This window comes from Cynocephalus volans, chromosome 11 (assembly GCF_027409185.1).
Source record: "Cynocephalus volans isolate mCynVol1 chromosome 11, mCynVol1.pri, whole genome shotgun sequence".
NCBI lineage: Eukaryota > Metazoa > Chordata > Mammalia > Dermoptera > Cynocephalidae > Cynocephalus > Cynocephalus volans.
This window is the reverse complement of record NC_084470.1, coordinates 108,531,950-109,068,670: the sequence shown is the minus strand read 5'-3', so window position 1 is coordinate 109,068,670 and position 536,721 is coordinate 108,531,950. Positions and strand designations below refer to the sequence as shown.

The following is a 536,721-nucleotide window of genomic DNA, read 5'->3' as shown; positions in this document are numbered from 1 at the left end:
AATGAAGATATTTTATCACCCTGTGTAGTTGCTTTGAATGTTTTACCTCCAAATAGTCCTACATGTAAGCAAAATAAACAGATTGCTTGCGGGTGGTTTTTGTTAACAAAGATGCATTCATTCTATAATCATGAAGTAGTTAAAATTTTTTTCAAAAAAAAACCTTTGCCCTGAAAATCTATCTTTGTTACAAATGCAATAATATAACATTGTATTGACATTACTTTAAAATAATGTATTATCAATATATTTTATATCAGCATATTTTATACTAATATAGTTATCTATATTTAGTATTATAGAAGACGATGCCCAAACACTTTTAAATGTGGACATTTATCTGATCCAGCAAATGCTTTGGTAAACTTCTTGGTAAATATTAAAGATTTCTCTTCCCCAGAGAATATTCCTCCCAAAATTAAAATGCTAAATTTTCATTTAACTTTGTCAACTAACCTAAAAATACATATTAATAATTTAATATTAAACAAAGTAAGATGGATTTGTTAAGTTCTAACCTTGTTGAGAGAAAGAATTACATCTTACTAACAATGTATGGAGAGTGGTATTTTTAAAAAAGTTAAAAAAACATCTGAATATATGAAGGAAGAAAGACTGTGCTCAAGAGCTTCCATACTGTTAACTTTAACTGGCTTTGACATAACTTTCCTAAAATGCACAAGATGGTACCAAAGTTGGTGCCATAAAATATATTATAGTCAAAGATAATAATTATATTATATATATATATATATATATATATATATATGTTGCCTCTTGAATATTTCTGTATTTGTGTTGTGTATAATGGTCTGTTGAGATCAGGGAGCAGATTATATTCTTAGCTATTTCTGCAGGACCTGTGCCAGGACATAAGCAAGATTAAGTCTTTCTCTATAGAAAGGTGTTGGATTTATCCCCCACCCCTACCTTCCCCCAGGAGTCCTCATCCTCCCTGGGCTTCTCATTTCCCATACCAAGAGCAGTCACAGCCACTACTCAGAAATCCTCTGCTCAGAAATCCTTTGCTTTGCACTAGTGCCCTCTACTTGCTGGCCAGACTTTTTGCTTGGGTCCTGTCATCCTCTTTATTCAGTCTCTCTGGCTAGCTTTCTGAGCATCTGCTGCATTTCTGCCTGTAGTCCAGACCTATGGCTTGCATGTGATCTGAGAAGGCATCCCATCTTCAAGTAGCAAAGGCCTGCCAAGCTCCTGCTTGCTAGGGACTGATCCTCGGACGACTGTTGCCCACCTGTGCTGTGTCCGGATTCCAGATTCCTGGCTTTGCTCTGACCATTGACTTCCCTCCCCGAGTCTACACTGCTTCCTTGCTGGCTGTTATTCCACCACTCTATTGCTTATTTTTGGTTCCCCAAACACAAACTTCTTTCCCTGTACTGACTCTCCAAGGTTGTTGTGATCAATACATTATTTCTTTTACGGTCTTTGGTTATCTTTCATGCTATACACACAAATTTATAATAAAAGCTCTAGACAGAGAAGCAAAACACACACACACACACACAAAACTTAGGTTTTAAAAGATATTCACAAAGTAATTTACCAGACAATGCAAAATGTTATATTATCATTGAATATTTACCTTTATTATCCTCATCTTCTAACCTTGTACAGAATATGCATGGAGGGAATCTTATATTTGAGATCTAAGCGGTACCTGATTAATGAACAGCAGTGAATTTTAACTTGCCAGCTGGTTTTCCAACATTCAACTGTAATAATAATCTGACTTCATATCTCCCTTTTCTCATTCCCTTTACTCATTATTACCATAAAAATAGAAGCATTTGGAATGACATTTATTAAGGCAAGGTGATATCTATGGAAAATAGAAAAAGGAGACAGAAGTTTCTTTAAAATTATCATCTTGGGGTGTGTGTGTGTGTCTGTGCGTGTGTGCGTGTGTGTGAGCATGTGTGTGCATGTGTCTGTATGAGGAAGAGAGGCATAAGGACAGGAAAGAGAGAGAGTCTTTCCCTGTTTCTCCGTCTCCTTCAAGACTTGTCATCAACAGTGCATGATGGAGTCCTATCATGTGACCTAAAGAGACACAGTAGAAACAATTATCATCACCTTCGGCAGATACGTCCTCCTTTGGAGTTTTTTTTCCAACCTATAGCCTAAATGGGTGGGCTTAGGCAGACCTGTTAATGCCTCATGATTGGACTAGAGGTAGATACAGGACCCTCCCACCACTGCCTGCACCACCAGAGGAACTACTACCTGGCTTGGACAGGGCCCATAGGGTTTTGCTATTTGTTTCCTTCCACCCTTCTCTTTTCCTCTCTCCAACTAAGACACACAGAAACTAGAACCGAAATGTCATTTAGAGTTGAGGTCACAATTGAAACCACAGCCATCTAGAACCAGGTAAGTTTAGTAAGCAAAAAACAAAAGACTTGCAGAAGAGATTAGTAGAGAAAATAACGGTGCAGACAAGCACAAAGAAGCAGAGATAACAAACCATGGATCCCTAGAGAAAAAGAAGGCTAGAGTAACCCTGAGGCGATTTTCCAGTCCCATGAAGCCTGGCTGTGCTTTCTCCTCAGTAATATATACTTCTGAGGGTTCTCCTGTATCCTTAAAGCAACCTCTCCTCTGCCTTGCATTTGAGTTTCTATAAGTAAATTTCTGTCCCTGGCAACCAAATGAGCAATAAAGTCACATCCTTCCTTTGAGGGGCACATAGTCCAAGGCAGATACCAGTGGCTGACAGGGCACATCAAAGATACCTGCTCTCAGCAAGAGCATGAATGACCACTGAGTCTGGGAAATGCAGCCTTCTCTCACTGCCGTCACCAGCCCTGAACACCTCTATTAAAATTTATTGTAATTTCCTTAGAGTTTTAGATTAAAAAATCCATTTGAAAAATATGTCAGTTGCCAATATGAAAATGATAGAGAACAGTAAAATATTAATATTTTATACTTCATATACATTAATACTCCTAGTATTGTACTAAATCAGCTTAAAATCAATGACTATCAAATCTTAACATGGAATAGAATACACATTGTAACCCATAGAAAGACGGATCAACTCCAGCAACAAAATTAAACCTGAGATTTCATTTCACATCGTCTTTGAGACTATTTTCTTTTTATATTTAACAAACTTCAGACAGAGGACATGGCTATTTTTGAGGGCATTGTTTTCTGAAAACTTGCATTTTAGTATTATTTTTATGCATATTTTCTATCAATTTCCCCCATGTTTATTGGGTGAAAAGGTGCTTAGCTAATCCCCTGGGACATCTAATTTAAGTTTTAATTCACACACTTAGAAAAATGACGTGGATTTGTTCATGAACATAAAACATCGTAATGATGTTAACTTACAGCATGATACGTAAATGTGTAACATTGTGATCCAAGTCCTGGATCACAGGACTTGGTTCTAGTCCCAGTTCTACTCAATTATTTATGTCATGAGATTTTCCTCACCTATATTAAGGCACAAGAACACTGACTTGAAGGGCATCTTATGAGAACGAAATCAGAAATGTGAATGTTAAAGAGAGGAGAAAGCTAGATTCTTGATATAAGGGGGAATCAACAGGATTTATGAAAGATCAAATATGGAGTATGAGAGAAAGAAAAGGATCAAAGACATCTAAAATAGAGTTGACAGTTATTTTTTCACGGCTACCTCAACTGAATCTTCTGTGAAATGCTGCCACAATTTCTATTTGTTAATTTAACAAAGGTTTATGGAGCACCAACTTTGTATTCAGCACTGTCACACTACAACACAGTACAGTACAGGGAGGGAAATTTGTATTGCTTTGAGGAGAAGCACCCAACCCAACTGTTTCCCATGGAGAGGTGAGAGCTCGAGGAAAAATACGTGGTAGCTGGAGAAAGAGACATGGAAGAGCATTCCGGGGGGAAGGAACTGTGTGTGTTCTCTTAGAACTTGCAATTAGTTCTGTGTTTTTATGGAATTTGCATGTAATAATTGGAAAATAATATAAGCAGCTAAAACATAGTATGCTGTGGACTTTCTCTTTAAGCAATTATGGAATTCTGAATATAGGCATTATCTTAAGGAATCTGATAAAGTCTTTATGAACTTCAGTGTTGAGAAGAGAGTTGAAGGATGAGCAGGAATTGAATTGGTGGAGAGGAAGGAGAGAGGGGCACGCATACTGGTCCATAATCTTTCCCTTGTAGACTCTCTAGATGTGTGTGTGTGTGTGTGTGTGTGTGTGTGTGTGTGTGTGTGTATTTTTCTTCTGAAGTATATTTAGTAGGTTCTTTGCAAGCAGAAATCATATGTTCTTCCTATACATCCCTCATAAAATCTACAAGAATATTATAAAACTTTTTTCTTAATGTTTAATTTTTTTGTGTGGTTTGAGTCTAAGAGTTAGGAATTAGAAATGCTTGACCCCATTTTCTATACAGCAAAGGTCCAAAAACCCAGAAAATGCCAGTGGTACAGCATCTAATGTTTGCTTACTTACCCCAAAAGCAGGTTGCTGTGACAGCTTTTTAAAGTGTGTTGATAGGGAAAGTGTATTTTTTAGTGAATTGTCTTTCTTAGATTGATCTCCACTGGCTCCACACACCAGCTTTTGTGTACTGAGTGGTTGCCCCACATGGACTGTCCCTCTCCCAGAGCACGTCAACTCCCATGTGAAATTAAAGAATTAAGGAAGTTGTCTTCAGTTCACATAGCATGAGGCATTCGTGTGCATATCAGACTTTGCAGAAGTTTGAAGATATGGACAGATTTCTATTGCAGCAAAACAAACACAATTTGGATACTACAAAGCCCTAGTACTACCAGTCCCTTTGCCACGCTGCTTGCAGTGTTGGCCTCTCACCGTCATTATCACTTCTCAGACCCTATCTCTATATTTTAATTCCTATATTTGCCATTTCTTATGCAATGTAATTTCAGTCTTTTTAGCTCCTACCCCCAAATTCAACTCAGTATTTTTGCAGACAAGGGCATGGCTGAAGCTTTGAAAATGTGCAAGTCACCTCTTCTAACTCAGCTCTTAGCAAAACTTTCCTGCTCAGTTTCTATTCAGTGGTGGTTTGTATTTCCCCAGCTACATATTCATTTAAATGTTTTTCAAACAATAGAGCGAAACGGTCTAATATATTTGTTCTAATTGTCTTTTACATTCCAATTGTGAATTTTTTAGAAAGTGTGTCTTAGGCTGAGAAAAGCACTTTTTAAAAAATTTGGAGGATAAAAATTAAGTGGAAAGGTAAAGAGCCATTCTGTGTACGTACTAAAAGTCACTCTGGGGTGTGTTTTAGGAGCTCATTAATATATGCACCAAGCGGTTGAATGCGTCAAGTTTTAATTCGAAGGCAAATGTTAATGGAGCACCAAAATATGCCCTGTTGGCTCCTAATGCTCAATTTTAGTATGATGATACCTTCAATGACACCTAAATTAGGTTAGAAGCTCTAGCTGACTATCACCGAAGTTTGCAAAATATTGCAATTTGTTGATTATATATGTCAAACTCCATCATCAAAATCTCTTTTTTCACATACAGTAATAAAAATCAGCTCAAGTTTAAAATAGGGGTCACAAAGATTGATTACATTTTGTAAGCATGAGTATACTAATTATCCTGATTTGATCACCACATATTGTACACATGTATTGATATTCAATTCTGTACCCCACAAATATGTAATCAGTAAAAAAAAAGAAAATGAATACAAATAAACAAATAAAATAATCTGATATCACCCATCATACAAATGCCTCACTCATAAAGACTAAGTAACCAAACTGAACACACAGTTAATAAAAGGAAACTCTCTCTCTCAGTCTTGAAAAGATTACCTAAAAATATTTGATTCTGTCTTGCTTAAATGGGCTAAAAATATTCAAGACAAAAAGCAATTACATGAGCCAACCATGAAGAGAAATAATTTTAAAAATAGTATCTGACCAGTTTCATCAAAAATCTACATACCTGTTTTTTAAATTGGTTCTTACAACTAATTCAACAGTTATTTTGGTGTATTATTAATAAACAGAATAAAATGTGAATATGTCATATTAATGTAAGATAAAAAAATATCTAAGACTTTTTAACATATTAGCTTGCAGCAAGATTATAGTAGCACATAGCAGACACTCAGTAGATACATTCATGCCTCACTTAATGACGGGGATACATTCTAGGAAATTCATCATTAGCTGATATTGTCGCCGTGTAAACATCCTAGAGTGCACTTACACAAACCTAGATGGTATAGCCTGATACACACCTAGGCTGTATGGTATAGCCATTATAATCTTATGGGACCACCGTGTTGTATGTAGATCATCCTCGACCAAAATGTCTTCTCCAGTGCATGACTGTATTTGTTGAATGAATAAATGATTAGACGAATGACTATGAAGATTAAATGTCTTGTTAGTGAGTTAGCACCCATAGAACCATTTTTTGTTTTCCTGATCAACAGACATTTATTTTTCACTCCCTCTATATAAGCACTTTGTCTAGTTGAGAATAGAAAGAAATATGGAACCTGGCCCCTCTCTCCAAGGAACACAGAAGCTCATTGGTAAGAAAAATGAGAAATTAGATATTTTGGGAACTTCTGTGAGTATTAGCAGATAATTTGCAGAAACTTTGCCAAAAGAGCATCAGTAACTACCCTCTGGTTGCATTCACTTTGGTCAAGCTGGGAAAATAATGATTGTAGATATCTAGCTCTCTATAGATATTAAGTTCCATGTGTGTGTGTCAATGATCAGATGAATTTTGCACTTGTACAAAGACACATTTAAGATGATTCAAACCCACTGCCATTGGTCTGCTCAAGCTTTGATTGTTAACATTCTTCAGGGACTAGTCTTGGAGATTTTCTCTTCTCTTCCTGAGAAATATTCATTCCCATGGTTTCTCCTAGCTCCCGTTGGTTGATGATTCCATGATCTCCATTCCAATACAGACTGCTACCCTGAGCTGCAGACACAAACAAGTCCTAGATGGTGCCACTTGGATACTACTCTGAACCCATGACCTTGGTGTTATAAGGCTATGCTCTAACCAACTGAGCTAACCAGCCAACCCTTATAATTCAATATTTTTAAAGCAAGTTCAATTTAAGATATTGGTTTCTCTCCATATCATTTTCCACCAGGATGAGGGAAATAAGGACTGACTGCTAATGGGCTCAGGGTGTTTTTTTGTGGTGATGAAAATGTTCTGGAATTAGTGGTGATGGTTGTACGACTTTGTGAATATACTAAAAGTCTGTGAATTGTATACTATAAAAGCAAGGATTTTATGGTATGTAAAATATATCTCAATTATAAAAAAAAATCACCCAACCTGCTCCTATGTCAACATCCCCTATTAGGAGGAGAGGTGCCACCATTAACTACCCATGTTGGAATCTTAGGGCAGGTTCCAAGTTTAAAGTTTCATAGTTCTATGACTCACTAATGACAATTATAATAATAATAACACAATACTAATATAGTCTGAAGAGTAATAATGGACAAGTAGTTATGCTGTTAGATAGATGCATCTTAAAACTAATCCTAAACCTACTCTTTTCCTTACCCTCCTCATCTAATCAGTCACCAAGTCCTACAGATACTGTAGAAAATCCAACTTTTCCTCATCACTCTCATCAGTGCTGTTGCTTCCATTCCAGATCTTGTCCTCTCTCTCTAGGTTATTATATTAGTCTTCTCCATGCACTTCTCTTCAAGTTTGTAATATTACAAAATTTAAAATAATTTGATTAAAAATAGATTCCCTATCAGTTTCTCTTACTTCAAGCCTTCTGCTCCTCTGATCCCATCTCTTCTGTTGCCCAAGTGGTCAAAAATTCATATTACATTGTGTTTGTTTCTTGCTTAAAATTTCCAGTGAGTCATCATTGTCTACACATTTTAGTGAGACTGAAATTCCTCAGGACGTCTCATGACTCTTTGCCTTGACCTTTACAGCTCATTGTACCTCCACTCCTGCCCGTCTCACACCCTTTATATTTTCCTGGTGGCCACTACTCCCATGTAGTATTTAATATTCATTTCCATATGCTCCCACTCTAGTACACACACCTGTGATGAGATACAGAAGACTCTGTAGTACTTATTTATTTAAAATCCACCTCCATTGCTACACCCTTGATTAGGCTTAACATAGTATCTATAGGTTAGTAGTGTGTCCTGTGGAAAATTAAATCTCAAAACTCTTAGAGATGATACTTTGGTTCCATGAGCTCAGCAGTTCAACTCTCAAATTATATCCTGCAAGGATATGTTACATATACTGTTTATAGATAACCCTTGAATAAATACTTGGAAAATAATCCAATGCTAATTCCTTTCATTCTTCTATTCTTCTATTGCTTCCTCTTCAGTATTTTACTATGACCTTTCACTTAGAGAAGACCTGCATCATGGGCAAAAAAAGGGCAGTCAGATAACAGGGTTTTTCCAGCCTGATTACACTGATGGAGAGTCGTACGGCAGCTATTTTAAACTGATTGTAATTTGGGGGTTACTTGTGGATTTGAGTTATAAATGTTATCTCCAAGTGTGAAGGTATCTTTAGTCATTCGAGGTTTACTACATTTTTTCATGTCTTTATTTGACTCTTCAAAATTAGTCATTTAGTGAACTTGCCATAGAACAAAATAAAGAATCCAAACATGGATTAATAATCAAATACAATCAAAGCAAAAATAGCATAAGAACAAAATACTGTGCTTAATAACAAGTTCTGTCAATGAAGATGATATTTAATAAGGATATTCCGTTTGAATATTCCCGATATTCAGTTATGATGAAATTAGTCAGAAATACGTAGAGCTTCTGTGTGCACCGTGTAATGCCTTTCAACAGGCACTTGACATGAGTGTATTTCTCGGTGTATTTTTCCAAATCAAGGTTTTTCAATGAGATGAACAAGGGTATCCAATTTTAAGGCTGTTGATTCTTTACAAATTTGCTGATTAAATAAACTGTCCCCAGGAGAAGGAAAGTTGGCCATATCACTCTCACTTCTATTCCACTGTCCCATTATTACAAGTCACTCCCATTACTGATGGAACCCTCAATCACTTATTTATTCATTCAAAACCTATTTAGTTTTTGAGTACCTTCTATGTGCCAGACACTGCCTAGGTATCCAAAACACACATAAACAAACAAACAATAAAGAGAAAAAAGGAAAAAACAAAAATAAAAGCACAGAAAAAGGAATGGAAAAGTTTTCCTTGCCTTTAAGAATCCCACAGTCTAGTTGGTAAATGATCTTTGGTTTTCTGTCAGTAGTTAGGATCTGCTTGGCTCCTTGCCCTTGTGTTGCTACAACCTTCACAGTGAGGGGAAATAACTCCTCTTCTCAAGAATCTTGGCTAATTCTGCCTTTAGCCAGAGAAGATTTAATAAGACCTACCAGTTTTTCAAGGGTGACACATGCAACTGGGATGGCCACTGATTCTACTTGGATGTTGTGCTTCACTGGTTCTAGGAACTGGGTCCTTGTCTCATTCCACATTCAAAAATTCCTGCTTTCATCCCTGAGAAACTAGTGAACACTAGTTCCCACTTCACCCAGGGTGTGGTTCTGCCTCGCTCCTCTGCAGCGCCACCAGGTGTTGGGGCATTGCCTAGTCCCAGTCTTAACTGCAAGACTGCCAGCTCTCATAGCCAGCCTCTGCCACTGTTAGCCCCTGTTGATTGCCTGCTCTTGTTTTTCCTGATCCTGGCTTCATCTTCCTAATGAACATCCCTTATCCTCACTGTCTTTCTCCTGGAACTTTCCAGATCGGCACCCTGTCCTGAGTCTCTTTGGCCTGAGAGTATGCAGGGCCAGGCCTTTCTTTAGTTGGAGAGAATGAAAATTTCCCTACAAGCCACTCCAGGGAAACATCAAATCCGGCTGGTTACTGATACTGCCAAGAGCGCACATCATGTGGTATAGAGAGATGACTGCGCCCCTCATTCTGGCAGGAATTTGAAGTATCCAATTTAGTTCTTTGTTTTCCAGCATTCTCTGCCTGCCCTAAATTCCACAGTTCTGATCCTAGCATCTTGCATGTGTGCGGAAGGGCGATGGGGAGAAAACTGGATGACAGACAGAAAGAAACCATCTGACAAAGCTGAAGGCCACTTGCTTCTCCAAAGCAGCTTGAATCTCCCTGCCTGGGCTGCCAAGTGAGGGATGTGATTAATGAAGAGATGTCAGAGAGATAATTCTTCTAGCCAAGACAAGTGGGAAGGATTTTCTTTCTAGAAGTATTAGAGGTGGAATGGAAGAAAAGCAAGAAAAGGGTGTTTGTCATGGTGGCAGAAACTGCCAAGAAGAAACAGTTGTGCCACTGCTGATCGCCAACCAAAGCTGTGACCCACCCACCTGCACCTTTCAGCACCTACCCCTTCCAGCTTTTCCAGTGGAGCTGCAAGCTACTCCCCTGTTATAAATAGCAGCACAGATGTTGACAGAAAAATGCTCCCTTAATTACCATACAAACTGCTTTACTTGAGTGAACCGTTTAAAGCAGCCTCCAAAGGAAGTTCACTCAAGCAATTCCGCAGATTACAGCTAATGAACAATATTTCCTCGCACCTATTTAGTGCTCATTAAAATGTAAAAGCCTTTCATTCTAAACAGACGCACAATAAATAATTCCTCTCTCCCTCTCTATTTCTGAGCAGCGTGGATAAAAGCAGCGAGGAGCAGGGCTGGGCTGGGGATGGGGGCAGTACGGGAAGGAGGACGGGCAAAGGGAGACCCCGTAAATAGCTGGGGGCTCATTAATATCCCAGGAAGCCACTGCTTGTCTGGTAGGAGGGATGTCTGTGTTTGGAGTTCGACAGACAGATCCTGGGACCATTCATATCCTGGCCACTCAACCAGCAGAGGCAGCCAGCCATGAACGAGGACAGCAGACAAAAGCCACCATGGGCAGCACTGTGAGGCAGAGAAGGGCCAACTCGGGATAGAGCTGGGGGAGGACAGAGGCCTTCCAACGTAATGAATTACTTGTGCCGTGTTTCTGTGGACTGTCATGAGTTTATTTTTTTGTCCTCATTTATTTTTAGGACTAAGGTTAGAGGATGAATATCAGGTAGACCTTGAGAGGCTACTTGTTGCAAGTAGGAACACAGGGAATCTATAAAATGTTTTCTTGTTCCTGCAGGGCCTTATATCCCCACCTATAGACCTTAGATAATATAACGCATGCAGTGCAAAAGATGGAGGGATCCTTTGTGGGCTGAGTGAGCTAGAAGTGGGAGATGGTGGCAAATAGGGTAGATTATTAGAGGACTATGTATGTTCCTTTTGAGATAAACAGCAAAGGAAAGTGGACCAGAGACTTGGTCCACTTGCCTTGGATGGATTGAAGAAACCCCTGCTTTCCACTGAAAAATCTTTTCCCCTTTAAGAGAGGTATTAATCCCAGAGATGGGTGCACTAAAGTGATGAAATATGTCAGTGGTAATGCATGTATAGTGAGGGGGAAAGCCCAAGAGGATCCCACCTCACAAAATTGGCAGTGACAAATGAAATTGACAAGACTAGTGTAATAAGCTGTCTCAAACTTCAGTCAATTTGTACACTTTGTGTACAATATTAAGTTGGCTTAACAGTCAGAACTGACCAAAAAATTTCTTTCTTTTCTCTCTTTTTCTTTTTAAACCATGGACAGGGGATCTTCATACTGTTAAGGAATGTTGTCTTTCGAGCCAAAATGGACAGTACTCCTTTTGACTTTATTGAGTCAGCGTGAAAACTCAGGGAAATAATTATTTCAAGCAGAAAAGATGACTGAAAACCACTATCTTTTGCCCTAGACGACATGCATTTATTACACAAGTACAGTATTGAGTGACAGATATTATGCTACATGTGGAGGATACAGAAATGAATAAAAGATGTTCCTTTAAGGAACCCACAGACATATAAACAGTCATTATTCTACAGTGCAATAAATGCTGTTACAGTAACACAGGCTGAAAGTGCTGCAGAGCTGACACAGGTGGGAGGTCTAGGACACGACACGAAAACTTTACATTTTATACTGTAACTGGCAGCATTGTTATAGCCTCATTCCAGAGCTCAGCAAATACTTGTTGCCAGAGAGTGGAAGGCAGGCATGGGGGAGGGGACGCAAGGGTACCCTGGAACCAGTTTTCCATGAACATGAAGAAGGCACTGACTGGTAAAGAAGAATTAGGTCTGTACTTGGCTTTTAACTAAGGTCATTTGAAAATGGTCTTCAACACCCATCTCATTTGCTTTTTTATGCCTGCCAATTTAGCGTTGTATTCAAAGTGATTAATTAGTTTGTAGTGAAGGTTTATTAGGTAATCTTTCTGTCAATCAAAAATCACTAGGGTTTTAGGGCAGAATAAAGAACACCCTGCAATTTTATATGGGGAATTTACGTCATTATTGTATTCAAAATAGGCACAATATTAAAATTTGAGCTTATAGAAAGGAGTTAATGTGGATATTATTAAAGTTGACAAGAGTTATGTGGCCATCCTGAATATTTATGGTTTATTTTCTATTAGAACAAATTTATTTCCAAAGTATGAATCAACCCTTCATATTTTTTTCCTGCAGTATTTTCACTTTTCTTTTCATTTGGACCTATAACAATGTGGGAAACATATTGTAACAGAGGAAAATGCTTGGTTAAAGCTATGTCATATCTTAAATTAAGGTAAATCAAGGGGACAACAATATTTCTAGGAATCAAAAATATTTCCTCAGTTAAAAGTGCATTCAGATTATGCCACTCTAGAAACAAACCCAGACCAGAAGCTACAATTCCTAAATGACAATTACTCCATATATGTTTTTTCCTCACATTTATATGTGTGTGTGTGTGTGTGTATATATATATATATATATGTAATTTGAATTTACTACCTGTAAATAAAAGTTTTATTACAACAATAATTCATGTTTTGCAATCTTTGAAAGTTCATGTCTTTAAAGAATCTTAGGAAAATCGGTGGTAAATATTATCACTTAATGTTCATGTTTATACAAGAATAGTTATATGTGTAATATGCACAGTAAGCAGTGAACAAAAGATGAAAATTATCCTTTGGGGCTTTTTTATTTGCGTGGCTAGCTGTTCTCCTTCTGCCACCCTACCAATTATAAAATTAATAACTTCTTTCTACTAACAGAAATATCAGTACGGGAAGAAGTCTGACACAGTAAAAGCTCAATAAATGCTAAATGTTATTATTACTGTTTTCATTTGTTTTTACCGACTAAAAGTATCTAAAGTATATTATATTTTTTAAAATTAAACTATAACCCGCAATGATGTATTGCTGATAACACTGGGAATATAAAAGATGTTTAGTGTTAACATGGCTTATCAGGGTCATTTGTGCCTGTAACTTAAATGTCGTCTTGCCTCTTTGAGTTGGTGCACATTTTTGTTGGCCTTATAGAACAGATTACCTGAAATACAGCACAAAATACTTCCTTGGAACAAAGAACTTTGAGGCTGACCATAAAACAGAAAAAAAAAAAAATCAATAAATGAGAATCAAAAACACAAAACAGTCCACTAAACACTCTACACAGCAATCCTAATTCTGAAGGGTTCTGTCTCTTTGTCCAGAGCAATAAAGTGAGTATGATTAGCAAAGGAAGATAACAGTACACACACACACACACACACACACATACACACACACACACACACACACACTTGTGTAACTGATGCAAATCAATAATCCATAGCCAGAATTTTGTTTTTAAATATTCCAGGTGAGGACCAACAAACTGTGAATAGCATCATATCAGAAACTCTGGGATGTGGCCTCAATTACCATTAAATTCCCCCCGCAATGCCTACATTTTTAAAAGAAAATATATTTCATTGATTTACAAAGGCCCATATAAATATATATATGGTTTGGCTGAGGAATTGTAAATTTAGTCTCAGGTGGGCTTCACATTCAGTCTGAAATGAATCTGCAGAGAGAGTGAGAACCTGTGTTACAAATTCAGTGGCTCTAGGGGAAATTTGTTAGAGATCATTGTGAAAGTCAGCACTGCCTGAAAAAAAAAAAAAGAGAGAGAGAGAAAAATAACCCACACCGCCTTGTGTTCAAATGTTTTTTTCCCCCTCAAACAACAGCATTTTTATTTAATATTTCTTGTATTTGCCCTTCCTTTTGCCCTGTGGATTTTCAGAAAAGCAGTTTGGAGCCATTTAGAGTTATGCTTTTATGTATGTGACATGAAATGGTAACACAGGCTGTCTTGGTGTATTGAAAGAAGAAAGAGAAACAAAAATTGAGCAGGCTATCTTACTTGTCTCATTTGCCAGGCCCCATCATAAAAAAGTAAATGAGTTGTTGAGTCGAGATCCTTCAGCAGGATGTAATAACAGCGTTTGGTCCGTAGGCACGTGGGGACAGGCCACTCGGGCACCCCCGCACTAGATGGATTATGCTCAGGGCGAATGAACGCGGACAGCCTGCCTGAATATGAACAACAGATTTGTCAGTGTGTGACAGGCTGACAGCCCAGCTCCCAGCTGCTTGTCCACTGTCGTTATATCAGTACCTTGTCTAAGTGTTCAGCAAAGAGGCAATCTGCTTCCTCCATTCGTGGGAGGCAGGTTGCCAGTTAAAAAACAAGGATTGGCTTCAGGCTGCAGTGCCAGAACGCATTGCAAAGATGCAATTTAAACCCTTGCGTGCTCCCCGGGCAACATATCACCGGCCTTAGAAGTCCAGTGTTCCAGATTAGGTTTGTAAAACAAAGAAGATAACTCAAAATGAGATCTATGCTGGCAAAACATTGTAATTTAGCTTCCGTAAGTGTCTGAGCACTACTTGGTTATGAAGGAAAAAACATGCTTGACTTTGCCACTGTGAGTGTGACAAGTCAAAGTTTGCTCAGTGTTTCTGCTGTTACAGTGTTATTTCGGGGCCAGTTAGAAATATCCCAGTGAAAATGTGCTATAGCTCATAATGCTTCCAAAGCTAATGATAAAGATTAAAAGTTCTCATTTCTACTAATTGGACCATGTTCATATGATTGACAATCACTAATAAAATGTTTTACGGTGTAAAAATATATTCATCAGATTTTATTCTAATCGTTATGAAGACTATTAAGTATCCAAAAATGCTTACTGTAGTTCTAAAATCTATAGAAATGGGTTAGAAAAATTGGAGGGAACTGATGTAACTAAGGAGTTGTACATGCTATTTAAAAGTGTCTAAGAGAATGAGTTAAATACATTATGTTAAAAGGAGAAAAGTAGAGGAATTGATGAATTTCAGAAGAAATCGCCAATTTGCTCTGGATACTATGGCTGTAATGTTCTGAAGTTAGAGTGTCACTGCATTGAGTAGCCTGATTCAGTACACACATGTGGCAGTCTCTGACAGGTTGTGTCAAAGAAGTGAGAACCCAAAAGGATTTACACCATGGTTTTTAATGGCTCCTTCAAGTGATTATGGCCTGTCAAACCATTAATAAGCAGTATTTAAGAGTCCCTAAGAACACATTCACACGACAGTCCCCAAGGACTTAAAGGAAGCCATTATGGTTTGCTGGATCAATAAGTATCATCATTTCATTCAAGTCCACTGCAAACTGAAGGAATGACTGTTGGGTCTTCCAGTGTCCTTGCCCCAGGTCACACTGTGGTGGTACAGGTCTTGTAAGGTTGCAGTGCTGTGCCCTCTGGCATCCCTGGAGAGCCAGGCCTCACACACCGTCTATCTCCATAATCCTTATTCTGCCATGTGCAGGACTCAGGAGACGCCAGCCTTCCTGTAAGTTTGAGACTCCCTTTCCAAATAGTCTTTTTAACTGACTAAGAAAACTTACTTAAGTTTACCTAAAATAAAAACTTGAAAGAAAAGCAATAACAAAATTATATTAGAAAAGATTCATAAAAATTTGGGTAGAAGTGCTGTCCATATTTTTTTTCTGCTAAAACTTAATGGCCCGAATATCTAGTTGTAGGTGGCTAGTTGAATAAGTTATTATATCTCTATGCAATGGAATACTCTGTGGGGCCACTAAAAATGGTGTTGAAGGAGACACAAGAAAATGGTCCTGATGTTCCTTAGGGAAAAAAGCAGCTTTAAAAAGTATATGTAAATATTTGATTTTTTAAAAAATGTACAATTAGACACTAGATAGTTAAGTAGGTAGATAGAAATATGGGTGATGGATGGATGAATACCTGGAAAGATAATGTACCATACTGTCAGAAAATGGATGTATATAGTAGGGTACAGGAAGTTTTTGTGTTCTTCTTTGTGCTTTTCTGCATTTCTGAGTTTTTTCCCCACGACAACGTGGTGCCTTTTTTATCCGAGGGAATATGCTATTAAAATAAAAAGCTGTCAACAGTAGAGATGCACATTTAAATGATGGAATTTTCCTACTTGGTTAACTGCTATTCTTTTTTATTTTCTGTTAGATATTTATGATAAGCATAATATAATGTGTAATGCATTGAACAGTATACTATTAAATATCACAGATTAAAAGCCTGAAATTGTCTTTTACTTTTGCTATTTGTTGTATCATAGGTAAATATTTTCCTAAGAACTCCAGTTACACACACTAAAGATTAATTGTGCTAATTATGTTAGGACAAATTCTTTGATTCCACTTCAATCCTCCAAGTTTTTTTCTCTTTAAACCATCAGACGAATTATAATTTTAAAACTATGATGAATTTTTATTTATTTCTTTTTAAAAATGTTTTTAGGTTACAAAGATTAATGTCTTTTATGAAAAGATGAACAAATAATAGTACCCCATTTCCACTCCAGTTGTACCCACCGGAGGTAACAGCCTCCTTCTGCATCTCTCCCCATATTCATTCAAATACATACCAGTCTTTCTTCATGAGAGCAAAATGCGCTTCTAATATGAATGTTATTCTGCATAAGTGCTTCTTTTGATCAACATATCATGGGCAGCTTTCTAAACCCAACCATATATACTCACTTGTTACTTTTAAGAGACACCTAGTATTAAGCGTCATATCTGAATGATAATTTATTCAGTTGATGAACATTCAAGTGTCTCCCAGTCTATGCTTTTACAATATCGCAAAAACTCTTTGTACTTATATTAATATGTTGCATTGCTGTTACATTCCAGATGTGAAATTTGCTGAGTTGATGGGAATGCCCATTTCAAAATCTAGAAGCTGTTCCCATGCTCCTTTCCAAAAACGTTAGAGCTATTCATCTGTAGTGTATGAGAAAGCATTTCTCCATATACTTGCCAGCACTGGGCTTTACTGATTATTTCCATTTTTATCAGTCTGGTGAATGAATAATGGTACTTTGTTGTTTTGATTTGCATTTCCACAGCTACCAGCGAGGCTAAAAAGTTTCTATCTTCTAAACAATGCCATTACCTGTTTTTTGTGAACACTTTTTACTTATTGTTTACCCTACGATGGTAGTCAGAACAGGTGTAAATTAGGTTAAGAGGTGATGAATTTCCTTAATGTCCTTAAAGTAGAAAATGGCAGAGCTGGGACTTAAAATTAGGTCACCTGACTGTAAATACTGTGCTATTCTATTGCATGTTATAAACAGGAAGAGAAAATATTTTGAAGTGGGTTTTTGTCCCTTCTTTTGTATTGCCTTTCCTCAAATCTCTCCTTCAAAAAAAAAAAAAATCTGTTTTTTTTAGGTTCTCAGTACATTCACCCCTCTCGATGTTTGGACAATGTTTCATCGTTAGGTGTTTATCATTCCTCTATTCCTCTTACCGTATTCCACCGTACTTGCCCATTCTTTGTTTTAATCCTCCAGAGTAGTCCTTCCGCTGTGTAAACTTCTTCCCTGGCAACCTACTAGATTCCCAGGCATTAATGGCTGATGATGAGCTGCTGACCTATTTCCTTTCACCATGGTGTGTGTCTTAGGTTTGCATATGAGGACATTAGGTGTATATTGTCTTTATTCGAGGTGTTTCTGCTCTAAGGAAGATAAATGCCCTGACTCATCAGTGGGAGAGATGGTCTGAGCAGCTATGTTAGACGCTAATGAAACCGATTCTGGAGGAAGTCCCTCATCCTTCTTTTGCCTGTGATGGGGGGTGTAGACTCCTGGGACGGAAATAAAGCCTGTCCAGTTGGCAGCATGTTTTCCAACAGTGGCTTCCAGAAATGGAGCAAGGTTGTCCTCTTTGGAATCATGATGCATTTATAGCTTACATGTATAGTAAAATACATAGCATATTTATAGTATATACAGTAAAATACATATATAATACTCCTATAATTATACATATACACTATACGTATATGTGCATATATATACTTATATATGAGGTACTTCAAAGAATTCATGGAAAGATTCATACTATCTTTCAATTCTATTTTCCACAAACTTTTTGAAGTAGCTGTGTTTTGGTGTGTGTGTGTGTGTGTGTGCATAGCAAAAGTTTTTGTAAGTGACTCCTCTCATTAACCAAACCTCTTCATTTTCCCTGTAAAACGTATCCACTGATGTCCACACAAGTGTATTCCAGTTTCTTTCAGTAACTGTTTTTGACGTTGCCATTTACTGATGTATTTAAACTCTCCTTCAGTTCACGTATGTTTCTTTCCAGTATGACTCCTTATGGGTAATAAGTTCTGTAACTTTATAGCCTGATATGTAATGGTGTACTACTTCTATGGATTTGTATATTTGAATGGGTGACATCTTCATCAGGTTAATTTCCAATATGTAATTCTTCAGACGGGAATCAATATTATCTCCTGTGTCTGCTTCTCCTTGTGTTTCCTGAGCTATCATGGGTATATAACAATCCCTAAATAACTATTATAAGAAGTCTATGTGATTCTCATCATCAGGAAATGTTCTCAGATTTATGGAAGTAAATTTCTTTAACCATGGATGGGAAGCACCAGTTGAATAAAATGGACCCATTTAACTTAACTTCATCGGAGTTTCAAGATGGCGGCGGCTGCGGCGGCTGGCGCGGAGTAGCTGAGGTGGAAAAGGTGGCCACTGGGCCTCAGGCAGCCGGGAAACTTGTGGACCTTTCTCTGGCCATCTCTTAAGGGAGGACTGCTGCTGCTGGCCGGTCGTGGGGGCTCAACGCCACTTTGCCCCCGGCAGGAGAGGCTGCCTCATTTACAGGCAACAGCTTTGAAGTGTGGAGCAGGAAAAGAACTGATTCTTAGCTGCAAAAGCGAGTCTTGAAACAGGGAACACGGCGCCAGGGCTGCTGTGGATGCAGCCAGGATCCCGGAGGCTGGGGCCGCACTGAAGGCGGCCAGCTGCCCTATCCAGGATTCGAGGTTTCAGGCCGGCATTAAAGAAGACTCCTGGGAGCGCCCGAGCGGCGCCGTGACTGAACAGCCCGAGGCGGCAGCGCCGAGAACACGGAAGGCAACAAACCAGAGACAGAGCGAGCGCCCGACCTGGCACAGCACTGTGAGTGATCCCTGGCAAAGCTCTGTTCGGGGGGTGGATGCCCACGCGGCTCCCCGCCTGCACCACCAGGCCACTCATTGCCCCGGTGCTGCCTCCATTTTCCCAGGTGCGGGCAGCTCCGCCCTGCTCGGCCATCACTGAGCCCATTTGCTTGGCCTGGCGCGGGGCTTTCCGGACCCTGCGGGCCGACCTCCTCTCCCACTCCCTCCACGGTTCTCTGGCAGGGCTGGGGGTGTGGGGCGTCCCGACCAGTTTTGGGAGGGCTAGGAAGTACGGGCGGGCCGACTGTCACTCCACCACACCCTGGACTCCGGCCCCGGTAAACTTCCTGTTACTGGGAGGCAGATACCATCTCTGCGACCACCAGTTTGGAAAAAAGCCTAACGAATTTCTGGTTGGGAATAGTGTGGTAGGAGAGTTCCCAGGTCTGCTTGAACCTGCCGGAGAGCAGGCTGCAGGCGGGCACTAGACTCGGTTTATACCGGGGGGATACAAAGGTGAACAAGACCCGAGAAAGATCTACACAGTGCTACAAAGGCACCCAGAGAGACTGGTCGTCTGTGCCTAGCAGAAACCTGGTAGACTTCCTGGGCGAGGCGGTGCTGAGCAGGGTCTTGAAGGCCCAGCTGATAGACGAGGGGTGCAGAAGACACGCCCCAACCCAGCACAGTGTGCACAGAGGGGGGAGACGTGCGGCCAGGGAGGCGGAGACTCGACAGAAACCACACACCCGGTGGGGTCGCCACTGCACGATCTAACAGCCTGGGCCAGAGCACACGGAACGGGGAGAAGTCCTGTACAGAAAGTGAAAGCTCAACAGAGATCACACACCCTGTGGTACGTGATCCACCAGCCCAGCAGAGTACAAGCTGACCAGAAAGGTGGATCCCCGGAGAAGCCCAAGACCCGAGGCAACCACACACACAAGACACTAGAGGCCAACTGAGCAGTCACGGCGGGAGCCATACCAAATTGGCAACCACAGCAACATCCTAGTTAGTCATTAGTCTCAAACCGGTGGACTGTGAAACCCCCTGCCACAATGAATAAACACCAAAAAAAAGACACCAGAAATACAAAAAATCAAGAAAGTACACCACCAAAAGTTAATAAATCTCATACTCTAGATCCTATAGAACAAGAAGCCCTTGAAATAACTGATAAGGAATTTCGAGTGATAATTCTAAGGAAACTGAATGAGATACAAGAAAACTCAGCTAGACATCATGATGAAATGAGGAAAAGTATACAGGATCTGAAAGAGGAAATATACAAGGAAATCAATGTCCTGAAAAAAAATGTAGCAGAACTTGCTGAACTGAAGAAGTTATTCAGCGAAATAAAAAACACAACGGAGAGTTTAACCAGCAGGCTTGTCGAAGTTGAAGAGAGAACCTCTGAACTTGAAGATGGGCTGTTTGAAATAACACAAGCAGACAAAAAGAAAGAAAAAAGAATCAAGGACATTGAAGAAAATCTGAGAGAGATATCAGACAACCTCAAGCGCTCAAATATCCGAGTCATGGGTATTCCAGAAGGGGAGGAAAATGGAGATTCCATTGAAAACATATTCAACAAAATAGTGGCAGAAAACTTCCCAGGTATAGGAAAAATCACAGATCTTCAGATCCAGGAAGCTCAACGATCTCCAAACGTATTCAACCCAAAAAGGCCTTCTCCAAGACATGTCATAGTCAAATTGGCAAAACTCAGAGACAAAGAGAGAATCTTAAAAGCTGCAAGAGAGAAGCGTCAAATCACCTATAAGGGAGCCCCAATCAGGTTAACATCAGACTTTTCATCACAAACCCTAAAAGCTAGAAAGGAATGGGATGATATTTTCAAAATACTAAAAGACAAAGATTGCCAGCCAAGAATACTCTACCCTGCAAGGCTATCCTTCCGAAATGAGGGGCAAATAGTATATTTCTCAGACAAACAAAAACTGCGGGAGTTCACTACCACAAGACCACCCTTACAAGAAATCCTCAAGGGAGTACTGGGTTTGGTTCCTGAAAAATAACTACCACTGCCATAAAAACCTAAGAAAAATCTAAACCCGCTAGTACAATAAAAATGGCATTCATGAAGAGAAAACAAGCTAACAAAAACACTATCTACAACCTAAGGAACCAACAAACAAAGAAACCAAACAGTAAATCAGAAAGCAAGGAACAAAAGACACCTAAGACAACCAAACAACCAATAAAATGCTAAGAATAAATCAACACCTTTCAATAACAACTCTTAATGTTAAAGGCTTAAATTCCCCAATTAAAAGACACAGACTGGCTGACTGGATCAAAAAGCAGGACCCAACTATATGCTGCCTACAAGAGACCCACCTCACCCATAAAGATTCACACAGACTAAGAGTAAAAGGATGGAAAAAGATTTACCATGCAAACAGAAAAGAAAAATGAGCTGGAGTGGCTATTCTTATATCTGACAAAATAGACTTTAAACTAAAAACCATAAAAAGAGACAATGAGGGACACTACTTAATGATAAAAGGACTGATCCATCAAGAAGACATAACAATCATAAATATGTACGCACCCAATGTTGGAGCAGCCAGATTTATAAAACAAACTCTATTAGACCTAAAGAAGGAAATAGACACTAATACCATAATAGCAGGGGACCTGAACACTCCACTGTCAATATTAGACAGATCATCTAGGCAAAGAATCAGTAGAGAAACACAAGATCTAAACAAGACTCTAGACCAATTGGAATTGGCAGATATCTACAGAACATTCCACCCAACAACCTCAGAATATTCATTCTTCTCATCAGCACATGGATCATTCTCCAAGATAGATCACATATTAGGTCACAAATCAAGTCTCAATAAATTCAAAAAAATTGGAATTATCCCATGTATCTTCTCAGACCACAATGGATTAAAACTAGAAATTAATAACAAACAAAACTCTGGAAACTATACAAACACATGGAAATTAAACAGCATTCTACTTAATGACATATGGGTCCAAGAAGAAATCAAGCAGGAAATCAAAAAGTTTATTGAAACTAATGAAAACAATGATACATCATACCAAAACCTGTGGGATACTGCAAAAGCAGTATTGAGGGGAAAATTTATTGCATTAAATGCTCACTTCAGAAGAATGGAAAGATGGCAAGTGAACAACCTAACACTTCACCTTAAAGAACTAGAAAAACAAGAACAATCCAATCCTAAAGTTAGCAGACGGAAAGAAATCATTAAGATCAGAGCAGAACTGAATGAAATTGAAAACCAAAAAACAATTCAAAAGATCAACGAATCAAAAAGTTGGTTTTTTGAAAAGATAAATAAAATTGACAAACCATTAGCATGGCTAACAAAAAAAAGAAGAGAGAAGACTCAAATAACAAAAATTAGAAATGAAAAAGGCGATATTACAACTGATTCATCTGAAATACAAGGAATCATTCGAGACTACTATAAACAACTATACGCCAACAAATTTGAAAATCTGGAGGAAATGGATAAATTTCTGGACACACACAAGCTCCCAAAACTGAACCGTGAAGACGTAGAAAATTTGAACAGACCAATAACAATAAAGGAGATCGAAGCTGTTATCAGAAGGCTCCCAACAAAGAAAAGCCCAGGACCAGATGGATTCACAGCAGAATTTTACCAAACATTCAAAGAGGAATTGACACCGATTCTTTACAAACTATTCCAAAAGATTGAAACGGACGCAAATCTCCCAAACTCATTCTATGAAGCAAACATCATCCTGATACCAAAACCAGGTAAAGATATAACCAAAAAAGAAAACTACAGGCCGATATCCTTGATGAATATAGATGCAAAAATCCTCACTAAAATACTAGCAAACAGAATACAGCAACACATACGAAAAATTATTCATCACGATCAAGTGGGATTCATCCCAGGGATGCAAGGTTGGTTCAACATACGCAAATCAATAAATGTGATACACCATATTAATAAACTCAAACACAAGGACCATATGATCATCTCTATAGATGCTGAAAAAGCATTTGATAAAGTTCAGCACTCATTCATGACAAAGACCCTCTATAAGTTAGGTATAGAGGGAAAGTATCTCAACATAATTAAAGCCATATATGCCAAACCCACTGCCAATATCATCCTGAATGGGGAAAAGCTGAAAGCTTTTCCTTTAAGAACAGGCACTAGACAAGGATGCCCACTCTCACCACTCCTATTCAACATAGTGTTGGAAGTACTAGCCAGAGCAATCAGAGAAGAGAAGGAAATAAAGGGCATCCAGATTGGAAAAGATGAAGTCAAACTGTCCCTGTTTGCAGATGACATGATCCTATATATCGAACAGCCTAAAACCTCTACAAAAAAACTGTTGGAATTGATAAATGATTTCAGCACAGTAGCAGGATACAAAATCAACACACAAAAATCAGTAGCATTTCTTTTCTCCAATAGTGAACATGCAGAAGGAGAAATCAAGAAAGCCTGCCCATTTACAATAGCCACCAAAAAAATAAAATACTTAGGAATTGAGTTAACCAAGGAGGTGAAAAATCTCTATAATGAGAACTACAAACCACTGCTGAGAGAAATTAGAGAGGATACAAGAAGATGGAAAGATATCCCATGCTCTTGGATTGGAAGAATCAACATAGTGAAAATGTCCATACTACCCAAAGTGATATACAAATTCAATGCAATCCCCATCAAAATTCCAAAGACATTTTTCTCAGAAATGGAAAAAACTATTCAGACATTTATATGGTACAATAAAAGACCACGAATAGCCAAAGCAATGCTGAGCAAAAAAAATAAAGCTGGAGGCATAACACTACCTGACTTTAAGCTATACTACAAAGCTATAATAACCAAAACAGTATGGTACTGGCATAAAAACAGACACACTGACCAATGGAATAGAATAGAGAATCCAGAAATCAACCCTCACACTTACTGCCATCTGATCTTTGACAAAGGCACCAAGCCTATTCACTGGGGAAGGGACTGCCTCTTCAGCAAGTGGTGCTGGGATAACTGGATATCGTTATGCAGGAGAATGAAACTAGATCCATACCTCTCACCGTATACTAAAATCAACTCAAAATGGATTAAGGATTTAAATATACACCCTGAGACAATAAAACTTCTTAAAGAAAACATAGGGGAAACACTTCAGGAAATAGGACTGGGCACAGACTTCATGAATACGACCCCAAAAGCACGGGCAACCAAAGGAAAAATAAACAAATGGGATTATATCAAACTAAAAAGCTTCTGCACAGCAAAAGAAACAATTAAAAGAGTTAAAAGACAACCAACAGAGTGGGAGAAAATATTTGCAAAATATACATCTGACAAAGGATTAATATCCAGAATATATAAGGAACTCAAACAACTTTACAAGAAGAAAACAAGCAACCCAATTAAAAAATGGGCAAAAGAGCTAAGTAGGCATTTCTCTAAGGAAGATATCCAAATGGCCAACAGACATATGAAAAAATGCTCAACATCACTCAGCATCCGGGAAATGCAAATCAAAACCACATTGAGATACCATCTAACCCCAGTTAGGATGGCTAAAATCCAAAAGACTATGAACGATAAATGCTGGCGAGGCTGCGGAGAAAAAGGAACTCTCATACATTGTTGGTGGGACTGCAAAATGGTGCAGCCTCTATGGAAAATGGTATGGAGGTTCCTTAAACAATTGCAAATAGATCTACCATACGACCCAGCCATCCCACTGTTGGGAATATACCCAGAGGAATGGAAATCATCAAGTCGAAGGTATACCTGTTCCCCAATGTTCATCGCAGCACTCTTTACAATAGCCAAGAGTTGGAACCAGCCCAAATGCCCATCATCAGATGAGTGGATACGGAAAATGTGGTACATCTACACAATGGAATACTACTCAGCTATAAAAACGAATGAAATACTGCCATTTGCAACAACATGGATGGACCTCGAGAGAATTATATTAAGTGAAACAAGTCAGGCACAGAAAGAGAAATACCACATGTTCTCACTTATTGGTGGGAGCTAAAAATTAATATATAAATTCACACACACACATACACACATACACACACAAACGGGGGGGGGTAAGAAGATATAACAACCACAATTATTTGAAGTTGATACAACAAACAAACAGAAAGGACATGGTTGGGGGGGAGGGGGGGAGGGAGAAGGGAGGGAGGTTTTGGTGATGGGGAGCATTAATCAGCTACAATGTATATCGACAAAATAAAATTTAAAAAAAAATAAAAAATAAAAAAAAATAAAATTATTAAAAAAAAAAAAAAAAAAAAAAAAAAAAAAAAAAAAATAACTTAACTTCATCAATCACTGTTGGAGAATTATCAGACCAGGCATAACTACCTTAACTTACGTAACCACATCACCATGCCATTTTCTCTGGACGTCTGATTCCAGAAGAGGAGTCATAAATCAACTTACCTAAGCTTAGACATTGGTAGAATAATAGGCCACTTTTAGTCTGGGAAGAGCTTCTAAGGAGGACCTTTGAGCTAAGATCTGAAGAATGGGAAAGAGGCAGCCATGTGACAAGACAGGAGGTGGAGCTTTTACTTATGTTAATCTCCTCAGCTGCATTAAAACCTCCCAAAATGTAGGAACACTATGGTATAGTTATTTTGTCAATGTCCGCAATAACTAACCCAGTCTCCTACAACGCTATCCCATGGCCTATGGTTTATGATGTTATTTTCACCGGTGATATATTCATTGCTTATTTCTTAATTTATCAACGGATAGTATCTACTAACTAGCCATGAGGAAATTTGCATTTTTCTACTCCCCAGTTTTGTTTTTATATTACTGTTTTATTGTCAAGATTTATGTTATTTTTTTCTTCAGTAAGCATTATTAGACCTTCCAAGTTTTGTCTGCAGGTGGATTAAAAGTTGAAAACTAGAAACAGCATCTGAAATATTATGGTTATGTGAATGTTTTAATTTCAGAACGAAGTAGAGTAGACGGAGCCATTTAGAAGAGATGAAATCATGTCATCCTACACCATCTAAGCTTTGCTAAGGCAAATCTTTGAGTGTAGGAGGTTCTGTCTTAATCCGTCTGACTCCATGTCTTCCTCCTCTGTTTTCATATCCAATGATGTTTCCTTTCATAGACTCTTTTTCATTCCACTGGGCAACTTACTCAAGTAATTTTTTTCCTACAAGGTTCAAAAGGGTTTTTTCACATCGGGTTCAAAAGTAGTATGCTTTTGAGCTCTGTTGTATATATAAATGTCTTTATTTTGCTCTTACTTTTCACTGATAATTTTACTAGCTAGAAGAAATCTAGGCTCAAAATTTTTTCTATAATAATTTTGAAAACACTGCTCCAATGTTTTCTATAATCCATTATTTGTTATGAAAAGTCTGATGCCTGTTTGATTTATGTTACTTTGTAGATAATATGCTCCACATGTAGACCTCCAATACCCCTTCAAAAAGATATCAGAGTTTCTCTATATTTGTCCTGCATGGCACTCAGTGATTCATTTTTAGGTAAAGGTTTATATTGTTAATTATTTTTTTCAGCTCAGGTAAATTTTCCTTCTTTTATTTCTTGGATTTTCTTTTCCTTCCATTGCCTAAGTTCCCTTCTCCTGGAGCTCCTAGCAAATTAATGTTAAATATTTATCTAGACTCCATTATGCTAAAGCTTTTTATATTTTTTCATCTTTTTCCTATTAGCCCTGATCAATTTATCATTCATCTCCACTACAGATTTGGCCTTTGTATTTTTAATTTCCAAGAGCATTTTCTGTTCTTTGATTGGTCCTTTTTATAGCATGACATTCATGTAATAGTTATAGTAGCAATATCCTCTCAAATGTCTCTGAAAATATTAATTAAATGTTTTTTAAAAGTTTTCTTGTGTCCCTGAATTAGGTCTGTGCCTGCTGGGGTTGTTCGTACTGGCTGTTTTATTTAACAAATATTTATACAATTCTTACTATGTGCCAGGCTCTGTTCCAAACAGTTGTAAATATTAACTCATTTATCCTCCATAACAACCCTCTAAGGTAGGAGCTATTACTATTCCCATTTTACGTATGAGGAAATTGAGGCAAACAGAGGTCTGGGAACCTCCCTGAGGTCATATGACTAGTAAGTGACCAAGCTGGGATTTAAATCCAGGCAGTCTGTTCCCAGAATCCATGCTCCTTACCAGGATACTATACTTTTTTCCATCTTGGCTTTTCTTTCATGTTCTTCTTTCCCCCTATCCGTGATCCTTGGTTGGTTTTTTATATTCATAAGTGAAGAGCCGTGCTGCTTAGTATGGGCAGCTGGCAAAGGTCTGCTCACAGTTGTGTATGTCCTTTGCTCTGTGTCCCTGGGTAGGGGATTGTGAGAGGCCCTTTTCCCTGTGAGACGAGGAGGGAGCAGGCATGCAGGGACCCCCAGGTAAGGGCCTCACTCATGGCTGGAGGGCTTTGGTGCCCAGGCTCCGCTGTGGCCTCAATTTGAAGCCCTCGATAGGGAGCTGCTTCACTTTTGTTCAGTCACAGCTACCTGTTTTACTGTGTATGTGGTGTCCAGGCGGTGAGGAGCAACTAATCCAATTTTTTGAAATGTGGTTTTTATTTTATTTTATTTTGTTTTTTATTTATTTTATTTTTAAATAGAAAGAGTGTATGTTTTACATTCAGAAAGGATGAAATGCATCCCCCTGCCCACCGATAGGCTAGATGGAGCCTGGGTTCTTTTTTTTTTTTTTTTTTTTGGGTGCACTTTTTAAATTGAATTGATTATACATATTTGTAGGGTACAGTGTTGAATATCAAGATCTGTGTACAAGACGTGATGATCAAATCAGGATAATTAGTATATTCATCATTACAAAAACATAATCATTCTTTGTGATCCTTAACCAATTTCTCCCTAACCCTCATCCCCGTCCCCTTTTCCCACCTCTTTTTATGTTATTTAACAATATAGAAATATATTATGATGAACTCTGGAAAACGAAAATGTTCGTAACTATCTGATTTAGAAAATTCAAACCTGTCATAGGAGAGGAGATGCAGAAAAGAAATAAAGTAAGGAAAAAAACTTAGACCATAATGAGAAATGAGATTTGAGCTTTATTTCAATTTCCCATAACAAAGTCTATCAAATAAAATGAATGATAATTACATATTTAACAAGTTACACAATAAATATAAAGATTATTATATCCTAAAATAATGATATAAAGTTCATGTTTGATTAAGATATTTACATCAGTAGTGCTTTGTAGATTGTTTAATAGTCTTTTTTAAAAAATTCTTTAAAAAGATCAACAAAATTTGTAAACCTTTATCTAGACTGACCAAGAAAAAAAAGAGAGAAGACAGATTACTAAAATCAGAAATAAAGCGGGGGCATGGTAGCGCAGTTGCTTCTTCTATTACACTGGGGTGGGCTTTGAGGACAGAGATGTCCTCTTCTTTTTGCAGTCTCTGCTGGTGACTCTCTTTGTGTCACTGCAGTTGGGTGCCGGGTGGGTCTCATGCATGGTAGCTGTGGCTACTGCTGTGGCATTGAGCCACCTCTGCGGCAGCTGTGGCTGTGGAAGTGGCTGTGGTGGGCCACCCACACGCAAGTGGTGTTTTTGTTTTGCTCTGTTTTTTGCCTGCTTCCAGGTGAAGGGGGCTGCCCTTGGTTCCTGACAAAGGACCCCAACGTGCTGCATTTCTTGCCTGCATCTGGGTGGAGGGGGCTGCCAGAGGCTCCTCCGGAATTCAGTTTTAGATGACACATCCTGCCTGTTTCTTCATAGCTCACTCCTTCTCTTGACGTTTGTCCCACAGTGGTTTCCAGGGAAAATTATGATTGGGCTGCAGTTTTGTCTGCAGTTCTTCTGTCCATTTGATCCTGTTCACTTTCAGTATTGTATGTGGTCCTCAGAGGTGAGATTCTCTAAGGCAAGGAATGTTACTTACTAATTTTATATTTCTGTCTTTGCTGCTCATTTCCTGGTATTGTGGCTGGCACATGGTGGTGGTTAAGAAGTATTTATGGAATAGATGAATAAACATCTTGTCCTCAAATAAAATAACAAATACTATCATAAAGGTGACAAAAACAAACAAACATGACATTTTGAATTTTTACTAGCCACAATAATGTCTCTTCTAAAGACAAAATAAAAATTATTTTTTATGCCACATTTTTTTTGGAAATGTCATTTTAATTTAGAATTATTCACAATGTTATGAATCCCCAGCCAATTGTTAGGAATTAACGCTGCAATATACACATGAAAAATACAACTGGAGTTTTCAAATAGTATTCATAGTTTAAGTATTTCCATTTGGAAGAGGGTTTAACAAACCAAATGTTTATTTTAAAATAACAACATCACTCTTTCCTGCTTGTTTTTCATGATTCAGTGCTCAAGGAGAAATAAATATTCTCTGCAATTAAGAGCAGTGGATATGTTATAAAGTGCTCCATAAATGTAAAATAGAAATAATGTGAAAAGGAAAAGAAATATTTTAACTGTATAGTATTAGCTAGAATTTGGGGGAAAGATTGTATGTGTCATTGTTCAATGTTACCTCGGTACACATGTGTATATTTTAGTTTAACCAAAAAAAATAGGTATTAAAAACTTCACTGTTTTTTACATCCTAGCTTTTAAGGAGATATTTTGTAAGCTGACATGAATCCTATTTAAGTATATTTAAGATCTCTCATTTAGAGTTAAGTGGAAGAAGAAAAGGCAAAATTGTCTTTGCAGATGTTGAGAAGAAATTCATTGCAGGCAATCGTCATTTAATATCCAGTGCTGACTTTTTGAACAAGTGCTTCCTCTAAATGATAAATCAAATGTGTTGGCACTAACAGTAATCTCTTAGAATATGAATGAGAAAAGCAAAAATATTAAAACAATAGAAACATTAACATAAAAAAATCAACCATTACAGCAAAGAACAGCTGAGGAAATTAGGAAACTATTTTGAATTTTTTACAGCTGAAAACGAGGTCTGCAGTGGGGACTATTGTTTAAAAAAGCTAAAATACAGATTGAGACGTAAATATTTACCCATTTAGATATTTCATGTGGTCTTCATGTTGTTGATATTGCTGTAACTAACACTTGAAATAAAAGGATAGGAAATTTTGAGATTTAAAATATGGACACCAAAAACAATTTTCTTAAATAATATATATCCCATGCTATTGACAAAGAAGACAACTTTCTAGATTTTGAACAAGCCATGTATACATTTTTCCACCTCAATTTACACACTGTGTTCACCATGTGCCATGCCTATCTCCACCTCTGTGTACAGAAGGCTTAACTTTCTTTAAGGTTCAGCAGAAAAACACCCGATTTTATCACCTCTGTAAGCAAATATCTTTAATTTTGAGCATTTAAAGCTTTGTATAAACTTTTTGGGTTCTTATCATAAATGCATTTGTAGAGTTACACAGCATTTCAATTTTCAAAATGTTTTTTTACGTAATGTTAATTCATTTGATCTTCATTATAAACCTTTGGGAAAACAGGAATAGAAAAAATAGGAAACAGGCTCCCAAAGGCTCAGGCTGCCCAGGACAACGCAGTGCACAGGTGAGGGGCCAGGGCTCAAACTGCGATCAGGCTGCTTTTTCTAGTGTACCAACTGCATCTCAAAACCTTAGCTCATAGTCCCTTATTAGGTTGAACATCACATAAGGGCAGAGAGAAAACAAAGTTAACTGGTTTTTCTCAAAACCTCCAAAATACTGACAGACGTATAGCTCCCAAACGTTTCCCACTCAGCTTTAAGCTCTAAATTTTATCAATTAGTTTTTACATTGCACATGTATCCAAATCCTGTCATGGTTAATCAACATTCCATAAAAGTGACTCTAGCCTCACCAGATAGACAGTGAGTTGCTAAATGGTAAAGGACGTGAGAATGTAGTTAATAGAAAAGAGTTTTAGTGTAACGAAATTCAGTGAGTGGGAGCTAAGAGCAAAAGAAGGAAGGAAAGAAAGACCACGGTGGTGCATTGGACTTGCACAGGGAGAGAAAAGACCTAGGGTTTTGGGGGGGCAGGGGGATAGGGGAGGAGAGGTTGGATGGGGGCACGGGGAATAGCTGCAATTTGTGATAATATGCACACTGCTAGGATTGATCTGATCATCACATCTTGGGCACAGGTGGTGATTGATGATCAGCTTTGTACCCCATAAATATGCATAATCAATGAAAATAAAGTAAAATAGAATAAAAAATAAGTAAAATAAATAAAAAAGAATTTCATCACTGTAGATGAGAGATGCATGCTCAGCTGCTCCGTTTTCTTGAATGCGACTGTATTCTGAACTAGGAATGATATTTCATTTCCTTTTGTGTAAGTTTTCGGCTAATGTTTTCTGATCCTTTATTTCAGTCAGCTTTTCAATTTCATAATTATAACATGTATGTGAAGGTACAATGATCCATCATTGCTAGTTCAGAATTTAGTTTAATTCACTTAAATGAAGCACCTGAAAATGCATATTTTATCTGCCTTGAAGAAGTTCGGATGTTAAGTGCACATAAAAAAAAAAAAATACATAAATGAGGATTCAGCAGACAAGGAGGGCCAGCATGGATATTCCTATACGAAGAATACTGTCTCATCAACATTTTCCTTATTTGGGGATTCTACCATAAGAGGAAATGGAAATAACTCTATAGCTATCCTAGCAGAACATGTTAACCGAGGGATTCTAAAACACATTGTATGCTATTATCTGGTGGGTGTCAGGATGGTTTCTGATTGTGGAATTTCTTCCCTTTCTCCTGCCTTTCTCTGCTATGGAGTTGCTTCATACAAAAAGTGGCTTTGATCCCCTTCTTTACATTAATTCTCTTTTTACAGATATAAGCCTTTTTGTACCCAGCTTTGGTTTTATTTTTATTCCTATCATTAAAGTGGTCTTTTGGCTACCAGCTGCTTCTTTTCAGCATGTATGAGGATTTGGCAGTTTTATTTTTTTATTTCAGTTGTGGGGAGTCCAAAGTTCAACTCTAGCAAGGGTCCCTCAGACTGTCTTTTGTGGGTGGATTATGCATGAGGCAGGCCCCACACCTTGGTTCTGATTTCAGCTTTATGGGCCTCCTCTCGCCTTGGAGCCTGTGGAAAGTTGCATTCCTGGTACCTCCCAGAGCGGGTGTATGTAGCAGGAGCGACTAAGGCTTTAGGCTAAATTGCCAAATCCTATATTTGTACACCAGCAGGCAATAAGTGAAGAAGCTTAAGCATTGCATTCCTACTGTCTGAAGCCTGCAGACCCTGCAATCAAACTCCCAGACCATATTCTGAAACAATTGCATCCGATGATGGTTTATTACAGAAAGAGTCAGTATTGCTAAGGATGCTCGCCAATAAAACAAAGTGAAAAACAGGATCTCTTCATAATTTCTGCTCCACGAACCACAATTTTGTAGATGATAGCTGAGCTCTTATTCAGATTTCAAAAACCACTTTGTGTACTTATGGGCCATTCATTCTCACAGGGCCCAAGATGGGGGGATCGTCGGCAGGCAGCAGGCAGCTTCAAGCAGAGACAAGCTTGCCTTTGCTAAGACCATTCTGAGCCTGCCCACTGACCTGCTCTCCCCAGCTACACCCACAACCTCTGAAGATTGAGTTCAGCGCGAGGGCTAATCAGCAGCTGGGCTAATGGTTTAACTCTTATTTTGGTGTTAAAGTTGGAATTTATCATCCTGCAGAATGGTTTTATAGACACCTCTGAGTCAATCCTTTATTTCTAAATCAGAACAACACAGTCGCCAGCAGCTTTGACACCAGGTAAAGTTTTGTAAAATGCCAGCTGGCCTCACTAAGAAATTATATTCACTGGAGGGCATGCGAGTTATATTTCCTTTCACCTCCAGCAGACATTTTGCTTACAGAGTCCCATGAACTTTCCTCTTAGTTAAGACATTCAGCTGGAGGCTGCCTGTGTGAAATATTTACTCATTTCTACTGCATTTGCTTGAAAAAATATTTTGCCTCAAATAAAATTGAGCAAACAGCCATTCTGACTTTGGACATGAAAGCAATGCTTTCATTGGCATTCTTGAAAATTTGAGGGAATTTTAAATATCCTTAATTTTTGCATATAGTCTGGGCATACAGAATTTCTTTTCATTCATTCCTTTATTCAGTTAGTCAAATTTCAATTACAGGCCGATTATTGTGTACAGTGTAACTAAAAGTGGACATATACTTTTTGTACTGAGGAGTTTAAAACATAAATAGAGGCATAAGAAAGATACAAAGTAAATGACAGCAGACCAAAGTAATCCCCCCTTCTCTCAACAGAAAGTAAAAATATTTTCACTCTGTTAACCCTTGCTAGGAAAAGATGTATAAAAAAGTTCTAAGGGCAGGTAAGATTGCAGAAAGAGGTGAGATTTAACTTGATTCCAAATGGACACTGATTACTGGGGAATCTTTTTATCTAGAGAAGAGGAGGCCACAGGCAAAGGAATGGAAATGGGAAAAAGTAATACTGCACATTTGAAAGAAAGGAGAGTCATCTGATTAAAGGATAGACATGAAGAAATTCCTGAAAAGTATACGAAAGTATCATTGGAGAGGTTTGTGTGGTTGGGTACATTGATATATTACTCTCCTTACATGACCAACACTTAGGGTGTCTATAGGGGATTATAAACCATTTCCTCCCAAGAGTTAATTTTGATCACTTGGGAGAGGCTGCCAAGGCCCCTACAATTGAATTCATCATGAAAGAGTGCCATTAATGACTCATGGTGTCTGCCATGGACAGGAAAGGGCAGTATATACAGCATTTACTTTCCATCATATACAGTGGCATTTAATTAGAATCATTATAATATAATATTTTAAACATACTTTTTTTTCTCCAACCTTTTTTTTTTTTTTTTTAAGTCAGATGTAAGAAAGGGCTGGCATTCACCAGCATGCACTATTATGCTGTATCAATTATTTATAGCTGGCATCTGTTCAGATAAGATGGGTTTCCATTGGCCAGTGCCTGTGCTAGTCTGGTTATGAACTATTTCATTATTCCTGAATATATGTCAGATGTCTCCAAAAAGATGCTAAGTCCCTTGTGAGTGGTGAGTACAGAATAAAATTCTTATGATCCTCACAGTGACCAATTCAGTGACAAGCATATGGTAGATGCCCCATAAATACTTAGCAAATGGTATTTAATTAGGTGATAGGAAGTAGACACATTCAGCATTGGCAGAATATGACTATCATTGGTCTCATTTCACTCTGTAATGAGCTGCTTACCTAGCCTGATGACCTGCATGGTGCTTTGGTTATTTTTACAGCTGCAAAATTCAGATTAAAGAATGCACCCAGAAATGGTCACAGCAAAACTCTGTGCTACTCATCAACAAAAATGGACAGAATGCCCATGCCCAGTGTGAGATGTTCCAATGAAACCTTTCCTGGCTCAACCTACTGCCAAACATGGAGCAAGGAGGTTAGCCTGGCAGGTGTATTAGAGCGTTTCTGCTCATCACCTCAGAGCTGGGCTGGATTGCTACCTTCCACTGATTCACAGAGGGCTTCAGACTGAGATTTTATAATAGTTTGTCTTCCATTAGTTTAATGTCTTCCATTAAAGTAGAGGCCTTTCTATCTCCATTTACTCATGACCAGTTTTCTTTAAAAAAAAGTTTTTTTTTTAAACCAACCGATGCATGCTTTTCACATTCTAGAACTAAAGGGTAAATTCTGAAGAAAGCCTATTGTTCTTGGATGCTTGTGTCTTTAAAATATTCTTGGGGTTATTAAACACTCTCTGTGGCCATTATTTAGCAAACTCTATGTTATTCATTGCCTATATTTTTCTTAAAGTCAATCCCTTTAGCCTTTAATCATTTGTCTTGATTTTCTCTGAACCTGTTCCAATTCTTCAATTTGTATGTGGAGTTAAGGTCACTGACCCTGGGCCCCAGTTCTTTAAAAGAATAAAAAACATCACTTTCTTCTTCAGAATTGTTCTGGGAAATCATGCTTGGGCTTTTGCCCAAGATCATATTTCCAAGTTAGCATTATTCTGTATCTATGATCAGGAGACTGACATGTCATGAGACATACCTGGTGATATTGCCAGACATTAGTTATGTGAACCCCACAAATTTTGAAATTGTGGTAATTGAAACGGGGGCTCCACTAGTAAGCTTTTGTCCTATAATGATAGTTTTATCAGGTTAATTAATGGCAGAAACAAGCTACAGGGGAAATAAGTATTTAAGGAAAATAAAAGTTTTCAAAACTCCATACTATACAAATTCTGTTTATATGCAAATGCAGGTTTGAATATTAATTAGTTTAAATAAAATTTTATTCAAAGTTAATTTAAATTGCTAGTAAATTACCTGTAAACAGTAACATCACATATCCCTATGTATTACATAATTTGTACTTTCTGCTAATTTAGGAATGAGATTTTTCCCAATTAGTTTACATTATGGAAGTGCCATCTAATCTTTGTAACTGAGAAGAACCAAAGAGAAGCAGTTATACCTTTCTGTGAAGTTCACTGGGAAATGATGTATAAAATCTCCAGCACAGAGCTGACACTTAGAAATATCAGTTTCTTTTCCTGTCCGATCTCTTCATTTTGTAAATCTGGATACTGAAACAAGAACAGTCAGGTGAGTTCACTGAACAGGTAAGGGATGGACCACTTGAATCCAGGTCTTCCAACTCCTGGTCCAGTGCTCCTGATGCTGTAACGCACGGCCGCTGGGGCCCAGGTTTAAGAGGAAAACAAACTATAGGAACTAAAGGGCTGCTCTTCTCTCTTTTTCTTTCTTTTTTTTCAGTTGTGGCTCCCTATAGCGGGAGCGGGAACTCCCGTCTGATAGGTTGGAGGCAGGTGTGAGCTGGAGGGACTGACAAAGGCAGCCGCTGATTTCAAGGGAAACATCTGAGCAGTGACAGCCATTTGCCCTACAAGGTGGGATGGAAGGACTGAAGGAAGTGGCTCTAGTTGTTTTTCACAGCTTCGCCATGCCCTCCTTTACTCTGGGACACATAGAAATTGCAAAATAGCTCTGTAAAAAATCATATGCTACATATTCATTAACATATTTAAGAAGTAAAGTGACATTCAGAATTCTTTTCCAATCTTACGATAGTCCCCTGAAGTAATGGGCCTCCCCCATAGAAAGGAATGATAGAGTTAAAATTTGATAGAGTTGGGCTCAATTTTAAAAAAGGAATAATGAGGCCATGTCATTTAAAATGCTCTCTTGCTACAAGGTCGGACTTTAAAGCATTAAGGTGTAACAGTGCCTTTAAAACTGTAACTTCTTAGAGGATTGCACAGAGAAAATTCAGTTGGTCAAATATAGTGATACTTTTCAATGTTTTATAATACATTTAAATATTAACTGACATCCAGTGGAGAGTGTTATATGGAAGTAACAGAAAGCCTCTTAATTAGCCTGCACACAAAAAAAGGGGCATTTATTATTAGGTAAAGGGGTGTCTTATGGGACCGAGGATAAAGGCTTAGAAAAGAATTATACCCACAGTAGAATGCTCAGGAGCCCTGTATTACCCGGACAGGCTGTTATTTTAGCTTCTTGTCTGCTAACATAAAAATCTAAAAACTGGACAATTAACTGTCATTATGATTTTAGATTTGCTTTATCTGAATCTATGATGGATATTTAATAAACACTGGCTTAAGCACTTCAGCTTTTACTTTTTCCCTCTGTTGAGTATTTAATGATCTGTAAATAAGCACTTGAGAAAATGCTACCTAAAGGGACCCTGTGCTCTTTTACAACATGAAAAATCTTGGTGTAACATGAACGATTCACCCTCTGATTTATCTCTTTGCTAATAAGACGTTTAGGACCACATGGGAAGTATTCTGTCCAATAACGGAAACGGCCAGTCCCATGGAAGAAGAGGTCACGTTCTCCTACGGAAAAGCGTTGCCTTCTCCACATCCTCTGAGATGTTCCTTTTGTCTTTTTCAAAGAGAACATCTGACAATCTGAAGCCTGACCTCTAGGGCTGTAGGAAACTCATTTTCTCTTTCTGTCTTCATTCTCTCTGCTCCTCTGTTTTATTCCCTTTTCTCATTTACAGACATTCTCTGCTTCTCTGCTTCCCAACAGCTACTCCATTCAAGGGACCAGTCACACTAAGGCTGGAATGAAATCTCTTACGCCTCCTTTTGAATTTCCAGGAGTTTTCTTCAGCAGACAGTTGGAAGGTGGTCGTGTCCGGAACACTTCCCAGGAAAGGAGAGCTTGGGCAGATGATGTGATAGGGCCCACCATAGCAGACTGAGCTCCGATGTGGGCAAAGGTTTAGTGATTACCTAACCGGGCTCTTCTAGGACAGTCTTTCTCAACTGCATTCTCATTCGCAGGTGCCTCTTTGAGAATGAAGTCTGAGAACATCAATTTTTTTAAGTTCTCCGCTGGTGATCCTTATGCATTCTGAAGTTTGGTAGGCACTGTTCTTGAATAACCCTCAAAAAGACTGTGAAAAGATAGAATTTCAACCTAACCATATTTAACAAGCAGCCTATTTGAAGAAACTTTAGCTTTTTTAAGAGTCCTGGGCCACCTACATTCCCCAGCATGGCTGGGCCCTGGGCTGTGTATCTCTCTCACAGTGCTGCGAGACCAGCAACGTGTGCAAGGGTGAGCCGTGGCAGGTCCCAAAGGCCTTGGTGGGCATGGTTGATAGTTCCTGAATGACTTGCAGTCAGCTAGCAAAAAATTATTCTCTGCATGCAAGTGGTTGAATTCTGTATTTTTATTGCTTACAAGTTTTAGTTGAATGTATTTTTAAAAATCAAATATCATTTGGAGTCCTAGCAGAGTTTATTAGCAGGCATGCCCATCAATGGCTATGAAATTAGGAAGACTGTTTAACATGACTTAAAGCACCTACTGTGTGACTGACACTGCACTAGGGTATTTTATGTGCAAAGTGTTAGGGCTGGGCATGGAAGCCAGCTGTGAGTACTCTAACACCTGTGCCTATTCCATTGCAATATGTCAACACAACAGTAGCAACTACCTGTAAACACTATCATTCTTCAAGGAGCAGCTCCAATCCCACCTAGCCATGCAGACTTCCTTGACGTTCCTTAGAATATTTTTCTCTGCTTCATTTGTTTGATACTTATTTGATGATATTCTATCATTTTTTTTTTTTAAAAGATTTCTAAAATTGGAATACATGTCGCCATGGGTGGTGGATTGCAATTTAGCAGCATTTTCTTTTTTTCTTTCTTACTGGTATATAAAATTAAGGTTCATCTTAAAACTGATGGAATCTTAGATTCACTGAAATATGGCATATGCTGCTTTCATATTTAACAGTGTGGAAGTGTCCTATTAAGTCTGTATGGCAGAACTAGTTCGTGGTCACCAAATACCCACATGTTCCCCAACTATCCACAGCTTCTCTGCAATCCAATTGGGCCCATGTGGCTAGTTCTGGACAATGGATCATAAACAGAAGTGACACACGTCCCCTGGGGCCAAGGAAGTTAAGTGCTGGTGTGCCTCTTCTACCCCTCTTTCCCTGCCATGGCAAAGTTGGGAGCCAATAGATATTAAATACTCATTTATTTAACAGTTGTGTAGTAATATATACTCACCTGACAGGTGGACCATGAAGGCTCCTTCTGCTGGGTTCCTACTAAGCAAAGACTTATTACTTTACACACTTGACACTTTAAGCAGTGGTCCTGGGGTGCTGCTCCCCTCAATCCTTGTCTCTGGGCTTTTCATTATCTGTGTGCTCAGCTAACCTTCCACCGGCTTTTAGCATACTGGCCTAGTGATGGGGGAGAAATAATCTTAGAAAGAGGAATGCAAGGAAAAGCCTTTGATTTCTAGTCACCAGATGTTTGCTGAGATTCAAGAAGTGAACAGAAACCTAAGTTTCAGAATCTTGGGCTATTCTTCCTAGCTGGAAATATTTCGGCACAGGCCCACCAACTTACTGAGAAGTCTTTAGAACTGACCGATCCTCAGGATAAGATAACTCTCAGACTTCGTCGGGAGTGCGCATTCTTCTGAGAATGCAATTCTGAGTTCACACTTTCTGCACTGTCCCAGGAAAATTCTGTTTGTGAAAATGCCTTATGGTATCTCCCTGAACCTGAAAAAGTGGAGAAAGACTATTTGCTTTGATGTAATCAGATTCTCTGGAATTTAATCCTATCTCCTATTTATGGCTGAGCTAGCCATTCAAAATTAAAATGAACCTTTCATCCATGTGTATCATAAATGGGCATTTATCAGGATTATATGATTTTTGCAATCCATCTGAATACATAACCAGAATTTGTTTTCTTTCCATCTCACTATGTAATTACCATGCAACAATAACAAAAGTGACATGTTTGAAGAACAGATAAAATGCTGTAAATTGGCCAGTAATGGTGATATTTCCTCATCTTCTGAAAAACCCATTTATTCTCTCTCAACAAATCAAGGCATTGTCAGCCCACACTCATCTTGTGGCCAGAGGGGCTCCACCCATTTCTGGATGTAAGTGAGTCCTGGAATGCAGATGAGGCCCAACTAACGAAGGCTTTCAGCGCAGGCAGCTGGTCTTCGCTTGCCTCAATTTCTAAATCATCCATAATGGGGCCAAGACCTCCCAAGCACTAAAAAGAGCAAGCTGACATGCTGGACAAACTGTTAATTTTTTCCTGAAGAAGCTGCTATATTGCACATCTGTCACTGCAGCACAGACAATTACTTACTGAGTCGGGGGAAAAAATCTGCTGCTTGTTTCTCGCTGAGTTGTTAAGGGACCTAATGGCAAAATACAATGGCGTGGGAGTCAGAACATGCTGGGTTCCTGTGTGCTTGGCAATTGTCTGCTCATTTTGGAGAGCTGTCCTGTGACATTAAAATATGTGAAGCAGACTAAGATGTGTTGTAGAAAAACAAGTGGTACAATGAAAAGAAAGGTGCTGAAAGATGTGGGAGGGTCAAGAACCAAACCTTACAGATTACAGACCCCTGGACTTCTTGCTGAGAACCTAAAGACACTCTAGGCAGTGAATTCGAAATGCTGTGGCTTTGCACTTTAAATTTCACACTGTTAATGTGCATTCCCAAGACTTCACATCCATCTAAAGATTATTTTATGAATTTCATGCCTTGTATATGCAATGTGGATTACCTACATTGTTTCCATTATGAATTACTGCCATCAGTGAGGAACATTAGAATCCCAGATTAGCCACACAGCCATCAAACAAAACCTTAGTTTTTTTTTTTTTCCTCCTAAACTCATTTGCTCATCATAACTATGAAATTCTGGCATCGAAGAAATTCACTTCAATAAGGGATGAAAGGATTTGTTGCTTTTGGAAAGCATATATTAAGTGAGTTAGTACAGTATTTCTTATTCTTTCTGTTTTTATTAAAGAATGATTTCAGGAAGAAATTAACATTTCTCAGAAATGTAATAGGAAGATGCAAACATAAAAAACAGTTTTGCCTGTTTTCTTTTTACTTCAGATACTGTTATAATACAGTCTTATCTCTACCGTCTTATAGCTGAAAAATCGAGCATTACACACTTAAAATGCTAGTGATTTATTTTGAAAGTTCAAGCTAAGGAAAAAAGCCCTGAAAAACCCACAAAAATAGTCGTCAATTGTTTTCTAACTTCATCCTCAAAAAATCAAGGAATAAACACAGGAAATTCTGATAATGCAACAGGAGTGAGGGCTGTGAATCTGAGAATGATTTAAACTGTCTGACAATTCAAAGACAGAAGACAACTCTAACGTACAGATAAAACTAAAAGTGGCAATAGTAGATCATACGCCTGGCAGTTAATGGCACTGACTCGCTAGAGACAAATCTGGATCTACTTAAAATGTCAGGTGTGTAAAATAATGAGTCTTTGCTTAGTAGGAACCCAGCAGAAGGAGCCTTCATGGTCCACTTGTCAGTTGAGTATATATTACTGCAAGCCTGTTAAATAAATGAGTATTTAATACCTATTGGATAAAAAAATCCACTTACTTTTAACAACTCTACTCAGTTTTTCAGGATAGAGAAAAGATAAAACATAATGAACATAAATACTTAAATACCTCTTATAGCAAACAAAACTCAAAGAAAACTCAATACTTTAATGAGCATTACAAAATACTTATAATATCCAAGTAAGTTTATGAGAGGTACAACTTTCCAGAAAAAAATGGAGTGACTACATGTTTGTTACAAGACACATGACTCGTTGGTAGTTTAAGTGGTCAGAGGGAGACCATGAACCTTGCTACACCAGTATCAGAAAATTCTTGAGTGGAGAAACCGTAAGCCAGTTAGTCTTGTCCAGCTTCAGAGAAAACAAACAAAAACAGGAAAATGTGGTAGCACAGGTCATAATCAGCTATGACTAAATTTGTGTCAAACGTATTCACCAATTTTTTTCTCTAAATTTTTTTGAGATATTGAAATTTTCCAAGGCTTAGAGATAATAATGAATTTCAAACTGCACTATTAAATGTTAATTGTCAAATGGGTAGTCATTAAAAGTTTTTAAATGTACTTTTAATTTTTTTATTACTTTAAGGTAAGAGGAAAACATTTAAGCACAAAGACAATGACTACTTATAAATAACATTCTTAAACATTATGTTTTATTCTTTCAGTCTCTGTTGTTCTATTAATATAGTTTTCAACCAAAAGAAAAAAAAAAAAACTAAACAAAAAAAATCCAAGATATTCTTTACTAACAACTCATTTTACAGTACCAATTTAGATCACTTTTCTTTTTGAAAGGCAAAATACAAGTGAAAATGGTTTTAAAAAGCATGTCAACAGTGATTTTTTTCTTTTATGAAATATCTGTTCAAAATGAAATGTACTGAAGAGAAGCAACTGTAAGTTCAACTAATTACAAGAATACCAATTCATAATGTTAAAATAAGCCTACTAACAAAATGCAATATTTTGCAGTTATGTCTATATACCACACACATATGTACACTATATGTACACAGTATGCATGTCTTTAACCCTACTGTCTTAACTTCTGTTTGATAACCACAGTATGAGTTATGAAATTTATGTACTCAAATGCTGAGACCAATTAATTGGCAAATTTTAGTCAGCAATGAATTCTCTTTTAAAAGGATGCCATATAGCCTATTCACTGGGGAAGGGACTGCCTCTTCAGCAAGTGGTGCTGGGAAAACTGGATATCGATATGCAGGAGAATGAAACTAGATCCATACCTCTCACCGTATACTAAAATCAACTCAAAATGGATTAAGGATTTAAATATACACCCTGAGACAATAAAACTTCTTAAAGAAAACATAGGGGAAACACTTCAGGAAATAGGACTGGGCACAGACTTCATGAATACGACCCCAAAAGCACGGGCAACCAAAGGAAAAATAAACAAATGGGATTATATCAAACTAAAAAGCTTCTGCACAGCAAAAGAAACAATTAAAAGAGTTAAAAGACAACCAACAGAGTGGGAGAAAATATTTGCAAAATATACATCTGACAAAGGATTAATATCCAGAATATATAAGGAACTCAAACAACTTTACAAGAAGAAAACAAGCAACCCAATTAAAAAATGGGCAAAAGAGCTAAGTAGGCATTTCTCTAAGGAAGATATCCAAATGGCCAACAGACATATGAAAAGATGCTCAACATCACTCAGCATCCGGGAAATGCAAATAAAAACCACATTGAGATACCATCTAACCCCAGTTAGGATGGCTAAAATCCAAAAGACTATGAACGATAAATGCTGGCGAGGCTGCGGAGAAAAAGGAACTCTCATACATTGTTGGTGGGACTGCAAAATGGTGCAGCCTCTATGGAAAATGGTATGGAGGTTCCTTAAACAATTGCAAATAGATCTACCATACGACCCAGCCATCCCACTGCTGGGAATATACCCAGAGGAATGGAAATCATCAAGTCGAAGGTATACCTGTTCCCCAATGTTCATCGCAGCACTCTTTACAATAGCCAAGAGTTGGAACCAGCCCAAATGCCCATCATCAGATGAGTGGATACGGAAAATGTGGTACATCTACACAATGGAATACTACTCAGCTATAAAAACGAATGAAATACTGCCATTTGCAACAACATGGATGGACCTTGAGAGAATTATATTAAGTGAAACAAGTCAGGCACAGAAAGAGAAATACCACATGTTCTCACTTATTGGAGGGAGCTAAAAATTAATATATAAATTCACACACACACACATACACACACACACACACAAACCGGGGGGGGGGGGGGAAGAAGATATAACAACAACAATTATTTGAAGTTGATACAACAAGCAAACAGAAAGGACATTGTTGGGGGGGAGGGGGGAGGGAGAAGGGAGGGAGGTTTTGGTGATGGGGAGCATTAATCAGCTACAATGTATATCGACAAAATAAAATTTAAAAAAAAAAAAAAAAAAAAAAAAAAAAAAAAAAAAAAAAAAAAAAAAAAAAAAATAAAAGGATGCCATATAATTTAAAAATAAAAGCAAAAAAAATTGAGGGGAATGTAGCATTAAATATTGTATTTGGGGAGAAGGAAAGAAGGAAAGAAAGAAGGAAAGAAGGAAACGACTCCAGCATGAAGTCTGGTCACTATCAAGTATAAAAAATATATAAAGAAAAAAGTCAAGTTGCTGAAGTAGTCACGCTCAGCCTTTCTTGGCTACTGTAGGTAATGGATAATTTGGATAATAAGGGAAGAGATCTATGTATTCCCTAGAATTTTTGCACAATGAACTTAACATGAGGCTATAGATCCTGTAGGATAAGAGAATGGCTCATGAGGGAGCAGGGGAAATCTCCTACCACCTTTTTAAGGAGACATGAATGACACATTCTAAATCATGAACTCCTTTGGATCCTTTGGGTTCTATGGGCATAGTAACTGGCAAAAATTAACTATAACTATATATAAAACATAAATTAGTGGGTTTCATATTTTAAGAGACATTTGATTTATATTAAAATTTTCACACACTAATTGCGAGTGGTAATTTCTCCAATTAAGTTTAGGTACAACCAGAACATCAGGTCTGCACTTATTTTTCCTAAGGACTGAATGCTGAAGGCATGTTGTGTAAGAGGATGGGGAAGCTTGGGATCTTGTTACTTCCCTCCTTTGAAGGTTGATTCATATGTTCTGTATAGTTAAACACTTCAACAGAATAAAAAATAAGTCCTCTGTGAACCACATAGTGAGCTCAAGATTAAGAACTTTCTATTAGTGGAATTTTGGGGGGGTGTTAGAGAAGCTAAGGGAACGTCTTAGAGAGGCTGCATCAGAGGATTTATACCTGGTCCCACCTGCATTGTTCACCAAACAAAAAAACAAACAAAACAACAATAAAAAACAGAACAAACAAGAACAACAACAAAAAGACTTAAACCTGTCCAGAACGGCAACAATAAAAAGCATTCATAAAGGCTGCAGTGTTTAATTAAGGAGTCCCCCAGACCAGTTTGCAATCTGTTCTGCTCTCCTTCACTGTGAGGGTCTCACATCCATTAGAACATGGTAATCCATTAGCCAGGCCCTTGGGAGCTTGCAAACAGTCTCACAAGACCTCGTTGTTTGTTATCGGTGGCTCAAAATTTCACTTTTTGAAATTCTAGGATTTTTAGGAGATCTTTAGGAAATGGAATTAAACAAACAAGCAACTTTAGAATAGACCCTAGAGCACAATACACTATTACAAAGAAATTTAAAAATCTGAATATAATCTCCCCCAACTTTCCCCCCTACATAGATAGAATGAGCATTAAAAAAAAAAAAAAATCATTAAAAAAATGGCACATTTCTAAGTAACAAAAGTGCAGGAAGTAATCATACAACAGGGTTACTTTAATCCAGTAAGAATGCTTCAAAAAAGCAACTCACGTGGTGGTCTATAGTCCCCTAACCAACCTGTCCTCTTAACACAATATCCCTAAGAAAGAAGATAATAAACATATCCTCGTCCATTTGGCAAACCATCAAGACTTGCAAATAGCAGGTTGGCCTCCCCTTCCCTAGCTGGCAGTATTTTCTTTAGTGGACCACCTGTCACATGCATAAACCTCCACTACCGCCTCCTAAAACCTCTTTTGGGGACTTACAAAATTTTTAAAATGTAGGTGATTCACATGTTATCTCAGTCTTTACCAATAAAGGCCATTATAAATAGAATAATAACTATTCTTTTTTTTTTTTTTTTTTTTTTTTTTTTTTTAAATTTTATTTTGTCGATATACATTGTAGCTGATTAATGCTCCCCATCACCAAAACCTCCCTCCCTTCTTCCTCCCCCCCTCCCCCCCAACAATGTCCTTTCTGTTTGCTTGTTGTATCAACTTCAAATAATTGTGGTTGTTATATCTTCTTCTCCCCCCCCCCCCGGTTTGTGTGTGTATGTGTGTATGTGTGTGTGTGAATTTATATATTAATTTTTAGCTCCCACCAATAAGTGAGAACATGTGGTATTTCTCTTTCTGTGCCTGACTTGTTTCACTTAATATAATTCTCTCGAGGTCCATCCATGTTGTTGCAAATGGCAGTATTTCATTCGTTTTTATAGCTGAGTAGTATTCCATTGTGTAGATGTACCACATTTTCCGTATCCACTCATCTGATGATGGGCATTTGGGCTGGTTCCAACTCTTGGCTATTGTAAAGAGTGCTGCGATGAACATTGGGGAACAGGTATACCTTCGACTTGATGATTTCCATTCCTCTGGGTATATTCCCAACAGTGGGATGGCTGGGTCGTATGGTAGATCTATTTGCAATTGTTTAAGGAACCTCCATACCATTTTCCATAGAGGCTGCACCATTTTGCAGTCCCACCAACAATGTATGAGAGTTCCTTTTTCTCCGCAGCCTCGCCAGCATTTATCGTTCATAGTCTTTTGGATTTTAGCCATCCTAACTGGGGTTAGATGGTATCTCAATGTGGTTTTGATTTGCATTTCCCGGATGCTGAGTGATGTTGAGCATTTTTTCATATGTCTGTTGGCCATTTGGATATCTTCCTTAGAGAAATGCCTACTTAGCTCTTTTGCCCATTTTTTAATTGGGTTGCTTGTTTTCTTCTTGTACAGTTGTTTGAGTTCCTTATATATTCTGGATATTAATCCTTTGTCAGATGTATATTTTGCAAATATTTTCTCCCACTCTGTTGGTTGTCTTTTAACTCTTTTAATTGTTTCTTTTGCTGTGCAGAAGCTTTTTAGTTTGATATAATCCCATTTGTTTATTTTTCCTTTGGTTGCCCGTGCTTTTGGGGTCGTATTCATGAAGTCTGTGCCCAGTCCTATTTCCTGAAGTGTTTCCCCTATGTTTTCTTTAAGAAGTTTTATTGTCTCAGGGTGTATATTTAAATCCTTAATCCATTTTGAGTTGATTTTAGTATACGGTGAGAGGTATGGATCTAGTTTCATTCTCCTGCATATCGATATCCAGTTATCCCAGCACCACTTGCTGAAGAGGCAGTCCCTTCCCCAGTGAATAGGCTTGGTGCCTTTGTCAAAGATCAGATGGCAGTAAGTGTGAGGGTTGATTTCTGGGTTCTCTATTCTATTCCATTGGTCAGTGTGTCTGTTTTTATGCCAGTACCATACTGTTTTGGTTATTATAGCTTTGTAGTATAGCTTAAAGTCAGGTAGTGTTATGCCTCCAGCTTTATTTTTTTTGCTGAGCATTGCTTTGGCTATTCGTGGTCTTTTATTGTTCCATATAAATGTCTGAATAGTTTTTTCCATTTCTGAGAAAAATGTCTTTGGAATTTTGATGGGGATTGCATTGAATTTGTATATCACTTTGGGTAGTATGGACATTTTCACTATGTTGATTCTTCCAATCCAAGAGCATGGAATATCTTTCCATCTTCTTGTATCCTCTCTAATTTCTCTCAGCAGTGGTTTGTAGTTCTCATTATAGAGATTTTTCACCTCCTTGGTTAACTCAATTCCTAAGTATTTTATTTTTTTGGTGGCTATTGTAAATGGGCAGGCTTTCTTGATTTCTCCTTCTGCATGTTCACTATTGGAGAAAAGAAATGCTACTGATTTTTGTGTGTTGATTTTGTATCCTGCTACTGTGCTGAAATCATTTATCAATTCCAACAGTTTTTTTGTAGAGGTTTTAGGCTGTTCGATATATAGGATCATGTCATCTGCAAACAGGGACAGTTTGACTTCATCTTTTCCAATCTGGATGCCCTTTATTTCCTTCTCTTCTCTGATTGCTCTGGCTAGTACTTCCAACACTATGTTGAATAGGAGTGGTGAGAGTGGGCATCCTTGTCTAGTGCCTGTTCTTAAAGGAAAAGCTTTCAGCTTTTCCCCATTCAGGATGATATTGGCAGTGGGTTTGGCATATATGGCTTTAATTATGTTGAGATACTTTCCCTCTATACCTAACTTATAGAGGGTCTTTGTCATGAATGAGTGCTGAACTTTATCAAATGCTTTTTCAGCATCTATAGAGATGATCATATGGTCCTTGTGTTTGAGTTTATTAATATGGTGTATCACATTTATTGATTTGCGTATGTTGAACCAACCTTGCATCCCTGGGATGAATCCCACTTGATCGTGATGAATAATTTTTCGTATGTGTTGCTGTATTCTGTTTGCTAGTATTTTAGTGAGGATTTTTGCATCTATATTCATCAAGGATATCGGCCTGTAGTTTTCTTTTTTGGTTATATCTTTACCTGGTTTTGGTATCAGGATGATGTTTGCTTCATAGAATGAGTTTGGGAGATTTGCGTCCGTTTCAATCTTTTGGAATAGTTTGTAAAGAATCGGTGTCAATTCCTCTTTGAATGTTTGGTAAAATTCTGCTGTGAATCCATCTGGTCCTGGGCTTTTCTTTGTTGGGAGCCTTCTGATAACAGCTTCAATCTCCTTTATTGTTATTGGTCTGTTCAAATTTTCTATGTCTTCACGGTTCAGTTTTGGGAGCTTGTGTGTGTCCAGAAATTTATCCATTTCCTCCAGATTTTCAAATTTGTTGGCGTATAGTTGTTTATAGTAGTCTCGAATGATTCCTTGTATTTCAGATGAATCAGTTGTAATATCGCCTTTTTCATTTCTAATTTTTGTTATTTGAGTCTTCTCTCTTCTTTTTTTTGTTAGCCATGCTAATGGTTTGTCAATTTTATTTATCTTTTCAAAAAACCAACTTTTTGATTCGTTGATCTTTTGAATTGTTTTTTGGTTTTCAATTTCATTCAGTTCTGCTCTGATCTTAATGATTTCTTTCCGTCTGCTAACTTTAGGATTGGATTGTTCTTGTTTTTCTAGTTCTTGAATAATAACTATTCTTATTAGTTCTTAATAATGAAGAAGATAAGAAATCAGCATCTTCTAAATTAAGAGCGATTTTGAATCTCTAACACTAAAAAGCAAATGATTTACAAATAACTCAATACAAGGCACATAACAAAAATGACTTGTTTGCTTGATTTTAAAATAACACCTTAGATCTTAGAAAAGGCAAATCAGAATTATTCACTTTTCTTGTTCACCTTATAAATGGGTTTGGGCCATTGCCAGAAACCTGAATTCTTGGGACAGCCATTTAAATCTTCAAATAAATTGATCAACATTCTAATAACTTAATCCAATGATTAAAATTTAAAATCAGTTTACGACAGTTGAGTTGATCTTAATAAAAATATCAATTCTTTGGGAAGAGAGAGGTAGAAGTTTGGATTAATAGAATTTACTACTAATAGAATAATTTGGTCATGATGAATTTAAAAAATACATTTTTCTTTCAATAATTATTTTATGTTTAAATGAGGTAAAATTTATAAAATCTGCATTAAAGTAATGTTGAGGGCACTCTGGTGATAACAATGATGAGGTTTATTTTTGCCAAAACATCTGAGGGAAACATTACTTGCTGTTTGTCCGCTGTGAACTTCATACTACATTGCCCAAGGATAGAAAATTAATGGGTATCACCCTGTTAGAAAATCCTCACAAAAAAAGCCAAACTCAAAGGATGCGGAATTGTCAAGACTTTCAAACAGAGATTTGCTTAGGATTTCACTGATGACAATCTCTTGGGTTACAATAGATAGGGAAGGTACGAAGCACAACCCCTTCTGGCCTATCCCATTTTGAAAACCTGTGGGTGTGCTCACCTTTTCCTGGACATCACACACATACATGAATCAAGCAAGGCATTCAAAAACATTGACATATGAGATCAGAATAAATAAGAGAAATGAGCTATTCTTTATACCTAGAAATAGCTGGAAATGACTGAAAACATTGAAAGGGCGGAGGTTTGCACTTCAGCACCATGAATGGTGTGATGCGATCCCATTTCCATCACGTGGCCAGACTGTGTGCAGTTAGGAAGTTGGAGAGATGAGCTGGAGGCCATGAAGATTTCTGCCTTGAAAACAGAAGCTATGTTGGAGTTTTAGAACAGTGGGACATGGTGAATAAAAACTGTTAAAACATTTCTTCTTTGCTTTTCTTCTTAGGTGAGTTTTCCTGGTTTGGAGGGAGTAGTTGTAGGAGGGCTTTTTGGTAGGGGATATCCGAGTCCTAATCCTTTTGGCCTCTGCATGGCTTGAACTGGCTCAGAGATCCCCTTGCCGTCGCGTCCAAGGCCTGACCCAGGTGTCCAGCCCATATTCTGAAGCATTCGGTTCCCAATGTTGTTTTCTAGGATTGGCTGGGCGTTTTCACCTACAAATCCTGAAGTGATAAAATGAGAACATACATTGGTATGAACACAGGTGAAGATCTTCTGAGGCTATGAAAACCATATTTATCTAAGTGTTTCTCCCCTCAACGAGACACTAGAGAGGGTTGTTAATTCCCCTTTGGATTCATCTTAGGATACTTTTTGTAGTAGGGGGGATGATGGAAAAAAGATCTCTGGGCTTTTGTTCTCTCATCTGTAAAACAGGCATAATACGACGTACACTGCCTACCTCACAGAAAGTTGTAGGATCACACGAGATCATGCTTGTAAAGAAAGTTCTCAGTAAACCATTAGTACTCTACAAGTGGATTTATTTTCACTACCATGTTAGCCTCATGGGTAATTCTGAAAATCACCAACTTAGACCATAATATCTTACATTTGCCCAGGACCTTGGCATCGAACAAAAAACTAAAACCAAACCAAACAAGATGCACAATTAATGGCATCCTTAACTCCTAGGAATTTACTTTCCTATAATCCTCTTTTTGTTACTTATTCTTCAGTCTGTAACATATGCATCCTTCAATTCTCTTCCTCCTACTCCTTCCATGGCCATGTTTTAATGAATATAAAAGCAGGTAAGGAGTGAAAAATAGAGGAAAGGAATATTGAAATATATATAGATAAAACATTTATATCTCTCTCACTGTGTATAAAACAGTCCTCCAGAGTTCCCTCCCTCCTCCTCTCCCTTCCCCACCTACCTTCATCCCTCATTTGGAAAAGGAGATCGGCTAGTGCTTAACATGACATTTAGATACAGCTGTTGTTTCCCACATTTTCTTAGTAAAGACAATTGAGAAAATGCATCTATTTTAAGCATTTTCACTTCGATGACATTTTCAAAGATACACTTTTAATTTTAATTTTCTTGCAGGCCCTTATGGAAAAAGTTGAGCATACATGAGGGGACTTCAAAAAGTTCAGGGAAAGATTTGTACTATCTTTTTTTGCAGACTCTTTGAAGTGCCTCCTATACTATATTTGGTTCTAGGGAAAAAGTTAGAAGTACTAATTATCTAAAGTCAAAGGATTGGGAAATTAACAAATGTCACAAAAGTCAAAGAATTACAAGGATCTGAGCTCCTTCCTTGGATTGCGGGCACGGGCTTGGTGACTCTGGCCCTCTGTAGCACAGGCTGGCTCTCCTGGAGAGTCATTTCAGTTCATCTTCTAGCAGCATTATTAGAGCATGGTGTACAAAAAGAGACAGCAAATCTGGACCTATCCAGATACAAGCAACCAGATCATTTCTATGGTTACTCCTCTTTGAGAAGAAGAAAGTGATTATTAAACGAATACCAGAGATTGTGTAAGAAAAAAGGGGTGAAGATATCTTAAAACAACCTTTGTTTTAGTGAGAACATATTCAGCCCAATCTCTCCCACTAGGGCTTCCCAAGAAGTCTCTTATAGAGCTCTGAGGTCCACAGTTTCAGGGACATAGTGTTTGGTCACCTCGGCACGTGGCATAGCAGCTCAGCCTTGGGTCCAGCCTATATCTGCTCTAAAATGTGGACTGTGCCTTCCTAGACAGAGGTTAAAATGGGCAGCTGTTGATAAGACCACTCACTGCTCTCAAAGGTTCATGAGTCAGAATTCTCTTTAGCACCAACCCACTGTCTCCCCCACCCCACCCTTTTCCCATCAACCTCAATTTTCTCCTCGGGATTCCTGATTTAAGATTATGACAGTATGTTTTCCCGACTGGGGGACTCTGTCTTATTCCTTATGTGATACTATGTTCAGGACTGTGATACCAGGCACAGAAGGAGCCTCAAGCATCAATAACAGTAACAAAAATATTACCTATGGGACTCCAGACTATAGTAGTATTCTATTTCTTGGCCTAGGTGGTGGTTACACAAACGGCCAATTTAGTATTGTTCTTTAATCTGCACATATACATTTTCATGTGTTCTTTGGTATATATACTTCACAGTAAAAGAATAATAGAAGAAATGTTACTGTTGAACCAATAGCATGTCTCATCTCACAATTTGTATCTGGGAAACAGCAAATGGGTTATTCCCTGTGATTCTGACTTGTAGAACAAGGAAAACTGTAAAGTGCTAGAGATGGGTTTTAGTAACTGTAACTCTTTATTTCCTATGGAGTAACCATCAGTTGATTTTCAAAGCATTTTATTGAACATTTTGGTATTCTCAATCTTCAGTACATTTTAGGACTGAGGATGCAATCCACTATTGCCATTTGCTAAATTCACTGCAGGGAGTAAGAACTGGGTTACCACAATAATCAGCTGGCTTTGGACTTATCAAACAGATTCTTAGTTCACTGAAACAAGTACCTTAACATGTAACAGAAAACAACCTTCAGCTACCTGCACCTTGAACGTCAACATCTAATGTCAAAAAAAAAATATTTATTAACATTATTTACTGCTTGATCAGGGCAAAATATGCACATACAGACACTATATATTCTGTATCTTACTCTCTCTCTCTTTCTCTATACTCATTCCTTAGTATCTGTGGAAGACTGGTTCCAAGACCTCCTTGGATACCAAAATCTGCAGATGCTCAATCCCTTTTATAAAATGGTGTAGTATTTGCATATAACCTACACACATCCTCCTATAAACTTTAAATCACCTCTAGATTATTAATAATATCTAATCAATGTAAATGTTACATAACTAGTTGTTATACTGTATTGTTTTTATTTGTATTTTTTTGGTTATTTTTATTGTTGTATTATTTTTTATTTATTTATTTTTTTCTGAAAATTTTCCACCCGTGATTGGTTGAAAACATGGATGTGGAACTCACAGACACAGAGGGCCTATGTGTGTTTGTGTGTGAAAGAGAGAGAGTAAAAAATGGACCTCTTCATTACAAAAAACAAAGAAAGGCCTTTTGACAAAAATCTTGCTTAATGTAACAGAAAAAGCAACTGAGTTTTTATTTTGAAATTATGATTATGGTGGCAACCAACACAGACTTCCAAGGAAGGTAGTTGGTTTTCTTTTCTGAACAGCTGCTGATCAGGTATTCCAGGTTAAAAAGTGCACTAACAGTTTGTCTCATATCCCTGAATTTTCAGTGACTGCTATGGATTAATTCAATTCAATCCATAAGCTAACATCAGATCAGAGGTCTAATGCTGCTCTAGGCTACACATCTGTTCACTTGCATTTTTGATACAACAGCTTGCAAAAACGCAGATTGAAAATTTGTTTAAAATTTAAGAAAAAATATGAGGCCAATTTAAAACATCTCTACAAGAGTTGCTAAATCATGGTCAATTTTCAGTCCTAAAGTTAACAGCAAATGATAATTGATTCTCTATAATAATTTTTAAAATGTTGGTATTTCAAACGTGGTGGCCCAGAGGTGGCCACTCCACCTCCATGCTCGTGTTTTTCATATAGGCAGGAAAGAGCTCATTCTGTCTCATTTTTAAAAATGCTGGTTTCATTTCTCTTCTTCATTAAAGTAAAATAAAATAAAATAAAACAAAATAAAATAAAATATAGTGTAGTAATATACTTGGAAAGAAAAAAGGAAAGAGAAAAGAGAGAGAAACATTTAATTCCTTAAATGCTAAACCTTTCCACATAGAAACACAACCTAAAAAAAAAAAAAAAGTAACAGATACTACATTTGTCACAGGGAATGATTCTAGAATGAGATCTACTCTTGGTCTCTCATATTTCTTTTATAAGATTAAGACTTGGGAGTAGAACAGCTCAGTCTCAGCACCGCATGCACCTCAACCATAATTTTCCTTACTTTCGCTCCTGGTAGTGTTAAATCCTTTAAGTCCTTCCCTAGAAGTCTCTCCTGCTTGGCCAATTTGAGCGATACACAGCCTGCTAACCCTTCTCCATGCTCCTGCTCCCAGTCCCCTGTCTGCTGGATCTCTTATATCTATTACAGCTGAGGTGGTCCCGTTCTCTCAAATCTTCCAAAGAGAATTGTGGAGGGTAATTCACTTGGGTAATTGGCTCAAGAGATGAAAATCTTGTATCGGCCTCTTCTAGCCGCTAATCTATCCAGCTGACTGCAAGCCTAATTGGCAGCTTGTTTAGTAATTTGGCTCCTAAAGTGCTGTATTGATGTTGGATAAACAGCCAATGGAAGGGGAGGTGACACATGCTGCTTCCCATATAACGACAAGTGCACTCAGGCTCTGTCCCTTTAGTTTGAGATCGCTCTTTCTTCCCATCCTCTTTTCACCCTTATTTTACTAGCCAGCTGAGGGGCAGAGCTATTACTATTATTATTAGTGATTTTATTAAAACTGTTGGGTTATAATACTATCCTCTATACTCAGTAACTAATTTAGGGACATAGATTTTTGATTATTGTTAAGAACTCAAGGAACAGCATTGAGCAGTTTCAGATGTGAGAAAGTGGTAGGTGTTACTACTCTTTGTCAAATGTTTAAATATTTCATTTTTTAATAAACAAATGACTAATTAATTCAGACTATTGTATATTTTATCTGCAATATTGCACATTTTTCATGTTACTTTTGTTAAATAAAATCAGTTCAAATAGCTAATTGTTTAAAAACACCATGCACTTACTTTTTAAATAATGGAAATTTAATGTAAAGCCAGTTTCTTTTGCTTTTTTTCTTAAGTGATGAAAACTTTGTAGAGAATGAAAGATATGATCCATTATTGATATGTCTGGGGATGGAGTGTTCTTATTAGCAGATGTTTTGTTTATACAGAAATATATTTCTTAAGGAATGATCATGTATCAAAGAATATGTGTTTTCAAAAAACTAAAAAAAAAAAAACACAAAGAAACTCTAACAATAAAACTGTATTGGTTCTGAAGGCACACAGGGATGTTTCTTTGCTATAATATAATCAGAACCATTTATGGTCCACCTACTATGTACCAGGCACATGGTATACTTGTTAGGTGCATGACATTCATTATTTCTATTCCTCATAACAACTGTGCAGGGGCAGGGAGGATATCCTCACGTTTTAGTTGTATATACTGTAAATAGCAATATGTCAGGTTTTATTCTTTAATCCATTATCAAAATTCCTGAATTTAGCTGATGCATTTATTCCATTTATATTTACTGTGATGACAGACATATCCAAATTTATTTACTATACTATTTAATGCAATTAACCTTGCTTTTTTAAAGAATTTTGTTTCCTCCTTTGTGGCATCTACTACACCAGCAAGCAATAGATGCACACCTTTAAAAGTCAACATGCACACCTAACTTAGTCCCTCACATTTTACATGTTATTGTTGCCCAGAGTTTTAATTCCATCTCACTTTTATACATCTAAATTATCCATCTTCACGGTCACTGTCACCATCATTATTATTGCTTTTATATATTCAACATTAGTTTAGCTTTAAGCATATGTTCAGCAATTTCTTTGCTCACCATTTCTTCCCAATTTTCAATTTTCTTTTTTTATGGATTCTGTTTTCTTCTACGTGAGGTATCAAATTTTGTAATGATCAGTCTTAACCTGAAAATGACTTGATTTCATCCTCACTTTTGGGTAATATTTTAGCTGGATATATAACTCCAGGTTGATTCAGCTATGTTATCTCAGCACGATGAAAATATAATTTCGTATCTTTTGGACTGTACTGCTGTTTTGAAGTTTGCTACCAGGATAAATTCTTTCCTAGGTAGGTTATATCTTTTCTCCTTGGCTGCTCTTAAGTTCTTCATTTGTCTTTGGTGTTCTGAAGTTTTATTATATTTTATGTGGCTAGGTCTGACTTTGTTTATACTTAATATTTCCTGATACAGACTTGTACTTTTTGAATATGAAGACTCATATTTCTCTTCAGTTCTAAAAATTCTGTATTATCTTCTTGAATCTTGTACCTCCCATTCTCTCTACTCTTCTTTCTGTAAGTTCTATTAGACATATGCTGAACTTCATTCTCCTGGAAGTACCTAGCCTCTCTCTCTTTTTTTCCATATACATAAAAATTTATTTATTTTTTTAATTGACATCTATTAATTGTACATATTTATGGGGTAGAGTTATATTTCAAAAATGTATATACAATGTGTGATGATCAAATCAGGGTAATTAGGATATCCATCATGGCAAAAACTTATCATTTCTTTGTGATGAGAGTTTTTGAGCTTATCTCGTCTAGCCACCTGAAAACACACAATAAATTATTGTTAATTATAGATGCCTACCACTATAGTACACTGCTAGAACTTATTTTTCCTATCTAGCTGTAATTTTGTATCCATTAACCAAACTCTCCCTGTTCCCCTTTGCCCTACCCTTCTCAGCCTCTAGTAACCACAATTCTCTCCAAAACTGTTCTTTTTAATTGCAATGATTTGTGTAAAACACCTAGCACAGTGCCCTTCATTCATTCATTTATTCAACAGACATAATTTGGAGTTTTTTAAAATAGCCACCCCTTGCCTCTCTTTCATATTTTCCATTTTTTTAATCTCTCTGTGTCGCTTTCAGGTAGTGTCTTCAGATCACTCTTAAAATTCACTGTCTTCTCAGCTGTATCTAATCTGCCATTTAATCCATCCAGTGATTTCATCATTTTTAAGACTTTTTTTTAATAAATAATCTGAAATTTCTTCTTGGTTCTTTACTATATCTGTCTTTTCTTTTTCCACAGTTACTCCCTTTCATTTTTGAGTCTGTTTTTATAACTATTTTTCAATCTTGGTTTATGAGATCATCTTCAGCAGGTTTGTATTTCTAGTGCTTCTTTGAGGGTGAAGGCATGTGCCTCTCTATTGGTTTTGCCTTTGCTTCAGTGGCCAACTTTTACGTTAATTTTTTGGTTGATTATAATTTTAAACTGTAAACTTGGGTGAGGCCAGGCTCTTGGTTTACAAATCTTCAGAGAGTTTTCTATTTGGAGCCCAGATAGAAACAAGATTCTTTATTTTTCTCTGTACCTGTGGGTGGGTTTGGTTTCTAGTGTGTCCATTTCTGAGGATGAAATGAAATCTTTCTAGAGGTTCTGACTTGATAAGGAGCCTTACACCCAGCTCCCAGGCTTGGCTCCCTTTCCACAGGGGCACTGACAAACATGCAGCAAGGTTTTCAAGGCTGGCAATAGTGTGCACGGGTGTGGAGGCTGCTCAGGACCATTTTTGGTCTTGAACATTTTCTTTTCTTTCCTGCACTCTCAGCTATGTATCTCAAAAATGGCTTTGCATTTCACTCAGCATTCCCAGGAATTCTGTAGTTTGAGTATTTTCTCATTTTTAGTCTTTCATATTGTTAGGAACAGCAATTATTTTCTATTTAATATGTGTGCTTACCCTGTTCTTAAGTCTTCCCTATACTGAATGATAACAGAGAACTGTTTATTAAGACTTTACTAAAACATATAACTGAAAGGTGTTTTGGTGGTGTATGTGTCAAGAGGTGAAGCACTGCGTATTTCCTAGGCTTTTGCTATATGTTCATAGAGACTAATTTCAAAATTAGTAGCAACAATCCTCTCAGTGAAGTCTTCCTGTTTTAAAATCGAGGAACAGATAAAATACCCTATAGCAGTCATATGAATCCAGCGATAAAAGAAAATAAAAATATAATTATCCATAGATAAATTTAGACAACTAAAGAAATCTAGCAAATCTTAAAAAAAAAAAAAAAAATGCTTGGTTACACCAAACATTTCCTAATTATGTTGGGTATTATTTTTAATTAAAAGGAGACCTTTTAAAAAACCTTCACCTATTATTATTAATTAAAACCTGCCTTTATCGCTTTAAACATTCAGAAAGATTGTTTTCCTATTGAAATACCAGTAGCATGTAGAGAAAAACATTGAAAAGTCACAAAAAGCTGTAATGTAACCTCCTGCCAAGAATTCACGTGTCCATGAAAACATAGTTACCCTGAAACAAAACCTATCCCAAGACATTAAACTTCAATAAGCATTTCTTTTGCACAACTTAAAATGCATTGAATACAGAGTGTTATGATATTTCAAGAGAAAGCAAAATAATAACAGGTAATACAAATTTGGATAACAATGAATTTAGTACTGTATAAAAACTTTTAAAAACAATGTGGTAGTCACAATTTCTCAATAAACATATTTAAATCTTTTTGCTATCAAATCCTCAATAAACTATAACTTCTACCAAAAACATAGAGCATAACCAACATTGCTGGCTGGCTTTCTAAAAAGTATTAATAATATCCCTCCTATTTTGTTCACTGCCTTTCTTCACCTTTACAGGTGACATTTTTCAAACTATAAAATGCATTCTGCTGGCAAACCTTCTTGCTTCAATAGTTCTCAATTTTGTAATCATAAATCTACATCCTTTGCTACTGAGATTGTCCACTATCTTTGGTATGTGACTTTGAATGAGGCAGAGAACAAGCTATACATTAAAAAATCAATATCAAACCTTATCAATATTCATTTTACTTTGTCAATACAAAATACAAAGGTGAAAGAGCAGTAAATAAGCTAAGGCACTGAAATAAATTTGGTGTTCCTGTCACAATTAATAAATGTTCAACTGATAACACTGCTGGCTAGTCTAGAGCCTTCCAAAGTGAGTGAAATTATGCTTCAATGCTATTGCTAAAAGAGGGTGAGAAAAAATTTTCAGTACACTAGCATGTAAAAATGATCAGATTTTGGATTATTAATTTCATAGGGGACTTTAAATCTTTTATTATTTATTATGAATACAATAGGTAACCATTCATCTTTAGAGTCATAAATTGTTATACAAACCTAGTTTGGGATTATAAAGTTAAAGTGCCTATAGTTTTCTAACAATTTTTTGGTCAATCCTTTCTAAAATTGCTGTTTGATTGCATATTTCACATATAAATCAGAGGAGATAATGAAATAATACTGAAGCTTTCAGCCTATTTCAAATGAGAAGAGAGAGTTATCTTCTCCTGCATTTTTTCTGCTTAGATTTAATTGTTGACTAAAGACAAAAGGAACTGTGGAAATATATCTCAATTCAATGTGTATTTGGGGAGGTCTGCAAGAGCTTATAAAATGGCAAGAATATTCTCTTTAAAATAATTCTACGTGCTAGCTCAAGTTCAGAAGTTTACAAACATAACCGACTTTTTCTTATGTGATGGAGTATAGTCCAGAGCTTGATAATTGTAATTTTCAAAGACAAGATGATCTGGGATTCATAACCTCATTATTAAAGTGTATTTATGCAAAAGCATTTCTTACTTGAATTCAGATAATAATCTTCACCTTAGAGTTGATTCACTAGTATTAGAAGATATTCTATTTAAAACTGAGGACTTTTAAATAACCTCAATCTCTTTCTCTTTGAGAGGAACAGTTATGCATAGATTTTAAAAATGCATTGAAAATGAGTAACATAATTCTCCTACTCTACTACTTTTTGAGTAATTTTAAAGAAATGCATTGTATTTCTACAAATTTTATGTTTCAAGTAAAAATCTAGTAATAGAATCAAAATCTCAAATCTTAAGGGAATCTTCACAACTATTTTGAAATATAACAACATCTGGAATATGCTGGTGTAAGCTTATGGGGGAAAAAAAATCCCAACTGTTTTAGGCAGAAGTTTGATGTTTGTACCCATACTCCGTATACATGACTTCCTCTGAGGTTACTGAGCTGTAACGTTGAAACCACCTGGTAGAAATATTTGTGTGACCCTCTCCACAACTGTTATGCATTTACTTCCCTTGTCACTTCACATATGGCCAGGGTGTTAGAACCTGACCCCAATATTCTCTTCTCCTTACTGCTGCCACTAAAGCAGAGTTCTTAAGATTGTTCTTGTACTATTTCTGCCACTAATGTTTGATCACTGAAAGATGGGAGAATTCAGGGGACCATTCAACTGGAATGGGGATGTTAAAGAATCCTATGCCTGCCTTATAAAAGATTTGAACTGAAGAACTTATGACATGTATTTGATCTAAGATCTGGCTAGATGTTCCTGTATGAAGAGATATATAAGACGTATTTCATGATTGTTCTGTATTTTTACATAATAGTAGCTAGATAAATCTTCTATAAAATTTAATGCATATAATAGTGGGTTTAAGTCAACATATGCAAAAGGACAGTCTTTACATATCTATTCTCACAAAGAGCCTGTAAGTAAGTTGTTATGGAAAGAGCTTGGGTTTAGGAACCACACACGTGTAGATTTAAAACCTCCCCTTGCCACTAAAACATTACGTCACTTTAGGCAGCTAAGCTAATATTTCTCTGCATCTTAATTTTATGATCTGTAAAGTGATGATAATAACACCTTCCTCATACAGTTGTTGTAAAAATAAAATAGATTCTGGTACATAGTATGTACTCAATAAGTGGTAAATATTATTCTACATAAATGCAAATACACTCTAGACTCAGATGTTCCCTAATTCTAAATTTTTAAAATTCAATGCAGCTAGAAAATGAAGATTAGGTATTATAACTAAATGCATACTTGCATAATGTAGTACCTTATATGGAACAACTGCATTAGCAGTGCTCCAATTTTAAGGTATTCTTCAATTTCATAGCACTGAACTGTGGACTAGCTTCCCTAAATAGGGAACACAAGCTTCACAGCTTTTATTTCCTTTGAACTCACCACGCAAAAAAAAAAAAAAAAAAGAAAACTCACCATAAAACAAAAACCTATCTATTCACAAATCTATATTTTTTGCTTCTCACTGCTTACTCTCTTATTGATAATCTTACTTTCATATTCTAGAATTAAAATCGCTTTTTCTATAAAAGGTCGCCTAAATGAAGTTAAGAGAAAGTTTATAAATCTGAATAGATAAGGGTCCCAGGCAACATGCCAAGGCTATTACTCTTTGCAACTGATCAAGTGTCTACACTGCAAACATTTTCTCACAGAGTGTGCTGGCTTGCAAGTCCATTATGGTTAAAGGTTACTGAGTCATCTGTAGGTGGCTACATTTTAATGCCCAGTTGACTTCCTTCTATCAGTGACTTTTCTCTGTGCCTCCCTTACCACTGCCCTGGCATGAGACTTTGCAATACACACTAATCTTACTCACATCCTTCACTACCAAGCTTGAAGCTTACTGTCCCCTCTGATCTACAGCATGTGTATTTTTCTCTATACCACACTCATTATTAGAATGGCATGTTATTAGAATGATATGATTTTTGAAGTAGAAACGAGATGTTTTTTATTCTAGTGCTAAGAAAAGGTGAATCTAAGATTGCTGCAGAGTTTGGACTAGAAACCAGACTGCCACATTCATAAGCCAGGTTTCCATCTACTACAACAGGCTGCTGCTATACTTTTAGAATTTATTACTATATCATGCACTGCATAATGACCTTATGTTCAACTATGGACTGCAAATATGACAGTGGTCCCATAAGATTACACTACTGCATTTTAACTGTACATTTTCTATGTTTAGGTATGTTTAGATGCACAAAAACTTACCATTGTGTTACAATTGTCAACAGTACAGTAACACGCTGTACAGGTTTATAGCCTATGAGCCATGGGCTATATACCATCTACGTTTGTGTTAGTATATTCTATAATGTTTGCACAACAACAAAATCGCCTACTGACATATTTCTCAGAATATATTTCTGATCTTAAGTGACACATGACTGTATTAGTCTCTTCTGGGGTTGTCATTTACGCTATCTATGCCTTATTTTCCCAACCAGTCTCTAAATTTCATGAGGCCAAATACTCCACACAAAGTCTTGCATTTGGGCAGGTGTGTAGCAAATATTTTATTGACTCGCTACCTGGAAAATCTACACGAGGAACATGCAGTACATCCCAACACCAAATGCAAATGATTTGTTTTAATAGTTTCTTGCAATGGTGCTTCTTCTTCAGTGCAAGTGATTAAGGATTATCTATATTTTATTCTTGATGATTTATAAACTCCAACTCCAACGCCTCTTTTGTTTTACCTGCTGTCGTAGGTCCAGGCAAAGGTGCAGCTTTTCTTCTCCGTTTGATATCTCCCGTGCATAAGGATCCTAAATGCATGCTTGTTTGCCTACAAGTAATTATCAGAAAAAACTATTAACAAAAGAGGGGAAAAAAATGACACATAAATACACAGCTTGTATAATCTGAACCTAAATCAAAACATTCTCAACAAAGATGGAGCTGCATAGTAAAACCACCAATCTTGTTTATATCGAAACATAATTACGTTTGCTGACAAGTGTTTAGCAGCTAAATGCGCCATCATAAATTGTTACTGGAATGAATAATATAAAAGGAATGCTTTTTAATTTTCCAAACTGGCAATCTTTCTGGCTCAACATAAAATCAAACACTGTTGCTCTTGACAGGAAAATAGCTAAGATTAATTATCTAAAGAGATCACAATATTGTTGCTAGGTTATCAATTGGTTACTAATGCTTTACTGTCAGAACAACATTTATTACAGGAAAAGTATGATCAATTTCTTTTAGGATATTATGCAGCAGTGAATTCTCTTAAAATGTTTTAAATAGATAGAAGGAAATAGTGATCTTTTTCTTATAATTCACATTATTAGAATTCTTTAGTTAATTACTTATTAGCTAGGTAAGAAAACACAATTTGAATGCATTGATGCTGTTCTACTGCTACTGAACAGTCTAACATGACCTGGGATTATATTTGTAAAGACCTGATATATAAGAACTGAGAAGTGGACCTCCTGCTATTCTTAGAACCAGTTACAATTAGATTATTCTGTCTAATCTTGGTCTCCTAAATTAAACAGTTTTTGAAAAATAAAAAACATCCCTATTGGAAGTCAAGAAAGGCTAATACAAAAATGTAAAAGGATTTAAAAGTCTTCAAACTTTTCAAGCTATAGAAGGATTGTATGCCCATTTCCTGGGTCATAATCCTCAATGTGGAGTTGAAATAGGGCCTGGGGATCATGAAGCAGAAGTAAATGGAACACGTTTATGGTAGCACATAAAGTAATACACAGAAATATCTAGTAGTATCCTGAGGTTTTAAAGAACCCAATTTGAAAACAACCAGATTATTAAAAAATAAATAAATAAAAGGAAACAACTCAGGTAAAAAGCAAGATATATGAGGGTACTTCAAAAAGTTCATGAAAAGATTAATATTATCTTTTATTCTATTTTTCCATAAACTTTTTGAAGTACTCTTATATATCTATACACATACACTCAGATATTGAAATACAATGAAAAATTAGTGCTGGGGAGTAAAATTTTTTCAAATATAGGTTGTATTTGTAAAGCACAAAGTCACTACTAATGACCTGGATAATATAAAGAGCACATATAACCAAATAAATATACCATAAAAATCAACCAACATAGCTTAACAGTAGATGGGCCTTTGTCTAGTTTTCTCTTCCTTTTGTATTGAGTGCATACTGTTTCTCTGTTATAAATATTTATAATTACTAAAATATTTCAAAAAATTGATTCATTTGGTTAAAGGCTAACTTTGCTCTGCTTTACTTTCAACATGTTTATTAACATGCATAACTGTAACATTTTTATTGGATTTTTAGGTGTGGTCTTGGTTCACGATACCATGAAAAATGAATGATTATGACCACACCTACTTTCTAAAACTATAGAGAAAATTTTTAAAAATTACAATATCACAGAGAAGACATTCTTTGTGTATGAAATTAATCCATTCCCTTATTCAGCAAGCATTTGTTAGTATCTACTATGGATGTAAGATAAGACTCCATAGTGCTGGTGAAAATGGGTAAACTAGAAAAGAAGAGATGGAAAATACAAAGGAAGTGGTAAGTTCAATTCCTATTATTGGAAGAATTTGTCTGAGTGGGGAGATAGAGTCATAAAAATGTGCGATAATTAGGGACAGTGGTGGTGGTGACAGGCACAACCAACTTTAGTAACTGCTACTAGAGATTATATTATTTGATCCTTCTAACAATTTTAAGAATGCTATATTGAATACACCTTTTTTTCTCTGTAGGAAAAAATTTGTGCGTCAGTGGAAAAACTATGCTTTTAGAGTATATCCTTCCAAGTCATCTAATTCTAATTCTATGGGAGCTATTTTACAACTCTAAGTTGTAGATAACTGAAAGCAATGGAAAATGACTGTTTATAGAAATGCAAATTAATTCTGTCCTGTGGAGAGACAAGTCTCCTTTCTGTGGAATAGTCAATTTTGTGTCCATTTGCACGTTCATTTCAACACTCCTTTACTCCATGTAAATTTGTGCTTCTCTGACTTCTCCTTTGAATCTGTTATAACATCTGCCTGATTCCCTCATTAATGAATGAGTTAAAATCTTTAAGACATATCCATTTTATATCTGTATGAGAGTCATGATTTTACCTTTTGTAAAAATTTATTTTCATATATCTCATCCCTCTTGAAATCTCCTCTTCGCAAAAACTGGAGTAAAGTTTACCTTTTGCAGAGCATATATCAGACAGGCTCAGATATCAGGAATAGCTGCAGAGGAGGAGAAGGTGCCATTCTGAGGGGAGGAATAAAGTGGGAATCTAAATCCTCAAGTGTGGTCCTTCTCTTATCAAGCTGTGAAAACCCCACCCATCAACTATCTACTCCTGATCCTCTGCCCAAACATAATAAATATTCTTACAGGTTAAGCCACTCCTGGTCGGGTTTTCTATACTTGCTGCTGAAGGAATTCCTAAGTGATCAAGAGTCTGCTGTGTTCAGAGATTTATGAGTAGTAGTTCAGGATGTCTGGGGAGCAGTGTTTGGAGAAGGGACTATACCACACGAACGGAGAATGCTGGAGCTGGATCATGTGGCTGGCTATACATGCCCCATATGCCTCACGAGGGCATGTGGACTTTATGGCTGATGTGAGTCATTAAAGGTTTTATAAGAGAGAAGGACCAGGTCCGTGCTGGTAGGAAGACCAGGTTGGGTAGGTTGAGACTGAAGAGAGGAGGCCACCATGTTTGCACAGTCCAGGCCCACATTTCCTCAATGGAGATTCACCTCTGCTCTAATAACAAAAGAATGATACAAGGTTGCTGCTCAATGAAACTTTGTGTTAACAAATCTGGGTGAAGAGGTGGACGGGGGTGAGAAGGCAGCCAATGAACAGTCGTAATTCTGAATTATTTTTTAAAAAATAAGCCTGGTTTTATTATTTTCAGATACATTTAAAGCTCAAACTAAGCTTTAATAAAAAAAAAAAAAAAAAAAAAAAGGCCAGGAGGGTCCCTCTTAAGAACCACATTTTAATTGGAAGAAATACTTTACTGTTTGATACTTAGTAAGTTCTTTGTTAACTACTGATACTTCTGGTTTCTTCTTACACTGTTCTTGCATTAGTCGTATAAAATTGAAGTATTCTAATCGCTTGAAAAATCACTCTCCCAAGTCAATATTGCCTTTAAAATTTTATTATTTTTTAAAATACTCTTTAAAATTTATTAGGAAGGCCTGTTTACAAAGATAGTGAAAAACATAGCAGGAACAACTTTCTTCTAAACCTTTTTCCCATCTGCTGGACCGAAAATTCCCCTTTGGGTATCCTTACAGAGTAAATGAAATATAACATTTTCATTCAACTCTCCTCCCCCACCCCCAACACAGCTGCAAAAAGGAAGAAACAAATGTTCAAGGAGAATGGAGTTAAAGTTAATAAACTCAGTAACATTAAACCTGGAGGCTGAACCATAAGAAAAACAGATAGCTGTATTTCAGTAATTCTGTTAAGTAGTGACTATGTGCATTGAGAGATCTGGATTATTGATCAGTAAGATTACCCCATTTAGGCTTGCCCCCTCCCCCTCCCCTCAGACAGGTGCAATGGAGTTGCTACAAATAACACTAAGAAGTAAGGTCTACTCCGTTATTTAGTTGTCACTCTTAATGTAAAACATAGCGGTTATTTTTTAATTTAAAATCAATGAATGTCTCAAAGGCAGCCTCACTTCTTCAGTCCAAATGCATCATTTGTCTTTGCAAAGCAGAACACTTGGGGCCGAGCCCGTGGCGCACTTGGTAGAGTGCTGCGCTGGCAGCGTGGCGACGCTCCCACCACAGGTTCGGATCCTATATAGGACTGACCGGTGCACTCACTGGTTGAGTGCCGGTCACGAAAAAGCGACAAAAAAAAAAAAAAAAAAAAAAAAAGCAGAACACTTGGACTACTACTCAAAGTGATAGCATTTTTTGTTTCTTTTTTTCCTGTTGTGTTTTGAGAATGACAATACAATGTCCTATAAACAGACTCAAAATTATTTTTTAAAAAAAAATTAGGATCCTTTTGTAAGGCATGGTAAGAAAATCACCAGTCAACTAGATTAGTTTCAGTTAGAGTATTTGCTTGGGAAGGAGGAGGGAGACAACATACCTTTAAGAGGAAAAAATAAAGAAATAATGCTGTTTTTTAATGGATTTGTCAGTTATGATTTGAAATATGGTTTCCCATGTCTCCTGAAAATTCTGCAGAAAAACAGAACTCAAAAAGAAGTCTTTAAAATTTTTTTAGCTTTTTAAACAGACATCACTTATATCCCAATAGTTTGCTACAAGTTATCCCTTTAAACAGTGTGGTGGTATAAGGCTGGGCATATTACCTGAAAAAAAAAAAAAGAAAAAAAAAAAACAACCCCAAAAATCCTCCCCCTAAAAACCAAAACAAAGAAGCAGAAACAAAAATCCTAGTGAGAACCACCTTGCCTGAAAACTTGGCTTTTGACATGGGCTGACAAGGACTGGAGCAGGCTGTGTCAAACACGATAATATTAGAAAGAAGACAATAGGACCCTGTCTCTTCATTGGATGCATTTACAGACAGAGGCTTTTCAGAGAATTAGGCCTAGTTAAAGCTGCCCCCTGGATAAAATGTTTTCCCCAGCAGCCTTGGACAAGCTGCAGTGGAGACGCAAACACATGTGACTATGGGCCTTGGCATTTGGCAAGAACACTCACTGTCAGTTAGAAAAATATCAGCCTGGACAGGGCATCAGCTGCACAGAAAGGAAGCAGGTCTGTGGTGTCATTGGAGGAACAATCCAGTGGCAGAGAGAAGAGGGGGGCTGGAAAATCAAGCCCTGTGTGAACTTCCTTTTCTAGATCCAAATTACCCTCCTTCCCCCTTTATTTGGTGTCAGTATGTCTCAACAGATTAAACTGAACAAGCAGACATCAGTACCTAGCTCTTGTTCTTTTGTACTGAAATGCGCAATAAGCATCAAGTACTCACAGGTACTCACAGCGTAAATAGTCTTTAACTACTAGGAAGATCACATTAAATCCTTCTTTTTAATGATGTTTCCTTTCAAAGCCCCTTCTTGGGCACGATGTGCTTGGACATAGCAATCCTTTGCATGCCCTGACCAGTTCTTGGTTGTAGCTCCCTCTCTCTGTGGCTTTGGTCATTTGACTTCACATTCTGCCTCAGTCCCATTTCATTTCTCTTAGGAACAATTTTGACCTTAGCAAGGGGGTGGTTTAAGTGCCAGCTCAGTGCACTAAAGTCAATACTTGGGTTCCAGTAACAGGGTCCATGCTTTATTCTGCACTTATCCTATCTCACCATAAACTGTCTAGTTTATTACTTCTTTTACCAGGACATTGCTGGGACCTCCCAAGACACTGAAGTTCTGGCCCTAAAAATGCAACCTGGTGATGGAGGCCCTTTCTAACGCTGCCCGCAGACCATTGTCCAAGCATCAGCTGCTCCTGGCTCCTGTCCCTCTTCACTGCCTACTCGTTGGCAACTCTTTCTTATGACTAACCTCCCTGACCTGTTGTCTGTGGCTCTACCCCTTGGATACAGTGGTCTGCCTGCCAGTGTGCAGCTCCTCTCAGCTGCTGCAGATGGATCTGTCCTCTTAGTGCCTCTTCCAACCCAGTCAGAGGGTTCGAGTCGAGACTTACTTCTTCCCAGTCTGCTATAGGTTAACTGGTGGCTGCTGCTGGGGCTAATGTTCACTGTGTCTCCTACGTGTGGAGTGTAAGGGAGGCATTGCAGTGTGCCAGAAGGCTTCTCTGGGAGCTTGTCACTCCTGTGGCCACCGTGCCAGTCAAGGACTCTCCCAACTCCTCAAAGCAGCACCAGTGTGAATGCACTGTAGTGAGCCAGCAGGAGAGACCCAGCAGGTGAGGTGGAAGCCTTCAGGGGGCCCAGGAGCCTCATAAAATCATGTGCAAAATGAGTGTATGAACACTTTTCAGCAAGAGGGCTTATGGTTTTTTATCTGATTCTGAACTATTAGCAGAGAGGGTTGGTTATGCAGGTAACAGACAATGGCAGTTTTAAACCAAACTATTTAGAATCTAAATAGAAAATACCTATCTTAAAATTTCTATGGAACATTTAAAATATGCCATACACAGGCCACCTTTTAAAGTTACAATATCACAAAACATAGAATTTAATAATATGAGTTAAAATAAGAGCCTCATCCAAAAGGCTACGCTTATCATAATCTAAAAAAAGAGACCACTTTCACTTCCGAGCTCTTTACCCTGCTTTACTTTTCTTCCTGGTATACCACACCAATATATCCAAATCAATGAATGTGCACGTGTGCTGGATGAAAGGTATTGAAGACCGTGCAACAAAAACCGATGATGATTATTCCTGTGTGATGGCACTTTGTGGAAATTTTCTTCTTGATACTTCTCATTATTATTAGATTTTTAAAAAACAGTAAGCATACAACACAAGATACGAATTGCTAGATACTAGGTGGATTAAAAAAGAGAAAAGCAATGGAACTGATAAATGTAAGTGGTTTTGGCAGCTGGATGAATTGTTTTTGTCAAAGGCAGAGTCAAGCTTTTCACACTGTGGAAGCCGTAATGTTTTATTTCAAGCTATAGGTTCTATTGGTTTGATTTGCATTTGGGATGAGCCAGGGAGTCAGGACATGTTTCCACCATTTCTGTTTCCCACTGGATCTTTGAAAAACCCACTTGTCACTATATTTGTGAATGTGCGAGAGGGATTTTTACCAACCCTTGGCATGTTACTTAAGTTCTCTTTGTCTCAATTTCCTTACCTTCAAGAATTGTGATTAGACTGGTATACACCTCAAAGGTTCTTTTGAAGATTTTATTTAAAAATCATTTGTGTAAAACATTTTGGCGCCGTGCCTGCACACAGTAGCAATCAATAACTGTTAGCTATTAATCTTGTATTGTCATTGCCACTTTACAGATAAGAAGCCCGGGGCAGAGAAAAGTTAACTTATTTATCTAGAGTCACACAGTTAAGGGAAGCTGGTGGTAGGCACTTTGTCATACAATACATCCATAAAAATGCTTAGTGTAGAGTGTCACTAAACCCAGTCAAATAAATACAGCACGGAATAAACTCATTACATCTGAACACTGTCAATATGCTACAATAAGAAAAGAACTAGGGTCATTTAAAAGTAACAGGTATTTTTGAGTAGTTAATAGAAATGTTAAATTTTTCTTTAGTGTTTGGTTCTGTTTGCTTTAAATTTGTCATAGCGTGTAAGAATAAGGCACTCGTTTTCATTTCAAAACCTCAATAAAAACCCATGAGTCCTTGAGTCTAAAACCCATCAATATTCTCACATCAGCTCCCATTGCTGCAGATTTTCTCTTGGCCACCGCTTGGTACTTCCTACTTCAAAGATGTCTTGCTTCCTTCATCTGGTGTACTCCATGTTTCACCTAAAGCCCACAGGGACCGCTATTCTAATGACATCATTCCTGTGTGTGTTAATAACACACACTTCCATATTCCTAAACAACCCAGTTGCATATTTCTTCTTTTTGTGCCTCCTCATTGTTCTACACAAATGGCACCTGAAAGTGGTGGTGATTGTTTTATGCAACTCAGGCAGTTATTAGAATTTTCGGAGTATGTGTGAATGAGGACATTCTCAATCTGGAGGAATTAACATTCCTTTCCATAGGGGAAATCATTCAGTGGGGTTTCTAAAAATCTGTTTGAGAGAACTGCTGTTATATCTTAGCTTACATCATGTTGACATTATGCGCCCCACATTTGTCCAATTCCTTCAGCTTTTTTAAAGGAGCTGCCAGTCACCATGACCATGTATATATGTGCTAGCACTAGAACAATGTAGTCTACTCACTTCAAAAAATTCCCTTCCCATGTTTCCCAATTCTGCCCATCTGGGAAAGCCTTCTCTGTCTCCCTTCACAGTTATCCCAGTGCACTCAGGTCTAAATGATCCTTCTCTTCTTTAAACTTTCCTAACCTCACTACCCTTCCAAGTGCTTTTTCTTTATGTTTGTATTCCAGTCTGGGCATATCTCTGCTGTTACACTTAACATATAGTATGGTATGTGCCTCAGGCTGTTTTCAGACTAAAGGGGAGTGTCAGTGAAATATATATGGAAAACAACTTGAGGACAAGAATCATGTCTAGTTGTCAGAACCTAGTTTTGCCTCTGTCATATATTAGAAGCACAAGAAACGTATACTGAACTAAAACGAATCAAACTACTGTAACAACTGTTGCCTCAACATTTCATCTGGCAATCAGTCATGCATTCTCTTATGATAGCACTTCTCTCTTGGACAGTTATTTAAATCTATTCAAGAACATTCATTTAACAATTAACAAATCTTGACTATGTATCAGGTATTCTACTACATGCTATATGAAATTCAAAGAGTAAGACAGCTCCCACCCTCAAGGAGTTCATAGCCTAAAGCAGGAAACACACACGAACAAGAAATTACTTCACAATGTAAAAGATCCATAGGGCTAGAGTAGCAGACCACCTCTTTGGGAAAACTGAGGAAAATTCTTTTCGCCTGGGCTCAAATTTGGATATTGTCTCTCCAAGTAGAATCTAAGACATTTGAGGCATCTTGGAGTATTCTTTTATTCTTCACACCATAGTACCTAGGAAATAGTAGGCACTTATTAAACAGATATTGACTTAATTTACTTGATACCTAACTATAACTATACATTTCTGGAATCTGTTTAGAATTGATATTTAGTATAGAGTTTCAACAATTAAGTTCATCGTAATTTTATTAAAAATGATAAAATAAAGGTAGTGTTGATTCTTAAGAGAAAAAAATTACTCAAAATAAAAATGATTCTTTTGGATATCTCCATTAAACGCAAGATATTTGTCTACATTGTAAAAATTTGAGTATTGATCCTGATTACATCTTGCATAAAAGAACCATCAAATCAGACTATAGATTCAGATATAATTCCACATTCTCTGATATGACACTATGAAATGTTTCCTTGTATGGTTGTCATTTATAATATCTATAAATAAAATTATGGGATATTCCTAATGTTACTAACTTTTTGAGGGTATCCATGCATTACTCAGTTTCATATCTACTTCATCTAGTGCAGTATATGATATTTGGCTATGTCTGTTGAATTGATTTTTTACTGTATTCTCCTCTTTGATATCTCATATTCTAGACCAAGCTTTAAATTCAGTCCTGAGGTAGCATTTTGGAATAGATATGTGCTAAATTTCTTTCACCAGCTCAGGGAATCATGGAGTTAAAAAGTTAGGGTAAAGAATATATATATTTCACTACTTTTAAAATTATTTTAATACATGTTGGCTTTTTATGTCTTAGAATTTATTATCTGAAATACCAAGAGCATGCAGGATTATTGAGTTCTAACTATATGAGGTATTATGTCAGACTTTTAGCTTACTGGTTTTTTTTTTTTTTTTTTGGTGGCTGGTCTGGACCTTTGTTGTTTTCAGCACCACACTCTAACCAACCAAGCTAACCAGCCAGCCCTTATGCCAAACTTTTAAAAACATAGTTTATCTTGTTTAATCCTCATAAAAACCCTTTACATTTCTGAAGAACCCGAGGCCCTTGTTAAAGATCACAGGAACAGAAAGTGAAATTATTATATTTGTACCAACAAATGCATGACTCAAAAAAGTACTTTTCCCCCTATACCATACTACTTCATTGGACTTCGTTTATTATGCTGTTTAATAATCTTCAGCAAAAAATGCAATGCATGCCATGCCCTATGCCATCAGACAGGAAATATATTTTTTTAAAGAGAAATAAAGAAGACATGGTGTTCATTTTCTAGGGGTTCAAGTCTACCGATCATGTGGGAAAATGAATTCAATCCAACTTTAAAGAGAATTCCAAACCAGCATGTAATGGCATCTAGGCCACTAGGTGAGACACGTGCAGAGGCACAAAGGCATCAGAGTGCACATGTGACATGCCATCACTGGGGCTCTGTAAGCAGTTCAGTATGATTGGAGCTGGCCTGTATGGAGTGGTGGGAGGAGAGGTGTCTCTCCCTGAACACATCAAGTTTCAGTACGTTCGGTGAATCTGTCTATTCACAATTATTTAAAATTTTCTAGAAAAAAAGAATGAAACTGCTTATTTGATTTAATTAGTTCATTAACCAAACTGAGAAACTGAATTCAATGGAAAAAGGCTCACCCATAATTCTCTGTGTGCACAGTGCTGGATTTTATTGCAGCTACAGTCGGGAAGTCACTGCTGTCATGCAGAGATGGAGTCGAATGTAGAACCATTGCCAAGGCTCTGGCGTTGAGAGGCTCCACTAAATAACAGAGTCTACAATTTACTTGCATAGCTGAGTTGGCAAAAACAGGCTCAAGACTGAGGTCAGCTTTGATTTCCTGTAAAGTGTCCCATGACTTTGCTCGTTGAGAGGACTATGGGAATGTCACAGTTCTATATGCTGTAATGTACTTTTACTGAGTGTGAGTACTGAAGCACAAAGGAAAAAGTGAGAAGGTAATAAAGACTGGATGTTTTAATAATAGCCAGATGTCTGAAACACCTGAAAGACATGTAAGAAGTTATTTCTGCCTTGGAATATGTCAGAAGTGTTACCATATAAATTCAAACTTACTTGAACTTTGGTTAAATTATTGTTTTTTGGTGGTATTCAATTGAGAATCTGTGACCCAGGTGAAATATCACCTCCTTCATGCAACATTTTCTGATTCCCATTGCCAGAAATAATCTCTCACTCCTTGGAATAGACAGTGTTTTCTACTTTAAATCACAGGTATACATGTACATGAACTGATACTCTAGCTAGACAATATATTCCTGGAAGGCAGGGGGGCCACACCTGATGTGCTTCTATAAGTATACTTCTCTCAGTACTTACATGCCTTGCCAATATCAGGCACTTATTAAATAATTATTAAATGAAATTTAATAAGGCATGCAAAGGGTTTTATGGCAACTTGTTTTTACGATAATCAATATTTTTATTGGGGTTCCAACTTCTTTACTATATAAGTGCTTAGTTACGGAAACAGAAAACCACGAAACTTATTCAGTCCATTTCTTGGGCTTTGGAATACAAATATCTACAATACCAAGCTGGTTCACTTAAGTCAGCTTTTAGAGTACATGTATGCACCTTAATTCTAAAGGGTTTCCCTTTCTACATTATTTTGCATTTCACTAAGTTTAACTTTATGAAAAGAATGTTTTCAGTCCCTCCTCTTCCATAATAATTTTTGGTAGATAAATATGCCCATAAAACTTTTACAGACTTCTTTGCAAATATTTACTACTCTGTGAAACATACCATAATAGCTAGGTATCAGGATGCCTGTGATAAGTACACAAACAGTAGTGTTCAATAATCAGGAAGAGAAGTATTTCAGGATTCTCCTAATTCGTTCCATTGAAATAACAAAAGTTGGGGTACATTAGCTTATATTCAGGATTAGTTTTGTTACTGAGTTCTTTAACCAAACAATAATTTGGTTAATTCAGGTCTATTACTTGCTATATTTAAAAGGTCTGTTGCTTTTCACAACAATCACAATAATTCATTGACCTTTCAAAAGGAGAGAAGAGAACTGAGGTTACCAGATTTGAGAAAGGGAGAGTGGGGGTTAGCAAGAAATTGGAAAGGGCCACAACAAATGATTACATTGTGTAATATTGAATATACTAATTATCCTGATTTGAGCATCACATATTGCACACAGGTACTGATATTCCGTGCTGTACCCCACAGATATGTGCTCTATAATTATGTTTCAATAAAAAAATAAAAATTAAAAGGCCTATTGCTTTCAATATCCATGGAGAAAAACATTACCCTACAAAAATTAATTTCAAATACAAACTAAGTCTTTCATTTTCTCATTTATATAAATGCAGTTTAGAAAAACATATAAGCCCTCATATTTTGTAAATTTCAAAAAAAAATCAAATGAAAAATGATCAAACATTGATCAAGTCATGATTTCAGAATGCAGTCACTTTTCTTTGTACATAGATAAACTAATCTAAATTACGTTTAAGATGACTATTTTTGAAGAATCGACAGCTTTGCTTAAAAGCAAGATTCTAGATTTCAGAAAGCAGTCAAGTTAACTATCATATAGCTTATAAATACAAGTCTTTGAAAAAAAGACATTGCTGTATCAGTTATATACCATTTGATCTGGGAAAGTTATTCATCTCTTCTCTCAGTTTCCTCATATGTAAAATGGCGATAATAAGAACATATGCTTCACTGGGTAATTTTAGAAATTAAATGAGTTAAAAATATCATTAGCATTTAATAAATCATAGCTATTATGGTATTTATTAACTATAAAAATGGTGGGAAAATTTTTTTCTTCAACTAAGGTAGTATATTTTAAATTCTCTCTCTTGTTTTATTTCACCCTGTGTACATATCCACCTACCTTGAGAGGCAGAATAGCATAATGATTAAAGAGTGTGTACTCTGGAGCCCAAAGAGACAAATTTCAATTTCTGCTGCTTCACTTAACAACCTGAGTGAACCTCGGCAATTTACTTAATCTTTTTATGCTTGGCCTTTCTCATCTGTAAAATGGAGATAATAATAGAACCAATCTTATAAGGTTGATATGAGGATTAAATGAGTGTGCGCCTCAACTATGCTCTCAGTAAGTGTTATCGGCAATTTTCCGATATGATAAACTGAATACTGTGTAACTTGGTATTTTTTGTCCAATCACAAGCACAAAGACACAGTGAAACTCTGCAGCTGAGAACATATTTTGTTCTTAGAGTATAAGTGGAAAATATAATAGATTTATCAGTAGCTAACAAGGTCTAAATGCATTCTACAAACTAAAATATGAATGTGTCATTTATGCTAACACAGCAGAACACAGCATACCAAATCATGGGTTTTCAACCTGATTTCCCACAACACTCTATATCTTTTTTTATGAGTCTTAAATTCTGCTGTGCAGAGGGTGCAGATTATTTGAGGACCTAAAACAAGTTCACTGCAGCTGATATACAGTGTTCAGTGTTCAAGGTAGGGAGTAATTAAAGGCAAGACTGGAAAAGTGAGAAAGGCTAGACCAGCAAAGGCCTTAAAAGCCATCTTTAGGACTTGATCCTAAAGGCTACGGGAAGCCATTAAGAAATTTTAAGTACACACAAATTGAGATGAGTTCTCCAAATGTCATTCTGGCTACAGTGTAGTATATGGATAAAATGGACAGGAGTAAGAGACTGAAAGATAGTAAAATCAATTAGGGAAAGTACAAACAATGATGTCTTGAATTTGAGCTGGAAATATTAGTATGAACCAATATGTTTTTTCTTAAAAGACAAACAAACAAACCCTAACTCATTTCTCTGAAAAGGATTAGAAATGTTGACATCCCTAAGATTCAGATTGTGGTTTCTAAACCTATTTCCTAGTAAAGGAATCAGCACTTCTTAGAGAAACGACTGACTCTTGCTGTCAGCCAGGAAAGGTCCCAGATAAGCCTAGAAAACGTAAACATACCAGAAAGCAATGACTAGCAACAAGGAAACACATTTAGGTGCCAACTTAAATAATCTCCCATTGGCCACAGATGGACCAATTTCAGCATCAATAAGGATAAAATAACTAATGGACTGAAACACATCAGATGTATTTAAATCAATGATTTCACCTTTGGAAAATGCTAGGAACCAATTCATTTTGAAAACGGATAACTAAAGGGAAAGGACTAAGTATTTATCTTGTTTTTCCTACATGATCCGTAACGTAAAGTAAACAAGTCCTTGGAGAGGGGATGTTTTAATAGAAGTTGGATAACTGATAAACAAGAAAGTAATGACAGAATTAACACAGAACCATTGTGTAGCCCTTGATATGGGAATTTGGGCGATGATCATTCCCGCTAACGAATGACAGGAAGAGAGGTGGAAGTGAGTGAAGTACACAGCACCACCTCTGAAACAGTCTTGCTGAGCAAACAGAACACTGAACTCAAATCTGATTAGTTCTCTAGATCTAAGTACCAATTACAGGAAACACAGGGAACAGAGAACTGTGTTAAATGAAACCATGTGGATAAAATCAGCAACACTCCTCAGATGTGGGAAACTTTATAGGACAAACAAATTGACTTCTTCAACCAAAAAATTTCAAGGAGTGCATGTGAGCATGCGTGCACACACATACACACAGAGACAGAAGGAGAGGGGAATTAAAAAATCAGAGGGAATTCAAGGGATTATAAAGCCATAAAACAATCAGGGAAATGTGAATACTAACTGAATATATACACATTCATATTCATACACATTAAGGAATTGTTGGTATTTTTTTATAAATATGATAATGGTACTGTGACTTTTTCTAAAGAGGCTGTTATCCTTTAGAGATACATAATGATATATTTCTGTTGAAATAATATGATAGATAGGGTTTGAGGTTGGAGGAAGAAGTGGGTGGGGTATACTTGTAGATGAAACAAGGTTGGCCACACCTTGATAATTATGTAAGCCAGTTGATAGATACATTGAGTTTATATTTTTCTCTGTATTTCTGTATATGATAAAATTTTCTGTGGTAGAATATTACAGAATTGCTTTTGCCATCCTGACAATGCAAGAGAATGAGCATCTTTTCAACCCTTAAGACTGCCAGTATAAAGCCATTATAGCTTTTTCCAGGCTTAGTAAGAATCTTCATGATTTTTAAGTGACCAAATTTAAAATTAAGTTATTCATGAAGTCTAAGTCAATCCAGTCTGCATATACCCCTAGACTGTAACTTGATGTAAAAAGATTACAAAAAATCTTTATCTGAGGTTTATTGTCCTTAGAAAGGATAATGCATAGTTTTTATTTCATCTTTCTAATTAGTAATTTAAGCATATGTTCAGCATTTAACTCTAAATGTTTGCCTTTTCCCCAAGCTCAAAGACAGCTGTCCAAGATTTGAATGCCAGAAAACATTTAAATATCAACATCTGTTGAATTATGTTAATTTAGTATAATATAACTGGGCACGAGTTGGAACTGATCAGAGAAGTATATGAAATAAATGAAGGTAAAAACTCAACAAAATCCTGGTTTAAAAACAAATCACTAAGGAATGATTAAAAAACATTTCTCCCTGAAGAGAAAAGGCAGAGGCAAAGTACTGATTACAAAAAAAAATTGATTCTTTTAAAACAGTTCTAACTCTATAAAACACTATTTTGCTATTTTAAAGTTTATTTTTAAATTGATCTCATAAGTGAAAGGAAATGAAAAATAGCTAAAAGAAGAGATAGCTAAATGTTTAATATGTGGGTCTTTTTATACATTATTAAGTAAAACCTTCTAATTAACACTTATACATACATTAAGATGTTAGATTGCAGGATAATTCCTGTTATAGTATGAGCAGTAAATTCCTCAAAATTCAAGAGTTGATGCCATTTCAGTTCTATAGACATAAAATAGTATTTTTAAGTTGAATGTATTTTCAATGTGGCAGATGAATTTACTAGGTTTATTCTGGGAACTGTAAGGTACAAACTGTCAAGTAGCAGCTGTTTATTGTTTTGCTCATTTAAAATATTAATTTTTACAGTGATTCTCTTATTAATAAATTAGGACTGCTTGTTTTGGGAAGTATTTTGGCACATAAACACATTAGATTAACAGATCCACATCGTACCCATTTAATGACATTATAACCCAGGCTGCAGTACTGATCCAAGCTGTTGTGATATGGCCCTGCAGGTGTACCATAATCATTTCCTAAGAGAACCATCTCTGGGATTTAAAGGTTAGTTCTGTGTCCATGCCCATTTAATCACAGGACCAATTTGGAGAGTGCCAACTGTGAAACAGACACCTGTCCTTAAGGAAATGAACTTCAGACCACAAATTTATTTCAGCTAAGAGTCACTGGAACAGCTTTTACATGCTATTTTCCATCCTTAGTGACCGTGGCCAAATTCAACAATCCTAGAGGTGAGAGGCTGTGCATACTTCTAGTCATTTAAAAATATTTAGTTAATCTACCAGAAAAAGAGGGGATATAAGTGATAAGAATTTCACAAAGGAGTAGTTAAAAAAAATTTTTTTTAAATTTATCACACACTGGACACATTACATATTTCCAAATGTCAAATTCTTTTTTTTTTTTCTGTGAGTTCTTTACATTAAACTGAAAAGCACCTCTCAAAATTCTAATGGGCTGATAACTAATTTTATTTAGTATAATCAAACTTAAAATAACCCTCTATAATCACTAGTTTAAAATCTTGGCAAGGAAGAATTTCAGGATGACAAAAGGACAGGAGGCATGAGACTTGAAATTTGAGGATAGTGCAGTATTATAAAATACAATAATTCGGTCACATAGAGTAAAACAGATTAATCACTTAAAAACCATTTTATGTTGTATATGTGGTATGTTTCCGATTATTCGACTCTAAGAATCTTTGTGCTGTACTTAGAAGCTTTTCAAAATTTCTTTTTAATTAGCATATATGTATATTTAAATGTATTCCTATTAAACAAATATGGAATATATACATTCTAATTAAAGAGAATATGTTAATATTTTCTATTAGTTCATTCATGCATACATAAGAATGAATCAAAGTAATTAAAACACACTTTTCTATGTGATGAACTTAGTAAACTTTTTTACAACAATGAGATTTAATGCAAATTTTAGGTTTGGAAAGAAAAAATGCTGATCTCATCTGGTCGTGGAAGCTAAGCTGAGTTGGGCCTGGTTAGCACGTGAATGGGAAAGACAAAATGAGAAAGTGCTAGAAATTTTATTTCTATAGTTAGCATTTAAAAGCAATATTCAAGACACTGTTCTGAATATATAAATATAAAATGTATAAAGTATAAAATGTCTAGTGATATGACTTGCTTACATAATGTGGTGTTGAATCATTATAGTTTTAATACGACGAAGGACAATTTGTTTTAAAATCCTAAATTTACTAAGATAGGATAGATAACTTCTCATCTTAAATAATTAAAATAAAGCATCATTTACTTTTGTAGACACATTTAAGTTTGTTGATACATTTCTATGAAAAGCAACATTAAACAGTCCATGTCATTAAGCAGTACTCTAATGAACAGTTATCCCATCCCAATTTATTAACAGCTGCTCAAAAATGTAGTAATTAATAGTTTCATTTATTTTTGGCAAACCTGCAAAATGACAAATCATTTTGTATCTGTTGCAAATTAGGTCCCTTCTACAAACAACAAATGACAATCTGGGGAAGACTGAGCAAACTGAATCCTCGAACATCTTTGTATCTTTAGAACATCAAATAAAAGAGCAGCTGTAATTCTATCTATTAGATCTGCAACAAAATACTATGATCTGTATCATCATATGAAAATGAATGTGCTCTATTAATATGGAGCGGAATGTTCTTTCTTGATGGTAGAAGGCTGAAACGAGTGTGTGTGTGTGTGTGTGTGTGTGTGTGTGTGTGTGTGTGTGTGTGTGAATGTGATGGGATTACTTTGTTTCTCTAATTAAATCTATTGTCATTTTTTTCTCATTTTAGGAGACTCCTTTTACTACTAATTAGGTAAAATGACTGTAAAAGAAAAAGTTGATTTCTTCTTTCTCACTAGTAATAGACAACATAAAAAAAGTAGAGCACACAGTATCCAAGGATTATTGAATCATTTGACATTAAGATAAAAACATAATACTTTTAGGAACTTTGAGAAATGAAGTAAAAGTGAATTAACAAACACATCTTTCTGAAAAACACTAAATGAAGTAGAATTTAATAATATCAGCAATAAAAACGTTTTTTACTTGGTTTCAAATTACGTGTCAGACTACTAGATGATTTGGTCTAAGAGTAAATGACAAAAATCTCATATGTCAGGAAACAGGGCGATTCTAGCCCCCGCCTCCCCAAAAAGGTACCAGATCCAGAAGGAAAAGCCTCAACATGATACAAATAATTGAATAAAGTTGCAATAAATTATCAAGTTTATTGCATGGATTCTAATGGCACTGAAGACTAATCATAAGTATAAAAATATATTTAAAAAGCAAGGTCTTTTCAAGAATGACACATCACTTTGTATCAAGCATGGCTTAATGCAGGTACTTAACTGACTTTCAATTTGGGAAGACTATGTAGAACTTTCTGGTGCTAACCAAAGGTTTTTGACATGGGAAACAATGTGAAATTATTTAACTCTAGCAACAGCAGTAGGAAAGATCTTTCTAATTTTGAGAAGCACAAAATTATATTTAAATACTTAAATAACAACAACAACAAAAAAGATTGGATACTGTAGGACAATTCTCTGGATGGCCTTGGACCGATCCAGTTCTCCCCGCTTTCTCACTTGTAGCTCCCAAGAATAACTGCAGAATGTACTGAGAATGTAGTACCCTGAGATAGGAAGGGACTGGCGAGCAGCCCAGGTTCTGTTCCAGTTCCCCCTAGAAACAGGATGTCCTTCAGTGCTTCAGCCTAATGGCTCATGTGACCTCTGAGGTATATAATTCAGGGCGGCTGCCTTTCAGGATCCCTCAGCTGTGGTGCAAGTGCGGCACACACAGCTGAGTCTCCATCTGCCCCCAGCAGCTTTCCTGCGCCTCAGGGGACCAGCTCACAATGGATCCTAGGCTTCTGTTGTCCCTTGCTGCCTGTCTGTAAGTAATAAACCTGCTTCATGTAACTTGTTGCACGTGAGTGTGTTCTGTCTCCCTGGACTCAGAGAAGTTGATAACAGTGCACAGTGAACCTGCTTCATAGATATCAAGTCTGGAATTTAAGAGAAAGGTTGAAGAAATAAATCTGCATGTCAACAGCATGCTCTCTAAAAAACATTTAGGTGCGTTGCCCCAAGGTTTAGTTGTGTGTATATGAGTGTGTGTTTTCACTTCAGCTAATAATTGATTGCATAAAATTATCACTCAAAAACCATGCATGTTAATTATCAACTATTGAAAGTGACAGGTAATAGGTGTGTAGTTTTTAAAAATAAAAGGTGAATATGCTTTTATGCATTTATTTATTGAAAGAATTTCATGTTTTCCTGAGTTTGTGTTTGTGCTTTCAAAGGTTTTAAGGTATGAACAAACTATGAGATACTCATTCAATATTAGATGAGATAAAATGCAATAAAACTAAGATGAAACTTCATAGTAGGCAAATGGACAAAGAACATTCAAGAAGTGGAAGAATGACTGGAAAATAAAGCTCCATAGACTAATCAGACAAAGTATCTCATGGGAATAATTAACGCGATATAAGCAACATGGAAGAACATAAGACAGGAAACATGGAACGTCAAGCACTTCGATACAAAATCCTAGGAAACCACAGCAAATGAGTATATGAGGATAATCTCATGATGAACATTTTCCACATCACTCACTCTATGAGGAGGGCCTCCTCCCAGGAAATAAAAATGAAGCAATAAGCTACAAGGAAGAGTATAAGACGAATAATACTCGAATCGATCAAATCATACCTATATTAAGAATCAGAAATTTGATTATAGGACCCATTAAGTATCATATGTGAGAAGAATGAGAACGTTAATTATGTTTACAATAAACACATGAACAAAGACAGCGCATTACTAGTACCTGTTGGCATGTGATGAAACGGCATGTTACAATGAGCACTGCTGATGGTAACAAGCCATGGGAGAAGACAGGTAGGGCGTGAGAAGCATGTTAAGAAATCCAAAAACACTTGCCCTTGGAGGAAGAGGCAGAAGTACAGGCCACCTTGAAGAACACAGTGTCCATTATTGATGAAGTAGAACTTCCTGACAGTTGATTGAAATTGATAAAATGGGTTATTTGTTTAAAGGAGATTGTAAAGGTCACCTGTTTGGTATTGTTAGACATAGAACAGTCTAAGAGTTGGGAGACAATTCCCCTGCACTCATGATTAAGTTAAAGAGCCTAGATAAATATTAAAGTAGACGTGGCATAAAAGGAGAAACAGTACAATTTGGACAGCCAGAAAACCACCACCAAAATGTATTGGTTAGTGGCATTGGTAAATATGTCCCGACACCCTTCTAGGAAATCTTGAAAATTCCCCAGAGGAGCTGAGGGTGAGATGTGCTACACTCCAAAGGCTTATGCCACAACTGCACAGCCCTTTATTAAGAGTTTTTATGAGAAATATCTACTTTAAGAGCATGCTACAGTCATGCACTTCAAAAATCTCAGCTTCGAGTCACTAACAGCAGACCACTTGTGCATTTATCTTTTCTTACCTGCTTGGTATATTTTAAAAGTAAATGATCCTACAATTTTACTGACTTAATGCATCATAGTTCTCTTCTCTAACCTTAATGTTTTCCCACAAGTTGAAAAAGGGAAGTGCAGTCACTCATCCGAAAGGGGTAAGAAAAGTCAAGATAAGATCAAAAACACTATGAAAGAAAATGGATTTCAAGAGAGCAACACAGAAAGATGCAGACAAATAAGCAAGGTGAGAATTTTTGTCTTGTATTTAATAAAACTTAAAAACTTATAAGTCTTTCTCTCCCTATGTTTATTTCACCTTTTCAAATTGCCCTGTGCCTGACACAACTGACAGCTTCAGAAAGACAAGAAAATATACTGCATCCACAAAACAAGAAGGAGGGGATCTATGAAAGGAATGTTCAAGGAAACAAGAAGAGATCTTAGAAATGAAAAATATAAAAGAATTTATTCTTTTGATCGTTAAAAGACATAATGCTGAGAAAATTGCCCAGGAATCTTCCAAGAAGACAATAACATATAAAAGACAAATAATAATAATAATAATAATAATAATAATAATAATAATAATAATAATAATAAATAGAGGATCGTTTAAGGGTGCTCCAACACCCAAATAATAGGAGACTACTGAAAACTGAAGGATACTGGAACAACGTCTTCAAAATCCTGAGGAAAAATGATTTCCAAAGTAGAATTCAATTCCCTGCTAAATCAATGTGAGACAAGAATAAAGACATTTTCAGACATGCAAAATCCTGTAAATTTCATGACTCCTGTGCTCATTCTCAGAAAGCTGAAGAAAAATAATGCCCTGGGATCCAGGGAACAAGAAATCCCACACAGAAGAGAAGTAAAGGAAATGCCCAGGATGATGGTGAAGAGAGATCTTGGGACATCAGACGTGCAGCAGGTACAGAGAGCAAATAGTCCAGAATAGACCTGAAAAATGGAGGGCTTCAGGAGGGATGCCACCAAGAAAAAGGAGTGGGAGGAGTTACACTTCGTGAAGAGTGCTGATGAGTCAGGGACAGGCACACAGAAAGCAGGCCAGCGCAAAACAAAACAGTGATCTCCACAACTAAAAGTTATACGTCTGTCATACATACAAAATCGTATTAATGAAAACAATGACATTTATTTAGTCTGGCAGAAAAGGGGAAAAAAATCTAGATTTAAGTGTACATATGTGGTGGGGAAGGGAAGGGCACAAAGCAAGAAATCAATATGCAACATTAAACTAAAAACTTCACGAAATAGTAATAGAAACATGTTATACTATAAATACAGAGGTCAATAGTAGAAGAAATAGCTAAAAGACTTAAGTCATTTCCTTTGGAATTTAGAGAATGGGGAAGAATGGGGCTAGGGCCCACTGTATTTTGTTATGAGTCTTATAGAAAAATTTAACATTTTGAACTATGTGCAAGAACAACATGATAGTGAAATATAATTTAACAAGTGCTTAGGAAACACACAGGTGAAAATGACAGCAATAATATAGTCATAACAACAGCTAACATTCAAGTTCTTATGGGAGGTTCTAACTCATTTAATACCTTTTAAAATGCTTTACAGGTATTAACTCATTTATTCCTTACAACAATGTTATGAGGTAGGTGCTACTATTTTCTTGATTTTACTGGTAAGTAAACTGAGAGGTTAAGTATTTTGCTCGGGATCACACAGCTAGGAAGGGGTGAATCCTAAATTAGAAGTCAGGCACTCCAGTTCTAGAGGCCTCCACTTGATCAGTGTACTCTGCCCCTTACATTCAACTTTAAATTCATTTTACAGATATTTTATGCAACAAGTGTTTACTGCCTTTAGTGCCAGGCACTGTTTGTTTTTGGTACTGGGGATACAGGAGTGAGTAAAGCAAAGACCTTGCCTCATGAAGCTTAATGAGAGGGAAATGGACATAATAAGAAAGACACATAAAGCAGGGAGAGGGGACAAAGGAAGGCAGGACTGGTGGAGAGTGGCCTTTCTCACAGCGAGCAGAGACTTAAGGAAATGGGGAACTAGCCACGTGCAGTTGCACAGCGGGTTCTAGGCAGAGGGAACAGCAGGCGGGAAGGTGCTGAGACGTGAGTGGGGTTGGCGTGCTGGAGGGACAGAAAAGAGGCCAGTGGGGCTGAGCAGGGAGACGAGGTCAGGGAGGAAGCAAAGGGCAAGGCCACATCACATATGGCCTTGGAGGCCAGGAGAAAGACGGTAGCTGTTATTTGGAATGAAATATAAAGCCATTAAGGATTTTTTTATTTTTATTTTTCTATTTTTAACAGCTTTGACAGCTTCACTGGCATCCTAGCTGACATAAACAAATTACATATATCTAAAGTATATAATTTGATAAGTTTTGACATATGTATACACATGTGGAACCATCACCACAATCAAGATAATAAAGACACCTGTCACCCCAAAAGTTTCTTCATGCCTCTGTGTAATCATTTCTTCCAGTACCTCTCTGGCACCCACCCCACTGCCTGGCACCAACTGATATGCTGTCTGTCGCTGTATGGTGGCTTACTTTCCTAGAATTTTATATAAATATGTTATGTGTATCAATTCTTCATTCCCTTTTACGGGTGAGTTGTATTCCACCGCACGAATATACCACACGTTCGTGTACAAGTCTATTAAGTATTCACGTGGACCATATAGTAGGTCTATGTTTAACATTTTAAAGAAATTTCCAAACTGTTTTCCAAAGCGATTATACTATTTTGCACTTACCATGATAATTCCATTTCCCCTAAATCCTTTTTCATTTCAGCCATTTCAGCAGTCGTGAGTGGCATGTCACTGAGGTTTTACTTCTTGTTTTCCTAATGAGTAACGATGTCTAACCTCGTCTCATATGCATGTTTGCCATCCACGTGCCTTCTTTGGTGAGGTGTCTATTCAAACTTCTGTGTATAGTTCAATGGGGCTGACTTTTTATTATTGGGGTTTTATAGTTTTTTACATATTCTCGATATGAGTCTTTCATCAGACGTATGATTTGCAGAAATCTTTTCCCAGTCTGTGGCCTGCCGTTTCATTCTCTTAACATCTTTTAAAGAACAGAAGTTTTTAATTTTGACAAAGTCCAACTTATTAATTTATTCTTTCACGGATGTGTTTTGGGGTTTTATCTAAGAAATCTTTGCCTAACCCAGGTTAATGTGTGAGGTACAGATTCTAAAGCCTTTTAAAAAAGAAAGAATTCTTTATTTCTTTCTTCCTTTTATCTTTTTTTGCAAATGGATATCCAATTGTTCAAGTACTATTTGTTGAACAGACTTAAAATTTCTCCACAGAATTGCCTTCATACCTTGGCGAAAATCAGTTGCCTGTGTATATGTGGATGTACTTATTTCTTGACCTATATTCTGTTCCAATGACCTACTTTTCTGTCTTCATACAAACATCAAACTGTCTTGATTGCTGTAGCTTTTACAGTAAGTCTTGAAATCATGTGTTAACCTCCCAACGTTATTTTTCTCTTGCAAAGTTGTTTTGGCTATTCTAAGTCCTTTGCATTTCCATATGAAATTTAGAATTAGCTTGTTCATTTGTACAAAATAGCCTGCTGGGATTTTTTTTTTTTTTTTTTTTCATTTAGAGTCTGAAGGTTTTATTTTCCCCTTAACAAATTTCTTACAATTTATTTTATTTTTTAAAAAATTATTGAAACAGGGACGAGCCCGTGGTGCACTCGGGAGAGTGTGGCGCTGGGAGTGCAGCAACGCTCCCGCAGCGGGTTTGGATCCTATATAGGAATGGCCGGTGCACTCACTGGCTGAGTGCCGGTCACAAAAAGACACACACACAAAAAATTTACTGAAACATAATTGTACCTATCTGTGCGGCACAGCATTGAATATCAATACCTGTGTGCAATATGTGATGTTCAAACCAGGATAATTAGTATATTCAACACTACACTATGTAATCATTTTTGTGGCCCTTTACCAGTTTCTCACTAACAACCTCCCCCTTCCCACATCTGGTAGCCTCAGTTCTGTTCTCTCCTTTTGAAAGTTCAATGAATTATTGTGTTGTACCTTTCTTTGTTTTTTTTATTTGGCTTTTTTTTCCAGCTCCCACTTATGAGTGAGGACATGTGGTATTTCTCTTTCTGTACCTGGCTTACTTCACTCAACATGATTTTCTCTAAGGTTATCCATGTTGCCGCGAATGGCAGAATTGGGATTTTGATTTAGATTGTACTGGATCTATAGACAATTTAGGGAGAAATGATCATAAGAATATTGAATCTCCTAACCCATGAACAAGTCATATCTCTCCACAGTTATGTAGATCTGAAGACCTACATAAACCTGGTTTTTAATTATTTGTTCTTTTTCTTGCCTCATATTGTTAATGTCTTCCCGTATCCTTTTAGGTAATATGTATTATGCTAATATAAGGCATTTTTGACTCACGTGTGTTAACATTTCTGCTTCTGTTAAAATCTGTAATCCAATACATTGTTTTTCTTTTGAAAAGGCTGTTCTCCTCAAACGTCTTATCTTAGTTTGTGAGTTCCTTTTCCTCTGAGAATATCAGGCAGTGGTATGGGGAAAGGCCAGTCTTCTGTGTCAGCCCCAAGAAGATCAGAAACTGGGGTGTGAGCCTTAGAGTAGAGAGACCCTGGCACCAGAAAAACACAGTCATCACACCCCACCCCACCAAAGAAATACTTCGGTCAGAAAAATACCCTCACCCTCTCCTTACCCCCAGAGAGAAGTAAAACTGTAATTCTCCAGCTCTGGGGTTTGGTGGGGCCAGAGCAAAGACATGATAATTTGTCACCTAGTTCCATACAGTTTTCCCAGCTCCTCACAGACATGGCACTGTGAGCGACCCTGAGTTTATTCCTGAAGATACGTGGACCAGAGGTCTGAGTCTCTCTGTGTGGGGCAGGTACCATTTGTCTCAAGAGAACAGCAGAGAATAAGCAAGTCTAGAACTCCAAAGGTTTTCCTTGTGTTTTATTATCCCTCAGCGGGGTAGGACTGCTCCTGCCTCAAGTCAGAGTCATACCTCACGTATACAACTTCAAAATAGCCCCCGCGACACCAAGAGCTTCTTGCAGTTTTCTGGTTTTCTAAATTTCTCCTGGGTTGATCTTGGGAGAGGGAGGCAGTAATCTTGCAGTTTAGAATCTTAAAGAGGAACAGAAACACGGACCAAATTTCTCATATAAATATTTAAGGCAGTAAAATTTCCTCTTATTACCATCTAACTGCAACCCACGTGTGGACATTATTGTGATTTTTTTTGACACATGAGTTACTTAGAAATGTATTTTTTTCAACTCCAAACTTTAAAAAAAACTTTTTTTTTTTTTTTTACTGATTTCTAACTTAATCACATTTAGGTCAGGGAATATGATCTTTATGACACATATTTATTAAAATTTATTGATACCAGCTTTATGGCCTAGTAAGTGATTTATTTTGTAAGTGTTCTGTGTCTTTGAGAAAAATGTGTTTTGTCTACGATTCTGAATGCAGGGTTTTATTTAATTTCATTACTTTAAGCTTGTTAATATTGTGTTATGCAGATTTTCTGTTTATAAATTTTCTGATGGCTTCAGCTGTCAATTACATGAGAGTTATACTGAAATGGGTTCACCACGATAGTGGCTTAGTGAGTTTCTCCATGTACTACTATTGATATTTCCTTTACATATTTTGAGGCTATTTTATTGAGTACATACAATAATAAGATTATGAACCTTTCTAATTAAATCTTTTGTTATTAAATAGTGACTTTTTAAAGCTTGTCAAGGCTTTTCTTCTTAAGTCAGGTTGGTATGAGAGCATTCTTTCATAGTATGTCTGCTATATCCTGTTCCTTCCATTAGTTTTCTACCTTTCCTTGTCATTCTATTTCAGGTGTGTTTCCTATAATAAACATTTATCTGGATTTAAAAAAAAAATCCATTGTAATGTTGAAAACACTAATTATCCTGATATGAGCATCACATATTACACACAGGTGTTGATATTCAACTCTGTACCCCACAGACATGTACAATCAATTATGTTTCAATTAAAAAAAAAATCCAATCTCGTTAGTTTCACTTTTAACTGACATGTTTAACCATAAATATTTATTGTGATTACTGATATATGGACTTCATTCAGTTGTCTAATTTTATGGTTTTTCGTGGTCCCATTTTCTCAATGCTTTTTTTCTTTTCTTTCCAAACTTTTTAATGAACTTTTTTAAGGGGCAATATTTTAATTCCATTTTCCCCCTTCAAATGGTCTGGAAGTTATATACTACATTTCTATTTACTTAGTAGTTATTTTTGATATTTTACCAATAAATACTTAATATAGTCTTATCAAGTACCAATCTCTTAACTGACTGATGAGGTAAACATCCTAAACAATTCAAGGACCTTAAATTGGACTTTACAATCACCAACACTGCCAGTGTAACACGCTATTGCTGTCTGCTATTTTACACAGTCTTTTTAGAAGACCTACAAATTACACACCGTTATGATTATCAGTAGTTGTTTATATAAGCACCTTTATAAATTCATGGACTCAGTATTCATTCTTCCATCTCAGACTTTCCTTGGGAAATCATTTTCTTGAAATACATCCTTTCAAAATTCTTTTGGCAAAGGTTTGTTGGTAGTAAACTTTTTCAGTTTTTGAAAATCTTAAAATGACTTTACTTGTTCCTCATACATAAAAGATGGTTTTCCAGACACATAGTTCTAAGTTTACAATTTACTTTCACTCAGTACTTTGAAGAGGATTCCACTGTCTTCTGGTCTGATTGTTCCTACTGAGAAAGCATTCCTTTGTAGATAAGTGGTCCTTCATCTCAATTATTTTAAGATCTTCTCTTTGTCATTGGTGCGCCATAGTATACTGTCAGGTGTGGATTTCTTTTTATTTATAGTACTTGATATTCACTGTGCTTTTTGTAATTGTATCTACGGATTTATAACTTCCATCAGTTTTGGGAATTCTTAGCCAACATCTCTTCAAAAAAAAATTTTTTTTAATGCTCTTCTATTCTTTCCATCAAGGACTCAGTTGAGTGTATCTTACATCTTCTCTGTGTCTCTTAAATGCTCTTTCAGTTTTCCATCTCCTCAAATTTTTATGCTATATACTGGCCTTTTTCTTCAGATATATCTTCCATTTCACTAATTATCTCTTGAATAATCATATTTCTCATTTCTAACAATTATATATTTTTTCACTTTTGCCTGATAATTTTAATAGTGATTTATTGCTTGCTCATTTTATTTCTGTAAACATTTAATCCATAGTTATTTTATACTCTGTATTTTATAAGTTTAGGTCCTGACACTCTTAAGGGTAAATCTATTAGTTGTTTATGTTGATACTTCCTGATAATTAATTACCTCATTTCAGGTTTGGCAAGTTTTGATGATGTAAATTAGGCATGCTAGGTAGGATTTGCACTTGCTTCTATAGATACCTAGTGGGTTCTCAGTTGGAATCAGTTCATATAATATGGTATTTTAAAGCTATACTGCTTGCTTTGGAATGGAAAACTCAGTGGCTAGCATGCTAGCACTGGAAAGCCATAAGAGGAAATGGTGGCTGCTGAAGTCAATCATCTCATCTTGTTAGAAATTAGGTAAGTGTAAATCTCAGGGCAGTTCTTCTGATTAATATTATGATGAGAAGGGCAGCCAATTACAACTAAATAAAAATTAAGTCTTCAGAAACACCATATGCAAAATTTGAAAATGTACTGTCTAAAAAATAAACTAGGGAAAATCCTTTGTATTAAAAAAATAACAGATGTAGCAACATAAAATGAAAACGACCCTAAGAGCACTTTTTAAAAAGAGACTATTTCCTTCTTTCTGTCTGTATTTATATGTTATTAGAATAAATATACACATTGCTCCCTCAAAAGGGCTAAATACCTTTTAAGTATGGGAAAAAGATTAATTCTAGTTTTTTAAATTAAAAAATAAAATAATTATTATAAATGTCGATCTAAAATTCATTAGTTTTGAGAGACAAAGGTTTTCTTTTTTAAAAAGAATCATTCCTTATTTTTCACCAGCTTTAAAAAACAGAAATAAAATGGTATCTTTCTATTTATTACTAGCGATCTGAAATAGATTTAATAAACAATACGTAAAATATTTTAAGCTGACCTTTCAGTACCAAAGGCAACTAAAATTACAACTCACGACATTCACATCGGTATAGAAAAAACAAGGCATATGGTTTAATGATGAGAATTAGAAGTGATTTTGAATTGCTTACCTGTTGGCTGTTTTCACAGAACAATTTTTCTTGTGTCCTCTTTCTGCTCGGTTATCTCTCAGAAGCTGATGCTATACAAAGTGTTCAAGACAGAGTTGTAGAAACAAAAATATTTTCATTATATTATTTGGCAAGTAGAAAAATATTCTTCTCATTCATAGGAACACTGTTAGTTCACTTGCACTACTTTTTTCCCACTGGTTTCTCTTAAAGCAAAGACTACGGTCTTTCTTAGAGATGTCATTGTCATTGTTGCAAAAATGTCAGTGAGAGTTGACCATCCAGTGCTTCCATGACACCTACTCTGCTCTCACAGTCAGTTAATACACAGTCTGGAGCTGGAAATCTAGAAGTCACCTCTGTTCCTGGTTCTCTGGAGTAGTTCTGGCTAAAGGTCATGGAACCACTCTTGTTAATGGCCTCCACCACTGCATATAGTTATGAATTTTGGGGGACTGTGTCACCTACGTGGACGTAAAGGAGCTAATGTTATTTTCTCTGTACCTACTAGCCTAACATGGTAAAAAAAGCACACTTACAATAGTCTTCTTCAAAGAAATTATAGGCTGGGCAATATACCATTAGAAAAAATTTATATTTGGCTGCTTCCTCAAAATGCTTTACTATCCACTTCCCTTAACATTTGTTTTACCCTGACTCATTGGAAAGAAAAAAGCAAGAAACCAATACTCTTCACTATGTGTTCACTCAAACTGTAGCTTATCTTATTTATGCAGAAATATGATTATATGCAAGACGAGGCTAAAAAAAAGTTATACAGCGTATTAGAAATTAACCCTAACTGAAGCAAAAGACTTAGAAGTAATAAAGCAGGAGAGATCTGGGTTCTAATCCCAGTGTGCCAGTAACTAACAAGTCATAAGGTTCCAGTAACAGCTTTACCACTTATAAGCTGTGTAACCTTAGGCAAAGACTTAACCTCTCTAAGTCCCAATATCAAAATGTAAAATGGAGATAACAATTATATCTACCTGTAAGGCTACTGTGAGTATTAAATAAGATAAATCATGTAAGATGCTTAGCACTATGACACCAGAACACAGGAAATGCTGAGAAAGAATATAGTTCAAGTGCTACAGTTACGATTATGATTATAATTAATAAGCCTGGCCATCAGAGAGTATTGTCTTACTAGTATCAATAATTTTTAATGAAGGATAATTGCTTTGAACCATTCAAAGATATCATTTAGAATCAATTATTAGTTTATTTAGCTGTCTTTGAGAAGGAATAGACCTTAATTAGATTACCAAGAATACATGGTTAGCTCATTGTTTCAGGAATGTCTTAACTAAATATATCTTAAATTTCTCTTAAATATCTACTTCTTTCCATCCCCACTGTCACCATCCTAGTCTAGACCATCATTTTCTCTCACCTGTAACAGCCTCCCAAATGGCCTCCCTGCCTCCAGCCTTGTTCTCTAATTCATTCTCCATACTGCAGCAGGTAGGAGCTTTCTAAAATTAATCTGATTATATTACACTTTTGAGATAAAACCCAAAATGTTGTAGAAGGCTTTCCTGGTCCTTCATTATTTGATTATATCTCTAAACTCACAATTTATTAGGCTTCCTCCTTCTAAACTGTAATTCCAAGCCATGATGAACTTTTTAGTTTGGGGTGTATATCACACTCTTGCTCATCTCTGGCCCTTTGCTTCAGCTGTTCAGCTTGCCTGCATCTCTAGGTTTCAGCACTGTGTGTGTCTGGAGAGTTTTTAGTGCCCAATAAATATTTGTTGAATGAATGAATGGATGAATGAGATAAAGAAATAGGGAGTGAAATCTGGTATCTGATATGTAGCTGAAGCCATATCTCATTACTGCTACTCACAGAAAATAGCAACCATTTATATCTTAAGTCCATTAATCTGAAAGTGTTTCAATTTAGAAACACTTCGTACCATAAACATTAAATTGTTTCTGAAAATCAAAAAAATTAATTACTTTGGCTTTTCTAAGCCTAGTGCCTTTAAAAAAAAAACATATACAAACCAGCATTTGTGACACAGATAGCTAAAGGTAGGATGAAATCTCTACCTCCACCTTACATTAACAGTAGTTAACTAACTTTTCTAACTTTAAGATAAGAGACAGACACAGGTATTTGAACACTATTCCTGAGGTTTGTGTTAAAAAACAGTTCGAACAAAGAACTCAAACACAATGTTCTGAAATAAGAAAAGAATTCTATAGTTTAGAACAATAACAACGAAAACAAACATTAGGCAGTATGTACCTACTAGATCTGGATATTTCTCAGAGAGGCCACCACCTGGATGAACTTAATGAGATTGTACCTTCTCTGAACTTTGATGTCACAGCTCCTTAAATTAGACTCATATGAGAATGTGTTTTCTTCCTCAAATTTACGGTTTTGATAGGCTTTGTACATAAAAAGAGACACATAATGAAATTACTTAATGCAATGCATCTATATAAAAATGCTATCACAAAATTATCTCACCAATAAAACTGTAAACATGGGTGTAACTTTGCAATTTTAAAATGAATCTCAGATAAAAATGCAGACTTGGATGTCTGGGTCATGAATCTAAATAAAAAGTTAATATGTAAACCTCGATCTTTTAAAGGGCAAAGATGAAAAAAATTAATCTAAGGCATTTCTAATTAATCTAGGACAACAGAAAACATAAATTTGTATTTAAAAGATTCCCAACATGTTTTCTAAAAAAAAAAAAAGAAAGAAAGAAAGAAAGTCAGGTCATGAATTCACAATAAAAGAAACAAGAATCTTTGATCCCTGCTCTAATAAGAAAGAGTAGCCCATCATATTTTGAGAAATTCTTAATTCTTCTTATCAATAATTTTTCTGTTTCTTTGGACTCCTATCAGTGTCACAAGTGAGGTCACTTTTCAGTGTCCTGACTCAATAATGTCAACTCTGATTAAAAACAGAACTTTCGAATATGGTGCGAAGTGCTTCTTACCTTCCAACTTTCAGATTGCTGGACTTAAACGCCAAACGCAGATACAATTCCCTTATTAGTGACCTGCAGATGTATATTAAAAAATTACTCATGTAAGAATTACATTAAAATCCACAAATGCAAAACCGAGGTACACAATTTTAAAAATTGCTATATTAAACCAGGAAGAAACGTGTTCCTTGTGTATAATGGATTTTACTGTCACAGAAAGAGAGCTAAGAATTTCTGTGGTTATTCATGGTATTTTTACAAGTTTAATAGACGTCTCAAATCCCTAACACAAGATGAAGAAGCAAACAGCAGCATTCTCATGCCATAGAAATCACCTTTTACTACCAGATATGCATAAAGCATTCAAACTCAGGAGTGTTTCTACTGGCAGCCACCTTTCAGATAACTCCTGAAATGTCTGCAAGATTATTCCAAGTCTCTTCACACTTGGCCTCTCAGTGTACTCAACACTGAAAGGAGAACTAGGTAATACCTAAACTATGATTTATGACTCACTGAGCTACTTGTAAACTCAGTCAGAATGTCAAACTGTAAGATGTTCAAGGAGGCAAAGCCTTAGAATCAAAAAATAAAATAAAATAGATACTCCATGTAGCTGACTCTCCTTCCTCCAGTTCAGGAACTTCAGTTCAGTGTCTCTTTTGTGTCATTTATAGTGCTCTCTCCATGGTTTTCTCTATGGTTTTTCTATGGTTTTATCAACATACTGTAAATTACTGCTTTCCTGCTCCAGACTGTAACTACCTCAGGCAAAAAACTATGTACCAAAAACAATTACCTCTTTTTGTAAAAATAGAAAATATCTGATAGATAACAGCTGATGGATAAGTTATCCAATAAATGTGTAATGAAGGTAAGATCATTATGCATTGGGTAAATGGAAATGGGATTTAGCACTAAAGAAAAGCAAGAAAGAAGAACAGTCATATGATGGGGGGAAAGCAGTGAGGGATGATTTTAAAAAGAAGTTGGATTAATATTATCATATTTTTATGTTGATAAATTGGTATGAGAAAAATAGAAGATGACTATGCCTGCTAACAGTCATTCATTCAACAATATATTGAAGGTTTTTACACTTCCTCACGGTCTTGTATTTCATCACTTGCACTTAGGTTTAGCCAACAGTTTACTGTGCTATATATAGTTATGTCTAAGTTGAACTAAGAAATTATTACCTCTCAAAATGTAAATAGTGTATATATGTATATATACATACATGTGTGTTGATCCTCGTTTTTGCAGATTCCATATTTGTGAATTCACTTACTTGCTAAAATTTATATGTAACACCAAAATAAATACAAAGGTACTTTGAAAAGTTTGTGAAAAAATAGAATTAAAAGATAATATGAATCTTTCTATGAACTTTTTGAACTACCCGACTATTTCTGATGCTTTTGCAGTCAATCACAGATATGCTCAGAGTAATGAAAATTTGAGTTGCCTCTAATGAATGCACGTTCCTAGCTGAGGTCCAGCAAGGCGACACTCTGCCTTGTTTCAGCTCTCATACTGTAAACAATTGTCTTTTTTTGCAGTGTGTTTAGTGCCACGTTTTTTGCATTATTGTGCTTTTGTTGGTGATCTGACTGTTTAAAATGACCACAGCATAGTTCTGAAGTGCTGTCTGGTGTTCGTTCCTAAGAGCAAGGAGGCAGTGAAAATACTGCCTCAGAGAAAATACAAAGAAAATATGTGCCTAACAGAGAAAATATGTGTTAGGTAAGTTTAGTTTAGACATGAGTTATAATGCTGTTGGCCATTAAGTTCAATGTTAATGAATCAATAATAGCTATTAAATAAGGTATCTTGAAACAGAAAAATGTAAAACAAGGTTATCTACCGATCAGTTGATGAAGATGTTGTGAGCAGGGGCTTCAAGCAGCCTAACACTGTACGTTCCCTGAAAGCAACGGTTCAGTACTCAATGATTTAGTGTTTGAGTTAACTTTATAGAACATAACTACTACAAGCAACAAAAACTAGCTGTATTTAATTAATAACTTGTTTAGTCAAGATAAAACTCTGAAATGGCATATCAAAGTTTAAGCAAAAGGCTGATTAAAAAAAGGGGTCAAAAAGAGTAAAAATTTTTTAAAAATAAAAAACAACTGGTCAACTATCTTCCTTATAAGTTATTAGATACTAGTTAATTTTTAATTGCAGAATAAAACTTGGCCAAAACCAACCAAGTAGACCGTAATCCAAAATACAAATTTATAACATCACTTTAGTATTTCTCAAATTCTAAAGAGTAGAAAATGAGCGTTAAAAATTGTATTTTGAGATAAACTATATCCTGCTACAGCTTAATAGTAGAAGCAGAATCTTGTTGAAAGCCTTGTTCCTAAAGGGATATGAACCATTTGGGAAAGCAGAAAGTCTAATTTTTGCATTCTGAATAATAAGTAAGATAAACACATCATAGATGTGACTTAGCCTCGTTAACTTCTGAATCTATAGAAACAGCGGTACATTTTCTATCATTAATGTGAGAAGTATCTTTAAAGGAGCAAATCACTCTCATGGACAAAGACAAGTTAACAAAAAAACATTAAAACTGAATTCACAAGTTATTTTTATTAGGCTCATGTATATTAAGAAATAAAGTATAGTTCATAATGAAGTGCATGTTACCTCTCTTTTATTAGTAAAAGGAACTAAGTTATATGCAACCAACTCTGAAACTATTGCCCAGCCCAAGAAATCAAACCTCACCAGTAATCTTACCCATTACCATCACCAAGCACAGGACCCCTCTCTACTACCTACCTTCCTTCCTACCCCTCAGAAAATACGATCCCTGAAAATTTGGAGTTTATCATTCCCATGTATTTTTAGAGGTGAACTTTCTTAGGTATCATGTTTTTGATCCTTTAAAAAAAAACTTCTATCATTTATAATGAAAAAACAAACAAACTTCACAAGGATGCAAACCCTAAAATGTATATACTTGAATGCTTGTCAGAAATGTTAGTCCTAAATTATCTTAGCATGCTTCAGAGACAGAGAACTAGTACATTTAAGAGTCAAAGAAAGTAGACCACTTATTTTATATGTAAAAGTAACTAAAATGAATGACAACCTTTTGCTAAGTCAGCTAATCATTATGCTGCCACGTATACCAATAACAGATTAAAAAAAAATTTCATAGAGATATATGTAACCTTGTAAGACACTATTGATTTCTTTTAACCTTTTTCAAAGATAACAATATTCTCTTGCTGGCTGATCTTATATTTAATACAAATTTTTTTTTAAGCATACATGTGGTTTTGATACCTTAACTTTGTGGGTAAAAAAATGTAAGTAGTGAAGTCCTGCAAACAGGTGAGTTCCAGTGCCCTTCTGAGGAGGTCACATGTGTGGCTGAGGAAGGTGGCAATAAAGGAAAACTCTGATGCTTAGGATCATTCATATGGTCAGTGTATTAATTAGGATCATTCATATGGTCAGTGTATTAAGCCCTGGCAGAATTAACTCCTTTAAAAATAAGCTGGGGATTTATATCCTTTCTTGTAAAGCTGATCTACTACTTTGAAGGGAGATAGTTAAATATTTGAAAGAGACTGGGTAACTTCCTTTTGGATTAGAATGTTCCTTACCTGGCCATGCTCTGTCCTAGCCCCAGGGCTAAACCAATGGCTGCAGAGGAAAGAGAAAAGGAGTTAGCGGGAACCTAACTAAAAGCACATGCATTCACATGATCAATCTGCATGTGCTTTAAGAAATTTATTGGCCACCAGCAACAGAGCCTTAAATATGCTTCATTTTAATGGATATTTCATGTAATTCTAGACTTAGACCAATTTTGACAGAAATGTTAGAGTGCTCATAACCTGGTAATTTTCAATTTAATAAGCAAACTGAGTTAGAGTTACATCTCCGTTTAATTATGTTAACATAAACTGCTGGAACTATGTTCATTTTATGAATCAATTCTGGTTATACAGTCTACAAATGCTATCATTTACCACAACTTCATTATAGCATCATTACAACAAATTATGGCCTTTTGATTGTTGGAGTTATTAAAAAAATGTTAAAAATACAAGAATATTATATTCTCTGGGTATGCGCCCAGGAACACCACACAAAGCCCTTGATATGAATTCTGGAGCATCAGCTGAAGGTACCTTGGACCTATTGCTTCCATTACAACAACCTGGATTCTGGCTGAGAACAAGTTCAACAACAACATTAAACATACAGAAGTCACTGTACAATTGAGTCATTCCCTTCTTGCACTGCCCAGCCCTCCCCATCCTGTTTCAGTCCCCTGAGACTCTTAATACTGGCCTATCTGGAGACAACTTTTCAATGACAGTTGTTGTCATTAGCTATGTGCCCAGTCCTCTGGCAGTATTCTGCATAAAACTAATTGTAAACACCGAGGACTAGGAAATCGAGAGAGATACTTGTGGCAAGTTAATCAATAAAAACTCAATCATAGGGAATGATATTAGTATTACTATGAATGCTATTTATTATTCCAAAATTGTAATGCTGAGTACCTCTATGTACTAAGCACTCTTTAGGCACATGGCATATATTATTTCCCATCCTCATAAAAATGTTACAGTTATTCTCATGTTCCAGATGCACAAATGTGGGCTCAGATGTTAGGTTACTTGCCCAAGTATGTTCTTTCACCATCCATGCTGCAGAAGAGCAAGGAGCTTACATTGAAAGGGCACATTTCCCAGGACTCTAACACTTCTATATATTATCTAGCCTCTGTGATACTAAACCGGGAATAAACAGTCTCTACATTAGTAGAATGTTTGTGCTTGTACTGTAACATTTCTCAAGCTCATAGACAAGATGCTTCTTGGCAGGCCAGACTCCACCATTGATGTGGGAAGGGACACTTAGTATTAGTAAATGACATATGGATTAATTACCAACTGGAAACAAATTATTCACTGCAGTTCCCCAGATGCTTAACTAAGATATTGCCCCTCTGCTATGGATTGTGTCTTTTGCTGTAAAGGAAAACATTTTTTTAATCAAATGCTTACAATTAGTTGAACATACACATACACACACACATACGCACACACACACACAGCTTTAAAAGGATTAAAAACAGTAGTCTCTTGTCCCACCTATCTTGACTGCTAAGCTCTGTTAAGAGAAACCAGTGCAACTCTTAGTTTTTTCCTTTGGTATTAAATGTTATATTTCTAAAGAATATGGCTATATTTGTGATGAATTGATTTTAGATGCTAAGAATTGACTTCCTATTGTCATAAACTTAGCTCTTTTATAACTCTCAACCCTCTACTTCTGATTATAATTGACTAATCAATTGTGAATCCAGTAATGATGACTATGTGAATACTCTCTCTTCCATAGCTTTTCTTTTTACTTCCCCTAAAGTTGGTATTGGCCTAGTTTTTCTTCCTCTGCTATTTTATGTACCCACCAGCCTTCTTTATTAGAGCTCTCACATCCTTATTACTATTAGTTTTTAAACTTAAAAAAAATCTCTGAAAATATATCCACTCCTTATTCCTTTCTTCTTCTTCAGCCCCCAGATACCTCCACCCCAAAGCCCCTGTCCATGTGGCCTCATCTGAGCTGCTGTTCTCTGGATGTGCCTGGTACTTCTGTTGCCTTCAATGGGTGTTCACATCACTTTTCTCCTTGCTGGATTTAGTTTCCTTTATCCTACAGTTTCTCAGTTCATTTCCGCTTTCTGCTGAAACATTCACTTGAATGGTACTTTGAGAATCTTGAGAAGTACTTTGTTTGAGTTGATCTTTTTTCCACCTTATTTCTGTTTTCTTCTTCACATGCTTAGTTTTCAGTGTGCCAATCCAATGCTTCTTTCTGTTCTACTCAATGTGATCTGAATTTTTTCCTCTGCATACTTTTAGGAGTTTCTAATTTCTCTAGTAGTGGGCCTTTTCATTTACCGTGATGGGTGAGACCTTTCAATCTAGAGATCTGTATCCTTCAATATAAGAAAATTTATTTGCTCTCTTTTTTCTCTCTTTCTGGAATGCATAATAATTAAATGTTGAATCTTCTGAATTTATCTGCTAGTTTTCTTATCTTTCCCTACTAAAATTTGTTTTTTTATTCTATTTCCTAAATAATTTATCAATTTTAAATTAAATTTTTATTTTGAGATAATTATAGATTTATATGCTGTTGAAAGAAATATTATGGAGATCGTGTGCAACCTTTTTTGAGTTTCCCACAATGACATCTTGCAAAACTATAGTGTCATAGCACAACTAAAATACTGACACTGATACAGTCTAGATACAGAACAATTCATTACCACAATGATAATTCATGTTGCCCTTTTTATAGCCTACCAACTTCCCACTGACCCTCACTCTCCTACACTTAACCCCTATCAATGCACTAACCTATTCTCCATTTTTATAATTTTGTCATTTCAAGAATGTTGTACAAATGGAATCACACAATATATAACCTTGGATTGGCTTTTTTTTTTTTTTTTTTTCTCTCAACATAATTCTCTGGAAATGCAACCAAGTTGTTGCATATACTAATGGCTTATTCCATTTTATTCTGAGTAGTATTCCATTGCATGGATGCACACAGTTTGTTTAACCTTTCACTTATTAAAGGACATCGGAGATGTATCCAATTTGGGGCTATAATGAATAAAGTTGTGAACTTTAGTACACGGGTTTTTCTCTGAACACAGTTTTCATTTCTGTGGAATCAATGCTCATGAGTGCAACAGCTGGTTAGTAAGGTACTGCATATTTAGTTTCATAAGAAACTGCCAACCTTTTCCAGAATGGCTACACCACTCTACAATCCCATCAGCAGTTTATGAGTGATCAGTTTCTCCACATCCTCATCAGCATTTGACAGCACTATTTTTTTACGTTAGCCTTTCTGATAGATGTGATACTTCATTGTGGTCTTAGATTGCATTTCTTAATGATAATGTTGCTGAACACCTTTTCATGTACTTATTTGCCATTTCAGTATCCTCTTGGTAAAATGTATGTTCATGTCTTTTGCCCATTTTCTAATTGAGCTGTTTGTTTTTCACTGTAAAGTTTCAAAAGGTCATTGTATATTCTACAAACTAGTCCTTTGTTAGATATGTGGCTTGCAAATATTTCTCCCAGTGTGTAGCTTCTTTTGATCCCCTTAAATGGGTCTTTTGCAAAACAAGTCCTGAATTTTGCTGAAACGGCTATCCTTCCACCACTGAATTGCTTTTGCACCTTTGTCAAACATCCCTTGGCCATACTTGTGTGGGGCTATGTCTGGATTCTCTACTCTGTTCCACTGGTTTGTATGTCTATCCCTCTATTAGTACCATGCAGTCTTGCATACTGCAGCTAAACAGTAAGTCTTGAAATCTAGTAGAATGATTCCTACCAATTATTCTCTTTTAAAAAATTGTTTTAGCTATTCTAATTCCTTTGCTTTTCCATATAAATTTTTAAATAATCTTGTCTATATCTACAAAAAAGTCCTGCTAGGATTTTGATAGAAATTGCATTAAACCTGAATATCAATTTGAGGAGAACTAATATTTTTACTACACTGAATCTTCCAACTGATAAACATGGAATGTCTCTTCATATTTTTAGATCTTCTTTGACTTATTTCACCATTTTTATCTCCTATTTTATCTCTCATCTCTTTTACTAAATTTATTCCCAAAATTTATGAAGAAAAATTTTAAATATTTAGTAAAGTTGAAAAAATTTTAGACTGAACACATACATGTCCACTACCTAGATTCTACCATTAACATTTTATTATACTTGTTTTATAATATATCTATCAATCTATTTCAGTGGTATCTTTTGATGAGCAGGTACCTTTTTTCCTGGTTATTTGTTTTGGTTTACTGAAGGCTTTTTCAAATTATCTGGTATCCTTAGTTATCCATTCAGTATTTAAAAGGCACTACAAAACTTTGAAGAGCTTTTTCAATAAATAAGCTTATCTATAAGATGATCATACAAGTTTCTCTTAAGGGGAAAACCTACAAAGTTTCACCATCTTGTGTTCTTTTTTTCTTGATTGGTGAAATTTCTCAAGAGAAGAAATATTTACTTGTTGGCAGAGACAGTATTTCAGTTCCACGTCCACCTTGTCTCTAAGTTTTCGGCTTTTCTAGGGCCTGTGAGAGGCAAATGGGCATTTCCTACAGCGGACATTTAAGTTCACTTTCCCTCTACTGGCTCAGTTAGCTACAACTACCCAAGTGCTTTCAATCTCTAGAAATTAGTTGAGATTTCTAATCTGCTGAAGTGTCCTTTCCTTCTTTGTCATTGTGTGTTTATACCTTTTCCCTTCTGTCTGGTGGAATGTGGGTAGGAAGACTGAAAATAAATGCTCAGAGAGGTAAAAAATCCAAGAGGCATGGTATCACTGAAGCCATGATGGGAGAAGTTTTAAGAAGGGAGTGGTCATCACTGTTAAATAGAGAGAAGTCAAATGCGATAGGGACTGACAAAACACAATTGACCTTTTCCAGAGAAGTTTCCAGGAAAAGGTGTGAGATGAAATCAGGATTATGTCACATGTGCATGCAGAAGGCAGATGTGAGGAGGCAGAGTGGGTGCAGTTTAATCCCTTCTTTCTAGGAGTTTGGCTTTCAAAATATGAAAGAGAGAGGAATGACAGTAAGGGTGAAGGATACTAAAAGAAAAGGTTGAAAAATGTGGTGGATGATGAAAGAAGATTTTGGATAGAAAAAAAGCTTCTTTCAATCAAAAAGCATAGGTGTTGAAGTCAGCCTTGGACAGAAGAAAAAAAATCTTTCCCTCTAAGACTAAGAAAAAGGGGAATGAAAGAAAGTGTATTTGCATAAGTTCATCTAAATTTGAAAGGCAGTCTTAATGAGTCCAAAGAACAAAGTCAGTAACCACAAGAGAAAAAAAAACCCCCGGAAGAATATTAGGCTGTGATAAGAAAATGGCATAACACAATTTATAATTTCAGAGCCACATTAGTTCTGGATGATGGGTATATTCAAGAATAGCCAGAGTAGTGAGTTACTCTAGTGGTGTGCAGATGAAGAATGCTCGAGTCAGGAAGGAAAATAAACTGTGCTGAGGGCCAGCATATATTATCCCATCCAAGCCTCATCACAGCACTGCTGACAAGTAACCAGCATTTACTGAGCCCTTGCCAAAGACCAGACGCTGTTCTCATTTAATTCTTAAACTACCCCAAGGGTAGGTACTATCCCTGTTCTGCAAATAAAGAAACAGGCTTAGCGAGATTAAGTGATTTGCCAAAGATTTCATAACTAAGTAGAAGAGCTGGAGTTCAGACTTAAGTCTTCTGATCCCAAAGCCAATGTTCCTTCCAACCATTATACATATTGTCATAAATTGGGATGACAAGTTGTTGCAGAAAGGAAGACTAATCCAGGTACTAGATTCCTCCATGAATGAGAGCAAATGAGAAGGGGTAGGTGGAAGTATGAACCTCAAACAAGGAAGAAATTTTACCCAGGATTAAAAAAGGAATGATCAGGAAGGGGCAATGACATGGTAGGAAAATGGCGGCCTGTGTTTCCTAGGGAATGCAGGAATGAGAGAAAATCTCACACTCGCAGATTTAGATGTTTCCTCTTCTAAACTCTTGATGTCTTTGCACATATCTCCATTAAAGCAGTTATATTCATAATTGTAATTGTTTATTTATCCTAATGATAAATCAAAGGTTCTCGAGAAAGGGATAACGGTTAATAACAACAGTAACAGCAAGAGCAGTAGTAGTTGTAGCAAACGTGGTGGAGTAGTAACAGGATCAGTGGTGACAGCACTACCACTGCTCACATGTTAGACATGTGCCGGGCACCACACTCATGAACATACACGGATTATCTCACTCAATTCTCCCAACAACTTTATGAAATAGTCCTACTACTATTCAAGCTCACAAAGCCAGCAAGTACTGTAAGCAGAACTTGAATCCAGGCTGTGTGACTCCATGCCTCGTGTTCTTAACCACACTGCCCCTTCGCTGCCTTCAATTAGCATTATGTTTTTTTGTGTTCTTTTATCTTATTTTATTTCAGTTTTTGGTGCTCCCAGAACCTAGTTTAATTCCTGGAAAGTAAAAGTTCTTAACAACTTCTTTGTGAAAAATGAGTGAATAAGGAACTTCAGAGGAAGCAGTGTTCTTGGAAGCGAGAGAGTGAAGTTCATGCAAAGGCAGAGGAGGAAAAAAAGCCATCAGAGAGAAAGGGGTTGTAGGGCTTACATTTATTTACATTGAAGCCAAGATTCTAGAAGGGCTCACAGGGAGACTAACAGGGGAAGAAACACCCGGGAGCAGAGAGCACAGAATAGTTTGAATGGCTAGGCTGAGAGACACGTGTGCATTGCCACAATTCAGAGGGGCCGAGTATGGTTTCCAAGTTTAGTTCTCCCTCTAGGATGCAGATGCAGTTGAAGCATGTCTAGGAGCTAAGCCTGAAATGTATTATTTCATTAATCCTCACCACAGCTCTGCCGATAACAGGAATAGCCACTGCGCATGGAACCCTCACTACGTGGTCTTTCATGTAGAGCAGTAGTGCTTGGTAACTGCGGAGGGGAAGGCATTTCTTGTTGTTGTTAGCATGCCTAGAAAATAAACCCTTAGGGAAGAAGGTTTTGTTAAACTAAAATCTCTGCAGATGCAGAGCTCTACACTAGTTCCTTCTCACTCTTCCTTAATCCCTTTCCCCACCCCCAGTGTTGAACTGCAGGTAGCAGAAACTTATAGGATTTCAATGGGAGTCCGTTAATATTCTATCTAGGCAAATGGACAAAACCTAACTCAAGATTCTTAACTGAGGTTTCCTAAAATGCACTTTTCAGAAGGAAAGAACTATTGCACCCTGTAATACAGGTTTTTATTGTTAAAGAAAAGTTTCTATTTTTTGGACTCAGAAGCATAATTTTATTTTAACTCAATAGTGGGCCTTATATATATATATAAATAAATATATATAAAATGATCTAAATCTGTGCTGTCCAGTATGGTAGCCACTAGTCATATATGTCTATTTAAATTTACATTAATATTAAAAATTAAGTTCTTCAGTTGTAATAGCCACATGTCAAGTGACTTAGGGAGCTACCATAATGGGACTTGCAGAACATTTCCATTACTGTAAACAGTTCTATTGGATAGCACTGTTCTAAATGGATTATCACTAAAAATTTGAATTAACCTTCAATATGTTGTACAACCTTCTATACTAAACATCTTCCCTGTGAACCATAACTACTCTATTGAAGAGAAAAGTATGAAGAAATATATAACAGAAAGTGTGGAGGGAGAAGGAGAAGCAGAAATAGATGCCAAACTCCTAACCCAACATCCTGCAACAGAGTTTCATAGATCAAGATGTGAAAATAAAAATTAGGGCAAGAGGATAGAGAATTAGTAAGCCCACACAACTTAATAAGAACTAGGTCTTGGTAGCAACCACAACCGAGGATACCAAAAGACTAAGGCACATGTGTTAATGTAGAAACTGACAGGGAGTTCATTCACACCAAGTTAGCAAATAATAAATGAAAGCAAACCAAAATCTTAGATGAAAAGGACACCATTAATTTCCTTCCCCGAGTAGTGCACAGTAGAAAACAGTAATATGTGAATTTTTAATTCGTAGACATTTATACAGAAACCAGTGCTAATGGGTGCTATTTAAAGGATTCCTCCACAGATTTACATGTTACCAAACACAAAATAAATGTTTAATAGTTATTTTTAATTGACTTTTGGTTGAGTGGAGTAGAGTGTGTGACTTCAGAAAAGTCAAATTACCTAGGAAATGTGGGTGGTGTGTACCTACTATGACTACTTCAGAGGTAGTAAAAACACTAAAAACAGTGGTGCACATGAGAATACTCTGCAAAATAAAATACACTGTACAATATAAAATATCATCATCACTATCACTTCAAAATGTTTTACACCTAGTTTAATAATCTTTCTGTTCTTTACATAGGTATTTTGTAAAAATATCATACATAAGGAAGGATTGTTATTGTACTTATTCTATAACTAAAAATTAAGACATATGTAAGCTAAATGGCTTACCCAAGGGAATCACATTAAATCAGGGGAGGAATTGCTCCTGTATATCTTATTTATCTCAATCTTGAGTTAAAGCCACTTTCACCATAAAGCAATAGATGCTAAATTTCAGAGTGTAAAAGTATTCCCAGTGAACGTAACCTTTAATCCAGGCAAATCTTGCTCTAAGCAAACTCAATATTTACACAAAAGATAAAATCAGGGGTGAATATTTGCTTTATAAAGGAATTCATCTTAGGATTATGAGTTACCCATGTACATTTAAAACAAGGTTTATTTACATACAATTCCTCAGGTAAATACTTAAAGCAAAATATAAATATCAATTTAAAAATCAACTAATAAATCATATTTATCTGTTTAAAAACATGTATCTCATAAGTGATTGGAAAAAGTTAAAGAGAAAGGAAATTCTGGAACCATTTAGAGAGTACATACATGGAAGGTGAGTTAATGAAAATCCCATTTTGTGCTTACATATATTGTTTTAAAAGATGGTCATATATTAGTTTTATTTTCCACATTTAATATTTGTATTTTTAGAAAGTCAACAGAATAATTAAATGTGACTTTCAAAATTTAACATGTTATTTTTACTCAGAAATTAGATACTAAATTCTTTGCCTAAGCTGTATTGAGGCTCTAGTCACTTTTTGTGTAGCTCTAGTTATTTTAACGAACATTTCATTTATCTTTGCTAAGTATTTTCTATTTTAAAAACCTATCATATGTTAGTGGTTAGACTTTAAATATAGTTATATCTTTTTCAAAGAAATAATTACTAAACTGTATTTAGAACAATTAGTACAACATTAAATGTTATTTTATTAAAACGATCTCACTTCATAATAATGACACTCTGCAAGGATTCTCAATATCTGCACAGAGCACATACTAGTTTATCTTTAAAAACAAGACTCTATATTCCTACAAGTATGCAGCAAAGTTGGCTGTTCACCTAACTACTATAAGTACTTTTCAAATTAAAATTATTATAAAATATTATATTTATAGAACTTCTCCCCCCCAAAATTTTTTTTTGATGGCTGGCTGGAACCTAGCCAAACTTTTATTGCCCTGTCTCCAATCTCCTCATACTCCAAGCTGAAAACTTCAGGTGAGGTGAGCTTTTCCACACTTAGCACCATGCTGCGTGTTGCTTTGTCAACTCTAAAAATGTCTTTTTCCCTTCCCCAGCTCAGCAGCTCTGTTTCTCATGACTGGTCATTTCTAGGCTGCCCAACAATAAACTTTGTTGACTGTGCAGCCATCTAAGCACATGGATTCAAAACTGAAAATTCCTAAATGTTATTGTGTTAGAGCCTGTAAAATATTTTGCCCTGTTTATTTTTTAAATTTTTAAATATTTTTTCATTGTGCTTTATTTATTGATTGAAACATAATTAATTACACGTATTTATAGGGTACAGAATTGACTATCAGTATTTGTGTACAATATGTGATGATCAAATCAGGATTATTAGCATATTTATCATTACATAATGTAATTATTCTTGTGTCCATTACCCAATTTCTCACTAACACTGTCTCCCCCACCTCTAGCAAAATTTTTTTATTGCCTAATATTTTTTACTTTTCCTCTATTTCAAAGCAATTTCTTCAGGGTTCATATTTTTAAACACCATATATTTGTCAACCATTAACATTCAGTTATTTTTTTCCTGCTAATCATTCTTTTTTTTCTCTTTATGAGGAGCATTCTGATTAATTCCATAGTTTCATTTAGGCTTATAACATTCTTTTTTATTTTCTTTAACGCTTACATTAACTTTATCTTTACTGAGAGAAAATGATTCTAATAAACCTCCCTATTAGAGTTGTTCACACTCAGATTGAGCTGTATTTTCCATGAAGACTCCTTTGAATGTCTCAAACTAGAATCGCTCAGTACCTACCATCTGCATTTTGCCCTGTTTATTAAAATCTATTTTTAAGCTTAAAATTCTAGCAAGTGAAAATATTTCAAATATACCTAAATCAAACTGTTTTTGGAGGAGATTTTCCAAAGCAATACAAATGTTTATTTAGAGGAATCATTAACTGAATGAAAATAGAATTTGTTGCTTACTATACAATTAGGAGTTTCTAAATATTTAATAATTTAATGACTATTTCTCACCATTCTCACAGGTTCCATACTACAAGCTCTAAGGTAAGCTACACTAAGGATTACACAAAATCAACGTTAATCTATGTTTTCCTTATACTCTTGTGCAGCCATCAAGAAGGGGTATGAACTAGTTCACATAACACTGAAAACTGGACCATTTGTTAGCTGCGTTACCACACTAGCTCCAAAACTTTCAGTTTCCTTTTGACGGTCAAACATTATTAGTTAGTGATGTATAATGATAGAAAGAAACTGAAGATGAAATTACTGTGCTCAAGGATAGAAGATGGGTTTAAAGGACTCAAGTATGGAGAAATAAAGGGATACCGTAACAAGGCATGACAATGAGGTCTTGGAGAGTGTCCTTAGTCTAACTCCGAGTTGTAACAGAAAGAGCAGAGTCTGGTTTCGTTCTTCATTACTTAGTAGCCATGTGACCAGAAGCATCTGCAGAGCCACTTTCGGTTGTAGTTTACTCTTATTTGAAACAGGCTCTCAACTCACACCCTGCTTACTTTGCAGTGCTGACATGAGTACAGAATAAAGTAACATATATAAAGTGCCTTTGTCTACTCAGAAGAACTATGCAATATAACTATATTAAGGTATCATTCTTTTTATAATATTCATTGTGGCTTTCCCATCCCTAAACCTAAAAGTAACATGTTCACTGATATAAAGTTTGGAAAATATCAAAAGGTACCCCTACCCTGTGACCCTCTCCCCCAATAAAATAAAAAACCAACCTGTAATTCCGTCATGCAGAGATGAACAATTTTAGTGTTTAGTTCTGGTAGTGGTCTGTCCTATATCTTCTTGGAGCTAGTGCATGAACCCACGCAAATTATTTAGACTTTCTGAGTGTCAAGTTCTCATCTATAAAAATCAACCGATTGGGTTGGACAGCATCTAAGGTCCATTCTAGCTCTAGTACTTGCTTCCTCTGCCACTTATCAATTGTATTCAACAAGTATTCAGTTGGTGCCTTCAAGAACACTTTCCATCACTAGCCAGCAGTAGAACTTCATAATCTTGACTGAAAAGCCTATGGTTTGATGTGTAAGGCATTGTGCTGTATGTGTAAGAGAAAGTCTCCAACCTTGGCAAATTCATGCCTCAATAAGGGGAATAAAACCTGTATATTTAATTACATAATGCAACAAATACTATAATTAAGTACAAATAAAAACCTAAAGGGAGAATATAGGAAGTATAGGGAATTGCTGGTGGGAATTTGGGGGAAAACAACAAAGATTCCTTAAAGGAGATTTTGGCAAATACTGTTACTGACTGCCCAAAAGCCCTGAACTGACTACTTCCAGATTTCTGGCTATGTCATTAAACTAAACCACTATTTGTTTAAACCATTATTTGTAGAATATTCTGTTACTTTTTCCTGAAAGCATCTATACAACAGTGATCTTTACCATTTTTGAGTACATATTGCCTAAAAGTTATGAAAATATCGTGCTCACATATTTTCGTGAAGACATTAAAAAATTTTCAACATAAATGTACATATCTGTAAAGGATTTAATTTTCTATCAGTTATATATATGTTATTTTAAAATAAAACCATAGTGCCACGCTTTTAAGTATATACACTAGAATCTAAATATCATTGTGATTTGATATCAACCCTCATCCATTTAAAAACAAAACCAAAAACAGGACATGTACTTCATTAAAACTGGGAAATTTTACTTGGTTTATTTTTCTCCTTAAACTCATATTTCCAATTCACTTCCTCACAGAATTTTATCCTGAAATATTTTTATGCTTGAAAGCCTTTTATTACTCTATGATCTTCTTCTACAACAAAAATATGTATGTGTGTGTGTACACATGTCTTAAATTACTGTGACTATATAAAACTATCTAGTTAAAGAATTATTTCAAAAGGTGTTTCAGCTAGTCCATGCTGATAACAATTGTTGGTAGTTCATAACAATCAGTTATTTAAGGTCTGAAGGAGCCAACAATAGTATTCAATTAATCAAACCAGCACAAATATATTTTGGTAATTCCAAACATAAAAACTAAAATTTTATTAGAAGGGCTTCATTAATGAGCTTTTCCCCCAAACTGGCTCATGTATCCATTGATGAATATTACTTTTAGCATCAGTCCTATTCCTATCTTTTATTTTTATAGATTTGGGTGCTCAGAAACCTTGTTCACACAAATTGGGAAACGAAAATAAAAGGAATTTGGTTAGAGCAGTCACTTGATCATTTGAGCTACTCCAGAGTTTTATGCCAAAACTGCACAATGATTTCTAGATTAAGGAGTATTTTTAATAATCTACCAGCTGCTAAAAGAAAAGAATTAGAAACTACCTGCCTAATTTGCAAAACACTTTGTGACTTAAGTCATTAGATTCAGTCCTTCCACATCAATATTTGGACTGTCTCTCTGGAATCCAAGAGGATTTTACACTAATACATCCAAATAAGATAAGGATTGGGGGTGGGGCTGATCTTTGTTTCCTAAAGTGGGAGAAAGGTAATTTTGAAAAGCAAGAATCAGCAAAATAACCAGGGCTGATGATGTACAAGAAGTTTATAGACATATATAAGCTAGGGATCCAGACATTGACTCCCTTAACACTATACTGGTGACCACGATTCCCTTGAAAATTATTTGTATATCCTGAGGGTATGAATACTTTAATTTTTCTACTGTGAGATGCTGAATATGATAATAAAAGTTAGTGTCATGAATGTGACTTAGGAAGCAGGTAGAACCAACAACATGCAACAGTCAGTATGGACCCACTTATTCCAGCTAGAAAGGTGGCAAAGCATACAGCTAAAACTGTCTCTGGCCATATCGTATACACAGACCATATATCTTCTTCTGTTAAAGGAAATCATAGAAAAATTTCAGAGGCTGAGTTTTCTTCCTAGAGCAATGAAAGAGATGAACTGAAGCAAAATAAGGTCAGTTTTGAAGCAGAGAGACAGGCCAGTCTCTGAAAGTGTACAAAGGGTACCAACCCACGGTAACTCCACTGGACCTCTATGGGTATGTGTATGTGTGTGTGAACGAAGTTGCCTGTGTACTTATTTATTTGTGTAAAATAAAATTCCCATGATGCGGTGTCCTGTGGCTTTTCCCTGTCAAGAGTGGGGCGTATAAGGTACCTTCCACACTTGCCCTACCTAGGTAAGGTACGTGCCTGAAGCGGGGGATGAAAATACAGATTTGTTATAAAATACTATCAAAATTGAATAAAAATCTCTTAATTAGGGAATTGCAGTTTGGAAAACCAAATTTGGAATACCTGAACAGAAACAGGCAGTGGTGTGGGAGCTGCATTGAACAGGTGATATGACTAACAGGCTTAGGGCTCTAGCCTAGACCTTCCACACAATCCCTCTCTGTAGGAGTTTCTTAAAAGATTGGTGCCTACCCCCTGGAGACCTTCGTTCCTAACTGCCTCAGGGCAGAAGCCTTTAAACCGAGGGCTCAGGAAGGGCATAGGAAGAACATCAAGGCCAGCACATCTTCCAGCATGAAATCGCAAAAGCACAATAGACTCCCACTAAAATTTCCAAGGAATCCTAGTGCCTAAACAAACAACTTGGTCAACAACAGCTGTGACTGTTTAACTCCTAAGGCAAATGACAAACTCCTGACTTTCACCAACAGGAAATGGGCTGCTAAAACTGCACAGTACCCTGGGAGGGCACCTGCCGCAATGAGCACATCAGCCGTGTTCTGCAGAGGACAAACCACAAGGAAGGTCCTCCAAGAGAGCAGAGAGAGGACTGCTTCCAAATTGGCTGTATGTGTTATGACATGCCGAGTATTAAGTACCCCATTTCCTGGCAGGGAGCTTCTGTTGAAATGGCCTGTCTTCTCCACAATTCTATACTGTATATGTACGCTATACTACAAGAAGCCACAGCCAGATCTGATTAAAACTTCTTATTACTGAGAGGTCCTAGATGAGATTTTGAGATGGATGGAGGAACTGGATAAGATTTTGAAGTGGTCTCCTTTGGGAAAGGCAGGAAGGGTATAACACAAGATATGTATGTATGGAGAGAACAGTGTGTGTGGATATTGAGAAGTCAGTGAACTGAGTATTAGAAATTTTGTTAGTAGCTACCCAGCCATCAGTATCCTCTTCTTATCCTTAGTTTGCTAGGGGTAACTATGTGCCAGATGGAAGTCATCGGTCACGACTGATCTAAAACTCTGCTAGATGCCTGCTTTCCTAACCTCCCTTATGACTATGGGTGACTAGGCCACCCAGCTCTGACCAATGAGATTAAACAGAAGGCAGGTGAGTGATTCTGAGAAGTTTGTTTCTTAATAAAAGGTAAAACAGGAGAGCTGCTACCACTGCCCTTCCCTCTTCCAAGCAGACATGAGATGTGAACCAACAGCAGCCATCTTAATACCATGAGGCAACAAATGTGAGGACATAAGAGAAAAAAGTAAGGATGATGTCATGGATTGAACTGTGCCACCCAAAAGATTGCTGGAGACCTAATCCCCAATACCATAGAATGGGACCTTATTTGGAGAAAGGGTCTTTACAGGGGTAATCAAGTTAAAATGAGGTCATTAAGGTGGGCCTTAATCCTATATGACCTTATAAAATGTTCTTATATAAATACATAATAACTCAAACTTTTCCAACAAAGATGTATTTAGAAAAAGAATTAGCACCTAGAAGTTCAAGCAATAATTTACCAAAGTAAAAGCTCAAATGCTTAATTTTTTGAAGTTATTTAGTAGTCTCTTCCTTCTGTTGCGAAACAGAAATACATTCTGGTCCCTTTGGCGATCCTACAATACTATTACCAAATGCTGGGCAGGAGCAGAGCAGAGAAGTAAGGAGGAAACCGGTGGCTTACTCTTTATTTTAGAACTGCAGAAGAGCTGGGGGAGGGAGGGAGTGAGGATGGAAGAGTAGGAGGGCTTGACGCTAGCCAGTGTAACGCAAATTTAAATGTTTTAAGATAATTCATGAATATCAACAATGCATGAATTTCAAATTCTATTACAAATAAAATTTAAGAATGACTATTTAAAAATCTTCACTTAAATTTCTGTCATGGGTTTCATTTAAATTGTTTTTGCACTACTACCAGTGGTTTCATTTAAATTGAAATTTACTCTTTCATGTAAATTGATATTTACTCTTTTTAAACGCAGGTACAAATTAAACCACTTTCACCAGCAATAGCTACCAATGTCTCAAAAGAAACAAGTAGAACACCCCAACAAGGTTATATAAGTAGAATGAGTACTCACTCATGGTGATGAGAATCTGGGGAAAAGTGAACCATCCTCTTGTTACTGACTGGGCCAGGAGTGGGCACCTGGAGGGAGATTTAAAAACAAAAAATAAGTCACAGATTGGTTTGTAAGAGACAATGGATAATAGGAACATATCCACTTGAGGATATCACTCTAAAATGGAGAATACAACATTAATTCTCATATGGAAGACAAAATTGCATGGACCAAAAGTACAACTCAGCTCCTGGTAAGAATGCTCTACTTGTTTTGGCCTACTGTAGTTCCTCTGCTAGAATGTTAAGGCTATTTTGAAAGTGTTTTTACAATAGTGTAAACGTCTTTCTTAAGAAACAGACCAGTGATTCTTGTTTCCAAATACTGCACAACTGCACATTTATTTAATCTTATGTGAAAAAAGAGGTTTAATTAGATCAGTGTTGAACAGATGCCATTTCTGAAGACCAATGTTTTTGTAGTAGTTCCTAAATATAAATAACATAGAACAAAATGTAATTTTACCTAAGAGAACAATATTTACAACTTTATTTCTAAAAATAAAAAATCTGATTTTAAAAAGTTCAAATATTTTCTGGAAGATATAAGCTACTCCCATTTTTTTTTTTTTAGAATTTCACAATTCCTGTCTTAGAGAGGGCTCTCAAAGGGAACACAAACACAGCACTGTGCATGAATCTACCATCGCAATCAACAAGGCATAGATTTACAGCAAAAGGCTTTAAATTACACTCTATTGCAATAAAAAAAAATACCTCTGTAATTATGGAAATGCCATTTAAGTACAACAGAATTTTTTTAAAAAAAAGCATGATGAGGCAGTAAAATGTCTCTAAAAAGAAACTAAAATTTTCAAAAACGTATTTCTTCTTACATCACTAGGGTAACACGGATGCCAGCACATATTTTGGAATCCCAAGAAATGCAAATATTGCGAATGTGCATAGGTGATGACATTAGTAACCCTATAGTCTGAGCACCACAGGTAAACACGTGGCTCAACTCCAGGACTACATCCACATTCATCTCAAAATGAGGTTTTCATGCTATTCCAGTGGGTATCCCTGGAATACAGTAATCCATTTTCTACACTGTGGCTACGAGAAAAGCCGACTGTGCCTATGTCATGCTTTGTTAGAGGTTCATGATCACATTATCTCATGGTGGACCTGACACTTTTATTCAGTTTACAGTATGTTCTATGTACAGGCAACTTATTTCCTTTGCCAGGGCTGCTGACAACCTTTTCCACACTATATTAATCTTGTTTACTGACTTTATCTTGGTACAAATATCAGAAAACTCAACTTTTTATCTCAGAGAAAAAATAAACAACGTGTTGACAGAAGCAGAAGCTATTTTCAGGACTAAAATTGCTTGTTTACCTGAGGCTATACTTATGGAAAAATGTTTAAGTCTTGCTCTGGCTTGAAATACATAATCTGAAATTTAATAAATAAAAAAAATTCACATACACCCATGTGATAAATTGCCTGATGAAAACAATGCAACCGAATACAATAAAACAGAATTTATAACTAATTTATACCATATTACAAATGTAAGCTTTCAATCTAGTCAGAAATAATCATACAATGTATTTCTCAGAAATCGTACATATGTATTAAAAACCCATAAACTCAATTCAATTGTGGAAAACAACCCACAAAAGATTTACAGTATCAAATGTAGATATTTAAATATTTACCTAGTACACAGCCCATTAAAAAAATAGAGGTGACTATTCTTTAAAACATGTGTTTAATATGATTATTAGCAGAAAACTTAAAAGTATTATAAAACTTCAAGAAACATACCTAAAGAACTCTTTCTAAAAATTTATAACTGTCTCATCATTAATTTGGGGTAGATAATAATCTTTATAAAAATAAAATGAAGCAGTTTTAAACATGAGATCAAAGTATTACTTTCTAGTGAGCAACTAAATCTAGTGACTGTTTTATTCTCCAAAATATATACCTGACAGTAATTCCAGGAATGACTTAAAAAGAAATCACAAATTTTAAAAAAAGTACTACACTTTAAATATCCAATAAAATATTCACATAGTAAAGTTAATTAGTAAGAAAAAATAAATTTTATTCCATAATATTAGATAGGGAAGAGTATTCTTTTCTTTATGAGAAACAGTATCTCCATAATCCAATTCTTGTTATTGTTAAAACTCTGGAGACAATCATTTATGTAATTAGCCAATATTTAGTGATGATAACCTTAGACATCACATTACATATCTTGAATTCTTATGATTCATTTGTTAACTACTACTACATCAGTAATGACTACAATCCTAAATAAAATAGGTATACTTCTTTTCAGTAACCATGCTTATTACACACACACACACACACACACACACACACACACACACACACACACACACACACAAAACCCCTAAGCTAGAAAGAGATGGTTTCTAGATAACATAACTTTTATGTCATAATGCTAAAAGATCACATGGGTCTCATTTTTTGCTACTATTGTTGTATCAGCCTCAGAAAACAGGAACATAGTAGTGAGAGATAAAAATTTAATAACAGTTACGCAAGTACCATTATCAATTCATAAGGTCTGTAAGTATCAACATATAGGAATTTAGCTAAAAATTATCAATGACAAAAAAATCAATTCTCTCAAGTTTATTAGACACATTAAAAGCAACTTCTTATTCTTTTTGTCACTGATGTGTTATCACCAATTTTATGACTCGAAAAGAAAACCAGAATAGTTGGTTTTACTTCTCATTTTCATTTTGTCATTATCAAACCCAGTGCTTCCCATCCTATTCTTTTCCAATTACATAGATGAACAAATCACTTCCCAAATCTGGTAAACTTATCTGAGACACAACAGTCTTAAGATTAATACAGAGGTTATTCAATATGGATGATAGCCTACTCATATTTTCAATGATTATGATTCCTTCTGTAAATTAATAAAGTTTTATGTCCCCACGTAAGTACAAGAAACCATAATTCTTTCTTCTCTCCCTCTAACTACAGCCATTCCCCTTCAACTTTGCTCTGATTTTCTACTATATTTTATTTGCCTTCCAAATGCTATTCTGCTTCAGTGCCCACACTGATGAACACTTAGGGTGGCAGGCTGCCATTCAAAGGAAGGCCTTTCAATTTTGCAAGGACTGGTCAATCAAATCTGCCCAGCTTCCAGTCTGTAGGGAGGTATTGCCTGAACCTCCCTGCCAGTTTGTCAAGACCCAGAAGTTTCCTACTGCTCTTATGACAATTATTAATTTGACTCAACTTCTTTGAAAAAAAGAAACAATCCTTTAAAGTTTAGCAGGCTCTGCATGAAAGCCCCCAGTGTGTTCAACAAATGTGTCAGTCAAGTGTCTGTGACAGATATTAAGGAAATCAACTCAATGAAAACAGCTATAAAAATATGACATCAAAGCTTGGGGGCAGGAAGTAAAAAGAAGAGAGCACAGAGGTGGGGGAAAAACCTATTTTAGTGGCTAGTCTATAAATTTACATTCATTTTTAAAAAGCTAGGACAATAATATTCTAAATGTGTTGCAGTAATTAATTTTAATTACCAGTTGTTAACATACGTGTGTTCTCCACAAAGAAGGATAAAGGAACTTTCTCCAAAAGCATTTCTAATAAGGGCATCTGTGTTTTATACTGGTGTTCTAAAAGGTTTGTTACAAGATAGTTGGGGGAATGAATAAAATATTTCATTGTGTCATTTAGTCTCATAATATTACAGAACGGTCACAATTCACAAAAAGCACAATCTATTTGGGGATGAAAAACACATTCAAGAAAATAACATTGGAATTACTTTTTAAAGCAACATCCAAAACAGTAAAAATTACTTTAGAATTGCTTTTAAAGGAAATACAAAAGGTGATAATTCAAGTAGCTGAATTGATTATCATTTATAAGATTAGAGAGAAACAAAGTAGTTATCTAAGAGAAATAAGTAGGAAAAAAAATCACCTCTAAGAAGGGAGTTGTATGCAATTTATCCCTCCCCCCCACTCTGATCAATCCTACCCACTTGCCAAATTCAACTTTCTAAATTGCTGCTTTTCACATGTCAACTCTCTCATGGCTGTACACCGAAAGTAAAATGAAAACTAATGAGATATGTATGCAAGGGTCTCCCTAATCTGATCCTGACCTATTGCCAATGTGATCTAGCACCTAATGCAGCCTCTGATTGCTCTTTGTTCTAAACCCAATACTGCTTATTTGATACAATTCAATAAATACTCGCTAGCAACCTATTGCAAGCAGTATATGGTTCCCATTCCATTGGGTGATTTTAGTTATGCTGTTAAATTGAACTGATCTTTCTGATGTCTTGATAAGGTCTTGAGTTACAGTTCCTCTAATTCCAAGTTTTTAGTGTTTTGTTTTTAAAGAAGAATAATTTCAGTAACAAATGCATGTGATAATTAATATTTTATCTTCATTTGTCTGGATTTCTATTAAAGTAAAATATGTATTTATACAGTGAACCAGGAAAAATCCTCTTCACTGGCTACAGGAAACTGAAAAATAATAGGTGTACGCAGAATGCCTGATGTGTGCCTGGTAAATGTCTGATACTAGGAGGAGGTCACGGAAGGTCCTTACCTACCAGGAGTTTTAGCTTCAGACAATGCCCTCCCAGAAGGAATGTTCAGGAAAGCAGATGACCCATTTCTTAAGACAACTGTATTACTTCAGATTTCAAAAACTGTTATGCTGAATTACTAAATGTATACATTATAATTAGGTTTCCCAACTAAGAAAATGTCTCAAAGTTGCAAAGTTTATAAAACCTAATAATGGTAGAGAAAGATATAAAAGGTTCTCATCATCACTCATATCTTTAAAATACCAATATTCACAAAAAATTTTGATCTTATCAGCAGAGCTCACATTGGTATGAGTTTTAGGGGAAAACTTTTTATAGAGTCTGTGTGTCATCTACACAGTCTGTGGGTGAACCTGATGATTTTTACCTGTTTGTCAAGATTAAGGGTTCCACATTATTGTGTTATATTTTTACTACGCAGATTTTAATCTTTCTTGGAAGGACTTAAGCATGAATAAACCAGTGAAGAATGTGTGATAATGATCATTACACATAATACATTAAGAATGAATATAATTAGTTGAAATATTACTAATGTCATTAATGATAAAGGCACCCCTATTCTTTATAGCCCTTGCCTGCTTATAAGGTGCTTTCATAAGCAAGGTGCCTAGAGTGAAGAGAGATTATTCTCAAATAATAGATGAAGAAACTAACACTCACTGAAGTGAGGGCACAAGCCGTAGGCTAAAAAGACTGCATGGAACTAGATTTGAACTGAAGTTGTCCTATCCACCTCCTAGTACTTTTTCTCCAGCAGGGGGACTACATGAAGTAGACAATATACCAAAGCGAGTGTTTTCTGTATTTGGGGATTCACCACAGTCAATGGTGACCTGAATCTAGAATACACTCGCGGAAAATCTTCGGCTTACAGTCATACATCCCAGGACACTCTGCACCTTGCTTGTAACTTCTGGGTAGCATTCGGGCTATTAAATAAAGTACTGGCAAGAGGGGGCATGGCAGCACCAACGAGAATGACAAATGGCTCTACCACTAATCACTACAGCAAAAGTAGCACACATTTAAAATTATACTAGAGGGGAGTAAACACTCCATGATGAGAATATGTGAAGGAACTTGGAGAAAATTAGAGAACTTGGACTGTTTTTCCTTCAAAAGCAGATATCAATCTAAACGTGAGATTACACCCTTAAACTAGAAAGGTTTTAAAAGAATTAAAAAAATAAAATAAAATCACAGGAAATAAGCCACAGAGAAGCACAAGGCTTTCCTTTCAATTGAGGATTAGCCTTCCCAGCAGGAATCAGTACATGTGTTACAGGGGAGATCCTAACCTCATAGCTGCCAGCATTACATATGAAGACACAGACTTCAGGTGATTTTGAAGTAACCTTAGTACATTTTCCAGTATTAGTAGCACATATATTTCTCTAAGAATCATCAAAATGAAAATTATACTAAAATGATGAAGGTTTAGAAATACATATAATACACACATGCTTACATATATGACAACATTAGCAATTGTTATGTTTTTAATCTAAAACTAAACAATGTAATTATTTTAAATCTTCATTGTACAGTTTTCTTCATAGTTAAAATAAGCCAGCATTAATAACTAAGAATTTAGAATTATTCGTCTATTAGAATAATAATACTTATAATTATTAAGTGCATAAATTTTCATTTCTGGTATACACTAGTAATGAATAATCTAAATAATAGAAAAGATTAATCACTACATAATTAAAAAACAAATACAGCAACAATTTTTTTTCATACTGATCCATGGTAATAATTTTATGAGTAAGAAACTAAAAATGAACCAGCTCAGCATGATGCCCAACAGTGATAGTAAAGAGTTTCACTTGCTGTCCAGTTTTAGCAGCAAGCCGTGAGTGGCCTCTACTGGCTGACCAAAGGCTTCCTAAATCCCTCATCTATGAAGATTGCAATATTATGGGCTTCAAGAAAATATGTCAACATATGAATTTGTAAAATCCATTGTGCATAAAGACCTGCCTTCTATAAGAGTAAATGTCAAAGTAATAAACAAAATGTCCACAAGATGATGTAAAAAACTTTATAATTTCATTACACTGCTACATGCCTGAATTATATTGGGAATCTACACTTCCTCTAAAATTCTAATTTATATGCCATGATAGTGTAAATGTAGATTTTCTTATTCAATTCATATCAAAGCAATTCATATCGACATTTAAAAGGATGTATTTTCTTGGGATTCATTTTACACACACACACACACACACACACACACACACACACACACACACTACCTTCTAAAAATTAAGTGTATATTTAGGCTTGGCACACCGACTTTGTAGACAAAAATGAAGAAAGACTGAATTAAAAATCTTTAAAAGAATTTGTGATTGTTTAAAGAGGTGTTAATATTTTGTGTAATGGTTCATGAAAATGCTATCCTGGAAACAGTAATCCAAAACAATTTTAAAGATTTTTATACTATTGCACCTATGTTTGGATCAAAATAATTTTGTATCCAAAACTTAAAACAGCAATTAAGAAATGTCAATTCAATATTCATAACAGAGAAGAAAAAATGTTTCCATTCTTGCTCAGCAGCTTGCTATTGATAAAAGTCTCCCACATGTGGGAGAATGTCATTTTTTAATTTATCTATTTAAAAACATAATTATATATTTGATTCGCTTCATACTTTACTCAATCTATCCACTTAAAATACAACACAACCCATTAAAAATAATTATCAAATGTGATTAATGATGTCAAAAGGTGACTACATTTATTTTTAAAAAGTTATTGTTCCCCATGTAACAATATTCCAGTATATTTCAACCCTCATTTTGGAATTCAGTCCCATTATCTTGCCTGCTCAAAATTGTTCACAGGGTTATCTAGCTGACATAGAAGATAACCCTCCATCTCACTAGACACCGCTGGGATATGACACACTGACCCACAGTAAGCCCTTATCATTAGCCTGAAATATATAGCACATCATGTAGCTTCTGACAAGGAATTTGTTTATAAAAATTCTTTTTTCTCTCTGGACATTCAAATCACTTTTAAAAGTAATGTTCAACTATTTTAAGGAATTTCAGACAATAAATAAAAATTCTAATATATATTTTTATGTCCCTTTCCCATCCCCCACAATTTTACAAAAGTTAAAAAAAAAAAGTCACAAATATAGACAAATAGAAGCCAGAAATTTATTTTCTCCAGGAGCTTAGCTTATAGAGTCTATTATATAAAGAACAGAACTTAAAAAACAAAAGAGATACTCAATGGTTTTCATTGCTAAGGAGAATTACAACATACTGAAGAGCTTGGTACATGTGAAATTAACTGTTTTTCTTTTTCCTTTTATGGTAGTAGAAGAGGTCAGAGGGCAACATGGCAGTGAAGATAACGAAGTTTGGCAAACACACTGAGGACATAACAAATTGTTAAGATAGGTTTTTGAACAAAAATTCTACATATACTTAAAATTTTTATTTAGGAATACAAGCAGACTAGGAAAATCTGTAGCTTTTAAATTTAGCTATAAATTACTTAAATCTTTTTGATAAAATCACATGATCACTATTTCAGTAATTAAAATTGTTTTCTTTCTTTTCTTATTTGAAAATGTGTCACAACATCATCAGTTGTGCATATATCTTTTGAATTGTGTATTATTCTTATTGTTTTTTCAGTAGTAAACAATAGAAATTTTTTTCAAACTGTTTTTATAAACTAGTCAATCTCTTCCAACCTTAGGCTGACAGTATTGTACAGAATCTCAATTTACATTAAGGGAAAAAATTACAGCTGTTTTTGATGTTTAAAAGATTGTTTCTAAAAATCTCAAGGACACATTGACAGTAATTTATAACAAAAATGACAACAGTCTCCACATTTTTAAGCTGACCATATAGTTTATATTTAAAAAATAAAACACTTAAAATATTGTATTCTACAGGCTATTTTCCTGAAGCAAACATGCAGGTAACCACTCAGTCTTGTGTGATGCAGTTTAAAGACCTGGTTGTACTGTTAATTGCACTAAAAATTAGTAAAACTAAAAAAAAAAGTACATGACTGTCACATGAAAGGGGAGAGAAAAATCATTACAAGTATAAAACACACGTAAACCCTTCCTGAAGATAGAAGCAAAGAGATGAATTAATTAATTAAAAAATGAAATATTAGTTAATAGATAACAGTATAAGTACAATCTTAGTATAACAAAAATTCTAAATAATAACTTGTAACTTTTAATATCCTTTGGCCAATATCTATTTCAAGGAAATGATCAGACTCTCACATTTTTGGGATACTTATTAGCAGAATTAGCTTTAAATTGATAGAACTAAATATCTATCTCAACTCATTGCTTAATAGAATCAGTGAGGCAGCCAACAGTGGTCATGTAAGGTCACTATTATGGACAATTATAAGTACATGAGATCACTGAGTGGAGCTTCTGAGGAGAGTTCTCTGAATGGGATTTACTCAGAAGGCATGTGCCTTGTGCCCTTTTCTGTACTTTATGGTACCTGGGACATAGGCAATAACATCCATTTTTTGATTTGGTATGAAAAGTCAAAAGAATCAAAGGTTTTCACTCTGGCATCCTTTATCTGGGTAATCAAGTCATCAAATGCATTCTAATGACATGAGAAAAAACAAAACAAAACCCTCTCTTGTACAAGCTGTGGTTATTTAGGTATCTTGCTACATGCACCAATCTCAATTCCTAATTAGTAACAATGATAAAGCCAGTTAGATCTATTAAATTCTACCTCTGTTCTTAAAAAAAAAACCAGGAATCCACTAAAAAGAAAGGAGATACTGAACTACTAAATATATCCAGCACTCTGCTAGATACTATGGAAGATTCTAAAGAACTGCATAATATAACCCAGGTAGCTGATATGTTACAAACCTAAAATATATAAAACTAGTAAAGATTAAAGAACTGCTAAACTGTGTGATTTCCTTATAACTGCAACAGGAGCTCAAAAACTAAAGATCATTAAAGCACAAATTAAAAAATGTGTTTCTTGGAGGAGAGGGGATTTAAGATGATGCAAGGAGGAAAAACGCCAAACGCAGGCACAAGTTATGAATTAAAAGGGCATATATATATATATATGGAAATAAACCTGACTAGAAGTTTGTACAAAATAAAGTTTGGATAGGTAATGAAGGTTTAGAAACCTAGAACTATTGTTCATCCTGTAAAATAATCTATGTTCAAGTCTTCAAAAATTAAGCTAGATTACCCTGACTGGTTGATGTCATCAGACTCCATTAAAAAAAGGCTGGCCCAAATTAAAATAAGTAAAAAGAAACAACAAAAAAGGAGATAGTATTTTCATACATTAAATTGTCATACTTTTGCCTACAGTTGCTTTCTGGCTCTTATGTCAGGAGCCTGGAAGATGCACAACATAGTTTCCACCACATGCAGCAGGAAAAGGCAACCCCTCCTGCCTACAATGGCTAGGTATTAATGTTTCTTGCCCCTTCTCATTCCTGTGGAGCATCAAAAGGAGAACTAAGACTGAAGCAGGTGAACTAGGTCAGAAATCAATGTTCTAAATGTCCCTACTCCTCTCCTATAAAGTGAGGTGGAAGGTCTGAGAAGTATGGGGGAACTGAAGAATGTCTGCTTCCTAAAGTACAGTGGCGGGTGGGGGGGGGGAGCGTGTCTCAAGAAGAGGCCCCACATTTGAGTTGGTACTCAGTCTAACATGGCACAGAAACAAAAATGCTGCATTTGTGGAAAGGGAAGCCAGATAGATAGCTGGGAGAATGCTGCTGGTTCCCCAAAACCTGACTGTGCTAGAAAGGTGATCCAGCAGTTCCTGTAATCTAACGAGGGGACAGACCACTGGAAAAGCACTATCTTGGGATCCAAGGAAGCATAGGAACTTGGAGATCAGAAGCAAATGGCCGAAATCCATGGGCTTCTGTAATGGGTTCCAGCATGATACCGCAAAAGCCCAAATGAAACCAGACTCACATAAGTGAATGCAGAGCCAGAGTTCAGACCAGACCAGCCAGCCAGAGATCAGCAAGGCAGAGAGATGTGCATGCACAGAGGGGTGATGCATGGATCTAGGGTAATGGATCACCTGTAACCTGCAGGGCACATAAATGCCATCATGGGGAGAAGCAGATGGGAGGGGGAGGAGAACCTCAAGACCAAGCATTTGTTAGAAAGAGGCTGAGCTGCACAATAAATAGTTTATAATGAGCTACCTGTAATTGACAAATCTGTTTCATTTTCCCAGACTCCTCCCTCACCCACATACTTCTTCCCCCACTGTCCCCACACCCAGGACTAATATAAGTTGGAAACTCATGAGAATGTCACATGTATAAATAAAGAAGCTACATTTTTCTTTTGCTCAAGTGTTAAATTTTTGCCCCACTACACTTTCAAACTAAAATCAACCATTTAAATATACTCATGAATAGAATTATCCTTACATTAGAATAGCTGAAAATCTTTCTACGTGATCCACAAGTAAATAGTAAAGCACTAAATACCAGTCTAAACTTTTTTGTCATTTTATAGCAAAATTTCACATAACATATATCACGTTTTTCAAACAATCTACAGCTTACAAAATCAACTGTGGAAAAGAAATAACTTTTGTGATAAGTTTAGAAAACAAAACAGTATGGAGTCCTAGCAATAATTCTTGCTATCAATGCAGTGATCACAATGGGATACACCATCCACCAGGTTTAATAAAATAAACTGGAATTTACGGATTTCATCAATTTTCTTTTTCCTCCAGGATAAAGTGATTCTTTAGAATATCATAGTAGTTACAAGGAGCCAGACTGTCTGGGTCCAATCCTGACTCCTCTGCATTTCAACTTATTTCCTCACCTATAGAATGGGGATGAAAATAGTACCTATTTTATGGAGTTATGAGAATTAAATCAGATAATTTGTAAAGCATACAAGTCAGAGCCTATTAGGTATCATTATTTGTCTTAATTGTTTCACAGTCTAATGCAAGATACCATCTCAATAATAAGATGACAAAATAAATATTATAATAGATATAAGACAGAATAAGGGGCTTTTGTACGGCTGGTGGGAGTGGGAAGGGTGTGAATGCAGAAAACGGCATCTACTGTCTACTTGGCACTCCACTAGATCCGGATACACAATGGTACATAAAACCACCCCTGCTCTTATTGGTGTTCCTTTCTAGGTATGGGTGAAGACAATGAACAGATAAGCAAATAACTATATAGTTATAAAATATGGAAAATGCTATGAAGGCAACAGCAATCTGAAATGTTCATTTGGAGCCATCACCACTCCTTTCAGTAAATGACTCAAAACAACCTAGGTTAGGTTTGAAAAATATCAAATGAATGATTGCTTCTCATGAGCCTATCTGAAATACAAATACATACTTAATTTACCAAACACACTGAATTTTACAGAATACTTTACAAATTAAAACTTTATGATACCCAGTCTAAATCACAAAACAATAATTTCCACAAAGACCTTATAGGTTATAGTGACTATCTAGGCTGATAACTGATGCTTTTCAATTAGTGTAAAGGTCATGAGTTTAAATAAAATAACGAGTTAAGTATCTTATCTATAATAATGGCTTCTAAATTAAATGTTTTACAGCTGAGTTGCTTTTCTTGGCCAATTCTAAAGGCCTGAAAGAAACTTGAACTGGCAGACCAGTCGAATACACACTATTTGAAGCAATAAAGGAATGAACCTCCTCCCATGCCTAGACTCTCTCTCTCTCTCTCTCTCTCTCACACACACACATACATGCTTTCTTCAGTTTTATACAAAATGAAAATGAAAAACTTTGAAGGCTTCTCTGACCACACACACACAAAGTAATTTCTCTCTTCACAAAGAAATTCTTCACTTTGAATTCCTACATTTCTTTGTATCTTTCTCATGTCACTTAACATACTGCTTCATGTTAGAATAATATACATATGTCTGTTTCCTCTAAATAATGTACATTTCTCCAAAGCAGAGGCTATGTCTACTTTACGGTTGTATTGCTATCAGGGCTTGGTGCATTTGATTACACTATACCACATGATAAATTAGTCGAAAACACAAATATTATTTACGAAAAATGATTGTCATTTTGCATTAGTCATAAAACTCAGTATATAACACAGGTAATTTACAAACAGGTTAAATACAATGGCCTTTCAAAAATCTGGATGTTGTCTTAGAAGCCATGTTGCTATCTATGTAATTAAAAACATTCTAATACCAGTCTCATAAAATTAAATAGTACAAAATATTAAACTTAGTAGGGAGTAGGCAAAGAATAAGATGAATAAATGAATACAATTTATTAGGTGTTTTGCATAAAGAGTAGTTCATAATTTCTAAAATACAGAAAATTAAAGTGATGCTATTACTATCTTTAATGAACTCCTAGGACACTTTCACACAAGTTAGTCAAAGCTAACAGAGAAAAGAATATAAGAAAAAAATTTGCCGAATTATCTTTCTGGGTGGTGTACTGTTTAAAAGAATTCTTCAACAGAAAGGAGGCTGTGCGGCACCACCATATACTCTGAGAAAGTGGCAGGATATCACGTGCTCTTAAAAATCCATTCTAGAAGAAGCTACCTGTAATGCCACAGTGGCATCTAAGTAAGAAACTGGAAACCATCAATTATTTCTTGAATTGTTCTATCAGTTTTAACTTTGAGCTCCATGGACATTAAACCATACCATGGAATCTGAAACAATGACATATCTTCTATCATGGTCAATCTGCGAAACACTGACATAATGTCACTACAACCCAACTGCTGGATTGGGTACACAAACAGAATGCCAAGTAGCACAGTCCACTGGGCTGTGAGCAACTCCACGTGCAGGGATACTGTTTTATTCTTCTCTTTTGTCCTCTGTGATTAACTTAGTATGTACTCAGTAAATAGTATCCATTATTATTGATTTCAGCAAACACTGACTGAGCACTTCCTAGGTGGCAGGGACTCTCAGAAGCTGCATATAAAATATTTCTAATGCTCACAACCCTGCAAGATTCTAATTATTATCTCAATCTTACAAATGAGGCTCAGAGATTAAAACTACTTACCTAAGACCACCTACCTAACAAATAGCAGAGCCACTATTTGTGTCCAGAATTGTTTAGTTCATTTACCCAACAGAAAAATATTGAGTCCTTACTATATGTCCTGAGCAAGGAAAAGAAGGAGATGCATTGGTGAACAAGACTGACAAGCCTTCTGCATTTATAAGATTGACAGTTTACTCTGAGAAGCCACAATGAATAAAACAAACAAACAAACAGGTGGGAACACAACAGATTGTGGTAAATGCCATGAAGAAAATAAATACAGAGAAGGTGGACGGGAAGTGGAACCCCAGCTGACTTGACTCCTGAAGGATGAGATGGAGCAGCCAAGCAAAGTGTAGGAGTGGAAACATTCCCAGTCAAAGTAAATAGCATATATGAAGGCTGGAGGCAGGAAACGGTTTACATGTTCAAGCATTGGAATGGAAGCCGGTGTGGGGCAAGGGAAGATGGGTATAATATGAGACCAGAGAGCAGAAAGAAACCAGACCATGAAGGGTCCTGGTGGCCTTAATTCTAAAACATTGCACTCTTTTCTTTATACCAGCAGTTCTCAAACTTTACACTGTAAACAATGATTGGGGGCTCCAAACAGCTTTTGTTCACGTGGATTATATCTACTGATATTTTCTATATTGGAAATTAAAACTGTGTTAATTTTTAAACCCCAAAACATACAAGCACACACTTCCTGGAGACTCTGGAAAACACCACTGTACAGTTGTGAAAAACTTAAAGTGAAAAAAACAAATAATATCTTAGTATTGTTATGAAAACAGTTTTGCCCTTGTGGACCTGTTGGAAGTCTCAGGGATCCTCAGTGGTTTCCAGACCACACTTTAAGAAGCACTGCTGTATGCCATGGTTCCTAATGTGGTTCCCGGACTAGCAGCATCAGCATCACTGGGAACCTGTTAGAGATGCAAATTATCAGGCCTCGTCCAAAGGTACTGAATTAGAACCTCTGGAGGTGGAGCCCAGCCATCCATGTTTTAATAAGCCCTCCAGGTGAATCAAATGCACACTAAAGTTTGGGAACCACTGCTCTATACCTTACTGAAGAAGGAAGGATAAAGTGGGAAAAACAACAGCAGGGAGGTTAAAATGCTTTTAAAATATGCAAAACTTGGCTGTCATAAGCATAAATAAATGGCTGAAAACCAAATGCAGAGGAAAACAACACCACCCTGCAGCAAGGAGAATCAAAAGAAGGGTGACTTCTTTTTGAACAAACGTTTTCAGATTGAATGAAAATTTAAGAAGCAAAACTGGGAACACTAACAGACTCTACAAATACATGTGTCAGCAAATCCAAATGTCAATCTTCATGGGTGAATATCCCCAAAGGGCTAGTGTTAAAGTGTCCATCTTCTTAGGTATATAGAAATTCACAGACAATAAATGATATCAAAGGTGCTAAGACAATATATTAATGAAGAAAGAAGCTACCATGTACTGAGTCACAATCTCAGTTCTCACAAACAATTCTCCCAAAAAGAGTATCTACACATAATTCGACAAGCTTTATATAGCAGTACAAAAGAACAAGCAAATGAGTTTGGTGATGTATATTAATATTTTGATTAATTCATTTTAAAACTGTCACTATGCACCAAATAATATTTTGGTTCATTTTATTATACCATATATATATACTAACATATATAGTATATAGGTAACATACTCCTATACTTGCATTCATAATGACATAATGACTGCCTTTTGGGCTCCTAGCACTGTGCTTAAATCATTTACTACATTGTATTTTAATTAGCTGTTTACTTATCTAACCCTTTCTTACACTATAAGCATGTACAGACTAGGAACCATATCTTCTTCAACTTTGTTTCTCCCACACATTGCTCAGTATCTGGTACATTGTAGATATGAAATAAAACAATATTCACTTGTTGATTTAAGTATTTATGTTTTATCCCAACATCTACATTGAAATCTCCACAAAGATCATGACATATATTTTCATTGTTTTGAATCACATATAGAATCCTAGGTACACGTGTTTTCAGTAAGCCCTTGCTTATTGAGTATAGCTATAGATATCTGGTAAGTGACAATGGGGATAATATAATTAGTAGGAAAACTCAATGTGCTCTTTTAATTATGTATAGAAATAATTCAATGAATACAAAATAAGATCTATCAAAAAGATTCTTACAGAACTTATAATTAATTGCCTTCCCCAACGAAACACAAACAAAATTCTACACCACTCACATTTTGAAAATGTAGAAGCCATAAAAACATTCTAGCAAACATCCAATTCTCAAATCAGAAACCCTAGAATGCAATTTAAAGTTATTATTAACGGAGTAAAATATCAGCTTTATAATGAAAAACTGCCCAACTTTGTACTATTGACCAGAACCTTGATGGTCCAGCCCACAGTTCATATTCAAACGAAATCATTTTAAACTCCTTCCATCTATTAAACTATTTATAGCCTGTGGGGGAAAAAAAATTAGGATATCTGAAGATAATAAAAGCTCACAACTGGTATTCTCTGCACCCACCACCACCTGGACTAAGCAACAATTAATTGTCCTTTTTAAATCTGGACCCTTTAGGCACTTTCCCAATTCTCAGAGGGTGACCAGATGTCACATGACCACACAATTGGATAGAGTACAGAACTTATTATAACATGAGCTTTAGAGATACTGACTACATTCAGCTCAGGATATGAACATACCTGGCTCAGTTACTTAGCTAAGTTGGCATTAAATAACTGGAGGTTAGTGTACATTTTAAAGTCACAGTGTCTTGTTCAAATTCATGCTTTGCCACTTTCTAGTTATTTTGTTATTTCACTTCTCTTTACTTCCATTGCCTTATGTGTAAAAGGTCACTAACAATAAAGCCTGCCTCATAGGGCTTTTATGAGAATTGTATGAGTTGATACACATAAAGTGCTTGGAAAAATGCCTGGCACATAGTAAGGACTCAATAAATGCTAGTTCTTATTCATAGTAGCATGTCTGGATTTTATCGCCCCAATTTGCTTTACTAACAGTTTTGATGTTTTGCTTCGGGCCTAGTTGTTAGGGCTACCCATTCCTTTTTTGCTGGTTTTTAGTTCCAATCACTTGAGTTAATCAATTGAAATAGAAAAAATAACTTCCTCTGTATTAGACTAGTACCTCATGTCAACACCAGTTGAGTGGGTGAGTTGATATTGAGGTAACAGTTATTCTTCCTAAAGAGGAAGTTATTCTTTTCTTTCTAAATTTACGTACAAGATTGTTTTAAGTCAAAGCCAGAAAGAGAAGACTGTTCAAAATGCATCTCATGTATCTAAAATACTATCTACAATATTTGTAGAATGAGTAAATGGACAACTGACTCAGGTTTTAGGCAGGTACTTGGTGTACTTGGAATTGGAACTAAAAACTAGCAAGGAAAAAATGAACACCCCAACACAAACTCTAGCCATAGGCTCACTTTATCACCTCTATTATTTTAGCTTTCAAAAATGTTTTAAAATTTTTTTATTCCTTTTAACTTTACCCATATTTTTTTCTTCCTCAAATCACTTACGTTGATGTTGGGCGTTACATTTTCTTTCTTTCTTTCTTTGCTTGATTTAACACAAACCCTGCAGAACTTTCTGTTGGTATGGTTAATAACTTATGCTTCCTTATAAATTAGCAAAACTTCAAACCGACATGTGTATCATTATGCATGAAAAACCTTCTTGACTATAGAGGAAAACAGGCAAAATTAAAGTAAACATTAAACTCGGTAATTCATAATGATATATTAGTAAAAACAAAAAACAGAAAAAAAAAAAAAAAACCTGTCAGACAGTAAGACAAAGTCATCCTGTCTACAAATTTATCTTTTCCAACTGAAACATTTTCCAGAGTGGTATCCTTTGCCCTCCTTTCTTTTCACTACATACTTACCTTCTTGGAAAGTGCTCTAATTCTCCCAGCTTCAACTATCACTCTACAACAACAATCTTTTTCCATCTGAGCTCCCATACTTCCAACTATACCAGTTCCATACTTCCAGTAACCTTTCTTCTCCTTTTGGATATGCTAGAATCCCTTCAAACTCTTTATATCTAAATAAATTCACTATAATCCCTACCAAATGAGCCTCTTTTCCTGAAACCCAATTTTCAGTATTTATTTATTTATTTATTTATTTACTTTTGGCTACTGGCCAATGCCAGGATTTTCCTAGTTTCGCAGGTGAAAACATTTGGGAATCATCTAACTTAACAGCATAGTATGGAAGAAAGAATGGGTGCTTTGCAGTCAGATTAAGCAATCTTGTCCCTGCCATATATTAACTGTGTAACCCAGCTAAGTTAACTCACTCTGTGCCTCAATAGTCTCATCCGCAAGTTGGGTCTAATGCTGATCTCATCAGCTTTCTGTAAGTTTTAAAAAGAGAGAATACATAAGAAAAATGAGAAATACAACACTCTGGCACACAACAGGCACACATGCATTCAATAAATATTGAAGACTTTTGTGCCAGTACCTGTCATTCTTAAACTTCAAGTTTATTTCTGCCTCTTATTTCCTTTTTCTTCGATTTACACTGTGCATTTATACAAACACATAAGGCCCAATTTGCTGATGTCTTCAATAGTGCATTCCATGGATATCAGCCTACAGTTCCCTCTAATTTCTTTGAAATTAGGGTGAATACTATATAATTTTGAACTTAACTGCTTGCTTTCTAGTCATTAGGAAGGTTTTGCATAGATGGTAACCTCTATAAGTATACTAAATCCTTAATCAATAACTATATTAAAAAACAAAAATGAAAACAAAAACAAACCAGATGCCCAAGCTTTGACAAGTCAATTTAAGTCATTAAATCTCAATCATTGAATCTGTTAAAAAATTCAATATTTTCTCTAAAATTCTTTACATCAAAACATTCTGTGATTCTGTGTTAAGTATCATTTTCATACAGATGAGAAACCAAAGAAAAGGAATCCTTTTGGCTTATTCCTTCTCTCTGAATTTCCTCAGTCCTTTATTCATTCCATTAATTAAAGCACTTACCCTACATTTAGATTAAGTACATGACTACCGTGCTAGGTAGCAAATCCCTTGACAATAGGGACTGTTTCAATTAATCTTTGTAACTGGGCTACTTAAGACAGTCTCTGGCACATAGTAGGAATTCAATATATGTTAGCCAAATTGGAATTAATTAGCTTAAGAATTTTGAGATGGGCAAACAATATAAGGCTATTTGATTTGCACTGACAACAGGTATTCTCTTTATAAAACCCTGTTCCTCCCCCTACCCTTTCACTACTTACTATCACTGTCTTGATGCTATTCAAGATATTAAGATATAAGTGAAAGAATTATCACTGCAATAAAAGAAACTACTTAAGTCATATTTTAAGAACGGTTGAACAAGACAGTCAAATTCATCAAGTTACAATCAAACCACTTCAGGCTTCAATGTCCATTTAGATCAAATGAGGAAAAAGAAAATGTTTCAATTAATTTTGTAAATACAACTTTTTCCATTAATTCAATAATTTGGATAATTTCAGGAACTTCAACTTGACAATGACATAGTAATTTCATTCTTCAAAGATTTCTCACCACAATTCAAAACACTTTTTTTAATTAAAAAATTTTTTAAAAAAACTTCTTTAAAAACAATAAACAGATTATAATATCTAAGTACCTTACATAAACAATAAACACTGGGTTTTTAATTACATAGGCTTTACCTCTTCCTTACCAGGATCTTTTATTTTCAGACTGTATAAAGATGAAGTAAGTATAAAACTGTTATCTTAGCCCTACCTTTTCATCATAAAACAGATTAATACTGCCTTAGATGGATTCATGTAGGTATCAAAAATGGAAAGTCTGTATCTTTTTTTTTTCTTTAGTTTGAACTCAAATTTTACAAGAGAAGTTATGCAAGAGACCCAAAACACATCTGATTTCATTCATGATGAAATCATTCATGCTTTCATGGCAGTTCTAATATAAATCTTTACATGGACCAAGTTCATGAGAAGTAAGCTGAGCATTCACATCTCAATGCACTATTTTTATACCTAAATGTCATTGCATCAATATTGTTTAGGATTTGCAGATTCTGTAAATTTGGGCTTAATGTTACTAAAATGATGTTATGTGGTATAGAGTTTATTTAGTGGCAGAATTTAGTAGTTTTATAAATACTTTCATCTTGTATTTATAAAATCATTAATAGCCTAAAGGGTCACTTAATTTTTTAAAGTTATACTTTACTGGATTTTGTGGGGAAAATAATATGCTATGTTACATTTTCCCATTTGCAGATACATGAAGGTCCCAGGACAAATCTCTTGCAAATGTCAAGGATCTCCTGTAATTGTTTCCAGTCTGCCCATTGAAACTTAGCAAATGGGTAATACCCTGGCCTCTCCATTCTGACTGTGGCTTGGGTTGGAGGGTTAATCACCATGAAGAGCAAAAAGACTGAACACTAGTGTTAAAATGGGCTTAAATCCTTATCCACAATGTATGCTTTTTTTCTTTTTAACTAATAGGCTCTTAGGGTTACTATGGTCAATAATGTCCATTGTCACTATACTTAACAGTGTCGGGTCCTAATTTTTCACATTGTTATGAATGCTGTACTATCAAACAGCATGGGTATTTAGGGATAGATTCATACCAATGCCTGTGGTGACTGCCATCATCACTCCCTTTATCAAATCACTTTCTAGTACTCTCTACTCATCTGAAGGCAGATAAGAAGGTGTATCAATGGGGACAAGATTTGCGATTTGGGGGTGTCAGTGTGGGTATTGTGCATTGGTTTAAATTTAGAATTTCTGTGTACTAATAATTGAATAGTTCAATAGGTGAAAGTTAATTAAAACCATAATTCTATATATAGAAGACATTACTACACAAAGTTTTTTCTTAGTAAATCAGAAAAAAAATCGATGAGTGAGTTCAAGTACAATATATGAAGGCTAATTTCAGTATAAAAAGCATCTCAATATTCTTCTAAAATGTAATGATATTGAAGAAATGGCTATTTTCTCAGTAAAATAAGGATCATTAATTTTAAATCAAGGAATGGTTTATATGATTAAAACAGTGTATATTTGCTCAATTTAATATCTGGAGCTTCTGTCAACAAGATTGAAACAGATTGACTACTTGAAATTTGAAAAGGGCAATGTTCCCATAGTTCCCCTGGTACTACACAACGGCAGGTCAAACTTTTGTTCCTCTTGTCCTACAAACAATTTTCAAGCCCACGCTCAATAAATAAATTTGGTCTCAGCACTCCCAATCAGTGCTGCACAATCCCCTCAGTAGCAGACCTATGATAAATGGACTTATTTTCCCAAATCAAACACTTGAATTTAAATTCAGATGAGTTAATGCAAAGGTCAACATTGTAATCAGTTCTTTTGATCTTTATAGAATTTCTGGAGTAATACATAATAAATCTGAAACAAGGCAATTTGCAGCTCTGTATGTGTGGCTGGCAATAAAAATCTTAACGATCAGAGCCTTTATGTACTTAGGGAACGTTTTATTGTAATGGCCATGGTGAGGGCTTCAATGCATAGGAAACAATGGCAATAGATAACCCTGAAAGACTTGATTTCTTGATTGTTTTACAATTTATTTATATATGTATTTATACAAAAACTTAATGAATATACATCTATGCCTACTGTATTTCTGAAATGTCCCTACTTCCATTATAGTCACCTAATTTTGAGTTAATACGCTGGACGTGAAAATTGCTTAGGATAAAAATTAGCACATCAGGTTTAACCTGAAATTTTTCAGTATTTCAATTAGAATTACATTTCTTTGTTGTTTCATTACATTAAAAAGTTTTGGAGGTTAAGCTATTTAAAAATTAAATAGTATACTTCAATTTTATGACTAAGAAAAGCAAAGTTGATTATTGTACAATAACAAAGGGGTTCAAATGATCTTTAAACTGAAATTTAAGGAAGGAAGAAAGGAGAGAGGGAGGAAAATCAGACAGATGAGTAGAAAGTGAGACAGATAGACCCTCAGCTAAGTGCCACCTCTGCAGCTAGCCGCTAGGTACTTAAGGCTGTTCTCTTACTTCACATGCCTTTGAGCCCTCTGAAAACAATTTATCCTAATGCAACAGAGTCCCAGGTTATTCAACAAAACACTACATGATCATGGGTGGAAACAACATGAATTTTTATATTGATAGCAGTGATGACTAATAGCCTGCTCTTTTTTTCAAAAATATAAAATCTTTTTTACTCTTAGCAACATAGCAGTGATTACTCCCTCTAAACAGTGAAACCATTTTGTCAACTTCATTGCACTGAAGTGCACAGTGTTTGCACAGTAGTGCTACTCTCTAGAGGACCACTTCTGAATCTAGTTCATGAGAATACTTTGAACTGTTCTGGTGGGAAACACAGGTTTCAACAGGTACTTTATTTAATATACAAGATAAGCCTTTTGATAGAATTAATAATATGAAAAAGCATCCTGATTTCTAGTAGAGAGGGACCTAGTACGTACAAAATTTGAAGTGGCTGTCCTAGGACTATGTAGCTGAAGGTGGGAAAAAAAGCCTCCAGAGTGTCATCTAGTATCTGTGCTCCAGTAATCTTGCTCTGCAAACCAACCCCAAGAGTAATTACCCCCAAATCTATACCTGTTGTTGGCTATGATAATGAGGTTGAAATATGGCCTCCTGCAAAGATTTATTGTAATTTATTGGTTTTTCAGAGACTCAATGAGAGTACATAAGAGCAGAAGTACCTTGTGTACCTGGGGCACGAAAATCATGACTCTCACTGGATGCAAATATTGCACAGGGTTTGACCTCAAAGCCAGGAATTTAGAACACTTTTGAGACAAATATATTCATCATGGCTTCTGTAGTAAGTTCTTTCCTTGGTAGGCAAATTTGATTAAGGTCCATTAGCTCCTTTTGAAATAGTACTACACTGATATGGCTTCTATCACCTAAGGTTTGCTCTTTAATACCAAAGAAAAGAAAAACATGACTCATACTGAAGATACTGTCAATTTTTTTCTAAATTATGACTTTATTTCCCCGGTAAAGGCTTCGATGCCTCATGTATCTCCGATTCCATTGAACTCAATACAACTTAGCAATAAGAAATGACTGCGCACCAGGAAATAACTGCACTATTCAGATATCCAACATGAATCTAAAGTCCTGTACTTCTTAAGACAAATAAGCAATGTTCTTGTTTTTTCCCCCCACAGTTTCAAATTTAGGGTGTACAGATGTCCTGTCACAGCAGTTAAAAAGCACAGTCTTGTGAGTCACTGGGGGTCTGACAAGCGGAATCTCTCAAAGCCTGATAATTATAAAAAGTCCTTGATTTGAGGAGAGGTCATGCCTTTCTTTGCAGCAAGCTTCTACAACGTAGCCCACATTAAGAAAACAAGCAAACAAAATCATAAAATTTAAACCTCCATACTCTGTTCAGCCCCATAAGTACCCTAAAAATTGGCAATAGTTAAATGCACACATTATAGAGAAAATTCAATTCTTTTCTTATCCATGCAAATATTTATTTATCACCTGCTATGTGAAAGGCAATGGGTTGGATAATTCACTACATCACACAACTATCTGATCTGCATTCACAACACAAACCTTTCAGATAAATAATGCAGTGGAAGTTGAGAAACTCCAAGTTTTATTTGAGTAAAATGTTAAAGCCTCTTTCACAAGTTATATTTTAGGCATTCCATCTGGACCGAGTGAAGTATAGTTTCCTTCCCATATGAAGACCAAACCTCCCAATTTTCTTATTAGCATGTCCTGTTGTTGAACTAAGTCATTCATGCTAAAAAATTATGTAAGAACTTTCTTTTTGGTAAAAAATTCTAAGGGGTACTTTATACCCTGAGGTCAAGAGGGTCCAGATTATACAATATAAGCTTTGTTTCTTATGGAATCTTGCTGAGTTTAGGCTGATTGTGAACCTCTACTGGTTGAGTGACAGCATCTATTCCTTCTTCTGATAATAGGGTCCTGACTTTTTTCACAGGAAATACCCTTCTCCCATTCTTAGGGTATGAGGTGCAGTGACAGTGTCTCCATGATGTCTCCCTTGCCCAGGCCTAGTCTCTGACAGCATCCCATCCCATGCCCGTTGTAACTGGTTCAGGGATGTCGATGTGACCCAGTTAAAATCATCAAGAGTCAATTCTAGGATATTTTTGGAACTGCTAAGAGGAGAAAGTTCCTTTTTTTAGGGGGTGGGGGGCAATGAAAAAGACATAAGCTTCAAATGTTTGCAGCCCATTTGCCTCCATAAACTGGAAAGCCTACTCAAGAATGGAGTCAACCCTGAGGAGAAGGAAGGAACAAGATTTAATACCAATGCTATTATTTAAGTCTGTGAATTCAACGTTTTAGTTCTCTGAGCCATTAATTTTTTTCTTTCTTTTAAAATTGCATAAGACAGGCTGAGTTGGGTTTCCATTACTTGCAACCAAAAAGGTATTAAGGATTAATACTAATATCCTAAACTGAAAGCTTCTGTTGGTGCTTATGGTTTATCCTTCCCCAAAGTTGCCAAGATATTCTTTTCTTTCAGAGGCTCTTCCCCTTTTTCCTAATCTGCAAGTTTTTCCTCTGCTTTCTCACAGTTATCACAATAGTGTAGTGTTGCTGGAGAGAAGCTGTCAGCTGCAGCTCATTAATAGAGTAACGCCATTCCTGAGCTTAAAAAGCTGCTGCAGGTGGCATTTGGGGACAGGAAAGGAAACTAAGATTGCTAAGCACCTGCCATGAGCTAGGCACTGTTCTGCCTGCTTTACATACATCAGTTCACTTAACCTTATTTCATATTTGCATAATATTGTGAAGAAGAGAGAGGTGCCTTTAGGGACTGAGAAATTGCTAGAATACAACTGATCAAAATTCAGTATGGAGTAGTGGCTAGGTATGTTGGCTCTGGAGTTAGTTTCAGATTTATGTTACAAAGGCTACATCATTGAAAAGCATGATGATGTGAATGTTTTTAATCCATGCCATGCCTCAGTTTCCCCACTTGTGATGGAAAATATCCTTTAACCTGACTTATAGAGATACTGTGAGGATAAACACGATGTAACTAGTCAAAAGCTTTCTACAATAATTGGCACAGTCTAAGCTAATAGCAAAGCCTGAAATTGAGTCATGATAAACAGAAATCTAAACATTCCACGAAAGCATATTAAACTCATATCAAGAAAAGAGCAGTCCAGCCCACAGTTTTACGAGCAAGAATAGAACAAAGAAGGCAAAAAGAGTCATAACTATAACCAAAGAAGAGAAACCAGATCAAGAATGATTCTCTTATCTTCACCTGGCTAAGAGTTGTATTGGTTCTGTGACATGAATGGGCTGGAAGTTACTACACAGGTTGTTAATATGAGGGATCTTCAAAAAGCTCATGGAAAGATTAATATTATCTTTTAATTCCATTTTCCACAAACTTTTTGAAGTACCCTCATATATCTCATTTGTAGTGTGTATAGTTATGCTTGAGTTACTATCTTTATAAAGTTCTGAGTAAGTGAATTCCAGATATTCTTACTTTAGACATCTGAACTGAGATATGAAATTTCAACAATTCTTTTCCCTAAAAGGAAAAGAGAGGCTAAGAAGCACTCTAAATGCTTCCATGAGCAGATTTTCATGGGTTCTAGGAGTGCCTCATATAGTGAAAAGCTATTGTATGTGAAGCTATGCTAACACCCCACTCTGTTCCTTTCCTATTTAGTTATTTTCTTCTTGATAGGAGTAATCAGTGTATTGACCCTTCCACGGTTCCCAAATTATCAGGTTCCACTGTCTCCACTTTCTTTCCTTTCCAACTCAGAGGCCAAAATTCTTCTAAAAGTAAAGTTCAGTTTCCTTTGTCAACTCTCCTTTCCACACACCAGCCTAGCTAAGCTCTAATCACGAGCAAACCGAAACTTCTCCATACACCTGTACTTTATCTGCCTCCCACAGCCAGGCTGCTAATAGTCTTTGGAAAAAAACACACAATTGAGATGCACTCTATAAATACATGCTCAAGTGGGCAATCCCAACTGTCTCAAATTAGTTTTCTCTCCAATTCTTTGCACAAAGCATTTAAAACTTTCTCAAGTCTCTTCAAAATTCATGCCCACTTCCCTGCCCCCCCATCTTAGCACACAAGTGTTCCTTGTGTTTTACAAATAAAATAGAAACCTGAACACTCTCTCACTTTCTGCCCTGAAATGTAAGTTTAATTCCAATCTACCCACACCTCTTGTTCCTCATAGTAAAATGGAAGAAATGTCTTTCCTTCTATCCAAGGCTAATCTCTCCATCTGTGCTCTGGCTCCTGTCATCTTCCAGCAAATTAGAAACCTCACACAATCCATCAACCCCTTTCCTTTGGGTTTTCTCAACCTCTCCCCCTCTGCTGGAACCTTCCCACTTGGCATTAAACATCCTCCAGACCCTCCTTTACTAAAACAACCAAACTCGGGACAGTGCGATTTCCCTTCTCTTTCTTTCCCTTCAAAGCCCAACTTCCTGAAAGAATTGTCAACTCATGTTGTCTCCATTTTATTACAGGTGACAAAAACATTAAATCTGGCTGAGGTAGCTCAGCAATGAGGGATTCCAGGTGACCCTTCACTTCAGAAACGTGGGTGGAGGGCAACAATGGAGCACTGTTTATTCGCAGCAATGGACAAGTAGTGCCAAGAGCATGTTTGAGACACTGAGAAAAGGACTAGCTGGTGTGAGTGCAGAGTGAGGTCTTGGCCTCTTTGGCTGTAGTCTTGGTCATAGAGGGCACTTGGGCAGCACCTAAAGTCTGGGAGCGTGAAGGTACATACTTATTGTTTTCCTTCCAGAAAGGGGAATAAAAGGAGGAAGATTTTCCTAAGAAGATCTGATGTTCCCAATCAAAAATGATCTGTCCTTTTTTGAATGTCTAAACACTTAAACAGTAATTTGATGTAATAGCTACTTGTCTAAAAACCTCTCTCTTGATTATAGGCTTTTTGGCAGTAGACTATGCACTATTTTTCTCTGTGTGTCCATACCACCAAGCACAATTAGTTATAAGAACAAGCCAGGGAACAGTGAGGCCAAACTGGGATTTTGAGGGGCCCTAATGTATAAAAAAAACTAAAATCAGATATATACGTAGCTATAATTGCAAAGCACCAAACAAATATGAGATTATTTTACACATAGCTAGATCACAGTATACATTTTCTGAGTAAGTGGATAAATGTTACATAGCCATTTGTAATCTTATAAAGTCAACAATGCTATTTCAATTATTTTCTCTGGATGAAGAGCTAGACAATGGGTGGGATGAATTGTGGATCTGAATATATCCTGAATATATCCCAATACTTACAGTCTCACCTGTGAAACAAAGATGCTCTTACCACTGAGTTTTTACAGCACAAAGAATAGAATGATAACATGTGCTGCCAACACTGAGAGGCACTTGCTTCTCAATCTATGAGAAAGCAGAAATATCAAGTGTGAAGAGAATACTTTCAATATTTACAGGCTTTATATAATGGATTCAATAATTTATTCATTTAGGACAATTTTTTATGGATTATTTTTTCCCCTAGACTGGGAGATATCAGTTTGGTGATGGTGTACCATTCTTTTTAAAAATAATAAATCACCAAAAGAGTTATCACCTGAGGAATTTTAATTGCCGGGTGCAAACAAACATTTGTCAGTGTAAAAATTGCTTGCTCTTTCCCCCTCCTAAGCAGCCTTGTCTAATTGCATCTAAACACTTTCTTTCTAAAATATTTGCTTTGACTTAGTCTCTTCAGTTCTATTCATACAGCTTTAACCAAGGACCACAGTCTCTCACTTCAATTACAGAACTATTTACTGAGCACCTATTAGAGGCAGGCACCATGTGAGATGTATTTTAACTAATTTCAATTAATGACCAAGTGATAACTGCCAATTCATATAAATACTTCAAGGTTTTTTTCAATTTAACTATAATTTATATTTCCCTTCAGGGGAAAAAAACCAAAAAAAAAAAAAAAATATATATATATATATATATATAGAGAGAGAGAGAGAGAGAGAGAGAGGGCACCCAAGGTGTTCAAGATAGCAGTAAACTAGGTTTAGTTAGTAGGAAACAGTGGCCCCATCCATCACTTTTGTGCACCCACTGCCAGGGAGGACTGAAGCAACAGATCATATATGTCACGGGTCTGAGTGCTCTGAATGGGCAAATATAATTAGCTAGTTTATTAATTAGGGTCATGTCATACTTCCACGATGAAAGGGAAGTAATTGTTGGTTTTCAGCAAAACCATCTGTTCTTCATTAAACCTACTTGATAGCTGTTAAAAAAAAGTGTATGTGTGTATATATATATATATATGTATATACACACACACACACACACACACAATTAAACATAAGAATGTGTATTTCAGGATTCAGTCATATCTAACATTTGGGAAATGAAGATGGAAAATGTTGCTTTTGGATGAAAATGCTCCAGAAGCATTAAAGATGTTACTGCTTCTGTGTATGGAGAGTAGTATCCCATGAGAAAAGTTTATTTGGTTTGATATCTTCTTCCTTCTCAATCTTTGACCTTATGATAGAAAAGAATGGTTACATTCCATATGAATTACAGCTCATAAAGACCACTCAAAAAGAAATAATGAAATGCTTAGGGCCTCTTGTCATTCACTTGTTCATTCATTCACTCATTTGTTTACTCCTTCATCCAACACGCACTTACTTATCACTCATATTCCTTAGTAAGATAAATCTACTCAGAGCTATGTGTAATAATAAAAAAGAAAGGCTCTATTTAGTTAAACCGTCCAAAAAAGGAATATCACAAGACATAGGAAAACGTTCACTGCATTCAGGTTCACAGTTTAGCTGGTTGCAAATATCATGCTTTAGACTGATGCTAATTCCTTTAAAGTATGTACAAACAAAATCAAACCCCATTTCCTTCTGATTAGTTCTTTAATAGGAGAGTGCTGCAAGGATTAACTGTTTCCCAGTTTTAGTTTCCTATCTTCCTAAATGCTGATCTCAAAAGTGTTCCATTCTTCTCTCCCTAAATACTATATGTGTACCTATCTTACTCCCCAGAATAGAAGACTTTGAGGCAGAATGGTTTAGTGGCAAGAGCCTGGGTTCTATAGATGCAAGACAAGGATCCACCACTTGTTAGCTCTTACATATGGTAGATTTCTGACTTCTTCAAGCTCAGGTTCCTCACTGACTAATATCTATTTATATAGGCCACGATGAGGATCAAGCATGTAAATACTTAGCAAAAGACCTACTGTATAGTATATCCCCAACAAAAGAATAATTATATTATTCATTTATTCACCAAATGTTTATAGTTACCTGCTCAGTGCTGAGTACAGATTTGACCCTGAGGACACAGTGGTAAAAAAAAAATGACAGTCACTACCCTCAAAGTTGTCATTTCCAGGAAGGGAGACCAAGTATAAACACATAAAAAAATAAAACCAGCTAAGATAGTATTAAATATAAAGTGAAATTATTATCATCATTAATTAAATTTCTTTTTAGAGGACACTCATCTACAACTGAATGTCAAATTTTCTTGTTAAAAAAAAAGACTTAGCTCCTATCCCACAGTAGAGTGACTGTAGTCAACAATAAGGTATTGTATAACTCAAAATAGCTAGAAGAGAGGACTTTGAATATTCCCACAACAACGAAATGATAAATGTTTGAGGTGATGGATATTAATTACCCTGATTTGATCATTACACAACGTATACATACATACTGAAACATTGCATTGTACCCCATAGGTACACAAAATTGTTAAAAAAGAGACTTAGCAAAAATCTAACAACTAAATAAAAAATGTTTAATAACTTGCTTCAGTAAAAGAAGCTCACGAAGTAAAGTCTGTTTCCAAAAATAAAATAGCAGGGCTGGCTGGTTAGCTCAGTTTGTTATAACACCAAGGTCACAGGCTTCAGATCCCCTACAGGCCAGCTGCCAAACAAACAAAAGAACAGCTCCCCCCAAATACAGCAGCGTACTTTGTACTTGAAATAATTTTACTTTTTATTTTTTATTTTTTGGTTGGTTTTTTTGGGGGGCAGTGCTGGCCCAGTAGGGGGGCTTGAAATAATTTTAAAAGTGTGATTTTAAAATCATTTCAAACTTCTACTAGCCAGTTAAAAATTACTGTGTGCTTTATATAATGTTAATGAACAAAAATTTTCAGTGTAAGCAATAAAATATCTGTGATATTATACTATATTTTTGTTAATTATGTACTATATTAATGTAATTACTTAAATACATGTAGGGATGTAAGACATGTCATAATTAAGACAAGCAATTACATGATTAGTAAGTGTAATTACATAGCATACAATCACAGACTTCACGGGGAATTTTTGCTTACATGGACAGATAAATTTTCATACATTTATGTATTATATTGTAAATCTGTAAAAAGGCATAATTTAAAATAATGATATTTTATTTTAATCAAAATCATTCTATAAACTCTAATTTCTTAAGAAAACAAGAATTCTTCAGAAATCATAATAAAACAGAGGGAAGACTGAATCAGTCAGGAGTACAAATCTGCTTAGTTCAGAAACGGAGAAGATGTGTGGTTAGTAAATAGAATCTTCCCTATCTGTTGGCCTGCATAGGCATTCTACTTGATGCCAGTGTCACCGAACTGCAAATGCAAGGGGCTCATAAATTCGTTCATGTTATATTCTCAGTGTCGATTAAGGAAAGGATCTCTCTAGATCAGTGTTCCTAGAAACATCAACATCACTTGGGAACTTGCTACAAATGCTTATTCCTGGACCCTAACCCAAACCCACAGAATCACAAACTGGGGATGGAGACCAGCAACTTCTACAAGCCCTCCAGGTGATTCTTACGCACAGTGAAGTTTGAATACCACTGGGTTAATGCATTCAAAGAACGAAGACTATTAGTATTTTCTATTTTACCCTTAAAAAGTGCCAAAAAACTCACCTTTGCCAACTACTTTAGCAATCTGAATCATGAACTGAGAAATAAGAACACAAATGTAATTCTATGTTGAATATGAATAATAAAATTGTTCTATGTTAAGCAGAAATCATGTGAAGCAATTTATATCTATTAACATAATAAAATGCTACAAGAGAACTGGGGAAGCTGGGGGTTATGTAAGTTGTATAAGGTCAAATAACTAGTACGTAAAATAGCATGTGTGCAGATAACAAAATAACTACAATCACGTAATATCACCCATTTTATACTTAAATTACTTGGTTTTCAATTATCACAGTTTTAGATGCCACAAAAAATATTCCTCAGCATTATATGCCATGAGCTTTATTAAGGAATTAAGATAAGTTCTTGAGTAACATTTTAACATAACTACAAGAAGTATATCCACTTGTGAAATACCTAGAAACAATACTGACTGAGCTACCAACAGGGCAACCTGATGTGTGTGAATCAAACCTTTTACACTCTCTTAATAATTACTGAAGTAATTTCAATTCAAGTTCAGCCTTTACATATAAGGAGACACTTCAAATATATTGCTACTCATTAGATATTTAAACTGATTCATATGACATATCCATATACATACACATACTACTCAAAATGTATTTATAACATTTAATTTAATAACTTATCTAGTTGAAGGTGTATGTAGCCTAATATAAATTCAGTGCTGGTTTACCTCTTCCAGAAGCAGTAAAGGTAGTAGTGAGAAGACCCACAGGAGGGAAAAGGGAGAAGAGTCTATGTTCAACAGAGAATTTCAGCTGGACAGTGATGAAAAGTCCATATGTTACAGTGCCACCATAAATTATGTTGGAACGAATGGTCAGGCCACAAAGGGGTTCCAAAAATAGGCTGAAACTACTCACAGTCTGAAAACAAATTGCCTAAATTCCAATATGAGAAAACAGTGTTCTTGACATGTATTTTCATGTGGCCACTACTGGGTGAAGTTAGGTCTACAGAGACGAAATAAAATATGCTTTGGCTTTAAAATGGGAAGTTGTTATTCCATCAAGACACTAAAATGCAAAGAAATCTGCATGAGTCTGGTGCCTCAAGGCTTAAAGATTTATTACGAAGGAAAGACAAAATGAACGATGGCATGTCAGTTGGCCTGAACCCTGAGAGTGAACCTGCATTTTGGAGAAATAGGAAGCTCAGAAGTCTTACCTTTTAATCATCTCAAGAGTTTGAATTTGAATTATATAATTATTGGTTTATCTAAAAATATATATTTAAGTGCTAATAATGAGAATATCATAAACCTAAAGCAAAAGTGCTCAGAAGTTTCCACTTTTATTGAGTTCATTTTTCTTAAAGACAAAAACCAAATAGTTATGTGATCATTTCCCTTGAAAAGTGGAAAATCTACACGAAAAGAAAGTAATGAAAACATACTAACATGATGCCTATAATCTGTATTAAAGATGGCTACAGTTAATAGTCAGGAAATTTAATCACCTATCAGTTACTAAATTTGCAAAGTTTCATTTTGAGAACATCATAATCACAATAAAGAAAATATACAAAATACCTAATTACATGGTCTCCATATATAAACATTCAACAGACTCTATTCCATATTTTTAAAAATTTGGTATGCCTCTAATTGAGAACAATCAATCCGAGAATCAAATTATATTGATTAATCTTATCAAAGAGCAAAAATTTTGAAGAATCAAGTGAATATGGCTTTGTATTTTTAAATCAAACAGTATTCAATGTTCAATTTTTACAGAACTGCCACAGGCATATCATTATTATTATTATTATTATTATTATTATTATTAAGAATATGCATACAATATGTATTCAACAATAGTAAAATATTTAGGAAAAATTAAGTAATACTTTAAAAATAATTGGGGGGGGAGAAGACACTATAATCACAACAATTCCTTGAACTTGTTAAGAGAAGTGAACAGATATGATGCTGACTGGAGGGGAGAGAGGGAGGGGGGAAAGAGGAATTGGCAAACGGACACGAAAATCAACTACATTGTATACTGATAAATTTTTTAAAAATTGGTAAGTTTGAAAAAAAAATTATAAAGTTCCATATTGTTTTGAAAATTAAGTGATAAGTTATATTGTGCTAAAGAAACAATAAATACATCATTCAACATAAAAAAACCCACATGGTTCAGGACACAGATTTTAGTTGTGATGCAGGTTGTATTAAAACTATGAGAAATCATTTGAGAAATCATTTGTAAACAATGGAAAATATCATTAGCTTGGTTTTGTAAAATAGAACAGCATTTTTATGTATGCTGAAAAGTAACCCAAAGCTTCCAAACAGGGTAAAAATGTTACATTGAACTATCAGGAGAGAACCGAACAGTGTAAAGCCATATTGTACCACAGCATGAAGTGATCAGATACCTGCCTAAAATGATGGACAGCTCCGGCCTAGTGAACAGGCAAAAAAAATCCCATTTACACTCGTCCAGATGGGACCAACTGGACGCTTCAGCGCAAACAACTCATCCTTCTTCGGACCTTCTTGTCCAGCTCTTGAGCTAGCTCCAGCTGATAATGATGAATATCAAGGCTATAGTAAAGTGGGTGACAATAGAAGCCTTGTTATAGCTGCCAGTCTTTCAGTCTTGTCATTATTACACATTGAAGATTTATTTGAGTTTATTGTTGTGCACAGGGTCTAGCCATTTGCAATTCATCACCTACTACAGAAAGTTCAAGACAGTGGCCAAAGCTGTAATTGCCACCTCCACCTGCTTCTGGAAATTATGAGGTCACTAGCTAGGGCAACCCAGCCCTCACTGTGCCCCAGAAGTCACAGCAGCTCCAAGTATAAAATAGTCAGGCCCTATCTGTACTTCAGCATCTCTTGAGATCAAATTAATAATGCTACATTGCCTGACAATTGATTAAATTGTATCTATACTATAGCCTGCTCCATGGCAAGCACTAAAAGGTTAGAGTCACTGGAAAGAAATAATGAAATTATTAGAGCTGCCACATTTGAACATTATTGTTATTATTGTAAATGCTGTAGTTACTATGTGTTGATTCAGGAATATATGAACCCATTAGTAAGGCACATTTCTTTTATTTAATCTGGCATAATCTTCTAATCTTCAGAAGTCAAACTAGCCTAACTATAAATCTGTTTTAAAAGCAGGTGGGAATGTAAATCCTATACAAATAATAATATTTTTAAAAAGAGTACTTGATAGTACTGGAAAGATAGCTAGAATCAAATGCTAAGACATCATTTTGTTTCAAGACATAAAAATAATCCTCGTACATTTTGGATTTGGATGTTACTACACTAGTATGTTAAATGAGTTTGACTCAGAAGAAAAGTCAATAATAAAAATAACCATTCTTTATTGTTAAATTAAATATTTTCTCATACATTTATTAGTTTTATTTTTTAAAGGTATAAACTTTTTTTTCTCTTCCCTGCAAAATAACTGGAAACATTTTTCAGAGCTTTTGCCTGTATTACTGAGCACTCAAGATTTTCCAGACAGTGCTACAAAGAGTAGGAGAGCTTGTATGATTTCCATTCTTCTAAAATATATGATTCACTCATCAGTTTGCTCAGTGTACAGATGGCCTGAAGATTTATGACACCTGAATCTTCCTGTACTTGGCACTGCCATTACTTGGTTGCTACATACTCACTGTTAATGGATTTCTAAAACCAAGATTTACTGAGATAGGTATTTTTTGTTCCAGGTCCTTTTTAAAAAATCAGCGTGGCAAATAATGCACAAAAGACTAAGCTAGCATCATAATTTAATATAAAACCCCAGGTATTTATAAAGATTGTCTGTATCTTATTTTATTCCCCAGAGTCTAATGATAGTCAGTGCTTTCATTTTATAAGGTTATAGAGGAATCAAAGTTCTAAGTGGGAAGTTTTTGTCTGCAAATTCTTTTATAAGTGGTTTCATATATACACTTTTGTACCTTTCTGCCACTGACTATAAAGTCACCTGGAGCATGACAATTTGCTCCTGCTTATATGATAGAGTATGAAGATTTGGAAGTTATAATGTACTTTTTATTAAAAGAGGTTTGGTCCCATTTTGAATCTCACCTTGACCCACCTCAGGAGCACTGTGAGGAAAGAAAAGGAATGTCCATGATACTTACTAACTGAAATAACATGACAATAACATAAGTAACACAAATTAACATCTCAGCTAACAGTCCTAGGTTATCACTGCTGAGAACTGGGTGCTGGAAACCCTTTTCCTTCTTCTCACTTTTCCTCCTCTGCTGACCAGCTCAGTAGAAAAGCAGCACAGGAGCCACTACCTGCAGTAACAGCTGATAGGGAAAAGCCTGCAGACCTGGGAGGTCAAGTCCCCAAGAATAGAAACTAACAGAACAACAAATTAAGGAAGTATTCTGTATCTAACCCATTTAGAAAATTCTTATGATTTAAAAAAGAGTCACCTATAATTTTCAAATCAGCTCCAGCAAATAAAGCTCATATTTTGCTCAGGTTTTAGATAGGGTGTTCAGCAACACAGAAGGTTGACTGGAAACTTGTGAGGTAGGGGGTAATATTACACCCACTTTACAGAGAGAGAGGGAAGGATTTTTCTAAAGTCACAAAACTGGCTAAGTGATAGAGCTGGTGTTTAAACACAGGTCTTACCCCAAATTCTTTACTTTGTACCACATCACGGGAAGAACAAAAATAGTAAACTCAAAATACTCCTAATACCAAAAAGATTTTTGAAATTACATAATGAATGGATTTACAGCTTCATATTTTCTCCAAGAAAGCTTATCTTTCTTCCCCTAAAACATGAATCTAAACCTCTAATGGGATAGAAACAAAAACATGGAAGAAAATCATAACATTGTTGTTTTGCTCTTTTATAAACTGACATATAGCTTACATAGTTAAGACTGTATGAAAACACACTACTAGTTAAGGAACAGTAACCGAGGCCAAGAACTAGAATGTTAACATACTCCAGATACGCCCCCCCCCCCCCCCGCATCACATTCCCCCTTCACTTCTAGGGGCAACCACTACCCTGAATTCTAATTTAATCTCTCTCTTTCTATTCATGAGCTGTTACCACCAGTGTATGTATCAATACTGTTGACATACACATGTATGGATGTAACAATATTGTTTGATTTTGCCAATCTTTGAACCTTATATGAACAAAATCCTACTGCAATTGCATATTATTCTGTAATTGTTTCTTTCTTCCAGTACTTTGAGATTCATTAATGTTGACACATCTAGCTATAATTCTTTCATTTTTACTCCTGATAAAGTATTTCACAGAATGAAAATACCTTAATTTATCTACTCTCCTGCTAATACACATTTGTGTTTTTTTTTTTTCCCCAGTTCTGTACTATTACAAACATTGCTACTATAGATATTTTTTGTACATGTCTCCTAGCAAAAAAGTGCAACAGTTTCTCTAGGGGGATATGCTTTGTAGGGCAACTGCAAATCCATGAAGTATGCACTCTTTACTGGTTATTGCCTTTTTCCAAAAAAGTCATGACAACATATAGTCCGGGAAACAATGTTTCAGGTTCCTACTGATCCTTACTTTGCTCACAATTTGTATTGCCTGTTTTTAATTTTTCATATGATAAGCAAGAAATGGTATCTCATTGTGATTTTAATTATATTTCCCTAATTCCTAACTAAATTGAACATAGTTCATGATTATAGACCATTTGTGCTTTTTCTTTTATGAAATATCTGTTCTTTTCTTTTGGCCATCTTTCCATCAGGTGTTTATTTTTCACTTTCAACAAGCTTCTCCCAGTCTGTGGCGCGTGCGCGTGTGTGCGTGTGTGCGTGTGTGTTTGTTCTCTTTGTATAATTTTAAAAAGTCACGTTCTTAATTTTAATGTAATTAAATTTGTCAATCTTTTCCTTTATCGTTTAACCTCTTTGGTCTTGTTTAAGAAGTTATTCTTTGCCTTGAGGTCATAGTTTTTCTCCAATATTTGTTCTCAAAGTGTTATAGTTTTGCCTTTTATTTATGTGTTTAATCCACCTGGAATCAATTCTTGCATGTACTATGGGGTAGGGATTCCAATTTAATTTCCCCCCATACGGATAATGATTTTCCCTCCATCACTGATTAAAAAGTCCAATCTTTCCCCCACAGATCTGTAATATTACCTTGGTTGTATGTCAAATGACACCACTTTAGTGTTTTTGTTTTGGACTCCTTGTTCTGTTTCACTTCCTTATTTTTCTATCTCTGCACCAATATCATACTGTCCATTAATGTACCTTTCATAAGATAATATTTTGAATTCCTAAAAACTTTCAGTACATAATATTCATACTATAAAATAAGCAGAAGTAAATTTTATTACCATTTAATAAGTTAATAAGCTGGAGACACAAGTTAATCTGCAAAATGTTTCTGAATCATGATCCACAGCTTATGATTCTCAAACCATTGATTTTCTAATCCAATGACATTTTCAAAGCCTTTTCATGTTATCTTATCAATCTCAAATTTAAAATGATACTAAGTATATATAATTGCTTTATATTATTGTGGAAAAAGCACACATTTTGGAGTCCTATGCGCGCGCGCGCGCACACACACACACACACACACACACACACACACACACACACAAAGATTAAAAACAGGGCTCTAAAAAGACTGGCTGTATAATCTTGAACAAATCATTTAACTTTCTGAGGCAAAAGTTACCTCATTTGTACAGTGTTGATAACCACTGTCCTGAAGGGTTTCTGTATGTATTAGAGGTGATATATTTGAACACTTAACACCGTGCCAGTCATACAATATGCACCAAATAAATAATAAATATATTAACCTTGAATACATGTGAATTGATGTATCTTGCACTAATAGGGCTTAATCTAAGATGACATTAAGCAACGATGGAATCAAATATCAAATATCCAAATAAATTATCTGCTGCTGTAATCAAGTATACCATAGAACACTTATACAACTATATGCATCTAGCTGATTACTAAAAAAGTCAAGAACCAGCCGAAGAAGTCCACCTGCCATCCTGCCATCCAATTCCTGTTCTTTAGCATCTATTTGTTTAAAATTAAATTTGAATGTCTTCTCATATTCCGCGCCATCAAACCTCAAAGAAATTGTGGTCATGGTTAAAACAAAACAAAAGACCACAATCAATTAAAGCCCAGGAAAAAGCCTAGAAGTCCTCTCTAACTATTTCTCCCTTTTGCTTTGTTAGTAGGTTTGGTAGACAGCAGTTGATTCCCATCAGGTATACACGTACTTTCTCAAGCAAATGTCTCCCGTCAGGCACTCATCATTTCTCTCCTCAAGCTCCTCACCCCAACATACCACACTGCACCACACCTCCCACACTGCCTCAGTAATTAATGTGTATAATCATATTAATTTAAACAAATAATTAGACAATTAATTTAAAATTGCACCAAATCTTCTTTAATGTTAGAAAAAAATCCTATGGAAAAAATACAATTATTTCACAGCTGAGAAAACTAAGGCCTGAAAAGATCATACCTAGATCTTACCACTTTAGGTGCTTGATCTAGAATTCAAACTAGATCAGCTAATGCCGAAATACATCTCTCAACACCACACTATGCCATGGACCACTACTCATTTTAAAACACAGACATATCACCCCCTGCTAAAAATCCTTCAAAAGATATCGAGAAATTTTCTGATTCTAGGTATACTTTGCATATATGTTTTGCAACATCCTTGGTCTCTCTACCTGCTAGAGGCCAGTAACGCCCCCACCCTGTTTTAACAAACAAGATAGACTGTCTCTCACAGGGAACACAATTGCTTGTGGTTAAGAACCATTGATTTACAGTGATTTTCATTTTCTTCAGGTACTAATCAGTTAAAATTTCCATTTTTCACTTTTTTCTCTCTATAGAATAGCTCCATTTTAAGATCTGAAAAGCTGGCATAGACTGTGATAAGGTTATTTGACAGGGCAGGAAAAAAGCTCAATTAATCCAAACTTCACTTGAAAAAGCAAGGAAATACTGGAAGTTTGAAAAGAAAGTTTTCATACATTAGTAATTCCATTCATTAAAAAGAAAGAAAGAAAGAATAAAGAAAACTTACGATTTGGGCATTATTTACACCTTTTTGGAATGCTGCAGTTTTCAGAGTAATTTCTTCAGTACACTTGATTTTGTTCCTTACAGGCAGAATCAAACCAGTCATTTAAAACTGCAACTCAACATGGGGGTAAATAACTGCATCTGCTCCAAAACTTAACAAAATAATCATAAACACCGCTGTTTTGCTGACAGAAGGAGCTCTGATGTCATTAAAACTGAAGAAAAGGTTTACCTAAAAACATATGCACAGCAGTTACTGAGATAAAATTAAATTTGGAGAATAAAAAACTGAAAAATATGTGGCACTTCAAGGAGTGAGAAGATTTATAATGACATTTGTCACTGGGTGTGTGTGTGTGTTTAATGCATTTTGGGCAAGCCCACACTGCATTCAGCAGAAGCTCCTAATTTTTTCTTTTTTTCAATTGCACAAGATAATCCCACTTCACCTCTTTTCAAATTTTGATTTGTGCCAAGTTCATTTTCAAAATTGTTTCTTCACACATTGGTATTTCCTCTTCTGCCAATGGTTTTTTCCCCTACTTTCCTCCAGATAACCTCAGTTGTCTAGAAGGTTCACTGAAGCCTTGAGTGGCACTGACAGTCTGGATCACGGCCTTTATTCTCATCCACTCACAAATGCCAGGGCAAAGCAGAGAGACAATGTGGGAAACACAGCTCACAGACACTCTTCTCTGCAGGGTACAGTTAAGTCTTTGCCTTGCTTCTGAACTGACCCAGAAGATCTTTGCCAGGCAATGCCAAGCATTTAAGGACAAAATTCTTCTCTCTGGGGACTGGTTCTGGTTTATTGGAATTTCAGGCATGCTAAGTTCTGAACATACCTCAGCAAACACCTGTTCTCCTATTTACTACCAAGCACCGTGATACAGGAAACCACTGTGCTAGTGCCCTAAGAGCACTTGCTGAATCCTAGCAATTCCAAATAACCTGAAAAGTGTGCCAGAGCTTAGGGAGGAGACAAATGGCTTAGAAATATCACAGGATGACCTTTTTTTTTTGTTTAAATGTAGCATTAGATTTTCTAACTTCATAAGCAGCTACAAACAGAGTTCTACGTGAGTAGTGCATATCATTTTGTAGCTTTTTAGGCAATGGAAATTTTCCTAGTAAAAATCTTGCTCAGAACCCTAAGGCTGAGTGAATTACTGTGACTGATGGCAGGCTGGATTCCTATCCTCTTAACCATTCCCTGGAAGCTTCACTAGGCCTGATGCAACTTATGGTAATCCAGGGTTCATGGAACATAGCTGGAAAACTTCTAGAAAGAGAAACATTGATCAAGAAAACGTGGGGTCTGGTTTTAAGAACATAAAGGGAAAATAACAAAGACGAGCAACAACAATGAACTTAGGTGAAAAGATCATATGTGAACCGCAGTTCTGCATTTACTCACGATCTAATCTGAAACAAGTTGTTCAGCTCACAGAGCTTCCATATTCTCATTGATAGACTGGGGAGAGACATATATGCCCAAACCACAGGGTTTGATTAGCATCAAATGAGTCTATTAGCAATGCTATCCTGAATAAGTCACTTAACTTCTCTACACTTCAGTTTCTTCATCTGTTAAAAAAGAATGATGGATATCTACCTCATGTGATTGCTGTAAAGGTTAACTAAGATACTTGGCACAGAAGAAAATACTCAGTACAGGTCAGCTACTCCTTCTACTATTTTCTAGTTGTAAACGTTGAAAACTATAAAAGCACTATAAAATATTAGGCAACACACTATTCGTGTTAATTATTATTAACCTTTTGTTGTTATTACTGTTGTTGTTTATGACTTTGGACAAGTTGCTAAGTTGCTATGGGGTTTCTACTGAAATTCAGCCTGTGCATAGATTCCAGAGTCCCCACTTGTCTGACCTTTATTCTTAAACTTAGCTATCCCACGGGTAAGGGAAACATCCCTTCCTATTACCCTTGTTTAAAATCCCAGTTCAAATTCCTTTGCAGAATTTTATGTACAGCCAGGAGAGTCCCCAACAGAGCAACAGTTTGTCCATTTATGTGAACACAGCTACTACTGGCCTTTTCCTTGAGGCAGTGAATTGCATCTGGTATATATTCAGGAACATCAAAAAAACCACACCAAAAAAGGTTGTACTGTTCGACCCTTCAAACTTGTACTAAACAGAAAATTGTACTGTATAAAATGCTGCCTTCTCATGGACTGAGCTAAAATTAAAAAGACTGGTTCTAAAGTAAACATCTTTCTACTAAGATCCACCATGACAGTGAGACACAAAAGACTTACAGGCTGATGAGTACAGTTCCAGATATCCACAAGAAAGAAATCTAAATATTAATTCAATTGACATCAATGAACAAAGTACATTTTTCTATTATTTAAACTGCTGACATTCTATTTTCAATACCTACCATAAGCCTAAACTTCCAGAAATTAAAAAATAGAAAACAAATAACTTTTGACTGAACATAACTATAATGTTCTACAAAGTAAAAAGAAAATGAAATATTGCTATCTCCTTAACTATAGTGGACAGGCATGTCAGGAGAACGAAGGGAAAGTTTTAAAGTATTATATGTAAAAAGGATAACTTATTCCAGAATAATTTACAGATAGAAATGAATGTTGTGAATTACTCAAAGAGCTCAGAAAGTTTCTTTAATACCTTACTTGAAGTTTGATAAAAATCTTCACTTAAAAAAAGGGTAACGTTACTTGCAAATTAAGCAAGAGGACCGGATGATAGCCATATATAATCAGTTGTCACCTTGCAGCTCAATTAGCCCTCATGTAAAAACGAGGCATGTAAGGAGAAATGAGGTTTTGACATTATCTCTGCCAGCAAGATAATTACACAGCCTTCATTTAACAGTAGGGCAACACTACTGTAGCAACAAATTAACTCAGCTCCATTTGCAATTCATGGTGTGTTTTCTCATTTAATACCATTTGTCTTACCCCAAGTGAATGTTTCCATTAGTTTTCTCCAGCACAGCAAATACACAGTTTGACTCCACATATTACATCACTGCATCAAAGCTTACCTTCCAGCAACTCTTTGATAGCATATTCAAAATGTGATAGAATCTCTCTCTCTCTCTCTCTCTCTCTCTCTCTCTCTCTCTCTCTTTTCCATTTCAGCTACAACTTTTCTCTGGTATATGGCCAAATATTACAGCAGGTGTACCTGTGCTGAACAACCAAGGACATTAAATTCTCTATGCCTACAATCTAATTCAGAAGAGTTTTCTCTTTTCATAAAGAAAAATCAAGGAACAAATATTAGCAAAGTCCTAACTTGGGTACAACCATATATTAAATTATTAATATATTTCCATAAGGTCCACTTTAGGAAAGAAAAAAAATGTGTTGGCTGTAAGTGTTGAGTTTTTAGATATAATAGCCTAAAAAGATGACTCTGTGATCTCACTTATTTTCCTTTACAGATTTGACATTAAAAACTTTTCTATAGGGCTGAGCCCGTGGCGCACTCGGGAGAGTGCGGCGCTGGCAGCGCGGCGACGCTCCCGCCGCGGGTTCGGATCCTATATAGGAATGGCCGGTGTACTCACTGGCTGAGTGCCGGTCACGAAAAAGACAAAAAAAAAAAAAACAAACAACTTTTCTATAGCTTGAATTTAAATGCTACCTTCTTCTCCTAAACTAGGAATTATTGAGACGAGTTTAAAGGAAGGAGCAGAATATTTAAATGGTTGTGAGCACAGAGAACAGCACACAGAGGGCCTTCTGTACTGTCATGAATAGGTTGATAGCCCTTGGAATTGCTTTAGTCCAAGAAGACTTAAACCTATATATAAAATATTGAGCTTCAAACACGTAAATGTATAAAGGCAAGTGTATTTATTTCTAACCAATGTATGTTAGTAGGAAAAAAAAGAAATACAACTCTATAAGTGAATATTTAAATTTCCAAAGTAGGAAACTTCAATTTTTGAAAATAAACAGTCACTACTTTGCATGAAACTAAAGGAAATTCCTGAGGAGAAAAACAATACTTTCCAGGAGTTTTATTTCATTCATCACAATAGTGATAGGCAAAAATAGCCACGGAAAACTACATAATTTTATACTTTCAAAGAATTAGGAACAAAAACATATATATGCATACATTTCATTTCCAAATGGCTACTTTAATATTGTAAACCAGCAAATAAGTAACCATGAAGTATTAGTTTTCTTTTTCTTCTTTTTTTTAACCATAAAGAAAATTCATCAATATCTTCACACTAACTGTTCTAAGGAATACATTTTAAGGTTTGAAACTTAACTTATAAAAAGAAAAATGTATAAAACCTTCAGAGAGAAAGTTCTATGCTTTTCCGTGTGACCTAACCTGTCTAATATCTAAAGTCAAAGTGATTCCAAATGAAAGAACCAACAGTTTGCTAGTTCTTCAGAAGCATTGTATAAGTGAAACATTCTTCCCAATACAGAAATTTATTTTATATACTTGACTAACATTCATCTAGCCTCAGCTCAAACTACTCAAATACAGAGAACAGATATAAAGATAATACAAAGTTAAAACTTATTTTTGTGCTCACTTGGCCTTACAAACTGGATATTCATCCTATGTTATAGGAAGGGTAAGCTGCTTAATCTCTAGATGGTCTTCTATCATTAGCTCTAAAACTGCATAGGTACTATACTACAGGTCTCTATTTTGTATACTGAAATAGTTTATCGCACACACATGACAGACGTGGCATTATTACATTTTTTATATATGGTTCATAAAAATAAATACTAGGGCAAATGATATGAATGGATATCACATCTAGTATATGGATAATTAATTCATATATTTGATTATTAATGAATTGCACAGGAAATGTTCTTTTGTGTGTTCCTTCATTACTCATCTAACCAGTTTGATCACTTGGGGAAGATCAAGAAAGGTGTGCATCTGAAGTGATATTTAAATGAACACTTAAAGGATGAGTATGAATTATTTTAAAACTATGATGAAATATGCAATTAAAACCTTGCGATTCCATTTTTGCACTTTAGGCAGTTAAAAATATAGATGGTTTTGCTATTATAGGAGTTTTATACCTAACAAACTTCACTTTTTTTTTTTTTTAATGCTATTAAAACAATTCTTTCAACGGGAAACATGTGGTTGGAAGATTAGGCTTTTAGACTCACAATAACATAGTTATATTCAGGCGAACAGTTAAATACTAAAAGGATTTTTACGGCTATGAGTGTATAGCTATAACATGTAAACATTGCTCAGCAAATACAGCTCTTAATTACATCTAGCATTTGCTTAAGAGTATTAAACATTCTTTTCCAATTCACCATCAGCATTATCATTAAAGTAATGATTTATACATTTTTAAAATCATCTATGATAAAGCACAAAGCCACTAAAACCATGCAACTGTGATGTTTGGGGTGTAAGCACCCTACCGTAGCAGGTTCTCAGTGCAAATTGTATTCCCTTGTATCCGATTTGCTTTATGAACATACATACATAGTGCAGGAGTAATGCCCACATGTAATGTTGAGGAGTATCTGATGAAACAAATTTGTTTAGACACTGTTGATAAATTGGTATAAGTCTTTTGGCTCTAAAATTTAAGAATATCTACAGTTATCAATAAAGTAATTCTATTGAAGTAATTTATTCTAAATAAATAATTATGTGTGTGTATGTATGTATGTATGTGTGTCTGTGTCTCAGAAGGGAGAATCTTTAATTCACAAAGATGTTTATCAAAGCATTATTTATAACAGTATAAAAATGAGAACCTAAACAAAGGAAATACTTTATATCTACATGATGAAATATTATGCAACCATTAAAATGTATGGTCATTACATTAATATACTTACACTTAAGTTAAAAGGCAGAATTAAAAACTGCGTATACAGCATGCATTCATTCATTCAAACACTGAGTGTCTGCTATGTGTCAGGCAGTACTCTAGACATATAGCTATGAACAAAACAGGTAAGAATCTCTGCTTCATGAAGCGTGTATTGTATTAAGTGGAGACACACAAAAAATATAGAAGGTAGATCAGATATATACTACAAAAATAAATAAATAAGTAAATACGGCAAGGAAGAGAGACAAAGAGTACTGGGAGAGGAGGGTTGTAGTTTTTAACTAATCAGAGAATGCCTCAAACAGGTGAGGAATGGAGCCATACCTGTACTCAGTGGAAGAGCATTATAGGCAGAGAGAAGAACTACCTTGGGAGTATGCAAGTGAGGTTGCAAGGCCAGTGTTGTTGGAGAGAAGTGAGCAAAGAGACAAGTAGTAGGAGGTCAGAGTAATTGGTGGGGAACTGTGTGTGCTGATGTCGGGTCTGGTCATGTAAGCTACTGCAGGACTTTTACTCAGGCAGGAAGCTATTGGAGGGTTTTGAGTAGAGGAATGATGTGATGGGACTTACATTTTAACTTTAACATGGTCACTCTGGTTGCTTTGTTTGAGAACAGACTAGGAAAGCAAAGGTAAAGCCAACAGCTTTTGTAAAAATCAGAAAAGAGATGAAGTGGTGTTAGAATGAGGAGGTGAAATTGAAGGTAATTAGAAGGGATCTGATTCTGAATACTTGTGAAGGTAAATCAATCGAGTAAGATTTACTAATGGATAAAAAACATGAGAGAAAGAGAGGAATCAAGGATGGCACTAAGGTTTACCTTATGAATAACTAAAAAGACAGCACTGCTATTTACTATTGCAAGGGTAAACTACAGGAGGAACACTGGTCAAAATTTAATGTAAGACTAGTCCAAATGACAGCATGGGAGCATACAGATGTTTTGGAACACACATTTTTAATAAGTTAAGTAATATGTTTGATTTGGATAAAAATACTAGAAGAAACCATATCTAAAAAAAAAAAAAAGGATATGTTACTCTATTCAAAATTCTCAGTAAAAAACAATGAATGCTTTCATTAAGTAAGCAAGTGGGGTGGTGGTGACCAATTTTATGAAGCCAGTATTTAAGATAATGGATCAAATAAACCCAGACTTTAAAAGAATATGTACAATATATGGAGTGGAGCCAAGGATGAACATAAAACATTAGCACAAACTCATCAGAGTACCACGAGGAAGACAAGAGTCCATACTATAAACTGGAACTGGTGAAAAATGCTAAAGGCAAAAAAGAATGGGATTCTAATTTATTTTTGGCAATGTTTGAAGCAATAAAATGAACAGAAAAGATATAGATGCACTGCCTGGAAAGTTGGCAAAGACGACAAAGACAAGATAGACTCTTACTTCAAATCCTCAAACTTTTGAGTAAATTATTTTAATCAATCTAGGCCTCAGTTTCATCAGCAAATGTATGGATAACAAGATCATCTTGAAAAGGTATTTTGAGCAACAAGTGAGACAACAAATACAACACAAAACAAGTACTTAAAAGGGATATTAGTGTTTCTTGCTATCACCTTCTCCAGCTCAAATGCCACTTCTACTCTAGATCCTTCCTCAAGAAGTATTCTGCAGCCCAAGAAGAAAAGAGAGAACAATGTTTTGTTTTTGTTTTTTTTTAATTAGTTCAAATCTCTAGGTTCATGTAAATATTCAAAGACATTTCAAATATGATCTTGGAATTGTATTTTCTTTGTAACTGTAAAATGTCAAGAGATCTACAAACTAATAACCAACAAAGTGATGACAAATAGAGGTAAGGTCCTGCATCACATTATCAAATGAAGCGTTCGTGAGGACCTGGCAAAGAGGCAATAGTCACTGACAGCTAGGATGGTTTCACTAAGAATAAGTTCTGCAAGGAAATGTCATTTAATTTTATTGGCAAGGTTACTATCCTGAAAGGAGGATGATAGAAACAGGATATATTAGAACTTCAAAAGGGAATCTGATAGTCTTTAATTTGCAACACTGACGGTAAACTATGGCTGGCCGAGAGTTTAGTTAGGTGAAATTGTAGAGAGTTAAACAACCTTAGGCAAAGAAAACTGATTACTGGATTAGAATAAATCTGTAAGGAAGTTTCCAGTGGTAGGCTACCAGGTACTGTTCTTGGCTCCTGCAGTTTAATCAACATTCTTTCAAAGTCTCAGAATAGAGAAACAGAATGCATGCTTCTCGAATTTAACGATACCAGACCATGTTAGGTGACATGTTAATTATAAATTCAAACAGGTACTCAATATAATGTTGGCCTAAATGCTATATGTGATGTGACTAGCGTGCTTCCCCATCCCAAAATGAAGCACTGGTAAGCTGTTTTAACGTAATTTGTGTTCCCAGAGGAAAAGAAGAAAAATATCCAGTAAGTTCAATTGTATTTTACTTCCAGGCACCACATTGGAAGGACATTAACAAATAAGCACATGTGAAAGAGAGCAGTCAGAAAGGCGAGGGGGTCTGGATAGGTGTGAAAAATAACCGGAAGGAAGCTAGATGATTTAGCATGAAAAAAGTAAGACATAAAACTGTCCAAGGATTTATGGAACTCTCATGTGACAACCCTTTATTCCTTTCATTTGCCTAAAACCTTTATACCTATCTTATAGGTGAAAAGACTGAGATTAAGTTACACAGATAGCTAGTAAAAGAATAGAATTTAAATTCAGGTCTTATGAAAAAGCAGAATTCAATTTATTCTGTATAGCTCCAGTGGGTAAAACTGGACCAGTTATATTGTGAGAACAGATTTCAGGTCACTAAAAGGAAGGAAAAAAACCAAGAAACAAAAGCTTAAAATCTTATATAATGATGTACAGAATTTTCATTAAGTCTGGACACAAAGGCAAATACCCATAATGTTATCAAGAACAACCTCAATCTGTAAATATTTATAATCTATAGTTCCCAGACTTCATGGGCACTCTGTATTTCCTGAACAACCAGTAACCATTATACCAGGTGCTCCATAATCCCTTAATCTACAGAATCACCCCTTTGTTAAAGACTAAAATAAGTTGCCCTAATTGAATAAATTAAGAATCAGAATTCAATCACAGATTTTCCTGATTCTTTCTTCTATAGTTCTCTCGCCCTAGCTGCACATTAGAATCACCAAATTTCTTTTAAAATACCAGTGTTTAGGTTCCAGCCCCAGAAGTTCTGATTTAACTGGTCTGACATGAGGCCAGTTGTTGAGACCTGTATATGTCTTCCCAAACAACTGGGCACATACATGGCCACACACATAAGAGAGAAAAACTACTTTTCTGGACAAGGAGAGGGTTAATAGTGAAAAAGTAAGAAACCTTAGCAAAGAGAGTGTTGAAGCACCTTTGTAAAAATAAATCTCAAATGTAATATCTGTACCTATTTAGCATATGTGAAAACAAAATACAGACATCCTGAGATCCAAAACACTAAAAGTACAAAAAAAAAAAAAAGGCACTGACACTAAAGCTCATGACCCATTCATCTAAAATATGCTTTTTAAATAAAATACTTTTAAAATTCAAATACTATAAAAGATTTCTTGTCTTTTGCACAAGTGGCAGATCTGTTATCATCCTCATCATATTGAGAGCTTATCCAACAGATGCCCTCTCTGTACCCTCCAATAGCTCTTTGTGCACTCAAAATTAACCCCACTATCACAGTGTTTCTCTGGATTAACCAATGTAAGACATTTGAAGAGGGTCTTTGTTGTTGTAAAATGAGGAAAGGTGCAATAAAAGCATTAAAATAATTGTGGTCACTTGGAAAAAAAATCAGAAAAATACAGTGCCAGCATTTTATGTGAGCCATTCCTTACAAACAAATAACAGTTTCAACTCTTTAATTAAAGAGACATTCTTGAAAATTGGGAAGAAATGTTAAGTTGAATGTCATCCCCTTTATCCTAGAATGAATGACCTCTGATAAGTATCTGGGCCATATAAGCACAAATACACATAAAATGTGATTTTTAAAAATTCAACAAACATGAACTTTGCAGAAAAACAAGAACTATTATCTAAATTTAATTAAATAGAAAAAGACAGAGCTGACAAGAAGCTGAGTTGTCTAAATAAACTTTACTCTAGATATCAAGGAATGTCATTTTTTTTTGTTATAAGAACCCAAGGTGACTGCTTATGTTTTGAACTGCTAGTTAATTCTAGCCAGAGCACAAATCTGTCTTTTCTCTTGTAATTAATTCTCTGTGTCAAAACTGCTAGATGTCCTTTTCGAATCAAACTATCTTGGCTGTTAATTATACTACAGAAATATGTTCAAATAATGTCAATGGCCTGATTCTAATGCTCACAGAACAAGTTGTAGGAAAAGCTCAATTAATGACTTAGCTAAATGTTTACTTAATTATTTTGCAGAGAACATGAGAACGGTTTGCTTTACAAAAATGATACCTGAAGAGATGATTTTTAAAAAGAAAAGAAAGATGTGCAGTCTTGACATGGATACAGGATATGAATCACTGTTTGGATATTAAGACAAATAATGAAGAATTTAGAAGTGCCTAACGCTGAGGCATTATTTCTTTGATTACAGGGTTTCTCCAATGTTGAGCAAATGGACAAATAAGAGAAATACAGTGACAAAGAAAAAGTTCCTTGAAGGGTAGCAATACAGTGTGTCTTTTTTACATCTTCATATATTCAGTAGCAGTGATCTTATTTTCCCAGTGGCCTGCTTTCCCCCAAATCTCACCCCAACCCATGCCTCACAGGCTGCCATGGAAATTCAGACTGAAACCAAGAAACCCACAACTGCCCCAGGGAGAGCCTGGAGCTGAAGAGATGACTGGGAATCCCCCAGAGCTCCAAGACTGGTTAAAGTCCAGGAAGTGCCCTTCTAGTGGTACTTGCAATGTGGAATGACATTCAGGGACTGGATTTAGTTACTGGACAGTTTATCTGCCTGTGGATAGCTGGCTTGCAATTTATCAAAGTGAGACAAGATGATAAATGAGGACAATCATATGCCTAAAAAAGAGGGAAGAAAAAAAAAAAATTTTTGAGCACCTACATGGGCCAGTTATGCTGCAAGGTACTTTACGTATGTTATATTCATTCAGCTTCTCTGATAAACCTTTCCAGGTAAACATTGCTATTTCCATTTGTAAAAGTAGAAACTGAGGTGCAAAGAGGTTAAGTAAATTGTCCCAAATCACTCAGTCAATAGAGCCTGCTTATCGGAAACTACAAAGAAATGCAAAATTCAAGATCAGGTTCAGAGATAAGGAAATAAAAAACTCAGTCTCACGTACTCAGTACTTGAAGTGTAAAAGATAAAAGATAATTTTCCCCCCTTTAATTTCTGATAAATCCACACACAGATTTGGAAATGTGGTGCTTAAATATTTTTTCTAGGTCTAAGAAGCGATTTGGGCCTATAGTAACCTTTGTACTTATAACCACATCATGTATAGGTTAAGGAAATAAAACAAAAAGTCTAAGACTTCCTTTTGTTAACAATGAGGAAACCAATACTTAAAATGCTTAAATGTCTTGCTGAAAGTTACAGTGCTAGATTTCTGCAAAGCTGGGATTAGAACTCAGATCTGATCCATGGTCTACAGATCTTTCAGTTACAAAGTGCTGTTTTGTTTTGTTTTTTTCTTGGCCCTGAAAGAAGTTGTAACTGTTAGTTGTCATAAGTACAAGATAAAACCATAAGAATGACATTGAAAATCCTCTCAAAATTAGCACATTCAATCATTACCTTAAGAAGAAAATCAATCATCTGAGTTTATATCAATTTTGTTTTAAAAAATAAGCAAATGGCACTAAGAGAAAGACTAAACTAGGTAAGCTTACTTAACCAAAATAAAATTTTGAATTTATTGGTCAAAATTCCAGGTGGCTAAGATTTAAAATACAACTGATATAAAAGATCAATGCATCATGACATGAGAAAACTGTTACTGATTCTTTATGTGCTTCCAATTTGATTGCTTTGGCCTTCCAAACAAATAAATGGCAGTACCAGAAACCTATTAGTATGATAATAAAGCCTCACTCCTGGACGTGTACAATCTCTACACTTGGAGGATAACAAGTAAACAAACAAAAATCAGTGTAAAGACCTGCTCCACATTTCAATTTAACAAAAGAATATTAGAACAAACATGTAAAATTCTAAAGGATAATCAGAATGCCTTCCCTTTCTTTAAGTCTCTATAAAAGTTCATTTCTGTACATCTTAAAAGCTAATAGCTTCTGTCTTTTAGCCCATTGTTCCTACATCAGTACGTGCCTTTTCAAAAGTCTAATTTTTAAAAATCCAAACCTAATAGCTTCAAGTTATTTTCATCTATTACTATCCAAAACATGGTGAGTGCCGTGGGTCCTTTTATACACAGAAAATAGTACAATTGATAGGAATATGTTTATTAAGGTTATAAGCAGAGAAAATAGAAATACATAAAAGGCATATATCTATTACACACACATATATATATACACATACGCTCACTTATACATATATACTTCAATATTTGAAATGTTTTTGCGGAATTATATACCTCCAATCCCAAAAATTCAAAGTAGTTTAATAATTTAAAAATGCAATTTCTTATTATGAATACATATTTCTCCTGTCACATGTAATAAAATAAAACTGGAACAATGATGACAAACTGGCTGGTAATAATTCAATGACAGAAGCCCTATTTAAAGTGAAAATATACTTTCCTAGAACTTAATATTGCTAGCTCATTCAGATTTCATTACTACAAATTATATAACATTATAAAAGTAACATTGATTGCAAAAAAAAAATGAGCAGAGTTTTCCTATTTTTGTTCAACCTATGTAACTTCAAAAAGAAGCACATGTATATTACTTGCAAATGAGGTTCCCAGATTTTTATACATTCTATTTACTCCATTATAGCTAGCCACATAATTCACATGCAGAACTATCCCCCTTTGAACTAAATGAATTCTGTTATAATGGAGAGTTGAGACTTGAAAAAAAATTGCTTACAATTGCACATACAAGTGAAAAAGATAGCTAAGTCTAAATTAAGATGTTGGCTATGAGGTTTCCAATAGGACCTTGACATGACTGTTGACCTACTCATGACATGATCACACCAGTACGGATTTGGAATTCTATTAGTATTACCAGAGGAAAAAAAGTCAAGGAGTCATCAAGAAAACAAATCTATATCTTCTACTCCATCAGCCAATTACTGTTGTTAAAGTGGAATTAGATGGGTATTGACAATGTGAAGGGGATGAGGATTAAGCAGATGACTGAATATATCACAAATAGTGGTGATCAGAGTTTGGCTTTTTAGAATTGTTTTGTTTTTGCTGCACAAAGTTTTCTTAAAATTTTAAAATAAGAATGTGCAAAGTAGATTAATTGCTAGTGTCATGCCTGAGAAAATATAATATACATCTCCTAAGTGGATAATGTACAAATATTTTCATAGAAGATTACTATTTTATGAAAGTATACACTCAACAGCTTAGCAAAGATTTAGTGGAAATCTGCACAGGCCTATAGATAAAAGAACACTGGATAGATAATTAAATAAAAGTTTTTTAAAAAATTCATTATCATACTTTCAATCAAAAAATTCCCCAATCAATTTTTGAAAATGATTGGTATTTTTTCTTAAAAAGTAACGATAATACAACTTAACTGATTATAAAATCAAAACACTTCTATTGTAAGAAGAGACAGCATACTGTAATATTTAAGAGCAGGATCTTTGACATTATAGAGACCTAGTTTCAATTCTGGGCTATGCCATTTGCTATAGCTTTGTGACCTTGTGGAAATAGCCTATGTCTTGATTTCCCAATCTGTAAACCTGAGATATAATATCCATTTTATATGGTTGTTAGGAGGTTAAATGAGCGTGCTTGTGTAAAAAACTTAGCATAGTGTTTGATTAGTGTTAGCTTTAGCTATTATAAAACATTAGCTTTATATTTCTATTGAAATCAGTCATTTTGTCTACAGACAGCATTGAGTTTTGTTACATGGTGATTGGTGCTAAGTGATCAAAATCAAGGAACCCATAAAAATATTGGTTTTCAATGCCAAAATATTGCATAAAAACTGGTTTTACTTTATACTGCAATCCTCCCTCCACTCACTAAAAAAGAATCACAAAGCACTTGGCAAATATGATTTAAAGGCAGGAGGAGGATTACCAGCCTAAACTGCAAATACCACCAAGACATAAAAAACAGTTTTGGTGTCTTAAACAGAAATATTTCCTCTGCATCTTGATTAATTAGCTAAATCCTGGTTAAAGTTTCTGGTAGCATTTTCTATCACTTTCTTCTTACATCAAGTTTTTACCCACTTACAAATTATGTTTTACTGCTTGAATGACACTGTCACCTCCCTCTTATCACACAATACATGTACAATATTTTGATATTAAGTATATTTATACATCTTTTGTCTTTTAAAGTCAACTTGAGATTAATGGTATATACTAATACAGATAGCAGTATATTTAAGCCAGTCTCCAATACCTATATAAAATTATAATCTAATGAATGTATCAATGAACTTGGAGGAGCATCACTTGATGAATCAAGACTACTAGTTTCTGTTTCTTAGTGTATAAATTTAGAATGACTGATCCTCTCATACATCCTGAAGACCTGATAACTGATATTCTAAGTCAGTAAAAACATGCAAAGTTTTCACTTATAAAAAATACAAATGCTTTATTCAGATGTACATTTTGAAATTATGGTGCATTATGCCTACATCTTCTCAAGCCTCATAAAAAATTTCAGATTTCCAATGAGCTGAGGTATCACTGTCTAATTTTTTAAAAGGTGTAAATTCTCCTAAACTCAAAAAAAGTATATAAAGGATATATGACTTAGTTTTTTGATACAAATAAAATCCAAACAACAATGTATCTTACAATAATGTAAGAAAAACTTAAAATACATTGTTTTAAAAAGCAGTAGCAAAGAATGCAAGAAATGTCAAGGTTTCCAATGCCAATTCATTCAAGAGAATAGTCACAAAAAAATAGTAAGAGGCATGGGAATGTGTTATTGAATTTCTAGTACTATTTTAAAAATAAAATTCTAATCAAGAATGAAAAAGCAAGGAGATGCCCAAACACAGACAAGAAAAAAACCTCGAGCAAATCTAATAAATTTAACTTGCCCTGCCAGATCTTTTTTAACTTATTGGAAAATTCGCTTGACTTAATATTGACACAGAGATGTGTAAATCAATACATTCAGAATGAAAGATATATTTTAATTTAAAAATGTTCAAACTGCAGCAGTAAATCTATGCACTTAGCACATAAAAATCATTAGAGTTTAAATGTTGAGACATAATATTGGGGTTAACCAGCACCTAAAGGTGAATGCCAAATACTAAACTTGGGTCATAAAAATTACTACTTTTATGTCATATATAAGGCAATCTTTACCAAGTTTACTGAAATACATTTATAAGCACCAGATAAACTGAATTTCATTGAGAATCCGTCAAAGCCTGCAACCAGGGCACCACCTATCTGCTGCTGGTAAAAGATCCTATTTTTATATACAACTACAAGCTATTGTGATCTTTCCAAATGAAATGAAAAAAAAAAAAAAAAAATAGAAGAAATGAAAGTACCCCCTACTCTCAGTAATTTTCTATGTGTTCAAAGACTTTCACTGCGCTCTCCAACATGGTAGCCACTAGTTACATACAGGTAATAAATTAAGATGAGTTGAAAGTATAAAATACATAACAGATTTTAAAGATCTACTACAAAAAATTATAAAACATATCATTATCATTTTTGCTACAATAATTTTACTATTACATACATACATTTTCAAGATACAAAACCAGAAATAATAATTTGTTTCACTTAGGAATACATTATATAAGAAAGGGAGACTTCCATAGACAAGCACAAGAATGTACTATAGTTTGATTTTCTTGATCTCCTTAAATAAATTTCTTATTGATGCACAAGTTTAACTTGGTAAATCACACCATAAATCTAAACTATCTTGAATTTAAATAAATTGGTAGTGTTCCTACTTCTTACTCCCCCACCTTCCACATTACTGCTTATCAGATGATATTAACAAAGGATGAAAAACTAATAACCATGACTCAGATCACTAGTAAAGTAACCTTTCAATTTACAAATGTATAAAAAGTTAATAGGGAAATGTTTTACTTCTAAAAAAAAAATCTGTATCCAACAAAAAAGGGTTATAAAGTGCTTATATTTACTAAAGTGTTTATGATATAGTAAAATTTTCCCAATTATTTCAAAATCACAGCAAAGAGATTTACTTCTCATATCCTGCCGTAATTTCTCTTTATAATTAGCATATAGCTTTGTCTTTGGTAACCTCTCTCTCCTTTCACTCTCACCATCCTTCTCCTTTAAAATCTTTCCTTTCCTCAACTATCCTCTCAAGCGTTGCTGCTTAATAAGGGTGACCCCCGGACCAGCATCATCGGCATCATCTGGGAGTTTGTCAGAAAGGCAGAATCTTGGGCTCCACCCACAACTTACTGAATCAGAATTGACATTTTAACAAAGGCCACTCCCACCATCCCCCATGATTTGTAGGGAGATTAAATTTAAAAAGCACTGCTCTACACTCAGTGGAAAGGATTTCTGCCCTCACAGACTTTTCTCTTGTCCTCAGTTTTACATGTTTTGATTGCTCCTTGGGTCAACAACATTAGAAAGCATCTTAGAAACCAATGATTTCAAAACTTTCATTTTACAGATAGGCAAACTAGAAATAAACATTAACTCCTAGCACAGGACCATGCAGAAAAAGGGTCTTGATAAATGAAAAGTTGGAAGACAAAGCCAAGAAGAGAGAAATTAAAGTTAAAAGAGGTTAAAGACTTTCACAAGTTTAAGTAGTTAATTAGCGCAGGGCTAAAACAAGAATGCAGGTCTCATGCCGACTCTGAAGTCCAAAGCTATGATGCTACTAGCAAGACAAGGCCTGGGTTTCTGAAAGATTCTACCGTTCTCACTTCTCACTGGCATGTGTGAGAGAGTGCATGTCCTTCTGACTGGGTGGCTGTGCATACATGTGAACACATGTGCATGCCTGGCACTGGAGTGCTTCCCGGGGGAACAGTGTGAGCTATTAGAAGCTTAAAAATACAACATTCATAAATATGGCATGTATTTTTTCATCTTAAGGTCAATTTTGGCAAATTTCCTTTACAATATTTGATCCTTTTCCCTTCCGCCAAATAAAATGGCTCTTGAAAGGTGGGAATCGGGAAGTAAAAGGTAAGACTATAAGAGGCAACTTTAAAACATAGAAACGAATGGCCTTAACGTGGCTGGGCATTATTATGTGAGTCTGCCACTGTTCATCTCCCCTGCTTCTTTTCTTTCATATTCTTCTCTCCTTGTCAACCTTTTTCTGTTTCATTGCCCACTGCTCCTTTTCTTTAACGGACAAAGAAAAGAAAGTTGGAATGTTACTTGTACAACGCTTTGCACTCTTTGGAAGAAAAGCACTGTAAGTAATAACTTACCATTCTATGTATTTTCAATTTTTGCCAAGTATTTTTATAAAGTATTTTCATAAAAATTATCTTAAAGTCATCACAACACCACAATGTTAAAATGCTTTTGATAATAATAGTGATTATAAAGATGGGCTCAATATAAGAGCATTCTTTATACATGGTAAATCTATTTACACTGCTTCAAATAATAACGTATTATGAAAAGTTGTAAAAAGAGAACAAACGCAGACAATAAAACCAAAAAATAAATAGCAGAAAAAGCAACACCATAATTTTGCTTTTACAAAAACAAAACACTCAATATTAAAGTTGATATAAAGTATTGTAGCAATGTTCAAAAAAGAATGCTTTAACATCAAAATATTGTGGAGATAAAGATAATGGATTAAATCACATCTTATGAAAGAAGAAGGTGACAGGTACATAAATAATTCGCAATATAACTAACCAACAGGTCAGTGAACAGAGAGAGCTTCACCAATTTGAATAACTGATTTGGTTTCTTAAATATTCAGTGCTTTATTCTCACTAACATTTGAATATAAGTATTAACTGTAATTAGTCAGAACACCTGAGATCATAGAGTTTATACAACAACAGAAATAAAACTACTAAAATACACCATTTATTGTTAGAATACTATACATGGCTGACCTTATTGTGGAGGCATTTATTAGAATTTTTTGTCTCCTAACCTCCTTGGGTAAAATGCAGTAAAAACATGGGTAAGTTAAAGACTCCTAGAGTCTCATAAATAATTACTGCATACATTAGATTATTCCTACTAACAGAATGAATGAATTAAACAGAAGACTACACAAAGATAAAAAGAAAATTAGTTAACTGGAAGACAGAGCTGAAGAAATTACCTACAATGTGGCACAGAAAGACAATGAGATGGAAACTACTAAAAAAGGGCTAAGAGACATTGAGAATAAAATGAGAAAGTGTAACATAAGTCTGGACTGCTAAAAAGATAGGTGACTGATAATAAGCAAGAGATAATATTTCGGTAAGGGATATAATTTTTTAAAGAAATGATTTAAGACAGGAATTCTCAGACATAGGAAGGAAAACATAAAATAAGCAGGGTAAGTAAATTCACAGCTGTATATATATCATTGTGAAACTACAGATATCAAAGACAATTTTTTTTTTCTTAAAAGCAGCCAGGGAGGAAAAATAAAATACATTATCTATCATTAGTCCTCTAACAGATTTATCACAACAAAAATGAATGTCAGAAGACAGTATGAGTATCTTCTGAGTATTTAGAAAAACTATTTAACCCAGAATTATATACCCAGAAAAACAATCATTCATGAAAAAGGGTGAAATAAGTCCAGTTTCAGATTAAAAACAGCAAATTTATCAGTTTTAGAATTTCACTAGAACAACTTTTAAGACGATGCTGAAAGAAGAAGAAAAATGACCTTGCAAGAAAAGTCTGTAATATTAGATGAAATGGTGATAAAGAATCTGGTGAATCTTAGAGATTTAAATAAATACTGTATATCAATAATAATATCTAATTTATAGGTTTACAAAAACATAAGATGGAAACCAAGGGAACGTTTTAAGTTTGAAGAGGGAGGATCAAAATTAGAGTTTTAAGGTCCTTATATTACATTATTCAGCAGAGGTTTAAATATTGAAAACAGATTTTGAAAGCTGTTAAGTATGCACAGCAAAACTTCAATGACATCAGAAGGGATGAAAGCAAACAAGCAAGCTAGTTAGGTAGCTTCCAATCTATTACAATGGAGGAGGAAATTAGAACAAAAAAGGTAGAAGATAGCAATAAAAAAAAAATCAATAATGGAGGAAAAAAAACCTAAAAAAAAAGAAAAACAGAAAACGTTATTTGGTATAAACAAGTCCATATATATTAGAAATCACAAGAAACAAAAATTTAAAATCATTAGTCATATGGTAAAAATTATCGAAGAACACAGAAGTGTAGAAAAAGTAAAAAGAATGGAATAAATAATTCCAGGAAAATATAAATCAAAGAAAGTTAAGGACAGATTTGTTAATATAATGCACAGTAAATTTTATAAGATAAAGAACATTAGTAAAGATAGAAAAAAGTTTACATTCAACACCTAACTTACTCTAAAGTAGAGTAAAGTAAACACTATCTTCTTTAATTTTGCCTGTTTGGACATATTTACATGGATGGGATCTTATACTGCGCTTTCTTCTGTAATTTGCTCTTTTTCCCCCTAAACATTTTTTCACCAGGTAACGTGTAGGAACAGCAGCAAAGTCTGTAACAGCAAAAAAGGCTGGAACAATGCAAATACTCAACATGGCATTGTTTAGAGATTGCAGATACATATAGAACTACATAGTATAAAATGAACATAAAGGTATAAATAAAAGCAGATGTGATTAAAATGAATTCTTCACAGTAGTTACCTATGGGAAAAGAGGTGATATAATCTGGGAGTGTCACTGGCAGAGCTTTGGAGGTAATGACAATGTTTTATTTCTTAAGGCAAATAGTAGGTACACAGACATCTCCTTTAAAATGAAAATATAACTATATGTATAATATATATGCATATATGTACATATGTACTTACATTTTATACACCACATATACACAGACACGCACATATATATGCACACACCAATATATGTATGTATACATATACATATATGAGGGTACTTCAAAAAGTTCATGGAAAAATTGAATTGAAAGGTAATACAAATCTTATGAACTTTTTGAAGTACTTCATGTCTCATATATGTGTGTACATATTCTGTGTGTGGGTATGTATATATATGTGTATACATACACACATATTACTTTTATGCACATCATATTTCAATTTTTTAAAGTAAGGACTTGCTTAAGAAATTCCCCCTTGGCTAGATCATATGTACTTTATAGTTAAAAAAAAAAAATGGAGGTTCGGCAAGTTTGGATGGTTTTTTAACATAGGATCCATTTATCTCAGATAGCTAGCTAGCTAATAGCAGATATAGGACGGAAACCTAAATTTCCTAACTTCAAACAGGTATCCAACAGCATTTCCAAAAATGAGAATTCTAGAAACTGGTTCTTAGAAAAAAGGGGGGAGGTTTCCTTTGAAAAAATACAAATCATATTTCTCTGTAAGAGTTCCTGTTAAAAGGCACTAGAGTCCTAAATTTCAGAAACCTACTTAAATTGCTTTAATCTGGTGTTTCCCAGACCAATTTGACCATGGAACACCCCTCTTCCCCTTTAATGTTCCATAAAACAACCATTTAGAAATGCAAGATTAAATCTTAAAGTATGGACACCTATGGTAGAGAGAAAGATATTGATCAAATTACAGAGGGCCTTGAAAGCCAACAGTCAAAGGAGAACCAATGAAAATTTCTGAACAAGTACATGACAGAGACATGAACAAAACCATGTTTTAGAAAGACTACAGTAAGAATAATATGCTGTATGAATAGTAGTGTGAAATTAGGAGGCAGGGTACCAATCATAAGAGTTTAAGAGTAAATAAGAGACTGGACTAAACCAGAAATAGTGGAAATGGAAAGGAAAGATGTAGATTTCAGTAATAGTGTAGAAAGATTTTTCAGGATTTGTCAAAGGATTACAAGGAACATGGAACAAAAAGAAACTAAAATATTTTTAATACAATGGTTAAAATACAGAGCTTCTTTAAATCTTTAAGCCAGCCTATTAGATAGATATTATGAAAGACTCAGGATTTAATTTTTCCAAAAGCATGAAACTAGTAAATAATGAAGCTTTGAACTGATATTTCAGTTGAATACCTAAAGAATAAAGACTGTATTGAACTTATCTTTGGATCCATAGCCCCTAGTAGCCCCAGCATTCTTTCCTTTGCAGCAGAAGTTAGACTTTAAGCTTTCTAGACTGGTGACTAAGAGATCATGATATCATTAATATAGAGAGAAATTAGAAGTGCGAAATTGCTGATGAAGTCTCTGTCTCCAATTCCCTCTCTCCCTTTGATAATCCATCCTTCATACTCTTCCAAGTTGATCTTTCTGTACCCTAAATGATCTGATCATATTACTCTTTAATCAAAAATCCTTAGTGATCCTCCACTGCCTACACAGAAAACAGTCCAGGTGCCCCAGTAACTCATTCAAACACCTTCTTCTTTCTTGACATTTTTATCCATGTACTTTAGCTTTAATACACACTTAAATACTCCATATTAAACTAGCCAGAGATTTTTATAAACTTTTATCTTCAGTTACACTGGATTTAAGCACTAGACGTAGAACTGGATGCCCTGTGTTTGCCCACAAAGGAGTATCTACAACCAAATCTAAATTAATTTTTATAAGAACTCTGTGTTCATTCACTCGATATTCTAACTAATATATTGAGTTCCTATAATGTGTCAAGTACTGTTGTAGACACTGAGGATAGAGGTGAACAAGACAGAAAAAAGTCCTTGCCCTCTAGAAGCTTATATTCTAGCAGTTGCAGACACTAGACAAGAAAACAAGACAATTTCAAATTATGGTAAATGCTATAAAAGAAAGAGAGAAGGTCATATGAGGGAAAATAATTAAAAGGAAGCGGGAGATAAGACAGATCAAAGTAACTTTGTCCAGGATCATGTAATAAGTGGCAACTCAAATCTAGCTCCTCAAATTCCATATCTCCTGGACTTTCTACTATATAATACTTCCTTTCTTCATGTTGTTTTAGAAAGATGTAATCAGCCAAAGCATAACTCAAATGCCCTCTGTGATACCCTACAGTAGAAGTGATTATTCTCTTTATTCTGGTCCCAATAGTACAATTGGTTTATGTATCTGTTACGGTACTTATACTTTATCTTAGTTCTGCATAAGTCTGTACATCCCAAATGACTGCAGGGTCTTTAAGAGTAGAGACATCTGTCATTCATTATCTTTGGGATTCTAGTTCTTAACAGGGTACCTGGTACCCAGCAAATCTCAGTACCTTTTTGTTCTTGAACTCCGATGATTTTCACTTTAAGTATGGTCAAAGTAAGTAACATTTATCTATATAAACTTACTTCTTCAAGAAAAAATTTGGGCATACTCTAAAAGAGAAGATAATAAATAATGGAGTATTAAGCCAAATCACCATAGTGATAACCTGATAAAGACAACCAGAAATCAGCTGAAATTTTCAGTGGTAGGTGGAACAGTGATTCTTAATTGGAGAAAGAAAAGGCAGAGATTAGGAGGAGAAAGAACATAGCTACAAGTCAAATATCAGAATTATTACCTCAGTGGGATTTTCAAATTACATATTCTCTTCCCCATTGTGGTGGTAGTAGGACTGAGCTATGACCCCCACCCATGGCTAAGCATTGCTACCTGAGTGAATGACAATATTGAGGGAGGATGTCATATTGTCCGTTTTTTGTTGCTTATAACAGATACCTGACACTGAGTAATTTAGAGAGAAATTCATTTCTTTCATTTCCAAGTTAAGAAAGGCTTAGAATCGTTAGCTATGAGTTCAATGGTGATCTAAGAAGAGGATGATAGAGAGGGGTCTTAAAAGAAGCAGAAGGGGATGGAAAAGATAAGTCAGTGAAGAAAAGAGTGACAATCCCTGCAGAGAACGACTTAGCAGCATAGCCAAAGACTCAACTGCAAAGGACAACTGACGGCAATCACATAATTCTGATACCTGGACAGCACTGTATCCAATGATGATGAGTGAGAAAACCATCAAGACTACTGATCTACCTTAATGGAAAGCTATTTCAAGGGGAATAATTTTTTCAAGCATGTAGTTGTGTTTCAAGCATTGTTATTATGACTATTAGGATGATCAAATTTAAAAGGCTGCAGTTTCTTTTTTTTTAATAAAACACTTTACCTGTTAAATTAACTGAACCATAAGCCAATATCCAGTATGTGACATTCTCTGAAAAATTCTAATCATTTAATTAAATGCCCTTCAAAATGAAATAGAGTGAAAAACAAAATGAAATAGTGTGCAAACCTTTAACTCAGTAATTAATACCTCTTACTTCATAGTTCTTAATCCTTACTAGTATTGTCATTCATGGAAACCACTGCACATAACTACTGAAACAGATTATAACTTGTTAAAATAATAGATTCTAAGATAGGCTACATTTATAAACTACAGTCAACTAACATCAATAGAGAATCGCCACCGCCTTCCCCAAGGGAGATAACAATTTCATGGAGAGAGTAAGTTAAACAAATATTCCATTATGAACATATAAAATCAATAGCATACATTTCAAACACAATTATAATTTAATCAAGTATGCAACTAATAACAGTTATGCAAAGTCATTTGTTTACACGAATAAGACTGTAAACAACTTCAAAGAACACGGTTAGGACACTTTCAATTAAGGAAGAAAACTGAGCAATTATGAACAGGGCATTGTATCAGGAAGAGGTAAAAAGTGAGCCTTCAAGATGGGACCAATCATTTCAAAAACCTAAGAAACAAAAGTTATTTAGTCCTGTTCGGCAGCATTAGATACGGCTTCTCATATGTGAAAGAATGTGAGCCTACATGTCATGTCAAGTCATTTAAAAGCCTTCCAGGGGGCCTGATTGTTCATTAAATTGTCCAATCTCCAGGCATCCCATGGCCAATCCCTTCCTACATCTTCTGTCTCATGCCACTACCTCCAAGTTCTTGTGCCACTTCCAACAAGTTCCACTCTAGAAGGCCTAATGGCCTGTGGCTGCCAGCATACACCATGCTGCTTCATGCCACATGTCTTTGCTCATGATTTTCCCTCTGTTCAGAGAGAATACCCACTGTTCTTCACCTGGATAATGACAACTACTTTTGCAGCATTGCTGCTCTCAAGTTCCATCTCCTGGAGGAGTAATTCCCACACTGCAGAGATGGTCATTCCACTGGTAAAGATGAGAAAAATACAAAAAATGTAGACACATTAGAGTTTTGGGGTCTTTAGTTTTAATTTTACTGAACTAAGTCTATATTACCTCCTTTTAAAGATCCAAGAATTAATTGTATCTAAATCTAAGTTTTAAAAGTGTCTTCTAACACATCAGATAAGATACATTTAAATCTTAAAGATGAGAAAATAAACAGCACAAGCTTCTCAGATCCCAGGAAAAATCCTTCTACTCTACCCTCTCAGAGGCACAACTCTGATGTATCTTTCAGCAGTCCCTTAACATCACTGCCTTGCTGTTCTAAAGCTGGGGGAAGTACCCCTTACCTGTGTTCACTTAGCATCCCTTTCATAAAACCTGGCTTTGTGTTGTAATTCTCTATATCTTTTTCTGCAATTAGAGTGTAGTCTTCTATGGGCAAGAGCAAAAACCTCTGCAGCTTTGTTTATTCCATACCTAGCAAAATGCTTGACATATAATAGGCAGTGCCTGCTAAAATGCAAGCTCTACAAAGACAGGGATTTTTGTCTGTTTTGGCTTGCTAATGTATCCCAAGTATGTAAAATAGTGTCTGGCACACAGAAAAGTGTTCCACGAATATGTGCTAATGTCCCATAAATGTTTCCTGAACTCAAGCGATCCAAATGACTGAAAGACATCAGACTTCCTAAATGTCTCCAAACTTTAACAGTTATAAAAAAATACATAGCTGGAGAGTTGTTTATTTACAAACAAGGAAAATTATTTAGGCAAGTTAAAACCCTAAGGTAAATCAATTAGTTGCTTTATAAATAAACTAATGCTCTAAAAGAAAGCTAAAGGAAATAGGATAAGAATTTTAAAGAAAGTTTGTTTTAAGAGAATTTGTGCCAGGCAACTTGCTGAGCAATGTATTTTAATTGTCTCAATGATTGTTCCTCATAGAAAAGGCATCCTTTCCTTATTAAATATTCTAGGAAAGTTAAATGAGGTCAAAAGATTTTACCTTTCCTGATGAAAGCACTGTACCATTCAGATAATAAATGTCAAATTAATAAAGCTTTCATTTATTTGTATTCAATTAATCTAACACAGTCGAGTTTCTATTAGCAAGTACTATTGTTAAGCTTGTGTCTGACTTAGTTTTGAAAAATAGCACATTAGTTTTGGTCACTCTACTGAAGTGATTTCTCTTTTATCATATCAAAGTCATTATCAAGGTCAAGCTTTTCATATGATAACTACAGTGATATTCATTTTACTGGTAAATATGAGAAAAATACAAAGAAGAATGTAGACACAGTAGAGTCTTTGGGGTCTTAAGTTTTTATTTTACAGTTGAACTAAGTCTATATTATTTCCTTTTAAAAATCCAAAAATCAAATGTACCTAAATGTAAGTTTTAAAAGTGGCTTCTAACGCACTGAATAAGATAAATTTAAATCTCTAAAGATGAGAAAATAAACAGCACACACTTCTCAGATCCCAAGGAAAAGAATCATTAAATCTCAAGCAGTAGGGTTTTCTTCAGCCTATTGTCAAGGATCAGAAGGAAAAATGATTGAATGGAATAGGCTCTAAATTCAAACTTACTGCTCTCTTCAGTCTGCCAGAGCCCACCAATGCAAAGAAGACATGAAAAATAATATCTTTACAGTAAGATGCCTGAACTCCCAATTAACTATAATAGTGCTTCTGTAGTCAACCCTATTTCAAAAGAGGTTAAGGCAAAGCTGTGCACAGCATATACACAGAAAGTTTTCACTAGAGGACCTAAAGACAAACTATGGTCCCTACAATGTCTTTTTTATACATCCTTCTTACTGATCAGGAAAATAGCTTAAAATGCAACAACCCCATTCCCCACATTATACTTTCACTTACCCACTTAAGTCATCCACCCACCCACCCATGCTCCTAAAGTACCTGCAACACATGATGTTTTGCAGGGATGCAATGCTGCTTTTTTTCACCTTAGGCTTGGGTAGGAAAGATGATGTACACAAGGGGGCAGCAGTATTTGGCCAGTAAATAGTTTGTTTTTCTTTCTTTTTTTTCTTTTTGAGCTATCATAGTATCTTAAAAAGTTTTGAATTTGAATACCTTTAGCTAGGGAATGGACTTTCTAGTGTGCTGCTTCTACATCCCTAACAACAAGCCACTTCACAGAAGTATATTATGTGCCTGGCCTCTGAAGTCATCTGAGCTTTGGACTCCTGAACTAAATGAGTAACAATAGTTCCTTTACAGTTCACAAAGTCCTATTACATAAATTATTTCATCTTATCTTTCATTACCCTATTTTAGGGATATCAAAAAGTGATTTCTTCAAGGTCATACAGTAAGTAAATCATGGATCTGGAAGAAGTTATTCTGATTTCCAGTTTCATGCTTTTTCCACTATACCAGAAGTGGCTAAAATGCAGCTCCATCAGTAATGAAGCAATGGGACAGATGCCTCTGAATGGAAGGTGAGATGCCTCTGGTAGGGAAGTTTTCTGATGAGGCTGGAACTAAAATGCATCTTAATGAATGGGCAAGATTTGCACAGGCTGATATACAGTGATGCTTCAAATGGTAAAAACAATAGGAGCAGAAGAGGAGAGAAGCTGGAAGGTGCAAGGCACATTGAGGATGCATCAAGTAGGGAGAATGGGATACAAAGATGGAAAGATAAGTTCAAATCTCAATGGCAGAGACCTAGAATTGGAAGAACAGGAATTTATACATTATTTGGTAAACCAACGGGAGACACTAAAAATTTCAAATTAGAAATTAAAGGCTCAGAAGGGTCATATTAGAGTTTGAGGAAAGTTGATAGTGGTGTAAAAGAAAGTAGAGAAGGAAAGATTAAACAGGCTGAATTCGGCTACGTCAATGCCAAGAGATTGAACTAGAGAATTGGGAAAAATATATACAGACTACTACTGACCTGCTTTAAGCACTCATGTTGCTTGAAAATAGTAAAATTTCCCTTACAATTCCTAAAACTATGGTTAAAAACATTAACAAAATTTCAGTCTCTAGGATAAATTCACTTTCAACTACAGAGTGTAAAAAGGCAGATGGAGGTAACAGAAAAGTACACTGGACCAGGAATCAGCAGAATGAACCATGGCTCTACTTCTTATTCTCCAAATCTTAATTTCTTCTTTTGAAAGGTGGGTATGATAAATTTGTTTTCATTTATAAATTGAATACTACCATGCAAATATGACAACTGTGACATTACAGTTATGGTTAAAGTCTTCATTGTTGACAGTAATAGAGAAAAACCCTAAACACTTAGCAATAAATTGACTCTATATTAACCAATATTTATAAAATAACCAGAGGAATACCACTAAAAACTATTATAAGTATTTTAAAAGAAAGGCATAAGCATTTTAGCTTATCATTTTTCTTTTCAAAAAGCATGATCTGATTTTCATATTTAATGTGATGGGAAAAATGGGAAAAACAAATTACATATACACATAAGTCAGAGATTACTTTTAAAAATTTTACAACTAGCTAAATTTATTAAAACCTATAATTTGTTAATATAGAAATTAATTTGGTTAGTCCAAATGTGTAATATATTTTATATTAAAGAATTAATATATATCAAAAAATTAAGTTCACAGCTTTAAAAAAACTATTTTTAGATGAACAGGACAGACCTGCAATTAGGATCTGATCTTTGCCTTAGAAAACATCCATTTCCTTCACTGTGTAGTTATCTCAAATAATGAATTCTACTGCAGCTATTGTGGCCACATAAATTATACTTTTTAAGTGCTAAACTAATCATATGGCATTTTATATGCTAACAAACCACATAAGTTTGCCAATGAGTTATCAATTTGAGTCCAATTAGTAAATATCACTTTCATTTCTAGTCGTTTCCATTCTGAAAATCTATTTAGGAATTTTAGTTGTCATAACTTAAGAAGTATAGGCTTAACACCAAGCCTCAGAACATTTTGACAGCAAATACATTTTTATTAAATTGGTGGGAAAGTAAACTGATTCTCACATTCATTTTAAAATTTTATGTAATAGCATAGTGGAGGTAAAGGTGGAAAGAAAGGGATACAATCTGACTTTACTGTAAAATAAGTGAAGAAAGATATAAAATTAAAATGATAAGAGTCAGTGTGCAGGATACAATATTTGGAAAATAATTTAAGACTAATTTAAGTAAAGAATGAAAATGCTCATGTATCATGTATTAAACTAAAAAAATTGACGAACGCATTCTAAAGTGTAGTGTGTGTGTAAAACCAATTTGATTTCATTTATGTAGGATACATTAAAAAGAACAACATGAAAATGTATATTTAAGGATTAAAAATGTATATCTGGAGATTGATAAGGGGAAGACATTTGTGTAAGACATATATAGAATATGCTGATTATTTGCTTGCTTTTAATGCCACTTTTGGTTTATTGCTGTCAACAGAAACTAAAAGCAGGCTCCCATTATGATCAGTATCTGATCCAAATTCAAATGAGTGCTTCCTCTTCTTTGAACCAAACACATACATAAAATGATGGTACGACCCCATGCATCTCTGCCCTCCACCCCCTACATTTTGATTGAAAATGAATCTATGGCAACAGTCATCTAACAACCTCCTCAGTGCTTGTTTTATGGATCTAGCCCTTACTCAAGAAGTTACATTGAAAAGTCTTTTAATCTCCTTCTGAAAAGAATTTACTGGATTGCATTTAAGTTCAAGTTCAAGGGTATTAAAATGTACAAAGGAGAGTGAAAAAGGTGCTAGGTTATAGATTTTAACTTCTTAACTAGAAAATTGACTCAAAATAGATTTTCTAATTTACAATGAATCAAAAGAGAAAACATTAGACCATAGCAAAAGTGGCACAAATGTATCAAAAACCAAATGAATAAACATTTGAGGAGATTTATTATTAGAAATTGCAATAAATTTTGGAAAGATGAATTGATTTTAGTTAAAAGGTATAACTGACAATTTATTGGGCGGGAAGATGCATTATTTTCCAATTGTTATCCATCTACAGTAAAACTGATTTGTGTCCTATTGTATTTTATGGAAAAGGAGAGTGCAACTTTCAGTGATTTAGATTAAATGTATTAATCATAACCAAGCACTGTGAACTATATATCTACTATTAAAGAAGATTTTTGACATTTAATTCTGTAGCAATATTTTGGCTCTGTACCACTCTTCCTAAATCCAATTCCTGCTACAGTTGGCAGATTTCTCCCTTTTAATTTTATGAGGCTTAAAGTAGCATTTAACCACCCATGCGGTAAATAATGCGGGATTAGAAATATTTAGTGTTTTGTTTCCCTTTCAAGAGTGGTAATCCATCAAATCCAAAAATGTTCTCTAAAATTTTTCTATATTTTTGGCAATCTTTAATATATGGTATCATAAAAACTATAAAATTAAATAAAATGCATTACAGCTAGAATAGATCTGCTTTTCTAAAGAACAACATTAAGCTAAAAGAGCAGGTAAAATTCACTTTGAACCAGAAACACAGAATACTTATTGAAAAATAAGACAGAATAAAAAATAGGTATTAAAGCATGATAGTTCATTAGAACATTTTAATTGTATTTGCTTAGATAATGAATCTTCATGAGTGTGCAAATAATTTTTAAACAGTTTAACCATTTAATATCTATCTAAACCACACACTATTGTAAGACAAAGTAAGACAAAGTATTACAGTTATATAGGAGAACAATTATTGAATATCTAGATGCTCTAGGTACATGGCTAAGTGCTCCATAAATATAAAAATAAATTTTAAACTTAACACATCAGATGCTATGCATATTTTCTCCCCACAAATAAATTTAACTCATAATTTTTTCATACAAGTGAGACATAAAGCAAAAATGAATTGGCTCACCTACAGAAGCTAATATTTCTAACTATAATTTAGACTAGTTACAAAATATTTTTATATATAGCATGTGAGCTGAAAAAAATAATTAAAAACTGCAATTTAAAAAGTATATTCTATTATTAAATTAAAATAGCCACCAGAAGTAAAACTGACTTTAAAGAAAATCAAATTCCAACTTTTAAATTTTAATTTATATAAAATGCTAATTTGGTTATTAATGATTCCAAATTATTACAATAATCACACTATAAGAGCATGGGGTACTTTGAGATATATCAAAGTAATAAAGTAACCTGTCAAGTGAGTAATTATCTATATTTAATCTATATATAAAACAAATGGCCCAGAAATGAGTAAAGTCTGTAATTCACTCAAGACAGTGATGCCATATATTCATGGTTAGAACATTTAATTTCTTCATACATATTCATATCTTAACTCATTTTTCACAAAATTCATGATTGTAATTGTTGTGAAAATAAGTTTATATCCTCACAGTGACTAAATAAAATCAAGGATTATCTATCAGAAATAAAATAATCTAAAAAGAAAGTGTGTGCCTGTGTGTGTGTGTGTGTGTGTGTGTGTGTGTGTGTGTGTGTGTGTGTGTGTGTGTGTGTGTGTGTAAAGGTATCTTTTTCACATATCAAGTGTCTGCTTTGCTCCTCTTGCCCTTCACAGTGCTACACTGTAGAGCTGAGAGTTAAATGTTGGGAGAAATAGGATGAAAGGACACTTATCCAGCAGCTAGACAGCTAACACCTTTAAAGAACATTCCAATGGAAAGTAAAGGCATTTCCATAACCAACATATGCTCACAATAAGCTGTGGAGGAAAGAAAGAATCTCAGATTATGTTCTTTCAAGAAATGAGTTAGATTCATTGACATTTCCTAGAAACAGTCAATTCTAAAAGTACAGGGAGGCTGGGTACGCTTGATGATTAGGCTGTTGGGGAGTGGGCCACAAGGCCAGAGTTTAAATCCTGACACTACCAGTTACTAGCTGTGACCCCGAACAAGTCATTTGAAGCCATTTGTCTCTCAGTTTCCTGGTTTATAAAATGGAGAAGAGAAAAATATTTACTTCATTAGCCTTTTTGTAAACATTAAATGAATTAACACACTTAAAGAGATTATGTTATGAATACTATTGGGCAAATAGTAAAAACCCAATAAATGTTGGTCATTATAATTAATAGCAATCAAATATTTCTGCCCTTTCATATTAGTTTAACAAAATAAAAGCTGATATGAAAAATAAATTTAATAATATACTATAATGAAATATTAGCAGCCAAACAAATGAATGGAAATTTAAGTATGATTTACAATCTCTTAGACATTTTGTTAAAGTGTAAAAAGCATGGTGCCAAGTAATAAATGCTGTATTTGCACAAATGAGTATGGGAGGAATTGGGCATAGGGAAGAACTTTCCACTGGATACTTTTTGTCCTATTTGAATTTTAAAGGCTGTATATCTATTACTTTGTAAAATAACAAAAAAAATTTTTTTTTTTTTTCCCGTGACCGGCACTCAGTGCACCGGTCATTCCTATATAGGATCCGAACCCACGGCGGGAGCGTCGCTGCGCTCCTAGCGCAGCACTCTACCGAGTGCGCCATGGGCTCGGCCCATAACAAAAAATTTTTAAAAAGAACACTAGGTTGGGCTTCCCAGTAAACATAACAAACCAATCATATACTTATTTTGGCTCCCTCCCAAAGCCCCACTAAAATGACAGTAAAAGAATAAAAAGGTGTAACTCCACAGAGACAAAGAGAAAAGAAGATACCACCAATCAAGATGTGCAACAGGGTGAAGAAAGGGTGGCAATAAAAAATAAGCTGTCTGAAGTATCAGATTCCAGAAAAGCTCAGGAATTGGAGGCTCTAGATACCTCTTGAACAGGCAATTTGTAGAAAGTCATTTTTTAAAAAGTTGATCCCCGGACTCCATTTCTCAGCTCACGCAGTCAAGTGTGTTACTATCCCAACTCTATATCCCAGAAGCAACTCAAAATTTATTATTTGAAAATCTTAAACTAAAAAGAAGCCACTCCTATGAACCACATGATACACCTTTACTAAAATCAGGGATATTAGTGAAAGCCTGCACTCAAAATTTATTATTTGAAAATCTTAAACTAAAAAGAAGCCACTCCTATGAACCACATCATACACCTTTACTAAATCAGGGATATTCAGTGAAAGTCTGCACACTGAATGCTCCTTGTCCTTGGCTTTACAACAAGAATGTTGTTTAGTGGAATCAAACACCATCCTACCCCTCACCCCACATGCAGATCATTTTCTCTGCAACTGCTCAAAGGGAAATCCCTATGGACAGCAACATTTAAAGATCCACCAACCAAAAGGTCAGCAAATCCTGCGTTTGCAAACTAGGCATCCAATCAGCTATAGTGCTGTCAAATGGAATCTTGTATGTTCTCATTTCATGAAGTACATAAAAGGACAATGAAAACCTTGGATACTAGTATTGGTTGAAAAAATATTGTTACTGTACTGGCAACATAACTAGTGGTGGAAAACTCCCTAAAAAACATAGGATAACACTCTAACTCACTATCAACATTTAAAAATATATCAAACACATGATGGGCTAAGAGCTAGACTCCCATCACTGGGGTGTTACATGTAATTAAGGATACAATACAAAAGTAAGCAGATGAATAACAGTATAAAATAGGTTACCCATTAATGAATGAATAAATGGCAGAGACAGAGAGTGCAAAGCCATTTGAGATGATAGAGTGACAAGTGTGAACACGTGGGGAAGAAAAGGTATAGAATTTGAACTGTTCCTTGAAGGACATAAGTCTGACAGGAAGCGGGGGCTGCATGGTGTGGAACCTGACTATGAATATGAATACGAATAGGTGAATATGGTTGAACGTGGGAAAACTGGAGGAAGGGTGGGGACATGAGAACATAAGACCATCTGGAAAGGGGTGAAGTGTTGGAGGTCATAGGTAAGCAGTAAAGGTAGAAAGGAACAAATCTGGCTTTTATTATAAAAGCAGTGAAAACTACTGTTGGATAGGTAGTAACGTGAGCACAACTGTGTTTTCGAAATGTTTACTTGGAGTTGCATGTAGTATGGATTAGAGGCAGAGAAATCAAGAGAGATCAGGGAGAAGACTGATGTCCTATCAAAATGTAAGGGTATGAGAGACTACGTTAGGGAAGTGACAGATGATATTGGAAAGAAGGAAGACTCAGACATGTCTAGACGTGACAAGAGTGGAGGAAGACAAAGATAACACATAAAACCAAAATTTAAGTTGAAGAGTCACTGAAGATCAATGCTTCTCTTAACAAATGTTAGATCTCTTTTGTTCTTTCTCCTTTTCCTAATTAATTTTCACTAATCACATTGTAAGGTAGTGGAGGACAAAGGCATCTTTTTCTCATTTTGTGTTTCCAGCCCCTTGCACAGTGAAGATGTCGTAAGCCTTCATTACACATGGGTACAAGTGAACCAAGAAGTTTATGACTGAAAACACAACTAAGCAAGACATCAACTTCCTGAGTCAAATAAAACATATACTTTTTTATGCATCTGAAAAATGATATAAAATACTTCAAAATATTTTTGCAAATCAAAAAATTTAGAAGAGTCTATCAAGGATATATGTAAATGAGATTAAATGAAATAAAATCTAAGGTAACAACTGTTTTATTTTTTAAAGAAAATTTCTAAATACTTCAAAATCTACACAAAGCTGAAAGAACTCAAAAAAACCAACTAAGTTATTACGTGTTACTGTAATTACATTGCAAACCTAAAGATAAACACTCCTACAAGTTCGGAATTGTATCGACCTGAAACACTTTAATGGTGAACTGATAAAACCAATTACAAGATTTAAATATAAAGTTCTAATAGGAAGATGCTATACACACTGTTAATGGCACAAGTCCGTTACTCCTTTGGTATACAAAAATCATCAGACTTACTTTATTCTGCCATTAAGTAACAGTGTTTCAGACAATTGTGGTTTAACATTAACAAAAGTTTTACAGGTTTTATTGGCTAAAAACATAGATAAATACCTGTTGGCATGTTTCTCTGGTTTATCAGAATCCCCTTTCAGATGACAGGCAACAAAAACCCTTTCTATCTACTGAATATAATTTCTTTGTAAATTCTCTGTTGTTCAAATTGAACTTCAGTTGGAGGATTCGCAGATAACTTCAGTACAGAAATTGCTTTTAAATATTATTTGGAAGTGTTCCATCCATCATTGATTTTGATCATTTCAGATATTAGACATCTGACATAGCTGAAGGCAAATTAGAAATCTGCATTTTATAGACCATCCGAATAATTCTATCAGCAACATAAAAGAGAGAAAACCAGAGTTGAAGCTTCTTAGAAAGTAAAATGTTGCAGCATTTGTTTCCCTGATTTTGATTTAAAAAAAAAAAAAAAAAAGAAGAAAGAAAAAGAATGGGGACTCTGGCAATGTCACCACCATTTTAAAGGTTAACTAGGTTTGACTCCATCTGTGCTGTAAAATAGTTACCAATCAAGTCTTAATTTCTGAAGAAAGTGCATTTTAGAACATATTTTAAAGGTTTCTTAGGATTCAAAAGAGAAAAAGGTTTTAAATGATAACCATAGTCCCAACAAGTATTTTTTAAATACCTCATGTCTGCAAATTTAATGTTTTCAAAGAGATTCATTAAAAAGTCCATAGATCATATCCTCCAAAAAGAAAAAAATAAAATAAATCTTAAAATAAGCCATTACTTTAGGAATAAAGGGATAACCTAGAATTTGTGTGCAAATACTGCAGGGAAAAATAAAATGCAGAAAGTATGGTATTTCATGCAGTTTTAAAAATATGACAGAAAGACTGGCTGTGCTACACAATATTCAAGTAGCCATGAGAGCTGCAGTAAACTGGTAACCTCTGTAGGGAAGTTCTTACATATTAAATTTCAGGACATACATTATAATTAAATCTAAAGGGAAAATCCAAAATACTATATAAATATTTAGTACCTGCAAACTTTCTTTAAAAGAACATTCAAAAGCATTAGTAGTAATGTTGTTCTTTGTAAACAAAAGTGACATTCTTTTGCCATTTTCAGGCCACCTATGATGACATTTAAAAACTTTGGTCAACCTGGTCAGGAATCAGGAGAGATGGTTAAAACCTATCCCAAGTTTATTTTTATTCATTTATTCACTAAAATGAAAGCTCCAGGAGACCATGTCTACCTTGTTCACCACTGTTAACACCCCCGGTCTAGAACAGCATCTAGCATTACTGATATTAACATAACCAGAATCAATAAATCTTTGTTAAATAAATGGATGCTACCCAAAAGCTGATCACAACATCAGATCCACTAAAATATAAGTATTCAATCTAGCCTGTGAATCCCATCTACTGGGGAAATAGGTACAGAGTTTAGACTCCTGACATAGTCTGAACTTGTAACCACTAATATACTCTCTTTATACCAGTGTCCATGTGATCCTTTAAAAGACAAATCTGATCATTATAACACTTTAGAGATTACATGGGTCAACACGCATTCCCGTGAACCACAAAGTCCGTAACAGTGGCTGGCTGGTTAGCTCAGTTGGCTAGTGCATGGTGTTAATAACACCACAGTCAATGGTTTGGATCCCTGAACCAGGATCTAACCTCTGCCCATCTTTCCAGCCAAATTCTGTCTGCGACATACTCCTCCACACAAGTATATGCTACACCTCAGCAATACTGGATTCATAGTTTTCTGAACACACCATGCTGTTTCAAACTTAAGCCTTGACCACACCTTTCTGCCTGCCAGTTCCCATCCTCAATGAGTTTGTGAGCTCCAACTTATTCTTGAAGTTCCAGTTAAAAGATCTTCCTCCTGTAAGAAGTCTTCCCAGAATTCTGTCAAGTTACATGAGAAAAGGGAGGAAAGGAATACAAGAAATAGAGAAGATATCATCACAGTTGAACTGAAGTAGCAATGTGGCAGCTACACGACACGTTATAAAACTAACTGGAGGGATAATGAAGGACCATGGAGGGCAGATGAGGAGAACAAGTTGAAACAGAGAGCAAGAAAGCAGACCAGATGATGCTAGACCTGAACGATGTTAAAGATCAACAAGAAGGTACCATAAATTACCTAAGAAACATACAAAGGGAAGAATCAGAACGGAGGATTGTGTTCCAGTGATTAATCCAACAGAAGCAGTAAAACATTTTAATTATCATTTTTATTATGATACACACTTTGATTGTGCTTGGCATTCAAGACAGCAAAGAATGCTTGTGGGTATTTCAAAATAACTCACACTTCCAGTGGTATTTGTAACCAGGAATGAAGAATACTTTATGAAGGTAATTTACTTGTATTTATTAGCAACATGACAGCAATATGAAGAAACTTCCAAATTGCATTAATTTTGGCTTACCAGAGGAAAGAAATATAATAAACTGTTGTAAACGTTACCTACATTATTGGGATGTTAATAGGATTAAATTAATTAAAATACATAAATAGCGTGTAGAAAAGTGGCACATCATTAGAAGTGTTTGCTATTATCATAACATTCTCTTTGCAAGGTCCCAGATTTCTGAAGCATCACAAATTCAAACAACAAAATATGAAGTCAAGCCAATTCTTGTACTAAGTTATCAGAAACACGAGGACAAATATTTTAAATACAAGGGTACTTCAAAAAGTTCATGGAAAAATAGAATTAAAAGATAATTCTTATCTTTCCACGAACTTTTTGAAAAACCCTTGTATATAGGAAAAAATATAAGTGGTCAATTTTAGTAACATTAAAATCCCAAGACTGAATATCCATTTATACAATCATTCCTAAAGAGTTTTTAAGACTAAATATGGAGAACATAAGCATTCAAATACTGTTGACTGAATAAATGAATATACTACTATCTGTACTATTTAAATTTGTATATATCTGTTCTACTCTAAACAAAGGATAAAACAATAAGAATATTAATACTGACACTTTAATGGAACTGAAAAGAATTGTTATTCATATTTTCAAATATCAATTATAGATATTAAAGTTATATGATATGAAATATAAAGTTGTGAATATCATTAAAAATGAGAATTTTAAATGTAGCAAGATACACTATTAAATGTCTTTTGCAAAAGAAATATTTATTATAATTCTATTAAGTTGTGCTCTTCTATGATACAAAATCAAGTTTTTCTCAAAATATGTTCTAAGAATAAATCAGTTTAAGTATGGAATCAGGATCTCCAGCTGACTTTGAGATATAATGAAAAATGAAATTAACATATATAGTAATAGATTAGGATAGACATGATATATATTCAGAATATAACAGTATTCTAAATATACATTCTTCCTGTATTCTTTAAGGTATCCAAAAATGGAAATATAAAAATATTTTATGTATGTATTTTGTATATATTTGTTTTTATTTGATAAAGCATTTAGCAATTGAGTTCCACTAAAAAATTCTAGATAAGTAGTCAGTTCATGGTCATATACAGTTGAGCATATAGGCTGTGTGTATTTCTTAAAGTCATCATAGATTTGTTTTCTATCATAAAATTTATTCTTTTTCTTAGACTAGCCTAAGAAAAAAGGTTATGTAGTGTCCTTATTTAAACCAACTCTGTTTTAAATGACCCTTCTCTTGTGTAAGGCTGAATACTCAGACTAAATACTACTATTCTAGTACCCCAAGAAACAACAAAACAAAAGTTGAGCAAGACATACAGAGGAAATCATTACAACATGATTGCCATTATCAAAAGTCACTCATAAAATGCTGTTTTTTTCTATGTCTTCATAGAAGAAAATATCTACCATATTCTTTTTCTCTTATGGAATGAACTGACTCAAGATTCTCAACAGATACAAATGAATGTGTTCAGGGCTATTGTACTGTGAATGTAAGCAGTATGCTTACTTGTATGGAATGACAATTTAGATTAAGGGTTAATGTCCACATTTTTTTCAGATATTTAAACTTGATAAACATGTATAAATAAATCAATTAAATCAGATTCATTTTCTTTGGAAGAATAACTGCCAATACTACCACTACTGCATGTGTCTCATCCTGACCAAACAAAAAACTGGACTGAGGCAATTACAAAACTTTTAAATAAAATTGTTTAACCCATATGTCCAATTCCTTATGTAATACTTCTGTTGGTTTCCATGTATTATATTTTTAGCCAAATCATTTATTTCCTGATCTTTCAATAGTCATAAAATTTGAATGCAAACTTTCAGTAGAAACATATAATACTTTTGAAAGGCCATTAGTTCAATACAAAAAATAAAACAGAAATAAAAATCTCTTACCTACTGAAAGTGTTGATTAATTAGGATGCTCAGAAGTAGGATATCCTGGCTAACTCTGTAAGTACAGTACCCCCAGAATTGATTTTGGCATCATTATTCTGAGGGTTATTCTGAATTGTACTTAATGTACAAATTCTGGAAATATAAGAGATTCAAGCTGAGGCTCCAGGATAATGGCCTCAGGATATCCCTTGGAACTAATTATCATTTTCCTAATTCACCTAAAAGTGGGGAATAAGAGAAGGTGGCTAACTGGGCTCCAATAAACTGATGCTTTCTCCTAACAGAACAGTAAGAGTAATTCCTCTCCACATTAAATTCTCAAGACTCTGTCTACATCCACCTCTCATATACAGGGACACAATTATTTTTAAAAATCAGATCAATTTGGACCTCAACTTCCTAAATAGTATAGGCTTTTCTACAAATTAATAGCATAGTGGCTCGGGGTGAAGGGATCAAGAGAAAAGTTTAGAGTGGTTTTTCAGTTAGCAATTAAGTTTTGAGATTTTATGCAGCAGCTGTCGATATAGAATTCATTCAAAACTATTCTTCACAGACCATGCTAAAGACAGGGGCCAGCTCAAACATAAATGAAGCAGGAAAAAAACAAAACAAAACAAAACACAAAAGGCTGCAATATAGAGCACTTTAACCACTAAAAAAAAAATATAAAGGCAAATTACATATAAAATATGAACATAAAAGTTTAAAGTCTAAAATCCTGCACTTTTATCATAATACAAATGTTCTCTAAGTCACCAGCTATTGTGTTTAATATACCCAATAATAATAGTAAATAGTTATCATTTATTTAACATATTTTACTTAATATATCCCATATATTGCATATATAATAAATATTATATATTGTGTATATTTAATATGTCATTTACTTAATATATACTATGTGCCAGATATAGTGCTGGGCCCGTTATGTACACATAATCTCACTTAAACCAGACAACACCTCTGCAAAGTAAGTACTGTTTCTAAAAGTATTGTCTCTATTTAGACGCACTGTCACTATTTTAAAGGAGAAAATGACTTTCAAAATTTAATTACAAGTTAAAAGTAGAACCAGAATATAGATTCACAAAGGTCTGACTTCAAAATTTGTAAATTGTCTGCAATACCACTTTGCTCTCTACAAATCTTAGTCAATCCTCATTTCTAGTCATAGATTACATATTTGCCAATTTGCCTACTTGCTAAAATTTATTTATAACCCCAAAATCAATACTAACAGAGCTTTTGCAGTCATTCACAGACACGTGCAGAGGGGCAAAAATTTGAATTGCCTGATGCACATGTATGTTCCTAGCTGAGGTCAACAAGGTGACTCTCTGCCTCGTTTCAGCTCTCCTACTATAAACAAGTGTCCTTTGTGTAGTCTATTTAGTGCCAGAATTTTTTGCATTTTTGTGCTTTTGTTAGTAATTTCACTGTTTTAAATGGCTTCCTAGTATAGTGCTGAAAAGTGCTTTCTAATGTTTCTAAGTGTAAGAAGGCTGTGATATTTCTTACGGAGAAAACATGTGTTAGATAAGCTTTGTTCAGCCAGGGGTTACAGTGCTGTCGGCCGTGAGTTCAATGCGAATGAAGCAACCATATACATTAAATGTCTTTAAACACAAACATACACAGAAAACAAGGTTATGTATTGAGCTGATGATGAAAATGTTGTGACCAGAGGCTTGCAGGAACCTAACCCTGTCTTTCCCTTAGGAGCAGTGGTTCAGTACTCACTAATCAGTGTTCGTGGTAACTTCATAGAACAAAACTAGGGCAAAAACCAAGAATCAACTAACACCCAACTGAAAACTTTTCTCCTAAAAATGTTTACATTGATATTTCAGTAAAAGATTTTCCTATCATTTCCGTCAAAGAAACTACATCATTTATTTGTGCCGTCACTCATCTGCTTACGAAAAAGAAACGCTTCATTGCCGTTCTGTTTAATGGGTTGCAGCTACATGTGTTTGACTTTGCTCAGAAAATTAATCCTTCTTAAAAGCAATCTGGCTTTCCAGTATGAAAGTCTAAGGTAACTAAATTTCATTTCTTATTACCAGATGTCATGGGTACTGTTTAAAAATGACAGTTTGGTGAGATTATGATTTTTAAAACTAGATAGTGACATGTAATACTAACAGTATGAGCAACAACAACAAAAACTTAGCACAGAAAATTAGAAAAATATCAGCACAAATTGGAACTCTTACCTTTCTTGACCAAGTCACAGATTTTATTAAAAAAATAAAAAATTACAGTACTTAAAAATCCAAACAAGGACAATTCAGGGTTGAAAGAAAGAAAACCTGAAGGAGTCCACTGTCTTCAATAAAATTTCAAATATGAAAAACGTAGACCAGAAAAACAGTTTATGGCCTAATGCACTAGTTCCATGATAAACACACATATATAGTATATCTCCATCAAGTGAAACTTAATCACCTTTTTACAATTTAGAGAGGGAAGGCAGCTTTAGTGTGGTTAAGCCATGTATCATCAATACCATGAAGGTAGCCTATCAGTTGTAATAGCTTCTATAAAATACCACAGTGAGATTGCAATAAGCCTAGAAAATGGGCTACAAATCCCAGCTATGCTCAAGCAAGCAGTGAACCAAAAATAAAAATAGGTAAAACCGAACCAAGAACTAGATAGCATTCATCTAGATTCATGATTGGTAAGGCAAAGTTCATAGGCCAAGGTTTTTAAAGTGACTTATTGAGATCTAACAGACAGTTATTACACAAAATAAAATAAAAGCATATATGCAATTCAGAAAAAAAACATGAATTTTCACTCCAAAGACAAAGCACACAAAATAGTTTACTTACAATTACTAAACACTACATTATTATACCTTTAAATATCACTTTAAATATGCAAAGGTAAAGATACTCAAAGTTGCACTTTATCATTTTTAATCTCTCCAGTTTAGACAAGTAATCTAAAAGGAGATGTCAAAATTTCTACTTACAACATTGAAATCTTTCAGATTGTAATAACTTTAGGTAAAGGGAATTTCAACTTCAAGTTTCTTCTCCAATCATATTTAAGTTAGCCATTAGATGCTACATTAACAATTAAGCCATACAATTAATATAAAAATACATGTATTGAATTACATTGTTTTCATCAATTATTGGAACTTAATAAAAATATTAACCATTTTAATATAACCATTTTGAAAAACTCAAATGGCCTGAACTTAGTCTAATGTCTAAATTATACCATCAATAGAAATGTTACATATACCCCCCTGGTTGGTGAAAATGAACTCATGCAAGTATTTCTGACACTCACAGTGACACATATGGTCTGCCATTCTAAGGATGTACAAGCGGCTCTCACTTTTAAACATGACAATATGATTCTGAGTAACACAGTATTTGTTAAAATACCAGCTTTCACATGATTTCTTTAAGCTCTAAGCCAAGATAATAATTTTGATGTGTTTCAGGTATCAGACAAAGCAGATAATTTAAAAGGTAATAATAAAAGGTTCTACTAGTGCAGACTAGTTATCACTGTGGCTAGTTTAGAGCTACGATGATTTCTGCAGTACAATGAAACTACACTATAAAATACAATGTGTTTGCAATACACAGCAAATTATCCAAGTGAAGGGAAACTGAAAATACAAACTCCAGAAAATATTATCAACCTTACCTACTACTCATGTTAGCCCTTGTCAAAACACCCGAGTAAAATGCAAATATTTTAAATAATGCTGGCTATATAAGACTTCTCTAAAAATGAACCATAAATGTCAATGTATCATGTTTTTTATTTACAACAATCAGATTTGTGAAAATTAATTCATAACCAGCCACAATATTAACATGAAGGAATACTTAGGTTAGATCTGGACGTTTTTAATTTTCTAGGTGTTGTTAGCATTTTGGCAAAGCGAGTAATACATAAATGGATTCGAGTAAAAAGAAAACCATAAAAGAAAAGAATATATAAAATTTACAGTAGTTTCCATCCACCCTGGGCCAACCTAGATCCCTAGAAAGCCTCCCAATTCAGGTTCACTTCTAACTAAAAGGAAGAATACCAGTCCTCCAGCAAAAACAGCCCCATGTTTTCATCAAAGAGGCTCTCACTTCAATGATATTCCTCCAGGGAAGAGGACAGGAGCCAGGTTCCCTCGAATGTCATTCCCCAGATGTTCAAAACGTAACTAATTTATTAGCATTAGAAGATTTGGTTTATAGGGGAATCTCACTGGTCCAGTTTGTAGCCTACAAAAAAATGGATTATTTTTAAGTATAACATTAGAATATGAATAAAGGATGAGGATGTGGCTTTTTATTCCATAGAAATGGAAACATTTCCAAACATGACAATTCAACAAAAAAGCATGCCTACCATTGAAGTTGGAGTCCCTCCAGATTTTTTAATATTCTTTGAAGGCATTCCATGAAGGCGACTGAGTCTAGCTTGGAAACCTAGAAAATCAAAGTACTCAATTTAGAAGATTCTGTGATCACTGGAGCATAGAAGTTCCTATCAATAAAGAATTAAAAGTAAGTTGGTGGTGAAGCTGGGTAAACACCAGGAATATTACCGGGGAAAATGCAAAACTCACCCTTAAAGGAACTGAAGCAATGCCTAGCAGGGTTTTAATGCAGTCAGCACTTAACTACCCAGTGTTTAAGCACCAGAGTAATATCCAGGGTGCTTCTTTTTATCCAAATCACCTTCCTATCATTCCAACATTTTAATGATGAGCCTAGTAGGAAAGCAAGTCAATTTTTCCAATAATTTGAAAGCAGGGTACATGTAGTAGCTGAATTTGTGGCCAACACGTTTCTTTATAGCATCTTCTGTTTATATTCTCTAATTTCCACTTTAGCCTATCCTCTTTCAATGAATGTTCCTAGATTGACCATAAACCCACTGTATCTACCAGTTAGGCAGTGCTACTGACCTCTTCTGCCCGGATGCGACATAAGAGGGAAAGAACCAGTTAAGATTCTTTCAAAGACAGGATCTGGTAAATTTTTGTCTAGTTCAGTAGGATCTTCTTTTTCCCACCAGGGAATGACTCCGGTGATACCACATGCTCCACCTGATTCCTTTTCGTAGAACCAGTCACTCTGCTCATCATCACCTGTGCAAATACAAGAAGCCCCCCCAACCCCCAAAGATTCAGTTTGATCACATAAATACACAGTTAGGATTGTCAGACGATAAAAATACAAGATGGCAGTTAAATATGAATTTCACATAAAAAATTAACTTTTAATGTATGTAGTAATTATACTAAATTTCAGTATTTGCCCAAGTACTGCATTAAAAATTATTTATTTATCTAAAATTCAAATTTAACTGGGAATCCTGTATTTTTTCTGGCAACCATACATATAATCTATAAAGAAAACTTTTTATTCCATACCACAGCTTCATGTCAGGAATGTTCTCTAACACTATGACCAGCTCTGCCAGCAACCAAAACGAAAAATGTTATGTTTTAGAACCAACTTGAAAATGTAAAAAACAATAACAAACTGGCTAATCCTTTGGCAAAAGTTGTAGGGAAATTTACTTAAGTTACTACCTTTTCTACATTTAGAAAAAACAAGACCTAATCTCCTGTGAGGAATTAAAAGGTATAAAACTGTGGAACCTGTTCTTTGTGGCTGATAATGGTATATAATATTAGCTTAATTTCATGATTGCATGCAGTGCAAAGGGGGAAACAATCATGAACACACGTGACTAAATGAAATTAATCCAATTAAGTTCATTAAGAAATAGTTTTGAAAAAGTTGATTTTAAACGAAAATTGACAATACCACAGAGTTTATGAAGAAACTGTATTGGACTACTACAAGCAAGGTATTTTTAAAATAGAACACTGTTCAGTAATTTTATTTTGGGGAACATCCATGACTTTAACCATGGGATAATGAATGATCAATTTAAAATTCAGCTTGAAATGTGTCCTTGGTGAGATTTAATATTCTGTTTTTAAAAAAAAGGAATTATAAAGAGCTATATAAAGAGACAAAAATACTGATGGCAGATGGCTTTAAAAATAAGAGACAAATTGCATTTTTCAATATGATCTGAGATTCATTAAAGTCTTCTCCCCATGATTCTTCTTAGAAGTTACCACTAATTTTGGTTTCTAAGAGAGTCATCATAACTGCCATAAACTTTTTCCCTTTAGAGAAAGAGATTTCTGATTCCCAAAATCTAATTACCACAAACATTTTTAAAGGTAAACTAAACAAACAAAATCCATTTAATTAAAAATGATTTATGGGAAATAGCTGTATTTCATATTAAGATGGAGAAAAAAATTAAAGGCATTTGGAAAACTAGAGTCACTAGATTGTTTCAATTGAGGAATTAATAAAAATTAATTTTAAAAAAAGCATAATTCATAGAACTTAAACGAGTTATATTTAAATTTCACAGATTTAAGCAGAAGAAAAAAAACAGGGAGTCACCTGAAGCTATCTTAGATCTTAATTTCCTTCATGACAACACCAGATATTTTATTTTTGATGTAATATACAATTTTATTATAAATAGAAAAATCAAATAGCTATTGATTAAGAACTTGGGCTCTGAAGTCAGATAAATCAATTAGGTTTCTAGTGTTTTATAACATTAGGGAAGCTACTTCAACTCTATTAGTGTAGGTTTCCTCATTTTAAAGAAATTGGGAATCTCATAAGGTTTTTAAGAATCAAATAAGAACTTCATGTAAACAAATGTAAGAAAAGCCCTTAGAACGTGAAATATAGGAAGGTCACAATAAATGCTAGCATATCATTCTAAGCCAGTCAGTGCTTTCAAAGATTGATAGGCTTGTCAAAAACATTTTTTAAAAAAGGTTCTTTTATTTCATTACCAATATCAACATTTATAATATGACCTTGCATAAAGATCTATACTTTAACGAGAATTTAGGTACATTATCAAGGTTGTTAAGCTCACTTTTAGCCCTGATGTTTTAACATATTTTAGCAAAGTCTCAATATTAAAAAGTCTGTAGTGTTTAAAAAGTTTCTGAACCTATTTATCTGGGACAGACCAAGAAAAAAAGTGTAGGCAGCTATTACTTTGCCCTTTTTTTCATAACATTATTAAATGATTTGTAATTTAAAACAATAAATATATTTTTCCCCCTTAGAACTTACTGTCCCCCTCTACTGTATTCTTAAGGAAGATAACATTTTTGGTATTTATATGTATTAGCTTAATTCATGATTCGTATTGAGAGTAAAAGGAGAAAAAAAATCATGAGCAGATGTGACTAAATGAAATTAATCCAATTAAGGATTAATCCTGACCCCTTATTAAGGTTTCATATTTTTCATAGCTTCAAAATACTGCCATATTAAACTGTGAAAAGGTTTAGGATGTTTCAAAGATAGAAAACATCTAAGATATAAGACATTTCTGTTTAACAGTTTACAACATAGCATTCGTGGATAGGATGTATAACTGTCACAGGTGAATAAAAATGACAACTTCCAAATCCATCTTTATGAATGCTTAAACAGTTTTAAATACGTTTGGAATCGGGGGAAATGAGAACCAGTGTCTTGCAAACTTGGTAAAAGAGACAAAATTGAAAAGACAGGTATATAAAGCTTTTTCAACAAAGATAACCATTCCTTAATAGCATTAGCTCCACATACCAGCTTTCGGGGATAATCAATTACTTTAGGTCATGAAGACAGGACCTTTCATAGCATGTGAAAAAACCAGCTACATTATTAAACCCCAGTCCACTAAGTAGTGTGTGCAAGGTAAATGAACCGCAGTCATCAACTTATGAAATAACCAGTAATAAGCACAACTTTAAAACGAAGACGTTTTTCCAAAGAGAGAAAAAAATAACATTTCAGTACCTTGTCTTCCCTCATCATTGGTAAACAAACCAGCATCAGTGCTGCTGAGACTGCTGGAATCACTGTAATAAGGAAAAAGAAAGAAACAGATCAAAAGAACAATTGATCTCTCAGTCGTAAAATTTTAAAGAGACATGGCAGCTCAGAAATGGAATTTAAGCCTGACAAAGATCTAAAAGAAAATAAGATGATTTTTTTTTTTTAATCAAACTGCAAATATCGTGGTTCCATTAACTACAGAGCATATTATTTTTGGCACATAAAACCACAGGAATCTAATGGGACCCTGACAGTAAGCCAGATGTGACAGCAACGAGGTGCTGACACAATTGATGCATTTTATTATCTGCTTTCATCAAATGCTCACTGCGCCTTTCTTATGCCATGCAATTCAGCTTGGGCCTGAAACACCACTGCTCAATAAAATGGGAAAAGTCTCAATCAAAAGCAGGCTAAGCCTTTCTTCAGCACATGAAATACAAGGGCCTGGGATGAAATTACTTTTCAAAACCATATTTGCAAGTATTCTGGAAAAGACATTACTTAAGAATTCACAACAACTCTACTACTTTGCAAGGAAGAAAAAAGTTTACAATGGTGTTAATCCATTAAATCAAAGTTAAGGTCACTCTGAGCAGAAAAATGAGTATTAACAATATTAATATAAGTTTCTCGTTACTTCCATAGAAGTTTGAGTATGATACAGAGTGAAATTTAACATACAAATTAAAACAAATAGCAGATATTCAACTAACATGAACAAACTGTCACTATTAGTTCTAATAGAAGCAATGCTTATGATAGTCTAGATAGTTTAAAATACCAAGAGAACAAGGTCACATAATGAGAGATTTGGCCTCTAAAGAAAATTGAGTGATGTTCTTTAAAAATCCTCATGTACTTTCCTGTTACTGTAATTCTTCATTTCAATCAATCAGAAAATGGGCCCCTGTAATTTTTTTTAATTAAAATACTTTTTCCATTATCATTTAGAACTCTGTAACCTGACTTATTTAAAAAAAAAAAAAAGGCATCTCAACCTGTTTTAAAATATTTAAGTTGAAAAGTTTAAGATTAAAATTATAAATGAGATCTAAATCCACATACATTTTCTGAATATAAAATATTATTTTCAGTTTTTGATTAAATTTTTAAAAATAAATATTAATGAAAGGTGTAAGAATTTGTTAAGAAGCACATGCTTTAAATGAGCTCTGAATTAGAACCTCTTTGTTTAACCTTCTTCAAATTAAATGAATGTATAAAGCTCCCTATACTATAGGATTGGAAATAAAAATACTTTCTAACAGCATCACATCCATATTTTCTTATTTAAAAACAAGTATGTTCTTCTATGCATAGTGATGTTAGCGTATTAAAACTCTTCAGAACACCTTTCTTCTTTATGCTATTTAGCTGTCCAAACTAGTATGGATTTTTTTCTTTTTTTCTTTCATGTTTGCCCCATCAACAAAACTCAAATGAAGGGCCTTGTACATACCTCAGGTCACAATTCCTTTTCTGAATCCATTGAGGCAAACTATATTTAAAATTCAGAATTATTCAAATTTTAGAAAGGTATGTTCTAAAATGCCTTAGAGGAATCTGGGGTAGCATTCCACAATCAAATATATTAATATATTCCTTAAATTAAATAAATGAATATCCATATTAAACACAGGTCAGGTTAAATCAGGCCACAAATGAATTAGTTTTTCACAGCTTTTCAGAGCTCAGATTTGCAGGTAAAGGACTGTGAATCAATGTGCTAGTTTTTTTGTACCATGATTTTCTAATCTGATTTCAGATTTACCCTCCTCTAATCTATTCTACATAAAACAAAGTTAATCTTTTCAAAATATAACTGGTTGATTAAAAGTAATGAGTTAACATGATATCCTGGAACAGCAAAAAAAAAAAAAAAAAAAAAAAAACCACGCCAAAAAACCTAAAGTAAAAGCAAAGGAAATTCTTATAAAGTATGGACTTTACTTAAAAATGTATTAACATTAATTCATTACCTGTGTCAGACGTAGGACAGTAATGCAAGATATTAACAATAGGGAAAGTGGGTGTGGGATATATGGGAATGTGATATACGTGAACTCTCTGAACTATGTTTTCAAGTTTTCTGTAAAGTGAAAAGAAGAAGTTTATAAAATGCACACACACACACACTCACTCTCTCTCTCCCACTCTCTCTCTCTCTCTCTCAAAAGACAGTCTTCTATTTAAAAGCCTGAAACTACTTCCTCATTTGTTGGATTAAATTTAGATTTCAAGGGTTTCTCTGGTGGGTCTCCATCTAAATTCTTCCCATTCCCATTTTGGCCTTTTTGTTTACGTTCTTCCTCCAAATGGTATGCCTGTCTCCTCTCTCTCCTCTCTCCACCTGCCGACCCTTTTTAAGATAAAAGGAAATCAGAATTCCCTAAGACCATCTCTTAGTCCTTAATGATCTTTGACTTACTCTGAGATATTTTTACGTGTATGTATTCAACATGTTTCCTTATTTACATTTCAGCTCATTCATATTTAGCTAGTTGCTCCACGTACATCACATACCTGTTACTGTGTTCAATAAATCAGAACAAAACCTTAAATAGAAGCAGACTTTTCATTTTCATCAGCTGATGGTCAGCATGGCTTATCTCCAAAAACACCTCTTCCCACTTTTTGGGTATGACCTTTACAGCACAGTATTTGGATGAGAATATATTACATGAATGCTTGTTGAATAAATATATGTACACAGTTACCAAACCCTTGCCCCAATCTGTTCATTTCCCATGTTTTCTGTGACTGACACTTGGGCATCATCTGAGAATACTCTTTCTCATCCATCATCCCAAATACAGTCAGTCAAGCTCCCACTGATTCCAATTCCTAAAATTTCTCTCAAATACTTTCGAATAGTTCTTTTTCTCTACTATCATAGCCTTAATTTATCTCCAAAATACTGCTGTCAAGATCACATTATCTTGATGAAAATCTAGCTGACTTTCTTCACTGCTAGAAATTCTTCAGACTTCCTGCTGCCTATACAATGAAATCCAAACTATTTATCATAGCAGATAGTCCTTGAAGAAATGCTTATTGCTATAGCCTCAGCTCCCTGCAATATTCTCGGAATAATGAACTACATATACTACTGCCCCAAATACACCACACGTGCTCCACAATCCATGCCTTTGCACAAGCTGTTCCCTCTACCTAGGAAAGCCATTTCCCCCTCTCCTCTTCATCACCCCAACTTGTTCAGAAATTAGTTCTTGCTTTAAAGCATAGCTCTTTTGCAAAGTCTTCCCCCACTAGTACCTTCCACTTAACACATTTCATTTTCATCATTTGCTTGTCTGGCTATTACAGACTATGAAGCTGTTGAGGACAGAGTCTGTATTATTAGTCCAGGTACCATCAGTAAATAGTAAATAGTAGTTAATTAAATGTTTGTTAAATCTGACATACACACACATACACACAAACCAAGGACAGGATAAAGTTGTTCTCATTTATAAATTAGCTTCAAGGAAATACATAGCTTTATATAATAAGAATATTTAGCAATCTTCCCACAGAAGTAATTTGTACCTAACTCTTAAGTGACAACAGAAAATAGTTATATTGAAAAGTTTAAAGTTAGAGAAAATATATTTTAAATTTATTAAAGAGTGAAAACATCCTCTTTGTAAACTTGTACCTGGGCTGTTTGTTGACTGCTGGGTAGCCTGGTCAGACCTAGCAGATACTCAAATACTTTTTATAATGAATAGAAATGAATGATGGGAATTTCATCTCATTTCCATTTCAGGGTAGATGTCCTAAGAAGCAGATCAATAAAAGGCAGACATCAGAAAAAAGGACTCGGCTTGCACAATCAATCCAGAAAGCAGGTCCTCTAACTGTGAATATTCCAGAACTGAGTATGTTATCTCCATTGCCACACACTCTCCCTCCCAGCAACTGAGCAAGATAATTACTTTCAAGCAAGGCTCTGTGGTTCTCAGTCACAATGGCCCAATACAAGCACACAAATAATTCTTATTTCTGTGTAAAACTGAAAACATTCCTGGAAGAAAAACAGATACCATAAAATTTTCAAAGCCTTCCTGAAACATTTTTTTACTTAAAGAAATTTTTACTTCTTTAGAAAAATTACATAAATAGCAAACCATGTCTAATAAAAGAACATTCTATAAACTCTGACCAGGTCTCATTCATGTCTACAATAATATTTACAAAAAAAAATCCATAGTTCATAATCCACATCATTAAAATTATCACAATACTGCAAATTAAAAATCAAACACTCCTTTAGCATTTGGTTTTAAGAACCCTCACCTACAAGGATGAACAAAGTCAACACCTTCTCATTTCCTGCAAGAAGCATCACTCCTGTATAAAAGAAAAATGATCACTTACCTTTTGATGCTTAAAATACTACTTATTATTAATTATTCTAGTATACCTGATTTCTAAAATGTATAGATTAGACTAATTGGCAAAGGATCATTGCTTCTTCCATTTGTCTAATGACAAAATCAGGTGTTTCTAGACTATAAACTGGGTTTTACAATTCCTAAGTGATCAGAATTCCTAGCAAGCTATAGACTTTTTAAAATATCAAGTCGTACACATGTTGAAGTGGAATCAACTTTTCGTGATACTCTAAAAAGCAACAAAGGCTAAAGCTCTATAATTAAACAAATGAATAATTACATATCCAATTCTAAGCGTTACAAATGTGCTGTTATTCAAAAGCACTTTCTTTGCCACTGAAAATCCATTTCCTTTTCTCTTTGTAGCTGAAAATTAAGTCATTAAAACACAACAAAAAGACTTTGTGTAAATCGAATAAGGAATTTTGCTTTATGCTAAACATCATAAGTTATAAGAAAATATAATCATAGTTAAACAGTAATATAACTACCATTATTACAATTTATAATTATTTTAAAATAGAATTAATTAAAATATAAAACACATTTTCAACCACAAACACTGGGAACAAATGTTTTTATATTTAGAGAATATAAAAGTCACCTTTCACTCATGAGCTCATCTGAGACTTTTTGCTCTTCATATTCCATTTTGTCCTTACTGGTCTGGCTTATTTCCTCACTATCTAAAACTACTCCTTCATCTTGGATTTTTGGTCCTTGTCTAATTATTTTCAATTTCCTCTTTTTGATTTTATTCTTAGTAAATTCTTGACATTGGTAAGCTCTGTCATTGTCCATGTCCTGATCTCTACAACCTTCGGGCAGCTGGGTCATTGTCCGTTTGTTGGAGATGTCCTGCGGAACATCTACTGCCATGCGTTTTACCTTTCTCCTCCTGCGTAAAGTTCTGTTTCCAAGGTTGTCCACAGCAAAATCAGACTCATGCCATAGAGGTCTTTTCCCTCGAACATTATTATTTAAGTTTGATGACGGCCTGCGCTTTGCCACTAACATTTGGTCATCAGAGTCACTATGATCCTTTTTATTATTATTGTGATTCTCTCTATAGTCCTTGCTTGGTTCTTCTAAACTTGAATCAGAGCCTTCACTTAAGCAGTGACCAGTCTCCCATGGGTGATGAACATTATATGACCTCCGTTTTCTCCCTCTCCTTTTCCTTGCCTGGCGTTTGAGAGGGCAGGATATACTTCGAGAATGGTCTCCTGTTTCAGCAAATCCACCTCGAGCTTGCTCTGAGCTCTCTTCCAACGCTGAGACAAGATCATGAACCAGTTCCTCCATGGTTCTACTGAAATGCCTACATTTTTTAGAGAAAGGAAAAAAAGTAAAGAAAACAGTCACCTATAACTGTATTTAACCTAGTTTTCTACAGCAGACAATTCACTCTAAATTTGACTAAAATGAATAGTCATTACAAAATGCTTAAAAGCTATTTAATTGTACTATTCAAGATATTACAGTTGCAAATCTTCTGATTTTTAAGCCTCTTTTTTTGTAAGTTCTTTTACTAAACATAGGAATTATTTCAAGACAGAATAAGCTAATATCAGGAGTGAGAGATCCCAGTACTTTATATTTTTACTGTGTAATTATGGAAAAAGTCTTTCTGCTTAAATAACTGTCCCCTAGTCTACTCCTGCCTTTTTCTGGAGCCAGTTTTCCTAGAGCAGATATACAGTGAACGTTCTCAGTCTCCTCTGTACCCACTAATCTCTAATTAAAGAAGAAAGCGTGAAATCCTCTATTCACCACGTGCTCTAACAAATCACTGCCATGATATAAGAGGCAGACAAAGAGAGAGAGGTACGTTCAAGATAAATAGTTGTAATATATGTGAAAAGAAAGTTTACCCAAATATTAGGCATAGGCCAAACTAATGTCATAACCAAGGGAAGCAGAAACTATGTTTATATTCTAACTGGAGCTTCATTGGTCAAAAGGTCCCATCATTAACTCATTCTGAAACACCACTTTAAGCTCTTTTTTTTTTTTTTAAAGAGCACTGAACTACATTATCAGTGAGAAAATTATTCAGTAATCAGTAAGGATAAGTATTAGTAGTCTTTGGAAACTTTTACAAATTATACTGGTCTTTTCTAAACCCAATTCCCAAAGATTTTAAATTAGTTAGTGATATAAAGCCCAGGTATCCAATGTTATCTTTTAAACATTACAGATAATTCAGATATGTACCTTTCTTATGAAGACCACGAGCAGTCATTTCTCAAATTGAGTTCTAGAGGCACCTAGGGATCTAAATATCCTCAACAGTCCTACAGAGGCTCGTACAGTTTCTAGAGTCTACAGCAGGGGTTGGCAAACTGTTCTGCAGAGGGCCAGATAGTAAATGTTTTAGGCTTTGCAGGCCATTAGATCTCTTACTACTCAACTTGGCATTGTAATGCAAAAATAGCCACAGGCAATACATAAATGTATGGACATGGCTGTGTTCTAATAAACATTTATTTGTAAAATCAGGTGATGGCTAGCTATAGTTTGTCAACCCTTGCTCTATATAGTCTCTCTAGTCACATATAGTCTCGACAGTCTATGATTTCAGGCTTTTACAAGTTCCCTATACCAACTTTCAACTTTGTCTTTTCATTTCAATGAAACCTAAAAACACACACACATTGTAATTCAACAGGATTTACCATTTACAATATGACGCACACATATAACTTCTAACATATGAGTACTTACTATGTGCCAGGCCCATTTCTAAGTGTTTGTATAGATCACCCTATTTCAACTTTTTTGGTCTATTTTTTGTTTTTGTGGCTGGCGGTACAGGGATCGGAACCCCTGACCTTGGTGTTGTAACACTACACTCTAACCAACTGAGTTAACCAGCTAGCCCGTGTATTACTTCATTTCATTCTCACACAATAACCCTATGAGGTGGTAGATGAAATACACAGAGACAAAGAGATCTCTGTCACAATGACACATCTAAATGGTAGAGATAGGATTCAAACTTTAGAACTATTGTTCCAGTGCCTCAGGGTTTACCGAACTACAGCCAAAAACAGCTACATAATTCCTGTATCCAGTTTGTATTTTTTGTTTATGAGTGATTTAGCTCCAAGTAATACTACTTTAATCATTGAGACAGATTTAACATACATCTGTGTAAAAGCCAAACGACTCATAGTTAGGTATTACATTGTTTTGAATGGAAAAAAGGGGTGGGATACCCAAATCAACTAAAGGCACAGGGTAGTATAGCTGATGAAAGTGATTTGGGTTCAAAGAACCAACCCTGTACTTGTTAGTAAAATATGCACTGTGAGCAATTAAGTAAAATGGCATTGCCTTCTGGTTAATGTAGCTTTGTATTATTCAAATCTATCTTCTTTGGCATTCTGAATATATAAACAAAATGCCTATACAGATACACAGTTTTCAAAAACATGGTGATTCAAATATATATATATATATATTTTTTTATTTATTGTAACAAAGTTAATTGTACATATCTGTGGGGTGCAGAGTTGAACATCAACACCTACATGCAATATGTGTTGCTCACATCAGAATAATTATTATATTCAATAATATACACTATCATTGCTATTCATGGCCCTTTACCCATTCCTCCCTCTCCTCTCTCTCCCTGCTCCTAGTAACCTCAGTTGTCCTTTTGAAAGTTCAATGTATTATTGGGAATGTTGTGTCTTTCTTCTTTTATTTATATGTTTATTACTTTAGCTCCCACAGAAAGAGAACATATGGATTTTCTCTTTCTGTGCCTGGCTTACTTCACTTAATATGATTTTTTCTAAGTTTATCTATGTTGCTGCAAATGGAGGTATTTCATTCTTTTTTATGGTAGAGTAGTATTCCATTGTGTTGGCATTGGTGGTATAGTGGTGAGCATAACTGCCTTCCAAATACATATTTTAAATAAAATCTGGAGGGCCATTGAGATTTCTTTTTTCCATTATAAGGGTTCTCTATATAACTCAAGTTCAGGAATCTGCATTAGATTAAGAGAAATATCCAATACATGGTAATTAGAACCCAGCCAAAATAAGGGCTACAACTCCGACTACACTGATGAGCCAAATGGATCTCTTTTCTATTATGTATATGGTAATAACTGCCTTTTTGTTCTCTCTTAATGCAATGAATATTTTGTTTTTTCCCTTTGCACTATTTCTTTGGAAGAAATGTGGTCTGAAACATTTACGATTTCTGAATATAATATTGCACTTTTTAAAAGTCCCTCAAAGCCAGTTTAACATGTATTAAAATAAGCACCCTTTTTGTAAAAGACTGTATCACGTGGTTCTGGAGTAACTTACTTTTAGAGTTTTCTTATCAATGGGTAAATGACTTTCAAAATATTAAAACATGAAATTAACTCAATGCATGAATATAACATCCAACTAAAACTTCAGTTTATTTTGAAAGTTACAATTTCGTATTTTACTTTAGAAGAGAAAATTTGGTGATATTAATAATAGAAAAAGTTTATCATGGATTCAATCCACTGAAATCTGATATCTTCAATTAATTTTGTTTAAAAAGTATTACTATAATTAATAGACTTTAACAAAATACAACCAATAATGTTACTAAACATGAAAGCCAAATTTCTTTAGGATCTTATTAAACTTGTGTTAGCCTTATTCAATTTTATATTGTTTCTCTCAAGAGAAAATAAGCTATATTTTTAAAAATATTCTAACTAGAAGACTCCAATTTATTTTATGATGTCAATGAAATATGAATCAACTAAAATTACTTTTAAAAGCTTTTGTTTAAAAAAACCGTATAAAAACACAGAAAAAATATATTTAATCTAAGTGCTATTCAGAGTTCAAATCAACTCTAGTTTCAAACAACTAGACTCTTTTTTAAGTCAATCCCAATCAAAACCCATGTTCATGAGCCAGTAATATTATAGTCTGTTCGTATTAAGCTACTTCACTAACATCTCTCAGGTAAAACTGGTATCAACTGGCCTCACAGAAACAAAATCATTATATTGGAGGCGAAACCTGGAAATACAGAACTTTTCTCTATAAATCTGTTCTTATTGAACATCCACAGTTTTAAAGTTTGAATTATAGTAAATTCAGTGAATATACCACTTAACTAATTAGAGATTTTTATATTCATGTTTGTAAAATAATTTACCTTCGTTTGGAATTCATCTGGAAATGAAATCTTTTGAGACTAGTTAGCATCAGGTACAATGTCTAAGATAACAGCTCATTAATAGTTTTCTTAAGATAGCCCAGATGAACAGAATACCCTAAAATAAAAATTATAGTCCCACCATCTATATAAAGTTGGATTTTGTAAAAAGAAATGACTTGATCAGATGAGCACTTTTTTTTTTTTTTTTCCCAGATGGTACTAGATTATGCAGAGCAATATAAAATGTATGGCCAATCCAAAAACTGATAAGCTGGTTTTATTTAAGAATTTTCGACCAAAGGTCAAGTTTGTTCATTTGTCCTCCTCTGGGCAATATTAAATATCCAGTAAATTAGTGAACTATTATCCTTGGGTTCCTTACCACCAGACTCTAATCAATTCAGAAAAAAAAAATTTCCTAAAAGTATATGATTAAAGAGTAAGGAAGATCAACTAGTGTAGAAAACATGCTATTGAGTTTAGAGTTTTCCTTCAAATGTTCCTGGTTCAAGGAAGAAGAATCAGGAAGCTACCTAGGACCTAACTTACTGCTTACATCTCCCGTAAGGATTGGAAGCTGACTGATAGCCCAAGAGCTCTTAAATGGCAGTCAACAGTATAGATGGACACAGCAGGAGTGAAGAAAGCCCAGAAAACAAATTCCTCCAATACTAACAGTCAACTATTTTATCAAAATCTATTGTTTTTTGCAGCCTCTACTACCAATAACTACTATTCTTAAGAGGGAGAAATATAGCAGGTACAGAAAAATTAGTCAGGGAATAATTTCTTTGCCTGAACGCTGATAAAAATAACTATAAAAAAAGGATATACATGTGTGTCCAGTGAATAAACATAACAAGTTCATTAAAAAACAAAGAAAAACCTTCCAGGTATTACTAAAGGGTAACTGATTACAGCTATTAAACATCTAGTTATGGAGAAAGAAATAAAATACTGTTTATCACCTAGCACATGGTAAAATTCTCATCTTCACCTCTCTAAAACATGGATTATCTCTTCTACAAAGTTTAGTAATTTTAGGAGGGAAGTGCTAAAAGTAAATTATCTGTTGCTAAGTACAACTGCTTAGTTAGCTTTCAAAAATTTAAGGAAGAAATAACCACTTATGTGATAGTTTCTGTATGAATGAAAATTAAACTTGTACAAAAACATTACAGACTAACACACAGTACATGGTCAAGAACTATGCTCATGAATACATATTATGACTATTCACAAACTTTAGAAGAAAATTATTGGAATTACATGCCTCCATAATACTGTAGACTATGATGACAATGGGTTAGTAAACACGTAAATGGTGAACCTTAAGGATGACACATTAAGGGCTAAATTTTATGACAATAAGATCCATGAGAATTATCTTAAGATTTGTGCTGTTCATAATAACTTATAAATTTCCTTCCTTGACGGTAATATTATATATCAAAATAAGTCTTTATCTGAACCTCATAATCTATTAAGAAATTTTGTCTTCAATTTTCTCCTTTTATATATCTGGGAGGGTCATCTTAGGAAATTAAGAATAACTCTAACATTAAATGTTTACACTTATACTAGTTTAGAAACTCCTTGAACTATTTATTTAAACCATTAATCAGAAGTAAACTTTTTCTCTCTTTTTGAAACACGTAAGGTTTGGTGGGGGGAACTATCATATTTTAAAACGTACATGATTAATTGCAACTGTACATCTACTCTATGCAATAAACATGGAATAGAATTCTCTAAAAAAAAAAAAGACTGGGTGGAAGCTGTTGAAGACTTGAGCTCTGGAGTCAAAGCTATGAATATGGAAGCTAAATTCTGTTAAATTCATTAACCTTGGGACCTTGGACAAATTACTTACCTTCTGATTCTATTTATTCATCATAACAATGGGTATCATTTCTACCTTGAAGGGATTTTGTGAGGAAGAGAGTGTGTACTTAATTTCTAAGAAAAGTTATTTTACCTTTCAACAACCTCTATCCACAAATAAGAAAAACTGGTCACTGAAATGTCAAATCATTCTGCTTGTAAAGTATAACTGAATCCTGAGGATACCAGAGTAAAAGCAAAGGACTTTGACTTTTCTAAGGTTATGAAGCATTCTGAATGTTGGGGAAAAGGAGGATAACATACATATGCAAAATCACTGCACACAATTTCAGGAAGTTTAGGACTCCTTAAAGATGCTATGGAACTAAAAAAAAAACAAAAACAAAAAACCAAAAAAATCCCAAGATTAAAATAAAAAGTGAATGCTGTATATCTTAACTACTCCCACCTTAATATAAACGAGAAAGAAAAAGATGAAAGAGAATAATCCTTCCCAGTTAAGATCACAAGGCCACCAAACAGAAAAACTCATTTCCCATAATGGGAGCAAAAGCTCCAATGACTAGTATTCAATTGTAGGCGCTGCTGGCAGCTGCTACTTTGTCACCTTTGTCACCACAGAAACACTCAGAAAGCTTTCCTTCCTCTTTACTCTGGTAGCTTGGTGAAAACCAAACCACGATTGTCTTTAAGAAAAAAAAAGTCTAATTCTATTTTCCAAATTAGTGACTTAATAAGGCAAATTCATCTATTATTTAAATTTAAAGACCATTCTTTTCATTTTTGTTACTTCACTTAATGACTTCAAGAGTCACTTAAAACTTCTTATACTCTAATCGCTTTCAAAATGTAAACTATTGAATTAACAATTGCCTACATAAAATAAAGTCAGAGTCTAAAACAAACAAAATAAAAAATTTAGAACCTAAAAAGTAATTCATTCTAATTCTTGTCAATATGCATGTATTCGACTGCATCTAGGCAAGCTTTTAGTAGGTAGGAAATGAGTCTTATTTACAGCTTATACATGGTAACTACTCAGTAAATATTTATTGAACAGATAATATATCCTGAATTCCTGGAACAGGAATAAGAATGAAGACAGCTGAATATTAATCACAGGTATCTAGCATGCTTGCCACATAACAGACGAAAAAAAAATATGTTGGATGAACAAACTAATGAGTGACTAATGAACGAACAAATAACAAAAGGAAAATATGACCTGAATAAATATTTTAGACAATTCAGATTTCAGATTTTCTGCCATATTAACAAGCCAGACACTCTTAAGTTTTTAGTTAAATAAATGTGAAATTAAGAACAAATTATCAAAGACAGTTTGAAGGTTTTCAGCTTGACATAAATATGAATGCTAAGAAGCTACACCAAAATTAACAAATTACTTGCCCCAAATCATACTGGCTATTGCTTTGATTCTTAATTGTTGAAACAGAAACCTGACTCAAACAAAGCTGACAGTCCGAAATTGAGTTCAAGACCCAAAAAACCCAAAAACCAGTTACTCAAAAATGCACATTTTTTCCTATACCGTTTTCCAGACCGAAAGAAAATCAAAATACCAACTAGGAATGAAAATGGAGAAACAAAGCTCCAGTGTCAAAATAGTTTATTTTAACTTTTTTTTTTTTTTTTTAAAGCAAAGCCACAAAAAGTTAAGTACATAGAACACCACAGTTCAATAAAGAAATAGTCTACATTTATCCATTTTGTGCATAAAAATTGAGCTGCCAACCTCCACACTGGAGAAAAACCTGAAAAAGTCATGATGGGATTTAAATATGTTAACAATTCCAGGCTGGTTAACAAACTTGGGTATATACTTTCTAGTACACATATTCCTTGAGATAAATTGTATCATATTGAGACTCATAGGCACTATACGAGGGTGGTTAAGAATTTTCCTTAGGGGGCCGACCCAGTGACTCACTCGGGAGAGTGCGGCGCTGGTAGCACCGAGGCCGCGGGTTCGGATCCTATATGGGCATGGCCTGGTGCGCTCACTGGCTGAGTGCGGTGCGGCCGACACCAAGCCAAGGGTTGCGATCCCCTTACCGGTCAGAAAAAAAAAAATTTTTTTTTCTTTAGGTGTACTGGAATCATACTACAAATATAACACTTAGGCAAATTATTAAGACTATCTTTGCCTCCGTGTCCACCTTACCTAAAATGCAAAATACACCTACCTCAAAAGATTTACATGAGATGACATATGTATGTAAAACCTGGCACCAAGTAACTGCTTAGTAGTAGCTTCCCCAGTGGCACTAGGATTTCATTACTGGGATAAAACATACATGCATGGTATAGTAAATGTTCAATAAATAAAAAAGAAAATTACATTAAGAAATTTTGAATGACTGGACAGTTGTGCAAATAAATTAGAAAATAAAGGTTCCAGTTCTCTAGAATACATGCATCTACAAAATCGGGCAAGATTTTAAGAATTTCATTCAAAAACACTAAGTGCAACGTGCTATGTTACACTCTGATGCCATAAGAAAGGACGAGTTGCGAGCCATCAAGTGAAAACAGATTCTTTAAAAAAGAGAATTGAATAAGCTTTCTCTGTATTATAAAGAGGTACCTAACCATGATTCGGGTAGAAGATGGAAGGCAGAGAAGAGTTGAATGAGTCATAGTTCTTAATTAAATAGTCACCTATTCTCCAAATTAATATCACCATAGCAAGAACAGACCAATTTATATATAGCACACTCTGTCTCCCTCCCTTACCGCGCAATGGTAGCCTTGAGGGGGAACTCTGCGGTGATGGAAATGTCCTTTATCTTGATTTGTGTGGTGGTTATGCAAGCATAATACAATTGCTAATAAAATTAAGTATTTAAAAACTGTAAGTTTTATTCTGTGTTAATTATACCATTAAAAATGGCTCATTAAAAAAGTGCTCCCTACTTTTCTCACTGGAAAATGTGACAATTTAAAAGTAGCATAACCAAATCTATACTCATTTAAAAATGGTCTGATCCAACTGAAAATATTTTGGGAAAGGTATTCTTTTAACTTTTCAGTGACAGGTGATGCAAAAGAAATTCTTTGAGATCACAGACTACTAGAATCCCCCGTGTTCTATTTTCTGCAGAATCCAGGAATGGACATGCACTTTTTAGTCACATTTCTTTCACCTGTTGGTCAAAATTTATGCTACAGGATTGTCAGTGGGAATTTGTTTGTTTCACTGCTTGTCTTATGTATGGTAGAAAAAGGCTTGGGAGAAAAATAGGACAAACATCACAGAGTTTTTAAACTAGAAACCCAAAAACTAGCTTCTAGCTCTAGGATTAAAATGTGCAGGGCAACTTTGGAAAAGTCACTTAAGTATTCTGTGCCTGTGATATTCTGGTATTATAGGATTGTCATAAGAATAAAGTATTAATTTGTGAAAGCACTTTGAAAAGTCAAAGCAATATATTATTCTAAAGTGGCACTGGTGATGTGATACTATGGTCATAGTCAAACCCCAAACTTAATCCTGACATTTATATGTTCTTAGAGAACACCAAAAGACATCTCATTTGAACTAGAACATAACGTTCAAAGTAGGGGAAACAGGTAGGTTAAACCCTCCCCCCAAAAGGGGTGGGAGAATAATGTCTCTTCTACCACTAAACTTCCAGAACTCTAGACTTCTGGGATTTGATATTCCAAGACACTTGGTATAATCCGATAAAATTTAAAAGAGGGATGGAGAATAAGGCCTGGATTAAGACAAATACTGTTCCTAGTCCTGTCAACCATCAAGGGGGAGACGAATTGCTCCTGTGGTAGGGAGAGCTTAACTCCTAGAATATGCTAAGTGTTAGACAAGCAATCAGCAAGCATTTACTGCATTCCTTCACAAATCTTTAGCACACACCTCAACGCCTCCCTCAAACTGCGTCCATCCCGGGCACAAGCGAGAGCAAGGCCCAGATGTCTTATGATCAAACATCACAACTCCCTCCCCCTTCCACTCCAGGTCAGCAGCCTCCGGCCATCCCACCCTTTTCCTGACCTCCCATCCCCAGGGCCGCCAGCCTCACCAGCTGTTCCCGGCGGCTGGAGCTCCGATCGGTTGGCGCCCGGCGGCCCCGAACATTAACGACACCCAGGAGCCTGGCCTCAAGGCTCAGGCCCGAGAACAGATTCCAAATTCTACAGCACCGGCCACTGGCAAAGGGTAGTTCAGCATTTTGAGATGAGCTTCCGGAAGCAGACTGGAGGCGGAAACCGGATGCCCGGAGCAACCATTTCCCCTACTTCTTTCCCCTCCTATAATCGCCTCTTTTTACTCACAGAAAAGATAAAGGCCAATAAACTAAACTTTCTGATACACAAAAATTTCTTATTTCTCTTTCTAGTATCCTTGAAGACGAAACAGCGTGCAAGAAAAGAGGAGTGAACGGAAAGTCGCACCCCCGGGGCTAGACTGTGCTGTCGCCCAGTTGCCATGGAGACCGATAGCAACACCGGCCGCGAACTGGGGGGCCGAGAGGCCATGGCGACGTTAGCCCGACTGCAAGGTCGGTCTTCGTTTGTAGGAAGTCAGTACTACTTTAGGAACAGGTAAGTCGTGAAGAGAGGGATCGCGAAAAGGGCCGGCGTGGCTTTGGCCGGTTGTTTCTCGGCGGGAGTTGCCTAGTTCATGAGGAGAACCCAGTTGTGCCCCCGTGGGCCGCAAACATAATCAGAAGTTTCAAAGTAGAGTTACGGTGGAGGGTGATTATAGATGGAGGGCGGCCATGCATGCGCAGCTTGACATGGTGTGAGGGAAAGCCCAGCATCGATAACATTACAAAGTGAACTTTTTTTTCTTCGACATCATCACTCCGCAACGTGATGAAACCCATGTTCTCCCTGTGGAAGAGTGAATGGCCTGCCTGGGGTCCCCTAGGCCCTCTAGCTCACTGTGGCCCCCGTCACCTAGCGGTGAGTCGCCCTTATTTCACAAACAGAATTGAACTCAATTATTCTGTGATTCATTGTTTTCTTAAAGTGAAAGTATCTAAACCATTGTAACATAATTAGTACACATGATTAATAGAAGAGGGCAAAGAAAGACTCTAGCAGCCTTCCCCATCTCTCTACTCCCAAACTTCTCACCCAGGAACAGGTTCATTTTAACTGGCCTTCTGGAAGCATTGACCCAGGAGTTTTACCAACATAAGAGAAACTGGAAAAAAAAAAAAAAAAAAAAGAATTAGGCTATGATAAGACACAATGGAAAGTTTGTCAATAAGACAGGAACTTGTTGAGTCATTCTTATTCTAACATTTATTTCACCTACTACATTGTTATTTCACCAAGTACTTCTCTTACTGCACCGATCATGATTCAATTTTACATTCTTATGTGAGATAATATGTATCTCCCCTCCTAAACTAGAAGCAGAGACAGTGTCTTTTTTTTTTTTTTTTTGCTTCCTACTACTTCATTCTCCAATGTCTATCATAGTTTCTGACACATAATAGCTGCACAATGATTTGTTGAATAATCACATTAATGAATCTTTCTACCAACCATTGGTCCTGGTTAAGTAAATGTACTAAAAATAGCTAAAGATATAAATTATCTATTTATTTAGCATTTATTTACAGTATGTGGCATGCCCTGTATTTATTTATAACATACATATATAAATGAAATAAGCTCCATCCCTCATGATGTTCACGGCCTAGTATGGAATATAAGCATTTGAAAAATAATTGTGATAGAGTAAAATGAACAGGAAGAGAAAAGACTAACATTTCTTGAGCATTGATTATATAGGAGGCATTGCACTAGGATCTATAACATGTGGTATTTCATTTTGTTTCCACACTGTTACAAGTAAATATTAATCCATATGTTTAGAGCTCTAGAGAGTGTTTTAGAAAAGGCTGGCGAAGTAACACAAAACAGCAAATGATATAATTTCCCCTTACAGATTTCACTGTGAAATTTTTTGTTCCCATTGCATGGCTTTAGACAATGGGCACATTTCCCCAAACATGGAGATTGGACCAATGGCTAATACTGCGCAAAGGCTATAATGAAGATAATCTGGCATTCTGAATATTTTATTTATTAGTATTATTAATAATATTTTCAGAGTGAAGGAATGTCTCTTAAGTTCATGAGAGAATCAAAATTCTGAATTTGCCTAGTTAAAAAAAGCAGAGTATTGATAGCTTTATGGAAAAAAACCATATAAAATATTAATACATGGAAGAGTAAATAGGCAATTTCCTTGAGAAATTTTTATTGTCGTTCTCCATCTGTTATTGACTAGATCAGTTCCTTCTAATCTTTAATGTGCAGTAGAATCACCTAGAGAACTTGTTAAAAATGCAGATTCTGATTCAGTGTGTCTCAAGGCCAGAGAATCTGCATTTCGTGTGAGGTCCACTTTGCGTAAAAAGGATGACTTTGTAGAGAAGGAACTGTGTATGGGCCTAACATTTAATTTAATTCTTTTTTTTTTTTTTTGACCGGTAAGGGGATTGCAACCCTCGGCCCGGTGTTGTCTGCACCACGCTCAGCCAGTGAGCGCACCGGCCATCCCTATATAGGATCCGAACCTGCGGCCTCAGTGCTCCCAGCGCTGCCGCACTCTCCCGAGTGAGCCACGGGGCCAGCCCATAATTCTTAAACATTCTTATGAATTATATTTATTTTCTTTTACGTGAGGCAAGGAAAATGAGATTCAGTTAGGTTGGGTAATTTGTGTAAGGTCACACGACTACTAAGTATCAAAGCCAAGTAATCTAACTCCAAAATCTATGCTGTTCACTACCACTAGACAAGATTTTCTTCCCACCAAACTGGTCTGATTGATTAAGTGTCAGTAAGCACCAAGATCCAGAAATCCAAATAATTAGAGTAAACTGTTCCAAATCCATTAATATGTAGGGAACAGAGTTGAAGGATATTTTAATTCTCCTTGGTTTCTTTCCATGTCTTACTTGTTGGTAACAGGGTAGTAAACAAAATATTTCTACCTAATGGCTGGTATCAGAATGACACTGAAGTTGAAAGATGCCTTTATGGGAAAATACATTACCAAGTGCTTAGATTAGCATCTGAGTCCTCCAAGGCCTGGAAGTCGACCTAGGAAAGTTGAAGCTCCTCTGCTTTACAAAGAGGAAATACTTGGAAGTCCAAGAAGTGAGCAGCAAGTATGGGAGGATATGCGATGAGAGAGCTGGGGGAATTGGGGGAGTGTTGTCTGACCAACCTGAATCCTCTGGAAAGTTGCTCCCACCGGTACTGTCTGGTGTGCATTTATGTTTTGGCCTACCCATCAAAGAGACTGAATATTGTGCCTAGGACATTACAGGGTCAAGAAAAGATAGTACCCAATTGTTATTTTACAGAGTATTGGGCTTTTTTGTTTGATTTTTGTTTTTTAACTTTCACTAGTAACTCCTAGTTTCATTTGTATTCTTCTGAATTATTGAGATTTTTCTTTTTGACTTATTGTTCATTTATACTATCCTTTTTGCGGAAAGAAGAGGTTAGTATATGTTCATTAATCCTATTGTTTATTTTCCCTATATTCTTATTTAAATTTTGGTTAATCAGTCAAATTTTAACAGGAATGAGTTAAAATTTCCCTCCTCCACTGTGTTTCTCTAGTGGTTTTTGTTATATTATTTAGCTTATACATGTGTAGTAGTTTTTTTCTTCATTATTGGCTACATTTTAGTCTTTATCACTTGTTAAAATTTTCACCTTTAAATTCTACTTGTGTTATTAATATTGACCCTCCTTTATCTGCTGGAAGTTAATTATATCATTCTCTATATTTCTCTTTATAAGAGACAAATTTTGTGTTTTTTAAACTAAAGAAGTTTATAATGGGCTATGTTAGTTTCTTTACGTGTATTATTGTGATTGATATGTATAAACATTTCACATGTCACCCTATCCTAAGCTACTTTTTAATTCCTGTTCCTCTTTTGTCATGACTTCTTATGTATAAGCTATATTTGACTTTATTTTAGCTTTTAAAATAAAGGAACTTATTTCTAACATTTCTGGTGAGAACAAAATGCATTCTACTAAGATTCTCAACTCTGTAATTATAAATTAAATATTCAGTGATTAATTAAACACACTTCTTGAGCTCCTACTATGTGCTAAGTACTGTTCTAAGTACTGAAGATACAATAGTGAACAAAAAGTCATGAGGGAAACAGACATAAACAAATAAACATATGTAATATTTCAGCTTGGGATAAATGTAACTGAAAAGAATAAAGCAAGGTCAGCTGAACAGAGGGAACAAAGATGTTATTTTGTATAGGGTGGTCTGTGGAGGCTCTTCTAATCAGGTAGTTGAGCACAGTTCTAGAAAAAATGAATGAGTGGGCATACTAGATAGCTATCTAGGGGAAGAGCCTTCATTAGCTGGAACAACAAGTCCTGTGGTCCTGTTGTCAGAAACCTAAAACAATGTGTTGGAGAACAGTGTTATTAGAGCACAGTAAGCAAGGCATAGAATGGAAGGGGCTTTTAAGCCATAGCAAGGGTATGGGATTCTATTCTGATTGATATAGGAAGTCATAGGCGTTTTCAGCAGAAAAATGACATGATGTGACTTCCCTCTATAAAAATAAGTAACAAGGTAACCTCTGACTTATTTTTAAGTTGGATAAAGCATTTTGCTTTTGTTTTTCCTTTTTTTTTTAACTTTTCTCATTCACTTCCATCTTTTATCAGTCTCTTTGTGGCCTGACTTCTGCTTCTTAAAATTTAAGTGAAATCTGCTTCTGTAAATGAAAACAATAACATTTGAAATAATTTTAAACCATATGTTGTTTTCAAAAGATATGTAAACAGAAATCAGCCCAATATATGTAAAACTATTTCTTAACTGACTTAGATGAATGGAAAGGTATGTGGAAGGGGATATAGAGAAAGCGGTTGCTGAGGAAGAGATCTAGAAAGAGACATACTATATGTCTGTAGAGACATCCTATAGAGACCAAGTGTCCAACTGTCAAATTCCAGACCGTTCACCATCTAACAAGAGGCATGGGGAGTGCATGAGGATAGAGATAAAGGAGTAGAAAGATAAATAAATTGTATTGAATACTTACTGTGTGCCGAATACTCTGTTAAATGCTTTCACAAACATTTTATTTTATATAATCAAAATAATATGTACTAATATATAATTATATATAATATATTCAAATAATATTATTAACACAATCTAATGAGGTGTTTTTATTATTCCTAGGTCACAGCTAAGGAACGTGAGATTTAGGCAGTCTGAATTACTTGCCAAAGATCATAAAGATCATAGACCTAGTGCAGTTCGATCCATTTCAGTCCGAGTTTGTACTTGGAATAAGGGGATTTTAAATCATTAAGTCCCTGCATGGAAGTATGTACGACAGATACATAAGGTCTAACCTACCTTTCTAAGGTCAGGTTGAGGAAAAGAAACCATCCAGTATAGTACTCTCTAGTATAAGACTGATGACTTGCCTGTACTTCATTACTCTGAATCAACCAAAAGTAAAATGTTCCCTACGTTGGCCTGATTCTGGAATCCATTATTCCCATAAATGTAATAAATTTGTTTCTAACTTTAACATGGTCAATTGACTATAGTTCCTGCTTTTGTTCGTAATCTAATAAGTTGGTTCAGTGTCCTTGAATTTGTACAATCAGCTTAGTCCTATTAACCTAAACAAATAACAGCTTAGTTGAATAAACATGATTTTCTTCCTCTGATTCTAATTAATTACTGAATTTTCTGTTATAGCTGTGCTCAATTCTGACTAATAAAACTTAGCTAGGCTTCTTTCAAGTATCTAAGGATGGTTTATGCCAAAGTACAGGAAGAGTTCAAATCCTAACTCTGTATTATTTAAGGCTTAAATGTAAACTCTCATATTTTTTCCTTACTTAAACTCTTTAAATATCAATTTTTCCATCTGTAAAAGAGACAGTAATGCTTATTGGTATGTTAACTAAGAAGGCTGAATGATCATCTGGCACATTAGTAAGCACTCAATAAGTGCACAATTATAATAAGAAATCACAACAGGAGGGCATAGTACAAAATACACATGATCAACTCAGTGGAGGTCAAAAAAGGCAATTGATAAACTTACTATGTATTCCTGAGTATTTTTCTTTTCTTTATTAAAAACTTAAAAATTTTATTGATGTATTATATACATTTAATGAAGTGCATAAGCTGTAAGCATACAGCTCAATAATTTTTACATAGATATATACCTATGTAACATTCACTCAGATAAGAATCTTTAGTGTTTGTTTTAAAACTTTTTATAAAATAAATAAAAGTAAATATTCTTAATGCAGAATATATATCTAAAACCAACAGCTAACATCAGATGTATTGGTGAAATATAATACAGATGGTTCCATTTAATTCAAAAGCAAAACAGAAATGCACACTAGTTTGCATATGCCTCATGCCCTAAAATACAGATTCCAGTTTGCCAACATGTTCATTGCTAGCTCGTTGAAGGGAAAAATTTTAAAATGAACTGTCATTGCCTGTCAGTCCATCACTGCCCAAATGACCTGAGCAGATTGCCTTGCATAGATTTCAAGCAATTGAATATCTGTTAACATAAATAGGCAGAGAAACTTCATAAGCCATACTGTGAATTGATTGAATTGTGTCCCCCAAAGTTCATATATTAGAGGCTTAATTCCCACTGTAATTGTTGAGTGTTCAAAATCCTATTATGGTAATTAAAAAGTGGAGCCTTGAAGAATGAATTAGATCATAGGACTATGCCATAAGTGAATGGATTAATAATGGTGGTCGGGGCATGGTTCTGAGGGCTTTTAAAGGAGAGCACATGATAGTCTATCTCTCTCTGCTCTACCATTTTCTGCCACAAGAGACTCCTGCATTGCTGTAAAGCCACCACCAATGAAGACCCTTACCAGATGTGTTCTTTAGACTTTTGACTTCCTATGCTCTGAAACTGGAAGCAGTAAATTTCATTTTCCTATAAATCACCCAGGACCAAGTATTTTGTTATAAGCAACAGAAACAGACTAATACACCATTTAAGGAAATTTTAGTTTGTAGGAAAGAAACTAAGCCAAGAAACCAGAACAGGTGGCTACTGTGGAGTTAGAGCTAACGGATACAAGATATACAAACTTTAATAAAAATATAAAAAGAACTTTTACAGAGATAAAATTAGAAGAAAAAAGTTACTGTAATCAGTTTTAAAAATAATTTTTTTCAATTTAAAAATGTAATAAATGAATTAAAAAATAGAATAGTCACTACTGAAATGTAAATATTTTAGGAAATCAAATGAAGGAAACATCCATAAATACACATAAATAGAAAGCATGAGTGATAAGATTAACAATATGGAGGATATATATATCCAGAGGACTTACTATGTGAATAGTGCTTGCTGCAGAATTTAGAATGGAAGTGAGGAAGACACAGATTAATAATAAAGAAATACTAGAAGAAAACTTTCTGATAGAGTTTGGATGTGTTGTCCCCTCCAAAACTCATGTGGAAATTTGATCCCCAATGTGGCAGTGTTGGGAGCTGTTTTAAGTCATGGGGGCAGATCCCTCATGAATGGATTAATGCTCTCCCTAGGTGGGGGAATTAATGAGTGAGTTCTTGCTCTATTAGTTCCCACAGAGCTGGTTGTTTAAAAGACCCTGGTACCTCCTTTCTCTCTCTTGCTTCCTTTCACCGTGTGATCTGCTTGTATCTGCTTGCTGCCTGCCATTTATCACCATGAGTAGAAGCAGCCTGAGCCTGCGCCAGATGCAGCTGTTCCAGAATCATAAACCAAATAAACCTCTGCTCTTTATAAATTACCCAATCTCAGGTATTTCTATTGTAGCAACACAAAACAGACTAATACAGACTAATACACTTTCCTAAACTGAAGAAAGAGTGTGACTTTGAATGAAAAGGACTCTGAGTCCTAGATAGGATTTTTTTAAGAGACATACTTTTTAGATATTATCTGATGAAATTCTAAAGATACAGGAAAAAAAAAAATCTCAAACTTCTAATCCAGACAAAAGAGAAAAAAGTTATTTGCCAAGGAAAGAGACGAGCATTGAATGCCTTACCTGCTCAACACAGGAATCTAGAAGATAAACGATAATTACTAATGATTCAAGAGAGTTATCTAAGAATCCTAGCAAAAATTCATTGGCAATGAAAGAAAGGCATGTAAAGGCTCAAAGTTATGTCATCCATGTATCCTATGTGAGGAAATGTACTAAGAAAGTACTCTCTGTAACCAAATGAAAATTAAATCAGAACAAATATCTCAAGATAGGGAAAGAAGAGAAATAGAAATATTAGAAATAGCAAAGAGCAATTATACTTGTAGTATTTATAGTTAAATTTAAATGAGCATTATGTTACTGAGATATTTGGGATACCTTATTATATGTAGCTAGAAGAATCCAGTTGGCACTTTAAGTGTTCTTTCTAGACATCTCTTTGGGCAACTTCAGAGTTCATTGTAAATTTTTAATCTTCCAAGTGATTGCAGGCAGTAGTCTTGCTAATTGTCTCATTAGTACATAATATAGGTTCCTCTTTTTTCAGTTTCTAATATCAATTTTCTCACTACTATTTCAGCCTACATGAATAGTTTCTTCACTGACCTTTGGAACTCCTGTTCCCCTATCATGCAGTCCAAAAGCCAATGCCATTATGTTCTAGGTTTTTGAAGTAGCAGTCTAGGACTTAAAAGGAAGATATGAACATAATGAGGAGCTAAGTGGACCACAGAAGAGAAACCAATGAAACTTTTAGAGATAATAAACACAGTATCTGTAATAAAAAAAAATTCACTAGATATACACATATATTTAAAATTATTGAAACAGTCTCTAATTTACAGAAAAATTACAAGTGCAGTGCAAAGATATACTTTTCTAAATCACATGAGAGTAAGTTGCAACCTGATAGCCCCAGTTTTTTACACACAAGGGCATGATATAACCACAGTTCAACCATCAAAATCAAGAAATTAACATTGGCACATTTCTGCCATCTAATCTTCAGACTCCATTCAATCTTTGCCAACAACCCCAATAAGGTTCCATATAGCAAAAAGTATCCTGTTTGTCCTTTCTCTTTAGTTATCTTTAATGTGGAACATTTTCTCAGTCTTTCTTTGATATTCATGACCTTAAAACTTTTTAAGATTACAGATCAGCTATTTTGTAGAATTTCCCTCAATTTAGATTTATCTGACTTTTCCTCTTTAGATTCAGGTTATGTGTCTTTGGCAGGGATATCACAGCAGTGAGGCCGTGATCTTCTCAATGCATTCTACCAGACACTACGTGATTTTGATTTGTCCCATTACTGATAGTATTCATTTGGATCCCTTGATTAAGAAGATGTCTGCTAGGCTTCTCCACTGGAATATTCTCTCTCTCTTTTTTTCTTTGTAATTAATAACTAAAAAGCAGGTACTTTGAAAGTATGTATTTATCTGTCGGGTCTGCTGCAGGCCGACCTGAACAGCCCTAGCCTCATTCCTTTCGGTGGGTGAGCGAATGGCCTGGATTCCTCTTTCCCTCCAGTCCCCTTTGGAAGGAGATGGGGGAAGAGAGCTGTGAAGAGAGGTGAGCACAGCTGCCGGCCCCAACCGGCCCGGTTTAAAGGACACTCAGACGCGGCGGGGGTTCTGTCGAGCAGTTCCGTTTATTATCACACAAGCACATGCTTTTAAAGGCAAATGGAGAAGGGAGGTTTTTTACATAATCCTATCAGCTTAAAGGTCAAGGGCATGCATCCTGTCTCAATGCCTAGCTATTGCAACCACGCAGTGTTCACGAACGCAGAAGCACGTATTTGGCCAATAAGGACTAAGGCAAGGTTCCCGCAGACACCCCCACCCTACTTCCTCCTGGCGCCTTCTTAGGCTGCCACGTTAATATGCCCTTGTGGGCCCATAATGGCGCCACTTGTAATGTCACTTAAGGTGGCGTTAGTTTTTGAGGCCCGACAACTCCCCCTTTTTGTTTTAATAAGGCAGCTGGAGGCGGCTAACCTTCCCAGCCTCGCCTCCATTCCCTCTGGTGGCTGTGCCTGTCTTAGGTTGTTTCCCTCTGGAAATCTTACCCGTCATTGACTATCCAGCCAAGCGGGGGGCGGGGCGGAGCCTTAGAGATTGACGTTGATTTCTTAAAGGGCCATATTGATCCAAGGGCTGTCAGGGCTTTCATTATGGGCTACCTCCTCTACCACCTGGGTTAGCATTACGAGAGAAGTGGTGTTGTGCCTTATAAGGGACACAACCTGGCGAATGGCGTAAGGCCCCAAGATGATTAAGACAAGGAAAATGACTAGGGGGCCCGCCAGGGAGGACAGCAGGGTGGTGAGCCATGGGGAACTTAAAAGCCAGCTTTGGAATCAATTACTATTGGCTTCACATTCTTTTTTTTGCTTTTCTAATCCTTCTCTAAGCTTAGCTAGGGAATCTTTGACCACTCCAGAGTGGTCAGCATAGAAGCAACACTCTTCTTTGAGGGCGGCAAATAGCCCTCCTTGCTGTAGAAATAGCAGATCCAATCTGCGTCGGTTCTGTAGCGGCTTGCATGACCTCCCAGGTTTGGTTGGCTGTCTCGTGGGGACCTCCCCCGTTGGCAGAGGCCTTTGTCCTTGTTGACCCGAGGAGGGTGGCCACTTGGAGCATCCACAAAGGGTTCATAATGCAGTCTGAAACATACAAACAATAAACTCCTCAGGGTCCTCAGTACCCTGGGTGTCTGGCAAGAACTTAAGATTTTTTGGCTGGGACCCATATAGGGGTTGACTCACTGAGGGGGAAGACACAACCAAAACCTCGACCCATAGTTGGCAACGGGTCAGGGCCCCTCCACCGGCCTGTTAAGGGGTCTTTCCACCGCACTTGGACTTCCGGGCGCTGTGGTTGAGCGGACCAGTGTTTCTGGAAGGCAGAGAGGGGTTCATTTTTGAAAAAATTTAGGATGTTTAAGTTAGGAGTGCCTGTCCCAACTGCTGATGAGGGCTGGTGACTCCCCCTTTTTGTTTTAATAATTGATTTTTTAGGCATTGGTCATGCCGTTCAACAATGGCTTGTCCTTGGGGGTTATAGGGAATTCCTGTTGCTAGAAAAACAAGGCCCATTATCTGTTTTAATTTGTGCTGGCAGCCCTAAGGTGGCAAAACACTGCAGCAGGTGATTTTTTGCATGCTTGGCAGCTTTACCTGCATGTGCTCTGGCCCAACACGTGTGTGAATAGGTGTCAACGGAAACCAGGGACTATAGGTATAGTCCAATGAGCCTGGGATACTGGCCGCCTGGTAGGGCATGGAGGTGTTGGCTTTGTATCCCCTTGGGGTGACTGGGCTGGGGATTGCCCCTCCTGTAGTTTAAAGGCTTTCCGTCCTTGTCAAACTTAGACCGGCACTCACGCTTCCAATGAAGCCTCTTACCACACCTAGGGCACGGCTTAGAGGGAAGGTTTTTATTTTTCCGGTTGGGACAGTCCCTTTTGAAATGACCTTGTTCCCCACAGCCATAACATTGACCCCTATGGGAGGGTTGGCTGGGGCTCTCCTTAGGGATCCTGACACTAAGAGCCTGGGTCATAGCACCTGCAAGGGTTTCTGCTTGAGCTTGTAGAGTGGAAGTTAAGGCCCTGGTTTGTTGTTGGTAGCTTCCAACATCTCTACTGGCAATGACCCACTTTTCCATAGAACGATTTTGAGCCCGGCACAGGCAAGCTTGTCGTCGGCAGTCATGCCGTCCCACACTGGTATGTTTACAAACTGGTCCCGGAGAGGACCTGGGGGAAACTTTCTTTGTATGCTCTGTTCCACCCGAACTATGAAAGAGGGCAGGTCCTTGGAGGGTCGCTGGGTGACCCCGGCCATTGCGGGCTCACTGGGCCCTTCAGCCAACTTTTTCCACGTGGCTAACGCTGTTGCCCTAACCTGGTCCTGGTAGGGGGCTCGGATAGCAGCCTGTTGGATTCCAGTACTAAATTGATCTGCTGTTCCAGACAGCATGCCAAAGCTGATAGGGATGGGTGGGTTGGCAGCTTGATTTATCTCTGCCTGCACATGGCACTCTTCCTTAAAGAAGGAGTAGAATTTGATAAACAAGTTTGGAGGGAGGACCGCCTTACAGAGCATTTTCCAATCTTGGGTCGTGCAGGGTTGGTGTGCTAAGCCCTGGAGGATGGTTTCTGCCCATAGGGAATTGGGCCCATCCTCTGCGACAGCCTTTTTCAGCTCTTTAAGGTCATGAGCTTCCCAAGGGTACCAAGCGGCCAGCCTATTTCCACCGGGGGCTTTGTCAGATTTGGACCTACAGTCCTTTTTCCAATGTAATCCTTTTTTACATTGGGGGCAAGGTGTGGTAGGGGTTTTTTTTGCCTTTAGCCTTGGGACATTGGCTTTTAAAATGACCTTGTCTTCCACAACCAGAACATTGTCCCTTGAAGGGTGGGGAAGTATTGTTTCCTGAGGGGATCAGGGCCATAAACGCCTTGAAGTCTTCGGTTAAGTTTTGTGTCTGAGCCTGCAAGGCTGAGGATAAAGTCCTGGCCTCGGCAACAGCCTTTTTTAGTTCTTTTACAACGTTGACCTGATAGGCCTGAGGGGCCGCTTCCCCCCACAGGCTGTGGACGGCTGGGGGTTCCCGGTGAGCCATGACAGGAAAAACCTGCGGCTCTGCCGGGGATGTTTTTAAAGGTGGACTAGCCTCCTCCACTTCTTCAGGTGCCGCTTTCTCTCCTTCGGCTAAACTTTGGCGGGGTGAGTATGCCGGGAGAGGAGGGTACAGGGTAGGGGCATAGGTATCACTCAGTGGCTCAGGGCCTTGCATTGGCAGCTTTGTTTCCTTTTTTCTCTCCTCATCAAACTGCGCCCAATCCCTTTCTGCCCCTTCCTGATGCTCGGGACGGAAGCAGAGCTTTAGGGCAGAGATGGTTGGGTAGAACCCTAAGGGGAGGTTTAGCCCGTGACTAATCTCGTTCTTTCTGGCCAGGGCCTGAACCCGGTCCCAAGTCTCATACGAGAACAAGTTGGACAAAGGTGCCCAAGGGGTCACCTGCACCACATGACGCCAGGCATTGGTGGCCGTAGAGTCAGATATTTCTAGGCCTCTGCTTTTTAATATGTACTTTAGAGCCTTGCAGGCTGTCTCGTCACTCTTTCCACACACACCTCCCATGTTGCCCCATGAGGAAGGGACAAAGGGAGCAACAGGGCAGAGAAGTGCAGGGACTTCCCCCTGTTATGGTACTCACCCTGACACGCAGGCGGATTACTTCACCGCGACTACCACAGTTGCGGGGGCCACTCCGCTGGTTGATCACCATTCATCGACCTTCTTTCAGGACCGAGCAGCCGGGGGCCTCACTCGCTTACCTTTCACCCACGAGTTTTTTTTTTTTTTTTTAAAGATGACCAGTAAGGGGATCTTAACCCTTGACTTGGTGTTGTCAGCACCACGCTCACCCAGTGAGCTAACCGGCCATCCCTATATAGGATCCGAACCCGTGGCCCTGGTGTTATCAGCACCGCACTCTCCCGAGTGAGCCACAGGCCGGCCCTCACCCACGAGTTTTAAAAAATGCCTCACACGGGGCACCACTCTGTCGGGTCCGCTGGCCGACCCGAACAGCCCTAGCCTCATTCCTTTCGGTGGGCGAGCAAATGGCCGGGATTCCTCTTTCCCTCCTGTCCCCTTTGGAAGGAGACGGGGGAAGAGAGCCGTGAAGAGAGGTGAGCACAGCCGCTGGCCCCAACCAGCCCTGTTTAAAGGACACTCAGACGCGGCGGGGTTCTGTGGAGCAGTTCCATTTATTATCACACAAGCACTTGCTTTTAAAGGCAAATGGGGAAGGGAGGTTTTTTACATAATCCTATCAGCTTAAAGGTCAAGGGCATGCATCCTGTCTCAATGCCTAGCTATTGCAACCACGCAGTGTTCACGAACGCAGAAGCACGTATTTGGCCAATAAGGACTAAGGCAAGGTTCCCGCAGACACCCCCACCCTACTTCCTCCTGGCGCCTTCTTAGGCTGCCACGTTAATATGCCCTTGTGGGCCCATAATGGCGCCACTTGTAATGTCACTTAAGGTGGCATTAGTTTTTAAGGCCCGACATTTATCCTGTTTCTCATCAAACTTTAAATTTATTTGTTTATTTATGTCAATATTGATACTGGAGGAGAGGGTCTGGGGAGGTCTGATGCCCGACCTCAACCCACTCTGTACTCTACCGGTTTCATGACTCCGCCACTGGAAAGAATTCAAGAGCATAGTCACAGTAGAAAGTGAAAACAGGTTTAATGTAAAGAATAAGAAATACAGACTTCAGACGGAACATGAGGCCTAGCTCCAGAGACCGAGTGGTAGCCACAGCAAGTTTAATACAAAAGTAAGAAATATGCACTCTAAAAATTGCAGGCTGGCTCCAGAGTGAACATTAGCCTACTAAAGGCAGATTTAACACAGAAAGTGGGATATATACACCTCAAAGGTGAATTGGGGGCTGGCTCCTGAGAGGATGAGCAGCGGCTCCATCTTCCTCTATGATTCAACTTTTATAGATTGGCTATTTAATGAATATTCAACTAAGGGGGTCATTTCCAGTTATGTAACTTAGTCTTGCACATGCTCAATTGATCTCTTTTAGAGCATGTTCATTGGTCAAATTCCACCACATGCACGGAATACACTTAACATATTCTAGATATTCTCTAGCACCTCAAGTGGAAGACCATTTAAGGGGTAAACTACTTTTTACTGAGCCTGCTCAGCCATTGAGATTATGTAAGTATGCCTTCTGTGGTCTCATTCTCTACATGTTGGTACCAAAGCCAGATGTTACAAGCCACTGTAGCACAGGATTCAGAGTCAGGGCTTGAGTCCTAGGGTAATGGTTTAAAACTCAGGGGAGTGGCCTGGAACTTGAACCCAGGGGAACTGAGCACCTCCTATCTCATTATGGATTCATAGTTTCCTATTTTATTCAGGAAGTTAAAATCCCTTACCCTTATTTATTTTCATGCTAACATTGTCCCAGATTTGGCCAGTGAGAGCCACTACACGCTTCCTTCTATGTCCTGATCATTGTAATACTTTCTTGCTTTTTGACACAAAAATAATGTTCCAGGCTTATCTTGTAATTTTCCTGTACCAGACCTGGAACTGTCCATTTCTCCAAGGAGCCCTTGTTCCTTTTAGAGGATGCACATTGCTATTGGGTGTTGCCACTCTCAGGCCCTCAGTGGATAGAGCTAGGGAATATGGGTATTTGTATGTATCCATTTGTACACAGTGAACATCTATACTTATTTCTGTCTCTACCAGTCAGTGTATACATTGAAACCCATGAGTTCACACTGACAACTCCAGTTTGAATTCAGCACCACAGATTTGTTCTAGTTTTTCTCCCTTTCCTTTCCTAACAGTGAAAAACCCCGCTCCCATTATCCTTTATATATTTGCTTATTCAATCAATCGCTCTGCATGTAACCAAACTCCTGTCACTGCAACTGCCCCATCTCTCACATGGATCCCCTTCTCACATAGGGTGGGCTCTATCTCCCATGCTGAGCCATCACCTCCCTGCCAACTTGGATGTCCTCATCACTCTTGGGTTCCGATTCCCTGTGCTGGCTACCCTCACCTGTAGACCCTTTCCTCACCTTTCTTTGACACCCCAAAGCCAGGCCTCCTCTCCATAGAGCACTTTCCTTACTAAGCTCAGACTGTGACATCCTACCCCTCGAGGCCGGCAAGGTGGATTCTCGCCTTGCCCCACACAGGCTCTGACACCCCATGCTGAGCCATGGAGCTCTCTGCCTCTGGCCCTCCAACACAGACCTCTACTTTCCTTGCACATTCCCAATGGATTTAGGGCTTAGTTGGTCAGAAAATGAAGTGAAGAGAAACGAGGAGGAAAAGGAAGAAAAGTAAATATACATTTTTTTTTAAATGCACTGATAGAATAAATCTGTATGACAAAGTATGGTAACTCCTGCTTCATAATGTAGTACTAATGTATTTGTAACCCATTATTCATTGAGCTGTGAAATAATAACAAAAATAATAAGGACTTTTAATGAAAGACAAAACATAAGTTCTAGTTCTAAAATATAGTCCTATTTCTCATAATCAAATGTCTCTTATTAGGCATGTGAGTTATAATCAGTACTCAAAGTATAAATATGGTATAGTTTCTGCCTTTAAGGAGCTTGAAATACTTAAGAACTAATGGTAAAATTATATGCAAAACAGTTATCATTTTACCCATCAATGTATCTGACAGTACAGAATAGCTAATGTTGGAATTTCACACCCATTGTCTAAAATAGTTACAATTTATATGAAAAAAACTGAGTATTAGGTTTTTAATCTAGTTTTTATTTGTATCTAATTCACATAGGTCAGACTAAGCACAGTCTGTTGAGATGTAAATGAATTTTTTTTGCATATTACTAGAAAGATATTTAACTATCCATTCTTTTTTTCATTTTCTAATTATTGTCAGTTAATATTTGTCAACTAATGGTACACATAAATATAGTGTTATCCAGGGTTACAGTACTTACTTCTAGTTGATGATGAAGTGACTAGAAACTTCCTGCTTTTTCTTGATGTTTTATTACATTACTGGTAATACTTTTGGTCTTTCATCATTATTAATTCATTTAGTATTCATTGTGATAATACTGGTCATAATAAATTTATTTCAAATTCATGTAGATGTCATTTTATTCAGTGCTATAGGATTTTCATTGTAATTTGGACTAATTAATATACCATTAAAATAAAGTGTTACCCACATTTTTCATTTTAAACATAAAATGTCTAGCAGTTCATGACATTGTATTAGTATTCAGCATCCCAGTGGTAAACCAAGTATTTGTAAATTTCATTTTTAAGCAGCTAAGAAGGGGCGACAGAAAAATGTGTATAGAAGTGAAATCTCAGCACATAGGTTAAAGCTTAGCAGTAAGTTAAATACTAGTTGATTGCTTAGTGTTTCCTTCCTTTTAATTATGATGTATAATTCTTAGTAATATAATATATGCTTGTATTTATATTATTATTATATTAGTATAAAGTTATTGTTAATACTCCAAACAGAGATTATTTAATTTTCCATTTTACTGGTGTTAGCAGGAGAGATTAAAAAGCATAAACTCGAAACGGTTAATTTGATTGCTTATCTTCTACGTTTCTAATGACAATTATATGTAAAGGGTGAGTTCAAACGAATACATTAATAACTAATACAGTAACTAATACATTAGTTCAAAAGAAAAAAGTATTAAGTATTTCTGTATACCTTATTCATATTTTTCTTCTTTCTTTGCAAAGGTAGCCAGTTGTTGACTGTGGACAGGGGAAGAGAAACAATGTTTTCAGTAATTTAAGTAGACTATGTTAAAAAGAAAACAAATCTAGTATAGTCATATTAAATAATAGTAAAAAAGTTTAAATAACCATAAGAAACAGCTTTATCCCTTTATCATGAATTTTTTTTCACATTAGTCTTATTGAATGGAATTATTCTTACCTTCTTCATACACTATTTTTGAGTTACCTGCTCTACTGGACATTGTGTTCATATATCTTTTCCATATTTGCCATAAATGATACTTTATATGTTCCACCATCACATTTTGTTATTGTCTAGGCTAAGATTTTAAAAGAAAAATGAAAGATTCCCTCTAATCCTGTAATCTCTTGAACAATGACCATTTTCCATGACTTCTTCACAGAATTTGACATTGCTTTAAAATGGTCTCCCTTCTTGATGCCTTTTCATTAACTTTTATGACATTGCAACTTTCACTGTAAATCTTTCTGAATCAGAGATTGTTATACTTTGGGGATGTGTGGTTTCAGGGTCACTATGAAGATATTCAAGAAGTCAAATATCCCTTCTGCCTTGGCCTCAACTAACTCCTTCCTGCCTGCCTGCCTGTCTGCCTACCTGCCTGCCTTTATTCCATAAATACTTGTGCTTTTCCAATGTATCAGATACTTTATTATGTGCTGGGAAAGAGATATGAATAAAATGTGAGCCCAGCCCTTAAGGAGATAAATGTTATAATTAGTATCAGGAGAAATATCATAGTACTATGAAGATAAATCTTTCTGAAGTTGTATTTGGAAAAAAATCACTTCAACAAGAGGGAGTAACTTTGTGATGGTCTGAAGGCAAGAGATATGGCCTGCTGAGGGGACTACAGCAGTAGGCTGGCTCTGCCTTAGGCTGGATATGGTGAAAGATGACGTGGGGGATTAAGTCTGAGCCAGATCTGGCAGGGCTTTGCTTGACATTCTAAAAGCTTTAGAATTCATTCAGAAAGCTGGGGATGTTTTGGGGGGTTGGCATTAAAGGATTTTAAGGAAAAAAATCACGTGATTATATTTATGTTTTCAAAAAGACTTCAAGCAATAGATCGGAGAATAGAATAGAGTGTAAGATGACCACCTGTCTGTGAAACAAGACTTTTGCAAGTAACTAGTTTTAAAAAGATGAAGGGTGAGTTTGGGAGATTTGTGTCCGTTTCAATCTTTTGGAATAGTTTGTAAAGAATCGGTGTCAATTCCTCTTTGAATGTTTGGTAAAATTCTGCTGTGAATCCATCTGGTCCTGGGCTTCTCATTCTATGAAGCAAACATCATCCTGATACCAAAACCAGGTAAAGATATAACCAAAAAAGAAAACTACAGGCCGATATTCTTGATGAATATAGATGCAAAAATCCTCACTAAAATACTAGCAAAGAGAATACAGCAACACATACGTAAAATTATTCATCACGATCAAGTGGGATTCATCCCAGGGATGCAAGGTTCGTTCAACAGACGCAAATCAATAAATGTGATACACCATATTAATAAACTCAAACACAAGGACCATATGATCATCTCTATAGATGCTGAAAAAGCATTTGATAAAGTTCAGCACTCATTCATGACAAAGACCCTCTATAAGTTAGGTATAGAGGGAAAGTATCTCAACATAATTAAAGCCATATATGCCAAACCCACTGCCAATATCATCCTGAATGGGAAAAAGCTGAAAGCTTTTCCTTTAAGAACAAGAACTAGACAAGGATGCCCACTCTCACCACTCCTATTCAACATAGTGTTGGAAGTACTAGCCAGAGCAATCAGAGAAGAGAAGGAAATAAAGGGCATCCAGATTGGAAAAGATGAAGTCAAACTGTCCCTGTTTGTAGATGACATGATCCTATATATCGAACAGCCTAAAACTTCTACAAAAAAACTCTTGGAATTGATAGATTTCAGCACACTACAAAAAAACTCTTGGAATTGATAGATTTCAGCACAGTAGCAGGATACAAAATCAACACACAAAAATCAGTAGCATTTCTTTTCTCCAATAGTGAACATGCAGAACGAGAAATCAAGAAAGCCTGCCCATTTACAATAGCCACCAAAAAAATAAAATACTTAGGAATTGAGTTAACCAAGGAGGTGAAAAATCTCTATAACGAGAACTACAAACCACTGCTGAGAGAAATTAGAGAGGATACAAGAAGATGGAAAGATATCCCATGCTCTTGGATTGGAAGAATCAACATAGTGAAAATGTCCATACTACCCAAAGTGATATACAAATTCAATGCAATCCCCATCAAAATTCCAAAGACATTTTTCTCAGAAATGGGAAAAACTCTCCAGACATTTATATGGAACAATAAAAGACCACGCATAGCCAAAGCAATGCTGAGCAAAAAAATAAAGCTGGAGGCATAACACTACCTGACTTTAAGCTATACAACAAAGCTATAATAACCAAAACAGTATGGTACTGGCATAAAAACAGACACACTGATCAATGGAATAGAATAGAGAATCCAGAAATCAACCCACACACTTACTGCCATATGATCTTTGACAAAGGCACCAAGACTATTCACTGGCAAAGGGACTGCCTCTTCAGCAAATGGTGCTGGGATAACTGGATATCCATATGCAGGAGAATGAAACTAGATCCATACCTCTCGCCGTATACTAAAATCAACTCAAAATGGATTAAGGATTTAAATATACACCCTGAAACAATAAAACTTCTTAAAGAAAACATAGGAGAAACACTTCAGGAAATAGGACTGGGCACAGACTTCATGAATACGACCCCAAAAGCACGGGCAACCAAAGCAAAAATAAACAAATGGGATTATATCAAACTAAAAAGCTTCTGCACAGCCAAAGAAACAATTAACAGAGTTAAAAGACAACCAACAGAGTGGGAGAAAATATTTTCAAAATATACATCTGATAAAGGATTAATATCCAGAATATATAAAGAACTCAAACAACTTTACAAGAAGAAAACAAGCAACCCAATTAAAAAATGGGCAAAAGAGCTAAGTAGGCATTTCTCTAAGGAAGATATCCATATGGCCAACAGACATATGAAAAAATGCTCAACATCACTCAGCATCCGGGAAATGCAAATCAAAACCACACTGAGATACCATCTAACCCCAGTTAGGATGGCTAAAATCCAAAAGACCCTGAACGATAAATGCTGGCGAGGTTGTGGAGAAAAAGGAACTCTCATCCATTGTTGGTGGGACTGCAAAATGGTGCAGCCTCTATGGAAAATGGTATGGAGGTTCCTCAAACAATTGCAGATCGATCTACCATACGACCCAGCTATCCCACTGTTGGGAATATACCCAGAGGAATGGAAATCATCAAGTCGAAGGTATACCTGTTCCCCAATGTTCATCGCAGCACTCTTTACAATAGCCAAGAGTTGGAACCAGCCCAAATGTCCATCATCAGATGAGTGGTATGGAAAATGTGGTACATCTACACAATGGAATACTGCTCAGCTATAAAAACGAATGAAATACTGCCATTTGCAACCACATGGATGGACCTTGAGAGAATTATATTAAGGGAAACAAGTCAGGCACAGAAAGAGAAATACCACATGTTCTCACTTATTGGCGGGAGCTAATAATTAATATATAAATTCACACACACACACACACACACACACACACACACACACACACACACACAAAACCGGGGGTGGGGGGGAGAAGATATAACAACCACAATTACTTGAAGTTGATACGACAAGCAAACAGAAAGGACCTTGTTGGGGAGGAGGGGGGGAGGGAGAAGGGAGGGAGGTTTTGGTGATGGGGAGCAATAATCAGCCACAATGCATATCGACAAAATAAAATTTAAAAAATAAATAAATAAATAAATAAAATAAAATAAATTAAAAAATAAAAAATAAAAAGATGAAGGCTGAACTAATGTAGAGACATAATTGCTTCACAGTTTCTGACGTGAGCAACTGGGTGGATAATGTTGACATTCACGTGAAACGCAAGGCAGAGAAAAGAGCTGTTCTAAGAAGAGTAGGGGGTGAGCGAGTGTGGAAGAGCTGTGCGATGAGTTGTTTTGGATATGTTGAATTTGAGTTACCTGAGGAATATCCCAGCACACATGTTAAGTATGTTTTATATAGAGCAGGAGAGCTGCCAATTCTTTGAGAACCTACTCAAATGCTGCCTTTGACTCCACTCTTTCCCTACTCTTTCCTAAAAACACTCTTCCACTTACGAATTCTCCAGATATTTACTTCTCATATAGTATTTCACTTTCCATTGTACTTTTATTTACTGTTTCTATTTTTTTTTCAGTTCTATTTGTTTGTAAGCTTATGCTTGGGAGCACAGAGTATGTTATACATGTGCCTTTTGTTTAGATAGCATACTAACTTGCACACAATTTACATATAATAAATATTTTTGAATTAATGAATAAGATATTAACAAGCTAGCATTTCTTTTTTTCTTCCCAGAATCCATAGAGATGCCCATCATTGTGTTATTTACCTGTCTTTCTACTAGGCTCTTTATAACAACAAACATACCTATGATATATTATTATTATTGAAATTTTATAGAAGAAGAAACTGAATTTCAGAGTAAAAACCTTGCTAAAATTAAGGTTACGCAGCTAGTAAGTGGCAAAATTAGGATTTGAACCAAGGTTTTTCTGCAAAGATAATGCGCTTTCTGCTATCCTAACACTTTAAATAGGCTAGGCCATGGATCATATTATATTAAATGGCCAAATTCCTTAGGATTTAGTACACAGGTAAATCTAATACTTCCCTTAAACTTCAAAATTTATTTATAGTTTTCTAAAGATTGTATTATTCTATTTTGTTTTTCTTATTTTTAATTATAAAAATATTACATGGCTATTACAAAATAATTTTAAGAATTTAGAAGCTAATAAAGTAAATTTCTCCTTCCAAATTTCATTCCCTAAAGATCACCACTTTTAATAACTTCATCTGTTAAAAAACAAAACTTTTTCTGTGCATACATTCACACATACATATTGTTTAAATTGCTTTTTTTTTCTTTTTAATAGGAATTTATTTTTTAATTAAAATACATTGATTGTACATATTTATGGGGTACAGTTATATTCCCATAAATGTATACAATGTGTGATGATCAAATCAAGGTAATTAGCATATTCATCATCACAAATCTTTGTCATGCTTTGCGATGAGAACATTTGATCTGTTCTAGCCATTTGAGAGCATAAAATAAATTATCATTAATTACAGATTTTATCTGTAGTTTTCCCCACTTTGTCATTAGTAATATTTTTAAAAATAGACTATTTTTTAGAGCAGTATTAGGCTTACAAAAAAAAATGCAGAAAATATACAGACTTTCTTTGTACTCCCTCCCCACCTCTTAAAACGTTTCTCCTATTATCAGCATCTTATATTAGTGTGGTACATTTGTTACAACCGATGAACAAATATTGATACATGATTATTAATTAAAATCTGTAATGTACATTAGAGTTCATTTGTTTTGCATAGTTTTATGGGTTTTAATAAATGTACAATGTCATGTATCCATCATTACAGTGGATTACACTACAGTTACAATACAAGCAGAATAGTTTCATCCTGCACAAAATGCCCTGTGCTCCTCCTATTCATCCCTCTCCTCACTGTACCCTGAATCCCTGGCAATCATTGAAATTTTTTCTCTAAAATTTTTCCTTTTCCTAGATATCATATATTTAGAACCATATGTACCTTTCTCAGGCTGGCCATTTGAAATGTTTTTTATTTTTTCTTGTTGTCTTGATTAATTTTGCCAGAGTTTATTTTATTATTTATTTATTTATTTTATTGGGACATAGTTGATTGTACATAGCTGTGGGGTACAGAGTTGAATATCAATACCTGTCTGCAATATGTGATGTTAAAATCATGATAATTAGTATATTCATCATTATACAATGTAATTGATTTTTGTGACCCTTTACCTATTCTTCCCTTTCCCCACCTCTCTCCCTCTTTACCAACCCTGGCAACCTCGGTTCTGTTCTCTTCTCTTAAAATCTTCAACATATTATTGTGAATGTTGTATCTTTTTTTCTTTCTTTTTAATTTATTGTTATTATTTTAGATAATTTATTATACATGCATGTGGGGTACAATGTTGATTTTCAATAATTGTGTGCAACGTGTGGTGGTTAGATAAGTATAGTCAACTTATTCATCACTACAATATGTAATCATTGTTTATGTCTGTTGACCAATTCCTCAAGAGCCCTCCTTTCTTCCTCCTCTTCCCCTCCCCCTTCCCACCTCTAGTTTTCTATAATTTAATATATTACTGTGATTGTTGTTTCTTTCTTTCTTTCTCTCTATCTCTTTTTAGTTTTCATTTGTTTATTTATGGATTCAGTTCCTTGTTATGAGTGAGAACATGCAGTATTTCTCTTTCTGTACCTGGGTCGTTTTACTTAGAGTGATTTTCTCCAGGCTCATCTACGTTGCTGCAAATGGTAGAATTTCATTCTTTTTTATGCCTGAATAGCATTCCATCGTATATGTATATACTACAGTTTCCTTATCTCGTCATCCATCAACGGACATTTAGGTTGGTTCCATTGCCTGGTTATTTTAAATAGAGCTGCAGTAAACAGGGGAGTGCAGGTATCCCTTTGACCTGATGTTTTCCAATCCTCTGTATATATCCCCAGTAGTGGCATTGCTGGATCGTATGGTAGTTCCATCTATACTTGTTTAAGGAACCTCCATACTATTCTGCTGAACTAATTTACAATCCCACCAACCGTGCAGAAGGGTTCCTCTTTCTCCACATCCTTGCCAGCCTTTGTTATCCCCTGTCTTTTTTGATGAGAGCCCGTCTGATTGGGGTAAAGTGATATCTCAAAGTGGTTCTGATTTGCATTTCCCTGATGATTAGTGATACTGAGCATTTTTTTCATGTGTCTGTTGGCCATTTGTATGTCTTCCTTTGAGAAATGTCTATTCAGCTCCGTTGCCCATTTTTTAATTGGATTATTTGGTTTTTTGCTGTAAAGTTGTCTGAGCTCTTTGTATATTTGGGATATTAATCCCTTGTCAGATGTGTAGTCTGCAAATATTTTCTCCCATTCTGTCGGATGTCTTTTCACACTGCTGATTGTTTCCTTTGCTGTGCAGAAGCTTTTTAGTTTGATATAATCCCATTGTTTATTTTTTCTTTTGTTTCCAGTGCTTTTGGGGTGTTATTCTTAAAGTCATTGCCTAATCCTAAATCTTGGAGTGTAGCCCCTATGTCTTCTTCTAGGAGTTTTAAAGCTTCAGGCCTTGTAGTGGATTGAATTATGTCCATTCAAAACTCAATGAAGCTTGAATTATATCCCCCATATTTTATATATTAGAAACTTAGCCCCCACTGTGACTGTTAACTGGTTGGGAACTCCTATTATGATAATTGTAAGGTGGGGCCTTGAAGAGGTGATTGGGTTGTAGGACTGGGCAGTAATGATTGGATTGAAAATGGTGGTCAGGGGCATGGTTCTGAGGGCTTTCAAAGAAGAGGAGAGTCTGTCTGTCTCTCTCTCTGCTTTCTCTGCTTTCACCATCTTGCAGTGTGAGACCCTGGGGCCACTGTCACCACCACCAGATGGACTTTGGACTTCCCTGCCTCAGAAACTGTAGGCAATAAATTTCATTTTCTTTATATATCACCCAGTTTCAGGTATTTTGTTTTAAGTAACATAAATGGACTAATATAGGCCTTATATTTAAGTCTCTAATCCATTTTGAATTGATTTTGGTATATGGTGAGAGGTACGGATCAAGTTTTATTCTTCTACAAATGGATATCCAGTTATTCCAGCACCATTTTTTGAAGAGGAAGTCTTTTCTCCAATGTGTGGTCTTGGGGCCCATGTTGAAGATCAGTTAGCTGTAAATAGGTGGGTTGATTTCTGGGTTCTCTATTCTGTTCCATTGATCCACATGTCTGTTTTTATGCCAGTACCATGCTGGTTTTGTTACTATAGATTTGTAATATAGTTTGAAGTCAGGAAGTATAATGCCTCTGGCTTTACATTTTTTGCTCATGATTGCTTTGGCTCTTCAGGGTCTTTTGTTGTTCCATATGAATGCTAGAATTGCTTTTTCTATTTCTGTGAAGAATGTCATTGGTATTTTGATGGGGATCACATTGGATCTGTAGATGGCTTTGGGTAGTATGAACATTTTTACCACACTGATTCTTCCAATCCACAAAAAAGAAATGTTTTTCCATCTTTTATTGTTTTCTTTGATTTCTTTCAGTAGTGATTTGTAGTTTTCATTGTAGAGATCTTTCACCTCTTTGATTAGATTTATTCGTATGTATTATTTTTTTTTTTTGGTGACTATTGTAAATGGGTTTGCTTTCTTGATCTCTTTTTCTTCTAGTTTGTTGTTGGAGTATACAAATGCTACTGATTTTTGTATATTGGTTTTGTATCCTGCAATCTTACTGAATTCATTTATGAGCTCTAAGAGTTTTTTGGTAGAGTGTCTTGGGTTTTCTATTTATAGAATCATATCATCTGTGAACAGGAACAATTTGATTTCCTCTTTACTTATTTGGATGCCCTTCATGTATTTCTCTTGTCTGATTGCTCTGGCAAGTACTTCCAATATTATGTTACATAGGAGTGGAGAGAGCGGGCATCCCTGTCTTGTTCCTGATCTTAAGGGGAAAGCTTTCAGCTTTTCCTCATTCAGGTTGATATTGGCAGTGGGTTTATCATATATGGCTTTTATTATTTTGAGGTACCTTCCTTCTATACCTAATTTGTTGAGAGTCTTTATCATGAAGGACAGTTGAATTTTGTCAAATGCTTTGTCTGCATCTATTGAGATGATCATATGGTTTTTGTTCTTGACTTTGTTGATGTGGTGTATCACATTTATTGACTTGCTTATGTTGAACCATCCTTGCATTCCTGGAATGAGTCCCACTTGATCATGATGTATAATCTTTTTGATATGTTGCTGTATTCTGTTTGCTAGAGTTTTATTGAGGATTTTAGCATCTAAATTCATCAAGGGTATTGGCCTGTAGTTTTCTTTTTTTGTCGTATCTTTGTCTGGTTTTGGTATCAGTGTGAGGTTGGTTTCATAGAATGAGCTTGGGAGAATTGTTTCTGTTTCAATTTTTTGGAATAGTTTGAGAAAAACTGGTATTAATTCCTCTTTAAAGGTTTGGTAGAATTCAGCAGCAAAGCCATCTGGTTCTGGGCTTTTCTTTGTTGGAAAATTTCTGATTACTGCTTTAATTTTATTGCTCATTATTGGTCTGTTTTTCTGTGTCTTCTTGGTTCAATCTTGGTAGTTTGTGTGTGTCTAGAAATGTATCCATTTCCTCCAGGTTTTCAAATTTATTGTTGTTCATAGTAATCTCTAATGATTCTTGTATTTCTGCAATATCAGTTGTGATATCCCCTTTTTCATTTCTGATTTTGTTATTTGGGTCTTCTCTTTTTTTTAGTAAGTCTGGCTAGTGGTTTGTCTATTTTGTTTATCTTCTCAGAAAACCAATTTTTTGTTTCATTGATCTTTCATATCATATTTTTTGGTCTCTATTTCATTTAGTTCAGCTCTGGTTTTAATTATTTCTTTATGCTTACTAACTTTGGGATTGGGTTGTTCTTGCTTTTCTAGTTCCTTGAGGTGTATTGTTAGGTTTTTTGTTTGAGATCTTCTATTCTCTTGATGTAATCATTTATTGTTTTAAACTTTCCTCTTAGTACTGCTTTTGCAGTATCCATAGGTTTTGATATGATGTGTTGTTATTATCATTAGTTTTGAGAATTTTTTTGATTTTCTGTTTGATTTCTTCTTTTACCTGTATGCCATTCAGAAGCATGTTGTTTAATTTCCAAGCATTTGTGTGATTTCCAAAGTTTTGTTTGTTATTGATTTCTAGTTTTAGTCTATTGTGGTCTGAGAAGATGCATGAAATGGTTTCAAATTTTTGAAATTTGTTGATACTTGATTTGTGACCTGATATGTTACCTATGTTGAGGAATTTTCCATGTGCTGATGAGAAGAATGTATATTCTCTGGTTGTTGGGTGAAACATTCTATGTATATCCATCAAGTCCAATTGGTCTAGAGTATAGTTTAAATCCTTTCCTTCCCTATTGATTTGCTGCCTAGATGATCTGTCCAATGCTGACAGGGCAATGTTCAGGTCACCAACTATTATAGTACTGAGGTCTATCTCTCCCTTTAGGTGTGTTCATGTTTGCTTTATAAATCTGGTTGCGCCAATTTTGGGAGCATATGTATTTAAGATTGTTATGTCTTCTTTGTGGATATAGATCCCTTTATCATTATATAATGGCATTCTTTGTCTCTTTCTGTATTTTTTGGTTTGAAGTCTATTTTATCTGATATAAGAATAGCTACTCCTGCTTGCTTTTGGTTTCTGTTTGCATGGTATAACTTTTTCCATCCTTCCCCGTTTAGTCTGTGAGAGTCTTTACAGGTGATGTGAGTTTATTGTAGGCAGCATATAGTTGGATCTAGTTTTTTAATCCATCCCGACAGTAGATGTCTTTTGAGTGGGAGTTCAACCCATTAAAACATTTAGCATTGCTATTGAAAGATATCGTCTGATTCCTGTCATTTAATTGCCTTTGTGCAGTTGTTATAAATTTTGTTCTTTTCTTTCCCTGCTATTCTATGACTTCACAGTTTGTTGGATTTTTGAAGTGGAGTGGAATAGTTTTTTCCCCTCTTTTCATTTGCCTTTGTCTTTTGTCAGTGGGATTTATTCTTCCCAGTGTGTTCATGATGGGGAGGTTTTTTTGGGGGGGGGGTGTTCTTGGTATAGGATTCCCTTGAGGGTTTGTTGTAGGGCTGGTCATGTGGTGCTCCCACATATAAGTGGGGTCGTGTGGTATTTCTCTTTCTGTGCCTGGCTTTTTTCACTTAACATAATTTTCTCTGTGTTCATCCATGTTGCTGTGAATGCTTTTTACACATATGCAAACACCTAATACTATACTGTATGTTTCTTTTTTTCACATTATAATGTTTTATCTCTCTATGTCCAGACATACTGATCTACTTAATTTTTTGTAAGGCCAAAATTGTATTCCATTTTATGGAAGTACTATAGTCTATCTATTGGTTATTTAGGTTGTTCCTATTATTTTAATAGTACCAAAAATAATATATCCTAGAAAAAAAGTTTCTAGGGAAAGAATTCCTCAGTCATTCCTTGATAGTTTAGTATCTTCTCATGCAATTTAAATAAGTGTAAGTTGCTCATATTTTCTTTTCTATAAATTGCCTGTCTTTTTCTGCTTTTTCTATTAGGTTGCTTCGTTTTTTCGGTTTCTTTTCTTTCCCCCAAATACAAGCAGTGACTACAACACAAAAGTCTTTGGTTGTCCCCCTTATGGAATTCCCAGCATATAAAGATGAGACAGGTTTTAGAAATTTACTTTTTAAGCTTAACTGTCAGTGTGCTAGAGCTAACCCAAAGTTCAGTTGTACAGTCTTTTTTTAAAAAAAAATGTGTTATAGAATATTTCTTATATACAGAAGAGTACTTACATATGTAAGAACAGATGATATAAAAGAAGAGTTTTTTAAAAAGTAAATCTTGTATCTCTTCTCTGTTTAATAAGTGTGAGTCTGTTAATACCCTCAAAGCTGTGTGTCACTACCACATCCCATCCTCTCTCTCCTCTATCCTTCGTCTCTATCCTGAAATCTGCCTTTTTTCATATCCCTCATAGTTTTACTGTGTATGCATCCCTAGTGAACATCCCTAAAATTTTGCCAGTTTTGCTGTTATATACATGAAATTATTCTTTATGTGTTCAAAGGCCAAACTTTTTTTTTACCAGCAATATATATGAGTCTTTATTGTCACCAACACTTAGTATAGTCAGGAATTGTTGTTTTTTGCTGTATCTTTTCACATTCTTAGTCTCTCGGTTTATTTTATTACTTTCAGGAAAGATTGGTGATACATTATGCCACAGAGTTTCAGTATTATATTTGAAATGGATTACATGCATTCTTACTTTTTTTACCTTTTTCTTTCTTTTATTGTTTTTTTTTTCTTAATTGACACATAATTGTACATATTTAATTGGATACAATGTAGTATTTTGATAGTTAAATACAAAGTGTAATAATTAAATCAGGGTAATTAGCATATCTATCACCTCAAACCTTTATCATTTCTTTGTGTTGGGAACATTCAAGGTCCTCTCTTCTAGCTATTTGAAAATACAGAATAAATTGTTATTAACTATAGTCATCCTATAAAGCTATAGAACACTATAGAATACTATAGAACACTATAGAATCTATAGAATGCTAGACCTTATTTCCCTGTATCTAGCTGTAATTTTGTGTCCATTAACCAATCTCTCCCTATCTCCCCTTACCCCTCCCCTTCCCAGCCTCTAGTAACCACTATTCTACTTTCTACTTCTAAGCAGTTTACAGTATTTAGGTTCCACATTTATTTTCATTTCTTTTTCTTCCCTTTTACTTTCCCTCCCTTCTCCTTGTTATGGGAAAATTCCAGGTCCTGCTGGCTAGATCTGGGTTCTTGGTGTCTTGAACAAAGAATTGGAGGAGACATGCCAGAAATGAAAAGTAAAAGCAGTTTTATTTAGCGAAGGAAAAGTACACTTGGGAGAAAATGGAGTGGGCTCAAACGAGAGAGAAGAGTGGTCTAGAGTGCCAACGGTTACATTCCTGGGGTGTTAAGTCCTCTTGGCTGCATTCGTGCCATTTGGTCATTGGTTGAGCCCTGAATGTAATCTCTGTAGTATTGGTTAAAGAGACTGGCACCCTAGCTGGTGGGAACTCATTGTTCTAACTGAATGGTGCCCAAGGTGGGGAGGGCTCCCTGCCTGGAATTGTCTTTGTCTTCACTTCTGTGCATGTGCAGGTCTGCTCAGGGAACCAGTTTGTCCCATTCGCAAATAATCAGTTTTTTCCTTCTCCCACTCTTATCTCTACCTAGCTTCCTTTCTCATCCTCTTTTCATCTTTCCTCCTTCTTCTCTCCTTTAGAAGCAATGATTGCTAAGAACCCAGACTCTGGAGCCAGGCAACCTAAGATCAAATCTCGGCTCTGACACTAAAGATGTGACTTCAAGTATATTACTCCACTCTGTAGTGGTATCTTCCTCTGTTAAATGGGGACAATATTTATCTACTTCATAGAGGCATTGAAAGGATTATATATGAGTTAATTCTCCAGTATATAAAATGCTGGGAACAGTGTCTGGCAAATAAAGTAGTAATTAGTAGAAGAATTTTTTTCTCTATTTTACTCAATAGCTTCTTTCATGTCTGCCTGTCTTTCACCCATGATCACCCCAGGATTTAAGTTACTAAGAGCATGGGGCATCTGTTGACTCTCCATTGACTCTGTCATCCTAAAACAGGGATGGTTTTCAATGTTGTGAGTTGATGTAGTGAGGGAAGCTTGTGAGTGGCATTTCCCACTGGGATGCAATATGCCAACAGGCATGTTGTTCCCCCAAGGGAGCACCAGCACCTCTGAGAAGACCAAAAAGGAGTAGCACCAATTATCTCTCAGGGAGGCCACTAGGAATGCAACGTGGGATAAAATAGACGATATTACTGCCTTTTGGATTTTAAATCTTAGCGGAAGAGACCATCATTAAACAATCATTAAATGCAATTTTATTAAATATGAAGAACTATGAGGGTGTAAGATGGAAAGGAGTATTGTAGTGTGGAAGTCAGGAAAGACTCTCTGGAGGAAAGGACTTTAAGCTGTTCTCCCTCCCACATGGAGTATAATAACGTGATCCAAGAGTACAGTTTATACAAGTCTCTTCTATAATTTGGCACATGTAGTACAAGTATACAACAGTAAGGAGTCTTTCTTTTCTTCCACTCCTACTTGTCTATGGTGGTCTTAGATTCTTAATTATTTTCAGCAAACTTTATTGCATCACATAGTAATCTTATTATGGTGTCTTCTATTCATGATCTGGTAATGCAAGTATATTCTCATGTGTGTTTTTGTGTATTCTATACTTAAACTACACCTTATGCAATATTACTAATTTGTGTGAATTCTCCTCATACTGTATTTCACATCTGGATTACTGACTTTGATGCATAAAATTTTATTTCTCTCTGCTTTTGTGAGTCCTTCTCAGGCAGGGTTTTTAGGTAAATCTCTGTTTATCTAGAACTGTAATCCATTCACTTGTTTCTCCAACTATTTGTCACTGGCAGCCTAATTACTAATCCTATTTTCTTTCTCTCAGTCAACCTTCTAGTATTGTCCAAGAGTTGCATTGTTTGAAGTCTTTTTCTTCATTCTGTTTTTGTTCTAAATATATAATGTATATTTATATGAAATATACACATTTAATATAACATAATGACAACCAAAAATAACCTGTCCCAGGAAACACAATTCTGAGGGAATTTTTAAAAAGTAAGAAATAAATGACTAGCCATTCTTTATTCACTCAGGAAATGTAAAGTGCTAGATATGTGCCAACCAGCATTCTAGGAGATAAATTATTCTGTGGTCTACTGTAGTTGGCCTAAGCATTATCACTTTATTAATTGGTAATGGGGAGGGAAAATAGTAATGACTGATAAAATTAGGTGGGGATCTGTCTTGACAAAACCTTTTTCTTGCTATAAGTCAGTAAAATCTGAGAATTTAATTTCTTGTCTTTTTATAAGCCCAAGGGCCCTCTCCCCTGTTCCCTTTAACTTACATGGACTTTCTGAGCATTCTAGCTAGAATAGACCATTATGTGATGGATTAATTTTACTCAGAGGCAATTCACTTAACTGATGAATGAGTGAAATATGCAAACAGTTTAGCTTTTCATGATTACATACATAGTGGCATTTAACAGTAAATTCAAACAATTATGTTTTTAGAATAACGACAAAATAATTAATTGTTATTTTTATTCTCTAGTAAAAATTACTGACAAATTAGTTGCAAAAGAGGTGATATAAAATTTTAAAAAGTAAAGCTGTTAAAAGTACATGGCTTCTCAGAGAATGGTTAATTTTTAAAACATAGCTCACGATTCTCAAAATGCTTTCTTTATGTAGTATTTTAATCTTATTTAAAATGACATTTGAATTATAATTATCATTTTGGAAGAAATTAAAGATTAAGAGCTTGACTCGCTTTAGAATTACATGTTACTAATAAAATGCTTTTCAAACTTTATTTTAGTGTTGTGGATAATTTTAGAAAAAAGGAGAATGATGCTGCAGTTAAAATCCAAAGCTGGTTTCGAGCATGTCAAGTTCGGGCATACATCAGGTACATTGATTTTGTCATGGAAATGTCAGATATAGCATGACAATATATTCCTTAGAAAAGTGCTCATTTCAGATAATCTTTTATTTCACTTATACTGAAATTAATAAGTTGCATGATGTTCTTTTAAAGAAATACATAGTATTTCTGATCTTTTCTTACTAGAAAACTAAATTATATTGACTATATCTCTACTTTTAAAAATTCTGTGTATTATGAACATTCATGATCAGATTCTTTTCCCCAGATTCCATAGAATGTGACAAAAGATCGGGTTTGTATTTATAACAATGAAATTATTCCAAATCTTTTCTAACATATTGGTAGATAAAAGCAATGATGCCTAAATGATGTCATTCTGATTATACAAAGAGACTGAAATTTATTTCTGTCTTAACTCTTCTCACTTTTTTTTTCTTCAGTGCCCAAATATTCCTTCAGTCTCCCTTCAATTCTGAAAAAATTATTGTCCTGGATAAGGTAGAGGAATAATATGCCTAGACCATAATAACTCAGATAGCCCAGCTGGGAATTAGACAATATAATACTTCCTATGGTATCTAATAGGAGCGAGAAATGTAAATTTAAAGTGTGAAGACTAGTCTTCTCTTCACAACTAGGAACATAGCAGCAAAAAGAGTATTTTTTAATCCAGCAGTCTAATGTGACATTGGCTTAGATAGACTGAGGAATACAAGAAAAGAATGAAGAGGGGAATTATTTCTTGACCTCAAGAATTATTTCTATGTACTTATAATGATTTCCATCAATAGTGCATGGCTTATGTCTCAACATGTCACTGTGACCTGTTTTATAGTCTTAACATGCAAAAATATTTTAAAGAATAAGTATTAAAGAGTAATTGAAATTAAGATATTGTTTAATCATAAGCCCAAAACAAATAATGGATAGTTTTCTATGTGTTTTTTTCTTCTCTGGAAATGATTGATTCTATCCCAGAATGAACTTTCTACTCTTTAAAAGTACACATAAGCTTGGCTTTGAATTTGATCTCTTGAATATTTTAAGCAAAGACTTAAGAGACATTCTTGTTTCAGTGCAAGCATACTAATATGCATATTTTTAATCCTAGGTATTTACACAGAATAGCAACAATTATTCAAAAATGGTGGAGAAGTTATTTAGGGAGAAAACACTATTACCTAATTGTGAAGGTAAATATAAAATTTATATATGTTAGCATTTGAATTATACAATATACAGTAACTTATTCACTTCAGTTGTATTACATGTAGTTTGGAAGTTGCTGATAATAAATATTTATATAAGCACAAAATTGTGCTTAATTTTTGGTATGAGACCTCTTCTGAGAAGTCTTTCTTGATTTTTCCATGGAGAGGAAATGAGAGAGAATCATTTCCTTGTACCCAAACTACACTAGGTATTTAATTTTTTTTAAAGTATCTTTCACCGTATATGCTTTTATATATGCTTATGTGTTGATGATTTTCTATACTTTATATATGGTGCTCTTTGAAAGTAGGCACCATAGCTTGTTCATTTTTGGTTCACCAACATTTTAGACTAATGCCTAGCCCGTGACATAGTCAATAACATCCTCATAAGGATGCTGAATTGGTAGAAGCAACCAGTGGGACTTCTTCTTTAATTCCTTCAGGACTTTCTACTAAATCTTTTTTCACAGGTATAAGTAAGATTTAAATAGATGATAGTTCCAAAATGTATTTTTATAAAAAGTTGCATATAGTATGGGTATATCACTAATGTATTTGTAATTAATATTATTGGAAAGCAACAAAAGATTACATGGGGCCTTTATGATAGCTTTATTTTTTTATTAAAACCTGCTATTTGCCAGACATTTTGCATAGATTATTTAATTTGTATTATCATAATGCTCATTAAAAGTAACTTGTAATACTCATTAGGCAGGTTAGGAAACTGAGGCTGATATACTTGTCCGTGAATGTATAGTGACATATTTGGTATACATAACAGCCTTGCAGTTGTTTTATAATTATTCGTATCATGTGGCGATTTGTCTGTTAATCTCTATGAGGACAGAGACGTCTCATCATTGTTGCATTCTCCTAGCATGGTCCTGGCATATAATATATATTCAATTAATGCGCAAATGAATAGAAGAATGAACACCAATGCTATTTTTATTACACTGTGGTACTCCCTTTATTAGGTAGAGGCTGAAAATTGAACTTGATCAGTAATCAGTCTGAGTGTAAAATGTCTTACTATTTTTTCCTCTTTTGACTTGATTTTGGTTAAAAGCATCATTTAAAAAGTAACTCTTTGAACTACTCTGAAATTAAATGCCTCTCTTTCTGTTTCTGCTTAACATCTTGGAATGGAAAAAGTAAAGGTAACTATTTAATAATTGCAGAGTATCTGCTTAGGTGCCAGGCACTATTGTAAGCATTTTTTGTGCAGTATCTGAGTCTTGTACCCAGCTTTTTACTCTTGATGAGCAGTAGAAACAGCACAGACTTTAGACCTGATGATGGTTTGGTGACTATGGACAAGTTATTTAACCTATGTGGGCCTTCCTTATGACCCTAGTCTTTAAAATGGGGATAGGTATTTTTTGTGGATTTTTGTGAAAATTAATTGAAATACTATACATAAAATACCCAGAACTGTGACTGGCGCATACCAAGTGCTCAAAAATGGTAGCTATTTTATTTCATTTGCGATGCTTTTGTTTCTGTTATTCAAAGACCATTGAGGGAGTTTGCTTGGAGTAATATAAGTGAGAAATTTTCAAATCAAGCCAGCTCCATTTTATATTTCTCTCACTGGTGCATATTCACATGAGTTCATTATATGTGACTATGTGTGTGTGTATAATGTTTATATAATGATTCAGGAAACCTCATCAACTGTGAAGATTTCCTTTCTTAGAATTAGGGACTGTAGAAATTAGAAGGAGGAAAGCAAAGAATTACAAAGATAGCTATCTTTAAAGCTGTTTTAAAATAGGAAAGAAAACTGAAGAGAGGAAAGAGCCTTTCAGGATTTAAACCTAGATAATGGATTCTGCACTAATCCGCCTAATCTACTATTCAGCTTTCACCCTCCTAGAATCTAGAGCTTGATATTTTAGAATATTAAAGGTTATCATTTGTATAATGTGTATATCCTTATCATTGGCTATGTCTTCATTGCTTAAATACTAAAATTGCTGTAATTAAATATATGCATTTATATATTGTTGAAGAATTAAATCTGCATAATCTTAATAAGATGATCTTCTAAAGAAAACAAGTGTGGTTGTACAACAATAGTTTTAAGCATCTTTGACAACTGCTGACACTGGACAGGGAGCCGGTGAAGCAGATGAAGTCAGACTGAAGGACTGAAGGTAGCTTTATAAGTGTTTCCTGGGGTTGATGTCATATTCTTAAACATTGAAGAAGAGATCTGGTTTTCTTCTTTTATATTCTCAAGCTGAGGTTGGCCGGTTAGCTCAGTTGGTTAGAGTAGAGTGCAGCCTTGTAACACCAAGGTCAAGGGTTTGGATCCCCATACTGTCCAGCCACCAAAAAAATAAAAAAATAAAAATAAAAATATACTCTCAAGCGGAATGCTCAGGCGTTTTAGTAATTACCTTTTATCTGGTATACATACAAACAACCCTTATTGTTTATTTAAAGATACATAGAGGCAAAGAATTCCACTGGCTACAGTATATATTTCATGTGCTATTTGAACTTAATTATACTATTTTAAAGAAGAATGTTATTTGATATTTAAATATATTTTTGTCCTACAAATATGGAAAAATTATAATTAAATATCAGTGCTTCTTTTGTACATCAAATTTCTATTGATGCCTTTTAAATACTATTTTCCAGATGTAAGTGTTTTTGCCCCACCTTCTTTCTTCCTTCTTTCTTTCTAATTTTGACATATGCTTTTTTCTTTTTCTTTTTTTATTTACTGTACTTCCACTGATACTTCAGGCTACTTAAAAAGTAATGTTTAAATTTTGAAGTAATTTCAGATTTACAAAAAGTTGCAAAAATATAGGAAAAACTCACAGATTTCTTCACTCAGATGAAACAATTCCCATTATTATTTTCTCTTTTCTCTCTACATGTATATATATTTTTTCTATATATACATATCGTTATTCTGAATCATTTGAGACAAAGTTTCAGAAATTATGCCCCTTTATCTCTAAACATGTCAGTGAATATTTTCTATGTAAACATATTACAGTTATCAAAATCAGGAAATTGACATCTGTACAAAATTATTATTTAATCTATAGAGTCTATTTATATTTCACTGATTTCCCAAAAATGTCATTTATAGCAGAAACATCTTTTCCAGGCTACAAACTAGGATTTCACATTGTACTTAGTTATCATGTCTCTTTACTCACTTTTAATCTGGAGTAGTTAATTCCTTAGTCTGCCTTTGCCTTTCATGACCTGATATTTTTGATGAGTACAGCCTAGTTATTTGTCAGATTATTCCTTAGTTTTGATTTGCTAGTGTGTCTTCACTATTAGATTGAGGTTGTGCATTTTTAGCAGAAATAAATTTTAATAGAATGTGTTAGGAGGCACATGATGTCAGTTTGTCCAGTGACTGTTGATGTTAACTTTGACCATTTAAAGTGGAGTCTCCCAGGTTTCTACATTATAAACATTTATGAGAGGATATTTAAAGATTATGTATATATCTTCTTCCTCATCAAACTTCTGTATATTGGGTTTAGAATCCAATGATGATTCTTACCAGAAACAATTATTACTGTATTTGTCAAACAGTAATTTTCTTTCTTTTCTTTTTAATTTTTTATGGTGACTGGCCAGTACAGGATCTGAACGCTTGACCTTGGTGTTACCAACACTGCGTTCTAATCAACGGAGCTAACTTGCCAGCTCCAACAGTGATTTTCTAATTCCATCATTTCTTCTATGTTTACTTGCTAGCATTCTACTGTAAAGCTTTTCCTTCTCTCCCACTTATTTATTTATTCATTTATTTATAGCAGTATGAACTCATGGATTTCGGTTTTATTCAGTGGATTTTAATCAGTTACTATCACTAATTGGTCTGGTGCTCAAATAGTCCCAGTATTGCCTGTAGGAATGGGAATTTTTACTAAAGCTTGTATCCCTAGTGCTTAGACTTCCGACTCCTCCACAGCTGTCAACAAGCTTACCCCTCGGTTTTAGCTACCTCCCAGGAGCAATAGGAATGCCAAATGCTGTATTTCTTTATTTCGAAAGCCTAATGTCTAGCTCTTTCCCATGCATGCGGAAACTTTGCTCTTCCCTTCCATTTCTCTGCCCACACCATTCCTTTTACCTCTCCTCCTCCCCCAAGTATAATGTCTTAGAGCTTAGGAAAACAAGGCTGGGATGGACAGTCACATGCAAATCTTCTGAAGCTAGAGTGCCTGAAAGGACCTGCTGTTTTCTTGGGTCAGGGAGTGGGACATGAGTTGAGGATACTGTTTGAATCTCTACACTGTCACACATGTAGTCCTGGGTATTTATGTTTAAACCATCATTTTCCAAATTTATTCTGCATAACTTTTTGGCCTAACAGCTACATACAGTAATAATATTATATGTTATTAAGTTATAAAATGATTAGGATAGTGACTTTAAAGCTTTAGTAACCCAACTTCTCCATTAACTAAAATTTTAGCAAAATTTTTAGCAAAATATTTAGTGCCATATGTAAAACGGTACAAGTAGTGCAGCTATTTTGGGAACTAGAGAAATGCAACTGTTTGAATTCTTTCCCTGTGACCTCTTTTGTCACCTGAGCCACCAGAGCATGATTTGAAAGCTACAGATTCAATTTGCTTGTCTCTGCAAGGATCTCAGGAAGAATCACCATAAACAAAAACAAAACAAAACAAACAAAAAAATAAAAAACCCGATGATATTAATTTTGTGATCTTTGGGAAAAATCACAAAAAGAAAAAAACTAATGGCCTAGGGGAGGAGAACTGAGTAGATGAAGCATAGTGGTGGGAAAGAGACTTTTCACTGTCACCTCTTTTGTATCTTATGAATTTTAAACAACATGAATGTATCATCTATTAAATAAATTAATTTAAAAAGGAAGTCAATTTAAAAGGGACTTTCCTCTCCTAATGCTTGTGCTCGTGCACACACACTTAGAGATAATAAGTATTCAGAAGGGAAGTTAATGTAGGCTCTCAAGGTCAAGGAAATGACACTGGAATTGACCCTTGGGGGAAACAGCATGAATGAGATTTTGAAATGGGGAACGGGCCTTGCATATTGAGAAACAATAAGGATGTTTGATCTGGATGAAGCAGAGAGTTTGAGTAGCGGAAGATTGGTAAGGAGTTGAGTGTAACTTTTATAAAGTAATTTTCTACATTTCAGGGAAGTTTCTTATTTAAAAACATTTTTACAATCATTGCCTCATGTGTCCCTAGCAATGGTTTGTTAAGTAGAATGTGCACATGGTATATTCACTTTATCGATGAAGAAATGGAGGCTCAGGGGTTTTGAATGATGTGCCTAAGGATCTTAGCTCCCGATCCATATGCCAAATACTAAACATCTTCTCTGGATGTTCCTCAGGTAGCCCAAGTTGGCTCCTCCTTCTGTATTTCTTTATTCCGGTAAATAATACTACCACTCAACCAGAAATCCAACCCTGAGAAACACTTATCCTAGACTTTCTACCACCTCTTGCTCCCTACCCACTACCTCCTACTGGTCATCAAATCATTTCCATTTTCTCTCATAAAAGTCTTTCAATTCCCATCTCAACTGCATCATTTTACTGCCATCTCCCCATAGCACACAGAGTAGTGTCAGAGTCCTCAGTCTTCGACATGACATGTCAGGTCTTTTATCATGTGATGATTGCTTTTTATCTAACCTCATTTCCTGTTGTGCCTGTATAAATATGCTTTGGTCATGTTAAACCATTTGCCATTGCCCAAGTACAGTGTCCTCATCACCTAAAGATCTTTTATGGATGCTGTTCACTCTGTTTGGAATGCCCTTCCTCACTCTCTCCTACCATTGGTCTGAGTCCCTACTTATCTTAAAAGACTTTACTTGAAGATGAAAAGATATGTGCCAGGTGGGTTATACACGTGGGTCACAGTTATTCATCCCCCACTCCCCTTGCTTACAAAGGGATGATTTGTCCCTATCTCATTGATTTGAAGCTTGGCCATGTGTTGTGAGCCGGTGGGACATACACCACACCCAAGCTGAAGCTGTAAGAGCCTTTCTTACTCTTCCCCTCTGGCACAAAAGTGGCATACCTCAGGTCTGGTCTGCTCCTTCAGCCTTGGGGCTGAGAAAGAGACATGTGGAGCGTAGCTATAGAGAGTTTAGCTCACATGTAATATAAGTGAGAAAGTTTTTGTTTTTGTGTTTTTTAACCTACTGAGGTAGTTGCATTTGTGTCTTAGCAAAGCTGATGAATAGTTATAATGATAACAAAAGCAAGGATGTTTATAACAAACAGTCTGAATGGGATACTCTGTGATGCTTACAAAAGATGTTTTGAGCTTTTTGAGTCTGTGATGATGTTAGGACACCTCCATGTGGTGATATCTTGTAGGGTGATGGGCTGTCTCTCAGCAGAGGGCTTGGCACATCATAATTAGCACTCAACAAATGTTTATTAGACTCAACTATTGAATGAGAGCTTAGATTAAGGGCCAGGGCTGGAGATAAAGGTTTTAGAGCCATCATTATAAAATGACAGGATTTTCTACCTAATGAAAAAAATATGAAAAAATATCTGAACAGTAGATCAGAGGGCTAAGAACTGAGGTCTGTAGAATGCATTAGGTAAAATTTAGGAAGAGGAAAGAGAATTAAAGTAGAGAATAAACACTCGGGAAAACAGAGTGGAACAATATCACAGGAACCAGAAGGGAAAACTTCTAAGAAACTTGGAGTTGTCGACAGTCTCAAACGTGGCAAGAGCAGAAAGAGGATTGTAAAAAGACAGAAGTCCTAGGATCTCTTTATAGCGGCCCTATATTTTTAGAGACAGACTTCCTCAAAATGCTACTGTACCAGAATATCTCTATCCAGCTTTTAAATAATTCTCATAATGACACCAAATAGCTTAACAAGTCCTAAAGTATCAGTGCGTTCTCCAGTATAGTGACCTCATTAGCACCCAATAATAATCGTAGAGCCATTCCAGGCTTCTTTTGTGATTTAACTCTTTCTTGTTTGCTGTAATGCTGTTGTTTTTGTTTTTCTTTTCAACCTCTATTTCAGGCCTTCCTGCTATATCTAGCAACATTACCCAAATTTGTCTGTCTTAGGAGTCTAGGACTATTGGCTCACAGCCATAAAAACCCTTTCCTCTTATTGAGGATGTGCTCTGATTCTTCTTTCTTACTGACAATGAATTTATAGTCACTGGTGTGTATGCTCCATGCACCTGCATTTCATGCATGTTGAATTCTTGGTATAATTTTGCTGCTTCCATTGGATACAAAATGGTCCTACTGTTTTGGGACCCTGCTTGTTTTTAGCTATATAATATTCTATTTAGCTTCTCCTTACCACTCACTGCTTTATTTCATAAATGGTGAAATAAAAATAGTCATTCTCATAGGCAATAGTAACAAGAAAATGTTGAAATATCCTTTCACCTGCCTCTTCTAGAGCACTAGCACTTTGAGTATTCCCTGAGTGAATTTATCAATATAAACTGTACAGGACAGTTTGTATACATATTGTCATAGTTTTAAATTTGCTTTTCTTTTTTATATTTTGTTATTACATAATTTACATTCCGTTTACTACAAAATATACTATTTTTTTAGTCACCACATTCTGAGAGAAGGGAAGTATTAAGGCTATCACAATACACGATTAATTCTATGTGAGTTATCATGAAATAAATGTATATAACTATAATCCTACACAGCTCAATGATATAGTTTTGAATTGAGATCATCCAGTGAATAACATATGTATAGCACCCACATTAGCAGGCAATATAATTAAATTTTGTTTTGTTGAAATGTAGTAATAGCCTATGGTAGAATAATTACAGATAATTATGATTTAAAAAGATATTATTGTTCAAATTATAAAATAATTTACTGTATTGCTGACAACTAAGGCTCAAAATATTCATATATGGCTTACCATTTCAATACTTCTTACAAAGTTTTCCTATTTGATTATTTAAAAGAGTAGCAATGAAAGGAAGTTTTCTTAACTTTAAATGGGACAAAGGATGCCATATACTATCAAATTCCATTATATGGTGTTATGATAAATACCAACAATTTGCTTTTTAGTAAGTTGGAGAAAGAATATAATTGGCTTTTAATTTTTTTAATGGAAAAAGAAAGGTTATTTTAAAAATCACCTGTTGATAATGACCAGATTCTTATCAGTTGCCAGCAAACAAGGCAAAGCATATGCACAAAATACTCATGATTGCTTGATAATAAATCATTTTAATGATTATACTCAAAATTAGGAAATGAGGGTGGCACTGATGTGAAAAATAACAAAGGCTCAGGCTCATCAGATCTGTTATCTATATGTGCATGGCTTTGAAGCTTCCATTGTCATTGAATTAATGCAGATATTTTCTCTTTATTGTTCAACCCAGCAAATAAAGCCAGTTGATCTGGTCACGTTATATAGTTACATTACTCAAATTTATTATAAATGTGTATTACTTTAAAAGTTCTGCTTTGAAATGGTTGATCATTTTCTTTTTGAAACTCATCTTTTCTTGGTTTCCAACGCAAATGCTCAACAATAAAGGAAAGACTAAATAATTTTTGGTGTGTTTGTATAACAAAATACTATGTAGCCGTTGTATATTGCATATGAAAATATGTGAAGAAGGAGTTTAAAACTGAGGTAAAGGAGAGATCTGTGCTAGATTTGTCTAAATTAGGTGGAAGAGCATTTTAATAGAAATCAAGTCACCAGGGCTTTAAGGAGAGGAATTTGCAGCCTGGGTTTAAGACACATCTGGAGCATGCTGTGGGAATATAAGGCTAAACTCAAGTGGAGGTCATTGGGACTGAGAAAGGCAGGTAATTCTGAGATTAGGTAATTGAACCTGCTGCCCATGTGCATATGAAAAGTCTTGAGATAATGGCAGGAGTTCTGATGAAGAGTAAGACCTTTCGCTGGGTGTCAAATATTTTATATCAAATGGTTGGAGCAGGTTGGAGAGGGGCAAGAAGGAGAGAAGGAGGATAGTGTGATCCAGAGGCCTAAGGAAGGGTGACAACACCAAAAAATGATTGTAATAGAGTTGAAAAGTGTAAGATTCAAAGTTATTTTTGTTTCTTTCGTTTGTTTGTTTGTTTGTTTGTTTTAAGAAGTATGTCTGTTGGTTTGAAATGGTTTGAAAGTACCCACCCATTAGAGCTAGGAAAATGCTAGCTTCTTGTTCCAGTTGCTGGCACTTGGAGTAGGGGAGAAAAGGTAGTTTCTCCTATAAATGCTTGCAAGAAAAACAGGAGAGATAGCATTTGGACAGCTAGATAAGAATGGTAAGACATTTCAAGCAAGGAAAGTAATATGAATATGGAAGTGGAGAAGAAAAATGTGCAATGATTTGACCAGATCATGGTTTAAGTGAGAGATAATTAGGAAAAAATATTGGGACCTGATTGTGGTGAAATTTGAGTTATCACTTTGACCTGTAAGAGAGTGGTTCTCATTTATTCCACACCCCCCATTGTAATTCGCCTAATTAAAGAAAAGAAAAAGAAACTCAAATATGGGACCTACTCTAATCTGTAGTCATTACCCTACTCAAGAAATAAAAAAGTTAAGTGTTATGTGCCTTATCTTGTGACTTCATCTCTCTCTCCTAGTGATCTGAAATACTCAAGTGTGTTGGTTATATCAATCAGCAATTAAGATGCCTTGCCTTAAGCATTTGGGAACTATTTGAAGGTCTATGATTTTAAAAATTCAAAAAGGACTTGATAGAAGCAATACTTTACAAGAGTAATCTAGAGGAGGTGTTCAGAATGGATTAAAAATGAGATGAAGCAGTATGAAGACTAAATAGCTCAGTCACGGGAAAAGAAGACAAAGCTCAGGGAATAATCAGAAATGATGGGTGAAAATGAGAGAATCAAATCCTCAGTATAAAATAGAAAACAGACATAGCCACTGGTGAAACTGAGTACTCAGAAGTTTGTTTTATAAGCAGGACGATATTCAAAATACAGCAGGGTCACTCATTTATCAAAACTGATGACCAAAAAATTAGAAAGGACGCCAGTTATTAATAACAAGTAGGACCATTCTGGTCTAATTTCACTGAACAGCAGCTCTGTCCAAAAAGTCCACATGGATATTAACCATTCAGAAAATTATATTTTCAAAAAGTATATACCCTCCAAAGAAAAGTTTCACAAGCCTTCTAAACGTTGAGCGAGGTTGTATGACAAAGGCCATACAACTACCAAAGGTTGATGATATTCAAATGCTTTTTTTCATCCCAGGAATTCTTCCTACTCTACCTGTTATAAATGTAAGATAATTAATTCTCTTTGTCTTTATCTTCCTCTTTTCTTTTCCCCCCTCCCTTTGCCTTTTAGTTATTCAACGAACATTTGGTGGCTATCTATAATTGAGCACCATGTTTTCATTACAGTAAAACAGTGTACTCCTTTTATGCTTAATTTTTATGCCATATCTTTAGTCTTCCCCTTTAAAGAAGACTTGGTGTCTTACTAATAGAGGAATAAAAAATGAATAAATAGTAAGGAAAATAAGACTATTGTCCACTGAGAAATTATAATAGTTTGTCATTCTTGAGTATGTTTTTAATATTTAGTAGCCAGTATATTCTTGGCCTACCCAACTCCATGGAAAGCAATAAAAAAAAAGAACACTTTTAGGACAGAATTCTAGAAAATAATTTTAATAACAAGGGCTTTTATATGAGTTATATTTTAACTATTCATGTAACTAAAATGAAAAACATTAATGTAACAAATCATTATTATTCAGTTTGGAGAAACAAAGACTTAGATGAAAATTTGCAAAATTTTAAAGTGTCTAAATATATCTCCTAGAAAGCTATGGAAATGCAGTTTACATTTACATATAATTTTTTAGTGTTTTTTAAAAATTGTGGTAAAACATATATAGCATAAAATTTACTACTTTAACATTTTTTTAGCTGTACTATTCAGAAACATTAAGCACGTTCACACTGTTATGCAAACATCACCACTGTCCATCTCCAGAACTTTTCCATCATCCCAGACTGAAACTCTGTACCAATTAAACAATAACTCTCCACTTCCCCCAGCCCCTGGTAATCACTTTCTGTCTCTATGAATCTGACTATTCTAGGAACCTCAAATAAGTGGAATCATACAATATTTCTGTCACATATGTTTTTTGGTACTTTTAAAAGCATCTGACATATAGAATTGTGAATGATTGTGGTATCAATTTGTGATTCACTTGAGAATGATATGTTGCAATCAAATTACTTTTTCACCTTTTAACTACCGAATTCAGAATTCTTAATCTCAAAAGCTGTATCTGTCTTTTTCAATACTTCATAAGAAAATTTAGCCCTTTATACTTTTTGGAATTTTACATATATAGAGTTAAATTATGTATCTTTAGCCCCAAAATGTATAATGATTAGCACTATTGATAATCCCTCTCATAATAACTATGGACTATGTCCCAAGCACCTTAAATACTTTATCTCATTTTAATCTTCACAGCAACTCAATGAAGCATGTAATGCCCTGTTTTGTAAGGATGGAAATCAAGACTGAGACATTAAGTAACTTGTTCAAGGCCATACAGATGGTAAAAGTAAAGTCAGGAATTGAACTCAGGTTAAAAGTTCACACACACTCTCCCCTTTAACTAAACAATGAAGATAACCATCTTTTTCTGTACTAGAACTATCTGGAATATATAGTTTCCAATATATTTCTTCTTTACAAAAATATTTAATGTCAATATCTGTTTCATTGTGATTTGAAGAAATATGTTATTAAAGTAAATATTTTAAATCACCTCAAACACCAAGACTTATGCCTTGCTTGCTATAACAAAGAGAATTGAAAATGAAGTAACATGATTGTGTTCATTTGTAAACAACATTGCAGCCAACTGTTTCTTAATTGCTCAGACTGTTGATAAGTAATCCAGCCTTGCTGCTCTCCACAGACAATTTGCTTTGGATCAGACCAGGCAATTCAAACAACACTAATTACAGTGAAACTCTCATATCTGAATTTCTGTTTGTCACACAGAAGAAAACTCCTCCATAAACGTTTAAGGCACTTTTCTTTCTTTTTTTTTTTTTTTTGCCTGAAACCTAATATCTATAGCCTGGGCTCACATTATATTTGTTGAATGAATTTTGATTGAATAAAAATGGATAAAGTTGTATATCATGTTGAAAAATATGTATTTCATTGCTTTTACTGTTACTGTATTGTCATGAATTATGTTAATTTTATATCTTTAATTAAAAGAACAGATGTGGAAGCATTATTTAAAGCAATATTTTCATTAAAATAAGCTATGTTGCTAAATGATTATTTACTATACCAGAGATTTGTATATTAATAGATGAATGTGTCTTTACTAGAAAGAAACCAAGACATTTGGAAGCCTTCACTGTAGCAAGAGATTTGCTGTAACATGATATCATTGTATTTATGATTTTATGGTGTTAAAATGAATATTAAATGAAACAGAATTCCCAAGGATTACTCAGGAGGCAGCTAAGTACATAACATTTTGCATAGATGGTTGGAAGACACAATTTTGCTCCATCACTGCATCCATATCCTTGAACGATTTCAACTGAAGACAGCATTTCTTTGAATTTTTCATTAAACTAGACGGCTTGAAATATGAATTCCTTTTATGTTTCTGTGAGTTTTGGCTAAAAGAACCCCAGTGAATAAATCATACAATACTACGTGTCACCAGCACTTGTGAATATTTCTGCTTTGTTATTCTATTCTCAGTAGAGCACCATTGATTATCAAACTCAGCAGAGAGCATTTTATGATCATATATCTCCATTAGCTCCAAGTTTGACTACCATAGATTTTTCAGGTTAAGCTTGCATTATGTATTAGGAAGCCTAGCTCTTCAATACAAAGTTTGATTTCATTTTTCTAAGCCTAGAACTCTTATTATGTATTATGTATAAAGATCCTTATCTTTTATATGTAAAAATAGGCCGCACTGTCTTTGTATAACTGAAATGTATGCCATCTTTTTTTTTTCTTGATTCACAGGTAGCATATTATACTATGAAGATGAATTTCTACAATGCAATGGCTGTCAGGGTAAATATTTCTTCACTTGTTAAACAAATGAAAAGTCAATTGTGCCCTGAATTCCCTTTTAATAAAATGAGCAAAGCAGAATAATGCAAATTTGATTGATATGCTAATGATAAAGAGAGAAAAGAGTACGTAGTTAAAAAGTTAGTTATGCTAAATAGTCTTGGCAGTATTAAAAATTAGAATACAAAATGTAAACCATTTAATTATAAATGCTTATGTTTTAGAATGTTAAATAACTCTGATCCATACTAGAAAAAAACTGTAAATATTAACGAAGCAATGTATTAGTTTCCATGTGACATATAGAATATTGTGATAAATAGATGAACATGATTCAAATATATAAGATTTCTGCCAAATACAAATCAATTAGAAATTATTCATATGATTTAGCAGTAATAAAGTCAGTTTCCAGCTTAGAAGTTTTATTTCTATCATTTGTGTTATTTTCCTAATAGAAAGTTGAATTTAGCTATTATGGGGCTTGAACTTGATTTCCACACAGATTTTGGTAATGGGCACAACAAATATTTATTTCTTATGTTTCGGACAATATGGTAATAGCGTAATTCCCAAGCTATTATAATTGGAGACATTTCTTAAGTGAATTTCATTCTTGTCCTTAAAACCTGTGTTGCCTTATTATATTCTCTTTCATTAACCTATTAATTCTTAATTCTGCAAATAATAGATTTTATTTTGGGTGAGGCAAGGTAGTAAAATACTTTCTGAATATCTTGTCTTGAACCATGGTGTGTAAATTAACATTATTTTTACTATATATATTGTTTTTAGAAGGGATATTTTCCTCTACAGGTATATATGTGTTGGGAGCCTAGCCTAGGGGCAATCTGCAGTATCTCTCTGTTCACCTGTCTGCTCTCCTGGAGTTTGAGGAAAAAAACAAGGGAAAGACAGATCTTTGTGCTCCTTTTCCTGAGCCAGAGGCAGATATTCCAGCTACAGCGAGCTATTTACATTTTTCAGTAATATTCATTTAGGAAAACAATTTGATTTTTCTTTTAATGGAATGCTTTAGTCTGGTAATTTAGGACATTTTGATTCTTAACACCATACTCCTAACACCATTAAATTCTTTCTTTTCTGCTTGATTCATGTCAGATGTGTCTCCAAAGTAAAAAGAGATGACTGAGAACCTAAAGCATCTAATGGCTAAACACTTAGATATCCCCATAAATTACCCAGGGAGAGATCACAGTAGATCTTCCCTGTCTTCTGTGCTACAACGGAGAAGTACAGAAAGACTGGAAAATATACACTTTTATGATTTAGCCCCAGATCTGCATATGGAATTCTGATCTGTCTTGAATCCTTAACTTTCCATGACCTAGATTAGGCATATCTAAGAAACCCACATCATACAAGCCACTTGATAGGTTGAATGTTTTACTCAACATCATACTGAAAGCTTTATTTCCTTAGTGTTATCTAATGTCAGTTTGTCTTTGACTCATGCCAGCGGACAACATTGAACTTTACCTGAGTCCTGTGATCTTGAAAAACAGCAAAGGTTAAAAATCCCCTCACCCTTTTGTGTTTTGGAAACAGCTTACTAAAAAAAAAAAAAAAAAAAAAAAAAAGCACTCTTCTTCACATGACTTAGATAAGACAGAGGCATTCCGCACTATGGCAAGTTCAGACACATCTCTCCAGATTCCCATTCTTTACCTCACAAATGATTAGCTGAACTACTTGCCCTGCTGATCAGCTGGAACAACATGTTTATCAACCAAATTGTGATTTACCTTCTCTCCTTCCTGCAGGTCTCTGAAGTTAAGCTATCATACAGCATATCCTTAATATCCCCTTCTGAGAACAGGCTGGCTTCAGGGTAAAATGTTCTCTGATCTGCTCTCCAATCATGCCACCCTTTTATCCCACTTTCCCACATCAGATTCTTTCTAGACTTGTTTATACCTTCCTATAAAAGAAAAACATTTTTTTTCCTATCTCTTGACATTACTCTTGTAAATCTCATGGTCAAAGTGTTCTTCCTATTGCAGTAGTCCACCTCTGCCTACTGCAATAATCCTTTCAAAGCAAGTGTCTCCTTACGAAGATTGGATTTTTTTTTTTTTTGACACAATTCCCTGAGAGATGAGTAGGGTGGGAATGCAGTGAGGATTATACTGGTAAGAGGAGAAACTTGAGCATTATCTAGAGGTTGGAATGATCCCCTAAAGGCACTCAGGGATTTCTGAGGGGCTATATGAAGTATGTAAAGATTACTGTGGAAAATTTGAAATAGAAATCTTTCTCTAATAATAGTTCAAAGACTTCCCTCAGAGGTTTGAGATGAGTTAACCTGGTAACTAGGTACTTCATGTTCCTAAATTGGGGGATCAGGAGGCTCACTTGCATAGTGATTCCCTAACGAAGATTAATTTTTAGCATTGTTGATCACAGTGACCGGTGACCAGAAATGAATTAATCTGTAAGTGGACTTTAGCCAATTTGTTTGTGAAAGGACGAGTCGACACCAGTTGACGAACCACCAGAGAGAGCTCGTTTATTAGGCAGCACACACACATATATATAGGGCTTCTAGGGAAGGCTGATTGGCTTAAAATACAATCCCTACTTAGAGGGCAACCAGCGCCATGATGGGGTGTGGCCGAGAAGGACTTATGTGATCAGGGTGTGATCCCTTGGGGCATTTGGGTTCTTACGTTCCCATTGTGTGTTCCACATGTATTTGTGATGTACACATCTGAAGATTACAACCCTAATTGGACACCACTAGCTGAAATTTTACTTCTAATAACTGCAGCTCTGCCTTTTCAGTTCATAAGCTATTAAGTAACTCTGTTCAAAATGACTACCCTATAAAAGATTTGAACGTGGGTGGCTGTGAGTGTCCAGGAAGAAGAACTTCTCAGAGTAACAGATAACTACAAAAATCTATATGTCCAATAATGTTCAGACATATTTATATATACATACATACATACATTCATATAAATATATATATATATATACACACACACCCAAATCATGAATAAGGCCTTCAAATACAATATATCAGAAAAAACTTTTGTCTTAATTTGACTCATGAACTGAAACAATTGCAGGTTATATATTTTTCTATTGATTGCTGGCATGACAACTAAATTATATTAAATTATCAGAGATGCTAGTGGAACATTCCTGAAAAGAGAGAAGTTTCACAAATTTATTTATAGCCTATCCATCCCTTAATAGATGTCACTCTTTTGTAATGAAGAACAAATTATATGTATGTGATTTTGTTTTATGTAATAGATATTAATATCCTGATTTGCTGCATTTATTTTTTAAAGGGTCACCTTTTCACTAAAGACTTTACGATTCCCCTACTCCTGTAGAATTGATCACTCTCTCTTTTTATGTCACTATTTTACTATCGACATACTTCTGTTATAGAACCTGTAACATTTTATTATCCTTACTAATTTACATGCCTGTCTCCACCCTCCACACGCTGTAAGTCCCTTGAGGCCCAGATCCTATCTTCTTCAGCTTTGCATCTCCAATGCTTGGCTTAGAGTCAGTGGTTAAATAAATATCCTTGAATAAATTAATAAATGCTTGCCCAGTTTTTCTAAACAAGGAGTACAAACAAGTCCTTTGCTTTAAATACTTTTTCTCCAAGTCCCTAAGTGCCCATTTTGGAAATCTTTGCTGAAGGATCTTTTAGCCTCTCTGATTACTTGACTAGACTGTGTGGTGTGGATAAATTACATGTGGAAAGGTAAAATTTGGTTAGTACGGTTCAAAGGAGAATGGTAGACCTCATGAGATTTAGGATATTGCTGAAGTATCATAACACACAGATTTGAAGGAGGTTTGTTGTGATATAAACTGCTGTCAGAACCTACAGTTTGCCTTTACAAAACCCCTGTTGCTGATGTGCTGCTAGGCCATTGACAGTCAATTAATACAACAATAAAATTGCTCAGTAAATTTTTATCTTATCTCCTGGGGCCCTATTACTCCTGTTTCTCTGTGTGACATTTTATTTCTTTTATAGTCTTCAATTTGACTTTATTCCAGGTTAGGATTTTACTTTTTCTCCAGCATTTTGGCCACTCCATTGTGAATCCCATTTAAATTTGGCCTCCAAATTTATTTGCGGTTGTATCTCTTTGAACAGTTTTTAGTATCTTATACAAACACCATGAGTTGATTCAGCTGCTAAGCTAATTTCTGCCCCATCCCATCTATATGTACAATTGTATATCTTCTTACAGCCTGGTGAAGAACTGATACTCTGTTTCTGATGTTAGTATGCATATAGGTAAGCAGTTGGGTGTCACCTCAGGCCCAGCAAATACTGGGCTAAGAGAGTCAGGTTCCTAATAATACTATAAGGATGAGGGCAAGAATTCCTTTATGTATGAAAAGCCTATTAAAAAATATCCCTGGGAATCTAAAAAGTGCAGGTTAGTGGCATCATTTTATCCATCTTGAAGACTGTTACTTGTCCCTTTTTCCCAGCACTTGGAGTCAAGGTTCTTAATATTTAGTGTTTTCTCTTGCTTATGGCTTCTGCTTACTGGATGACTCCAGCCGGGAAGAAGGTTCTTGTAAAGAATAACACATACCTTATACTTAATTCTTCCATTTATAGGGGGAAAATAACCCAAGACCAAGATTACATACAGTCAGCCTCAATATGGCACAGACTCTGGAAGTTAACAAAAGTAAACTCCATTTAAAAATTTGAAAAACTTCCATTGGGTCATCTCATACATCTTGAGTCCTGGTTTCCTTGTCTGTCCTAGGACAATTGTAGCCATGCCATGTGAATGCAAATTTCAGGAAGTGCTACTATGCAGTATCTTAGAGATCTCTCTTATAAAATTGTTTCATCAGACTTTTTTTCTCCTAGTTTCAAAGATCTATGGGGAATGAAAAAAATGAAAATAATCTAAAGTTTACAGAGTATTAAAGGACTACAGATGTAATTGATTGTTTCGAGTAGGATTCCTTTTTACCCTGGAGTCCTTATCCATTTTATTGATCAATCACATATACTTAGTGAAACTCTCCAGAATCTGGAGAGTTTCAATGATTCTTTATTATCTTATTTTAAATCATTTTACTTAATTTTAGTGCTCCAAAATATTTTATTTCAGATTGAAAAGCTCCCTTTAAGGAGAATAGAAACTATAGTAACAAAAGGAACACTAGACTAAAGATCACTTAAAACAAAAAATTTGCAAAATGTCATAACTTTATTGGTTCATTTCCTCTTAGAGCTCTGGATCTATATAATAAAATTATAATTTACGAAAATTAACTAAACATCAAATAAACATGTTCTTTCGTTTCTTACTTGTGTCTAAAATATTTTTTAAAAATAAGAAAAGATTATATGATGGCTTTACTTAAAAATGGTTAAGTATGTGTCAAATATATATAAAAACTCGTATCAGTCACCTAAGCTATTTATAATACTATTTTCATATTTACAATACTATGAGGTGAGCATTTGTGTTTACAGTAATGACCTCTAAATTAGACAGGAAGAAATAGATAGAGATGGGTAAATTAATTCAGGAAAAAGATATTGAAGGTCTCTTGTATTCTGAACAGCATGTTAGGGTTCTGGAAATATAGAATGAATAACACAATCTTATTCACAGAAGAAAAGTATCCCTCAATGTCACCCTGAGGAAGAAGATGGGAAGGGGTCACCTAGACCTCTTCAAGTTTTTACCTGATGATGGATAGATATTTAAATGTCCCATCATCATGCAAAAGAATATTTCTTCTCCCCTTCTGTTACTTCTAGTACCAATATCATTGTGAAATGATTAAATAGATTTGTGGAGAAAGAAAGTATAAAGTCAAGTAGAGTGGGGAAATAGAATAATAAAGAGAAGAAACTGCATATGGAATAATTATCTATAATTTTCTGCAAAAAATACCTATTTAGGATTTTCATGTATATATAAAACTATACTTTCATTTATAATATTCATATATATTTATATTTTTGAATATTTTCATATATATATAGTTTTGACATGATTATGCAGTGATAACTAGTGAAAACTTCGGTTACATTACTATTTTTTAAATCTTTATTTTTGAAAATTTGGTAAACTCACTTTGCTCACTCTATAGTCTTCTGGAATGTTGAGCATTCTAATAAATAATAACTGAATTCTGAATAACTGAATTCTACTTCTATGCTCTCATATACATGTAAAGCATTAATTCTAATTCTAGGTGGATTATCATCAATGAATTTGTTTTCTGTGTCTTCATTTAAACTTTAGGAGAGAAGACATTTTTTCTTTCTTTGAATAGCATCAAGTTTACTCTGGATTTTCAGGAAAAAAAGATAACTCAATGGAGGGAAAATCTTTTCTATGAGCAGATGGCTTTTGGTATATCAAGATTTTGCCATTTGTTTTAGTGCTTAAAATAAACATTATTTATAAGACCACTTACATTTTGATGTTACTTAATGAGGAATATGCATCATTGATTTGACTAGCTTAAGAGGTCATTTAGAACTTGCCAGTTAACAAGCTGTAATCTGCTGAGCACACAATGACTTTGTTTAAAATTATCTATTCAGAGCTGATCAATGACAATCATTGTTTTATACCAATCACTTCTGAAAGTTTCTAATTACTTTGAAGGACATGAATAGGAGCCATTTGGGGGGGGGCAGGAAATTTGTAACCCATTCACCTTGAAATTAAGAAGAAATGTTATAAAAGTTCATTTTGCCTCTTGAAAGTACTTTTTTAAAAAAATTGTTTATTCACTAGTACTAGAACATGAACAGATAATTTAGGCAAAATTCAAAATGTCATTTATTGCTATAACAGAAAGTATAGTAGAATCTCACCTGTATTGTATCTTACTGTATATCAATTAGCTATTGATTAAACTGGGATCCCTATAATGTAAGAAAATGGTATCCTTTAAAGTAAAGAATACATAGGGCCAGCCCGTGGCTCACTTGGGAGAGTGTGGTATTGATAGCACCAAGGCCACGGGTTCGGATCCCTATATACGGATGGCCAGTTAACTCACTTAGAAGAGCGTGGTGCTGACAACACCATGTCAGGGGTTAGGATCCCCTTACCAGTCATCTTTAAAAAAATAATAATAATAAAGTAAAGAATACACACAGACTCTTTCCCTTTATATAGTATATATGTAAGATGTTTCAGAGAAAGAGTGCAGGCTTTGCAGTAAGACAGTCCTGGGTTTGTATCCTGATTCCACCATTTACTCTTTTACTGGTTATGTGACCTTGAGCAAATTACTTAATCTCCTTTTCTTTAATTTTAACATGGAGATCGTTCCCTATTCACAAGGATATTTGAGAATTAAAGCAGTTAGCATAATACCTGGCACATTCATTGAGCTCAATAAATTTTAGATCCTTCATTTCGCTGATGGCAGCCTCTTCTCCCACTCAAATGCCCAGACTCTTCCAGCTCATCTCTGGCCAAGCCACTTAAAGACTGATTGATTTTACTTTAGTGTGGATGAGTTTAACCATCATTTACTTATTATGCCCTTTAATACCCAATTGTGAATAAAAGGATTTGTCTTGCAAAGGCATTTTAGCCTGCCTTTGGGTGGATGTCTAGGGTGTTATGGTGTTAGAAGTTTCCCTGAGAGCACACCACTTATAGCCTCACTGGCTGTGGCTGGTGTTGTTTCCAGTGGTTGCTGGGTTTGGAGAGAGAAGGAGCCTATGTCATTGGATTTTGTTTGTTTGTTTGTTTGTTTGTTTGTTTGTTTGTTTGTTTGTAAAAGAAACCCTTCCCATTTTAGTACAGATTTTCAGCCAATTTCAATTTTTGTTCTTTCAGATGTCATTTCTCAGAAATGGAAATACCTACTACTTTGGTTTTACCTAATCATAAACCGCTCTCATTTCTTTCCTTTCAGTACTCCAGCATGCATCCTTTATGTTTGCTGACATATGTAATCTTATTTTATTTAGAATTTAATGATATTTTCCCATGCAACCTGAGTCACTTCTATTGCTGACCATGGATTTCCTGTCAGTGCATGTGATTACAAGTATTCTCTTCTTTAATAAAATTGTTACTTTATATGCAATAAAAATATGCTGAAACAATTGAAGTCCGCCAACCAGCTATGTGAGCTTAAGCAATTATTCAACCTCTCTAAACGTCAATTTCCTCTTCTGTCCAGTGAAGCTAATAATGACCCCCCACCTCAAAATGATGCTATCATGATTAAATTAGACAAGCCAGGAAAATACTCACTTATTTGCATGTATTATTTATGTATGTTACACATATTCCAACTGATTCTTCTTTTTCATTAGGAAAGTGGTTTGTATCAGTTCCTCCTTTTTTTTTGTCAAATTAGAGAGAGATAATTTCTAAATTCAGTATATAATTTTAGAAAGATAAACTTTTGAATCTTTAAAGAATTGATCTCTAAAATAAGATCATTTGAAAAGTATTTTGAAAGTCACTTTCTACAACTTTTTTACATTAGTTTGCTATACTACTCAGTTTTACTTTCTAGAATTATTGTCTCTGATTTAATTATTCTTACAAGCTGTCTTGCATATTTTCTGCTATTTTAACCATTTTCCTACTGGGAGCTAGACTGAAATACTTCCTCAGAAACTTTACATTCAATATCTCAGAATGTAAAATACCTTTTAAATGGCCATGTTTTAAAACAGAAAAATAAAGGATCAGAATACAAGTAAAACATTTTTCCTGTTTATTCTTTGTTGATTCAACATTCAACTTGTAAATATTTAGAATTATCTTTTAGATAAAATAGCCTAGGCTTTGGGGATAAAACTCAGTGTGCTAGGACCTAGTCCATAGATTACTCTTTCCTATTTAAAAAAAAAAAAAAAAATCTTTTTTGGAGGAAGAGGACTTTAAGGAGGGATATTAGAATTAATTCATATAGATGTGTAAACTTGGAAAATTTTAGGGAATGAAGTTAAATCTTTAGTAAGGCTAAGTTAATATTTCTCAGTATTTACTGTTTCTTCCTCTATTCCTTTAAAGAAGTTCAGGTATTTTTTCTCACAAAATTAATATCATACACTATTATTTTTGCTTTGAGTTTTTCTAGTAGAGGTTGTATTAGCAAAGATAGAACTTATGAAAGTTAATTGATTGTCATGATTACTGGGATTTATAAGATATCTAGAAGCCCACTTAAGTATGATCTCTTAGATCTCCAACACTCATCTACATAAAAAAACACTTTGATTATATGTTCTGGTAAAAATAAAACTACTTGAATGTCAGCGTTGCAGTAAGAGATATAAAAAGCAGATAATTTCAATAGAAATTTTCATTAATTGAAAATTGCAGTTTGCTTTGTTTCCAGTTTTATATTGCAATGGTTAAGAGAATGAGCTCTCTGAAGCCCTAATTTGATTCCCAGATCCATCACAGATAGCTGTATAATTATGGGAAAATTATGTAAAATCTCTTTTGAGCTGTTTTCTAATCTGTAAATAAGAGTATTTATCTCATGGAAGTGTTCTAAAGATGAAACGGATAAATACAAGCAAAACCCTTAGAATAGTGTTTGGCACAGGAGAACTTAATACATGCTAGCTAGTGTTATTGTTAAAGAAGTATTAAAATGTCATGATTAAAATACAAAACATTTTATTTACATATTTTGATATCATTGAATTTAAAAAGCCCATTTATTTTTTTAAATTCAATTTGTATATTTTTCATTTATTGTTTATTTATATATTATTTTAATTTATCGATATACAATATAGTTGATTTTCATGTCCCTTTACCAATTCCTCTTTCCCACTTTCCTCTCCCCCCACCCCATCAACATCATATCTGTTCACTTGTCTTAAGAAGTTCAAGGAATTGTTGTGATCATTGTGTCTTCTCCCCCCAAATTTATTTGTTTGTGTATTTATTTATTTACTTTTAGCTCCTGCAAATAATTGGAACATGTGGTATTTCTCTTTCTGTGCCTGACTTATTTCACTTAATATAATTTTTTCTCAGTCCATCCATGTTGCTGCAAATGGTAGTATTTCATTCTTTTTTATAGCAGAGTAGAATTCCATTGTGTAGATATACATAATTTTCCTTAGCCAGTCATCTGTTGATGGACATTTGGGCTGTTTCCAGCTCTTGGCTATTGTAAATAATGCTGCAATAAACATGGGGTACAGGTATCCCTTCGACATGATAATTTCCATTCCTCTGGGTATATACCCAGCAGTGGAATAGCTGGGTCATATGGCACTTCTATCTGTAATTGTCTGACGAACCTTCATGCCATTTTCCATAAAGGCTGCACCATTTTGCAGTCCCACAATCAGTCTATGAGGGTTTCTTTTTCTCTGCAACATCCCAGCATTTATCATTCTCAGTCTTTTGGATATTAGCCATCCTTACTGGAATGAGATGATATCTCAAAGTGGTTTTGATTAGCATTTCCCAGAAGCTGAGTGATGTTGAGCATTTTTTCATGTGTCTGTTGGTCATTTGTATATCTTCCTTTGAGAAATACCTGTTCAGCTCCTTTGCCCATTTTTTAATGGGGTTACTTGTTTTTTTGCTGTAAAATTTGAGTTCCTTATATATTCTGGATGTTAATCCTTTGTCAGATGTATATTTTGCGAATATTTTCTCCTACTCTGTTAGTTGTCTTTTCACTCTGTTAATTGTTTCTTTTGCTGTGCAGAAGCTTTTTAGTTTGATATAATCTCATTTGTTTATTTTTCCTTTGGTTGCCTGTGCTTTTGGGGTCATAATCATGAAGTCTGTACCCAATCCTACTTCCTGGAGTGTTTCCCGTATGTTTTCTTTGAGGAGTTTTATTGTTTCGGGGTGCATATTTAATTCTTTAATTGATTTTGAGTTGATTTTGGTATATGGTGATAGGTATGGGTCTAGTTTCATTCTCCTCCATATGAATATCCAGTTTTCCCAACACCATTTGCTGAAGAGGCAGTCTCTTCCCCAGTGTGTAGACTTGGTGCCTTTGTCAAAGATCAGATGGTGTAGATGTATCGGGTTGATTTCTGGATTCTCTATTCTATTCCATTTATCCGTGTGTCTGTTTTTATGTCAGTACCATGCCATTTTGGCTACTATAGCTTTGTAGTACAGTTTAAAGTCAGGTACTGTTACTCCTCCAGCTTAATTTTTTTTGCTCAGGATTGCTTTGGCTATTTGTGGTCTTTTGTTATTCCATATAAATGTTAGGATAGTTTTTTCCATTTCTGAGAAAAATGTCATTGGAATTTTGATGGGGATCGCATTGAACCTGCAGATCAGTTTGGGTAGTATGGACATTTTCACAATGTTAATTCTTCCCAATCCAAGAGCATGGGATATCTTTCCATCTTCTTGTGTCCTCTTCAGTTTCTCTCAACAGTGGTTTGTAGCTCTTGTCGTAGAGATTTGTCACATCCTTGGTTAACTTTATTCCTAAGTATTTTATTTTTTTGGTGGCTATTGTGAATGAGCTAGCTTTCTTGATTTCTTTCTCTGCATGTTGGAGTATAAAAATGCTACTGAGTATAGAAATATACTGTTGGAGTAAAACAATGCTACTGATTTTTGTGTGTTGATTTTGTATCCTGCAACTTTGCTGAAATCATTTACCAACTTCAAGAGTTTTTTTGTAGAGGCTTTAGGTAAAAAGCCTATTTAAAATATTTATTTCAATGCATCCAAATACAATCTTTAAGCCAGTTGGTTATGAAAAACAAAAAAAATCAATTTTCCCAGGAAGTGGAAATGGTTGGAATTTGTAGACAACTCTAAAATCTTTCAGTGGTTAATTTTACAGTTTATTATTTTGTGAAATAATTGTCAATATTTACAAATAAATTTTAATAGTATATAGTTATGTGTTATCTTTCTAATATAATAAGTCTATGAATACAACCTACATTTTTAACTAATATATTGGAAAAGCCTAGGACTTTATTTGACATGAGTTATCTGCCTAATTACATTGATTTTGAAGAACTATTAATGTTTTTACTAAAATGTTCAATGGCATTTTTTATCTTTTTATTTACATCAATAGATTCAGAGATGGTGGAGAGGATATAAAATTCGGAAGTATGTGTTTAATTATTTTTATTTGAAAGAGTACCTGAAAGCTGTTTCAGAGACCAATGATGCAATTAGGTGAGTAGTACAATTACAAGTTTACTAGGTAAAATTTTAGGAAAATTACTCAATAGAAGTTGATCATTACCCTACTTAGAAATACTTTCTAAAATTCAGTGATATTTAGACAGAAATTTAGTGATAAGGTATAGACATATGATTCTACTTACCTTAAAAAGTTATCATTATTATATTTTAAATTATCTTATAGTCTTGACTGTAAATTAGATTATGTATATAATATATTGGTTCTATGGAAAGTATTTTAATTTTAGCATAATTATGTCGTAATGTTATGGATTTATCCTACAGATGATGCCTTAAATAAAATAAGCCTCAGAAGCATTTTGAGTAACATGTTCAATAGCAAGAACTTGTATCTCAGAAAAGAAAATATCACAAAATATATTAAATAGGTTAATTTTTAATTTTTTTAAACACATAGGAAGAGAGGATCTAGATTTAGATTACAGGATATCCTCTGTAGATTTATACAAAGTAGAGGTATTACAATGCTATTTAGTCAGCTTTTCCAAAGCTCTTATATTGCATTTTCATATTACTTCAAAAATATTTAGTTGTTTTCTTTCATGATATGCTCCATTCTAATAACATATAAGTGACCATGTGCTTATAATACATTTAGATGAAAAGGAAATGGTAATTAATATTAGCAGACATTTATATATAGTTTGACAGTTTTTTCCATATACATTATCTTATTTTACTCTTACAATTTTTTGAACTAGAGAGAACAATTGGCAATAAGTTTTTAAAATAAAAGTTTTGTCTGAGACCGTAAAATAATGTATATCATAAAGAATATCTGAAAACTAGTTTCCTAACTATTAATTTTGTCACGTATGTTGTGAATATAAAAGGACCTTATCTTTGTAGATTAAATATAGAGAATTTGTTAAGTTGATTTCTTTGGAAAGAGCAGTAAAGGTTTGAGGAGGCTTCAACAGGATTTAGTCAATGAGAGAAGTTGGAAATGTCACAAACATGTGAACCATAGGGGGCTGCTATTCACTTTCTTCTTGAGAAATGTAAAGTTCTAGAGATTGCTTGGCTACCTACAAATGGCCAACTTGAGCTTTTCAGGAGGAAGAGCTAATAAAGTACGTGAGAGAGAAGGAATAGGAGCAGGGCTGGGAGTTGCATGAGACATGTGAGGCTTTAAAAGTGCATATTTGAAGAAGGTGCTTACTGTGAGGGTCATGCAAATGCCAATCCTGTAATTTTATAACCCTGAGAATAGGTATGTCCTTAAATTTTGCATTTTAGGGGCCTTACTTGCTTCCCCCTAGTCCAAGCCCTGAGAAAGTCATCAAGGAAAGAACAGGTAGAAATGTGGTTTTGGAAAGGCCTGTATCTTCTATTCCACAGGTATTTCCATTAATCCTTGTTTTCATCCTTATTTTAATGGGCATATCTCTAGTCACTAGAGTGTCTGTTGTATGAGTGCTGGCAATTTGTTTGAGAGTAGAATTCTTTATCATTTTACAGAGATATTCTCTTATTTCTACCTCTCAGAGTTTTTAAACCAAGAATGGAAGTTGAATTTAACAAATGCTTTTTCATTATCTATTGAAATAATTATATATGATTCTTTTTCTTTTTCACCTATTGACATGCATAGAAGTATATTATATTAATAGATATACTAATATTAAACCATCAGTGTATTTTACAGATACATCTAACTCTGGGCCATTGTTGATTACTCTTTTGATTTTTTACAAAATTATATTCATGTTGTATATAGGACACTTACACTTTTGTAAGTATAATTGGTTATAATTTTGTCTCTTGTGTTGCAATTGTCAGGTCTTGGTATTATGTTTTTGCTATATTTATTAGATGAATTGAGTAAGTTATATGACATGGGAATGACTATTCTTTAGAAGTTTAAAAGAAATAGTTCATAAAACTCTCTGGGCCTAGAGCCTCTTGGGGTGGGTAAATCTTTAACATTTCCAAACCTTTATTTAGATTTTATAAATCTAAAAGAGTCAATTTTATTTCTTTCCAGACAAGTACTTAGTTCAATGACATTTAAAAATATATCATGATATTATTTATAATAGTTTGACTAAAATATATATTTTAGTTGTTTTATTCCATTTATCATTTATCATTTTTATTTTGATTATTTAAAATTATGTCTCTTTTGTTATCACATAGTTAGACTTACCTATTTTATTGTTATTTTTCAGAGAAATACCTCTCAGACTTTGTCTTTTTACTTATTTTTGTTTCCTAATTAAATATCTTGGTTTCATCTTAAAAATTTTTATTTCAGAATTAATACATATCCACTGTACAAAAACTGAAAATACTAATAACCTGAAACGAAATAAACAAAAAGTCATTATAATCTCATCACTCAGAAATAAACACTATGAATGTTTTGATGTGTGTTCTTCCAGGCCTCTGCCACTTAATTGCTATCTGACATTGGGCAAATTCTTTAACTTCCCTTTCTCTAAATCTCCTCATCCATAAGGTGGGGGTAATAATAGAATGACTACATAGTTTATTATGATCATAAATGAATCAGTATATGTGAAATGCTTAAACAGTTCCTGGTATATCATATGCATTTAATAAATGTTAGTTTATTATTTTCTTTCTGTGCTTACACATGTATACTTTATTAAATGGCTTAATATAGTATAGTATTGTTAACCTCCTGTCTTTCAATTTACAAAATATTGAGAACATTTTCATGTCAATAAATATACCAAGATCATGGTTCACGATAGCTTTTTTAAAAAATACATCCTTATTACATATGTTAAGTGTTCTAATTTTTTGCTATTTTAAACAACATCGAGATATTTTTTTACTACTCCTGCTCCATATAAAGTTTCTTATAGTTCTTGCTTTGCAAGTTTATTATTGCTTATTACTTTTTAGTGATTAAAGTATTTAGGCTACTGCTTGTTTCTATGTGTAGTATTGTCCACATTACATGTATTTTGATACATAGTGTTCTCATTTTCTATGTGCATTTTTTACTCCATCTTTGGAATTCATTTTTCCATTTTCAGTATTTGGGTTTTTTCTTATAATTTATACATTAAACAAATTTATTTCTAGGTTTATTGTGTTATAGTCAGAAAGTATGGTCGGTACAATTATTACTTTAGGGAATTTATTGAGTTTTTCACCTTGTATATGTAATTTTGTTTTAGTTGTTCTCTAAAGGCAAATAAATGGATTTTGTTTTTCCATCCAAGCTAAGTTGCATTTCAGTCGAGCACCAAAATGTTTACCTTCTCATCTTAATTGTTATTCCAACTTCTCTTTATCTTGCTCTGTGTTTCTACTTTTTGTTTTCTTTTATATCTAAACTATGATTTGTTTGTAAACTTTTAAAAACTTTATATGTATTTGACACATGACTCCACTCTAGTCCCGAGCTTCAGCTTCATTTGAAATTGAACTTATCTGGTAACTTTTTAAGCTGAATATCCTTCCCCTCTCACTATTTATCAAATAAATTGCTTAGTCCTCCACCAAGCCACCTGCTCTTTGAATACAGACTTCTGTCATCTCTTGCCTGGACTCTTGAGATAGACAATTTTAACAGTTCTCTTTTCTTCTTGTTTTACCATTCTTCAACACAGACAGTATGAAAAGAGATCTCTCTCAAATCACTTTCTCTGCTTCAAGTCCGTTAAAGTCTCTGTGCTGCCTTTAGAATAAGATTCACATTTCTTAGAATGTCATATGTCTTCTAGTCTCATTTCCCTATGCTCACCCATTCTGAATGTCTTGTCAGTTTTAAAAGGCATTAATTTCCTTAGACCTCCAAGACTTTGCACATGCCATTTTCTCTTGACCTCTCATCTGCCATGCAAATATACAAGCTACTTAAATATTGGTTTTGGAGCTAGGACACTTCATCTGAGCGCCTAAAGACTCTCATGCAAAGCTATCTGATACCACCTACCCTGTGGTATTATACTTACTTACATGTTTGCCTTTGCCTTTGTATTGTGAAATCAATGGGGGGGGGGGTCAGACACTCTATCTTAATTATCTTTGAAACTTCAATGCCTAGCACAATTACTGGCATATAGTAGGTCCAAGGTAATATTTGCTGACTAAATGTTCACAGAATGAAAAAATGAGTGATAGTTATAGTTGGAACACTACTATATTTTTTACTTTGTCAGATAGCTGCAGTTTTGAGAATACCGGGTTTTTCTTTGACTTAATAACTAGTGATTTAATATTTATTTCAGTATAAGGGCCTGGCACTAAGTTAGATGTTGGGGATTCAATAATTAACAGGATAGACTTGGGCTAGCCTTTGTGGAGCTTACAGCTTAGTAAATAGAAATCATAACAATAACCACAAAAGCAGATAACATTTATAATATGTTTTTTATGTGCTGGAAAGTATGTGAAATTCTTAGTACCATTTACAAGCAAATGTTAACACAATGTAGTCAAATTCTCTGACGTTCTGAAATCACTCTATCCTCTAATATTCAAAATAAATATAGCTTAATCTTCAAACTGAATTCCAGTGCACCCCACCTTTCAATACCCTCTGGTTCTTAATTAGCTTTTTTTTTTTTTTCTGGTGGCATGTTTTGGATGAATTCTTTATTCCACTCTGTATTTCATTCACTTTCTGCATTTACCTGCTGCTTTTTTACACTGCTTTCTCCTCCGCACTTCTTATGCTGGTCAACTATACCACCAATAGAAGGCAACTGTGAGCAACCTTTCACTGAAGGTTTAATGTGATGGGTAGGAGGGGTGAAGATGGTGGTGATGGTGTATAAAGTATAATATAATAGTGACAACTCCTAACAATTCAGGATTTTCTCCACATGGGTAGTTTTCTTACGGTTTTGTTTGCTCCATAAGACCCTGCTTAGTATTTTCATGATTTTTCTTTTTCACTTTCTTTTTCTTTTTTTCTCTCCAACCCTTTCTCTTATTCGTCCCTCTTTTTTTCCCTTACATTTTTCACCTAGTTTTAGGTTCTCAGTCCGTCTCCAGCTCCCCAATACTCTCAAACTGCTGTGAATAACTTTAAAGTTCTCTGTTACGTTCTTATGCCAAGTAATTTATCTTTATTTTTTCTTTACCCTCATCGTGACTTACTGGTTTTATTTTTCTTAACTAAAAAGTCCCTTAAAGTATTGTCCTAAACCAAAGAATATTATATCCCAACGATGAATAATGCCAGTCCCTTAGACTGAGCAAGCAACTGTTGTATGTTTAAACACACACACACTCTCTCTCAATGTCCAAGACGTATAAAAATAAGATTCTCTCCTTCCCTATCCTCTAGCCCTCTGGTTTTCCTCTTCTGAAGAAAACATTTTTTCCAATTTAATATGTATTATTCCAGAGAAATTCTATTTATATCTGAGCATATATGTCCTTCATTTTTAGAAAATTATACCATAAACACTGTTCTCTAACTTGATTTTCTCTCTTAGAAATAATAACTTGAATATTGCTTCATACTTAAGGAACTTCCTTCTATTTTTTTAATGACTGCCTAGTAGCATTCTGTTGTATGAATAAATCTTAATTTATTCAGTCAGTTGTCTAGTGATGGATAATTATTACTTATTTTTGGTTATCACAAAGATAGAGCTTCAGTAAATATCCTTGTATGTATCTTAGTTTTCCTTATGCCTTTGTTCTCCTGTATAAATATTTAGTATCAGTTGGTCAGATTCTCCAAAAACTTCTGTAAATAATTTGATTGAAATTTCAAGAAATATATAGATCAATTTTGGGGGAAATGACATCTGTACCATAATGAGTTTGTGATTTAAACACATCTCATTTACTCAGATCTTATTTAAGATCTTTTTTAATGTCTTTGAGTGAAGTTTTAAAACTTTTAAAAATCATCTGTTAAATTTATTCCTAGGAACCTTTCTTTTTTTGTTTCTTTGTAAATGATATCTTTTTGAAATTGCATTTTTTAACTGTACCTGGTATATAAAAATGTAATTAGTTTTTTTAATATTAATATTCTATCCAGCCACCCTGCTAAAATCTTATTGATTTTAATGGTCTATTGATTTGGGGGGGGGGGATTCTCCATAAATGATCATACCATTTAAAATAATTATAGTTCTGTTTGTTTCATTTCAATCTTATTCTTTTTTTTTCATCTTACTGCATTAATTAGGATCTCCTGTTCAGTGCTGCCTAGAAAGATGATAGTGACATGGTGGTTTTTAAAGAAAAAACTTTTAATATTTTACTAAAAAGGATATTAATTCCTGAAAATTTTTATTACATAGTTTCTCAGATTAAGAAAATTTCCTTCTATACCTAATTTACTAAGTATTTTTTAAATATCATAAATGAAGTTTGAATATTTCCAAATGCTTTTCTGCATTTATTGTGATGATTATATTACATTACTTTTCTCTTTTAATCTGCTAAATTTTGAATTGCATTTACCATTTAAGCTTATTAAATATGTTGCTTATCTTATATAATAATTGAGAGAGAAATGTGGAAATCTCACATTATATTGATTGGAATTGCGAATTTGTCCCTTTATTTCTACCAATGTTTGCTTTAAGTATTTTGTCTTTTTAATTTTTGTTAGGTACCTAAGGTGTTAACAGTTTTTTGTTTAATCTTGATGAATAATCAAATCTTTCATATCTATTTTCTCTAATTTCGGGTCCGCCACCGGCTGACCCTAACAGCCCTAGCCTCGTTCTTTGGTGGGCGAGCAAATGGCCTGGATTCCTCTTTCCCTCCTGTCCCCTTTGGAAGGAGATGGGGGAAGAGAGCCGTGAAGAGAGGTGAGCACACCACCGGCCCCAACCAGCCCGGTTTAAAGGACACTCAGAGGTGGCAGGGGTTCTGTCGAGCAGTTCCGTTTATTATCACACAAGCACTTGCTTTTAAAGACAAATGGGGAAGGGAGGTTTTTTACATAATCTTATCAGCTTAAAGGTCAAGAGAGCATGCACCCTGTCTCAATGCCTAGCTATTGCAACCACGAGCGCAGAAGCACATATTTGGCCAATAAGGGCTAAGGCAAGGTTCCCGCAGACACCCCCACCCTACTTCCTCCCAGTGCCGTCTTAGGCTGCCACATTAATACGCCCTTGTGGGCCCATAATGGTGATGCTCGTAATGTCACTTAAGGTGGTGTTAGTTTTTAAGGCCCGACACTCTAATAATATTCTGTTTTGTTTATTTAATCTTGTATTAGCCACACTAATGTTCTTTTTATTTATTTCTTTTTTATTGAAATGTAATGATTATACATATTAGTGTGGTAGACAGTTGAATATCAATACCTGTGTACAATGTGTGATGATCAAGTCAGGATAATTAGCATATTCATCATTACAAAATGTAATAATTTTTAAACTTTTTACCTGGTATATAATTTTACGTCCTTTTATTTTCCATTTTTCCATATTTCCATATTTTAGATATATCTCTTGTATGAAGCATAAAATGGATTCTTATATTCCAGTTTTCTGATATCTGTCTTGTAACAAGAAAGTTTAATTTGCTTATATTATGTTATCATAACTGAAAATAGATAACTATTGGTTGTTGGTATCAATTCTCATGGTGGATTTTTTTCCTTTGTGTTGTCCTATGAACTCATAGTGAGCTAAACTTTATTTGTGACAATCCTAAATGCCACTTTCTTAGCTCCATTGCTTCTTACATCTCAGCTTTCCTTTCTGGAGTCATTTTCTTTCTTCTTGAAACTTATCTTTTAGAAATCTGTCAATAAAGATAAGAGATGATATCTCTCACTTTTTGTTTTTTATGATAATATCATTATTTTGCTCTCATTATTAAAAAATATTTTCAGCACATACAATCCTGGCTTGACAGTTATTTTCTCTCAACACTTAGATGACATAATTCCCCTGTTTCTGTGTGTCAATTGAGTTGTCATTCTCTTGTAGCTAATCTGTCTTCTGTCTGGATGCTTTTACATTTGTGTGGTATTCTATAGTTTTACCACAATACGTCTTGGTGTTGATATGGTTTTATTTATCATACTGATTATATGTTAATATATATTATTATACTTTTAATATCTATGGATTTGTATTTATCATTCATCACTTATCAAAAATTATTAGCAGTTATTTCTTTATGTATTAATCTCTTTCATTTTCTTTTCACTTTCCTTTTTTAGAATTCTGATTTTACATATATTAAGCACTCTCATTCCACCTTCCATATCTGTCTTACATTATGTTTCTAATATTTTTAGCTATTTGTTACATTTTATTCTGGATAATTTATTCAGATCTACATTCTGTTTCACTAGTTCTGTTTAGTCCATCCATAGAGTTAATTTTGGTGACTATATTTTTCATTTCTAAAAGTATTATTTGATTCTTTTTCAAATCATCCTGGCCTTTTTATTTGTTATAATTTCATGTTGTTTGCTCTTTTTAAACTTCTATTTTAAATTGATTTAATTAGTTTTATATTCAGCATCTGATCATTGTAATATTGTTCACGTTGTTTGTATCAAATTTCATGGTGTTTTCATTTCTCTATATATTTATGATTAAAAAAATTGTGAGTTCATAGTGAGCCAAACTTAATCTATAATAATCTTAAGGGCATAAATTGGCAGTTTTGCTCTAGAGAGTACTTATGTTTCTGTCTATCTTGAGCTTTAAGGTGGATCTAAAACCACTCTGGCGGGCCGGCCTGTGGCTCACTCGGGAGAGTGTGGTGCTGATAACACCAAGGCCCCAGGTTCGGATCCCATATACGGATGGCCGGTTCGCTCACTGGCTGAGTGTGGTGCTGACAACACCAAGTCAAGGGTTAAGATCCCCTTACCGGTCATCTTTTAAAAAAATAAATAAATAAATAAAAATAAAAAAATAAAAAAATAAAAAAATAAAACCACTCTGGCACCTTTAGAGAATATGGGCTTAATATGGGAGCTTCAGGTTTTTCTTTACTCCCTGTGTCAGCGAATCTGAGCCTATTGTGTGTAAGCATCTGCGCCCAGCTGACCTGACTTTTAAATTTGCTTACAGATGACTACCCATTGTTTTGCTTTGTTTTCATTGGACTTTGGAGACTTTCATTATTTTCTTGGAACCCAGAAATGCATTATCATTTATATTTTGATCTTTTCTAGAATCTAGTTGTATTATAGGAAAAAGGTTCCTGAGAACAGCTAATCTACAATCTTGCTGGAAGCAGAGAACTCTTATTTCCTTTTTTATCTCAATAAAATTTCCAAATTTATTACATTATGATCAAAAAATCCATCTGTACTATTTCTACTTTTTAAACTTTACTGAGAATTCATTTGTGACCTCTTACATATGGTGAATTCTAAAAATGTACAAATACTCTTTAAAAAAGTATGTTCTCTGTTTTTAGAGTATAGAGCCCAAGACTTATCAGTTTGATCTTCTTTAATAAGATTTTAAGTTAAGATTTTTAGGTCTTCTGTATCCTCCTTTTTTTTTTTACTTGAGTTGGGCTGACAGAGGTAGATGTAAATAAAAAATTCTTATAAACATGTTTCATTCTGTTTTATCTGTATTTTCTATTATGGAAGTTTGCTTTATGAAATTTGATGCTAAGGTAATGGTTAATAGACGTTCATGATAAATCTTCTTGTCTTTGGTATGCTTCTTCGTCTTATTTCATCTGCCCTTTATTCAACCTTCTGTGGAATCAGGGTTCAGACCTTGCCGAGTTTTGTATGTATTTTCCTGGTGATTCTTTGCAATTTCTTTTACTTTCAAATTATCAGATTTGATTTAGATGTTTCAGATGTTGTTGGGGTTTTTCTGTCATCCAAATTGTTACCGACAGACCAGGCTTGGCTTGCCCTCTCACACTAAACAAAGGACTTGGAAGTCTAAAAGTTGGTGCAAGGATTGGAAGGTTTATTCAGATTACTGGTACTCAACTAAATGTCAAACCAAGGAAACAAAGAGAAAAGAGGAGCAGTAGGGTCCAGTTTACCCTAGTCCCAATTGGCTGTGCCAACCTATTCCACTGACACAATAATTGATAAAAGCTGTTGTCCCCACTGTTGTCGGCACAAAGAAGAAAAGTACTGACTAGATTTAAATCAGAGAAACAAAGCATAGCCTGGAGCCCTTGAGGGTGCACCTATACAGAACAGCAGAAGAGGGCTCGGAAAATCAGAAATAAAGCACAGCCAGTAGCCCTCCAGGGTGCACCTACATAGTAGTGGATACAATCCAACCAAACAGCAGAAGAGGGATCAGAAAATCAGAGAAAAGTAAAGAGAATTTTAGTGGCTTCTGGAATTCCAGTCACTGTGCGGCGTGAGAATGAATCCCCACCACTCCCATGAATCCCTGTCAGGGGGAAACTGCTCAAGCAAGATCTTCACAGTGTAGGACTGGTCTACCCAACTCTGCTAGTTACCCATCAGCGCAAGCTGTTGCCAGCCAAAGGGAGCATGCTTCTCACAAGTGGAGAGGACTTTAAGCTGTAGTTGTCTGGCAGTCACTTTAAAGAGGAAGAAAAGGGGAAAAAAGGAGAGTAAAAGAGAATAAAGCATTGACTTGTCAGAATTTAGGCCGGGGACTCCAGGAGAGACTTACCAGCAGCAGAGATATGGCGGCAAAATAATCCCCGTGGCCACTTGCCTCTTGCAGCTGGAGTCTTCTCTGGTGCCCAAAGCTTTCCAATTTTCACTGGTGGCTGAATTGGGATCTTGGGTTCCAAAGTCATAGAAATGAACAATGTACCCAGCAGTGAAGCAAGCGATGCTTTATTAAAAGAGGAGACAGACCTATGCTTAAGGCGAGTAGCTACAGTAAAGCTAGCCCCCAAGGGAAGCTGTTCAGGGTCTTTTATAGGGAAAGGAGTTCAGGGGTGCAGGCCAGCATCGTTGGAGGTGATCCATTCTGCTCTTCCTGGTTGCGTCATGGTGCATGCTCAGTTAAGGCTTTGGTTCTTGCACCTGCCTAGTAGGTCCAAGATGGTTGTGGTGTTCATCGTTGTCAGTTGTCACCCTAGGAGGGTCATTGTAGTGGTCACCTTGAAGCTTTGTGCACATGTGGGAATTCCTAAAGGGATCTTAAGGTTAATCTGTAACTTAATTTTTACAATTACAGTAAAAAAGCCTTGGGGAGGGCTTTTATAACTCAGTAAATATGTTTCCTCTCTTATCTCAGTCTATTTCATCAGGGCAGGCCTGGAGTAATCATTTGCCTTGGGGGTCTCAAGACTGAGGAGTGGAAAAGTAACAGCGTGTCCTCTGTAGGAAAAATGGAGTTCATTTGGTTCACAGACCTAGCCTTACTCTGTTTCAAAGTCAAAGAGCCATTACTTTACTTTTACTTTGACATAATTGTAGATTCACATGCAGTTGTGAGAAGTAACAGAGAAATCCTGTGTTTCCCTTAATTGTAGCATCTTCAAAACTATAGTACAATATCACAGCCAGGATATTGACCTTGATATAAACCATCAATCTTATTCAGATTTCTCCAGATTTACATGTAATATTTGTGTATGTGTATGTATGTGTGTGTAGTTAGGTCTGTGTAATTTTATGACATGTGCAGTTTTGTATATTCATCACTACAGTCAATATGCAGAACAGTTTCATCTACACAAACATCCCTTGTGCTGACCTTCATAACCACACACAATTCTGTCCTGCCACCCTTCCCACTGCCATCACTAACTTCTGGCAACCCATAGTCCATTCTCCATTTCTACAATGTTGTCATTTCAAGAATGTTATATACATGGAATTATACTCTTATGTAATTTTTGTGATTGACTTTTTTTTTAACTCAGTATAATTCTCTGGAGATTTGCTCAAGTCATAGCATGTATTAATATTTCCTTTTGATTGCTGAGTACTATTCCACATTGTGGATGTTTGCTTAACCATTCCCCCATTAAAGACATATGGGTTGTTTACAGTTTGGGGCTATTATGCATAAAGCTGCTTATAAACATTTGCATACAGATTTTGTGTGAACACAAATTTCTATTTCTCTGGAGTAAATACTCAAGAGTACAACTGCTGGGTCATATGATAATTTTATAAGGAACTGCCAAACTGTTTTCCAGAGTGGCTGTACCATTTTACATTTCCACCAGAGATATATGAGTGATATAATTTCTCTGCATCTTTATCAATGTTTGGTTTTATCATTTAAAAAAATTTTACCTATCCTGATACATGTGCACTGATATATCCTTGTGGTTTTAATTTGCATTTCTCTAATGGCTAATGACATTGTACATGTTTTGACATGTTCACTTACTCCTTGTAGGTTCTCTTTTGAGAAATGCTTGTTCGTGTGTTTTGCTCATTTTCTAATTGGATAATTTATGCTTTTCCTGTTGAGTTTTGAAAATTCTGGATATAATTCCTTTGTTGGATATATGATTTGAATTTATTTTCTCCCAATGTATATGTAGCTTTTCTTTTCATTCTCTTAGTAATGCTCTTTTCATAGAACAGAAGTTTTTAATTTTAATGACATCCACTTTATGAAATTTTACTTTGTGAATCATGCTTTTGGAGTCAAGTCTAAGACATCTTTGCCTAGCACTATTCAAAAGATTTTCTCCTTTTTTTCCCTAAAAGTTTTATTGTCTTGACTTTATATTTATTTGTGATCCATTATGAATGTCCAATTGTTCCAGTGCCACTTTTTGAAAAGGCTATCCTTCCTTCCTTTAACTGTACCTTTGTTAAAAATAAGTTCTACGTATTTACATGGGTCTCTTTTTGGTGTATGTTCTTTATCTGTGACCAAATTTGCTAATCCTTTACTCTTTTTCATTCTGTGGCATTTATTAATAGGTTATTAGCAGTTTTAAAAATTTTTATTGTTGTTATTGTTGTTAACTTGGAATGAGGTATTGTAAAAAGACAGTGTTGGGGAAGGGCCAGGGCAGTGTTCTAAGGGCGGTAGACAGTCTCCTTGGCTCAGAGTATAGCTCTGCATGATGATGTGTATGTGTCTCTGTTATATGAACTGATTTACTTTTTTTGTTTTAAGTTGACAATGATTGGCAATTATAACATTGCTTATCACTTGCAGACTGTTTGCCTTCTTAGAGATCTGTGGCAAAGATGGCATTCCTGTGCATTTCCTCATTTAGTTCCATGTCTTCTGCCCCAACACGGGGTGTTCCAGGGAATGTGCCACAGTCAAGCTTTGCTCTGCAATCTTGTTCTTCTGAGCAAGGGAGGCATTGCTGTTTTGTTCTCCTTAGGGTGTGCCACCTATGTTTAAGGAATTCTGTACCTGGCATTCTCTGAAGTCTGCATCTTTAGGTATCTTGTTCTCTGTACCCTCTCTAATCCTGCTGGAATTTTCACTACTTTTGGTGGCTTTTCTTCATATATATTGCTTCCTAATTTTACTCATGATAGTTTCCTTTTATATTTCTTATTGCCTTTGTTATTTTATGGAAGCTTAAGGGGGAGAAAGATAGAGATAATTTTACTCTACTCTCTCAAAATTGGAAATATATAGTTAGCTTTTAAATGTAAATCACATTTTATTTTCCTGTCTATTGTACATAAACAGTTTTATAAATGCAATGATAACATGGTACCATAGAGGAGGCACAGAAGAGGAACAGCTAAGGCAAAAATGACTGGGGTCAGGGCAGGAGTGGGAGCCTAGGGCTTAGGGACATTTCTCAGAGGCAGCAAAGCTGAGCCCTGAAAGTTGTACAGAAATTAGGACATTAACATGTGAACTTTCAGTGGGATCAGTGCATGATGGAAAGATTGTTTGGGATAAATCTAGACAGTGTAGCAAAGACCATGTCATACCAGGGCATTTTAGGCCAAATTAGAAATTCTAAATGCTATTCTGAGAACATTGGGATAAACTGTCCTTTTAAAGAGGGCAATGGCATTTGTGTTTTGGCACATATGTTCAATTGCGTTTTTAGAAATAGTTACATTTAAGTAGTCTGGCAAGTTGTAAAGCATCTGAGAGGGTTATTCAGTTTGCTGAATGCTGCATTTTTTCCTTCTAATAGAATAAACATGTGTTTGGATTGTTTTTCAACTTTTCTTTATTCTTTTTTTCAGTGCAAATCATTGAGGTCAGGACTCTAGTTAGCTTTTGCTGCATTACAGATTATACAGAAAGCAGCTTAAAACAATAAACATTTATTATGTTGTAGTTTTAGGAATCTGGGAGGGGTTTTGCTGTGTGCCTAGGCTTAAGGTCTCTCATGAGGTTGCAGTCAAGCTGTCAACCAGGGCTGCTGTCAACCCGGGCTGCTGTCTCATGTGAAGCCTCAGTTGGTGGGGAGGATTCACTTCCAAGCTCACATGTAAGGGCCCTACTTCCTCTGGCTGTTGGCTAAGGTGTCCCTCAGATTCTTGCCACATGGGCCTCTCCATAGGGCAACTTATAACATGGAAATTGGCTTACCTCAGAACACAAGAGATCACCCAAGAAGGAAGCCACATTCTATTCATAACCAAATATCAGATGTGATGTCCCATAACTTTTACTGTATTCTATTCATTTGAAGCAAGAAACTAGGCCATTCCCACACTCAAAGGGAGGGAATTACACAAAGGAATAAAGAAATACGAGTGGTGATCTTTGGAGGTCATTTTAGAGGTTGTTTTCCACACTCAATGACTTGCATACAGAATTTGAATAAAGCCTGTGGATTTTCAGCATTTTGCCTGGAGTAAAAGTTACTTTACGATTACTTAGGGCAATATTTTTCTGTCATGTCTTTTCAAGATGATATTTCAAAGTTTTCATATTGTCTCAAAGTAATTATGATTTATCTTAATTACTTATACCAGCAATCATTAAAGTTTATAATGTCTGGATTTGAAAGGGAATCTTTGACGGAAGATCTAGTCCAGTCCTCTGTCTTTGGTAAGGGTTAAATCATTTAGAGAAAAAACTTAGTATTTTACATCAGAATATGTTTTGCATTTGAATTATGTAGTATACCAGACAACACTGAGCATAACTTTAGTTTATCTTCTCTTTTGTTACTATAAATAGCTTATCAATTCTACAGTTAATAGCAAAGAAAATGTAGTACATGTGTGAAAATATATTTTCTTAACCAAGAGTAGACCTATTACAAAGATAAATGGGATTGATTAATTTAAGGCTGAGTTTGCACTTGGTAGACATGCTCCTTTGTAACCTCTAGCCTGATATGCAAAAACTGCCCCAGGTTATGAAAAAGAAAATTATGTAATGAAATTTAAAATTAGCTACAGAGTTACAGATTGGTAGCATTAATAAAACATTATTAACTTGGAGTGCAGAAAACTGACTTTTTAAAAAAACTTTTGACATAAATTTAAGATAAAAATACAGTATTACATTCCCCCAAGTTTAATGCTTGAATGTAGTTGTTGATTGTTAGTAAGTAGCTCATAGCAGTATCTCTGTTTGAAGTGAATTTGTCATTTATCAAAATGAACTTAGTCTCTCAGTGTGTTGATTTTGTCTGACTAGAAAGATTTTTATGGATATTACTCTTTACCTTATCTTTTCATGTATCATGACAGCTTTTTTTAAAGATGTATTTGTTTGTTTTGTTTTTATTGTGACAGCTTTATTGAGATAAAGTCCACATACCTTGCACTCATTTTTAGTGTCCTATTCTGTGGTGTTTAGTATATTCACAGAGATATGCAACTATCACCACAATCAATTTAAAGCATTTTCACTATCCTTAAAAGAAACCCTATATCCCCAATTCTTCTCATCCCCCGTTAGGCCTAGGAAACCACTAATCTACTTTCTGTCTCTATAGATTTGCCAATTCTGGACATTTTATATAAATTGAATCTTAAAATATGTGTTTTTTTGTGACTTTCTTTTTTCGCATGATGTTTTCCAAGGTTCATCCATGATCCATGTTGTAGTATATATCAGTACTTCATTCCTTTTTATTGCTAAGTAATATTCTATTGTATATATTTTATACTTAATCAGTTGATGGGCATTTTAGTTATTTCCCCTTTTTGGCTAGTGTGAATAATGCTACTATGAACATTTATGTACAAATTTTTATGTAGACATATGTTTTCATTTCTCTTGGGTACATCATGAAAACTTTAACATAACAAATTTAAGACATGAAGGTTAGGAATATTGACTTTAGATTCAGCTAGACATGGATTGGAGTCATGGTTCTGCCACTTTCTAGCTATGTGACCTTGATCACTAGATCACTTCATCTTACAAAAATTCAATTTCTTCATCTGTACATTGAAGCAGCAATGTTTACTTTGCAGAGTTTTTGTGAAGTATGTAGTACATATACATATGCAGTACTGAGTATATAATTGACACTCATCTGATAGGATTATTACTATCAAGGACAAGGAAGAGAAAATAGAGAGTAATGCTTATAACAGGACAAGGTGAGCAAAACCTTCAGTCCACAGTGCAAGTCTGACATCTATGCAAAGAAGGAGAGAGGGAAGGAAGACTGGAAAGAGAATGGGCTGTAGCACATTTCCAACAAAGGTTCAACTAGGCCGATGGGTTGTCCTGAAGCCACAGTTACCCTACGGAGGAGCCTGCTGTCTTGACGGAATGGTTCTGCCTTAGCACCCCATTCTCAGTCATCAGCTAGAAGTCACCTGAGAGAGTGTGACTGTGGTTTGATCACGTTGGTGGATCCAGTTGTACATTTTTATAGTCACTACAGGATTTCTTAGAATTTCTTTTTTTGTGAAGTTTTTGAAATTTCTCAGAATTATTACTTTTATGGGTATTTTGCGTTGTGTTCTAAGCAATCAATGGACCCTTTGGTTTTGCAATATTTTCTTATATTATTTCTGTGATAACTTCCTCACTATGTTTTCTTCTCTTCTTTCATGTGGCTCTTACTGAATGTTGGACCTCCAGAAGTAATACACTAAGTCTCTTAAACTTTTCTGCCCCCTCCTTCACTCCAGGCCTTTTCTTACCATTCTGTGTTTGTGAGATAATTCCTTTCTACCTACTGATGTTTTTATTCTAGTGATTTTTAACTTTTATGAAATATTCCTGGTATTTTGATCATTTCTTTTTTTATAGCATTCTGTTCTTATTTTATTAATAAAATATTTCATAGTTTTCTAAAAATACTGGGGCAATTAGGGTCTTTGCAGAAAGCAGAATCCACCTCAGGTGGATAGATGACTTGCAGAGATGTGGGCATGGTTAAGGGCTCAGCAAGAGATGTTTTGGTATCCAGAGGCCAGCAACAGAGGGAATTTATTATCACTGCCGGAGCTGAAGTGATAGTGGAAAGAAATAGCATTAACAGAATTCAGTGAGAGCCAAGAAGAAGTTCACTTTCCGACACATGGCCGTGACCTATACTTGTAGAAGGGTGCAGCTATTGCAGAGGTATTTGGAATCAAAGAAGAGAGAAATGAAGAAGAAATACTCCAATTTCTTCTTCTTCCTTCATTCTACTTATCTGTAGGACTTAACCCAACTGGAAGCCAGCAAAGGTGATACAATTGGGTTCACCTTTCTTGGTCACAGTGCAGGCCAGAGGAGTTTGTAGAATGGAGTGGGGATGTGGCAAATGGAAAATAATCAGCTTAGACAATAATTTGAGTTCAGAGGTTAATAGTCTCTGTGCTATCAATTTTCTTTAGGGTGTTGTTATTTTTTTCAATTGATTATTTTCATTTTCCCTTTTATGTTGGAGTCTTTCCTCAGGCAACTAGTGATCCTTGGCTGTTTGTTTATACATGAGCATGAGAAACTGACATAATGATGTGAATGTATACATACAGGAGCAGATTTTGTTGACTGGTAGGCTCTGGTTACTGTTAAAGTGATTGAACAGAGAGCTTACCCTTTTCAGTAAAGGACGCTCAAATGTCTGTATGTGGAAGTCTTTCTTTCAGGGCTATTTAGCTTCTCCAAAGAAGAAATTTCTAGTACCCTACGAAGGAATAGATGCTGTAGCTGCATTTGAGCAAAGGGTGAGAGAAGGGCATTGTGCTTCACACTCTCAACTTACTATATATTCTGAGTCCTATTCCTTTTCTCTGTTTTCTCAGAGAGCACATCTTTAATCCCTCACCTAAGAGATCGGAGCTTGAATGCTGGCATTCTCTGTGTGTGTGTTACAGAAACAAACAAAAGCATTGATATGGATTGAATTGTGTCCCCCAAGTTTTAAGTCATTGAAGCTTAATTCCCATTGTAACTGTTGAGGGTGGGAAATCCTATTATGGTAATTGAAAAGTGGGGCCTTGAAGAGGTTATAGATTCTGAGGACCATACCTAGCGAATAGATTAATAAAGGTGGTCATAGATGTGGTTCTGAGGGCTTTAAAAGGAGAGCATGTGAGAGTCTCTATCTCTTTCTCTCTCTGCTTCCACCATCTCACAATGTGGTACCCCGTGTTGCTGAAGCCACCATCAAGGAAGACCCTCACCAGATGTGTTCCCTGGACTTTGGGCTTCCCAGCTTCTACAACTGTAAGCAGTAAATTTCATTTTCTTTATAAATCATCCAGTTTCAGGTATTTATGTTATAAGCAACAGAAATGGACTAATACAAGCATGTAGCCATTGCACTTGTATAGCCCATGGTTAACTTGTTTAATTGTAGCAGAACTGAGATGGGATTGTACATGTTATGACCTCAAGAATAGTGCTTGTTTTAGTCCGTTTTTTGTTGCTGTAACAGAATACCAGAGACTGGGTAATTTATAAAGAACAGAGGTTTATTTGGCTTACAATTCTGGGACAGCTGCACCTGGCACGGGCCTCATGGCGGAAAGCAGCAGGAGCCGGCCGGTACAAGTAGATCACATGGCGACAGGAAGCAAGAGAGAGGAAGAAGGGGCCAGGGTCTTTTTAAGCAATGAGCTCTCACGGGAACTAATAGTGCGAGAACTCACTCATTAATCCCTCCTCCCCCAGGGAGAGCATTAATCCATTCATGAAGGATCCGCCCTCATGACTCAATCAGTTCCCAGCACTGCCACAGTGGGGATCAAATTTCCACATGAGTTTTGGAGGGGGCAACACATCCAAACTCCCATCAGTGCTCTTTCCATTATATTACGCTATTTCCATGTATACAAAAATGAATGAAATGATAGATCTTAGAAAATAAAAGTTCCTCAGCTGGATTACATTTGGTGCAGAGTGTTAAATTCTGGATGCCACTATTTATGATGAACACTGACAAAAAAAAATCTGCATCCAGCAGAAAACAACCAGGAATTTTAAGGGTTTTGGAAATCATGAAGAGTTGGCTAAGTTTGGAAAGTAGAAGCTTAAAGGAAGCCATGATATTTGTCTTCAATTTTTTTAAGGACCATCGTGTACTACATTCCTGAAAAGGGAAAAGTTAGGGCAAATGGGTAGATTTGAGTTCAACATGAAAAACATGTTTCCAGTAATTGGAGCTATTTAATAATAGATTGATTTATGAGGTACAAAATACTCTGACAGAAAGATTCATCCAAAATATCAGGGCTTAAGTAGAAAAGATTTCTGCATTCAATGGTAAACTATAATATTTCCAATATCTCTTTAAGTCTAAGGTAATTTTCTTAATGTGGTAATAAATATATTCAAAATATACAAAAACATAAATATTTATTTACCATGAAACTCAAAGCACTTTGAATTCCATAAAGGTGCAAGAAAAATTTAAATGAGACTAATCTATGGCATAAGGGTTTCCTAGTAAAGTATGTAGTATAAAATTATCATTTACCAAGACTAAAATGGGCATGATAATAAGTGTAAATATTTTATGCACATCCGCACACATACACACTATAATTATATGTTTAAACTTCTTAGTTAATCTGAAATTCGAAATGCCCTAAATTAACTACCACGAAACTCAAAAAAATCTATCTTTACAGTATTAAAAGATATTCTTGAGATATCTTATTTACTCTTGAAGCATAAAGGTTGTTTTGCATTCCCGTAGATAGGGAAAGTTATTTCAGAGGTAGTAACACCTTCACAAATCACTGAATTGGTCTTTCAAAGTTTGGGGGAAGAATGACTAATAAATTTATCATTAATATGAACATTATTACAATTTTAATATTATATTAAAGAGTTCTTGGATTCATTGGCATGCTTGCCAACATGCTACTAGGCATGGTCTATTAAAATGTATTATCAACTTTTTCATGATCTGTGTAGTACTGATGAAATATCACATTTTTGAGAACAACCTCCAGTGCCTTCAAGATCCCCAGGCAGCTCTGTCATATTCGCATGGACTGGGCTGTGTGCTCTTTCCTTGATTGTTCTGAAATCCATACATCCATATGCTTAGCTTGGCATATAAAAAACTGACTTTCTGTTCTATGCCTATTGCTCTTATTTCTACGTGAATAACTTAGTTATACTATGAGCAATTCTCTTATGTCTCAAAATTTAGTTTTTCTCTCTCTCTGTTTGCTTCCAGTGTTTGTTCCCAGTGACGATAGTCACAATCCAGAACTAACAGCTAACAGCTTGTAGTTTCAAAATATTTGTGTCAATATTTGTGTTAAATACTATCTTTGTAATCTGCTAATTTGCATTTGTTTTCAAGCATAAAGAAAAAAACTTTAAAAGGGATGTTTATGAATACAGTATGTTTATGAATACAGTGTGCATCTAGTTTCTAGGAAACTCCATTCAAAAGGTTTGAACATAATAATGTCTCAATCTTATAATGGTTACCTGGGTGCCTCAATATGCTCACCATCATAGTCTTTAAGTAATCTGGCAACATTACTTAAACAAATACAATAGGCTAATGACAAACCTGAAGAAAATTGAGATCACTTCTGCATCAGGGAAACACCATACTAAAGATTTCTAGTTCTCTGGAGTTGAAGTCTTTTAACACATTTAGTTATCTAGGCAGCACATTTCTAACTGTGCTTTAATTAGCAAAGAAATAGAAACATGAAGGAAATCAGCATGCCCTTTCAGACTGGTGACATGTGCAGCCCTAAAAATCAAAGCAGTACCTTTGAGTAAAAATCTACAGCGTAGTGTTTGTATTTGCCCTCCTTTTGCATCACATATGGATTCTTCACAACTTTCACCAACATCATTTTAAAGTCACAATTACTATTAAGTGGAAAAATAGAAATATAAACAATAAGAATCTGGAATATACTTAGTCTATTGGCATTGATAGTTGCATGCACAATGTAGACAAATAGCTTTATAACTGAGTATTTGCTGAAGTGGCGCAAACATAAACAAAAGAAATGCTTTGATTAAAGACACATCAAAGATTTCTGGCTGTTGGTACAGCATACCTATGTGTTCTTGGTAAGTAACTATGAGAGTAAGATTAACCTAGCTTGTTGTAATCGGAAATGTCACAATTAGTTATTAAGCCAAACATCTAGATGGACAAATCTAGACATTGCAAACAATACCAGCTCAGTAAATAGAGGGCAATCATGGTAAACTATATTTATTTAGCGCCTTTTGTGTGCATGGTGTTTTATATGTTATATCATCTATCCACACTATTCTCCTTTTGAGATGTGTGTCCTTACATTTCAAAGATAAAACTCAGAGTTAGAGGGTGGGGTCACACACCAAGATAGTAGTGTATCAAGAGGTTGGAACTTAGCCTTTTTTTTTTAAGCAAAAACATATTACCTCTTTGCACTTTGAATTATCACAAATTCTGTTTGTTATATTTAATTGTGGCATATACTATAAATAACTAGGCTCACTTAAGACCCATTCAAACCTCTTTATAAATTTACTTCTCTGCTATTGAGGCTAGAAAACTAAAAAGTCACTTTTGTAGACTTCCTAGTTAGCAATAGCCACATGACTTGGTCATGTGGCCAATGAGACATAAGTAGGGTAATAAAAGTAACAGATTTGGCTATTAGAGATAGTTTGGTGCCAGAATGGAAATCATTATTATGCGATCTAAAATATTTTTTCAAATCCCATCTACTTTACCATGTTACTCGATCATGTTACTTGATCATTACCAAACCCACCTACTTTACCATGTTTCTGGATCATTACCAATTGAGGCTTTGACATTAATTGAAACAATAGGTACTTTTCAAAATATCGGTGTGTACTGCCTCCTTCTTGACTCTTTCATAAAATTATTGTGAGAAATAGATAAATTTGAACTAGAGGTAGCCAATCTGCAAGCAGAGATGGAAGGTAATAACTGCTTTGCCGAGGGGTTTGCTCACCGTGTACAGTGTGTGTTTGTTTAATGAAAGTCCTATAATTAGGCAGGTTGAAGTGTTGAAAAATCCAACTACTTCTATTCACGCAGTGCCTATTGAAGTTTAGGGCCTTGCTGGTGACAAACCTCAGAACTTCCTAAGTGTGTGAGCCCATGTATTAGTCCGTTTCTGTTGCTTATAACAAAATGCTTGAAACTGGGTGATTTATAAAGAAAGCAAAATTTATTGCTTACAGTTTCAGAGCCTAGGAAGTGCAAAGTCCAGGGAACACATCTGTTGAGTCTTTGGTGGTAACTTTATAGCAACGCAGGGGTCTCACATGGCAGACAATGGTGGAGCAGAGAGAGAGACTCTCTTCTCTCTTCTTTCAAAGCCCTCAGAACCATGCACCTGACCACGATTTTTAATCCATTCACTACATCATGGTCCTACAATCTAATCACTTCTTCAAAGCCCTACCTTTTAATTACTGTAATAGGGTTTCCCACCCTCCCCACAGTTACAGTGGGAGCCAAGTTTCTAACACATAAAACTTGGGGGACACAATTCAAGCTTCAGTGACTTAGGGAGGATATTCAATCCACTATAAGCTATCTTACCAATAATAAGAAAAGGCTAAGATTAGCACACATAAACATAATTTTTTAAATAAACTTGTAGCATTATAATTTGTATATTATAAAAGAATAACCGTGATGATATTCACTGAGTCTATATAAATATGTGTTTATGTCTTTTAGTAAAAGACGTACATTTCTAGATTTATAAAATTTATCTATGTAAACTAATATACTATGGATTGTGAGTTTAGCCAGTATTTACAAGTAATGCATCACATTCAGATGTAGCATGAAATATGACAACTTTTTATTCCTTTAACTTTAATATTCTCAGTGAATTTTTCAACTCTGTTACCTCCTGCCAGCACTGGGATAAGAGAGGGAAAGAAACTTGATACCAGTTCACTTTGGCGCAATAGAGTAATTAAAATAATCTTTTAAAATAAATTGGTCTTTTTCATAATTCCTTGAGTTCCTCCTGATACTCTCCAAAATATTCTATGAGTATACAGGGGGCTTATGTTACCTTGTAGCCCTAGAGGTTCAGAGGGAGCCCTGACTTTTATTTAGGTAACAGTGGCTGGTGTCTGCTGCTGTGTGGTTGATCAGTCTTGTTCTTAGGAATTCTGCTGGCATCTGCTGCTAAGACTTGCATTTCCATTTTTTAATTTAATTTAGATCTGGTGTTTTTTCTTAGCCTACCAGGCCCTGCTTCAACCATTTCTGTCTCTGCTAGTCTCTGACATCTTCCATGAGCTCCAATGACTCTGTGGACAAGGCTGGCTACCCTGCAGATTCAAGGTTGTCTGTATATTTGCCATAGTTTTTCTCATGACTCAGCCCCTGGCTCTCAACTTAGATCTGGCTTGTCCCTTAAAGAACATGCATGAAGTCTTTTGTCCTTCTAGGTAACATGGGAGCCGAGGAAGACTTGAGAGTATTAACTAAGCCCTCTCTACCTGACCCCACTGTTTGATCCTCTTTACTGTGCTGAAACCATCACTTACTGTCTTGAGGCTGCCTTGTGCAAGTGGTATCCCTCCGGGATCCCAGACAGGAGATAGGAAAATGACTGTCTTTGGCATCTCTCTGAGTATTTGTCTCTACTTCTAAGACAAGTCACAGAGTTTAGAGGTCAGGGCATATGACACAGCATTCTCACCATTTTCTTGCACTCTCTTCTGCCTTCCACAGTCTCCTAGGGGTGGAAGAGATAGGCTTGTCACCCTTCCATTTTCTTCCAGCCCCTCTCCCAATCTCATCTTTTCCTCATTCCAAGATAGGACCTGTTCTTCCAGTGTCTATAATTAGATGGCGTGTAGGGAGAAAAACTGGCTTATTGATAAAGAAAAATGAACAGTAAGTATTTAAAGTATATACCTATTACACAGATTTAATTGGTATATATTAAATATCTATTTAATAGGTATAAATTGTACCAGAGTTTTCCAGTCCTACCATCTTCTCAGTAACATCATTCAAACAAATTGGAAATGTTTTTGGAAAAAGAAACAGCTTGCAATTTGAGATAGAATTATTTAAGATTAGCAATTCTACAGGTAATGAAAAATTTTCACCTATGCATTATTTTCTGTAACTTTTTTTTGATAAAAACAATACTTGTTTATAAAAACTTCAAAACATATAGATAATTAGCAAAAACACAAATAGCAAATACTTTACAAGTAAACAATTTCTTTCTCAAGTAGAATAAGAACATAAAACCTCTTTCAGAATTGTACCAGAGACAAGCACTTTTGGAGAATAACCTTTAATACATGTTTTTGTGAGCATGTGTATATTGTGTATGATTATTTGAATGACCTGCTTTATCTCTTCAGCAAATAAATCTCTTCCCAATTAATTTTTCTTCTCCCAAATTGTCAAAGGACTCTGGAGCGTATTTAGTCAGTCCTGCTTGCAGGACTTCAGATGCCAGGCAGAAACAAAGAACCAGCAAATTCAGTCTGTCTACTAGCCCCATTGCTTTGGTCACTGCCCCACTATTTCCACTGATCACCTGGTCTGCAAGGTTTTGTGAATTTTTGTCCTGCTTTGGGAGTGCCTCTGATGTTCTGGATTATTGCCAGCGCCATACTGGCACCCTGCCCTGGCCTCTGAGGTTACCACTCTATTAATGCAAACTTCTCTTGCCCCATCCATTTTTTCCTAATGATGACTCTGTGTCGGAATGGCTGGGTCCAGAGGGCTAGGAGGGACTCAGTCGAGAATAGGTAGGTCTGAGTCTTCTACATACAGACGCGAGCTGTGTCAGCATCAGCCCTTTCCTGTAAATCTCTTGTGTTGGGCCCAGGACACCAGTCCAAGTAACTCTTCAGACTCATGTTCAGTTGCCCTATGGCATTTGGTATTCTTTCTTGCCAGCAAAAATCAGTTGGGCCCATTCCAATTTATTTTATCAGAAGGTCTACAGTGAGATTCAAAAGGGACTGGATTTCCATTCCTTTCCAAAGAGGCTTATTTATTTATATATTTTTTGCACCTCTATTAAATTGCACGTAGCCTTTCAGTGACCTGCAGTGCATACTGTGAATATATTTGGTGCGTGAGTTCCCTTCATCAAGCCACATAAAGTTCCTTTCCCAGGGTCGGGGGGCCCATAAAAGATCTCTTCCTATCCTTCAGATATCCTCTTAAATGTGACCCCTTCAAGGAAATCTTTCCTAACCCCTTATTCACCCCCCATCCCATAAATAGATTAAATCTGTCCATTATATATTTCCATAATTCTCTGTAATTTCCTTCCCTAAATTTATCCCACTGTAAAATTTTGCAGAGCTATTTTCATAATGCCTATTCTGCCTCATAAATCACTATACTCCTAGCATCTACCACTGTACTTGGAACATATTAGGAACTCAGGAAAAGAATTACTGACTAAATCATGTTGTAAGTTTGAGGAAGCCTATTAAATTCCATTCTTCCCTACCAGTGTTCTGGGCCAAATGAGAAATAAGACAAAACAATAGGGCTGAAAAGAAGCCAAAATATCACATTTATGACTGATAAAGCTGATAATATAGGATACAGTTTATGTGTGCAGATAAATGTGTCTGGAATATTGAAAAATGGGAGTTAGACAGACTTTCCCAGCTAATCACTGCAGCACTTGGCAGACACCTCCTCCCACCAGCGTTAGACCCCAGTTCTGCCAAGTTCAGTATGTCTGCTCCCATCCCATTCCTCTGAAGGGCCTTGGGCTGAGCTACCCTACAGTCAGATTAAACTAATTTTTCAGCAGATGAACATCCCTCCACATGGAAGGAAACAGGAACAAGGAAAGTATTCCCCACCACAAGGAGTAACATTTTATATGTCTGTAAATATAAATTTAGGTCAAAATTTTCAATGCCTATGGTGTATGTATATGTTTATGGTATTTGTACCATAGCTTACATTTAAATGTCATATCTATATTAATAATGTATATTGAATATAAAATTTCTGTACATAAAGTAGTTTGCATTTTTACTGTAATCTTTTTTTTTTTTTGTATTCTATAAGTGAGATTTGGGTTAAAAGTTTAAATATATTTTATAGTTTGAAACATATTATCTAATTTTCCATAAGAAAAATATTAATTTGTATTCTTACCAACAATGCCCAGGAATTCCTATTTGCTTACCTTTGCCAGAACTGGATTTTGACTGTTTTTAAAATTTTCCTGGACTAGCTGGTATGGAGACCTGAACCCATGACCTTGGTGTTATAACACTGCACTCTAACTGAATGAGCTAATTGGCCAGCCCTGGTTTTGACTTTTTTAATCATTGCCAATCTAATGGAATAATTATGTATAATTTTTAATCTAATTTTTTGATTTTTAGGAATTTGAATAGCTTTTATTGGCCATTTGTATTCTTTAGTGACTTGTCTGCTTATATTTGTTCCATTTCCCTAATGATTTTATTTTATTATTATTTTTTTCCTAGGGACTTGTAAAAAACCTTTTGTATGTTAGGGAAACACACCTTTTGTCATCTTTGATGCCTTTCCTTGTCTGCTATTGTTTTTCAAGCACATTTACGGAGATTTTGAAACATGCTGATCTTTCAATTCTTTATGTGATTATATTTATCAATAATTTTTTTTATTATTTATTCGTTGTATGATTTTAAGGATAGTCATTCATATTTTCTATTGGTATTTTAGGGTTTCTTTTATAACATTTAATATTGAATCCCTCTTGAATCTATTTGATATAAGGTATACATTTAAAATATATATGCCATCTGATTTTTCTCTCTGTAATCAAAAAATGTTGTGGGTATTTTTAAAAATTTTTTGTCCAACTAAGTTTTGAATCATTTTGGCATGTTCCCCCAAAAAATCAAATTGCGGTTTTAAGTGGGTTTAAATTAAATTTGTAGATTAGTATAGGAAAAAATAGCACTTTCATAATTTGAGTCTTGTCCAGGTATGGCTCATCCAGGTATGTCATTTATTGGGGTATTTTTTAAATGTCTCTCAGTAAATTTTGATTTTCTAACTATAGGTTCTACATATTACTTGTTAATTTTATTTCTATGAATTTCTATTTTTCTGTTATTTTTGTTAATGCTATATTTTCTTAATGTTTATTATTTATATATAAGAAAGCAATATTTTTGACAGAGTAATTTTATACCTTACCAAAATCTCTAATCAGGTCTCCAAACTCTTGTACTTTTTTTAGTGCTTAAGCTAGAAGGCTGGATACTGATGGTTTGTTTTCTCATCCAGTCATTCAACTCTCTGGTGAGGGATGGAGAGTAAACTGGAGCAGTGGGCAGCCGTGCTCTTCTCACTACCCCACCAAGTTCTGATTGACACTATAGATACTGGTTTTACGAAGCAGGACCTGTGTGAAGTTCTAGTGCTCACAAACTGCCTTTTGTTGTCTCGGTTGACTTTATTTAGCAGCTCTCAGGCTACTTTTTCACATTCTCCTCCAGCCCAGTTTTGCCATCAGGTCTTTACTTGATCGAAAATTCTGATGAACAAAAAGGGAAATGGCTCAGCAGCAAATTCCCTCCTCAGTCCTGCATTCCTGTTATCTCCAGTCTTTATTCCTCTAAGTTGGGGTTAGATGTTTGATGACTAGGGTCATCAAACTTGTCCAACATCAAACTTGTCCACATACTACACTGATTTTGTGATTAAGGAAGATACTGTGTACTTGGGGTTTAAATTGAATTCAATCTGTCAGATATTCTTCATTAATTCAACTCCTGGTTATTCTCCCAAGTTTATGATGAATGTTGTTCCCTTGTCTTAATGCAGATTTTTCCCTATATTTTTGCTTTTTTTTTTTTGGTTTATTTTGGCTGATTTCAGAAACGGATTATAGGCAAAACAGCACGTATTTACTGTCTTTCCTAGAAATCACACATAATTATTGTAATAAGCACTCACTCAATAAATATTAGCTATAATTATTATTATTTCCTTAAATGGAGTGTCATTTATTCTTCAAGGTGTGGAACCTTAGTTACTCTGAACTTACAAATGCATTTATAAAGTCCTTTTTAAAAACTCTTATTCTGAATACATGGCTCTTTTCTTAATTAAAACAATTTTATCTTAGCCCTGGATTATAGTACCTTCTCATTAAGACATGGAAATTTTATCTTTCTAACAATATAGATAATTTTCCCACTTCCTCTTCCTGTTATAGTTCTTGATACATTGTATTCATTGAAAAAAAGTTTATATGTAAGTAAGTGCATAAATTTTGTGACGACAGGGGTTATGTGTTCTTTCATAGCATATAAAATTTGTTAATGAAATTATCTATTATAACTTTGAAGGCGTCACATTTGACTTTAAATAGTGGCAAGGTCTGATTCTCTTAAAATATGTAATAATACTTTTATATACTATTCCTCTCATGTTTTAAGCAAACATCTATGGTAATCTGGTGTTATCCAAAATGCCAGTTCACACATTTTATAGTCTCAGAGGCTGCGTGATGTAGGTGAAAGAGCCGGGGTAGAGTCTCAACAGACCTCATCGTGAATCGCATCTGCACCATGCATAGTTTTCTGTCCTTAGCCAAGTTACTTAATATCTCTACACCCTGCTTTTTTCATCTGGAAAAATATCTCATAAAGTTGTTTAGATATTAATACGGTTAGTTACTGTAATTTTCTGTGATACCTACTTTGTATTGACTAGCTGCCTAGAGTGCTTTTTAAAATTACCTTACCATTTTGACTATTAGTACCAGTTTATTTACAAAGTATCTGTATTGGCAGAGTACGTAATACTACCTTGGGTTTTGTAAATTCAACTTAAAAGAAATAAAAAACAATAGTGGAAACATAGTAGATGTTAAATTAAAAAATTATAGTCATCAAGAATTAGGAATTAATCTTTTAATCAAATAGAGCTATTGTCACTCAAGCACATTAAAAATTGCTAACATACATTGAACAGTTACTATATACCAAGCACTTGTAATTGAGTGCTAAGCCCTTTGCACTCAATTGTCTCTTTCAATTTTCACAACAAAACTATGAGGTAGATATTACCTGTTGAATACTTAAAATATTTTAGTTTTGTTTCAATATGTCTAAGACTTTCCTCTATGTAGTATTTTCATAAAATCCTCAAGTGGGATGCAAATATTAGCATAGATGTTTGATAAAGAATGAATATTTATCTTAAAGTAAAGCTGAGCATAAAATACAGGCAATGAATTATTTCATAATTGATTATTTGGTAAAATTAACTAAAACTCAGAATCGATGTTAAGATTAATTTCTGTATTGTATATTTTTTCTTTAATAAAACTTACCCATTTATTTTTTTAAAGATACTTTATTTTAAAGCTAGTCCACAAAGCCATTTGTTTTTGTTAAACAAATTATTTTAAAGTGAGGGAAAAGAGTGGCAGGTTTGCAGTTTTGATATATGAAAGATATTTGAATCATTAAAAAATGGCTGTTTGGTGGATTCATTCAATAGGTAAACTATCAGGTAGCCTCCATGAGTGGGCTGTCATGTTATTTCATTTATTTTTATTATTCAAACTCAAATTAACTTTGCAATTTCACAATTTATCTATTATGAATCTGAACAGTTAAGTAAGACAGAAGAAGAGGTGCAGTTCCATTAAGCCCTAACGTATCATTGGCTGTCAGGTAAGCCTTGTTATGCTGTCCATCCTCATTTAACTATCCCTCAAGATCTCTTAATGAAGTTAAGCCCCAAGTTCACTCCAATAATTCTGTGGCAAGAGTTTGTGCATTGTAACAATTCATCACTTGTCAAGAAGGCACTTTTAGTTTATACATTTAATAAGGGCATCCTCTAGCTTGGTTAATTAGAAGTGAACAGTTTGCATATTTACTAAATGCAGAGTGTCATTGCCACCACGGCCTATTGCCTACATGAATTATTTCTCTATCTGCAATAAACAGCTGGGTAATTATTACTGCCATAATCAGATAAATTCCCTCTGTAAGGCTTTTCTTACATGGCAATTCTTTGAACTCATCCAAAGCTGAACAAAATTTATGAACTCTAGCAGCTAGGCTACTTTTTCATACTGTGGTGTCCCCGTTCCCTATTTCAAGGACATGAATAGAGCACCATAGATATTGTGTAAATAAGGAGAATAAATATGATTACCTAAATATAACATTTCAATAAATCTCATTTTTAAAATAATATTTTGGTTGCAGCCAACTACATGATAGCAATTTGGCTTTATCTAATTATATGTAAATCATAGGCTAGCCTAAGAGGTAAAGAAAATAACATTTTAGCTTTCAAGAAAGAAATTAGTCTGTAATGTTAACTATACATGTAACTTTTTTTCTAGAATCATTTTATTTATAAGGATAAAATAATTACAGTAATTAATTTGGTAGAATTTAGACCATAACACATGCCAGAGTGTCCAACCTAAAATATAGCATATATTCTTTGCTTTAAAAACAGTCTACAGTTTATTCGTAATTAGTAATTGATGATATAATCCATATAATCATTTTAAAATATGGAATGATATCAACCATGTTTTCACATACTATATTTATTTTTCACATATATTTATTTTTAACAAGAATGCTACCTTTAACAATTTGCTATTTCAAAATTTTTGAAATTAAAGTATACAAAAAAGAAAAAAACTTCAGTCCCAAGAAGGAGTTAATAAAAGGGAAAAGCTTATTCTGTTGGATATTTAAGTTTAATTCCTTCCACAATAAATTTCAAGCAGTGTACAAAAGGATATATAAGGAAAGAGTTAAATAAATAAAGACCACGGTAGGGAAAATACAGATATGATAATTCTAATGGTGCGATTGATCAGGGTTAATTATGTTCCATTTACTAAATGGAGAAACATTGCTGCATATGCCAAGAAACAGTTTTTTCTAACATTGATCCTTAAAGAAATTTTACATGTGAATCCTCAGTAGGAGACACTGAGTAATGTAATTGACAGTGTCTTCATTAAGTTTGTTTTTTTTAATTGAAAAAAGCAGTCTGAATTAAAAGTCCCTCTTTTTTGTACTGATGTTTGAAAAAAAATCTGAGGGTGTCATACTAAAATGTTACTCATTGGAAAGCAAGGGACCAAAATGTTCATGGACTTGCCTTGTGGTTTGCCACCTGTGAGGACTGGAACTCTCCAACTTTTGGTGGACTAGAAGTTCTTATTTCTTACTTCTCTTAGCTGATCTTTTGACAGGAGATGGATGGAAGAAATTTTCCTTTTTTTTCTTTATAATTCTGTGATAAGGATTGAGAATGCTATTTTTCATATTGCTGATTGAGTAAATTTATCTTGATGCAGGTGCTTAATATATTTGTAATACACAAACTTTTTCAGGAATACTTGAAGATATGTTTAAGTTATTATAGCATTGTATTCAGAAAAATGTAAGTATTGCCAAAAACTTATTTATAATACTACCCAGTAGACTATTCGGCCTTCATCTTATTGGACCTCTTTGAAACATAATAACACAGTTGACCACTTTCTTCTCTAATTTCTGTTAGAATTTGAATTCTCTGACACCCCTCTCTCCTGGATTCCTTTCTACTTTTCTAATGGTTTCTTATTCATGTTCTTTGTGTACTCTCCTTTATTTGCCTGACCTTAAGTGTCAGTGTTCCTTCTTTGATGCATGTGCCTTTTCACTCTGCATGCTCTAGACAATCCCTACCACTTCTGGGACTTCTGCTGTCCCTTATACGATTCATAAAGCCAAGTATTTGCCCACCCGGAACTCTCTCCTGATTTTTTTAACCATCTATTCAATTGTCTGCTAACATTGCTGCTTGGACATCCTTCAGACACCTCATCTAAGCACGTTTATGTATAAAATCATTATTTCCTTACACCTCTTCCTCTTACTGTGGTGAATTGGACCATTCTATTGGCACCCACGCTGGAAACATAGGGTTCATCCTAAAGATTCTTTTCTCTATTCTGTTGGTGACAGAGACCTAGCAATGCTTTTCTAGCTCTGTTCTCACTCTGCAGTCTCTCCTCCCTATTGCTGCTGTAATGATCTTTCTAAAATATAAATCTGCTCATCATAATCTGTTACATTTCCTTCCTTTTAATTGTTCCATAGTAAAAGAATACTTTGAAGTTCTAGAAATATGTAAACTATAAACATAAAGATTATATTTTAGAGTATATTCTTAACATAAGAATTAAGCAAACCCAAAATAAATATTTGAATCATATTCTTCTTTGGAAACAATTGTTAACATGTATCTTATAATATTATAGTTTAGAATAGGAATTCCTAGAATATAAGTATACCTAAAGAAACAGAAATTTTGTGGCAAAGAGGAAATTATGCACTGACGACCTACTACAAAAGCAGTAAGTTGACAAAGCAGCATCATTAAGCTTTTTTTAAAAGATTACTTTTTAAATTTCACCTTCTAATGCTTTTCAGCTTTTTCCATCCCCTTTTCTTTCTAATTTATCTCTTTCCTCTCATGAGAGTGGCACTGAAGAGAGTGGAGAAAGAAAATCACTCCAGTGTATTTCTATCTTTTCCTGTTCTCTCTATTACCATTATTTTGTAATATTTTCTTATCCAACAATAAATGGGATGAGATTCTCTTTGGCCTGCATATGGAAATGATTTCTAAGATTGATTACAAAACAATTGGTCAATAAATAGTTTCCCAAAACTCATCAGATATTTTCTGAAAATACATTGTAGTATATAGATTTTAAATATGTTGACACCACCCTATGGTATGTTGTTATTGCTTTATGATGGCATCGAGATTAATTTAGAGATGGCCCTTGTCAGTGTTGAAAGAATTGCATGCAAAAGCAGCAGCAATTATTTTTGCTTTAAAATGAGGTTAACACACTTTAAATGAGAGTTAATGTGTGATGTTTGAATAAACCAAAATAAATAAGAGTATACAATTCCTTTGATATGGAATTGAAAAGTTAGCTACCTCAACCCTGAACTCTACCCAAAGCATAAATTCAGTAGGTTGATCCTCCTCCCCCACAGTTGAATCACTGTGAAGATATGCAATGAAGAAAGAATGTAATGTGCCTTGATCTACCTTTATGAAGGAAAGCCCCCATGCTGTGTCTCAAAGTCACCACCTGTAAAGTCATTTCATTTCACAGGAGGACCAGGGACCTTGTTAATGATACCTGCCCCTTATCAACCTCAGTAGAACGTTATGAGGATGAATTAATGTCTGAAAGCATTTGGAGCCCCCAAAAATAAATATGTAAATACATTTTATTATTATACCTGTTATTATACTTAGCTCATTGTCACTCAGTTATTTCACATCATAGACACTGTATCAAATTTTACTTCCTTTTACAGCAATTACCTAGATAATACAAAGAAAATAATTTTACAGTGAAATATGTGCATATTTTTAGAAAGAATACTGTGCAAAAAATTCTTTTCAACTAAGTTGATTCAAAAAAGCCAGAAGAAGAAAAAAATTGATTTTCATGAATGATCTTTGAATGGAGTCTTATTGCTTTTTAAAAATCATGCAAAGTAGGTAAATGAAATAATGGAGCAATTGGGCAATCCCTTTCTATGATCAGAGTGAAGTCATGGTATTGTAATTTTATAACATAGACCATTATCATCTTTTTTACCTTTTTCACTCTCAAAATATCTAGTCTGTAGAGTATAAATTTGCTAGCATTACCCTTACAGAGCCCACTTAATCTTTTATGGCCAGTAAACCTTTCTTCTACTCTAAAGTGCATTTCTGCCCTTTTCTATTGATGGTCAAAGTCTGCTAAAGAGTTTCCTGTGGGTGCTCTGGCCTGATTTCTTTCTTTTCTTTTTTTTTTTTTCCTTTTCTGTGACCGGTAAGGGGATCGCAACCCTTGGTGGGGGCACAACCCTTGGTGGGGGCACTGGCCATCCCTATATAGGATCACGAACCCGTGGTGGGAGTGGGTGGGAGCGGGCCGCTGCGCTCCCAGCGCCGCACTCTCCCGAGTGAGCCACGGGGCCGGCCCTCTGGCCTGATTTCAATACCACTCCTCCCTATCCTTGCTTTATTTGGTGAAACTTGCTCATTGTTCAGTTCCCAACTCCAATGCCACCACCTCCATGAAGCCTTTTCTGATCCTTTTCTGATCTTCTGTGATCAGAAGAGTGTTCTCTGAACTTAAGCATTGCAAATGTGTTTCTTTCATAGACTTAATTTGTCTATAGTCTAATTAGTTATTAGCTGTTTTATTTGCAAGCCACTTGATGTCAGGGACTGGACTTTACACATCTTTATTTCCTTTAATATCTTAAACATACTCGTGACTATCCAACTGAATAAACAAATTTGCGCTAATTTTTTTCATAATATTAACTGTTATAATAGCTTAGACATTTTGAAGAGAAACTCATCTATACTGCGACAAAGGATTTTCAAGATAACCAAAAGATTTTTGTTTTTATGTTTTTTAATGAGAGGACCTTTCTAAATGTTTCCAAAGTATTAAAATCTCAACTCCAGGTTTCAGAATAAAGTGTGAAAATCAGAAACAATCTGAATGCTTGAGTTAACGACTGTGTGCTACAGAATGTATAAATTTAAAATGTTTTTCACATTTGTGAGTGATGCCCTAAAGAAATTTGCAACACCTGTCAAACAGATCTAAGGAGTAGGTTACTAGGTAAATAATAAAGTAGATAAAATAAGTGGTTTAAATGGTTTGACTGACTTAAAGTGAATTTTTTATTTCTAATGAAAATATTTGGGGTATCTTAATGACTTCCAGATAAACTATTCCGAGGTTTTGTAGCTCTCAAAATATTTTTCGATTTTAAATACACAATCCAAGCATATAATTGGCTTTATTATGGTTAGTATTTTTTCTTGCATTTTAGACTTAGCCTTCTCTTTTTTCTTTTATTGTCTACTTATTTGGTTAAATTAATGTGGACATATTGAGAGCAGACAATTGTTAGAGATGAAACATAAATAAATACATTCAATAAATTTAACTTAAATATTTTCATGTCATAATATACCACAGCAGAAGCTAATGCTGTTTTTATTTTGAAGGCATCTTACAGCAGAAGCCCACGCTGGCCTTATTTGCCATCAACATGGAGTAAGGACACTAGAAAGTTGTTTAAATTTATTTCCTTAGAATTATTTTTTCTTAAAGATGATGCAGATGATGGCATTTTGTTCTTATTTGAGAAATCTATGTAGTGTTGGTAGCAGTTACCTCTGAAATTTTGGGTGTTTGTGCTTTTAAAGTAATCTCCATATCATCCTTTATTTCTCTGTCCAAATTATGATTTTTATGAAGTTATTGTGATGTATGTAGCCTGTTTTTTTTTTTTTGTAGTACTTCTCAGTGCATTCATTAATATGGTGATGTCCACATTAAGATTATTAACTGAAATATAGTAGCATCTCTTCATAACGTCATGTTAGTGAATAGAATTGAATCATCTTAATCCTCCAATAGATCTGCCAGATTTCATTGCTGTAGACTGTGGTCTTAAATTTTAACAGGCAAGAGATTGCCTCAAGGTCCCAACCCCAGAATTTCTGATAGTGCTGGTTTGGGGTGGGGCCTGGGAATTTGCATTTCTAGCAGCTGCCAAGTGAAGCTAATGCTTCTAGTTTAGGGATCACAATTTGAGAGCCATTGTCCTAGGCAAAGAGCCAGAATGCTGGTTCCAACCCACTTCCCTACAGAGGCTTTTTGCAAAGTGGCTTCTTCCCTCTCCTGATTAACCCATCCAAAGTGAAGTACTAGTCAGCTGAGATGCTAGCACTGAGTTTATACCAGATGTTAGGCCTGGTACTTTGGGAGGGGCACATGAATGAGAAAACCTTAATCCCGCCTGACCTTTCAGGCTGAAGGTTAACATTATTGAGGGGATCTGTGAAGCCTTCTTGGAGGAACAGGTGGAGATTTTTCTTTTTTTGTTCTGGACTTACAAAAAGAGAAAATAAAAATTATAAACTGATTTTGTTTTTAGTACTGTATTTCAAAATGAACTAGAAAAACAAAAAGAATGACTGAACACATAGCTCTCTTCTGAATGACATAGGCGTCCATCTTTTTAATAATCTTTGTTATGGTGAATGAAGTATTTAATGTGTATACTGAACAAATATTGAACTGTGGATATTCAGTCTTTAATATATAATATGTTACATATTGCACATATATTAATATATATGAATATATTGTAATTAAGAGTTTGGATATTTTTCATTTTATAAAAATAATTTGTGAAAATTATTTAATTTTGAGAAGAGTGCTCTTTTTTATCAAAAAATAGTTTATAGAAATGTATTACTTTTCTCCTTTGGCTCAGACATTAGACAAAATTAGGAAGTAATTAAAAAGGAAAAGTCATTGTGACAAGAGAAAATGTGCAATGCAAGAAAACACATATGATTGCATGAGAGGTAGTAATTATTAGCTTTCGTTTGAGCCCAGGACGAGCAGGATTGTGTGCTTGTTTTTGCAGTCTCTTTGCTCTAGTTCCTGCCATCATTCATATACATACTTATATGGAAACAATTGAGTAATTTCTTTAAAACAGTTTATATCTGTATTAGTCCATTGCTATTGCTTATGACAAAATACCTAGAATTGGGTAATTTATAAAGACAATATTTACTGCTTACAGTTTCAGAGGCTGGGAAGTCCAAAGTCCAGAGAACACACCTGGGGAAGGCCTTGTTCTTAGATGGTGACTTTCCACAGAGATGCAGTCTGTTATGTGGGGAGAATGGCTGAGCCCAGAGACAGAGAGAGAGAGAGAGAGATTCTCACAAACTGTCCTTTTAAAGCTCTCAGAACCATGCCCACGACCACCATTAAACCATCAGATGGATTAGTCCAGTCACTAGGGCATGGTTCTCATAATCTAATCACCCATAAAGGCCCCACTTTTCTATTACCGTAAGAGGATTTCCCACCCTCTTACCACTGTTACAGTAGGGGTTAAGTTTCTAATACCTGGAACTTTGGGAGACACAATTCAATCTGTAGCAATGTCCAATATAATGATGCTACTGTCCAGGACTGTCTTTCAAAAATCTATTTACTTATTTATTCAAATAGATATGGACAACATAGACATAGTCTTTATTTTTATAGAGTTTGCAGTCTAGTGGGGGGGACATATTTAATAAGCAAATATTTTCATAAATATATGATTATAAATGTTAAGTTCCTTGGAGGAAAAACAAAATTATGGTGTTACAAGTGAGAAGAACAGTGAAAGGAGAATTCAAATTGCTGTAAAGGAAATTCAAGGCAAGAAATACAATATAAGTGAAGGTCCTGAGGTAGAAATTAATGGTTTGCTAGGAAATGAAATACATCCATTGTGACTAAAGCCTAGTGCTATGAAGTGAGATGGAGAGAGAAGCAGGGGCCAATTCTGAAAGTCCTTGTAGGTTTTTATTGTTTGTTAGTTGCATTGTGCCAAACAGCTTTTAAGCATCTTTTCAGTTTCAGTCTTCTTTTGTCCATAAGTATAATGTACATTAGCATTCTGTACTTACTCAGAAAATAGCAAATGGAAAGCATATTGTAAAAAAGAGAGGAGATTTGGGGCTGCAAATGCAAGAGTCTATGTATCTCATGGCCACACATAGCTACCCAGCTATAATTGTATAATCTGATAATGAAAGGGTAGTGACAGCTCATTTAAATTATTCCAAAACAGAGCACTTTTTTCCTTTTGTGTGCTTTGGAATACTACAATATTCAAGTTACCTTCTTAGAAAAAAATAGTCTTATTGACATCTAAACAAAATACTGGATTTGGGAAAAATGTATTATGATTATAGTATTGTGTTTAAAGGCATGGGTTTTGGAGTCAGACTTGAATTAAATTCTAACTCTACCACTTTCTGGTTGCAAAAGTTTGGGGCAGAGATTTAATCTCTGTGAATCTCATTTCCTAATCTGTAAAATGGAGGTGATAATATCTGCCCCATAGGACTATAAAAGTATTAAATGAGGTAATGTATATATATCTTAGCTAAAAAGCACTTGAAAGCAAAACATAAATCAAGGATTGAAGTGCTGATACTTTGTTTGGGTGGTTCAAGACCAGGGTAACAAGGGTGAGAAAAAGAGGGTGAGAAGTGTTGTGGATGGAAACAGACTCTGAGACAGCGATTTGGTACATGAGATTTATTGGGGAGCATTTTGGGGAATAACATCTCATAGGGAAGGGAGGAGGAGGGCAGGGAAAAGTTGAATTGCATCAGAAGTCTCAGCCAGTCTCAGGAAGCTCTGGGATTTGATGGCTCTTTAGATTGGTCCCAAACTGAGAAAAGAGTCTGGGTCTATGTACTCCCTCATTTCCTAGTTATTGTATGCAGGCTGGGGACAGAGGGTGACAAATCTGGGGTGGGACATCTGATTTTCCCCAGTGAGATTAGAGTTATGAGCAGTTGTAGCCAACACTCCTGGCAGCTGGAGGACTGGGTGCGTTGGTCCTGTAGGGAGGAATGTGACGCGATGAGCTCCTGCAGCCCAGCCATTGTTCTTCGCCTAGAGTCTCATAGCTGATGCAACATAGCACAGCAGGTACGCTTACTATCTTTGGCCACACAGGTTTTCTCCAGGTTTTCAGGAGAAACCACTCCTCAGAGCACTGTGTGGAAGGCAGAGAAAGGGGAAATTTATTTGCGTGGTTCCCTTCTGTCTCCCATTTCTCGCTAGTCAAGGCTTACCCCATACCTCATACCTCTTATGAAGCTAGAGTCCATGCTCTATATGTGGAATTTCATCCACAAAGTGCACAATCATCAGAAGAAAGAAACGAGGAGACCATCAAGGGAGTTAGAGAAAGCATGAAGGTTTCATATCCAGTTGAGGAGATAAAGCAAGTAGTCTAGTATGTGGCTAATAGTAAACGTTCAGTAAATATCTAACATTTATGTAGCACCTTACTATGTGCCAGCCACTACTCGGAGTAGTTCATATTAATTAACTTATTTGAGCCTCACAATAGCTTGATGAGGAAAATGCTAATACTAACATAATTGCATTTTACAGATGAGGATTTTGAAGCTCAGAACAACTAATAAGTAGCACCACAGAGCTTTTATAACCAGGTGTCATTTCAGAGTATAAAATGACCTTAACCACTCCACCATATTGCCTCCCAGGGGCTGTTATTATTTTTATCATTGCTATCATTATTAGAAAGCATAAATATTTAATTATCATTATAAATATCATTAACAAAATATATTCAGATATGCAAAACTTTCAGGAATTTTTATCTTTATTTTAAAACTAGTATCAGAATGTTTTATAGATATGGAAATGATACAGAAAGTCTTGAGGCTTATCCAAGTTTCTTTGTATAGAAGAAAACAGGATCATAAGATAAAGGAAAATATGTGTGGCTAATACAGTGAAAAATATCTTCTGCCTGATATTTCATGTATCAGGATGACTGTAGCCTGGTCTGGAGTTAGAAAATCTGCAGATGTAGGAATTCTAATTTTATTTCTGTCATTAACTGATTTATTGTTCAGGGTAGATCATTTAATCTCTTTATGTGTTTCCATATTTGTGAAACAGGGTAATTAGTAAGAGCTATCCCATATATATCGTAGGGTGATTTTTTTGAGGATAGAAATGAGAAAATACATCTGAAATGAAAATATATATATATATTAATAACCTATTTGTTTTAAAAGTACTGCATTTAAAAAAATTCCATATTAAAAAAAAAAGTAGGAAATTTTTTATAATTTTGTAAGGAATCCTAGTTAGAATTATTTCCATCCTTTAATTTTTAATGGGTTCATTTTTTTTTTACATCCTTCACAGTGAGGGTTTTTGTTACATCATCCCTATTGATGTAACAAAAACTTATATATCAAGGGTAAGTAATTTATTGGGCTCTTCCTACTTTGTCCTTTAACAAAAATATTTGACATTAATATTACTGTGCTGTTCAATATATCTGCACACTCTCAAGTATTATAATAAATCAGTTAGGAACCTGAGAATTGATTTTTTCCATAGTTGTATGAATGTATTAAATTAACTACTTTTGTGTTTTGAGATTATCCCAGATTAGTTTTTCTAATGTTCTGTTAAATTTCTCGGATTTATTTTTAGGGTTTCCCATTCCTTCTGGGTTTCCTGTGTGTTGTCTTTATGCACTGGACGCTCACATTCTTTTCCATAATGCCCAGTTTTGGCTGTCCTTGCTATGCCCCCAAAATACACACTTTTATTTTCATTTCCATATCCTGAAGATGCACTGTTTTTACTACTTCAAATAACTTGCACTTCTGATTTTGTATCCAAGTTCTGTGCACTTCTTTGTATCTTACCCATTCATATATGTTTTCGATGACATTAGGCCTTTCTTTTTACACAGGGTTTCTTCATATTGATTAAACCATTTATAGAGCACAAACTTCTTTATAGATGCATTTTTTTTATTTTTATAATTCCTTAGAAAATTACTGTACTTACCTTTAGAGTAATATAAAATTGGATGCATGCATTTCTGAGTAATTATAATGGCAGTTCATTGGTTATTTTAAATTAACTTAAAGGTTTTTAAGAGGAATTATAGAACAAATATTTATTGTTTACATAATATAGAAAGTAAAGATTGAAATGAACATTCACTTTTTTATGTAACATATAAGTGTTATTTTTTCTGGTATAAATACTTATTTATTCATATGTAATTGCCTTGAAATGTACCTTACGGACAAAGGAAGGTCACCAATCCCTCTAACTCCTGGTTCTTTGTCAAAAATGGACACAGTTAATGAGGTTTGTTTGGTACAGAACAAATTCTCAGACATAGATAGAGATCCTTTCAATGGAAACAAATTTGTTTGGCTTTACCAGGTTACTTAGCGATTAATAATAGCCTTGAGATGCAGGTCAGAAAGGTCATTGTACCAGCTTGCCAACACAATCTAAATGTGCAGCTAGCCCGGCTCTTTGGGTGCAGAAGCCCCAAAATACTATACATAAAGTAAAACAGGCTATTTTCTGACTCCTTTTTTCATATTAATAAGCAATTTTCAAGAGAAGGGTGGCAAAATGGGGGCCATGCCACTCCAAGTAATTCATTTATTTTGCAATGTAATCTTATGTTGAAAAAAATTGCTCTGCTGCAATAGCATAACTTGGTGATTTTTAAACGTCAGTGTGTTTCATAAGTAACCTTGTATGAAGTATTGTATTAGTAGCCTTTAACAGACAATTGCAACATTTCTGGACACTGAGGTAGAAAAGAGAATCTTTTATTTTTAAAATGTTTCCTTCTACTTGTCTCTGATATCTTTGAGGAAAATGCTCAGATTATTTTCTTAAAAATTTTACATATAAAACTAGACAATAAATTACATATCTATTTTTTAATAAGAGTAAGGTACAATTTCAAAGCACTATTTTAACATGAATAGTTAAATGTGTCCTATGAAAATAAAGGATTTAGTTATTTTTCCATATTTGATAATATCTTATTCTGTTTAGCAGGTGTTTTTCACATAGTATATTTAAAAGCTTATTTTCTGTTACATTTCTTAGATACAGACACATAAATGATGAAAACTTTAATTATTTTAATGAAATTTATTATACTTAGGAAAAACTTGAACTTATTCACCTAACTTAGCTTTTATTCTAGTTATTTATATAAGTGATCAAAATGTCAACCTTTCAAGTGCATGATAATATATGTAATTTTATTGATATTATTTGTACTGTTAACTGAAGTAAACCTACAGTAAAGTAAGCATGTGTATAAAACCTGTCACACTTTTTAAATTAACCCACTAGTTAGTATACAAAGTAAATGATCAGACATTTATAAATACAAAACCAAAATTTAAAGGAAATCAGTAGCTTAGATGCTTTCTTGGGATATTTAAATATGTCCAAATTAGCTAACCTTCAACCAAAGGAACTGATAATGTAATAAGTCACTTATTCTGCATTTGATATGAGTATTTCCTCAGCTATTGAATTAATTACAATATATGGGCATTTGATTGTGAAACTTAATTCACTGAAAAGTCACTTAGATGCTTTCTACAGATCGCAGAGCTTCATGTGTAACATGCAGGTAGGATAGATTACGGCACTTATTGTGATGGATGTGGAGGATGGCTTCTTCTCAAAAAACTTACTCGATTATCACCAATGAAAGAATGAAGATGTTAACTGATAGTGTCGTAAATAACTGCAGATGGTTTTGATGCAGGGAGGCCCTGGAGGAGTTTGCAGAGATGAAAGAAAGAGAAGAGAGGAAGGCTAACCTCGAAAGGGAACAGAAGAAAAGAGATTACCAAGCCCGAAAGATGCATTACCTCCTCAGCACGAAGCAGGTTGGTCTACCTGTCCCTGACAGCTCCCGCAAGCCACTTGGGCCCCGAGCCTGACAGAGATAAACTAGCAGGCTGAATGGGACATGACTTGTTGAAGAGATCTCACAAAGACACTACTTCGGGTTCAATTCCGTGCTTCTGTGCTGGTGTGCGCAGGCACCATGACTGTCTGTGACAGCAGCTTCATAGAGGCAGAAAGGTGCACGTCAGCAGTGTGATCTGCCACGGTGATAACACAACACGAAGGGCATAGCCTCGCTTTCCAAGCTCATTCTGAGCAGCTTATTGTGTTGAAAATTGATCAAGAACTAACAAGTTATCAAGCTGAGGTGGCTTTCATGTTTTCTCTTTTAATTGAGCTAAGATGAAATTAAAATCATTCTTTCATCCTTTCTAAATTTTGATAGACGTTTTCAGGTAGAACTGAATAAAATTGCTTTAGCAATCACATCTTCATATAGAGATGTAAATGTGGAATTTGGAATACTTAGAAATGTATTTTCTTATACTTGCTAAAATTTCAATACCTCAGATTTTGTCATGGTTGCTTAGAAAAATAATACATTACATGTAGAATATTTTCTTCAAAATAAATATGGTTTAAAAAAGTATCAATTTGGGAGTTGAGATGTGTTTTGTTTCTTGAGCTCTAGTCAGGAAATTAGCAATTTCTGGGTTTCTGTTTTTTCTTGTTGACTTTCAAGTGTGGTGTCATAGTTCTAGCCAGAATCATATATTTCAGTGTCTTCAGGAATGGGCAAGTCAAGTCCCAGGTGGAAGGTGAGACCCAAGACCGAATGTCACCCTAAGAGGCACCCAGATTCAGAAACATTCCACATACTGGGCTGGCCATGCACATTCGGCACAAAGATCTCCTATACCTCTAGCTACTTGGTAGTCTGAGTACCAGTACTTTTCACTAATGATGACTATCTTTACATTTACTTGGATTTGTATAGCTGAGTTATCTCCATTTAACAGGTAAGGAAAAAAAAAAAAAAACCTCAGAGCTTTTATGTGGCTGGTTTACAGACAACAAAGCTAGTAGTAATAGATCCAGTACCCAAACCGAGATCGTTAGATGCTAATTACTTAGGCAGTAATTTAAAGATAATTTAAAAAATAAAGTCAAAATATTTTAATGTTTTATTATAAAATTTATAACAGTGTAAAAATTTTAGTTATGTGATTGGTGAGCTACATTTTTATATAGAATTTCAAATCAAGAATTCCTTTTAGCGAAATATTTTTCAGCTTTAGTTGTTAGTAATTTCAATTTGATTAAACTAAGGGGGCTATTAATACCCTTAATTCTTTAAACCTGATAATAATGTATTTCTTAGGATACAGTTGTTAACTCTGATAACTCCAAACCCTTCTTATACTTTGAATCTTTCTTAACTGTGCTATTTATACTTATGATGGGTAGTGTAATAGAGAAAGAAATTTTAGGAGTGATGAAATAGGATTTAATTGAAACATTTGTTAATTCTGCTTCATCCAAGGTTATCAAGATATCAAATATATAGTGGAATAATTTAGAAAGTTCATGAAAACTCAGTTGTTTTGCTCATAAAAATAATATAGTAGCAAATATCCATGGAGTGCTTGGATAATAGAGATTATAATAGAGATTTCAAATGCATTATTTCCTTAACTACTTTGATTTCATTTTTGTTTTAAAATTAAGCACCTGGTTTGATGAATAATTTCACAAACTTCGCTCATGAGGTGACTTCGCTCATGGACCTTAATGAATTTTCAAACAATACTATTTTTATGGGTTTATGTTAATAAATACAAGTTGTCAATGCTCTGTTCCAATTTTCTCCTTCCTTATACCGTACAGGCAGTTGGTGATATCAATGTGTACATAAACTTTAGTGATCCCTTGTCTGCAGAACTCCCTCACATCCAATACAATGATTATTTTTGAGACAGTATGGTACAGTAGAAAGAACATGGGTGTTGTCATCAGACAGAACTGAGTTGGCATCCCAGCTTTCCCTTGGGTAAGGGTAAGATATTAGGAGATTACCTTGAGTTTTCTGAGCCTCTGAGTCACTCTCCATGTGTGGGACAATGAAACCTACCTTGAAAGAATGTTATGAGGATTAAATGTAATATATTTAAAATAGTGCCGGTCCCTTAGGGGGCATTTAGAAAATGATAATAATCATATTATTAGAATTTAACCTGTCAAGGATAAACTTAGGTTCTGTACTTTTGTTTTCTTTTATTAGTCTTACCAACTGGAAGCATTCATTTTCTCATTTCCTTTCTTTGCTTTCTTTAGTTATTAGTGAAAATTAGTTAGAAATATTTTTACTGGTGTCCCCCACCCCCATTTGGCACCTCGCTTTACAAGCCTGAGGATACTACAGGTGATATTATGCTCTTAAATCACCTCCTTTGGAGAGTAATATAAAAAATATCAAGGATTTTAATTTGGATCTGGCAAACCGGTATACTTTGGCATTGTGGTCTTAATATTTGATCACAGGTAACAAGAGATGAAAGGACAACTCTTAGAACCTATGGAGACACTTTTGTTTCCAAGGCAAAGTTTTTTTGTCGTGATAAAAATAGAATAGTGGTATCATCCTTGTCTCATACATTCATTTTGTTCAGGGAATTAGTTGTACTGACAGGATGATATTGGAACATTCATACTTTTTTTCTCTTATATCCCAATTTGCTTTACTTTGCTTTAAATCAGTATTTTTCATCATGATATAAAAAGGCTTGAGTTTTAAAACTGATATTACATATTACAATTGTAAACTATCTTCATCTAAACAAAAGAATGCAACACTAGATTTAATAAAGAATGAATATGAATCTTAAGTTCATCAGTTAATTGCTCCAAATAACCTATTTTTGAATACCTACCATCTTTTGGTACTATGCTGGGACTTTAGTATGTAGGAATATATACTATATGAACCTTAATCACAAGGAGCATTTGGCCTAATTTCAGTCTAATGTGAATCAATTTTTTTAGTAGAAGGGGATTGCCAACTTTCCATTACAGCTTATATGGGTAGTCTCACTGAAATGAACAACCATTTATACTTTTATGATTTTGCTGATGCAATTTATTATTTTATTTTTTTTCATTAAAAATTTTAAATACTTTCCCTAACCTTAGAAAGACTCAGAGAATGAAAGACACATACTTCAGTCTGAGTACTGTTACTGATTTTCTCAGCATGACTTGGCTATTGGAGGGAAATTAAGCTGCAGATTTAAAAATATTCCTTAATCGGTTGTGTACAGTTTAGTTTCATTGCTTGTTTAAAAAGTTTTGATTTCAAATTATATTAAATAGACATTTAAGTACAAAATAAAAACCAAATAAGAATTAAGAGCATATATTTTAAAAGACTCAAATCAATTTTAACATTCAATTTCTGCAGATATTTGAAAATTTACCAAATAAATATTTAAGTGAAAATTATTTTTATAAGAGTATATCAGATTAGAAAAAGCTTTGTGGACCTGTTTAAAAAGAATAAGTAAATAGAATTTTTAGCAGAGAGAAACACTGTTTTTTTGATGATTTTAATAATTTATGAGTGATATTATTAATATAGTTTGTGGAATAGTAATTTTTATATTAAATTTTCATAGTTTTAATGTGGCTAATTTAAATGAGCAAAAATAAAACATTAATTCAGACAACTAATGCTCCAAAAAAGGTAAAGGATTTTGTAAGCCAAAATTTTATTTTTGAATTCAGATATAGATAATAAATGAAATCATGTGTTATTTAATGCATTAATAATTTTAGGACAGTTATGCTGATATACTGATAAACTCATATGCTAATAGCAAAGTTTTAAAGTCAGTTTTAAGCCTATTTTTAGTACAAATCCAATGTATATCTTAAAATAGTTCCAAAAGCTATTACTAATTTTTAATGGTATTAATTATCTCATCTTTACTCAAGCAAATATGTTACAGCTAATAGGAATTACACAAGTAAATAACTAATATTGCAATGAGTGAATTAATAGACCCCTCAGGGTTTTATTAATTAAAAAGTTCAAGTCATATTAAAGCACCTTTTGTATGTGTTTATTTCAATCAGAAAGCTGAACATGGTAACTTATTTGCATAAATAATCAATCACCATTTACTAGTAGTAATAAGGTTAATTTGTTGCAACAGACATAATAGGATTAGTCAATTATATTTCCCAGAAAATACTATTTGTTATGCACCCCATCACCTGTAAAACAGGATTGGGTTTAGCACCCTTATTAAATGAACACATCAAAAAATCTTTGTCCCTGTAAAAGTTTTATGAAAGGAAAGCTAATTTTAGTTGATCTGAATAAAGTAAAATGCAAACATTGCCTCCATTTGTAACTTTAATTTATATTTCTGCAAAGATTGATTATTTAATAAAGTTATTTATTTTGATTCAGTAACCAGTCAAACTAAATCTAACACATGTAGGACATAGTTCCTTTGAAGAAAAATCTCATTTTCAGATTTGTTTTATCCCAAGTAAACTGACTTTCAATCTCTTGCCCTTGTTCTTGAGTAATAAATTATGTTGTCTGCTCCACCTACTGGTAGATACATGCAAAGGCCTATATCATTGAATTCATTGAAAGATACTGCCTCTAAAATGTTGCCACAATTTTTAAGGATTCTGGAGATCAGTAGAATTACAGATACAAATGTAAATTCAAAATACAAGTTATGAAATGCTAATATTTGGAAATATAGGTTATTATATAGAATTATATACAGTAATAGTTACCTGATTAGTGAAAATGTTACCCTGTTTTTCATTTTAATATGATGATTAAAAAGGATAAATACAAAACATACAAATAACTCAGTATAAATATGTATATTTTATTTTTTGTTGCATTTAATAGTTTATACATATTTAAATTGAAACTAAAATTGAAAAAATTTTAATTTAATTAAAAAATTGACACATATATTAGAAATAATTTTCACGGCATCATTTATATAAGTGTTTGACATTTTTCCTTTAGTGATTAGTGAAAATTTTCATATGGACACCTAATAACTATTTTCAGTTACTTACAATTTCTTTAAAAAACCCTATACTGTGATTAATTTTGATAAAACTTTATTTTGAGTTACTTTATGAGAGAAACAAAATGATTTCAGCTACTTTTTCCCCCCCAAAATCATATCAAATTACATTTGTGTAGAAAAGGAATATATCTTAATTTGAAAAATCAAAATCAATATACCCATAATTAATTGGTAGGCTATGGATATGGAAAACATATTTATAAGACAAAGCTTAGAAGGTGATATAATATTTAAATTTAGAAATATTTAATTCTTCCAAGTTGTTTATTGCTTTCAACTCTAGATTCCCAATATTATAAGTGGAGAGAGATTCTATACTTATGCGTATTAAGTACTCAATACATGATTGCTCGTTTTTATTTCGAGATGATGAAGTCATAGAAGAATACCAGCATTTTGGTGTACAATTGCCAGTGTTACGTGTATGTCGTGTGTGTGTGTGTGTGTGTGTGTGTGTGTGTGTGTGTGTGTGTGTGTGTGTGATGTGCCTTTGTATATGTGGTATATTTGTAAAGTATCTTTGGAAAGGCTTCTCGTAAGGTGTTGTTCTTTGGCAACGGTACACAAGAGCAATGGCGGGGAAATATGAGTGATGTTAAAATGTACTTGTAATGACTCTCTGGAGCACATTTTTAGACTTTTTGACCTTTACCTTAAAACCACTTCTTTGGGGCCGACCCTGTGGCTCACTCGGGAGAGTGCAGCGCTGGGAGCGCTGCAGCGCTCCCGCCGCGGGTTCGGATCTTTTATAGGGATGGCTGGTGCGCTCACTGGCTGAGCACGGTCACAAAAAAAAAAAAAACAAAACCCACTTCTTTGACTTCAAAAACGCAGATTTTGTTCCTTCCTAGTTTTTTGGTTGTATCTTTTCTCTCTTTTGTTTTTTCATGGTATACAAGCAAAAGGATGTACACCTTGCTACTTATGTTTGTTTATAGTACCTTTATCTACACAAACTGATTTTGAGCATTCACATGATTTCTTGCTTTAACTTTTAGACTTTTTTAAAATCTGTGTTTTCTTTTTTCTCTATCTTCCAAATAAGCCTTTATTTTAAAAGATTAATAATTCTAAACTATCTCAGTTATCCAAGTTTTTTAAATTATTGACTCTTCATTTTTCACCAACTTCTTTCACTTTATTATTCTAGGCGTCTTTCAAATCAGTCCCTTCATGTGCATTCCCTGAACCCTAAGCAGTGGTGATGGTCTCTAAAATGATTTTCTTTTTGTCAAGTGTTTTACCCTTTAACCCAGTATATTTACCATCATCATATAAATTTTCTAAAGTAGCGTTTTTTATTTTTGTTCTCTTTGTAGTTTGTAAACCTCCAAAGATTTTCTGTTGTCTATAGGATAAAATTCATACACTTTTCAGCATAAGCATTCAAAATTCTCTGTAATCTGACTCCACTCTGTCTATTCAGTCTAATCTTCCTTTGTTCCTCAGTGTAAGCATCCTGATTTCGTCTGACTTTATGTCCTAGAAAAATTCATCATCAGATTCTCTTATATATATGAGGTAGGTGACTACTCTGGCTTGCCATATTCTGGAAATTCAGAAGTGTCCCCTCCACTCCTCACACGTAAAGGGCAACATCTCACATACTTTCTACTAATACTTTGAATTTTACCATTACCTTACCATTAAAGATGCATTTCTTTCTCCTACTAAATAAAAATACTTTTAAAAAGGAAGCTTATTCGCTGCTTAGCTGTCTTTATTGTTATAGCTTGGTGAAAATTGATAGATTGTGAACAGTTTATGACACAAGGAGGGGAGAAAAGTGCATCCAGAGACCCAGGACAATATCCAGAGTATCAAGACCCAAATGGACATAAGGTTGGTAAGGAAGGGATTTAAGGGTGCTAATGGATACATACGATATCTGGCACTAAAAAGAAGATTAGGAGGACATGGAGAAGAAACTTGTCAATTTTGTCATTTTGTTTATGTTCACTGCTATTTAATGTTAATTAATTGAATATTAACTTTATCACTCACTCTTGATACCACATTTCTTTCCTACATCACACAGCATTCTCAACCAATTCTCAATTCTTACATTATCTGCCATTTACTATGGCAAACTTCTGTAGGAAGTTGAAGAGGTCTGGCTGTAAGACAGAATTATGGATCTATGATTTGGGAGGTAGATGTACAAGCTTTACATAAAGGATCTCATACTTGCTTTTACTAACTTCCCAGTAGTTTGTATGAATGTTTTCATGGAGAAGAATTGAGCAGTAGGAATTCACACTGACAGACCTCTCATTGGAATGTGCTAGAGCAGCATGAGATCTTTAGAATGATCTTTCAGCTCCCTCTTTTAACAGATTAAAGAAAATAGGTCTGCAAGATGAAGCAACTTGCTTAAAAGTACACAACGAGTTAAATAAACTCAGTGATGCGGGGGCATCCTCAGTACAACTCGGTCACAGTGAAAATCTGAGTTGGTGGTCTCCATCTGTGCTCTGCATCTGATTCACCGAAATAAACCCTTCTTGGAAGGAGCTTTGTCCTAGGTGTATGACTATCCAGTTATCCTTCTTGAAAGAATAAACACTGCCTCTTGACTTAACCTCAATTCATTGAACTGCAGTTTTTCCCATTCTCTGAAATGGATTAGTACTTACAGGAACCATTGATTCTGAGTGAGTTCATGTACAAAAAATAGAGAAAAACTAAGGCCTGTATACAAAAAGAGAAGAAAACCAGACCATAATTTAGATATGTGTGGTGCCTTCCTGTGAATAGCTCAAAACAAGCTATCATTTTTGTCTCCTCAATATTCTGTAAAGCAGCAGTTATCTTTCTAGTGACTAAAATGTTGTTGTTTGGTACTCTTCTTTCCTCTGTGCACTTGATAGATTAATTCCTTCAAGAAGCTTATGTAGCGAGTAAAGATCTGACCTACGCTCATTGGATCCAGAGGCAGGTTTTCAGGTTTGGTCACTTGTTCTTAGTCTCAGGTGAACAGTCCACATCACAAAATCATCACATAATGTGTTACTATTGACAGTCTCTGTTCAGAAAGGCCAAGGAGTGAACTAGCATGGAGAATGAATTAGCTATTAACTTTTACATTCTATTTCCTCCTTCTTTAACATTGTAGTTTTTATTATCCTGTAATATGTGAAAGGGATGGAATTATTATCTATTGTCAGTTCTCTTTGAGGAGACAGAATGAAGTGATTTTTAAAAAATCTTGTTGTGTCCCCAAATGAGTCATTTTTCTGCTCTTCTCCCCTTGTCATCTTTTACCTACCTCACATCTAAGAAATAGAGGTAGTAATGCTGATAGAGGCAAAAGTCAAATCCAAATTGAGAGAGTAAAATGCATCAGCTATTTTTCTTATATGTATTTTGTTTTTCAATGTGCAACATTTTAAAAGTCCATTTTAAAATCAATTCTTTAGCAAAAATGCTATAAACCTCTCCTTTATGTGTGAATGGGGGCAAATTCATGTGTTGTGGGCCTGAAGCTTATACAATTTTGGAATCTATCTTTAAGAAGAAAGTATACAAATACAAGAATATGATTATTTTTTATAATAAGAAAATAAATCATTTCAAGCACATTTCAAATTTTAACAGTCTGACAATACCCAACAACTTAATATCTAAACTGCCTGGCATAGCTCTGTAATATTTTCTTTCTATATTTTGGCTTAGTACTCTGATCGCTTCTCTTTTTGACAATAATTTGTTATACTTTCTGAAATGAGAAGACACTTTTTTCTCCAGCAACATTGATCTAAATTTTCATTACTATAAAAAAAGTTATATGATGCATTATACTGGGTATAGTTTTGAAAGACAAGATCTTCCATTTTGTATAGGAAATTATGAGAATCAAATTCCCCACTTATAATTTACACATATGAATATTGGAATAATTTCCTGCAGACTAGCTTCAAGCTGTGTACATTTCAAACCCCGCTTCACCTCTACTACCCACATACGTCCACAGCAGGCACTGTAGGATGTTCATACTGCAGTGCAGTTTCTGTCCTGCACCTTCATTCAGGGTGCCTGATGAGTCTGCACAGTGGGTGGTAGGAATATTCCTGGGAGTTATTCCCATATTGAGATTGCTAACAAATTTTAAGTATACTTGGAAGTGACAGAAAAACCACATAAATGTATCTAACTAAACCTAAATTAAACATATATCTACCTCATCATCTTCCTAGCTTGATCCCAACATGCCCACAGCCACTCTCGTGCCACCCAACACAAGGGGGAAGTATGATGCAGGATAACTCAGGGTATGAAGAGACAGTAGCATTAACTGATATCTCACTTTTGCAAATTTTACAAAAACCATGGCCATGTGAGCACATTGCCAGCATATCACCATGTGCCTTGGAAGGGACCAATGAAAGTGAGGGGCTTAAGCTTCATTAGTTGCATTGTTATTTCACCTCCGGGTGGATTCCATTGTGTACTGTGTGAAAACCCTGCTGCTCTTGTTAAACTTGCTCAAATAAGTTTTAACTTTTGTTTTAATATGCTGTAAATAGTCATCTGCACACCAGATTTCAAATCCAGCATTCAGATAGTCCTATCTTTGAAAGTGAAGCAGTTGCTTTTTTTTAGTTCTTTTTTTTAAATTAAAAAAAAAATTGGGGGACATCAAACTCAGGGTCAGTTTATTTGTATACTGATAAAACCAAATATGTTAGGCTATGGGGTAGAGATAGTCCTTAGTAGGGATTAAAAATAACCAGTGTACATATACATATGTGTATGTATATGTTTATATGTATATGTATATATACACACACATATACAAACATATATAAAATTTTAAATATAGTTTTAATAGAAAATTCAGAAGTTCAAAAAGAATTAGGACAAAACGTATAACAAATGTACGTTCCATTTCCTACCTCAGTGTAAAATGTTCCTCCACTTACCTTGTACCCCAGCACACCATATTTTAAATGGCATTATATACAAACACTTTAGACAAGATAATTGAAAGTGAACTAGTATTTGCTTATTTCTGTTGGTTTTCTACAAAATTAACACGTTGGCAAGTTAGTTACAATAAATCCTATTATTTTCTTCATTGATTAGAAAAGACTAAGCTTTTGGTGGTTCCTTTTGTTGTCACTAATTAAATTTATAATATAATGAAATCCCAAACTTAGAAATACAGGGAAGTTAAGCCATTGCTTAACTATATCTGATGAAATAATTGGGGCTGCTATAGTTTTGTATATTTAAACATTTATTCCTATTATTATTGTGGCTATTTTTCTGTTTACAGGACATTTCAGAAATATTTTGGATTGAGACCAGTTGTGAATGAGGTGCTGTTATAACTTATGAATAATGAAGAGGTAGAGTTTGTCAGGTCATGATTTATCCTAGCTCTTCTGTGAGATTAGAACAGTAACGTTACATAGATAAGGCCTTCTCCCTGTGTCCCTGATATTTAATTCACCCTTTTGGACTGGAAAACTTCAGGAATTTTTCAACTGAGTATCGGGGGCCACATTTTAAAATTTCAGGCTTTGGTCTAATTCATCTTCTTTCTTCTCCTCTTCTTCTTCCTTTAATCTGTCTCTTTACTTCCCTCCCACCCTGTGTACCCTGTAATCAAACACACTGTACCCTTTATGTTAAAACTGGGGACATTAGCAAGAGAGATTGTAATCCCAAACGTTTTCTTAAAATGAACTCTTAATTGAATTAATGGTTAAGATATTCAAACATTGACTAATGTGACTTAATTGGCCATTAAGGTCACTATCAAGTATTTCTTATTATTTGAGATTAAATTAAAGTATAGTCTAGCATAAGAAATCATCTATGAACTTTGGATTTTATGCAATATGTAGGTAAGTATTTTAAAACACATAGAAAGTCTGCTCATTATTTTATGTAATCGTTACAGTCACAAAAGAAACATCATCAAAGAGGTATTACAATGGTTTATTTTAAAAATATATGAAATTGCTTTCATTTTGGTGTGATATGATTTTAAATATTTTAGTGTAATGTGGCAGGTTTTCTGTATAACTAATAGTCTTGTCAATTGCTGTTTCTATGTACTGTACGTTTGACAGTTGAAATTATTTTACTTGACAAGGAGTTATGTTATTCACACAGTATCACAAGAGACAGTAAAATAAAAGATGAGGAAATAAAAGGAATGCATGGATAAGAGTGAAAAGGAAAAGGATTTGTACTTAAATCGTAATCTATGAATATCTCTTGGGCCTAAAATAAATAAGCTACATCTCTTAATAGCTGCTATTAAGCTGAAAAGAAACTCTTGCCTAAACAATATAATTTATCTTAGTTTAGATAAAAGTTGCATTTTCAAGGTGTTTGTATATTGTAAAGCATTCCTGATTAGTTTACCTGTCCCCTTAGTGAGTTGAATTTCTGAGTTTTTCCCCTTAAATTTTTTCAGCTTTATTTTCCATTTACTTTTAAATTAAAACATATACACATACATATGCATAATTTCAGTTCTAATATTCCATTAAATAATCTGTAAATCATTAAAATAATATAATTTTGTTGTACTTATATTAATTATTTATATCTATGTTCTATATACATCGGTTAACTTATGAGCATCTATATTGGTCTTAAACTCACATCATTGAAATGATCCAATTTCCTTTACTTGTATTTTTATTTATATATCTGTCTTAGTCCATTTTCTGTTGCTTTAACATCATACCACAGACTGGATAATTTATAAAGAATAGAGGTTTTTTCACACGCAGTTCTGAAGGTTGGGAGTTCAAGATGGGGCAGCCACATCTGGTGAGGGCTTCGTGCTCGTCATCCCATGGGGGAGGATATCACATGTTGAGAGGGGAAGGTAGACAGAGTTTTTATAACAAAGCCACTTCTGAGATAATAAACCCACTCCCGTGATAGTGACATTAATCAGTTCATGAGGGCAAAGGAATTAAGTTTCTAACACATGAATTTTTGAGGGACACAATGAAATCATAGCAATCTCCATACCAAAATCAGCTTCCCTGTAAGCTATTACCTGAATGGTAATGTTGTTGTTGAGTTTTCTGTGACCTTTCAAGGCAGAGTTTTTCCCTCCCCTGTCCTCGACATGTAACATTTACCAGTGGGATTTTGCTACATCTACCTCCCTCTAATGTAGGTTAATTCATAAAGGAGAACAGTTATGCCATTTCGATATCCCCAGTTTCTAATACAAATAGTAGGCGAATGAGTAATATTGACTGACCTATAAATGAATGTTATTGTACATGTCGTAATTCTGATGTATAATACTTGTAGAGTCAAAACAAGAAAGGCAGCTTTTATTTTAATCTCAGTTATTCACTATTTCCTCTCTGAATTAAAGAAATCCATAAATAAAACAAAATTATTTTGAAAGCTGTAATAATTTTTTGCTAACCAATGTCCATATTTGCTCAAATATATTTTTTCTGGTTTTTTTGAAAGGCGAGTCTCATATACAGAGAGAAGACAAAGGGGGAACTAACATTTTTAAGGACTCTGTATGCCCCGAATTAACCCAGGTTACACAACTAGAAAGGATAAAGCAGAAATTCAAACCCAGATCTGGCTGTCTTCTAAAGCATGCTTTCTCTTTAAGGTGTGTTTTTGAAGGGAGATGAGAAAGGGCCTACCTCAAGAATATTTTTCTGGATGATTGGTGAAATCATGTCTTTAATGTTCTGCTTATTTGTAAGCAACTACTAGACAACATATTCAACATTTTAGCCTTTAATGCAGTGTGGGAGTTAGCTTATTAGTTTTTTCAAACATCAGGAGATGGGGGCACAACTCTCAGATGCAAGGCCCCCTCACGGGAGGCAGCAAAGCTTCGTGGCTTTTAGGGACATTATGAGGCAATGCATTTATCTTGTGAAAAGATCCATGAAGAGAGGAATAGGGTAGATACTTGTCATCTATTTAGTATTTGCATCTTTGAGGCACCTGCTGAAACTCTGAAACAACAGAAATGCTACTCGACATCCAGTTGTACATTGTTTTGTGATCATTTTATTTTAGATGAAGAGATGCTTATAAGAATGCAGATGTCTTTGACATCTCACTCATGGTGTAACATTTCTTTTAATTATTGAATTATTATTTTGATTATTGAATACTCATGTCAGTGAAGTAACAGAGCTTGTTAGGTCCCACGTAATAAAATTGAAGCTGTATTTATTGGTGTATTCAGCACCATCTGAGACATCTATATATTTAATAGCAGAAGTGAGGCAGGATATTTGCCAAAGCACTGTTATGAAATAGGGTGGAAACTTGGCTAAGGGAAAGACAGGTGTTAGAGCCCAATACGTAAACTCCATTTTCTCTGCCTGAGTACAGAACCAGGGAAAGAAAGAAAGAAAGAAAGAAAAGACAAACAGATGGCGATCAGAAGTATCTCCATCTCTTAATAAGTGATGAAAGCTGGATTGGAGGTTTACATCTGAATCCATTGTAAGCTTGCTTTTACTTAATTCCATAATTAAATCTTCCTCCCAGTCATAGTCAGAGGAGGAAAACTAGGCCTATCCTGTGACTCTGAAAGGAAATGGGAGCAAAGGATATTTGCTTTGCATAGTTGGCTTTCAAGAGGTGGAAGGAAGGGACTGAAAAAACTCACGCTTTCTTCCTCCTTGATGTAGTGAAGGGAAGAGAGAAGCCAGTAAAAACATGAACAATGAGAAATATGTGTGCTTCTTGAATTAGATTTATAGGGTTGATAAGGAAGCAAGGTTAGAAGAGGGCTTTTAGAATGGTAGGAACTCATACATATTCATAAAGATGCTACTTGGGAGAGAAATCTTGACAATACAGGAGAGATAAAATAACTAAATAAGCCTGGACCCAAAAAAGGTGAGAGGATATGATAGAACATAAAGTGTAGGCTTAAACAGGTGGAGGAAAACCTTAACCTCCAAGTCAGGAAGGAATAAAATTAGTGTGGGATCATGTATGGATACTCTTGGAGAAAAGGTTGGAAGATGAAATAATTAATGTTTGAGGACCTCAGTATTATGGTTGATCTTCTAAAATAATCCTGAGAAGAATGGTAAAGGGAGGGAGTGGCACTGAGGGCCCAGCTGTGTTGGAAGTTCACAGATATGTAATCTCACCAGTCTGCCAGGTTATATGATTAACTCCAGCAGTTATCAGCACCTGTTATTGGAGGCACGCAGAATGATAATAATAATAACAATTAATATTTAGTGAATGCTTCCTGTAAGCCAACTACTCTTATAAGGGTTTTGCATAGGTTATTTCTCTTAATTCTCATATATCACCCTACAAGGTGGACAATTATTATCCAAATATATTGATGAGGCACAAAGAAATTAATAAGGAATCCAAGGTCAGCATTAGTATTTAATGGTCTAGTTCTGGAGCCCACATTCACAATGACAACATGGTACGATCTCTTAAAAAAAAGTTAGCATTCACTGAGTACTTACTTTGTGTTAAGCTCTGTTCAACGTGCTTTGGCTATATTAGCACATTTAATCTTTATCAACCTTATGAGGGAACTCCATTATTAGAGAGGAAGAAAATGGGATACAGTAAGGTTAAGTAATGCAATATGGGTTAAGGTTATAGGTGGAGTATAATAAGTATAATAAGAGGTGGAGTTGGTAATTCTGATCTTGTTTATCTGGCCCCAGAACCCATGCTCATAACCACTAAGCTCTACTGCATAATTGGATGGACTGTGGTTTGGGATATGGCCAGGTGGATATGGCAAGAAGATTGGTGTTAGGGCCTTGAGTGTTTAACATAATCAACCATGTAACTTAGATGATTAGGGAAATAAGTGAGGGCAAAAAGGAAACAGTAGAGTAGGAAAAACTGGAAGGATTGATTGATTTGAGATCTTCAGGGAATGAATGTTACAGATAGCAAGAATAAGAATATGAGATAACTAACAACCAGAGAGTTATGATAAGAGGGTGAGCTATTGGTGTTTGAGATTATTGAATTACACAGATCAGTCCTAGATGATGGGGATGTACAGGGTGTGGCCAACATTGCATAAATGTAGAGATGAAGGAGTCAAAGGACTGTGAAGCTATAATATCGGAATGGGTCACCCATCTATACATGAAATCACCTAAAATTATCCAAGAACATGCAATAAAAAACAAGACTGAACCAAGTGTCAAAGGCTTTTGTGAATATGGGAGAATGACCAGCAAGTCTGTTTATAATAACCAGAAGGAGGAAAATATGTGAGATATTCAGATTGCAAGAAAGTAGATGAGTACTGGATTGAAAGCGACAACGGAGAACTGAATTAAGGAAGATCTGTTCGTGGTCACTGAAATACAAGGAATAATACAGTGCTTTGCTCAGCAGGGCTGCATGGGAAGTAGTGGTCTAGAGGAGAGGGAGTTCAGTTGTAATAAAAAGATAGATAATGCATTTATTGAAAAGTTTGGGGGCAGTGGGAAGGCGTTTGACATAGAGGAGATAGGGGTTCCACAGAGCAAAGTTGAAAGGATTACAGGCAAAGGAATCAGAAGTATAGGGGAAAGTAGTGGAATAGGGTGAGGATGAGTATGCTATAGAATATAGATAAAAGAGAGTTGCAATTAATGTGGCAGAAGGTTATGTGGCCATAAACAATTTAACCAAAAAACAAATGGGTCAATAGTTGCTTGACCAACTATCACCTATGGTGGGGAAATTTAAGTTGCTGCACTATCCTAATTTCAAATAGTGCTGTGATGATATAATAGACTGAAAGTAAGTTATGGATTTAAAAAGTACAAGGGAGGAACTATTTCCTCATGTTTAGAAAAGTGGAAAAAAATTAAAGACACCTAAAAACTTGTAAAACAACCCAATAGTATACCCCAAAAGCCAAAGACTAGACTATTATTCATTTTAGTCAACATCAGTTTTTTGATCAAAATGTTGTATTGACCAACTTCTTTTGGCCAAATGACTCTTCCCCTAATTAGTTTGTGACCAGTTATGTTACCATCAGAAGGGCTTACAGTTTGAGTGGTGATAAAAGATAACAGGCTTGTGAAGCATACTGGAATTTTGGGGGCTCTCTACTGTCAAGGAGTTGAGAGCAAAATTGAAAAGCAAAATATGATCTAAAAAAATAAAATTTTTATTGATGGATAACACACAGAAAAGTGAAAAAATTATAATCACTCAGCTCAATTAATTATCACAAAGTATATACCTGCCAAGGTATAATCTGTTCCTAATAGGCAGTTAATTAATAATTTCCAAATAAGAAGCTACAGGTCTGCAGAACAAGACTGTGTGGTAGCACAGTGATCTGAAAATCTTTAACATCTAGACACAAGATTGGGGCCAGCCAAATTAAAGCAACATAGTATTTCCCCATGATGCAGTCAATCCGATGCTTTGATGAAACCTGAAATGGCTTCCTCCTGTTTGCTTAAAAAATCCTTCCTTAAAGACTAGTGGAAAATCAGTGTCTTGCAGAACCTCACATAACACCAGGAACAAAGTTTAACAAATGCTCAATTCTATTGTTACATTTTCTTTAACAAAAGAAAAATTGCATTCTCTTGTCTCGTTCTGTAATTCTGCATGTTTTTCTTCCAGCAACTAATTGTCTTGAAAGTCATCTTTTAAACCCAAACTGTGAAATCATTTTCAAGTCAAATCATCTGTAGAAAAATCAAGCATCAAAAAAAAAAAAAGAAAAATCAAGCAAATGAAAACATTAGGTATCCAGAGGCAAAAAAAAAAAAAAGGGGGGGGGGGTATATAATGGAAGGTTTGTAGGGGTATGATGGTCATAAAAACATAATTTTTTATTTTCTTATTTTTTTTAGGGCATGGAGGTATCATTAATATGTATTATAAGCCAGCCCAAAATATGTGGAGATAGTGTATTACACAAAAGAGAGTCTTCAAATCACTGTGGAATTAGGTGTCCATTTCTACTACCTTACTGAAATTAACCCTTGATAAGGCCACCAGCACACTCCTAATTGTAAATGCATGGGACCTCTCTGAGATTTGCACACTGCTCCTCACCCCCATGGTCCTGAAACCTCCGCTGGCCTTTGGGACACAATGGTTAGTGTTTTCTCTACTCTTGCTCATTCCTTCTCGGTTGTCTTCAAGAATTTCTGTATGCTTTGTTTATTCTGATACCATATGGGGCTATTTATAGTTTTTTTTAATATCAAAATTATTTAAACGTTTTGGTTTTTTTGCACTCTTGTTGTCTTTAGGAATGCCTTGCCCCACCTTATTCACCAGACAAACCCCTTCTCTTCTTCGTGATACTGTTCAACCAACCAGGTGCCCGAGCCCCCCAGAATAGTCTAGTCTCAGTATGTATATATATCCATTTCAGCACTTACCAGTATTTTCTAATTATTTATAAACTCATCAAGGCTATGACTCAAATGGGAAAGAAGGACTCAAAGACAAATCTTGAGATTGTCAGGGTAACAGACAGAGGAGGATAAATGAAGCCATATGTTGGTGGGGGACAGGGAGAGTGGGGTGGGAGGGGAATTGCCAGGGTTTAGGGAAAGGAGCAGGCCGAAAGAAATTGTCTGAAGCAAGAAAACAAGCAACTTCAGTTTAGATCTTACAGGGATCTGTAAAACCAGGACCTGACATTTACAGGTGAGGAGAGAATTGTTTAGTGAGGAAAAACTCCCCAAAAATCTTTTCAATGAAATCTTTCTTGCAAAGTCTTTTAAAATGCAGTATGGATGGTTAAAGGGAAATCCAGTCTCCACACCCTCTTTCTTGTCTCACATGCAATGAATTATGATATGGTTTCTGCCACCGGAACAGAATCTGCTTTTGCAGAGGTCACTTGTCACCTTCTAATTACCGTTCCCCTGTGCCTTCTCTGTCCCCCTGCCGTTCCATCTGTCCACAGCTTCTGACCCTGCTGACCTCCTTCACAAGCCCACGTCCCGCTCTCTATCCTGCTTCTCCTCCCTCACTGTTCGCTCTTCGTGGGCCTCTTTTCTTCCCCTTATTTCTTAAATGTACGCACTCCTAAGACTTTTTTCTTGGCCCTTCTGTCAGTCCACACTCTCTTCCCTAGTCACCCCACCCATTTTCATGCCTTCAGCTTTTTTTATTTAGAAAACACTCTAGTTGCGAGCTGTGACTTCTTTCCTAAGTTCAGACCCACTCTTACAACTGTACACTGGGCTTCTCAACCTGAATGTTCTGTGGAGAGCTCGATCGCAATAATTCAAAACATAATATCCCTACATAACTGCTTCTCTTTCTGTGTTCCCTGTGTGGGTTTTATACTCAAGCTTTTCCGTAACTCCACATTCCCTTATATGCCTCTTACTTAATCCAGTATCAATGTCTTTTGATTCTATTTCTATGGAATGATCCTTGCCCATCTCATTTTTTTTTTCTATTTCCAGTGCTCATTTTCCTTCCCTCTGAATAAGAAACCTACTCCTGCTCTACACAGATCTGGTCTTATATTACTTACTCAGATTGTCACAGATTGACTCTCTCCTCTAAGCCAGGTACTGAGATAGACAAGTCAGGGTTCTCAACTTTGGCTGCACATCAGCTTTAAAAAACAAAACTAAATGAGACAAATGCCCAAACACATGGGTCAAAGATTCTGATTGAGTTAGATCTGGACATACATATTTTTCAAGTTCCTCAAATGACTCTAACGTGCAGCCAGAGCTGATAACCACCAATTTAACTTACATAGAAGTCTAGAAAATGGGCATGGTTCCGGGCCTGGTGGCACTTAAACTCTAGTTGGGGAGATAAACATTAAAAAACAAATACTCGTGTATGCGTATCTTTAAAAATTTTAAGCCCCATGAAGAAAATGAAGAGGGTAGTGTGAGAGAAAGAATATAATAGGACAATCTAATTTAGAATGTGTGTGGGTGTTGAAAAGTCTTTCTAAAGAAGTGATATTGAATGCAAATTCTTAGGATGAGTATGATTTGGCCAAGCGAATAAGCAGATGGAAAAAAACATTTTTGGTGAGTTTGAGTCATGGATATGTCTGGCATGTTTTGAGGAAATGAGAAAAAAAAAAAAAAGCCAATGTGAGGAATGCAGAGAGTGGCTAACATGAGGTTGGAACAGAAAGAAAAAATGGGCCTATTTAATAATTTATTAGTTTTTCTTAGGTGCATTAAAAAGCCAATGACAGATTTTTAGTTTTTTTGTAAGAGACTAAAACAATTGTTTTATTTTTAATTATTACTCTGGCTTCCCTATAGAAAGGGTGTAAGGGGTCCAAAGCAGAGCAGATAGAGAGAGACAGTGAGTGTGAAGCATTTGGTGAAGATATTATGATTGCTTGAATGAAGGTGGTGTCTGTGGACATGAAAGGAAGCCTGCAGATTCAAGATATATTTTGAAGGTAGAATTAATAGAACTCATTTGTGGGCTGGATATAAGGGATGCAGTAAGATCAATCATCATCAAGGATGATTCTTAGGTTTTTGACTTAAGAGACTGAAGAGCTGGTAGTGCCATTTACTTCTTTTAAAAAAATAAGTTATATTTTATAGCAGTTTTATATTTATAACAAAACTTACAGGAAGTTACCCTGGCCCTATGCATGAACAGCCTTCCCAGCTATTAACATCCTGCACCATGGTGGTACCGTTGTTAATATCACTGAACCTACCTTGACACATCATTAGCACCCAAAGTCTATAATTTCTGGTAAGGTTCACTCCTGGTGCTGTACGTTCTGTGGGTTTCGACAAATGTATAATGACAAATATCTACCATTATAGTATTATACAGAGCATTTTCACTGCCCTAAAAATCCTCCATGCTCTGCCTATTCATCCTTCCCTTCCTCTTAACCCCTGAAAACCACTGATCCTTTTACTGTCTCCAAAGTTTTATCTTTTCCACAATGTTAGATAGTTGGAATCATACAGCCTTTTAAGATTGGCTCCTTTTACTTAGTAATATGCATTTAAGATTTCTCCATGACTTTTCATGGTGTGATAGGTAATTTCTTTTTAGTGCTGAATATTATTCCATTGTTGGAGGTACCAGTTTACTTATCCATTCAGCTACTAAAGAATATCTTGGCTGCTTCCAAGTTTTGGCAGTTATGAAAACAGCTGACATAAACATTTGTGTGTAGGTTTGTGTGTGGACATGAGTTTTCATCTCATTTGGATGAATACCAAAGAGCACAACATCTGGATTTATGGTAAAGTATGTTTAGTTTTATAAGAAACCACCAAATTGTATTTCAAAGTATGTATACCATTTTGCATTCCCACCAGCAATGAATGAGCGTCCCTGTTGCTTCACATCCATTGCCAACATTTGGTGTTGTCAGTGTTTTAGATTTTGGCCATTCTAATTGGTATATAGTGGTATCTTATTATTTTAATTTACAATTCCTTAATTACATATGATATTAACCCTCTTTTCATATACTTATTTGCCATCTGTATATCTTCCTTGTGGAGATGTCTGTTCAGATCTTTTACCCATTTTATAATTTATTTAAATTCCAGTCATTTAATTTAACTTCCAGAACAATGTTGAAAAGGATAGCGAGAGGGGATATCCTTGCCTTGTTCCTGTTGTTAGTGGGAAAGCTTCTAGTTTCTTACTGTTAAGAACAATTTTAGCTGTAGGTTTTTGTTGATGTTCTTTATCAAGTTGAGGAAATTCCCATTCATTCCTTGTTTGCTGAGAGTTTTTATTATGAATAATTGTTGAACATTGTCAAATGTTTTTATGCATCTATTGATACAATCATGTGATTTTTCTTAGCCTGTTGATGTAAGGGATTGCTTTAATTGATTTTAGATGTTGAACTAGGCTTGCGTACTGGGGTAAATCCCATTTGGTCATGGTATATAATTCTTTTCACATACTGTTGGATTTGATTTGCTAATATTTTGTTGAAGATTTTTACATCTATGTTTATGAGAGACAGTCATCTGTAGTTTTCTTCTCTTGTAATGTCTTCATCTGGTTTGAGTATTAGGATGATGTTGGTCTTACAGAATGAGTCAGGAAGTATTCTCTCTGCTTCTCACTTCTCAAAGAGATTGTAGAGAATTGGGATAATTTCTTTCTTAAATGTTTGGTAGAATGCACTAGTTAGCCCACCTGGGCTTTGTGTTTTCCATTTTGGAAAGTTATTAATTACTGACTCAATTTCTTTTGTAGATATAGCCCTATTCAAATTCTCTATTTCTTCTTGTGTACATTTTGGCAGATTGTGTCTTTGAAGGAATTGGTTCATTTTATCTAGGTTATCAATTTGTTGGCATAGAGTTGCTTATGTTTACTTATTATTCTTTTAATATTGATGGGATCTGTAGTGATGTCTTCTTTTTCATTTCTGATATTAGTAATTTGTGTCTTCTGTCTTTTTCTCTTAGTTAGCCTGGATAGAGTCTTATCAATTTTATGGATCTTTTCAAAGTTTTTAGTTTTGTTGATTTTTCTCTATTGGTTTCCTCTTTTCAATTTCATTATTTTGTGCTCTACTTTTTATTACTTCTTTCCTTCTGCTTACTTTGTAATTAATTTGCTCTTCTTCTTCTAGTGTCCTAGTATGGAAGCTTAGTATTGATTTTAGATCTCTCTTCTTTTTTAATATATGTATTCAATGCTATGAATTTTTCTTCAAGCACTGATTTTGCTACATCCCCCAAATTTTGTTAAGTTGTATTTTCATTATCATTTAGTTTAAAATAGTTTAAAATTTGTTGTGAGATTTCTTCTTTGACCCATGTGTTATTTAGAAATGTGTTGTTTCACTTTCAGATACTGGAGGGTGGGGCCTTCTGTGGCTATTTTTCTGTTATTGATTCATAGTTTAATTTAATTTTGGTCTGAGAGCATAATTTTTATGATTTCTGTTCTCTTAAATTTGTCAAGGTATGTTTTATGGCCCAGGATGTGATTTGTTTAGATGAACATTTCATATGAATTTGAGAAGAATGTGTATTCTGATGTTATTGGATGAAGTAGTCTATAAATGTCAATTATATCCAGTTGATTGAGGGTGTTGTTAAGTTCAGCTATGTCATTAGTGATGTTCATTTGCTGGATCTGTTCATTTCTGATAGAGGAGTGTTGAAGTCTACAGATATAATAGTGGATTCATATTTCTCCTTGCAGTTCTATCAGTTCCTGCCTCATGTATGTTGATGCTTTGTTGCTAGGTGCATGCTCATTGAGAATTGTTGTGTTTCTTGTGAAATTGACCTGTTTATCATTACATATTGCTCCTCTCTATCCCTGATAACTTTCCATGCTTTGAAGTCTTCTCTGTCTAAAATTAATATAATTTCTTTTACTTTCTTGTGATTAGTGTTAGCATGGTATACCTTTCTCCATCCTTTTACTTTTAATCTATATGTGTCTTTATATTTAAAGTGGGTTTTATGTAAACAACATATAGTTGGGTCTTCTTTTTTGATCCACTGTGAAAAATCTCTGTCTTTTTAAAAATTATTTTTAATTGGCACATAATGATTGTACCTATTTATGGGTCAGAGAGTGATATTTTGATACATAAATACAATATGTAATGATCAAATCAGGGTAATTTGCATACTGATCACCACAAATATTTTCATTTCTTTGTGTTAGAGACATTCTGACTCCCCTGTTTTAGCCATTTGAAAATATACAATAAATTGTTGTTATAGTCTCCCTACAGTGCAATAGAATTCTAGATCTCATTCGTCCTATCTAAGTTTGTGTCCATTAACCAACCTCTTCCTATTCCTCCCATCCCATTACTCTCCCAGTCTCTAGTAACCACAATTCTATTCTCTTCTTCCATGAGCTCAACTTTTTTAGCTCCTACATATGAGTGACAACATGTGGACAAAAAAAAAAAAAATTTGGTGCTAGAAAGCCCCAAGATATTTGGAATGATACTGATAGCATGCAAATAACTGAGGGAATTGTTTTTATTCCCACCTATTTATTTATTTATTCAAGCACATTTTCTCAGCATTTGCATTAAGAATAAAACAGAAAAAGGTGGGGGGATAATACTGAAGTTGAATCGTGTCTCAATTCAGTGATAATTTTCATCTATAGTTACCTGACCTAGTTTTAGCCAAACCAGCCAGTATGCATCCAGTTCGTTACAAGGGACATTTGAAATAAAAATTTGCTTTTTCTGATTAATAATTCCTTATCATAATTTGTAATATATTCATGTTGTTTTTATCAATACCATCTAATAATAATTGAAATGATAACTGAATCAAGAATAATTTTTAAACATAGCTTCTGGATCACAAGAAACAAAAAATGTAATTTCAACACGTATACTTTTATTGTGACAATTAACATAACTGATAAAAAGACTTTGGGGAATAAAAATACATCATAATAGGATACAATTCTTTGGTAGAAGCAGAATAGAAATATGAATGCAAAAAAGGAAAGCTGCAAAATCTCTAATTATTACAGAACAGCTTGTTCATATATTTTTAAAAACTAGGTGATGTGATATTTAGATTCCATGAGATATATTTTTTAAATGCTGTAATATTTTTATTTTAAAATGTCAATTTTTTAATTGAAACATGTTGATTTTACATATTTATTGGGTACAGAGTTATATTTCAATACATGTGTACAATGTGTGAAAAATGACCATACAACCCAAAGCAACCTACAGATTCAATGCAATCCCTATCAAAATACCAAAGACATTCTTCACAGAAATAGAAGAAAAATCCTAAAACTCATATGTAACCACAAAAGATGCTAATTAGCCAAAGTAATTCTGAGTGAAAAGAATAAATATGCTGGAGGCATTGCACTACCTGAATTCAAAATATACTACAAAGCTAACATAATCAAAACAGCATGTACTGTCATAAAAAAAAAATAGACACATGGACCAATGGAACAGACTAGAGAACCTAGAAATAAATCTGTTTATCTACAGCCAACTGATTTTTGACAAAGGTGTCAAGAACATACATTGGGGAAAGGAAAGCCTCTTCAATAAATGGTGCTGGGAAAACTTTATATACATATGCAGAAGAAAGAAACTAGACCTCCGTCTCTCACCATGTACCAAAATCAACTCAAAATGGATTAAAGACATAAATGTATGACCTGAAACTATAAAACTACTAGAAGAAAACATATGGGAAATACTCCAAGACATTGGCCTGGGCAAAAATTTTATGGAGAAGGTTTCTAAGGCACAGGCAACAAAAGTAAAAATAGATGGGTTTACATCAAACTAAAAAGCTTCTGCATAGTAAAAGAAACAATCAACAGAGCAAAGAGGCAACCAGCAGCATGGGAGAAAATATCTGTAAACTATTCATCTGGTAAGTGATTAATATCCAGAATATACAAAGAACTTAAACAACTCAACAGCAAAAACCAAATAGCCCAATTAAAAAATGGTCAAAGGAGCTAAACAGACATTTCTCAATAGAAGACATACAAATGGCCAATGGGTATCTGAAAAATGCTCCACATCACTAATCATCAGGGAAATGCAAACCAAAACCACAATGAGATATCTTCTCACTGCAGTTAGAATGGCTACTATCAAAAGGACGAAAATAACAATTGCTGGAAAGGATGCAGAGAAAGGAGAACTTTATACAATATTGATAGGTATCCAAATTAGTATAAAGCCATTATGAAAAACTATATGGAGGTCCCTCAGAAAACTAAAAATAAAACCAAAATATGATCTGGCAATCCCAGTGCTAGGTATTTAACCAAAGGGAAGGAAATTAGCATACCAAAGGGATATCTACACAACATGTTTATTGCAGCACTATTAATAATAGCCAAGATGTGGAATCAACCTAGGTATCCATGAATAGATAAATGGATAACGTGGTAAATATACACAATGGAATACTACTCACTCATGAAAAAGAATGAAATACTGTCATTTTTGACAACATGGGTGAGCTTGGAAGACATTATGTTAAGTGAAATAAGGCACAGAAAGATAAATACACATGTTCTCACTCATATATAGAAGCTATAAAAAAAGTTGAACTTCTAGAAGTAGAGAGTAGAATTGTGGTTACTAGGAAGCTGGGAAGGGGAGGTAGGCGGAAGGATAGAGAGATGTTGGTTAATGGACACAAAATTAAGCTAGATAGGAATAATAAGTTCTAGTGGTATACAGTAGTGTGAGGCATCTCTAGCAATTTATTGTATGTTCTAAATGGATAGAAGAGGGGAGTTCATATATCCTCACCACAAAGAAATGACAAATTTTTGTGATGATGAATATGCTAACTAATGTGATTTGACCGTCACACATTGTGTACATGTATAGAAATATAACTCTGTCTTCTAACTGGAGTATTTTAGACCATTGATGTTTAAAGTGATTATTGATTTCATTGGATTAATATCTACTACATTTGTTACTGTTTTGAATTGTTGCCCTATTCTTTGCTCCTTGCTTTGTCTTCCATTCTTTTTCTCCCTTTTGTGGGTTTTATTGCATATTTCATATGATTCCATTTCATTTTCTTTTCTTTCTTAGTATGTCATTTATACTTTTTTTAAAACTTATTTTAATGCAAACTAGAGTTTGCATCATACATTTACATCTTATCCAACTCCACTTCCAAATTACACTATAACACTTCATAGGTAGTGCAAGTACATTCTAATAACAAAATAATCCTCATTTCTCTCTCCTGTTTTTGTATTAATTGCATTATTGTTGTAATTCTTTTTATTTATGTATAAACATTTATATACATAAGCTTACATAACTGAATACCTTGATGCTATTATTTTGAACAAACTATTGACTGTAAGATCAATTAAGAATAAGGAAAATAAAAGTGTTTTACCTTGACTCACTCCTCTGCTGCTCTTCCTTTCTTTATGTAGATCTAAGTTTCTGGTATATTATCATTTTCCTTCTCTCTGAAAACTTCTTTTGACATTTTTTGCATGGCAGATGTACTAGCAACAAGTGCCCTCAATTTTTGTTTGTCTGAGAAAGTTTTTATTTTTTCTTCATATTTGAGGAATAACTTCACAGGGTGAAGAATTCTAGGTTGATGGAGTTTTTTTTCTCACAGCACTTTAAATATTTCACTCCACTCTCTTCTTGCTTACATGGTTCCTGTGGAGATGTTTGATGTAATTCTTATTTTCGGTACGGAGGTTTTTTCTTTAGGTTTTTTCAAGATTTTTTTATCTTTGATTTTTCTGAAATTTGAATATGATATGCCTATGTGCATTTTTTTTTCTTTTTAACATTTATCCCACTAGATTTTCTTTTAGCTTCCTGGGTCTGTGGTTTGGTGTCTAACATCAATTTGGGAAAATTTTCAGCTATTATTTCTTCACATATTTCTTCTCTCCCTTTCTTTCACTTTTCTGCTTCTGTTATTCCCATTATGGTATACCTCACATATGGTATACCTTTTGTATCCCACAGTTTGTGGAAATTCTGTCCGATTTTTATCAGACTTTCTTCTCTTTGCTTTTCCATTTTGGAAGTTTCTATTGAAACTTCAGAGATTCTTTCCTCAACCATGCCCAATCTACTAATAAACCTATTAAAGACATTATTTCTGTTGCAGTGTTTTTTCTTAGAATTTCCATCCTTCTGCTTACATTGTCCATCTATTCTTGTTATGATATGTACTTTATTTATTAGAGCACTTAGCATGTTATCTTAGTTGTTTGTGTCAAATTCCAGGTATGATAATTCCAATATTCTTGCCATATCTGAGTCAGGTTCTGATGCTTGGTTTGTCTCTCTAAGCTGTATTTTTCCCTGTGTTTCCACAATGGCTGCCTCTGAAGATTTCATATACCACTGTGGCGTGCTTCACACTTTGACCTGATTTTACCTTCTATTGGAAACTTACAGCCTTCTAGGATTGACCCTAATCTTTACAAGCTCAGCTTTGACAATAGCCTCGTACTTAAAATGGCCAACTTGATGTTCCCTGAATTGAAGCCCTATATTTTCCCACAACTATGTTTCTATTTTTATTGTTCCTTTGGTTTGAAATGCCTTTGTTTTTTTATTGCAAAGTTCTACTCAGCCTTTGATGTATACCACTGCTCCAACAGTTATTAGAGGATACTTACTGCAGACTTATTATGTTATAGTGAGAACACTCAATATTTATTGAATTGAATTAGCATATAGATAATTGTATCTTATTTAAATTTCTTCATTTTAATAAAAATTTCATGACAATGTTTAATATTGATGAGGATAGCAACCGATTTCTAAAAATATACATTTTTGTTAACTTCGAAAAAGCCAAATACATAAAAATTAGTATTTCACTTGAAATATTTATTTTCTATCATGTAAGAAAAAAATCAAAGTGTATATTTGGTATTTCTTTGATGTATGAAATACCTGCGGAAAAATGCATATGCTCTAGAGTGAAGAAAATATAGCACAATATTTAGGGGAATCTTCTGAAGGTGAATTTTCCAATACATCTACTTGCGCTTTGCACTGTGTACTTCTGAGGAGTTCTAGAATTCTCCAGACAAACTCAAGCTGAATGCAGTTATTATTTTTGAATTACCTCCCCCACCTGCCTCTGCACCACTGAGGAATTCAGGAAGAATGGTCTTAGAATAAGCATACAGATAACCTGGTGATGTTGGTTGAAATGATCTCCTTGATGGTGTTCTTTAGGGTTTGAGATCCTGAAGAGCTCCAAATAGTCCCTTTAAGCTACCTTTTCTACTTTCAGGGTCTACATTTAACATGACCCTACTGCATCATTTGACTCAAAACACTTAAAAATTCTATTTCTTGATTGAAGGAAAAGAAAGAAGACAAAAAGCATTTGTAGTCAGTAATAGTTTAAAAAATTGCTTTGTATAAATAAGTTCTATACCAAATGTATTCTTTGTGGATCCCTAATGTTTCCATGAAATTCTTATTCCTTCTGGGGTACTATGTCTGAGAGTTAACATGGTTGTTGTCTGAAAGGCATGTATAAGTGTAACTGCTGTAGCTGAGAAATGACTATGTTTCCTTTTAGTTCTCAGCAAGAGTAATTGAATGTAGAATATCTTACTAAACGCTGGGCTGTGACGGTGTGTTAACACTCTGACTATCTCCTAACAGCAGGACAATTATTTGCTGAGTGGGATTTTTATAAATCCCCTGGCAGTAGCATGTCCTGGTAATTATGATGAAGAGCATCGGTCAGTGTTGATTCAGCAGTCCCTACCCTAGCAAATATTTCATTCACAGTTCTCTGGCCCACTTCTGCATTTCTAGTAATTAGAGGTCTTTACTCTCTTCTTTACTTGCTTAGTGTCTTATTTTTTAAAAGCATGTTTGATTAAGACTTAGAATGCAAACATATTTCAGATTGGCCTCCTTTTAGAACTGTTTCTTTCTCATGGTATTCACAAATTTTGAATCAAGAGGCAAGAAAATAATTTAAAATTTTGTTCCTTTTTATGGCAATCAGCAACTCCTATTTGCTGTGTAATTGTCATGTGCAAAAGTAAAACTTGAATTCTCTCACCTACCCTGTATAGTTAATTGTTCCTCCTTCCTGGAATAAGCAATTACTCTGAAATCATGAGAATTTTTTTTTTTTCATATGATAAGTATAAAATTGGGACATTACTAATTGTGGTTAGGAATTATAGGTGCACATAATCCTGTTTGATATTTTTCCAACTTTACAGAAAACTGTTTTAAAAGTAAGCCTCAGTAACAAAGAGAAGAGAAAGACTATAGCTTCCCCCAGGCAATTACAAAATAAAGGTCAGTGTATAAATTGAAAATAGCCATAAAAAACATTCTTTATGAAATAAAATTGTAGACACTCCAAATATAACAAGTATATCCATTCGTTTTCAAATCAAATGCACTTTTAAAATACTTTTCCATATAATACTTAAGTATAACAATAAAAATTGAGAAAAGAGCCAACTGATAGATTGTTAGAAATATGGAATGGTTCAAAATATTAATGTAATGCTAAGGGTGACTGGGTAACAAATGGTACATTTGCTCGTTGTTCAACCTGACATAATTAATATTCCAGGTCATGCTTAAGTTCCCATGATGGAGGGTCTGAAGGGGGGAATTCAAGAAAAATATATATCTATTATATAACTCATTGCCTTTTTTTTTTTTTTTTTCCTTTTGACGAGTCAGAATCATAGCCTTTAAAAAAAAAAATCAGTGCTTTCACACCTCATTTGCCGTACTCACCACTGGGCCAGCAGTCAGCAGCCAGGCTGGATGCAAGGAGGTCAGTAAGAAGCTATTAGCAGAGTCCTCTCCTGAGATTTCTTGGGTCTTATTGAGTTGAATGTTAGCATGACAGTACTGCAAATAACTCAGTTGTAGGTTTTTCTTTCTTTTTTTTTTAAACAGTTAGCACAGATTTCCCCATAGTGTTGGTCACTCCAGAAAATTATTGCTGAAAATGAAGTCCCAAAAGCTAGCTTGGCAGTAGCCCTTCAAAGTTGTGAGAAATGTGAAAACTGAAAAATGTGTCATAGGCCCTTAGGGTTAACTCTGTCTTTTGTGACTCATAGTAGTAATATTTTAAAAAATCAACAACAAACCATTATTCATAAGTGGCTTACAAATTATGAAGTATGAAATTAAGACAATAATAAGTTAAGGTTGTTTTATTTACTTGAAGAAATAATAAGTAAATGAATACTGTATCAATATAAATAAACAAGATATTTGCTTGCTGTAGAGATTGAGGGAGTGCTGGACTGTTTTTATTGACATAAGTTAGCAAATGTATTTAATTTCTAAAATACTGATGCCTTGAAGACTTTAAATGATACATTTGAAATTCAATTAAAACATATTTTCTATCTGTATTTGATTTAAATTGCAAAGAGAATACACATGAGGAGGTCTCCATATAGGTTGCAAAATATAATTTAAGAAAGCTATCATGTCTACCAATCTATTTGCATTTCCCATCTAGCCTATGTATACACATGCATGCAAATGTGGAAGGAGATCAAAGAAGATTCCTAATGGGGTAAAGTTAATAGCTGGTAGCAGTTATTCAGGTAGATAGATATTTTTAAGTGATAAATTATAATCTAGTTAAATTATATGTATCTTAGCACTTTAATCTATAAATTGTGGAAATTTTAATAATAAACTAACGAGACCAGTTAATTAGGTCATCACTAATCAGAATGGCATTGTCTTATATATTTTATATATACTACATATATTTAGTTATATTTTATGTCAGAATACTCTTTTAATATAACATATAACATTTAAAAATGTAAACCATTTTTAATGTTGTACTGACATTCTCTCACTATAACAGCAAATATAGACAAGGTACATACATAGATATTTTAAAAGAATGTTAATAAAAGAAAATATATACATGTATATATTCATAATAGCTTTCAGTAGGTAATAATTTTAAGTGGATAATTTTTATGATGATTTTTAGGATGATTTTCTAAGATGAAAATGTATCTATTGTAATAATAAAAAACTTGAATTTAACATTTTCACACATACATCTATTGAACCTTGTTTGCACGGCAGGTGCTATGCTAAGTCAGTCTTGACTATTTTGATGCAGTATGTGACAAAGTCAGTAATAGAATAGCAAAAATAAAGTGACACTACAGAGACATAGCACCTAACCATGTGAGTACAACTCATTGAAAACGGAATGTTAGGCTTCTGGTCAAGATGGCAGAATAGATAGTTCCCAGCGTCACTCTCTCTCACAAATCAATCAATATACAAATATTAAAAAGCAACAACAGCCAAGCTGGGGCCACTAGAGCTCAGGGGAAGAGGAGGAGAGACCTACGGAGTGCATGAAGGTGGGAGAAGCCACGATGAGAGAAAGAAAGAACTGCTCCGACCGTTTTGAGCCCCTGCCACTTCAAGGCTGGCCCTGGGGAGCACACAGAGCAAGAGATGGCAAAAGCCACAGCTGTCCTGTTCATACAAAGTTGCTTGGAGGCTGCAGGGGAGAAGGGGGCCTTGGTGGCCCCCAGGCCAGCAAGACCAATAACAGGGTACCTGTGTACCCACACAGGAGCGAGGAGCCACAGACAACTGAAAAAAGGAGCCACTCGGAGGCTGATGAGTCATTGCAAGGGACCAGCACACAGCCCGTCCCATGGCAAGTGTTTGGAGCACAGGTGGTGGGGGAGACAGACCCAACAGGGGAAAACTGGGACACAGCAAGGGCAGCTGATCTGCCCCCCAATCAGCACAGGACCACTCAGAGGAGACTGGTCAGGAATACAGAACTGCTGGGGATGCAGTTTGCTGAAAATCAGGCCCAGACCAGAGTTTCCACACAGCCCAGGTGCACCAGATCTCACAAGACCTGGAAGTACATACAAGGTCAACCATTAAAATTTGAGCTGCACAAAAAGCCTTTTCCAGGGAATCAGCAGCAAAGCAGCAATTTAGCTCAACCACAGGGCTCAAGTGCTGGTCCCCACAGGAAGTTCCCTCATCTTAGAAGTCACCAAAGGACAACAAATTAGTTCCTGCGCAGAGTTTAAGTGGTGGGAGCAGCAAATAATCTGACACAGAATGGAAAGAAACAAAATACCCACAGACCAGAGACAAAGTTTGATACAAACTAGTAAAGGCCTAAAACCTAGAAGGACCAGAATCCCCCTGGACCCCCAAGCCAGGGAAGGGGGAGGGCTGAGGGCCTCAGTCATGCCCCCTGACACCCACAACCAGCCCAGCAACAACCACTGAACTGCTGCAGGAAATGCCCTGGGCTCCTATGCTGGGGTGGTGGAGGGCCAATGGCCTCAGCCACACCCCCCTGACATCTGCCACCTCCCAAGTGACAACCACCATGCTGCCACAGGAAGCACCCTAGGCTCCCCAGTCGGGGCAGTGGGGGGCCGAGTGCTTCAACCACTCCCTTTTGACATCTGCTTCCAGCCCAGCAACCACCCAGCCACTACTGAAAGCCCCCTGGTCTCCACGGCCAGACAAGGGGAGGGCACAGGCCTCAACCATGCCCCCATTCCTTCCCCCCTTCCCACCCTATTTCCATCCCCCATCCTCTCGCCTTCCTCTTGCCAGCTGCTCCACAACAACATCTTAGAATGAAGCCTGGAGCTGGTGGAAGCTGAACCCGGCCACAAGTAGGCAAGCTGCTACCACTGCCCTGGGGCCCTGCGAGGGTTCTGAGTCATGGAGCTGGGGGAAGCCAGACCCAGCCACAACCATGTAAAGAGCATACCAAAAACACCATTTCCATGCAGGTAGCCTCCATAGCCACAATAGCCATGGCTGCCGGAAAAGGAGCTAGTCCCTATAGCAGCAGTCACAGCCACCATGCAGATGGCACACCAGACTCTCAACTGCACTGACACAAGGCGAGGCACCAAAAAAAGAAGAGGTCCTCTCCCTCCACAAAGCACACTCCAGAGTAATAGAAGAAGTATCTGATTTACTCTAATAGGGGAGGACTTGATCACACCTCTCTCAGTACTAGACAGATCTTCTAGGCAACAAACCAACAGAGGAACAGTTCATCTATCGGATGGAGAGAACAAATCTGTGGTTATTGGAGGGGGAGAGGGTGGGGAAAGGGGGCATAAAGAGTAAGTATGATTTTTAACAGTGAATATGCTAATAAAAAATAAACACTTTGTAATAATCAATAAGTAAATAAATAAACAGTAAAAAGTAAAAAAAAATAAAAGGTACTTACCAAAAAATATATAAATAAATAAACACAGGATGTTATTTTGAGCAATACATAATATAGCATGTATATGTGATGCCAATTTGATTATTAACGTACAGAACATGAAATTGCTGCCATTGGAGTGTTTATTTAATAATAATTGAAATAGCCAATCAAATATTTGTTGCATACATACTTTGTACCTGAAACGGATTCAAATATTTTTTTCTTAAAGACAATTATACAAAAATGCCATGTGTGGCAGACAGAAACTACAGCTCAATACTTTTCAACACGTTTAGGAGTCAATCCTGAAAGAGGCTGAAATTGTTAGTCTAGAGTGGAGACAAAGTATGAGTATTTTGTAAGATCTCCTAAGGTGAATCTGAAGTCCACCTCTAGTTAAGAACCAGAGTTGTAGTTTAAAATATTCCTTAAACATGAAAAATCTCAGCGTACAACTTTGTCTTCTTTTTGTTTCACAGGAACATTAGAGGTAAATATCAAAATTGCTTTCTTTTTCTTTAGATTCCAGGAATATACAATTCACCATTCAGAAAAGAGCCTGACCCGTGGGAGCTGCAGTTAAAGAAGGCCAAGCCTCTCATACACCGAAGACCTAAGGTGACACAGAAGTCCTCCGCAAGCCTTGTGGACTGGCTGGCTTGTACGAGTGCCCGTTCTTTTCCTAGGTCTGAAATTCTGCCACCTATTAATAGGAAGCAATGTCAGGTACGAATTAGTGTTATAAGAAGACTGTCATTAATTTTATCCTTGCTATTTTTTCAAAGTTTATACTGTGGTAAAACATGCATAATGTAAAATTTACTGTCTTAGCCATTGTTAAGTATTCAGTGCAGTGGTATTAAGTGTATTCATACTGTTGTCTAACCATCACCAGCATCCATCTCCAGAACTCTTTTCATCTTGTGAAATTGTAACTCTGTGCCCATCAAACAATTCTCCTTTTCTCTTCCTTCCATCCCCTGACATGGCTTATTTCACTTGTCATAATGTCATTGAGGTTCTTCCATGTTGTGGCATATCTCTGAACTTCCTTCCTTTTTAGGGCTGAATAATATTCCATTGTATGTGCATATCATATTCTGCTTATTCATTCATCTGTCGATGGATACTTGGGTTGCTTTGATGTTTTAGCTATTGTGAGTAATGCTACTATGAATATGTGTATACAAATATCTCTTTGAGACCCAGCTTTCATTTCTTTTGATTATATCTCCTGAAGTGGAATTGCCAGACTATGTGGTCGTTATTCTATTTTTGTTTTTCTGAGGAACTGCCATATTGTTTCCCGTAGTGGTTGTGGGATTTTCCATTCCCATCAACAGTGCACAAGGGGTTGAATTTCTCCACATCCTCGGCAACACTTATTATTATCCGTCTTTTTGATAGTAGACATTCTAATGGGTATGAGGTGATATCCTGTAGTTTTGATTTGCATTTCTCTAATGATTAGTGATGTTGCATTTTTTTTTTTTTATGTGCTTGTTGGCCATTTATGTATCTTCTTTGCAGAAATGTCTACTCAAGTCTTTCCTCTATTTTTAATTAGATTGTTTGCATTTTTTTGTTGAGTTTTAGGAGTTCTCTATATATTCTGGATATTAATACTATGTCAGATACATGATTTGCAATTATTTTCTGCCATTCTATGAGTTACTTTTTTACTCCATTGATAGTGTTTTACTGTTTAAAAAATATATATTGTTGTTTTGTTTTGTCTTTGTGACAAGAGAAAAATAATTTTTACAAAATCTAATTTTAAATAATAAATATAAGTTACTTTAAAAATATGCTAAGTAAGCAAGTACTTCTTTGGTATTGAATTTCGTTATATTGAATATGAAGTTAAAACAAGGACTTTTGCCTAAATCTGCACTTTCTCATGTAAAAATATTGTTATAGCACCATTTGATATAATCAGTTGTTGCTGGAAAAATCTTTATGTATTCCTAAATTTATTTAATTTAACCTCTCATCTAATTCTTTATATCTTTATATACCATTTTAAACATAACTTGGCCTTGAGTAACTTAAAAATTAGAGACAGCCCAAAACAAAACAAGACTCATAGCAAAGATAGGAAATCTTCACTATAATGGGCTTGTAATAGAACAGGATTGGCAAATGACTTCCTGGGGTTTGTAAAGACTGGAGTGGAGTGGGGTGAGTGATGTTCATCAATGTCCTAAAAGTCCCAGAGGGCAACAGTTCTATCATCCTCATCAGTATTTAAGCTGCAGAAGACAACTGCCACCAGGTAGTATCAACCTGAAATTAGGTTATATTTGGCTCACACAGACTCCCAGAACTCGTGGCCAGTAGCTTCCTGTACAGGTGTGCCACTGTATATCTACTGTATAATACACTACTCCAAAACCTAATGGCTTAAACAAACATAAATTTGTTACTTCACACTTTCTGTGAGTCAGCATTTTGGGTACAGGTTTGGTGAGTGCCTCGGACTCAAGTCCTCTCATGACATTACAGATGAGATGTCGGCCCGGGCTGCGATCTCATATTAAGGCTTACCTGGGGGGTGGGGGTAGGAGGGTGGGAAGATCCTCTTGGTTCGTTTCCTCACTCCCATAGGTGGTGGTTGTCATGTCTCAGCCCTTCCTCACACTGGCCTCTCCACAGAGTTGCCTCACAACATGGCAGCTGGCTTGCCTCAGGGCAAGTGGTCCGACAGAGAGGGAGAGAGAGCTCTCAAAACAGAAGCCACAGGCTTCCGAGAGCCAGAAGTGACAAGCCATCACTTCTACCATATATTATTTGATGGAAACAAGTTGGTTTATTCCACACCCAAGGGCAAGAGATTATGAATACCAGCAGGCAGGGATCATTGCGGGTCATTTTAGAGGCTGCCTTTTACACCGCCAACCATTGAATTAATCTTCCAATAAGACAACCCTGTATTCTGTGCCACTGAAAACTTTCCCACTTTACTGTAATTATTTGTAATATGCTGTGTTTCCTTCTCTATAATTATGTCCTTAGTTCCCTTTATTTGTATTTTTTTCTTTTTGCTTTCTCAAAACTACTTACTGATAACTAGTACTATTAACTGATGGTTTATGCTATACTATATTATAGAAGGAGCTGTAAAAGTAATTGAAAATCTATAAAATCAGTTTTTCCCCTGGACTACTTTCTCTTTTTCCTCGTCCCTGATTCATTTCCTATAAAATTCTATTTATAGATGGCTGGTTAGTCAGTTGGTTACAGCACAGCCTTCTAACACTAAGGTCATGGGTTCAGATCCCCATACAGGCTAGCTGCAAAAAAAAAAAAAAAAATCCGTTTATATTAGTATTCTTAATTATCTTTAAGCGAAACTATTTACCCAAAGAAGACATAGAAGTTGACAATTCTTTCTTTTTCCGGAATGGGGTGACAAGCAGGAGAGAGAGAGTTGAGCAAAGGGAAAAAAGATGATATTGGGAAAATTTTCAGTTCATTTGGGGACATATCTTCAGAGTATAATTTCATTATTCATTTTAAAATAAGAGTTATACCAGTATTCTATTGAAAGCATTTAATAAAGTAGTTTTAAATACAAACATACAGTGAATTTTATATTATGAATAACTGAATTTTTACCATTTTGAATTATGCTCATTACTATTTCTTCTGTTAGTTCAAGTAATGGTTTTATATATCATCAGAGCAGGAAATTAAATTTATTAGCTATTCTATAAAGAAAATAAAAGCTCTAGCATTTCCATGGCGTGTATGTTAAGTGTTCAATGTGTTAAGTGTACTAAGTGCTTGAATGTATTAATGTATTAATGATAAGGTATCAGATATAACATTGCATATTTGAATTTTTAATAACTCGTATTACATGCTACATTCATTGAGATAGCCATTGGTGCTACATGAAATTCATAGAGTAATTTTGCGTGCAACTTTTCAGAAAATGTGAAAATTATATGGCATGAATAAAATAAGGGTATGTAAATATTTCTGAGCTGGAAACACCTACAACGACACTGTACAATATTTACAACATTAACCATTAAACATTTAATATTATTTTATAGATGTTTAGAATGTTTTCACATTTTCTTTGCTGCTTTGCTTTTATTATACTTTTCTGATGTGGCTTCTTCTATTATTGTTTGTATTCTCTCTTCATCTCTATTACTACACCTTTCTCAATACAACCATTTTTATTCCTCACACAGCTTTGCCCCTCCATACCATTCTATGTACACATTTACATATGTACATAAACGTATTTAGTATATATGGAATATATAGATGAAAGATATATAAGATACATAAAATGTATGTGTGTTTGTGTGTGTGTATGTGTATGGAGAGAGAGAAATATATGTGTTTATGCAGTGAATAAGTATAAATATATGGAGGAATTCATAAATATTTATTTGTACATATATACATATACATATATATGCACACACATATACTCCTGAATAACATTTATCTAGCATACCACAAAATAATGATCCTGCTAATATATATTATTTTCCTTTCCTTCTCCCTTCTTCCTTTTTAATTCTCTTCTCTCCTTTTCTCTTCTGTTATTTCTCTTCTCTTCTTTTCTATTTTTCTTTTCTTTCCTTCTTTCTCTATCTCCTACCTTCCCTACCTCATGTTTCTTCTGCTCTCCCTCTGGCCTCGTCTTTTCTTCCATCCTGTCCTTCTTTCTTTTATCTTTCTTCTTATTCTGTCTTCCCCTATCTTTTCATCCAACTTCTCTTGCTTCCTTTGCATCCTTCCTTCCCTTTTTCATGATTTTTTCTTTCCTTCCTTTTTTCCTCTTTCCCTTCTTTCTTTGCTTCCTATCACAGAATAGCATTGTTTTATGTTGTCTTTATTGACTGAGCCACATTTCCTGTATGTTGCCCAATAATAAAAAGGCATATACATCATTGGGGACATTTAAGATTATGCCCAAATGATAATATTTGTTCTCTGATCAAAGTATCTTTACTTGCCAGGTGAATTTCCTAAATGTATGGGACAATTATAGCAAGTTTTTAAAAATTACTTTATTATTTTTGAAATTTTGAGAAAAGCTTAGAAATGCAAGGTGACTGTAAAGTAACATAGCCTATTAAAAATATAGAAAAACATAAGCATATTTGACTCTCATAACCAGGATATGAGTGTAGGCAAGGTAAGCCAAATATTGGAAAACCATAGCTAAGGGTTTAAGAAGACCTGTAAGGTCAGTTTGGGTCCTGGATGGTCTAAGCATTCTAGGGATTAATATTTGGAAACGAGTGCAGTGAGCAGTGTATTAGTCCATTTCTGTTGCTTATAACAAAATGCCTGCAACTGGGTAATTTATAGGAAAAGAAAATTTATTGCTTATAGTTTCAGATGCTAGGAAGTTCAAAATTCAGGGAACACTGCTGGTTAAGACTTTCTTTGGTGATGACTTCAGTGATGGCAGGGCATCACATTGAGAAAATGGCAGAGCAGAGAGAGAGAAACAGACTCTCTCTTCTTTTAATGCCCTCAGAACCATGCCCCTGACCACCATTTTTAATCTATTCATCACTGCATGGTCCTAATCTAATCACCTCTTCCAGGCCCCAACTTTCAATTACTATAATAGGATTTCCCACCCTCTTAACAGTCACAGTGGGGGGCAAGTTTCTAATACATAAAACTTGGGGGACACAGTTCAAGCTTCATTGACTTTTGGGGAGACATAATTCAGTCTAAGGCAAGTAGATCTAACGTATGAAGCTATTTCCAAAATCTGGGATATCATGAAATTCCAGGTATGATTGAGATAAGTGATCATCCAATATCTAAAAGGCAGGCTATCAGTAGAAATACAAGTCCACAATGGCTTCACATAAGAGAAGCCTGACATTTGATGTAAAGTTTGCTACATGATCCCAAAGCTACTATACAGCTCAGTTTAGAAGAATTTCAGAAAAGCACAATTACCATCATTGGACAATAAATTCTGAGATACCATCAAAAAATAAATAAATGGGTCCCCAGCCTGGGTGAGTGCGAATGCATGCGGACCAGAGAGGCTCCCCCCCGGGGAGCCCCAAGACATGCGGCAACCACGTGCCCTGATGCGCCAGCATGACCATGCACGTAGGCCCTGCCTGCTACCACCACTGGACCCCATCCCCAGTCTGAGCAAGTGCGAGTGTGTGCTGACCAAAGAGGCACCTCCCTGGAGAGGCCCAAGACCCACGGTGACCATGCTCCCTGAGGTGCCAGCTCAACCGTGCAGATAGGCCCCACCCGCCACCACTGCCAGACCCCATCCCCAGCCTGGGTGAGTGTGAGTCCACACCAACCAGAGAGGCACCCTCCGGAGAGGCCTGAGACCCACAGCAACCACATGCCCCGAGGTGCCAGTGCAACTGAAAAGGCACTGAGGTCGCCCTGCCAAATTGGCAGTCCTGGCAGGATCCTAGCCAGACAATAGTGTCGAACCAGTGGACCATGAAATCCCTTGCCACAATGACTAAACACCAAAGGAAAATACCAGAAATATGAAAATCAAGAAAGTATACAACCAAAGGGTAATAACTCTCAAGCTCTAAATCCTATAGAACAAGAAGCCCTTGAAATATCTGACAAAGGGTTTCGAGTTAAAAATTCTAAGGAAACTAAATGAGATACAAGAAAACTCAGCTAGACAACATGATGAAACGAGGAAAAGTATACAGGACCTGAAGGAAGAAATGTACAAGGAAATCAATGCCTGAAGAAGAATGTAGCAGAGTTTGCCAAGCTGAAGAATTCATTCAACGAAATAAAAAACACAACAGAGAGTTTAACCAGCTGACTTACAGACACCGAAAAGAGAACTTCTGACCTTGAAGATGGGCTGTTTGAAATAACACAGGCAGACAAAAAAATAAATAAAAAAGAATTAAAAACATTGAAGAAAATCTAAGAGAGATATAAGACAACCTTAAGCGCTCAAATATCCGAGTCATGGGTATTCCAGAAGGGGAAGAAAGAGGAGATTGCATTGAAAACATCTTCAATAAAATAATGGCAGAAAATTTCCCAGGTATAGGAAAAGACATAGATCTTCAGATTCAGGAAGCTCAAAGATCCCAAAATGTATTCAACCCAAAAAGGTCTTCTCTCAAGTCAAATTGGCAAAACTCAAAGACAAAGAGAGAATCTTAAAAGCTACAAGAGAGAAGCATCAAGTCACCTATAAGGGATCCCCAATCAGACTAATATCGGACTTTTCATCACAAACCCTAAAAGCCAGAAAGGAATGGGATGATATATTCAAAATACTAAAAGACAGAGATTGCCAGCCAAGAATACTTTACCCTGCAAGGCTATCCTTCTGAAATGAAGGGCAAATAGTATATATCTCAGACAAACAAAAACTGTGGGAGTTCACTACCACACGACCACCCTTACATGAAATTCTCAAGGGAGTACTGGGTTTGGTACCCAAAAAATAACTACCACTGCCATAAAAAACTCAAGAAAAATAAAAAACCACTAGTAAAATAAAAATGCTAACAATGAAGAGGGGAAAAAAGAGAAGTTTTTCTACAACTCAAGAACCCAACAAATACAGAAGACAAACAGTAAATCAGAAAGAAAGGAACAAAAGACACTTAAGACATCCAAATAAAAATCAATAAAATGCTAGGAGTAAATCAACACTTCTCAATAACAACTCTTAGTGTAAAAGGATTAAATTCCCCACTCAAAAGACACAGACTGGTTGACTGGATTAAAAAGGAGGACCCAACTATATTGTGCCTTCAAGAGACTCACCTCACCTATAATGACACACATAGATAAAGAGTGAAAGGATGGAAAAAAATATACCATGCAAATAGAAATCAAAAACGAACTAGAGTATCTATTCTTATTTCGATAAAATAGACTTTAAATTAAAAACCATAAAAAGAGAAAAAGAGGGCTGCTACATAATGATAAAAGGATTCACCCATCAAGAAGACATAACAGTCATAAATATATATTCACCGAATGTTGGAGCAGCCAGATTTATAAAACAAACTATATTAGACCTAAAGAAGGAGATAGACACTAATACCATAATAGCAGGGGACCTGAATACCCCATCCTCAATATTGGACAGATCATCTAGACAAAGAATCAGCAGAGAAACACAAGATCTAAACAACACTCTAGACCAATTGGAGTTGGCAGATATCTACAGAACATTCCATCCAACAACCTCAGAATAGTCATTCTTCTCATCAGCACATGGATCATTCTCCAGGACAGATCACATGTTAGGTCACAAATCAAGTCTCAACAAATTCAAAAAAATTGCACTTATCCCATGTATTTTTTCCAATCACAATGGATTAAAATTAGAAATCAATAACAGATGAAATTCTGGAAACTATACAAACACTTGGAAATTAGACAGCACTCTACTTAATGACATATGGGTCCAAGAAGAAATAAACAGGAAATCAAAAAATTTATTGAAACTAATGAAAACAATGATACATCATACCAAAACCTGTGGGATACTGCAAAAGCAGTACTAAGGGGGAAATTTATCACACTAAATGCTTACTTCAGAAGAATGGAAAGATGGCAAGTTAACAACCTAATTCTTCACCTTAAAGAACTAGAAAAACAAGAACAATCCAAACCCAAACTTAGCAGATGGAAAGAAATCATTAAGATCAGAATAGAACTTCATGAAATTGAAACCCAAAATACAAAACAAAAGATCAATGAATCAAAAAGTTGTTTATTTGAAAAGATAAAAAAAAATTGACAAACCATTAGCATGACTAACTAAAAAAAAGAAGAGAGAAGATGCAAATAACAAAAATTAGAAATAAAAAGAGTGATAGTACAACTGATACCTCATAAATACAAGAAATCATTAGTGACTATTATAAAAAACTATATGCCAACAAATTTGAAAATCTGGAGGAGATGGATAAATTTCTGGACACACACAAACTACCAAAACTGCATCAAGATTATGTAGAAAATCTGAACAGACCAATAACAATAAAAGACATTGAAGCTGTTATCAGAAGGCTCCCAATAAAGAAAAGCCCAGGACCAGATGGGTTCACAGCAGAATTCTACCAAACATTCAAAGAGGAATTGGCACCAATTCTCTACAAACTATTCCAAAAGATTCAAACTGAGGCAATTCTCCCAAATTCATTCTATGAAGCAAACAACACCCTGATACCAAAACCAAATTAAGATACAATCAAAGAAGAAAACTACAGGCCAATATCCTTGATGAATATAGATCCAAAAATCCTCAATAAAATACTAGCTAACAGAATACAGCAACACATATGCAAAATTATACACCATGATCAAGTGGGATTCATCCCAGGGATGCAAGGTTGGTTCAACATACACAAATTAATAAATGTGATACACCGTATCAATAAAATCAAACACAAGGACCATATGATCATCTCTATAGATGCTGAAAAAGCATTTGACAAAATTCAACATTCGTTCATGTAAAGACTCTCTACAAGTTAGGTATAGATGGAAAGTACCTCAATATAATTAAGGCCACATATGATAAACCCACTGCCAATATCATCCTGAATGGGGAAAAGCTGAAAGCTTTTCCCTTGAGAACAGGAAGTAGGCAAGGATGCCCACTCTCACCACTCTTATTCAACATAGTGTTGGAAGTACTAGCCAGAGCAATCAGAGAAAAGAAGGAAATAAAGCGTATCCAGATTGGAAAAGATGAAGTCAAACTGTCTCTGTTTGCAGATGACATGATCCTATATATCAAACATCCTAAAGCCACTACAGAAAAGCTCTTGCAGTTGCTAAATGATTTCAGCAGTAGCAGGATACAAAATCAACACACAAAAATCAGTAGCATTTCTATTCTCCAATAGTGAACATGCAGAAGGAGAAATCAAGAAAGCTTGCTCATTTACAATAACCATGAAAAAAATAAAATACTTAGGAATAGAGTTAACCAAGGATGTGAAAAATCTCTGTAATGAGAATACAAACCACTGCTGAGAGAAATTAAAGAGGACACAATAAGATGAAAAGTTATCCCATGCTCTTGGATTGGGAAAATGTCCACACTACCCAAAGTGATATGCAAATTGAATGCAATCCCCATGAAAATTCCAATGTCATTTTTCTCAGAAATGGAAAAAACTATCCAGACATTTATGTGGAATTACAAAAGACCGCACATAGTCAATGCAATTCTGAGAAAAAAAAAATAAAGTTAGAGGCATAACACTACCTGACTTTATACTACAAAGCAATAATAACCAAAACAGCATGGTACTGGCATAAAAACAGACACACTGATGAATGGAATAGAATAGAGAATCCAGAAATCAACCCACACGCCTACAGCCATCTGATCTTTGAGAAAGGCACCAAGCCTATACACTGGGGAAGAGACTGCCTTTCAGCAAATGGTGCTAGGATAACTGGATATCCATATGCAAGAGAATGAAACTAGACCCATACCTTTCACCATATACCAAAATCAACTCAAAATGGATTAAAAAATTAAATACACACCCTGAAACAATAAAACTTCTTAAAGAAAACATAGGAGAAACACTTCAGGAAGTGGGACTGGGCACAGACTTCATGAACCCGACCTCAAAAGCACAGGCAACCAAAGGAAAAGTAAACAAATGGGATTATTTCAAACTAAAAAGCTTCTGCACAGCAAAAGAAACAATTAACAGAGTTAAAAGACAACCAACAGAGTGGGAGAAAATATATGCAAAATATACATCTGACAAAGGATTAATATCCAGAATATAAAAGGAACTGAAACAACTTTACAACAAAAAAACAAGTAACCCTATTTAAAAAAATGGGCAAAAGAGCTAAATAGGCATTTCTCAAAGGAAGATAAATAAATGGCCAACAGACACATGAAAAAATGCTCAACATCACTCAGCATTCGGGAAATGCAAATCAAAACCACACTGAGATACCATGTCACCCCAGTTAGGATGGCTAAAATCCAGAAGAGTGTGGATAAATGCTGGTGAGGTTGTGGAGAAAAAGGAACTCCCATACATTGTTGGTGGGACTGCAAAATGGTGCAGCTTGTATAGAAAATGGTATGGAGGTTCCACAAACAATTGCAGGTAGATCTACCATATGACCCAGCTATCCCACTGCTGGGAATATACCCAGAGGAATGGAAATCATCAAGTCGAAGGTATACCTGTTCCCCAATGTTCATCACAGCACTCTTTACAATAGCCAAGAGTTGGAACCAGCCCAAAAGTCCATCATCAGATGAGTGGATATGGAAAATGTTGTATATCTACACAGTGGAATACTACTCAGCTATAAAAACGAATGAAATACTGCAATTTGCAACAGCATGGATGGACCTAGAGAAAATTATATTAAGTGAAACTAATCAGGCACAGAAAGAAATATCACATGTTCTCACTTATTTGTGGGAGCTAAAAATAAACAAATAAATACACAAACTGGGGGGGGGGAGAAGACAAAACAATCACAGTTCCTTGAAGCTGATATGACAAGTCAACAGATAAGAGGTTGTTGGGAGGGAGCAGGGAGAGAGAAGGGGGAAGGAGGTTTCGGTAATGGGACACAATAATAAACCACATTTTATAGATAAAATTAAAGTAAATAAAAAAATTTTAAAATGAATATATATGTATACATTGTGGAATGGCTAAATCAAGCTATTTAACATATGCATTTACCTCGCGTAGTTGTCATTTTGTGGTCAGAACACTTAAAATGTACTGTTAGCATTTTTCAAGAATGTAATATATTGCTATTAACTATAATCACCATGTTGTACAATAGATCTTTTGAACTTATTCCTCCTAACTGAAATTTTGTAACCTTTGACCAACATCCCCCCAACTCTCTTTCTCCAAATAAATAAATAAATAATAAGTAAGTAAGTAAGTAAATAAATAAATAAATAAATAGATGAAAGATGAAATGTTTGCTAATCAAAGAGATGGACTGTTGAGCTCAAAGGCAAGATAGTAATTGTCTAAGATATAAATGTATGGACCAAGAACTGAAAAACATAGGGAGAAGGACATGATTGCAGGAGGTTTGGAGGTCATAAGAGTGATAGTCTTCCCAAAAGACTATTTTCATTCTTAGCTCAATCAAGGATCTTTCTCGTTAATTTCCTAGTCTAATTGGAACCAGTAAGTTCCAGAATAAGCAGCGGGGTAGGTCAACAAATAGATATATGTTATGTTGATACACCAGCAAAGGCAGAGCTTGCCCACTGAGAAGACCAGGTGAGTGCTGGCCTCTTCCAAGGCACAGCACTAAGGCATTCGCTTGTTTATCTGGTTTACTATTGCTCAAAACCTTTTCAGAACTCTTCTTGAAACTAATAATAAGAACAACTAAATGGGTACCATTTTCAAGAGTTCATTATGTACTAAGTACAATGCTAAGAGTGCTGTAGGATCTTCCACCTCTTATGAGCAATTTTGTGATGCAGTTATTATTCCATTTTACCTATGATAAAAACAGAAATATAGAAATTGCCCCTAGTTACACAACCAAATATTACTTTTTTAAACCAAAGAATTTGTCAGTGTAAAACAATAAAAGTCTATGTAAATAATAAAAATAAAAAAATAAAAAGCCCTGTTTGAATTCTTCTTAATAGCGGACTTGGAATCATGTTACTGTATCTTTAAAAAGTAAAGTTCCAATAAAAATCCATTAACTATTTTCAAATATAGCAGTCCTCCTGTCCAGCTGTGAAAAGTACTAGATGATACTTATTTGCCATTTGTGTTATTTACGGTCCATGACTTTTATGGTAACTGGTTCCTATTATTGGTTTCTATTAATGTAAAACATAAGTGAACATAAATGAGGCGTGAATCATTTCTTTTTATTAGCCCTGCGGTCTTCACTCAGTGCTTGCAGTAATTCCAGCTGTGTCTTGTTAGTGATAACCTATTTAAAGAAGAGATTTTTAAGAATAAGGAATATGATTAGAAATCTTTGTCCATTTTATATTACTTCTGTCCTGCACAATGGTGGTGAAAAAAACAGTATGTAATTAATGGCACAGCAAAATCTTGAGCTGTCTCTGATTTGTATTGTGCCTAATAGACAATCAGTGGATTTTAGTGACTAGTGTAAATAACTACTTCCTTAAAAGTAGGATATGTTGCAAGTCACTTTTCACAGTGCAGTTCTGGACTTTCCCTCTGCTATGTGTTTGTGCCTTTAAAATGTTGCTATTGGTATCAGAATAATTGAACAATAGAGTTTAGAATTTTAAATTAAGAGCACTTTAAATAGGTAAATATGATCTTTCTATGTTTAGGGGACCCAATTAATATAAGATTTGGCATTCACCTAAAAACTTTAATTTAATGAAAAAAGACATGCTCTTCTATTTCTCTTTATAGGAGGGCTCTTGGAAAACTATGCTCAGAATCTTTTTCTAATGTTTTTACTTAAAAAGGGAGAGAATTATTTTTTAGTTACAGTCACGTGTTGCTTAATGATAAGGATACATTCTAAGATCTGCATCATTTGGTGACTGTGTCATCGTGTGAACGTCACAGAGTGCACTTACACAAACCTAGATGATATAGCCTAGTGTACACCTAGGCCATATGGTGTAGCCATTATAAACTTATGTGGCTACCATCATATATGCGGTCATAACTGAAACGTCGTTATGTAGCACATGAGTACATATTAGAAAATATGTGCTTTTTAAAATTAGAAAACAGAGCAACCTATAACTACAGTTAGCATGAAAACCTTTTGATGTAAGTGGGGAAACTTCTGTTTAATTTAACACTTTTTTAATGTAATCATTTTATTTTTTTTTAATGGCAGTAAAACTGGAAAGTTTGTTGTATGTATTTATTTTTATTGGGAAAAGAAATAGTAAATTCCTGAGAGGAAAAGCAGCCAAAATTATCTTTTTTATATTATTATTTTATGATTGAAACATAAGTGGTCATATGTGTTTATGGGGTACAGAGCTGACTATCAGTATTTGTGTACAATATGTGATGATCAAATTAATATTATTGCCATGTTCATTATTACAAATTTTAATTATTCTTTGTGTGGCTTACCCAATTTCTCCCTAACCCCATCCTTCCCCCTTTCCCATGTCTAACCATAGGTCTGCTCTCTCCTGAAAGTTCACCCTACTATTGTGATCTGTCTTTCTTTCTACTTTTCTTTCCTTTCTTTTCCTTCCTTCCTTCCTTCCTTCATTTGTTCGTTCCTTCCCCCCTGCCTCCCGCACCCACACCTCCCTCCCACTTATTAGTGAGGACATGCAATATTTCTCTTTCTGTGCCTGGCTTATTTCACTTAACATAATTTTCTCAAAGTTCATCCATATTGCTGCAAATGGTAGAATTTCATTCTTTTTAAAGGCTGAGTAGTATTCCATTGTGTATATATACCACATTTTGCTTACCCAGTCATCCCTCAATGGACATTTAGGTTGGTTCCATATCTTGGCTATTGTAAATAGAGCTGCGATGAACATGGGAGTGCAGGTATCCCTTCAACTTGATAATTTCCATTCTTTTGGGAATATGCCCAACAGTGGAGTTGCTCTATCATATGGCCATTCTACCTGTAGTTGTTTGACAAACCTCCATACTATTTTCCTGGCTGTACTAATCTAAAGTCCCATCAACAATGCAGGAGGGTTCCCCTTTATCCACATCTTTGCCAGCATTTGTTATTCTCAGTCTTTTTGTATTATAGCCAGTTAAACTGGAGTGAGATGATATCTCAATGTGGTTTTGATTTGCATTTTCCTGATGATTAATGATGTTGAGCATTGTTTCAGGTACCTGTTGGCAATTTCTATGTCTTCCTTCAAAAAAATGTCTATTCAGCTCCTTTGCCCCTTTTTAAATTGGATTATTTGGTTTTTTACTGTGAAGTTGTTTGAGTTCCTCATATATTCTGGATATTAATCCCATTTCAGTTGTGTAGTTTGAAAATATTTTCTCTCATTCTGTTGATTGTCTTTTCACTCTGTTGATTATTTTCTTTGCTGTACAGAAACTTTTTAGTTGGATATAATCCTATTTATTTATTTTTTCTTTTGTTACTTGTGCTTTTGGGGTCTTATTCTTAAGGTCATTGCCCAGTCCTACTTCCCGAAATGATTCCCCTATGTTTGCTTTTGGTAGTTTTGTACTTTTAGATATTATGCTTAAGTCTTTAATCCGTTTTGACTTGATTTTGGTATATGGCAAGAGATACAAGTCTAGTTTCATTCTTCTGCATATGGGTGTTGAACTTTCCCAGCACCGTTTATTGAAAAGGCAGTCTTTTCCCCAATGTGTATTCTTGCCTTTGCCAAAGATCAGTTCACTGTAAGTATGTGGGTTGATTTCTGGGTTGTCTATTCTGCTCCATCAGTCCAAATGTCTGTTTTTATGCCAGTATCATGCTGTTTGCATTACTATAGTTTTGTAGTATAATGTGAAGTCAGTTAGTGTTTTGCCTCTGGCTTTATTTGTTTATTTTTGCTCAGGATTGCTTTGTCTATTCAGGGTCTTGTTCCATATGAATGTTAGGATTTTTTTTTCCTATGTCTATAAAGTATGTAATTGGTTTTTTGATGGGGATTGCATTGAATCTGTAGATTGCTTTAGGTAGCATGGATATTTTCACAATGTTAATTCTTCTTATTGAAGAGCACGGAATGTCTTTGCACCATTTTGTGCCCTCTTTAATTTCTTCCAGCAGTGATTTGTAGTTCTTATTGTAGAGATCATTCACCTCCTTAGTTAAATTGATTCCTGGGTATTTTATTTTTTTGGTCACTATTGTAAATGGGCTTGCTTTCTTTATTTCTTTTTTTGCTAGTTCATTATTGTAGAGTAAAAATGTTGCTGATTATTTGGTGTAGATTTTGTATCCTGCAACGTTACTGAAATTGTTTATCAGTTCTAAGAGTCTTTTGGTAGAGTCTTAATGTTTTCCCCTATATAGGATCATGTCATCTGCAAATGAAGACAGTTTGACTTCATCTTTTCCAGTCTGGATGCCCTTTATTTCTTTTTCTTGCCTGATGTCTGTGGATGTTACTTCGAATACTATGTTAAAAAGGAGTAGTGACAGTGGACATCCTTCTCTTGTTCCTGTTCTTAAAGGGAAAGCTTTCAGCTTTTCCCCCTTCAGGATGATATTGGAGGTGGGTTTGTGAAATATGGGTTTTACTGAGTTGAGATACTTTCCTTTGATACTTAATTTGCTGAGGGCCTTTATCATGAAGGCATATTGAATTTTGTCAAATGCTTTTACTGTCTATTGACAAGATCACATAGTTTTTGTTCTTGATTTTGTTGATGTATCTCATTTACTCACTTGCATATGTTGAACTGTCCCTGGGATGAATCCCACTTGGTCATGGAGTATAATTTTTCTGATGCATTTCTGTATTCTGATTGCTATTGTTTTGTTGAGGATTTTTGTGTCTATGTTCCTCAGAAATATTGGCCTGTAGTTTGCTTTCTTTATTGTATCTTTGTCTGGTTTTGGTATCAGGGTGATGCTAGTCTCGTAGAATGATTTTGGGAGAGTGGTCTCTATTTTGATTTTTTGGAATGGTTTTCAGAGAATTGGTATTCATTCCTCATTAAAGGTTTGTTAGAATTCAACAGTGAAGCTATCTGGTCCTGGGCTTTACTCTGTTGGGAGACTGCTGATTATGGCTTCAATCTCATTGCTCGTTACTGGTCTGTTCAGGTTTTCTATTTATTCTTGCTTCAGTTTTGGTAGTTTGTGTGTTTCCAGAAATTTATACATTTCCTCCTGGTTTTCAAATTTGTTGGCATGTATTTGTTTATAATAGTCTCTGATGATTCTTTGTATTTCTGTGATATTAGTTGTAATGTCTTCTTTTTCATTTCTGATTTTTGTTATTTGGGATTTCTCCTCTTCTCTTCTCTTCTCTTCTCTCTCTCTTTTGTTCACCTAGCTAATGGTTTGTCAATTTTGTTGATCTCAAAAAAACCAACTTTCTGTTTTGTTGATCTTTTGTATCTTTTTGGGAGGGGGTCTCTATGTCATTTAATTCTGCTCTGATCTTGATAATTTCTTTCCTTCTACTAATTGGGGATTGGATTGTTCTTGTTTTTTTAGTTCTTTGAGGTGTAGCACTAGGTTGTTTATTTGAAATCTTTCTTTTCTTTTGCTGTAAGCATTTATTATAACAAACGTGCCTCTTAGTACTGCTTTTGCAGTATCCCACAAGTTTTAGTGTGATGTGTCCTTATTTTTATTAATTTCAAGAAATTTTCTGATAGCCTGTTTAATTCTTCTTGGACCCATCGGTCATTCAGGAGCCTGTTTAATTTCCATGTATGTATAGTTTTCTGTGTTTCACTTGTTATTGATTTCTAGAATCAATCTGTTGTGGTCTGAAAAGATACCTGAGTAATTTTTATGTTTTTTACATTTGCTGAGACTTGATTTGTGACCTAATGTGTGGTCTGTCCTGAAGAATGTTCTGTGTGCTGATGAGAAGAATGTATATTCTGTAGTTGTTTGATAAAATATTATATAAATATCTGCCAGATCCAGTTTGTCTGAGGTGTGCTTTAAATCTTCTCAACATTGAACAGATTGTCTATGATCAGAGAGAGGGATGTTCAGGTCCCCAACTATTATCGTATTGGGGTCTGTCTCTTTCTTTAGGTCTAATAGTATTTGCTTTATATATCTGGGTGCTCCAGTGTTGGGTGCATATATATTTATGACTATTATTTTGTCTTGCTGGATGGATCCCTTTATCATTATATAGTGGCCTTTGTCTCTTTTTATGGTTTTTGGTTTAAAGTCTATTTTATCTGATATAGGAATAGCTATTCCTGCTCATTTTTGGTTTGCATTTGCAAAGTATATCTTTTTCTATCTCTTCACTATAATCTGTATGTGTCTTTACAGATGAGGTGAGTCTCTTGAAGACAGCATATAGTTGGGTCTAGCTTTCTAATCCACTCAGTCAGTCTGTGACTTTTTAGTGGAGAGTTTAATCCATTTACATTTAGTGTTGTTATTGGAAGGTATTATCTCACTCCTGGCATTTTATCACTGTTTGCTTAGATGTTTTAAATATTTTTTTTTCTTTTTTCCCCTTTTATTATTCATCTTCAATGTTTGTTGGTTTTTGAGGTTTTAAGATATGGTTTCTTTTTCTCTCTCATTTCCGTTTTTGTTTTACCAGTAGGTTTTGTTCTTTCTTGTATATGTGTGGTAGCTATTATTGCTTTTTGGATTCCACATCCAGGAACCCCTTGAAAATTTCTTGTAGGGCTGATCGTATGGTGGTAATCTCTTGCAGTTTTTGTTTGTCTGGTAAATGCACTATTTTCCCCTTATTTCTAGAGGATAGTCATACTGGGGTTAGTATTCTTGGCTGGCAGTTTTTTTTCTTTTATTATTTTGAATATATCATCCTATTCTCTTCTGGCCCATACAGTTTCTATTGAGAAGTCTGCTGTTAGTCTGATGGGAGCTCCCTTATAGGTGATTTGATGCTTTTCTCTTGCTGATTTTAGGATTCTCTCTTTGTCTTTGAGCTTTGCCAGTTTGACTATAATTTGTTTTGGAGAGGATCTTTTTGTGTTGAATCTGTTTGGGGATCTTTGAGCTTCTTGGATCTGAAGGTCTGTGTCTCTCCCTATACCTGTGAAGTTTTCTTTTATTATGTCATTCAATGTGTTTTCAGAGTCTTTACTTTTCTCCTCCCCTTCTAGAACACCCATGATTCAAATGTTTGTGTGCTTAAGGTTGTCTGCTAGCTTTCTTAGATTTTCTTCATTTAAAAAAAATTTTTTTTTTACTTTTTTTTTTTGTCTGCCTGGGTTATTTTGATAAGACTGTGTCAGAAATTCTTTCTTCTGCTTGCTCTAATCTGATGCTTAAGCTCTAACCTGCTACTTAAACTCTTGGTTGTATTTTTTTATTTCATTGAATGAATCCTTCATTTCCAGGAGTTTTGCTACATTTTTTTAAAGGTATTAATCTCTGTAAATCTCCTTCTTCATACCTGAATATTTTTTCTCTTTTCATTATGTTGTCTAACTCAGTCTTCTCTTATCTCATTGTGTTTCCTTAAGATCATTGCTCAGAATTCCTTTTCAGTCATTTCAAGAGTTTCCTGCTCAATGGGGTCAGGTCCTTGAGAATTACTGTATTCTTTTGGTGATGCCGTATTTTCTTTTTCTTTTCTTTTTTTTTTTTTTGTATATCTATTATGTCTACCTTAATGTCTGGTCATCTGGTAGAGCAGTTGCTTCTATTACTCTTGAGTGGGCTTTGAGGAGAAAGACTTCCTCCTCTCTTTCCATACTTCTCTAGTGATTCTCCTCATGTCCATGAAGTTGCTTGTGGGTGGTCTGCCTGCACAGTGATCATGGCTGCTAGTGTGTGGTGAGCCATCTTTGCCACAGCAGAAGCTATAGCAGTGGTCATGGTGAACCATCTGTGCTAAGGCAGTGTGGGTCCTCCAGTTGTGATGGTGCTCCTGTCTTCTGTTCTAGTTGGGGTCAGACTGCCCATGGCTTTTCCACTTGAGCCTCTGGTCCCGATGATACTCATGTATTCTGTTCCAGTGGGGGAAGGCTGCTTGTGGCTGTTCCTCCTGGGACCCTATTGTGGTAGTGCTCCTGCCTTCTGTTGGGTGGGGGAGGGCTTCCCAGGGCTTTAATGTAATTAGCATTACTTGAGAGAACATATTTTGAAGATAAGTGATATTCTTTTGTCATATCATGTATTTTCTAGCTCTGAAAAGAACACATTGTATTTTAAAAACAATTTAGTAAATTTACTATACTTTGTAGATGTTTGATAGCTTCAGTCATCAATAATATGTCAAAAAAATCTTCTGTAATAAAATATGTACCTGATATTGTCTTGTCAGGGGCCCTTCCGAGATATCACTGAAGTATTAGAACAACGCTACAAGCCTTTGGAGCCAACACTGTGGGTGGCAGAAACAATCACCGAGTTAAAGTTGGCCAGAGGGGAGCTCAGAAGAAAGGAATGGGTGCAAAATGTAAATGACAATATGTGAGTTCTCACCTTAAGAAAATCACTGTACTGTGTTTGTTGCCCCTAGTTTTCTTCTATTTTCTATTTGCTAATATGGTAGAGAATCTTTTATTTTTTAGAAAAGGTAAAGATACCCTTGACCTTTCAAAAGCAATCATTTTTGTCATGCAAATATTTTAAATAAGGTCAATACTGATGGAAAAAATATATATACAACTGAAAGGGAAAAAAATAAAGATTGAGTGGCATTTTAAGGATTATAAATGACCACTGTCTAGGCATCTGTGAGGATAATTTCCTTAATTATCTAGAGAAAGCTTACATATTTATGATGCTGCTAAAATACGATCCAATAAAACAAAAACGCTTTTCTTAACGTGGACAAAATTTCATTTGGATACATTTATATAACATTGTAAATCAGGTGCAATGGAAGTGGTTAATTTCTTTATGACTAAGCAAGATGACTGAAAAAGACGAAGGACAATCTAATAGCGTATACAGTTTAATATTATTTTATTAGCATCAATGATTTGGGTCCCAATTCATACATCTTTCTCCAAGGCATCTCCTCTCTCTTAAGGCACTTTGTCATCAATAGAGTCACATATAATTTATAAATATACCATTTAAAATCTAGAATGGCTTTATTATTGTTATTTTCAATATCTTATAATGTCTCTTATAATTATCTTTGCAATGAATCTTATAAGAATTCTTTAGTATTACTTATATACTAAGTGATAATGACATCATTATATTATTTTAATAGAAATTACTATAATTATAATATAATGATTTTATTATATAAAATATTACTACAAATTATTATATAGTAGTACACTACAAGTTATAATATTGCAATTATTTATTTTTATTTACACATCATGGAATACGAACTAATTACATCTAATATATGTTATATAGTAATAATTAATATAGTAATATTACAAAAGACAATAAAAATGTGTTTTGTGATACAAAGAAACTAGAATTATCTCTTATCCATCAGAGTGTATTTTGGATCACTTCATTAGTCAGAAAAGATATATATATAATATACTTTTTTTGACCGGTAAGGGGATCACAACCCTCGGCACAGTATGGTCTGTACCACGCTCAGCCAGTGAGCACACCGGCCATCCCTATATAGGATCCGAACCCACGGCCCCGACGTTAACAGCACCGCACTCTCCCGAGTGAGCCATGGGGCCGGCCCCATAATATACTTTATTTTAATGATGCATTTCTGAGGAGACTCTTGAAAAATAAAAATTTTCACACAAACTCATATCAAAGATAAAATTGGCAAGCATCTCGAGCAATTTCTGTAATGTTTTTGATTTATAGCAGTTACTTGAAGTGAAATAATTAGCTACTGAGTTTTTAGCAGATTCTTTAATTGATTAAGTTAACCCATTATATGATGAATAAGAAAATAAAGAACTTTTTTTTTTTCAACTAGTTTTGGGTAGGTAGATTCATTTTACCACAAGGTTACTGAAGATTAATGCTACTCAGACTTAGTCAAGCAAAATATACAATTTAGTGATGAATATGTAAAGTTTTATCACTCAATTATTTTTCTATTTTCAACTGTGCAAAGGTTTATAAAATAACAAGATAAATTGCCCACAAAATGCAATGATTATTAATCTCATTGATATTTCTACAGAAATTATCGTATATCAAAAATATTGAGATATCCTTTCTTAGTATTTTCCTCGGTAAGCCTGGAAAATTCAGATATAAGTGTTATCCCCAAAGAAAAGTACTTTCCATAGGATATTTGCAAATATCTTCAGTGTCAAAGATGTTGCTGGTTACCCTTCAACCTGCAACTTTCAGAAATTGATAAATGCTTCTAGGATTATCAACCAATGAGAAACAAACCAAATTGAGAATGCTAAAGAAATTACTATAGATTCAAAGCTATCATATTTTTAGCAAACTAGGCTAAGTAGCAACTAGCCTAAGGATCATTGCACTATTAGGAGAATTTAAACACTGATATTTAATAGCTTCTTCTGGAACTGTTTTGGTTTTCGTGTACTGAATCACATATAATTTTGTCTTGTATGTCAAAAATGTTAGAAATTTAGGTTTTATATCTTTGCAGATAAAAGTGATAGAAATCGGGGGGGAAGTATGTTCTTATCATAGAGATTGCATGGGTCCTTTGCCACATTATCAATTTTACCTATAAGGAATTAAAGGCAGTGTTTGCCATCCAATGGCCTTAATTAGGAACCCTCTATCTAAACCTGGAAATGTAGAACCTTTTATTTCTAGTTTTAAGGGCTCAAATGTTAGCGTTATATCTCAGGGTTTGACATTTAGTCATTTTGTTTTTATATCATTATGAAAATTGCAATGTGTTATAGTATAAGTGTAGGCTTTGGAGCTAGATCTATTGTGAACCCAAATCTTGGCTCCATTTCACAACTGCAACATGATCATAGGTAAATGGTTTAGCCTCCCTGAGCCTCTATTTCCCTGCCTATAAGATGAAGGCAGAAATGTTACCTTAAAAGATTCTAATGGAGATTGAGTGAGACAATGAGTATAAAGTGCCAGGGACATAGTAGGGTCATAATAAAAGATAATTACTGTCATGCTTTGTATTTGCTACAAACATTATAACTCTGCATGTAGGACATCAAAGAGGCAGATTTTTTTTAAATGGGGAGCTCTTCATAGGCCACAGTGTCCTAAGCTCATAAAATGTTTCTCATTAGGTTTCTGAAAGACTGATTTCTATGTATTTGTTTACTAGGGCTGCCATAATCTTTTACTTTTTTTTTTTTTTTTTTTTTTTTTTTACTTTCTTCTTCTTTCTATATATAATCTCTGAGTGATTGCTTCTATTTAAGAAACTTCAACTACCACCTACCTCTGTACCAGTAATTTTCATTCTAAATCACCAAGATCTTGCTCCTATATTCCAGGTTTGTATTTTTAACTGCCATCTTTGTTTGCATCTCCACCAGATGTCCTGTACTCAGTATATAACACATTGGCCTGCTTCTTCTTGTCTTGAGTGTGAATTGCAGCACCAGCTATCTGCCCAAGCTGGAGCCTTGTGGTTACACTCTTTTCCTTCTCCAGCATCATCCAGTCCTATCAGTCCTCAAGTCCTGTTTATTCTCCTTTTTAAGTATCTCTCAAATTCAGCCTCTCTTCTCTTTTTTACGACTACTGTCTTAATTTAGACACTTATTTTTTTACTTCAGTTGCCATGAAATGCCTTCTATCTGGTCTACCCAGTCTTACTCCTATTCAGTGCATTTTACCACACCAACACTAAAGAAATTCAGTCATGCTCTTATTTAGCAAAATGCTTTTTGATGGCTTTTTATCACCTTCATGATGAATTTTAATTTTTTATTTCAAGACACAGATACTTCAAGCTTCTTTGTCTAGCTAATCTTCACCACATTTCACAAGGAACTCTGTTTTAGCTGTTTGCATTCCTTTATGTTCCATGTTCTCTCTGGTTTCCAAAAGGAATTTCTGACCTCTCCTGATTTACTCAATCTTCTGAATTCCACTTATAAAATGAAAAAGGATTTTTGTTTACTTTTTAAAAAAATCACAATGCATATTTATTGTAAAAACTTTAAACATTATTCAGTGATCTTCAGTTATGTTTTCCAGAGGCAACTACTGTCAACCATTTCTTGTGTATTTACCCAGGAATTTTTGTTTGCATTTACAATTATATATGTATTTATTGTTTCTTTATTTAAATATGGCAGAATGTTACACACACTCTACTTTGTCTTTATGGGAGATAGTGATCAGAGAGAATTTTAGGGTTTGGAATTTTAAAGAGAATAATTCCAGGAATATTTTCAGAGTGAAATGGGACCATGCAAATTGCCTAAATGAAATAGTGAAAGAAGTTATTAATAAGAGGTGGAAGAAATGAAAGGTTACAGTGCTACCAGAGGTAGCAAAGCTGATGTTTAATTCAGCCATCAAGACAGCAGAGAAGGAATGATACAGACAATTATAAGTCAGACAATATAGGCTACGATATGGACTTCACTAAAGTCTCAGGAGAGGTGTGATGGCCTATATGTTAACGGCTTATATTAATCGTAAACATCATGGCTTAATACAGGAGAATATCATTATGCAGACTACAATGTATCAAAAATGAGTGAATTTAGGGTATTGGAGTAGAAGTCAATGCCAGTCATTGTTCTGGTAGGCAGAATAATGACTCCCCAAAGAGTCCACTTGTCCTAATCCCAGGAACCTATGAGTATGTTACCTTATGTAATAAAAAGGGCTTTACAGGTGTGATTAAATTAAAGACTTTTAGAAAGGGAGATTATTCTGGATTACCTGGTTGGGACCAGTGTAATCACAAGGGTCCTTAGAGGTGGAAGAGGGAGGCAGAAAAAGATTTGACTCCGTGAAACGAGGTTGGAGTGATGCAGTGTGAGAAGGGCTCCACTTGCCCCTGCTAGCTTTGAGATGGAGATGAGGGCCACACCAAAGAATGTGGGCAGCCTTTTAGAAGCTGAAAAGGCAAGAAAACAGGTCCCCCTCCAGAGCCTCCAGAAGGAAGTCAGCCCTGCCAACACCTTTAGTCCAGTTAGACCCTTTGGACTTCTGACCTCCAGAAGTTTAAGTTAATAAATTTGTATTGTTTAAGCTCCCAAATTTGTAGCAATTTGTTATAGCAGCAAAAGAAACACATACAAGTGTTCTTCATAAAGATTTTCATATAAAGGAGCTGCTTGCTAAGTCAAACTTTGGTGTTTAGATTCATCGTAAGCCTGAACTAAACTTGAGGGAAATAGTTGGATCCCTAAGAATTCAAGATTCTTCTGTGGGTTTAGGGTGTGGACACTGAGGATTAAAAAAATATGACAATGACTTGAGTTTCCCTATCAATAGAAGTTTGTGATTAAATTATATTTTAGCTATAATACATTTTAAACTTACACAGACTTTTACTTAAGAAATACAGAAAGCTTAATAACTGTGTCTTCATCTTTTGGAAAAATAAAGGGGTTAATTTTCTGATAGTTACTCGGAGTAGGTGAAATGGGAAATATACTATAAACATTTAGTAGCAAAGCAGAACTAGTTACTCGATTTCTTGAGCTCCTCCACATGCTGGAACTAATAAAAAGCATTCCACAGCTGTGACTCTTATCTGCCTTTGTTTTCCTCAAATTTACAACCTAGCTTAGATAGGAGCCTTGGTAAATGCTGGATTACTCACTTTTAAACCTTTTAAATATTGTTTTTAATTAAATATTATTATTATTTTCTAGGTATTACTATAGAAAAAATGTGGGAAAGGGAGCCAAATCTAAATAACAGTTTTTTAAAAGGGCATTTTGAAAATGTGGTATGTATGGATGAGATCTAGTTACATTTATCCCTAAAAAATAGTGAAAAGGAAATTTGACACATCTTAGAACTTTTTTGACTTGTGTGATTTTTTTGAAATACCGTAGACCTTTTTACAATTTGCATATTTTATGAACTGTTATTGTATTATGATAAATAGGGATTATCATATATTTTCAGATAATGTTTTCTTAATAATTCAACTTTTATTTATAACTCTTCCATTTGTTTTAATTACTAGCACAGTGTGCAACATTTATTAATCAGCGGAGTCTTTTTAAGTTAAAATACTAAATTAGCTAACCCCATTAACACAGCATACTCCAAACAAGCAGTAATAGGAGAGGTAGTTACTGTGCAAATCGTATTATACATGCGGGTGCTCTAGGGCACAGTTAAGCATGATTACCCTCTTTTGATCCAGTATTCCTCTGCTTCTCCCAGCTAATTTCCAGTGGAAATTTACAAAGTGCTGCCTTCATTTTTCCAGCTTAATTTTTCTAATGAAGTTCTGGTACTCTATAACACTGGGGATATAGATAATAAGCTTGTGTATAATTAAGAAGTTCTAGAATTTGTCTACAAAAGAGCCTTTATTACTTTGGCTGTATAGTGAGAACTGTGCTGTTTCTTTGAAAAAAAAAATTGTTTCTTACATAAATCACCACAGAATACTAGAATTCTGTTTTTACTTACAAATAAGTCTAAAGAAGTTTAAGATGTATAACATCTACATAATTTGATACTTTGGAATACTTTTAGTGATGTTCCTGAGAATATTGTATATACTTTTATTGTATGCAGTCAGACATAAAAAGACGCTTTTAGTCTTTTTAGTTAGGTTTTGTCATATTTTAAGCACTTTTCCTCATACAATGCCTGACATATACCAAGAAAAGATTCATCAATGGACTTTTTGTTGATGGACTTTTCATCAAATTATGTGGCATATGGAATTTCTTTTGTGAAAGATAGTCATCTCTCTATCATACTTACGTGTATCCTTACATTGGTATGGCATTTATACATCCCAAGTTCCCCTATTTAAAATGTTTTTTCATTCCTTCATACATTCTTCTATAACTCTTAATGTGTTTCAATTTAGGGTTCAAAACTGGGTGGGGGAATCAGAAGAGACTTGAAGGCTGAAGAGAACTTAACAGACAGAGCAAAGAAAGTGGCACGGAGGAGATGGCGTGGACAGAGCCATCCCTGTGTTAATGATGCACAGCTCATAGGGGTTGCAGTTTGCTGTCTGAGAGATCTCATGAAGCCTAGCTTATAGTTTTGGTGCCTCATACAAAGCGGCATATGGAAAGTATAGGTTGGGCCAGAGTATAAAGGGTCATGTATACCATGATAAAGTATTTGGACTTTACCCTGCTGAGGCAGTTACAAAACCATCACAGTGTTTTAGGCACCGGAGTGAAAGGGTCAGATAGCATAGAGATATTACTCTACTAGCTATATAGATGGTTTAGAAATGGCAGCCACTGGAGAAAGAGACTAGTTAGGAAACTATTTCCATAGTCTAGTTCATAGAAAAAGAGGACTTGCAATAGAACTGAGACATTGGTAATGCAGGGAAAAGAAAGGTTGACAAACTGCATTGTAGGTAGAATCCTATAAAATTTAAGCCAGATTTAGGGGCCAACCCAATATGGCAAGATGATGTGGTCAAGGGCACAGATATATTTAGGATCACTATCTTAGAGCTTTCTTAGTTGCAAAGAACAAAGATCCATTCAAGTTCACTCAAGAAATGAAGGGTATGTGTCTGAGGGTGAGCTAAAAGTACAATGCCCTCCAAACTGAGAAGGTATCTTGAGACCAAAAAACAAAGCAGGCAATTCCATCCAGTGAAGCAAATAATTTTATTCAAGGTTAACTCATATTTAGGATGATAGATTGGGCAGGTGATGACCCAGAAGCATAGGCAAGGTTTCTTAGTGATGCCTCCTGTCCAAGCCCAAGCTTATATAGGCAGCTCACACAAAGCAATGGAAAAGAGCTACAAGGAAAGTTATTACTTTCCTTGTTATAACTCTAGGTGATGTTACTAACTCTAAATGTCTTATGACAATGGTTGACTGTGGTGGTCCTGTGATGCAGGTGGGCAGACCGGCTGTCACCACATATGTACTTAATCTTTAAGTTTCTTCAGTACAGTCAGCAAATTGTTTCTATTGTTTTAAGTACTTTGCTCTTAGTTACCATATCACTCTTGTGGGCAAGGTTCACACAAAGGGCATAGCAAGTGGTAAGAGCTCAAGATGGAGTCAGATGTGCTCACAGGTCTCACAGCATGTTTAAAAGATACATTGAGGAATCTTATAGAGACAATGAGGAACCAAAGAAAAATTGGACTAAGGCGCAGGGACATGATTTTCTTCCTTTTGTAGCATCTCTGCTTTTCTCTGCATTTTTGCTTCTTACCTCTTTCTACTGACTAGCTTTAGCTGCTGATGCATAAATCATAAATTTTCTTTCTTATAAATCTTCAGCTTGCACATAGTTACCACCCCAGGCCTAATTCAGCATGGCCTTCCAGCTCTAGAACTCACAGCTCATCCTGTTTTTCAGTTCAAATTCCTGAGAGAGGACCTGTTTTGCTTAATTTATAGCACAATAACTGCTTAATAAATATGTGTTAAATTAATGCATATGTTAAATTAACATATGAATAGACCACAATTGTGGTCGGGAGAGGGTATGTTGCATATATCAATACTATGTTCTATGAGAGTAGAACCATGAACAGGATTTCCTCAGATTGAGTAGAGCAGAGGAAGGAGGGTCCTCTGGTGCTTGACTTGATGCCTTCTGACTTAGGTGATTAGCTAGATAGTGATGTCCTTGCTTAACTAAGAAAAAAATATAAGAAGCATTGCAGCTTTGACAGGATGGAAGTTTGGAATATGAGCTTAATTTGGAAGCAGCTCTATTTGAGGTTCCTATTGTGTGTATCTAGGTGAATATTCCTAGTGAGCATTTGAAAATACTGTTCTTGAGTTAAAGCAAGACATTGTATATGGAGATAAAGATTTAGGAATCATCAGTTGTAGAGGTAATAGTTAAAATCTTGATCATGGAGATATCCCCCAGGAGAAACTATAGACAGAGGAAATTAAGTACAGATTTCCAGGAATTGCTTTAGCATTAAGGCAGTGGTTCTTAGTCCAGGTTGCTTTGAAGTTTAAAATTATATACATATGAATTTCTGAGTCTCAATTACAAATAGTTTGGCTCAGTAGGCATATGTATTTGAAAAATATGCTCAGGTCATTCTAATGCATAGTTCTTGTTAAGAGTCATTAATTTAAGGTATCAGCAAAAAGCAATGAGTCAGTCAAGAAACTGAGAAAGCAAGAAAGAGAACCAGGAGGTACTGTGCGAATCAAAGAAGAGAACTCACTGTAAGGAGTGGATGAACTGCTTGTTGCAGAGTTTAAGTTCAATGAGGATTAGAAAGAATATATAGAATTTGGCTGTTGGAAGTCATTTATTAATAGCTTTTGATATCTCCTCTATCATCTAGTTCTTATTTCTCCTATATTTTCTTAAGAACATCATAAAAGGGCTTGGTAAGTTCTTTTCCAAACTTCAGATATGCCTTCTTTAAAATTTCATTCTTACCTATGGTGATACATATGTCTATATAAGACATATATGTGACATATGAGTATATAGATGTATATTTGATATTGGCACTTTTCTAGAATTTTATTTTAATGTTGTATTTTAGAATCTTACTGGTAATTAACATCAAATTAAGCCACCTATATATTATAAAATCTATATTCTTCTGCTTTTAAAATCATTTGATACATTTTTGTGAAACAATTTCTTAAGAATAACTAATGGTGATTTGGTGATCTTATAAAAACTTTTACTCAGTAATTTAAGATTTAATTTAACTTGTCAGAGACCTTGAAATCATTGACAGAAGTAGATGCTCACTTACAAATTCTAAGCCAGAGGTTGCAAACTAGTAGATTCTGAGCTGGAGATAGCCTCCAGGTGTGTTGTATTTGGATCTCTCAATTTTCTGAAAATTAATAATTGAAAAGTAATTAAAAATGGTAATCAAATCTTTTTAAAATCTAGATTTTTCAGTTTTTATAAAAAATCAGGAGATCTGGAAACAGTGAGCCCATAGTTGTACATGGCAACAATTGATTAAAACTTGGACTCTTCAGTTCTTACATATGACTCATTTATGTAGCCTGCCTGGCCCTTCTAGATGGATAAATTAGAGCCCTTGTTCCAGATGATAAGCTTCTCAAGAACAGAGCCCATGACTTATGCACTACACTTAGTACTATATTTGACATTAGTAGGTGCTCGGTGATTTTTTACATATTGAATTTTGACTCTCGAGCTTGAACTAGGTTTAATTTGTTTTGTTCTAATATGTCTGATCACGAAAATCATTCTCATTGAATGAAAACTCAAGCAAAAGAAAACGATTTCAATTGTGATTTCTCCTTGAGGGTTTATTAATATTACACTAGCAGTCCCAGTAATAGACCTATACTTGCATTTTTCTTTTTCTTACTATGAACAGCATTTTTCAAACTATGCCTCTTGAAACACTAGTCTGGAAGATGCTAATGAGTTTTCCATCAACCAAATTTGGAGAAAATCACATTAAAAATGAAAGAAAGTGAGCTGAAACACTGGGTACCAATCAAGGTTTATTAAAGGAAAAAGGTCTGCTGGGCTGCACTCAAAATGGAGGGCAGTACCAGGCATAGGGGTGGGAGGGCTAATGTAGGCTGTAGGGAAGGCTGACGTAATCAAGGAGGGGTTTGGTGCTGGTGTGGAAGATAAGGCTGGCGGATGCAATCAGGTGGAAGGTTGCACCCATGTGGAAGTAGAGGAGTTTCTATTTCTCAGAAACCACGAGGTTTCTCGTAAGGGAAAGGCTGGCGGCTATTTTGTGCTTATTGTGTGCAAAATGGTGCTGGTCACATCCAAGATCCATCATCCCCGCCTTTTAAGAATAGGGAGAAAGGAAAAGGGGCAAAGTTCTCATTCTTCTGAAGCTACGTCCTGCTGGAGATGGGTGAAGATATGAAAAAATAAAAGATTTATGTTGGCAGGTAAAACAATTAGGTGGCGGGGTATTGGTTTTGTGTGGGGAGGCTGTATTCTTCCAGGGAAGGGTCACTGATTCTGAGTGGCTGATATCCTCATCCCATGAAAAATTCAGTGATATTTTTATTCATGAAGGCCTGCATATGTTCCTGTAAGAAACCAGAGAAACACCGAAAGAGGCAGGGACCAAGAAGAAGGATAAGTCCCATCATGGTCAGGGGTCTGATGTGTTTTGTCCTGAAGTCTTCCCCCACTGCTATAGCCTAGGTGAGTCGTTTGGGTGAATCAGAAATATTTTTATTGGAGTGGGGGCACTGGACTCTAGCAGCATCCCCTTTGGAAAGAACTATCCAATAGATTTTACCCCCATAAGAACATGATGTGGCAGTTGTCTGGTCATAGCATGTTGTGGGAACGTGTGTCAGGGATGTGAATGTGTCCTTTACAGTTCCCCCGAGCATTCTGAGTGGCAGACCTGGGAGGTTGGAAAGTGTCCTTCCACCCACCAAGACCTTGGTTATACATTGTGAACAAGGTGTGGCATATGACTCTGTTAGGAAAAGAAGCAAGAGGAAGAGAAAAGGCAAGCATTCAGGGGCTGAGAGGTTGAGAGAGTGCATAGTAGGAAAAAGGAGCAGAGGGTAACCTCATTGGTGGTGTAATCACAGAGGGCACCCTGCCAGGCTAATTCACTTTGGCTGCTGCCAAGGCCAGTAAACAGGGAGCCCATCCCCAGGCTGTGGTGTCTAGTTGTTTAGAGAGGTATGCAACCAGGGAGAAAATATCTCATGACTCTTGCCCCCAAACCCCTACTGCCAATCCTTGGGTTTTGGTGATATATAGGATAAAAGGATGAGATAGGTTTGGGAGGGATAGAGCCAGGGCTGCGAAGAGAGTGGCTTTTAATCCCTGGAAGGGAGAGTGAATGGGCTTTGTGGGATCTAAGGGAATCCCACAGGATCCCCTTTGGCTGCCTCATGAAGTGGTTTTGCTAGCACACCAAAATTAGGAATTCATAGGTGAAGATACCCTGCAAGCCCCAAGAAAGAAAGGATTTCACCATTTGTGGTAGGAGTAGGGAGTTCAGAAATTAGACTCACGTGATCCATTGTTATTTCTTTGGTGTTGGGGTGAGGTGGACTCCCAAATCGGTAACTGAAGGAGAAAAAATTTGGGCCTTGCTGAGGGACACTCAATATGCCTTGGAGGCCAGGAAATTAAGGAGAGCAGCAGTGTGGGCTTTTGAATCCTCATAGGAGGGGCTACAACAGAGGAGGTCATCCACATTTGTATTAAAGTGCTAGGGGGTGGAGGAAGTTTGGATAAGTCTTGATTTAAGGCCTGGCTGAAGAAGTGGGGGCTATCCCAAAACCCCTGAGGTAGTACTGTCCAGGTGAATTGCTGGGAACAACGTGTATCAGAATAAGTCCAAGTGAAGGTGAACAGGATTTGACAGGAAGGGTGTAAGGAGATAGAAAAAAAAAAAGGCATCTTTGAGGTCAAGTACAGAGAAGAAACAGGTTGTTGTTTGGGTTGTGGATAGAAGAGTATAGGGGTTAGAAATGATTGGGGTTATGGGTAAAACAGCCGCATTAATGGCCCTGAGGTCTTGAACTAAATGGTATGAGCCATTAGGCTTTATAACTGGAAGGATGTGTGTATTAAAAGGTGAGTGGGTGGGTAGGCCATAAGAGAAGAGAAGAAAGGACTTTGTGTATGATGGGTTTTCAGCCTATTCGGTGTTTGTTAGCGATGGGGTATTGTGGGACATTAGGGAACAAAAGGGATTCCACAAATTAACAAGGATAGGGGAATGGTGTGTAGCAATGGAGGGAGAAGAAGTGTCTCATACTATGAGATTAACCTTGTCCAAGGGGAAGGGGAAGGTGGAAGCCTCAGGGGCCAGGTCTGGGTGCGGCCTGTAACAGGAGTATTATAGCTGGAGTTAAAGTGTTTACAGTAAGGGTAGCTTTGAATTTGGAAAGGATGTCCTGTCCCAGTAAGGGGGCTGGGCATTGAGGCTTTATTAAAAATTTATGTGTGAATTGGGTGTGATGTAGGGTACAGGAAAGGGGTTGAGTGATCCGTGGGTGGTATTCTGGTCCCACGGCCCCTACTATTGTGATAGAGGATAGGGTTGTTGGTCCTGCATATTCAGGAAGGGTAGAGTAAGTGGCACCTGTACTGATGACAAAAGAGATTGGCTTACCTGCTACAAGGAGAGCTACCCTGGGCTCGTGCATGGTGATCTCTGTGAGGGCCTCGCGCCCTGGGCACTGTCAGTCCTCCTCCTAGAAAAAGCCAGGAAGCTCCAGTAGGGGTGGCCACAAAGCTAAAGGTTGTAGGTTAGGGACTGGACCACTCCCTCTCTGGTGAGTGGAACAGTCAACTCCCCAGTGACCTGGCTGTTTGCATTGAGGACAGGGTCCAGGAGGAAGCCTAGGGGTAGAGCAGGCCCACGCCCAATGACCCTGATGACTGCATTTGAAGCAGTTCCTAGGTGGCTTGCCCCTGGAGACAGCCAGCTTTGCAGTATGTGAACCATGGATAGCATTGGCCAGGAGCTGGTATTTGGCAGGATCTCTTTTGTAATGATCTTTCTTCCCCTCCTCCTCTCTATGGTTAAAAACCTTGAAAGCAGCATTGAGGAGGTCTCATTGGGTCGTATTTGGACCATCCTCAAGCCTTTTTAGTTTTTTCGAATATCAGGGGCTGATTGGGTAATGAAATGAGAGTGTAGAGGGCCATGCTTGCAGGGGATTCTGGGTTTATACATGTGTATTTATGTAAAGCCTCAGAGAGGAGGGTCAGGAACTCACTGGGATTTTCGGTGATCACTGTGTGATTTCTCTAAGCTTGTCATAATTGACCGACTTGTGAGTAGCCTTTTGGAGGCTGTAAGTCAAGTGTGTGATCATGTTATCCTGGAGATCCCGATCCCCGTGGCCAGCCTGGTAGTCCCAATTTGGGTCAGTGCAAGGGACAGCAATGGCTCCCACAGGCTGCCTATTATTTTGAGCATGTACCTCATCTGCCTGTTGTTGGGCCATTATCCAGACCTGCTCCCTGTCCTTGAGGGACATAGTAGTAGTGAGAATCATAAAAATATCATGCTAGGTAAGATCATAAGACTGGGTGAGATATCAGAATTCCTTAAGATATGTGTCCAGGCTGGACTGGAAAGATCCCAGTCATTTTTTGATTTGGGAGAGATCAGAAAGAAAAAAGGGGATATGGACCTGGACAATTCCCTTCATCCTAGCCACACCGAGGGGGTATAAAGGAGCTGGAGCTGAGGAGGGGTTGTCACCTGATGAAGGGGGAAAAAGGGTGGGGTTGGGTGGCTGAGGACAAGTGTCTTGAGACCAGGTGTGGGGAAGAGAGGGAAAAGGTGGAGGGGCTGGTGAAGGAACTGGAGCATAAGGAGGTGGTCGGGGAGCAGAGTGGTCTGACGGATCAAAAGATTGATCTGAGTCCAGAAGGGGAGGTCAGGGATAAGCTAGGAAAATTTGAGACATAGGACAGTTTTGACAGAGAGAAGGACGTGATCAGAGATAAAAGAAGGCTTGAACATAAGGAATCTCTCTGGCTTTGCCGCTTCGGTGACAAAAGTTGTCAAGAGTATCCAAATCAAGAGTGTCATCTTCTGGCCACTGCGATCCATTGTCTAGTTTGTACTTAGGCCAAACCTGCTTGTAGTAGAAAATGAGGCATTCTGGTTTAATATCTACCTGGAGGCCAAGAAGTTGGCCAGGAGACAGCCCAGAGGGCATAGAGATTACAGTAGAAAATGAGATATTTAGGTTTAGTGTCTCCCTGGAGGCCAAGAGATAAACTGGCCAGGAGACAGCCCAGAGGTGTGGAACGTGAAGGTTTGGATTGTGAGGATCCTATTTAGAGGGTGAAAAAGTCCCAGCAGAAGAAGGGTAACAGCAAGGGGTGTCCTCTTTGGTGCACCCCTTCCTTTCTAGAGAGGAGCCACCAACCAGCTAAAGGAGTATCCTCCAATAGCTGGGGGGCCTGAAAAGGGTTCCCTCAGCCAGGCTCCTGGCCTTCGTGGCAAGTAGACAGTAGTCGTAGAGAGTAGTCGGGGGAACCCATAGAAGTAGGACAGACCCACTCACTCACCCTGAATTGAGGCCAATGTTGGATGTGTTGGTCTGAAATAGCAAAAGAAGAGAGTCTCGGAGGCACCTGGTTTGGCAGGTCCAGGAAGGGCGACCAGGGGGGTCAGTCAACCCAAGAGAGGGGATTGCCAGAAGGTCCTGGCCAGGATCCTTCCTGGGTTTCGGCACCAAAATGAAAGAAAGTGAGCCGAAATGCTGGGTACCAATCAAGCTTTATTAAAGTAAAAAGTCTGCCAGGTTGCACTCAAAATGGAGGGCAGCAGTAGGCTTAGGGGTGGGAGAGCTAATATAGGCTTTAGGGAGGGCTAATGTAATCAGGGAGGGGTTTGGTGCCGGTGTGGAAGATAAGGCTGGCTGATGCAATCAGGTGGAAGGTTGCACCCATGTGGAAGTAGAAGAGTTTCTATTTCTCAGAAACCACGAGGTTTCTCATAAGGGAAAGGCTGGCAGCTATTTTGTGCTTATTGCGTGCAAAATGGCACAGGTCATGTCCGAGATCCATCAAAAAACAATCAAACAGATTTTGGCACTTATGGGTCTTCTTAGTCTTAACTGCACTTTTATTTAGTGCGAATGTCAAAGGGGGAAATATATAGCATTTTTCAAATATATTCACTTATTCGTAGAACAAATATTATTGCATGCCTACTCTGTGCCAGGCACTACACCATGCATTGGGAATATAGCAGTGACCAAGACAGACAAAGGTCTCCTGGCTTCATGGAGCTGACCAGCTAGTTGGGCATGGCATCCCTTATCCACAGACCATAATTTGGAATATACTACTCTGGATATAACTCAAAAAAGAACATGTGATTTTCCAAATTTTCTTTTTTTTTTCTCAGTTTCAGCATATTTTCTTCTCACACCTTCCTAAGAATAATTTGATGTGTTTCTCATAGCTTTATTTTCCTCTTTAAATATATGTATTTTATATCATTTATACAAGTTCTTAAAATATCTGAGTTCATCATTTTTAGCCATTTTGGAAACTTTCTTAGTCTAAAACACTCACTGTCGTAAATGACCTAAAAGAAGAGCCTGTGTGAATGCTATTTAGCTGGGGCATTTCAATTTAGAACCTTTTAGCAGAGATTTTTAAAGAGGTTTTTCATAATCAACTAGAAGAAAGTAAAGCCCAACTCTGCAAAATATATATCAGAAGGTTGTTGCATAGATGTAATGAGCAAGGACGACTTGAGATTGTTAATAATAATAATAATACTAAATCCAGAGAAATCTGTCTCTTAAGCTAAGAAAAACGTAAAGAGAAAGGCAAAATATGTCTTCCCATTTAAATTTAAAAGCTTGCAATATAAGCTCATTGTTTAGCTGAGCAGATAGTCTTGCCACTAGCATTCCTTATATTTAAACATTACATTTCTATCTCCAACCTGGGCGAGAGACCTGTGCTGTCAGTATTGCTGCTTAAGTGGTTCATAAGTTTTAAATTTCTGCTGTGAATTCTACTTTAAGTATAAAATACTTTATGTAAGAGTATTAAACACTTATAGCTATGGTCGTATTAAAATCTCAATGAAAGCTTTCATTGTCCATAAATGAAGTCTATCTAATTTCTATTCCTGGTTGTTGCTGATTTTATTATTTTTTTATTATTTTATTATTCAACAAAAATTCCAGTAATCTAAAACTTCTTTATAGATTAGTGGACTGTTTTGAAATCTTTCTGTTGACATTAATGAGCTATATATTATGTTTACCTGGAAATTGAGGTGGTTAATACATACAGTGAAAACACTTTTTATTTCTCATATTGAAAATAATGAAAAGGAGACATTTATTTGCTGACCTTTTTTTTTTTAAACAGAGTATTCTGCATTATAAAAGACAAATATTCAACATTTTATGGCCCTTTTTTATGAATTGGGCAGTTGGCTAGGTTTGGTTTTTTTAGAAGGGCTAAAATTATTTGTTATTAATTATACATACTACAAATGTAAAACATGTCTCATTTTATTTTAAATATAATTGACATAGATATAGATAATTTGTATAAATTATATCCAATTATGTGTTCTTTCAAAATTCTTAGTCTTAAAAAAGCCTATGATTAGTTAATGGGAACCAAGTCATCTGATAATCACACCAGGCATGAACTGGTTAGAGCAGCCCTCAAAACATTAAATTTCCTATTTTCTATATTTTAATGATGATTAAAATGTTAGAGTCTAAGAATAACTTTTCTAACAGCTGTACTTTTATAACATGAAAATTTCTCATTTGTTGATTGTTTATTAGATTAAATCAACTTGCTTTGTCCATATTTTCTTTTTTTAATTCTTTCATCAACCTTTTCAAACTTTTAAACCTGGATGTCTTTGCTTGTCAAATTAAGTTTTGTTAGCCAGAGTACAAATTCCCTTCTCTTAATTGCCTATAGCGAATTTTTTTTTTCTATTCTTCTTTGTTTACCCCAAATTAAATAACTGCTCAGTTTTGAACATTACAAAGCTCTTAATCCTCACTTCTTCTTTTGCAAGCATTTTGAATGTATCTTTTAAGCAAATATTCTAAGATTACTCCTAGCACTCACTCTTGTATCCCTATTTAGGAGGGTCTGTCCTTCCAGCATTAATGATTGGCAAGAGAGGGTCTGCTTATAGACTAACATCCTTTATTGACGAAGCTTGTAATTGTTTGAGCATGTGCTAAGGTTCTTCTATCAGAACATAAAAAATAATTGTCGTAATTCCTACTTTATTGGTATGAAAGATAAATCTATTGATTTTCTGAGAAATTCTTTGATCATTTATTACCTCGGTAGTGCATTCTAGAAAAACAGTAGCATCTTGCAGTCACTCTTAAGGTAGTTAGAAGTAAACTACTACTTGAACATCTGAAGTTCAATTATTCAAATTTTAAGACAGCAAAATTCGTAAGACCTTATTTGCTTTTCTATCATTTCATTACTTGACATTTTTCTTGTCTGTAAAGTATAGGAAGTTTTTATACTTGAAAACTAAAGAATTTTATACCCACTCCAAGACAATGGAAAAGTATTTGTCTCTTTTCCCACATGAAAAAGTGAATGTACCAATAGTCATTTATTATGTAAGAGTCCTGTGTTTATTTTATAATTCATAAATAAGAAATCTCTTACAATAAAAGGTGGAAAATGTCATACTTGTCTTGGCATCAAGAATCACAAGGCATGTAATTTAGCAACATAGTTTAGAGGGAGGAGTGTGATCATGGGCCACCTGCCTTGATCCCCAGTAATTAATAATTAGCCTTTGCAATGCGATGGCCAAGATGGTTACAGGTTTTACAATAGTATCTGTAACTGGGATAATATTCCCTAGAGATGTTAAGTAAAAAGAAATAAGACTGCTGAGGCTTAACCTGTTCTGATAGGAGCGAGCACCCTGCGAAGAATATTCTTCTACTTTCTGGGCAAGTTAGGTGCATACAGGTATTTACAAGACCCCACATATGTGTTCCAATCTTTCACCTCTGAGCATTTACTCACAGTGGTCCCTTGCTTGTATTCTCTTCCTCATTGCCCATTTCTGTCTGATGAAATCTGACCCATTTGTTAAAGTCCCGGTTAGATTTGGCCTCAGTGCTCTTTGTTCTGAGCACTCTCTCCCCTTATTTTATTGCCTTGTTTTTGTTTTCCCTCATGAGATTTTAAGAGTCTTTGGGTGAGGCATCTGTGCATTCACTTTTTTATATTCATATCATAGTATCTAGCACAATGTATTGAACACATTAGTTATCTAAGACATATCTGGTGGATTGAATTTACTATGAATCAAGGCATCAGGTGTTTATTATCTACTTAATATTTGCTTACCTAATCCAGGCCCAGATCTGAGTATCTGTTTCAGTGTCATATGGGCTGTTTCTAAGAGAAGCCCAAGGCTTTCTTTGCCTGCCCTGCCCTCCCTCTGTCCCCTATCCACTCTCTCCATTCAGCTCAACAAGGAGTAGGTCTGCTCTGTTTGGTCCCAAGAGGCACCATAGTTCCAAATGGTGAGGTGTACCTCTGTTCAGAGAGTTTCTCTTGACCTCTCAGGATATTTGAGTATTAAAATGTCACCCTAGACTTGCTCCCTGTGGGGAGAATCCTTGGCTGTCTCTCCTTTTATTTCATTGGCCAGTGGTAAGAAAATAAGGCTATCCTACCTGGAGAGACACCTGTGCTGTCTGTTGACACATGTCTGATTTTTGCTAGCTGTTGACATGCTGAGGGTAGATCCAGGGGCAGTCCCCACATTAGAAAGTGTTGGATTGTACAAGCTCTGCAATAAATTTTGGAAGAAGTTCACTCTAGTTTACTATTTCTCCTGCCTGTAGCCTAGATAAAAAGACTTACTTGTATGCTCTTGTATAGCTCATTGGAGAATTAATTGCAGTCTGGAGTCAAACTGGTAATTTGTATTAAAGTGTCCCTTTATCCTGCTTTGTAATGCGTATATTGCACTGGGAGTCCTTTAACAGATAGGGGCTAATCTAGGACATGTTTGGTGTCTGAGACCTGTTCCATACCATGTATCTTAATATCTACGAATTTCTGTCATTATGTTCATTTTGAAATAATTTACCTAAGGCAGAATCCATTGTGGCTTAGATAACTGTCCTGTTGGGCAGCCAGAATTCATACATATTATGTAAAAATAAAATGTTTTGCAATTTATAAAGATCTGTGATATATTACTATACAAATTCTCCATGGACAATCTTATCTGCACTATAAGGGTATTCATGATCTACTTTGCGTCAAAGGTGCTCAGTTTTCTAGTTATGTTGAACTCTTCGGTTTCTTCAGCATTCCTTTCTGTACTTTAACTCACCTCCATATCTTTATGTGTTATTTCTTCTGTCTAAAATAGCTTTCACCAGCTTCTTAACTTGATGAACTCTACTTGTCTTTCAGTACCCAGCTCTGACATAAATGGTCTGGGAAGATAACTTTTCCATGCCCCGCCCCCCACTTTCCTGCCAGTAACCCACCACACCCACATACACCCATGCATATACAAACATAAGCCTTCCTCTGTGCATTACATCCATCACAAAACTTACACATTCTACTCATGCTAATTGTCTCATTCCCTACCACCTACTGTAAGGTAAATTCCCCTTAGGTGTACTCAATCTTCCATCATTATATCCCTGCATTTTTCAAAGCTCTTTGTATATAAAAACATTTTATTTAATGTTTGTTCAATGAACAAATATTTAGAGAGTAGAGAAATTAGTGTGAGTTGGAGTGGGTAGATTAGGCTGCCTAGGAAGGCTGGGTATTGTGCTGGATTTTGAAAGATAAGTAGTGCATGGATCAGCATTTCGGGGGCAGGAGCATGGATAAGACATGGAGGTAGAATGGCAGAAGAAAAATGGAAAGGCGAATGGCATTGATAGAATGGCAGGAAGGGACTGGTAGAGGACAGAACAGATCAAGTTCTAAGAAGCCTGACAGCTAGGTGAAAGAAGTTAGGCTTGAATCAGTCAGCAGTAGAAGTTCATAATTTGAAGATTTGAATTAACTGGCTGTGAAATAAATGGGTTGGAAGAAAACCTAGAATTATGAAGGACAGTAGTAGGACTAAAAGAAAATGGGGAAAATGAAAGAGAGTGAAAAGGGGGAAAAAGTAAGTGTAACTTGTTGGTGTTTTCATTTGGAAAATAATATTAAGTATATTAATATTCGGTGTATAAAGACTTTAAAATATTATATTTTCCCTGAAGCTAATTGACTGTTAGGCCTTAACCAATTCTTCTGTAATTGCCCAGACATTTAAGTAATGACTTGTTTGTTTTTATATACCACTCTATCTCCACATTGTTTTTAAGAATTTTTGCCAGATCTGTATCTTTGATGAGGTTATAAGAAATAATAGGTAAATCCATATCATCTTCTTAACATAATGTTTCAGTTAGTTGAAAAGAAAAGTACTCACTGCAAACATAAAGTACAACTGACTATATACTTAAAACTGATAAAAGATACATATTTTTAAAGTAATTGATAATTATCTAAAATTCAATTATCAACTAAAGTGTTTTCATGGCTATTTATACATTACTGAGAAAATCCTATAATATCTTCCTAATTTGAAGATAAATGTTTTTAAAGATTATTTATAAAACGTCTAAATATTTTTGAATATATAAACACATGCACATGCATACGTACACTTAAGAATATGCATACATGTTACTTTAACATTATGGCTAAATAAAAGCAGAATTAATTCACAGACTGGAAAATACCTAGTCTTTCAGCCTTGTCTTCCCAGCCATCCAGTCCCTTGAGAAAGCAAATTTTGTTCAGACACAAAAGAAAAATGTACTATTAAAATGCAATTCAGAAGTGATAAAAACTGTAAGTGCAGCAGCCGGCTCACAGCACCTCCTTTGTATACTCAGGGACATTGGGGCCGCATTAATTTTTGTGTGTGTGATGTCCATCCCATGTGCAAATTAGCACTGGAAGGACCATAATCTGTCTTATATGAGAGCTCTTTTCCCAAGAGCATAGGTAATACATGCTTCCATAATTTTGTGTAATTCAAAGCTCTGTATTTTGTTTGTTTTTTAGTATAGAAAATATTTTCTTAGAAAAGTATTAAGAAGGATTTTATCAATAAATATTAAAAAGAAATTGCAGAGAGGTATGAAAATTGATGAAATAACACTAGTTTTCCTACTTTATTATTTTTTAAACAAATTTTTGAACACAGTGGCAAAAAATAAATTTCCGGTTGAAGAGATGTTAAAATAATCCTTTATGTCTTAATTAAATGAGATGACATGTGTGAAAACTTTGGCATATGGTAATGGCTCGATAAATATTTGTTGAACCTCAACTTAATTTTTTCAAAGTCTGAATTTTAGAGTATTTTTCTTAGCAGAATATTTTATTTTGCTGTGTTCATATATATATATATTTCCCAGAGCTTGCTGTTTTCTCCAGATGTTTCTTTTATTGAAAAAAGCATCCAGCTCTTATTTCATTGAAACAATATCTCGTTTGATTATATTTATTAAAAATTTCTGAGTTCACTCCTGTTTCCTGCATTATAATGTCTGTTTCCTCTAGGTTCTCTTTTAGGTTTGGATTTGTGCCTTTCTTTCATGTTGATTGTTTCTAGTAATACATTCTTAAATTTGTATTAAAAAGCAGTCCCTAGAAATCATATTTGTGTATTTGAAACTGTACTTGTGTGTGATAGTAGCTTTTTGACTGATAGACTTTATTGCACTTTTATGGCCTTTTTAATCAAGACATCCCCAAATGGTGATATTTGAGCTCATTTCTTTGGGAACTCTCAGTATCTTTTGAGTAGATGCAATCAGTCTTCTAAAGGATATAAATCCAGCTGCCAGTTCACTTAAGAGATGAGTAGGGAAAGAGTTCGATGGGTAGACTTTGGATGAAAATCCAAATTCCAATTGGTGCCTCACTTTGGCCTTTAGCTGTGTCTGCTTCCCTAGAGACCAGAGCTCTTTGGTGTAAATTTTTCTGAGAATAGGCTTGTAGAGATACTTGGACTGAGACAGGGACCTAAAGATTTAATTACTCCTTACGCAGACTTTTCATCTGTTTTCAGCTTTCTTCCTCATTTTCACCTTCTGCAGTAATTAGCTTCAGTTCCCAAGCTCTTCCAGTGTTCTGCAGTAGAATCTGCCTTCTTTCTCTTTGGCATCTCCCACTTCTGGCACTTATATTTCACATTTCTTAATTCTTCTATGTCATTTACAAATTTTCTGCTTTCCACCTACAGAAAATTTATTGATATTTTTATCTGCTGTTTTTCATTTTCTGTTCTCTTTCTTCATGTGGGTTTATAACTTTTTTTTAATTCTTTACTCTTATTTCAGTGGGTTTTGCTGAAGAATTTGAGCAATTCACCAGGTTATACGAAAAGCACATCACAATCTTAGATGCTCTGTGAGAGTTTGTATGCGTTTTAAAAGATTGGTCTTTTATGTTAATCATAAAACTTAAAATTAATAATAATGATAATAGTAATAGTAGTGATCGCCACAACAAGTTACTTCTACTTTTACTTCTACTTCTAGTACCACCATTATTTATTGGACAATCTTTTTCTCAACCTCCATGTTAAATGCTTTACACATATTAAGTTGTTCATGACTTGAAACAATCCTACATGGAAGTAAAGGCTCATAGAGGTCAAGTAACTTGCATAAGGGAACGCAGCTAACAAAGGCGAAGCTAGAATGTGGGTACAGGACTGGCTGACTTGAAAGCCCCCTTATTCCTAACTTCTACCAAAAATGCCTCTATTATTTGGTTGACTTGAGATTTGAAGATAGTCCATTTCAATGAGAATGGCCTGTGCTAGCTGTCCTTTTTATTTTGGAATACCATTTTAAAATAAAGAACATTTTTATTTACATTGTGAACTTTGAGTTACATAAATTTATGAACTTCATAAATTTATTAACATTGTCTGCGTTTACAAAATATTTGAGATTTACAAAAATTCTGCGAAGAAAGTTTTGGCATCTATATCTCAGAATAGGAAATAAAGATTCATAGTAGTTAGTGACAGATGTTGAAATGGAATTCAGTTATTCCGATTCCAAACCATGTGTTATTTTTGCTATACTGTACTACTTCTCCAAATTCTTGGTTTAAAAAAAAAAAATCAAATGCCTCTAGAAATCATTTTAAGTATATCACTTAAATATTGTTTCAGGTTTTTGCCATTTTCTTCCTACCATAAAAATGAGAAGTACATCCCATCTATGCATTCATCAAGCAAGTATGGTCCTAATTCTTATGGAGAACATTTCCGAAGTGAAAATCCTAAGAAATGGATCTGTGACAAGGTGAGTTAATGAAACATCAAAAAATGGTATCCCTTTTAAAAGTCTAGAAATATACATTGATTATAGAAAATATATTTGCATTAAAATTAAGACCTTCATGGTTACAAAATTATTTATAGCTATTTTATGTGAAGATGCTGGTGCTGACATATATCAGTAAGAGATTTGTTATAAGTTATTTTTTTCAGTGCTATGTTCTGATGTTTTATGACTTAGTTACACTGTGGTCAAGGGCATGGAGTATTGGCTTTGGCAAATGACCAGGGTCAGGGCTTGAATTTGAGGTCTCAGAATGGGGTTAAACTAACTCTCAGACATGGAGATCAATGTTTGTGTGTTCTCTCTCAATCTCTGTGTATATGTAGATAGATAGGTGTGTATGATATACATATCTAACATAATGTATATACATACATTTAACATACATATATGTATATGTGCAACATGTGTCATATGCACACATATGCACAACAGGTGCGGCACATACATGTTGTGTGTGGCATATATGTGATGCTCATCTGTGCTCAGGGTGCCATAAGAAAGTACCATAGACTTGGTGGCTTTAACAACAGACAATTATTTTTTCACAGTTCTGGAGGCTGGAAGTCTGAGATCAGAGTGCTCACATAGTGATATTTTGGTGAGGTCTCTCTTCCTGGCTTGTAAGAGGCTGCCATATCCCTGTGTGCTCACATGGCCTCTTCTTATGGGCAGAGAGAGAAAAAGTAGGTTCTCTCTTGTCTCTCCTTATACAGCCACTAATCCCATCAGATCTGGACCACCACCTTTATCACTTTGCTTAGCCTTAATCACCTCCTTAAAGGCCCTGTTTCCAATAGGGTCACACTAGAGGTTAGGGCTTCAACATACGAATTTCAGGGAGACACAATTCAATCCATTGCAATTCATTCTTGGCCCCCAAAACTCATGCCCTCTCACATGCAAAAGAACAAGCAAAAGAAAGAATTTCTGATCTCAAAGATAGTCTTTTCAGAATAACCCAGGTAAACAAAAAAAAGAAAAAAAGAATTTTTTAAAAATGAAGAAAATCTAAGAGAGCTAGCAGACAACCTTAAGAACACAAACATTTGAATCATGGGTGTTCCAGAAGGGGAGGAGAAAAGAAAAGGCACTGAAAACCTACTCACTGAAATAACAAAAGTAAACTTCCCAGGTATAGAGAGAGACAAAGACCTTCAGATCCAGGAGGCTCAAAGATCCCTAAACAGATTCAACCCAAAAAGATCCTCTCCAAGGCACATTATAGTCAAACTGGCAAAGCTTGAAGACAAAGAGAGAATCTTTAAAAAGCAAGAGAAGAGCGTTAAGTCACCTAGAAGGGAGCCCCAATCAGAGTAACAGCAGACTTCTCAACAGAAACTCTACAGGCCAGAAGAAAATGGAATGATATATTCAAAATACTCAAATAACAAAACTGCCAGCAAAGAGTACTATACCCAGCAAGGCTGCCCTTCAGAAATGAGGGTAAAATAGTGTATTTCTGGAAAAACAAACACTGTGGGAATTCGCCACCACATGACCAGTCCTGCAAGAAAGTCTCAAGAAAGTCCTGCATGTGGAATCTGAAAAACGATAATTGGTACCACAAATACATAAGAAAGAACAAAACCCACTGGTAGAACAAAAATGCAAACAAGGAGAAAGAAACTAAATCTTACCACCACAAAAAAATCATAATAACAATGTAATATTGTACCTGCTTTATTTCTGATTTTAGTAATTTCAGTCTTCTCTCTTTTTTTATTGGTCAATCTAGATAAAGTTTTGCAAAGATTTTTGATTTTTTTTAAAGAATTAACTTTTGGGTTTGTTAATTTTCTCTATTGTTTTTTAACTCCCTATTTCATATATATTTATGTTGTAATCTGTGTTATTTCCTACTTATATTTCTTTTTGTTTAGTTGGCTCTTTTTTCTATTTTAATAAGGTAGGAGTTTACATTACTGACTTGAGATTTTTCTTATTTTTGATATAGATGTTTACAAGTATAAATTTTCCTCTAAGAACTGCATGAGCCCTGCACCCTATACATTTTGATATGTTGTGCTTTGATTTTTGTCTCAAAGTACCCTCTAATTTCCCTGTGATTTTTCTTTTTACCCATTGTTTATTTAGGAGAGAGTTTAATTTCCATATATTAGTCAGTTTTCTAAATTTTCTCTGTTAGTCTGGCCAGAGCATATTTTCTATGATCTTAGTCTTTTTAAATGAATTAAGACTTGTTTCATGGCCAAAAAATTTAAAAATTTAAAAAAATAATGAATGGAAAGGTATCTTTTGCTCCTGAATTGGAAGAATTAATATTGTTAAAATAATCATACTACTCAAATCAATCTATAAAGTCAATGCAATCCTTATAAAAATTTCAATGTCATTTTTCACAGAATAGCAAGTTCCAAAATTCTTATGAAACCACAGAAGACCCCAAACAGCCATAGAATTGTGACCAAAAATAACAAAGCTGGAAGCATCACATTACCTGATTTCAAAATATATTACAAAGCCATAGCAATCAAAACAACATGGTACTGACATAAAAATAGATATATGGACCAGTGGAATAGGATAGAGAACCCAGAAATAAATCTACACCTTTATGCTTAATTGATCATTGACAGAGATGCCAAATGCACACAATGGGGACAGGACAGTCTCTTCAATAAATGATGTTAGAAAAACTGGTTATCCACATGTGGAAGAGTGAAATTGGATCTTTATATTATACCATATACAAAAATTAACACAAAATAGATTAATGACTTAAATATAAGACCTGAAACTTTGAAACTATTAAAACATAAGGAAAAAGCCTTTCGATGTTGCTCTGGGCAATGATTTTTTGGATATTACCCAAAAGGCACAGGCAACAAGAGCAAAAATAGACCAATGCGATTGCATCATATAGAAAAGATTCTGCACAGCAAAGGAAACAATCAATAGAGTAAAGAGATCACCTATGAAATGGAAGAAAATATTTGCAAACCATGTATCTATATATAAGAAACTCATACAACTCAAAAGCAAGAAAATAAATAACTCCATTACAAAATGGGCAAAAGACCTGAATAGACAATTCTCAAAAGAAGAAATGAAAATCACCAACAATAGATGAAAAGGTGCTCAACATCACTAATATTCAGTAAATGCAAATCAAAATCCAATAAGATATTACCTCACATGTTAGAATGACTATTATCCAAAAGACAGAAGATAACAATGATTGGCAAGGATGTGGAGAAATGGGAACCCCTGTACACTGTTGTAGGAATGTGAATTAGTATAGCCATTATGGAAAACAGTATGGAGTTTCCTCAAAAAATTACAGATAGCACTACTTATAATCCAGCAATCTCACTTCTGGGTATATATCCAAGGGAATGAAATCAGAACTTCAAAGAGATATCTGCACTTCTTTGTTGATTATAGCAGTATTTACAATAGCCAAGATATGGAATTGACCTAGGTGTCTATCGAAGGAAGAGTGGATAAAGAAAATGTGGCATATATATCTCCACACACACACACACACACACACACACACGCACACACACGCAGACATATATACGCATACAGACATACCTACATACATACAATGGAGTACTATTTAGCCTTAAAAAAGAAGGAAATTCTGTCATTTGCAACAACATGGATAAACCTGGAGGACACCATGCTAAATGAAATAAGTCATGCACAAAAAGACAAATACTGCATGATTTTACTTATAGGTAGAATCTAAAAAAGTCTAACTCTTAGAACTAGAGAGTAAAATGGTGGTTGCCAGGGACTTGGGGTGGAAAGTTGGGCATGGGGGAAGGGATATATTGGTCAAAGTGTACAAAGTTTCAGTTAGACAGAAGGACTAGTTCTGAGGATCTGTTGTACAGTATGGTGACCATAGTTGGTAATAATGCATTGTATATTTGAAAATTGCTGAGTGTAGATCTTAAATGGTCTTACCATAAAAAAAACTATGTTAAATGTTATGGATATGTTATTTAGCGTGATTGTGGTAATCATTTTACAATGTATACATATAACAAAACATCATGTTGTACACTGTAAATATTTGTACAATTTTTATTTGTCAATTTTACCTCAATAAGAATGTAGGAAAAATAAATAAGTAAACAAACAAATGAAGAAAAAAGGAAGGAAAAATTATCTAAAGCAGATATGGGTATGGTTCGTCCTGAAGCAAGATTGCTCTCCAGCTGTGAACCTGTGACAAGTTATGTGCTTTCAAAATACAATGGTGAGACAGGCATGGGGCAGACATTCCCATTCCAAGAGGGAAAAATTGGAAGAAAGGATTGGGTGATGGGTTCCAAAGAAATCTAAAACATAGCAAGGCAAATTACATTAGATGTTATGACTTGAAAATAATCCTGTTTGCTACAATATTCTGCCTTCCAGTTCCTCTGGGGTGACAGGGTCACCCTGATACTTCTGTGGGTGGGACAGAGTCTCTCTGCAAGAGCCCTGCCCATGTGTCTCTCTGTAAGGGTGGGCCCTATGCCTAAGGCTCTGCCCCCCGAAACTGGAGAGGCAGCTTCACCCTTGAAAACCCAGGAGTAAATTGTCTTGCCACCTGGGCCTGGGGTGGGAGTTGCAGTCCTGATGACCTCTGAATCACTTTTGGAGTCATTCTTCCCTTTCCTTAAAGAATAGTTCAGTTTTGTAGGATACAAGAAGTCCCATAGCCTGCCTTCACTCTGTCCCACTTTCTCTGCCCCATTTAGCTCAGACTGGTGGTGTCTTTCCTGGCATAATTCCACCTCTGTTCCTGGCTTCTGTTGAGATGGTTGATTAAGTCCCTGAGTTTCACTCGTCCTCTATTTATTAGTCAATAATTTATCTAGGCACTGGGAATAGAAAGATGTGTAAGATAGTACTTACATCATGTTATATGTTCCTTTTGCAATGTGTTTCTATTCTACCTCAAAACACATCATTCACCGGTTGTTGTATAAACTCATTTAATCTTAATCACCTTTTAAAAGGCCCTATCTCCAATGCAGTCACATTTGAAGTTAAACTTCAACATATGAATTTTGGGGAGACACAATTCAGTCTATACCGTGTGATATACATATTATATATGCAACACAGCATATATTTGTTATATAGAGAGCACACATACATATACACATACATATGTACACATATTATTCTTTGTTCTGTATTTATGGATTGGAAAAAATTGAGTGTTTAAAAAATATAAAAGGAAACTATATTATTGTCTAAGGACATTCCTAAGAGAGTTTGCTTTTCTGAAAAAATTTCGTGTAATCACCATTACACTGTTATATTCCCCAGAATTTAACACTATCATTCATTCTATTATGTTTTATATTTATAGCTCTTTTTTTTTTTTTTTTTGGCTTGGATTAAAACTTTAAATAGGCCTAAATAAGCAAAATAGAGCATACAAATGTTCCTTGTCCATATTAAGGATTCAATATAGGCTTCAGAATTAATAACGTTAGTCAGTGAACATGGTATACAAAGGAAGAAAGCAAACAAGTATTTCTTATCTGATTTTGGAATATTTTTTAGCTAGCTTTTAAATAAAAATGTCTAAGTTTGGAAAACACCAAGACTTCTTACACTATAGGAGGTGAAAAGAGAAAGTTATTACTATGTATTTAAATGGTTGGTTGTCTAGCAATTAGAAACTGTAACTTATTTACAGAAAAATTTACACAAATGAAACAAAGCAATAAGTAACTTTCTGGAAAGGGGTTAGGTCTCCTGAGTTCCACATAACTACTGGGCCTACTGATTCTATTAATAATCTGTCAGTGAGGATTCATTCATTTGTACACTACCTCCTTCCAGAAGGTATTATAGGCATCTCACTAAAAGTCAAATACAATAAAGGTCATATTGTAGAAATAAAAATAAGAGGAAATGATCTAAGATGAGAAGAGTTTATATGCCCAGAAAATGAGGAGAAACCATTACTGTGGTGGTAAGTGACAGGAATTTCAGCTTGTGGGTGGTCAAAATGAAGAGGAAGGAAGGTAAGGAGGAAAACACAAGTCACAAATGTGTCCTCATTACTCAGGAGGGAGAAACATATCAGACTTGGGTGAGACTTTTGCACAAAAGGCTGCTAATAGCAGGCTTATTTTTCTTTACTTTCATAAAATTTTGTTTCTTGATCTTGGAAATTAGAGGCTACAACTTATTCATTATTAGTGGATTGAAGATAGTCTTAGGGAAACTAGGCTTGTTAGGTTCAGAATTTTGAAGGAAAAAAGGACTGACATGATCTTATGGTTCTTCTGTGGGAAGATGGAGTATTTACCCACATTTCAATCAGTCGAATGCAGTCGATTGATTTCAGTCAATAAACAGCTCAATTAAGTCTATTTTTCTCGCTTTAAGATTGTCTATGTGGAGAACTTTTTTTCTCTACCATCTTTAAACACGGAAGTTATAGTTTTCAAATGATTTGTTAGCCAATTGTATTAAAGGGTATCAGTATGCAGAAAATCGAATGTTAATTCAATACTCTTTCTCTAATCACATTCACATTGTCAATTAATATTTAAATATTATTAATTATGTTTTATTTTTAATACTATTGATCTAAAGAAGCACTTGCACAAAGAAATTACAAGGGCAGCATATTGAGAGCAAATAATACTATTTTTCTTAAAAATGTGGAAATCAATAGTAAGATAATATACATATCATATAATTTACTCATATGTCTTTGATGTACTTGTAAACTGCCCAAGTTAAATTGATAGATTTTTAGTCTGTGTCTTAAATGGTCAAACTTTTTAAGTTCAAGTAAATACTTTGCATTTATAAATTCTTCATTGTGCTGATCTCAATATTTAAAATAAATGTGAAATTAAATAAGGAGAATTGATCAGTCAGTCACTATTAATTTAAATCTATTTGGGTAGGTCTGAAAGAGTTGGACAATTAAAAAAATTCAACGTACTAAAAACATTCTTTTGGTTGTCAAAACATTCACATATGTTCATATTTACTGAAGCAGAAATGATAGTCTAAGGCCTTTTTCTGAATTGGAATGAGCTTCCATATGCATTTTAGACAACTGATTTTAATGAACCTATTTCACCTTTTTTCCTTGTTTGCAAAATTCAGGAAGAGACTCTTTAAGATAGTTCATGTTGATAGAGACTTTCCTCATATGCCTTATTATAGGTGAATTACGACAGCAGAGCAGTCCTTTTTTGTTATTTTCACATGCATTTGGGTTCTAAACAGGACTTTATAAGCTACAAAGCATAAAAATATCCAGTACTCCAAAGAATTAATTTAGAGGACCTAAGCATATTGCACAGAACATAAAGTTGACCTTTACTGTCTACAGCTTTTGGAATGGAGTGGGATGTGGAACACATCATAGATTTAATGTGGCACATCGTTGTCTGCAGAAACTTGGGTGGGACGGTGACTGCTTGCCCACTGCACCCGGTGATTGAATCTGCTGTCACCAGCATCCTGATAATAATGAACATTCAGCTTAACGACCGTGATTATGATTATCATAATTGATGTGCAAGTGCAGTGTGTGGGGATCATTACAGCTGAACTGTACAGCAGAGAAACATGCCTCAGTTATGGATAATTTTACTTTTATGCAATGATTGGGATAAAATATGCTTTTCTATTTAAACAGACCAGCTTCATATAATTTTAAGAATCTTTCTATATATGTTGATTGATGATTATGTACTTGCTGAAAAACAGCCCTGTACAGTTGTTTGTTTTGTGTTGTTTCATTTCATCAGTAAATGTAAACAATTAAATGATTAGGTGTAATTGAGGGAAAATATTTTGCTTATGAGGATGGCCTTCAATAATAAAATATTCACTTTAAGTGCTTTTTTTCTTTCTCCTCTCTCTTTCACAATACATCAGGGACTGAAATCCTTCAATTCTCTTCCCCCGATTACCCTAATTTAGTCTTCTAAAAGTCAGAAGTCTTCACAAAAAGTATAAGTTTATGTAAATTTTTATTATAAAGCTATAGATGCATTTCTATATGGATATATATTCTCTTATGCACTTAAGAAAATTGGGCAGAATCAAATATTGCATTGTATTATATCTAAAATAATATTTAACCTGTAGTATAGTTTAGATGTACAATGTTAAAATGTATAAATTTATTTATTTATTTATGTTTTTTGGCTTAAAACAACAGAAATTTAATGTTTCATAGTTCCAAAGGCCAAAGTCCGAAATCAAGGTGTTGGCGAGGACATTTTCCCTCTGAATACACTAGATTTGTTATTTCCCTTCTTCTACTTACTTTAGGTTTTATTTGCTCTTTTGTTTCTAGTTTCTTAAGGTGGAAGCTGAGGTTGGTTTAAGACCTTTCTTCTTTCTTTCTTTTTTTTTTTTTTAATTTTATTTTGTCGATAAACATTGTGGCTGATTATTGTTGCCCATCACCAAATCCTCCCTCCCTCCTCCCTCCCCCCTCCCCCCCAACAATGTCCTTTCTGTTTGCTTGTCGTATCAACTTCAAGTAATTGTGGTGGTTATATCTTCTTCCCCCGCCCCCAGTTATTTGTGTGTGTGTGTGTGTGTGTGTGTCTGTGTGTGTGTGTGTGAATTTATATATTAATTTTTATCTCCCACCAATAAGTGAGAACATGTGGTATTTCTCTTTCTGTGCGTGACTCGTTTCACTTAATATAATTCTCTCAAGGTCCATCCATGTTGTTGCAAATGGCAGTATTTCATTCATTTTTATAGCTGAGTACTATTCCATTGTGTAGATGTACCACATTTTCTGTATCCACTCATCTGATGATGGACATTTGGGCTGGTTCCAACTCTTGGCTATTGTAAAGAGTGCTGCGATGAACATTGGGGAACAGGTATACCTTCAACTTGATGATTTCCATTCCTCTGAGTATATTCCCAGCAGTGGGATAGCTGGGTCATATGGTAGATCTATCTGCAGTTGTTTAAGGAACCGCCATACTATTTTCCATAGAGGCTGCACCATTTTGCAGTTCCACCAACAATGTATGAGAGTTCCTTTTTCTCCGCAACCACGCCAGCATTTATCATTCAGAGTCTTTTGGATTTTAGCCATCCTAACTGGGGTTAGATGGTATCTCAATGTGGTTTTGATTTGCATTTCCCGGATGCTGAGTGATGTTGAGCATTTTTTCATATGTCTGTTGGCCATTTGGATATCTTCCTTAGAGAAATGCCTATTTAGCTCTTTTGCCCATTTTTTAATTGGGTTGCTTGTCTTCTTCTTGTAAAGTTGTTTGAGTTCCTTATATATTCTGGATATTAATCCTTTGTCAGATGTATATTTTGCAAATATTTTCTCCCACTCTGTTGGTTGTCTTTTAACTCTGTTAATTGTTTCCTTTGCTGTGCAGAAGCTTTTTAGTTTGATATAATCCCATTTGTTTAATTTTCCTTTGGTTGCCCGTGCTTTTGGGGTCGTATTCATGAAGTCTGTGTCCAGTCCTTTTTCCTGAAGTGTTTCTCCTATGTTTTCTTTAAGAAGTTTTATTGTTTCAGGGTGTATATTTAAATCCTTAATCCATTTTGAGTTGATTTTGTTATATGGTGAGAGGTATAGGTCTAGTTTCATTCTCCTGCATATGGATATCCAGTTATCCCAGCACCATTTGCTGAAGAGGCAGTCCCTTCCCCAGTGAATAGGCTTGGTGCCTTTGTCAAAGATCAGATGGCAGTAAGTGTGTGGGTTGATTTCTGGATTCTCTATTCTATTCCCTTGGTCAGTGTGTCTGTTTTTATGCCAGTACCATACTGTTTTGGTTATTATAGCTTTGTAGTATAGCTTAAAGTCAGGTAGTGTTATGCCTCCAGCTTTATTTTTTTTGCTCAGCATTGCTTTGGCTATGCATGGTCTTTTATTGTTCCATATAAATGACTGGATAGTTTTTTCCATTTCTGAGAAAAATGTCTTTGGAATTTTGATGGGGATTGCATTGAATTTGTATATCACTTTGGGTAGTATGGACATTTTCACTATGTTGATTCTTCCAATCCAAGAGCATGGGATATCTTTCCATCTTCTTGTATCCTCTCTAATTTCTCTCTCGTTATAGAGATTTTTCACCTCCTTGGTTAACTCAATTCCTAAGTATTTTATTTTTTTGGTGGCTATTGTAAATGGGCAGGCTTTCTTGATTTCTCGTTCTGCATGTTCACTATTGGAGAAAAGAAATGCTACTGATTTTTGTGTGTTGATTTTGTATCGTGCTACTGTACTGAAATCATTTATCAATTCCAACAGTTTTTTTTGTAGAGGTTTTAGGCTGTTCGATATATAGGATCATGTCATCTGCAAACAGGGACAGTTTGACATCATCTTTTCCAATCTGGATGCCCTTTATTTCCTTCTCTTCTCTGATTGCTCTGGCTAGTACTTCCAACACTACGTTGAATAGGAGTGGTGAGAGTGGGCATCCTTGTCTAGTTCCTGTTCTTAAAGGAAAAGCTTTCAGCTTTTCCCCATTCAGGATGATATTAGCAGTGGGTTTGGCATATATGGCTTTAATTATGTTGAGATACTTTCCCTCTATACCTAACTTATAGAAGGTCTTTGTCATGAATGAGTGCTGAACTTTATCAAATGCTTTTTCAGCATCTATAGAAATGATCATATGGTCCTTGTGTTTGACTTTATTAATATGGTGTATCACATTTATTGATTTGCATATGTTGAACCAACCTTGCATCTCTGGGATGAATCCCACTTGATCATAGTGAATAATTTTACATATGTGTTGCTGTATTCTGATTGCTAGTATTTTAGTCAGGATTTTTGCATCTATATTCATCAAGGACATCGGCCTGTAGTTTTCTTTTTTGGTTATATCTTTACCTGGTTTTGGTATCAGGATGATGTTTGCTTCATAGAATGAGTTTGGGATATTTGCGTCTGTTTCAGTCTTTTGGACTAGTTTGTAAAGAATCGGTGTCAGTTCCTCATTGAATGTTTGGTGAAATTCTGCTGTGAATCCATCTGGTCCTGGGCTTTTCTTTGTTGGGAGTCTTCTGATAATAGCTTCAATCTCCTTTATTGTTATTGGTTTGTTCAAATTTTCTATGTCTTCATGGTTCAGTTTTGGGAGCTTGTGTGTGTCCAGAAATTTATCCATTTCCTCCAGATTTTCAAATTTGTTGGCATATAGTTGTTTATACTAGTCTCGAATGATTCCTTGCATTTCAGATGAATCAGTTGTAATATCGCCTTTTTCATTTCTAATTTTTGTTGTTTGAGTCTTCTCTCTTCTTTTTTTTGTTAGCCATGCTAATGGTTTGTCAATTTTATTTATCTTTTCATAAAACCAACTTTTTGATTCATTGATCTTTTGTATTGTTTTTTTGGTTTGAATTTCATTCAGTTCTGCTCTGATCTTAATGATTTCTTTCCATCTGCTAACTTTAGGTTTGGATTGTTCTTGTTTTTCTAGTTCTTTAAGGTGAAGTGTTAGGTTGTTGACTTGCCATCTTTCCATTCTTCTGAGGTGAGCATTTAATGCAATAAATTTCCCCCTTAATACTGCTTTTGCAGTATCCCACAGGTTTTGGTATGATGTATCATTATTTTCATTAGTTTCAATAAATTTTTTGATTTCCTGCTAGATTTCTTCTTGGACCCATGTGTCATTGAGTAGAATGCTGTTTAATTTCCATGTGTTTGTATAGTTTCCAGAGTTTCATTTGTTATTAAAGTCTAGTTTTAATCCATTGTTGTCTGAGAAAATACATGGGATAATTCCAATTCTTTTGAATTTATTGAGACTTGATTTGTGACCTAATATATGATTTATCCTGGAGAATGATCCAAGTGCTGATGAGAAGAATGAATATTCTGAGGTTGTTGGGTGGAATGTTCTGTAGATATCTGCCAATTCCAATTGGTCTAGAGTATTGTTTAGATCTTGTGTTTCTCTACTGATTCTTTGCCTAGATGATCTGTCTAATATTGACAGTGGGGTGTTCAGGTCCCCTGCTATTATGGTATTAGTGTCTATTTCCTTCTTTAGGTCTAATAGAATTTGTTGTATAAATCTGGCTGCTCCAACATTGGGTGCATACATATTTATGATTGTTATGTCTACTTAATGGATCAGTCTTTTTATCATTAAGAAGTGTCCCTCATTGTCTCTTTTTATGGTTTTTAGTTTAAAGTCTATTTTGTCAGATATAAGAAGAGCTACTCCAGCTCGTTTTTCTTTTCTGTTTGCATGGTAAATCTTTTTCCATCCTTTCACTCTTAGTCTATGTGAATCTTTATGGGTGAGGTGGCTCTCTTGTAGGCAGCATATAATTGGGTCTTCCTTTTTAATCCAGTCAGCCAGTCTGTGTCTTTTAATTGGGGAATTGAAGCCTTTTACATTAAGAGTTGTTATTGAAAGGTGTTGATTTATTCCTAGCATTTTATTGGTTGTTTGGTTGTCTTAGGTGTCTTTTGTTACTTGCTTTCTGATTTACTGTTTGTTTTCTGTGTTTGTTGGTTCCTTAGGTTGTAGATAGTGTTTTTGTTTGTTTGTTTTCTCTTCATGAATGCTATTTTTATTATACTAGTGGGTTTTGATTTTTCTTGGGTTTCAAATGGCAGTGGTAGCTATTTTTCAGGAACCAAACCCAGTACTCCCTTGAGGATTTCTTGTAAGGGTGGTCGTGTGGTAGTGAACTCCCGCAGTTTCTGTTTGTCTGAGAAATATACTATTTGTCCTTCATTTCGAAAGGATAGCCTTGCAGGGTAGTGTATTCTTGGCTGGCAATTTTTGTCTTTTAGTATTTTGAATATATCATCCCATTCCTTTCTGGCTTTTAGGGTTTGTGATGAAAAGTCTGATGTTAACCTGATTGGGGCTCCTTTGTAGGTGATTTGATGCTTCTCTCTTGCAGCTTTTAAGATTCTCTCTTTGTCTCTGAGTTTTGCCAATTTGACTATAACATGTCTTGGAGAAGACCTTTTTGGGTTGAATATGTTTGGAGATCGTTGAGCTTCCTGGATCTGAAGATTTGTGACTTTTCCTATACCTGGGGAAGTTTTCTGCCACTATTTTGTTGAATATGTTTTCAATGGAATCTCCGTTTTCCTCCCCTTCTGGAATACCCATGACTCGGATATTTGAGCGCTTAAGGTTGTCTGATATCTCTCTCAGATTTTCTTCAATGTCTTTGATTCTTTTTTCTTTCTTTTTGTCTGCTTGTGTTATTTCAAACAGCCCATCTTCAAGTTCAGAGGTTCTCTATTCAGCTTCGACAAGCCTGCTGTTTAAACTCTCCGTTGTGTTTTTTATTTCACTGAATAACTTCTTCAGTTCAGCCAGTTCTGCTACATTTTTATTAGCTGAAATATTTGGGTTCTCATTTTTTTTTTTCAGGACATTGATTTCCTTCTACATTTCCTCTTTCAGGTCCTGTATACTTTTCCTCATTTCATCATGATGTCTAGCTGAGTTTTCTTGTATCTCATTTAGTTTCCTTAGAATTATCACTCGAAATTCCTTGTCAGTCATTTCAAGGGCTTCTTGTTCTATAGGATCTAGAGTTTGAGATTTATTAACTTTTGGTGGTGTACTTTCTTGATTTTTTGTATTTCTGGTATCTTTTTTTTGATGTTTATTCATTGTGGCAGGGGGTTTCACAGTCCACCGGTTTGAGACTATTGACTAACTAAGATGTTGCTGTGGTTGCCAATTTGGTATGGCTACCTCCGTGACTGCTCAGTTCGCCTCTAGTGCCTTGTGTGTGTGGTTGCCTTGGGTCTTGGGCCTCTCTGGGGAGCCACCTCTCTGGTCAGCTTGGACTCTGCTGGGCTGCTGGATCATGGGCCAGTACCGCAGGGTGTGTGATCTCTGCTGAGCTTTCACTTCCTGTGCAGGACTTCTCCCTGTTCCGTGCACTGTGGCCCGGGCTGTTGGATCGTGCAGTGGCGACCCCACAGGGTGTGTGGTTTCTGTCGAGTCTCCGCCTCCCTAGCCAGACGTCTCCCCACTCTGTGCGCACTGGGCTGGGCTGGGATGTGTGTTCTGCCACCCTCGTCTATCAGCTGGGCCTTCAAGACCCTGCTCGGCACCGCCTCGCCTAGGAAGTCAACCAGGTTTCTGCTAGGTGCAGACAACTGGTCGCTCTGGGTGCCTTTGTAGCACTGTGTAGATCTTTCTCGGGACTTTTCACCTTCCTCCTGGTATCGTGGTTATTTGTGTACTTGTCTTATCTCCCACACCAGAGTGTGAGCTCCTCGGGGGAGGAGCCTGCAGCACACGGTTCACCTTTGTATCCCCCCGGCGCGGACCGAGTCGGGTGCCCGCCCGCAGTCAGCTCTCCGGCAGGTTCAAGCAGACTTGGGAACTCTCCAACCACACTATTCCTAACCCGAAATCGGTTAGGCATATTTCCAAACTGTTGGCCGCAGAGATGGTATCTGCCTCCCAGTAACAGGAAGTTTACCGGGGGCCGGAGCCCAGGGTGCTGTGGAGTGACAGTCGGCCCAGCCCGTACTTCCTTGCCCTCCCGATGCTGGCCGGGGATACCTCACGCCACCAGCCCCGCCAGAGAACTCCGGAGGAAGTGGGAGGGGAGGCCAGCCTGCAGGCCCCGGGAAGCCCCGCGCCAGGGCAAGCAAGTGGGAAGGCTCAGTGAGGAGCCGAGCCGGGCGAGGAGGACAGGCTTGGCTGAGCCGGGCCGGAGCTGCCACCACCTGAGAAAATGGAGGCAGCCCCAGGGGCGGTGAGTGGCCCAGTGACGCAGGCGGAAGCCAGGCGGGCGTCTGCCCCCCGAGCAGGGCCGGGCCTGGGGTCATTCACAGGGCTGTGCCGGGTTGGGCTGTTCCCTCTCTGCCTCTGCTTTGTCGCCGTCCCGTTCTCGGCCACCACCGCCTCGGGCTGCTCAGTCGGTCCCACGGCGCGGCTTGGGCGCTCCCAGGAATCTTCTTTAATGCCGGCCTGAAACCTCGAATCCTGAATAGGGCATCTGGCCGCCTTCAGCGCGGCCCCGGCCTCCGGGATCCTGGCTGCATCAACAGCAGCCCAGGTGCCGTGTTCCCTGTTTCGAGACTCACTTTTGCAGCTAAGAAACAGTTCTTTTCCTGCTCCATACTTCAAAGCTGTTGCCTGTAAACGAGGCAGCCTCTCCTGCCAAGGGCAAAGTGGTGGTCAGCCCCCACGACCGGGCACCAGCAGCGGTCCTCCCTTAAGAGATGGCAAGAGGAAGGTCCACAAGTTTCCCGGCTGCCTAAGGCCCAGTGGCCACCTTTTCCACCTCAGCTACTCCACGCCAACTGCCACAGCCACCACCATCTTGAAGCCCTAAAATGTATAAATTTATACTACCTTTGCTTTTTAATCACTATTTTGTGTCTGATCAATTTGTTACATTGTTTAGTAATTTCCAATTATGGTTTTAAAAATGGTTTCAGCAGAGTTTATGATTTGAATTTTAACTTTTGAATGAAAACAGTATATGCAGTGATGAATCCAAGATTTTCAAAAGATTACATCTGACCATATCAGTCTATTATCATTAACCTAAGGGCCCAATTTGCATTTTACTCTAAAATATTTCATTTGAGTGATGAACAAACATAAATGAACAAATTTTTATAAAGAAGCATGGTAAGCCATTTAAAAAAACTTTCTTTTTTATAACTGCAATAAAATCTGAAATTGAGAGATCTCTCCATAAGAATATTAATAACTATACAGCTCTGAAGAGACTATGGTAAAAGTTTCCTTCTGAGATACATAAGATTTACATTACCCCAGGTAAGATGCTTGCCCTGGATGTGGAGCTGTACACTGTGGAGGACAAAATCTTTGTTTGACAGCAAGAGGTTTTATAGCCTACCTATAAAATTCTCCTTCTGAATGTTTTTAGTCCCAATGTGATTCTTGAACTTTATGAAAATTTCCTCTTGAAGTTTGCATGTCTCTGAAACTTCAACACGTGCTAGTATTCTCTGCATTATTGCTAGTCTAGAATACTGAGAGTTAAATTCTTCATCTGTCAAAGATCATAGTATATGTTATCTCTGCTTTTCTCTGCAATTGAACTCTTAATTTTAATGTATTTAAATTTAAAGGCCTCAATTTACTTTTTGTTGTGTTGGAAACTGGGTTAAGATGTCAGTGGGAATTTGGCCTCCATACCTACTGCCCCCATCCCCAGGGATAGGATCATTGCTTTAATTTCTTTCTGCGACCTCCTGGTCTTCATTTGGTTTGGCAAAAGAGGAGGTTTACCAGAATCAAGGGGCCCAACATGACTAGACATATAACTAGGAAATCAACTTTATGCCTCAAAAAGAAGCTGATTTTCGTCTTAGGAATCATGGAAGTACTTGAAGCATTACGTGAACACAGAATTAGCATTAACAGTACTTAGTAAAGTATCACTCTGGCTATGTCTGGGGGTTTGGCATGAAGAGTTCAAAGCTATATTTTTATGTACTTCTAGGTAGTCCCCTATTTGATCATTTAGCCGCAATGTTTGGTACTGCCACCAAGATGAACATTTTCACACATACATTTTTGCGTGAAAGCAAAATTTCTGAGTCAGAGGGTAAATAGTTTTATGTATCAGTTTGACTAAGCTATATAGTACCATTATTTAATCAAACACTAATCTAGGTGATGCTGTGAGGATATTTTGCAGATGTAGCTAACATCTATAATCAATCAGTTGATTTTAGAGTAGATTACCCTCCGTAGGGCAGGTGGGCCTCATCCTGTCAGCTGAAGTCCTGAAGAGCAAAAGCTGAGGTCCTGGAGAAGAAATTCTGCCTCGAGCCTGCAGCATCAATTCCTGGCTGGCCACCCTCCAGATTGTAAACTTGCCAATTTCCACAACTGCGTGAGCCAGTTCTTTAAAATAAATTCTCTCTCTCCCTCAGATAGATAGAGATATGAGTTATTTATATGCTCTTAGTTCTGTTGCTCTGGAGAACCCTGACTGACACAGAGTGGTAGCCCATCATTCATACTTTTGTTACATACTGTCAAACTGCCCTAAAGAAAATGGGTATCTTATTTGATATATGAGGGTACTTCAAAAAGTTCATGGAAAAATAGAACTTCACGTGAATCTTTCTGTGCACTTTTTGAAGACCCCTTGTATGTGGTGGCTCCCCAGAGAGGCCCAAGACCCAAGGCAACCATACACACAAGGCACTAGAGGCGAACTGAGCAGTCACGGAGGTAGCCATACCAAATTGGCAACCACAGCAACATCTTAGTTAGTCAATAGTCTCAAACCGGTGGACTGTGAAACCCCCTGCCACAATGAATAAACATCAAAAAAAAGATACCAGAAATACAAAAAATCAAGAAAGTACACCACCAAAAGTTAATAAATCTCAAACTCTAGATCCTATAGAACAAGAAGCCCTTGAAATGACTGACAAGGAATTTCGAGTGATAATTCTAAGGAAACTAAATGAGATACAAGAAAACTCAGCTAGACATCATGATGAAATGAGGAAAAGTATACAGGACCTGAAAGAGGAAATGTAGAAGGAAATCAATGTCCTGAAAAAAAAAAATGAGAACCCAAATATTTCAGCTAATAAAAATGTAGCAGAACTGGCTGAACTGAAGAAGTTATTCAGCGAAATAAAAAACACAACGGAGAGTTTAACCAGCAGGCTTGTCGAAGTTGAAGAGAGAACCTCTGAACTTGAAGATGGGCTGTTTGAAATAACACAAGCAGACAAAAAGAAAGAAAAAAGAATCAAAGACATTGAAGAAAATCTGAGAGAGATATCAGACAACCTTAAGCGCTCAAATATCCGAGTCATGGGTATTCCAGAAGGGGAGGAAAACGGAGATTCCATTGAAAACATATTCAACAAAATAGTGGCAGAAAACTTCCCCAGGTATAGGAAAAATCACAGATCTTCAGATCCAGGAAGCTCAACGATCTCCAAACGTATTCAACCCAAAAAGGTCTTCTCCAAGACATGTTATAGTCAAATTGGCAAAACTCAGAGACAAAGAGAGAATCTTAAAAGCTGCAAGAGAGAAGCATCAAATCACCTACAAAGGAGCCCCAATCAGGTTAACATCAGACTTTTCATCACAAACCCTAAAAGCCAGAAAGGAATGGGATGATATATTCAAAATACTAAAAGACAAAAATTGCCAGCCAAGAATACACTACCCTGCAAGGCTATCCTTTCGAAATGAAGGACAAATAGTATATTTCTCAGACAAACAAAAACTGCGGGAGTTCATTACCACACGACCACCCTTACAAGAAATCCTCAAGGGAGTACTGGGTTTGGTTCCTGAAAAATAGCTACCACTGCCATTTGAAACCCAAGAAAAATCAAAACCCACTAGTATAATAAAAATAGCATTCATGAAGAGAAAACAAACAAACAAAAACACTATCTACAACCTAAGGAACCAACAAACACAGAAAACAAACAGTAAATCAGAAAGCAAGTAACAAAAGACACCTAAGACAACCAAACAACCAATAAAATGCTAGGAATAAATCAACACCTTTCAATAACAACTGTTAATGTAAAAGGCTGAAAATCATAACAAACATTTCAAACTGAATTAAATATTCTTAAAAAAACAGGAAATATTTGTATTAAAAAACCTATAATCATATATTCACAAACTAAGAATGGAAATGAACAACAAAGAAAGAAGAGATGTAGGAAAACTTATTTAAACCCAGAAAAGAAACTGAGGAAAAAGACAAAACCTCATCAGATATGAAGAGTAAATTATACTTGACCGAAGGGAATGGATTTGAATGAAAATTTTAAAAGCCTCTTTAAAGGAAAGCAGTAAAGTTAACAGAAGGAAAATGAAATAAAGACATAAGTAAAAAGAGTCAGAGAGAAAATGGATAAAATAGAAGACAGGCAAAAAAGATCCAACATTAAATATAATCAGAGTCCCTGAGATGATAAACAAAACAATGAAAAAGAATATTTAAAACTGTAAATATCAACATTGTTATTAGCAGTGGTTTTCAGAAAAGGAGTTCTCACATGTTTAGTCTTCGATCAGCTGGGATTTTGTTTGCTATTGTGTACATTTACAGATAAATTTAGGGGTAATTAACTTTTAATATTTTTGAATCTTACCATTCAAGAACATGCTTTGTCCCTCAATTTATTGAAGTCTTTAAAATTGACCTTTAGGAGTTTTATGTTTTCAGTTTCTGCATATTAGTTAAGCATATTCCTAATTATTTTTTATTTGTATTGCTACTGTGAATAGGATTTTCTTTCATATCATTGTCTAAATTATTATTGATTTATGAGAAAACAATTGATTTAGAATTCTATGTTCAGATGATTACTTTGTGAATTTTTCTACTAATTCTAGTGGTTAGGTTTACCAGGTAGACAATTATCCATCTGCAAATATTCTGCAAATACCTTCTGTCTTTCACTTTGTAATCTTTTTACTTCGTTTACAATTTCTCTGGTCATATTGACTAACACAGGATGATGAAGACATGATCAAACTGGGCATCATTGATTTTTCTGGATGTAATATTGGCTATTAGATATGTAAAACCACACACACATATACACACAGTTGGTTAGCACCTAAAAAGATCACTATGAATTTTTCTCCTTTAACCCTTTAAAATGATGCATTACATTAATATATGCCCTAATTTTAAACTATTCTCATATTCATGGTATAAACTCTCACTAATTATGAAGTGTTATTCCCTTAGCATGATAATAAAATTGATCTCATTTTAATACATATTACAATTGAAATAAGTATCTGGTGCATATCTAGTTTTCCATAACTCAGCTATTATTATCTGCTTCTACTTCCTTTGGGTTCAGCTAATGAATTAGTTTTACAGGTAACCATGCTTAAAGATTGAGGAAAAAAATGAATACTTTGAGGTAAATATTATAAAAGTTGTATTTTAGTGAAATAATCTCAAACTTATTTTAAGAAAGTTAAAGGATATTGAACTAGAGGGTGTTCAGTAAGCAAAGCCTCTCACATATCCCAGTTTTCTCCTGGACAAGTCTTTCATATGGTGATCATGGTATGTGTAAGTCCAAAGTGAGATCCTCCACTGAGTGGAAATGTACCAAACCTATTTTACCCCCAACCACGTTGCCCTGAATTTACAGCATAATTTACTTTACGTGGTTGCAAAAAATACCTTTAAGTGAGTCTGATGTGTTTGTTCTAGGTACAATTTTCTACTCTGCCATTAGTCTCATCTTGCTGTCTGTCCGTAGATTGATGACCAGGAAACCCACATGCATAGTCTGCAGGCATGCAGAATTATTTTTCTCAAACTTTATGAAGGATTTTAATGAATTCTAACTTCTCATTTCTCTTTGCATGCTGCTGTCCTCTTAATTTTAGCGTTTCTGGCGCAGTCCTCATTCTAGAATGGGGAACTCAAACAATTAAAATTATTTTGCTATTTTTAACAATTACATTTTATATAATTAGATTGCAATAATAATTCATTATAATTTTAGAAAATTTAGAAAATAGAGAAGCATATAAAGAAAATGAAACCACCTCTAATTCATTGCTAACTTTTAAAATTTATTCTTACAGTCCTATTTCTAACTTTTGTGCATATTACCCACCACACAGACACACATACAGAAGTGAGATTTTACTTCATGTATTCTTTTGTAGTCTGCTTTATTCAATTACCATTCTTGGGCGTAGTAATTTGTCTGGAGGCTCTGAATATTTTTCTTTGTCTTTAAAGATTAATAGTTTTGATAGGATATGGCTTAGAGTTTATCATTCTGGTTTAATTTTCCAGGTACACAGTGGTCCCTTCCAATTTATAGATTTAGACTTTCTCTTATTTTTGGAAATTTTTCTTAGATTACAGTTTTAAATATTCTTTTTCATTGTTTTGTTTATCATCTCAGGGACTCTGGTTATATTTAATGTTGGATCTTTTTTGCCAGTCTTCTATTTTATCCAATTTCTCTCTGACTCTTTTTACTCATATCTTTATTTCATTTTCCTTCTGTTAACTTTACTGCTTTCCTTTAAAGAAGATTTTAAAATTTTCATTCAAATCCATTCCCTTGGGTCAAGTATAATTTACTCTTCATATCTGATGAGGTTTTGTCTTTTTCCTCAGTTTCTTTTCTGGGTTTAAATAAGTTTTCCTACATCTCTTCTTTCTTTGTTGTTCATTTCCATTCTTAGTTTATGAATATATGATTATAGGTTTTTTAATACAAATATTTCCTGTTTTTTTAAGAATATTTAATTCAGTTTGAAATGTTTGTTATGATTTTCAGGAATTTTTATTAGCTGAAATATTTGGGTTCTCATTTTATTTTCTTCTTACTGTAACTTTTTATCCCCTTACATTTTATGACCAGAGTTCCTAGGTCAAGTACATAGTTTTCTCTCAGTATGGCAAGTTCAGTTTAATGAAATGATGTTGAAGAGGAGAGGGAGGAGTTGATGTCTTGTGGTTTTGTTTCTGCAGGAACCTTATTTTTCCACTTTTACTGACTTCTTTCCATCCATTACTATGACCCAAGAGGGCATCTTTCTTTTTTATCTCCTTCTTCCCTAAAAGCATCTGTCAAGTCACAGGCCTGTGTTCAGCATTTTAACACTTAGTTTTCAACTTTCTCTTCCTGGAGGTGATTTCTGTCTGTGTCCTCTGTGCCCCTCACCTTTTTTGTACCATTTAGTAAGCCTTCTTTCCCCTTGCTTTCCACACCCACAGGTTTGCTGTGATGGGGGGAGCTATAGTATTGACTCTGTTAGAATTTGATATTTCTTCGATTATAGGTATATTGAGATTTGTGTTCTTTGTCTCCTGGTAGTGTTGAAGGTACATGTCATGTAAACTTTTTCTTGTGCTCCTTAATAATATTATGTGATTTGGGGTAGGAGTGGAGGCTGATTATGGACAGATTTGGAGAGCAGCTTCCACTTTCCTTGGGCCAAGTAAAACTCTTTGAAGGTCATATTTAATGGTAGTTATATTCAGTTATTTAACAGATACTTATTGAGCACCTTCTATGGGTCAGGCAGTGTGCAAGGCATCAAGGATAGACTCTTGAGCAAAAACAAATATGGTCTCCATTCCCAGTGAGCTTATAGACTGTTGGAAATAACAAATTAATCATTGCTCAAAATACTCCAGAGAAAAAGGCATTAGATCTATGAGACTGTATAATAAAGAACCCTGGCTTGTCTGGGGAATCTGAAGGAACTCCCAGTGGAAATGATGCTTTAGCTGAAATGTGAAGAAATTGTAATCAAAAGTAAGGGAGAAAGCTAGAGAGCTTCTGAACAGAGAGATCAGCATGTGTTAAACACCTATGATGGCAGAGAACATGAACTTTCAGTTCTCAAGGAACATGAACTTTTCAATTTCAAGGTACTGAAAAGAGGTCATTAGGGCTGAATTGAGAGAGTAAAGGCAGAGATGTTGGACAATAGGATGGAGATTAGGCCAGAAATAGAACACGTAGGTACCATCTAGGCCATCCTAAAGATTTTGGTCTTTATCCTAGGAAACTTGAAAGATTTTAAGCAAGGATTGAAAAGATGAGATTTCTGCTTTTAAAACGATCACTCTGAGTACACTGTGGATAATGAATTTTAGAGTGGCCTGAACGATTGGGAAAGAGACCCGTTTGGAAGCAGTAGTGCAGGTGAGATTTAATGGTAGTTTGTTCTAGAAGAGTGGCAGTGAATTTGGAAGGATCTGAATTCATTCTAGAAATATTCAGAATAGAAAAAATGTTAAAACTTGAAAATGGATTGGATATGATGGAGTAAGGAAGAAGGAAATTGCTGATTTCTACTAAGTTTCTACAAGGACAACTGGATTTATAGTATACTACATTGAGTCTGGGAAAAGAAAAGAACCAAAATTTGGGAGCAAACACAGAGAAGAGATCTTGAGTTCAGTCTTGGATGTGTTTGAAACAACTATGACTCATCCAGTTAGAGATGTCAAATGGATAGCTGAATATAGAGATCCATTGCCTGGAACAACAGTCTATTAGAGTCACAAAATTGAGTATATTTCATTCATAAATTATGACTGAAACCATAAAAGTGAATGAAATTGCCTAAAGTAAGAATATACAATAAGAAGAAATGAAAGGTAGGAGAAGTTTTGAAGAGTGCCAAGATTTAATGGCCATTTGGAGTAGGATGAACCTGTAAAGAAGTTAGATAAATGTGAGAAAGACCAAGAGAACATGTTAATCAAAGAAGTCAAGGAAAGAGACAATGCAATAAGAAGAAAGAAGTGATAAGCCATGGCAAATGATGCCGTGAAGTCAAATAAGGTAAGTACTGAAAAAGCCCCATAGATTTAGCAAAATGAAGGTGATTGGTTACTTAGCCAAACCTGATTCAATGACTATTGTGGGTGACTAAGCCAAGCTGGAGTGGGTTGAGGAGGGAGTGAAAAAAAGAGAGAGAGATCGAGTGTAGATAATAATTTGAATATGTTTGGCTGTGACGAGGAGAGGAAACAGCAATAACTGTAGGGTAAAGTATCTTTTTTTGTTTTTTTAAGATGGAAGATGTTTAGCATGAACAAATTATGTCATGCGTGTGGGTATCATTATGTAACCAATGTCCTTGTGATTTTATATTAATTTGTCTTTTAAATTAATCTTCCCAAATTTTCACATTTGGAAGCAATGCTGAGGGGAGCTCTCCTACAGCTTGATTTTTGCTCACAGCTGCATTTCCTTAGAAATAAGTTCCTAGAAATGGGAATAACAGGTTAAAGCAGTGGTTTTCTACAAGAGGCAATTTTGCAATGTTGGAATATAGTTTTGGTTGACACACTGGGTGGAGGATGCTACAAGAATGTAATGAGTAGTGGCCAAGAATTGCTGAACTTCCTACCATGCACATGGCAGCCCCTCACCAACAAAGAATTACATGCCTAAGATGCCAGTCATGCCACTGTTCAGTTCTGGGTTCTCGGTTAAGGAGTATGCATGTTTTGAAAACTTTTGATCCATCTTCCCAAATGTCTTACAAAAAGGTTAAGCTAATTTACATTTCCAGAGGTTTCTGTGAGTTTTCACTTCCCTACATTCTCATAAACACTGCATGTTGTTTAATCACTATTAACTTTATAGGTGGAAGCTGAGTCTTTTCAGATGTTTATTAGCCATTTGCTTTTATGTAAATTACATTTATGTCTTTTGCTCATGTTTCTTTTCATGTTTGTCTTTTTCTTATTATTTTTCTAATTATCTATATGAACACTTAGTTTAGGTGTAGATTTCTTATTTATTTTGCTTGGGATTTCTTGGGATCCTTAATCTGTGCTGTCTTTCACCAAATTGGAAAAATCTCGGCCACCATATCTTCAAATAATATACTCCTACATCCTCTTCTCTAACATGCCCTGGAACTCTAATTAAATGTATCTTTCATATGTGTTATATATTGTAACCTTTATTTCATATTTTCCATTGTCTTGTCTCTTTTGGCTGATTTTTCCATTAAAACAATTAAACCTATTTTCCATTTTTCTCTTCCATTGTGTGTACTCTAGTTTTTAACCTGTGGGGTTTCCATTTTCAATTATTATTGTTTTTATATATGGAAGTTCTACTTCATTCTTTTTCAAGTCAGCCTGGTCAGTTTTGATAGTGTCTTGTTCAGTTTTCATAGTTTTAATTTCCTTTTTTCCCTTAAATATATACAACATTTTATGTTCACTATCAATAATCCCAAATTTTTTGTCTAATTATGAAGTTTTATATTTAGTCAACTCTCATTCTTGATTGACTTTTTTCACCTGTTGTTTTTTTGTTATTTTAAAATTCTTGTTTGTTTTTTACCATTTTTATTGTCTTAGAACTTTTGATTGTGAGTTTTTGTTTTTCTCGAACTTTATATATAGGAATTCTTTGAAACCTGATTTAAAGTGCATTTCTTTGGATAAGGTTTTTGGTTTTTTCTGCCAAATGCCTGGTGGCACTGCCTACCTGGGACCACAGAAAACTAAATTTTGATTTGATATTTTTACACGGATATTATGAACTCAGGTTCAAACCTGCATGAGTAGAAGTTCATGGTTAAGAACTCTCAGGACAGACCTTTTTTCCTTCTCTCTACTCAATCCAAAAGCGAAGGATGAGATGGTGCATATGCTCAAAATCGCCTTAAAAGTCGGGTCATTTTGTTCTAGTTCACCTACTAAGAATTTTATTTTTCAGGAGTCCTGGTTTTATACAGGATTTTCCAGTCTAAACTCCCACTTTGCTCCAGCCCTGGGTATCTGTTTCTTGAGCATGTGGCAGGTTACACACAAACTCTAGGACTTTATGGATAAGTTTATACCATGGGGCAAATGCTGACTGTGATGCTCATTGGATTTGCACTTCCTTGTTTATTCTTTCTTCTAAGGAATCTCTTTATTTTTTTCTCAAGGTCAGATATGCGGTATAAAGAAGATCTTAAAATCTTTTGCATAGAATTTTTAGGTGAGAGGGATTCTTTGAATCTCTAGTTTGCTGTATGCCAAAAGTTGCAGTCCTGACCTTTTTTCTATCTCAAATGTTGGAAATATTTTTGCTAGGTATCAACTTCTTTGTTAATTTTGTAGGATTATTTTAGAAAAGGAATGGTTTTTGCCTAGGATATGTTTATGAAATTCTTAATATAAAAAATCACTTGTTTCTTCTGCTGTCTTATGGTAGTAGAAATTGATCTGAAATTTATTCTTATATGATGATGATCCAATTTCCAAATAGCTACTGAGTTTTTTTAATACCATTGACTCTGTTCTGTTATTTCCCCATGATTAGCAATTCCATTATTTTTGTTATTTCATTTACTTACATTTCTTTGGGATTTTTGTAGAATTTTTATTATTTTAGATTAATTCACTGTTCTTTTATACACCATGCTCATAGTACATTATATATATATATTTAAATTGCCTCTATTATGTGTCAAATAGATATAGACTATCAGAATATTATTTATAAAAATAATGATACAATGAACCCTCCATCTGGTTTAGAAAAAGAACATTCCTATTATTTTGAAGGCTGTGGCTCTCTTAATGATTCCATCCTTTATATTCCTAATTAGAGATTTCACTATCCTTAATTTTCTAAATAATTTCTTTTTCTCTATATTTTTATTACATATGTTCATATTTCTAAGCAATTGCTTGTTTTGCATATTTTAGGTACTTTCTTCAAATGTATTTCTGTAAATGTGTAAATCATACCATGTGTTTTGTTTTTGTTTTTGTTTTGCTTTACAACTTGTTATACAGCACACTCGTGTATGATAGCATTTCATACTCTTTAACTGGCATAAAGTATTTCACACATGAATTTGCTACAATTTGTCCATTTTACTGGAGATGAATGGGTTGTTTCCAGCCTCTTGCTGTAACAATCATGCTGATATGAATGTTATGTCAGTTCTTTTACATGTCTCCCGGTGCACATATGAGAAAAAGGTGTTACTAGATTGTAGGGTACATACGTGTTTAAATTTGTTCCGTAAAGCATATTTTCCTAAGGGTCATACGCATTTGGTCTACAACAATTACATTCTACGTTCTTACTAATATGTATTATTAACTTGAAAATTTTTGCCAATCACATAGATGTCAAATTATAGTTTAAATTAACATTTCCTTGATTTTAATGAATTAAAGCTATCTTATTCAAGAGCACACTATGTTTCTCAATAAAAACTGTAGTCTTCCTCACATAGATTCTACACATTTGTTATTAGGTTTATTCCTAAGTAATTTATATTTTATTATTATTGTGAAAAACCTCTTTTATTATTTATTTTCTAACTGGCTGTTATATATGTAGTAATTTTCATTATTCATTTTATATTTTTGTTAATGTTTAATTTGCTCAGGCTGCCATAACAATATACTACAGACTGGGTGGCTGAAACACAGACATTTATTTTATCACAGTTCTGGAGGCTAAAGTCTAAAATCAAGATGCCATCAGGGTTGGTCCCTGGTGAAGCCTCTCTCCCCTGGTGTATAGACGGTACCTTCTCTCCACCACGTCCTCACATGGCCTCTTTTCTGTTCATATGAAAAGAGAAATCTCTGGTTTCTCTTCCTCTTCTTAAGACAGTAGTCCTGTCAGGTTAGAGCCCCACCCTTATGACCTCACCTAACCTTTATTTCCTCTTTTTAGGCCTTATCTCCAAAGGTCACATTGAGGATTAGAACTTCAACATGTAAATTTGGGAGAGATACAATCAGTCTGCACCAGTTACTGTAAAGATTCTTGAACTTTCTTAATAGGTTAATCTTAATAGGTTAATAGGTTAATTTGTTGATTTTCTTGGGGTTTCTAGGTAGTTAATTATCTGAAAATCATGACACTTCTGTTTCCTTATTTCTGATATTTATGTTCTATTTCAGTGTTTTGGTTAATTTCATTGACTAATACATCCAGATTTTCAATAATAGTAGTGAGAGGTGGCATTTCATGGATTTCTTACTTTACTTTAAGACTTAATGTTCATTGAATTCTAACTTCTAAATATGAAATTTAACTAATTAGAGAAATAGGCAAATTTATCTTCTCAACCCACTACTCAATTTTATAACTCTTGTTAAAATCACTACATAAGAAATTCGAACCTTACTTTCTTATTAAGTCTGTTCCATGAGCTATTTGCAAAGGGTTTGCTCACAACAATTGGAATATTTAATAAAATCTAATTTTCCTCTTCTGTAATTCCTCAGTTGGAAAATGTGGTCCCTTGATGATGATCTAGGGCTTTGAAGGATAAATGGATTCTAAAGAGAAAATTAGATGGTACTTATTATGCTGTCTAACTAGCAACATTGTCATTTGTCTATTGTATTACAAATGTTTTGCTTTTCTTTCCTTCTTCATTTAATCATGTAACTTGCCTGTAAGCAGCATTAGAGAGAAAAATGTTACTGTATTACTCTTTCAGCTCTTTTCTTTGCTTATCTCAGAGACCTCTCACACTTAAGTGCGCCCAATGCAGAACTCTGCATCTAGTCCCTGACGCCTGGTCTCTTCTAAATTCCTTTCATCTGCAGTCAGTCACTTGTGCCAAATGCTTGGGAGATGTACTAGTTTTCTCACTCTCCTTCCTTTGGAAAGACTCTCCTGACTACAACCCCCACCCCCAAGTAATATTCTTTCTGAGTATGTTTTTGTATAAATCTAATAATTTGCCTTTAGAAGGCTGAAAATATGTCTGTCCAAATTTTTTTGTAGCTCATTCACCTATAGCCATATATCAGGACAACATTATTATGGCAATAATGAAGAGCAGTTAGCATTTACCATATATTTTTTCCCTTTATGTCATACGTGTAGTGCTTTAACAAAATTACTTCCATTTTATTTGTCTATATTCAGTAGAAACTCATTTATATTGCTAAAAACTATAAACCATTTTTAAAGGTTAACATTTTCCTTGAAAATAATATTTTTTCAAAGAAACAAATAGAATTTGAAACTATACCTGTTTGGATTGAAGATTTGATTATCTCTACATTTTTTGAGATACTGCATATTGTTTTGCTAATCAAATCCAGAAATCATCTGTCATCTTAGTTTTGACATCTAATATACATAAATAATGTCCAAAGGGTGGAAGCTATCTAATCTGCTAGTAGTAATATACTTTCTAGTTCTAATAGCGTAATTAAGGATGTACAAAAATACTACATGCAAAATGCATAGTTTGTAAAGTAAGTTTCCATATTCATGGCTAGTGTTACCTAAAATTTAAAGTACAGTAAAAATTCTAAAAATATACTGGAGAAACAAATGATAGAATATATCATATATAGTCATAACTCACATATATACTTTTTCTTTTTATCTCAAAATATTACTGATTAAATTTCCCATGCTGTAACTTTCTCTTATCTTACTGATCTATAATAGACATAAATGCTGACAATAAAAATGGATCTGAAGTTGCTTGAATTTGTCAGATTGGGAGTTTTTTCAAGTATCAAATATTAAGTATTTGGTGTTCTGTGATGAAAATCATCAAAGCATATAGCTACCGTATTAATATAAAGTATGGTTTATAGCATTAAAATAATCAATGGTCTTTAAGAATTGACTTTTGATGACATTCTAACATAAAAATAAAGTCTGCTTGCAAGAAAGCTTCTTGCTGCTGTAGGGTATTTTGTAACACTGCTTCTGCAAAGTCTATTATTCCAAAGGAAATAAAGGCACTTTCAAATATTACCTGTCTTTCCAATATATCTTAATTCTTTGGTAAATAAATAATCATTTTATCATTATTATACACAGGGTCTTCACAAAGTTAATAGTATTATCTTTCAATTCCATTTTTGAATTTCTTGAAGTGCCTTGTATATCATGCCTTCATAAAGCACAACCATATGCTTGGTTTTGTTTTTTAAATGTTATAGTGAAAAAGTTAGTTACTTCAGAACACATTAGCTGAAATATATCTACTGCATATATTCAAGGTGTGTCTGCCTTTACCCCACTGGGCTCACTAGTCCGTTTCTGGACAACTATGAACACACACGCACCTATAGGGAAGGTGTCGTATGATGGGGAGGAAATGGAGGATATCTGGAGAACCACCTCTCTCATATTGAAACTTACATAGAAAAGTGTAGCTCTGCACTATAATTATTTTCTCTGTGTGGGTATCGTTAATAAGAATGATGTAAAACAAACAGTACATTACAGGTGTATGTTACGTGCTTGTGGGCTTGGGCTTTTGTGCTCAAGACTTGTCCACGCCCCCAGACTCACCAGATCACCAGTACAAGTCAAGTCGACTTTTTCCCACTGAAACATTGGTTTTATTTCCCTTTGTTGGAAATCTTTTTGCCTACCTCATTCTTGTGCTAATTTTATGTGGGAAGATTGACTTAAAATATATAGTGGCAAAGCGGCTTTTCAGCTTAATTTATAGGATTGCTGTTTTCTTCAGAAATAATGTTAAGATGTCAAATCCATAATTTGATACCGTTTTTTGATATCTGACAGTTTAGAGAATCTGACTGAAGCTATGCGCCTTCTCTTCAGAAAATATTACAAATATGCAAAGGAACACAAAATTTGCATAGAATCAATTTTATTGTATTGGAAACTGATTTCCTCCACAAATCAAATAATACCATTTCTTAACAATTTTGACTCTTAGGGGTATGTTTTATAAAAATATGGAAATGAGTTCAAATTTTACAAGTAAAGAAATAAAACTGTAAAAATTTCAAGAATACTTACCGTTTAACTTGAACAAAAAGTTGAAATCATGGGGTAGCCTTTTCATATAGCCATGCACTTATAACATTGGACATTAATTTGATTTCAGTTTTTATATTCTAATGGCAAAAAGTTTGAAAAATAATAATTCTCCTAGGTATGTAGCGTCAAATGAAATCAGAGCTTCAGTAACTTGCTTTGTTAGAGAGCAGAGGCTGGAATAAAGGAATATAAGAGTTTTCCAAGAAATGTCTAGGCTGAACTCATGTCATTTCATTTTCTTTGACCTTAAGTCATTGAGGTTATGTATTTTTGAGTCTGCATTGTTGATGTATTCTGTGACAGATGGAAGTTATGAATCCATGTATTATTTTAGGGACACTGAAGCAGAAGTTAACTTCAACAGGGTGTACAGCGATTTCTGCCTGTACAGAAATCCAGAGTGTCATTTTCACTGTAGCCTGCTAAAGTATTTCCTCCAGAATTAGAGAGTTGGCATAATTATCTTTCTCTAATCTTATTTTTTAGAATAAGAGTTTGTTCAAAAATATTCTTGACGGGCCGACCCCGTGGCTCACTCGGGAGAGTGCGGCGCCGGGAGCGCAGCAGCGCTCGCGCCGCGGGTTCGGATCCTATATAGGGATGGCCGGTTGGCTCACTGGCTGAGCGCGGTCACAAAAAAGGACCAAAAAAAAAAAAAAATTATAAAAAAAGTATTCTTGACTTTTCATCACCATGTGTAATGTGACTGACTATACTGCACTGAAAAAATTAATAGAATTACTTAAGCAATCCAATTCATGAATGGACTTCTTATCATGGTGTTCTGACCATGGCTTCTTATTTCTCTCAAGTTATTTTGAAACATCTATGTAGTTGAATCCTTTTCATCAAGATTTTTATTTTAAATTCTGTTCTTATTGTCTTACAAAAATCCTCTGAAAAGAACCTGGCTCTGAAGGTGACTATCCTAAAGGAATATTCAAGCCTCCATTTAGAATTTCTGGACAGTATTTCATTCTAATGTAGAAAGAAATGGTAAAGATGTGGAACTTTTTTCACAAAACAACAAAATTAGATGTCTTTCCAAAGATATCAGATACTCTACTTGGGCATGAAGTTTCAAGATTTTCTTTCCGGCTGGTTATGCTCAACAGAAGAACTTTTAATCATTTTGAAGATAAAAAAAACCAGCCTACATAATTTCCGAAAGGGGCTCACAAAATAGGAATTTTCCATCATGAAGTCAGTAGGAACCTACATCCTGGAGCACAAAAATGTGGCTCTGTCATTTACCCTATGACATGCAACAAAATGTCAACCATTTGGGAGAAAATGAAGCATTGCTTCCATTTTATTATTCTCTTCCAAGTCACAAATCAACTTCAACATTTATTTTCATGCCACATGATTTCTCCACAGTGGTGTATGGCTTCTCTTGTTTGTATTGTGAGATATTTCCAAGCAACAGTCTTCAGATGGGGCAAATCATACTTTGGGCTAATTTCTAGCCTTTTCAAATCAAGCCACTGTTTCATGAAAAAAATCCACATTCTCTGAAGTATTTTCACAAAGGACAGAAGTGGTCCAGCTGTATTTACCTCATGTTTTTAATGGCAAAATCTTCACTACTCAAGAACTTTATTTTCTGTAGTATCTTATAGTTTACGTCTCAAGATTCTCTCTCTGGATATAACAATATTAGGATGAATGATTCAACAACAATTTTGAATATTATGTATGAACTATTAGAGTTATTTTGGGTATATTCTCTTCTACTTAAAAATTAAATCAAAGGTAAAAAGTAGAGATGTAGAATCATGGAAGTAAAGCCTTCCCCACACTGCAAAACCCCAAAAGAAATAATCTCTGTAGTATTTTTTGGATAACAAAAGGCTTGGCAGACTCAATTGAGGTTAGTTTCTATATGCCTTCTGCGTGGCTATTAAGAGCTACTAAATTGTATTTTGTGTTGTGAGTATGTTTCCTAAATTTTAGGAAGAAGCAATTTGATGAGAAGACCAAAAATAGCCATATGGCTAAATTAACCACAAATTTACTAGATAATTTAACTGTAGTCAATATTCCCAGCTAATTATGTATTGTGTTATAGGCATGAGTCATATTAAAAATATTTTCTAAATAGACTACACAAGTACTAAACAATCAGAATGGACAATAATCCTCAGGCTCCCATCTGGGATAGATAGTTACTCTTAAATTGCTGAATCACTGGGGAATTGGGGGTGGTGCTTGGTTTAGCAGCTATTTACTAACAGTTATGAAAATAATGAAAGCATTTTCATGTGTTAATAACCAATATAGCCATACTAGTGCATACTGGCTGAATCTCAGCTCTGATTATAGCTAAGGAAAATGGTCATGTTTTAACCACACATTCCTACCCTAGGTGTTGGCCCTATGTGTGGCTGTGGGTGTGGCACTGTGTGTGGCTGTACTTAGGTGTGCATGGTCCTCTGCCGTCTGAATTTTCCTTATTTGACCTGTTGATTTCTTAAGTCTTACATTATCCTTACTGATTTCTTCAGTGTACGTTTATTGAGATACAAGCACTTTCCTTCTTCATTGTCCCATTTGTTCGGTATGTAACTCCACAGAACTCTAGAATTGCTCAGTTCACTAAATAGCAGACAGCTGTTCCCTAAGAAAGAAAACTTTGCCTTCTCTAAATCAGTGTCATTCAATATGATAGCCATGTAGGTACTGAGCACTTGAAATGTGGTTTCTCTGAATTGAGATGTGCTGTAGGTATAGAGTTCACATTGGGTTTCTAAGACTTATCTAAAAAAAATGCAACATCATTAATATTTTTATATTGATGAAATATTACACTGGTATTTTAGATATCTTAGGTTAAAATATTTTAATAACATACGATTAATCTCACCTGTTTCTTGTTACTATTTTTAATGTGGCTACTAGAAAAATAAAATTACATTTGTGGCCCACATTATACTTCTGTTGGACAGCACTGCTCTGAATGTCTTATATTTGCCCAACTGTTTAGGATAGAAAGGACTTGATTTTATTGGAATCTATGAAAAATTTCCTCTCTGGAAATTCAAACAAGTATTTTTCTCTGTATTGTTATGTTTTTTTCACTTTAAAACTTTTCCACTTTAGTGTCATAGTGGATTTGAAAATACCACCAATTTCTTTAGCTACAGCTGCTGCTTCTAGATCTCACTAAATTAGTCCTTTCAGTTTACTCATTATAGGTAAATTAAAGAAATAAGTTTTTAAAAAGATATGTAAAGTGGAAATGTTTCTTTTACAAATATCTTAATGAAAATAATTTAAAATGGTAAATCCATGTAGGTACCTGAAAAAGTGCTCAACATCACTAATCATCAGGGAAATGCAAATCAAAACCACACTGAGATATCATCTCACCCCATTTAGACTAGCCATTGTCAAAAAGACAGAGAATGACAAATGCTGGCAAAGATGAGGAGAAAGAGGAACTTCCTATACTGTTGATGGGACTGTAAATTAGTGCAGCTGTTACGCAAAACAGTATCGAGGTTTCTCACACAACTACAGAGAGAACTGATATGATCAAGCAATCCCACTACTGGGTATATACCCAAGGGAATGGAAATCATCATGTTGAAGGGATACCTGCACTCCCATGTTTATTGCAGCTTTGTTTACAATAGCTAAGACATGGAACCAACCTAAATGTTCACTGATGGATGACTGAGTAAGGAAAATGTGGTATATATACAAAATGGAATACTATTCAGCCATAAAAAAGAATGAAATTCTGCCATCCACAGCAACATGGATGAGGTTGGAGAAAATTGTAAGTGGAATAAACTAGGCATAGAAAGAGAAATACCACGTGTCCTCACGCTTAAGTGGGAAGAAAGGAAGGCGAAAAAGAAAGGAAGGAAGGAAGGAAGGAAGGAAGGAAGGAAGGAAGGAAGGAAGGAAGGAAGGAAGGAAGGAAGGAAGGAAGGAAGAAAACAATACATTGAACTTTCAGAAGGAGAGAAAAGAACTGTGGTTACTAGAGGAGGGAAAGGGGAGAGGAAGAGAGAGAGAAATTGGTTAATGGACACAGAGAATGAGTATGTTTTTAATGACGAATATGCTAACTATCCTGATTTGATTATCACATATTGTACACAAATCCTGATAGTCAACTCTGTATCTCACAAATATGTGTAATCAATTATGTTTCAATAAAAAAAGTAAATATAGAAAGATTCAAAATAACTCCTTGGTGAAATTTTTAATATCTGCAAGTATATACTATCAATTTTGGTTCAGTTTTGCCTGTGGCCCAAGGACGAAATGAAATCACTTTTCTTCTAAGGAAACTTAAGTAGGAGCCCCCTTCCTACCATCCCTTATTAATTAGATTTTATGAATTTATATTGTGAAACAGAGTGCATTCCGTTAATTTAATCCATGAATAAGTTTATAGAGCCATATTTCTAAATATAGGTAAAATTAACGTAGTAGTTTTCTAGGTTGGTTTAAGCATTTGTAGTCTTAGAAGATTTATAAAGTATTTGAAAGATTTTACTATACAATAATAGAAACATATGAAATTACTGTTTTTCTGACCTATAGTAAGAAGGAAGCTACTCCTTGAGGTGAAGTACATTAACCAAACTTAATATTTTAGATGCTGTTTAAAATTCTAAGATAGATAAGTAGGTGTATGTAACTGTTGGACCCAGAAAACAGGAAGAAAAATCAATCAAAAATACCCTGCGTATTAAAACCGACTTTGTGCTCTAATGTGAAGTGGCTTGATTGAGTAGTGCAGTGTCAACCATGTCTTTCTTCTAATGCTAAAAGTAATGCACATAGACAGAATGACAGTCACAGCACAGCCTCCCATCAGCAATAATTAATCTTTTAGTTAACAGAAACTAGAAAAGCCTCTCATCAGCCTCTTCTGAAGTCTGAGGGACCTTGTTTTTTGATGTTTGCATTCTGAGGAAAATTGTCCCCACCAGTTCTAACAAATTGAAACACCAGGCTAATTATGGCAGCTAATGAAGTGTGTGGAATGGTCACAGCTTGTCGTGAAACTGTTCCTTCAGCTTGGATTAGAGTTTCATCAATCACTTTTTTAAACTGATCCAGAATTGCTTCTGCCCGGTACTTGGCATTTTTAATGCTGTTTCTGTAATTGGTTTTTTCCCTAAAGCTTAGACTGTTTTTTGAAATATTACAGTCTCAGGACAGGACTTGCAAACTCTAGTGTATAAAAAAATTTTTTATTATTAGTGATATCAGCTGATCAAGTGGTAGAAAGCTAATAAAAGGACCACCAAAATAAAATTTGATATATTGTTTCAATCCTACTAAAGGTAGCAATAAAGCATATCCATGTATATCTTTTTTTTCCAAATGTATGATAATACAACATAAGAGAATTATAGTTGGGTGATTAGGTGACTAAAATTCTGCCGTGAGTTTCTGTGAAATTAGTACATAGATGTTACCTTATTTTTAGGGAACCATAGTTCTTCATTTGTCATTCATCATTGTTTTATGATGTCCATATTTTGCGTTGAGCCAAACATTTTTAAGCACAACGACTGTAATTAAGGTCTCTATATATTTCCAGTCTGATTACTCTGCATAAACTTGAAGTTCAACTCAGAAAACTTTCTCTAAAAGTTTTTATCTTATCAAAAAAGGGAGTTAGTCATTTTGCAGGTATGACTGCAATTCCTATACAGTTAAATCTTATTTTTGATGTTATTAAGAGTCAACAGCAACAATTGAGCACCCACTGTATGCAGAGTACTGTCTCAACTTGTAAGACAGTTCAATAAAACAGAGATATTAAATTCTACTTGTATAGATAGGTATGTACTTTAAAATGGGAAGAAAAAGACTTTTTAGATGTTTTTGCTATTGCTGTTTCCTTTGGAGTCAGGCAGCATAAGCCATAAAGTTTCTGTATGTTTCAATTCTTTCCTTTTTATTGATAAATTATCTCAGAGTTAAAATTGTTCTTTGTAAACTAACATGTATTTAGAAAGAGCTTGAAGTGTATTATCACTTTTAATCCTCTGAACTTAGGATGTTGATCCTATCATTTTCTCTCATTTTATAGATTAAAAACTAAATAAATAAAGCTAATTACTGCTGAAGTCTGGCCTATTAATCATTACACTATACTATCTTGACTAGCTCTTTAAATCTACTTTCTCCTATTATATGCCAGCTTCTAAGATTTTGGAAGACTTACTGATAATTACATTGTTATAAAATATCAGAACTGGAAGTCATATTAAAAGTAATTAGCTCTGTTTTATGAAGTAAGGAAATCTATATAATTATATACAAATGATATATATCATATACGTGTACAGACACATATATATATACATATATTCAGAAAATATAAAAAATGTATTACTATTAAATTTTTGAAGTAAATTTCGTTTTGGTTTCCTTGATTCTTACAATAGGACACTTATTTTGGTTTCTAAGTGGTAAAATTTTGCACTTAGCCGTACAATATTTATAATGAAGCAGTACTGAACAATATACAGAGGAGAAATAATGTGTGATAGAAGATTTTTGAATATATTTGCTTACTTACCTTTAGTTTTTAGTCAAACATTAAATTTTATTGGTATAAAGAAGGATAAATTTTGGAAGACATAGAGGGAATGATGAAAACATTTATGCTAATAAATATACCTCTGAGAAAATTTCTGACATTTGATAAATTTTAGTATTTCTATATTTTCTTGCTAAGAAACATATGTTTTTCATTAAGAAAGAACTTTTATATGTAGAAAAGCACAGCAAAATATATTGGTTAAAGTTAAGTGGTGAATGCATGATATACATATTATTTATAGTTTAAAATACACATAAATTATAATTTTTGCATTCTTTTCAACTTCATTTTTTTTTGGCAACTTTGATTTTATATCTGGTGATTTTGCTAAATTCACTAATAATAATTATCTGTAGATTTTCTCTTTATGAATAGTTGTGTTTTCTGTAAATGAGTTTTATTTCTTTCCTTTCCAATCATTTCTGATCTCAAGTGAAATACTTTTACTGTTTTTCTGTTAAGTATACGTTTAGCATACGTTAAGTTTTAGCATATGTTATCATATTAAAGATGGTTCCTTTGTTTCTCTTTTGCTATGTAATTATTTTTAATCATAAGTAAGCATTAAACTTTATCAAATGCTGCTTCTGCATCTACGAGATGATCGTGTGATTTAATTATGTTACTGTAGTGAATTATACTATTTTAATTTAAAAACAATTACCCAACCTCTATTCATAGAATGAACTCTACCTGATCATGAGATGTTATTTTTATATGTCCCCACATTCAATTTGCTAATACTTTGTTTAGTATTTTTTGCACCTATGTTTGTGAGATAGATTGGTCTCTAGTTTTCATTTCTTGTAATGTGTTTCTCAGATTTTAGTATCAAGGTTATGCTGAACTCATAAAACAATTTGGGTAGTATTCCCTCTTTTATTATTTTTGGAAGGATTTGTGTAAAATTGTTATTTCTCCCTTAAATATTTAGAGGAATTCACGAGTGAGTCCATTGAGTTCTGGGGTATTCCTTGTGAGTTGGTTTTTGTATACTGATTTGATTCCTTTAATACATATAGGACAATTCAGATTTCTATTTCTTACTGTTTCTTTTGTATTAAGTAGTGTTTTTTCAGCGTTTGACCTATTCATCTAAATTTTCAAATTTCCTGACAAAAAATTGTTCATGATCTTCCTTTATAATATACTTACTGTCTATAGCATAGGTAGTGATACCACCTTTTTCATTCATGGGTATTGATAAATGTTTTATTATCAGTCTTGCTAAGGATTCTTCAATTTCATCAATCTCTTTAGAACACTAACTTTTGGCTTTGTTGATTTTTTATTATTAAATGATTGTTTTCTATTTCATTGATATCTGCTTTTTATTTGTTTCTTCCTCCAATTTGGGGGTCTTTATTTGCTGGGTTTTTGGGGTTTTTTTTTTTCTTTTTCGTGACCGGTACTCAGCCAGTGAGTGCACCGGCCATTCCTATATAGGATCCGAACCCGCGGTGGGAGTGTCGCTGCGCTCCCAGCACTACACTCTCCTGAGTGCGCCACGGGCTCGGCCCTGTTTTTTGTTATTTTTAAAGACTGATACTTAGATAATTCATTTTCAATCTTTATTTCTAATCTATGCATATAGGGCTATAAGTTTCCCTCAAAACATGGACTTAGTGACATCCCACAAATTTTCATCATAAATTTCAAAGTGGTTTTTTTTTTACTTCTATATTGACTCATGTCTTGTTTAAAAGTATATTATTGAATTTTATAACATTTGGATATTTTCCAGTTACATTTTTATTAATTTACTAGTTTAAGTCCTCTGTATGATCAAAGAACATCTTCTGTGATCTTAATCTCCTGAAATTTGTTGAGAATTGCTTTATGACCCAGGATCCAGTCCCAGTCAATTCTGGTAAATGTTTCAAGCAATTCTGGTAAATGAAAATTGCTTTATGGCCCAGGATCCAGTCAATTCAGGTAAATGTTCAAAACTTCTTTAAAAAGAACGCAGTTGGTGGGTACAATGTTCTAAATTCATCAATCTTCTGAAGTTGTTAATAGTGTTTAAACCTTCTACATTCTTATTTTTTTGAGATCATATTAATATTATTGTTATCAATATTACTGATTTTTCTTCCTGTGATATTAAAATGAATCATTTCATTGATTTATGGGACATATCACAAAGGCTTTATTTAAAGGAGGGCATGGAGGAGATTTCTTCACTAGGCCGATTAACTGGCTGGCATGTTGGATATGAACTTAGTGGAATATTGTGAGATTAAAATAACTAAATCACATTAACAGTTTTGAAAGTTTGCATAGTCCCTAACCATATAGTTGGAAAGCAGACAAAACTAACTGAAATACTTTACCATTAATATCCAAGCTCCTGAAAACTAATGGATTTCTAGAAATATCATTAATGATAGTTAACACCTATATCATAATCTATATTACCTAAACATACAGGGTCTTTCAAAAAGTTCCTGGAAAGATTTATATTATTTTTAAATTCTATTTTTCCACTAACTTTTTGAAGTACCCTTCCTTGTATGTCAACATAGGTGATATATAAAGTATTATGCATTAATATCCTAACCTACATTGCTAAAGAATGTTTACATAGAAGAAATCTACAACTCATTATTTTTTCAGTCTAGCATATGAATATGATGTTCATGATAAAGTAGACTTTTCATGTGACTTCAATAAGAAACAATTCTTATACTTTTCCTTTTTTTCTTAAGTGAATATGTACTTTGTCAAAATTTTAGTTAGTGAAATTAAATAAACATTCTACTTTGTTGAAAAGACACTATGATTTACCTCTGGAATATTTTGATTTGTTTGAAACACTTTTAACCTTTCAAGTTTAATTCAAAGACCAATTGACATTTCTGTTAGTAATTTATATTAACCTTCAAGTTACTAATGGATACAAGACATGTTAATATTCCGGTAAACTGTTTTAGCCTATTCACATCAGAACTTAATGCTATGTATGCTTGCTACTTTTGTACTTGATTATGTTCTTATATTGAATCACTTTTATGTTTTTATACAAAGGGCTTTATTAAATAGAAAAATAGTGTAAGCCACATCATGAGTGGTTAACCTACTTAACAGATCAAATTTCTCAAGTGTTGGTTAAGTTGCAATTTGCATATAATTTATCTACTAGGAATATAACTTATATTAATGGCTTAGATTTAAAAAGAGATATCATCTAATTAGCAGTTATTATATATTGGTCATAGTGAGACATACTTGTTTTTGGACTTTGTTTCTGATAAATTCTTATTTGCAGAACAAAAGTGGTGTAAGGAAAGACAATACATACGCAGTTGAATTTGACTTTATTTAAGAGATTTTTTTTCTCCTGTGTAATGTGACTATGCTTACCATAGCATTTCAAAAGACAATAACCATTTAAATTGTTTCATTTTTATATCTTCTCAATCTTTACATAATTTCTGTATTGCTTAAAAATAATAATAAAATAATGTATTAAATATTGAGATTAAACTCTTATATGACAGATCGCTGTTCGTTTATTGGGAATTCTTTCATTTATAAAGTCTAAATAAATTAGAAGTTATGTTTATGTGTTTTGGTGCTTTGAATGGCAACAGCAAATAAACATTTCTTACTGTTTTGAATATCAAAGTATTTTACCTACGCATGTTTTTTAGTTCAGACTCAGTAAAGTTCAAGGGCATCCAAGTATGAAATAGCTTGTGAGGAAATTCACATTGCTTTCTTAATTTGATTTAGTTGGGGAAAAGGACACTAGTTCAGAAAATAGACCTTTTAAAATAATTTTGGTTCAAACACGGACATTAAATATTTTACATACACTAGTAAATGTGTATATAAATTTTCTACGAAGCTTGTAGAGGGAGTTGACATTATAAAATATATTAATTTCTGTTACTGTCTTATCTGCATTTTAAGATGTTTTATTATGTAGACTTGCTTATGGGAAACATTGTTAAAATGCTCAGAAAGTAAGATATGATGTAGGTGATGAAAAATAATATCATATAGAAGCCAGATATTTAGGTATTTAAGATAAATGTAACTAAATACTTTGTATAAATGATATTAAAAAAATTGGGCATCTATGTCTGAGAGGAATATAGTTGATAAATAAGTATCCAAAGTACAAAGAAAACAATTCTAAGAATAGTAGATATTTGGTGCACTAATTATTTTTTGCTTTATTTATATCAAAGTAAAACATGTGCATAGTTAAAGAAAAGTATGTTCAGAGATTTATAATGAAGAGTGGCAGACTCCTGCCCCACTTCTCCATTCTTCACGTCCAGTCCCCCTTTCCAGAGGCCCCCATTTTCAACTATTTTATCTTATTACTAAGTAATATGTTATCTCTTGATTTCTAAGTTTTAGATGTTAGCCATCGACCTGCAACTACAGTGAATGAGGATTTAGTTCTTTTATGCCGTCATTTCCATGTTTTCTTGGAATGTAATTCTAAGTCTTGAGTAAACAAATATTTGGATTTTATTATTATTATGTTTTTACCATGTAAAGGTTGTTTCTTATTAAATAAAGTATCCTATGATGATGTTTCCTTCTATATAACTTTTTACATTTCCTGGAGTTACTACTTTTCTTTTTCTCTATTTGCTTAATTTTCTTCACACCTCTTAGCATTTCCCCATACTCCGTGCAGCCTCTCCATACAATTTTTTATGTCTGAAAATTCCATCTCATATGTAATCAATAGTTTGATTAGATATAGAATTTTAAGTTGAAAGTTGTTTCCACTCCATGTTAAGCCATTGTTATCTGTCATTCTGCTTTTGGGAAATGTTCTTGCAGTATTTTTTTCCTCTTGGTTTTCTCAGACTCCTTTTACTTGACTCCTTTAGACAAAAGTCAAATTCTCTAATTGCTCCTCAACTGTTTTCTTTTTTTAAATCTTGTGTCTTCTGTTTCCATTTCATTGTCCTTTTGTTTTACTTTCTGGGAGAATTCTTTTGTGTTAAATTCTATTTTTTCTGTCAACTGTGTTTTCTGTTCTCATATTATTACTTCCCTAAAGCTCCTTTTTAAAAAAAATTTTTTTCAAATAGCAGTCTATATTTTTTTCAATGGGCACAGTATCCTTTTGAATGTCTATTAGAATGTTTTAGATTTTAGTAAGGCTTTGTTCTGCTTCTTGCATGTCTCAAATTCATCTATATTGTTTTTCTGTTTGTTTGGTCATCTCTGTCTCTCTGTCTTTTAAGTTGGATGCTTTTCTTTGACATCTGGTTATCTTTTGCTGTCAGTTCCTACTTAAAAATGAGGCAAGGTAATGCGAGCTGAAATCATTGCCCTGCATGTGCAGAGCTTATTAACTGTCTGTGGCCGTTAAGTTTTTCCAATAAAAAATCCTCTAATCTCCATCTGAGTGTGCTAGTATTCTGGAGGTTGGAAACGGGGTGGGGAGTAGGTTGCTGTTCTTCCCATTCAGTACGAGGACTTTTTCTTCATTCTCAGTATCATGACTTACCCTTGCCCTCCACTTGCCTGTTGCCTCCAGTATTCCCCACTGTACCTCCTGCAAGATGCCTCTATCCGCCAGCTCCCCAGGCGGAGAAGACAAATCTCCAGAACCTGGGGAGAGAAGGATTCCTAGGGGGAACCTGGAGAAGGAGCTTGGAGTTTAAGTGTTCTTTATATAGATTTTAAACCACGCCCTGTGCCTCACCTTTGCCTTCTGAGGTATCTGAAGATTCCAGGGTGAAGTTTCTGGGTTCGGTAGAAGAATAGGATGGTGTCTTCTCAGCATTCTCCTTGAAGGGGTCTCTGTGCTTCATTCCTTGTAGGTCTGGTACCACTCTCCATCTGTTTCCCAACGTAAATTATAACTTGCTGGTCTTCTTGTTTCATTGAAGATGTAGTTTAGTGGATGTTTAAAATTATCCATGTTTGGGGAAGGGGCATTTTTGAGAAGATAAAATAGGTCAAGAAATTCATTGCTCTGCAATCTTAAAACTAGAAGTCTTCTAATGAATAATTTTAAAATGCAGATCTTTACAACTTTTATAGAAAGGCTTTTGAAATAATACTTTTTTCCAAAAACATACCATACAGAAAATTTTATTCATACCTATTGATTTTCATTCTCAAGGAGATGGAGTAGAAACACAGAAGGCCTGGATCCTACCCCCAGGAACTTTATCGTCTAGTAGGGTGAGATGAAACTTGGAATTACTGTGATATGAAACAAAAAAATATAAAAAGGCTGTGAGAAAGTTATAATTATGCACTGCAGTCATTTAGTATAGAAAACTTAATTTCCATCTGAAGAAAGAAGAATTTCCTGGAGGAAGTCGCGTTTTTATTTGAAACTTAATGTTTGGGAAGGATTTGCACCTACTGAGAGCTTAATAAATATTTGCAGAATATAATTAATACTGTTCATCTTTGGGGTTTGACCTTTTTCTTTCCACTTCTGTTAATGGTAAATATTCTTTTCTTCAGTGTGGTGTATCAGCAGCAATTGGTTTCACTTATTCTTATCTTAGTTTTCATGAAAGGAATTAAGAAGAACATTTCTATAGAGAAAATTCACCATTCAATGACAGTTATTGATAGATCCTGTAATTACAAAAAAAAAATCCTTCCTGTGAGAATTCCATTATATTAATGGTGCATGTATATTATTAAGAATTATATATATTGAGTAATAAGCTTCAAACTCACATGTACTCAGATGTTATTTTGGGGCTACTAGATAGACAACTTTTTAAAAACATAAGCAGTAATTAGAAATCTTTCATAAATTTTTTCAGAAATAGCACTTGATTTTAACTCTTTCATTTAAAAAAAAAACTTGTAAGAAAAATTGTCAGACCTATTGACATTTTTAGAGCTTGACAAAAATTAAACATAATTAAAATGAAATATTTGTTGTATAAATTAAACTGTAATTGATATGTTTTTGGCTGCTGCTTGAAGGATAAGATTAAAATGGTGTTGTTAGCAGACTCCCTGCTGTGAGACTAATTCTTGATTTTTATACCACACTTTATCATACATGGTCTCACAATAAAAGAGGAATCCAACAAGTAGAAAACATTGTTTGATGAAAATGATGTACAGAAGGAGATAGACTAGCTTTTATGAAGGCAAGGCAATATTGCTTTTTATTTTAAGATCTGATGACTAGTTGATTCCAAGGGTAAAATTTGCACTTTCAAAGCCTTTAAAATAAGTTGAAAATTGCCCTTCATTTTAGTTAGCTATATGCTTTTTAAATTAGCCAGTTTATTGTTTTGGGGGTGTTTGCCTTTTCGGGAGGTAATTAGAAAATGAATAAGATATGTTATGCATAGGCCTCCCCTCCAGCTAACCAACAAATAATAGTAAATCCTATCACAAAAACTTTACCATTAACAGTTTCAAGAAAAGGGGAAGAAAAATGCATCTTGTTGCACTACTCTTGGGAGGAAGATCACTTTTTCTAACAAGAGCCCATAGTCGCCAAAAGAACACCTAACCTTGAAAAAAGTTAGTTATTGCTATCTGGGGAAAAAAAAAAAAATTGCAGCTGCCACCTGCTCAGACAATGCATCAAGTATTATTTCTATGTGAATTTTTTTCTCTCTACTTTTTGGAATTAGAAATTATGAGCTAGGCCCCATTCATTGGCTGAATTATTGCATCCTTCTTCCTTGGGGGCTGTGATGGAGTCAATCAATACACATCGTGTGATGACAACAGTAGAATTTGATGATGCCTGTTAAAAAAAGTGAAATTAGCAGAACTCTTTTCATACGCAAGGCCAAGGTGCCCCTCTTGCTGCCTACAGAGTAACGGCAACACAGTTTCGTTGCTTGTTGCTGACCTACATCCTGCATTGCAGATGCCAAATGCACTAACAGGTTTCAGATGTTGGAAAATTTTGCCCCCTAAAAATCTTACAGCAGAAAAATTAATGTTTTTAGGGTAGCTTATCGAGTTTTGGTCACTTGAAGTGACACTAGTGTTGTATGGACAAAACTGGTGGCTGCCTTTATGCTCTTAGATTGCATGATTATACTCTTACCTCATTTAGCTTTGTGCTTAAATATCACCTCAAGGCAGCCTTTCCTGACTACCTGATTAGACATTGCAAGCTCTTTCCCTAACTCCCTCAGTCCTTCTCCCCTACCTTGTCTTATTTTTCTTCATAACACTCTTTATTGTCTGACTTATTATTTGTTTATTGCCTGTCTTCCCTCCCTATAAATTTAGGTTCCATGAAGACAGGAATTTTTGACTTGTTCATTGCTGTATGCTCACTGCCTACAATACTGCTTGGCTGAAGTAGGCACTCACTTAATATTTTTTAAAAGAAAGAATGAGTGAGTGAATAAATGAATGTTTAATAACCAATCCTTCAAAAAGAACAGAAAGAAGTTAGTTTAACAAACATGGTAATTCCTGATGGTAATATGAAAGTCTAGGTTTAGTAGAGTATCATGTGAGTACTGTTTGTTAATGCCTCATTTATACTTTATCTGATTTTTCATCTCAGAATAATTATACTGAAATGAAAACTCTTTCTTATCAAACTAACTATCATTATAATCAATATATGTTTAGTGCAAGAAGAAATATAAAACCTGAACAGACCAATAACATTGAAGCTGTAATCAGCAATGTCCCAAGAAAGAAAATCCCAGGACCAGATGGCTTCACTGCTGAATTCTACCAGAACTCTAAGGAGTAATGAATACCAGTTCTCTTCAAACCATTCCAAAAAATTGAAACAGAGGCCATTCTCCCAAACTCATTCTGTGAGGCAGGCATCACCCTGACACCAGAATCAGACAAAGATACAACAAAAAAGGAAAACTACAGGGCAATATCCCTGTTGAACATAGACACAATAATCTTCAACAAAATATTAGCAAACAGCAGCACATCAAAAAGATTATACATTATGATCAAGTGGGTTTCATCCCAAGGATGCAAAGATGGTTCAACATATGCAAATCAATAAATGTGATACAACACATCACCAAATTAAGAGCAAAAACCATATAATTATCTCAATAGATGCAGAAAAAGCATTTGACAAAATTCAATATCTTTTCACGATAAAGGCTCTCAACAAATTATGTATAAAAGGGAAGTATCTCAACACAATAAAAGCCATGTAAGACAAACCCACCACCAGTATCAACCTAAATGGGCAAAAGTTGAAAGTTTTTCCTTTAAGAACAGAAACAAAACAAGAATGCCCACTCTCACTACTCCCATTTAACATAGTATTGGAAGTACTAGCCACAACAATCAAACAAAAGAAAGAAATAAAGGGGAACCAAACTGGAAAAGACAAGGTCAAATTGTCCCTGTTTGCAGACAGCATGATCCAATATATAGAAAAACATAAAGACTCTATCAAAAAATTCTTAGGGCTGAAAAACAAATTCAGTTAATTTGTAGGATACAAAATCAGCATGCAAAAAACAATATACTCCAGCAACAAAATAGCAGAAAAATAAATTAAGAAAGCAATCCCATTTATAATACCTACCAAAAAAATAAAATACCTAGGAAAAAAATTAATCAAGGAGATAAAAGCTCTCTACAATGAGAAATAGAAATCACTGCTGAAAGAAATTTAAAAGGACACAAAAAGATGAGAAGACATTCAATGTTCATGGATTGGAAGAATTAAGGTTGTGAAAATGTCCATACTACCCAAAACAATCTACAGATTAAACACAATCCCCATCAAAATACCAATGACATTCTTCACAGAAATAGAAAAAATAATACTGACATTCATATGGAACAACAAAAGACGTCATTAGCCAAAGCAATCCTGACCAAAGAAAAATAAAGCCAGAAGCATAACACTGAATTCAAATTATATGACAAAGCCATAGTAACTGAAGCAGTATGGGACTGGCATAAAAACAGACACACAATCCAATGCAATAGAATAGAGAACCGAGAAGTCAATCCATGTACTTACTGTCAATTGATCTTTGACACAGACACTGAGAATGTACAATGGGGAAAGGACAGAATCTTCAATAAATGGTGCTGGGAAAACTGGAGATCCATGTGTAGAAAAATGAAACTAGGCCAGTACCTCTTTCATGTACCAAAATCAACTTGAAATGGACTGAAGACTTAAATATAAGACCTGAAACTATAAAAATCCTGAAGAAAAAATAGGAGAAACACTTCAGGATGTAGGATTGGGCAAAGACTTTGTGGATAAGACCTCAAAAACATAGACAATGCAACAAAAATAAACAAATGGGATTATATCAAACTAAAAACCTTCTGCATAGCAAAGGAAACAATCAACAGAGTGAGAAGACAACCTACAGAATGGGAGAAAATATTTGTAAATTATATATCCAACAAGAGATTAATATACAAGGAACTCAAACAACTTAACAGTAAAAAAATAATAATCCAATTAAAAATGGGCAAAGGGGCTAAATAGACATTTCTCAAAGGCCAACAGGTACTTGAAAAAGTACTCGACATCACTAATCATCAGGGAAATGCAAATCAAAGCCACATTGAGATATCATCTCATCCCAGTTAGACTGACTATTATCAAAAAGACAGAAAATAACAAATGCTGACAAGGATTTGGAAAAAGGGGAACTGTTATACACTGTTGGTGAGACTATAAATTTGTACAGCCATTATGGAAAACTGTATGGAGTTTTCTCAAACTACTACAGATAGAACTGCCATATTTTCCAACAATTCCACTACTGGGTATGTACCCAAAGAAATGGAAATCATCATGTCAAAGGCTTATGTGCACTCCCATGTTCATCACAGCTCTGTTTACAACAGCCAAAATATGGAGCCAACCTAACTGTCCATTGATGGATGACTAGATAAGGAAAATGTGGTATATATACACAGTGGAATACTATTCAGTCATAAAAAAGAATGAAATTCTGCCATTTGTAGGACCATGGATTATCTTGGAAAAAATTATAAGTGAGATAAGTCAGGCACAGGAAGAGAAATATTGCATGTCCTCACTCATAAGTGGGAGCTAAAAAATAAAGGAAGGAGGGAAGGAAGGAAAAGAAAAGAAAAAAGAACAATCACAATAATACATTGAACTTTCAGAAAGAGAGAACAGAATTGTGGTTACTAGAGTTGAGAAACGAGGGGTAGGATGTTTAGTGAGAAATTGTTTAATGTATACAAAGAATGATTACGTTTTGTAGTGAAGAATATGCTAGTTGTCCTGATTTGATCTTCATACATTGTACACAGGTATTGATATTCAACTCTGTACCCCACAAATATGTATAATCAATCATGTTTCTATACATATATATATATATATATATGATTTGTGTTCATGAAGAATTATTTACAGCCCACACCCTAAAGAGTAGTAAACAATATTTTGAACTCATTAGTTCATTTTACATATTCATGATCTCATTCATTAATTTTTTCTTTCAGTGTTATTTGTGTCCTAGGTGTTGTAGTACCTGTAATATTCTGGTAAAATTTTCAAGTTCATTCCACAGTGAGTGTTTCATAAAAGAGCTTGACTGTGTTATAGATATACAGTCGATTGTTGTTATTTGCAGTAGTTATGTTCTATAAAGTCACCTCAAACACCAAATTAGTGAGTACTGCACCATTCCTCCTAGGGGAAAGACAGGGTTAGGGTCCTGAGAGCCTCTGGTCAACATTTTTGTCAATCAATACATAACATTGTTTTATGTGTGTTTCTGTTTAAAAACACCTTAACCAATATATATTGTTGATTTATTGACAATGAACTCGTGGCCAATAGCGTAATAATTTATGTCTAAACAAAACTTATCTAACATATGTATGTTCTCCATATGGCGTTTTGGAACACCATACAGAACTTCAGCAATACACTTGGGGTTCATTTTAACAGAGAAATCACCAACAAAAAGCACAAAAATGTGAAAAATGTGAAAATAGCACTAAAAATAGTACAAAAAGACACTTCTTTACAGTATAAAAGCTGAAACAAAAAGGCAGACATCAGCCGGGAGGCTCAGATTTGTCACCACTCTTCTCATGTCTGCGAATGACTTTGAAGACACTGCAAGTATTGACCTTGGAGTTAAAAATAACTTGTAGTAAGTAGGCGAATCTGCAAATAAGGAATCTGTGAATAATGAGGATCAACAATACCAGTGTTCTTATAAAGAAGTCATCGTTGAACACATCATTCTAGCCTATTAACTGATGAACAGGCATTCTCTACTTTGCAAAACAGAGTCGCACTAAGTCCTATATTTCTGTTCAACAAAGATTTATTGAGTCCTGATATGTATCAGGTGCTGTGAGATGCATGCTACTGGGAACACAACTACAAGACAGATAGAGCCTCTTTCACATAGAACTCGCAGATAAGTATCTGTTACTCATTTTATTTTCTTTCTCTCTCTCCTCCGAATACTTTGAGACCCAGCTTACTGAAGGCACAGAGGGAACTGGGCATACATCACATCTCTTAGCTGAAAAAGGAAATATTTCAGTGTGTGGAGTGGACTTTGGGAGGACCTTGCTGAGGTATAGGGCATGTGGCTTCTATCTCCTCCACTTGGCTTCTAGAGTGACCCGGTTGAGTAAAAGAGTAAGCATGTGCTACTCCAGAAAACTCAAACTTTTAAGAGGTTCATGGTTTCTCCAGGGCCACATTTGTTTATTCACTTATTCAGTCATTTCTTTGGCCAGCCAATATTTTTCAAGCCCCTGCTTTGTACCAGACACTGGGCTAAACCCTGGAGTACAGCCGTGAACAAAATGTGACCAGGCTTTATTGCCCTTCTTGAGAGCACCCAAATTATCTGGAGGCATTCAGTTCTTCTGCTAAGAAACACTTTGTATCCAGGAGTATTACCGTCCAGTTCCAGCTGTTTATTCCCACTGTAATTGGTTCTGCTTAAACCATTCTGATACTATCTCTGAACATTTTTGCCATATATTTCCAAGATGAACCACATGTAAACCATGTTTCACAAAGCATTTCTTCTATTTAAATTGGGTTATCTTTGTACATGAAAATTCAGGCATACCTTATGTAGTGGACTGAATTATTTCCCCCCCAAACTCATTGAAGCTTGAATTGTATCCCCACGTTTTATGTATTAGAAACTTAGCCCCCACTATGACTGTTAAGAGGGTGCGAAATCCTATTACGGTAATTGAAAAGTGGAGCCTTGAAGAGGTGATTGGATTGTAGGGCATGCAGTAGTGGATGGATTAAAAATGGTGGTCAGGGGTGTGGTTCAGAGGGCTTTAAAAGAAGAGGAGAGTCTGTCTCTCTCGCTTTGCCCTCTCAGCTTCCACCATCTTGCAATGTGGGAACCTCTGGTTCACTGTTGCCACAACCAGATGGACTTTGGACTTCCCAGCCTCAGAAACTGTAAGCAATAAATTTCATTTTTCTTTATAAATTACCCAGTTTCAGGTATTTTGTTATAAGCAACAAAAACGGACTCATACACCTTATTTTACTGCACTTCACTTTACTGTGCTTTCCAGATACTGCATTTTTTACAAATTGAAGGTTTATGGCAACCCTGTGTCAAGCAAGGCTATTGGGGCCAATTTTCCAGCAGCATGTGCTCAACCTGTGTCTGTGTCACATTTTAGTAATTCTTGCAGTATTTTAAACTTTGCATTATTATTACATCTGTTATAGTAATCTGTGATCAGTGATCTTTGATGTTAGTATTATAGTTGTTTGGGTACACCATGAACCATGCCCATATAAGACCGCTAGCTTAATTGATAAATGTTGTGTGTGATCTGGCTTCCCACCAACCATCCATTCCCCCATCTCAGTACCTCTCCTCAGGCCTCCCTCTTCCCCAAGACACAACAATATTGAAATCAGGCCAATTAATAACCCTGTAATGGCCTCTAAAGTGTTCAAGTGAAAGGAAGAGTCATATATCTCTCACTTTAAATCAAAAGTTAGAAATGATTAAGCTTAGCAAGGAAGCCATGTTGAAAGCTGAAATAGGCTGAAAACTAGGCCTCTTGTGACATACAGCTGAGTTGTAAATGCAAAGGAAAAGTTCCTGAAAGAAATTTAAAGTGCTTTTTCTTTTTTAGCTCCCACATATGAGTGAGAACATGTGGTGTTTATCTTTCTGCGCCTTAATTATTTCACTTAACATAATGTCTTCCAGCCTCATGTGTGTTGCCACAAATGACAGGATTTCAGTCTTTTTCATGCTGTGTAGTATTCCATTGTGTATATATGCCACATTTTCTTTATCCATTCATCTGTTGATGGACACCTAGGTTGATTCCATACTTGGCTATTGTGAATAGTGCTGCAATAAACAGGGGATGCAGATATCTCTTTAGTATGCTAACTTCCCTTCCTTTGTGTAAATACTGAGCAGTGGGATTGCTGGATCACACGGTAGTTGTATTTTTGGTTTTTGAGGAACCTCCATACAGGTTTTCATAATGGCTCTACTAATTTGCATTCATCCCAACAGTGTTTGTTATTTTTTGTCCTTTGATAATGTCCATTCTAACTGGAGTGAGATAGTATCTCATTGTGGTTTTGGTTTGCATTTCCCTGATGATTAGTGATGTTGAGCATTTTTTCATATACCTGTTGGCCATTTGTATGTCGTCTTTCGAGAAATGTCTATTCGGCTCATTTGCCTATGTTTTAATAGAATTAGTTTTCTTTCCTGTTGAGTTAATTTCCTTGAATATTCTGAATATTAATTTCTTGCTGGATGAATAGTTTACAAATAATTTCTCCCATTCTGCTGGTTGCCTCACACTCTGTTGACTGTTTCTTTTGCTGTGCAGAAGCTTTTTCATTTGATGTAATCCCACTTGTCTATTATTGCTTTCATTGCCTACGCTTTAGAAATCATCTCCGTAAAATTTTTGCCAAGACCAATGTCTTGGAGTGTTTCCACTGTGTTTTCTTCTAATAGTTTTATAGTTTCAGGTCTTACATTTATGTCTTTAATCCATTTGGGGTTGATTGTGGTAAATGGTGGGAAATAGAGGTCTAGTTTCTTTTTCTGCATATGGATATTTACTTTCCCAGCCTAATTTATTGAAGAGGCTTCCTTTCTGCAGTGTGTGTTCTCAGTGTATTTGTCAAAGATCAGTGGTGTATAGATGCATGGATGAATTTCTGGTCTTTCTGTTCTGTTCCATTGGTCCAAGTGTCCATTTTTATACCAGTACCATTCTGTTTTGGTCATTATAGCTTTGCAGTATATTTTGAAGTCAGGTAGTGTGATGTCTCCAGTTTTATTGTTTCTGCTCAGGATTGCATTGGCTATTTGGGGCCTTTTGTAGTTCCACATAAATTTCAGAATTGTTATTTATATTTCTGTGAAGAATGTCATTGGTATTTTGATGAGGACTGCATTGAATCTGTAGACAATTTTGGGAAGTACGGTCATTTTGACAATATTAATTCTTCCACTCCATGAACATGGAATGTCTTTTTTGTGTGTGTATGTCTCCTGTTTAATTTCTTTTTTCAGTGTTTTGTAGTTTTCATTGTAGAGATTTTTCACCACTTTGGTTAAATGTATTCCTAGATATTTTATTTTTTTGGTAGCTATTATAAATGGGATTGCTCTCTTGATTTCTTTTTCTCTGAGTTCATTGTTGGTGTTTAGAAATGCTACTGATTTTTGTAGATTGATTTTGTGTCCTGCAACTTTACTAAATACATTCATCAGTTGTAAAGGTTTTTTGATGGAGTCTTTAGGTTTTTCTATAAATAAGATCATATCAACTGTAAACAGAGACAATTTGACTTCCTCTGTTCCAGTGTGGATGCCCTTTATTTCTTTCTCTCGCCTGATTGCTCTGGCTGGAAATTCCAGTACTATGTTAAATAGGAGTGGCAAGAGTGAGCATCCTTGTCTTGTTCCCATCATTAAGGGAATAGCTTTGAACTTTTCCCTTTTCAGGATGATGTTACCTGTGGGTTTGTCACATATGGGCCTTCATTGTGTTGAGATACTTTCCTTCTGTACCTAACTGGCTGAGAGTCTTTCTCATGAAGCGATGTTGAATTTTATCAAATGCATTTTCTGTATCTATCGAGATAATCATGTGATTTTTGTCCTTCATTTTGTTGATGTGGTGTATCACATTTATTGATTTGCATATGTTGAACCATCCGTGCATCCCTGGAATGAATCCCACTCGATCATTGTACATAATCTTTTTAATGTGATGTTGAATTCTGTTTTCTAGTATTTTGTTGAGAATTTTTGCATCTGTGTTCAACAGAGATACTGACCTGTAGTTTTCTTTTTTTGTTGTGTCTACCTGATTTTGGTATCATGGTAATGCTAACCTCATAGAATGAGTTTGGAAGAATATCCCCTGCTCTGATTTTTTTGAATAGTTTGAGAAGAATTGATATTAATTCTTCTTGAAAAGTTTGGTAGAATTCAGCAGTGAAGCCATCTGGTTCTGGGCTTTTCTTTGTTGGAAGACTGCTGATTACTGATTCAATCTCATTACTCATTACTGGTCTGATCAGGTTTTCCATTTCTTCTTGTTTCAGTCTTGGTAGGTGTTATGTGCCCAGAAATTTATCCATTTCCTCCAGATTTTCTACATTGTTGGCATACAGTTGTTGGAAAAAAAATTGAACTTTTAGAAGTAGAGAGTAGAATTGTGGCTATTAGAAGCTGGAAAGGGGAAGGGGGCAGGGGAGATAATGAGAGGTTGGTTAATGGACACAGAATTACAGCTTGATAGGAAAAATAAGTTTTGGTGGTGTACAGTAGTGCTAGGCATTTATAATAAACAATAATTTATTTTATGTTCTCAATTGGCTAGAAGAGAGGAGCTTAAATGTCCTCATCACAAAGAAACAATAAATTTTTGTGATGATGAATTTGCTAACTGCCCTGATTTGGTCACTACACATTGTATACTCACATTGAAGTATAAAATTGTACCCCGTAAATGTGTACAATCAATAAATTTCAATTTAAAAATAAATTAAACAAAATAAAGTCCACTTTCCTTGACCTATGAAAAAAAAATTAAAAGTGCTACTTCAGTGAACACATGAATTATAAGAAAGTCAAATAGCCTTATTGCTTACATAGAGAAAATTTCAGTGGTTTGGATACAAGATCAAACCAGCCACAACATTCTCTTAAGATAAACCTTAAGGCTCAAATGATCATTAGCATTTTTTATCAATAAGGCATTTTTATATAAGGTATGTGCTTATTTTTAAAGACATAATGCTATCACGCACTTAATTGACTATAGTATAATGTAAACATAACTTTTTTTAAGCACTGGGAATCCAAAAAATTCATGTGACTCACTTTATTACAACATTTGCTTCATTCCAGTGGTCTGGAACCTAATAGTCAATGTTTCCAAGGTATGCTTGTAATCTTACTGCAACCTCTTACCCTGGTATAATTAGTTTTGTGATAAAACCAACTAATAGTTACATAGAAGTCTAACTATAACATTGTATCTAAGTGGATGTTCCATTTCACTGACTTTTATTTAGATGACATTCTTAGTATTTTTAGTTGAAATTAAATAGTTAAGGCCACATTTAATTTGTATATCTACATTTCTATATCTGCATTTATTTCTATATGTAGATCTATTCTTTCTGATATATCTTTATATCTTGTATCTCTTTTATTATATATTATGTATCTCTTTTTATTTTATATATATATATAAATTTATATATATATATATATATATACCCTGTGATACAATGAACTGGTCAAATAAGAACTCCATCATTTAGCCTTCAGTTTATATGTCTGACCTATCAATTCCCACATGTAGATTTATAGCCAAGACTGTGAAGATGGAAGAGGAGTTAATATGAGAACTAAGTAAGAGAAAGACAGTTGAAACTATCAAGAGGAAGGAAGATATATAAAAACAGAAAAAGAATCAATAGAAACTCAAAAGGTATATCTTTAGAACTTAGATATTGAAATAAAAGTAGGAATGTACATACCAAAGTCAGATGGAAATGATCTTGGATGAGCAATTATTTAGGATTATTCATCCACAATGATTTTTTAAAACATAGGTGTGTTTGAGAGTTTCTTAGCTTGAAAATAGGTAACATTTTATTAAGTACTTACTTGTTGCAATATGCCGGACACTGTTTTAAATGCTTCGTGAGTAGGCTATTATTATTTTAACATTATCTCATATGTTTTTCAAATGAGAAAACAAGCATTGCAGAGGTTAAGTAACTTGTCCAGGATCACAAAGCTGTTAAGAAAGAAGCTGGATTTGAAACCCAGGTAGCCTGGCTCCAAAGCCAAGTACTGCCTCTGAGTAGAAGTCAGAAGGAGGGCTGGCCCCATGGCTCACTCGGGAGAGTGCAGTGCTGGTAGCGCCGAGGCCACAGGTTCGGATCCCATATAGGGATGGCCGGTGCGCCCACTGGCTGAGCATGGTGCTGAGGGTTGCGATCCCCTTACCGATCAAAAAAAAAAAGTCATAAGGAGGTTTTCAAATGACCCTTGTAATCGTCAGTGAGATTTGGGGCATAATATAATATGAAAATTAACTTGATTTCCTTTTTATGAAGCAAATATCACAATAAAGCGAGTCACACAATTTTTTTTTTTTTTTTTTTTTGGTTTTCCAGTGTTTATCGATTGGTAATGCATCAACAACTCAATATCAGCTAAAATTGGTTTCTTTGGAACACTTACAAATGGCTTAATAGAAAGAACACATAATAAATAAATTCTAAATTTCTGGCCTTTAGGAGAACACAAATAACAGAGAATGCTTGAAGATGTTTTCCTGAAAACTCAGAATGAACAGAAAGAAGGGAATAACACCTTCAACTCTCATGGTTGCCTGTATATTCTTTCATCAAAACTGTAGAGATGCACATGTCATCACAGAGTTTCCTACATGTGATAAGAACAAAGTCTGATCTTCCAAGAAAAATGCCAAGTGGTCTTTTAAACCCGCCTATGAACTTACCTTTGAAGAGCATGGAAAAACCCAAGTGCCAGCCAGACTTAATTGAAGTCTCACTCAGGAAAAATTTTTGACTAAAATAGTATTTAATATCCAGCCAAAAGTTCTTGCCACCCTCTTTTTTTTTAGTTCTAAGAGAAAAATCTTTGCAGTATTTTAAAGCTGAATATATAAAAAGTATTTTAAGCTGAACAATATGTGTATAACCTTTGACTTCCATCTTGTCCCTCTGATCTCAGAGATTTTGTCTTATTTGGTATATCAGCATTGTCCTGCTCACTAACATTGATGCCGGTTGTTTAAGTACTCAGTCGTGACTACCTGGTGAAAGCCTTAAACAACTAGATAAACAGTGCAGCTGCCAACCTAAAGTAATCTTACATTTAGGGGGTAAGTGGCCCAGGAAATTTGCTCTTTGTCATTTTGACTTGGGTTTGGAAATGGACCTGGGCTGCATTCCAGCTCAAAGAGCCGTTCACTTCCAAAGACTCCTGAATGGTCCCAAGGAGCTCATTTTGGCAGTGGATTATTTGTGTTTGGCCGGGCATCTTAATAGCAAAAGCTGTCTGCTCTGGCAAGCAATGGATATGGCAGGATTTAGAATTACTGTCCCCAGTGTTTTTTTCTTTATGAGGTTATTTTTCAGAAAAGCAATCCCCCATCCCCCATTTAAAAAGTGACGCTGCACGAGTGTTGTGCAGGTAGTTTTCTTGAGCTCATAGATAGCTTCCCATGGCAGGATGACCTGTTTGATTGTATCAGAAGCAAATTTTAAACAGATGATAACCAGCAGCAGATTTTTCCCCAAACCGAAGCTTTCCCAATAACATTTTCACTTCTTCCTTTACCAGAGGTAAGTTATTGGTTGACTAGGGCTAAGTAAGAATGTGGGATTTTAGATTAAAAAAAAAAAAAGTGGTAAATAGTTTCTGAAAGATTTTCTTTTAGAGGACATAGAAGGTAGGAACTTGAAGAATCAATCCTTGTTAATTTGCATAATTGTAAATGCTTATTGTCTGATAGTAGACAGGGCTAAGTTTTGGTTATCATTGGTTGGAAGCTAGAATAGTGCCTGACACACTGTAGATGCCCTAATGCTAGTTGAATTCACAGATGAAGGTAAAAGACAGAATTAAGCAATGTGTCATTATACTATAGGAGTCCAAAATTAAGTACACAAGAAGATCCATAGGACCGAGGAAGAAAATATTAGAATTTCTGTTTATATTTACCTCATTTGTGTACATATTTGGCCTTACATTATAATACCACAGTATTATACATCTGGAATTAAACACAAATGATTAGGCATATATTTATTGAAGGTGCTTGCTCGATATAGTTTTACTAGTGGAGGATATGATCAAAGTTGTTTCACCACATTATTGCCCCTATTATAAAAGTCAATAGAATTTACTTAAATTAATTTCTGAAAGAACGTGGTAAATAAAATATGAATAGACTTCTACCACTGAAGGCATGGGAGAGGAAAATACTAGCACTAAGTGCCAGTTGTTTTATCCTGTTTAATCCTTACAACAACCTGGGAGGTAGATATTCCCATTTTACAAACACAGGACAGAATGAGTTAGGAAGTGATTCCTGTGCTTCTGTTTTCCTGGACAAATTATAAAGGATTGGTATCATTTCTTCCTTGTTTGGTAGAATTCACCAGTGAAATCATGTTGACCTGTTTTGGAAGGTTATTAATTACTGATTCAGTTTTTATTTTATTTTATTTTATTTTTTTGGTATTTAATTACATGGCTTCCGGGCCATTAGTTTATTTATTTTTTTATTTTATTTTATTTTATTTTTTACCATTTTATTTTTTATTTATTTATTTATTTTTTTAAATTTTATTTTGTCAATATACATTGTAGCTGATTATTGCTCCCCATCACCAAGACCTCCCTCCCATCTCCCTCCCCCCTCCCCCCCCAACAATGTCCTTTCTGTTTGCTTGTCGTATCAACTTCAAATAATTGTGGTTGTTATATCTTCTTCCCCCCGCCCCCCGGTTTTGTGTGTGTGTGTGTGTGTGTGTGTGTGTGTGTGTGTGTGAATTTATATATTAATTTTTAGCTCCCACCAATAAGTGAGAACATGTGGTATTTCTCTTTCTGTGCCTGACTTGTTTCACTTAATATAATTCTCTCAAGGTCCATCCATGTTGTTGCAAATGGCAGTATTTCATTCGTTTTTATAGCTGAGTAGTATTCCATTGTGTAGATGTACCACATTTTCCATATCCACTCATCTGATGATGGGCATTTGGGCTGGTTCCAACTCTTGGCTATTGTAAAGAGTGCTGCGATAAACATTGGGGAACAGGTATACCTTCGACTTGATGATTTCCATTCCTCTGGGTATATTCCCAGCAGTGGGATAGCTGGGTCGTATGGTAGATCTATCTGCAATTGTTTGAGGAACCTCCATACCATTTTCCATAGAGGCTGCACCATTTTGCAGTCCCACCAACAATGTATGAGAGTTCCTTTTTCTCCGCAGCCTCGCCAGCATTTATCGTTCATAGTCTTTTGGATTTTAGCCATCCTAACTGGGGTTAGATGGTATCTCAATGTGGTTTTGATTTGCATTTCCCGGATGCTGAGTGATGTTGAGCATTTTTTCATATATCTGTTGGCCATTTGTATATCTTCCTTAGAGAAATGCCTACTTAGCTCTTTTGCCCATGTTTTAATTGGGTTGCTTGTTTTCTTCTTGTAAAGTTGTTTGAGTTCCTTATATATTCTGGATATTAATCCTTTGTCAGATGTATATTTTGCAAATATTTTCTCCCACTCTGTTGGTTGTCTTTTAACTCTTTTAATTGTTTCTTTTGCTGTGCAGAAGCTTTTTAGTTTGATATAATCCCATTTGTTTATTTTTCCTTTGGTTGCCCGTGCTTTTGGGGTCGTATTCATGAAGTCTGTGCCCAGTCCTATTTCCTGAAGTGTTTCTCCTATGTTTTCTTTAAGAAGTTTTATTGTTTCAGGGTGTATATTTAAATCCTTAATCCATTTTGAGTTGATTTTAGTATACAGTGAGAGGTATGGATCTAGTTTCATTCTCCTGCATATGGATATCCAGTTCTCCCAGCACCATTTGCTGAAGAGGCAGTCCCTTCCCCAGTGAATAGGCTTGGTGCCTTTGTCAAAGATCAGATGGCAGTAAGTGTGTGGGTTGATTTCTGGATTCTCTATTCTATTCCATTGGTCAGTGTGTCCGTTTTTATGCCAGTACCATACTGTTTTGGTTATTATAGCTTTGTAGTATAGCTTAAAGTCAGGTAGTGTTATGCCTCCAGCTTTATTTTTTTTGCTCAGCATTGCTTTGGCTATGCGTGGTCTTCTATTGTTCCATATAAATGTCTGGATAGTTTTTTCCATTTCTGAGAAAAATGTCTTTGGAATTTTGATGGGGATTGCATTGAATTTGTATATCACTTTGGGTAGTATGGACATTTTCACTATGTTGATTCTTCCAATCCAAGAGCATGGAATATCTTTCCATCTTCTTGTATCCTCTCTAATTTCTCTCAGCAGTGGTTTGTAGTTCTCATTATAGAGATTTTTCACCTCCTTGGTTAACTCAATTCCTAAGTATTTTATTTTTTTGGTGGCTATTGTAAATGGGCAGGCTTTCTTGATTTCTCCTTCTGCATGTTCACTATTGGAGAAAAGAAATGCTACTGATTTTTGTGTGTTGATTTTGTATCCTGCTACTGTGCTGAAATCATTTATCAATTCCAAGAGTTTTTTTGTAGAGGTTTTAGGCTGTTCGATATATAGGATCATGTCATCTGCAAACAGGGACAGTTTGACTTCATCTTTTCCGATCTGAATGCCCTTTATTTCCTTCTCTTCTCTGATTGCTCTGGCTAGTACTTCCAACACTATGTTGAATAGGAGTGGTGAGAGTGGGCATCCTTGTCTAGTTCCTGTTCTTAAAGGAAAAGCTTTCAGCTTTTCCCCATTCAGGATGATATTGGCAGTGGGTTTGGCATATATGGCTTTAATTATGTTGAGATACTTTCCCTCTATACTTAACTTATAGAGGGTCTTTGTCATGAATGAGTGCTGAACTTTATCAAATGCTTTTTCAGCATCTATAGAGATGATCATATGGTCCTTGTGTCTGAGTTTATTAATATGGTGTATCACATTTATTGATTTGCGTATGTTGAACCAACCTTGCATCCCTGGGATGAATCCCACTTGATCATGATGAATAATTTTACTTATGTGTTGCTGTATTCTGTTTGCTAGTATTTTAGTGAGGATTTTTGCATCTATATTCATCAAGGATATCGGCCTGTAGTTTTCTTTTTTGGTTATATCTTTACCTGGTTTTGGTATCAGGATGATGTTTGCTTCATAGAATGAGTTTGGGAGATTTGCGTCCGTTTCAATCTTTTGGAATAGTTTGTAAAGAATCGGTGTCAATTCCTGTTTGAATGTTTGGTAAAATTCTGCTGTGAATCCATCTGGTCCTGGGCTTTTCTTTGTTGGGAGCCTTCTGATAACAGCTGCAATCTCCATTATTGTTATTGGTCTGTTCAAATTTTCTACGTCTTCACGGTTCAGTTTTGGGAGCTTGTGTGTGTCCAGAAATTTATCCATTTCCTCCAGATTTTCAAATTTGTTGGCATATAGTTGTTTATAGTAGTCTCCAATGATTCCTTGTATTTCAGATGAATCAATTGTAATATCACCTTTTTCATTTCTAATTTTTGTTATTTGAGTCTTCTCTCTTCTTTTTTTTGTTAGCCATGCTAATGGTTTGTCAATTTTATTTATCTTTTCAAAAAACCAACTTTTTGATTCGTTGATCTTTTGAATTGTTTTTTGGTTTTCAATTTCATTCAGTTCTGCTCTGATCTTAATGATTTCTTTCCGTCTGCTAACTTTAGGTTTGGATTGTTCTTGTTTTTCCAGTTCTTTAAGGTGAAGTGTTAGATTGTTCACTTGCCATCTTTCTATTCTTCTGAAGTGAGTATTTAATGCAATAAATTTTCCCCTCAATACTGCTTTTGCAGTATCCCACAGGTTTTGGTATGATGTATCATTGTTTTCATTAGATTCAATAAATTTTTTGATTTCCTGCTTGATTTCTTCTTGGACCCATATGTCATTAAGTAGAATGCTGTTTAATTTCCATGTGTTTGTATAGTTTCCAGAGTTTCATTTGTTATTAATTTCTAGTTTTAATCCATTGTGGTCTGAGAAGATACATGGGATAATTCCAATTTTTTTGAATTTATTGAGACTTGATTTGTGACCTAATATGTGATCTATCCTGGAGAATGATCCAAGTGCTGATGAGAAGAATGAATATTCTGAGGTTGTTGGGTGGAATGTTCTGTAGATATCTGCCAATTCCAATTGGTCTAGAGTCTTGTTTAGATCTTGTGTTTCTCTACTGATTCTTTGCCTAGATGATCTGTCTAATATTGACAGTGGGGTGTTCAGGTCCCCTGCTATTATGGTATTAGTGTCTATTTCCTTCTTTAGGTCTAATAGAGTTTGTTTTATAAATCTGGCTCCTCCAACATTGGGTGCGTACATATTTATGATTGTTATGTCTTCTTGATGGATCAGACCTTTTATCATTAAGTAGTGTCCCTCATTGTCTCTTTTTATGGTTTTTAGTTTAAAGTCTATTTTGTCAGATATAAGAATAGCTACTCCAGCTCGTTTTTCTTTTCTGTTTGCATGGTAAATCTTTTTCCATCCTTTCACTCTTAGTCTGTGTGAATCTTTATGGGTGAGGTGGGTCTCTTGTAGGCAGCATAAAGTTGGGTCCTGCTTTTTGATCCAGTCAGCCAGTCTGTGTCTTTTAATTGGGGAATTTAAGCCTTTTACATTAAGAGTTGTTATTGAAAGGTGTTGATTTATTCCTAGCATTTTATTGGTTGTTTGGTTGTCTTAGGTTTCTTTTGTTCCTTGCTTTCTGATTTACTGTTTGCTTTCTTTGTTTGGTGGTTCCTTAGGTTGTAGATAGTGTTTTTGTTTGTTTGTTTTCTCTTCATGAATGCCATTTTTATTATACTAGCGGGTTTAGATTTTTCTTCGGTTTTTATGGCAGTGGTAGTTATTTTTCAGGAACCAAACCCAGTACTCCCTTGAGGATTTCTTGTAAGGGTGGTCGTGTGGTAGTGAACTCCCGCAGTTTTTGTTTGTCTGAGAAATATACTATTTGCCCCTCATTTCGGAAGGATAGCCTTGCAGGGTAGAGTATTCTTGGCTGGCAATCTTTGTCTTTTAGTATTTTGAAAATATCACCCCATTCCTTTCTAGCTTTTAGGGTTTGTGATGAAAAGTCTGATGTTAATCTGATTGGGGCTCCCTTATAGGTGATTTGACGCTTCTCTCTTGCAGCTTTTAAGATTCTCTCTTTGTCTCTGAGTTTTGCCAATTTGACTATGACATGTCTTGGAGAAGGCCTTTTTGGGTTGAATACGTTTGGAGATCGTTGAGCTTCCTGGATCTGAAGATCTGTGATTTTTCCTATACCTGTAAAGTTTTCTGCCACTATTTTGTTGAATATGTTTTCAATGGAATCTCCATTTTCCTCCCCTTCTGGAATACCCATGACTCGGATATTTGCGCGCTTGAGGTTGTCTGATATCTCTCTCAGATTTTCTTCCATGTCCTTGATTCTTTTTTCTTTCTTTTTGTCTGCTTGTGTTATTTCAAACAGCCCATCTTCAAGTTCAGAGGTTCTCTATTCAACTTCGACAAGCCTGCTGGTTAAACTCTCCGTTGTGTTTTTTATTTCGCTGAATAACTTCTTCAGTTCAGCAAGTTCTGCTACATTTTTTTTCAGGGCATTGATTTCCTTTTACATTTCCTCTTTCAGATCCTGTATACTTTTCCTCATTTCATCATGATGTCTAGCTGAGTTTTCTTGTATCTCATTCAGTTTCCTTAGAATTATCACTCGAAATTCCTTGTCAGTCATTTCAAGGGCTTCTTGTTCTATAGGATCTAGAGTTTGAGATTTATTAACTTTTGGTGGTGAACTTTCTTGATTTTTTGTATTTCTGGTATCTTTTTTTTGGTGCTTATTCATTGTGGCAGGGGGTTGCACAGACACCAGTTTGAGACTAATGACTTACTAGGATGTTGCTGTGGTTGCCAATTTCGTATGGCTCCCTCCGTGAATGCTCAGTTGGTCTCTAATGCCTTGTGTGTGTGGTTGTCTCGGGTCTTGGGCTTCTCCGGGGAGCCACCTTTCTGGTCAGCTTGTACTCTGCTGGGCTGGTGGATCACGTACCACAGGGTGTGTGATGTCTGTTGAGCTTTCACTTCCTGTGCAGGACTTCTCCCCGTTCCGTGTGCTCTGGCCCAGGCTGTTAGATCGTGCAGTGGCGACCCCACCGGGTGTGTGGTTTCTGTCGAGTCTCCGCCTCCCTGGTCGCACGTCTCCCCCCTCTGTGCGCACTGTGCTGGGCTGGGGCGTGTCTTCTGCACCCCTCGTCTATCAGCTGGGCCTTCAAGACCCTGCTTGGCACCTCCTCACCCAGGAAGTCTACCAGGTTTCTGCTAGGCACAGATGACCGGTCGCTCCGGGTGCCTTTGTAGCACTGTGTAGATCTTTCTTGTGTCTTGTTCACCTTTGTATCCCCCCGGTATAAACCGAGCCTAGCGCCCACCTGCAGCCTGCTCTCCAGCAGGTTCAAGCGGACCTGGGAACTCTCCTACCACACTATTCCCAACCAGAAATTCGTTAGGCTTTTTTTCCAAACTGGTGGCCGCAGAGATGGTATCTGCCTCCCAGTAACAGGAAGCTTACCGGGGGCCGGAGTCCAGGGTGTGGTGGAGTGACAGTCGGCCCGCCCATACTTCCTTGCCCTCCCAACACTGGCCGGGGATGCCCCACGCCACCAGCCCCACCAGAGATCTGGGGAGGGAGTGGAAGAGGAGGCCGGTCCGCAGGCTCCGGAAAGCCCTGCGCCAGGCCAAGCAAGTGGGAGGGCTCAGTGATGGCCGAACAGGGCGGAGCTGCCCACACCTGGGAAAATGGAGGCAGCACCGGGGCGGTGAGTGGCCTGGTGGTGCAGGCGGGAGCCCGGTGGGCATCCGCCCCCCGAACAGAGCTGGACCAGGGGGTCACTCACAGTGCTGTGCCAGGTCGGGTGCTCACTCTCTGTCTCTGGTTTGTCGCCTTCCGTGTTCTCGGCTGCTGCCGCCTCGGGCTGTTCAGTCGCGGCGCGGCTCGGGCGCTCCCAGGAATCTTCTTTAATGCCGGCCTGAAACCTCGATTCCTGAATAGAGCAGCTGGCCGCCTTCAGCGCGGCCCCGGCCTCCGGGATCCTGTCTGCATCCACAGCAGCCTTGGCGCCGTGTTCCCTGTTTCGAGACTCGCTTTTGCAGCTAAGAAACAGTTCTTTTCCTGCTCCACACTTCAAAGCTGTTGCCTGTAAATGAGGCAGCCTCTCTTGCCGGGGGCAAAGTGGCGGTCACCCCCCACGACCGGCCAGCAGCAGCGGTCCTCCCTTAAGAGATGGCAAGAGGAAGTTCCACAAGTTTCCCGGCTGCCTGAGGCCCAGTGGCCGCCTTTTCCACCTCAGCTACTCCGCGCCAGCCACCGCAGCCGCCGCCATCTTGAAACTCCCCTGATTCAGTTTTTAAAAAATAGACATAGGTCTATTCAGATGATCTGTTTCTCCTTGTGTGAGTTTTGGTGGATTGTGTCTCTCAAGGATTTAGTCCATTTCATCTAAGTTATCAAATTTGTGGTCACAGAGTTCATCATAGTATTTCTTTATTATCCTTTTAATATTTATGGGATCAGAAGTGATGGCCCACTTTTCATTTCCTGTGATTAGTTATTCATGTCTTCCCTTTTTTTTTTTCTTGGTTAGCACGGTTAGGAGGTTATCAGTTTTATTGATGGTTTCAAGGAAGCAGCTTTTGATTTTGTTGATATTGTCTATTGCTTTCCTGTTTTCACTTTTATTAATTTCTGCTCTGATTTTATTATTTCATTTCTTCTGCTTACTTTGGATTTAATTTGTTCTTTTTTTTTTTTTTAGTTTCCTAAAATGAAAGCTTAGATTATTGATTTGAGATCTTTCTTCTTTTTTGCTAACTGTGTTCAGTGCTATAAATTTCTCTCTAGGCACTGCTTCGCTGTATCCCACAATTTTGACAGGTTGTATTTTCATTTTCATTTAATTCAAAATATTTTAAAATTGCTCTCGAGATTTTTTCCTTTCACCCATGTGTTGTTTAGAAGTGTGTTGTTTAATGTCCAATTACTTTGGGATTTTTCTAGCAGTCTTTCTGTTATTGATTTCTAGTTTAATTTCATTGTGGTCTGAGAGCATACTTTGCATGATTTCTGTTCTTTTAGATTTGTTAAGGTGTGTTTTATGTCCCAGGATGTGGTCCATTTTAGTGAATATGAGTGTCAGAAGAATGTGTATTCTGCTGTTGTTGGATAAAGTAATCTATAGATATCAATTATATCCTGTTGATTGATAGTGCTGTTCAGTTCAATTATACCCTTATTGATTTTCTGCCTATTGGATCTGTCAGTTACAGATAAAGGAGTGTTGAAGTCTCTGAGTCCAATAGTAAATTTGTCTATTTCTCCTTAAAGTTATATTAGCTTTTGCTTCATGTATTTTGATACTCTACTTACTAGGCACCTAACCTCAAGAATTGATGTGTCTTCTTGAAGACTTGACTCCTTTATCATTATGTAGTGCCCCTCTTTATCCCTGAAAATTTTCCTTATTCTAATGTCTGTTTTGCCTAAAATTAATATAGCTACTCCAGCTTTCTTTTGATTAGTGTTAGCATGGTATATCTTTCTCCATCCCTTTACTTTCACTCTATTCGTGTTTTTGTATTTAAAGTGGATTTCATGTAGACAACATATAGTTGGGTGTTATTTTTTTTATCCACAGTCTTTGTCTTTTATTGGTGTATTTAAACCATTCACTTATAAAGTGATTATTAATATAGTTGGATTAATATCTACCATATTTGTAACTGTTTGCTCTTTATTGCTTTTGCCCTTCTTTTTTATTTTTTGTGGTTTTTTTGTCTCCTACTCTTTCAGGCTTCTCTGGTTTTAATTAAGCATTTTTGTATGATTACATTTTCTCTGCACTCTTAGCATAGCAGTTATACTTCTTTTAAAAAAAACTAGTGGTTGCTCTAGAGTTTGGACTATACATTTATGACTAACTCAAGTCCACTTTCAAGTAACACAACACTACCTCACGGGTAGTGCAACTACCTTATAATAGATTATTCCCAGTTTCTCCCTCCCATCCCTTATAACATTGCTGTCATTCATTTCACTTATCCACAAACTATAATCACCAATTACATTGTTGTTATTACTGTTTTGAAAAAAGACTGTCATTTTTTTAGGTCAATTAAGAATAAAAAAACCCAGCTTTTATTTTACGTTTATTTACCCCTTCTGTAGTGCTCTTCATTTTTTATATAGGGCTGAATTTCTAACCTATTTCTTCTAACCTATTTTCTTTTCTAACCTATCCGCCTTTCTGAAAGCTTAACATTTCTTGGAAGGCAGTTCTACTTTTTTTGAAAATTAAGTGAAATATTTTCTTATATATTTTTAAAAATAAAGCTAGTCACAGTTCTAGGTTTCAGTGTCCATCAAGTTGCCAACAAAAAATCACTATCATGCTTCACACAGATGCCTGAACTTGATACACTCAAATTGAAGAGTGACCATGCACTATTGCAAAACATTCCCGAGATGTCATATACAACGGTTGCAAATACTGTGTTGATTTCTGATTACCTTCAGAATTACAATTTGGAATAAAAAGAAAGCAAGAAGATAGATGCTTAGCACTGCAGGAAAATGATACTTCATTATATAAATTCTATTGCAGTCATATTATCCAGGAGGAAGAATTTTATTCAAATTTAACTAATTCGTCTTTTATCTAAGCATTTTTGTCACTCAAATTCTCTTTATACTCAAAAGCAGTTTCTGTCACAACCTACCATCCTTCCTGTCACTCAGGCATGACAAACACTGAGCAACAGATGTGGAGCTCTTTCCTGGGGCATGAAAATGTTAGTTATAAAAGCAAATATTTAGGGTTAGGGATTCTGTTGTACCTAAGTGGGGAGCCAGGTCCCTAATGACACAGATACCCACATGCCCACATGTTTTTTAATACATTTATTGTGTATATGCTTGTAGTGTATGGGCCCTCCAAAGAGCTGGGCCCAGGGCAGAGGTCCTTCTCTCCTAGGTTTTCTTAAGGAAAAAAAAAAATCAACCAAAATTGTCTCCATTAAGAAAGGCCTCCTTTTAAAGGAGAAACATATACCTTACCTAGTCTGATCATTTATTTACAGTATTCACTGCTGGTTTAGTAGCTTACCTCTTTAATGACTTTGCATGTTGAGCACACATGAAAAGCATTCATTTCTATTCTCAGTGAAATGCAGTTGCTCTGGTTACACAACAAAAATGATTTCTCCCCTTCCCTTTGAACTCCTTTACCATTCATTTGAATCAGTTCTGTGGTATTTTCCACACTCCACCCTCTACTGTAGTTATTTGGGTATATCACCTTTCCTTTTTTGTTCATTCAGTCAACAAATATTTATTTTGCACAAAACAAAGTACCTACCCCATGAAGGTAAAAAAAGTTAGATTGTGAGCTCCTTGCAGACAGGTGGCTGTGTCTCATGTTTGCATTGCTGAGAGCTGCTTGTGGGTGCTATCCACATCTGTTAAAAACTATGTGTTCAAGAAAAATTCAGTATATCTGGCTTTCAACTGATAAAACTTCTAAAACTTACTACCTGCTTTTTTTTTTTTTTTTGAAGAGGGTAATAAGAAATTTGAATTGCCGTTGAATGACAACTAACAACAACAACAATAATAATAATAATAATAATAATACAAAATTGGTAAGATCTCTGTGGTAATCTTCGATCTTTTTCCTCCTAGGATTTCCAAACTGTGTTACCATCATTTGATCTCTTCTCAAAATATGGAAAATTATATTCAAAAGCTGGACAAATTGTATAAAGGTATGCATTTTTGCTAAGAAGTACTCTTAAAAACATATTAAATAACATATAAAATCAAAAGAGATTGACTTAACTATCAAGCATTTTAAAAACAATCCTATAATAATATTTATACATAAAAGGTTCCATAAATTTCTTTCATTCAATCTAATAGTTTTTAATATTTTAAAATAATGGCTTTTGTTTTTCAGATCTCTTCTTCAAAATGAACCAAAAATACATTAATAGAATTGACAAAAATCTTATCTTTAAATAATTTAATACAATAAATAAATAGTTTTACACAGTACAGCAAAAAAATACTAATGGTGTCCAAAAGCTAAAACGCTTTTCAGTATTGTATTGATATAATATCATTTTAAAGTAGAGATATCTTAGAGTATACCAAAGAAATAGTCTATGGTCTCTGGTTATCAAGGTTTACAGGATATTCCGGAACAAAGATAACCCTATAAAAGTCGAGATCACAAAGTAAGCTTTTCATGAGTGCTGTATTTAATTGCTAAGGAATTTTAGAATAGAGAAAGTGGCTACAATTGAAGTGAGACTAACAGGAGATATTCTCCACTTTCAGAGGAGGTATTGGATGAAGACAGCAAAGATCACTGCAGTTGAAGGAAAGAGGCAGGAATGAGAAATTATGCTAGTTAGAATTCCCCAGATATCCTTCCAAACCAAGAACCAAGTTGGAAAGCATTGGTCCATTGGAAAGAGCACAGACTAGAGTCAAGGAACTTAAGCTCCTTACATTAAGTGTTAATGTCTCCTCTACTTATAATTTTGAATGCTTCCACTGGGAAGTTGATATGTTAAATGAGGCTACCAATATCTACCTTCCAACTACTCCAAAGAAATACATGATGGGAAATATGAAATATTCTGAGCTAATAGAAAAATGTACATATAATAAGTGGAACTGCTGTTTCAAAGGTTTATAGGGTTTCATTACCCATTGGAGCATTTATTGGGTATTTGTGAGCTGCAGTATGAAGTAGTCTAAATAAAGTCTTTCATAATTGTGTGTGACTTCAAATTATAATTCAAAGATATATCAATCCTGCTCATAATGGTAAAAGATTGAAAACAACACTCAATATATACTAAGAAATAAACGATAAAAACACATACAATGATATAATATGCAGGCATTAAAAAATGTAAACATAGATCTTTACCTATCAATTTGAAAAAATGTTTACAATATATCTCTAATAAATGAAGGCTGGATTCAAAGCAGCCTATGTAGTCTGATTTCATTTAAAAATATGTGTATATATGCACGTGTGTATAAAAAGACACTTGCATACTTATTTATTAAATATGTTTATGTTTGCATTTACATATTGCAAAAATGTTAACGGTAGTTTTCTCTGGGTGGTGAGATTATGCGTTTGTTTTTTAGGGATACTTCTTTTTATTTCCATTTTCTTTTTGATGTTTTTATATAATAAGACAAACCAAAGTATTTAAACAAAATACTCCAATAGGGACTATTTGCTCTACTCTACCAATTACAAAAACATCTTGACTTTATTCTATTTAATCATAATAATTTAGAGATGATTATCTTTTTTTCTGTAGACAAAATAATTACTTGCTAAATTATTTATACAGAAAGACAAGGAGGAGTAACAAATGTTTCACATTATTTTTAATTAAAGAGTATGCAGTGCAAAGACACAAAAATGGGACAGAATTTTTTTAAAAATGTTTGCTAACTCTTCTCTTGGATTTTTAACTATTTTATGAATTGGCAATATTATCAAAATGTCATGTTCTCCTTTTAGATAGGAAATGAATGTCTAGTGTTTAATTTTAGTAAGTGAAGGGTAGCAGCCTTTGCTGAGGCTCTCCTCTTAAGATTTAATTTCACCAAATACAACAAAGTGCTTTTGCTCTTTGTAAAGAAGGCCAAGACGGGGACACTTGCACCAAACTGTTGAATAAATATGCTGTAGTAATTTTTAGAGCTATCTATTTGATTGCTTTAGCTTCACAGTAGTTCATCACTTTGCTATAGTTCACCCGACGTTGCCTCTTACACCCAATACTACATTTTCCCATCAGTCCGATTAGAAATAGTGATGCCTTTATCAGATTAATCTTTCTCTCCTTTAGCATGTCTGAATTTAGGCTAAACAGAGCCTACACCTACCGTTATTATTAATGCCTAACATTTCAGCCAGTGAAATTGCTCAGAGAGAATAAGATTTTAAATGCACATATTTTAAAATTTACTTTCTGAGTGGGTTAATATGACTCCTTTTTATTTCTTTAATTTGTCTTTATAACTGGTTGCTTTTTGTAACCTTTGATAGTTTCCCAAAAGCAGTTTTGGCTAAATCAAAATTGCTGTGTCCTGTGGGGTGCTTTGCCACTATTTCTGCTTCATTCATCCCTGTAGGCAGAAGAGTCTCTTTAAAGGTTAGAGTGGAGAAAAATTAGCAAGATAAGGTGAAATCATTGCTTGTAATTTTATGAATTGGATAATATATCCAATGCAGTCTGGCATCACTGTAAGTTTCCCTGTCTTGTGCGCTTCTCAAGTTTCTCAAATTCTTCTTTTCAATGGGCTTTGGTCCAGGCTGTCTACCTGCTAAAAAGCAATTCAATTTGGGGGCCAAGTGAGATGAGTTTTAATTCAAGTATTTGTTAGGCATGAAAATAATGTACTTTTTCTCCTTTTCTGTAGGAATCTGGCATATGAATAACTCAAATAGATGAGAAAAAAATAAAAGTAAAAATGAAAAATAAGTATGGTTAGCACCTTGGTTGGGAAAAGGGTAAAATTCCATTTTCTTTTTCCAGAGAGAATAAGATCTCAGCCACTGTGTAAGGAGAAAGAAATTATGTGAAGGGAGAGTAATAATCAAGTATTTAAGCTATGTATGCACCTGTTAGAAGTTAAAATTTTAACTTAATAAGAAAAATTATTAAACTTTGTAGTTCAGTTCAGCATTATGTGGATATATAACATTTTTAAGTTTAATTATAGTGAATTGGCAAAGAAAAAAATACAGATATCTTCAGTATCTTTCTCTTGATTACTTTAGTCCTTTGACTAAAGATGCTATAACCAATCTACCCTCCTACAGGAAGGTGTTCTTCTGTGTTTTTCCATATGTGAGGCAGATTTGTGGAATACTCCGTGTGTCTGGTGGCAGACATGATCAAGACTGTTCATGAGGACCTGCAGCAGTGCAGGCAGAGATCAGACCCCAGGGCAAATTCATCAAGGCTGTGAGAGTCACAGGGGCCATGGCCTCCCAGGCGTTAACTGAGCTAAAGTAACAAAGAGAGGTTTATACAGAGAGTTTGAGAATTCATATCATCACAGTTCTTTTTCTTCTTTCATTTTATTGTTTTGTTTTTAGAAAATAAAAGAAGAACTGTAAAAAACGAGGTTAAGGTGAGAAGTGAGTGTGAAATAGAAGACCCCACTGCCTGGAGACCTGCATTCTACTTCCATGGCTGATGAGTAACCTTGACAGGAGTCTCTTACCCTCTGCAGTTCTCTCTCTCTCATCTGTCAGAAAAAGAAATCAAAACCATCTCTGGCTTATTACAAATCTTTACAGTTCTAAAAGGAAAATACAAATGAGGATCCTACAGGAAATACACCTAAACCATACTTACTATGATTCAATAAACTATTATATTTTGCAGCCCTAGTCATGAATTAATTAGAGAGAGGCATGGGGAGGGAAGGAGGGGAGGGGAGAGAGAGCATGCATGTGTTAAATCTAAACTTAGCTTTTGGAACAAATGCTTAAACTTGGGCCTTTTACCTCTGAGAATGTCTCTCTCACAATCACAGCCCCGGTGACCAAAAGTGACATAAATATTTCCACTGAAGTGGCCGTACACTGACCCCATCACCTTGATCATGAATGATGAAGCCAGTGTTGGGTTCTCAAAGTGAGGGCCACTGACATGTAAGGAGGGTGAAGAATGGTTTGAAGTGTTGATGGTATGAAGTTGTTTGACACAAAAGCTCTGCTCTGAGGGAAATAGTGACTCAGCACAATTAGAACCCCCTGAGGCCACAGAGCTGGAGACACTTAGACAATACAGACACAGACTGGTGGGAATGGGAACGGAAACACAGACACTCAAATAGAGAAGACATCTGCAGGTCTCTGGGGAGAAGAGAGCAAGGAGATAGTCTGGGTGCTAGGGCTGGGTCAGATCCTGCGTGACTCAACTATGCTTAGTTTCCAAGAAGCTGGGCTTTTATGAGGATCCATTTTTTATAAGAAGCCTGGATTTTTCTGGAATCTTTCTAAGTTAACAATTGAGATTCTTTTAGTCCCATCGCATGTGTATTCTTGCAATAAAACCTCCCACTAGGGGTGAGTCCTTTTCTTGCATCTGAAGAGAATCATACAAAGCTTACTGAATATAATTAGGGGGTTGGATCCAAGGATATCACACAGGGATGGGAAATGTGATTTATTGATCATAAAAACTTTAATTTAAGATTACTGGCCAGCAAAATTTAGACTTAAGGAAATGTTACAGCCTAAATGGCCTGTTTCTTCATCAGATAAATTGCAAAATTGAGTAAGAAAAAAAAAGTATTAAAAAGGCATATGACCCAATCGCAATGTGTGCCCAATTTTTTGGCTTTTGATTTGAATAAACAAACTTTTTTTAAAAAAGAAAAGATCTATTGAGACAATTGGAAGTTTGAACACTGATTTTTGTAATGGTTTTCATGATTAGTTTTAGGAACTAAAAAAAAAATAATTCCTGCTCTTGATATGTTCTTGGAAACGTCTAAGCATGTCATTGTTCAGAATGTCAGTTTGATCTCTCTCGCTGAGACCCGAGTTCTTGAATGCTCGCGGTGCTTTATAGCCAGCATACCTAAGCAATGTCCTAGTTCTTCAGCTCCCACCCCCCAGCCCCCACCACATACATACAAGCTTCTGATAACGGTAGAGGTGTTCGGATGAGTAAGGAAAATGCCTTTGCATTAAGGAGGGAGAATACTAAGATGAAATCTTATTACATAATAAAACTGTTCGGAAAAGCAATTAGTATGTTTTTGGAAAATGACTTAACTACATCAACTTATATACAATTTTCCCCTACATTTTCAATATGAACCACTCAGGAAAATTAGTGAAACTTCATGTTTGACCAAAACTGGTAATACCTGATCATCCATCTTATTCTTCAAACGTGATTCTTTTTTTTAAATTTTATTTTCTGAGGATGGCTAACAGCAAACCAAACTTGATTCTGAATGAGTGTTGACCATTAACATCAGGAGTTCCACTGTGATTGTTTAAAGGCTTATACCCTGAGAGGCTTCAGAACGGGACCGTCCAGTTCTTCTAAAATCAAAACACACATTGGCTTTCTTGTGGTTAATCAGGTAATGTCTTTCTTCCCTTCTGGTTTCTAATTTCTTTGAGGGAAAATACTGTCTCTCTTGATAAATGCCCTATGCCCAACATCTAACAGCGTACCAGGCATAGAGTAAAATATCCATTGAATGAATAAAGGATAAATCAAAATGTTCAAAAAATGTTTCAAAAACTAGAAGCTATAAAATAGCAGATAGCTTCCGAAAGTATTTTCCATAAAGATACCATCGCTCATTTGAATGCACACATGGTGGCATGTTATTAACTAGTCTCATTAATTTATAGTTACATCATATATGATTTGGGGTATAGATTTTGATGTACACTAAGCTGGTTGATCCTGAGGTCTAGTTATTATTGCTGCTTGGGTAAATTTTTCCTTTTGGGAAATATATAATCTCTCATATCTGTAAACTTAGAGTAATTAGTTATTTGTGCAGTATATTATTAAGGTTGTAAAGTCAATATTGTATTCTTACCTTTAGGGAAATTATGAATATTGTTATCGATTATATCCCCCTTTTTACTCTGGCTCCTCACATTTATGGCCTGCCTCTCCCAACCACATGCTGTCCGTTCTCTGTGCTAATCATATTTTCAATTTCTTTTTTCTTTTTTTTTTTACCCTAGCTCTCCTTTTAACTTCGCCCCGATTTTTGCTTCCATTTATTTTCTTTCCCATGGTAAACTGGCTCAAAAACTTTGGGGAACAAGATGGAACATAAATAACTTCACAAAATTATATGCAAAATATATTTAAGATAGTAGTGATGCCTGAAACGTGACAGTATTACTGGATCAGTAGCATTCACTTGGTCCAAATTCCTGGTTATGATAAATCACTACACAAATCAATAGGATAGATATTTATTGAAAAATGAGTGAGTAAGTGAGTGAACAACCAGAGAATGTTGTTTGGGTTGGTCTATTTTCCACGAATTAAATTAAATTGTAGTTAGTTCTTGTCTTTAAGCTTATTTAAAACCACAGCCCACCACATCTTTTGTGTTACATCTTTAACGACTGTTCTGTAGTTTACCACTGCCAGTGAAAGATTCTAGATGACAGTAATGGTATTAATTTGGACTGACACGAGAATGATTATTCGATGTATCCTAGAAAGAGTAAAGAGTGCACAGTGACAAAACACATATCTGTTCATTGCTCTCATTTTATGATTTAAAACTTTTCCCTGTGTGAATGGAGTGAAATCCCAACCTGATCTGGGGCTTGTACTTTGCCTGCTCCTTTTGAGGCTCAGTGTCCCTAGCCTGCACCCTCACAGGGCAAGCAGGGTATTGCTAAGTAAGCACTCTTCCATTTCTAAACACTTCGATTTGTTAATGAGGAAATCACCTAGCTGCTGTACTAGCAGATACAGTCACCTGTCAGTACATTGAGTTTAGTTTATAGTTCTCAGCTTCATATTCATGATCATGGGATGCAGTGAGGCAGTTCATTAGCACACTGTGACTTTAAGCATGCCAAAAAGTGACATGTCTATGCATTGAAGAATCCTTATATTAAGAAATGATAAAACTGCACGTACTGGTAGGAATAAATCAAGTAGAGGGGAACCATACAGTATGTGTTTAATGTAAAGTTGAAAAGTTAATTTGCTGCCTTATGGGGGGATTGTAAAGACCATACAAATTGCAAGTGAAGTCCAAACTCCTATTTTGAAATCAAATAAAGATTATTTACAAGGCTCGAATTGTTCCATAGTTAACTTGTATTCCAGCTTGAAATTAGTGTGTGCTGATTAATGTATTTTCAAGGCATTTATATTTCATTCCACACTACCTATCAAACGAGTTTTCATACCTCTCTCAATGTGAAATGAATCCATTTGAATGAAAGAAACATGAAAACTAAGGATTTTTTTTTTTTTAAAGGCTAGTCTTTCATTCAAACTTACTGTTGTAAACTATTAACATCACTGACTGGGAGAAGAGAACACATACAGCAAGATTATTTTGTGATTTTTGGAGCATGGGTAATTTACTCATTCACTTGTCAACAAGGATTCAATACAGAATCTTTCATTTTTGAACATTAGTGAATTAAAAGTAATATGAGCAAAGAACTTTTTTAGTAAATAAAAGATGAAATCACTGGAATCTAAAGAGTAATTAAAAGTGAAAAAAACATTTATTTAGCATAAGATTTTTTTAGAACTTTGCTGTATTCTTAAAAGGTGAACAAATAGGATTAGAGTGGGATGGGAACAGTAAAGGAAAATTTCTTGAAGGAGGCAAATGTTAAGCCCTCACAGTAGTAAGGATCTTGAATTGACTGAACTGAAAATATGAGTGAGAGGGTTTATCTGGCAGAGAAAATTATATAAGTAAAAGCACTGAAACAGAAATTATCAAGATGTTCACAGAAGGAAATTTTTAAAAACCTTAATCAAACAGGTAGGAAAAAAAGATTAAAATAGTTTAATTTTGGGGGCCGGTCGTGTGGTGGTTGAACTCCTGAAGTTTTTGTTTGTTTAGGAAATACACTATTTCTCCTTTATTTCTGAAGGATACTCTTGCTGGGTATAGTATTCTAGGCTGGCAGTTTTTTTCTTTTAGTATTTTGAATATGTCATCCCATTCTCTTCTGGCCTGTAGAGTTTCTGTTGAGAAGTCTGCTGTTAGTCTGATAGAGACTCCCTTCCAGGTGACTTGACACTTTTCTCTTGCTATTTTTAAGATTCTCTTTGTCTTTGAGCTTTGCCGGTTTGACTATAGTATTTCTCAGCAAGGACCTTTTAGGATTGAATCTGTTTGGGCCTGTTTGGATTGAATCTGTTTGATCTGTGAGCCTGCTGGATATGAAGATCCATGTCTCCCCTATACCTGGGAAGTAAGTTTTCCACTATCATTTCATTGAATAGGTTTTCAATGCCTTTTCCTTTCTCCTCCTCTTCCAGAACACCCATGACTGGGATGTTTACACTCTTAAGGTTGTCTGGTAGCTCTCTTAGATTTTTTTCATTTTTAAAAATTCATTCTTCTTTTTCTTCTTCTTCTTCTTTTTTTTTTTTTATCTGCCTGGGTTATTTTCAAAAAGACCATCTTCTAGATCAGAAATTCTTTCTTCTGCTTACTCTAACCTGCTGCTTAAAGTCTTGGTTGTTTTTTTTTTTTTTTTTTTTTTTTTAATTTTGTTGAATGAATCCTTTAGCTCCAAGAGTTCAGCTACATTCTTTTTTAAGGTATTAATCTCTTTGTAAATTTCCTCTTTCAGATCCTGGATACTTTTTCTTGTTTCATTGTGTTGTCTAACTGAGTTTTCTCTTATATCATTGAGTTTCCTTAAGATTATTGATCATAATTCTTTTCCAGTCACTTCAAGGACTTCCTGCTCTATGGGGTGTGGTACTTGAGAATTATAATATTCCTTTGGTGGTGTCATATTCTCATGGTTTTTCATATTTCTAGTATCTCCACATTGATGTTTGGTCATCTGGTGGAGTAGTTGCTTCTTCTATAACTCTGGAGTGGGCTTAGAGTAGAGAGACTTCCTCCTGTAGATGTGTTTTATATTGACCATTGAGTGGGGTGTTTTGTATTAGTTTTGGGTAGATGCAGTAGTATAGTCCCTTTGTGGTTACCTTGGCCATATTCAGTGTTGGAGCTGTATGTAAGTGCCTCCATGGCCTAGGTACTGGAGCATTTAGAAATTCTTTGCTGAGGTTAGTGACACTGTGTTGGTTCATTGAGGATGTGGGTGAGCTTTCAAGTTCTTGGGAGAAGCACATGGATGCCCTGTCACTCTTTGGTTGGGATGGGTGACCATGGGTGGGCTTGTTGACAACCTGGCTAGTGTCCCCTCACCCTGATTGGTTCACTGGGCATACTGGATCTCCTCAGTTTGAATGGGTGACCCCGGACAGGTTTTCTCTTTCCGCTTTCCTTCAGGCAGAGGCTTCTCCTGGGTTCTTTCTTCCCCTAGTTGGGGGATGGGTTGGTGGTGACTGGGAATTTTCTTCCTTTCTCTTTTTGGGCATCCTGGGTTTCTGCATTTTCCAGGGGTTTTTTACATGTCTCTCTCCCCAGATCAAGGCAGTTTTGTGGGCTGCACACATACCTCCCACCCCCAGGTGTGCTACCACATGTGGCAGCATAATTCCCCTGTGGGTTGAGCAACTAGGTCACAGGTCTAACTTGCTTACCTCTCTCCCCAGGTTCCACTGGTAACTGTCCTTCTGTTAATATTGAGTAGTCACTGGGCCACCTATAAGGTGGCAGTAGCTTCTGCTGTGGCAGTGAGCCACCCTTGTGGTGGCATCGGTGCCTGGGGTAGTGGCAGAGGCCAAGGCTCACAGCCAGTGAGGTCCCCAGGCACTACCGCCATCAGTCAGGTGGGCAGGGGCCACCTGTGGCCAGACTAGAACAAATACTCAGTTGACATAAAAGTTAACTTTCTTTAGCAAACTATTAGTTTTTTATTCACTCATTTACTCAGTGGCCTCAAAATATCCAATATTTTGAAATACTTATAAGACTGAAAATTTTTCCATTTTTATTTTTTTAATTGTAGAGACAAAAACATAATATTCTTTGTCCACAGACAAAGAATACTTCTATGGACAATGCTTTTCTTCCAAAATATTGCTCTTCTATCATGTGGGTAGACACACTTCTATACAGTATTAGGAAGTAAAGAAAAGAGTAATGAGGCCTAGAAGAATACCTTCTATCTCTAGGATACAGTCTTATTAATGCTAATAGCTCATATCTTTAGAAAACCTCTGAAGATTCTACTTAAAGAAGTAAATCAGTGATGATTTGTCTGCTTCTGGGTGGTTCCAGGAGACCTTGGTCAGAAGCATGAGGAGATGGCAGTGTAAGTGAACTTGAAGGTGCAAACAGAGAACAGTAATGGGTGGGTTTTTTCTCTCTTCTGCTTTCTACGGTAAAGGAGTAGATTTGATTGGAACAATCCTCCAGCCAAAAAACAATTAGAAAAACTGGGTACAATACCAAACCACCTGTCTGACTACATAAGAGAGTGAAAAATGGAGTCACACCTTGAGGGGCCAACATACTAGAGAGAAGAAATAAATGCCTAACACACCCCACTACTCTTTCCCTTGAGGAATTTCTGGTTTTTTAAGCACTGCAAAAACAAAGAAAACTAGGAATCTAAGCAACAAGTGGCAGATAAGAGCCTGAAAAGTTAAGTAAGTCTTCTGTAGTCTCATGGGACTAGGGAGTTCAGGACTGTGTAGAAGGTGTAATCATAAAAATAGACTGCAACAATAAAAAATAATTAACTACTACTAACACAGCACTCAATTAACATGGAAGAATCTCATCATCTAGTTGAATTAAAACCACCAGACATAAAACATAAATACAAATAAAGTATTTCATTTATTTAAGGTTAAAAATAGACAAAACTAATCTCTGGTGATTTGGGGTGAGGCTGCGAAGACTGTGAAGGAATGCAAAGGGTCTTCTGGGGGGTGCGTAATGTTCTATTTCTTAATCTAGGTTATGGATGCATTTATGTCCCATTTGTGAGAATTCAGTGATCCGTATTTTTCATGAATTGTACACCTTTCTGTATGTACATTTTACTTCATTTATGAAGTTTAAGGGGTTTATGAAGCAAGTGTGTACGAGGGGGTGGGACAAACAAACACAAAACGCTGGGGAGCACCCATTCTCCTGCAGACGGCAGCTGTCCCTGAGCTGCATGCACCAGGTCTCGCTATGGGAGCGCAGGCCCCATGACTTACCGCCTACTTTTTAAAAGAAACTGGAAATGTTTACCTGAAAGTCCTTATCTTTAGGTGTTGGCAAAGACTTCGTTTATGAAAACCTGTGAAAAATATACCAAGCACAACCAGAGCTGCGTTCTTCCCTCGGTTGACAGTTTTGGCAGCTGTATGGCTATTTCAGGTGGCTCTGACACTTACTATACGTGTGATCTTGGCAACATTTTTTTAACCTCTCTAAGTTTTCATCAGTTTTCCCATCTATAAAAATTAGAACGATAACAATTTTCTTTCAGGGTTATTGAGAGGGTGGACTACGTATTAAAGTCACTTAACACTGTGTCTCTATTACAGCAAGCCCTCACTAAATGATCACTGTTGTTATTACTATTATTGCTAGGACTCCTGGGGATAACAGAAAAGAAAAGAAGGGGTGACAGCCTGAAACAAAGACACACAGCTACAGCCTCCCACACCCATATTTTCCTGTCAGCACTGTTTTCTTCCTCTCCCAATAACTGCATTCCTGCCTTAAATCTCTTCTTGCAATGGCGCTACTGCTGTAAGCCACAGAAGCCACCACCACTTGTTCAGAATGAAAATGGGAGTACGGCAGGTGGAAGATCTATTTCTCTTGTCCCACAGTGAGTCTCTAAACTCATTGTTTTCTCTCATAGAAATACTGTATTACATGGTACTTTTTTTTTCATTTTATTCCTGTTCTGTAGAAAGTGGCATATGACTTGAATAGGTTTTTGTGTTCTTCCCTGGATACATAACCATGATGTATAATATAGCATTATTTTCAGAGGCATATGCATTTGCAACTTCAAACTGCCTAAAAAAGAAAATTTGGTACATACCTGTGTTTTGGTGTGAAACTTTTTGTACCACAACATCAAGGCTCTTCAATTTCATATTATACACATAATGTTAAGGAAACTCTCATGAAGTGAAAACCCATAGATAATTAAAATTTCATTTTAGCTCTTATAACTCAAACTTTACAAACATAAGCAATAAAGAAGAACATTTTACATTCCAAAATCCCAGATCCTATGTTTTGATAATATTCTACTGCAGAAATAAGAGAAATTAAAAAAAAAAAAAGCTTGGCAGAGAGAAGCAAATCTAAAGAGTAAATCAGAAAGTGAATAACAACCACCTATATAATCAAGAATTTGCTCTACCATATTTTGACCATCTACAATTAGTTTTAGTCATTTAAAATGCATTTGGTACCATCTGGCCCTTTTAACCCAATATTTACATTGAAAATCAGTAACATTTAATAATTAAACTTTAGTTATTTAATTAATGGTGTGGTTCATAGTTATTCTACTTAATATTTCCAAAATCATGTGAAGTTCAGATTTATTATCCCCATATTCAGATGAGGAAATTATGGCAGGATAAGTAGCTAAACCAGTGTCACACGGTAAATAGCAGAATTTGGATTGGACTCGGGTCTAGCGTGCACCTTCAGCTCAGGCCCTTGGTTGTCGCATTAGAACGTTGCTCCTGGTGCCGGTTGTTAACAGGCCTCCAAAGGCCATGCTGTCTCCTTGGCAATGCAGATTCTAGAAACCAAGAGCATACCAACTTACTCCTTCCTTTTAGTGAATAATTCCCTTCTTTGGCTCGGATGGGGTGGTGATGATGATTCCTTCTCCTGTAACTTTTAAGGTCCAGCCGTGTCAACTCTTTTCCTTATGTCATTGATATGAAGGAAGAATTGAATTTTGTTGTCGCAGTGAATTGTTTCATTCTTCTAAGGCAGAGTAAAAGAAAGAGAGCAAGAAAGGGAATATGAAATCTCATTTTGGGATGAAGAAGACAGTTACTTCAGATTGTACGTAACTGTGTAAGTGTGTAAATGTGTGCTTGTGTGTGCATACGTGAGCATAAAAAAAGACTAGAACATAATCAAAAGGCTTGAAACATCTCAGATAGGTTACACACAGAAATTCTACGTTCCCACATCTTCACTACCATGCTCTCTCAAGCCACTGCTTATTAAACCAAAGAGAACTTTTTTCCCTTTAGGGAAAAATAAGTAGAAATAAAGAGAGCCACTGAGCATCAGGAGGAGGAAAAGTGCAAGTAACATGCTGGGAACAGAAACTGCAGCCTAACTCGTGTCTCCCCACCCTCATTACCATCCTTCCAGATAAATCTCCCTGCTCCTCTCGAGCTGGCAAATAAAAAAATCAACCCACAAGATATATGTGTGTGCTCCTCCTGATGAGTGTCACCATCCATCTGCAGCACGCCCCACATGCCAGGTGGAAGGTGGGCTAGAGGGAGAATTAAAGACTTCAGAAAGTCCACAGCATAATCAAGAAGGCTTTTTTCTTCAGACTGCACAGCTTTCATCTCTGTCTTGTGTGATTTTCTCCCCTTCTCTTTCACACTGTGGCAAAGATGCTGATTGCTGATGGGACAGAAACAGATCATATACCTAACCTTCCAGGGCAGCCAAGTGGTTTCAAATCTACGGCACAAATACTTTTGATACGTTTCTTTTTGGCAAGAGCTGTTAATTCAAGTATATCTACATTTGCACATCAGAATCCCAAATTCTGAGATTTAAAAAGATCATGTTCCATTTCAAATGTATTTTTTTTTTATTTTAATAAAAAATCTCTTAAACTATATGGCAGGATGCAGACTTTGCCTCATATTGGGATGGAATTTCAGTGTAAATACTAAACATATTAATTTATCTGAAATAGTTGGGTATTTTTGTCTGTTTTTATTGCAAGACAAGTGACCCTACTGTAGAAGGTGGTCTTTCTCATTGTTGGAGGTTTGATGGCATATAGTAAGAACTCTAAGAAATTATTTATTCTAACTTTCCATACTTGCTGAAATCCTTTCTGAAATATCCCTTGCCCCTGCTCGAGCATTTTTAAGTCTTGGGAATTATTTGCCTTCTTAAGAGAGTATGTCGCATTTTAGACTTTTCTCATTATTTAAAAGTTCTTTGTTATCTGGCGTTTGTGATTCCATTCACTGGCACGAATTTGATGCTTTAGTACAAGTTGATTCCCTTTTCCATATGGCTGTCTTTCGAGCCTTTGGAAAAGATACCTGAGATTTCTTTTCTCTGTATTAAACATCTCTAGGTTCCACAACATCTTCCTCTAGTTCTTTCTACCACCACCTAATCACAATCCTCATTTCTACTGACCTGAGCTCAGAATCCTTCTCCGTGTGACCGGCTCTCCAGGCAGTCACTTGGAATTGAAATGCAAGTTGAAACCTATCAAGTTTTTCATCCTTGACTATTCTGGTTCAACATAATAAAGTTCAGTGAAGACAGACATAGGGAATGGATTAAAGCTCTTTAATAATTTGGACATGGTCGAGTTCAGATACTGGTCCAAGGTTGATGTCAGTGTTTCCTTTATTTTAAATTAAAAACTAAGAAATTATATAAGATGTCAACTGTGTCCTTGATAATACAGCTTCCATTAGAAAGAATTATTTTTGAGCTGATTGAAACCAAAGTACCCATACTTGGCATGATCCTCTGTGCTAGACTATTAAGACAACAAGGCAATAAAAATGAATGGCTGAGAGATGTCTGGAAACATTATGTCAGAATTTGGGTTTGGTTTAGTTTAAGAAATGATTAATTAACTTTCATTCATTTTTTTTCAAGTCCATATATTTCACGATTTGCGTCAAACACCTAGAATCTTGAATATCCTTGTTTGACAGCAATATATACATTAAGTTCAAGGCAGGTTTCATTTAGGAGTGCTATTTCCTTATAAAACACGTATAGAATATTTTTAGAAGAAAATATTGCTTATTGACTCTTTATGCATCATCTTCTGCCAAGAGAACTGGGGAATGTTCTCTTTGTTACATGAGATAATGCACATCGACTGCCAAACTTCAGAGAGGCCACCCAGAGTGTGTATTTCTCCATCTGTCTGCACCAGGGAACCATTGGAATTTATGGATGAATAGTCATTAATACAATTTATTTGCTCTTTCTCTGGGGGTAAGTTTTTTGAAAAGTGAGGCTTACAAATACAGTGACTGTCTGAGGTACATCAATATAAAATGTACTAGGTTTGATTTTTTTTAAATAGTCAAGTTGCTTTCAAACCATAACAGATCTCTTAATTCTTCTCCACCTGACTTATATTCTACATGTGCTGGTAACACAGACTAAATAAACATCAGATATGTCTGCTCATGGCTGGAACTCAGTGCCACAGCAGGTTATTTACTTAGGGAATGCAAATGATGGCCCAATGCCTTTGCTTAATAAAAATGGAGAACTACTACTTCAATAAATCTTTTGGTGAAAATATTTTTTTAAAAAATGAACTCCAAGAAGATAAAAGAAAGCTTTGGGGTGAAATGACTAAGAACCCCTGATGGAGAGTCCTATTGACTTAGAGAATGTTGGTACTATGTAAATCTTGGAATAGGGCCTGGTTTAGGAAGGAAGATGATTCAGTCTGAGATATATCTACTTGAAGTGACTGCATGATACTTACATGAAAATGTCTTGCAGAATATAAAATTATGAGGGTGTACTTCTGGTGAAAAGTCAGGACCAAAAATATAAATTTAGTCACCAATCAGAATATAGCTTATATTTGAATCAGTGACGAGATTAATTCACTGCAGTGGTCAAAAGTGAATGGAGAGCCTGGGAATTGAGCACAGGAGAAGAGAGTGCACAGGAAAAAGAAGTGGAATAATAGCAGAAATCTTTTCTTAACTGTCACAAGAGCCCAAGAAAAAGAGAATTCAAAGAGGCAGTGGTCATCAGCTTCAAATGCTGCTTAGGAAGATAATGTCAAATGGTTAGAGAGAAAAAGTTCAATTGACCTGAACTGCTCCCAGTTTCATCTAGTAACCAAATAATTCTCTCTGATATTTGTAATGTGCTGCTCTTTATGGTCACAATGCAACCAGCTCACCATCACTAGGACATGAACTTAGAAGCACTTTTGTTGAATAAATGTGATGAACTGCATCATCCTTTCTCGCTGACAGCATCTTTTAGCTACGGATATGGATGGCATTCTGGCTATGGACTGAAGTCTGAATCTGTGTAACACTAACTCGACTGTATAAAGTTTATAACTTTTGGATCAATGATCAACGGAGCTAGCTAGCCTGGACATTTGATTCAAGTTGCATTGTATATTGCCTGATTGTTTCAATGCTAATGAATAAACATTATTTCATTCAAGGAAACATATGTTTAGTCTTAATAATTTGTTGCCACCTGCTGTGGTTTGAATGTGTCTCCCAGAGTTCATATGTTGGAAATTTGATCCCCAATGTAACAGTTGTGTTATCTCGAGAGAGGGCTTGTTATAAAAGCCAGCTCAGCCCCCTCTTGTTTTCTTGCATTCCCACCCTCTCTTGCCTTCTGCCTCCCACATGGGACAATGCAGCAAGAAGACCCTTGCCAGATGACAACACCATGCTCTCGTACTTTCCAGCATCCAGAACTGTAAGAAATGAATCTCTGTTCTTTTAAATTACTCAGTCTGTGGTATTGTTATAGCAACAGCAAAACTAAAACACCAGAGAGAAGAAAAGAAAAAGTAAATATGGGGTAATTTCTTCCAAATGACTGGCTGAATAATGTAAACCTTTTGCTCATTAGTTATGATGTTGATTGATCTCATGAATATTGTGCTCATAAACGAAAGAGAAGACCCAATAAACTCTTCACTTTTCTGTTCTCCATCTTGGCCCTTCAGTTTTGTGATTGACTTCATGCTCATCATGAAGTCAATCAACTAACTCTTAGAAATAGATGGTGTTCTCTTTACCACCAACTTATCTTTCTGTGGTTTTGCAGTTGGCAAGGATTAACAGATGGATTAACATCCCAGAATTAAACTTTTCACCAAATTCTTATAAGTAAGCAGACATTTTATTAATGTGGACTTCTGAACATGGAACAATACACAGAGATGATCGATTAGAGAATCTAATTAAATGCAACAATATAGAAGAACTGAAGTGGTGGGGGTTCCCTCTGAAAATAAGCAACATATTTATATTCAGTACTGTGAATGTGAAAACCTGAAACAATATATTTTAGAGTAGACAACCAGATGACCTTTGCCTGCACAGGACTTGCATTTATCCTCAGATATCTAAAACTGACTACAGATGAATAAAAAAAAAAAAATGTATATAACACATTAGGTCTCATAAATCATAAATTAAGTCCAGGGGCATTTTTTCACTTTGAGAGAGAATCTTAAGGCTCCACTCAAACTCCTGACTTTTTATAGTCCTGTCATTCAAAATTCACTTTAATGTTTTGACATCCAAAATCTACTCTGAAAAGCAAATCTAACAATATTCTTAATGTTCCAAGAACCCAAGGAGTTTAGGGAGGTGCTTCCTCACAAGAATTAGAAAGGAAATATATCACTTTTATATGTCGAACTGGAAAACCAACACAGAGCAGAATAGAAATGTACAAAACTACAGGCTGACTATCTTGGCCACTTAAATCACAATTTAAATATCATTTTATCAGAGACACCTTCCCTGATAACCCAACCTTACACGTCTCCCCTTCCAGTCACTATCACTTCAACCCTGTTTCATTTTCTTCATACTCTGATGTTCATTTGTTTATTAAATGTCTTTTCCCAAGAATGTGTCTTCCTAAGAACTCGAAGTTTTCTGTCTTTTCATTAGTGGTGTCTCAGCACCTCAAACAATATCTGACACATGTTGGGCACTTATACATATTGGTTGAATAAATTAATGAATGAATGACTGAGTGAATGAAAGAAGTGGAGATGGGTCCTAGGCCAGTAAGTCTGTCCTGTACTGGGGTTTAATGTATTAATGTGTCTGAAAGAAGGTCAGTTGTAGCATAGGGTGGTTAGGCACAGAGGCACAGAGACAAAAGCTCGTGGTGCCCATCAGGCACCATCTGGAAAGGAGGGCACTTAGTCATCACACCCTAGTACTCTCACTGTGAGTGACAGGAGCAGGTTGGCTTTGCTTTTTGCCCTTAGACGGCTTTCCATCTTTCCTCCCCACAACTCTCCCTTCCTCCAATCCTTCTTCCCCTCCTTACAGGAAACATAAAAAGAGACTAGGCACTAAACCCTAATTTCCTGGGTTCAATCTGACTCTCCCACTCATAAGGTGATCTTGGGCAAGTTCCTTAATCTCTCTCCACCTCTCTTTTAAAAATACAAAATTATGATACTAGTTACTAAGTATGTTTTGAATACTGAATGACAAAATACATATAAATCATTCATAATAGTGTCTAACTCTTCTAGCACATAGTAAACACTCAGTAAATGCCACTGTTATTACTTTACCTTCTGTTGATTTCTACTTCTGACATACTGTAGGAATTCAAATATTTGATTTATTTTAATTGGGCCTACCATTTCCAAGGTCTATTACCTTTTGCTTTAATGAATTTTTAATTTTTTTATTCCTTTTTAAAATTTATTTTATACCTATTTTTCTTTTAGTTTCATGATGCGCCTCTGGTTCTATTATTATAGCACTGAGTGAACAGTCCTAATCTACACCCATGCTCTTCTTTACTTTTAACTCAGATGCTCAAATGTCTTTGCTTTCATCTTTTTTGAACCCCAGTTCAAACAGAAGCTACTCTAAATCATTTTCACTCTCTTCCAGCTAAAATGCATATGGTAGGCAGAATTCCAGGATAAGTCCCCAAATTTCCTGTTCCCCTGGTGTCCACACCCTACATAATCCCCACGAGTGTGAATTAGGTGGTTTTTACTCCTGTGATGAGATTATGTTATGTGGCACAAGTAAGGAAATTATCCAGGTGAGCATGATCCAATCACATGAGCTTTTTAAAACAACTCTGGCTGGTCACAGAGGCCAATCGGTGATTCAAAGCATGGGAAAATTCTGATGTGCTGTTGCTGGCTTGAAGATAGGGGAACCACCTAACAAGGAATGTGGTGGCCTCTAGGAACTGAGAGCCACCTACAGCCAGTAAAGCATTGCGGGCTCCAGTCCTACAATTGCAAGAACCTAAATCCTGCCAACAAGAACAGTGAGTTTAGAAGCAGATTATTCCCCAGAGAATCCAGAAGAAAACTCAGCCCAGCCAACACCTTGATTTCAGCCTTTTGAATCCCTGAACAAAGAATCCAGACACACTGTACCAGACTGCTAACCTACAAAACTATGAACTATTAACCAACAGAACTGTGAACTATTAGGGGGTGTTGTTTTAAGCCCTTAAATTTGCAGTAATTTGTTACACAGCAACAGGAAACTAATATGTTATTCATAATACATATGTGTTTCCCTTGAGGCATACTGACAGAAATTCTGTGTTAATTATTATAGATGCAGCCAAATCATGGTCATGTACCAGAAATATTAGCATCCTAAGCCAGTATCAGTCCAGATTATTGAGAAAGAGGAACTAGCTGTAATACTGGACTCCCTAACACTCCCTAAGTAAATTGACTTCCAAGCCTTTCACATTTCTTTACCTGGAAATATCTCTACATTTCAACATATTTCTGGGATTTTAGACATTTACATGTTGTATTTCTTGAATAACATGATTATAAGATAACCATGTAAAAAAATACCCCACTTAAAGTAGTAAATTCTGTAATATGCTCAAAAGTGAGCATTAAGTTCTCCCCATTAAAAAAATCACTGAAAAAGGCTTTACCCAATTAAACAAATATCTGATCAAACAAGCTATCTGCATAGCAGTTTATAAATAAGCAATATATAAAACCATTTAAGATTTCAAATGAACCCAAGGTCTGGAAGAGGTCATCTCTTTCTCCCTTCTTGGGATGTAACTACATCTCAGTTTTCTAAGTCTTTAAGGGGTGAGGTCACATAATCTTACTGTTGGGATGTTTGGGGGTGTGTGACCATATCATACCTGTGGTTCCCATTTTTTTAAACCTTTATTAATATCAAGGAAATTTGAAGATTTTTCAAATTTCTAATTTCTCTGTCATGTTTGGACTTTGAGAGGTTGAATTTAGACACCTTTATTTTACCCCAGAGTCACTCAAAAAAGCTAAAGATGACATCCCCCAGAGGCAGAAGATGATAGAGGGCAGTGAGAAGTCCTTTTAGAATTTGTCTAGTGAGTTAAGAGTGATTAGAAGGAAGAAGGAGAAGGAAATGAGATCACTTTCCCAAAGCTGTTACATGCCGTCTGAGATAATGCTATCCAGAAAGGCTCGTACAGTGAAGTCATTTTGGCTTTGGTGTTATGTTTAGCGAAAGCAATGAATCTGAAGGAGCTTTCTGAATAGGGTTCTGTAGTAATATAGTCAATAAATCTGATCTATTGTTAAGAGTAGCATTTTTAGTAGCAGGCTTAGAGAGGAAAAAAACTTACAGATTACATGCCACTCTATTTCACAGGAAAAAAGCAACTGTGCAAGCCCCGGCCCCTCTGATACAGGTTATTTTGCAATGACTTATAGGAACTGGAATGTATCAGTCAGGGTCCAACGAGGATACAAAACCACACAGTAATTTGAAAGGGGAAAATTTAATATAAGGTATTAGTAACCACAGCATAAAATTGGTGTACCAAGGGATTGCCTAGTAAGAAGTACAGGGAACTCTAAAGAATCAGGAATAGCAGCTAGAAGGAGTAGCCACTAACTCTAGAGCTCAGATAGAACATCTAAGAAAGAGCTCCCACCCCCAGGACAGTTGGAGGGCTTGGCTCTGGCCCACTGAGTAGCAGAGAAGTCACTATGGTGCTACACCAGTGGAACCTACTCAAAACCCACCCTTTAGGATGCTGGGAAAAGCTTTTCACAAGAGTTGTCTCAGTGGAGACATTCTGCTACAAAATGGCCCAAGTAGGCTACTGGGGGAGGCTGCTGGCTGGGGCTGCTGCCGACTGCCATGCACTGTGGGAGTCAGGCACTGGAGAACCTGCCCATACTGCCAGAACCAGATGCTGGAGAAGCCACCTGCACCTCTAGGGCTTTGGCACTGCAGAAGTCACATGTGCTGTAGAAGACTGGCACTGGAGCCACAGGAGCCTGGTGCTGATGAAGCAGCCCGTGCTGCAGGATCCTGCTGATTGAAACACGCTGGAACCAGGAAGAAAGGCTCTCCCTCCTGAAACGTCTCTCTACTGCCCTCTACTGACAACACTTAACATCACGCCGGCTAACAAAGGGAAATGTAAGGACCCAGCTCTATTTTCACGGACCAGGCATTCAAGGTGGAGTTGAAACTGAGAAGCAATGAATTGATGTGGCAAAGAAAGTACATTCTTTAATGCAATCTCTATACTTGGTGTAGTGTTTTTACCTGTGAAGGAGTTCTCTCTGATACTTGCACTTGGCTCACTACTTGGGAATTTCGTCCCCTTCTACCACCTCCAATCTTTGAAAATGTTTATATTTTGATGGTCAATAGATAACTTTTGTATTTATCACATCCTGGTGAGTCCACTCAACTCTTCACATTCTTATCTCAACATATATACTTTCTTTTCCCCTTTGTTGAAATTGTCCCCAAGTGAGCCTGTATCTCTGCCACCCTGAGCTTTTTCTTTCCTAGGCAAATATATCCAAGCATTCTGATATAAGAGGAAGTAAGACAGGCATTATGACATTGCTCTTTGTCCTGACTGATTAGCTGGAATGATCCCAAGTCTCAGAAATGGACACTCTGTTGCCTTTAACTTTCTTTGTCTCCAAGGTGACCATGTTGCTTGAGATGGTTTTACATAGAGCTTCAGTGGAGCTGAGGACTGTTGAGATATTTTTGTTTTGAAAGATACAGATCATATTTTTAAAAGCTGTTACATTTATTGTATTTCAGAAAATACAATATATAAAAATATATTTCTTTAATGAAAATGTTTTGCATGTACCAGTGTTTATCATCTTCAGTGTTAAGTCCCCAGAGGCATTTATTTTATCCATTCAGTGGTTTATTCTCCCTATTTAGTCCACGAAGCCTTCGGAAAATATTTGATTATAACTTGAACTTGAAGGCATTTTCTATGCTACGTAACATTCATTCACTCAGCAGTTATTCATTCATGCATTGATTCATTTATTATATAAATGTATATTGAGCATATAATTCTCCATGGGCAGTTGTGGGGAGAAGGGTGATTGCAAAAATGCATGACAGATTTCCCATCTGGACAGCACTTCAAATCAGGAAGGAAACAGAGAGTACAATTGCTATAATGCAGAGGAGACTATGATAGATGTTTTTAAGAGCTTCACAGTGGCAAACTAAAGAGAGTAATAAATTCTATAATCTAATAACCAATTAGTTAAAAGTAGAGTTTCAGGATCAAAATCATATGAGAAGATCACACAGGGCTAGAATGTTAGCTGCTTAAAGAAGGAGGCTTTTCATGTTGGTCATCATTTTCCCATCTTCTGCTCAAGGTAGACTCCCTTTATATACTTGATGGTTGTCTACATGCACAAATGAATTAACGAGTAGCCAATCAGCTACGTGGAGCTGCAAAAATGAATGAGAAGAGCTGGTTTATTCTAATTCTGCCACTAAATAACTGTGAACTTGGAAAAGTCGCTTGTGTTCACAGGTTCCCAAAACCACCCTCAGGTTCAAGGATTTGCCAGAACTCACAGAACTCAGAAAAGCTGTTATACTCATAGTTACACTTGTTACCAAAAAAAAAAAAAACAGATTAAAATCAGCCATAGAAAAAGGTAGAATATAGAGTCGGATCCAGAAGACATCAGGTGTAAGCTTCCAGGTGTCCTCTGCCAGTGGTCACGTGAACAGCACTTGTTTCTCCCAGCAACAATGTGTGACAGCACTCAGGGAGCAGTGTCGACGAGAGGAGCTCATCTGAGCCTTGGTGTCCAGGGTTTTACTGAAGGTCAGTCACATAGGTATTGCTAACTACCCATGTGGCTGACCTTAGTCTCCAGCCCCACCAGAGGTCAAGGTGACAGTGCATAGCCCAAGGCTCCTATTGTAAGGAGCATAGATTCTCTGGCTGTCTGGCATGGTCCAAGGCCCCATCACACATCACATTGTTAGTACAGACTACCTGGCGTGGCCCAAAGCCCCTGGGTAAACAAAGATGCTCTTATCAGGCAGGACATTCCAAGATCTTACAGGTTACCTGCCAGGAGCCTGGCAAGATCCAAACCTTTCTTCAAAATGTGCAATGTGGTCAACCCTGAGTTAGTCCCTTACAGTTCATCTTTTAACCTCTGTCTTTGTCTGGTTGTCTTCATCTATAAACCGAGATGAACACAAGATGGACCAAGATAATTCCTAGCTTGAAAATGCTACACCGATTTAAATTTTTAATTAAGCAACACAGAAGTAGAGTAAGCTTTAAAGAACATTCTAATTCAACAATAGTTTAAGAAACACCAGAGTGTAAAGCAAGGACACATTTTTGTATATTTTTTTACAGTCAGGGAATGGTTCCCTTTATCTCTGCATTCAGCTTGTAAAGACAAATGGTGTTTTTCAAACCCCACCCCCACCCTCTCCCGGCCCTCCTACCCTGCCTAGAATCACCCCCCAAATCTCTGGAAAATGAGTGCTTCTCAGGAGACTTTGAAAATTAGTTCAGGCTAATTGCTGCTGGATAAGTAGTGTTTAGCAGCTGTTTAAAATAAGAAAAAAAAAGGGAGATGGGTTTATATTCCAGCAAGAAGAATTGAGGTTCAATTAAAGGACAATTTGCTAACTAAGAATAACATGGAAAACTAAAATAGTTATCAAGGTTTATGGAGTCTCCTTGTCCAGAAAAAAAATTAGAAAGTGTATTCCTTTATCTTTCTGGGTAGTTTAAGTTTAGATCTGACCTTACAAAGATGCATTTTTTTTTTTCTTTTCTTTTTTTTTTTTGTGACATCCTTAAGCTCAGAAGTGAAACCATATCCAAAATAAACTCAGTAGCTCAGGCTCTAAAAGCAGACTAGAATGTTTTAGTAGACAGAGCATAATTATGTTACTTCTCATTTCAATTTAAGCTTCAGCTTGAAGGTGGATTAATTTTGGAGATTGTATGGGAGTTATTTGGGATGAGAAATGCTAGAACACAGAGTTGTGTTTTGAGCTGGTATTCCAGCTCTCTGTAGGAGTAGGCTTCTGCTCACAGGAAGCTAAAATGAATTTGAAAGCCACAATTACCATGTCTTCAGGGAAAGAGACTTTTTTTCAAAGAGCAAAGCAGTTAGTACCTAGCTGAGCAGGTAGACATGACTCAGCATTGGGCAAGGGCAGTTATCATCCATTAATGCGCTAGCAGCATCCTCCTGATTGGCACTTCATATGCTGGTTTCGTAGAATGGCATCTGTACAAATGGCACTAGAGGCTACCATAGGAAATCATGACTCCTGGGGTAGACTAGGACAATGTATCATTAAAAACTATCATAGAAAGTGAGATGTGATGGCCAATTCACAGTTTGTAATTCTAGAACAATCCCATTAATTTAAGAGCTCGTTTATTACCAAAATAAGAAAAAGAGAGAATGACAGAATCTCACCAGGGAAGAACTGCTCTTGGTCAAAGCAGAATTAGCATTAAATTTACTAAAATTAAAGTTCAGGACACAAACACAGATCATCAAAAATGCACGAAGGAAGTAATGGTAAATGTATTCTTAATGTGAATTAGTTGACTAATTTTGAGAGGTTGGTACCCACTTAAGTAGTCAAATGAAATTACTATAGTTATTTGAGGATCAGAAGTTTCCTGGGTTGTCCTTATCTGTGTGCTGTCTTGAGTACAAGTATCACAGCATTAGCATTGCCCCTGGAAGGTTGTTAGAGATGCAAAATCAGGTCCCAAAATCCAGTGTGCATTTTCACGACATCCTCGGGGTGATTCCTATGCCCATTCAAGTTTGAGAAGCACTGCTTGCAAACCTGTTTTTGTAAATACAATTTTATGAAATCAAACTTTTGCCTTTACTTATTTTCTGTGGCTTCTTTTGTGTGATAATGCCAGGATGAGTACTTGTGACAAAAATTGTATGGCCGTGAAAGGCTAAAATATTTACCATCTGGGCCTTTACAGAAAAAGTCTGCTGATTGTTGTGAATCTAGAATATTGTTTCCTGGCTTTGAGATAGGAAGGAAACTGCCCTTCACCACGTGCAGTAGCACAAGCTTTAAGACACACACTTTTAGTCCCTGTTACCCTAGAAGCACTACTTTCTTCTGTATCTTTTTTTCCTCTTTTAGGACTTCAAAATAAGTGGAAGAGATTAGTTCTAGAATTTTTGTGTTATGGAGTAAAGGATATAAAAATAATCTATTAGGTCATGTTATTTTGTAGCTTACAGTGTAAGGTGTTGAATAAACTTTATTTTACACTTTAAAACACCTCCTAAGGTGCACTGCATGCAGGGTGTCTATGCCTATAGTCTCTTCTCTTCTCCAAACCTTGGGATTTAAATAATAGAGCTACCACCCACAGCAGTCAATTCATATTGTTCTTATATTATTCTTTTGTAATTTTCCAACTGCAACTCTCACCACCTCCAAGATTACAAGCCCCTCAAATGTGTTTTACTAATGTTCTTTGAACATCCCTCTTTAACACTTGCTGGGCCTCAAATAAAATTCAATTTGTGATTCTTGGTTGAGAGGGCAGGACTACATGTGGCTCTTTGTTTCTGGTCCCTAGCACAATGCCCTTTATATAATAGACCCTGAAGCAACGTTTGTTGTATGACCTCTTTGCAAAAAATAAAAATAAAAATAAAAAAGCATAGTCCAACACAAGTCAAAAAGATCCAAAATTTCACTACAGGGGTGCTATAGGAAATGTGGCTTTCAAATGCCTATAGAACAGGACTGCCATCTCTGACAGGTACACAGTCCATTGAGGACTCTCCATCCATTTTCCGACCTATGTTTATCCTGCTGCTTTTTGGAGACCATGTCAGATCCACCATCTCATCAGCATTTATGAATATGTATTATTTGTTAGCCACCAATAAACACACACACACACACTCACACACACACAAAGCTCTATTCCAAACAATGTTGACTTTAACCCAAGCTCACAACTTTATCCAGACACCAAATGCTCTGGGCAGCCAGATGGTAACCTGTTCATAAGGCTAAAAAAATTAATTGATGGGCTTTGATTTCCATGTATCTTTTTGCCTAAGAGTTAGTAGAGAGCTTTGCAGAACATTTCATTGTGAATGAAGGGTCTGGATAGGAAAGCAAAACACAATGTCTGTCTCTCGTGACATGAGAAGTGGCAGCAGGCCTGCTATTCAAAATATTTAGCATCTACCACAAATGAAAGTCAAATCCTCATATTTGGCATTGAAGACATTATAATAAATGTCCATTTATTGCAAGGGTTTTTATGGTGTGAACTAAATAGACATAACTCCTCCTCTTTTGGAAAATTATTCTAAGACCATTTATTTATTACATTTAATAAATATTTACTGAGTCCCTTCTATGCCAGGTGCTGTTCCACAAACTGGGGACATAGCTGGGGACACAAATGCCTGATTTCACAGAGCTTGTATTTTAGTGAGAGAGACAGTAAAATATATAGAGAGACTAAGTAATAAGTAAGTGTATGTAGAGAGTGCTCAATGGTAAGGAGAGAAGTATTGGGGAAAGGGTTGGAATTTGACACAGGAGCCCAAGGAAGGTCTTCTTGAGAATGTAGATGCCTGGAGCATTCACCTAGGACCTTGCCATGGAGATGACTGGTGCAGGGAAGGGTAGGTACCAGCTCAGCTGGTCCACGAGTTTGACAATGGAGAGAGTAAGAACAGCCAGGAATGGGGGCAGAACATCTGACATTGGCACTGTGTGCAACTGTCAGCCGGGGTGTCAGCCAAAGAGCCAGTGTCTGTGTCGGGCTTACACTTCACTGCGATGTTGTCATGGAGGAAGTAAGACTGCAGGAGCTCCTTGAACAGAAGGCTAATGTAATCTGACCACATTGTAGCATTTCTCTAGAATAAATAATAATTTCTCAGGACAAACAGTTGAGAATTTTCAAAAAGCAGCAAGGTAAGTGCAGACAAGCCAGTTCGCCCCTCCACACTTGCTCCCCACCCTCTCTCCCTCCACTGGGCCTCAGAGCCTGGGACACTAAGCTCAACTCCACTTAGACCACCCCATGCTTTGCTTCCCAGTGGGGGAGGGCAGAAGTAAGGGGCAAATGCCAGAGCATCCAAGCCAGAGAGCAATAAATAAGACAAACTACTGTTATACCAGGTGCTCTCAGTTTTCATTCTGCAAAGCCAAAAGAGGCCACAAAGTTCTCTCCCCTTTACAAAAAAATTTTGATCTCCTTTATCAGCTGGTATCAGCTGGGTATCACTTCTGTTTCCTAGTGCTTTGAGACACATATGGCTGTGGCTAGGACCCCACAAATCATCCAGTAAGTTCATTTTTATTAGTAGCTTCTGCTTAATTAAGGGATGCACCATGCTCCATCAATCAGCTTCTGTGCATTCAAGTCATCCCCAGTCACTCCACTACTGATAGATGTAGTTCTTGTGCTTCAAGGAAAATAAAAGATCTGGGGCATACTGGATCCAAAAGTCAAGGAGGGTAACATCTGACAGCTGCAGCACTGCTGTGACAGTTCCTTTAAACACAAGACCGACGACTACAGAGGCAAGTATAGGGGATGCTGTGAGTGCTTCCACCCTTCAAAGATATGAGCTTTGATTCATTTGACCAGATGTCTGGTAGGTAGATGTCACCCTACCATATTAATATTAGGTATTAAGTTGTATGCAATAGAGTAAACTATAGTTATTCATTATTTAGAAAGTACATAATGCAAGATATATGGAATACCAGGAGGCAAGGTGCCAAAACACGAATGACATTAGTATATATTTTTAACATTTTTGTCCCCATTTAACTTCCTTATTCTTTTGCCAGAGTCAGTGCTATGGTTTGAACGTGTTCCAAAAGTTTATGTATCGGAAACTTAATTTTCAATGCAACAGTGTTGAGAGGTGGGACCTTTAAGAGGTGCTTAGGTGACAAAGACTCTGTTCTCATGAATGGATTGGAGAGAGTGGGTTTGTTACAAAAGCAAGCCTGGCCCTCTCTTGCTCTGTCTCTCACGTGCTCTCACAGTGTAATACCTTCCACAATGTAATGACACAGCAAGAAGACTCTCACCAGATATGGCCCCTTGGTCTTGGATTTCCCAGCCTCCAGAACTGTAAGAAATAAGTTTCTGTTCACTATAAATTACCCAGTCTCAGGTGTTCTGTTATAGAGCACAAAACAGACCAAGACAGTTGATTTCCAAAAACTTTCAGAGTACAGTTTATCCTAATTATTCATGAATTCTGTACTGGCTGAAATTTATTTGCAACCTCAAAGTCAATACTCCCAGCACTTTCACTGCCATCTGCAGACATGCAATGAGCATGAAAAATTGGAGTCACTTCATGTGTACCTTCCAGCTGAGGCTGAGCAAGTGAAGCTCTGCCTTCTTTTCAATCTCATACAGAGTTGGCCAGAGGACAGAGATAGTGGGGCAGTGCAGGGCAGTGCAAGGAGCTCCTGATCTGGGGCTGGTTGGGAGTGGTTTGAATCCCAACTCTGGCATCTATTAGTGGGGGGCCTCAGGCAAGCCACTTACCACTTCTGAACCTGGTTTTCTATTTTGTAAAATTAAGAAAATAGAATCTGTCAGCATATGTTATTTTTAAGATTTAAGATGAAGAACTGTGTGATATCTAATATCTATATCTATATCTACATATATGAAGAATGTTTTGGTATTCACTAATTCAGTATTTGTGGTGACTTTATGGAACATATCTGCCACACATAATGAGAGTCAATTGTAAAATCTTCCCCATTGGCAAATGGATATGAAAAAAGATGTAAAGTTTTATGTAAAAAGAAGACATATGGGTAAAGAAAAAAATTTATTAAAATTAATCTTATAAGAAAAACTAATCAATTTAAAAATTGGCAAAAAAAATATATGAACAGACACTTCCCCAAAGAAGATGTAATGTTGGCAAATGAGTATATGAAAAGATGCTCAACGTCATTTGTCATTAAATTATGCAAATTAAAACCACAAAAATGTCACTACACACCTACTAGAAATATTAAAATCATAAAAACTGACAATACTAAACACTTCCAGGATACAGAGCAATAGCATCTCTCATTCATTGCTGGTGGGAATGCAAAATGGTACAGCCACTTTGATAGACAGTTTGACAGTTTCTTATATAGTTAAACATACACTTAACATATAACCCAACTCACTGGCATTCATCTAAGTGAACTGGAAAACTGATGTTTACACAAAAGTCTGTATGTTAATGGTTTATTTATAATTGCTAAAAACTGAAAACAACCAAGATGTCTTTCAACACGTGAATGTACAGCACGTCTGTATAGTGGAATATTCCTCAGGAAAAAAGAGTGAGATAACTGATCCATGCAATAACATGGGAAGATCTTAAATGTATTTAAGTAACTTGGTTAAAACGGTGTTTGGACTGGACACTGTAAAGCTCAAGACAAAAGAGCCATGTGTAAACACTGCACTCTAGTTGGTGAATTTGTTTCTCACAGGGGTATGGGTTATCAATTCTGGAACTAATTTTACACGTAGACTAGGGTTGAACCAATGTGTAAATAAATTGTAGATAATGGAAGCCAACTTTCTTACTGTTAGAAAAACAAGTTACAAGTAAGCGGGCAGAGGTGAGGGGAGGCTAGAATAATTCCTGTGGTGGTGGCTTAAACTTGGGGATATCAGTGTTATTTATTTTAACATATATACTAATAGGTAAGCACAGAAGTAAAATATAGACATATGTTTATATGTGGGCTAATATATATATTTTATTTATTTATTTATTTTATTAGCATATACATTGTTACAAATCATACTTATTCTTTATGCCCCTTATCCAACCTCTCCCCTTCCCTCTCCCCCTCCCCCTCTAATCACCATAGATTTGTTTGCTCCATCTGATAGATAAACTGCTCCTCTGTTGGTTTGTTGCCTAGATGATCTGTCCAGTACTGAGACTGTGTGATCAAGTCCTCCCCTGCTATCATAAATCAGATGCTTCTTCTATTACTCTGGAGTGTGCTTTGTGGACAGAGAGGATTGTATCCTTATTTTCTGAGATGAGTTGGATGCAGTGATTACCTCGGCAGCAATGAGCATACCCAGTGCCCAGATCTTGGTTTCTAAATACCATTCTCAAGTAAAAGAAACCAGGGATTCTTGGAGAAATAGCTGTTTCTAGGTATGTGCCGAAAAAATACAAGATGACTCTAGAGTGTCTTGTAGTGACAAAAGAAAGGGAGTATAAAAAAGGAAGAAAAAATTTTTAAAAAGATGGGGCATGTCAAAAGAAATCCCAGGGCCAAAGCTAGAATGATTTGAGCAACAAGAAAATAATGACAGTACTGTATTATAACCCAAAGGATATAATTAATACACAAGTACATGCTAATAGAAATAAGTGAAAGGGAAGAACAAACAAATCTGCCTTATAGAAAAATCCCAAATAATATAGGTACATATCCACCTCTGCAGGAGATGAAGCTTAATTCCCCTGCTCTGTGTGGGCTAACATGACTCACTCCCAAAGAATAGAATATGGAAAGGGAAAAATAGTAATTTTACAGTGAAGGAACCTGGCAGATACCACCACCTTAACCAAATAATCAAGGTAAACGTCATCAGTGAGACACCACGTTGACCTCAGGTACTCCTGATATCGTGCACACGCACAGCCCTCAACCCCAGTCTAAGATAAAATGAAGAGAGACATTCTACAGAATTCCTAACCAGCATCCTTCCAAAATGTCAAGGTTTTGAAAAAAGAAGAAAAAACAAAGAAACTACCAGGGATTGGAGGAGACAAAAGAGATGTGGCAAATAAATGCATGATATACCCTGAACTGGACACTGGAATGGAAAAAGATTATCAATGGAAAAACGGGTGAAGTGTGAATAAAGTCTGTATTTCAGTTTATAGTATTATACCAGTATTAATTTCTTAGTTTTGACAAAGATAGCATAATTATGTAAGATATTAATATTAGGGAAAGCTATGTGATAGGGAAACTCTCTGTACTATCTTGACAATGTTTCTATAAATCTAAAATTGTTCCAAAATAAAGAGTTAAAACAAATATATCCATACGTGCATATATACATAAATTGTATAAGGTGCTATAACAAATAATTCATTTTTCAAACAGAATATAGAATGGATGTTGTAATGCCATGGGGGGTTAGAAAAAGAGCAGAAAGGAATCAGTATTCTTCCCTGTGGTCTCCAATCTTTATTCCTCAAATCCTATTCACTCGTTCCCACTTTAGCTTTTGAATCAAATATAAAGGAAGATGAGGAATAGATAAAGAGAAAGAGAGGAAATAAGAAATGAGAGTGTAAGTATGATTAATACTTTCAGAATTGGACAAACTAAAGGTCATTTTTCTTACAGTCCTGAATATCAATGTGTTTCAGAAAAATAGAAATAATGAGATCAACAAAACCATGGATACACAGGTCGCGCAGAAGCTGCCTGGAATCTCTAACTCTGGAACTCTAAAGTCAGCAACCACATGTATCACATACTGACAAAGTTGTTCTGGTAGAAAAATGCACGCAATGGTAAGTAGACGGATAGACAGACAGACAGTAGATAGAAATAGACACACAATGTATAGATATGATATATATATATATGTATGTATTGACTGAGTCATTGAATGAGACAAGTCACGGCATGTAGTCACTGCAATTTTATCTTCGTCTGCTACTCTCCCTGTAAGTGTATTCCGCCGGGCTCCATTTTCTACCTTTGGCTGAGAATACAGGTGGGTCCCACGACTTCTTTAGTCATGCTCAGGTACTGGAAATTCTTATAATCACTGTAAGCCACAAAACACACTCATTTCAATGTATAAAGTGTCTCATTCCATGTAATAAAACTTAGAATTGAGGTGTCTCCCTTCCGTGGCTGTCCCCTCCTCCTAGCTCTTGCTAACTGCACTATCAGACCGCTCTCGTTTTGAGGAAGGGAGAAAAAAGGAAAGACAGCAGGAAAGTTCTCACCTGATGGGTTCTGTGGGGGGACGTGGCTTCATGCTCTCGGACTTGGCACATGCTTAGATGGCCCTTTCTCTCTTGGAATCTTTCATGGATTTTTTTCCAGTGACTTAATATCACAGATATATCTCTGCACAGATAGATAACCCCTATTCTGGCTGATCTTCTGTGACTCCTAAAGCCACTTGTCATCTGAGCGTCCACCTCTAACTTGTTTCTGTTGAGGTTTTCTTGTCTCTCCAGGTGATTTTTCAGGGTAAGATGTAAGAAAATCCCGTATTGACTCCCTATAGCAAATGATCCTCATCTGATTCACAGAAAATACCCATGCATCGCTTGCACTGAAAATTTCTGGATGCACAATTACTTCCAAACCACAGGTTTCTATTTTGCTCCCACTGCCCATTTCAGCCAGCCCATCGCTCTCTCTGTTTCTCAGGAATGACTCATAGAACATTCCTACTGTGACCCAACACTACATGGGTTACGTAGTAAAATTTCCAAGTTATCTTTTAAAGTCCCTGTTTCTTGACCTGAGGTGAAAGAAGAATCCTTCACTCCTTCTCCGTGGTGGGGGCACTCACAGCATACCAACAACTCTTCCCTGAAATTTTTCCCCCAAAATCCTCCACTATTCTTCTACATCTACCCCTTTCATGTCCTCCAAGTGAGTAAGAGATTTAGGAGTTATGACGAGGGTTCTTAGTCACCTACTATAAACATTTTTCATCTTGGTCTAACCACGTATACATCAGCCAAAATTTGCATTAAATTGTCCTGTTATGTAGAAATGCGCTTTTTTTTTTTTCCTTTAAATTTTATGCTTTGGATACCTTTGACCTGTCTTCCAACTTCTGTTTATTCACAGAATAGTTAGTGTGCATATCTCCCAGAGTACAAGATACTTTTGATCAGAATGACTTATTTTATTTTTTTTAATTATAAGCAGTAACGTTTAGACATTTTCAAGGCAGAATTAGTCAGTGATAAAACCACTTGAAAAAACAGCAAAATAATAATAAATGATGTGATAGAAAATCTGCAAAGAATGACATGAGCATGTCTAGGGTTAAATTTTGGCTTTTGTATATGAGGCATATACATCAATAACATGGCCACTTACTCCAATCTTCCGTGTTGAGAGGTGCTAAGCCCTCTTCAAGAGATAACAACTAAGATGCCTGTTGTAATTGTTCAGTGGAGTCCAACACACAGTTCACTTGAAAGGGAAATCAAATTTTCTTTCAGTCCTCGAGCAGTGAAAAGATGTCACATTAACCCCTGCATCCTTCCAATAATGTGGGAAGTAAATCTAAGTAACGCCGGACAAGTGTGAGGCTCCATCAGAAGAAATACGTAGGTCAACATTTCTGCCAGACATTTTTTTCCCAGTCATTTTACTCTTTATGCATTTTATTATTAAAGGGTCTCATACACTATGTGGAAAGTGTGAAAAATGGCAGCAAAACATTGAACGTAGGGTTTTTTCTGTAATATAAATAAAAATGTGGTATAATATTATATGTACATTGTATACATTCATTATTACAGTAAATTTATTAAGGGAGTTTTATACCAGAAGAGCATATCTCTGGCCATTTCCCCCTATTTATCCTTCTTCCCTAAGGGACTGCATTAAGTTTTGTGACTTTTGGAAGAATATATAGATGGAATCATGTGGCCTTAGGCCTCTCCCACTTCCCACTCTTTGTGAATTGAGTTGGATTATGTCATTTCCTCTGATGCCCTGTAATGCAGTCTTAAGAATAATGACCCTGCAATGTGGCTCTGCTGAAAATGGCTTTTCCAGTGCCAGAAAAAGATGATTCATACTTGGCTGAGGAGCCATTTCTGGAAACTGCCAGAACAAAGGACAGAGGTAATTCACTAAGGGCCTCCATCATCATCCAATCCAATTTGCAAATGTGGTACATCACTAAATACAAACATTTTAATTGATGTATTTATATATACACATACGAGGGTACTTCAAAGAGTTCATGAAAAGATTTGTGCTATCTTTCAATCTTATTTCAATTTATGTTCCAAGGGTCATAAGAACAATTCTTAAAATGGTGGAAAAATAAAATTGGGAGATAATACAAATCTTTCCATGAGCTTCTTGTAGTACACTAGTTAGTATGTGTGTGTGCCATATACATATCTTTTTCGTATGTAGATATTTATAATACAGATGTGTTTATTCATACACATACAGTGCATATGTATTTATTCTAAGGGCAGAGAAGTATCAAGTTGGATGCTACAGTTATTCCTTTTTCCTTAATCGTAATCATGTGGTCTGAAAAAGGTTAATCCTCCCCTGCAATGAAACCAACCTGAAAATAGGAGTTTGGTTGAAATCGTAATTCTACTATCATACATTCTCTTGTTCCCAGGACTTAGTAAAATCACACACAAAAAAGACACATGTGATTGTCTTGTCCACTTCTACTGCTTGCCACCAAAGTTACAGAAGCATCTGGCCACTTGAGCCCTCAGTACTTCCGGTGTCAAGGATTTCTGCCACTTCTTAGGGAAGACCATGTGAGGGAATTTGTTTCCACGCCCTCAGAGAACGCTCTCTCGGTAGCGTCTTACATACCTCATTTGACCACCCAGTTATCTTCCTCCTTGGCTATGTGTCGAGCTGCACGTTTATTCTTTTTAATCTTTTCTCAAAAATCAATTGAGTCCCTTAATCATTTTTATTGATCTCCGTTGAATTTTCTCTGTTATGATGGCACCTGTCCGCTCCTGAAGTACAGGTGTCTTCTACTTTACTGGTCTTGGCCATTCAGTGCTCAGCTTCAGATGGGTGCCACGTACACAAAGGATGCAGCTGCCGGCTGACTTTTGTCTCATTGAACATCTACTTCCCACCTCGTTGTGAGATTCAAAAATACCTTATAGTGAAAACCCAACAACTTGCTTTTTACCCATGTTTAGTGTCTCCTGTTTGTTTGTTTTGTTTGTTTGTTTTTTCTTCTTACTCAGATTCTGCTACAAACATGGCTTTATATTACTGTGTGTCTGGTTCATTTTCCAGGTTATGTCTCTCTGAATTTCTAAGGCCACATATCTAACTTTCCATTGGTAACTCTATTTCCCATCTCTTTAATAAACTGCACTGCAGGTCAGCTGAAATTTTTAAGACTTTATTAGAAGAGGAATAAAATACAGATTTTTTTCCAATTAAAAATCTCTTATTTTGCAAAGGTGGCGAGCTTGCTGTACATGCAAAGAATTTATCTGATATGCAACAAAGAAAACTTGGGAAGGAACACAAGAGCCTCAGGTTTGTTATCAGGCCTGGGGAAGCAGCAACTTAAATTCTAAGACCCACTGGATGAGGGTGGGGTGGGGTTGATGATGGGCTGTACATAGGATAATTACTACCATTTTGTGAGTGCTTAAAATAGTGGCAGCTGCTATTCTAAGGTGCTTTTTTTTTTCTTCACATATTTAAATTTAAAGAAAATATCTGTAAGAGACATAATTATTATTGTCATTTTTATAGATGCAAAAACTAAGGCACAGAAACACTAAAAACATGCTCGAGGTCAGTCTAGTTACTAAGTTGGCAAAGTGCAAGATTCAAACCCAGGCAATCTGCTTAAGGGCCTGTAGACCTAATCACTTCTTAGTGTTAGAAATAAGCCCACATTTGAAAAACATTGGTAAACTCAGATAGATGATCTGTGAGGGATCTACCCTAGCCTGGATTATCAAAAATATGTGCATGAAACTTTTAGAGTCAAGTTGCCAATGGAATTATGTCAACTAGGGATTGCTCAGAGAAGTAGACAATTCTGGCTGTAAAAAGTTGCTAATTATATATGATTTTTTTAAAAAGCTTTTCTTTCATTAACTTATTAGTAAAACAACAACTTGGTATTTTATGGAGGCTCTTTAAAAATTCTTTGCCTGGAGAATGACAGATTGACTCTCATCCAAAAGAGTAGTCCTAAAACTATCTCAGCTCCTAGTCTTACTTTGGGAATATTGCTCCATATGTGTACATCAAATTTCCTCACCATTTGTTTGTACAAATCAACCCTGGAGGAAGGATAGAAATTTACATGGAAAGGATTAATCCAGAAGGAAAGGCAATTGATCATTAGGTTCTTCTCAACTTACAGTAACCCTTTGGTCTTCACTAGAAAAGCAAAAGTGAGTTTCCATCCCTATGTGTGAGAGAGGCCAGCTCAGCTAAGCTGAAATTAAATCCATGTTCACCATATCTTTCCCTTTGTATCACTTACAATGTTAAAATGAAAAGTAGTATTTAAAGGGGATTCGATTTATGTTCCAAGGGACATACGAACCATTCTTTAAATACGAACAATTCCTGCAATGAATTATTAGTGGCAACCTCTGGTCAGGTCTCTTAGAACAGCTCCAAGGAACTAAAGATGAATTTCCCATTTCTCATTCCCAGAGTTTAGAGGCCCACAAGAATGAGTTTTTAAATCTATGACTTACTGCCTGTTACTAAGTGATTCTGGCTGTGTCAATAAATTTGTTCACAGCTCTAATTGTGTTAATGAATTGAACATAATTAAACTTACAACATGTCATGAGTTTCTTCTGGCAGAACTCAGTAGATTTTTCAAAACAGATCTCAGTGGAAAAACAAATAAACGACCGCAAAACTTCTGCCTTTGCCGTACAGTCTCTGCGGAGAAAGACTGAGGTAAGGGGTTCTGAAATCGGCTCTCTGAAGAATATTCCTCTCTGAAGAAAGTTTTATAATATGTGATGCATGTGACCTGTCCATTGATTACATTTGCTAGGTTTTGAGCTCCTTTAGGGTAGAATGTATGCATCATGTTATCTTTATTCCCAACACTCGGTACAGGGCCTATTACATTAAAATGTGCAGTGAGTGCGTATGCCCATGTGAACAAATCTAGTCTGAGTAGTCCACTGGGGGCTCACAGAGAGAGGGAGACGACCATTTATTTGGTCATCTCCTATGTACTGGTCACTAGGCTCAGAGCCATCACATACAAAATTATATTTAATCCTCACAAAACCTACTGAAGGAGATCCAATGATCTCCAGTTGATACATGAGTTACCTAAAGCTCAAAGAGGTTGAGTAACTAATCTGAGCTCAGAGTTAAGTAGGAGACTTGGGATTCAAGTCCACGTCTGTCTGACTCCAATACTTATGTTCCCCTCAGCCCCACGCTGTCCTTAGAAGACACCTGGAGGGAAGGCGTGCTTTCTGGCTCCCTGGTTGATAAATATGCGCTATGAAAAGTTATCAAGAGTTCTCTAGGCACCAAACATGTCGCCTAAATGATTTGCCTTTGCCTACACCATTTTTTTTAGAAATAAAATTAGTTGGCAATTAAAAATCATTTGCAACTTTTCTGAAAATATTTTATCTACGTGGTGTCTTCAAAGTTAAGGGCCATGATGTAGCATTTCTTTACTGTCTGGTCAGTGCGAGGCGTGCGTGGGCCTGGCCCGCTGTGAGTGTTTGATGACTGCTCACTGGTGACAAATGCTTCACTTGATTGTCATTTTGTGAAATGCCGTTGTGAAGGAGCCCTGCTTTTAACTTACAGGAGCTAAGAGCTTGTTTTTTGACAAATAAGTAAAAAGAAGTCAAGACCTAGACAATATTCATTACTTGGGTACAATAAAAGGGAAAGAAAAATCCCCAAACTTCTGGTTTAGTCAGAAGGTATATATTTACTTCAATTTGCTAGATCCATTCACAAATAATCTCATGAGGTTATGAGAGTTTTAGCTATTTTTCTAAGGGTGAAAAGCCTGAGATGGAGAGAAGAGAAGAGGAAAAAAAGAAGCAAAGAGTGCAAATAAGTTATAATAATCTTAATATACAGTTTATAAGTTCCTCCAACATGCTCTGATTCCGGTCAGAGAAGAGCAGCCCCATGAGGAGATAAGGGCTTTACCATTGTAGTGGATTGAATTATGTCCCCCAAACTCACTAAAGCTTAAGTTGTGTCCCCCAAGTTTTATGTGTTAGAAATTTGCCCCCCACTATGACTGTTAAGAGGGAATCCTATTATGGTAATTGAAAGGTGGAGCTTTGAGGAGGTGATTGGATTGTAGGATCGTACAGTAATGAATGGATTAATAATGGTGGTCAGGGGTGAGATTCAGAAGGCTTTAGAAGAAGAGAAAAGAAAGTCTGTCTGTCTGTCTCTCTCTCTCTGCTCTGCTGTCTTGCAATGTGAGACCCCTGGGTCACTGTCACCACCACCAGATGGATTTTGGACTTTCCAGTCTCAGAAACTGTAAGAAATAAATTTCATTTTCTTTATAAATCACCCAGTTTCAGGTATTTTGTTATAAGCAAGCAACAGATATGGACTAATACATTCATTATCCCCATTTCACACATTTAGAAACAGAATAATTGAGCATCATACTTAAAAAGCCCAACCCAAGACAAGCTGGATTTACTCACCCTTCTCCTGAGGCATGTTCCTCTCTGGAGATCATTTGACCATGGCTCATCCACTGGGAAAGACATCAGGTAGGTAACAGGTCCAAGCTCCTCCAACAGACCTGCCCTGAGAAAGCAGAGACTGGTTACATTCAACTCAGGGACCTCTGGCATTGGGACAGGCTAAAAGAATGAGGATTTAAAATGCATAATTGAGGGCAGATCAAATAGCAAAACAGCTCAATTTGTCTAAGGAGCCCAAGAGAAATGATATAGATTAGACAAGTAATCAATAGCTTTCAGATATCCAGGTAAATACTGCTGCACCCAAGTCTCCAGCAAGCTTAACTCTGCCTCTGAAAATGTTTCCTCCTGTATAAACAGAAATGATACTCTTTAGTACTGCTTTAAAAAAAAAAAAGAGCTATTACAGTTGGAGGACCTGGAGCAATATTGCCTCTTAATTGATTTTTCAAGCAGACCTTTTTAATAGATTCATCCTCAGTATTCTCAGATTTCATATTTGTGAATTTGCCTGCTCTCTAGAATTTATTTGGAACCCCCACATCAATGCTTGTGGTGCTTTCCTGGTCATTAGAGGAGGCGTAGAGAGCTGTGGAAAATTTGATTTACCTGACGTGCACTTTCCCAGCTAAGGCTGAACAATACTATGCTCTGCCTTCCTGGGATGCTATGAACAAGTGTTCTTTTTGTGCTCTGTTTAGTGCCACCTTTTTCATGTTTTTGTGCTTTTTGTTGGTGGTTTTGCTTTTTAAAACAGATCCCAAACATAGCACTGAAGTGCTGTCTAGTGTCCCTAAGCAAAAGAGGCTGTGACGTGCCTTATACAGAAAACGCATGTGTCAGTTAAGCTTTGTTCTGGCATGGGTTATAGCGCTGTTGGCTGAGTTCAATGTTAACACATCAACAATATATATTAAATAAAATGTCTTTAAGCAGAAACAGAAAACAAGGTTAGGTATTGATCAGTGACCAGAGGCCCACAGGAACCTAGTCCTGTGTTTCCCCCAGGAGCGCAGGTTCAGTATTTGCTAAGTCAGTGTTCACGATGACTTTATAGAATATAGCTGCTGCAAATAATGAGAATCAACAGTATATTTTAACAGTAGTCTAAAGAGGGTCTAGCTGGTAACTGTCGACTGTGAGTGCTAGCATGGCATATGGTAGACTCTCCATAGATGTTTTAGTGAATGAACCATTGAAGCCGAAGGATTTGTACTCTATAGCTTGGTAAGGACGTTAGATAGAACCTATGAAAACTACGTGGAGAAAATGGAGAGAATCGAGCCAAGGTAGCCGGAAGTAATCTGAAGCTAACTCCCAGAGAAGGAGGTTGCAGGGCCGGTCCCATGGCTCACTCAGGAGAGTGCGGTGCTGGTAGCGCTGAGGCCGCGGGTTCGGATCCTATATAGGGATGGCCGGTGCGCTCACTGGCTGAGCATGGTGCAGACCACACCGGGCTGAAGGTTGCAATCCCCTTGCCGGTCAAAAAAAAAAAAAAGGAGGTTGCAGGATAAGGGTATCACTGAGGGTACCATTTGGTGAGACTCCAGCAACCATAGAGAGACTTAGAGGCACAGAGACAGAAAGATCCTCAAGAAGACACACTGTGACTCCTAGCGTAGAAAACTAGCAAAGCAGCTCTCATGATGGCCTGCCCACAGGACAGGGGATTGGGGGTGGAGCCACAAAATAAAAAGTTACTAGCAGTAGTTTATTAAACTTGTAGTAGCAGTTCCAGCTGTAAGCCTGGGCCAGATAGGCACACCAGTCTTAAAGGAGGTGAGTGCCGATTCGTTCTCATGATCGTTGTGGTAGGTACAATAATGGCCCCTGAGAGATCTCCATGGCTCGCTCCTCAGAACCCATGACTGTGTTATGTCACGTGGCGAAGGGGAACTAAAGTTGCAGATGGAATTAAGTTCCTTATCAGCTGACCTTAATATCGGGAGATTATCCTGGATCATCTGGGTGGACTCAGTGTCATCACAGGGATCCTTATAAATGGAAGCTGGAGGCAGAAGAGTCAGTTTCACAGCATTGTGATGTGTGAAAGACTCTACCGTCCATCGCTGGCTTTGAAAAGAAAAGGGCGTCGTGATGCAAGGAATGTGGGCAACCTCTAGAGGCTGGAGACGGCAAGGAAAAATTCTTCTCTGGAGCTGCCAGATTTTAGCCCAGTGAGAACGAATTTGGGCTTCTGACCTTAATAACTGTAAGATAATAAATATGTGCTGTGTTAAGCCACTACATTTGCAGTAATTTGTTACAGCAGCAACAGGAAACTATGCCTATATTTGTGTGGTGCTGCTAGTGTTTTCAGATGCTTTTGTCTATGTGACCATGCATGATCCTTATAATCTCTGGGTAAGACAGAGACTATAGGAGCTCCCAAACCTGAAAGCTTGTAGCTATATAGAAGTTGAACTGGACTCAATTTGAGGCCTTATGTGCCTTTGTAAAAGATTCCTTTAGTTCATACTTAGGAAATTCTAAAATCTTCTGGGATCGCACCCAGACATTTAGGGATCTCTGAGGGACACACTTCAGAATCTGAATGCCCTTTTCCAGGACAGCCACATAAGTGGGGCAATGGGAATCCAAGCTTTTCCACAGCAGTTCACTGTCACCTTCTCGGAGCTAGCATAGTGTTAGGGGCTACGTGATGGTGTGATAGGCAGAATTTTGGCCCCCAAAACCTCCGTCCTCTGGGGTTGTGTCCATGAGTACATAATGTTGCATGGCAAAAGGAATTTGAAATCGAGGTCACTAATTAGGGACTTTAAGATTGGAAGATTATCCTGAATTACTTTGGCCAGCCCAAAGTAATGACATGAGCTCTTAAAAGCAGGAATTTTCCCACTTAGAGATGCAGCAGAAGAGGATGTCAGGGGGGTGTGAAGCTCAAGAAGGACCTGACACTGTTGCCGGCTTGAAGGTGGAGGGGGACATGTGGCAACTGTGAGGAGACAATGAATTCTGTCAACAATCAATGAGCTCGGAAGAGGACCTGAGTCCCAGGTGAGAGCAGCAGCCCTGGAAGATACCTTGACTTTCATCCAGTGAGGCCATAAGCAGAGAACCCAAATGAGCCACACTGTGAAGACTTCTGACCTACAGAGCTGTGAGATAATAATAAATGTGTGTTGTTTTAAGCAGTTCTATTTGGGGTCATTTGTCACGGCAGAAAAAGCAAGCTAATACCATAGGAAATGGGCCATAAAAGAGACAGAAACAAAGAGACATCATTCAAAAAAGGGATGAATTTACATTTGCGACTAAAAAACCAGGAAGGATTGTGGATGAGAAAGAGGATTAAATGTGGGTCTTAAAGGGTAGGTTTCAAATAAAAAATTGGGCAATTGGGGGTGAGGGTTGAGAGAAATACCCAGAAAAAGGAACAGCCAGAGTAAAGGCAGGGAGGGGGAGCTCAGGATCTATTTGGGGACTAGAAAATCCTCTGAGGATATCCAATGTCGTGTTCTCATCTGGATTCTGGAGGATCGTGCTGCTCTGGCTGGCCCAAAGGTGAGGGTCCAGAGTGCAAACTCCAGCCTGGGTGTCAATCAAAATCAAGTCTCATCCTGAGACCTCCTGCCTTAATTAAAGAGGACAAAATTCCAGTTTGGGCTCAATCTCAGATTAATTTCTTTCTCTGTGTGTGCTGATCTCACAACTGGACCAAGTTAACACTTACCCTGGGGCTATTTCAGGCTGACCCCACAGGCTGGGGACAGCTGGATGAGAAGCTGGTGCTGGAGACGGGGCAGGAGGGGATCAGGGGTAGCAGTGGTGGGTGCCAGGGCTTTCAGACTGCCAGCTTTTCACCTCAGTAAATAATATTCAGCCCATCCATTCATTTTTACTAGCTCTGTTACCTTGAAAAGTACCGTGGGGGAATAAAATTAATAAAACAAGCCTTTTCTACTTTGGCAATTTGTAAGCCTGAATGGTATAGACAGTTTCCATGATACAGGTCAATGCTGAACAGGGGAAATGATGACTCACTTGGTGTTTCCAGTGTCCAGTCATCTGCAGTAGTAATAACCATGTTCTCTTTGAGATGACTGGTGACTAACTCCCACACCATCCTGTCTCATCCGATGTGAAAGCCGTGAGCTCCTAGTGTCAGAGAACGTACCTCTCAGACTTCTCTGCCATCCCCTTCCTCCACAATCACACAGGACTTGATAAATGTTTTCTGACTGTGGTGAGGGAGGATAAATAAGACAACAATGGTTTCTGCTTGGAAGCCACATCCAGCAAGGACCTGAAGGTCTTTCGGTGAGTTCGGTCCTCCAAAACACATATCTGACCTCCATCCACCTGCCCGCCCTCAGATGACACATGTCTATGGAAAAGTAGGACAAATTTTCAAGAATGGGGTGTCAAACAGTAGGTTTTCAATGCAGAGACTGGGTGAGAGGGGTGGGGACGAAGAGAAGTTCCCAGAAGAGACAGAGGGGGAAGCTTGGGGTATATTTGGGGACCAGCAAATGTCCTCAGAGAATGACATCTGTCCCATGAGAGAGGAATGGCAGTTTTCAACATAACACTCTGTGATCTCTCAAGTTTTTCTGGCTTAAACTCAAGAAGGCGGTGACACCAGCACTGGCAGTGGAGCTGGGGAGACGTGAGTTTGAGTCCTGCTCCACGTCGACACACTGCACGTTCACCTCAGCTGGGACAATGTCAGGACTGAGGAGAGAACGTGCCTGCACTGTGCTCACAAGTGATTCTGGTGGCTGTGTCTCTGCATTCCATAATTCCTCCTCTGCTGTCTTGGAGAGACTTGGAGGACAAATGGGACAGGTGTCATGTCATGGAAAATAGTGTAGGTTGTGCCCCCTGGGGGGAAGAGATTGCAGCAGGGAAAACTCTGCCAAGTGGCCAGCAGCCTGAAAACGTGTCCACTCTCTGGACATTGTTTCACTTGTGTCCACTCCAAGGGAAGTTTCTTTCTCTGCAAGTGAGAGCCAGGCTGTCACCTTCGCCAGGCATCCTGTGCTCTCCGTCATGTCCGTCACACATATGGCGCCTGGCAGGGTGCACCTCCACTCTGAGGCCCTTTCTGGAGAGCATCTGCTAACCCTGCCAGCCTGAAGCCTCCAACCTCGGCACCACCTTTTCCAGGTTTCTTGCTGAATCAACCAATTAGCTCAAATTGTCTCTGACTGCTTTGAACTGTGTCTTGTTAAAACATGGGTGGTTGGGGACCTGGTGAAGTCCAAAAGTCACTCTGAGAACAAAGCTTCCTAATACAGCCCTGATGCTGGAATCTCCTCTGTTCTATTTCATGTAGTTAGCAGACTTAGTGCTCGAGTTTTCAGTGTGGCTTCTGGAAGAATCTCAGTAGGGATTCCAAGCCACACCTTCACTGAAGCATTCCTCATGACATTTCCTCCAGGATCTTTCCACAACCTAAAAGCTAAACTGCACGATTTATTTTGAAAAAAATTAATAACTGACTCTGTGCTCAAGGAATCAATGATACATTATATCACAGATTATCTTTCCTTTAACAGCAGCACCCTGGCTCATTGGATCCTTGTAACAGTCCCAATACGTGCCTCAAAGAGTCAAATAATCACATTAAAGTTTAATAGCTCTGGTCCAGTTGCTGATAGAACTGAACTCTGTCTGGGACAGTAGGTTTCCTTGCATTTTCCATGGGGCACCCTGCACTTTTGCAAGCCAGATTGAGGGGGGCGGGCAGAGATGTCCTGTCACCCTTGAAGACATTGTCTGATGACCTGGTATTTTGCCTTCTTTGGAGGTGAGGGTCTTGCCCCAATTCTAAATACTCATTTTAGTTCCTAAATTGTAATGAGGATAGCACAAAACTAACTAGGATCTTCATATTAAGGGAAGTTCATAAAAACATGCTTTATATAATACATAAGGGGCTTTCATAATCTCCAAAATGGCCCTTTGGAGGTTGTTTGTTATAAGTGAAATAGTTCTGTTAAGCAATTACCTTTCACTACCTCTGGTATTTATCCTTCAGCCTGAGAACTATTCTGGTTTGTTACCCATAGGATGCACCAAGCAAGTCTATTAGTCAATTCCTCATGCAAATACCTAAAACTTTCACAAATGAAAACTTCAACCCCCAAACACAAAGAAAACCCACATTTTAGAGGTAATGTCTGCCTTAATTATTTGCAAATTGTTGTGATATCACAATTGACATCATGATGGGATGAATAAAAAATATACATAAATCAAGGTTTTCTCTATATTTAAGCTATTTCTTCTGACTAAATGGATTATTTTAGGTTTGCACATTCAGTGTAATTAGTGCATATGGTCCAGCTGTGAAGAAATAGCTGAGGACTCCTAACTTATTATTAATTAGGCTCATTAAAATGCAAGTAAGAGAACGTTGCCTAGGTAAACAGTACCTTCTGTCAAAAAGTCATTACTTGACAAGAGCTAGTCTTCCTAACTAAAGTCATTACTGATATTTTGTGGAGGCTTTTTAAAAAGGCGCTGTGGGTTCCAGTTAACTACTTTTGACTGACATCAAGGACAGACATGCAGAGCTGGAAGGAGCAAAGCCATTCTTTTCACGTCATTTCAAAATACGTCTGGGGGAGGTTAAAGGTTGACAGCCCAGTGACAGGCCTGCTTCAGCTGCCGTGGTGTCACAGCAGGAGCGTGTCAGGAAAATTTCCTCGGCCCCTCTGAATTTCTTACATGTTCGCATTTCTTTTCCTGTCTCACAAGTAGGAGGGATTGGCAGCCTTGTGACAAACACCTGGGAAAGAAAAATGTGCATCATCCCTGCTAGGAACCCAGAGAGGGTGTTGAGGTGAAAAGACACCTGAGCAGGAGTGGGAAGTCTCTCTTGATGCTTTGCCAAATTGGAGGCGAGAGCAGGCTAAACTCATCCAGAGGGACACCCCGCACTGGCACTGCCTCCTACAGTTCTGCACACCTTCCCAAGGGAGTGTGTAGGTTAGCTGTGCCTTCCATCCCCTGGAAATGCAGCTCCACAGCCTAGTAACTCAAGAACTAGCTCAGCTAACTTGGTGGAGGCCTTCCTAGTCTGCTGAGAGTGAGACCACAAGCTCCACAAGCAAGATTTGCAGAATGAAGTCCAGCCTTCCATACCCAGACCTTAGGGAATGCCCAGCTGTGTGGTCAGACACGGTAGTCAGGATCTTTGAAGGTCTCAGGGATTGTTCCCCAGGCATAATCTTTCCTTTAGGGTTTTGTTTGAGAGCAACAGAAGCAGCAGCACATATGCCAGCTGATTTCTAGAGTTCTAGAAATGTTTCCCTGTCTTTAAAAGTCTATGCACGCATCCATATAAATCACTGCAGGGATGTAGGCTCTGGTCTAAATGGATCAAAAGAAACTATTGACAGATGCTGAAATGAGTGTCTACCTTTAACACTGGGTCAATTGATAAGTGTCTGACCTAGACTTTTGACTGACATGAAGAGCTGTCAAGAAGAAATCTTCTTTTCCAGTGATAACAATAAGGCACGAGGAGGAGTGAGAGGAAAGAGAAGTCCAGGGCAGGATTTCTCTTCCTGGTGGACACAATCGTGTTCTCTTAGATGTACCCAGGCAGCTGCATTTCTGAGGATGTTCAGCACCTGTGCTGGATACAGATGGAAGGAGTACAGTTAAGTCTGAGATTTTCATGAATGCAATTTAGAGAAAATGAGTTTGTCTCAATCAATTAAAATATTATCTGGCTGGCCCCGTGGTTCACTTGGGAGAGTGTGGCGCTGGTAGCACCGAGGCCACAGGTTCGGATCCCATATAGGGGTGGCCGGTGCACTCACTGGCTGAGCGTGGTGCAGACAACACTGTGCCGAGGGTTGCAATCCTCTTACCGGTCAGAAAAAAAAAAAAAAAAGAAAATATTATTTCGATTATTATTTTTAATCCCATTTCAAAACGATTACAGGAAGAACATTAAATTTAAAGTTAAATTTTCCCATGCTATTAACATAGGAAAGTTTACAGCCTTGAATAAAATATGCACTGGGATACTAGAGAGGTCCAGAAGTCCTAATCAGTGTTCTTCCTAATTTAGCATTTGGGTACGTGCCCTCTCCAAAGGGAATGGTGCAGACTGTATCCTATTTTTGCAATATCGTTTGTTCTATATTTTAATCCAACTAATACCTGCAAAGTGACTTCATGTAGGTAACCTCACAAGTCAAGAATCTGTAATTTTGTATTTGAGGTGTTCACTTCTGAGTTGTGATGATGTGTCCTGACATACAGCAGGATTCAGCTGTTGAACTGTGATGCTCCCCAATTCTAGGCTTGTCCTTTGCCACTGCCACTGCGCTGCAGAGATGCCTCTTCCCGAGCAGACGCTGTGTTAACTGACTTCCACATTGACTTCTAATCCTCACCACAACCTTGTGAGTTTGGTATTGTCACCACAGCTTTACAGATGAGAAAACTGTGGCTCAGAGGGGTTGAGCAGCTGGTGCAAAGACACTAGTACACTTGCATTTGAACACAATTAGAACTATATTAAAAAAGCAAGGCTGGCACTGTCCCCAGGAAGCCATTGTACTGTGAGCAGCAGCACAGATTGCTGGAGACAGACAGGACCAAGGGGCTGGGGGTGGGTGGGGGGTCCTCCTGCTTCCACATGCACAAATCCTCAGTCCTTTGCTGCCTTTTGCTAAAATTAATATTAGAGGAGAGAAAGACCGAAATCACATTATGCAGGAGCACAAAGACTGGGCTGATCAATTCCCAGGATTGAAGGGGCCAGGGGCTTGGGGAACCCAGACACTGGGTTTATGGTACCCAGCAAAAGCCCACGCTGAACAGCTGCTATTGCCCTTCTCCATCTCAGCCTGCTCTCTGCCCCTCTAGGGACTGCAGCCACGGTCTCCAGTGTCCTCAGTGCCCGGGCGGTTTCCCTCGACCACAGTGCTAGAGTCAATTGAGGGAAGGAGGCCACACTATGAACTCTCCCAGTTCCCTTGAGTCACCTCTGGAGAAGGTCAAGTCTCCTCTCAAGGAGGCAACTCTATACGACTCTTCTTTCTTCAAGATTCCAGTAACTTCTCCCTCTCCTCATCCTTTTGATCATAGGAGTGGTGACAGTTCTGCCACAGCTAACTCTCGATTCTCAGGGAGTCCCCAGTAGTCCCCACAACTCATCCATACCTTTGTGATTAGTCTCTTTGTAAATTAACCCCTCTTCAATACCCTCATTTGGGCAGACCACCTGCTGGGACCCTGCCCCTGTGAGGTTTTGCTACAAACGGCCCCTCCCTGTATGCCCAAGACATTTATTCTACCTCCAGTTGGAAATCAGACAGGCCCACAAAACAGGGTGAGTTCTGGAGGTAAAAATGGCCAGGCACACCCTCTGACAGTGCAGGAGTCAGAAAAGACCAGATGTCCCTACTGTCAGAGAGTATAATCCTAGATAACCCTTTATTTAGTGCCCCCAGCACTTTACTTTTATATTATATTATATTAATTGTATATTATATTTTTTATATTATATTATATTATATTATATTATATTATATTATATTATATTATATTATATTATATTATATTATATTATATTATATTATATTATATTATATTATATTATATTATATTATATTATATTATATTATATTATATTATATTATATTATATTATATTATATTATATTATATTATATTATATTATATTATATTATATTATATTATATTATATCTAATGTAAGTCTTACAACACTCCTCTAAGATGGGCATTATTTTCATCCTGATTTTACAAATGAGGAAACTGAGCGTAAGGTTATAGTCACTTGCTTGATGCCACACCGTAAATGGCAGAACTTGAAAGTGGCCAGGGCAATGGTGCTAAATTTCATGGGTAAACTTGGCAGTGGGTGAAAGAGGCAGAGGCTGGCCTGACCTGCAGGGCATTCTAAAGACATCTTGTACTTTTGGTTTCTCAAAACATAAAGAGTATTGAAATGTTCCACGTGAAATAAGCCCATGATGACACCAAGATGAGACATTTCAGGGAGACTTGCATATCCAGTGGCCTATGTGACATCTCCCCTTGGATGTCTAAACTGAACATGCCCCAAAACTCAAACTCTTTATGCCACCCCTACTGCAAATCTGCCCCTCCCGCAATCAGTCCCTCTCAGCAAATGGCAACTCCATGTTTACAGTTGCTGAGCTAAAAACCTTGGGTCCTCTTTGATCGCTCTCTGTCTCACACCTCTCACTCATCCTGTTTGGAAACTCTCTTGGCTGCCTGAGGTGGGTTGAATAGTGTCCCCTCCAAAATAGAACCTCACAGAGTTGGAGCAAGGAGGAAAAAACAAACAAACAAAAAACCCAAAATAGAACCTCAGAATGTGACGTTACTTGGAAATAGCCTTTGTAGATGTGATTAGCTGAGAGTAGAGATGAGATCGTGCTGGATTAGGGTGGGCATTAAATCCAATGACTGGTGTCCTAATGAGAAGAGGAGAAGACCCCCAGGGACACAGAGAAGGAGGAATGTGAAGATGGGACAGGGATTGTGGTATGCTGCCACAAGTCGAGGAACGCCAAGGATGGGCAGCAGTCACCAGAAGCCAGGAGAGAGGCATGGGACAGCTTCTCTTTCAGAGCTTCCAGAAGGAACCAACCATGCTGACACCCGCTGACACCTTGATTTGGTACTTCTAGCCTCCTGAAGTTGAGAGAATAGATTTATGTTGTTTTAATCCACCAAGTTGTGGCAATTTGATGTGGCAGCCCTAGGAAACTAATACATTGGCCTTTCAAAATATATCATGAATACAGCCACCACTTGCCACCACCACCGCTGTGACCCTTAAAGGTACCATGTCCTAGGTGTTGCAATTACCTCCTGATTGGACACCCTGCTCCTTCCTTCCTCTCTACAGTCTATTCCCAACTCACCAAACAGACAGACCTTTTAAAAATAAGTTAGAGCTCCTCATTCCTCTGATCAAAACATTGCACTGACTCCCCACCTTCCACAGAGTAAGAGGTGAAGTCCTTACCCAGTGCACAGAGCCCCATGCAATCCCCCTGTGGCCACTTTGACTTCTTCTCCTACCTCATTTCCTGTCCCACTCTTCTCTGGCCACATGGCCCCCACGCTCTTCCTCCAACGAGGCAGGCTTGTTCCCGCCTTCCCGCCTCTGCACCGGGTTGCTCCCCTTGCCTGGACGACTCTACCTCCTGCTGCCTTCACAGCTCACTCCTTCACCCCCTGCAAGGCTTGGCTCAAAGGTCACTGTCTAGAGGAGGCTTACCCTGACCTCCCTACTTTAAACAGCACTCCCCTGCCCCCCCATCCTTTGCACCTACTCTCACCTGCTCTGCTTTATTTTTTCCATAGCAGTTATCATCTTCTAACATTCTATAACATTTAATTACTCATTGTGTGTAATGACTAATACCTGTACCACCCACACACAAAGTGTAAGCTCCTTAGTGCAAATATCTTTATTTTGTTTGTTGGTATATCCCATGTGCCTAATAGAGAACCAGAGCATAAGAAGACACTCAAAAACATTTGATGAATGAGTGAGTGAATGAATGAAGGAGGGGAAGAGAACTAGTAGAAGGGGTTAGAGAGGTGTCAGGGCCCAGGTTGTGCAGGGCCTTCTAGACTCTGCGGAGGAGTTCAAGTTGTATTCTGAGTAGCAGGAGTGGCAGCATCTGGCCTGTGTGAAGTATTTAACCCTTTCTCCACCTGTCAGAGAGTCCAATCGTCCCTGCCTCTGAAGAGGCTCATTTAAAGAACTCTGTGCATTTGTTGATAATGTCAGCATCTTAAAAAAAATCCTCATATGTCAACTTGCTTCAAAATAGAACCAAGAATTTGTATATTTGCCTCAGGGATGATAACTGATTAATTAATTTAAAAATATGGTAGAGATGGCAGATGTAAGAACCATCCATGGAACCGGTAACCATGACAAATGAGAAGAGTCTTGCTTTATTTGTAATCAGAAGGGTTCTAATGACAATGGAGAGAAAAAGGCAATAATTAGCTTCTGCACCTCACTGGTGTTTAGCGGCAGGGCCTGGCTGCCTGGCCTATGCCCCAGCAAATGTTGGCATTTTAGGACGATTCTGTATGTGGCCGGAGAACTGCTCAGTAGTTGAGAGTTGCTTCAGCCCTAGCTGGCATCTTTTCTTGTTTCTTCATAAAGTGTTTGTCTCTTTATCCCAGAGGAGGAAATCACCTTTTAACAGCCTCACCTAACTTTTCCTGAGCTAAAAGGTACATCTCTAGTAAAATCTGTACCGTGTTCCCTTCTGTTTTAGTGCTGCAGACTGGTCTGGCATGCTTCCAACCCCCCCCCCAGCACACAGGGACCTGACCCTCCACATCACCTCAGGAAGCTCGTGGCTCATTTCATTACTTGGGAGAGAAACAGGCAAATGAAGCCAGACAGACAGCTGGCACTCTCCTTTCTCCTCAAGGCTGCGAGTGACAGAGGGGCCATGTCCCACCTTGTCAGGGCCACACCCTTGCCTGTTTCCCAGCTTCTGGTGGCCCCGCAGATGGCAGGAGGGAGAGGACAGAGCAGCCCACCCGCCGGGCAGTCACCAGGTAGTCGCCGGGCAGTCTCCGCAGAGTGCAGAGTGGCCCTTGGCACTGGCCGTCCTTAAACGCCATCGCCTCCATGAGGGCAGCCCTGGGTTCAGTTTTGTGGCCTTGTCTGCTGTCGCAATCAGCCATTCCTCTGCCCTGGCCTACACGGTCCTGTCTGCGTTTCATGTTTTCCTTCTGTAAACACAACATCTTCCTAGTTCCAAGAGAAGACATTGGTAGAGAGCAACAGGAATAAAGATGGGAGCCCATCGCCTGTACCCTGAGTTGACCTCAGTCTGCAAACCCGAGTGTGCAAGACACCTGACCTCATGTGTCCATAACTGTAACTAATTTTGTTTTCTGATCGCACCCTGCGGGAGTGATGGAAACTTTATCACTTCCTCTCCCTGCCTCTAAATTCACTGAAAAGCCAGGACACTTAGAAAGCTCCAAGGGAGGGGCATTGAGCCCTTATGTCATCCATCCACGTTGCTCCCCGCCAGGAAACCCATCGTCCCCTTCAGCCTCGGTGGCTGGTGGCTGCGCACTGCTGCTGCTTCTTCCTACTTCCTGTCCTGTGGTGCACACGGCCACCAAGCCAGGACGCCAAGGCCGTGCTGGGCTGGAGAACCCTTGTGGCTGTCTTGGCCTCCATGTGGCCTTCGACTCAGGGTCACAGGGATTATTCTACTCCTGCCTCTCTTCCTTGCCTAGTCTGTGGCAGTAACCTGGTTCTTGCTCATTCTGTATTTTCCCAAGATCTCATCCAGGACCTGCACTCAAGAAAAAATCAAGAAAAATGAACAAACAGAAAACCGGGTTACAACTTCAAAGGTATTTACTTATCATACAGAAAGGAAGAAAACATGGGCATGAATAATGGGGAACTCCCACCAAATCCAGCTGGGTGGATCTGAGATTCAGGTCTCCCTGAGGTACTTTGCTAGCTGATGGGAGGTTTGGGGCTAGGTCCACCGCATCCAGCCCACAGTCTCTGATACCTCGGGCCTCCTGGGAGAGTTAAGTGACATTCTGGTCTGAGGAGCAGAGTGGGGCTCCTGTGGTCTAATTTGCATCAACATGGCCACCTACAATTCTGGAAATATTAAATGCTGCCTGAGCTGCAGGGACAACATTGTGAGAAAGTAGGGAAAGGGGACAGGAGGAGGTGCTTGATGCAGAGATTCAGTAATCTGTAATCACCTCCTATTACAGAGAGCCTGGAGAGGGCCTGCTGGATGCTTATACCGTTCCTTTCAAATCTACTGGGCCTTTTGCATTTTGTAACACTTTTGCTTTGATTATCTTGCTCTGTACTCACAATGCCTCTGTGAAACAGGGTGAAAGAAGGCGAGATCTAGGCAGAGCTGAAGGTGAGCACGGAGGTCCTGTGGCTCAGTGGGGGTCCTCAGTCCCCTGAGGGCTCTCCTCCCGCCTGCTCCCTCCCACCCCACACCAGAGGCAGCAAACTTTGTCCTCTTCTCTGATCTCATCTCACCCCACAACTAGTCACATAAGGAAGTTCATCCTGGTTCCATATCCCTGATTCATGGGACCCTGTTAAATCCTGAGGTGGCCTTCTTCCCGTTTACTGAATGTGCTTCGAATGACTCTGGCCTTTGAGAAACTGACGTGGCTGCTGGCCGCCAGCACTGTTCTGTCTTTTATAGAAACAATGATCCCCTTTCTTGAATCCTTTTGGAGCATATGGAAAGTAAAGTACAAAACTTTGCTCAATGTGTTTATATGCATACAGCAGTTTTTCCAAAATTGTGTCCCTTCCAAACCTCAAAAGCCTTTGGTCTCTATTAATCCCGGTAATATTCAGGGAAAAGGAGAAACCAAGGCACAACAGATGTCTTGGCCATATGAGTCTACATGGAAAAATCCAGAGCTTTCAAATTCAGTTATCTTAGTTATATACCTTTTTCCTTTAAATACTTTTTCTCTTTTTTATATACCTTTTTGCCCTGTGGGCTGTGATATGTGTTGACATATGCTATTGTCATAAAGGTTAAGTCATTCAGACCCAGCCTGCAGGGTCGTATCCTTTGGACCGTGCCGGTGCCAGCCTTCTGGGCCCTGTCGCTGAGCTCTGCTCAGTGGCTTTGCGCTGCCTTTTCAGGGAAGAGCAGCTGCGGAAAGTTCTGCAAATGCTGTAATAGCATTTGTTAACCACTTGCACATGATTTTTAAAGTAAATGTCACTCTGCATTTTAACAGTGAGCTAACAACACGTTAGCGGGATCTCATTTAATTCACTTTTCCAGTACTGCAGTTACCGTGACGCCGGCAACGATGCTGCACTCAGTGAATTACTCGGCAGCTGGGCCGTTTATTTCTTCGCTTCTCCCCTGCTGGCTCCCTGGGTGGGTTTTGAAGTTTAGTTATTGCTACGCTTTCCCTCATGCTGCTGTCCCAGGGAGGATGTCACAGTTGGTGTGAGTAGTAGTCAAGTCTGCATGTTCAGGCCACTGTAGAGAGAGTTGAGCCCCACTGTGGCCTCGCCGCCGGAGGGCCCCTGGCACCGTCTGTGCACTGCAGCTCGGGCTGGGCTGCGGGCTCTCAGCTTGCCTTGTCTGATATTGTTATGAGAAGAACTGTGCACCCCTCGTAAATTTCCTATGTCGAAGTCCTAATCCTCAGTAGCTCAGAACGTGACCTTGTTTGGAGACAGGGCCTTTGCAGATGTGATTAGTGGAGATGAGGTCATGCTGGAGTGGGGTGGGCGCTCATCCAGTATGACTCGTGTCCTTATAAAAAGGGGAAATTCGGACATAGAGTCAGACACGCACGCAGGGAGAAGGCCATGTGAAGACTGGAAGCCAAGCAACCCCCAAGAGCCAGGAGAGGCCTGGAGCTGATCCTTCCTGGCGCCTTCAGAGGGAGCGTGGCCCCGCTGACTCCTCCATCTCACGCTTCCGGCCTCCAGAAGAGCGAGATGATAAACTTCTGTTGTTTAAATGATTCAGTTTGCGGTACTTTGTTATGGCAGCCCTAGGATACTGTGACCTGACCCACATTTTCTCTTTTCTTCTCACCCAAAGGAGACTCTTGAAAGGGGCCCAAACAGCTAGAAAATTCCCAAAGTTATGGGATCCCAGTGATCATTTCAAAGGATGGGCTTTCTGCCCTCCCAGCCAGTGCCCAGAGCTAGAGACTCTTGGAAGAGGAACGATTCCAGTGTTCTCCTGAGGAGCTTTAGGGAAGAGTGTCTTAGCCAGTTATAGCCAAATTATACCTATACTGGTCCACACTGGCCAGGACAGACTCCTAAAGGCAGCGAGGCATTTGAAAGGATCCCATGGCCGCCCTAGCCATATCCTGGAGCCCCTGCACGCTTAGACAGCAAGGTTAGGAGTGTGCGGGGGTGATGTTATCTACACATGATTTTACTAGGCCCATCTTAATAAGAGTAACAATAAAATCAATAACCACCACCACAGTGACTTAGCCATTTACTTAGCATGCCAGGGACATGCCTTTTCTCACTACCCTGCTAAACGACCCTGGGCAACTCAACCCCTCTGTGCCTCAGTTCTCTTATCTGTAGAACGGGGATAATAACGTATAAAATATTTAAAAGTGTTAGCTGTATTTATGATTATTAATATCACAGATGAGATAGGTATGATTTTCTCATTTTAAACATGAAGAAGCTGAGGATAGGGAAGGGTGGCCAACTTACTGACAATGTCTGTCAATCCAGTGACACCTCCAGGGGAGAAGTCCCACTGCAAGGTGGATGGCAAAGTGCATAACAGCACCTACCACCAAAAGCAGCAGTTCCAGGACGTCAACTTACTGCATGGTCGGAAAGTATTGGTGTCACCAAGAAAGACATGACTCACGCAGGCACTGGCAGAACAATGTTTTGTCATATAGACAAGAGACAGAACAAGACCATCTTCGGTAGTGAGCCTCGGTCCCCCAGCCAGCGGTCTCACCCTGCACCCACCAGGGCGATGGCCCACGCACATCCTTCTCGTGCTGCAGATGAGCCCCCCCCCCACCAAGCCTGGAACAGAGCAGCAGGGTCAGCTAGGGCCACACAACACATGCACGCTGAAGCAGAGCAAGGCAGGGCACATCAAGTCCTAAACAGGGAAATGTATTCCCAGACAAACAGATATGCCCAGCATTGGCTGTGCAGGCTCCTCTTTGTAAAAGAATGCTCCGGGCCTGAGGCATGGGAACAGGAAGGCCCACTCAGAGGGCAGTGGCATCAACCAGCTGCTGTGAAGAGTTGGACACAGCTGTGACAAAGACTGTGAGGGGGTCGTGGGAAGTGAGGACAGAGGACGACCCTGAAAGCATAGGAGGATGGAGCCTGGAGCAGAACCTGAAAGGCCCATGTAGAAAGCTAACAGGACACACGAGCTCAGATAAAGTGCTAGAGAGTTAGCTTGGGAACATTCAGAAATACTTCAAGAAGAGACAGAATCTGGAAGACGATGGAGCTAATATGGAGAACAGGCATTCTAGGTGAAGGGGATACTTTGGTATAGATGGGTGTGGAAAATCACGTGACACCAGCGATGGGGTGTGACTGTTCAATTCAGCTTTGGAGCCAGATTCTGTATGAACTAACACTGTTACAGGCTGGGCCTTCTCTGAAATGAACTAGACACAGTCCTCATGGAGATACACAAGCTCATCAGATATGTGGGCAGACTTTATACATATGTACAGGTAACTGCAGTGACTATACAGTTTATCATCCTAACTGGGACACTGCTGAGAATAAAAGGAGTTGCAATATAGAAATACATTGGAACAACAGGTATAAGCCAGAACAGCCTTGGAAACTGGAATGGAGGGAAAATCCACAAATAACCAAAGAGATCAGATTAAATATTTACAGGAGTAAAAACCAGTGGAATAGGGGCATTTGTGGAGCATTTATTGAGGTAGGATTGGCAGTAGTTTTCTGAGAAGCACAACAAGATTTAGGAAAATCATCACCTGTCATATAAATAGATATACACACATTCATTCATTCATGTACAAATATTTGTGATATGTATGTAAAAAAATGCCACACAAAAATAAAATGCTTGCTTTTTCATATGAAATTTAGTGTTGGTTTTTTCTTTCAATTAATCTAAGACAGTAAAGAATAATAGTTATAAGCTTTAGAATCTGAGTTTGCATATAGGTTTCACCACTAATAGTATGATCTCGGCTGGTTTATTTAACTTCTCTGAGTCTCAGTTTCCCTAGCTATCAAATGGGGTGTGAGGAAAATGGAGTTAGTTTGGTCAAGGCCTCTCGCCTCATATCCAGCTGGGTATGATTCAGCACATCCGTTGTAAACAGGTTACATAAGAGTAGAGTTAGTGCACATGGATGCCCATGTACCACTTGGCTTGTTGCCACGACTGTGTGTACTCTTCTCGGTATAGAAGTCAGCGGCTCTGAACCGCTGATCGGCAGAGCTCACTCTAAAAATAAAGCATGTCCACTTTATTTTTTTTGGTTTTTTTTTTTTTGACTTTTCTAAAATTTTTATTTATGTTAACACATTGAAATGTACCCCAAATTACTAGATATATTGTACCTAAATGGTTTAATTTAGCCAGTGCTAATCTTACAGACTCTTTGAGGGTTCCTAAAGCTATTTCTTTTTTTTTTTCTTAATTTTATTTTGTCAATATACAATGTGGTTGATTATTGTGGCTCATTACCGAAACCCCCCTCACTCCTCCCTCTCCCCCCTCTCACCCAACAATGTCCTTTCTGTTTGCTTGTTGTATCAACTTCAAGGAATTGTAGTTGTTATGTATTCTTCCCCTCCCCCCCAACTTGGTTTTGTGTGTGTGTGTGTGTGTGTGTGTCTGTGTGAATTTATTTATTTATTTTTAGCACCCACCAATAAGTGAGAACATGTGGTATTTCTCTTTCTGTGCCTGACTTGTTTCACTTAATATAATTCTCTCAAGGCCCATCCATGTTGTTGCAAATGGCAGTATTTCATTCGTTTTTATAGCTGAGTAGTATTCCATTGTGTAGATGTACCACATTTTCCGTATCCACTCATCCAATGATGGACATTTGGGCTGGTTCCAACTCTTGGCTATTGTAAAGAGTGCTGCGATGAACATTGGGGTACAGGTATACCTTCGACTTGATGATTTCCATTCCTCTGGGTATATTCCCAGCAGTGGGATAGCTGGGTGGTATGGTAGATCTATCTGCAATTGTTTGAGGAACCTCCATACCATTTTCCATAGAGGCTGCACCATTTTGCAGTCCCACCAACAATGTATGAAAGTTCCTTTTTCTCCGCAACCTCGTCAGCATTTATCGTTCAGAGTCTTTTGGATTTTAGCCATCCTAACTGGGGTTAGATGGTATCTCAGTGTAGTTTTGATTTGCATTTCCCAGATGCTGAGTGATGTTGAGCATTTTTTCATATGGCTGTTGGCCATTTGTATATCTTCCTTAGAGAAATGCCTACTTAGCTCTTTTGTCCATTTTTTGATTGGGTTGCTTGTTTTTTTCTTGTAAAATTGCTTGAGTTCCTTGTATATTCTGGATATTAATCCATTGTGAGATGTATATTTTGCAAATATTTTCTCCCACTCTGTTGGTTGTCTTTTAACTCTGTTACTTGTTTCTTTTGCTGTGCAGAGGCTTTTTAGTTTGATATAATCCCATTTGTTTATTTTTCCTTTGGTTGCCTGTGCTTTTGGTGTCATACTAATGAAGTCTGTGTCCAGTCCTATTTCCTGAAGTGTTTCTCCTATGTTTTCTTTAAGAAGTTTTATTGTTTCAGGGTGTATATTTAATTTTTAATCCATTTTGAGAGTTAACTTTAGTGTATGGTGAAAGGTATGGGTCTAGTTTCATTCTCCTGCATATTGATATCCAGTTCTCCCAGCACCATTTGCTAAAGACGCGGTCTCTTCCCCAGTGTATAGGCTTGGTGCCTTTGTCAAAGATCAGATGGCTGTAGGTGTGTGGATGGATTTCTGGATTCTCTATTCTATTCCATTGATCAGTGTGTCTGTTTTTATGCCAGTACCATACTGTTTTGGTTATTATAGCTTTGTCATATAGCTTAAAGTCGGGTAGTGTTATGCCTCTAGCTTTATTTTTTTTGCTCAGCGTTGCTTTGGCTATGCGTGGTCTTTTGTTATTCCATATAAATGTGTGCATACTTCTTTCCATTTCTGAGAAAAATGTCATTGGAATTTTGATGGGGATTGCATTGAATTTGTATATCACTTTGGGTAGCATGGACATTTTCACTATGTTGATTCTTCCAATCCAAGAGCATGGGATATCTTTCCATCTTCTTGTATCCTCTGTAATTTCTCTCAGCAGTGGTTTGTAGTTCTCATGATAGAGATTTTTCACATCCTTGGTTAACTCTATTCCTAAGCATTTTATGTTTTTGGTGGCTATTGTAAATGGACAGGCTTTCTTGATTTCTCTTTCTGCATGTTCACTATTGGAGAATAGAAATGCTACTGATGTTTGTGTGTTGATTTTGTATCCTGCTACTGTGCTGAAATCATTTATCACCTCCAAGAGTTTTTTTGTAGAGGCTTTAGGCTGTTCGATATACAGGATCATGTCATCTGCAAAGAGGGACAGTTTGACTTCATCTTTTCCAATCTGGATGCCCTTTATTTCCTTCTCTTCTCTGATTGCTCTGGTTAGTACTATGTTGAATAGGAGTGCTGAAGAGTCAGCATCCTTGTCTAGTTCCTCTTCTTAATGGAAAAGCTTTCAGCTTTTCCCCATTCAGGATGATATTGACAGTGGGTTTATCCTATATGGCTTTAATTATGTTGAGATACTTTCCATCTATACCTAACTTATAGAGGGTCTTTGTCACGAATGAGTGTTGAATTTTGTCAAATGCTTTTTCAGCATCTATAGAGATGATCATATGTTCCTTGTGTTTGATTTTATTAATATGGTGTATCACATTTATTGATTTGCATATGTTGAACCAACCTTGCATCCCTGGGATGAATCCCACTTGATCGTGGTGAATAATTTTACGTATGTGTTGCTGTATTCTGTTTGCTAGTATTTTAGTGAGGATTTTTGCATCTATATTCATCAAGGATATCGGCCTGTAGTTTCCTTTTTTGGTTATATCTTTACCTGGTTTTGGTATCAGGATGATGTTTGCTTCATAGAATGAGTTTGGGAGATTTGTGTCTGTTTCAATCTTTTGGAATAGTTTGTAAAGAATTGGTGTCAAATCCTCTTTGAATGTTTGGTAAAATTCTGCTGTGAATCTATCTGGTTCTGGGCTTTTCTTTGTTGGGAGCTTTCTGATAACAGCTTCAATCTCCTTTATTGTTATTGGTCTGTTCAGATTTTCTACATCTTCGTGGCTCAGTTTTGGGAGCTTGGGAGTGTCCAGAAATTTACCCATTTCCTCCAGATTTTCAAACTTGTTGGCATATAGTTGTTTATAGTAGTCTCAAATGGTTCCTTGTATTTCAGATGAATCAGTTGTAATATCACCTTTTTCATTTCTAATTTTTGTTATTTGAATCTTCTCTCTTCTTTTTTTTTGTTAGCCATGCTAATTGTTTGTCAATTTAATTTATCTTTTCAAAAAACCAACTTTCTGATTCATTGATCTTTTGTATTGTTTTGGGGGTTTCAATTTCATTAAGTTCTGCTCTGATCTTAATGATTTCTTTCTGTCTGCTAACTTTAGGTTTGGATTGTTCTTGTTTTTCTAGTTCTTTAAGGTGAAGTGTTAGTGTGTTCACTTGCCATCTTTCCATTCTTCTGAAGTGAGCATTTAATGCAATAAATTCCCCCCTTAATACTGCTTTTGCAGTATCCCACAGGTTTTGGTATGATGTATCATTATTTTCATTAGTTTCAATAAATTTTTTGATTTCCTGCTTGATTTCTTCTTGGACCCATATGTCATTAAGAAGAATGCTGGTTAATTTCCATGTGTTTGTATAGTTTCCAGAATTTCGTTTGTTATTGATTTTTAGTTTTAATCCATTGTGGTCTGAGAAAATACATGGGATAATTCCAATTTTTTTGAATTTGTTGAAACTTGATTTGTGACCTAATATGTGATCTATCCTGGAGAATGATCCATGTGCTGATGAGAGGAATGAATATTCTGAGGTTGTTTGATGGAATGTTCTGTAGATATCTACCAGGGCCAATTGGTCTAGGGTATTGTTTAGATCTTGTGTTTCTCTGCTGATTCTTTGCTTAGATGATCTGTCCAATATTGACAGTGGGGTGTTCAGGTCCCCTGCTGTTATGGTATTAGTGTCTATTTCCTTGTTTAGGTCTAATAGAGTTTGTTTTATAAATCTGGCTCCTCCAACATTGGGTGCGTACATATTTATGATTGTTATGTCTTCTTGATGGATCAGTCCTTTTATCATTATGTAGTGTCCCTCATTGTCTCTTTTTATGGTTTTTAGTTTAAAGTCTACTTTGTCAGATATAAGAATAGCTACTCCAGCTCGTTTTTCTTTTCTGTTTGCATGGTAAATCTTTTTCCATCCTTTCACTCTTAGTCTATGTGAGTCTTTATGGGTGAGGTGGGTCTCTTGAAGGCAGCATATAGTTGGGTCCTCCTTTTTGATCCAGTCAGCCAGTCTGTGTCTTTTGATTGGGGAATTTAAGCCTTTTACATTAAGAGTTGTTATTGAATAGTGTTGATTTATTCCTAGCATTTTATTGATTGTTGTTTGGTTGTCTTAGGTGTCTTTTGTTCCTTACTTCCTGATTTACTGTTTGTTTTCTATGTTTGTTGGTTCCTTAGGTTGTAGATAGCCTTTTTGTTTGTTTGTTTTCTCTTCATGAATGCCATTTTTATTATACTAGTGGGTTTAGATTTTTCTTGGATTTTTATGGCAGTGGTAGTTATTTTTCAGGAACCAAACCCAGTACTCCCTTGAGGATTTCTTGTAAGGGTGGTTGTGTGGTGGTGAACTCCCGCAGTTTTTGTTTGTCTGAGAAATATCCTATTTGCCCTTCATTTCGGAAGGATAGCCTTGCAGGGTAGAGTATTCTTTGCTGACAATCTCTGTCTTTTAGTATTTTGAATATATCATCCCATTCCTTTCTGGCTTTTAGGGTTTGTGATGAAAAGTCTGATGTTAGCCTGATTGGGGCTCCCTTATAGGTGATTTGATGCTTCTCTCTTGCAGCTTTTAAGATTCTCTCTTTGTCTTTGAGTTTTGCCAATTTGACTATAACATGTCTTGGAGAAGGCCTTTTTGGGTTGAATACATTTGGAGATCGTTGAGCTTCCTGGATCTGAAGATCTGTGAGTTTTCCTATACCTGGGAAGTTTTCTGCCACTATTTTGTTGAATATGTTTTCAATGCAATCTCCATTTTCCTCCCCTTCTGGGATACCCATGACTCGGATATTTGAGCGCTTAAGGTTGTCTGATATCTCTCTCAGATTTTCTTCAATGCCTTTGATTCTTTATTCTTGGTGTGGTGTCATCCGCACCATGCTCAGCCAGTGAGCGCACCGACCATCCCTATATAGGATCCGAACCTGCGGCGGGAGCGTCGCTGCGCTCCCAGTGCCGAACTCTCCCGAGTGCGCCACGGCTCGGCCCCACACACTTTCAAAGCTGTTCCTTTGTGCCGATTCTGCTACAGCTGCATCTGGCGCGGGCCTCAGGCTGCTTCTACTCATGGTGGAAAAGCGGCAGGCAGCTCTCCTCTTCTGCCATCTTCAAAGCATGTCCACTTTGCCAGCAGCTGCTTGGTTTTTCTTTCTCTTACCTGACTCAGGACCTGCAGGGGATGGGGCAGAGGAGTTTGTGATCCAGCCCAATGTGGGGATAATAATATTTACTTCAATGGGTTGTTGTAGGATTAGATAGTTCCATTGTTTGGAACACAGTAAAACCTTCAGTATATAATATTTTATGCATCTTTTTTAATAGCTTGTGAAAGTAAGTATATATATGTGTGTGTGTGTTAGTTATAAATGTAGTACATTTTGCTAAATGCAAAAGATTTAGAAAATAAAGAGGTATAGAAAATAGAACACAATTCACCCATTAAATATTCTGCATATTCTTGCTTAAGTAAAAAGGGAGTATTTTAACTCATGTAACTGAAATGGTCGGGAATTAGATCTTAAGCTTCAGGCATGGCTGGATCCAGAGACAAAACCCTTGCCCATCTGGGCTCTGCTTTCTGCATCTCTAATCAGCTGTCTTGCTGAAGGGGACACAGCATTTGCCAAGGGCCTCAGATGAGCGCACCACTAGAAAAGCCATCCCAATAGAAATTGAGCTTCCTCCCTAATAATTCCCCCCACATACTGAAAAGTTTCTGAACAGTCCATCTCATGTATTGTGCTAAACTACCAACTCGTCTGACGGAAAGGAGATCAGAATTCACAGCCCCTCAGCAGCCTTAGAATCACTTTTCCTAGCCACCATTTCGGCTCTGGCGAGCATTTAAAGAACTTACACTGAGTCCTCATCATGACGGGCACTCATGTCAGATGCTGGATCTCATGCCAGACATGCCAGCTCACTGTGATGTCACTCAGTATACAGAGGTCACATGAATAACAAATAAATATACCACTAGAAATTTATATTGCATGCAACGAACAAAGAAAGGGGGAATTGTAAGGGTTCCTGAGAGGAAGGAACTAGCCAAGTCTGAACTTTGGGACAAAGAGAAGATGCTTCCTTAAAAAAAAAAAAAAAAAAAATTACAAAAGGTGATACAGATTTTTTTCGAAAAGCTCCCTTCCCACATTTTCCAACGAAACATTGCTGTGGTTTTAAAAAACACGAGGCTTCGTGCCAGAGCTGCTGGCTCCTGTGTCCCCGGGCCTGGGGCAGGCGGCCGCCTCCGATGTGGGGCGCCTCACAACTAGTGCCAGCGGTGCTGCGGGGACGGGTCGCCGAGGACCGAACCCCCTCTCCGTTCTCTCGGCAGAGGCCAAGGCCGGGCGTCAGGTGTCAGCAGCTCTCCCTGCGCCCTCACGTCCCGTGGGCCATTGGATCGCTCCCTGGTTGGAACGCCTTGGATATTGGTACATTTGGCTCTTTTCATCCAAGGCAGGACTCCAAAGTGAAGGAAAGCACTTTAAAAAAATAAACATGGATTGCTGGCCACTTTGCAGAGTAAGAAAATGGATGGCCTTGGCATAATCAGGAGAATTTTGCTTTGAGAGACTCTGCACAAAAGAATTCACATATGTTTTAGGCTTGCCCATACACCAATTTATTACATATATGAAGAAAGAAATTGCTTTATTACTCTCCCAATATGGGCAGGTGATCATATCCTGCAATCACTTGTGTATTATAGGGTACAATAGGAGATGCCTAATGTTTCACATATATAAAAATTTGTTTTAAGGAGCACTCAATTTGTACAAAAGACTATGGTATTTCCTGACTATACTATAGAGAAGATAACCAGATGGCTAAAATGACAAATGGTATTTTTTTTTTCTTTAACGAATTCTTAATTTTGTTAATTCCGTTTGAACTGAGAAATGGACATATAATCCAAGAAAGCCATTAATTCAGAATACTTTTCTCAAGTTCTGAAATGTATTACACGATTTGGCAAGCAACAAACTCCTTTCTCAGTTATGATTTGATTAAACCAAGGACAGACGTATAAATACATTTCAGTTGTCTTGGAAGATGACGCATTTTAGAAACACAAGGAAGCAAAACCAGAATGGTAGCAGAGTGAACCCTCTAAATTTGTATACAAGAGAAAAATAGATACTTCAAAGTAGTGGATTATCCAAATACAATGCTGCAGCTTGTAATTTGTAGTGCAGTATTTATGGCTTTTCCCCCTCCCTGTCAAGACATATCCATATCTATATTTACATGTACATTTACAGATATATGTGTTTCTATTTCTATCTTACTCTGTTCTCTGGAGGATGGGAAGAGGTATGATTCCTGACCCGAGGAACAGAACTCTGTCTAACTCCCTAATTCACATGAAATGAAACTAGTTACACAAGAAGTACTTTTTAAAATCTGTGGTAAACAGAACTGGTGCCATAGGAGTTCAGGGATGAGTAAAATAAACTCAAAATCCAGAAGGTTACCAACTTGCTAACTTTCTAACCTCATATTTATCAGTCTCCTCAATTCCACGACCTCCATTTTAGGAATCTACTTTGCTGCAAATGCTCAGAACTATTCCATCTTAGAAATATTAACTAAAAGTTACCACTTAACATGACCACCTCAATCCCTCTAGTTGTCTTCCTAGAAAGTAATCTATTACTCTGCAGTACTGTTATGGAAAGCACCATATCTCAATAACTCCATGCCCTTCTAGTCTGTCTTCACGCCCTACTTTAACCAAGTTCTTAATTTTCTTCACTCAACCACTGTTTTACCTATGGTCCTTTGTCCATTGCATGCACAGAAACACCAAAACTTCAATGCATATGTAAAGTATTTAAATGACAAGTGGTCAACCACATTAGAAAGCTGTCCTGGATGAAGACACCAAATTCACATTTTTTTTTTTTTCAAAAGCTTCAATTCTTATGTCAGATAGGGAAGAATAAAAAAGATAGGTGATGTTACTGAATTAGTTTTTTCTTGTTGTCCTCCAAGGGGGAAAAAAAAAACCCAGCTAGAGAGAAGAAGGAAAGAAGGGTGGGCGAGAAATGAGATGTGAATGGGTCCTGGGAGAGGCAGGGGAAGTAACCCACCTGCTGCAGGTAATTGGAGATAAGGAGGCACAGAGTAAGTGCCCAGTCTCCATCTGGAGCACTGGGAGGGAGCATGTCTTACAGAGACTCTTGCAACCAGAATGGCCTGAGGCAGTAAAACAGTGGTGGTTGAAGAGTTACCAGACAGTAGTGAGAGGGTGGAGTCCACTGCAGCCCCAGAATAGCAAAAAGAGCATTTAATATTCTCTGTGCCCCTACCAGCCCTAGAAAGAGCAGTGAAAGTCTGCCCGCCGAGCTAGCTGCTAGACCTACAGGGAAATTTGCAATCAGTGTGAAGAGAAGCTACAAAGAAAAGAAACAGCCTGCGCCAGCCAGTGGAGATCAGTCGTTATTTCTCAACAACGCTCAAGCGGAGATGAAGCACCCGAAAACAGATGGGAAGAGTTACATCTCAGCGGGTACAGCATTGCTCTGAAAATCCCAAGTGCTGACCAGATACCCCAACTGGAGAGCTGCCATGACACTATGAAATCTCCAGGAACAGCAGAGAGGAAAACCCAAAAATCCTGAATTTGCCTGCATTTGGAGCTAGCGTGGCTGATTCCTGAGCGAATTTGACTGAGTTAACAGGATATTACCAGATTAAGTTTCCTGTCGGGAAAAAGGAACTAGGGGCTCAAGATACCCATTGAATTTAGTCTTAGGATACCTTGTCATACACCAGCTTTGGGGACTTAAATTTGTACTTACCACATTCCATTGTCTTTCTGATGTGTTGGCCCTTCAGCACCTCAATCTTCTAAATTCTCTACTTGTATTCCCAGGCTGCTGAGGCCTTCTGAAGAAAAGCACACAGAATGAAGGAGGTTAGATCACTGGGAGGGCAGGAAGGTGGGCTTTGGGGTCTACCTTCATTTGATGGGCAGGATTTAGACAGGTGAAGGAAGGCGACACAACACAATGAGAACTAATAACTGTATAGAATGTTACAGTGCACAAAGAAGGCATCTTCATATACATTATCACACTCAGTGCTTACAGTAATATAGGTGGAAGATAGATAGCCCTTTCTGATATTGGCCAAGGACATGTAGCATATCAGCAGCACAGCCTAGACTTGACACCACTTTTGTGACTCTAAACCTTACGTTTTTTCCACTGTCCCATGCTCATGATCCTCCTTTGGTGTCCAGAAGTTTGCCTTTGGTTGTTGCAAGTTTCCTTTAGCTCATTTGATTAAAGGTTAGCTTTCTCCTTTAGAATCCCATTTGGTCTTATCACTATTACTTCCATTTTATAAATTAGTAAACTGAGGCTCACCCACTTGTTCAAGGTCGTGGAACTATTAAGAAATGGAGCACGAACTGAAAGCGTTTTTTCTATTTCATGATTCAATGTCGTATCTGTTACATCCTACTAATATTGTCATAATAACACATTATTAATGTTATATTTTTAGAGAAGCAAAATGCTGCCTTATTCGTGGGGAAAAATGAATGAATGGTTGAACTTTTTCCCTTAGATTCTTATGAATGTCACATATACATTGCAATAGGAAACAGTTATATTTGATTAGATTTCTGTTTCCTTTCAATGAGCTTCACTAAAATTACATATTTTAATCTGAAAAATCGAGAAGTACAAATGTAATTTCTGTGAAAAATGCCTAGAGTGAGTGAAGCATTACTAAGAGAAAATGTTTCAAGTCAAATGCTTATTATTTTTAACAAAACCAATTTCTCAATATTAACCTTAAAATCAGAGGCAAATTTATCAGTTTATTTTTTAAATGATTTCTCACTGGCTGACTTCTCTTCTTTTGATCATTTTGCTGCAATAGCAGTTTGATAGCTCATTCATAGCTCTCCTGTCTGCAAACTCCGTTTAGTGCAAAGCTTTGCAAAAGAAAAAAAAAAAAAAAAATCTCTTATTTGACCATGAACTTTCGATGATCTAGTTAGCGTTACTGTCAAGCTTCCCGCGGTCTTTTTGAAAAGCAGGACTTGCCCATTCTGCCCTCTGGCCAGCTTCAGTGGGACTAAGGCACTAGCAAGAGCCGTCAAACTGCCTGACGGCTTGTCATCAGCGAGGCTCCATTAATTTACACACATTTTCCACTGTTTGGCATCCACCGTGATAACTCTTTTCTCTTCCAAGCAGCTCCTGTTTGCATTTAACACTTGGGTTAATTTTCATCAGAGTTTAAATTTAGCCATCAGTTATTTCAGGGGAGCTGTCAGCCAACATATGGAGAGAAAGAGAAAAAAAATCCTTGTGAATTTATAATAAAGTGGGATCTGTTGAATGTGAAACAAAAACCAACTGCACTCCAGCGAGGCCCCGGCGGGGAGAGCAGGGGTCAGCGACAGTCGCAGAGTGGATTAGCTGTTCTATTCACCGGAGCCGCATCTGGGCACCTCCAGAGCGTCTTGATATATCAAAAAATGATGGAAAGACACAGTTCAATTTGTCCCCCTTTTATAAAGGATAATTAACCTGTCAGTCTTGCTACTTTAACAACTTCATTAAATTGGAGGCGAAATGGGTGCCGAGAAGTCTTGTCTTTATCCAGAAGGAACACAGGACACTTGTGTAAGAAGTGGAAGAAGAAAGAAAACACACACACGCACACCCCGCTAATACTGTCTGGTTCCTGAAAAATGGAACATGCTTCTTCCAATTATGTAATAATCCTGCCTTTACTATGACCTGCTAGAAGTAATTTTCTTAACTCAGAAGGCAGAGGAAATAATGTCACAACCCAACTAGGCCAGAAAAGCACACCATTTAAAATTGAGGTTATAGGGTTTCAGATGTTGTTGGGCCAAACTATTTAAGACCTGGAGTGATGGCTACTAAAGGTGAACAGCATTTCACAAGTAATAAAAAGAAATGAAAACAGAGCTCCCTCAGTCCTCAGCCTCTCTCTTTGCCACTTCCCACACTGGCTTCCAGTGTTCATATCTTGGTGATAAATCATATCTTTACTTCTATAGAGATTTTAAACTTTAAAATATATTCATTCAAGAGGAAAAGAATACTTAAATCACTTCAGTGTTTAAAACCTTAAATAATCATAACTTTTTCTTTTTTAAAGCTGACATATTAAATATTTTAAACTGAAATAGTAGTTTAATTAAGATTATAGTCCTGTTCTCTTTAGAAATTCTACTCTATAAATAAGCACAAAGGCAAAGTAAAAGAAATTATATTTTTCAAATGTTACTCAAATCAAAACTATGTTTTTTCCAGTTGAAACAGAAATGGTTTTAGGAGGTTGGTAAATCTGTCCTATAATATTACAATTATTACCAAATAATAATTGAATGATCACAAAATAATAATAAAAATCTCAACTAGCTATAATAAGGATAAAATCCAACATGCTTCTCTTATTGAGGAATTCTGGGTGTGATCAAGTAATTTTCCAAGAAAATAATTTTTTTTAACTTAAAAAACATTTTGATTAGTTAAAATTTCTTTTTTGTTAATGATATTTTTCACAAGAATTTTTAAAAATAAATATTTTGTAAAGTTAATATTAGCCTTTTAAATTTGTAATCTTAAACCAAATTTAACTTATGATCTTTATAAACCATGATATTTATATTTTAAATTCATTTAAAATGTTTCATTTTGATAATTTGTGAATATACTAGGAAGGCAAGAATAGAGAAATTCATACTTCTTTTAGTACTATAGATATCACTTAGATGAAAATCTTTAAATTGTACTACAAGGGATCTTTAGGAAAAAGAGTGACAGTGTTATTCACCATAATATTTACATACTTTATTTGGTGAAGAAGTCAGAATTAATCTATTTTTACTTGAAACAAGATTTGCTACAGCTCCTAGAATATTAAGCTACTACAACAGCTATTCAATTAATATTTAAGAACATAGCTATTCTTTTTTATCTTTTAAAAATAAAAATTGCCTAAATTTATAGAAGCAATCATTAAAAGACAAAAGATGACACTTCTAAAGATCGGTGGCATGCAGAGATTTTTAGGGCACATTTGATTTTATCATATCAAGTACAAGATTTCAGGTGCCTTTTTATTTTTGGTCGCTGGCTGGTACAAGGATCCAGACCCTTGACCTTGGTGTTATAATGCCGTACTCTAAACCAGCTGAGCTAACTGGCTAGTCCCAGGATCTCTATTTACCTCAACTAATTAAGGATTGTATTTATCATCAAGAAGACAGTTCACTTTTGTCACAGTCTTTGGAGAGAGCTGGTCCTCAGTCATCTCCAAAGTGACTTTTTCCTGTTCCTGAACTTGCCCGTCTCTATAGTCAGACAATAATTATGATGATACATTTTGAATTGTTCCATCTTAGACCTCTGTCTGCACGCATTTGCAAGAGACGAATTAAAAGCGTTATTAGCTCTTCTCCGGCAGTGTTGTAAAAAAGGAACTGTGATTCAGAGTGGCAACTGTTCTTGCCACTGGTGCTTTTCCAAGTTGTGCATGGTCTCAAAGATGGTGGTGGTGGACGCGCAACACCGAGAATGCTTTTGCGCAGCAATGACATCCCACCTTTTATATATAGCACTTGGCATGTTTGCCTTCTGTGTCTTTTAGAGGAAAGACCCAAGGGCCATTGAGATTAGCAGGCTCCTCAGCCGTGTCACCCTCTCCAGTGGGTCTGGCACCAGGGGCACTGCAGACTGAAAAGTAAATGACTCTGATTCCGTCTGAACTAATGCTGGGAGACTGGAAATGTTAAGAAGGAAAGAAGCATCAGTCAGAGCTTATTGGACATACACTACATATAAATGAAATGGACCAGGCACAAGGGAGGAGGTATTGTGAGAGAAAGCTTACTTTAGCGTCTAGAGGTGGGTTCATTTTACTGTGCCTCTGGAAGAAGTTACAGAGTGACCCAAAGCTTAATTGTAGAAGCCAAGTGACTCCACATCCCCAAACAAAATATTCCAAACACGGAAACATCACGCCTTATGTCAGTGTTGGTTTGTGAGACAATCTGCTTTCGTAATTTGGAATGTAAACATCTGACTGAATCCAACTTTGTTGTGAATGAAGGAAATGCTCTTTTTAATTCTGCTGTGTGTATCCTTCTTGTTTCTTATTCTAAAACAACAAAACACTGCTAACTAGAGAGGAACACTGGGCCAGAAGCTAAAACAAGCAGCTAGTATCACAAATAAACATGGAAAAGAAGCTCAATTTCCTACTGTAATAAAACGCTTAAGTTGTCTCATATTTAATCACAGTGATTTAGTCATTTCATGAATGTAGTTCAGCTATTTGTTGTAGTGATGCTTTTCACTTAAAGGGCATATTTTTTCACTAATAGCCTTCAAAACTTCAGTCAATTTATTCCAAAGAAGCACAAAATTATTAATGAAGCATAAATATAATTGTCTCCTTATATACAGTACAAATAAAACTATCTATAAAGAGTTGTCAGCCTGGTTTTCAGATCAAGTCCTCACGGTGTGTGACTGCATTAGTAATTTAGACCGAAGTGGTGGTTTTTAATTGAAGTTACTTAGGTGTTTGCACCAACTGTGAAAACCTGTTATCCTCATTCCACTATCTTTTTTTTCCTATATTATCACCAGATCATGCCATAAAAATTACCTCTACTACCACCACCACCACAATAAAAGGAGTGAAGCTATGATAATGATCTGAGTAGTTTAAGTAAGTATATGTTGGGTTAATTATCTGGCTCTTTTTAAAAACTGCTAATTTGGCTTCGTGTCTGTAAGGAGATCTACACAGAATTACAGGGCACATGGTCTCAGAAAGCAGATTGAAATGAGTGTCTCCCTGCACAGATTATAGTGGAAATGCCTGCATGACTTGCTCCTCACATTTCCTTTACCCGCATTTTAGGAACAGAAATATTTTGAGTCAGGTCACCAGCTCTCTGCATAGGGTCCTAAGATTTGCAAAGACGATCAGTGACACCTTTCCTTTCTGGGGCTGGGGGTTGTGCTGTCTTTGAAGTAGCAAATCCCAGGGGTACGAAAAGGGCTGAAACACTACTGGTAGTAAAATTGCAGGTTAACAAACTAGATCCTGGTTTTGAATCACATAAAATAGTTATGTAGTAATTTACCTTTTACATGTTTAGTAGCTTTTAAGATACAAATTTGTATTGTTATTTGAGATAGCAGTTTGAAGAAATCTTACGTTTAACAAACCTGAAGCTAGATTGTTTTGAACTTGTGATTAATTCACAGATCCTCATATTTTAGGTTGGTTAAAAGATAGATTTTCAGGACACTAAGTTTTCCTTGCTTCCAAGGGTTTCTCTTTGCTTCATTTTGTGACAAATGGCTAAAATTCTATATGGCAATATATAGCCTGCTTTTTGGTAAAAATTTTAAACTCATACGCTAGGGCTCCTTTGTATAAATGTTTCATAACTCATTGTGTGTTATGCAGCATAGTAAGTGCCACGGGCCATCCCTGTTAGTTGAAGGTTCTAGGTAAATAAGCACCACTGTCCCCTCACTAGCTAGCTATCCAGGTCCTCTGGAGACTACCACTTATCAGGGAAGCCCTAGTGCTCTCCCTCCTGAGTCCTTTAGCAAGTAAAGGTCACTCACTTTATATTCAAATACACTCTACCTCCTGCTGGTCATTATCTTCCAATATGGACTTGTCACATCTGTCCAATCAAGCATTTTAAAACACTTTTGGGTACCTGCAATCCAGCAGGCTCCCAGGCAGGCACTGAAGTACACTGTCCAGTACCATGCTTACAATGGCATGAGGAGAGCAAGACCATCCCATTTACAAATAAGGAATAAACTGAGGCTCAGAAACATTGAACAGCTTACCTGTGGTGACCCAGTTATTAAATGGCGTGATCAGAATTTGAAGTCAGGACTTTTGAATTTCATATCTCATAGTATTTCTGCCTCACAAGTCTATACGTGTCGGATCCAGCACAATAAATCATTCCTCTTTATATCAACTCAGAGTACCTAGCACAGTGCTATGCCCATGGTAAGTGCCCAATAACTACACTATGATTCAAAAATTTCCTGATATTCTCCAGGTAGACTACTAGTCTATGCAAAGCTCAACCACTTTATATTAATCGTCTGTTTACCTGCCTGTCCCTCGTGTGAGGCTTTCTTTCATCTCACTCATTGCTGTACCCCAACATCTGACTCATGACGGACTCGAGGAGTGCTCATCCAGAGAAGAGCACAAACATTGCCAAAAGGAGAGAAAATCACCACCCTCTGTGGTATTTGAAAAGGTGAAAACTTCAACAGTAGAAAATCCCTAACATTATTGCCTAAATAAGATTTCCACTTAAAAGATAGAGACTTTAAAACAAACGATAACCTTTGTGTCTTACCACAATTATAGATGTAAACAGCCCATGTGATTTGGTAGAATCTGTGTAGATATCCAAAAAGGCCCAGAGAGTACTTTTGCCTCTACTGAATCACTAATATTAGCTTGCTTTCTGGTCATTTACATTGCTCCTGAAAGATTTTTTTTAAAGGCTGCTTCCTGGTTTAGCAACCTAGGTATAGCTCTACTTGTTCTTGTATTCTGTGACTGCAATTACTACAGCATCCAGGCACTGGAAGTCACACCAGATAGGACTCTGTTGTCTGCCTTTGTCTTGGCATAGGCAGATAGAGACACACATAAAGTTCTCCTTAAAGAGAACAGCAAATAGGACAGTACCTGCTCTTATGGGGTTGAATTGTGTCTCCCCGCCCCCCAAAGATGTTAAAGTCCTAAACTCCAGTACCTGTGAATGTGACCTTATTTAGAAATAGAGTCCTTGCAGATGCAGTTAGCTTGAGATGAAGTCATTAGGGTGGGCCCTAATCCAGTATGACTGTTGTCTTTATAAAAAAGGGACATTTGAACACAGACACAAACATGCACAAAGGGAGAATGCCCTGTGAAGATGAAGATAAAGTGGCCTGAAGCTTCTGTAAAACAAGGAAGACCAAAGATCGCCAGCAAATCGCAGAAGCTGGACAGAGACATGGAGCACACTCTCCCTTCCAGCCCTCAGGAGGAATCAACACTGATGACACCTTGACCTTGGACTTTTAGCCTCCCCAACTGTGAGAAAGTATATTTCTGATGCTGAAGCAAATCAGCTGTGTTACAGCAGACCTAGAAAATTAATACACTTGCCTTACACTAACGTTTATAGATAACGGCCTTTAATTAAACGGCTTCTGTCTCTACTTACAATTAAAAGGAAAGTAAAGCTTTTTAAGTTTAGTTTGTTTTTTCTCTTTAGCCTAAAGATGCAAATGTCTGTGCCATTATACAGAAATTTTGTGAAGAAAATATATTAATTTTAGAGTGCTCAAAACAAAGTCATTTTTGATACATTATCTCTTCAGTACTATGCAAATAAATTGTATGATAGTGATAGTACATGAGAAAATATTTTATTAGAGATGCTTGCAAGACGCAATCATTTATTGCACAGGTGAATAAAGAGAAAATACAGATATGCTTGCACATAGAAAGATAGAAGCTGGTCAATACCCATATGTGTTATCATCTGTGCCATTTTGTTCTAGACACCAAAGAAATTGATTAAAAGTGAGAAATTTAGGCCAATCAGTTTTGGTGCTTTTTAGAAAGCTTACTGAGTGGGAAACAGAAAGACAAATACCGTATGATCTCACTTCTGTATGGAATCAAAAAGAGCCAAACTCATAGAAGCCGAGATTAGAATGGTGGTTATCAGGGGGCGGGGGTGAGGCTGGAGGATGGGCAGATATTGGTCAAAGGATACAAAATTTCAGTTAGACAAGAGGAATAAGTTCAAGAGATCTATTGTACACCATGGTGACTATAGTTTATTACAATGTATTGTATAGTCAAAATCATTCTTGGCAAAGAAATAAGTATGTGAAGTAGTGCATGTGTTAATTAGCTTGATTTAGCCATTTCATAATGTATACTTATTTTGAAACATCACGTTGTATACCATAAATACACACAATTTTATTTGTCAATTAAAAAATTTAAAAGAAGTGATATTAAAAAAGAAAAAGAAAAAAGGAAAACAGAAAAAAGCAAGCAAGCAAGCTTATTGAGTGGCACTAGGGTTGCTGGGCAGGCGGGAGGGGCAGGGCACTAAGTGCACGGAGGCTGAGCTTTCCTCCTCTTCTTCAGTAAATGCGGCTCCTGTTTTAATGGTTTTAGATAGTGGGGTCCTGCTTAAGATTTCAATTGAATACAGGGCTGTACTGTTAAAAACAAGCTGAAAATGTTGCTTTGGCATTGTTTCCCAACATGACTTTTCCAACACCCTACAGTGCTACAGACAATAGGTAGATAAGTAGTTAAATGAAGCAATCTAAAGTTAATTGAAGTTTTTTGTGGTCAGATGATTTCACAGTACCCCTTGAAATCACTGGATGAATGTCTGAGTGTATCTTAATCCACACTTGGAAGTCCACGATTCTAAACATACCTTGTTTTACTGAATTCAAACATTTCAAAAGAATTGTTAGTTTGCTAATACCTTTATTCTCTGATTTGAAAAATGCAAGAAACATCTGCTCATTCTGATGACGCTTTTCTTAAAAATGATTTCTAAGAAGTAGTAGTTTTCTTCCTTCCAGGTTTGATGTAATAGTTCTATCATCTAAAACCAGTTTGTGGTGTGTAATGTCAGACCCTTACTGGCTGGTGATCTTCATTTAAACCATAAGACCATTGTATTAGTTCATTTCTGTTGCTCATAACAGAGTACCTGAAACTGGGTCATTTACAAAGAAATGAAATTTATTGCTTACAGTTTCCAAGGCTGGGAAGTCCAAAGTCCAGGGAACACATCTGCTGAGGGCCTACTTCTATAGCAAGGCAGAGTATCACACGGCAAGAGAATGCGCTAAGCAAGAGAGAACTAATTTCCTCAGCTGCCCTCCTTATAAAGTCATCAGAACTATGCCCGTTACTCCAAGACTGGATCAATCCACTCACCAGGCACAGTTCTCACAATCTAATGACCACTTAAAGACCCCAATTATCATAATAGGATTTCTCACCCTCTTAACAATGTTACAATGGAGATTAAGTTTCCAATACATGAACTTTAGGGGGACACACCTGACCCATAGCAACAATGTAATAAACACTCATTATAACCAGGGCCTCTGGCCTCTGGTTGTTACCTGAGTAGGTCTGAATCTCAGTCTTGAATGTTCCCACAGCTGTGCTATGTTCAACCTGCGGTGTGTTCAGCTGCATATGATACAGGTCAGACACAGTTCAGCTTCCACATGCAAACCTCCCTATTTAAAGCCGACCACCCTCAGGCTCCAACTTATCTAGCCACCGTCCTCTTTGACCACTTCAAAACATGGCTCTTTAGCCTCAGCTAGGCATCCCCTCCCATGCTCACCTAGTCCTTGATCCCACTGCATTTATTCCTACTTTTATATATGCACTCATGCTGTGCCTTTGTCCCAACACACAGAACTATAACCACTTCCATGTTTTAAAAAGCAATCCCAAATTCCTCAAAGTTAACCCAAGTCTCTTTATTTCCCAAAGAAGTCAAATGTTTGGCTGAGTCTGTGATGGAACAAGAAGATGGGTCTTTGTCTGGTTCTGCCTTCTCTATGTTCCTTTCCCCCGGTTAGAACATCTTCAGTCCTTACTGATACACTCCTTAAATCTTTTTTACAGTTTCTTAAATTGTTTCTTACAGTTTTGGGTAGGTCTATCTTCTTTTCCCAATTAGATTATAAATTACTTGAAGGTATGGAAAAAAGTCCTTTACTTAACTTGGGCTTCTTATAGAGCTAATAGTGCTGAGCACACGTAAGTATTCAATTAATGCCTAAAAATGAAAATTGGATAGATTAAATTAATTTCTAAAACAGTCGTAAACACAGAAAACATGTCTGTAGGAGTATTTCTGCTTTGATGGCAAAAGTAGGAGTGATGGCACAGTCAATTTCAGTGGATATTCTTGACAGGATAATCAAGATGACATTGACTGCTGTATCAGGAATGCGTGCTCTCTCCTGCTTCTAACACGGGCCACTCCTTCATACTTGTGGATAGTAATAAATCATTCACCTTTGACACAAGCCATTTAGCAAAGGAGTTTCAGCTTAGAAACTAGGAAGATACTTAAGGGTCAAAATAGGGTCTCTATTCTAAACCTTGTTCAGTTCTGGGCAACTGGTAGGTAGGTACTTAATAAATGCCTGTTAAAAATGAATGGACTACTATAAGGCTAGAACCACTACCAATGACAATTGCATACAGCAAGTGCCATTCACTTCAGTAAGTTAAAGATTCTCATTTTGTCCTACTATTTTTTGTATTCTTAAAAAAGGAGGGTAATAGATAATTTGTCTTCAAATAGCTCTCTGAAATATGACACTGAAAGCTATGACAATTTTCTTCGATATCCTAATCTGAATCCATTTGTTCCTTTTAGAAAGACAAGTTAAAATACAGTTGCGTGAACACAAAGTGAAGGGCTGCTCTCTTCTCTGCACACTCTGCGGCCACAGAGAGGAGCAACACTCGGCACCTACACTGTCCTCTGAAACAGCAGCCTCCTCCCAAGTCCCTTTGCTGACAAATTGGTGATAAAGTGATGTCTCTCTAATTATTCAGCACCTGAAAGATATTTACATAGCTCACAGTGTTGAATCCATGCGTTTGATGTGTTTGGGTTTGGGGTGTTCATGGACTCAATCCAAATAAATTGATTGTTTGTTATGATCTGTTAAAAGTCCTCTTAATGTCGGTGCTTCCTCTTCACCAACTTCATCTTTCCTTATTATTTTCCAATTTGGAGAAGAAAATTCTGCATATTTAGAGAGCAGCTGCCGCACATGTCGTACTCATTGCATGCCACCATTCTGTTT

General features: G+C 35.9%; 2 protein-coding genes across 2 annotated transcripts; one reads left to right on the top strand and one right to left on the bottom strand.

Annotated features, from left to right (window-relative positions):
- Positions 1–49,965: 49,965 nt before the first annotated feature.
- On the bottom strand, positions 49,966–214,276 carry GPATCH2 (G-patch domain containing 2). Its single transcript, XM_063113450.1, has 10 exons — positions 214,206–214,276; positions 203,729–204,445; positions 198,686–198,747; positions 195,745–195,927; positions 195,183–195,262; positions 113,362–113,429; positions 97,502–97,541; positions 90,908–90,978; positions 62,102–62,190; positions 49,966–50,186 (listed from the first exon to the last, which is right to left on the bottom strand). The coding sequence occupies exons 1-10, from the start codon at positions 214,259–214,261 to the stop codon at positions 49,966–49,968; spliced, it is 1,587 nt and encodes a 528-aa protein (XP_062969520.1). The 5' UTR covers positions 214,262–214,276.
- A 356-nt stretch (positions 214,277–214,632) lies between these two features.
- Positions 214,633–460,009, top strand: SPATA17 (spermatogenesis associated 17). Its single transcript, XM_063115289.1, has 10 exons — positions 214,633–214,728; positions 246,768–246,857; positions 247,948–248,029; positions 261,118–261,168; positions 273,232–273,335; positions 315,791–315,914; positions 349,184–349,387; positions 368,574–368,722; positions 392,001–392,133; positions 459,927–460,009. Exons 1-10 carry the CDS (start codon positions 214,661–214,663, stop codon positions 460,005–460,007), a joined length of 1,086 nt encoding a protein of 361 aa, XP_062971359.1. The 5' UTR covers positions 214,633–214,660; the 3' UTR covers positions 460,008–460,009.
- Positions 460,010–536,721: the final 76,712 nt, after the last annotated feature.

Excerpts from the sequence above, each read along its gene's own strand:
- GPATCH2 (XM_063113450.1), bottom strand. The coding sequence starts at position 214,261 with ATGTTCGGGGCCGCCGGGCGCCAACCGATCGGAGCTCCAGCCGCCGGG. Across the intron at positions 195,928-198,685 it reads CAATGATGAGGGAAGACAAG|GTGATGATGAGCAGAGTGAC; the intron begins GTACTGAAATGT and ends GTATTTGCACAG. Across the intron at positions 50,187-62,101 it reads GCCTGGACCTACGACAGCAG|GATTTGTAGGTGAAAACGCC; the intron begins GTAAAACAAAAG and ends TTATCACTTCAG.
- SPATA17 (XM_063115289.1), top strand. The coding sequence starts at position 214,661 with ATGGCGACGTTAGCCCGACTGCAAGGTCGGTCTTCGTTTGTAGGAAGT. Across the intron at positions 315,915-349,183 it reads ACCTCCTCAGCACGAAGCAG|ATTCCAGGAATATACAATTC; the intron begins GTTGGTCTACCT and ends CTTTTTCTTTAG. Across the intron at positions 349,388-368,573 it reads TTAATAGGAAGCAATGTCAG|GGGCCCTTCCGAGATATCAC; the intron begins GTACGAATTAGT and ends TTGTCTTGTCAG.